This window comes from Schistocerca cancellata, chromosome 6, assembly GCF_023864275.1.
Source record: "Schistocerca cancellata isolate TAMUIC-IGC-003103 chromosome 6, iqSchCanc2.1, whole genome shotgun sequence".
Classification (NCBI taxonomy): Eukaryota; Metazoa; Arthropoda; class Insecta; order Orthoptera; family Acrididae; genus Schistocerca; species Schistocerca cancellata.
Window position 1 is genome coordinate 712,886,710 of NC_064631.1, and position 576,716 is coordinate 713,463,425.

General features: G+C 41.9%; 1 protein-coding gene across 1 annotated transcript; it reads left to right on the forward strand.

Moving 5' to 3' along the window:
• Positions 1 to 31,188: 31,188 nt before the first annotated feature.
• On the forward strand, positions 31,189 to 283,355 carry LOC126190947 (chitin synthase chs-2-like). The gene is made up of 22 exons (XM_049931591.1): positions 31,189 to 31,294; positions 90,044 to 90,288; positions 98,486 to 98,779; positions 100,040 to 100,252; positions 113,354 to 113,553; positions 113,681 to 113,822; positions 121,302 to 121,504; positions 141,693 to 141,881; positions 141,980 to 142,214; positions 159,828 to 160,081; positions 162,941 to 163,151; positions 172,242 to 172,442; positions 172,514 to 172,740; positions 172,866 to 173,033; positions 192,891 to 193,196; positions 209,318 to 209,553; positions 234,402 to 234,550; positions 234,630 to 234,802; positions 242,053 to 242,229; positions 252,605 to 252,772; positions 282,395 to 282,617; positions 282,740 to 283,355. Exons 1-22 carry the CDS (start codon positions 31,227 to 31,229, stop codon positions 283,033 to 283,035), a joined length of 4,578 nt encoding a protein of 1,525 aa, XP_049787548.1. The 5' UTR covers positions 31,189 to 31,226; the 3' UTR covers positions 283,036 to 283,355.
• The last annotated feature ends 293,361 nt before the right edge of the window (positions 283,356 to 576,716 follow it).

Sequence of the window (576,716 nt, forward strand, 5' to 3'; positions counted from 1 at the left end):
ACGTGCTACAGACGCGAAATTTAACCGACAGAAAGACGATGCTGTGATATGAAAATGATTAGCTTTTCAGAGCATTCACACAAGGTTGGCGCCGGTGGCGACACCTACAACGTGCTGACATGAGGAACGTTTCCGACCGATTTCTCATACACAAACAGCAGTTGACCGGCGTTGCCTGGTGAAACGTTGTTGTGATGCCTCGTGTAAGGAGGAGAAATGCGTACCATCACGTTTCCGACTTTGATAAAGGTCGGATGTAGCCTATAGCGATTGCGGGTTATCGTATCGCGACATTGCTGCTCGCGTTGGTCGATATCCAGTGAGTGTTAGCAGAATATGGAATCGGTGGGTTCAGGAGGGTAATACCGAACGCCGTGCTGTATCCCAACGGCCTCGTATTAGTAGCAGTCGAGATGACAGGCATCTTATCCGCATGGCTGTAACAGATCGTGCAGCCACGTCTCGATCCCTGAGTCAACAGATGGGGACGTTTACAAGGCAACAACCATCTGCACGAACAGTTCGATGACGTTTGCAGCAGCATTGACTATCAGCTCGGAGACCGTGGCTGTGGTTACCCTTGACGCTGCATCACAGACAGGAGCGCCTGCGATGGTGTACTCAACGACGAACCTGGGTGCACGAATGGCTAAACGTCATTTATTTGGATGAATCCTGGTTCTGTTTACACCGTCATGATGGTCGCATCCGTGTTTGGCGACATCGCGGTGAACGCACATTGGAAGCGTGTATTCGTCATCGCCATACTGGCGTATCACCTGGCGTGATGGTGTGGGGTGCCGTTGGTTACACGTCTCGGTCACCTCTTGTTCGCATTGGCGGCACTTTGAACAGGGGCCGTTACATTTCAGATGTGTTACGACCCGTGGCTCTACCCTTCATTCGATCCCTGCGAAACCCTACATTTCAGCAGGATAATGCACGACCGCGTGTTGCAGGTAGTGTACGGGCCTTTCTGGATACAGAAAATGTTCGACTGCTTCCCTGGCCAGCACATTCTCCAGATCTTTCACCAATTGAAAACGTCTGGTCAATGGTGGCCGAGCAACTGGCTCCTCACAATACGTCAGTCACTACTGTTGGGCGTATCAAGACCGTTATTACGTCCAGAGGTGGTTGTTCTGGGTACTGATGTCTCAGGATCTCTGTACCCAAACTGCGTGAAAATGTAATCACATGTCAGTTCTAGTATAATATATTTGTCCAATGAATACCCGTTTATCATCTGCATTTCTTCTTGGTGTAGCAGTTTTAATGCCAGTAGTGTATGTACTTGATGATAACAAATTGCTCTTCTTCAATGCATAAGCTTACAAAAAATACTCTCGTAAAGAGAATCACAATGCTTATCGAGGGTGTTAGGAAAATAAACAAGTACAATACCGTGTGGTTATGTTAGAAACTGTGGGCCCACACTGCCACACTGCAGGGAGCGTGTCTAGAGTTAAGAGCTTCTGCAGCTGCTGTTATGCGATGTCTCAGTTAAGTCATTGTTGTTGGTAACGGAGGCACATAAACAGTCTTTAATAAACTCCCATAAGAAATAATCATATACAGTCAGCTCGGGTGACCTTGGAGGCCAGTAATGTAAGGCTGAATCATGTGGTCCAGTGAGAGCTATCCATCGTTCAGTAATCGTTTGATTTAAAAAGTCCCGCACTTCCAGATGCAAGTTTAGTGGTGCCCGTCCCTGTTGGTAAATGAAGTCATTCGAATCAGCTGTGGGAAAAGAAAGTTCTGAAGGATATCGAGATATGTGCTTCCTGTAACAGTGTTCTCGGCAGTGAAAAGCGGACCATATGCCGTTCTCCGTGAAACTGCACAAAACACATTAAATTTTGGAGAGTAAAACTCGAGAGTTTGCTCTTTCCAACAGTATGTCGTTCACGTACATATCTCAAATACCATAACAGTTATGATTTCTTTTACATCGGATGATTCTTTTTGATACATCCAGTACATAGCATTATAGCCCGACACACCAGGCGCCAGGGTACCGCACCGTAAGCCTTTCAAAGCTGAATTTTTTTCTAGAGGAAGTAAAATTTTTGCTTTATGTAGCAATGCTCTGAGGTGACTTTTTAATGATTTCAGAAGCAAGATTTTTACAAAATTATGTACCCGTTTTCAAAATATACTTTGTACACATGGCTTCTTTTTATGGACTAAAATAACCAATTGTGAAGTATTCTCTCTTGTAAAAATAAAATGATCGTTCAGTAATTATCATGCAAAGTAACAATAGCACTATTCAATTATACAGTGGAATACAGCAACCAACCACAACCATGTATTCTGGATGGTCATGAGCTGCTGAGCACTGCTACATTGACTTGCTGATATTCTCATAGTGATGCCCAACAGTTGGCAGCAGTTGCGCATTATGAAAGGCTTGAACATTCAGAAATGGATGCCAGAGGAAAAATATTTCTGTTGCAGATAAGACACAGTAAAATTTATTATTCACAATTGTAGCCAGTGGATCTCAAAGGGATAACTCACTTTGTGGCTACACCTATTGGTGGGCTCAAACCATTATCTCCAGCATACTAATATTAGATTGTTTTATGCGTGTTACAGACCGACACCAGTTAAGACAAGCAAGAGCAACGACACCAACATCGGCTATTCAATGTGTTAGAACAACAGTCCATCTTCACAGAAGAACGGGAGCGTAGGGGCTAAAATTCGCGCAAAGTCTTACACGGGTCGTTTGCATACTGCAGGCAGGTGGATGGTTGAGAGTACTTCGGCAGCTGCTGCTGTCTGAAAGACAGAAGACAGCGAGTCAGCAGAGATACGGCGATAACCAACACAAATGAATGGTATCGAAGCACTATATACAAGTCGAACTACGCAGAGCCTTTGACAGATGGGACTTTAGAGGCTCGTGAAATTCATACAGAGGTGACCATTTGGCAAATTTTTCGTCCCCCTGTTGTCTGTAGACCGTCGCAACTTCCAGAAGATGTATTCAATAACGTGCAAGGGCTACGTCTTGCGCCGATGACTATATTATGTAGTAACCTTGACTTGCATTTGCTATAAGGAATAGCTGTAACTTGCTTACTCTACTTTTTAACAAATACATACGCTACGTGAATTACCTTAATTGGAAAGAGTCAACGGCCTTGCCGAGGTGGTAACACCAGTTCCCGTCAGATCACCGAAGTTAAGCGCTGTCGGGCTTGGCTAGCACTTGGATGGGTGACCGTCCGAGTCTGCTGAACGCTGTTGGCAAGCGGGGTGCACTCAGCCCTTGTGAGCCCAACTGAGGAGCTACTTGACTGAGAAGTAGCGGCTCCGCTCACGAGAACTGACAACGGCCAGGAGAGTGTTGTGCTGTCCACATGCCCCTTCATATCCGCATCCAGTGACGCTTATCGTCTGAGGATGACATGGCGCTCGGTCGGTACAGTTGAGCCTTCCGAGGACTGTTCAGGCAGAGCAATTGGAAAGAGAAGCTAGCACAAACCGTAAAAAGAAGTAATTATTTCGTCAGTGCAGAATTCTTGAAGTTGATGAACTTATTAAATCGAGGCCCTGAGTCCTGAGAAATTTTATGCAAACATTAACGTCTGAGGTACGTATTCTTGCCGTATAAATCAAAACGCAGATTTCTCGATCCCTTATTTATTCCATTTTTCACACGTATTTCAGACAAATGTTCAACTAATAAATTTTACAGATCCTTCATATAAAATATCACAAACTAGACAAGACCTTTCGTGCCTCGTAATATACACTGTCTTGTATCTGCGAAGAATTTCACTTTGCTGCTTTACGCTATGAGGTCTTCCTTACTAAAGCTGCATGCCTTAAAAATTTTGTCACCAAAACCAAAAAATTAATTCAAGTGAACGACTTAATGCAATGGAAATTATTGAAATTTTCAGACTTTTAAGTATATGCTTTTGTTTTATATCAGCTATTCTTAATCCGAGTCAAACTTCACAGTTTAATATTTTCATAAAGCTGCTTTGACGAAATTTGCGATCACGTCGGCTCCTAGAGTTACAATAAGCGACTCACAGTACGATAATCACAAAATTTCGAATTTAATAACTTGATGTTACAGCACAAACTGTAACATTCGTCACAATTAACAAATGACGAAAGTAAAAATATTTCTGTCCACTTTCATAATATGCAGTCGTACGCGTTCGTTTTCTTTGCAAACAGCACAAATCAATTAAAACTAGTCGTTAGGACACTGACAGACTAGCGACCTAGCTGATCCGCTACGTCACGTCACGCAGCACTGCTGCCCCAGACCACCCACGCCCTACTCATTCGGGGAGAGTGTTTCGTACAGTGCGGAGAAAACTTTGTTAAGGTGGTGTGTATAAAAGAGGAACAGCCAAACAGAAACATACTCATCCTTACTACTCGTAGCAGAAGGTAACATATGCAGTGGGTACGGCATCATGTACACCAAAGTGCGCATCAGTTGGGGACCATTCGCTTCATGTCTTCGAATCTGTTTGACTGCCATTAGTTCACATGTTACATTTGGTGACAAGCCAGAACCCGTTGTTGTTGTTGTTCAAAGTTCAAATGGCTCTGAGCACTATGGGACTTAACTTCTGAGGTCATCAGTCCCCTAGAACTTAGAACTACTTAAACCTAACTAACCTAAGGACAGCACACACATCCATGCCCGAGGCAGGATTCAAACCTGAGACCGTAGCGGTCGCGCGGTTCCATACTGTAGCACTTAGAACCGCTCGGCCACTCTCGCCGGCTGCTTTTGTTGTTGTTGTTGTTGTTGTGGTCTTCAGTCCTGAGACTGGTCTGATGCAGCTCTCCATGCTACTCTATCCTGTGCAAGCTTCTTCATCTCCCAGTACATTCTTCAATCTACATCTTTCTGAATCTGCTTAGTGTGCTCATCTCTTGGTCTCCCTCTACGATTTTTACCCTCCACTCTGCTTTCCAAACTAAATTGGTGATCGCTTGATGCCTCAGAACATGCCCTACGAACCGATCCCTTCTTCTAGTCAAGTTGTGCCACAAACTTCTCCCCAATCCTATTCAATACCTCCTCATTAGTTATGTGATCTACCCATCTAATCCTCAGCATTGTTCTGTAGCACCACATTTCGAAAGCATCTATTCTCTTCTTGTCTAAACTATTTATCGTCCACGTTTCACTTCCATACATGGTTACACTCCACACAAATACTTTCAGAAACGACTTCCAGACATTTAAATCTATACTCAATTTTAACAAATTTCTCTTCTTCAGAAATGCTTTCCTTGCCTTTGCCAGTCTACATTTTATATCCTCTCTACTGCGACGATCATCAGTTATTTTGCTCCCCAAATAGCAAAATTCATTTACTACTTTAAGTATCTCATTTCCTAATCTAATTCCCTCAGCATCACCCGACTTAATTCGACTACATTCCATTATCTTTGTTTTGCTTTTGTTGATGTTCAACTTATATCTTCCTTTCAAGGCACTGTCCGGGTTAAGATAAGTCGTAGAGTCGCTATTGCCCTACGTGTTCCAACATTTCTACGGAACCCAAACTCATCTTCCCCGAGGTCGGATTCCAACAGTTTTCCCATTCGTCTGTAAGGAAACCGTGTTAGTATTTTGCAGCCGTGACTTACTAAACTGATAGTTCGGTAATTTTGACATCTGTCAACTCCTGCTTTCTTTGGGATTGGAATTACTGTATTCTTCTTGAAGTCAGAGGGTATTTCGCCTAGTTTTGTCCGGTCGGCTCTCCCAAGGCTATGTGTAGTTCTAATGGAATGTCGTCTACTCCCGTTATCATTTTTCGAATAACTGTGAAATCCATGCCGTCAGAAGCGGTGCTGCCCGTGCGTGCGTGTGACGATATATCTTCAGGTGGACACATTATTTCCACGCCGTTCCGTGTGGATCTCTGACACACCCGCGGAGATAAGATGCCGATGCTGACGTACATCGTTATTCTGAGACGCAGGGGAACAATCTGATCATGCAAGGTGGTAGTGCACGTGCGTGCAGCATATTTTTTTTTTTTGCGACATATACCTCCAACAGCAAATAAGTCATCGTATGGGTTGTGGGTAGCGAAGTTTATTGGCCACTCGCACTGCGAACTTCTGTGACATCGGAATAAATTCTCGAATTTCCTGTCGCATCAATTCGCTAGTAGTCCGCGACGTTTCGCAACACAAGACACGACACTCTGTGGCGAGGCGATGTGGTTACGCAAAATATAAATGAATGTTATACGACGCGTGGTTATACTCAGCCGTATGCCTTCAAAGACATAACACGTTGAACAACGAATTAATTGAAGCAGCTGCCCTCTCTGGTACCGCTTCTCTACCTCCATATACGAATTAGCTTACCTGAAGATCTTCTGCCGCCTGGACCGTGGCAACATCGGCGACTGAACCTACGAATGTGTTTCAGCTATACGATATTACAGAATAAGGGACAGGAGGAGAGCAACAAACACACAACAGAAAGGCAGAACACTAATTGTATATTGGCACTTAATGAATTGTGGAAAGTGTCTTGGTCACAATATAATTTATTAATGTGATTCGACACATCATCAGAAGCCAGCTGCTTTAAGGGTATATGGAATGAGTTTTTCGATTAGAAAAAAGATTTTTGGGTCAATGCATTTTCGAAATATTTAGTCTTCCATTTAAAGCTGTGTATAAAACATTGAGATGACATGCATAGAAGTATTTTAATTTCTTTTTTTTTTAATTGCTTCGCACGATGTTCCGCACCGTGTTTACGAGACACAAAATGTGCATGATATAATCCTGCCATGCCAGAGATATCATTGAGCACAAGGGAGTTATCTTCTCTGTTCTCTCCACAGCAAGACAGTTGATAACCGATTTTGCGCCATTTGTATTGTTACTTTGTGAGTAAATCCATGTGCTTGTTGTGGATTTGGTGACGTCATTGAGTTTTTTTTCCTGCAGCATTCCAAGACCTAGTCTGAAAACACTTAAAAAGCGTGTACATTGCCGCAAGAAAGTAAAGGATACTCAGAATTCGTCTGATGCATCGTATAAGTCAGTATTGGATGTCCCACTAGCGTCCAACCTCTACACTGGTAGTGAAGCATTGAGTCACTTCACCTGAAAGTTCTCCAAAAAGAAGACTAGCTGGAATTGAAGAACAACACAAGAAATTAAACTCTGGGACTACAAAATAAGAGATAATTATTGTGTCCTTATTGTCAGACGTCTTGAAAAAAATGTGGAAAATGCAGTGTTTCTCTGAAAACAAACATACATGTAGGACTTGCTTGTGAATTAGAGTTGATGTGCAATTACCGGTATTGCAAACACAGTGTTATTTTTTCAATTCCTCACATATTACTGCAGATACAGGTAAACTATATGATATAAACATTAGACTGCTTGATGGATTACGGTCTATACGTAAGGACAGAGATGCAGGTGGCATTGTATGTGGTGTGATGAACCTCCCTGCTCCACGTCAAAATTTGACAAACATATCATTGCAATAGGCTCTGCTGTTGAAGATGTAGCACAGACGAATATGAAAGATGCTGTTGAGGAAGTAGTTGTTGATAATACACACATCAAAAAAAGTTTTGTATCACCACGGTTCCCAGAACTCCTGAAGATAGACGTTGACTGTGGATATTGTATCACATACACAGACCCAGGCATGTCACTAAACCCGCCCAAAGATGTAAACAACGATGCATGAGCAACGCCTATTAGACGGACGGGGTCCGACAGCCGATCAGTTCCAGTCATTCCACAAGGAAGGAGGTACACGGCTCGTGTTGTCTGTAGTTCAACCATGCCTAGACGGTCAATACTGACGTTCGATCGTGTCCGCATTGGTACTTTGTACCGGGAAGGGCTCTCAACAAGGGAAGTGTCCAGGCGTCTCGTTGTGAACCAAAGGAATGTTGTTCGGACATGGAGGAGATACAGAGACAGGAACTGTCGATGACATGCCTCGCTCAAGCCGCCCAAGGGCTACTACCTCAGTGGATGACCGCTACCTACGTATTATTCCTCGGAGAATCCTGACAGCAACGCCACCACGTTGAATAACGCTTTTCGTGCAGCCACAGGACGTCCTGTTACGACTCAAACTGTGCGCAATGGGCTGCATGATGCGCAACTTCACTCCCGACGCCCATGGAGATGTTTATCTCTGCAACCATGACACCATGCAGCGCGGTGCAGATGGGCCCAACAACGTGCCGAATAGATTGCTCAGGATTGGCATCACGTTCTCTTCACCGATGAATGTCGCATATGCCTTCAACCAGACAATTGTCAGAGACATGTTTGGAGGTAACCCGGCCAGGCTGAACGCCTTAGACACACTGTCTAGCGAGTGCAGCAAGTTGGAGGTTCCCTGTTGTCTTGGGATGGCATTATGTGGGGCCGACGTACGCCGCTGGTGGTCATGGAAGGCGCCGTAACGGCTGTACGATACTATTGCACTTCTTATCGCTATAAACACGCCTCCCCCTTCACTGTTCAGCCTGTCTCTGCGGTATACATTCCAATCTGAGTTTAGGATTTCGTTATTGTTTACATCTGGTTTCAGCCAACTTTCTGTCCCTAGTACTATATGGGCGTTGTGATCGTTTATTAATGAGAGCAGTTCTGGGACCTTTCTATAGACGCTCCTGCAGTTTACTATTAGCACATTAATATTGTTATTCCCTGTTGCATTTTGCCTACTCCTATCTTGCCGCGTCTCAGGAGGCGTCTTGTCGGGCCTAGGGAGGGGATTCTCTAACCTAAAAAACCCCCATGTCCACTCCACACGTACTCCGCTACCCTTGTAGCCGCTTCCGGCGTGTAGTGCACGCCTGACCTATTCAGGGGGACCCTACATTTCTCCACCCGATAGCGGAGGTCGAGAAATTTGCACCCCAGATCTCCGCAGAATCGTCTGAGCCTCTGGTTTAAGCCTTCCACTCGGCTCCAAACCAGAGGACCGCGATCGGTTCTGGGAACGATACTACAAATAGTTAGCTCTGATTCCACCCCGCGAGCGAGGCTTTCCGCCTTCACCAATTCCGCCAACCGCCTGTACGAACTGAGGATGACCTCTGAACCCAGACGGCAGGAGTCATTGGTGCCGACATGAGCAACAATTTGCAGTCGGGTGCACCCAGTGCTCTCTATCGCCGCCGGTAGGGCCTCCTCCACATCTCGGATGAGACCCCCCGGCAAGCAGACAGAGTGAACACTGGCCTTCTTCCCCGACCTTCTCGCTATTTCCCTAAGGGGCTCCATCACCCGCCTAACGTTGGAGCTCCCGATAACTAATAAACCCCTCCCCCCGCGTGCCTGCTCGGACCTTGCTGAAGGAGCAGCCACATGTCCCCTCACAGGCAGAGCGGGCGATGCCACACGGCCAGCCTCCACATTGACCTTCCGCCTTGTGCGCCGCGAACGCCGCTGAACCCGCCACTCCCCTTGGGGAGAGGGTGGCCCAACCGCGCCCGGTACCCGCGAAGATGTCTCGACAGCAGGGACAGTGGGTGAAGCATGTAACACCTGGGGTGTACCTTGCGACGCACCAGACTCCCCACTGCCGCTACACTCCGAGGCAGCAGCCTGAAGACGGCTGACCGCGGCCATCAACACGCTCAGCTGTTCGCGAACAGTGGCCAGCTCCTCCTGCGTCCGTACACAGCAGTCACACATCCTATCCATCCTAAGGAAACAATTTACTGAAGAGAGTTAATCAACCTTTAACTAGACTGCTAATTCACTAAAGGCGGCTGCTTATTCACTAAACTGTGGTTGCTAGCCACTTCTTGTAGAAAACAATGAAAATAGCACTACCTGTCTCTGGACTGTATTGAAAACAAACACTAGCACTACTGGCACTATGGTTGACGAAAGGGACTCACTCTGACTGTATTTCAAACAGACACGAAATCTATGGAACACTATTAAGAGCACTCGAAAATTAAAGCTTCCTAAAAGCAAATACACACGGAAGAAGAAGTGACAAGTAAGAAAAATACAGTTAATACTTAAATTAAGGTAGCTCGCTGCACAGCAGACGTGAAGCAGACGGCAGTTACGACGACACTGACACTGACTATGGCTGACTAAAGGGACTCTCTCTGACTGTATTCAAAACAAACACGAAATCTATGGAACACTATTAAGAGCACTCGAAAATTAAAGCTTCCTAAAAGCAAATACACACGGAAGAAGAAGTGACAAGTAAGAAAAATACAGTTAATACTTAAATTAAGGTAGCTCGCTGCACAGCAGACGTGAAGCAGACAGCAGTTACGACGACACTGACACTTACTATGGCTGACTAAAGGGACTCTCTCTGACTGTATTCAAAACAAACACGAAATCTATGGAACACTATTAAGAGCACTCGAAAATTAAAGCTTCCTAAAAGCAAATACACACGGAAGAAGAAGTGACAAGTAAGAAAAATACAGTTAATACTTAAATTAAGGTAGCTCGCTGCACAGCAGACGTGAAGCAGACAGCAGTTACGACGACACTGACACTGACTATGGCTGACTACAGGGACTCTCTCTGACTGTATTCAAAACAAACACGAAATCTATGGAACACTATTAAGAGCATTCGAAAATTAAAGCTTCCTAAAAGCAAATACACACGGAAGAAGTGACAAGTAAGAAAAATACAGTTAATACTTAAATTAAGGTATCTCGCTGCACAGCAGACGTGAAGCAGACAGCAGTTACGACGACACTGTTGGCTCAACACAAAAGTTTTGTCTCAAGTACTGATAGTGTTGAGGATCAGTGGACAAAGTTCAAAACCATCGTACAATATGCGTTAGATGAGTATGTGCCAAGCAAGATCGTAAGAGATGGAAAAGAGCCACCGTGGTACAACAACCGAGTTAGAAAACTGCTGCGGAAGCAAAGGGAACTTCACAGCAAACATAAATATAGCCAAAGCCTTGCAGACAAACAAAAATTACGCGAAGCGAAATGTAGTGTGAAGAGAGCTATGCGAGAGGCGTTCAATGAATTCGAAAGTAAAGTTCCATGTACTGACTTGGCAGAAAATCCTAAGAAATTTTGGTCTTATGTCAAAGCGGTAGGTGGATCAAAACAAAATGTCCAGACACTCTGTGACCAAAATGGTACTGAAACAGAGGATGACAGACTAAAGGCCGAAATACTAAATGTCTTTTTCCAAAGTTGTTTCACAGAGGAAGATTGCACTGTAGTTCCTTCTCTAGATTGTCGCACAGATGACAAAATGGTAGATATCGAAATAGACGACAGAGGGATAGAGAAACAATTAAAATCGCTCAAAAGAGGAAAGGCCTCTGGACCTGATGGGATACCAGTTCAATTTTACACAGAGTACGCGAAGGAACTTGCCCCCCTTCTTGCAGCGGTGTACCGTAGGTCTCTAGAAGAGCGTAGCGTTCCAAAGGATTGGAAAAGGGCACAGGTCATCCCCGTTTTCAAGAAGGGACGTCGAACAGATGTGCAGAACTATAGACCTATATCTCTAACGTCGATCAGTTGTAGAATTTTGGAACACGTATTGTGTTCGAGTATAATGACTTTTCTGGAGACTAGAAATCTACTCTGTAGGAATCAGCATGGGTTTCGAAAAAGACGGTCATGTGAAACCCAGCTCGCGCTATTCGTCCACGAGACTCAGAGGGCCATAGACACGGGTTCACAGGTAGATGCCGTGTTTCTTGACTTCCGCAAGGCGTTCGATACAGTTCCCCACAGTCGTTTAATGAACAAAGTAAGAGCATATGGACTATCAGATCAATTGTGTGATTGGATTGAGGAGTTCCTAGATAACAGGACGCAGCATGTTATTCTCAATGGAGAGAAGTCTTCCAAAGTAAGAGTAAGTTCAGGTGTGCCGCAGGGGAGTGTCATAGGACCGTTGCTATTCACAATATACATAAATGACCTGGTGGATGACATCGGAAGTTCACTGAGGCTTTTTGCAGATGATGCTGTGGTGTATCGAGAGGTTGTAACAATGGAAAATTGTACTGAAATGCAGGAGGATCTGCAGCGAATTGACGCATGGTGCAGGGAATGGCCATTGAATCTCAATGTAGACAAGTGTAATGTGCTGCGAATACACAGAAAGATAGATCCTTTATCATTTAGCTACAAAATAGCAGGTCAGCAACTGGAAGCAGTTAATACCATAAATTATCTGGGAGTACGCATTAGGAGTGATTTAAAATGGAATGATCATATAATGTTGATTGTCGGTAAAGCAGATGCCAGACTGAGATTCATTGGAAGAATCCTAAGGAAATGCAATCCGAAAACAAAGGAAGTAGGTTACAGTACGCTTGTTCGCCCACTGCTTGAATACTGCTCAGCAGTGTGGGATCCGTACCAGATAGGGTTGATACAAGACATAGAGAAGATCCAACGGAGAGCAGCGCGCTTCGTTACAGGATCATTTAGTAATCGCGAAAGCGTTACGGAGATGATAGATAAATTCCAGTGGAAGACTCTGCAGGAGAGACGCTCAGTAGCTCGGTACGGGCTTTTGTCAAAGTTTCGAGAACATACCTTCACCGAAGAGTCAAGCAGTATATTGCTCCCTCCTACGTATATCTCGCGAAGAGACCATGAGGATAAAATCAGAGAGATTAGAGCCCACACAGAGGCATACCGACAATCCTTCTTTCCACGAACAATACGAGACTGGAATAGAAGGGAGAACCGATAGAGGTACTGAAGGTACCCTCCGCCACACACCGTCAGGTGGCTTGCGGAGTATGGATGTAGATGTAGATGTAGATGTAGATACGATACGTGAATGCCATCCTCCGACCGATAGTGCAACCATCGGCAGCATATTGGTGAAGTATTCGTCTTCATGGACGACAATTCGCGCCCCCATCGTGCACATCTTGTGAATGACTTCCGTCAGGATAACGACATCGTTCGACTGGAGTGGCCAGCATGTTCTCCAGACATGAACACTATCGAACATGCCTGGGATAGATTGGAAAGGGCTATTTATGGACGACGTGACCCACCAACCACTCTGAGGGATCTACGCCGAATCGCCGTTGAGGAGTGGGACAATCTGGACCAAGAGCGCCTTGATGAACTTGTGGATTAGTATACCACAACGAATACAGGCATGCATCAACGCAAGAGGACGTACTACTGGGTATTAGAGGTACCGTTGTGTACAGCAAACTGGACAACCACCTCTGAAGGTCTCGCTGTATGGTGGTACAACAAGCAATGTGTGGTTTTCATGAGCAATGAAAAGGGCGGAAATGATGTTTATGCTGACCTCTATTCCAAATTTCTGTACATATTCCAGAACTCTCGGAACCGAGGTGATGCAAAAATGTTTTTGATGTGTAATAGCGAGGACTGGTCCATAACTTTTGATGGGAGCTGGTACAAGAGGTGTACAAATCTGAATGGTGTTGACACAGGCAAGATAATTGTTGTGGCAATACTCTCCAAGCATTGCAGATGCGAGGATAAAATGAAAAATAAACATGACGAATAGTGCACAGCAAATTATTACGGTTCAAGTGGTCGTATGGAAGTTGCTGGAGAAGAAGTACTTATCAGCGCTCAGTAAAATGGTACAACGTTAGATACACAAGTTGTCTTGGAGATGGTGACTCAAAGGCATTCAAAGAAATAGGGGAACTGATGACATATGAGAACAATGTGAACATTTGCAAACTAGAGGGTGTTGGCCACGTTCAGAAGAGGATGGGAACAAGTCTTTGACGGCTCATGGCTAGCAGGAAATGCAAGAAATTGCGAGTAGATGGGAAAAACAAACTGACAGGTACTGCTACAGACCATATTCAGAAGTGCAATAGTCTAGCAATTAGACAGAATACAGCAGATGCAGAATTAATGAGAAGAGCAGTCTGCACTCCGTGCTTTTCTTTCACACAGCTTCAACCAATTCCCGACATAGGCTATGTCAAAAAGGAGACGATAGTTGGTTCAAGTACAACCCAGGCAAGGTAACTAACCAACAATACAATCACCTCATCATTTGAAATCTGCCGTAACGGACGAAATAAAACCAATAATCCGAGACCTCGCAGATATTAGTCTGCTACAAAAATGTCTTCATGGTCGGACTCAAATTGCAAACGAGCGTGGGAACCATGAGATATGGAACAAATTACCTAAAAATGTATTTGTAGGTATAAACACACTTCGCTTAGATGTTTATAATGCTGTTTCATCATTCAGTAATGGCAATATAACAAAGTGAAACGTTTTGCAGAAGATGGGGCTCTGTGTAGAATTATGAACTGCAGCAGTTTTGCTTTGTTTAGACAAGGTTCAGGTTTTCAGACACTTCAGAGAAAATCTACTTAAAGATGGCTATACAGCAGAGGAGAGCCATCAAGAAGAAGCTATTGGACAATTCTGATGACACTAGTTATGAAGCAGGTGTGCATTGAAGTAAAAACTTGGAAGCTCATTTCCTTTAATTGTTTGTATATTAGATACTTTTGTTTCGTCAGAGTCTATTTATAGTAGAAAGATGAAATTTTCAGAGGTTGTTCTTTAAGGCCTTCTCATATATCTCTACTACCCGCCCCGTTGACTGAGTTGTCAGTGCATCTGACTGCCATGCAGCGTGACCGAGTACGGTTACTGGCCGAGTCGGAGATTTTCTCCGCTTGTGGACTGGGTGTTGTGTTATCAACGTCGATGAGGATTCGCAGCCATCACTGCCATACATTTAGAAAAAATGAAATATCTTTCTTATTCCAAAATGATTAATTCAGAAGAAAAGCCGAACGAATGTCTGCGTTCTGTGGAAAAATCGAGATTATGGTCCCAATAATTCATGGGAAAATGTTCCTAACTTTTGGCTCAATTTAACGTTGTAAGCATAGGACATTCTATATGCCCGTGAAAAGAAAAAGAACGTATTACAATTTGAAATGCCACAGAACTGTTATATGCAAAATGGTCAGAAGTAGCATCAGCACTTACAAAGAAATACCAGAAAGAGTCGCCGGCCGCGGTAGTCTAGCGGTTCTAGGCGCTCAGTCCGGAACCGCGCGACTGCTACGGTCGCAGGTTCGAATCCTGCCTCGGGCATGGATGTGTGTGATGTCCTTAGGTTAGTTAGGTTTAAGTAGTTCTAAGTTCTAGGGGACTGATGACCACAGATGTTTAGTCCCATAGTGCTCAGAGCCATTTGAACCAGAACGAGTCATACAGTCACACACTAGTGTGCAAATAAAGTACTGAACACAGCCCATAGATATATGACGCCTAGAGCCAAACTGAACGTACACGGAGACCAGTGGTGCTCCGGTAAACAACTGCCATGACGAGATGACGTTGCCAACTAGTCCAGCATATAAATGACTATTGAAAAATGTAAGCAACAGGATCCATCATGCCATGATCGAAACAGGCAGAAATAAATAAAAGCGATACAAAAAAGCAGCTCTAGTGGGCTATCATTACAATGTGTGCTATACAATTTGTAGCTGCAGAAGACCACAACAAAGAAATATTATTTTTATCAGATTGGATATCTCACTTTTTGAACTATTTTTCTTAGTTGTAGAGATACTATAGGCTATTGCAGACTACGGTAAGTAAGCGTAGACTACGACAGTTTTCCTAGAAGTTTTGGTCAGTTAAGGCCATACCTGCAATACCTGGACATTGAATGTGTGGCATACCTACACGACGTTACCTCATTACGATCGCTTTCTTTGTGTATTCGATTAGTGTCTTACTAGATTACCCTAAAAACTGGAAGCGGTGAACCATCTAGAAATTGAGTGAGGATATATAAAGAGCCGGGTAACCTACGGAACATTTCCGTTCTACATAGTTATGCTGTTTCTTAAGAATAAATAATACGAGTATTTATAGCAAAACTGATATTGTCACTATTTTATTCGAAAAATGTTGATTTTTAGCTTGATACACAGAGATATGGTAGTAAAAATAAAGAAAACAAACCAGATTTATTACATAGCGCAAGAAAAAGTAATTTCCTCAACAAAAAGTTAAATTTCAAAAAACCGCATATATACATATGTTCAAAAGTATCCGGACACCTGACGGAAAATGACTTACAAGTTCGTGGCGCCCTCCGTCGGTAATGCTGGAATTCAATGAATTCAATATGGTGTTGGCCCACCCTTAGCCTTGATGACAGCATCCACTCTCGCAAGCAAACGTTCAGTCAGGTGCTGGAAGGTTTCTTGGGGAATGGCAGCCCATTCCTCACGGAGTGCTGCACTGAGGAAAGGTATCGATGTCGGTCGGTGAGACCTAAAACGAAGTCGGCGTTCCAAAACATCCCAAAAGATGTTCTGTAGGATTCAGGTGAGGACTCTGTGCAGGCCAGTCTACTACAGGGATGTTACTGTCGTGTAACCACTCTGCCACAGGCCGTGCATTACGAACAGGTGCTCGATCCTGTTGAAAGATGCAAAGGCCTTCCCCGAATTGTTCTTCAACAGTGGGAAGCAAGAAGATGCTTAAAACATCAATGCAGGCGTGCGCTGTGATAGTGCTACACAAAACAACAAGGGATGCAAGCCTCCTCCATGAAAAACACGACCACACCATAACACCTCCGCCTCCGAATTTTACTGTTGGCACTAAACACGCTGGCAAATGACGTTCACCGGGCATTCGCCACACCCACGACCTGCCATCGGATCGCCACTTCGTGTACCGTAATTCGTCACTCCACACAACGTTTTTCCACTGTTCAGTCGTCCAATGTTTACGCTCCTTACACCAAGCGAGGCGTCGTTTGGCATTTACCGGCATGATGTGTGGCTTCTGAGCGGCCACTCGACCATGAAATCCAAGTTTTCTCACAGTCATAGTACTTGCAGTGGATCCTGATGAAGTTTGGAATGCCTGTATGATGGTCCGGATAGATGTCTGCCTATTACACATTACGACCCTCTTCAACTGTCGGAGCTTTCTGTCAGTCAACAGACGAGGTCGGCCTGTACATTTTTGTGCTGTACGTGTCTCTTCACGTTTCACTTCACTATCACATCGGAAACAGTGCCTCTAGGGATGTTTAGGAGTGTGGAAATCTCGCGTACAGACGTATGAAACAAGTGACACCCGATCACCTGACCACATTAGAAATCCGTGAGTTCCGCGGAGCGCCCATTTTGCTCTCTTACGGTGTTTAATGACTACTGAGGTCGCTGATGTGGAATTCATCGCAGTAGGCGGCAGCACAATGCACTTTTGGGGTGTCCGGATACTTTTGATCACATTATATATATATATATATATATATATATATATATATATATATATATATATATATATATATATATATCGCTTCAATACTTTGTCGAACTTGGGTAAAGTGTGTTTCTGTTATGCATACACAACTTTAAGCCAGGTAGCCAGGTTTTTGTTATTGATACACAAATTTCGCGTTTATCGATAATAAGTGGAAATTCTTGCCTTTGATTATGATGAAGAACCTTCTACTGAGTACAAAATTACAACAATAAATATATATATGTTTGTGCATGTAAGCTGTACTTACCTAAAAGCTTAGAAGTTACAATAATAATAATAATAATTGTTGTTACTTATAAAATACAATTTATACTCTGTAAGGATATAAAATACACAGTGAACTAACACTGAATGAAGTGCGGTTCTCTAATTATGTGCGAAATAAACAACCAGAGAAACAAAAACAAAAAGAAGTCGTCGGGTTCCACTTTCTCATCTGATGACCTCAGATGTTAAGTCCCATAGTGCTCAGAGCCATTTCAACCATCTGCACTCTACCAACTCAACCAATACTGTCGGTAGTTCTACCATTTATCACGTCATTTATGTAGTGTACCAAAGCTACCGAACCGTAGTTTTGGTAGAGCGCAACTCTAATCTTTCTTTATACTATTCCTTCATTCGCGGAAATCAGCGCATATTACAGTGACCACTTACCCAATACCAATAAAGCGGTTTTTGTCTCTACTACACTTATAGGTTCACTTGGTCCGTATATGGCGCCAGCAAAGTTTCTACGAAAGCTGAATGCTCACACTCTTATCAGCAACTAGGATGTAGTTATGAATTCAGTTCGAATAAAATTCTTCCGATTGTTTGATTATGCCGTGGGATAATATATTCCAACGTTTCGGCAGCTCTTACAGATTTTTATCGTCAGGGTGCTATGTATTCTCTTGATTTAGTGGTAGTTTGGTTCCACACACAACTCTGCATCTTCCTGTCGGTTCAGTCACAAGACGTGGTTCTGCTGGAACCTATATTTTGTGTAGATGTGGGGATGATGCGTTTGTGGACTGCACGTCACCTTTAAGTGCCCCCCATGGTGCAGGGTGAAAGGGTTTCCCGGTACGCTGGAAGGCAATCTTGCATACCTCCGCGGCTGTCTTTTATCGGGCCAATGAACATCGATAAGATAATAAATCGCCTACGGCTGGCAAACAGTCCGTACAGCACGATTGGACGTCACTTGTGGCTGAAAGCGGTCGGCGATCGGACAGGTAAGTTTACTGATTGCATGCGCCGAGCCGCACTGCGGTGCAACGCCGGTGTGATTGTGTGGGTTGGTAGACGCGTTCATCTAATGGGTTCGTTCCCCGTTAGGTTAATGTGGCAGAATTACTAAGTGATAGCCGGAAACGTCTGTTACATACACGTCGATGTTCGACGTCCTTTGACCACAGGAATGTATAATCGAGATCTACAGTTCTTCCGACCTACTAGAAGTGCTCCGCGAGTGAAAAAATTAAGGAAGGGAAGTGACAGTTAACATACCGCCGACATTGACCTCGCTAGGGACCGGGCATTAGCGCCGTTGTACATGAGAGTGAGTCGGGAAATCAGCCGTAGCCGTGTAAAAGAAATAACCACGGCATTCAGCAAAAATGATTTAGGGAAAGCACAGAAATCCTAGGTCGTAAAGTCAGAAGGAGATATTAACCACGCCGTCATCTCGCTCGGTCTCCGTGACCACACGCTGATATGCAGTTAAAGAAAAAGTATTACGAATAATTTCTTAGTCATTTGATTGCATTTCATATTTGTCGTTCCCGCTACACATACAAAGAATTTACCACTTATGATGAGAACAGTTTCCTTCTATGAGCCAAACAAAGAAGAAGTGGGAAATTCGCCTGCTAGAATCGAGAACAGAGTATCGATTTCGTGGTATCACACTTTTGAATATTTTTCTTTTCTGCCTGTGGTTAATTTAAAAATGTAAAAAAGCGTCAACCGAAAACATGAAGTGTATACAATACAATGAATGAAAAATCTGACATACAGCGTTGCATTTTGATCAACTGACGCGACACTATAAGACAGAAAAGTTTTAATACATCTCTCGGATTTTAATAGGGAAAACGATTCTTAAAGTTACATTTATGCGAAATACGGAAGCAATTCCAGCCTGACTTCGTATTCGACAGCTGTGCCCACGACATAATGCTATCTATAATGACATTCTTTCTGTAATAGTTTCAAATAAACATTGCGTACATCGACGGAATAAATTTCCCCTCGATCAAGCAACATTCATTCTTGGAATTTTGCAGTCAACGTAGGCAAAGCGTATTTAAGAATGTTTTCTGACTAATTCAAATTTTTTGTTCTTGCTTAACAAGGCAGTGAAATAATTTACGGTAAGTAGAAACAAGGTGCCCAAGAGAAAGTTATTATTCAAAATGTAATCGCAGTTGCCGGCCGCGGTGGCCGTGCGGTTCTGGCTTTGCAGTCCGGAACCGCAGGACTGCTACGGTCGCAGGTTCGAATCCTGCCTCGGGCATGGGTGTGTGTGATGTCCTTAGGTTAGTTAGGTTTAAGTAGTTCTAAGTTATAGGGGACTTATGACCTAAGATGCTGAGTCCCATAGTGTTCAGGGCCATTTGAACAATTTTTTTTGTAATCGCAGTTCTTTTTCGTGGACGGTAAAAAATTTCTTAGACTTTTACAGCTTCGACAGTCATCTCCAAGCACTTTGTCTCTGCTTTTTGCACGTGTTCTTTCATTGTGTTGTAAAACTTGAAGAACAAAAAATTCAGAACTTAGAAACGCTATCCCTGTAGTAAGTGAAGAATTACAAGGTTGAACATTACTGTTCTATTATTTTCTATCATATCTTATCTGTTATTTGTGGCAGATCTGTGCGTCTCTATAATCTCTCTCCCACTGAAACAGAGATCATTACAACAGAAAATGGCCTGCACAAAGCCCGCAGAAGGAATGAATGCGGGAAGACGGTATCAGAGACTAATATATCGTCAGCGTCCAGGCCATTAGGGTAGCAACGTTAGCGAAGTTGGAAAAGAACGGTTGAAGAAACCGACAGTGATCTATTTGAAGAACATTCCAAGCATTCAGCCCACCTAGCGTGACCAGGGAATATAAAATAAAATATCGTTTGACGTGCCGAACGCTAATTTAAGCGTTGCTCTTCGTGAATACGAGTCTATTATCTTAAAAAACTGCATCATGTTGTTCAGTCTTTTCCAGGAGAGAGGCTGTAGATAATATCGATTTCAGCAATAACTTACGAGGCAATCTACGATAAAAGGTCGTTAAAAGCGCTGCAGACACGCCCAACTGTTTGTTAACAGCCGACTCGTGATTGGTATTACGCACCATGTAGCGAAGAGCATCTGGATTGTGATCAGAAAATGCAATTAACATATCATCATGTCCCCTTCTCATGTATCATCGTCTAGGACGTGGTTACACTGTCCTTTGTCGATATCCAAATCATTTATCGCTAGCATATTTCCAGTAATAGTAAGCAATAGTTTGGCGAAAAGCGATAAGCCTATCTTCACCCAGAAAATTTACGAAAAAGATACCGTTGTGGATATTTCAGTAGTATCGTGAAGTATGTGTTCGACAAGATCCTTTAAATGTTCAGTAAGTTTCATGTTAGGATTCTGAGCTTTGTCCGGAATCGTTATGTTTTCTTCGTGAAAGAAACGTAGGAGCATTCGGGGGCGTGCTGAAATGTAATGCCTCCGAATTTTTTATATGAAAAGTCTTAAAGCTTTTTAAATAACACAAACGTTATTAATCTTCTTTTTCATGTCTACTTATTTACTTCTCAACATAGTCACCTTGGCGGCGAACATATTTCTCCCAACAAGAGACCAGTTTGTTGATACTGCCATTCATCTACATCTACATACATACTCCGCAATCCACCATACGGTGCGTGGCGGAGGGTACCTCGTACCACAACTAGCATTCTCCCGATCTTTCTTGCACCGCGAGTGCAACTGCCTTTGCTTCCTGAGCATTCTCCGAATTGCGCTGTTAAACCACGGTGGGTCTTTTCCGTCCGTAACCCACTTTTTCGGCACATACTTGTCAAATGCGTGATTTACAATGTGTTTAAAATTTGCCCATAATTCTTCCACGTCCATCGTACCGGAAGTAAATGAAGTCGATTCATTTACTAAGTGGGACGCTAACAACTGCTTACCTGCTCTTTCTAGTAAGAATACTCTCCTAGCCTTCTTGACCGACTTTTTAACTTTCGTAACCATAGTCGTAATGCCACAGCCGCACCTCTGCTTGCACCGCTTCATCACTATCAAAGCGAAGTCTTCGAAAGTGTTCTTTAAGCTTGCGAAACAGATGAAAATCAGATGTGGCCAAGTCGGGAAAACGATAAGGGCGGTCGATGACAGAACCCGAGGAGTCGGACTGTTGCAGAAGTCGCCGTGTTCGCGCGTGGTCAGGCTTCGTCGTGCTGAAGGAGAGGGTGGACCGTGTGTGGCCGGACTCTTCCAATTCGAAAACTGATAACAGGCCGCTAATTCTGACATAGCGAGATAGTCACGTTACACACCACCATGTTGCACGCTACAACTCTACTGTGTTGTTGTTGTGGTCTTCAGTCCTGAGACTGGTTTGATGCAGCTCTCCATGCTACTCTGTCCTGTGCAAGCTTCTTCATCTCCCAGTACCTACTGCAACCTACATCCTTCTGAATCTGCTTAGTGTATTCATCTCTTTGTCTCCCCCTACGATTTTTACCCTCCACGCTGCCCTCCAATACTAAATTGGTGATCCCTTGATGCCTCAGAACATGTCCTACCAAACGATCCCTTCTCCTGGTCAAGTTGTGCCACAAACTCCTCTTCTCCCCAATCCTATTCAGTACCTCCTCATTAGTTATGTGATCTACCCATCTAATCTTCAGCATTCTTCTGTAGCACCACATTTCGAAAGCTTCTATTCTCGTCATGTCCAAACTATTTACCGTCCATGTTTCACTTCCATACATGGCTACACTCCATACAAATACTTTCAGAAATGACTTCCTGACACTTAAATCTATACTCGATGTTAACAAATTTCTCTTCTTCAGAAACGCTTTCCTTGCCATTGCCAGTCTACATTTTATATCCTCTCTACTTCGACCATCATCAGTTATTTTGCTCCCCAAACAGCAAAACTCCTTTACTACTTTAAGTGTCTCACTTCCTGGTCTAATTCCCTCAGCATCACCCGACTTAATTCGACTGCATTCCATTATCCTCGTTTTGCTTTTGTTGATGTTCATCTTATATCCTCCCTTCAAGACACTGTCCATTCCGTTCAACTGCTCTTCCAAGTCCTTTGCTGTCTCTGACAGAATTACAATGTCATCGGCGAACCTCAAAGTTTTTATTTCTTCTCCATGGATTTTAATACCTACTCCGATTTTTTCTTTTGTTTCCTTTACTGCTTGCTCAATATACAGATTGAATAACATCGGGGAGAGGCTACAACCCTGTCTTACTCCCTTCCCAACCACTGCTTCCCTTTCGTGTCCCTCGACTCTTATAACTGCCATCTGGTTTCTGTACAAATTGTAAATAGCCTTTCGCTCGCTGTATTTTACCCCTGCCACCTTTAGAATTTGAAAGAGAGTATTCCAGTCAACATTGTCAAAACCTTTCTCTAAGTCTACAAATGCTACAAACGTAGGTTTGCCTTTCCTCAATCTTTCTTCTAAGATAAGTCGTAAGGTCAGTATTGCCTCACGTGTTCCAGTATTTCTACGGAATCCAAACTGATCTTCCCCGAGGTCGGCTTCTACTAGTTTTTCCATTCGTCTGTAAAGAATTCGTGTTAGTATTTTGCAGCTGTCGCTTATTAAACTGATTGTTCGGTAATTCTCACATCTGTCAACACCTGCCTTCTTTGGGATTGGAATTATTATATTCTTCTTGAAGTCTGAGGGTATTTCGCCTGTCTCATACATCTTGCTCACCAGATGGTAGAGTTTTGTCAGGACTGGCTCTCCCAAGGCCGTCACTAGTTCCAATGGAATGTAGTCTACTCCGGGGGCCTTGTTTCGACTCAGGTCTTTCAGTGCTCTGTCAAACTCTTCACGCAGTATCGTATCTCCCATTTCATCTTCATCTACATCCTCTTCCATTTCCATAATATTGTCCTCAAGTACATCGCCCTTGTATAGACCCTCTGTATACTCCTTCCACCTTTCGGCTTTCCCTTCTTTGCTTAGAACTGGGTTTCCATCTGAGCTCTTGATGTTCATACAAGTGGTTCTCTTATCTCCAAAGGTCTCTTTAATTTTCCTCTAGGCAGTATCTATCTTACCCCTAGTAAGATACTGTATTATTTTTTTATTCAAAAAGCTTTAAGAGTACGTGTCCTCGAAGTCTTTCGCGGCGGCACCGTCTGAATAAAATCTTCTCTGTTTTCAAGCTGCGTCAAATCGAATAGAATTCTCGAGCTTTCGATGGCTGTATCCGCCATCGTCGTCAGAAGTAAGTAGTTTCACTCCTGACGCCGACGGTGCAGACAGCCATCGAAAGCTCGAGCATTTTATTCGAATTGAAGCGGCTTGAAAACAGATAAGATTTTATTCAGCTTTAAGAGTGTTCACATAAAATATTCACAGGCATTACTTTACAGCACGCCCTCGTATTTCTGCTAGGCAATTGTCACGAGCAACAGACTGCAGATTATCTGAGCAGCCAGCATTAAACATGCGTCTCTAGGGGTGAAAGTGTGGAGTGTACACTACTGGCCATTAAAACTGCTACACCAAGAAAAAATGCAGATGATAAACGAGTATTCATTGGACAAATATATTATACTAGAACTGACATGTGATTACATTTTCACGCAATTTGGGTGCATAGATCCTGAGAAATCAGCACCCGGAACAGCCACCTCTGGCCCTAACAACGGCCTTGATACGCCTGGGCATTGAGTCAGAGAGAGCTTGGATGGCGTGTACAGGTGCAGGTGCCCACGCAGCTTCAACACGATACCACAGTTCATCAAGAGTGCCGACTGGCGTGTTGTGACGAGCCAGTTGTTTGGCCACCATTGACCAGACGTTTTCAATTGGTAACAGATCTGCAGAATGTGCTGGCCAGGGCAGCAGTCGAACATTTTCTGTATGCAGAAAGGCCCGTAGAGGACCTGCAACATGCGGTCGTGCATTATCCTGCTGAAATGTAGGGTTTCGCAGGGATCGAATGAAGGGTAGAGCCACGGGTCGTAACACATCTGAAATGTAACGTCCACTGTTCAAAGTGCCGCCAATGCGAACAAGAGGTGACCGAGACGTATAACCAATGGCAGCCCATACTATCACGCCGGGTGATACACCAGTATGGCGATGACGAATACACGCTTCCAACGTGCGTTCACCGCGATGTCGCCAAACACGGATGCGACCATCATGATGCTGTAAACAGAACCTGGATTCATCCGGAAAAATGATGTTTTGCCATTCGTGCACCAAGGTTCGTCGTTGAGTACACCATCGCAGGCGCTCCTGTCTGTGACGCAGCGTCAAGGATAACCGCAGCCACGGTCTCAGAGCTAATAGTCCATACTGCTGCAAACGTCGTCGAACTGTTCGGCAGATGGTTGTCGTCTTGCAAACGTCCCCATCTGTTGACTCAGGGATCGAGACCTGGCTGCACGATCCATTACAGCCACGCGGATAAGATGCCTGTCATCTCGACTGATACGAGGCCGTTGCGATCCAGCTCGACGTTCCGTATTACCCTCCTGAACCCACCGATTCCGTATTCTGCTAACATTGATTGGATGTCGTCCAACGCGAGCAGCAGTGTCGCGATACGATAGACCGCAATCGCGATAGGCTACAATCCGACCTTTATCAAAGTCGGAAACGTGATGGTACGCATTTCTCCTCCTTACACGAGGCATCACAACAACGTTTCACCAGGCAACGCCGGTGAATTGCTGTTTGTGTATGAGAAATGGATTGGAAACTTTCCTCATGTCAGCACGTTGTAGGTGTCGGCTCCGGCGCCAACCTTGTGTGAATGCTCTGAAAAGCTAATCATTTGCATATCACAGCATCGACTTTCTCTCGGTTAAATTTCGCGACTGTAGCACGTCATCTTCGTGGCGTAGCAATTTTCATGGCCAGTAGTGTACATAAAATTCAAGATTATTCTAGAATACGCTTTACACATGTAGCTGCACTGTCCAGTCACATTAATGTGACCAGCTGTCAAATGTCTGAATAACCGCCTTTTGCTGCGTGGACCGCCGCGCGACGTGCAGGTAGAGTCAGTGCGGTTGGGAAAGGCATGTGGAGTCACACAGACCACACAGCCGTGACGAGCTGCTCTGGGTTTCTCAGTTGAAGATCAATGGCGCGAACAACCCTGTCGAGATGGTCCCACAGATTCTCGAGTGGAGAACGAAAAACTCATCCCGATGCTCTTCGAATCTCGTACGTACACCGCAAGCTGAGTGACATGTTGCGTTGTCCTCCTGGTAGATGCCACAGTTCCGAGGAAAAACTAACTGCATGTAGGGTTGGACGTGGTCCCCATGTGCAGATTCATACTTGCTTTATCCACTGTGCCTTCCAGAGAGACGAGATCATCCAGAGAATGACACGAAAACATTCCCCAGACCATAATGCTCTCTCCTCCGGTCTGTACCCTTCCTACACTACTGGCCATTAAAAATGCTACACCACGAAGATGACGTGCTGCAGACGCGAAATTTAATCGACAGGAAGACGATGCTGTGATATGCAAATGATTAGCTTTTCAGAGCATTCATACAAGGTTGGCGCCAGTGGCAACTCCTACAACGTGCTGACATGAGGAAAGTTTCCAACCGATTTCTCATACACAAACAGAAGTTGACCGGCGTTGCCTGATGAAATGTTGTTGTGATGCGTCATGTAAGGAGGAGAAATGCCTACCATCACGTTTCCGATTTTGATAAAGGTCGGATTGTAGCCTATCGCGATTGCGATTTATCGTATCGCAACATTGCTGCTCGCGTTCGAGATCCAATGACTGTTAGCAAAATATGGAATCGGTGGGTTCAGGAGGATAATACGGAACGCCGTGCTGGATGCCAACGGCCTCGTATCACTAGCAGTCGAGATGACAGGCATCTTAACCGCATGGCTGTAACGGATCGTGCAGCCACGTCTCGATCCCTGAGACAACAGAAGGGGACGTTTGCAAGACAACAACCATCTGCACGAACAGTTCGACGACGTTTGCAGCAGCAGGGACTATCAGCTCGGAGACCATGGCTGCGGTTACCCTTGAGCAGCATCACAGACAAGAGCGCATGCGATGGTGTACTCAACGATGAACCTGGGTGCAGGAATGGCAAAACATCATTTTTTCGGATGAGTCAAGGATCTGAACTGAACACATGGTGTGTTGTGGGGCGATCACTCTGTTTTTAAAATAATTGAAAGGCCACGATCGCTTCAATCATTTATTAGATGACCGGTTTCAGCACTCTGAAGGTGCCATCATCAGATCTGAAACGTGGAATATAAATGTTAATCCATGTTTCAGATCTGATGATGGCACCTTCAGAGTGCTGAAACCGGTCATCTAATAAACGATTGAAGCGATCGTGGCTTTTCAATTATTTTAAAATCAAGGTTTTGTTTACAGCATCATGATGGTCGCATTCGTGTCTGGCGACATCGTGGTGAACGCACATTGGAAGCGTGTATTCGTCATCGGCATACTGGCGTATCACCCGCCGAGATGGTATGGGGTGCCACTGGCTACACGTCTCGGTCACCTCTTGTTCGCACTGACGGCACTTTGAACAGTGCACGTTACATTTCAGATGTGTTACGACCCGTGGCTCTACCCTTCATTCGATCCCTGCGAAACCCTACATTTCAGCAGCATCATGCACAACAGCATGTTGCAGGTCCTGTACGGGCCTTTCTGGATACAGAAAATGTTCGACTGCTGCCCTGGCCAGCACATTCTGCAGATCTGTTACCAATTGAAAACGTCTGGTCAATGGTGGCCAAACAACTGGCTCGTCACAACACGCCAGTCAGCACTCTTGATGAACTGTGGTATCGTGTTGAAGCTGCGTGGGCACCTGCACCTGTACACGCCATCCAAGCTCTCTCTGACTCAATGCCCAGGCGTATCAAGGCCGTTGTTAGGGCCAGAGGTGGTTGTTCTGGGTACTCATTTCTCAGGACCTATGCACCCAAATTGCGTGAAAATGTAATCACTTGTCAGTTCTAGTGTAATATATTTGTCCAATGAATACCCGTTTATCATCTGCATTTCTTCTTGGTGTAGCAATTTTAATGGCCCGTAGTGTACGACACTTGTAGGGTGTTTCTTTCAGACGTTTCACGTCAAACAGAGCATAAACGTGATGCGTCTGGAATTGCCACATGTCGCCACGCTGTGGACGTCCAGTTGCGCCACTGACGTGCAGATTCCTGCCCTCGTCACCGATGAACTGCATTCAGGATTGATGTATGAACCAGGCACCTGCTGTCGAGGCCCATAGGCAGTAACGTCATTGAGGATGTACTGCTGGTAGCCCATTGGTTGATTTGCATGGCCAGTTGCCCAGCAGTTGCACGCCTGTCAGTCCGCACATATCCCGCAGCTGTCGTTCACCCGTGCCGTCTATAGCCCATGCTGTACCACTACTGCTTCGACGCCGATTTTGGATAGCGCCATTTTGCTGTGCACAGTATAGTTTAACCACAGCAGCACGCGAACAGTTAACAAACTTAGCCTTTTGGGAAATGCTTCCACCCTTTTCCCGAAAGCCAATCATCATTCCCTTTTTGACGTCAGCTAAATCACTCCATTTCAGGATTACGACAGCGACTGCACCGTTTTCCGCGTCCCACTGACACGCTTTATATACCCTCCACTGCTAGTGCTGCCACTTGCCGTCTGTGAGCGGTTACTGCACGCTGACGTCGAACATAGGTCGTGGTAAAGTGACTGGACCGTGTATTAGCGACAATACTCCGAGCAAAGTTCATACTACTTAAGTCACTGGACTCATTGTTGTTGTTGTTGTTGTTGTTGTTGTCTTCAGTCCAGAGACTGGTTTGATGCAGCTCTCCATGCTACTCTATCCTGTGCAAGCTTCTTCATCTCCCAGTACTTACTGCAACCTACATCCTTCTGAATCTGCTTAGTGTATTCATCTCTTTGTCTCCCTCTACGATTTTTACCCTCCACGCTGCCCTTCAATGCTAAATTTGCAATCTCTTGATGCCTCAGAACATGTCCTACCAACCGGTCCCTTCTTCTTGTCAAGTTGTGCCACAAACTCCCCTTCTCCCCAATTCTATTCAATACCTCCTCATTAGTTATGTGATCTACCCATCTAATCTTCAGCTTTCTTCTGTAGCACCACATTTCGAAAGCTTCTATTCTCTTCTTGTCCAAATTATTTATCATCCATGTTTCACTTCCATACATTGCTACACTCCATACAAATACTTTCAGAAACGACTTCCTGACACTTAAATCTATACTCGATGTTAACAAATTTCTCTTCTTCAGAAACGCTTTCCTTGCCATTGCCAGTCTACATTTTATATCCTCTCTACTTCGACCAACATCAGTTATTTTGCTCCCCAAATAGAAAAACTCCTTTACTACTTTAAGTATCTCATTTCCTAATTTAATTCCCTCAGCATCACCCGACTTAATTCGACTACATTCCGTTATCCTCGTTTTGCTTTTGTTGATGTTCATCTTATATCCTCCTTTCAAGACACTGTCCATTCCGTTCAACTGCTCTTCCAAGTCCTTTGCTGTCTCTGACAGAATTACAATGTCATCGGCGAACCTCAAAGTTTTTATTTCTTCTCCATGGACTTTAATACCTACTCCGAATTTTTCTTTCGTTTCCTTTACTGCTTGCTCAATATACAGATTGAATAACATCGGGGAGAGGCTACAACCCTGTCTCACTCCCTTCCCAACCGCTGCTTCCCTTTCATGCCCCTCGACTCTTATAACTGCCATCTGGTTTCTGTACAAATTGTAAATTGCCTTTCGCTCCCTGTATTTTACCCCTGCCACCTTTAGAATTTCAAAGAGAGTATTCCAGTCAACATTGTCAAAAGCTCTCTCTAAGTCTACAAATGCTAGAAACGTAGGTTTGCCTTTCCTTAATCTATTTTCTAAGGTACGTCGTAGGATCAGTATTGCCTCACGTGTTCCTGGACTCATATTCCGAAGAAAAAAACCGTTTTTGGCTTTCTGTGAGTCTCTTAAGTCATTTCAAATGTACGAGCCACAGTCGTTTATTTCCCCAGTACTTCTACAGTTCAACAAAAGGGCTGTCTTTGAGGCCATCGACGTAAATGAGATGTTAAACTTCATCTTTTCTTTGGATGAAGTGTGACAATATTTTAGTTGAAATGTACGAGGCGCGTTTTTTAAGGAAGTACTGTTATGAAATTAAATAAAGACGTGCTAAGATATCTCAATAATTTTATTTTTACATGAAAGCCTGTTCCTTAATCTACTTTTCTACATAATTTCCGTCAATATTGAGGCACTTGTCGTAACGTTTTACCAGTTTTTGAATACCCTCCTTATAGAAGTCTGCCGACTTGTTAACCACTGCATCACCACTGTTTTGATTTCGTCATCGTCTTGAAGACGCTGACCGCCCAGGTGTTTCTTCAAGTGCAGGAACAGACGGTAGTCACTGGGCGCAAGATCGGGGCTGTACGGAGGATGATCTACAGTTTCCCATCGAAAAGATGTGATGAGATCTTTGGTCTGATTCGCCACATGCGGACGGGCATTGTCTTGCAGCAAAACGATGCACTTGCTCAACTTCCACGGACTGTTGGTTTGATTCTGATGTGACGTAGGCCACCCACGTATCATGGGCCGTAACAATTTGGCTTAAGAAATCATCACCGTCGTTGTGGTACCGCTCAAGGAAAGTCAATGCACTGTCTAAACGGTTGGTTTTGTGCACATCCGTCAACATTTTCGGTAGACAAGGTGCGCACAATTTTCGGTAATTCAAGTGCTCGGTCACAATGCCATACAAAACACTACGAGAAACATTAGGAAAGTCATGCCGCAAGGAGGAAATCGTAAAGCGTCTGTTTTGTCTCACCTTATTGTCCACTTCTTGCACCAAACTTTCATTAACGACCGAAGGACGCCCACTCCGTTGTTCATCATGCACATTTGTGCGGCCTTCTTTAAATGCACTCACCCACTTTCTTACCATTCCATCACTCATAATGTTTTCTCCGTAAACTGCACAGATCTCACAATGAATATCGATCGCTTTTAGGCCTTTAGTACTAAGAAATCTTATAACAGCCAGTATTTCACAGTCGGCGGGACTCATGATTATCGGAAGCGTCTTAAACATTCAGTACACAACGTAAACGTAAACAAGGAAGAATCAGACTGTAATGGCGTCAGTGCGTAGATTAAGATACAGGCTTTCATGTAAAAATAAAATTATTCAGCTATCTTAGCATGTCTTTTTTTAATTTCAAAATGGTACTTACTTTAAAAAACAGGCCTCGTAATTTTCTTAATAATTAGTTTCATGCAGTTTATCACAAGAATAGCCGAATAATTCCGTCGTGTCACAAGTTAAATCTACTGATATTCGGCTGCATTTATTTACGGAAAACACAGAGCAAGTAGGCTACATCTCAAGGATAGGATCCGAAATCCGTAATGTCAGATGTATCATCGTTCAATTCTTCGTTCTTTTCTCCTTTAGATTCCGATTCAAATCTTCAAGAGAGGAAGAGGTAATTTCTGGTTACAGTACGTGTGTTCCGTATGCGCACATTTTAACTATCATAACATATTTTAAAGTATATAATAATAATAACAATAATAATAATTGTTTCTAATTTCAGCAGGCGGAACAAAGTGACAAACGCCCAGGTCAGGGATGAATGGTGTGAATCCCATAGAATCCACCGAAGATGACTCCAGCTACGATGGGGATGAAGATGTGGGGTAAGTAATACGACAGTTCATAATCGTTTGACGTATCAATTACAGACGCCAAAGTCCCCTTCCGCAAGAAATGTAAGACCAATGCCTCATTTTTTTCTCTTAGTCTAGTAGTGTATTCCGGTCCCATACAAAAGGAGAAAATAATTGTGATCAAATGGGAAAGATTTACCTAGGACACATTCACAGTACGTGGATCACGAATCTTTTGCTACCAGATGCTCACTTTCGCTGTTCAAATACTTTGCTGCGGAGACAAGTACTGGGCAAAGGAACTGGTTGGGGACTGGATTGCGGAGGGGGAACCAGAGTTGATTCTGGCACACTATTGGTACATACCGTTGCTTACACACCACATGGTGACATGCAGGATACGGAATAGTCTAGTGCCTATGTCCTTCAGGTGTGAAGGCGTTTCTTCAACGTGAAAAGCATTGAAGCAAAGCGAAGTGCGCTTAATGTAGAAAAATGTTTTAACCAGCTGAGCTAAAATATCACGCCCTTTCACGTTACAATCATCTAAAAAGTAAGTTAAGATACGAAATGAAAAAATACATACGCACAAATAATTATTTAGGCTCTCCCCTTGTATTTGTTGACAGAACAGCGCACCCAATAATAGCGTCAGCGTTGCTCGATGAAATATTGTGGCCGAGTACGAGCAAGACTCCCTGGAATATCCTGTCAGTGGTAATATTTCTTATTGTTCCAACTCGGCTGCAGTATCTACGTTGAAGAGACAATTGTAGCTTGAGACCAATTACTGTATACTCTCTTTCGAAGAAACTTGCCGTAAGGTACGATAATTCGTGAAACATCTCCACTCAACCTATTGATTGTTGGCTTTTGTCTTGGACTCTGTTTAATGATTTTTCTGACATTTCGCCAGCACTGGTGGCCGGTGCTGTTGAGGATCCAACCTCCTTTGCTGGTGACGGACTGGAGTCGAACCCGCGGACATAGGTTGTATGTAGCTGTCACGCCAATGCCTGCGGATCTTTCTCTGGTCATTCTAAATCTACATCTACATTTATACTCCGCAAGCCACCCAACGGTGTGTGGCGGAGGGCACTTTACGTACCACTGTCACAACCCCCCTTTCCTGTTCCAGTCGCGTATGGTTTGCGGGAAGAACGACTGCCGGAAAGCCTCCGTGCGCGCTCGAATCTCTCTAATTTTACATTCGTGATCTCCTCGGGAGGTATAAGTAGGGGGAAGCAATATATTCGATACCTCATCCAGAAACGCACCCTCTCAAAACCTGGACAGCAAGCTACACCGCGATGCAGAGCGCCTCTCTTGCAGAGTCTGCCACTTGAGTTTGCTAAACATCTCCGCAACGCTATCACGCTTACCAAATTACCCTGTGACGAAACGGGCTGCTCTTCCTTGGATCTTCTCTATCTCCTCTATCAACCCGACCTGGTACGGATCCCACATTGATGAGCAAAAGTATAGGTCGAACTAGTGTTTTGTAAGCCACCTCCTTTGTTTATGGACTACATTTTCTAAGGACTCTCCCAATGAATCTCAACCTGGCACCCGCCTTACCAACAATTAATTTTATATGATCATTCCACTTCAAATGGTTCCGCACGCATACTCCCAGATATTTTACAGAAGTAACGGCTACCAGTGTTTGTTCATCTATCATATAATCATACAGTGAAGGATCCTTCTTTCTATGTATTCCCAATACGTTACTTTTGTCTATGTTAAGGGTCAGTTGCCACTCCCTGCACAAAGTGCCTATCCGCTGCAGATCTTCCTGCATTTCGCTGGAATTTTCTAATGCTGCAACTTCTCTGTATACTACAGCATAATCCGCGAAAAGCTCCATGGAACTTCCGATACTATCTACTACGTCATTTATATATATAAATGTAGTACGCCAGAGGTTACTTTAAGGTCTGTAGACGTCTGTCCATTGAGAACAACATGCTGTGTTCTGTTTGCGAAAAACTCTTCAATCCAGCCACACAGCTGGTCTGATATTCCGTAGGCTCTTACTTTGTTTATCAGGCGACAGTGCGGAACTGTATCGAACGCCTTCCAGTAGTCAAGGAAAATGGCATCTACCTGGGAGCCCGTCTCTAATATTTTCTGGGTCTCATGAACAAATAAAGCGAGTTGGGTCTCACACGATCACTGTTTCCGGAATCCATGTTGATTCCTACAGAGTAGATTCTGGGTTTCCAGAAATGACATGATACGCGAGCAAAAAAACATGTTCTAAAATTCTACAACATATCGATGTCAGAGATATAGGCCTATGGTTTTGCGCATCTGCTCGACGACCCTTCTTGAAAACTGGAACTACCTGTGCTCTTTTCCAATCATTTGGAACCTTCCGTTCCTCTAGAGACTTGCGGTACACGGCTGTGGTTCTCGCCTTTCTCCCTGCAACGGTCTTCTGCTGCAGCAGGATCCGTCTATTTGATCTAGAGGCTCTCTTCTTTCTCATTAAAACTATTGTCACGTTTCTGAATTTCAATGGCGTCCCTGGGCGTGATACATCTTCTCTACAGCGAGAACCTAGGTCTCGGCGAATTTTATTACGTGGCTTGTCTCTCACAGCGCATGCTCATCCACGACCGATTTCTCCACTGTGGGTTAAAGCAGTCACTTCTAGTGGTCGCTTTCATTGCGAGCAAACTCATTTCTGAACTGACCGTTTGTAGCCACTAAAAAACCACCGATCATCTCGTTCATTAGTCTGGGTAAGCCTTAGGTATATGTATCGCCGAATATTGCTATGATTCAATAAAACTAACGATCTTCAACTATCTTCATGATTATAAACACATTTCATCACTAGTACACGGCTAGGAACTCAATACAAAGACGAACTTATTCAAAGGTTCAACGTTCAGCTTATCAACGAGGCTGACGTCCCGAATCACCGATCACATGTCATAGTTTCAGCGTCAGACATCAACTGTAACCTAGGTTTGATGTAGTTCTCCATTCCTGTCGCTTGCCATCCACATCCATGTCAGCGTAACTGCTACTTATGACATCATCGACATTCTACATCTACATACATACCTCACAAGCCTTCGTACGGTGTGTGGCTGAGGATATGCTGTCCCACGACTAGTCATTTCCTTTCCTGTTCCAATCGCAAACAGAGCGAGGGAGAAACGACTGTCTATATGCCTCCACATGAGCCCAATTTCTCGTATTATATCTTCGGGGTTCTTACGCGAAATGTTTGTTGGTGGCAGTAGAATCCTTCTACAGTCTGCTTCAGATGCTGGTTCTCTAAATTTTCTAAATACTGTTTTTCGGAGAGAAAGTCGCCTCCCGTCCAGGGATTCCCATTTGTGTTCCCAAAGGACCTGCGTAACAACTGCATATTCTTCAAACCTACCGGAAACAAATCTGGCGCCCGTCTTTGAATTGCTTCGATGTCTTCCCTTAATCCGACCTGATACGGATCCCAAATACTCGAGCAGTACTCAAGAACAGATCGCAACACCGTCCTGATGCGGTCTCCTTCACAGATGAACCACACTTTCCTAACATTCGCCAGTAAACCGAAGTCGACTATTCGCCTCACCTACCACAGTCCTCACACGGTCATTCCATTCCATATCGCTTTGCAACGCTACGCCCAGATATTTAAACGACGTGATTGTGCCAAACAGGACACTCCTACTAATACTGCATTCCAACAATACGGGTTTGTTTCTCCTATTCATGCGAATTAACTTATATTTGTCTACAGTTACAGCTAGCTCCCATTCATCACACCAACTGGAAAGTTTGTCTACGTGATCCTGTATCCTCCTACAGTCACTCAACTTCCTGTACACCACAACATCATCAACAAACAACTGCAGATTGCTGCCCACCCCGTCCGCCAGATCACTTATGTATAAAGAAAATAATGATGGTCCTATTCACTCATTTGTAGATCTTCCTCTGCGGATTTTTCCTTCCACCGTCCCTTCAACTGCCATTTTCATTACGACTTGTGTCGTAATATGCGTCTCACCATTCTTTCTCTTCGATTTATTTCGTTCTTTGCAAGGAACTATTTTTTCGTTGCAGGACTTCTTCACTCTTTACTCAACAAAAGCATCTGATCTTCGCCAGTCTTCTGTAACACGATATTGCAAAGGTTTTTAGTCATTTCCTTTCTGTCTTCCCTAGCGTCCTTGTATCAGACGCACAAAGAACTGTTCTTCAAATATAGCTTCCCTTTTACGACGTTCATACACTGAAGAGCCAAAAACACTGGTTACACCTGCCTAATATAATGTAGGACCCCGCGAGGACGCAGAAGTGCCTCTGCACGACGTGGCATGGCCTTGACTAATGTCTGAAGTAGGGCTGGAGGGAATTAACAGCGTGAGTCCTGCAAGGCTGTCCATAAAGCCGTAAGAGTATGAGTGGGTGGAGATCTCTTCTGAACAGCACGTTGCAAGGCATTCCAGATCCGTTCAATAATGGTCATGTCTGGGGATTTTGGCAGCCAGCGGAAGTGTTCAAACTCAGAAGAGCGTTCCTGGAGCCACTCTGTAGCAATTATGGGTGTCTGGGGTGTTGCATTGTCCTGCTGGAATTGCCCAAATCCGTCGGCTTGTACACAGTGAGGTACATGGCAGAAGGTACGTACCGTTGTACCAGTTATTAGGGCATCTTTCTGTTCCATTCACGTATGAGGGGTTGGAAGAATGATTGTTTGAATATCCCTGTGCGTGCAGTAATTATTCTAATTTTATCCACTCGATCCCTATGCTAGCAATACGTAGGTGTTTGTAATATATTCCTAGAGTAATGATTTAAAGCCAGTCCTTGAAAAACTATTAATAGTCTTTCTCGGGATAGTTTACGTCTATCGTCGAGAGTCTTCCAGTTCAGTTCCCTCAGCGTCTCTGTGACACTCTCCCACGGGTTAAACAAACCTGTGACCGTTCGTGCTACCCTTCTCTGTGTACATTCAATACCCCTGCTAGTCCTATCTGGTAACGGTCCATACATTTGAGCAATATTATAGCACCGTTCGCACGAGTGATTTGTAAGCAATCTCCCGTGTAGATTGATTGCACTTCCGAAGTATTCTACCAGCTGCTTTATCCACGGCTGAACCTATGTGATCTTCCCATTTCATATTTCTACAAAATGTTACACCCAGGAATTTGCTTGAGTTGGTCGATTCCAGCTGCGACAAATTCGTATTACAGTCATAGGTTACTACACTCCTGGAAATCGAAAAAAGAACACATTGACACCGGTGTGTCAGACCCACCATACTTGCTCCGGACACTGCGAGAGGGCTGTACAAGCAATGATCACACGCACGGCACAGCGGACACACCAGGAACCGCGGTGTTGGCCGTCGAATGGCGCTAGCTGCGCAGCATTTGTGCACCGCCGCCGTCAGTGTCAGCCAGTTTGCCGTGGCATACGGAGCTCCATCGCAGTCTTTAACACTGGTAGCATGCCGCGACAGCGTGGACGTCAACCGTATGTGCAGTTGACGGACTTTGAGCGAGGGCGTATAGTGGGCATGCGGGAGGCCGGGTGGACGTACCGCCGAATTGCTCAACACGTGGGGCGTGAGGTCTCCACAGTACATCGATGTTGTCGCCAGTGGTCGGCGGAAGGTGCATGTGCCCGTCGACCTGGGACCGGCCCGCAGCGACGCACGGATGCACGCCAAGACCGTAGGATCCTACGCAGTGCCGTAGGGGACCGCACCGCCACTTCCCAGCAAATTAGGGACACTGTTGCTCCTGGGGTATCGGCGAGGACCATTCGCAACCGTCTCCATGAAGCTGGGCTACGGTCCCGCACACCGTTAGGCCGTCTTCCGCTCACGCCCCAACATCGTGCAGCCCGCCTCCAGTGGTGTCGCGACAGGCGTGAATGGAGGTACGAATGGAGACGTGTCGTCTTCAGCGATGAGAGTCGCTTCTGCCTTGGTGCCAATGATGGTCGTATGCGTGTTTGGCGCCGTCCAGGTGAGCGCCACAATCAGGACTGCATACGACCGAGGCACACAGGGCCAACACCCGGCATCATGGTGTGGGGAGCGATCTCCTACACTGGCCGTACACCACTGGTGATCGTCGAGGGGACACTGAATAGCGCACGGTACATCCAAACCGTCATCGAACCCATCGTTCTACCATTCCTAGACCGGCAAGGGAACTTGCTGTTCCAACAGGACAATGCACGTCCGCATGTATCCCGTGCCACCCAACGTGCTCTAGAAGGTGTAAGTCAACTACCCTGGCCAGCAAGATCTCCGGATCTGTCCCCCATTGAGCATGTTTGGGACTGGATGAAGCGTCGTCTCACGCGGTCTGCACGTCCAGCACGAACGCTGGTCCAACTGAGGCGCCAGGTGGAAATGGCATGGCAAGCCGTTCCACAGGACTACATCCAGCATCTCTACGATCGTCTCCATGGGAGAATAGCAGCCTGCATTGGTGCGAAAGGTGGATATACACTGTACTAGTGCCGACATTGTGCATGCTCTGTTGCCTGTGTCTATGTGCCTGTGGTTCTGTCAGTGTGATCATGTGATGTATCTGACCCCAGGAATGTGTCAATAAAGTTTCCCCTTCCTGGGACAATGAATTCACGGTGTTCTTATTTCAATTTCCAGGAGTGTATGTTTTTTCGTTTTGTGAAGGACAAAATTTGGCATTTCTGAACATTTAGAGCAAGATGTCAATCTTTACACCACTTTGAAATCTTATCAAGATCTGATTGAACGTTTACGAAGCTTCTTTCAGATGGTAGTTCATTACAGATACCTTCATCATCTGAAAAAAAGCCTGATTTTACTATTAATATTGTCTGCAAGTTCATTAATATACAACATGAACAGTAAGGGCCCAAGCACACTTCCCTGGGGCACACCCGAAGTTATACTACTGGCCATTAAAATTGTTACACCAGGAAGATGACGTGCTACAAACTCGAAATTTAACCGACAGGATGAATATGCTGTGATATGCAAATGATTAGCTTTTCAGAGCATTCACACAAGGTTGGCGCCGGTGGCGACAACTAAAACGTGCTGACATGAGGCAAGTTTCCAACCGATTTCTCATACACAAACAGCAGTTGACCGGCGTTGTCTGATGAAACGTTGTTGTGATGCGTCGGGTAAGGAGGAGAACTGCGTACATCACGTTTCCGACTTTAATAAAGGTCGGATTGTAGCCTATAGCGAAAGCGGTTTATTGTGTGGCGACATTGCTGCTCGCATTAGTCGAGATCCAATGACTTTTAGCAGAATAAGGAATCGGTGGGTTCAGGAGGGTAATACGGAACGCCGAGCTTGATCCTAACGGCCTCGTATCACTAGCAGTCGAGATGACAGTCATCTTATCAGCATGGCTGTAACGGATCGTGCAGCCACGTCTCGATCCCTGAGTCAACAGATGGGGACGTTTGCAAGACAACAACCATCTGCACGAGCAGTTCGACGACGTTTGCAGCAGCGTGGACTATCAGCTTGGAGACCGTGGCTGCGGTTACCCTTGACGCTGCATCACAGACAGGAGCGCCTGCGATGGTGTACTCAACGACGAACCTGGGTGCACGAATGGCGAAACGTCATTTTTTCGGATGAATCCAGGTTCTGTTTACAGCATCATGATGGTCGCATCTGTGTTTGGCGACATCGCGGTGAACGCACGTTGGAAGCGTGTATTCGTCATCGCCATACTGACGAATCACCCGGCGTGATGGTATGGGGTGCCATTGGTTACACGTCTCGGTCACCTCTCGTTCGCATTGACGGCACTTTGAACAGTGGACGCTACATTTCAGATGTGTTACGACCCGTGGCTCTACCCTTTATTCGATCCCTGCGAAACCCTACATTTCAGCAGGACAGTGCACGACCGCATGTTGCAGGTCCTGTACGGGCCTTTTTGGATACAGAAAATGTTCGACTGCTGCCGCCCTCGCCAGCACATTCTCCTGAACTCTCGCCAAATGAAAACGTCTGGTCAATGGTAGCCGAGCAACTGGCTCGTCACAATACGCCAGTCACTACTCTTGATGAACTGTGGTATCGTGTTGAAACTGCATGGGCAGCTGTACCTGTACACGCCATCCAAGCTCTGTTTGACTCAATGCCCAGGCGTATCAAGGCCGTTATTACGGCCAGAGGTAGTTGTTCTGGGTACTGATTTCTCAGGATCTATGCACCCAAATTGCGTGAAAATGTAATCACATGTCAGTTCTAGTATAATATATTTGTCCAATGAATACCCTTTTATTATCTGCAGTTCTTCTTGGTGTAGCAATTTTAATGGCCAGTAGTGTACTTCCACATCTGACGATGGCTCTCCATCCACAACAACATAGTGTGTCCTCCCTGCCAAAAAGCCGTCAGTTCAGTCACAAATCTCACTTGACACCGCATATGATTTTCGAAGAACTCAAGCGGCAACGCTGACAATCGTACTCGTATATACTTAATCGTTTTGTAGGGAGCAGTACTGTTACGGCATAAGCACTGAGTACAGGGGTGTTTATTTATGTGTCGAATCACTTTTAAATTGACAATGAAGCGTTAATTTGGCGGCTACGCATTGTACTTGTAGATTATCATACACTGAAACGCCAAAAAAAACTGGTATAGACATGCGTATTCAAATACAGAGATACGTAAACAGGCAGAATACGGCACTGCGGTCGGCAACGCTTATATAAGGCAACAAGTGTTTTGGCTCAGTTGTAAGATCGGTTACTGCAATTACAATGGCAGGTTATCAAGATTTAAGTGAGTTTGAACGTGGTGTATAGTCGGCCCACGAGCGATGGAACGTAGCATTTCCGAGGTAGCGATGAAGTGGGGATTTTCCCTTACGACTATTTCAAGAATGTACCGCGAATATCAGGAATTCGGTAAAACATCAAATCTCCGACATTCCTGCCGCCGGAAAAAGATCCTTGCAAGAACGGGACAGACGACGACTGAAGAGAATCGTTCAGCGTGACAGAAGTGAAACTCTTCCGCAAATTGCTGCAGATTTCAATGCTCAGCCATTAACAAGTGTCAGCGTGCGAACCATTTAACGAAACATCATCGATATGGGCTTTCGGAGCCGAAGGCCCACTCGTGTACCCTTGATAACTGCATGACACAAAGCTTTACGCTTCGCCAGGGCCCGTCAACAACGACATTGGACTCTTGATGACTGGAAACATGTTACCTGGTCAGACGAGTCTCGTTTCTAATTGTATCGAGCGGATGGACGTGTACGGGTGTGAAGACAACCTCATGAATCCACTGACGGTTCTAGGCGCTTCAGTCTGGAACCGCGCTACCGCTACGATCGCAGGTTCGAATCCTGCCTCGGGCATCGATGTGTGTGCTGTCCTTAGGTTAGTTAGGTTTAAGTAGTTCTAAGTTCTAGAGGACTGATGACCTCAGATCTTAAGTCCCATAGTGCTCAGAGCCATTTGAACCATTTTGAATCCATTGACCCCGCATGTCAGCAGGGGACTGTTCAACCTGGTCGAGGCTCTATAATGGTGTGGGGCGTATGCAGTTTTAGTGATATGGGAACCATGATACCTCCAGATACGACTCTGACAGGTGACACGTACGTAAGCATCATGTCTGATCACCTGAATCGATTCACGTCCACTGTGCATTCTGACGGACTTGGTCAATTCTATTTGGCGATTGCGACACCCCACACGTCCAGGATTGCTTCAGAGTGGCTCCAGAAACACTCTTCCTGAATTTAAACAGATTCGCTGGTCACCAAACTTCCCAGACTTGAACCTTATTGAGCATATCTGGGATGCCTTGCAACGTGGTGTTTAGAAGAGATGTCCACCCCGTCGTACTCTTACGGGTAGCCCTGCAGGATTCATGGTGTCAGTTCCCTCCAGCACTACTTCAGACATTAGTCGAGTCCGTGCCACGTCGTGTTGTGGCACTTTTGCGTGCTCGCGCGGGCCCTACACGATATTAGGGAGGTGTGCCAGTTTCTTTGGCTCTTCAGTCTATTAAGAATTCTCCATTCGTTATCAAGATGGTGCTCCCTTGTCACCACATTTATACGACGTCGCGTCGTCATCGTTCGATTCAGAGATGCGTTCGTCGCCGAATAATGAATTGAAGTAACAAGAGGTATATTAGCGTGGTCGAAATGAAATGTGCATGCGCAACCAAGTTACCCCCCTAACCTCCCTTAGATTTCTAAAAATTGCTCGCTGGATGCCATCTTGTGCTTTTACTTACGGTACCATCCAGTTCCATTATGGGGTTGTGCAGTTACCGAATTACTTCGCGCCTGTAGATAGGCAGCCCAACGAATCGGTTTCCAAAGCAGGCTGTGGTCGCACCTTCCCACACACATCGCGTCGACCGTTGCAAGGAGCTTCACGCTCTTACTGAAGTTTGCCACATAATAAAATTTGTGATGTGACTTGGAGAAATGCCCTATCCAGTGATATGTGCCTATTTTATGTATCAGTTGTAGTTTTCGTACACTCATCTTCTGAAACACCAGACGAGCTTATGAAGAATGCTGTACAATGAACGATGAACTAATAATTTACAAGATATGATTTTACGATTTGGGCATCCATTGCTTAGATACACGATAGAAATATTTAACAATTTTTTAATTATTAAAATCTTCAAAAAAACTTTTGGTAGTTGCCTTAGCTGTTAGTAGCTCCTTTATTACAGGATGATACACAACCTGTTTCGTGACTGAGTTTTAACGAACCAATGTTAAATTAGTCATGTTATTCTGGTTAATTGCCTTCCCACGTCAAGCATAGTCATCTCGCCACCATGTGGCTTTTGAAGGTAATTTTCTATCCAAACATGGTTTCATTCCGAATAGTTTCTTTCCGAGGTCTTATTTTAATTCCTTTTTTTAGGTCCATACTCGCAGCTCCCAGTTCTCATGTACAGTGCCTGTGCATGTTACCCAACGAAATTTTTGATGTTTCATCTTGTAATCAACGAAATTAGGCGGTTCTGGCAATTCGAATGCCATCAGAATGTTGGGAGACATGTATTTTTAACGAACCAATGTTCAATTAGTTATGAATTTGTTCCCCTGTCATAATTATACCTTACAATTCATATTAAATATTTTCACAGATGTATATACCTGAGAGTGCGATTAAATCATCGCGAAATCAATTATGCATGATCCTGTGGTAAAGGAATTACTACCAGCCAATGCGGCTACCAAAAGCTTTTTACGGAGGTTTTAGTTGATTTTAAAAGAATGTAAAATATTTCTAATATTTTACAGTTGCAAGTATACAAACGTAATAATTAATAAAGAGCAGGCAATAAGAACAAATATTAATTTGAGAGTAGAGAGAATAACAGCTGATAAAGTTGCAAATAAAGCATAATTTGGGGAACAAGTTTTAATTGAAAAAAAAGAGTTACTGTTATTACCAAGTTTTAATTTTTTTTTTCTCATTTGATGAATTCGATTCTCAAAACGTTAATTGGGGGCCATATAAGACGATTATGCATTTTGTATTTAATATTTATTCTAAAGCTAAATAACCTGTTTCATCAGAACATGTTCAGAATTATAGGGAATGTATATTTGGTGAGAGTAGACCTATATATTCAGGGATTTTGATACCATAAAGTGAATCTGAGAAAGATAACCGTTAACTCTCAGATAAAAAAAATTAAAAGTTCATTGACAGTTACAGTAAAATAGGTTTTATTGTAACTCACACTAATTTTTTAACGATTACTAAGGTTTGTTCTGATGGCTGTAGTGGCCGAAACGTCGTAATAATAAATAAAAACATATTTCGCGATCCAGAGTAAGGCGTTATTCGTAAATCAGTATAGTCTGCAAAAACATTTTTGATGATCCTATTTATTCGATGGCGAATGAATTGTTCCCCGAATGGTGTAACTCCTGCCAAAATGATAGCGCTCCAGCTCTTAATGCTGGAAATGTCAGTTACTGTCAGACTAATATGGAAAAATAACGCGTTCCTTGGCCTCTGCAGTCACCTAATTTAAAGGTTATTGAGCCAGTGTATTCAGTGTCCATCGAACACTGAATCTCATCACCCACACTTTCCTGGTCTAAGAATGATCTTAATGGATCCACGGATTTGCCCCAAAATAATCATAGAATATTACAGTATGCAAAGTAAACAAATTTTCACATTGCCCTAGCAGAAATAGTTGAAGCTTATTCTTACAGCACAGACAAAAGCATTTCATTTCTGCACAAGCTCCCGAGTACCATAGTTGCAAGGAAGCTTTTTATCTGTACTGATCGTGATGGTCAACCTGGGCAGTGAAATTACCCTTCTGCAAGAATTCCAAATCGGAAAATGTATGCACTGTGTTTTGTTGCCGTTACCCATAGTAGATGGGCATTATTCGTGAGGTTCCAATTTAAATAGGTTTATGACAAAACTGCAAAAAGGCTGAGTGATAAACCCTAGATCTTCGTGTCTAGCAAGGAGACTGGCCTAGTCGTCATCACCAATTTCGCCGAAATTTCTGATACATGCGCGGCTAGGCAAGACGTAAAAGTGACAGAAACAGCCAACCGTTAAAAAAATATAAAGTGGATTTTTTACGTTACTGACGCTGCAAATAAAGAAATAATGCTGAATATATCGCATTTATTAATAGTTTCGTTAAAAGGCTTGAAAATAAAAAGCTAAGGAAAATTTTTAGATTGCAAATAAATTACCGCGAAGGGATTGTAAGGCGTAAACGAGATGTTGGTATATAAAATAAAATACTATTATTATTTTAAAGTTGATGATTTACACGTTCGGGCCGATATTCAACATAAAAACAAGGGAAGCGGTAATTTTGTCGGCGTCTTGCACACGTTTATAGGCGTAGCATTTTAACCTGTACCTCAAAATTACAGTCCGTTCTTTGAAAGTTATTTGCAGAGACCTCGTGGGCGCCGTAAGTACAATCACTTTTTGAAAATTAATTTGCAATCTGAAATTGTCTTCTGTATTTTCTTTCGAGCCTTTTATGAAAATATTAATAAATTTGCGCTATAAGTAGCATAAAATTAAAAAAAAGGCTTCTGCATAGACATTTGACCTCACGACCAGGACATTACCATTATGTACTTCTTTCGCTACTACAACCGCTGCCTTGAAACTAGGCCAACATAAATGGAACATGCCTCGCCCGACCGTCGCAAAAAACGCTTGGCCATCTCGAACTCCCATGTCTTATTCAAGGATCTTATTTGGGTTTGTTAGTAAGTATTCATTCGCTGTCAGTGACATGTGCCAACATGTACCGCGACCCATCAGTGCAGGAGATGTTCTCCCCTGCTTCGCGATACACGTCGCGTTGTTTCGGCGCCCATGCCCATCCCTGAGGCCCGGGAAGTTCGGGGGACCATATCATCGACGAATCAAAATATTGACCACTGCCCGACGCAAGATTGGATGCCGCTTTGGGGCCATGTACCGCGGTGAGGAAAGTCAGTAAGCGGTTGTTGTTGTTGTGGTCTTCAGTCCTGAGACTGGTTTGATGCAGCTCTCCATGCTACTCTATCCTGTGCAAGCTTCTTCATCTCCCAGTACCTACTGCAACCTACATCCTTCTGAATCTGCTTAGTGTATTCATCTCTTGGTCTCCCCCTACGATTTTTACCCTCCACTCTGCCCTCCAATACTAAATTGATGATCCCTTGATGCCTCAACACATGTCCTACCAACCGATCCCTTCTTCTGGTCAAGTTGTGCCACAAACTTCTCTTCTCCCCAATCCTATTCAATACTTCCTCATTAGTTATGTGATCTACCCATCTAATCTTCAGCATTCTTCTGTAGCACCACATTTCGAAAGCTTCTATTCTCTTCTTGTCCAAACAGTTAATCAACCATGTTGCACTTCCATACATGGCTACACTCCATACAAATACTTTCAGAAACGACTTCCTGACACTTAAATCTATACTCGATGTTAACAAATTTCTCTTCTTCAGAAACGCTTTCCTTGCCATTGCCAGTCTACATTTTATATCCTCTCTACTTCGACCATCATCAGTTACTTTGCTCCCCAAATAGCAAAACTCCTTTACTACTTTAAGTGTCTCATTTCCTAATCTAATTCCCTCAGCATCACCCGACTTACTTAGACTACATTCCATTATCCTCGTTTGGCTTATGTTGATGTTCATCTCATATCCTCCTTTCAAGACGCTATCCATTCCATTCAACTGCTCTTCCAAGTCCTTTGCTGTCTCTGACAGAATTACAATGTCATCGGCGAACCTCAAAGTTTTTATTTCTTCTCCATGGATTTTAATACCTACTCCGAATTTTTCTTTTGTTTCCTTTACTGCTTGCTCAATATACAGATTGAATAACATCGGGGAGAGGCTACAACCCTGTCTTACTCCCTTCCCAACCACTGCTTCCCTTTCATGTCCCTCAACTCTTATAATTGCCATCTGGTGTCTGTACAAATTGTAAATAGCCTTCCGCTCCCTATATTTTACCTCTGCCACCTTTAGAATTTGAAAGAGAGTATTCCAGTCAACATTGTCGAAAGCTTTCTCTAAGTCTACAAATGCTAGAAACGTAAGCGGAGGAAATACGAATTGGGGAATCATTCTAGAGACATACGGAGCGCAAATTGGGAAATCCGCTGACAGAAGCGGCTTTTAAAAAAGGGCAGATCGTCATAGTCTTGTCGCTGGAACGAGCATCTCCGAAACTGCGAAGCTGGTGGGCTGTTTGCGTGCTTCCGTCGTCAGTATCTACGGAAAGTGGTTGAAGGTCGGGGGAAATCACGACTAGGGAAGAAGGTACCGGTAGTCCATCCATAATCACGGAACATGCATGTCGGAAGCTTTCTTGCGTTGTCAAGCAAGATAGGCGCTAATCCGTGGCATACTCGTTTCTGAACAAGCGACTCTGCAGCAGTTGCCAAGCTGACACAGTGACACCGCCTGTCAATGAAGACGTGTCTCGTGATCGGATGAATCACGTTTCTTGTTTGTTAGCTCGGTGTTGGTGTCAGGGTACGTGCATCGCAATATGGACGCATGCCGGTGGGGCCGTTTTATTCCATGGAGGATATCCAACTTAGCTTCCACGGGACCTGTGATAGTAACCGAACCTGTGTGGACTACGTGAACAGTATTACGAACCACCTGCATCCCCTCATACTTAACGTGGACGGAGATGGCATCTTCCACTAGGATAACTGTCCATGTCGCACGGCCAGAATTTTGACCACCAGCATTGTCTGATGTGAACCCGATGGAATATACGCTCTAAGACCAAAAGAAAGAAAGAAAACATACCACGACAGAAATATCCGATTAGGACAGAAATCGTCAGATGTGCAGTACATGTGTGGAAATGATTACAATTTCAGAAAAACTGGATGATTTATTCAAGAGAACGAACTTCACACATTGAGCAAGTCAATAACGTGTCGGCCCACCTTAGGCCCTAATGCTAGCAGTTATTCGGCTTGGTATTGATGCACAGAGTTTTTGGATGTGATCCTAAGGGATATTTTGGAAAATTCTGTACAAATGGCGCGTTAGATCGTCAAAATCCCGACCAGTTCGGAAGGCCCTGTTCATAATGCTCCAAACGTTCTCAACTGGGGAAAGATCTGGTGACCGTGCTGGCCAAGGTAGGATTTGGAAAGCGCGAAGACAAGCAGTAAAAACTCTCGCCGTTTGTGGGCGGGCACTACATTGTTGAAATGTAAGTCCAGAACATCTTGCCATGAAAGGCAACAAAAGAATATTGTCGACGTACCGCTGAGTTCTAACGGTGCTACGGATGACAATCAAATGCACTGTGAAAAGAAATGGCACCCTGGACGACCACTCCTGGTTGTCAGCTTGCCGCTGGTGGGGAGGCTTGCGTGCCTCAGCGATACAGATGGCCGTACCGTAGGTGCAACCACAACGGAGGGGTATCTGTTGAGAGGCCAGACAAACGTGTGGTTCCTGAAGAGGGGCAGCAGCCTTTTCAGTAGTTGCAGGGGCAACAGTCTGCATGATTCACTGATCTGGCCTTGCAACACTAACCAAAACGGCCTTGCTGTGCTGATACTGCGAACGGCTGAAAGCAAGGGGAAACTACGGCCGTAATTTTTCCCGAGGGCATGCAGCTTTACTGTAAGGTTAAATGATGATGGCATCCTCTTGGGTAAAATATTCCGGAGGTAGAATAGTCCCCCATTCGGATCTCCGGGCGGAAACTACTCAAGAGGACGTCGTTATCAGGAGAAAGAAAACTGAAGTTCTACGGATCGGAGCGTGGAATGTCAGATCACTTAATCGGGCAGGTAGGTCAGAAAATATAAAAACGGAAATGGATAGGTTGAAGTTAGATATAGTGGGAATTAGTGAAGTTCGGTGGCAGGAGGAACAAGACTTTTGGTCAGGTGAATACAGGGTTATAAATACAAAATCAAATAGGGGTAATGCAGGAGTAGGTTTAATAATGAATAAAAAATAGGAGTGCGGGTAAGCTACTACCAACAGCATAGTGAACGCATTATTGAGACCAAGATAGACACGAAGCCCATGCCTACTACAGCAGTTCTAGTTTATATGCCAACTAGCTCTGCAGATGATGAAGAAATTGATGAAATGTATGATGAGATAAAAGAAATTATTCAGGTAGTGAAGGGAGACGAAATTTAATAGTCATGGGTGATTGGAATTCGAGAGTAGGAAAAGGGAGAGAAGGAAACATAGTGGGTGAATATGGATAGGGGCTAAGAAATGAAAGAGGAAGCCGTCTGGTGGAATTTTGCACAGAGCATAACTTAATCATAGCTAACACCTGGTTCAAGAATCATAAAAGAAGGTTGTATACATGGAAGAATCCTGGAGATACTAGAAAGTATCAGATTATATAATGGTAAGACAGAGATTTAGGAACCAGGTTTTATATTGTAAGACATTTCCAGGGGCAGATGTAGACTCTGACCACAATCTATTGGCCATGAACTGTAGATTAAAACTGAAGAAACTGCAAAAAGGTGGGAATTAAAGGAGATGGGATCTGGATAAACTGACAGAACCAGAGGTTGTACAGAGCTTCAGGGAGAGCATAAGGAAACAATTGACAATAACGGGGGAAAGAAATACAGTAGAAGAAGAATGGGTAGTTTTGAGAGATGAAATACTGAAGGCAGCAGAGGATCAAGTAGGTAAAAAGACGAGCGCTAGCAGAAATCCTTGGGCAACAGAAGAGATACTGAATTTAATTGATGAAAGGAGAAAATACAAAAATGCAGTAAATGAAGCAGGCAAAAAGGAATACAAACGTCTCATAAATGAGATCGACAGGAAGTGCAAAATGGCTAAGCACGGATGACTAGAGGACAAATGTAAGGATGTAGAGGCTTACCTACATCTACATCTACATCTACATTTATACTCCGCAAGACACCCAACGGTGCGTGGCGGAGGGCACCCTACGTGCCACTGTCATTATCTCCCTTTCCTGTTCCAGTCGCGTATGGTTCGCGGGAAGAACGACTGTCTGAAAGCCTCTGTGCGCGCTCTAATCTCTCTAATTTTACATTCGTGATCTCCTCGGGAGGTATAAGTAGGGGGAAGCAATATATTCGATACCTCATCCAGAAACGCACCCTCTCGAAACCTGGCGAGCAAGCTACACCGCGATGCAGAGCGCCTCTCTTGCAGGGTCTGCCACTTGAGTTTGTTAAACATCTCCGTAACGCTATCACGGTTACCAAATAACCCTGTGACGAAACGCGCCGCTCTTCTTTGGATCTTCTCTATCTCCTCCGTCAACCCGATCTGGTACGGATCCCACACTGATGAGCAATACTCAAGTATAGGTCGAACGAGTGTTTTGTAAGCCACCTCCTTTGTTGATGGACTACATTTTCTAAGGACTCTCCCAATGAATCTCAACCTGGTACCCGCCTTACCAACAATTAATTTTATATGATCATTCCACTTCAAATCGTTCCGCACGCATACTCCCAGATATTTTACAGAAGTAACTGCTACCAGTGTTTGTTCCGCTATCATATAATCATACAATAAAGGATCCTTCTTTCTATGTATTCGCAATACATTACATTTGTCTATGTTAAGGGTCAGTTGCCACTCCCTGCACTAAGTGCCTATCCGCTGCAGATCTTCCTGCATTTCGCTACAATTTTCTAATGCTGCAACTTCTCTGTGTACTACAGCATCATCCGCGAAAAGCCGCATGGAACTTCCGACACTATCTACTAGGTCATTTATATATATTGTGAAAAGCAATGGTCCCATAACACTCCCCTGTGGCACGCCAGAGGTTACTTTAACGTCTGTAGATGTCTCTCCATTGAGAACAACATGCTGTGTTCTGTTAGCTAAAAACTCTTCAATCCAGCCACACAGCTCGTCTGATATTCCGTAGGCTCTTACTTTGTTTATCAGGCGACAGTGCGGAACTGTATCGAACGCCTTCCGGAAGTCAAGGAAAATGGCATCTACCTGGGAGCCTGTATCTAATATTTTCTGGGTCTCATGAACAAATAAAGCGAGTTGGGTTTCACACGATCGCTGTTTCCGGAATCCATGTTGATTCCTACATAGTAGATTCTGAGTTTCCAAAAACGACATGATACTCGAGCAAAAGACATGTTCTAAAATTCTACAACAGATCGACGTCAGAGAGATAGGTCTATAGTTTTGCGCATCTGCTCGACGACCCTTCTTGAAGACTGGGACTACCTGTGCTCTTTTCCAATCATTTGGAACCTTCTGTTCCTCTAGAGACTTGCGGTACACGGCTGTTAGAAGGGGGGGCAAGTTCTTTCGCGTACTCTGTGTAGAATCGAATTGGTATCCCGTCAGGTCCAGTGGACTTTCCTCTGTTGAGTGATTCCAGTTGCTTTTCTATTCCTTGGACACTTATTTCAATGTCAGCCATTTTTTCGTTGGTGCGAGGATTTAGAGAAGGAACTGCAGTGCGGTCTTCCTCTGTGAAACAGCTTTGGAAAAAGGTGTTTAGTATTTCAGTTTTACGCTTGTCATCCTCTGTTTCAATGCCATCATCATCCCGGAGTGTCTGGACATGATGTTTCGAGCCACTTACTGATTTAACGTAAGACCAGAACTTCCTAGGATTTTCTGTCAAGTCGGTACCTAGTATTTTACTTTCGAATTCACTGAACGCTTCACGCATAGCCCTCCTTACGCTAACTTTGACATCGTTATGCTTCTGTTTGTCTGAGAGGTTTTGGCTGCGTTTAAACTTGGAGTGAAGCTCTCTTTGCTTTCGCAGTAGTTTCATAACTTTGTTGTTGTACCACGGTGGGTTTTTCCCGTCCCTCACAGTTTTGCTCGGCACGTACCTGTCTAAAACGCATTTTACGATTGCCTTGAACTTTTTCCATAAACACTCAACATTGTCAGTGTCGGAACAGAAATTTTCGTTTTGATCTGTTAGGTAGTCTGAAATCTGCCTTCTATTACTCTTGCTAAACAGATAAACCTTCCTCCCTTTTTTATATTCCTATTAACTTCCATATTCAGGGATGCTGCAACGGCCTTATGATCACTGATTCCCTGTTCTGCACTTACAGAGTCGAAAAGTTCGGGTCTGTTTGTTATCAGTAGGTCCAAGATGTTATCTCCACGAGTCGGTTCTCTGTTTAATTGCTCGAGGTAATTTTCGGATAGTGCACTCAGTATAATGTCACTCGATGCTCTGTCCCTACCACCCGTCCTAAACATCTGAGTGTCCCAGTCTATATCTGGTAAATTGAAATCTCCACCTAAGACCATAACATGCTGAGAAAATTTATGTGAAATGTATTCCAAATTTTCTCTCAGTTGTTCTGCCACTAATGCTGCTGAGTCGGGGGGTCGGTAAAAGGAGCCAATTATTAACCTAGCTCGGTTGTTGAGTGTAACCTCCACCCATAATAATTCACAGGAACTATCCACTTCTACTTCACTACAGGATAAACTACTACTAACAGCGACGAACACTCCACCACCGGTTGCATGCAATCTATCCTTTCTAAACACCGTCTGTGCCTTTGTAAAAATTTCGGCAGAATTTATCTCTGGCTTCAGCCAGCTTTCTGTACCTATAACGATTTCAGCTTCGGTGCTTTCTATCAGCGCTTGAAGTTCCGGTACTTTACCAACGCAGCTTCGACAGTTTACAATTACAATACCGATTGCTGCTTGGTCCCCGCATGTCCTGACTTTGCCCCGCACCCGTTGAGGCTGTTGCCCTTTCTGCACTTGCCCGAGGCCATCTAACCTAAAAAACCGCCCAGCCCACGCCACACAACCCCTGCTACCCGTGTAGCCGCTTGTTGCGTGTAGTGGACTCCTGACCTATCCAGCGGAACCCGAAACCCCACCACCCTATGGCGCAAGTCGAGGAATCTACAGCCCACATGGTCGCAGAACCGTCTCAACCTCTGATTCAGACCCTCCACTCGGCTCTGTACCAAAGGTCCGCAGTCAGTCCTGTCGACGATGCTGCAGATGGTGAGCTCTGCTTTCATCCCGCTAGCGAGACTGGCAGTCTTCACCGAATCAGATAGCCGCCGGAAGCCAGAGAGGATTTCCTCCGATCCATAGCGACACACATCATTGGTGCCGACATGAGCGACCACCTGCAGATGGGTGCACCCTGTACCCTTCATGGCATCCGGAAGGACCCTTTCCACATCTGGAATGACTCCCCCCGGTATGCACACGGAGTGCACTTTGGTTTTCTTCCCCTCCCTTGCTGCCATATCCCTAAGGGGCCCCATTACGCGCCTGACGTTGGAGCTCCCAACTACCAGTAAGCCCACCCTCTGCGACTGCCCGAATCTTGCAGACTGAGGGGCAACCTCTGGAACAGGACAAGCAGCCATGTCAGGCTGAAGATCAGTATCAGCCTGAGACAGAGCCCGAAACCGGTTCGTCAGACAAACTGGAGAGGCCTTCCGTTCAGCCCTCCGGAATGTCTTTCGCCCCCTGCCACACCTTGAGACGACCTCCCACTCTACCACAGGTGAGGGAGCAGCCTCAATGCGGGCAGTATCCCGGACAACCACAGTCGTAGTCCGATCGGGGGATGCGTGGGACGAGCTGGCCGTCCCCGACAAACCCCCATCCGGACCCCCACAGTGATGCCCATTGGCAACAGCCTCAAGCTGTGTGACCGAAGCCAACACTGCCTGAAGCTGGGAGCGAAGGGATGCCAACTCAGCCTGCATCCGAACACAGCAGTTGCAGTCCCTATCCATGCTAAAAACTTGTGCAAAGAACGTCTGAACTAATCTACAGAGAGTGCAAACAAAACGACACAAAATTGAAGCGGTTATTAAAATACAAGATTGCCTAGTAAATGCAGTAATGCTGCCACTTGTGCACTGCTGACACACTGCTCGGCGGCGGAAGGAGACTACGCGATTTAACACTATTCGAGTACTAAAACGTGATGCTACAACTCTCAAATACTATAATACGCCCGAAATTTATGAATTAAACAATGCAAGTACCAAAAACACGCAAAGAAATTAAGAATTAAACTATGTAACAAATGAGTGAGCTAGGAGTATACGACTTGCTGCTGCAGCTGCTTATCCAACGGCGGCAGGGAGCACACTGACTGTGACCAACCGACACTGGCCGTTCAAAACAAAAACAGATGACAGACGACTACGCGGATTTACACTATTCAGGTACTAAAACGCGATGCTACAACTCTCAAATACTATAATACGCCCGAAATTTATGAATTAAACAATGCAAGTACCAAAAACACGCAAAGAAATTAAGAATTAAACTATGTAACAAATGAGTGAGCTAGGAGTATACGACTTGCTGCTGCAGCTGCTTATCCAACGGCGGCAGGGAGCACACTGACTGTGACCAACCGACACTGGCCGTTCAAAACAAAAACAGATGACAGACGACTACGCGAATTTACACTATTCAGGTACTAAAACGCGATGCTACAACTCTCAAATACTATAATACGCCCGAAATTTATGAATTAAACAATGCAAGTACCAAAAACACGCAAAGAAATTAAGAATTAAACTATGTAACAAATGAGTGAGCTAGGAGTATACGACTTGCTGCTGCAGCTGCTTATCCAACGGCGGCAGGGAGCACACTAGGGGTAAGATAGATACTGCCTACAGGAAAATTAAAGAAACCTTTGGAGAAAATAGAACCACTTGTATGAATATCAAGAGCTCAGGTGGAAACCCAGTTCTAAGCAAAGAAGGGAAAGCAGAAAGGTGGAAGGAGTATATAGAGGGTCTATACAAGGGCGATGTACTTGAGGACAATATTATGGAAATGGAAGAGGGTGTAGATGAAGATGAAATGGGAGATGCGATACTGCGTGAAGAGTTTGACAGAGCACTGAAAGACCTGAGTCGAAACAAGGCCCCGGGAGTAGACAACATTCCATTGGAACTACTGACAGCCTTGGGAGAGCCAGTCCTGACAAAACTCTACCATCTGGTGAGAAAGATGTATGAGACAGGCGAAATACCCTCAGACTTCAAGAGGAATATAATAATTCCAATCCCAAAGAAAGCAGGCGTTGACAGATGTGAAAATTACCGAACTATCAGTTTAATAAGTCACAGCTGCAAAATACTAACGCGAATTCTTTACAGACGAATGGAAAAACTGGTAGAAGCCGACCTCGGCGAAGATCAGTTTGGATTCCGCAGAAATGTTGGAACACGTGAGGCAATACTGACCCTACGACTTATCTTAGAAAATAGATTAAGGAAAGGCAAACCTACACTTCTAGCATTTGTAGAGAAAGCTTTTGACAATGTTGACTGGAATACTCTCTTTCAAATTCTAAAGGTGGCAGCGGTAAAATACAGGGAGCGAAAGGCTATTTATAATTTGTACAGAAACCAAATGGCAGTTATAAGAGTCGAGGGGCATGAATGGGAAGCAGCGGTTGGGAAGGGAGTGAGACAGGGTTGTAGCCTCTCCCCGATGTTATTCAATCTGTATATTGAGCAAGCAGTAAAGGAAACAAAAGAAAAATTCGGACTGGGTAATAAAGTCCATGGGGAAGAAATAAAAACTTTGAGGTTCGCCGATGACATTGTAATTCTGTCAGAGACAGCAAAGGACTTGGAAGAGCAGTTGAACGGAATGGACAGTGTCTTGAAAGGAGGATATAAGATGAACATCAACAAAAGCAAAACGAGGATCATGGAATGTAGTCGAATTAAGTCGGGTGATACTGAGGGAATTAGATTAGGAAGTGAGACACTTAAAGTAGTAAAGGAGTTTTGGTATTTGGGGAGCAAAATAACTGATGATGGTCGAAGTAGAGAGGATATAAAATGAAGACTGGCAATGGGAAGGAAAGCGTTTCTGAAGAAGAGAAATTTGTTAACATCGAGTACAGATTTAAGTGTCAGGAAGTCATTTCTGAAAGTATTTGTATGGAATGTAGCCATGTATGGAAGTGAAACATGGACGGTAAATAGTTTGGACGGGAAGAGAATAGAAGCTTTCGAAATGTGGTGCTACAGAAGAATGCTGAAGATTAGATGGGTAGATCACATAACTAATGAGGAGGTATTGATTAGAATTGGGGAGAAGAGATGAATACACTAAGCAGATTCAGAAGGATGTAGGTTGCAATACGTACTGGGAGATGAAGAAGCTTGCACATGATAGAGTAGCATGGAGAGCTGTATCAAACCAGTCTCAGGACTGAAGACAACAACAACAACAACAACATGAAAAGAAATGGCCCCCTGGACGACCACTCCTGGTTGTCAGGCCGTCTGGGAGGCGACAGTCAGTTTGGTATCCAACCGCTGTCCCGGTCGTCACCAGACACGTCTTCGCTGGTCACCAGGGCTCAGTTCGAAGCGGAACTCATCACTAAAGACAATTCTGCTCCAGTCAATGAGACTCCAGGCAGAAGATGTGTCTGGAGACGCCTCGGACAGTAGTGGGATACCAACCTGACTGTCGTTCAGTGTACGGCCCAACATCCAGGAGCGATGGTCTGGGGCGCCTTTTCACTTCACACCAGGATCCCTTTGATTGTCACCCGCGGAACCCCTACAGCACAGCCGAACGTCGATGATATTACCGTCCCAGCCTCGCTTTGATTTCAGCACGATAATGCCCGTCTGCACACTACGAGAGTTTCTTCTACGTGTCTTCGTGCTTGCCAAATCCTACTTTGGCCATCAATGTCTTCGGATCTCTCCCCAACTGAGAAAGTTCGCAGCATTATGAGCTGGCCTTTCCACCCATTTCGGAATTTTGACAATCTAACGCGCCAATTGGACATAATTTGGCACTATATCGCTGGGGAGGATATCCAATAACTCTGTCAATCAGTGTCATGCCGAATAAATGCTTGCATAAGGCCCAGAGGTGGATCAATGCGCTGCTGACTCGTCCAGTTTGTGAAGTATATCACATCTACAGATTTCTGGCCCATTCGGATAATTCCTTCTTGGCGTGTCTTTTTTTTATCTTAGAGTGTATCTGGGACGCTATTGGGCGCCAGTTCCACACCAATCAACTATTGTCCCATAATTTAAGGCGATTGGTGTCACATTCCTCCAGATAGGCACCAAGGACATCTCGAATCCAAGCCACGGGGAACCGCTGCTGTAGTGCGTTCCAAAGATGGTCCCAGCACGCTGCTAAGCTGGTGGACATAATGTCTTGGCTCATCAGTGTCTGAGGGCGAAAGATTCTGTACACTATAGTAAGGAAATGAATCTGCGTAGTTGTATTCCTCACCAGTTATTATTGCCAGACTGATATGACTAGTAACTTCCCGTTTTCTGGCCTTTCTACCCGCTGTTACAATGCCAGCAGTTTAGGGTGATTCTTGTCATCAACAAGTTGTCCATGCCACTTGAGAATGGCGATGGATGCGAATTTTCTGAAACGCGGTTCCCTTGGCACTGTGCATAAAATGCCCATAGCCTGTACGACGTCAGGGATGGTGTGTAGGATGCGTTTGGCCACCATTAAATGCGCAGATGCTGACGAGCGCCTTGCCAATCTTCTGCTGGATTCTGTCACCGCTGGCCAGTGCAAGACTGGATGACGTACCAGTAGTGTATCAGCTCGAACAGTTTCAATCGTCGTTGCCATAGGATCGTTATCTCTCTTCTAAAGTGGTTACATTGAACACCCATTAACATGCTTTGTGCTCTCACTAGCTCGATTGAACTTTCTACAGTCTGATTTAAACTACACTACTGGATATTAAAATTGCTACACCAAGAAGAAATGTAGATGATAAAAGGGTATTCATTGGACAAATATATTATACTAGAACTGACATGTGACTGCGTTTTCACGCAGTTTGGGTGCTTAGATCCTGAGAAATCAGTACCCAGAACAACCACCCCTGGCCGTAATAACGGCCTTGATATGCCTAGGCATTGAGTCAAACAGAGCATGGATGGCATGTACAGGTACAGCTTCCCATGCAGCTTCAACACAATACCACAGTTCATCAAGAGTAGTGACTGGCGTATTGTGACGATCCAGTTGGTCGGCCACCATTGACCAGACGTTTTCAATTGGTGAGAGATCTGGAGAATGTGCTGGCCAGGGAAGCAGTCGAACATTTTCTGTATACAGAAAGGCCCGTACAGGACCTGCAACATGCGGTCGTGCATTATCCTGCTGAAATGTAGGGTTTCGCAGGGATCGAATGAATCTGTATCCAGAAAGGCCCGTACAGGACCTGCAACATGCGGTCGTGCATTATCCTGCTGAAATGTAGGGTTTCGCAGGGATCGAATGAAGGGTAGAGCCACGGGTCGTAACACATCTGAAATGTAACGTCCACTGTTCAAAGTGCCGTCAATGCGAACAAGAGGTGACCGAGACGTATAACCAATGGCACCCCATACCATCACGCCAGGTGATACGCCAGTATGGCGATGACGAATACACGCTTCCAATGTGCGTTCACCGCGATGTCGCCAAACACGGATGTCACAATCGTGATGCAGTAAACAGAACCTGGATTCATCCGAAAAATGAGGTTTTGCCATTCGTGCACCCAGGTTCGTCGTTGAGTACACCATCGCAGGCGCTCCTGTCTGTGATGCAGCGCCAAGAGTAACCGCAGCCAAGGCCTCCGAGCTGATAGTCCATGCTGCTGCAAACTTCGTCGAACTGTTAGTGCAGATGGTTGTTGTCTTGCAAACGTCCCCATCTGTTGACTCAGGGATGGAGACGTGGATGCACGATCCGTTACAGCCATGCGGATAAGATGCCTGTCATCTCTACTGCTAGTGATACGAGGCCGTTGGGATCCAGCACGGCGTTCCGTATTACCCTCCTGAACCCACCGATTTCATATTCTGCTAACAGTCATTGGATCTCGACCAAGGCGAGCAGCAATGTCGCGATACGATAAACCGCAATCGCGATAGGCTACAATCCGACCTTTATCAAATTCGGAAACGTGATGGTTCGCATTTCTCCTCCTTACACGAGGCATCACAACAACGTTTCACCAGGCAACGCCGGTCAACTGCTGTTTGTGTATGAGAAATCGGTCGGAAACGTTCGTCATGTCAGCACGTTGTAGGTGTCGCCACCGGCGCCAACCTTCTGTGAACGCTCTGAAAAGCCAACCATTTGCATATCACAGCATCGTCTTCCTGTCGGTTAAATTTCGCGTCTGTAGCACGTCATCTTCGTGGTGTAGCAATTTTAATGGCCAGTGGTGTAGTTGCCACCTGACGTTTAAGTTCCACAGTTGCGACGTTGTCAAGAAACGTTAGAGGTGCGTTCAATAAGTAATGCAACACTTTTTTTTTCTCGGTCATTTTCGCGTGAATTTCCGAAAGATGGCGGCGGTATACGCAGCCTTCAAAATGGCGTTTCTAACGTAAGTGTGTTCCCAGCAGAGAGCAGTCATTGAGTTTCTTTTGTTGGAAACCAGAGCATCGCAAATATTCATAGGCTCTTGCAGAATGTCTACGGAGATCTGGAAGTGAAATAAAAGCACACTGAGTCGTCGGGCGAGGGGTCTGTAGTCATGGCAACAAGGCTGCGTAAATCAGTCCGATCTCTCGCGCGCTGGCCGACCACACACAGCTGTGACTCATGCAAAGTGGTCACAGTCAAACACGTTGCTGCACAACTTGGCGACTGTATTGATAGTGTTCACACACTCGTCCACTAGCTCTGGTACTCAAAGGTGTGCGACCGCCGGCTTCCTCGTCCTTCACCATGGATCTCGCAACTTCCAATTTCCATCTGTTTGGCCCAATAAAGGATGCACCCAATAAAGTATGCAGTACGTGGAAGATGCGGTGGTCATTGATGTAGCAAGAAGCTCCGGCGTCGACCAGTAGAGTGGTACCATGCCGCATACAAGCCATCCCAGTAAAGTGGCGTAATGCTGTCGCGGTGAATGGAGATTATGTCGAAAAACAAGGTTTTTTAACCGACAGAGTGGGTAATAATATGGTGTATCGGAATCATGAATAAAACCGACACGCCTTGAGAAAAAAAAAGTGTTGCCTTATTTATTGGTCGCCCCTTGTACTATACAGACAAAATGACTTCGTCCTTTTCTAGGAGCGAAACAATGGGTGGGATGACTTCCGGCCTGTACGGAATGTTTCCACGCGTTGCAAGCCTTAGCCATTAAACAATACTGCACGCCATAACATTGTAGTAGACACTGGGAATGCAGTGTTGATTCCAGTGTGCTGGCTGCTCTGTGAGAAATAGGTTTGGCTTGCTTCCTCCATACTTATCCTCCCCCGCAGCGGCTCTTTCGTTGGGCGACGGTTGCATTCTTCATGGTCCCAGTATCCCCTACAAATGGGCCAAGGTCAGTTGTGGGTTTACTACTGTCTACAGGAAGCCGACGGAGCCCCCGGCTCCTCGCGGCCATAGAAAAACACTTTAAAATTCTCCATCGCTACAAAACTCGTGCAAATGAAATCTGAAATTTGTGTACAGTACAGAGCTCTACCACTGTCTCTAAGCATTTCAAAAATCTGCTCTTAATTTTAATTATAGCCATAGTTACATTAATATTTAAGGTATAGATGAAATTTTCCGTCTGGTACACAGTTTCACATTAATCACACAATATTTAGAAAACTGTTGAACTTAGTGAAACACACATTTTCGTTGATTACCTAAATACCTCACTCGGAGGGAGTATTTACCGAGGCTCTGTCTCGCATTGCGTTTTATATGAACTTCGGAATATGGCCATTTTTAAATTTTGTCGGTATTTAACTCATAAGTATTAAGTTATTGTCTCTATCTCCTAAAAATTCCGTTAAAAATATTGTCGCCGAGCGGCTCTAGGCGCTTCAGTCTCGAACCACGCGACCGCTACGGTCGCAGGTTCGAATGCTGCCTCGGGCATGGATGTGTGTGATGTCCTTAGGTTAGTTAGGTTTGGGTAGTTCTAAGTTCTAGGGGACTGATGACCTCAGATGTTAAGTCCCATAGTGTTCAGAGCCATTTTTTTTTTAATTCGCTAATGGTACAGATCTCTAATGTGTCTCCCCTACGGCCCCCTTTCGACTACTTTCATCACGCATCTATCTACACTAACAGAAAAAAAAATACGAAAAACTAAGAATCTGTGCGACAAAACAGAAGCTGGTACGCGTGCTTCTACATCTGAAAGTTAGTTAGTTACATGTCCCATGGATCATTTTGCACGGTAGATTGTAATGATGTGGAACGAGTCATTTTACGTTCACATCGTAAATTAATTTGTACATACAGTTACATTCTGAGCATTTGTAACAAAAAGAAAAAGAGATACACAAATGTGAGTTATGAATTCCTACCCACCACCTTTTACAAATTACAGTAATAGAAATTCTTCTACGGAATAGAAGGAATTGTCAAGGAGAAACTTTCTCAGTTTTATCAAATGGTTCAAATGGCTCTGAGCACTATGGGACTTAACTGCTGTGGTCATCAGTCCCCTAGAACTTAGAACTACTTAAAACTAACTAACCTAAGGACATCACACACATCCATGCCCGAGGCAGGATTCGAACCTGCGACCGTAGCGATCACGCGGTTCCAGACTGTAGCGCCCAGAACCGCACGGCCACTCCGGCGGCTCCAGTTTTATCAAATTTAAATTTGCTGTCTGTCAGACATTTCAGTACTGGAACTGTCATCTGCCAAGTTGATAACGAGTCGATCAACAACAGAACCAACGAAGCCACCCATGTGCCGCATTTCCCCTCCTGTTTTATGACGTGCCTTTCTATATCTCACTAATGTTCGGCACTGAGTGGCACGTGAAACAGCTGCGTGCGTTAGTTCCAGTACGTCTGGCAGCTTAACAGTCTTGTCATTTCTTGGGTCAAATCCCGTAACTTGGCTCCAGATCAATTTTGTTGGGCTCATATTGTAATGGTACTGTGGCAAATGTAGAAATGCAGCATTTGTATGGTGTGCTCCATGAAGATTGTTTTTCATGTTTCTACGGCACGTATCTGCATCTGTGGTATAAAACAATGGACATAGTCTAAATATAGAGTATTTAGTTTTTCATTTTTGCCTTAAAAATTAAATTGTTATGTTTTCCTAATTTAAGCAACCTTTATTAACAGTCTTTCATAAAATACTGGTAACTGAGAATTTACCGGGGTGATCAAAAAGTCAGTATAAATTTTAAAACTGAATAAATCACGGAGTAATGTAGATAGAGAGGTACAGATTGACACACATGCTTGGAATGACATGGGGTTTTATTAGAACCAAAAAAATACAAAAGTTCAAAAAATGTCCGACAGATGACGCTTCATCTGATCAGAATAGCAATAGTTAGCATAACAAAATAAGACAATGCAAAGATGATGTTCTTTACAGGAAATGCTCAATATGTCCACCATCATTCCTCAACAATAGCTGTAGTCGAGGAATAATGTTGTGAACAGCACCGTAAAGCATGTCCGAAGTTATGGTGAGGCATTACCGTCGGATGTTGTCTTTCAGCATCCCTAGAGATGTCGGTCGATCACGATACACTTGCGACTTCAGGTAACCCCAAAGCCAATAACCGCACGGACTGAGGTCTGAGGATGTGGGAGGCCAAGTATGACGAAAGTGGCGGCTGAGCACACGATCATCACCAAACGACGCGCGCAAGAGATCTTTCACGCGTCTAGCAATATGGGGTGGAGCGCCATCCTGCATAAACATCGTACGTTTCACAAGGGTGTTATCAGCCAGGCTGGGGATGATGCGATTCTGTAACATATCGGCGTACCTCTCACCCTACACGGTAGCAGTTACAAAACCAGAATCACGCATTTGCTCGAAGAAAAAGGGCCCGATAACGGTAGACATGGTAAATCCAACCCATACCGTGACTTTCTCGTCGTGCAATGGAGTTTCCACGACAGTTCTAGGATTTTCGGTAGCCCAAATTCTGCAGTTGTGGGCGTTGACATACCCTCGGAGCGTGAAATGAGCTTCGTCGGTCCACAACACGTTACTCAACCAATCGTCATCTTCCGCCATCTTTTGAAACGCCAACACCGCAAATGCCCTCCGCTTCACTAAATCGCCAGGTAACAGTTCACGATGCCGATGGATTTTGTACGGATAACATCGGAGGGTACGCCTCAGTGCCAACCAAACAGTAGTGTATGGAATGCCGGTGCGACGTGCGACTGCACGAGCGCTGACTTCCCCGTGCATAGACGAAGCCGCTACGGTCTCCATTTCTTCCTGAACTGTCTCAGCAGCATTACGCCTTGTGCTCGGTAGACCACTACGGGGCTTATCGTCTAAACAGCCCGTGGCTTCGAACTTCGAAATCATTCTCGCCACAGCTGCATTTGTCAACGGACCTTTACTCGTTCGAATCCCCTTCCTATGGCGATGTGACCGTAACGCTGAACTAGCACATTCCCCATTACGATAATACAGCTTCACTAAAAGCGCCTTTTCAGGTAACGTCAACATGCTGCGACTGCTGGCGCATCTGATTCTCTCTGTCTTAACAGCTCCTTTTATATACGATCGTCATGCGCAGTCACTGACTTTTTTTTGTTCTAATAAAACCCCATGTCATTCCAAGCATGTGTGTCAATTTTTACCTCTCTATCTACATTATTCCGTGGTTTATTAAGTTTTCAAATGTATACTGACTTTTTTATCATCCAGTATATTTGAAATTAAAACAGTAATTTCGCGTGCAATATGTAATTAGAAACAAGAAGACGTGCATTATTCATAAAAAATGATGATGAATTTTATAATTGAAAGAGAAAAAAAACTTGAGTTGGGAGAGATTTGAACCAGCGAATACTTACTGAGTTGAATTACCAAGCAACTACGCTACCGATTTTTTTTTTTTTTTTTTTGCAGTTTGATCATTATTTTTCGGGGTATTTGGTCGTAGCGGAAGTCACATGACATCCGATTATTTCGTTGTTGATCCCTAAGTCAGCTTTTTTTATTTTTTTACGGAGAGCAGCCAATTCTCTGATCTAACACGCTGAGTTACCGTGCCGTCTAGATTCCTCTATACACGAACGTGTACTTGTGTGTCAACTTCACTACGGAACAGCAAACGGCCTCAGCTATTTTCATACTGCATATTAACAGCGAGACAATCAGACCACAACAGTGCAGAGGCTATCACTGTTGTGAATTGGCAGGAGCCAATTCACGGAGTTTGGAGGAAGCCGAAAGGCACGCGATTAAGCTCACGCAGGCTGGCGTGAGGTCTGGAACAGGTCAGAGAAATAAGACTAGCAAAACAAGAGTAACTGGTAGAACACTTAACTTTAATCCACAATTGTAGAACATCTCTCGTTACTGTACATGCTTCACAATATTAATTATCAAATGCTATGGCGCCTTGCTAGGTCGTAGCAAATGACGTCGCTGAAGGCTATGCTAACTATCGTCTCGGCAAATGAAAGCGTATTTGTCAATGTAGCTTCGCTAGCAAAGTCGGCTGTACAACTGGGGCGAGTGCTAGGACGTGTCTCTAGACCTGCCGTGTGGCGGCGCTCGGTCTTCAATCACTGACAGTGGCGACACGCGGGACCGTCGTATACTAGCGGACCGCGGCCGATTTAAAGGCTACCACCTAGCAAGTGTGGTGTCTGGCGGTGACACCACAATCACTACACATGATTTTTTAAATTAAAGCTACATAACTAAAGTGTGATTAAGGAAAACGTTGGTGGCTGCTAATACATTCGAATATCTTAAAGTTTCATTTAACGAAAGTCTGTATTAACATAACTAATATACAAATAGAACCTCCTTCCAAGAGCGCAACAGCACCAGTGTACGTGTGCAACGGCTTCTGACCAATCACCGCATTTGTGTTGTTTACATCAGGTTTATTCTTATGATGAAGGGAGTATAGTTGCGGTCCTGAAAGACAAGTCTCAGTGATGCTCTCATTAAGCTTCTTGACTACACAAGCTGATGTTTCATCAGCGTCTTCGTAAAAATATATAACAGCTAAAATCGTTCCCATTTCTTGGTCGAAGTACAGGACGGCAACTGGAAATAATTTCATATTTCCATTATTTGAAGCATCACATGCAACGAGAATGGAATTCTACCAACTTTTTTCAGAATTTGATGCAGAGAGTGTGGAGCCAGTACCTTCTCTACTATAGCTTCACCTTTAGTCCGTCCAAGTGAATTTTGGACAATATTTCGAATCTTGAAACAAAAAGTGAGATAAGAGAGCATTTGCATGGTCTTGTGAAAGGTAACTGAGCTGATGTTTCACTCCATGGTATGTTAATATTAGTTCCGTTCTGATACTTCCTCTTCCTGACTAGTTCCCGCTGGCACGAAATATCTTTGAACAATGGAGTTTCTTAACATATCCCACACCTTATCAATATACCAAGATGAGTCTTGGTGCCGGTATGATGCTTTATCGACTTCACTGAGCCGTATTTCACTGTAAAACTTACACGGCATGTTTTACAATATCCATTATATTCATTCTTTTCCGAAAGCGTTATATTCATCCTTTTCCGAAAGCCACAGCGAGAAGTCTGTTTTTTGTAGCCATTTGTCATTGAAATGACACTCACGGCGCTGTCTTTTAGCCTATTGTATTTAAGAAGCTCACAATAATACGATGTTATAGACATACAAGTGATAGTCAGTCACTACAATGCCGTTCTTAATCACTTCAATTGAATACTAAACGCATTCCGTGTGCGGTTCACTTAACACAGCCACGACAAAATACTTCACTATATCAATCATCCGCGCGCAACATACTTAGGGCGTTAATTTGATCGACAGCAGTATTCATTTTAAAATTAGTAGGTCTTTACTGCAAGCACCGATAGTAAAATGAAAATGTGACATTGACACGGCTTGTTTTGCTTGTTGCTTTTTGCTGCTATACAATATAACCGTGAAGAAGAACAAATAGACACAAACTGATATTGTAACTTTGCTTTTGTCCACGTGGATGTGACAAGCAGCTGTCATAAGACAATACAGGCTGTTATTGGCCTGCCTTTCGTAGTTTGTTCTTATTGGAGCGGTCTACAAATGACTTCACGACAAAAGCCACCGCGTTCTAATAAAAATACAAAGTCTCTTTGACACGGCTGTCGAACAAATGAACGCGCTAACTCATATTAAAATACATTGGAATTCGTTGCGACAAATTCACAATGCTCCCAAATTGTAACACGATCTGATACAAAATATTGAAACCAAAGAATAATCGAATTGAAAAGTTTAACTGCCTCCATTTTCATTATTTCTCTTCTGTAAAAAATTAAAAAAAATTAAATTAGTAAACATAAATTTAGCCTAATTTAAGGAGCCCGAAAACCAGACTTTTGACGTCCGGTCGTGACGTTCGACCTTACACCAGTTTTTATTTAAAAAGCAGACTGTCCAGTCTAAAATCGGACAGTTGGGAATACTCGCGCCATTTGCGACTTCAGTGGTGTCAGCGAGAGCTCACTGCAGGGCAGGGTGAAGATCCGTTGTTTTCTGATGAAAGCTGGTTCCGTCTCGGTGTCAGTGGTGGCATTATGTTGGTTAGGAGGCAGTGGAGGGCCTGCAGCCAACCTATCTGCGCGTAAGACACGCTGGACCTACACCTGAAGTTATGGTGTGAGGTGTGATTTCGTATGACGGCAAACGCACTCCTGTGATTATCCCGCGCACCCTGACTGCAAATTTGTTCGCCAGCCTGATGATACGACCTGTTGTGCTGCCATTTACGAACAGCATTCCAGGGGATGTTTTCCAACAAGATAACGCTCGCCCACATACCACTGTTGTAACGCAGCATGCTCTACAGTGGCGACATGTTGCCTTGGCCCGCTAGATTACCAAATCTGTTCCAATCGAGCATATATGGGACGACAACTCCTGTGTCATCCACAAACAGCATTAACCGTCCCTGTATTGAATGACAAAGTGCGACAGACGTGACACTCCATCCAACAAACTGATATCCGACACCTTTACAATACAATGCATGCACGTTTGCATGCTTTTAATCAACATTCTGGCGGTTACGCCCGTTATTAATGTACCAGCATTTCACATTTGCAGTGGTTTATCTCGCGCTTCTTCCTTTAATCGGTGACCTTGCAATTTTAATCACCTAAAACACATTACCTAGACAATGGTATTCCCGGAATTTCATTACTGTACATTAATTATTTTTGGTGTTGCGAATTTTTTTCGTCGGTGTGTACTCCTAAACGGATAACCTGGTTTCTGATTCAGGGTTCATGATTCCAGTTGCAGGTTGACTATCTAACGACTTCCAAGGGAAAAAATATTTGATTTTCAATATTTCACACAATGATAGGATTTAAAGTGCTGTAATAATTTATTCATTAAATCTTATGCACAGGTATAACACAGTAAGACAAGTATTGCAGGCAAAAACGATTTCTCTAGTGGCCGCGTAAATCGCAACTCGTAAATGCACAAGCTTTAGTCACCCATTATTTGAAAGTGAGAGCACTTCGTGTCTTGCAGCATACTTTACACCTAATTCCAAATCTTTTCTAACATTTTTGTTGCTGACTCCCAAAAAATAATGAAAGGAAAAGTTTCTCTCTCACAACATTTTCGATGTTGTGCAGTAAAATGGCAGCATGGGGCAAGACATTTTTAATTTTTCACTTCTTTACTACTAAATCTAACCGCAACACGTTTTGCAGGCTGTATCCATACATACCACCGAAAGCACTTGCAACAATATATCACTGTACAACACACATTTCAACAGATATGACGTCATAAACAGATGCGTGAGAAACTAGTTTTTCTTATAATGGAGCGCAAATGTCCCGACAATACTCTTCCATGATGATGAGGGCACTTAGTGACTACCAGCAAATTTTTAACATAATTTCAGGTCTTTTCTAAATTTCTTTCCTCTGTTACATGCTTAACGTCAAATATCCATCACATTAACTCATTTGCAAAGCAATCAGAAGTTAGAAGCTCCATTATTTACAGATCGGGGATTGATTAGTTTTAACTAAACTTCATACGAATATCCTGCTGCAACGGCTCACCGAGATGTGGCAGGCATAATGCTATGCGTAGCGGACGTGGCAAAGCAGAGGCAGTTAACAATACAAACTAGTGGTGGGCAGGAAATCGCGTATGTTAGAAATCACAGTGACTGAGAAGTCACAGATATCACAGTAGCAACTTTACAGAATCTAACTGCGATTTCAGTCACAGTTAGCAGTCGTAAGTAGTATTTCATATTCAAAGACGTGAGCCGTCTATTGGTCGAATTTAGCACTGCTTTCTGCGATTTCAGTGACAAGTCGCAACTAAGAGTCGCAAGTAGCAACTAAAAAGCGCAGTTAACAGTGCCATCTGTTGGCCAAAGTTCGTACTACGTCCATCTCTGCGATACGGTATCGAGTCTAACTGCGATTTCCGTGACAAGTCGCAACTAAGAGTCGCAAGTAGCAACTAGAAAGCGCGGTTAACAGTGCCATCTGTTGAGCAAAGTTCATACTACGCTATTCGCTACCGAGTCAAACTGCGATTTTTATGACAAATCGCAACTAAGAGTCGCAAGTAGCAATTAAAAAGCGCAGTTAACATACTTTTCCTGGTGCGATCTGTTGACCGACGTACGTACTTCGTTATGAGAGCCTTGTGCCTCACGAGATCGATGTGCTCTGTGTGCATATGAAGGGCTTATTTCAATAGTGGTACAAGTCCATTTTTGTTCATTTTGAGATACAGAGTCGTAAAGTTAAATGAGCGCTGACAAATCTGCATTTGAGATACCAGAAATATTCAAGCATATGGCTTCTTGCTAGAGATGAACCTTTATTTATGTTTGTTTGGATCACTAATTTCAGAAGCATTATAGACAGAAAAGTGGAGGTAATGGACTTGTACCACTATTGAAAAAAGCCCTTCATATTATATGACGACATGCACATTCAGCATCAGTTATGGTTGGTCAAATACTGCTGTGACTCTGAATGTATTATATTAATAAGAAGCAACATTGCCTTTTTCTCCTGAAAATATCAAGTAACGTAACAAATGTGTTTGATTCTGCTTCCAATATGACAGTTTTGGTTAATACTCCACATGCCTACAGGACTTTGCAATGTTAACACAGCAGAACTCAGACATCTGTATAAGTGTAGAGAAATGAAAACAGTCATATGAATACAAAATTGTTAAGGCGTTCGTGGCCACTTGTTCACCACCGGCAATGGAGGGTGAAGCTTTGACAACGCCAGCCACTCGTGCTGGCGAAACGTCAGAAAAATCATTAGATGAACGTCGGCCAAAGAACCCGAGACAGAAGCCAATAAGCAGTTTGTCAGTCATATGAATGCCTCACTTTTGTTCCGACACAGTTCAAGACTCGGGAGAAAAGTTTTACACCTGGTGTTCTACATGGCAACTTCACACACAAGAACTTTTTGCCGACACTACTACCACCTACATAAGTATGCTTTTCCTGTGTTACTTTCAAGTAATGCACTTAAGCTATTCCTGATTTAACTGGAAGATCTGTACTTCCCACTTTCATATCAACAGCCTCAAAATGCATATTGCAGACTTTGGGATATGTTACAGGTCAGTGTCACACCAAGATTGTGGAGAAAAGGGGGAGGGGCGGCATGTCACTCTCCAACAAGTGTTTACCAATAAGTAAGTGGCGGAAAATTATGGGTATAGGACGGCTTAAACATGTGGAAAATGAGATTTTTATTATTCACTCACTGTATTTGACATTTATTATTCCTTTAAAATCGCACAACTTCAATAAAACACAGTTTAATCATTCACACACTTATTTCACAATTATTCCACTTTTAAACTGCAAATCCTCTAAGAGCTGTCTTGAATCTTCACGAGTCTCTCTCAAAAACAGCCTTGATGTGGATAGATACGTACAGCAACCAGTAATCAGAGTCAGAACTGTGTCTGCAAAAACACAAGGATTATTAAACAATTTTTGCTGTCATTAATTACTAGCAATATAATTGACAGAGTAGATTGCTAATATTTGCTATAATGAATATGACATTTGCAAGAACGATCTCACTGAAGTAATTAAGTCCATCGAAACGCTTAGAAACTAACCTCTCGTCTGACGAAAACGGTCTAAAGACGCAGTGGCAATTTCTTCAGATCTGTTGACAATGATATTTTGAGTTATCACTTTACTGAGTGACTGAAATGTAGTTCAGGTACCTGTGAAAATAACAATACGTTAGAATTCATTTTCTAAATACGAACTATTACGGTACTGTACGGCTACTTACTTGTTAATTACACTATTAATATTTTCACAGTTGTTTCTTTAATACAAAATTAAAGCCAACGGAAGAAAAAAACGTAAAACATACTTGCCAATGACAGGTTTGTTGAGATGCAATTTTCTGTGTTGACAGATGTAACTTTTTCATACGGTGGTAAGTCGCAGAAATCGCAGGAATCACAGAAATCGCAGAAGTAGCAGAAGTCACAGAAGTAGCAGAAATCGCGGAAGTAGCAGAAATCGCAGAAATAGCAGTGGCGGAGGGATACACGACCTATGTTCCTTAACTGCGACTCTTAACTGCGACAAATCACAGTTAAGAATAACAGATACTGAAAAGTAGCATTCACAGAAATCACTGATATCGGAAAATCGCAGTTTAGCCCATCACTAATACAAACTAATTTCAATTGGACGATACATCTTTCCACAGAGAAATTCATAAACCAGCTATGTATCACGAAAGTGTACTATACCAACCCAAAATCCTCTACAGTGCTCTCCCCAAAGAACTAAAAATAATACCAAAACTGCACATATTTAAAAGAGAATTAAAAAACATGTTATTGAGCATTAGTTTTTACGGTATTGAAGAGTTTATGAATCATTGACAATAAAAGCGCAGTTAATATTTCCCTGACATAATAAATAAGTGTTTTTGCTCACATTTAAATACTTGCTGTTTCTATGAAAGTGTGAAACAGTGTTAATGTAAGAATGGAAATAAATAATCTTTGATGTGAGAATCACTAGCTTTTGTTTTTGTATGTTGTTATCCTACTTGTATATTTTTATGTTAATGTTCTTACAGTTCTATTAAAATTGTAATGTCTAAGTGACAAGTAAATTCAATTATAAATTTTCGTGTACATGTATTTTAAATTGTAATGTTTATTGACAAGTCCTATGTCATTTTGATGATGTACTACAAGGACGCTAATAAATTGAATTGAATCTTTTCATATTGACAAAGGAAACGTAAACCGTAACTCACCAAAGTTAAACATCGCCTCATAAAGAGTTTCTACGAATTTTCACAGGCAGTCGTCAGATTCCTAAGCGAACTACGTACCGTACTTAAGATAACGCACGTCGCAATGTGGTTAACGCCCATCATCACTAAGCTGAGATAACAAAAACTATACTGTTAAGACACTTTCCCCTTCCGACAGAATGGCAATAATGAAAGAACAAATGGAAGTCAATCGCTGAATTTAAGATTTATGTGCGTTGCATAACATTAATTTCCATGTCTTGTATGTTCCCTGTAAATCACAAAAACTATTTTAAAACAGCATGAGCCAAACTCCGTTTATCAGTGATCAGCCGATGATAAGAAGAAATCCTCTAAGAAGTGACGCACGTTTGTTTAACATGACAAGACAAGCAATTCACAGATAATGATCAACGAATGTAGCGTCTAATCAAGCGTGTGATGTCTGTCCCGCCCTTAACACAAGAGCTGTGTGACGTCAGAAAATCCCGCGGGATCGATAGAAGTGTTTATCGAATCACAAACGTCTGCAGCCTGTGTATTCACCTCACAGTGGTATATCGTGCCGCTGGATAATCTCCCACACTCACGTCTTTATTGTTTGCTCACACAAATGTTCAACAATTTGCCAAGGAAATATGTACTGCTTCATTTTCTGTTAAGCGTATGTGACTGTTTGGAAAGCGGTTACGATCACACACTTACTATGTGATGGGAAGTCAAAAGAAGAAAAGACAGACGCAAAAAAAGTAACGTAGTTTAGGCAGCGGGCTGATTTTTCTTCGTCAATGGTATATGCTGCCATACAAAACACATCAGTTCGATGACAATAAAAAAGTATGTTGACACTATCGCTGTACTATTACAGTATTGTTTGGACGCAAGGTCGGCAAAGTCATGAAAAATATGAATGCTCAGCTGATGTATTCAAAAATCACCTGATTCATCAAAGAAGCAGCAAACTGTCTGTAAGACACTGGGCAGTCCATGACTGTCACCAGGTGACACCATAAGATTGTGGAAAGTAGTGCAGTCGTGTTTGTGTAGATATTGGTTTGAAGTAGGGTTGCCAGATTAAATTGACAAAATTACCGAACGTTGCCTGACGAATTCATCTGCTGACTCAAGGTAGAGTGCGAACACAATAAAACACTTAATAAACATTAAAAATTATATTTATTATTGCTTGTGACATCTGTCAACATATTTTTGTTACCTTTGATAAAAGTCGTTGCATGTTTTAATCTTAAAATCACAACGAATTCGTAATTCTGCTTTCATAATATCGCCAATCAGTTTGTTTCTAGCGCCAGACCGTAAGTGATTCAGACTCGTTTTACATAGGCATTGCTGCATGGAACCGCCATTATCCTTCTGATAATTTACTGATATTAATAGAATTATAAAAATGCCAAGCCACTCATCCTTTGGTACCGATACGGGGCTGAAATACCGAACAGATCGGTATAAAACTGAATACCTGATTACGAAATATATTCCTCAATGGAAAAAGAAAAGCGTTTAGTGGTTGCCTCAGAAGCAGCAAGAAAGACCCTTTTAATGCCGACTGCAGTGATTGTGATGTAAAGCTTGCTTCTGGTAAAAGTGACGTAGTAAAGTACGCGAGTGGTAAGAAGCATACAATTAATTGCGGTGCCCAGCAAAGGCAGCCTAAACGTACCGATACCTCATCAGTTCGTGGCAGCTGAAGATTACGTGTGACACAGTTAAGGCCACTGAAATTTACCTTGCTAACTTGATTGCAGAGCATTATTTACCACTTTGGGTTATTGAACATTTACCGAAACTCATCCAGGCAGTGTGTCATTAACAAGCTGCAAAGCATATTCGCTGTGGCAGAAGAAAAGCCGCTGGGATCATAGATAATGTTAATAGGCAGGTATCCCTCAGAGCCTTGGATTGTATTAACTTCACACTCTGGTGGTATTAGATGCAGACTCATTAACAGAACTTGATGTGCTTGCACCTTGCTGAGGGTAAATGGGATAAAGAAAATAAGATGAGGTGTCCACACTAGGAAAAATTATTAAAGGAAGTGAATGCAGTGCTCGTACCTGATGGGGAAGGAGTGGAAACAGAAAAAATGAGATTAGAAAGGTATGCTTGGGGAATAATCGTCGTTATAATCAATCGTCGGCAGTTCAAACGTACGGCGATAGATAGTACCCCTTAGAGAAATGGCAGCAAGGGCAGGAATAGGCACATTCAGTGTATAAGCCTAGGGGCCTTATTAAACTTGCTGAAAGGGCTATTCCAGCAGCTATTGAGGGAACAGGGTGCAACCAACTGCAGATTGTGGCGCACGTTGGAGCAAATGATGCCTGTTGTCTGGGCTCCAAAGTCATTCTTGGGTCATTCCAGCAGCTGGAAGAGAAGGTTGGGAAGACGAGCCTTGTGCGTGGAGTTTCAGCGAAGCTCACAATTTGCAGCATTGTCTCCAGAACTGATCATGGATCTTTGATTCTGATTCAAGTGGGAGGACTGAACCAGAGACAGAACGTTCTGTGACAAGCCAGGCTGCAGCTTCCTGGACTGGCTTCATAGGGTTGAGAGCTGGTAGTGTCCCCCTGAATTGGTCAGGTGTGCACTACACATCAGAGGCTGCTACTCTGGTAGCTGACTGTGTGTGGTGTGCAAACAAGGCAACACTCCACCCAGTCCAGATAGTGATAGTTGTAAGGCACCCAGAAGCATCGGAGTAAGATGAAAAAAAAATGCCTCCCACAGGCGAGAGTATTAAATTCCTAATGGTAAACAGCCAAAGCATTCGCAAACAAACTGCCAAATTTGAAGCACTCATTTAAAGCAGTGAAGCTCACATAATACTAAGTAAAGAAAGCTAGTTGAAACCTGAAATAGCAGTGAGATTTTTGGGGAAAATTTTGAACTGATAGGCAGATGGCAAATGGAGATGGTGTATTTGTCGCAGTAGACAAGAAACTGAAATCCACCGAGATAGAAATTGAAGTTGCGTGTGTGATTGTTTGGGCAAGACTCAGTATCAGGGTTGGGCATAAAATAACTGGATCCTTCTAACACCCACCAGACTCATTTCCTGATGTAACCAAAAAAACGTTAAAGACTACCTCAGTTCACTTATATGAAAGTTTCCAAATCATACTGTTACTGGATATCATGATAAGACATCCTGTGAAACTTTACTAAATGTCTTCTCTAAAAACTATCTAGAACAGACAGGAACCTGACTCATGATGGAAATATATTCAATCTAATGGCAACAAAGAAACCTGACCTCTTTGAGGATGTCCACATCAAACCTGGTATCAGTGACCATGACACAGTTATGACAACAATGATTACCAAAGTACAAAGGGCAATGGAAACAAGCAGAAAGATATATATGTTCAGCAAACTAGATAAAAAAATCAGTAGTGTCATATCCCAACGAGGAACTCAAAACTTTTGTTACAGGGCAGTAGCATGTAGAGGAACTCTGGCTCAAGTTTAATAGAATGGTTGACATTGTAATGGATAGATAGGTACTCAGTAGAACAGTCTGTAGTGAGTGGGAACTTCCATGATATACAGTGACTGTAAAGAAACAGAGATTAGGTGCATAACAGATGTGAAACAAAGAGTAGGGCTGTAGATGGAGAGATGCTGAATGAAATGTGTTTGGCTGTCAAGAGAGCAATGCCTGAGGCCTTCAGTGGCTACTGTATCAGAATATTGTCAAGTGATATTTCACAGAACTCCAATAAATTCTGGTTGTATGTAAAGGATGTTAGTGGCATCACAGTTAGCATATATTCCCTGGTGAATTGAGTCAGGAACTGAAACTGAGGGTAGTGAAGCAGAAGCTGAAATGCTTAACTCTGTTTACAGATGTACCTTTACAAAGGAAAATCCAGGAGAACTGACCCAAATTAATCTTCATACCACTGAAAAGATGAATGAAATAAGTATTAGTGTCAGTGGTGTTGAGAAACAGATGAAACCATTAAAACTGAGCAAAGCTCCAGGGCCTGTTGGAATTCCTGTCAGATTCTGTACTGAATTTGCGGCTGAGTTAGCCCCTCTTCTAACTATAATCTATCATAGATCCCTTGAACAAAAACCTGTACTCACTTCTTGGAAAAATGCACATGCTACGCCAGTCTACAAGAAGGTAATAGAAGTGATCCACAAAACTACTGTCCATTGTCCTTGACATCTAGTTGTTGTAGAATATCAGAACATATTCTGAGCTCAAACATAGTGAGGTATCATGTACAGAATGACCTCCTCAATGTCAAACAGGATGGATTTCGAAAACATTCGTCATGTGAAACCCAACTTGGACTTTTCTCACATGACGTACTGAAAGCTTTCTATCAAGACAGTCAGATAGATGCTGTATTTCTTGATTTCCAAAAAGCATTTGATACATAACCACATCTACGCTTATTGTCAAAAGTGCGATAATATGGAGTATCGAGAGAAATTTGTGACTAGATTAAGGACTTTTTGGTAGGCACGATGTGATGTGTTATCTTGGTTAGAGAGTCATTGTCAGATGTAGAAGTAACTTTGGATGTGCCCCAGGGATGTGCGTTGAGATCCTTGCTCTTCATGTAGTACATTAATGAACTTGCAGACAATATTAATCTTAAAGTCAGGCTTTTTCCTGTTATCCATAATGAAATAATGTCCAAAAGAAGCTGCATAAATATTTAATCAGATCTTGATAAGATTTCAAAGTGGTGCAGAGATTGGGAGTTTGCTTTAAATGTACAGAAATGTAAAACTTTGCACTTCCCAAACGAAAAGTAATATCCTATGACTGTAATATCAATGAGTCACTGTTGGAATTGGCCAACTCATTCAAATAGCTGGGTGTATTACTTTGTAGGGATATGAAACGGGATGATCACATAGGCTCACTTGTGGGTAAAGTAGGTGAAAGACTTCGTTTATTGGTAGAATACTGGGGAAGTGCATTCAATCTATAAAGGAAATTGCTTACAAACCACTAGTGTGACAGTTCTAGAATACTGCTTAAGTGTGTGAGAACCATACCAGATAGAACTGACAAGGGATACTGAACGTATACAGAGAATAACAGCACAAATGGTCACAGGTTTGTTTAATTCATGGGAGAGTTTCACAGAGATACTGAAGAAACTGAACTGGAGAACTCTTGAAGTCTAGTAACGAAAGCTTCAAGAACCAGCTTTCAATCATTACTATAGGAATATACTATAATCCCCTACATATAGCTCTCATAGGGATTGTAAGAATAAGATTAGAATAATTACTGCATGCACAGAGGCATTCAAACAATCATTCTTCCCACACTCCATGCATGAATGGAACAGGAAGAAACCCTAATGACTGGTACAATGGGTCGTACCCTCTGCCATACATCTCATGGTGGTTTACAGAGTTTAGATGTAGATGTAGAAATGAGTTTGGTCATAGGATAAAAGATAAGCCCAATCTGAAATAGCATCCATATTGAGTTGATGGTTGGAGTAGCCGTAAATGCTGAAAGTCCATTCTTAACATTGTCATGCTGAATTCAATAACTCCCAAAACTGAGATCTGAAAATGTTCTTTATGCCATTGTTCACCCACATGAGCTTCTGGCAAGTGTCTTTCCAGTATGTCTTCAGTGTTTCAAATGATAGGGCACAGCAATAAGTCATCCTTTCCTTGCAGGTTTTATTCGGCTGATCTAGATTTCGGCAAGTGCCTAGCCATTATCAGTGTGCCACTTCATAGTATCAATACATGTTCCAGTGCATCAGTCCCTGTTGTTCGGGCTTCTGTCTCAGTTCTTTCAAGATGACTAGTAGTGAGTAGTCTTGAAAGAACTGTGACAAAAGCCCGAACAACAGGGACTGATGCACTAGAACATGCATTGATAGAATAAAATAGTGCATTGATAAGGGCTAGGCTCTAGCCAAAATCTTGATTTACTGAATAAAACATGCAAGAAAAGGATGACCAATTGCTGTGCTCTATCATTTGAAGGTCATAGCACAGTCCTTGAGAGCATCCATGTTCTTAATGGAAGGTAACTTGATGTATTCAGTGGTTTTAAAGCAACAAGAAACAGTGGCTGAAAATAATGTGTGGTATGACCTCCATAATATGTTGTATGACCCAGTAGGCAGGTGATACGTATGTCATTATCTCTGGCTACTTTTACAAAATTGGCATTGTTCATATCTGAAGCATGGCCATTCCCCCAAGATTTTTCCATGAAGGCTTTCTGGGATTGAAATATTGAAATGGTTTAGCAACCCAGTAGGCAGGTTATATGTTTGTCATTATCTCTGGCTACCTTTTTAAAAAATTGGCATTGTTCATATCTGAAGCATGGCCATTCCCCCCCAAGATTTTTCCCTGAAGGCTTTCTGGGACTGAAATGGTTTAGCAACCAATTCAGGAACAAATCTGCCTTAATGTAGGCTGACTCAGGCCTCATTTTGATAACTGTTCCTGGAGGGGCTCCCATTTGAAATCCTGGTTTGCTGTAAACACTCTTCATTATTCAGGCAGGGGGAGGGGAGGCACAGGGAGGGGGGGGGGGTGCAATGTGGTCTTATGCATTACAGCCAGCCAAAATAGTAACTGTCTCATCCTGCTGCAATGCATATGAATTTAGAAGATTATTTTCTGTTGGCACATTGGTCAACATTTGATAGTAATCATATAATTTTTGCTGTTCATGCATTCTGTTCATGGTTGAGAACAACTTTCACTTTTCCTTACACAGAGCTCAGATTTCTCTTTGAAAAAGAACTTAGCCATACTTTCCCTACCAAGTCTGACTTATCTCCCCATCATCCCTTCTTGATGGAGCAAATCGTACAGTCTGGAGCTAGAATATATTGTACTACCTTTCTTTTGCATCAGGTCCAGATTATGATGGTGGTCCAAGATTTCCTTTAGTGGAATAATTTATTTATTTTTAATTCTAGTTCTTAGAGTTTTATCCAATATATTGAACTCCTTGCTCACTGCCTCAAAAGACAGAGTTTTATTCATTATAGTGTTGACCATATTCCACATATCATCTTCACTCCTAGAAGCTCAATCCATTATCTGATTATAAGTATGATATACTTAACCTGCAAGCATGACACAGGTGATTTTATACTATATACTGTATATTATACTATACTGTAAGTGAAAAATTGCAACAGAGTAAATTGATACCCATTTTAGGTTTGTATCTTCTGTCCTACTGTCTTCATGTGTCAGCTGTCTTAAAGTTGTAGTGAAGAAGACGCACCTCGTTTTTGAGGTGCAGTCTGAATACCATTAAACTCATCACATGACAGTACCATTAACCTATCTATCAACTGCATCATCTTGTTTTTTGTTAATTGTGTGCCCATGATATAACAATATTGCACTTTGTGCAGTTCTCCATCCTAGTCTATATTATAAAAGCCATGTCAACTCTGCATCCATTTGAACTTGCTTACTGTGTTCTCCTTCTACCATGTTTATTCTCCACACTTTCTTCACTTACCAGACTGACAATTCATTAAGGCCTCAAAATGTGTCCTAAGACCAATCTCTTCCTTTACTCAAGTTGTGCCACAAATTTCTTTTTTCCCCAGTTAGATTCAGTACCTCTTAATTTTTTACTTAATATACCCATCTAATCTTCAGTTTTCCTCTGTGGCACCACATTTCAAAAGCTTCTATTTTCTTGGTGACTGAATTACCTATTGTCCAAATTTCACTTCCATACAAGGCTATAACTTCAGAAAAGACTTAACAACATGTTAATTTTTATTAGATGTTAACAGTTTCCTCTTTCTCATTAATGTTTTTCTTGCTATTACCAGTCTGTATTTTTATCTTCCCTATTTCAGACATCATCAGTTATTTTACAGTCCAAATTGCAATACGCATCTGCTACTTTTAGTGTCCCATTTTCTAACCTGATTCCTTCAGCATTGCCTGATTTGACTACATTCCATTTCCTTTGGTTTACTGTTATTGATGTTCAGCTTATAATATCTTTTCAAGATACTGCCCATTCCATTAAAAAGCTCTTCCAAACCTGTAGTCATCACTGATAGAATTACCATCACTGACATAATTACAGTTTCATTGACAAAATGCAAGTTTCGGTTTTATCTCCCTGAACTTTAATTCCTTTACCAATTTCTCCTTGTTTATCTTCACAGTTTGTTCAGTGTACAAATTGAATAACATCAGGGATACGCTATGACCCTGTCTCAGTCCCTTCTCAGCTGTGGGTTTCCTTTTGTGTCCTTTAACTCTTATAACTGCAGTCTGATTTCTGTACAACTTGTAAATAATCTTGTAGTCCCTGTATTTCATCTGTGCTACGTTCAAAGTTTCAAAAACTGTAGCATGGTCCACATTGTTAAAGCTTTTTCTAGCACTACAAATGCAGGTTTGCCTACCTTCAAGCTTTGTTCTAATATAAGTTGCAGGTTCAGTATTGCTTCATGTGTTCCTACATTTCTTTGGAACCCAAACTGACTTCCCCAAGGTCAGCTGCTACAATTGTTTTGATTCTTCTGTTAAAAATTTGTGTTAATATTTTGCAACCATCACTTATTAAACTCATGTTTTGCTCACCTTTACCCCCGTCAGCACTTTCCTTCCTGGGAATAGAAATTATTACGTTGTTCTTGATGCCTGAGGGCGTTTGGTCTGTCTTGTGTATCTTGCACACCAGATGGAATACTTTTGTCAAGGCTGGCTCTCCCAAGTGTGAGCTTACCTACCTTCAAACTCTTACTTTGCACTCAGTGTCTCATAGAAGAAAGTTCATTCAGTTATTATAAAACTGGTGTTGGGGAAATTATTCCAATAATTTCCACCAAACAACTTTTAACTAATGTGGCTTTTCCCACATTTATTGTCATTATAGGCAGCACGATTATCTGTTCCAGTTCTCACAAAAAATTTTCACAGGCAGGTCCCTTCACTCTTCAGATTGGTACTGACAAAATATTCACAGGACACATTGATAAACAGGTTATGACACAATCACAACATTCATTACAGTGGCTTCAGATTATGTAGGCAGTGAATACACAATAGTTGACACAAATACACTAAGGTGAGAAAAGTTATAGGATACCACCTGGTGTCATCACAGACCTCCTTTTGCCCACTGTAGTGCAGCAGCTTGATGTGGCATGGACTCAGCAAGTCGTTAGAAATCTCCTGCAGAAATACTGAGCTATGCTGCCTCTATAGCCATCCATAATTGCAAAAGTGTTGCTGTGCAGGACTTTGCGTGTAAACTGACTTCCTGATTACGTCGCATAAATGTTCGATGGGATTCATGTCAGGCAATCTGGGTGGCCCAATCATTTGCTAAAACTGTCCAGAAAGTTCTTCAAACCAGTTGTGAACAATTTTGTCCTGGTGACATGGTGCATTATCATCCATAAAAATTCCATCGTAGTTGTCCACCTGCTTAGCTGGGTGGTAACGTGCTTGCCTCCCATGCACTGGGTCCGGGTTCGATACCCGGCCAGGTTGGATATTTTCTCTGCTCGGGGACTGGGCGTTGTATTGTCCTAACCATCATTTAATTGTTATCACTGGCTGCAAGACGTCAAATGTGGTGCCGACTGAAATAAGGCTTGCACTTGGCAGCCGAACCTGACTGGGACATCCTGGTCAACAATGCCATAAGATCATTTCCTTTTTTCCCATCATTGTTGGGGAACATGAAGTCCAAGAATGGCTGCAAATGGTCTCCAAGTAGCTGAACATAACCATTTCCAGTCAATGATCAGTTTAGTTGGACTAGAGAACCCTGTCTGTTCTATATAAGTACAACAGACACCATTATGGAGTCACCACCAGCTTTCACACCTTGTTGACAACTTGGGTCCAGTGCTTCATGAGGTCTGTATCACACGTGAGCCCTGCTGTGAGCTTATACCAACGGAAATCGTGGCTCATGTGACCAGGCCACAGTTTCTCCAGTTGTCTACGGTCCAACTGGTATGGTCACATGCCCAGGAAAGCAACTGCAGGTGATGTCGTGCTGTTAACAAAGGCACTCGTGTTGCTCGCCTGCTGACATAGCCCAACATTGCCAGATTTTGTTGCACTGTCATAATGGAAACATTCGTTGTTTCTCTACATTGATTTCTGTGGTTATTTCATACAGTGGTGCTTGTCTATTAGCATTTACAACTCTGTGCAAATACTGCTGCTGTTGGTTGTTAAGTGTAGGCCATTGGACACTGCTTTGTTTGTGGTGAGAGGTAATACCTGAAATTTATATTCTCTGCACACTCTTGTGACTATGGACCACAGACAATTGAATTCTGTAATGATTTCTGAAGTGGAATGCCCCATGTGTCTAGCTCCAACTGCCATTCTGCGTTCGAAGTCTGTTAATTCCCATTGTGCAGCCCTAATCATGTCAGAAACCTTTTGATATGAATCACCTGAGTATAAATGACAGTTCCACCAATGTGCTGTCCTTTTATACCTTGTGTGTACAATACTACCACCAACTGTACATGTGCTTATCACTATTTCATGACTTTTGTCACCTCAGTGCAAATGATGGTTCATACTACACAGGACACAATTGGATCCCAAATTATTCTCACATTGACTCATAGGAAGTGCTCATAAAAGTTAATACCAATCACTAGTTGAGTTCAGGATGTTAAGTAAGTCACCCAGAGACCAGCTTGCAAATACTGGCGACAGACATTTTTTATTTATTTTATTTTAGACATCTAATTCACTAGGACCAAATTGAGGAGCAAATCTCCAAAGTCTTGGAATATGTCAGTACACGAAATTGCAACATAAGGGTAATAACAAAACAATAAGATGTTTATGAACCCAAAAAAAATACAAGCCATAAATTTAAGTAAACACAGTCAACAATATGACATAGGAATCAGCTAAAGTTTTCAAGGAAATCCTTGACAGAATAGGAGTGATCCATGAGGAAACTTTTCAGTTTTGATTTGAAAGTGCTTGGATTACTGCTAAGATTTTTTAATTCTTGTGGTGGCTTGTTGAAAATGGATGCTGCAGTATACTGCACACCTTTCTGCATAAGAGTCAAGAAAATGTGATCCAAATGCAGATTGGATTTCTGTCCAGTGTTAACTGAGGGAAAGCTGCTAGTTCTTGGGAATAAGCTGACATCGTTAACAAGAAATGACAGTAAAGAATATCTATATTGAAAGGCCAATGTCAGAATACCTTGAGTAGTGGACAGGAGTCGACAAGAGGTTTGTGTACTTACATCACTTATTGCCCATTTCTGAGCCAAAAATAGCCTTTGTGAATGGGAAGAATTACCCCAAAATATAATACCATGTGGCATAAGCGAATGAAAATAAGCAAAGTAGACTACTTTTCATGCCTAATGATCACCTACTTCAGATACTGTTCAAATAGTAAAAATAATAGCATTAAGTCTTTGAAATCCTGAACATGGGCTTTCCATGACAGTTTACTATCTATCTGAACACTTAGAAATTTGAACTGTTCAGTTTCAGTAATCATATGGCCATTCTGTGAAATTAAATTGTCGGTTTTTGTTAAATTGTGTGTTAGAAAATGTAAAAACTGAGTCTTTCTGTGATTTAGCTTTAGTTTATTTTCTACAAGCCATGAACTTATATCATGAACCACACTATTTGAAACAGAGCCAATGTGGCACACAACATCCTTTCTAGCAACCAAGTGTCATCAGCAAGCAGGAATATTTTATAATTACCTGTAATACTAGAGGGCATATCATTTATATAAATAATGAACAGGAGTGGCCCCAGCACTGATCCCTGGGGCACTCTCCATTTGACTGTGCCCCACTCAGACTCCACATCAAAGCCATTCTCAACACTGTAAATAACGACATTTTGCTGTTTGTTGTTAAAGTAACAGCTGAACCAATTGTGAGTTACTTCCCATATTCCATAACCTTCCAACTTCTGGAGAAATATTTTGTAATCAACACAAACGCTTTAGTTAAATCAAAAAATATGTCTAGTGTTCAAAACCTTTTTTTAATCCATCCAGTACCTCACAGAGAAAATATCCTTGCACACACCGCCTTTTTAATAACTTTAGCAAACACTAGTGGCATAGAAATAGGTATAAAATTGTCTGCATTATTCCTTTCTCCCTTTTTTTAAAGAGTTTTTACTTCTGAGTACATTAATCGTTCAGGAAACTGACCATTATTAAAGGAAAAATCACAAATATGGCTAAGTACAGGGCTAACATGTGCAGCACAGTGCTTTAATATTCTGCTAGGCACTTCATCATATCCATGAGAGTGCTTAGACTTCAGTGATTTAATTATTGACTCAATATCCCCCTTGTCTGTATCACAGAGGAGTATTTCAGACATCAATCTCGGAAAGTCATTTTCCAAGAGAGTTATATGATTCCCTGTAGAAACTAAGTTTTTATTTAATTCACAAGCAATGCTCAGAAAATGATCATTAAATACTGCACATATATCTGACTTATCAGTAACAAAAATATTTGTACTATGAACAGACTTTATATTGTCAACCTTGTGCTGCTGACCAAACATTTACTTCACAACTGGCCGTAAGGTTTTAATTTTTTGCTGTGAATTAGCTATTCTATTCACATACCACATACTCTTTGCCTTCCTAATAACACTTTTAAGCTCCTTACAGTACTGTTTGTAGTGGGATGCTGTAGCTTGAATGTGACTACTTCTAACATTTTGATGTAATTCACACTTTGTTCTACATGATATCCTTATCTCACAAGTCAGCCACCCAGGCTACCTTTTACTGCTAGTACCCTGTGTAGAACGTTCTAATGGAGCATTATAAATGTGTTAAGGAAAGCATTATATTTGGCATCTGTGTTATTGGCACTATAAACATCCTGCCACTCTTGTTCCTTAACAATGTTTAAAACACTCTTTATTTCCATTGGATTAACTTCTACATAGTTTGTAATTATATAATAACATTTGTTTCAGTGTAAAAGTTTTTTAGTCTTAAAATTTATGCTCCATGGTCTGAAAGGCCATTCACCCTTTTACTAACAGAATGCCCATCTGGTAATGAAGAACGAATAAAAATACTGTTTGTGGCTGTTCTACTGTTCCCCTGCACCCTGGTTGGAAAAAACACAGTCTGCATCAGATCATATTAGTTTAGGAGATCTTCCAACATCCTTTTTCTTGCACAGTCCCATAAAAAAATAATATTGAAGTCACTACATATAACTAATTTTTGGTACTTCCTATAAAGTGAACCAAAAAGGCTCTCTATCTTTAGCAAAAATGCTATGAAGTCAGAGTTTGAGATCGATAACCAACAACAACTGCTCAGTGCAGTGCTGTGATATGTCTACGGACTCAAATAGAATACTATTTTTTATGTACATAGCCATTCCCCCACTCCACAAAGAACTCCTTGAAAAACAACCAGCTAATCTATATCCTAGTAAAGGAAGCCTCTGAATTTTAAAATTATTTAAGTGGTGCTCCTAAATACCAATAATGTCAGATTCAACATCTATAAGGAATTCACTAATTTTATCTCTAAAACCTCTTATATTTTGATGAAATATGCTAATTCCTTCTTTACTTGGATACCTGACCTCCTCTGAAGGTGATTCCTTTGTTAGAGGGACTTCCTTCAAGACCAAGCGAGGTGGAGCAATGGTTAGCACACTGGACTCGCACTTGAGAGGACGACAGTTCAATCACGCATCCGGCCATCCTGATTTAGGTTTTCCGTGACTTCCCTAAATCGCTCCAGGCAAACGCTGCAATTGTTCCTTTGAAAGGGCAAAGCTGACTTCCTTCACCATCCTTCTGATGAGACCGATGACCTCACTGTTTGGTCTCCTCCCCCAAACAACCCAACCCAACCCTTTCTTTAAGCAAGTATACCTATCAGTTGATTTCAGTCTAAAAAAGGTGCAACTCTAACACCAACTACTGCAGGATTTTTTCCATGAGCGATCCCACCACCACCCACTACTCTGTCACCTATAAGCTTTGTCAGCCTCCCCTTCCCTTACTTATTGAGGTGCAGGCCATGCCTAGTGAAACTCGATCTATTGATGGACTCAACTGGCACCACTGCAATGTGAGCCATGCCCTCCACCATCTGTGTCTTCTCCAGCCCCATGTTAACACGACTAAAAGCAGCATTAAGACAAAGCCGATCATGACGCTGAAACAGTTGCACGAAGTGCACATTAGTGCCACCAGTTTGAGTAGCTATCTTTACCAGGTCACCACCTATACTATATTCTCCACCCCTGCGATGACTATTCCCTGCATCACCCACAATCACTACCTGATACTCTTTTGTAACATTCCTACATAACTCCCCTATGCTGTCAGTCACCTGAGCCGACCCTGTACTAGGCTTCACAACGTAGGTGAACTGGAACTCACTTACCAACACTTCTTGCAACTGCTGGACCGCACCTCTACCTTGTGAACCATTTGCTACCGAGGTGTAACGTGGACTCGCAGAAAAAAATTTTGTGGAGTAGGTGCATACTTTACTGTACAAACTTGCTACGTGATGTTGCCACCAAGTTTTCCAATTCCAGACCTTTTACTAGTGTGAGTGGCACAGAGACGTTAGCATGTTACAACTGGTGCACAGACTGCCAATTTTGGGTGGAGTTGGCCTTGGCCTGGCATATGAACATTGTAGTGATTTGGAAACTACATAGTGATTTAAAAAACTGCTATATTTCACTAATTGGACTGAGTTATATGTTTTCACAATTATTCGGGTCACATAAGAAAGGTTGGTTAATATAGTAAAAAAAATGACAAAACTATTTGGTGTGTCTATGCTGTGAATTCAGTAATTACAAGTGTGTCAGCCAAATTTAGACTTAGAGTAATTCATGATAATTTATGCAGATTCTTAATAAATGACTTGATCAAGCAGTGACAAGTGTCATTCGATCCAGGAAAATTAGGGATACATGAGTGTAGAAGTAGAAGGTGGCATTCAACAAGTACAATGATTAAATTTGTAGTAAAAATGTTGGATGTGTACAGACTTTAATATTAACCAACTGGTAAGTTAATGAGCATGAGGAAAATTGAAATATGGCACTGCAAAGACTGGATGCTGCCCATTCTAATGAGTAATGTCAATATTTCTAAATCTTACTATTAGCTCAGTTCATATCTAGTATTATACACTGTAGTCATAATTTCAGTTATCAGTTACTTTTAATTAACATGGTTTCTATCAAAAGTAAATGCATTATTGGTATTTGCACATTGAAAACTATAGTCTGAATATTAAACCTACATGAAGCACAGTCTGATTAATGTTTTAAAATATTTGGGCACATGAATAAAACCTTCTCGGTTTTCCCGTGGCGTCAATTCGAATAAAATCCTCGAGCTTTCAATGGCCATCTCTGCCATCATCATCAGGAGTTCACTGACTGCCGGGGCTGCTACTGTTTCTCGCTTATACAGGCACGATGACATCATCAGCAGCCAATCAGATCGATCCAAGGTGGCATGCGCGAGTAAGTCAATCTGACCAGGTAGCGGAGCCGTTGCCCGTGGCAGCACTGGTGGTGTCAGGTGGCGCCAGGGGCAGGCGCCACGTTTGAAACTGCATCGTGCATCTGTCTCTGCTTTCTTTCGATGTCCAATGCCCGTCACCATGCCCTGCTGAGTGTGTATCCCTGGTCTCTGTTGAAATTGTTGTTTAAACGAATGTCGGTTGCTCCCTTTATGACTGAGTCCCAATATGTAGATGCATGAGCCAACACTTTTGTATTTCTGAACTGTATTTTTGTCTGTTTTCTAGGCAATGCTCCACTATGGCCGACTTGTCAAGCTCCCTTTGTTTTATATGGCGCTTGTGCTCAGTACAATGCTCTGCAACCGTGCGAATTGTTTGTCCAATATACATGCTGCCACATTCACAGCATATACCATACACACTGGACACTCGAAGAGCAATGTCGTCTTTAACAGGGTGAAACATATCTTGTATCTTGGGGGCGGACGTCTTAACTTACTCCTAGTTGCTCCACAGTGTGGCAGGAATACAGTCCATTTGACCTCTTCTACTGATTCACCAGGTGTCTTTCGTCGGTGGCCCTTGAAAGCGTTTGCAATGTCTCTTTTGCTGTATCCATTTTCCCAAAAAACACATTTTAAGTTCTGCAATGCACATTGTAGGTGGTCGTCATCAGAGATAATCTTGGCTTTATGAACCAGTGTGTTCAGGACAGCTTTCTTGTGTACAGGGTGGTGAAAACTATTGGCGTTCAAGTACCGATCAGTGTGTGTTGGTTTCCAGTACACTGAATGACCAAGCTGGCCTCCTGCCTTCCGCTCAACCAAAATATCCAAGAATGGTAGCTTGCCATGCTTCTCCATCTTTACAGTAAATTTAATCTTGGGATGGACACCATTCATATTATCGATGAAATGCTGTAATGTATCTTCACCATAAGGCCTAATCAGGAAGGTGTCATCAACGTATCTTTGGTGTACAAAGATCTCAGTAATACCGTTTACTCATTATTTTGCTCAAAACACAGCATCAGAAAATGAAGAAATATAAGATGGAAGGAACAGGAACTTTGGTTGTCTGAGTTACATTTTATAACTCTCTGTTGACAGCAGATTAACAGTTTTGGTTCATATTGTACTGATAGCACAGTTTTTAGTCCACCATATGTTGGGGTATGGTATTATAGGGGTAATATATTCTTACAAGGACACATTGCTAGAGTACAGTTATCAGTTCTCTCAAAAATAGGAAATTGAAAATAAAGGGATTAATTCTGTGCCTGCTATTGCATAAAAGTATTTCTTAGTACAAAGGTTATGGTTTTGGAATCTGCCGGAAGAGAAGGAGCTAATAGTACACTGTAGAGAGCAAGGTGACACATGTATGTTTTCTTTAAGAAAACAAAATGTCTAGCCAACGTATCTGCTGCCAGAGTTCAGTCTGAAGATCTCAGTTCATTGTACTGTTTGGCTGATAGTGTGTTCTCTATCAGAGTAGGGTACTTATTACAGTTTTGTGGACGTATTGTGTATACTTGAATGGATTGCAAATTGTAAAACAATAAATGTTTGTTGTTCACACCTGTTGGAAGACAAACATGATTAAGCCATGGAACAGCAATTCATACAGACAGTAAGCAAAATACGCACTGGGTAAATCTGAAATAGTTGCAGCCGCAAGCAAATTTGAACTGATGGGACTTTGTTGGTCAAATAAAAACAAGTCACTCAAAATAGTGAAAAATTATTTAGAACATGAATCCCAAGCAGCTAACATTTACAAACCAGTCATTGTGCTCATTTTCAAACAGGTCTGTTGTAAAAATATGATACTGTAAAAAAAGTTTTATGCTTACCATATCTTCACAAGACTAGGATTGAAAATGGCATGAATACGGCAGCACCCTGCCTACAGTTTAAGACACTTACTCAAATGCTTTGTTTTTCTTTTTTGTTATGTCCTAATGTGAACAAAAGATTGAAACCTCGAAATGATGGATTAACAACTCCATTGCTAAATTTGAGAGAAATGGTATGGATTTACTTTAGATTATCAAAGTTTGTTTCAAGAATATATCACACACTTTAGAAAATGCTGTAAATGAGGAATTGGCCTATTTATGAGAAAGTGGTAGTAACTTTCATGACACTTGTCATTTATGCAAATATAAATTGTGTAAGGTCTGGTTTCCATGTCATTTGAAATTCTATTTTACATTTACAATGTTGTAAAACAAGTCATATATTACATGGAAATTAAAGCATCTATTTTAAATCTCATTGCATTTTGTATAAATTATAAAAATATCCAATACAGTGATTCATCCAATCCGGTTACCCTTTTGTGTATCAGAAATGTTAGTTGACACGTTGAGTTGCAGACAGGCATAATGAAAAAACTGTTATATATTAAGAAACAAATAAACATGCACATTCACACAAGCAAGACACCTCACAAGTACATGGTCACTATCTCTGGCTGCTTAGCCCAGACTGGCCCAGTGGACTGGCCTGAGCAGTCAGAAATAGTGGTTGTGTATATAAGATGTACCTGTTTGTGTGATGCATTGGGTTTTTCGTTTCTGATGAAGGCTTTTGCCAAAAGCTTAATATGTAACAGTTTTTTCATTGTACCTGTCTGCAACTCAGTATGTCATATTTATCCTTTCCCTAATTGTCGATATTTCAACCTGTACTTCCCATTGTTTGAAATGTTAGTTGTTGATGTTGAACAGCTCTGCGTCATTCTTACCTCAGCCTGCTACACTCTTTTAGAATACAATTTTCTTAGCTCATGTACTAAATTATTTCTCATAAGTTCACTTTTAACAGATGGTAATTGGCAAGAGGAGTGACTCATAGACAAAATTTGTAAGCTATGTAACTTGTAATACCTTACTCATAATTAGAAGCTACGAACTTGGGTTCCATCAGATTCACCTGGTCCTACTCCAAATCCCATGCCACTTTCCTTAACGTTGACCTCCATCTGTCCAATGGCCAGCTTCACACATCTGTCCACATCAAACCCACCAACAAGCAACAGTACCTCCATTATGATAGCTGCCACCCATTCCATATCAAACGGTCCCTTCCCTACAGCCTAGGTCTTTGTGGCAAACGAATGTGCTCCAGTCCTGAATCCCTGAACCATTACACCAACAACCTGAAAACAGCTTTCGCATCCCACAAGTACCCTCCCGACCTGGTACAGAAGCAAATAACCAGAGCCACTTCCTCATCCCCTCAAACCCAGAACCTCCCACAGAAGAACCCCAAAGGTGCCCCACTTGTGACAGGATGCTTTCCAGGACTGGATCAGACTCTGAATGTGGCTCTCCAGCAGGGATACGACTTCCTCAAATCCTGCCCTGAAATGAGATCTATCCTTCATGAAATTCTCCCCACTCCACCAAGAGTGTCTTTCCGCTGTCCACCTAACCTTCATAACCTCTTGGTTCATCTCTATGAAATCCCCAAACCACCTTCCCTACCCTCTGGCTCCTACCCTTGTAACCGCCCCCAGTGTAAAACCTGTCCCATGCACCCTCCCACCACCACCTACTCCAGTCCTGTAACCCGGTAGGTGTACACGATCAAAGTCAGAGCAACGTGTGAAAGCACCCACGTGATTTACCAACTGACCTGCCTACACTGTGAAGCTTTCTATGTGGGAATGACCAGCAACAAACTGTCCATTTGCATGAACGGACACAGGCAGGCAGTGTTTGTTGATAATGAGGATCACCCTGTGGCTAAACATGCCTTGGTGCACGGCCAGCACATCTTGGCACAGTGTTACACCGTCCGGGTTATCTGGATACTTCCCACTAACACCAACCTATTAGAACTCTAGAGATGGGAACTTGCCCTTCAATATATCCTCTCTTACCGTTACCCACCAGGCCTCAACCTCCGCTAATTTCAAGTGCCGCCGCTCATACCTCACCTGTCATTCAACAATATCTTTGCCTCTGTACTTCCGCCTCGACTGACATCTCTGCTCAAACTCTTTGCCTTTACATATGTTTGCTTGTGTCTGTATATGTGCGGATGGATATGTGTGTGTGTGTGTGTGTGTGTGTGTGTGTGTGTGTGTGTGTGTATGTGTGTGTGTGTGTGTGTGTGTGTGTGTGTGTGTGTGTGCGAGTGTATACCTATCCCTTTTTCCCCCTAAGGTAAGTCTTTCTGCTTCCGGGATTGGAATGACTCCTTACCCTCTCCCTTAAAACCCACATCCTTTCATCTTTCCCTCTTCTTCCCTCTTTCCTGATGAAGCAACTGTGGGTTGCGAAACCTCGAATTTTGTGTGTGTGTTTGTGTTTGTTAGTGTCTCTATCAACATACCAATGCTTTCGTTTGGTGAGTTACATCATCTTTGTTTTTAGATATATTTTTCCGACGTGGAATGTTTCCCTCTATTATAAACTAAATTATAATATTGATTTAATAATAATAATCTTTTGTGTTGTAGCCAGAGGACACAGCAGGAGAGAAAACCATGGGATGTCTTCCGGGATCCTCCTATACGAGAGAGCAGTGGTTCTGTTAGTGACAAACGTGCCTTAGTGACTCTTACTAAGTTAGTGAAAGTATTAGCTATTATTTTCACTACGGTGGTAGTGCTTGGTTCAGCAGTCTTAGTTAAAGGAACTGTGCTATTCATGACATCACAACTCAGAAAAGGAAAGCAAACAGTCTACTGCAACAAAGGACTTGGTAAGGCACATTGCAATATTTAATTGTCTCTTACCTGATAAACTGCTTAAAGGGAATTTTTTACACAACTAAGAAATATTTATTTGCTTTTAAAAATAAAATTAATGTTGTTTTATTATAGCTGAGAACATCTTCTAGAACAGCCACAAAAAATTAATATTTTATATATATGTAGCAGAAGGCTCCTTGTCACATTAGTAAAAAACCATAACAGTCCTTTCTGTTAAGGAATTTTGGAAGGCTTGTTAAAATAGTGGATTAATCATTATTAAAATTAGGAATTTATTCATTCCATTTACTAAGAGTCTCCTTTCAAATGTTAAGAGTTTTCATGTCTTGAGTTTAATAAAATTCTGGACATTTAGCTTGGATTTAAGGACCTGTGGACTTTAGTTAAGCAGTCACACAAAATTTGCATTTAATAATTTTCTCATTAAACTATTTGCTTGGCACTGTTTGCATGCTTAGCTTTTTCTCCTTTGAACTGGAGTTCGTAACCTTTTTTAGGATTCTGTGTTGTGGGACCATCTCAGACCATGGTCAAACAACTCATAGAAAATGGTCAGAGTTGGGTTCAAGGTTTGCACCGATCACTTAACTGCACCCTAAATTTGTTCAATGTACTTGGCATTAGGTGAACTGTGGGGCCACACAAGCATCCTCATGGTTACTGAGAGTTTTACCCAGTAGCCTGGCACAACTTGGGAGTGATGGTGTTCTGCTTGCTCAGCTGAAGATACTGGACCCTGCATGGTAGTGCATGCAGACAAACTGATGTACATGATCCGACAGTAGGTTCCTGTTTCATTTGTTAGTAAGAGGCAATGACAAACATATCAGAGGCCCCATTTGATCACATGTAGTTTTCCCTCATATGATAACACCTACATTATCTCACTGCTGCATAAAATTTTCGTCTAGTGGCTTGCGTTTTACAAAATGTGTGCAAATAGATGCCAAGGCAGCTGACAGATGAGCACAAAATCAAAGGTTTGGTCACAGTGTTGACATTCTTCACTGATATTGCCCCTAGGGATGATGATGTGGGTATTGCTCATCGCACCACGAAAAATTCAGTAGCCATTACAATCAAACATTCAGTCTATTCTGATAAAAGTTCTTAGTATTTATTGTTTTCTTTGTGGACTTTCTTCATGGGCCTCTCCTGAGCAAGAGGCAGTGACTATGTGATGATGTTAAACATCTGCTGGACATAACTCAAAAGACACTACTGTGATCTGATTTCAGAAGCATGAATAAATGCCACAGCCTCATAATCGACACTGGTGTGCTTTAGGCCTTTATGATTCTCTGTGCCTCAAATGTATTACTGTATGATAAAACACAAAACTCAATATATTGTCTCTCATTCAGAATCCTGCAGAATAGGTTTACTGTCATAATGTCTTTAACATACGTCCAATCTAATTTTACTACAGTATATAGTGTGAATTAGCATATCTGTGGAGTGTGCTATGATCTAGCAGAATTTATGCCAAATGAAGGGGGATAAAAGTCTGCTGCAGTGTGCTACCACTTCGTGGCACTGATGTAAACTTGTTGAGTGGTAAGACCTAGCTGTGCACATCATGAACTGTGCACCTTATTTATCTAATCCATATGTATTTGGCCAATAAGACAATTATGTTACGTGAGTTGGGCATGGACAAAAGCTCCTTAGAACGTGCATAACTGAAGGTGTGCTCATGACCCAATCAACTCAATTGAAGGTATGCTCACGACCCTATTGCCAAGTGTCACGGAGTCTGGAGAAGCAGTAGCGTGGTAGATTGAAGTGCTGTATACTTTAGATAGCCGCATCGATGTTACATTTAACAACTTTAAAAGAAAAGTAACCCATAAATCTGCAAGATGACGAAAGTTAGGGTGTTCACATGCACTCGTGCTCTTACCACCACTGTCTATAAATATAGAGAAAAAGATGTTTCACTTCTTGATGTTTTATGTTTACCATCCACTTGAACTTACATTCTGAATAACACTTGTACCATATTACTTCTCATTGTATTCTTCTATTTCATAAATTTCTGTTTACATTCAATGACTTCAGTCTTCTTAATAACAAAGTGTAAGACTTTATAATATTATTTGTAATTTAACTGAATGATTTATGCTAGTACTTTGCTACAGATATCTTTTTTACTCGTATCTCTTATATTTCCATTTACTATCCATTCCTGCTCCTTATTAATACTAAATCTGACACAGACGCGCGAAATTTGGCACGGACTTCAGTGTGAAATGCCTTTAATAGGTTCCACAATGAAACATTGTCTCGAAATTTGGTAGAAAACCCGAAGAAATTCTGCTTGTATGTAAAGTACACAAGCAGCAAGACGCAGTCAATACCTTCGCTGCGCAGTGCTGATGGTACTGTTACCGACGACTGTGCTGCTAAAGCGGAGTTATTGAACGCAGTTTTCCGAAATTCCTTCACCAGGGAAGACGAATGGAATATTCCAGAATTTGAAACATGAACAGCTGCTAGCACGAGTTTCTTAGAAGTAGATACCTTAGGGGTTGCAAAGCAACTCAAATCGCTTGATACGGGCACGTCTTCAGGTCCAGATTGTATACCAATTTGGTTCCTTTCAGATTACTCTGATACAGTAGCTCCCTACTTAGCAATCATATACAACCACTCGCTCACCGATAGATCTGTACCTGCAGATTGGAAAATTGTGCAGGTCACACCAATGTTTAAGAAGGGTGGTAGGAGTAATCCATCGAACTACAGACCTATATCATTGACGTCGGTTTGCAGCAGGTTTGGAGCATATACTGTATTCAAACATTATGAATCACCTCAAAGGGAACAATCTATTGATACGTAATCAGCATGGTTTCAGAAAACATCGTTCTTGTGCAATGCAGCTAGCTCTTTATTCGCACGAACTAATGGCCGCTATCGACAGGGGATCTCAATTTGATTCCATATTTCTAGATTTCTGGAAAGCTTTTGACACCGTTCCTCACAAGCAACTTCTAATCAAGCTGCAGGCCTATGGAGTATCATCTCAGTTGTGCGACTGGATTCATGATTTCCTGTCAGGAAGGTCACAGCTCGTAGTAATAGAGGGCAAATCATTGAGTAAAACTGAAGTGATATTAGGTGTTCCCCAGGGAAGCGTCCTGGGACCTCTGCTGTTCCTGATCTATATAAATGACCTGGGTGACAATCTCAGCAGTTCTCTTAGGTTGTTCGCAGATGATGCTGTAATTTACTGTCTAGTAAGGTCATCCGAAGACCAGTATCAGTTGCAAAGCCATTTAGAAAAGATTGCTGTATAGTGTGGCAGGTGGCAGTTGACGCTAAATAACGAAAAGTGTGAGGTGATCCACATGAGTTCCAAAAGAAATCCATTGAAATTCGATTACTCGATGAATAGTACAATTCTCAAGGCTGTCAATTCAACTAAGTACCTGGGTGTTAAAATTACGAACAACTTAAGTTGGAAAGACCACATAGATAATATTGTGGGGAAGGTGAGCCAAAGGTTGCGTTTCATTGGCAGGACACTTAGAAGATGCAACAAGTCCACTAAAGAGACAGCTTACACTACACTCGTTCGTCCTTTGTTAAAATATTGCTGTGCGGTGTGGGATCCTTACCAGGTGGGATTGACGGAGGACATCGAAAGGGTGCAAAAAAGGGCACCTCGTTTTGTATTATCACGTAATAGGGGAGAGAGTGTGGCAGATATGATACGCGAGCTGGGATGGAAGTAATTAAAGCAAAGACGTTTTTCGTCATGGCGAGATCTATTTACGAAATTTCAGTCACCAACTTTCTCTTCCGAATGCGAAAATATTTTGTTGAGCCCAACCTACGTAGGTAGGAATGATCATCAAAATAAAATAAGAGAAATCAGAGCTCGAACAGAAAGGTTTAGGTGTTCATTTTTCCCGCGCGCTGTTCGGGAGTGGAATGATAGAAAGATAGTATGATTGTGGTTCGATGAACCCTCTGCCAAGCACTTAAATGTGAATTGCAGAGTAATCATGTAGATGTAGATTTAGATGTATATGTACTGCTTTTTAGAGTGAACTTGACTTTAAAATTTGCAGAGAATGAGTCAACGCTTTCAGTCGACGCTTTCATCAACCATGTTTCTTCCTCTTCTGGTTCTTTGTAGTGTAAAGCATTTATGATAACTTCTTTGCTTTTGACTCTTACAGCTTTAATATGTGTGTAACAAGTCACTGAATAGTAGAAAAACTTCACTAGCTTTTGTGGGGACTGCAGTTTGGCAAGTAGACGGGGGCAGAAGGTTGTGTCGGGTGGGTTGGGTGAGGGGTGAAAAGAGGCGAGGCACAGGATTAAGGGTTGGGAATGGTTGGCTGACAGCTCAGAGGGAGGTAACATGTGTTCAACATAGGAATGCAGGAGGGAGAGGCAGCAAGGGCTCAAGATAGTAAAGTGATTAATGGAGACACTAGAACTAGTGTGTTCATGCAGCGCATGGTAGTGTAGGGGTGTGGCTTGGGTGGGGTTGACAGAATAGAGAAAGGTGAGACCGTTGGGAGAGGATGCGAGTGCAGGAGGTTACTGGAGACTGAGGTCAGGAGGAATGCAGGAACAAAGTATGTATTGCAAGGATATAATTCAGAAAATCTGGTATTGCAGGGATGGCTTGAGTTGTGAAGCAGCCATTGAAATCAAACATGTTGTACTCAGCAACGTGTTTCACCACTGGGTGGTAAACAGTGATTTTGGCCAGTTTGGCGGTGGCCATACATTCTTGTGTACAACTGTTTGGCAGTCATGCCCACTAAAATACTGTGCAAAAATTGCAGCAGAGGTATATGGTGTGGCTGCTTTCACGTGTGGCTCAGCCTCTAATGGGGTGGGATAAGCCTGTGGTGGGTCTGTCCACAAAAATCCTAGATATTACAGAAGTTTCAGTCCTATACAAAGGCTTTGCCTTCAGCCCTACACGTGACACCAACCTACATGCTTCTCAAAAACCCAACAATCCTGGATGCCCCATAGCAGCTGGTTACCATGGTCCCACTGAAAGAATCTCCGCTCTTCTCAACCAACATTACAACCAGTTGCCTGTAGCCTAATTTCTCACATTAAAGATGTTAACCACATTTTTCACTGACTCTTGACCATCCCCACCCCATGACCACTTGGATTCCTATTCGTCACTGTTGATGGCACCTTCCTATACACCAGCATTTCCCGTGCCCATGGCCCTGCTGCTATTGAACACTATCTCTCCTAATGTCCTCCACCTCATTCCTTCTACATCCTACCAATTACATCCTCACTTCTCCTTTGATGGGAAGGTATATAAGCAAATACATCCCAGTTGTGAGCACATGCATGGCACCTTCCTATGCCAAACTGTTAGTGGGCCTTGTGGAGTAAACCTCTCTAGTTTCCCAAACCCCTTGTCTGGTTCAGGTTCTTTGATAATATCTTCATGATTTTAACTGAAGATCAAGATGCCGTATCCTAATTTCTTCAAGGCCTTAGTTCCTTCACTCCTATTCTTTTCACCTGGCCCTCCTCAACTTTGGGGCATTCTTTATGGACACCTTGTGAACTACTGTGATTATGAAAGATCATGTCTCTAGTTCTACTTCAACTATACTGCAATACAAAACTTCTCAGTACTTATTCACAAATATTTGTAACCTGTAGCATAAGAGTGTCACGAATACAACCTGCAACACCATTCTTGTGTTAGTTAGCCAGCATTAAGAAAATCTAAGTTTTTGACTTCCAGATTGTTGATGAAGTGCATTTAGTGTCCCATTTTGAAGCTTTTCATGATTTGGACTTCTGACTGCAGTTATACGGTGAAATATTTGAAAATACTTTGAGCTAGGCTGAAAATTTCAAGGCATCAGTGGTAACTGTGATAACTAAATTTTGTTGCCCCCATGCCATTCCCTTTGCCATGTGCGAGAAGGTAAAAGTCTGAGTTGTAGCATAGGTGGTACAAGGAGTTGTTTCTCCTATTCTGTTGAGTGAGTGGGCCACCTATTTGGTGGTGATACAAAATCATGACAGTGCTGTGCACCTTTTGAAGCAATTTTAAACAAATGGTCAACATGCAACCCTTCATGGATTTGTATCCAGTTCTGTGGCTGGTGGAGTTATTGGCAAAATTGTCAGGGGGCCAGTATTTTTCCTGGACTGACCTGCACGAGGCTTACCTACAGTTGCCATTGGACACAGTCTCTCCAGGAATTTATCAGCAGTTGATTCAGGACACTCCCTGTTGCATCAGTTACCTGGATGACATCTGGGTAAGGACCCTATCAGAGAGGAGTCAGTTTTCCAATGCTTCCTGGAGAATTGTTTTTGTTGAAAGCTGGAAAAGTGCAGTTTTTTCCTCCTCACAGGTGCATCCTTTTGGGACATGTGCTTAGCAAAGATGGCCTTGTCATGACAGACAACAACATCAAAGCTATCATCAACCTGTTGGTGGTCAAGAACCTGCAGGGGCTCAGGTCTTTTTTGGGTAAGATTTTGTATTATTTCCAGCTCATATCCCGAGATGCACACATCTTCCAGCCTCTTAACTGGCTTCGCCAGAAGGGCGTTAAGTTTATCTGGTCTGTGGACTGTCAGTGGGCTTTTCATTCCCTCAAGTAATGTTCATGCTCTGCTCCCTGTCTGGCTTATATTTATGCTGGGTGAACTTTTAACCCTGGCATGTGACGCACCCCAGTACGGAATTGGTTTAGTCTTGTCCCATGACAGCCTGAATGGTACTGACCAGCCTATCACCTACTCATCGAAGACACCTTAGCCCGCACAGCATAATTATTCGAAGGGAGTTAAAAAGTTTCACATTTTCATGTATGGGGCGAGGTTCCTCTTCATCAACAAACAAAAGCCACTGGTTTCCTTCCTTGGCCCTCATTCCAAGCTGCCATACAGTACTGCCCACCAATTGCAGAGATGGGCCCTCTTTCTCAGTGCCTATTGCAACGAAATTCATTATCACTCCTCTGCCAACCATGCCACTGTTGATGCGTTCTCGCGGCTTCTGGTGGGGTCCAATCCAGAGTTCAATCAGCAGTAGGCCAAACTGTCCTCCACGTTGTAGACTGCCATTGTTTGTGCATTGTTGGTTATTTTTGCCATTGAGGGATTCTCCAGGACTGCAGTCTCCAATAACAGTAGGCAATTTGTGTTGCAGTTGCTTGAAGACTTGCATTTGTAATGGTATCTGGCATCTGACTACTGCCCCATTTAGCCGGCCGGAGTGGCCGTGCGGTTCTAGGCGCTACAGTCTGGAGCTGAGCGACCGCTCCGGTCGCAGGTTCGAATCCTGCCTCGGGCATGGATGTGTGTGATGTCCTTAGGTTAGTTAGGTTTAATTAGTTCTAAGTTCTAGGCGACTGATGACCTCAGAAGTTAAGTAGCATAGTGCTCAGAGCCATTTGAACCATTTTTACTGCCCCATTTAATCAGGCTTCTAACTTGGAGATGGAGAACTTCGTGCATATATTCAGGACCAACAGAGTCTGCCTCTTCCCACAATGCCAATTAGGCCCAGTCCTGGCAGCAGGGTTGAGTATCCGGGTTTCATGGTGAGCCACAAAAGTCGTCAGTTGTTTGTGGTGGATGTCAGTAGGGATCAGCTGATCTGTGATGCAAATCAGTTGTCCCTCACTCTGTTTGGACATCACCACCAATCTTATGATCTATCAGGTGATAAGGTTGGTCATGATGTTGTTATGGGTACAGGCTACCACATGCAATTGTGTGCTCCCCCAGTGCTGTGTCCTCCACTGTCCTCTCATTGCCTGCAGCCTGGGGGCCCCAGTGAGACTTGCATTTCCACCTGCTAATGTGGAGCCCATGGATTTTGATCTGCCCTCCTCCTCCTCCTCCTCCTCCTCCTCCTCCTCCTACTCTTCTGCCACCTCTCCCCTGGTCATTACCAGCCTGTGAAGTGCCTGAACCGACCAGTGTAGTGTAGAAGCATTGTCACGCAAGTGCAGGTACTAAACAAACAATCTTTAAATATTTGTACTGTATTGAAAGTTTAGCATTATGACTTCTTCCTCAAAATGAAAGACAGACTGAGAGATGTGTTTTTCATTAAAATGTGCAGTAATCAAAAGTATAACTTAATTGAAAATTATTTTTTAAAATGTAAGAATTATTTTCAGAAAACAGAAATTACAGGGGAATATAATTTTGCAGGTGGTGAAAAACAATTTGCTGCAGAGTTACCTGAAGAAGAAAGAGTGGCATGGATGTGGTGTATACTGATTGCGTATGCTGTCCCAGAACTAGGCACATTCATCCGTGCATCACGAATGTGCTTCTTTAAAACTGTAGCAAAACCATCCCTACCAGAGTTCCTTATTGCCTTCTTTATGGAGACGTTTCACACAATAGGCATGGCACTTCTTTTCTTTGTAATTCTGCCCAATCTTGATGTGCTGAAGGGTGTCATGTTGACAAACTGCTTATGCTTTATTCCTGGTGTGCTTGGTAAGTTTCTTGTTGAACACATTGACATATACACTTTTTTAAATCCAAGAAGTGATCAGAATAGCTGTTTATGCACTGTCAGAGGAGGCTAGCATTTGTTAAAGAAATGAAATAATTATTAATTGCTGTGAGTTGGAAATGGTTACTAACTCATAGGATGTTATAGCTTTACTAATTTATATTTTTGCATGCAGTCATTAAACTGATGACATTTCAGTTACCTATGAAAATATGTTTTGACATTTTATGGGACTGCTAATGTTCATGTATATGGGAGGATATAAGACAATTATTTTATTTTGTATGTAATACTACCAGAGATGAATTGCATTTTATGTGATGGTGCATTTTGTAGGGATGGGATGGGATATGCAGTGCAAAATATTTCACATTAAAAAAACTAATTATGTTCATAGATTTTATGTGGAAGTTCAGGTGGGTAATTTGAAAATCTGAATCACAGTGCCGTGTTTTTGCTATTCCATACCTTCTGTACCTTCTGGCAATGCTTTGAAAGAGTATTTCATTTAAGTAATAAGAATTTAAAAAAATTATTGTAAATTACCAACATCTAAAAGCTGTAGGCATTGTACATTTGGGAAAAGAATTATAGACTAACTAAAATTTTCAGTATTTTAAACTGAGTCTTATGAATTTTAGGATTGTGAAATCTGACTGAAATGCCTATTTCTTAAGTAATATTTCTAAATAGCTGTATTTATACATTAACAACAATTTAGAAAATATTACTGCTTACCATATAGAGGATGCATTGACTCAAAGACACAATGAAAAAGACTACTAAAATATTAAAGCTTTTGAACAAAGTCCCTCTTCTGCAGTAGAAAAGACACAACACACATTCACACAAGCATAACTCTGCTACTCATGATATAGAAGACACAATGAGTCGCAGGAAGGCTCAGTGATGAAGACTGCGAAAATATTAAAGCTTTTGGAAAAAGTCCTTCTGCAGTAGAAAGCAAACACGTATAGACACAACCACAGCTCACACACTGCAACTGTCTCAGGACACTAGCTAGCTTTGTCTGAAAGCTTTAATATTTTAGCAGTCTCTTTGGTTTTGCTTGTTGGCAATTCAGCATCTCCTCTATATAGTGAGTAGCAGTCTATTATTTTCATATTTTTGTTTTTCAATACTGGGCTTTCAATTGTTTCTATTTATACATTAACTTCATGTTATTAAATATATCATACAATTTGAACTGCAGTCATAATACATTATTTGCAACTTCACAGCTATTGCCTCAAGAAATATGAATGAGCCAGGACGTCCTATTAAATTAGTTGCTGATGTTGCTGCTACAGCCATTCAGGCTACAGGATTTGTAGTATGGCCAATGTTAGAAGGAAGTGAAAAACTTCAGTTGTGGTTGATTCCAGTCACAACTATCTTTATTTCATGTGGATGGTGGGAAAATTATATTTCTGCAACAGAAAATGCTCCTCTAGGTAAGTTAAAGTACTGATATCACACTATTCATTACTTTCACTTGAGAGGATACAGAATTTTTTGCAATAACTTGCAATATTATTAAGACTGAAAGAAATGACCTGTTATCCTAATGCTTGCATTTTTAATAAACTGGTTCAGCAAACATTATAAAACTCCTACCAGGTTTCTGACAGTACAAATTTATTAACTTTCCATTTGAACAGACAAGGTTAATCTCTTTGAACATTTTGGATGATGTAGGATGTGATAGAACCCAGCCACCATTCCCAGACAATACTTTCGTAATGATCACTCAACCGGTTTTTGATAGTGGCCACTATACAGAGAGTTGTATTGACAGGAATTGGCATTTACCTTTGGTTGTGTAGGTAATGAATTTTTTCCTATAAAACTATGATGTTATGTTGGCAGCAGCATTTAATACAAACAACTGAACTAAATCCCTCAATTGATGATGAGATATCTCAAATATATCATCATCCTAGGTACTGGCCTTACCTTTGTTTTTAGCAGACATACATTACTAAAAAATTAAAAGGAATTTATAAACTGTAATGATTACTGATGAAATAACTAATCAAAGGCTTTATGTCAACCACGTCACCTACAACAATCCCCAATCTTTGTAGTAATGAAAATATAAATCTTACTGGGATCATAAGTCATTGTCCAGTACATTTAACCACACCCCTTGTACTTTACCTGGAATTGGTAATGGACACTGTTACAAGTGTCTAAAGTACTGAAACTTCCTGGCAGATTAAAACTGGGTACTGGACCAGGACGCAAATCTGGGTCCCAGGTTTGAGTCTCAGTCCAGCACACACAGTTTTACTCTGCCACAAAGTTTCAAATCAGTGGACACACTACCGAAGAGTGAAAATTGATTCTGAATATAATTTACATTTTAAGATTTTCATGACTAATATAAGGGTAAAGAAATCTCCAGGATGCATGTACAAGGACTTGTCATTAAATTTTTACTACCACCAAAAAAAATTCAAGCTGTAATCATAAAAATTACATATTAACCCTTCAGTGTGACACATTTTTCCCAACAATGTATGACTTGGTGGAGACCTTGGTTGTAGAACTCTGTATTTTGGCTATCCAGGAATCACTTTAACTGGAAATGCCTGCCAAACAAGGGTTTATTTATTGAAGAAAGAGAAAGAAGAAAATTGTTGCTATGTTAGGAGAGTATGATGAGGGAGTTGAAGACAAAATTTGATAGTGCAAATAAGCAGCATTTGTGACTGTGTCCTGTGCAGAATAAACTGGGGTGTTGTCACGGAGAAGAAGCATGCCCTTGGCCCACTTCCTATGACACTGCCATCTTGATAGCCTACTGTCACCTTGTAAGGAGATTTTCAAGTGTGCTAATGTGATGGTTTACCCTGAGCAAGCATACCTGTTAGAATCTCACCACAACAGTCCCAAAAAACACTCAGCACCACTTGCTTTTTTGTGGTGGTAAATACATAAGTTTGCTCTCCTTACTTTGTTTCTTTGTCTTAGGACCAAAGTGATATACGCAGCACTCACTCATGGTGATTAAGTAGCCTGAAACAGGTGAAACATTTCCACTACTGGCTCAGTTTGGCAGGCTTTTTGAACAGGTGTGAGCAGCTGCAGAACTCAGGAGCTGGTGACCTTCATCACATTCAAAACGTACAAGATGTCAAAAATTGATCCATGACTGACTTTTGCTTTTTTCACTATCACTTCATATGTGATATGCTAGTCTTCAAGCACCAGGGTTTGTGGTTCTCTTTTTATTACCAACTCTTCACAGTGAGATGATCTGTCATTTTTTTCTTTGACATTCAAACTCATCTGATCACAATGGAAATATATGCACCACCTAACCACTTTCATATGGTGGTGCATTGTTACTGTGCACTTCCACTAACTCAGCTTGTGTTGGCACTGTTTCATGTGTTAGATTGTTCTTTTGTATCCTTTAACACATTGAATACCTTTAACAGTATCAAAAAATAAAGGGAATAAAAATAAGCAACTGAATACTGATGCACAGATTTTACTCTGGGTGGAATTATGACCATCATTGTTAGCAATCCGTTTCAAGAGCACAACAACCAAGACCAATCATTTATTCATTAAGTCAGTCAGTCACGTATCATGTTTCACAAACCTCATCAAGATGAAGAGCCTACAGGAATGTGAAAGTAGTCAAGTTAAACATTAACAGGCAGAGGCAGACACTATGGGCAACTTCTATTAAAGTATACTAACCACAAATTGTGAATAGTGCTACTTTGCTTGCATCAGCATTTGCAGGAACTACTTTATGTATGTGTAGAGGATTGGTTCAAATGGCTCTGAGCACTATGGGACTTAACATCGAAGGTCATCAGTTCCCTAAACTTGGAACTACTTAAACCTAACTTACCTAAGGACATCACACACATCCATGCCAGAGGCAGGATTCGAACCCGCGACCGTCATGCGGTTCCAGACTGAAGCGCCTAGAACCGCTCGACCACACTGGCCGGCTATGTGTAGAGGAATAAAAAGTAATAACTCACCGAATAATAAAGCCACTAAGTATTCGACAACCTTACACTTCACTGGCTTTTGAATAAATCCTTGACTGAGCTTGAGTACGGACACATGCACATGCATGCACTTGCTCTCTCATCTCTCTCTCTCTCTCTCTCTCTCTCTCTCTCTCTCTCTCTCTCTCTCTCTCTCTCTCTCTGAAACAGACATTTTGACAATATAATGTAATTGGATAGACAAAAAAACCTACTCACCAAGCAGCATCAGGAGAATACACACATAAAGAAAGGTTTTACTTATGAAAAATTTTGGAGCCAGTGGCTCCTTCTTCCAGCAGAAGGGTCAAAGGATCGAAGTTGGGGGCACCCTATCCACATTCCTTCAGAAACTCAACACATTATCCCCCATTCACTTCACATAAGCCTAATCAACTTGAAAAGCCACCTTCCTGGATGTTGAATTCCAGCTCAAAGATGGCTACATCAGTACCCCTGGCCTTATCAAACCTACCAAACACCAGTGATATCTCCACTTCAATAGCTTCAATAGCTGCCACCCAATCCATACCAAGAAGTCCCTTCTATACAGACTAGCCATCCATGGTCATCACATCTTTAGTGACAAGCAGCCCCTCTTGAAATACATCGAGGGTCTCTCTGAGGCGTTTGCAGGCTGTAATTACCCTCCCACCTTGTATGAAAACAAATCTCCTGTACCTTATCTTTTCAGTCACCCACCACCTCCCAAAGTCCCATAATCCAGCCACAGAGGACTATTCCCCTCTTGAATCAGTACCACCCAGGAGCGGAGCAACTGGATTACATTCTCTGCCTGGGTTTTGACACCTCTCATCGTGTCTTGAAATGAGAAATATCCTACCCACTATCCTTCTCAACCCTCCCACAGTGGTATTCCACCAACCACTGAACCAGCACACTATCCTTGTCCATCCTTACACAACCCCTGCTCCCACCCCCTCGCCTCATGGCTCATATCTGTGTACTAGATTTAGATGCAACACTGGTCCCATGCCTCCTCCCACCACCACTTACTCCAGTCTGGTCACAAACACCACCTATCCCATCAAAAGCAGGGCTACCTGTGAAACCGGTCATGTGATCTACAAGCTGACTGTAACGACGGTGCTGCATTCATCGTGGGCACGACAACCAACAAGCTTTCTGTCCATTTGATGGCCACTGACAAACTGTGGCCAAGAAACAGCTGGACCATCCTGTTGCTGAGCACACAGCCCAACATGACACTCTACATTTCAGTGACTCTTCACAGTCTGTGCCATCTGGATCCTTCTCGCCAACACCAGATTTTCTGAATCACACATGTGGGAACTTTCCCTGCAATATAATCTACATTTCTGTAACCCTCCTTGCCTCAACCATTGTTTATCATTGTCCTTACCAACCTAGGCTCTTCCCTGTTCCCATTCCTGCACTACACAGGACTCTATTCAACCAATGCACCCTCAGTCTTTTTACTGCCCTCACTTCCACCCCAATCTCTGTCTAATCTATCGACTGCACCTAGCTGCCCTGCCCTCTCTCCAGTCATCCTTGTAAGTTCTCACAAGCTGCACTTTTCCATCCCCCATCCCTACTCTACTATCCCTCCCCCTCCTCACCCCAGTCTTCTCCTTATCCTTACCACCCATCATGTTCTGCTGTTCGCAGTGTGACTTCTGCTGCCAGAGACTGTGGTCATATGTGTGTGAGTTATGTTTGCATGAGTCTGCATGTGTATGTTGTCTATTTTCGATGACGGCCTTGTTGGCCAAAACCTCACTTTCCGGCAGTCTTTTCATTGTGCCTGTCTGCGACTAAGAATATCTGCTATAAGGTGAGTAGCAACTATCCTTTCCATAATACTGTTGCATTCCATCTTGGGTTTACCATTGTTTGAAATTACTGCACTATACATACTAAATGCAAATGTCTGAAATAAGAAGATATTAAACACACAGGGATGTAATATCATACGCAATGGGTTCCTTGCATAGTCTCACTTGAACAGTGTGACAAGCAGCTAGCCGACATATCACATAATGCCTCCGTGCGGTGCCACTTCTCCTGCCAAATGTTGTGCTCAACTGATCAAGTGGTGATCACTGACACCAAGTCTGAAGTTCCTCACTTCACCTTCTGCTTACAGCCACTCTGTGCAATGCCAGTTGCTGCCTATGCTGCTCAATATGACTCACTCACTCTGTTCTCTAGCTCTTTACGTGGGGAAAAAAAAACATGCCTTGCATGTTATCAGTCCAGTTTAATACAATGCATGGCCTCTGATGCTTGCTATCCTGATGTGCTTTGCTGCTCTTTTATGTAAATTATAACTCTCTGCATCCTGACATGATACTCTTCAAGTATTTTCTCCATATTAAACATAGTAATAAGAAAATGTTATCCAAAATACACATAAAAGCACTGCACACTAGCCCACTGCTTGTAAAATAAAGACAGTCAATCAAACAATGAAAATAAGGCTTCCTCACTGCTATCGCTCACTATCTAGTGTCTCTGTCACTTTCTTCTGCTAGTCATCATTTTTAAACAAGGCTGTTTGCATTTGTGTCATGTGGTGCCAACCAAACAGTCCACTTTTTACTTTTATTTTCCAGGACCCCATACACCATTTTCTTCATTCTGAATTTTTATAGCTGTTGTAACTCTGTGTAGTAAGTGTACGCAATTAAAGAGCATGCACCTCCATGGCTGGTCTCAAGAGGCCTCCTCGCACAGATGGTGCAGCATGTGCTGTGCTGTGTGCAAAACAGCCTTATATAAGCCAGCATGCCAGGCCCTAATACGATAAATGTGTACTTCACTGTATACTGTGCCTTAATTTACTTCTTGGTTATGTGTGCTGATTATTTTTTAATTCAGTGTCTTAGTATATTATTTCATATGGTGGTAGAATAAAAATTGGTTTGTGGAAATTCTGACTCTGTGTTTGTGCAACACTACAGTAATAACCATCATACTTTTCTTATATTTAGGGATTTCTTTGACTTTTGTTATAACAGTTAAAAGGCATTTGGAGATGCCAACTTTTGAACTTACTGAGTTGACCTCTCGTGATATTTTTTGTGGGTCTTTATAAAGTCGCCAATGTTTTCTTCTATTTCCTTATCATATTCTTCCTTTCCCTCATCATCATAATTATCATCTTCCTTCTTTGAAAAACAATCTACTTTTTCCTTCTTCTCCATGAGTTCTTCAATTAGTTTTTTCTCAACTACAGCTTCTGCACTACTTGCTGACACTCTCCTTGTTTGTGATGTATCTGTGTTTTTTCTTTTTTTTCTTTATAATTTTCACTATCATTTTGCATCTTTGAATTCCTCCTCTGTTCCTATTTTGAACCTCCTCCTGTTTATCACATCATAAATAGTTTCGTATAACTTAACCATTGTTTTGCTACATTGTCTTACTGTTTGAAATTCGAATTTCAAATCTGTTCTCAATTTACAATTAGAGACTTTTATTGTTATTTCAATTTTCTTTAGATTACTCTCATGCTTGTCAATTTCTTCCTCAATTTTATGAGAGTTATTTTCTTGTCTGTCAATGTTTTCTTCAAGTTTCTTTGAGTTGCTTTCCACTTGTTAGTTTTTTCTTCCAATTCATTCATGTTCTTTCTGTTAAGTTCTGCTATACTATCTATTAAATTTGTTAGTTTTTTCTTCCAGTTCATTTATGTTCTTTTCTGTAAGTTCTGCTACGCTATCTATTAAATTTGGGCTCCTTCCTAATCGTGTCTTTGGTAGTTCTGCATATTTGACCTTCCTGCCTCTATGTTTTCTCATCTTATCATTTGGGGAGTGCTTGAGTTTCTGCACTATGGTCCTTGTTACTGTTTGTTTGCATAAATTCCACATTACTTACATTTTCTGTTTGACAATTTGTTGGTACTGATGGCTCCATTTAAAATTTCTACATTGACAAACACTGACCCAGAAAATATTACCCAATGCATGAAACTGTTACAGTTTTCCCACACAAAGTTTCATCACATGCAATTATAGCACTACTATTGCTTACTGCAGCATTTCTAATTACTCATCGACAGCACATTTGATACTCGCATTTATCACTTTCTGCTGCCAGTGGCTGCTGTGTGCTCTGATGTTTCATCTGCACATTTGAAGTTTAGTCATCACGTGGTCATCCTTCTTCTTCAATCTTCTCTGTTCCCTTGTTACCTTCACATCTTTTAGTTCAATTTCTTTGCAAGGCTCATTTTCCTTTTCTTTATAGTATCTGCATCCAGGAATTGATACACTTTCATCCTGTTTAAGGAACCAGTTCAGGGTGTATACATGGACAGGGAAAAAAAATTCCCGAATTTTTCCTGGTTGAAAATAGACATTCTCCTAGGTGAAAATACACTTTTTTGTGTTAAGTGACAGTATATTTTTCCTCAGCACTGTAAAACTTATCAATTCTTTGAATGTTTATGTTTTTGTACACTGACGAAGAATTTCCCAACACTTTAGAAAACGAAACTCTGGGGGAAAAAAACATGTTTTGGAAAGATCTTTGATGCGCAGCAACATGTACGCTGCATATTTTCGTGTTACGAAGGTATAAATTTGAATTTCACCAAACACAACATGTTACTTTCCGAAGCCTAGAAATTGAGATTGCGACGCGCTTTTGTAAGCCAGTCATAGCTCACGTCACGTGATCTCCCCGTCTGATGACAGCATACGACACGTGATGTAGTCAGCCAATAGCGAGACCACTCGTAAGCAGCACGAACACACAAATAAGAGCAGTTAATGGTTTAAATTAATATACATAGTGTTGCTACAAGAAAAACAAAGCTTTCACATATAATATTGGTCTCTAAGATTAATAAACATGTAATGTTGATCTTTTTTGTGCATGATACATTTTAAGATACACCACACAAATGTGCCAGTAAAATTTTTAATGACGTATATGTCTGATCTTCTGTGCTCAAAATTCTTCTAGATGGTCATCCTCAAAGAGTTGATTTTTAAGTGAGAGTCAAACGCTCTGTGATTTAAGAAATTCATTGTCCATCTCGCACATAGTTCATCTTACGTAAAAGGAAATTTACTTTGAAAGTAATGCTTTTCAAACCACCATTAGCAATATTTTCCCATGACCTGTTAGAAATTGGTTCATTTCAGCAGTTGCCAGAGTGTGCCAGGTAACAGGTGTCACTGTGCTTGCGCAGCTATGATGATGCAGGAAGCCCGAATGTTCGTATGTATAAAATATTAAAAGATATTGCATTGTGTCATAAAAGAAACAAGACATCAGAGGATACTTCAAGAGAATTGGAATTCCGTAAACCATACTAAAATGCATAATTCGGCTTAAAGTGCACATTCATGTATCCAGAATAGGATGTACATTTTCTTGAGTACCAGTACTGTATTATCTCATGTTTGGTTCTTTGTTATGGCATAATGCCATAAGAGCTAGAAGATGGAAAACGTGCACTTGAAATTCAGCGAACAGTTGAAATTAGCCAACAGTGTGAAATTAAACACTTCATTTCAAATAAATTGACTGCCTCAGTGCAAAAGATTAATAAAAGCCAAATCTTTTTAGCAAACTGACAAAAATAACTTCATTGTTCTGCAAGGCAATTAGTCATTGACTGTCATAAAGGTGAAAATAAAACCTGAAACTAATAACATATTTTAGCATTCCATAGTTATGCGAACATATTTTAATTCATTTGATAGCTCCCAGCCCCAGAAATCTGTATTGTTTTCATTTAAATGTGCCCAGCCACACATCTGCAGCCAGAAGTGGGAGAAGGTACTACTCATACGCAACTCAACTGCGTGTGCACAAGAGCCCGCCCGCAACTGCTCAAATAAATCTAATGTAAAAAGCTGTCATATCACGCTCATCAGAGGCAATTTGTTGTTAGGAAGCCTTGCATAGTCTTCCTAAAGCCTCTGACACACTTTGCTGTTGGCAGACACTTGTAGAAGCACTGTGTTTTATTGTTGTATATGGCATATTTCCTTTGCAACTTAAGTTTTATTTTCGTTTTTTTTCCCCCCCTGTCGTTCATGTTTTGTTGCTGCAGTATTATTCTGCAGAAGCAGGATACAGTAATATCCTTTGTTAGAGTATTGGTTCTTACCAGTCAAAATCACAAAAATGTAACTGAAAACTAAAACAATGAAAAATTCCCGGGCTTTTCCCAGATTTCTACCAGATGAAAAAATTCCCGGGTTTTTCTTGGATCTCCCAGTTGTCCCGGGTTGTATACACCCTGCAGCTGTAAATGGACTCTTCTTCCACTTCTTTGTAGCTGTCCCATCTGAAGACTGAAACACTCATGTCACAAGGGAGCCCCTATTTTATGTCCTTTTGCGTGACCTGTGGATTACTGTTGTTTGTAATCAGCACTGGATTGTCTTCCCACAGCATTGCCAGACAAAGCTACTCCCACAGTACACATATCACTGTAATAGCATTTTTCACCATGTGTGTATGATAGGTGTCCTCTCACTTTGACTTCCTCTCTTCAGTATAACTTTCTCAATAAACATTCTATAATGAATAAGGCTCTTGGAAATAAACATTTTATAGGTAATACTGAGTTTACTGTATATTCAGTCCATAAAAACACTCCCTAAGTCAACCTAAAACATCACGTAGCTACAGGAACACACATGCCATTCACATTGTCGTGCTAGTTAGCCATTGCTCTTTTAAAGTCAGTTTGATCACTGTTAGAAAAAAAGAAATACTTATTTGGATGGCGCAATATTACTTAGAATAAATGATTCACAATAACCTTTGTGTCAACGAGGTTGTACCCCAACTTGTACACATTCATTCCAAGATCTCACCTGCCGACTGATCACTTGCTTGACTTTTCAGCAAGTGTCAAAAAGCTTACCCCACTCCTAGCTAACAGGACATCCATGCATCAACTGTGATCCTCAGACCAGAGAGATAAGTGGGGGTAAATTTGATACGTAGTAGTGGTATCAATATCTGTGCTCTCATATTGTGGATTAGGAGTGGGTGATAGAACAGAGGAAGGGGAGTCTGTGAATGGGAGGGTCTGGGTACAGGCTGAGTAAAGTTGGGGTCCTGAGGGGGGGATGGGGGGGTGGAGATGTGTGGGGCAGGAGCCTAGTGGAGATGGAGGAGGATTATGGTAAGAAAGGATGTGTAGCAAGGACAACTGCTATCTATGCAGCTCTAAAAAGCTGCTGTTTGGGGGAAGGATATTGATGGTATGGGCTGTGAAGCAGCCATTGAAATTGAGCATGTGCCCAAATTGATGGACATCACTTACCTTCAGGAAGCAAAAAGTTTAGTGCTGCAGACAGGTACACATAAAAGTAAAAGTGATGACAACATCCTCACTTTTGGAATTATTAACTCCTTCCTTGGGAAGGAGAGAAGGAAAGTTAAAAAGGTAAGGTAGGTCACTCAGCTGCAGGATGATAGTGCCCACCTGCAGTAAGGACAAGGATAAACAAAGATGAAGGACAGGTATCAGAGAGGGACTAAAAGGTCAGAGATAGAATGTTCATAAGCAATATGTCAGCTTCAGACCAGAAGAGATGACGCAGGCAAAGTGAAGAGTAAAGATAAATAAATGGGAAGACTCAGATGCAAATCTTTTAGATACATTACCACAGTACATCCCTTTCCACTCCCAGCAACCCAAAGGAACTAGAAAACTTTGTGAATGAATACTTTGGTGGGATTGCTAAGAAATTGCAAGAGAAAATTCCAGACACATTTGTTCTACACCAACAGGACCAGTCACCACACTCAATGGTGCCCTTTACAACAACAGAGCAAGAGGTGGCACAGAAGATACATCATCTAAAGAATAAAAAATCCACAGGGTTGGATGAGATCCCAATCAGTGTGCTAAAGAAATGTATACACAACATAAAAACCCCATTAACAATAATAATTAATAAATCTTTCAGATCTGGCTGCTTTCCTTGATAACTGAGCAAGCAAAAGTATTAACACTACAAAAAAATGGTGATGCAAAAAATGTAGAAAACCACAGACCAATTTCCTTGATATCTTGTATTTACAAAGTAATAGAAACCATAATGAAAAATAGGCTAATGAACTACATAGAAAAATTTAATCTTCTGTGCAATTATCAACTTGGTTTCAGGCCCACAAAAAGTACACAGACTACCATAGCACAGTTTACCAAAGTCATACTAGAAGCATTAGACAAGGGTGAGAATGCAACACATTTTGTTGGATTTATCAAAGGCTTTTGACACAGCTGACCACAGAATTTTATTACACAAATTATAACTATTAGAAATAAGGGGTACAGCAAAGCAATTGTTTAAATCATACCTGGAAAACAGAGTGCAAAAAGTTGAAATCTCACATATTTGCAAAAGATTGGTAGTAAAACACTTATACAATCCAATATATGTTAGTACAGGAGTCCCCGAGGGAAGTGTACTGGGCCCAATCCTCTTCCTTGTATATATAAATGATTTTCCACAGACTGTCAGGCATGGGGAAAAAATACTATTTGCTGATGACAGCACTGTAGTGATTACAGACAAAAGCTCAACACTGTTAATAGAAAAATCCAATGAAGCTCTCAGAGACATCCACAACTGGTCACTAAAGAATAAAGTAACTCTAAATGTCAAAAAGACAAACCGTATAAACTTCCAACTAAATAAAAAACTCATTGACATTACAATGAAAGTAAACAATGAGGTACTTGATTGTGTAACAGACAGCAAATTCTTGGCGATGAATGTAGACTGTCTGCTAAAATGGATAGGGCATGTGAGAATTTTAGCAAAGAGGCTATCTTCAGCATGTTACGCCCTGCGAATCCTTGCACCAGTGTGCAATATTTCGTCTCTCAAAGTAGCCTACTTTGGATACATGCATTCAGTCCTCAGTTATGGGATAATGTTTTGGGGGTTAAGTGCTGGAAACATACAAACTATTTTCAAGGTACAGAAAAGAGCTGTTTGAATAGTAACAAATATCAGTAACAGGGCACACTGTGAAGAGTTGTTCAAAAAGTTAGAAATTATGACAGTTCCGTGTGAATATATTTATCAAAACATAATGTATGGAAGGAAAAACATTAATCTGTATACCACAAACAGCACAATTCACAACCATGGAACCAAATCCAGACACTGTTTACATCTAAACAGAATAAACAAGTCAAAAACTCAAAATAGTGTTTTATATCATGGTATTAAATTGTACAACAGATTACAACTAGAAATAAAAGATGTAAATGATCCCCATACCTTTAGTCAAAGGCTAAAAAAATATTTACTAGATAATAGCTATTACACTGCAGATGAATATTTAAAATAACTATAGATTAATGTTCATGAACATTGTACTGCATAACAAATTTAACTTGACATGATTAGAAAAGTAGAACAAGTATAGTAGCTTTATATACTGTAAAGAGACATGTTTATTTTATAAGAAATATTTTACAATCATTTGATGACATCCATGCAATGTATATTGTTCTATGAATGAATAAACCAATCAATCAATCAATCAATCATCCCTCAAATCCAAATTTGTATACTTACCCTGCAATCCTTGCTTAATATTGGTTTCCTTGTACTTGGGACACGTGAACTTGTTCTCCAACATATATTCTCCTCCTGTACCTCTCCTGGACTCAACTTCTATAAACAAACCCCAATTGTAGCATTTCATTATTTACTTAATTACATATTTATTTTAATTTTTTCATTACTATTTTTCTGTGAGCCCCCCCCCCACCCCCCACCCCCTCTAAATTTCCCATCCTTTCTATTTCTTAATTGCATTGTTTATTATACTTTGCATTTCCCTTCCTTTTTAATCCATGTTTACTTTTCACTCATCCCTTTCTGTCTCTGCCAATTGAAGCTGGCACAGTTCTTATCTGTGTACTGTCTTTGACCTCCTACTGACTATGATACATTTTCCTTGATGCCTTTTGCAAACAAGACTCTGAGGGACCAGCCCCCACCCCTCTTTTCTGGTCTTCCTGAACCAATTCCTTTCCCTCCTCGAAGAAAAAAATGTAGGTTTCAAAATTAGGGATTAGTATTTTCTACTGTAAGTGTTTTTCTTGGCAGTACTTGGGATTTTGACTTCTGAAGATAAATAAAGGCCAGCCAGTCAGTCACTCTTGTTGTACCTTTGAAATTTTTTTGCAGTTTCTGTTGTTATAATTATTTTTTATTCTTTCCCCTTGTTAACTCTTTCTTATATTTGTCTTGGACTTTTCTTTTGAATATCCATCTGTACTGGGCTTTTGGTGAATAATGAGACCACAGGGTTTGCAAGATAATGTTGTTAGCAGTTTAATGTATTTTACTGTCAGTCAATTACAGGAAGTGCCAATGCACTTCTTATGAGCTACTGATCATTTTTGTGCACACTATGTCTCAGAGTCTTATCAGCTAAGGTACATAATCATATTGATAAAAAATATTGTATATGAATCTCTCATATTTCCTCCATTTTGCAAAAATTGAATTCGAGCCTTAATCAGAGTTAATTCTTAATGTTTTTCAGGTTTTGTGAAGCCATTGCATCAAATAATGAAGAGACTATCAGCAACACGTTATTACAATTATCTGTTTATATCATGCTGGAAAATACTGTGCTTCTTTGTGTCTATACTGGTAATCCTTGCTCTGCAGAACGAAAATGTAAATAATTTCTTCAGTCTGCTTCCTACAGCTTTTGGACCACATAAAATAACAGTAATTGAAGTGAGTATTTGATAGCTGAGTGAAAAATATTATTTATGAGCAGACTAAACTTTCTGAAATCATTATAGTTTGTCTTACACTAAAGAAATTTCAGTTTATGGTTATTTGTTGAATAATCCTCTTTCAGGTAATAAGTTCTGATGCTGGTACAAGTGTGTTAGATGAGGCTCTTACAACTCCTGAGAAGTTTGAAATGGACGCATACTATTATGCTTCAGTCTTTGTACTTATCATACAGATATGCGCAGCATATATCTGTTATATATTTGGTAAGTAGTATAGTAAATGCCTAGAGAGTAGTACATATAAATTTGCAACACCATTCATCATTTTGGAACTTAACTACAACACTAGCATAATGATTAAACAGCAAAGACAACAAAGTAACATTTGAAAATGTGCTGAGAAAGTTTCTCATTGACAACTCCTTCTATTCCATAGAAGAATTTCTATTACTATATGTATAAAAGATGGGGGTTAGGACTTATTAACTCACAACATCTGTATATCATTTTTCTTTTTGAAGAAAAAAAAGGACTTATAAATCTTCAGAATGTAACCATATATAGAAATTAATTTGCAATATGAAGTTAGAATGACTCATTCCATATCATTACACTCTATGATGCAAAATGAGCATTACAAGATGAAACTAACTAATTAATCTCTATAAAATATAGCACAGTATTGACAGCAACTAAGATATTGAATACTGTGGTCTGACTAGGTACATACAATCAAGATTTGGGTCTCCTGTAGGAGTGCTCGGATAGCCAAAGTGGTTGAGGTGATCGCTTACAATAAGCAGGAAATCCAGGTTTGAGTTCTGGCCTGGCACAAATTTTCATTTGCTCTGAAATATTTTACAGATGATGCATAACCAGAATCATAATTTGCTAGTTCATTCTTATTTGAATATAGCTGTTGATCATAAATGCTGTGTCTCACACTGCTCTACAGTATTTGATTCCATACCAAGGCGAAACAGTGTTTCACCCTGTACAGGAATCATGATAATACAGTGTGAGCACAAATGAGTGTATTCATTTAAATATTACTCCATCAATCCAACTCTGATAAACTCACAGGGATATAGTATGTGTCAAAAAGTAATCTATACATAGGTAGTATTAAAGCAATCAATCATACAAAAGTAATACTCCATGTTTGCATTACACACAAGTGGTAAAAATGTGTGATTACAGCAAACGCTAGACGCACTAGACGCACAAAGTGAAAAACATATACAAAAGCAGTGAAAATAACTATGAATATTACATGAGTACATTACCCACATCATTGCTCAAACTTACATTATGGGATATCAACTCAAAATTTCTGCTGCACAGATCTTTTAGGTTTTTTTAATTGTGGCTAAAAACTCTTCCAAACTGTGAAATGACCATTCCAGTAGAAATTGCTTCAGATACTCCCTAAAAGAGGAGTAGTTATCAAATTTGTTTTTAATATGTGGAGGGAGAGCACTAAAAACTTTTACACCAGAGAACTGCACACTTTTTTGTACCATAGTCAGGTTTTTACAATCTTTGTAGAAACCACACATTCTCTTAGTATCACATCCGTGGTATTCACTACTTATTTTATAAAGCTCAGTATTTTTGCAGAAGAAACGCATGAGAGAAAATATGTATTGGGAAGTAACAGCAAGAATTTTTAGTTTCCAGAACATTTTTTTACAACTGCATGTAGAGTATACACCAGTCATTATTCTTACAACACGTTTTTGAGCCAAGAGTATTTTCTTTGCTAGTGTCTGGTTTCACCAAAATATAATACAATATGTTATAAGAGAATGGAAATATCCATAGAATGTTACTTACATTGTGTCTGTATTTCCACTCTTGGAGAGAAAGTGTAGGGCAAAAACTGATGAGGTGAGTCTCTTCTGGATATTTATTTTATGATGAGAGTCAATTACAGCACCTAAGAACTTAGTTGTTTCAACTCTTTCTATTGACTCTGTGCCACACTTCAGAGTTAACTCGTCCTCTGTTTTAGCAGTTGCAGTGAATATATTTAGTCTTATTGCATTTCAAAGAGAGTCCATTGATGCTAAATCTTTTCACCAAATCAGTAAGAATATTCTTAATAGATCCTTGAAGATTTTCACATGTATGACCATCAATCATAATGTTGGTGTCACCTGTAAAAATAGTAAAAAGGCACTGTAGCTTTGTACATTGAGGTAGATCATTTATAAATATGAGGAACTGCAAAGGACTAAGAACAGATCCTTGGGGCATTCCACATTTAATGGTACTCCAATCAGATGAAACCGAACCACTATGTATCTCATCGGTACTATCTACTACTACCTTCTACTTTCTATCTTTGAGGTATGATTCTAAGCACTTATTTTCTACAGCACTTATTCATAATAGGTCTGCTTTCTGTGATAGGATTTGGTTCTTCACAGTGTCAAAGGCTTTTGACAAGTCACAAAATAACCCTATTGTTACCACTTTGTCATTAATTGAATCCAGAACTTTACTTGTGAAAGAATACGTTGCTTGTTCGGTTGACAGACCCTTTAGAAAACCAAACTGATTTTTGCTGAGAATGTTGTATTTATCTATGAGGTTCATTCAAATGAAACCTGGTCAATGCATCTACCTTTTCCTTACATGTAAGGTGGCACCATGTAACTGCGGGTATGGTGGTGCCATCTATTGGTAGAGAGACTGACGCGTGTGCACTGTTTGATGTTGCATACTGCCAGTGTGGTTTCAAGCCGAAGAGAAGGTGGTCACACATGTTATCATCCACTACTGAACATGCAGATGAGTAAGCAGGAACAAAGAGGATTGATTAGATTTTTGGTGGTGGAGGGAGTTGGAGGCCATGAAATGTATCAACAGATGAAGGCTGTGTACAGTGAGTACAGTCTGAGTCATTCAAGTGTTGTGGAATGGTGCAAACGATTCCTTGAGGGGCACGAGTCACTGGAAGACGATGCTTGTCCTGGACAGGCTCATTGTGTCATTACACTGGAAGTGAATGCTTTGGTTTTGGACAACTGCAGAATCACCGTGGACGAGACCATAGGTTACTGGGTATTAGCATGGGCACCGCCGAAGTGTGTGACTGGGTCCAGGCCTGGATCCGACAGCAGCCTACTAGCTTCTTCAAGGATGGAATTGACCAGCTAATGTAGCAATGGGATCAATGTGGCGACAATTTTGGCCACTATTTTTGAGTATGTGTACTGTGGATAACTACATTTTTGTGTTAATAAAATTGTTACCATTACTTTACACTAGTGACCGGGTTTCATTTGAATGCTGTTATAGATGTTTGAACATTCTCATATACATAAGCTTTTCAGAATATTTTAAAAAGAAGTTAGAAGGGAAACTGGTCTGTAATTTGTGACTTCCAGTTTTGTCACCTTTCTTGAAATTGGGTTTTACAACAGTACATTTGAGTCTCTGTCAGGCACAGTTTCTTGTTACAAGGATGCATTAAAATGTGGCTGAGTACATCACTAATAGAAGCACAACTCTGATTTAGTAAATTACTAGAGATATAATCTACACCAGTGGAATGTGTATTCTTGAGAGAGATGATTTTTCTTCTAGTTTCAGATGCTGTGACATGTCTGATATGAATTTTACCTGTATGTTTGGGTGTAGTCTTTTGCATATGACTCAGAACTTCATTAACAGAGCCCTCACAGCATATTTGTTCTGAAACTGCCAAGAAGTGCTTGTTCTTAAAAAGTTCTTGTGGTTTTCCCTGTCTCCCTTCTAACAATATTCCAAATACTCCTCATTTTGTTATGAGAGTTATCAATTTCTTGCTTATAATACAATGCTTTTGATTTTTATATTACCTTATTTTGTATCTTACTGTACATTTTACAATGACCAGTTTTCATTGTGTCCTTAGACTTTCTAACTGCAATGTAAAGTTCCCTCTTTGTTTTACATGATTGTTTAATTTCCTTTGTGATCCAGGCTTTGTTCAGTAATGTACCAGTATTGCTTCTAACAAACTTTTTTGGGAATACCTCTTCAAAGATGGCTGAGAACTCATTTATGAATATATAAAAATTTAGCATGTACTTCATCCACTCTTTATAATGGGCTCCAGTCCATCTGTAGCAGTTTGTGTTTAAAAACTTCCAGTGCATTGCTAGTCATTGACCAAATAGATTTCCAGGTGAGGATTAACTTCTTGAGGGGTATACAATCATGCAGAGTGAGGAGTTGTCCATCATGGTCAGACAGTCCATTCAAGACAGGGGTGATAGTGAAACCATCGTACCTACTCAAATCTATAAATATGTTTGTTGTTGTGGTCTTCATTCCTGAGACTGGTTTGATGCAGCTCTCCATGCTACTCTATCCTGTGCAAGCTTCTTCATCTCCCAGTACCTACTGCAAACTACATCCTTCTGAATCTGCTTAGTGTCTTCATCTCTTGGTCTCCCTCTACGATTTTTACCCTCCACGCTGCCCTCCAATACTAAACTGGTGATCCCTTGATGCCTCAGAACATGTCCTACCAACCTATTCCTTATTCTAGTCAAGTTGTGCCACAAACTTCTCTCTCCCCAATCCTATTCAATACTTCCTCATTAGTTATGTGATCTACCCATCTAATCTTCAGCATTCTTCTGTAGCACCACATTTCGAAAGCTTCTATTCTCTTCTTGTCCAAACTATTTATCGTCCATGTTTCACTTCCATACATGGCTGCACTCCATACAAATACTTTCAGAAACGACTTCCAGACACTTAAACCTATATTTGATGTTAACAAATTTCCCTACTTCAGAAATGCTTTCCTTGCCATTGCCAGTCTACGACCATCATCAGTTATTTTGCTCCCCAAATAGCAAAACTCCTTTACTACTTTAATTGTCTCATTTCCTAATCTAATTCCCTCAGCATCACCCGACTTAATTCGACTACATTCCATTATCCTTGTTTTGCTTTTGTTGGTGTTCATCTTATATCCTCCTTTCAAGACACTATCCATTCCGTTCAACTGCTCTTCCAAGTCCTTTGCTGTCTCTGACAGAATTACAATGTCATCGGTGAACCTCAAAGTTTTTATTTCTTCTCCATGGATTTTAATACCTACTCTGAATTTTTCTTTTGTTTCCTTCACTGCTTGCTCAATATACAGATTGAATAACATTGGAGAGAGGCTACAACCCTGTCTCACTCCCTTCCCAACCACTGCTTCCCTTTCATATCCCTCGACCCTTATAACTGCCATCTGGTTTCTGTACAAATTGTAAATAGCTTTTCGCTCCCTTTATTTTACCCCTGCCACCTTCATAATTTGAAAGAGAGTATTTCAGTCAGCATTGTCAAAAGCTTTCTCTAAGTCTACAAATGCTAGGAACATAGGTTTGCCTTTTCTTAATCCAGTTTCTAAGATAAGTCGTAGGGTCAGTATTGCCTCACGTGTTCCAATATTTCTACGGAATCCAAACTGATCTTCCCCGAGGTCAGCTTCTATCAGTTTTTCCATTCATCTGTAAAGAATTCGTGTTAGTATTTTGCAGCCGTGACTTATTATACTCATAGTTTGGTAATTTTCACATCTGTCAACACCTGCTTTCTTTGGGATTTGAATTATTATATTCTTCTTGAAGTCTGAGGTATTTCGCCTGTCTCATACATCTTTCTCACCAGATGGTAGAGTTTTGTCAGGACTGGCTCTCCCAAGGCTGTCAGTAGTTCTAATGGAATGTTGTCTACTCTTGGGGCCTTGTTGCGACTCAGGTCTTTCAGTGCTCTGTCAAACTCTTCACGCAGTATCATATCTCCCATTTCATCTTCATCTACATCCTCTTCCATTTCCATAATATTGTCCTCAAGTACATCGCCCTTGTATAGACTCCTTCCACCTTTCTGCTTTCCCTTCTTTGCTTAGAACTGGGTTTCCATCTGAGTTCTTGATATTCATACAAGTGGTTCTCTTTTCTCCAAAGGTCTCTTTAATTTTGCTGTAGGCAGTATCTATCTTACCCCTAGTGAGATAAGCCTCTAAATCCTTACGTTTGTCCTCTAGCCATCCCTGCTTAGCCATTTTGCACTTCCTGTCGATCTCATTTTTGCAGTTATAATCCCCATTTGTTTAAAGAGATTTTACAGAGAGCTCTGTTACTATTTTCAGTTATTATTCCCGTGGCCTTTTTCTATAGTTTGAATACTGTGTCCATGTTTTGCAAATGGGACACCTCACAAAATGATTCCATAGCTAATGATGGCATGTATATAAGAATAGTGTGTGACAACAAGATGTTGCCTGGAACATTGTGATGACAGCTCTCTAAGGATGTAGACTGCTGATTACACTTTGCTAGTGTATCTGTGTGTTCGTTCCATATCAAGTGACAGTGATCATTAATTTGTAAAAAATCTGTGTATCCTACATTATCCATGAAATTTTCATTGGCATTTAATTTTACAAAATTCATTTCCTTCTGTAAGTAGAGATTCATATTGTTTTGTTTATTTTCAGTGTAAGTTTATTACATGGTGAGTAATTCCAAATATCATTTGGGGTTTCATTTTCTTTAATTATTAGGAGTTCTGATGTTTTATCTGCGATTTAAATGTTGCTGTTGTAAACAAGAAGAATTTTTTACCTATTTAGTGTATGAATAATTTAATCTGCCTCTGCTTTCAACATCTACCACATATGAATAATCTCCTCCATATTGGTACTTCCAGGTATTATTTTTATATTATTATCTGTTTAAGTGTGCTTAAAATGCACTTTTAAGGTTTTCATTGATACGAATAAAAATTTCTAGAACAACTCTATTCTTTCCTGCTTCTTTCTTCCATCTTTTTTGTTTCATTTTGTACTTCCATCTCACAAACACCAGTGGAAAAAGCTAAACCTAGTAAACTGTGAGCAAGTATAATTTAATGTGACAGCATTATCACACAATCTATGTCTCATATTGTGCTACATGCAATATTGTCTTGATCAGCAATGAACAGCCCTTGTTCAATAGTAAGAAACCTCCCTGTTTAATAAGAGCGGGGAATATATTATGCTTCTGTACTTCATATCTCACAATTTGGAAAGTAAAAAGTCATGTTGAATACAAAGGTTACCTAGAAGTTAACATTTTAGCTTGATTGTAAAGTTAACTGTGGTATTCTTTGAAAACTCAGCCCAGTATTATCAGAGGAAAAGTTGTGAAGAGTAGCTTGTTACCCCTGATAGCAAGATTTCAAAATATTAAAAGCAGAATGTCAAAGGAAACAATGTACAGAGTACAATAGAGTTGTTGTGGAAATGCTAATCAAACAAGACTTTTGGTGGGACTGATTATTTCTGTGTTAACAAATAATACATTAAATGTGATGGATTTTACTTGATATACAGTTAGGCAAAAGACATTAAAAAAATTGGATACATACAACAGGAAAAATCAAAGATATTGGTCTGCAAGGAAAGAGCATAAAGCAAAAATTCAAAAGACCCAAAGAAGATAAATCACTGAATTTCTAACATATAAAACAAAAATAAATTTGTCCTTGTTTTTTGACATTTTAACACGTTTCAAGAGTTCAAATTAAGCATGTTTTTGTCTGAGTTGTTTATTAATATTTTTATACTAGCTTAGAATCATGGAGATTGCTTGTATAATAACAAATATGACATTTTTGGCACATTATCAGATTTTTTATGGTATTAAGGAAGAGCATTGGCTAGAAGAGTTTTGTCGATAACAAGATAATCTCTTGTTTCAGGAAAATTTGCCTGCAAAATAATGATCCAGCCAATTGCTTTTGCATTCCCTGTGAATGTGACAGTTCCATTGTCTATTTCATTACTAATTGTAATGTGTGGGTTAAAGAACACAGATCCTTGCACTTACCAGAACATTATACCAGACTACCTTTTCTTTGATGCACCAAGCTCTTACACAGTTGGTGACTTCTTGGGGACACAGGTAAGTATATTATCATTAAAAATTTACATTATTGTTAATTTTATTAATAAGTTAATAGTGCATCATAGTTTCATGATGGCCATTCATGTTAATAGACATTTGGTTACCTGTCTGCTCAATAGAATGCTCAACATTAATACCAACATAGCTGATTTATAACATGGCTGCTTTCACATGTGGCCCTCTCCTTTATAGGGTAGGTAACACCTGTGACTGAACTGCAGTAGGAGGTGCTGGGTGAGCATATGAGATGAGTCATGCAACTGGGTCATCTGTGAGAGAATGGCCCATGGTGTGCAGGATTGGGAGCAAGACTGGAGTAGGGATGGAAAAGGATATTCTGTAGATGTACTGTCTCTCCCACCAGTCTTCCTCCCCCCATGCGGGCATTTTCTCTCTCTCCCTCCATCTATCTCTCTCTTTCTTCCCCTATCATCTCTTTCCATCCCTCTCTCCTTCTCTCTTCCCCCCATTTCCCATTTCTTGTCCATCTTTCTTTCTTTTCCCCCCTCTCTACCGCCCTTATCCCTCTTTCTGTATCTCTTATATGCTCTTCCCATCAGAACTCCTTATTAATAGAAAACAGCAGCTTACTTTTGACATCCAAGATTGGAAACATGATTGTTGTTCATGTCACTTGTAGCAATTTAAGCTGATAAATTAGATTCCTGTCTAACCATAGATAGGAATTGAATATTTTTGAAGTCACAACATTACCCAAAAGCAAGCAACTCTCATTATACAGTGGTAGACATAACATAATAGTTCCACAAATCAAATCAAATATGAGAAAAAAGGGAATGGAACAAAGAACATAAATTTTTAAAAAAAGCTCCACCTCCTCCACATATATTCAAATAAATAGGAATCAGAAGTGACCTTACATTTATTGGGACATTTCATGGCAGACCGGTTGCCCCCAATTCTGTTCATGCCGGCACCTGTTTCTGGGTCTTTGAAATGTATATTATGATCTATGATTTACAGATAAATTAACAAAACCATCTTTAAGGCAGTTGTACAAACTGAAGTAATCCCCAAACAGACTTGTTACTCCCTTTTTCTAAACCACCGAAGACCCACCTACCAACTACGTGCTACCCCGTGCGGCAACTGTACTTCCCATATTTCGATTCATCAGCCTCAACTACTTTCTCTATGAAACCCAGGAGATCACCACTTTTGACAATGCAACACGCGAACTCCTCAGCGCAGGCTCCTGGCCTCAATGATGGTGTGTCTCAACAAATGTAATTCTATCGAGATAAAAATATCGGAGCATTTGTTGACCCACAGATGAGTCATCCTCAGATCTCCAATAGAGAGTCTACTGCCAGCAAACCAACTCCTTTCTCGAATGATCAGATGACATAAGTGGGACCCCTCTTTCCTGCAGCACCATTGGAGTCTGTCTGTACAATCCTTTCACAGAACAAGAACTGTTTCCTCAGGACATTTTTTATAAGTTATTTTTGCTCCAAGCAGTCCTGTTTGAAACACCACTCCAGTTTTTCAACATGCAAATTAAATCTGCTCCATATGAGTTACAATCAATCACAAAAACTCCTAAAATATTCCCACAAATAAAGAACACTCCGAAAAGTACATAAGTAACTAATCAGCCTTAAAATCCATAACAAAACAACTGAAACAAAGCTATTAAGCTACCATCTTCAGCCCCCCCCTCCCTTGCAAAAAAAAATTATGTTCAGCAATTATCATTAGCATTAGACCATCATGACACCCAAATAAGTAAAGGAGTATACAACTATAAAAAATTTTTTCACTAGTATGAAGCCCAATATCACAATGCCAATTATACACAATTAAATTCCTACAAGGCAAACAAACTATCATTTAACTTCATTTAAGAAATGGACAAATGATACATGACAGTGGTAAAAGTCCACTTATAGTGTTGGTGGTAGCTAACTTCATGTAAATGAAAGAAATACAGAACAACATTCTCACTGGCTATAATTCTCATTGACTGTTTCCGTCTGACTCGTGATTGGCCATCTGATCACACTTTTACCAAAGTCTACACCTCACGCAAAACTGCTGACACCATAACTGCTTTTCAATCCAATATTCAAATTGTCTGAATTAGAATGAATTAGATAAACATGAGAACTTACTCATATTTTAGACAGTGGAAAATCCAAGATGGAATAATTACAATATTATGAAAAGAACAGATTGCTACTCACCATATAGCGGAGATGCAAAGTTGCAGATGGACACAACAAAAAGACTGTTAAACAAGTAAGTCTTTGCCAAAAATGACTTCATTGGAAATAGACCACATACTCACACACATTCACACAAATGTAAATTGCATTTATGTGAGTGGGTGTATGTTGACTAATTCCGACGAAGGGCTTTTTGGCCAAAAACTTACTTGTTTGGCATTTGTGCCTATCTGTCACTCAGAATCTCCACTATGTGGTGAGTAGAGTCTATCCTTTTCATAATATTGTCAGAACTTATTTTAGTTTAAATTTCAACCCTATTTCCAAAATTCTTCCACAAATCAACTCAAAGAATAAACAAAAATGTGACATATATACTCTTTCAAGTTACAATGACATTTATAGTCAGAGAAGTATAATTCAACACAGTTTGCGCAAGACTTTTGTATGCTTGCTCAGTCATCATATTGTTTTGTATGTGTTGTGACTCGCCGATTATTCAAAGTGCCGCCGCGCAATTACGCACGTCCTCTATGTGCGGCGCTGTCTGCCAGCCAGGCAGCAGCTGCGCCACCTAAGCGGCCAGCCGAGCAGCGGCCGCTAGACTGAGACTCAGTGTTTAATCGAATGCCAACTTGTACACAGGTCAACTTACTCAGTGACTTATATGTGTTGTCCGAAATATGTGTTAAATTTGAAGATATAAAATTGGCGACGAGGTAGTGGATTTTTCCTTTTCACCGTTGACTCACAGGGTTCCATGGCTACTGTCGAGCAGCTCTTGCAAAATCTCCTTGAACAGCAAACACTTCTAACGACAGCAATTCGCGATCAGCAAACGCTTCTAACAGTGGCGATTCGCGATTTCGTCGCGGCGTCCAATGTGGGGCATTTCTCGTCGTTGGCTGTACCTCCTTTTCCACCTTACGACGAGACGGCGGAAGACTGGTCTGATTGTGAAAAACGTCTTCGACAGCACTTCTTGGCATTTCATGTCACGGACGAACAACCATATAAGTCTCTGTTCCTTTCCTGGATTTCACCTCATATGTATAGGTTGTTGTCGCAATTGGCTCCTTTGAAGGATCCTGCGTCTTTGTCCTTTGCTGAAATGTGCTCCCTTCTGTCTGTCTATTTTCAAAAGCAAACGCATGTGGTAGCCTCTCGTGTTGCCTTTTATCGCTGTCAAAAACAACCAAATCAGTCCTATCGCGCTTGGGCTGCTGAACTTCACAGCCTCAGTTGAAAGTGTCAATTTGTTACTGACGCTCACAAACAATCCTATGCTGATTCCATGGTACGGGATGCTATTATCCGGTCGGTGCCTGACAAAGAAGTTCGGCAACGTGCCCTTCAGTTGGCGAATCCGACTCTAGATGAAGTTCTCTCCATTGCGCAGTCTTTTGAAATTTCTCGCGCTGCTGGGGCGCAAATAGAAGCGTGGTGTGACGTCGGGGAAATACAACTTCTGTGTGCTGTTGACGACGCGTGCGGCGCGTCCCCGCCGGCCGACGTGGCCGCAGTGCGCTCCCACGCGCAGCCTCGGCCTAGCCGTAAACAACCCACTAAGAAACTGCAGCAAAATCCCCGGCAACTTCCTTCATGTCCGCGGTGTTTTACGAAACATTCACGCGAGGATTGTCCCCAACGTTGGGCTGTGTGTCACAATTGCAAAAAGAAAGGTCATGTGTCTTCCGTTTGTAAATCCGACCGCATACATGATGTTCATGAACATGACGCTGATTCTGATTCTGTGTTGTCTGTCAATTGCACTTCTTCCCTTTCAGGGAAGTTATTCCTCACTGTCCAAATCCTTGGTCGAGATGTTCGCATGCAAGTGGATACCGGTTCTGCTGCCACTATAATTAATTCTCAGACGTATCTTCAGCTGGGTTCTCCACTCCTGTCCCCTGTCACTCGGCAATTACGGACATACAATAAACAGAAGATTTCTCTCTTGGGACAGTTTAATGCTGAGGTATCTTACAAATCTGTCGTTTGCACTGTTCCCATATTTGTGGTCGACCAGAGCACCGCAGAAAATCTTTTTGGTTTCGATGCCTTTCGCGTTTTTGGGTTCTCCATAGATGACTCTGTCAATATTGTCTCTGATGCTATTCCTTATGCTCAACTGGATTCCTTGTCGACGACATTTTTGTCCCTTTTTTCTCCTGGGTTAGGCCGTGCAAACGACTTTGAAGCTCATATCACGCTCAAACCCACTGCTCGGCCTAAGTTTTTTCAGGCTCGGCCCATTCCTGTGGCCCTTCGTGATCGGGTAAAATGGTAGTTGGATCGTCTCACTGCTTCAGGGGTCTTGCTTCCTGTCACTTCCAGTGAGTGGTCCTCTCCTGTCGTTGTAGTTGCTAAGCCCAATGGTGATATTCGTCTCTGTGGCGATTTCAAAGCCACTGTAAATGCTCAATGCCTCATTGACACTTACCCTATGCCCCGTCCTGAAGAACTGTTCACTAAACTCGCTGGAGGACAGTATTTTTCTAAAATTGACCTGTCGGAAGCTTATCATCAACTTCCTCTCGACGCTACTTCCCGGCAGTTTCTGGTCCTTAACACGCCTTTCGGCGTCTATCAATACCAATGCTTGCCATTCGGGGTTGCTAGCACCCCTGCCGTTTTTCAGCGATTCTTGGAACAATTATTGCTCCCTGTCCCGGGGTGTATCAATTACATGGACGACATTGTTGTCACTGGCTCCACCACTGAAGAACATCTTCAACATCTCTGCACACTTTTTAATGTCTTACAGACTGCCGGTCTTAAGTGTAATCCTCAGAAATCACAATTCTTTCAGGCATCTATCACGTACTTGGGGTTTCAACTCTCTCGGGATGGTATTCGTCCGCTTCAACACACTGTTGCTGCGATCGATGCCATTCCTCACCCTACGTCTGTTAAGGAACTGCAGGCTTTCTTGGGGAAAATAGCATACTATCACAAGTTTTTACCGTCTGCGGCGTCGGTGGCTCAGCCGTTGCATCGCCTGTTGCATAAAAATGTGCCTTTTCACTGGTCCGCGTCATGTGACGCGGCTTTCCGGAAATTAAAGACTATGCTGAAACAGGCCCCGTGCCTGGCTACTTATCGACCTGGCCAACATCTTGTTCTTGCCACAGACGCCTCTCAATACGGGGTCGGTGCAGTCCTTGCGCACCGTTTTTCTGACGGTTCGGAACAACCCATCGCTTATGCCTCCAAAACGCTCACGGATGCCCAACAAAAGTATTCGCAAATTGAGAAAGAAGCTTTGGCCATCATTTATGCTCTTCATAAGTTTGGTGTTTTTCTCTATGGCTCAAAATTTCATCTTGTTACGGATCACAAACTGCTTGTTTCCTTGTTTAATCCATCAACATCACTTCCTGACAAGGCTGCACACCGCCTCCAGCGTTGGGCTCTTTACTTGTCCCATTTCAATTATGAGATTCATTTGCGGCCAACGGCTCAACATGCGAATGCTGATGCTTTGTCTCGCCTTCCCATGGGTCCTGATCAGGCATTCGATAGGGACGAACTTTTGTGTTTCAACCTGGATGTTGCCGAGCAGCGGGTTGTGGACGGGTTCCCCATCACTGGGGACAGGCTGGCGGCTGCTACGGGTTCTGAACCTACCCTCTCCCAGGTTTTACGCTCTATTCAGAAGGGTTGGCCAGATCGCCCGTCCGCTAAGACTTCTGATCCGTTGCGGAACTACTACACTTTGCGCTACCGCCTCACGGCTAGGGATGGTGTTATCCTCCTCTCCACTGACAATGCTTTGCCGCGTGTTGTGGTACTTGCGTCTTTGCGTGCTTCGGTCTTGCGCCTCCTTCACCAGGGGCACTGGGGTGTGTGTCGCACAAAATCTCTGGCACGCCGTCATGTGTACTGGCCTGGCATCGACTCTGACATCACACACATGGTCGCTGCCTGCGGCCCTTGTGCGTCACAGGCCACTGCCCTGAAGTCATCTTTGTCACTGTGGCCTTCGCCTGAGAAGCCCTGGGAGCGCATTCATGCTGACTTTGCGGGACCCTTTATAGGTACTTATTTGGTCCTCGTAATTGACGCCTATTCTAACTTTCCTTTCATTGTCCGTTGCACGTCACCTACCACCGCGGCAACCACCAGTGCTCTCGCCCGCATTTTTTCTTTGGAAGGCCTCCCCTCTACTCTTGTCACTGATAATGGTCCGCAATTTGCCTCTTCCAACTTTGCGGATTTTTGTGCTCGTCACGGCGTTACGCATGTCACGGCCCCGCCGTTCCATCCACAATCCAACGGTGAGGCTGAACGACTGGTCCACACATTTAAGGCCCAGATGCGGAAACTTCTGACTTCTTCTGCTGCTGATGACGCGCTTCTCCAGTTCCTGGCGTCTTACCGTTTCACCCCCATGGGCGATCACAGCCCGGCTGAGCTCTTACATGGCCGACAGCCCCGCACGCTACTTCATCTTCTGCGGCCTCCCACCTCACGGCCGCGGGTGCCTTCACTTGGCCGGTTCACCACCGACGACCTCGTCTGGGTACGGGGATATGGCAGGCGGCTAAAATGGAGCCCGGGCCACATCTTACGACACCATGGCAGACGCCTGTATGAAATCCAGACGGACACGGGTGTTGCAGTGCGTCATTCGGACCAGCTTTGGCCTCGGGTGCCAGCAACGCCTGTTCCGAATGCCGCCACACCACCTTTGGCTCTACCTGATGCTCGGGATCTTGGCATCTCTCAATACTCACAACGCAGCCCTGTCACCGTCATCGCGATGCCAGCACCAGAACGGACGCCACCAGGAGATGTGCCCATGCAGGAACCGGAGGACCGTTCTCTGTCAGAGTACATCTACTCGCCTCCTCCTCCAACAGATGCCGACACATCGCCCATGTCTCCTGTCATATCAACTGGACTTGCCGCAACGGGCAGATTTGTGCAGGGGGCCCCAGCAGATTCAACCCCTACGTCTCCTGTCGTCTCGACCCGTTATCATCGGGGACACTTCCGTTCGTACGGGAAGCCTCCTCCTCGAGACTTTACGGCGAGTCAAATGACGCCTATGGACGTTAGCCATCTCCAGGACACCTCCATCAAGACCAGTGCAACAATTTCAAAGGGGGGAAAAGTGTTGTGACCCGCCGATTATTCAAAGTGCTGCCGCGCAATTACGCACGTCCTCTACGTGCGGCGCTGTCTGCCAGCCAGGCAGCAGCTGCGCCACCTAAGCGGCCAGCCGAGCAGCGGCCGCTAGACTGAGACTCAGTGTTTAATCGAATGCCGACTTGTACACAGGTCAACTTACTCAGTGACTTATATGTGTTGTTGTGTTGTCCGAAATATGTGTTAAATTTGAAGATATAAAAGTATGCTTGCTCAGTTATCATATTTCTATCATTTACTTAGCTTGTTCAACTATTGGTTGCTTAATCTAGCCTGGGGCTTCATGCGATCCCTGATCAGTGATGTCAATCTCTCCTCCTATGAGTCAGTTTGGAAGCCAACATCATAGTCTCCATCCTTTTCAGTTTCTTGCAAAAAACAGAAATGGTTTCTTTTTATTGCTTTTAATAATGGAAGAGTAAGGTGAACTGCATCTCTCCTTTTCTATGGAAATTCATGATCTTCTTAATTTGGGAAGATATGGTGCCCAGTGATTTTTGCATGATAGTATTTTTCACTCATTTGAGTTTCTTCATCCCATTTTTGAGCAATCTTATCTTTGCCATGTCAGGCTGTAAATGATTTGGTATCATTGGTAACACCTTGTCTGTGCATCTTCCCATTGTAATTTATGCTGATGGAGGCTCACTGGAAGCAACACTTTGTGAAGTCCTGTAGTACTCATCTCTCTTCATTAGTCTCCATTAGTCTCTTATCTTCAAGAAATCCATTGCTTTGTATGCTTTACAGACCATTCTATTGCAGACAGGGCAAATTTGTATGCGAGTAACTTTCCAAAATGTGTCCTGTCGTCACTCACCACTTTCTCCAGTGTAGCATGATAGGGAAATATAGACTTTAGACATTTTATAACATCTGACTCATGTAAAGAATAAAAAACACAATTTTTGGATACAAGAATACCTGTCAGTTGCAAACAATACCATTTGCCAGACAATTTGAATAAATAAGCTCCAACTCGCTGCATGATCAGTTTGGAGATTGTGATGTTTGAGTCTAATGTGAATTCTTTGTTTCCGTAGTGCACTGTGAACATTGTCTTACTAATTCTCCAGTGTCAGGGAAAATTCTTGGCCACCATATTTATTCATATTGTTGCTCTGCATTTTTTAATTCCTTGGTGTCTTTCATGGGTTCTTATTAAGATATTATTTCATAATGCTCTGTACTAAATACAAATCAATCATTGTTTCATCAGTAAACCTATCTGTATTGAAGTTTCAGACTGACATTGCCAGTATTCCTGTATAACTGATACTTATCCAGCATACATAACAACAAAAACAATCAAGTTTTGACAAAATACAAGGCATATTCAGAAAGTAGGGAACGTTTCCATCTGATGCCACTAGGCGCGCACTGATTGTGTATATTTTGGTATGTGCATGCTTGGCAGCTCAGTCGGCATCCATCCGTGACAGCGGGGATGTCTCTGTGTGTATGTTTTTTTTTTTTTTATTCGAATTTGGAATGTGTGCTGCAATCGAAAACCTCACCAGTTGTGAGGTGTGGTCTGTGTTACGGTTTTTGTTGGCAAAAAACCTAAAACCTATAGAAATTTATGGTGAACTGTGCAAAATGTATGGAAACAGCGTAATGAGTGAATGTTCCATCTTTAAACGGTGCATTCGGTTTAAAAATGGCTGAACCAACGTTCATGATGAACGGAAAAGTGGATGCCCAAGCACTGTGACTGACAACCTTGTCGCTAAAATTGATGAAATGACTTATGGAAACCGTCGCTTCACAATAACAGAGCTTTTGCTTTCTTTTCCACAGGTTTCATGGATTTTTTTGTTTGAAATTGTCACTCAAAAGCTAGGCTACCACAAATTTTGTGCACAATGGGTGCCCAAAATGCTTACAGGGCACCGTAAAGAACAGCAAATGGGGGCAATGTTGACATTTCTGGAGGCCTACCACAAAGATGGTGATTCAGTACTGGATTGAATCGTAGCCGGTGACAAGATTTTGGTGAAACATGTCAATTGTGAGACAAAATTACAGTCCATGTTTGCAAACCTTCTCAACAAGGAAGTTGGTAGCGACAGTGTTTTGTGATAGACAAGGTGTGCTTCTTATAGATGTTCTTGAATGTGGAGCAACCATAAACTCTGCCCGGTACTGTCTAACTTTGCAGAGCCTTAGAAGAGCAGTTCAAAACAAACACTGAGGAAAGCTGATATCAAAAATTTTGTTTTTGCACAGCAATGGCCGACCTCACATGGCAAACCACACTATGGAACTCCCTAATTCATTCAAATGGGAAATTTTCCCTCATCTGCCCTACAGCCCCGATTTTGCACCAAGCAACTTCCACTTGTTTCTCAAGATGAAGAACTGGCTTGCAATGCAGCACTTTGATGACAATGTAGAAATCCAGGCAGGTGTGACTCACTGGCTTTTGCAGAATTTTATGACAAAGGTCTTTCCAAGCTTGTCCTCAATGTGTTTGGTGACAATGTGGAAAAGTAGTATGTCAGTTGCTCTTTCAGATGTATGTAATAAAATGTATTTCTCGTACTTAGTTTTTTTTAATGCCAAAATGTTCCCTAATTTCTAAATAGCCCTCGGTAAATTACGAGGGCTATTTAGAAAGTAGGGAATGCCTAGATAAAAAAATCTGCTCACCAAGCAGTGGCAGAACACCCACATAAAAGAGGGTTGTAATTAGGCAAGCTTTTGGAGCCAGTACCTCCTTCCTCACGCAGAAGGGTTGAAGGGGAAGGAAGAAGAGTGAAGGAACAGGACTGGAGAGGTCTAGGAAAAGGGTTAGATTTCAGGGAAAGTCACCCAGAACTGCAGGTCAGGGGAGACTTACTGCATAGGATGAGGAGGAATGACTGATTGCTGGGGACTGCTTCAGACAAGATTTGAAAACCTGCGTATTACCCTGTCTTCCACCTTTAAGCTCTCAGGCTTTCTGATCTTGTCTGATGCAGTCTCCAACAATCAGTCTTTCCTTCTCATCCCGTGCGTTAAGTCTCCCCTGACCCACAGTTCTGAGTGCTTTTCAGAAAATCTACCCCTTTTCCTAGACCTCTCCAGTCCTTTTCCTTCACCTCCCATTCCTTCCCCCTTCAACTGTTCTGCCTGAAGAAGGAGCCACTGGCTCCGAAAGCATGCCTAATTACAACCCTCTTTTATGTGGGTGTTCTGCTGCCACTAGGTGAGTAGGTTTTTTTATCCATCCAATTGAATTATTTTATCCAGCACACATTTAGTTCTGTAATCTTGTAAATGCTTGGTGTTTGGATTTAGTTGCTGGCCTTGAGTAATCTCTTAAAGTCTCTAGTTCATTGCAGAAAATATTAGTGGTTACCAAATTTACATGAGCCGTGACTTCTCATTTTAAATGTTCATCAGTTTCTTCAGTGCATTACAGTGGTTTTCATGATAAGATGTCTGCTGCTTCTAGCTCCTTTCTTGGAATGATATGAATTTTGTGGAAGTATCATATTTAGTGAATTCTTTTGAATGAGTTTTGGTGTAGTATCATCCAAATCTTTTGTGCTCAATATCACAACAAGAAGCTTCTGATCTGTCTCTAATGTGAATGTGTATAGGAGTTATGAGAAGGATACTTGCTACTCACAATATAGTGGAGATGCTGAGTAGAGATAGGCACAACAAAAAGACTGTCAGAGAACAAGCTTTCAGCCAACAAGGCCCTTGTCAGACACATGTCTGTGTCATACATACATATATTCAAGCAAATGCAACTCACACACACATGACTGCTGAGGTCACACTCGCCATATAACGGAGATGCAGGGCAATGTGGCCCAGGAGTCAGGAGTCAGAGATTGCGGTCATGTGTGTGTGTGTGTGTGTGTGTGTATGTGTGTGTTTGTGTGTGTGTGTGTGTGTGTGTGTGTGTGTGTGTGTGTGTTTGGCTGCTGAGGTCACACTCACCATATAGCAGAGATGCAGGGCAGTGTGGCCTCAGCAGTCGGAGATTGCGTTCATGTGCATGTGAGTTGTGTGTGTGTGTGTGTGTGTGTGTGTGTGTGTGTGTTTGTCTATCTCTGACAAAGGCCTTATTGGCCAAAAGATCACTCTCTGACAGTCTTTTTGTTGTGCCTATCTGAAACTCAGCATCTCCACATATGGTGTGAAGCAACTATCCCTTTCATGATATTGTTACATTCCATCCTTTGTTGTATAGGAGTTAGTTTATTTGTAATTTACTTACCCAGAATCTTACTATCTTTCTTCATTTTTTTAATTACTAAAATTACTACCCTCCTTTATCTTTGTTTTTAAACAGATCATCTGATGATGAATTAGTAATAAGCCAAAACCAATAATGACCTGAGGCTGAAATAGATACTTAAAAAATAAGTTTTCCCTAAGACAAAATGCCTATAGTTTTCATAAATCGAGGGCATCTGTATTTGGTTGTTTATGAGTATGTGTAACTTTTCTGCCATTATGTCTAAGTAATCATTGTATTTGGGAGCCAGTGATTTGAAAGTGCCACCTTGCCATTTCCTGCAGGCACAACTTCAATTGGAAGACCATTTATGTTTGTTTCTTGTTTGATAATCTTCAGAATCATTTTTGCCTTATTCTTCTAATTTTCTTTTTAACGTAGTATGTGAATTCCACTTTGAGCATAGTGCATGAATTGCACATTTGTAGTAACAGACTGGAGGATTTTGCAATACTGGTGACCTTGAATACAGCCTGTCAGCTGAATTAAGTACCGCTCTCTCTTTCTAAGAAAAGTTACTTTCATCCAAGGAGTTGTCCATCAATTATCCTTGCTTCTTTTTGATGTTACCTTTATTTCTTGTAAAAGAAAACAGGACTTGAAGTACTGTAGGAATATGTTTAAGGAAGGGTTGAATTTTCCATCTACACTGCCTACTTTATAAATTTCTTGTCTACATATTTCCCATAAGTTCTGTAAGCATTGTGACTAACTCATTGTTTATGATTCTGTGATACAGTAGTTTCACATCACTGCCATACTAGGATAGACCATTGCATATTGCTTTAAACCACTGTAGGTTTCGGGGCTAAAAACAAATTGTCAATGACTGTTGAACGATGTCCTCCAATCTACATAGGGATTTTTTTACTGTAATGTAGATTATTGTTATTGATTACCTTGCAAAGATTAAAACAGTAACTGGAAGATACCACTTAAATCCTGTCAACCAAAAGCTTATATGAAGTGAGGACTGGAGCGCAAAAGAAAAAGAATAACCTTTAATTGGAATGATTTGTAAATCTAAAAACTCAGGCATTTACAGTATAGATGATTGGGAAGTCACCGTATTCATGACATTTGCACATAGTCCATGCCCAAACCAAATTTTTGTCTGTAAAATGTTTTGAGCCCAATAAATAGGTTAAGACAACCATAAATGAGTAGTTTCTAGTACTTCGTGAATTGCAGTTCAAGAAGGGAATCTTCTCATTGGAAAACCACCGGAAAAAATGCATTGACCTAAAAGATGATCTCCAAAATAAATATGTGTATTTATGTCTGCTCATGAGAGAATACAAGATTCTTTTCATCCAAGCATGTACTTAATGCAAGTACCATTCTATAATGTAGGGCATGGAGTTCTGAAGAATCTTATTCCCTTAATAAAAAATAATAATTAAATTTTGAGACATCCAGCGCACACAAATGTTTGAATTAATAGAAGGTAACTGATTACTAGTGGGTTTACAGAAGGTAAGAAAAGTATTACGTAACAGCTTTTAATTCAGCAGTAGGTGAGTATTAGGCAAGAAGATTTAGTGATTGAAGTTTTAACACAACTTCAGAGTTCACTATGTGTATGTTCTTCATCACAAACATTTAATGTAAACCGAGTGGAACCAGGAAGTTAAAAAGACTACATTTGACATCTGTAGCAGTAATTACTACAGTGCAATGCCATAATCCAATTTTTATACCACAAAAATAAATTCATCATCTCCTAGCTGTACACATGCATACGCAACACTCATATTAGTACAACTAAAAAAAAAAGTGGACTGATAACATCTGTATGTGCTGAGTCTTAGATTTAGTAATCAGAGCTATGGTACTAAAACTCATCATGCCAGTCCAAAGTTTTGCTTACATTTATCCCTCTTGTTAGTGTCTAATAGAAATGTAGAGACCTGCCCATCAATATGTGTGTCTGATTCTGTCTAGAGTCTACCAAATCTGAAGTCACCAGATGTTGAAGAATCATGGAAATAATGCATGAATGCAGAATGGAAATACTTCAAGAAAACTGGGTGTAGATGAGCCAGGATTTTGAACAACCATTTCCATCCCATTAGGGTTTCTCTTGTACCCTACTATGTTTATTAATTGGAATTATCCTTTGATCTCTTTTTTCTTGCTTTGTTGGTTGATTTGGGAGAGGGGGCCAAACAGATCATTGGTCCCATCGGATTAGGGAAGGATGAGGAAGGAAGTTGGTTGTGCCCTGTCAAAGGAAACATCTCTACATCTACATCCATACTACACAAGCCACCTGACGGTGTTTGGCGGAGGGTACTTTGAGTACCCCTATCAGCTCTCCCTTCTATTCTAGTCTCGTATTGTTCATGAAAAGAAAGATTGTCGGTATGCCTCTGTGTGGGCTCTAATCTCTCCGATTTTATCCTCATGGTCTCTTCGAGAGATATACGTAGGAGGGAGCAATATACTGATTGACTCCTTGGTGAAGGTATGTTCTCGAAACTTCAACAAAAGCCTGTACCGAGCTACTGAGCGTCTCTCCTGCAGAGTCTTCCACTGGAGCTTATCTATCATCTCTGTAATGCTTTCGCAATTACTAAATGATCCTGTAATGAAGTGCGCTGAAGCAATTTAGGGAAATTACAGAAAACCTGAATCAGCATGGCCTGACCTGGGTTTGAACCGTCATCCTCCCAAATGTGAGTCCAATGTGGTAACCACTGCACCACCTCACTCAGTTTTCCTTCTTGTTCAAGGTTATTGTTTTCAGCAGTTCTGGATCTTCTGTCTGTTCAACAGCAGTGTCATATAATACAGCAATACTGAGATTTTGTCCATTCTGATGTGTTCTGCATTCCTTGAAATGCAGTTGACGTCCTTGTGTTTGCATCTGCTTTTGTATACCACTTTGAAATTGTAATCCTGAAGGTTCAGTGCCCATCTCACCATTTGACCTGATGGATTCTTCAGGCTATACAACCAGGATGGAGAATGGTGGTCCATCACAACAGTGAATGGTTTGCCAATTAAATCTGACTGGAACTTGTTAATGGCCCAAACAGCTGCAAGACAAATTCCTAGGTTGCAGAGTGGTTCATATTGGAGAATACTCTGGAAGTATAAGCTATCACCTTTATAGCACCTTCCTCGATTTGCACTAGAACTGCATCTATCCCATAATTGCTAGCATTGATATGAAGTTCTGTCTTGGCACTCTCATCATACAACGTGAGGACTGGAGAAGAATTAGCACCCATTTAAGAACGAAGGGAAGATCTTTGTCACACCTCGTTCCGGTAAAATTTAGTGTCTCTGTCAGTAGTTCTTGCAAGGGACATTCCTTAGTATATCACACCAGCCAACGATGTTAACCACTGTGCCACACAGCATGCAGCACATATTGTGGCAATGTGGTAATGAAAAAGTTCTGGTAGAATGTATTTAATTTAATGAATAATGGTAAAAACTCACCTTATTGTAAGGGCACTGATTCATTAAAAGGCACATAAACAAGACCAAGAAATTTGCTAGCTTTTGTATGAATTCTTTTTGAGACATAAAGTCACACACACACTTCTCAGTGCTAAATTGTGCCAGCAATGCAGTTTGATTGGGGTGAATGCTTGTGTCTGATGGAGTGGGTGAGAGGAAAAAGAAGGTGGGGAAAGGTAGAGTTGGAAAAGGGTGCAGTTAACTGGGAGAGAGAGGCAGTAGGTGTTTGGGATATGAATCCAGGAGGGAAGAGCAACAGGTGCATAGGGCAGGAATGTGGGACCAACAGAGATGAGCTTCTTTTGGCCAGAGGCAGGAGGAGTTGAAGACAGCATGTGATGACATGGAGGAGTGGAAATAGGAGGGAGAGGGAGAACAGAGAAGGGGGAGACTGTGGTTGTGGATGCAGGATGAGTTTGGGTCCTATTGTGGTGTGAAGGGAGATGTGGGTCTGGGAATAGCATGTAGACTGTGGTCAGGACAACTGCAGGACAGAAGGATGGGTTGTAATGACAGTTCTCATACACATAACTCAGGGAAACTGTTCCTATGAGTAAGAGGGATCCAGATGTCATGAATTGTAAAGCTGGCACTGAAGTTGAGTGTGTTGTGTTTAGGGAAATGTTTTGCCACTGGTTGGTGAATTCTGTTCTTCTCCAGTTTGTTGATGGTCATTCATTCTCACTGGAAATATACTGGTGTTTACACTCACATAAAAGATTGTGCAGATTTGTTTTCACATATGGCCCTGCTTTCAATGACATATGTGTCCTGGGACTGAAATATGATGTGGTGGGTGGGTGAGCATGACAGGTCATGCATCTGAGACTTGCCTGTAGATATGACCCAAGTGGAAGTAGATTTGAAGTAGGCATAGCATAATGAAAGACCAGGATATTTTGTAGCCTAAGTTGAGTGGGTAATTGAAGTTATTTTTAAATTAATGGTTGGTAATTTATTTTTGTATAATTGACATTAAGATCTGGTTATAATAGAAGGAAACATTCCACGTAGGAAAAATATACCTAAAAACAAAGATGATGTGACTTACCAAATGAAAGTGTTGGCTGGTCGACAGACACACAAATGAACACAAACATACACACAAAATTCAAGCTTTCGCAACAAACTGTTGCCTCCTCAGGAAAGAGGGAAGGAGAGGGAAAGACGAAAGGATGTGGGTTTTAAGGGAGAGGGCAAGGAGTCATTCCAGTCCCGGGAGCGGAAAGACTTACCTTAGGGGGAAAAAGGGACGGGTATACACTCGCACACACACACATATCCATCCACACATATACAGACACAAGCAGACATATTTAAAGACCATATTTAAAGACATTAAGATCTAGTTAATATCCGAAAAGCTTGAATTAGTTTATAACATGCACGGTCAATGAAGAACGCCAAAGTTATTTTGAAGTGTCTATGTACATTTCTATGTCCTATTTTATATTGTAGGTAGTATTTAAAGTTTTGAGTTCAGAGAATATATCCTTCACATACTGTTTCAGTGTCATAGACCCTGTATGAAAATTGCGTTCATGTGCTGTATTATAACCATAAATGTCACAGTTAGACTTGAAAAAATTAACGTGATTACTGTGATAAATATGCAAATACTAAAATGTTGTTGTTGTTGTTGTTGTGGCCTTCAGTCCTGAGACTGGTTTGATGCAGCTCTCCATGCTACTCTATCCTGTGTAAGCTTCTTCATCTCCCAGTACTTACTGCAGCCTACATCCTTCTGAATCTGCTTAGTGTATTCATCTCTTGGTCTCCCTCTACAATTTTTACCCTCCACGCTGCCCTCCAGTACTAAATTGGTGATCCCTTGATGCCTCAGAACATGTCCTACCAACTGATTCCTTCTTCTAGTCAAGTTGTGCCACAAACTCCTCTTCTCCCCAACCCTATTCAGTACCTCCTCATTAGTTATGTGATCTACCCATCTAATCTTCAGCATTCCTCTGTAGCACCACATTTCGAAAGCTTCTATTCTCTTCTTGTCTAAACTATTTACCGTCCATGTTTCACTTCCATACATGGCTACACTCCATACAAATACTTTCAGAAATGACTTCGTGACACTTAAATCAATACTCGATGTTAACAGATTTCTCTTCTTCAGAAACGCTTTCCTTGCCATTGCCAGTCTACATTTTATATCCTCTCTACTTCGACCATCATCAGTTATTTTGCTCCCCAAATAGCAAAACACCTTCACTACTTTAAGTGTCTCATTCCCTAATCTAATTCCCTCAGCATCACCCGACTTAATTCGACTACATTCCATTATCCTCATTTTGCTTTTGTTGATGTTCATCTTATATCCTCCTTTCAAGACACTATCCATTCCATTCAACTGCTCTTCCAAGTCCTTTGCTGCCTCTGACAGAATTACAATGTCATCGGGGAACCTCAAAGTTTTTATTTCTTCTCCATGGATTTTAATGCCTACGCCGAACTTTTCTTTTGTTTCCTTTATTGCTTGCTCAATATACAGATTGAACAGCATCAGGGAGAGGCTACAACCCTGTCTCACTTCCTTCCCAATTACCGCTTGCCTTTCATGTCCCTCGACTCTTATAACTACCATCTGCTTTCTATACAAATTGTAAATAGCCTTTTGCTCCCTGTATTTTACCCCTGCCACCTTCAGAATTTGAAAGAGAGTACTCCAGTCAACATTGTCAAAAGCTTTCTCTAAGTCTACAAATGCTAGAAACGTAGGTTTGCCTTTCCTTAATCTTTCTTCTGAGATAAGTCGTAGGGTCAGTATTGCCTCACGTGTTCCAACATTTCTGCGGAATCGAAACTGATCTTCCCCGAGGTCGGCTTCTACCAGTTTTTCCATTCATCTGTAAAGAATTTGCATTAGTATTTTGCACCTGTGACTTATTAAACTGATAGTTAGGTAATTTTCACATCTGTCAACATCTGCTTTCTTTGGGATTGGAATTATTATATTCTTCTTGAAGTCTGAGGGAATTTCACCTATCTCATACATCTTTCTCACCAGATGGTAGAGTTTTGTCAGGTGTGGCTCTCCCAAGGCTGTCAGTAGTGCTAATGGAATGTTGTCTATTCCCGGGGCCTTGTTTCGACTCAGGTCTTTCAGTGCTCTGTCAAACTCTTCATGCAGTATCATATCTCCCATTTCATCTTCATCTACATCCTCTTCCATGTCCATTATATTGTCCTCAAGTACATCGCCCTTGTATAGACCCTCTATATACTCCTTCCACCTTTCTGCTTTTCCTTCTTTGCTTAGAACTGGGTTTCCATCTGAGCTCTTGATATTCATACAAGTGGTTCTCTTTTCTCCAAAGGTCTCTATAATTTTCCTGTAGGCAGTATCTATCTCACTCCTCTTGAGATAAGCCTCTACATCCTTAGCCATTTTGCACTTCCGGTCGATCTCATTTTTGAGAAGTTTGAATTCCTTTTTGCCTGTTTCACTTACTGCATTTTTGTATTTTCTCCTTTCATCAATTAAATTCAGTATCTCTTCTGTTATCCAAGGATTTCTACTAGCCCTCATCTTTTTACCTACTTGATCCTCTGCTGCCTTCACTACTTCATCCCTCAAAGCTACCCATTCTTCTTCTACTGTGTTTCTTTCCCCCATTCCTGTCAATTGCTCCCTTACGCTCTTCCTGAAACTCTGTACAATCTCTGGTTCTTTCAGTTTATCCAGGCCCTATCTCCTTAAATTCCCACCTTTATGCAGTTTCTTCAGTTTTAATCTACAGTTCATAACCAATAGATTGTGGTCAGAGTCCACATCTGCCCCTGGAAAAGTCTTACAATTTAAAACTTGGTTCCTAAATCTCTGTCTTAGCGTTATATAATCTATCTGAAACCTGTCAGTATCTCCAGGCTTTTTCCATGTATACAACCTTCTTTCATGATTCTTGAACCAAGTGTTAGCTATGATTAAGTTATGCTCTGTGTAAAATTCTACCAGGCGGCTTCCTCTTTCATTTCTTAGTCCTAATCCATATTCACCTACTACATTTCCTTCTCTTCCTTTTCCTACTGTTGAATTCCAGTCTCCCATGACTATTAAATTTTCATCTCCCTTCACCACCTGAATAATTTCTTTTATCTCATCATACATTTCATCAATTTTTTCATCATCTGCAGAGCTAGTTGGCATATAAACTTGTACTACTGTAGTAGGCGTGGGTTTCGTGTCTGTCTTGGGCACAATAATGCGTTCACTATGCTGTTGGTAGTAACTTACCCACACTCCTATTTTTTTATTCATTATTAAACCTACTCCTGCATTACCCCTATTTGATTTTGTATTTATAACCCTGTATTCACCTGAGCAAAAGTCTTGTCCCTCCTGCCACCGAACTTCACTAATTCCGACTATATCTAACTTTAACCTATTCATTTCCCTTTTTAAATTTTCTAACCTACCTGCCCAAGTAAGGGATCTGACATTCAACGCTCTGATCTGTAGAACGCCAGTTTTCTTTCTCCTGATAACGACGTCCTGTTGAGTAGTCCCCGCCCGGAGATCTGAATGGGGGACTATTTTACCTCCGGAATATTTTACCCAAGAGGATGCCATTATCATTTAATCATACAGTAAAGCTGCATGCACTTGGCAAAAATTACGGCTGTAGTTTCCCCTGCTTTCAGCCTTTCGCAGTACAACAACAGCAAGGCCGTTTTGGTTAGCGTTACAAGGCCAAATCAGTCAATCATCCAGACTGTTGCCCCTGCAACTACTGAAAAGGCTGCTGCCCCTCTTCAGGAGCCACACGTTTGTCTGGCCTCTCAACAGATACCCCTCCATTGTGGTTGCACCTACGGTACGGCTATCTGTATCGTTGAGACACGCAAGCCTCCCCACCAACGGCAAGGTCCATGGTTCATAGGGGGGGAATGCTAGAATAAAAATTAGTTATTTGGACATGGAGGCTCCTGCAGATTGAGATTACAATAGTTATTTCTCTCTAATAAGGATCACTCAAGTATTAAATTCTCTGAGTACTGTTATGGTTTGATTTACAGAAAATTAAATGTGTATTTTTTGATTTAATTGTGCATACCTCTTTCATGTCTATGTAAAGAATACAGTAAATTGCATATAGTTTTTTTCTTCTTCTTTTTCTTCCAGCATGCATGGATTTGGTTATTGTGGCTGTTTTCTCAAACTTGGATTACGATTCACCTGTGGTCACCCCAATGCAAACGTCTTTCACCAACAGACAGGTTATTTGTGACTCCTATGTATAACTCACTGCTCATTGATCAATCTTTGGCATTAAACAGAAGGCGAGATGATACAAATATGGAAGTGATTGAGGTAAAGCTGAATTTATATGCATAGCTAAAAGAAGACTGCTTGCATTTTATTTTCATAACATTATGTACTTTGTGCTAAAAGCATCTAAAAAATTGCAGCCTGATATATTTGCTGATGATGAACTTGATGATGCACATATCACAGAGAAAGAGATGCTTGGGCCTTCTGATGAGGTTACTCGAATTTATGCTTGTGCTACCATGTGGCATGAAACAAGAGATGAAATGCTTGAGATGTTGAAATCTGTTTTTCGTATGGATATAGACCAATCAGCTCGGAGACTGGCAAGAAAATACTTTGGTATTGACGATCCTGACTATTATGAATTTGAAAGTAAGTAAGGCCTGTGAATTGTTATCAGTGATTCAGTTAAATGGCATGGTCAACAACATGTTTAATTTATTAGTGTTAAGGAGAAGACAAAAGTGCAAAACTAATTTAAATCTATTTATTGTAAATTCCCTACTCTCTATTAACAATAAAACGAAAACTCCTTTGTCCAATGCATCCAAATGGAAACAGATTCTTGTACGCTTTAGTACAGAACGAATGAGAGTAAGTGCAACAATAAACTACAACTTATTTGTATTCTTACTGTGGTCTGGTCATTGTTTTACTTGAGCATTACATAGTAATTTGAATTCCACAGCTTTCGTTCTTGGTTCCTAATACATGATTAGGCTGGGTTAATGTAAATAATTATAAGATTTCATTTCCAAATTCCATTTCTATAAGCTTGTTTTTTTCACATAATTCACAATACAATTTCCAAGACTAGTAGGAAAATAGAAAATGTCCTATATTTTCAAGATTCTGATAGAGAAAGACACTACGAGGTTCTCCCAACTACTTGCTGCTATGAAATTCACGTAAGTACTGGGTGCAACTGGACATTGTTAATGCCAAAACAATGTTAAGTGAAGAAATTTACAGGCTCTTAAGATATTGTTACCTTACTTTTATTTTACACAAAGTAACCTTTCAAGTAGGGAGAAAACCGAGAAAAACCAGGGATATTTTTAGAATTCTGGGGATTTTTCATTGTTTTACTTTTCAGTTAAATTTTTGTAATTTTGACTGGTACGAACCTATACTCTAACAAAGGATGTTATTGTATCCCACTATTGCAGAATAATAATTCAACAACAACGCATAAACGAGAGAAAAAAAAAAAAACCAAAATAACTTAAATTGAAAAGGAAATGCGCCATATACAACAATGATACACAGTGCTCATTCAAGCGCCTGTCAATTGAAAATGTGTCTAAGGCTTTAGGAAGACTATGCAGTGCTTCATAACAACAAATTGCCTCCAATGAACATGAAGTCGCAACTGTTTACATAGATTCTCCCGCTTCTGGCAACAGGAATGTGGCTGTTGGCTGTGCAAGCAGTAGCAGCAAGCAGCTAGATGCTACCGGGAAAAGGGGGTGCCAAATTCATATTCTTGAGGAAAAAACTTGTTTCACAAAGCACCTAGCATCCAGCGCACGTTTGTCTATTGATTATTCATATGATTTTGAAACACTTCCCTGTTGGTTTTTGAGCATTTTTGAACACATTTTAAGTTGATTTCTGAATGAATCAGAAGTTGACTTTTGAATGCATGCATAGTGTACGTGAAGTCACTGTCAGGAGAATCCTCATCGCATCTAGAAATAAACTTTCCGCAGACAAAAGTTCTATTCTGGAAGTAACGCGGAAAACATGTTATTCGAACATGTAACAAAGCCTAACCAGAAAATAATCGCGGGAATATTCGCGGGATAACTAAACCTGTGATTCTGACAGGGTTAGTGAAGTTTATCAGCGAACAGATTTTGACAGTGGAAGCAATAGCTACAGAATTGGTGATGACAAGATTGTTTGTTAGAAAGAGGAAGGAGAAGAAACGGGGACATCACACAAATTATGGAAGAATAAGATGATTCCAAATTTATATAAAAATTTCGTAATACTACTTTTCGATCTCATGCTTGAGAATCTGTTGCGTATGAATGAAATGTGAAACCATTTCCTGACATAAAGCTTTTTGCTTGTAGTAGGCCTATTCTCTCATGTTATAAAAATGGCCATTTGTGCCAAAACATTCTCGTTTATTTGGTGTGTTACAAAATTGCTGCCATATTAGAAAGGCCTATTTTGTTTTATCTAGCAGACAGTGACAAAATAGATGCAATCAGATCGAGAAACTACACCCGTCTTGGGTATTATTTGTATTAACATCTTTTTCAGTATTAGATAATGACATTTCGATTCTTCATGTAGCAAAGTGTTTGACGAACTTTGATGAGGTAATAGATTCTTTCACAGAAAGGAAAGCACGCCATGTAAAGCTGTAGCAAGATTAGAGAGAAAAAATGCTAGAGGCTAAGGTTTGAAGAAATGTGTAATTTCTTGTGTACCTCTTGTCAGTATTGTACCTAAAAACAAAGATGATGTGACTTACCAAATGAAAGTGCTGGCAGGTCGACAGACACACAAACGAACACAAACATACACACAAAATTCAAGCTTTCGCAACAAACTGTTGCCTCATCAGGAAAGACGGAAGGAGAGGGAAAGACGAAAGGATGTGGGTTTTAAGGGAGAGGGTAAGGAGTCATTCCAGTCCCGGGAGCGGAAAGACTTACCTTAGGGGGAAAAAAGGACAGGTATACACTCGCACACACACACATATCTAACCACACATATACAGACACAAGCAGACATATTTAAATATCTTGTCAGTATTGGTTTTATATATCCTATATTTAATTTTATGTCACACAGAACAGCAAGTTATTAACTAATAGGCAATAAGGAGTCCATATTTTCTGAAGAGTTCTTGTTCTTTGGATTACAAATAATCCCAACCGCTATTAATTGCGAGATTTTTTTAAAGAGGGGCAGGCTGTCAAACCGGCCGACTGGGAGCAGGAGACACACCACAGGACATTTCAATTTCCACTCTCCTGAATATAGTTTGGACATGAGGTAGAAAAATGCTTTATGAAGAGGAGTGTCACTGCACTTTGGCATACTTAAGACCAAATAATATGTCTTACATTTCCTTGAATACATATGTTTTATGTTTCAGACTTTTCAGAAAGATGTGTGCTACAAGATGAACATATTTTGAAAATTCGATTTTTTTTTGTATTGACCCGGTTCGCAAATGTCGTAGATCTGGGGCTGATGTGCAGAGTTATAGTGGGTAGTCTCCACGTGACCCGAGTTTACATTTAGTGATTTTGCTGTTTCCCCTTTGTTTACTCTCATGTCAAATGAAAACAAAATGGATATCTGTGGCCAGGAGCTATCAAGTGAATTAAAACACATTCACATAATTACAGAAGACTGAAATATGTCATTAGTTTCAGATTTTATTTTATTTCTACCTTTCTGACAGTCAAGCATTAATCACCTTGTGGAAAAATGAAGCTATTTTTGACTGTTTGCTAAAGAAATTTGACTTTTGTTATTATGCCATAATAAAGAACCAAACATGATATAATACAGTACTGGTGCTCCAAGAAAATTTACATCCCGAAAACCACACTGGAAAGCTTAATATCAGGTTGAGGTCTACTTCATTGGAATCTGAACATGCGAATGTGCCCTTTAAGTATGCACTTTAAATGTGCACATTTTAATATGGTTCACGAAATTCCGATGCTCTTGCAGTATCCTCTGATGTCTTGTTTCTTTTATGACATAATGTATGATCTTTCAATGTTTTACATGTACGTATATACGGGCTTCCTACGTCATGATAGCTACCCAAGTGCGGTGACACCTGTTATCTGCGCTCTCTGTCAACTGCTGAAACGAACCTATTTCTAACAGGTCGAGGGAAAATATTGCGAATAGTGGTTTGAAAAGCGTTACTTTCAAAGTAAATATCCTTTTATGTAAGGTTGAACTATGTGCAAGAATGTACCATGAATTTATTAAATCACAGAGCGTTTGACTCTCATTTAAAAATCAACTCTTTGTTGACAAGACATTTGGAAGACTTTAGAACCCTGAAGATCAGACATTTATGTCAATATTAAAAATTTTACTGGCATATTTGTGTGATATGTCTTAAAGTGTAACACGCGCAAAGAAGATCAACAGTATATGCGAAAGCTTAGCTTCTCTTGCAGCTTGAGACCAATATTGTATGTGAAACATATGCAACACTATGTATATTCCGGACTGAGATTTTCACTCTGCAGCAGAGTGTGTGCTGATATGAAACTTCCTGGCAGATTAAAACTGTGTGCCAGACGGAGACTCGAACTTGGGACCTTTGCCTTTCGCGGGCAAGTGCTCTACCAACAGAGCTACCCAAGCACTGGTCCTCACAGCTTTACTTCTGCCAGTATCTCGTCTCCTACCTTCCAAACTTAACAGAAGCTCTCCTGCGAACCCTGCAGAACTAGCACTCCTGAAAGAAAGGATATTGCGGAAACATGGCTTAGCCACAGCCTGGGCGATGTTTCCAGAATGAGATTTTCACTGTGCAGTGGAGTGTGCGTGATATGAAACTTCCTGGCAGATTAAAACTGTGTGCTGGACCAAGACTCGAACTCGGGACCTTTGCCATTCGCGGGCAAGTGCTCTACCAACAGAGCTACCCAAGCACGACTCACGCCCCGTCCTCACAGCTTTACTTCTGCCAGTATCTCATCTCCTACCTTCCAAACCTTACAGAAGCTCTCCTGCAAACCCTGCAGAACTAGCACTCCTGAAAGAAAGGATACTGCGGAAACATGGCTTAGCCACAGCTTGGGGGGTGTTTCCAGAATGAGATTTTCACTCTGCAGTGGAGTGTGCACTGATACTTCCTGGCAGATTAAAACTGTGTGCCGGACCGAGATTCGAACTCGTGACCTTTTCCTTTCATGGGCAAGTGCTCTACCAACTACGATACTGCAAGAGCATCAGAATTTCGTGAACCATATTGGTAGAGCACTTGCCCGTGAAAGGCAAAGGTCCCAAGTTCGAGTCTCGGTCCAGCACACAGTTTTAATCTGCCAGGAAGTTATTATGTATATTAATTTAAACTATTAACTTTCCCTGTTTGTGTGTTCTTGCTACTTAACAGTGATGTTGCTGTTGGCTGACTACATCACGTGTCCTATGCTCTGAATATCCGCTGTCATCGGCTGGCGATATCACGTAACACGAGCTATGAACGGTTTACAAAAGCGCATCGATATCTCAATTTCAATGATTCGGAAAGTAACAAGTGGTGTTTGGTGGAATTCCAATGTATGCTTTTGTAATACGAAAATACGCAGCGTACATGTTGCTGCACATCAAAGATATTTCCAAACATGTACTAAGTTAGCACATGTGACATATTTGTTAGGTAAACTAAGGTCATGTGTTAGTGGTAAGTTATTACTCAATGCATACTATGCCTTTTTCCACACCCATTTAACATATGCCACTTTGTTGTGGGGAAACTCACCCGGAGCAAAACAAGAAGGCAGTCAGATGCATCCATGGAGTCAGAAATAATGAGGCTTATAGACCATATTTCAAAAATATAAAAATACTAACAGTTGCAGCCCTCTTTATACTAAGTTGTCTGATACACACAAAAGAAAACCAACACAGTCACAAACTACGACAATCTATCCGTCACCATGACACATGTATAAAACAGCAAATTGACATCCCAGTTGCTAGACTAAAGAAAACTCAAGATAGTTACAGGTACATGGGAGTAAAACTAGTTAACATGTTGCCAATAGAGGCACATAATGTGTCACTGAATGAGTTTAAAAGTGTCACAAAGAAATGGCTTAGAGAAAAAGCTTTTTATACAATAGAAGAGTTTATAATGTGCACTAAAGAAGATCTAAAGTACCGGTACTAATATAGTTTCACTTAGATTAAACTTATACATGTAAATATAATGCAAATACATTGTGCAGCATCAAGGACAAATTTTTGTATCTTATTAGACAATAATGATCTACAATATATTACACCATTTCTGTTAGTTATGTAAACTGTATATGTACACAAATGACGACATCAATTGCATTTTTAATGCCTAAAGATGGATAATAAAATAAATAAATAAATGTCTTTTTCCAGGAGTTTCGTTTTCTAAAGAGCTGGGAAATTGTATGCCAGTGTATAAAACCATAACCATTCAAAGGATCGATAAGGGAAAATATACTGTCAGCTGGAAGAAAGTGTATTTTTAACTGGGAAATCCAGGAATTTTTTTTTCCTTGTCCACGTATACACATTGCAATCTGATATTTGTGTTAGATAAAACTCTACTTTGGTAATATATAGATACCTTACACGGAGGTGACAAAAGTCATGCAATAGTGATATGCATATATACATATGGTGGTAGTATCTCATACATGAGGTATCAAAGGACAGTGCACTGATGAAACTGTAATTTGTACTCAGATTATTCATGTGAATAGATTGCCAATATGATCATGTCCACACAACATGAATTTAGCGACTTTGAATGCGGAATGGTAGTTGGAGCTACAAGTGTGGCGCATTCCATTTTGGAAATAGTTAGGGAATTCAGTATTCTGAGGTGCATAGCGTCAAGAGTGTGCCGAGGATAACAAATTTTAGGCATTGGAAACCATTTGCAGCCATTCTTGGATTTCATGTTCCCAAACAATGATGGAATTTTTTTGGATGACGATGTGCCATGTCACCAGACCACAATTATTCGCATCTGGTTTGAAGAATGTTCTGGACAACTTGAGTGAATGTGGCCATCCAGATAACCTGACATGAATCCTATCAAACATTTATGGGACATAATTGAGAGGTCAGTTCGTCCACAAACTCCTGCACCAGCAACACTTTCACAATTTTGGACAGCTATAGAGGCAGCATGGCTCAATGTTTCTGCACGGGACTTCCAACAACTTGCTGAGTTCATGCCATGTCAAATTGTTGCACTATTCTGCACAGTAGGAGGTCGGACATGATATCAGGAGATATCCCATGATTTTGTCATCTCAGTGTAATGTTGGTTCCAGGTCAGTGGGCGGAAATGTATGAAGAAAGGCTACACCATATGTGAGTAGATAAGGTGAGGTTTGTATGTGTGTATTGGAATAAGACATGAGAAAGAATGGGTGGTGGGGAGGGGATTGGTAGCATGAGGTACAAGTTTGTGTAGCAAAGGAAAGAATAGAAAATAAAATGCAAAAATACATGAGAATGACAAGGAAGAGTGATCAATGTGAAGGCCTAGGATTAATTATATTGGTAGGGTGATGTGGAATATGAGATGCAGCACCAACAATCAGTGTGGTCACAGAGACCTGGGCTGTGCATGAACAAGATGATTGATACAGTGTGGTTCGTAATTCAAAGTGTGTGGTGTGGTTTGAAAGGCAATGTATAAAATACAGGAAAGAAAAGGATGGACAGTGAGTAGAGTAATGTGATAGAAAATAATAACAAAGGAATATTGCACTGGGGTACGGGCTGGAAGAAAAGCCATTAGGCAAAAATCAAACAGTGGTAAATCCAGGATGGAATAATGACAGTACATTGAAAAGGATAGATTGCTACTCATCATATGGTGGAGAAGTTGAGTCACAGACAGGCACAACAAAAAGACTGCTAAATTGGCCAAAAGGCCTTCTGAAACGGACAACACACTCATATATTCACAACTTGTCACTTTCTGCACATAACCACTGTCTCTGGTTGCAAACAATGATGCATGATGGGAGAAGCAATCTGGATGTTGGGGTAAGGAGGAGGTGGGGATGAGAAGGGGGAGGGACAGCAGGTTGTAGGTGGGGAACAGTGAAGTGCTTCTTGTGGAGGCATACAGGGACATGGTGGGAGAGGGTAGAGCAGCTAGATGCAGATGGAAAGAAGACACAGGTGAATGGAGGCAGCAGAAAAGGAAAGAAATAAAAAGGGTGTGGATGCATTGGTGGAATGGAGGGCCATGTAGTGCTGGAGTGGGAACAGGGATGTAGATAGGTGGCTGAAAGACGGTGACTATCTGGGCTTTAGACCAGGAACTTAGGAAGAGATTTTTATACTGTCTTCTTTTTCATATATTTTTTGCATTTCATTTTGTAAAAAAATTATTCAGAAATGACAATTTTTTTTGACTCTCAGGTGTAGTACTTGAAGGTTATTAACACTTATTTCTATAATGAGTCTTGAAACAGGACAACACATTATGGTATGTTACAACTTTTGCATATGTATCTGGAGTCTTGGCACACTTTCTTTTCCAGCAAACCACGTTTCTGTGTATTAGCATACTTTTCTGTGAATATCTCTGTTGTTATTTATATAACCAAAGAAAAAGCTATCTACATCAACATCTACATCCATACTCCGCAAGCCACCTGACGGTGTTTGGCGGAGGGTACCTTGAGTACCTCTATTGGTTCTTCCTTCTATTCCAATCTCGTATTGTTTGTGGAAAGAAAGATTGTCAGTATGCCTCTGTGTGGGCTCTGATCTCTCTGATTTTATCCTCATGGTCTCTTCGTGAGATATGCGTAGGAGGGAGCAATATACTGCTTGACTCCTCGGTGAAGGTATATTCTCGAAAGTTCAACAAAAGCCCGTACCGAGCTACTGAGCGTCTCTCCTGCAGAGTCTTCCACTGGAGTTTATCTACCATCTCCGTAATGCTTTTGCGATTACTAAATGATCCTGTAACAAAGCACGCTGCTCTCCATTGGATCTTCTCTATCTCTTCTATCAACCCTATCTGGTACGGATCCCACACTGCTGAGCAGTATTCAAGCAGTGGGCGAACAAGCATACTGTAACCTACTTCCTTTGTTTTCAGATTGCATTTCCTTAGGATTCTTCCAATGAATCTCAGTCTGGCATCTGCTTTACCGACGACCAACTTTATATGATCATTCCATTTAAAATCACTCCTAATGCATACTCCCAGATAATTTATGGAATTAACTGCTTCCAGTTGCTGACCTGCTATATTGTAGCTAAATGATAAGGGATCTTTCTTTCTATGTATTCGCAGCACATTGCACTTGTCTACATTGAGATTCTGCTGTGTTCAGCAGAGCTCCTGATTGCCCATTTTTGCATGTTCTCTTGTAATTCCATGGTGTTAAATTGTTTTATGACTAACAAAAATGTACACATTTTATTCTATTGTGATGGATGTACACAGAGATTTAGTTTAATGCCACTACTTTCATTTTGTAGCTTTAATTGCTTTTATGATCACTTGTCACTTTCTGCAAGATTGCTTTGCACACCCTGATATACACTAAATGTGTACTCTTTTATTATGCAGGGGCCTGAAGATGACACAGTTGAATGCTAAGACTGGTGGTCAAGATAAAATAAAATAACACCTCAGTTACATGGCTGCTGGCGAATTTAATTGATATTGACAACTTTCTGTGAATGTTCACTCACAATAACATTCAGAAAATGCCTCCCTGTAAATCATAGAGGATTCTCATTGCTGGAGCACCTTCCTCACCAACTTTTTTCTGTGCTGTTGCATGTTTTTCTACAATTTCCCTAATGACAGACATGAAACTCTGCAAGTGCCATATTTGCCTTGTAACTGAATTGTGGAGAGAATTATCATTTAAGGATAATTCCAGAGTGTGAGAAAATATTTTTACACACTTTTCTTACTGAGTGACGTAATTGTTAACTACAACCTTACTTGAATTGTAATTCCACAATACAATGGGTTTTTTTAACTTTTCACCAATATTTCTGTCAGTCTTTTGTTGAGTTGTGTTACATGTGGTCAACATCCACATTTCTCCACTAGCGCCCCACTTGATAGCAAGCATCTTGTCAGTTGACTTAAACTCAGTTTCTGCTCATCTCAATTTTCTTTGCAGTTTTGGCTTATCATGTCTATTCTTATGAAGAGTACCACATGCAGTTGTCATAGAAGCAGGTATGAGCTGGAGTACCAATCGCCACATACAACAAGTACGTGTAGTGTTGCAAACCTCTTAAACAAGTACTTCGTTTCTGTTACCAACAGCTTGTGGTTATCAGGTTCAGTAAACAGTGCGATGGAGTATTTGAGACCCAGTCCCGGATCTAAGATTCCCCCCCTCCCCTCTCCCCCCCCCCCACCCTTGTGCATTTGAGGCAGGATGTCAAAAGTTTAAAAGAATCCATTTTTCAAAAAAAAAAAAAAAAAATTCATTTTGTAACACACATCTTTCTGAAGAGTTTGATGTATAAAACATGTATGTTCGAGGAAATGTAAGACTTTTTATTTGGTCTTAAGTTTGCAAAAGTTCAGTGTCACATGTCTTCACAAAGCATTCATCTACCACACTTAACTGTATTTCGCTCTGTGGAATTCAAATGTGTATACTTTGTAACGGAAGCCATCAAACCTATATTTAGGACAGTGGAAATTAAAATGTCCTGTGGTACCTTTCCTGCTCCCAGTTGGTTGGTTTGACACACTAACAACATTTTTTTTTAAATAAAAAGACACCCTCACAATTAATACTGGGTGGGATTATTTGTGACTAGGAGAATAAGGACCCTTCAGAAAATTTGTACTCTTTATTGCCTTTTAGCTAATAACTTTATCTTTTGTGTGACATAAAATTCAATATAGGAAAACGTAAAACCAGTAAAGACAAGAGACAAGCAAGACAGTATCCATTTCTTTAATCCTTAGATTGCACCATATTTTTCTCTCTGATTTGCTACAGCTTTAAATGGCATGCTATTCCTTTGTGTGAAAGAATCTATTACCTCATCAAACTTCATCAAACGTATTGCTACATGAAAAATCAAAATGTCATTGTCTAATAACCTACTGAAAAAGTTGTTAACACATATAGTACCCAAGATTGGTGTGATTTCTTGATTTGATTACATCTATTTTGTCACTGTCTGCTAGATGAAATGAAATATGCCTTTCTAATATTGCAACAATTGTAACACATGGCAAATAAGCGAGACTGTTTTGAGGCAAATGGTCATTTTTATGTACCTCATTTACTTAAATAACACAACAGAAAGTAATTCATGAAGTACCATTGTCAAATGCATATCAAGCCTACTACAAGCAAATAGTTTCATGTTAGGAAATAGTTTCACATTTCATTCATATGATATCCAGTTCCTCAAGCTTGAGATCGAAAAGCAATAGTACAAAATTTTTGTATAAATTTGGAATCATCATATTCTTCCATATCATTTGTGTGATGACATCATTTCTTCTCCTTCCTCATTCTAACAAACAACTGTGTCATCACTAATTCTGTAACTATTCCTGCCATTGTCGAAACTTTTTCTCTGGTTAAGTTCATTAAGCCTGCCAGAATAAGTATTTCAGTTATCCCACGTTTAATGTCCAGTTAGGCATTATTACATGTTTGTACAATGCGTTTTCCACACTGTTTCAAGAATAGAATTTAAGTGGCTGCTAACTGGGGACTGTACAACTGGCTCTTAGTAGTGTAGTGATCTGGCAAAAATTTTCTGTCAAAGTTTCATTTTCTTGGACACACCGAGAACATAATATGTAATCTTTCTTACCTGTTATTCATGTTAACCATTTATTTCTGCTCTGGTAGTCTGAATCTATGGATTTTGTTGATAATTATAACAATGTTGATCATTTGCACACCCAGTCAAACACATAAACGAACAACAATTGCCATTCACCCATTTGGGTTTATTTGGTTCAGCTTGTATAGCCTCGTCCTCTTTTGTCTGCAGGAAAGCTTTTTATTTCTAGGTGTGACAGGGATTCTCCTAGCAGAGACATCATGTACACTATGCATGCATTCAAAAATCAACTTATGATTCATTCAGAAATAGAATATGTTCAAAAACAAACAGGGATGCTTTAAAAATCATATGAATAATTGATAGACAAACTTACACTGGATGCTAGCCACTTTGTGAAATTAGGTTTTTTGAATTTGGTGCCCCCTGAAATTGCCGCCTCAAGCAGATATCCCAGTTTGACACCCCTGCTCTGTAGATCTAGGAGTTCTGCGACCAGAATTTACAAATAACTTCAGTAGAATGAAAATGACACTCAAGTCTCCCAAAGAAGTAGCATCTATCAAAAAATCCTTAAAACCTAAATATTCTGTTGGTTATGATAACATATCAATGAAGTTAATCAAAGAGTGCTCATGAGAGTTGAGTTCTATCTGAAGTTATTTGTGTAATCAATTTCTTATCAGTGGAATATTTCCAGACTGGCTAAAATATGCTGTAGTTAACCCTCTTTACAAAAAGGGGTAAAGAGATACCATCAAACTATTGACCAATTTCATTCTTGACAGCTTCTCAAAAAAAAAAAAAAAAATACTTGAAAAGTTTGTATTAAAGCATCTCCTCTGGCTGCAAATAATATATTGTCCAAGTCACAGTTGGCATTCCTCAAGGGTTCCGATATAGAGAGAGCTATCTACATGCACAGTGAGAATTTTCTTAATTCATTAGATTATAAATTAGAGGCTACTGGCACTTTCTGTGACCTCTCAAAATCCTTTGACTGTATGAACCTCTGCATTCTTTTAAGTAAATCAGAATATTATGGTGTCACCGGCAGTGCTACGAAATGGTTCGTGTCTTACGTAAGTAACAGGAAACACAGGGTGTTGTGAAACACCTGTCCAGTAAGCAGTCTGTCTTCATGTGACTGGAAATGAATTACATGTGGTGTTCCTTAAGGTTCCATCTTGGGTCAGTTGCTTTTTGTTGTGTGCATTAATGACCTCTCGCTATTACATTGCCAGATGCTAAGTTTGTTTTGTTTGCAGATGATACAAACATTGCAATAAGTAGCAAGTCAAGAATAGATTTAGAAATGGCTGCTAATCAAATTTTCACTGACATCAGTAAATGGTTTAAAACTAATTCATTCTCATTAAACTTTGAAAAGACCCACTATGTCAAGTTCAGCACCTGTAAGAGATTTCTTTGCAGATTGTGTATAACATATGAAAGCTTGCAGATCAAACTGAGCAAAAGCTGAGCTTTTATCATGCAAAAGTGGGCAATGAGACTCATTTGTGGTATACATTCAAGAACATTGTGTAGAAACTGGTTCAAGGAACTCTGTATACTAACCACTGTTTCTCAGTATATGTATTCCTTAATGAAATTTGTTGCAAGTAATATATCTCTATTTTGACCAATAGCTAAATATATAGTATCAATACTAGAAATAAGAACAATCTAAAAAAAGTCTTAAAAACCTTATCTTGGTCCAAAAAGGGGTCAAACATTCAGGAACACACATTTTCAATAAATTGCCAGCAACCATTAAAAACTTGTGGTTTCAGGTAAAGCAGTTTAAAACGACTCTGAAATACTATTTTAATAGACAACTCCTTTTGCTCTGTAGGTGAATATCTTAACAAGGACTGTTAGACCAACTTAAGTAAAAATGTCTGTTAGATTTCAGTTTTGACAGAACTTGGTGACAATAGTCAAGATTAGGTATTTTATGTATAAAAAAGTTATTAAAAGTTCATAACTATTTTTCATTCTGGCAGTATATTAATTCTGTTAATATTAGCTGTTCCATTTTACTGTAATGTATTCACCTACTGTGGCAATCTCCTCACAAATGATCAGGGTAGTGAGTGTTATATTGAAATGTTTTATGTTTTTTATGGTGTACTCTCTGGCTTGTTCCAGACCCACTAAAATCTCTCATTTTTGGGTCTATGGAAAAAAATTCTGAAATCCATTGTCTTTCCATTTTGACTGTCAAAAATGCATGGATTCGCACTGGTGTAGACATAAAATTGATTCGTTGTGTCAGCTATGAACTGCCACAGGTCTTCTGACTGAAATATAAGAAAAAATGACAGTATGCTTGACACTTTAACCAACTGATTTTTGTGTCCTGAAGCCCAGTCATCAAACGTGTGCTTTAATGTGTGGAAATTGGTTTGTTTGTAATCAAAAGTGTCATTAAGATGTGCTTGTTTCTAAAGTGTTTAACTATCACTTTATGAGCCTTTGGATTCTGAATAGCTATTGACTACTCCTCTTGCACAGCCATCAAACTGGTGTGCTGTAGCAGCTGATGTAAAGGGCTGAGGACTTTTACTTCACAATTCTGTTAAATTCACACTCATTGTCAGTCCTAGTATGTACCTGCATGATCTCTCAATCTGTGCAACCATGGCAACATGACAGTTGTCTTGTAGAAAAGAAGAACACAAAGTTAAACCTGATGACAATATCCAAAGTAAAATTGAATTATCTAACAAGGGACCACAGCAGCAAACGTAGATGCACACTCAAACATTGAACTGGACCTCTGAGCAACTACTAGAGGAATGGTCCAGAAATACAACTCTAATTATATACACATTTGTAGTACACAGGTGCCTGTGACTCAGAATGCATTAACACATCTAAAGCAATGAAGAACTGCTTTGGATGTTTAAACATGTCAATAGCACTGTAGTAAAACCAAAAGGTTGTGCTTAAACATGACAGTAGTACCAGCGGAGCAGTGGAACAGAGTGAATTAACTTGCCCAGTCAAAGAGTTAATTTATTACTCACTGCCTTCATTAAATATCATAAGTAATCAGTTTTAAAAAATATGAAGTTTGACTAACACATTTTCATTTACTAATGCTTTATTCACCGGATCAGAACTATTCAGTACCAAAATTAGTTACAAAGATATTATACATAAATCAAGGATGTTTCAAAATACAATGGAACAGCAGTTCACAGCGAATCCCAAAAAATCAATCAAATACACAAATTTAGAATTACTGTGCAAACTAAATCGAACTCATTCAATTGGCTTCATCAAAAGATTGCACAGCTGGTTATTCCCATCAATATGTTCCAACAAAATTTCAACATTCAGAAATCTGTCATGAACATAAAAGTGCCAAGTCTGTATATATGTTTTGACTATTGATCATATTCAGAATTTTTTGCTAGTTTTAATGCAGTAGCATTATCAGTGTTAAGTGCTGCTCAGGCATTTCAGCTAATTTAATTGGTGTGTGACGCAACAAAATTAATTCTTTGGCTCCTTCACTTGTGGAAATAATTTCTGCTTCTGTCTTAGACAAAGCCGCTACCTTCTGCGACACACTGGTCCTTGATACTGACTCACAAGAGTACTCTGTCTCACTGCTGATTGTGGAACACCTTGTCTGCTTGTCACTAACAAAATTAGCATCATTATAAACCGCCAAAGCTTCTTCTCTATCATAATACTACTATGTACTTTGCAGTCTGCCTTGCGGCAGGTCTTGTCATGGGGGAAGCCTCGTCAGAGAGATCCAATACATGAGTGTCTAGGGACGTGATTCCAGTGGTGGTTTCCTGTTGCCTTCCACTGATAATGATGAAATGATAATTAGGACGACACAACACCCAGTCCCTGAGCAGAAAAAATCTCTGGCCCAGCCAGGAATCGAATCCGGGCCCCTTGGCATGACAGACTGCTGCGCTGACCACTCAGCTATCAAGGTGGACCCTATCATAAATCAAAGGATAATTTAATGTGTCTTCCAAATACCATAATATGCATTTAACTTGATTCCAGCTGTCAGCAGCTGGTTTTGCCACAGCTTGAACAGTGTTATTCACCATAAATGTAATGGATGAGTTGATATTAGAAGATAAATAAAACATCCATTTGCCTTGTGACAGGGGATGAAACTGCTTCATTTAAATCATTCTGTTCATGTCCAATAGGAATTGAGATAAACGGGAATCGAACATTTGAAATCTTTCCGATATTTGTTTTGTGTATTTTTCTTAACTTATCATAACTGCTCCATCTTCATTTTGCTGTATTGTTATGCCAAGAATACTGTCATGTTTACCTGTTGTATATCTATATAATTCACATTGTAAAGAATTCTGAAAAGCCGTGGTTTCTTCTTGTCTCTGCCAAGAATTAGGCCATCTACATCACAAATTATGACCCAAAGCCTATTGTCATTATTGAGACAGCAACCAAACACAAATTTATTTTAAATTCCTTTATTCAAATGGTACTGTACCAGTTGTGAATCATTACAATTCATCATCAGATGGCTTTCATGCTTTCATGAAAGCATGAAAGCCGCCTGATGATGAATTGTAATTATTCGAAACTGGTAACAGTACCTTTTGCATAAAAGAACTTAAAATAAATTTGTGGCTGGTTGCTGTCTCAACACCATCAACATTTGTCTTCAAATAACAGCCATGGTCTCCAACCATGTCATCATATGACAAAATTGTATTGTCATTGTGTTTAAATTAAAATAGACAAAAAGACACGCACATGATCTGTATTATCTTTGAAACATTCTGATTGTTCTGTATATACTTCAGGTACACCATTCAAAAAAGCTGTTGTCACATAATTTTTTTTTAATGCAGCTACCTGTAGCTAAGATCGACTGGTGTCATAATGTGAAACAGGACTAAATGCATCTTCATAACTGAGTCCTGCTTCCTGAACGTGTCCTCTACCAATCAACTTGGCTTTGAAACAAGTACCTCCATTGGTTGAAACTTTGCAATGTAGTACCCAGTGATTCAGCAATACTTTGGTATTCATAGTATGTTCAACTAACAGTCGCATATTGTTTCCCTCAATGTTTTACAACCTGATGGGACTTAAAAGTCCCTTCCTATCCATAGTTTCATAAAACAGCATGGAGGTGCATTCATGCATCCCAATCTGTTGGGATGTCTATGTCCCTCTCCTGTGGCAGAGGAAACTTTTTGCTGTGATGGTTCAGCATCTCTGCCCACAGATGACAATAAAAGATGGGTTGCCATATATCTGCATTGTTCATAACATCATAAGAGTTTATGAACCCTGCTGATGTGAAAGGACATTATAGTGAAACTTTTGATTTGTATAATCTACTTTTTATAAATTTTTCATACCTGCTTACATAAGTACTACTAAATAATTTATCTGATCAGACAGAGTGACTAAATCCTTTTTAACAATATAATGAAAAGGGTAGGTTGTTACTCATCATAAAGTTGACACACTGAGTTGCAGGTAGGCACAACAGAAAGACTGTTACATACTTTCCTTTATATTGCTGGCATTCCGACCTGGTATATCTGTTTTACTTGCAATGGTAATAGTCTCCACAAATTTTAAATCTTTTGGTTTAACACTTCATAGTTTGGGTGGGAAATCGTAAAGCACTTCAGTTTCTTCATTAGTAGCTTGCATCCATTTTTCGTTTTCATTTGACTGCAGTACCCCCAAAAATAATTCAAAAACACACAAACATACATGGCATTCTTAACATTTTCATATGCTATCCATACTCTTTTTTTACCATTTTTATGGCTTATTTTTCCTAACAAAACAGTGGTGTTCAGCATGCTCATTCAAGCTCATAATTTCCATTCGTACTAAAGCTTGTGTTGTGCAATTCTTAGGTGGTTGTCTCCCAAACTCTTATCATTCAGAATTTCCTTCTATTGTAGTATTCTCTGATTCACTTTATCCATGACCTGGTCTCTCAATCTTTTCGTGGTCTTCCACGTTCTGTTCATTCCAAAGCTCTTCTTGGTAGTCTTTTTTTTTCCCATTCTTTGTATGTGGCTAAACTATTTTAAGAAAATCCAGGATGGAATGTAACAATATTATGAAATGGAAAGTTGCCACTCACCGTATAGTGGAGATGCTGAATTGCAGGTAGGCACAACAAAAAGACTGTCACAAATAAAGCTTTCAGCCCATAAGGCCTTCATCATAAACAGACGACACACACACACACACACACACACACACACACACACACACACACACACGCAAACACAACTCACACACACGACTGCAGTCTCAGGCAACTGTAGCCACACCATGGTAGAGTGGCTACAGCTGCCTAACTGAACATAACAAACTAAATTACAGCTGTAAGAAAACTATTTTTGCATTTATATAATCATTGTGTTGATTAAAGGTGTGATGTAACTGCTGACATGTTTCCTCTCTTTACAGCACACATATTATTTGATGATGCTTTTGAAACAACTGATGGAGATCGCGTTGTCAATAGCTATGTAAAGCTGCTAGTGTCAGTAATTGATGAGGCTGCTACACTTGTTCATGGCACAACTATTAGGCTGAGGCCACCTGTAAAGTACCCAACACCTTATGGTGGCCGTCTTGTGTGGACCCTTCCAGGCAAGACAAAAATATATTGCCACCTTAAAGATGGCGACAAAATTAGAACCAGGAAACGTTGGAGTCAGGTGTGTATTCTGAATTTAACATATATAATGAGTTATAAGTGTTAATCATACGTTTTTTCATCTAGAAACTACTTTTTGACCAGTGTGTTCCTTCCATTTTACACCCTATGTTGTTACTTCCAGATATAACTTTAAATGTGAACATTTTAGTTTAGACTTTACTGTGACTTTTATTGTCATCGAATGAAATAACAAATTTGCTGTTACCAGTCACTGTGTATTTATCTCCATGATGCATTTCAAATGTTTAAACCTCCATCATTGGGTGGATCTGCATTTGATAGTATAACGTATGTGTGTTGTATTATGATTTTTGGAGGAACTTGTGATGAAGCAAGCTGGTTTCGTAACTTAAATTCTATTGTTGACATATAAACAAATATAAATTCTATACTAATTACAAACATTTGGAAGATGAAATAGTAGTAAACTTATGGTATCTATTTGGCTCTATTCGAAAACAAGTCAGCAAAGCCAGCCCTTAATTAATTCCAAAATAATTAACAGTTTTGTCAAAAGTATTGTTTGCATAACTACATATGTTAATTTCATGATTTAAACAAATAAGTCAGCTTAACAGTTGTAGTAGAAGAAATTGTTAAAAAGAACCAATTTTTTGATGTATTAAGTTAATTTAATGGGTTAAGTTTTAATTGTAATTTCTGTAAATTTAACTTTGAACAATGTGTAGTTTCAGTACCTATTATTGTGATGATATATAAGGGCCCAATTTTTGGTCATGAGACAGTCAGCCCACAGCCGAGTTTCAGACAAGAAACCTGTGTTGATTAGAACTACAACAATGTTTCAAGTTAACTGCAAAAGTATTGCACAATTATATCATAAAAACAATGACAGTGTCTGCTGCATACGTACCTGATTATTCTTCAATAACTGTGAACTTTATGGTTATGTTTTTACTGCTTGTAGATGTTCAATAGTAAACTATTGTAGCAGTATGTGGGCAATTGCCTACAACCTATTAATGAGGCTTATGGAAAGTTAAACAGTAGTGCACTGGCCATATTAAATGTGTATATGGGGGATTGTGAAAACTGAAAGTAAAAGACAGTGAAACGCAACCGTGCATCTGTCGGCTACATTATTTACAGTAGTCAGTGTCCAAATTAGAAACCCCATTTTTCAGCCATTGTAGCAATGCAGTATGCCAGCACCAAGAACAACAAACGAAATAAATAAAGCAGGCAGAAATGTCTCGAAGTTGTGGCACTGTCTTCAGTGACCACAACTTCCTTTCACTGTTGTAACATATCACATGTATGCTGTCATATTTTGTAGACAAAGGTGGCAACTGGAAACTATAGTTTACAAAATATGGCAGTATTCATGTGATATGTTATGGCAGTGAAAGGAAGGTGTGACCACTAGGGGCAGAGCCACAAGTTGCTCCAAAAATTGTACCACAACACACACATATGTCATACTAACAAATGTAAATCCACCTGATGAAGGTTTAAACCTCTGAAATATATCATGGAGATAAATAAACAGTGTATCTTTGCAGATAAGGTCATATAAAAAAAGTTTGATGTTACATTTAATTCACTCAGTCATCAGTATCTAATTTGAGTAGTATTGGTCTAATCACAAATTCTGGTTGGAAATGAATTTCTTCTGTTTCTGTTGATATATATTTTACAATGAAACAGACATATCTTCAGGAAGTGTGGTTCCAAATATTGTTGATAGACGAAAATATGCATTTAAAAGTAGAAAAAAATTGTTACCCGGCATTCAGAACTGTTAGTTCCTTCCTCCATCTGCTGATTAATACTGCACAGTCCTTCTGTTATTTTAATAGGTGGCAGTGTTCTCTTATTTACTAAAAACAAATTATGACACTTGCAGTGCAAGTGATCCCCACATAGTTGCAGCAACTATAAAAGGGCTTGCCAACATTGGGCACAGGGGAACATTTACATACAATAAGTTGCCAGAAAATACATGTTTTAAAAATCAGGCTTAGGGTAAAAATGGGAAACAGAGCTCCTAAGATTGGGAGAGACTTTGTGAACGACCTGAATAAGCAGAAACATTTTAGGTAGAAGAAGACTTAACATTTCTTTGTAGCTGTTGGAAGTGTCACAACTTTATGTGATTCTTTTATTGTTTATGTAAGATATTGTTGTTTCCAGCCTCATATATTTGTGTAATCACAATATAAGATTTCTGAACTTCGGAATATAAATAAATCATCAATATTAGCAGGAGAAATGTTGGCTATAATATTAATCACCCATTGGATTAGTACAGATTGAAAGTTTACTTGTTTTAATTGAATGCATTTGTGATAGTTGTCTTAATATGCAAAACATATTTCTCTTAATGGGGTAAATCTATTAATAACAATGTCAAGACAGATGAACATATGGTACAGCTATTTGGGCTGTCAGATTGACTAAATTTTAGAGAAACAAGTACATAATTTTATAAATCTATAATTCTTTCAGCACTTCTTCACAATATTGAATACTGGGTTCTTGTAAAAAGAATTGTGTATAAAATACAAAGTGGAGAAATGAAATCTCTCAGAAGAACAAGAGGTTACATAAAAGTAGACAACATGTGAAATAAAATATTGTGACAGAAGCTGGAAGTAGAACCTGTTAAATGTAGAGTTAGTAAATACATTAACACCCAGCACAAAGATGTACTGAACGTGGAAACACATCACTTTTCAATGCGTAGTTATTTGCTGAACTGGCTGCTAGATTAAATGTAGGAAGATTTAAGATGAGATTGTAGACAATTTGTGCAGACAGAACAAGATTAACGTTTAAAGTAAAGAAGAAGAAGACAATTTTCATAAATTTTTTTAATCATGAAATTAATTTTCAGGTAATGTATATGTATTACTTGCTTGGACATAGACTGATGGAAAAACCAATATCAGTTCATCAAAAGGAAGCTATCGCCAGAAACACCTATCTTCTAGCTATGGATGGGGATATTGACTTTCAGCCTGAAGCTGTGCTCTTATTGGTTGATCTAATGAAAAAGGACCCAAATTTAGGTGCCGCCTGTGGACGTATTCATCCCATCGGTTCGGGTAAGATGCATGAAAGAAATGCACAAAAAAATGCATGATTGGTTAATAAGTTCATTTGTCACAAATACCGTTTAGATATGAACATCTGATATTTGTGTAAGAAGTAAAATTAAATCATAAAATTATTATATTGACTATGTTGTTGTTGTGGTCTTCAGTCCAGAGACTGGTTTGATGCAGCTCTCCATGCTACCCTATCCTGTGCAAGCTTCTTCATCTCCCAGTACCTACTGCAACCTACATCCTTCTGAATCTGCTTAGTGTATTCATCTCTTGGTCACCCTCTATGATTTTTACCCTCCACGCTGCCCTCCAATGCTAAATTTGTGATCCCTTGATGCCTCAGAACATGTCCTACTAACTGGTCCCTTCTTTTTGTCATGTTTAAATTGACTAAAAGACAAAAAATCTGATCAGTATTCCCTTTTAGGAGGTACAATGCCCATTATTGCTGATAGAAGTACTTAAATCTACATCTACATTTATACTCTGCAAGCCACCCAATGGTGTGTGGCGGAGGGCACTTTACGTGCCACTGTCATTACCTCCCTTTTCTGTTCCAGTTGCGTATGGTCCACGGGAAGAACGACTGTCTGAAAGCCTCCGTGCGTGCTCTAATTTTACATTCGTGATCTCCTCGGGAGGTATAAGTAGGGGGAAGCAATATATTCGATACCTCATCCAGAAACGCACCCTCTCGAAACCTGGCGAGCAAGCTACACCGCGATGCAGAGCGCCTCTCTTGCAGAGTCTGCCACTTGAGTTTGCTAAACATCTCCGTAATGCTATCACGGTTACCAAATAACCCTGTGACAAAACGCGCCGCTCTTCTTTGGATCTTCTCTATCTCCTCCGTCAACCCGACCTGGTACAGATCCCACACTGATGAGCAATACTCAAGTATAGGTCGAACGAGTGTTTTGTAAGCCACCTCCTTTGTTGATGGACTACATTTTCTAAGGACTCTCCCAATGAATCTCAACCTGGTACCCACCTTACCAACAATTAATTTTATATGATCATTCCACTTCAAATCGTTCTGCACGCATACTCCCACATATTTTACAGAAGTAACTGCTACCAGTGTTTGTTCCGCTATCATATAATCATACAATAAAGGATCCTTCTTTCTATGTATTCGCAATACATTACATTTGTCTATGTTAAGGGTCAGTTGCCACTCCCTGCACCAAGTGCCTATTTGCTGCAGATCTTCCTGCATTTCGCTACAATTTTCTAATGCTGCAACTTCTCTGTATACTACAGCATCATCCACAAAAAGCCGCATGGAGCTTCCGACACTATCTACTAGCTCATTTATATATATTGTGAAAAGCAATGGTCCCATAACACTCCCCGTGGCACGCCAGAGGTTACTTTAATGTCTGTAGACGTCTCTCCATTGATAACAACATGCTGTGTTCTGTTTGCTAAAAACTCTTCAATCCAGCCACACAGCTGGTCTGGTATTCCGTAGGCTCTTACTTTGTTTATCAGGTGACAGTGCGGAACTGTATCGAACACCTTCCGGAAGTCAAGGAAAATAGCATCTACCTGGGAGCCTGTATCTAATATTTTCTGGGTCTCATGAACAAGTAGGGAAACAATACACATACCTTTTGGAATAATAGGTCCCTTCTTCAAAGAGGCAGGGAAAAATTGTTTTGGATGTTTGAAAAGGGAGAGGGCAACAAGTCACTCAACCCTAAACTGAAAAAGATGAAATGAAGGACTGTTACTGTTTGGCTTTATGCCAGTGATGAGATCATTATAGATGGATCCTGAGCTCAGATTTGGGAAAGATAGTGAAGGGAATTGGCTGTGCGCTTCTTATCGTAAGAGATCTAGGGCAGTACTCAGACTAAATTAAGAGGGGTGAATGGATAAAGGAAAAGATGGAGTAAAACACACCAGAGAGAGTAGCAGGTCGAAGATTGTGCACAGGTAAGCAACTGTGCCAGCTTCAGTTCAGAGTTGATAGGATAGAGTGAGAAGAAGAAAAGATGGAGAGAAAATGTAAAGTCAAAAAAATAGTGTAATAAGGATTAGGAAAAGGAGAAAGAAGACAAGGAAAAAAGACAGAGAGAGTAAAATTACACTGTCCAGTCACTTTAATGTGATCACCAGTCAAAAGCCTGAGTAACCATCTTTTGCAATTAGGACCACTGCAAGACATGCAGAACTTCAGCTTCAATGAGAAATTCTTAATTTCATATAACTATAGCATATGTAGTACATACATAATGGACAAAAGGGAAAAAATATGTACTTAAAGAGTAGAATTGTAGCATGTGGAGACCCTCCCACCTTGCTACATTTCATAGGAACTTAAACTTTTTGCTTATGATGCAATTATCTGTAATGAAATACTGTGTGAAAAAGCTAAAAAAATATTCAGTCAGGTGTAATAAGATTTCAAAGTGGGGCAAAGGTTTGCAACTTGCTTGAGATGTTCAGAAATGTGAAATTGGGGACTTAAAAAAAAGTACATAATATCTTAGGACTACACTATCAGCAAGTTACAATGTGAATCAGTCAACTCAAACAAATAACTGTGTGTAACAATTTGTAGGGATATGAAATGCACTGACCACACAGATTAAGTTGTAGGTAAAGTTGGTGATAGACTTTGATTCATTGGTGGAATACTAGGGAATTGCAACAAGTCTACAAAAGAGATTCATTACAAAACACTCTTGCAAACCATCATTGGTTATTTCTGAAGTGTGTGGCAGACATACCAGATTGGAGTAACAAGAAATATTGAACATATATAAAGAAGAGCAAGTCTCACAGGATGTGAAAGACACTGAACTGGTAGATGCTTGAAGATAGGAGCAAAGCATCCTGTAATGAAGAAAGGCACAAAACAGTCTGAGAAAGTCTACTTAACGATGTTTCAGGAACCAGCTGTAAGTGATGAATTTGGGAATGTAGTACAACTCTCTCCATAACGTTCCTTTAGGTATTGCAAGAACAAGATTGGATTATTTACAACATGCACAGAGGGGTTTGAACAATCATTCTTTTCACACTCCATAGCTGAAAGGGATGTGGAGAAGCCATAATAAGAGGTACAATGTAACATACTCCTTGTCATGTGTATCACAGTGGTTTGTAGGGTATGGCTGTAGAACATGTTTAGCAGCTGGGTACTGTATGTAGCCTAAGCAGACCATTCTTTTGTGGTGGTGGTCTTCTCTGTACAGAGAGCTGTCTAGTTAACACATGTTACCTGGTAAACAATACTGGAATTTTTACATATTGCCCTGCCTTTAGTATTGTATGTCTTTTCAGTTGTAGGTTGTTGTTTTAAAATGCTTTGTAGTGGGAACTGTTGCAGACCTTCAGGTTGGAATGTTGGCTTGGGAAAGTCTTACGGTTTGATGTGGATGTTCTGAAGATTGAGATGGTGACTGACTTAGACAGTGGGTTATCACGGAGAGATTGTCTCATTTCAGGACTTGGCATTGTGAAATTATATGATTGACGTATTCAAGTCCTGGGTGATTCTGAGTGACTAGACGTTTGCCTTTGGCATTTTTCAAAGGGAGCTATGTTGATTGAAGGGACAGAAGAGGAGACTATGTGGAAAATTTGTTTGTGGTCAAGGTCAGTGGGGTAATTGTATGAGAGAAAACTGTGAAAGAAGGTACTTGTACAGGTATTCAGGGATTTGGTGTAAGAGCAGATATGTTAATCATGGATACCTCATCTGTAGGGGAGGGATTGTTTAAGGTGGAAGGGGTGGCTGCTCTAGAAGTGAAGATATTGTTGCCTGTTGCCTATAAAACATAGCACCACTGTAACTAAAAGTCATCATGAAAGTAATGCAAACTACTCATGGAACATGTTTAGAATAGTTTTGCAACAGTCTTTCTGTTGCATACAGCTGTAATTATTCATGTTATGGATACGTACATGGTGATCCATTTGAGATGTCAGAAAAGTATAATATTATTTTTATTACATTAATATATGTACATCTGAGCATTTTTCTGTAATGTAGTTGAAAATGGTCAGAGCCAACAATAACTGACCATGCTCTGGGAGGCCCACCAACAGCTTGAGTCGACACAAATTAGCACACTCGGTGTGTCTTGATTATTTAGTGAAAATGGTCATTACAATATGTCATATAGTATGTGAAACCTTGAGTGTTGTAGAGACACAGCGAGTTTTCAAACATTCGTACAATGTAGGGTATGACCCGTCACACCAAGACATTGATAAATAGTACAATATGTTCATGGAAAATAGATTATAGATGCCTCATACAAGCAGAAGGCGGTGTGATAGAAACAAGGAGGAAGATATTCAACTAACCATAACTCAAAGCCCTCGAAAGTCACTCTCCTGCATATCAGCAGAGCTGAATACATCAAACACATGTCAGAGGACTGTTAGACAGTACTTTAACATGTATCTGTACCATATTCAGTGCACACAAGAACTAGCACGGCTCAATTATGGAACTCGACTCCAATTCGTTATAATGATGTTTGGGTGGTAGGAAGCGGATAGTCATTGGCTGAGTCAATGGCTGTTCACAGATGAAGCCACATTTCATGTGAGTTGCCAAATCAACATGCTTAACTGCATCATTTGGGGAACTGAGAATACACATGTCTTAGACGTCTACAAACGAAGCCACATTTCATGTGAGTGGCTGAGTCAACACGCTGAACTGCAGAATTTGGGGAACTGAGAATACACATGTTTCATACAAACTCGAAAGAGCCACCTGCAAAGTGAAAGCATGTTGCAGAATGACCCATGAGAAAGTCTTCAATCCATTCTTTTTTGTGGAGAAGATCATTTGTGTCTGCAATTACCTTGAAATGATTGAGCAGTGTGGTTCCTCTATTACAGCAAGGTGGGGTATTGGACACCATTATCTATCACCAGAATGGAATTGCAATGCATTGGGCTCTGGTAGAGTGGGAACAATAAAACCAGATATTCAATGATCACTGGTGTTGCTGTGGTGGACCTATCCCATGGCCTCCGAATACCCTGACCTAACACCTACAGATTTTTTTTGTGAGCTGTGTCAAGTCAACGGTGTATGAACAAAGACCACAGAATCTGGCTGACCTATGGAAGCAGATTTCAGCAGCCTTTCAGCAAATCACTCCAGAAATGCTGCACACCATGTGGTGCAACATGTATCTGAGATATGATGTGTGGAGCATTCGCATTGGCAGACATGTTGAGTTCTAAAGTGCTGTGCCAAAAACTTAAGAACACAAATTCCAGGCCCTCCTACATATGTATGTGCAAATAATAAATTTGCATAGTTTGCTGCATATAATGTTTTATTTTTCTGACATCTCAAATGGATCACCCTATATAAGTAGTGCGTTGCTAACAAATAAACACTGTACAACTGATCTGGCATGGCAAAAGTCTGTGATGATGAGGGAAGAACTCTATACCAGGTTCTCTTCCTGATTGTAGGTATTTGATAATGTTCTGTTCAGGTGGTTGGATGATGATGTGAATGTGTTGAATTACATCTGCATGTTTTTCAGACCACATCAGATTTTTTTTTGTCATTTAGACACTGTCATTACAGAAAATTGCATACTTGTTATACATCAGAATTTTGCGATTGGCTAATTCTGGCAACAAGAATTGTCTACATAATACTTCATCAGAGAACATATATGTAGAAAGTGGCCAGCCTGACATGTAAACTCTCTTGCAGTGTGCTTTTCACTTGTGCTGTCACACTGTGTAGAACCTTAGCACTTTATTTTCATTATTTATGTCCAAAATATTGTTGATTTAAAGACTCATTGTAACAGACTTGCAGCATATCATAAATTATTTGCTTCATGTAATAGATTTTATCTAGCTCTGATTCATCACTATTATCACAGCTGTAAACTGGAACTCTCAATTGTTACAGATTGCAGATGTTTTCAGTCTTCCAGAATGCTCTTAACATCTTGTGAGTTCTCTGTCTGTGAATTTCTTTCTCTATTCAATTTGCCTGCATTGTTACTCCAGGATACTTGAATGTTTGAATTTTCTTGATAGCACCAGCTTTTGTCATGATCTTTTTTTGGTTCATCTTTTTGGTATTTTCTCAGAGGAGATATGTAGTCTGATCTTTCAGCCTTCTCTCTGATGATCTCAGTTTGCTTTAGTGCTATTTCTGTGTTATCTGTGAGTATTGCCAGATCATTAGCCAATGCCAGACAGCCAATATCTAGTCCTTTGGTTTTCCTTCCAAGCTTGACTGGTTTATAAAGTCCATGTACTTCATTTCTTTTTACCGTTCCCTGATGACTTTGTATAACAGCATATTGAACAATAGTGGTGAAACACCATCGTCTGTCCCACTCCTGTTCTAATCTTTGAGGGATGAGATAACTCTCTAATGAATTTAATATTGATTTGGTGTTTGTCAGTGCCTGATAACTTTCACTGTCTTCTCATTGAGGCCACTTCCTTCCATTACTTGTATCAGTGGTGGCCTATCTATAGGGTCATATACTTTTTTGGGAGAAAAAAAAAAAAAAAAGAAACATGGTCTCTCTGATTTTCATTGTTTGGTGTCTCGGGATTGCCTTTATACTGAGCATCTCATCAGTACAGGATCTTTCCAGTCTGAAGCCTGCTTGGTATTGTCTTACACTGTTTTCCAGTTGGAACTGCGTTCTGTTCTAACCTACTTCCTTGCCACGTTGACTTCAATATTCATAGTGTTTACATTTTCCAAACTTTGCAAAATTTTACTTTGCTTATGTTCATGTAAAACAAGCACTTTGGATTGAGCAAATGTTGGTAAAATATTAAAGTGGATAGTTTGTACTTAACATGTAGCACTCATCTGTAGATGGATAAATTTTTTTGGCTCTCTGTCTAGTGGTATAGTTCTTCTCCTTGCAACAGGAAGTTGGGTTTTAATTTTGAAATAAAAGGTGGTTATAATTAAACTTGAACTACTTGAGAGGCCCAAAAAAAATTAGTGAGTGTAGGATAATGAGACTTTGTGGAACATTTGTAAGGACTTGTGGATGAGAAGTAATGAACAAACCATTTAAAGAAACACATTTTAACTCCCACATGATGGGTAACATTTGTTAACTGCAGACCATGTTTATATCGCAGGTTACAAATGCTGCTTAATGTTATGACCATCTGCATCCACAACAGCCTGCAACTGCACTAGAGATATATCATTTCACAGTTGTTCACAGCACTGTTTGAATGGTGAACCATGCATGCTTGTTTAACTGTCATGACAGCTTGTGAAGTGCTTGAAGATCACACATCATGGCCAGTCTTCTTAGCATCCTCAGCGACAGTAACTTCTTCAACAATTTGTGACACAGGAATAAATCCCAAATCGCCAGTTAATTTGAACTTACGAATCATGTTCTTCAACTTCGGTATGGGAAGAGGACCTTTTCATGTTACTTTAAAGTGTTGACACTTTGTGAAATGCAGCAGCACTGTTGCTATTATTTTGATAAAACAGTTCACTTTGTCCAGACCCATGTTGACTGTCTGCAACAATAATGCTCACTGATGCTTGTACTTCAACCATGCATCGCTGTACCATTACCAACGCCTAATGGCAAGTCATGACACTAACACTGCTTACAATGCAAAACCAGCAGCCCAGAGTCTGAACATCATTGCCATGAAGTTGGATATACATACAATAAATAGTTTTCCATCCAAACTGACTCAAGAAGCAAAAGTTTAATTATGATGACCCAGTGTGTATGAAGTAAATAAATGTTGTGTGACTAGGGCCTCCCATCAAATAGACCATTCGCCGGGTGCAAGTCTTTTGATTTGACACCACTTCAGCGACTTGCGCGTCAATGGGGATGAAATGATGATGGTTAGGACAACACAATATCCAGTTCCTGAGTGGAGAAAATTCCCAACCCAGCCAGGAATCCATCCCGGGCCCTTAGGATTGACATTCTGTTGCACTGACCACTCAGCTACTGGGGGCAGACTGTATGAAGTAATAATATAGATATTGCAGGCAACTTTGTCTTCATATCAATTTTTAATAAACATTAGGATTTATACTTTTTGGAGGTAACACAAATTTTCCAAGTTTCAACAAGTACAAACTGACTAGTTCTTTGGTCCGTATCCCAACAACTTGTCAACTCAACACTTCATAGCAAAGTGAGCGATACAACAACTCACATAGTCATCAAAGATGCTGTAATTACATATCGATTCTTTTAAACCCAGATAAACTTTCATATGATTTAGTGTTCACACCAAAAAGTCTTTTAAATTATTTTTCATAACAATTACAGAAGCAACAATAATTTTTAATGTAAATTGCCTCAATTGCAATTACAATTTTAAAGTACATTGAAAATATAAAAAATAATTACATATCTGAAGACATTAAATTTATGTTAAAGTCATGTCTTCTGTTTATAAGTATGTGAGATTATTTTATTTATGTTGCCAAAATTACACTAAATTTATAATTACAATTTGTATTCTCTTTGATAGTGTTGTAAATTTATCTGTGTATTGTATTCTTCAATATGTGACAAAAATTGGTATGCTGACCAATTTCACTACAGTTCCTAGCAGGAGCTGTGATAGAGTTTTGTATGTGACAGGCAGTAAAGATATCCCTCTGTAATTGCTAACATTGGTCCTATCCATTCTCTTACGTAGAGGGTGTTTAACAGTGCACTTCCAGCCTTCTGGTATTGCTTTGGTCTCCCATATGTCTTCTATGATATTTATATTCTTATTAGAATTTATTATTATCATTGTCTGCCTCGGTAGCTGAGTGGTCAGCGTGACAGACTGCCTTCCTACAGGCCCGGGTTCGACTTCCGGCTGGATCGGAGATTTTCTCCACTCAGGGACTGGGTGCTGTGTTGTCTTCATCATCATTTCATCCCCATCTGGCACGCAGGTTGCCCAATGTGGTGTCGAATGTAATAAGACCTGTACCAAGGCGGCCAGACCTGCCCCGCAAGGTGCCTTGCGACCAATGATGCCAAACGCTCATTTCATTTCCATTATTATCATTATATATAATCATCATTATTGTTATTATTATTATTATTATTATCACTTTAGGTCCAATGCAGTGGTATCAGGTCTTTGAATATGCGATTGGACATTGGTTACAGAAAGCTACTGAGCACATAATAGGTTGTGTGCTTTGTAGCCCTGGGGCATTTTCATTATTTAGAGCAAAAGCTCTTATGGACGATTCTGTGATGAACAAGTATGCCTTTCGCTCGTGTGAAGCTCGACATTATGTACAGTTTGATCAAGGTAAGTTACACTGAAATAATTATACTGTAACAGTGGAACAAAGAACCACCACTAATTTATTGAATTCACAGGTGAAGACAGATGGCTTTGTACATTACTTCTGCAAAGGGGCTATAGAGTAGAATATGCAGCAGCCAGTGATTCATATACACATTGCCCTGAGGGTTTTAATGAATTTTTCAACCAACGTAGGCGATGGATACCTTCAACTACAGCTAATATTCTGGATCTTCTAATGGACAGTAAAAGAACAATTAAAGCTAATGATAACATCTCTCTACCATACATCATGTACCAGGTAATATCAAAGAATTATCTACAGTTTTTTATTTTTGTGAAGCACAATTCATTACACAAATCTTTGGAGAACACATAGCTAAGGATGAAAAGCAATTTGTATATACTGGATGCATTTATTTACAGATCCTCTTAATGGGTGGAACGGTACTTGGACCTGGAACTATATTCCTGATGTTAACAGGAGCATGTGTGACAGCCTTCCGCATAGACAACTGGACAAGTTTTCTTTATAATGTTACTCCCATTTTGTTATTCATGCTAGTATGTTACACATGCAAATCAGATATACAGGTAGGCATGCATAATCTTTTTCTAAACATTTTATCCAAAAGGATAGGGTAATGCTTTACATTAAATGTCGCATTTGTGACAATATTATCTGTATATATTTAATAAATTTTCTGGTAGTTTTTTGAGTTGGGTGCTCAGTAACTTGATGCTGAGCATCTAGCAAATTTTCTTTCTGATGTTGTGTTTCTGTCAGTGGTAATAAGCAGCCATACATGTATGTTTGTCAAGATTTATTTAAGCCTGGAAAGTCCTAATAAAGAAAAAAATATCAGAGTATCAGTGGCCTTATATTGCCAAGGAAACACTTCCTTGTTCTGTTTATAGCATTTTAAAATTGTTTTATTCTGTATGCTATATGTCTGTTAAAGATGTACATCACTTTTGGATATATTTTTTAACAATAGGGGCCTCATCAGTTTGTGCAATGTTTTAGATCAGTGCCGTTTATTTGCCTCTAAAGAACTGTAATTGCGTAGGTGAATGGAGAATGTCCATCTATCAACTATTAATTATTGAAAAGTTTTCTTTATTCATGCGTTAAACTACATGTGTACAAACTGCACCTGATGTGGAGGCAACCTGTGTCAAGGATAGGAGAGGGATGAATTGTGAGCACCAGAACGTAAACAGTTTAAAATGAAAGAATTAATTAAAGAAACTCATGATATACTGCAAACTATGGATGAAGGGCAACAGGCAGATTGCATATTTCTAGATTTCTGGAAAGCATTTGACACGGAGCCCTGTTGCAGGCCATTAATGAAGGTACGAGAACATGGAATAAGTTCACAAATGTGAGTGACTTGAAGACTTCTTCAGTAATGTAACCCAGTATGTTGTCCTCAATGACAATTGTTCATTGGAGACAAAGGTATTGTCAGAAGTACCCCAGGGTAGTGTGGTAGGACCGCTGATGTTCTCTAGGTACACAAATGATTTGGCAGACAGTGTGATAAATGGCAGCTAACACTAAATGTGGAAAAATGTAAGTTAATGTGGTTGAGTAGGAAGAACAAACCTGTGATGTTCAGATACAGTACTAATAGTGTCCTGCTTGACACAGTCAAGCCATTTAAGTATCTGGGCATAACACTGCAAAGCGGTGCGAGATGGAATAAGCTTATGAGAACTGTGGCAGGGAAGGTGAATGGTTGACTTCAGTTTATTGGGAGAATTTTAGGAAAGAGTGGTTCACCTATAAAGGAGACCACATACAGGACACTGGTGTGACCTATTATTAGATTAGATTAGATTAGATTAATACTAGTTCCATGGATCATGAATACGATATTTCATAATGATGTGGAACGAGTCAAATTTTCCAATACATGACATAATTAAGTTATATATCTAAAAAGAAAGATGATGAGACTTACCAAACAAAAGTGCTGGCAGGTCGATAGACACACAAACAAACACAAACATACACACAAAATTCTAGCTTTCGCAACCAACGGTTGCCTCGTCAGGAAAGAAGGAAGGAGAGGGAAAGACAAAAGGGTTTGGGTTTTAAGGGAGAGGGTAAGGAGTCATTCCAATCCCGGGAGCAGAAAGACTTACCTTAGGGGGAAAAAAGGACAGGTATACACTCGCACACACACACACACATATCCATCCGCATATACACAGACACAAGCAGACATTTGTAAAGGCAAAGAGTTTGGGCAGAGATGTCAGTCGGGGCGGAAGTACAGAGGCAAAGATGATGTTGAAAGACAGGTGAGGTATGAGCGGCGGCAGATTGAAATTAGAAATTAGCAGAGATTGAGGCCTGGCGGATAGCGAGAAGAGAGGATATGCTGAAGGGCAAGTTCCCATCTCCGGAGTTCTGACAGGTTGGTGTTAGTGGGAAGTATCCAGATAACCCGGACGGTGTAACACTGTGCCAAGATGTGCTGGCCGTGCACCAAGGCATGTTTAGCCACAGGGTGATCCTCATTACCAACAAACACTGTCTGCCTGTGTCCATTCATGCGAATGGACAGTTTGTTGCTGGTCATTCCCACATAGAACGCTTCACAGTGTAGGCAGGTCAGTTGGTAAATCACGTGGGTGCTTTCACACGTGGCTCTGCCTTTGATCGTGTACACCTTCCGGGTTACAGGACTGGAATAGGTGGTGGTGGGAGGGTGCATGGGACAGGTTTTACACCGGGGGCGGTTACAGGGGTAGGAGCCAGAGGGTAGGGAAGGTGGTTTGGGGATTTCATAGGGATGAACTAAGAGGTTACGAAGGTTAGGTGGACGGCGGAAAGACACTCTTGGTGGAGTGGGGAGGATTTCATGAAGGATGGATCTCATTTCAGGGCAGGATTTGAGGAAGTCGTATCCCTGCTGGAGAGCCACATTCAGAATCTGATCCAGTCCCGGAAAGTATCCTGTCACAAGTGGGGCACTTTTGGGGTTCTTCTGTGGAAGGTTCCGGGTTTGAGGAGATGAGGAAGTGGCTCTGGTTATTTGCTTCTGTACCAGGTCGGGAGGGTAGTTACGGGATGCAAAAGCTGTTTTCAGGTTGTTGGTGTAATGGTTCAAGGATTCCGGACTGGAGCAGATTCGTTTGCCACGAAGACCTAGGCTGTAGGGAAGGGACCGTTTGATGTGGAATGGGTGGCAGCTGTCATAATGGAGGTACTGTTGTTTGTTGGTGGGTTTGATGTGGACGGACGTGTGAAGCTGGCCATTGGACAGGTGGAGGTCAACGTCAAGGAAAGTGGCATGGGATTTAGAGTAGGACCAGGTGAATCTGATGGAACCAAAGGAGTTGAGGTTGGAGAGGAAATTGTGGAGTTCTTCTTCACTGTGAGTCCAGATCATGAAAATTTCATCAATAAATCTGTACCAAACTTTGGGATGGCAGGCCTGGGTAACCAAGAAGGCTTCCTCTAAGCGACCCATGAATAGGTTGGCGTACGAGGGGGCCATCCTGGTACCCATGGCTGTTCCCTTTAATTGTTGGTATGTCTGGCCTTCAAAAGTGAAGAAGTTGTGGGTCAGGATGAAGCTGGCTAAGGTAATGAGGAAAGAGGTTTTAGGTAGGGCGGAAGATGATCGGCGTGAAAGGAAGTGCTCCATCGCAGCGAGGCCCTGGGCATGCGGAATATTTGTGTATAAGGAAGTGGCGTCAATGGTTACAAGGATGGTTTCCGGGGGTAACAGACTGGGTAGGGATTCCAGGCGTTCGAGAAAGTGGTTGGTGTCTTTGATGAAGGATGGGAGACTGCATGTAATGGGTTGAAGGTGTTGATCTACGTAGGCAGAGATGCGTTCTGTGGGGGCTTGGTAACCAGCTACAATGGGACGGCCAGGATGATTGGGTTTGTGAATTTTGGGAAGAAGGTAGAAGGTAGGGGTGCGGGGTGTTGGTAGGGTCAGGAGGTTGATGGAGTCAGGTGAAAGGTTTTGTAGGGGGCCTAAGGTTCTGAGGATTCCTTGAAGCTCCGCCTGGACATCAGGATCCGTCCTCCGTCACAGCGGGACCCACCTCCTCTTCCTCAAAATCACCCTCTCCTAACCTTCCAGGAATTTCTGACTTCCAGCCTTGCCTCTCAATCCTTCTTAAAAAACCTTAATCCTAATCCCAACATCACCACTGCTGAAGCCCAGGCTATCCGTGATCTGAAGGCTGACCGATCCATCGTCATTCTTCCGGCGGACAAGGGTTCCTCGACTGTGGTACTTGATCGTCGGGAGTATGTGGCTGAGGAACTGCGTCAGCTTTCAGACAACACTACTTACAAAGTTTGCCAAGGCAATCCCATTCCTGATGTCCAGGCGGAGCTTCAAGGAATCCTCAGAACCTTAGGCCCCCTACAAAACCTTTCACCTGACTCCATCAACCTCCTGACCCTACCAACACCCCGCACCCCTACCTTCTACCTTCTTCCCAAAATTCACAAACCCAATGATCCTGGCCGTCCCATTGTAGCTGGTTACCAAGCCCCCACAGAACGCATCTCTGCCTACGTAGATCAACACCTTCAACCCATTACATGCAGTCTCCCATCCTTCATCAAAGACACCAACCACTTTCTCGAACGCCTGGAATCCCTACCCAGTCTGTTACCCCCGGAAACCATCCTTGTAACCATTGACGCCACTTCCTTATACACAAATATTCCGCATGCCCAGGGCCTCGCTGCGATGGAGCACTTCCTTTCACGCCGATCACCTTCCGCCCTACCTAAAACCTCTTTCCTCATTACCTTAGCCAGCTTCATCCTGACCCACAACTTCTTCACTTTTGAAGGCCAGACATACCAACAATTAAAGGGAACAGCCATGGGTACCAGGATGGCCCCCTCGTACGCCAACCTATTCATGGGTCGCTTAGAGGAAGCCTTCTTGGTTACCCAGGCCTGCCATCCCAAAGTTTGGTACAGATTTATTGATGAAATTTTCATGATCTGGACTCACAGTGAAGAAGAACTCCACAATTTCCTCTCCAACCTCAACTCCTTTGGTTCCATCAGATTCACCTGGTCCTACTCTAAATCCCATGCCACTTTCCTTGACGTTGACCTCCACCTGTCCAATGGCCAGCTTCACACGTCCGTCCACATCAAACCCACCAACAAACAACAGTACCTCCATTATGACAGCTGCCACCCATTCCACATCAAACGGTCCCTTCCCTACAGCCTAAGTCTTCGTGGCAAACGAATCTGCTCCAGTCCGGAATCCTTGAACCATTACACCAACAACCTGAAAACAGCTTTTGCATCCCGTAACTACCCTCCCGACCTGGTACAGAAGCAAATAACCAGAGCCACTTCCTCATCTCCTAAAACCCGGAACCTTCCACAGAAGAACCCCAAAAGTGCCCCACTTGTGACAGGATACTTTCCGGGACTGGATCAGATTCTGAATGTGGCTCTCCAGCAGGGATACGACTTCCTCAAATCCTGCCCTGAAATGAGATCCATCCTTCATGAAATCCTCCCCACTCCACCAAGAGTGTCTTTCCGCCGTCCACCTAACCTTCGTAACCTCTTAGTTCATCCCTATGAAATCCCCAAACCACCTTCCCTACCCTCTGGCTCCTACCCCTGTAACCGCCCCCGGTGTAAAACCTGTCCCATGCGCCCTCCCACCACCACCTATTCCAGTCCTGTAACCCGGAAGGTGTACACGATCAAAGGCAGAGCCACGTGTGAAAGCACCCACGTGATTTACCAACTGACCTGCCTACACTGTGAAGCGTTCTATGTGGGAATGACCAGCAACAAACTGTCCATTCGCATGAATGGACACAGGCAGACAGTGTTTGTTGGTAATGAGGATCACCCTGTGGCTAAACATGCCTTGGTGCACGGCCAGCACATCTTGGCACAGTGTTACACCGTCCGGGTTATCTGGATACTTCCCACTAACACCAACCTGTCAGAACTCCGGAGATGGGAACTTGCCCTTCAGCATATCCTCTCTTCTCGCTATCCGCCAGGCCTCAATCTCTGCTAATTTCTAATTTCAATCTGCCGCCGCTCATACCTCACCTGTCTTTCAACATCATCTTTGCCTCTGTACTTCCGCCCCGACTGACATCTCTGCCCAAACTCTTTGCCTTTACAAATGTCTGCTTGTGTCTGTGTATATGCGGATGGATATGTGTGTGTGTGTGCGAGTGTATACCTGTCCTTTTTTCCCCCTAAGGTAAGTCTTTCTGCTCCCGGGATTGGAATGACTCCTTACCCTCTCCCTTAAAACCCAAACCCTTTTGTCTTTCCCTCTCCTTCCTTCTTTCCTGACGAGGCAACTGTTGGTTGCGAAAGCTAGAATTTTGTGTGTATGTTTGTGTTTGTTTGTGTGTCTATCGACCTGCCAGCACTTTTGTTTGGTAAGTCTCATCATCTTTCTTTTTAGATATATTTTTCCCACGTGGAATGTTTCCCTCTATTATATTCACATAATTAAGTTAATTTAACAACATACTTAAGTTAATATAACAACTTTTTTTGTGTGTTCTTTTTATTTTTTATTTTTTTATAATTTTTTTTTCTTAATTTATATCTAAAAATTCCTCTATGGAGTAGAAGGAGTTGTCATTCAGAAATTCTTTTAATTTCTTCTTAAATACTTGTTGGTTATCTGTCAGACTTTTGATACTATTTGCTAAGTGACCAAAGACTTTAGTGGCAGTATAATTCACCCCTTTATGTGCCAAAGTTAGATTTAATCTTGAATAGTGAAGATCATCCTTTCTCCTAGTATTGTAGTTATGCACACTGCTATTACTTTTGAATTGGGTTTGGTTGTTAATAGCAAATTTCATAAGAGAGTATATATACTGAGAAGATACTGTGGATATCCCTAGATTCTTAAATAAATGTCTGCAGGATGATCTTGGGTGGACTCCAGCTATTATTCTGATTACACGCTTTTGTGCAATAAATACTTTATTCCTCAGTGATGAATTACCCCAAAATATGATGCCATATGAAAGCAATGAGTGAAAATAGGCGTAGTAAGCTAATTTACTAAGATGTTTATCACCAAAATTTGCAATGACCCTTATTGCATAAGTAGCTGAACCCAAACGTTTCAGCAGATCATCAATGTGTTTCTTCCAGTTTAATCTCTCATCAATGGACACCCCTAAAAATTTGGAATATTCTACCTTAGCTATATGCTTCTGATTAAGGTCTATATTTATTAATGGTGTCATACCATTCACTGTACGGAACTGTATGTACTGTGAAACTTCCTAGCAGATTAAAACCGTGTGCCCGACCGAGACTCAAACACGGGACCTTTGCCTTTCGCGGGCAAGTGCTCTACCATCTGAGCTACCAAAGCACGACTCACGCCCGGTCTCACAGCTTTCCTTCTGCCAGTATCTCATCTCCTACCTTCCAAACTTTACAGAAGCTCTCCTGCGAACCTTGCAGAACTAGCACTCCTGAAAGAAAGGATATTGTGGAGACATGGCTTAGCCACAGCCTGGGGAATGTTTCCAGAATGAGATTTTCATTCTGCAGTGGAGTGTGCGCTGATATGAAACTTCCTGGCAGATTAAAACCGTGTGCCTGACCGAGACTCGAACTCAGGACCTTTGCCTTTCGCGGGCAAGTGCTCTACCATCTGAGCTACTGAAGCACGACTCACGCCCGGTCTCACAGCTTTACTTCTGCCAGTATCTCGTCTCCTACCTTCCAAACTTTACAGAAGCTCTCCTGGGAACCTTGCAGAACTAGCACTCCTGACATAAAGGATATTGCGGAGACATGGCTTAGCCACAGCCTGGGGGATGTTTCCAGAATGAGATTTTCACTCTGCAGCGGAGTGTGCGCCGATGTGAAACTTCCTGGCAGATTAAAACCGTGTGCCCGAGCGAGACTCGAACTCGGGACCTTTGCCTTTCATGGGCAAGTGCTCTACCATCTGAGCTACCGAAACACGACTCATGCCCGGTCTTGCAGCTTTCCTTCTGCCAGTAATTTGTCTCCTACCTTCCAAACTTAACAGACGTTGTCCTGCGAACCTTGCAGAACTAGCACTCCTGAAAGAAAGGATATTGCGGAGACATGGCTTAGCCACAGCCTGGGGGATGTTTCCAGAATGAGATTTTCACTCTGCAGCGGAGTGTGCGCTGATATGAAACTTCCTGGCAGACTAAAACCGTGTGCCCGAGCGAGACTCGAACTCGGGACCTTTGCCTTTCGCGGGCAAGTGTTCTACCATCTGAGCTACTGAAGCATGACTCACGCCCGGTCTCACAGCTTTACTTCTGCCAGTATCTCGTCTCCTACCTTCCAAACTTTACAGAAGCTCTCCTGCGACCCTTGCAGAACTAGCACTCCTGAAAGAAAGGATATTGCGGAGACATGGCTTAGCCACAGCCTGGGGGATGTTTCCAGAATGAGATTTTCACTCTGCAGCGGAGTGTGTGCTGATATGAAACTTCTGAGCTTCTGTAAAGTTTGGAAGGTAGGAGACGAGATACTGGCAGAAGTAAAGCTGTGAGACTGGGCGTGGGTCATGCTTTGGTAGCTCAGATGGTAGAGCACTTGCCCGCGAAAGGCAAAGGTTCCGAGTTCGAGTCTCGGTCGGGCACATGGTTTTAATCTGCCAGGAAGTTTCATATCAGTCCACACTCCGCTGCGGAGTGAAAATCTCATTCTGTATGTACTGTGTCTTATCAAAATCAGTGAGAGTCCGTTTACAAGGAACCACTTAGTAATTTTCTGAAAGACAGTATTGACAATTTCATCAGTTAATTCTTGTTTGTCAGGTGTGATTACTATACTTGTATCATCAGCAAAGAGAGCTAACTTTGCCTCTTCATGAATATAGAATGGCAAGTCATTAATATATATTAAGAACAACAAAGGACCCAAGACTGACCCTTGTGGAACCCCATTCCTTATAGTTCCCCAGTTTGAGGAATGTGCTGATCTTTGCATATTATGAGAACTGCTTATTTCAACTTTCTGCACTCTTCCAGTTAGGTACGAATTAAACCATTTGTGCACCGTGCCACTCATGCCACAATACTTGAGCTTGTCTAGCAGAATTTCATGATTTACACAATCATAAGCCTTCGAGAGATCACAAAAAATCCCAATGGGTAGTGTTCGGTTATTCAGATCATTCAAAATTTGATTGGTGAAAGCATATATGGCATTTTCTGTTGAAAAACCTTTCTGGAAACCAAACTGACATTTTGTTAGTACTTCATTTTTACAGATATGTGAAGCTACTCTTGAATACTTTACTTTCTCAAAAATTTTGGATAAAGCTGTTAGAAGGGAGATTGGATGGTAATTGTTGACATCAGATCTATCCCCCTTTTTATGCAAAGGTATAACAATAGCATATTTCAGTCTATCAGGGAAAATGCCCTGTTCCAGAGAGCTATTACACAGGTTGCTGAGAATCTTACTTATGTGTTGAGAACAAGCTTTTAGTATTTTGTTGGAAATGCCATCAATTCCATGTGAGTTTTTGCTTTTAAGCAAGTTTATTATTTTCCTAATTTCAGAGGGAGAAGTGGGTGAGATTTCAATTGTATCAAATTGCACAGGTATGGCCTCTTCCATTAACAGCCTAGCATCTTATAATGAACACCTGGATCCTACTATATCCACAACATTTAGAAAATTATTATTAAAAATATTTTCAACTTCTGACTTTTTGTTCGTAAAGTTTTCATTCAATTTGGTGGTAATACTGTCTTCCTGTGTTCTTGGTTGACCTTTTTCTCTTTTAATAATGTTCCAAATTGTTTTAATTTTATTTTCAGAGTTGCTGATTTCAGACATGATACACATACTTCTGGATTTTTTAATAACTATTCTTAATATAACACAGTAGTTTTTATAATTTTTGATAGTTTCTGGGTCACTACTTTTTCTTGCTGTCAGATACATTTCCCTTTTCCGGTTACAAGATATTTTTATACCCTTAGTAAGCCATGGTTTGTTACAAGGTTTCTTATGAGTATATTTAACTATTTTCTTGGGGAAGCAGTTTTCAAATGAATTTACAAAAATGTCATGAAATAAATTATATTTTAAATTGGCATCAGGTTCACGGTACACCTCATCCCAGTCTAACTGCTGTAGGCTTTCCCTGAAATTTGCAATTGTTAAATCGTTGACTGAACGTACTACTTTTGAGGACTGTTTAGTATTGCTGAATGGAGCTATGTCATATATTGTAACTAGCTGTGCACCATGATCAGAAAGACCATTCTCAACAGGCTGAACATTTATCTGGTTAAACGTATCTTGGTCTATAAAGAAGTTATCTATCAATGAGCTGCTATCCTTTACCACCCGAGTAGGAAAATCAATAACAGGTGTCAAATTGAAAGAACCGAGTAATACTTCAAGTTAATTTTTCCTATTACCCTCTTTCGGAGAATCTACATTGAAGTCCCCACAAATAATAATTTGCTTCCCCCTGTCTGACAGATAGCACAACAAGGAGTCCAAATTTTTCAGAAATAGATGAAAATTTCCTGATGGGGACCTATATACAGTTACAATTATAAACGTGCCTTTATTTAATTTAAGCTCACAGGCACATGCTTCTGTATGTTTCTCTACACAATTTTTTTTTGTTTCTATACTTTTTGCACAATGATAACTTTTGACATATATGGCAACTCCTCCTTTCTCCATATTTTCTCTCATTACATGTGCAGAGAGCTTATATCCACTTACATTTACCTTATCCATATCAGTAACAATGTGATGCTCAGTCAGGCATAGTATATCTATTTCATCCTCAGCTTCTAAATCTTCTAAACAAACCAGAAGCTCATCTATTTTATTCTTTAAACTCCCAATATTTTGACGAAATATACTTACATTCTTTTTAATTATACTTTTATGAGAACCTTTCCTTACTCTAACATTTGCAGTACCCTCCTGTCTGAGTTTTTCATTGTGCTTAGGCCTAGTTCCTATACCAGTTGAGTACTGTTGAGTGTTTGGGATCCTTACCAGGTTAGATTGAAGGAAAACAGTCAAGCAATTCAGAGGTGGACTGCCAGATTTGTTTCTGGTAGGTTTGAACAACACATGTTACGGAAATGCTTCAGAAACTCAGATGGGAATCCCTGTAGGGAAGGTGATGTTCTTTATGAGAAACACTGTTGAGAAAATTTAGAGAACTACCATTTGAAGCTGACTGCCAAGCGATTCTACTGCTGCCAACATACATTGCACGTAAGGCCCACGAAGATAAGACAGTCTTTTTTCCCATGTTCTATTTGCGAGTGGAACAGGAAAGGAAATGACTAGTAGTGGTACAGGATACTCTCTGCCATGCACTGTACGGTGGCTTGCAGAGTATCTATGTAGATGTATATTCTGAAATTACAGAATACAGAAGAGCTAGCCCAGGCTGGTCTGTAGGGGCATCTGACAGTTAGAGTGATAGCAAAATATGGAAATAGGAAGGAAGGAGGAAAGTAGTTCACATCTATACAATAGCAAGTGACTGATTGGAGAGAACAGAGATGGAGGCGGATGGCACGAGGCTGCCTGCTCTGCTAGCCAAGCTCAATTATTGTGGCATGAGTGGGACAGTGCACAAATGGTTTAATTCGTACCTAACTGGAAGAGTGCAGAAAGTTGAAATAAGCAGTTCTCATAATATGCAAAGATCAGCACATTCCTCAAACTGGGGAACTATAAGGAATGGGGTTCCACAAGGGTCAGTCTTGGGTCCTTTGTTGTTCTTAATATATATTAATGACTTGCCATTCTATATTCATGAAGAGGCAAAGTTAGCTCTCTTTGCTGATGATACAAGTATAGTAATCACACCTGACAAACAAGAATTAACTGATGAAATTGTCAATACTGTCTTTCAGAAAATTACTAAGTGGTTCCTTGTAAATGGACTCACACTGAATTTGGATAAGACACAGTACATACAGAATGAGATTTTCACTCTGCAGCAGAGTGTGCACTGATATGAAACTGAAAGCTAGAAGCCATTTGCCTGGTACAGTGGCTGGAACTCAAGAGAGTGACTTTACTCTCCTCTGCTCCCCAGGACACAGCCAGCAGCAACCATGTGCCCCCTTTCTCATGTCTTCCAATTGGTTAGTTGATGGGGGAGGCACTTTTAGTGTATTCAGCAGATGGCTGAAAGCTTATCCTGTCAGTGGCTTTTACCAATAAGAACTGGTTCTTTTCTGAAGGGATGGATCTGTTGGTAATGCAGGCACTGTAAGAACTCATGCTAGATTCGAAGCATGTAGCTCAGCTGCAACTACATGTATGAAGGAAACTTTTAAATTCTCAATAAATTATCCATGAATTACACCCAATAACCCAAGCTGGCAAGGGCCCTGTGCTATCCTTTCCCTATCTGTAAGACCCATGTTAGTGTTGGAGTGACACTTGTGGGGGTTTAAAGAGGGATCTGTTACATTGTCTTTTGTTTCCCATTTATTGTATGTTGAAGGGGACTTACACATAATCAAGTTTCTTAAAATTACAGTTAAGTAAATGGCAAAAAATACTAAATGTCCAACACAAAAGTAGTCATTGAATGTTCCATAAAAACTCATAAAACAATTTAAAGATACTACTGTTTCCCTTTGAGATTATGTCATATTATACTACTGTGAATTACCAAAACCCAAGTGGAAGACATATTTCTTTATTCTTATGTATCTATGCAAGGAAATGTAAATTACACACATCTCATCTGAATAGGTTCAGAATGAATCCAATTCGAATTTAATAAGACCACAAATGTCAATTCATGAATGTAACAAATTTTCCAAACATAACTATTTTTTTTTTTAAGTTCAAATAAAAATTCCTCATTAACAGGTAAAACCATGTGAATTGTTTCTTTAAGATACCATATTCAGTTATCAATTGTCAATTAATACTCCAGTAGTGTTTGCACAAAGGGACTGGGGCCCATTGTGGTCAATTTGTAAAAACTCATACTATAAACCCAATAAAAATGGCAGAGATACTAGAAATTAATCAGTCTCAAAAATGTTGGGTGGATCTTAGTAACAGGTCAATTAAACTTGAACACCATCTCCCAAACATCAGCGAACGGTAAATCACACAAAATATGCTAATTACTTAAATACTAAGAAAAGTGATAATATCACTATGAAAAATTACTAATTCTAATTATTTTAAAGGAGAATATGTAAAATTATACAAGTACAAGCTTATTCCACTTTAGTGTCACTACTGACAATGCTTGGATTCAAGCAGTCCTCCGACATCTGTTACTAATATGCCATTACACAAAAAGCTATCATCTAATGACAATGCATTAATTAATGGGCATAAAATCTACTGGCGCAATATGTGGACTACATTTCCCCTGTAGTACATGAGACTATCCTCAAACACATAAAGTGTTTAACACAAAGCAGTTGCAAGTAGACATACATTGCAGTAGTGCAAAAGAAAAATGCCTTTTGCATGCTGCACATTAATTTTTTTTTCTTTAATTTGTGCACCCAGATGTGGTTCACCTTAGTTACAAGGCATCTTCAGTGAGCTTCAGATTAGTGTACAATTCATTATCTGTAAGCGAAACAGCTTTCTATCAGTAGTAAAATTGCTAAAAGTTTGCAGTTTGCTTTTGGTCACTGTTTTCGAAATGTAACACTTTTACAGGACCTTAATTAGTACTTTATTCATCTTTAGCAACTGTAGGTATATTTGTTGAAAAAAAATAAGCAACCAGCTACACAAAAGAAATTTTTGTTTTTACTTGTTTCACACACTCTTTTTCAGAAGATTAGAATTATCACATTATTATTGAGCATCAAAAATACACTCGAGTATGCAGCATGAAATTGTAGCCATAAAGGCCACAGTACTTTTTATTTAGTGTCCTTATATCATATTTGTACATGTACTATGATCCACATGACTACAGTACTATGCTGCATACACCTGCTTATTTCTTACGCTTACTAAGAATGGGTTAATTCTTATCTTCTGAAGAAGGGAACTAGATGCCTGAAACTGAGAAAGAAATACAATTCCTTCTGTGTTATTTGTGGCTGATTTTTTTTCTGCAAAGGACCTCTTTTATGAGAAATGTAATGTCATTTAATTTTGTGTTTGGAAACATTTATGCCAGAAATCATCTCCACACTCCACCAGTCGGGATTTTTAGTAGGCCTATGTTGTTCTTTTTTGTGGCGGCGTTCGTAGTGACAAACACTTCGCTGTAGAAACGGCTTACGAAGTCACCGCCACACTTTTAATAGCGGGCCGACCGGTCCGCTGGAACAGTGAACAGAAAGATGAAAACCCAAACACTCTGATTAAATAAAAGTCGGTACTTATCTTTATTAACGAAGATACAGAAACACAGTAGTGAACTCCGTGTCTACAGAAATCTGTCTAGTTCGAGTCGGAGCGGCTAGGTCAGCGTCGGCTGAAGACAAACAACAACTCTGCTGCGATGAACACACAACTGACTAGCAAGTACACAAATCGGTGGCGAGTATACAACTGAGCGGCGAATACAGAACTGTCCTAGCGCTCGCGACTCCAGCGCTTAAGAAGCCAGAAGCCAGCGATGGCGCGCGCAGACTTGCAGCGATTTCCTGTATCGCTGGCGCTGCTTATGCGGATGGCGTCCGGACTTTGATGCTGCCAACCTTTTGGCAGCGGGCTCGGTTGGCATTACTGGCTAGGATATAACATTCTTGGCACTCTGTCCAGTCACTGTCCAAAAATGTTTGACTACATGAATTTTTTTGTCCTGTTCTACTTGTTTGGTCTTCATTGACTAGGCTACAGTGAGATATTTTTATGTTGATTGCATATATGAGTTTATGTAAAATTATAAGAGTTAAACTGGTTTTTGTGAACCGGTTGTAAGCCTGTTCCCCTGTTCTCTGGGATATTTCTGGGAAGGATACATTGTTTTTTATCTGTGAATTTTGGATTAAAAAAATTTGTTCATTAATGTTAGCACTAATCATGTACATATATCATGTAAATTCTCATTCCATATCATTCTGATAAAAGAATCACTCAAACAGTTGTATGGAACATGTAACTATCTAATTAATTGACTTGTATCTGCTGCAGACCTTATGAGTCCCCCATTTTCTTCTGCAATGAATTTCATTTTAATCATCTAGGATATGGGTCTGTGTTTAGAGGTTGCTAACTTATCTCCACCTTTAGAGTAAAGATTATATGTATGTTTTATTCCAGTAGATCCATAGTTAGGATATCTTCCAGGATGTAGAACATGTCAAACAAACAATAACACACAATAAATATTTACATAGAAAAGCAGATATGCTAATGTACCTTCCACAAACACCATGTGAAATGATCTTCATGGATGTGGAATAAGTAAAATAAATCTTAAACGTATTTTCATTTAAAAGTTAATAAGTAATTTGACATAAAACATGTAAATAATCAGCACACTGATGTGCATTTAATAATTCTTAGGCTATATGTAGCCATGCATCATCAAATAGAAATATCATTTTACAACACTTATTTGCAATGATCGCATTACTGCAATGAATTTGTACAGAAGTTAGATTATACTAATACATTATTTGATATTATTAGTGACATATACACATCAGTTGGTTAAATTTTGAAAGTCATCAGTGTAGTAGATGTTAGCCACCAATGAATCCTTTAGACTTCCCTTAAACTGAACTTTATTAGTGGTTAAACTTTTTATGGCTGTTGGACCAAAGTAAATGACTTTAAATCTTGGTGAAGATTATTCTTATTTCTAGAATTCATTCCATGAACTGAACTGTTGATTTGAAAAAGCTATATATTCTTAATGACAAATTTCATTAAGGAATAAATGTATTGGGAAGCAGTAGTTAGTATCCTTAGGTGCTTAAACAGGCCTCTGTAGGATGTTCTACGAGGGCTATCCACAAAGTACATTATGTTTTGGAATTAAAAATAAATAAAGTATTGGAAATTTTTTTTATTATATACAGATGAAAGCCACACTGAAATACTACTTTTCTACATAGTTGCCATTTAAATTAAGGCACTTATTGTAGGGATGGACGAGCTTGGAAATTCCTTTGTCGTAAAATTCGGCCGCCTGCGCCTTCAACCACGTGGCGACTGTCTTTTGGGACAGAAAAGGTCTGATTTTTGTGGATTTCCTGGAAAGAGGCACTACAATAAACTCTCAAAGGTATTGCCAAACTCTGCACAACCTCAGAAGAGCAATACAAAACAAGCGCATGAAAAAGTTGGTCTCAAAGATCTTGCTGATTCACAACAACGGCCGGGCCCACACGGCAAATGCCACTCGTGAAGTTCTCGAATCTTTTAAGTGGGAGTTGTTTCCTCATCCGCCGTACAGTCCCGACCTGGCACCGAGCGACTTCCACTTGTTCCCAGCAATGAAGAAGTGGTTGGCTATGCAGCATTTTGATGACGACGCACAGCTTCAAGCAGAGGTAACCACGTGGTTGAAGGCGCAGGCGGCCAAATTTTACGACGAAGGAATTTCCAAGCTCGTCCATCCCTACGATAAGTGCCTTAATTTAAATGGCAACTATGTAGAAAAGTAGTATTTAAGTGTGGCTTTCATCTGTATATAATAAAAAAAATTCCAATACTTTATTTATTTTTAATTCCAAAACGTTATGTACTTTGTGGATAGCCCTCGTAGAATTTATATCACAAATAATTCTAATAACACGTTTTTAGATGTGGAATACTTTAACTTGACTTGATGAGTTACCCCCAAAAATAATCCCATATGACATTAAGGACTTAAAGGAAGAATAATATGGGAGCTCTTTTACTTTTAAATCACTTATGCCTGACAACATTCACATTGCAAATGGAGGTCTGTTTAGGTGCTTCAGCAGTTCTGTGGTATGTTCCTCCCAGTTCAATTTATTATCAAGCTGTAATCTGCAGAATTTAACACTGGCTAGTTCTTCTATTTGTTTGCCATCATATTTTAGGCTTGTGCTGGTGGGAAACCTCTTACAAGTTCTTAACTGCATGTAGCAAGTTTTCCACAGTTTAATAACAGACAATTGGCAAACAACCGTTTATTAATGTCTCTGGGTTTGAGGCTACATTGTCAACTATAAAATTCTGTTTACATTTATTAATGTCCCTTACAATTTAATAAAAGACAAAGCAGAACATAAATATTAGTATTACATATTTTACTCTTTCAGGAAATGTAAATTGATTCATTGTGTGTGGCTACAAAGGTAACTAAAGGGAATGATGCCAGCAGAAGAAAGTTGGGGGAGATGGTGATAACAAGTTAGTGCAGGGCTCTGGTACTGGGCTGAGATTCCATTGTAGCCAAAAGGGTATTGCTTTTCAATGACCTAATGATTTTTGCCATCTGTTTAACAGTTGAGTTGGCAAACCTTACATCTGCTGGTGGAGTAGGCAATGCCTGTATAAATAAACCTAATGAATCTGCTTTTGATGGGTCTACTATTGAACTTTGGCAAACAGATTTCAAGTTAATTTCATATTATGCAATATTAAGCAGGCAAAGATACTGCTAGCATCAGAAGTGGGCATTAATTATCATACACGAAATGAAACACTGTGAAAACTTTGTTGGATTCCAGCTGGATAACAGGTCAGAAAGTAGTCAACAAATAGATAAACTAATCAAGAAGTTCAGGTTGCCATGATTTGGTCTTAGAGATATTTCTTATTGTGTTCACCAAACAACAATAGTGCTGGATCATTTTGCAGACAGTTACTTCTTATTGTCTTATGCACAATGGGGCAATGCATCTGAAGTACACCCTCAGTAGAAGAAGTGAGCTGTAAGAATACTGTGTCAAGTACAGGGTGGTTATAAATATACTTTCACCACTTGAGAGGGCCTTCATGAAAAACAGATGACTGTATGATAGCAAAACTTTGTACAAACATTTTTAAAGACATGCAGAAAAGAAATTATGAATAAACCTTTGAAATAAAAACATTTTAATTTCCGTGTGAGAGGTAACATTTGCTAATTGCGTAGCACGCTTACATTCCAAGTTACAGATGTAGCTCAATGTGACGATCATCTCGATTCATGTCAGCCTGGAAGTTTTTTATGGATACCATATCACAGTTATTTATAGCGCTTTTCAAATGGTGAATAGTGGAATGTACAGCTGTTGTGACACAGCTCATGCACTGATTAAAGACCACACATTGCAGCATCATTCTCAGCAACAGTAACTTCTTCAATAATCTGTGGCACAATAGTCCTTCTGCCTCTCCCAGGAGCAATTACCAGATTGCCAGTTAATTTGAACTTCTGACTCATGTTCTTCAACCCCGATGTGGGAAGAAGACCTCTCTGTATTCCTTCAGTTCATCAATACTTGCAAAGAGCAGCAGCACTATTTCTGTTTTGATAAAACAGCTCACCTTGTGCAGACTCATGTTGACTGTCTGCATCAGTAATGCACACTGATGCTTGTTTTTCATCCTTATGTTGCTGTACCAGTATTGGTACATGATGGCAACTCATGGCGTTAATACTACCAACAATGCAAATCCTATAGCACACAGTCTGAACATCATTCCTATGAAGGTGGGTACACATATGGTAAATAGTTTTCTATCTACACTGACTCAAATTGTAAAAATTTATTTATAACCACCCTCTACATTGACTTCACATGTTGCGCACGTCTCTTTGAGCATATTGAAATTCTTAAATTCATATCCCAATACTTTCACTATTTAATATTGTTGTAACTCCTAATAAACAGCTATTTGAGGTGAACTGTGACTTTTAGTATCGCAATATTGAACACGCAAATAATTTTTGTGCAGATTTTGCCTCCATGTGTAGGGTTAAGAGTGAAGTTACATACTCTTGTGGAAAGGTATTCAACCTTCCCATCTAACATGAAACAAGAAATTGGAAGTGATGACCCTTGTTGAAAGGTGTTCAACCTTCCCAGCTTCTTCAAGAATTCGGGGCACAATAGCCTGTGGGCCTCTCTGAAGAGCAATTCCCCTATTGCGATTTTTTGTGAAATTCTGCCTCTTAGGAATGACATGATGACAAGTACAGAAGAAAATTAAAAGCAATTGGAAATTGGAATTGATGACCAGCACAAAACAAAATTAAAAGCACACTTTATTTGCTAGTCTTTCGCCCGCATCTCGTGGTCGTGCGGTAGCGTTCTCGCTTCCCACGCCCAGGTTCCCAGGTTCGATTCCCGGCGGGGTCAGGGATTTTCTCTGCCTCATGATGGCTGGGTGTTGTGTGCTGTCCTTAGGTTAGTTAGGTTTAAGTAGTTCTAAGTTATAGGGGACTGATGACCATAGATGTTAAGTCCCATAGTGCTCAGAGCCATTTTTGCTAGTCTTTCTACAAATTTCCTGCTTATCTGGCATCTAGGAATGAAAATTAAAATTCCTATTAACTACCTGGTAAACAGCAGTGCCCATTGTAAAGTTACATGGCAAGTAGTATTGTAGTAGTACAGTACTAGTGTACTGTAAACAGGCATTATTAGATGCAGGTAACTATTTTCCCTTAAAACTATTAATGTACTCAAATAAATATTAAACTGCACTGTGTAATAGAAACATGGAATCAGTTACTTTTCATAGAGTAGCAACTTTGTTTCTAATTTACTAGGTTAGCTTTAGCTGGAATAAGTACAAATGGTATTATGCAGTACAGTGATAGTTCATTTTTAATGTAGTGTACGGATAATTTCCTATGAATTTCTTAACTGTTGTTACATATACCTTCACTTGTTTCGCATCCCTGAAGGTTCTCCTTCTTCATGGGATCTATGGAACATGAAAATGTTGAATGAGGCTTCAGACCTCAAGGTAACCATGATATATTGTTTGCAAAACATATAATAATCCTCTTGTTTTCCCATCATATGCTTACTATCACTTTGTATAGACTGAGTAGTCCCCTTCCTATGTACTAAAGAGTTGCAGAATGTGATACTTTTTCACATCTGGCGCGTGACCACAATTTACAAAAAAAAATGAGATTATTGTACATAACTATTTAAATAAAGTGGTTTTGCAGACAAGTTAATAATCTTTGATTTAAAGCCATGAGGAAAACATTGCACAGTGATAGACTAAATGCCGGTGGAGACTGCATAAGGAAATATCTCACCCAAGAGAAGTGTCTGGTCCAACAAGGAAGCTCAACACTTTGGAGACCATATATAGTATGATGAAAGTCTAAAAGAAGCCTGTGATGTCAGATCCTGATATCATATATCTTCCTGTTGTTATAATGTAGACAGAGTGATGTGGCATTTTCTGCTGGTTTGGAAAAAAATGTAAAACATCTATTCCACAGTTAATTAATATGCATTATTAACAATACTCATGTAATATTCTTTCTGATATTAACTGAAGATTTTGTCTGATTCCAGCTGACTGTTGCTATGATTATCACAGTGGGTTATTCATTGGTTATGATGGCAGTACTAGTTGGTCTGATACTACAGATACAAGAGGATGGAATTCTCGCACCTTCATCACTTTTCCTAGTTCTTTGTGCAGCTGAATTTTTAATTGCAGCTATATTTCATCCAAAAGAAATGTACTGCTTACCACCTATTGTGGTGTATTATATCACTATACCAAGCATGTATCTACTTCTCATCATTTACTCTGTTTTCAATCTCAATAATATTTCTTGGGGAACAAGAGAATCACCAAAAGCACAAACTCAGCAGGTAATACTGTTTTTGATATAAATCTTGTAAATAAAATATAATTTTAACGTTTGAGGAAAATGTGTAGTGTTTCTAATGTTTGTCACTGTTAACTAAAAAGCTTCAGTTGTTATTGGCATGCCAATATAAGTGAATGCCTATTTCACTCATTCAAATAGGATGTAATTTTATGATTATCTTACGATAAAAAGAGCCTGGAACACAGGTGCCCATATGAAATTTTTTCTTTCATCAACATTTCCATTACAATTTGGATTGAACAAAGTTGAATGAGCCCTGACCGGATCTGAGCAACTAGGAATGATTGGAATAATTCAGCTAAGTTATTATTCACTAAATCCAGTGGCAGATTAAAAAATTTTGTGTCCCTAGGCAGATCATATTATATGATCCCCCCCCCCCCCAAAAAAAAAACATGATTTAAATAATAACTATTACCAAATCGCTTCACAATTGCCATTTTTGGGGGGAGTGCTGTGAGCTATTTCCGTACTCTGCTATTCATTGTACTGAAGGATGTGTCTGTCAGCGGTCTAGTCGCACTCAATCAAAATGTAATATTGTTCCTGAACTTTACTTGGTGTACGGCAGCGGATAAAACAAACTTAAAACTGCACTGTGTTAACACATTCTTTTGTTGAAAGACAAGAGGAAAATAACTTTTCTTTTATGGCATAAAAATTCAGCAGAGTGTGTAGGAAACCATGGATTTTTGTTATACATTCACTTTTAATATGTTCTTTTACACGAAACCATTGAAAATGAAAATAAAGTTGTGTTACCATCTAACAATTGAAGTGAACGTGTCATACATTAGAAGTTAATATGTACTTTTACAGATATGCATTCAAAATTAAAATTAAACTCTTGTTTTACAATCTAATAACTTGAATGTGTAGCAGGGGAAAAAAAAAAAATTATCACTAATCTCAGAAGATTTCAAAAGTTCTGCGAAACGTACACATTCACTAGGGAAGGATGGCTCTAAATAAGTATCATAATAATGTCTGTGAAATCTTATGGAACTTAACCGCTAAGGTCATCTGTCCCTAAGCTTACACACTACTTAACCTAAATTATCCTAAGGACAAACACACACACCCATGCACAGGGGAGGACTCGAACCTCCACCGGGACCAGCCGGACAGTCCATGACTGCAGCGCCTTAGACCGCTCGGCTAAAATCTGTATGACGCTTGAAGTTTTGCTGCACATTCAGCAATAACATGGGAACTGTTCTTAAGGTCACTGAAAACTGTGAAGGAGTCCAACAGTGTTCTGTATCTTTCCTTCCTCCTCACTAATACGGCATACAAGTTGTCAAATACTGGGAGCAATATATGAAGATAGTAACTGTTCCCAAAAGAACAGATACCATTGATGACTGTGCAGCTTTAGAATAAATGATAATTAATTTCAACCCTCAGCTGCTGGCAGGTGTTGTTGATATACCTCGATGGGGACAACTGAAAATATGTGCCCCGACCAGGACTCGAACCCGGGATCTCCTGTTTACATGGCAGAGGCTCTATCCATCTGAGCCACCGAGGACACAGATGTAGAGATGAGTAGCGCAACTGCACGGACTTATTCTGGGCACGCTTCCTGTGAGACCCACATTCCCAACTGTCCACAATCTGCATAAGTAATGTTCCTAATAGATATTTACCCATCCACTCATTACTTGCGCCCTGCCCTCTAAAGTGACGATTCCCGTAAGAGTTCGGGCAACTTGTGCACATTCACACAGACGAAGGTCAATGGCCGGGTAGACTTTCAACTATATGAAGATAGTAACTGTTCCCGAAAGAACAGATACCATTGATGACTGTGCAGCTTCTATCTATATCTATTAGGAACATTACGTATGTAGATTGTGGACAGTTGAGAATGTGGGTCTCACGGGAAGCATGCGAGGGATAAGTCCCTGCAGTCGCGCCATTCGTCTGTGTCCTCGATAGCTCAGATGGGCATTGACACGGTAGCTCAACATGTTTGGTCAGAGAGCTGGTTGGCCTCTGTGATAAAAAACTGAGTGGAAGGATCAAGAAACGAACTTAAACCAATGTCATGTATGTCCACAATGACCAAACCCAACGCAACGAGGGCGGGGGGGGGGGGGGGGGAGGGGGGGGGGGGGGGGGGGGGGAAGGATGGACAGAGTGTCTTCCATGTAAGCAGGAGATCCCGAATTCGAGTCCCGGTCGGGGCACATATTTTCAGCTGTCCACATGGAGGTATATCAACAACACTTGTTGGCAGCTGAGCATTTCAATTAATTATCACTGGGAGAAATGTTTCTACTCCAAACTTTTCCCTTCCAGTCAGAAAAACTTCTTCAGAGTCCGCTTCTTCGTCATCGTGTAGTTTGCATTTTCATGATCTTTTATAGGTGCATTCATATTCTATGTCAGTCACAATCTCCATGGATTTATTTTCATAATAGTTGAACATGCCATGAATAGATGCAATAAACTCTACAAGTGCACTATTTTAGTATCAATATTTACACTTTGCAATTTCAGATTTACACTATTAAATCTCTGGCGTATGTCCTTCCAAACTGTCATCATGAATACTGTTTCTAGTCTGCTGATTTGATTCAATAAAGCTGATGCCTCATTTCACACAAGTAGTTTTTCAAACATATCATTGGCAATATGTGTGAGGGCATTGGTAATGCACGACTAGACCGCTGACAGACACGTCCTTCAGTACAATGAATAGCAGAGTACAGAAATAGCTCTCAGCGCTCCCACCCAAAATGGAAATTGTGAAGTGATTGGGTAATAGTCATCCACATAAGAATGACCCTTGGAATGCAGTATTTGAAGGAGGTTTGGAATAAGGATGGACTAGAATACTGTTCAGATTGGATGAGAGTTAGAGTATCACTTTTGGTAAGGATGATAGAATTCTGAGTGGGAAACTTCTTTTTTTTAAATCATGATGCTAGGTAGTTCTAGGTCTGGTGAAGGATGTAGTTGACTTCTTCAGTGTTTGATGATATTAAGTGCTAAGTAGAGTACTAGTCAACGACTAGTTTACAGTGATGACAGGTGTTTTGGTGACACAGGAAGAGACAGCATGAGAAAATGTTTCTGGATTACCTGGACAAGATAGCCTATCTGTAAATGATCATAAAGGTTATTGGCATGCAGTATTTGGGTAACTCTTACTTCTCACTTTAAATGTATTGCGTACGATTGTAAGTGCTTTAAGAAAGAGACTCTTTGCTGTGTTATGGGTGACAGGAGCAATCTGAGAGGTTGGCATCAATGTCTTGGAAGATAGGTTGTTGATTTGGCAGGGATCAAGTGAAGTGGATTTGACAACAGATGTTGAGGTCCTGGAGGAAATAGCTGATATTGGCCATGCCATGGGTCCAGACCAAGACATCTTCAATGAATCTAAACCATACAAGGGGTTTTAGATACTGAGAGGGTACAAGGAGTCCTCCAAGTGCTCCACAAATGGACTAGCACAGGATGGCAATTATGGAGGTGCCTATGGGAGTAGAAGGGATTTGTTTATAGATTTGACTTTCAAAGAAGAAATAGTTATGTGGATAAGAACATGATTGCCTCAAAGGATTAGGAAGGAGGTGATGGGTTTTGTATCAGGAGGACACTGGGAAGATAGTGTACTGTCACAGCAAGGATATAAGGGTGCTGGATCATCATGGTGTACAGGAATGTAACTTCCCCATTGACAAGCAAGGATGCTTGCGGTAAAGGGCCAGAAATTGCGCTGAGTTAGTGGAATAAGTGTTTATTATTTTGACTCAAGGAAGGGGACTGTTGATAAATCAGTTGGAGGTGCTAGGCAAAAAAAGGTAAAGAATCTTTCTCAGGAGTGTGTAGCCAACCACAATGGAATAACCAGTAGGGAAAACAGTGGAATTCCTTTAGTTGAGCTTGGGGGTTAGGTAAAGCATGTGTGTGTGGGTGACTGACAATGTGTGGAGAGACATTGATTCAGATGACAGGTTTTGGAGTGGACAAAAGGTGTTTTGAAGCTGCTGGAGATTGTATCGGACTTTTGGGGTGGAATCATAGTGGTAAGGTTTGTAAACAGTGTGAAAAATATCTTTAATTTTGCAGCTTAATAGTTTGAAAAATGCAAAGTCAGTGACCTATGTCAATAACCAGATGATGGGATTATTTTTCTACAGAATAATACATTAATCAACGTGCATTCCACAGGGATGTTACTGGGTCCACTGTGTTGGGATTCAAGTAAGGAAGGTGAAACTAGTTTGGTGATGAGGAGTACCTGGAAGGTTACCAGGAGAGTAAAAGGGTGAAGAACCAGGACTGGAGGAAGACTGGAATTGGTTAAGTCACTTTTTGAAGTGCACATTGGCCTGACAGTAGTTGTTAAGATGGGAAGTAAAGGAATTACTCCAGTGACGAGAATGGGTAAAAGAGACCAGGTCCTTCCCACATTCAGTAGGTCATGAATAGTTTTACATATGTGTATATATACTTTTTAATTTTCTTAAATAAGAATGCGAAGTAGAGACTTCATGAGGAATGAGTCAGAAATACATTACAAAAATTACTCTGGTTGACCATTTTTACATATATTACCTGCCAGTAACTACTAACATTGTTTTTTAATTAATTTTTTAAGAATAATATGCATCTGATTTCTGTCTTCATCATTATCATCTGCTATTTGATGTCCATTTGCAGATAAATCGTTTCTCTTGACTTTCCATGTGTTAAGGTGGTCTTCAGCTGTCCATATCCATGTTATTTGAAAATATTTGCTACCCGTCTTTCACTAGGTCATTCTCTCAGCCTTTCCTTATCTCTAGGTGGCCATTTACCATCCATTCAGCTGGCACCATGTCATGTCCACCTCCATGTCATTGTCATTACTACAAGTAAGTCTCCCATTCAAGTCTGTTTCCTGATCCATTCATTTGTTTTCCTCTCTCCCCCAGTAATTATCAGTGTGTGTCCGTCCATTGCTTGCTGAGCAGCACTTAGTTTTTGAATATGTCCATGTCTGTGTGCCACAAGTCAAAACAAGTAATATGTATTGATTGTAAACTTTCCTTTTCAAACACTTCGTAGTCTTATTTTTAAAGCCATACTTATTGTGCAAAGAGTAATTTTTATTCATTTATTTCTTTAGTTTACCAACCAGTTGTTGTCCACAACTGCTATAAATACAATCACTCCTTGGTTGTATAAATTCATTATTAACTTGTAAAATTTTTGTTTTACTGTGTTCATTGCACATTATTCCATTCTTAATATAATTAAATTACAGACCTACATTCAAGCACGCTGTATTAAGTTGAAGCAAAATAATATTGTAATCACCACAATGATGGTGATTCAAAAATTTCCCATTAATACATAGTCTTTCTTCATTTCCACATCTTAAAATTTGAAAACTTCCACTAGGACTGTTTTGGTGATACAGGTGTGGGGTTTGACTCTTCCGTCAATTTTGGATTTCAAACATTGGAAAGTCCAAGTAGGAGTATCAACAATATTATGAAAAGGATAGGTTTGCTACTCACCATTAAGATGACACATTGAGTTTCAGACAGACACAATGGAAAAAAACTGTTATACATTTAGATTTTGGCCAGAGGCTTCTTCAGGAAAGAAAAAACACACAAGCAAATGCACCTCACTTACACACAACTGCATCTCCATCTTCTCTAGCCAGAATGCAATTGTATCACACTGAACACAAGCAGCAATCCAGAGTGGAGTGCGGGTGTGGGAGCTGCGGTAGGGGAGGGAGGGACCACAGGGTACATGTGTGGGGAGAGCAGTCAGCACTGCATGCAGAGCCTACAGGGGGGAGGGAGGGGAGAAAAAGGAGAGGGGCAGAAAAAGGAAAAAAGGCCAGTGGGTGCATTGGCAAAGAGTATTGCATAAAGAGGGTGAGGGGACATGTATTGACAGGGCATGTAGGACAGAGGTGCGGAAACTGTTAAACCTGAACCAGACCAGCCGTTTGAGACTTTTGGATGCAAGGAATGTTACCTGGACAAGGTGGCAGAGGAGGGTTCTGTGCAGGTGCCCATGGCTCTACCCTTTACCTCCTGTACCCCTACTCATCACTGTTGATGCCAGTTCCCTATCACCAACAACTCTCTGGCCCATTGTCTTGCTACTGTTGAACACTACCTCTTGCTATGTCCTTCAGAGTCCAAGCCCACTATCTCATTCCTCGTACACGGTACTAGCTTTATCCTAACTCACAACTATTTCTCCTTTGAAGGGAAGGTATACAAACAAATCCATGTTACAGCCATTGGCACCTGTGTAGTACCCCCCTGTGCCAGCCATTAACAAATGTGATATGTATTTGTAAGCATTTCTCCACGCCAGAGTTTTGTTTATGACTAGCACCTGCTCATTTTGCTATAAAGTAAATCTGTTATCAAGCCAATGATTAGTCTGAACACTGTAGTGCTTTATTAAGCATGGTCCTATTAGAGTTGATATGCCATTGCCTTTCATTAACTTGATTTCCCCTGTCAACCTTAGGGGGACCCACAGTTTAGTATGAACTGCAAACTGCAGTATGGATTGTTGCTTTTGACATTACCAAGTCATTGCCAGAAGTGACAGAAAAATTCATTGGAGTGATTGGGGATTGAACCTTAGACTGTCAGATATACACTCCTGGAAATTGAAATAAGAACACCGTGAATTCATTGTCCCAGGAAGGGGAAACTTTATTGACTCATTCCTGGGGTCAGATACATCACATGATCACACTGACAGAACCACAGGCACATAGACACAGGCAACAGAGCATGCACAATGTCGGCACTAGTACAGTGTATATCCACCTTTCGCAGCAATGCAGGCTGCTATTCTCCCATGGAGACAATTGTAGAGATGCTGGATGTAGTCCTGTGGAGCGGCTTGCCATGCCATTTCCACCTGGCGCCTCAGTTGGACCAGCGTTCGTGCTGGACGTGCAGACCACGTGAGACGATGCTTCATCCAGTCCCAAACATGCTCAATGGGGGACAGATCCGGAGATCTTGCTGGCCAGGGTAGTTGACTTACACCTTCTAGAGCACGTTGGGTGGCACGGGATACATGCGGACGTGCATTGTCCTGTTGGAACAGCAAGTTCCCTTGCCGGTCTAGGAATGGTAGAACGATGGGTTCGATGACGGTTTGGATGTACCGTGCACTATTCAGTGTCCCCTCGACGATCACCAGTGGTGTACGGCCAGTGTAGGAGATCGCTCCCCACACCATGATGCCGGGTGTTGGCCCTGTGTGCCTCGGTCGTATGCAGTCCTGATTGTGGCGCTCACCTGCACGGCGCCAAACATGCATACGACCATCATTGGCACCAAGGCAGAAGCGACTCTCATCGCTGAAGACGACACGTCTCCATTCGTCCCTCCATTCACGCCTGTCGCGACACCACTGGAGGCGGGCTGCACGATGTTGGGGCATGAGCGGAAGATGGCCTAACGGTGTGCGGGACCATAGCCCAGCTTCATGGAGACGGTTGCGAATGGTCCTCGCTGATACCCCAGGAGCAACAGTGTCCCTAATTTGCTGGGAAGTGGCGGTGTGGTCCCCTACGGCACTGCGTAGGATCCTACGGTCTTGGCGTGCATCCGTGCGTCGCTGCGGTCCGGTCCCAGGTCGACGGGCACGTGCACCTTCCGCCGACCACTGGCGACAACATCGATGTACTGTGGAGACCTCACGCCCCACATGTTGAGCAATTCGGCGGTACGTCCACCCGGCCTCCCGCATGCCCACTATACGCCCTCGCTCAAAGTCCGTCAACCGCACATACGGTTCACGTCCACGCTGTCGTGGCATGCTACCAGTGTTAAAGACTGCGATGGAGCTCCGTATGCCACGGCAAACTGGCTGACACTGACGGCGGCGGTGCACAAATGCTGCGCAGCTAGCGCCATTCGACGGCCAACACCGCGGTTCCTGGTGTGTCCGCTGTGCCGTGCGTGTGATCATTGCTTGTACAGCCCTCTCGCAGTGTCCGGAGCAAGTATGGTGGGTCTGACACACTGGTGTCAATGTGTTCTTTTTTCCATTTCCAGGAGTGTAGAAAAGGTGTACAACTTTGCTTCCGCCGTTTGCCGACAGGTGACGGCAACGGTAAGTAGCGATTGAAAGAAACAGATCGCAGATGTCAGGCAGTTAGCTTTGTGTTGAGTTGTGTCTGCATCATAAAGTTGTTCGTGATTGAAAATGTCAGTTTAAGAGCCAAATTCTCATCATTTGTGGGAGGTGTTACTGTTTTGTTTCAGTATGAAGAAAACAGCAACACTGGCTGAGTCTCATCAAATGCTCTCAAGTACGTATGGTAAGGATGCTATTAGTGAAAGAACATGTTGTGAGTGGCTTCAACACTTCAAGAACAGTGATTTTGACATCGTAGACTGGCTTAGTGGTGGAAGAGAGAATTTTTTGAAGATGCAGAATTGGAGACATTGCTGAGTTAAGACTCGCATCAGACTCAAGAAGAATTGGCATGATTGGTGGGAGTGACACAGCAAGTCATATCAAAACATCTCAAGGCTCTGGGCATGATTCAGAAAGAATGAACTTGGGTCCTGTGTAAGCTGAAACCAAGAGACGTTGAACAGCATTTGTGTGTTTGTGAACAGTTGCTTCAGTGGCAAAAACAGAAGGGATTTCTTCATCACACTGTGACCAGGGATGAAAAATGGGTTCATTATGATAACCCTAAAAGCAAAAAATTATGGGGATATCAAATGGCCATGCTTCCACGTCGACAGCCAAACCGAATATTCACGACTCCAAGATCATGCATTTGATGGGACCAGCTCGGCGTTGTGTACTATGAGGTGTTAAAACCCAGTGAAACAATCTCAGGTGCTCATTATTGAATGCAATTAATGTGTTTGAGCAGAGCATTAAAAGACAAATGGCCGCAATACAGCGAGAGACATGATAAAGTGATTTAGCAGCGTGAAAATGTTTGACCCCACGTTGCATAAGAGGTCAAAACGTACTTGGAAACATTAAAATGGGAAGTCCTACCCCACCCACATTATTATCCAGACATTGCACCCTCTGCCTATCACCTGTTCAGATCAGTGGTGCATGGCCTGGCTGACCAACACTTCCGATCTCATGAAGAAGTCACAAACCGGATCGATTCGTGGATCGATTTGTGGATCGCTTCAAAAGATGAAAAATTTTTTTGATGCAGAATTTATACACTACCCCAAAAGATGGGAGAAAGTAGTGACCAGTGATGGAAAATACTTTGAATGATACATGTGTAACCAATTTGTTTCATTAAAGCCTCAAATGTTGGGGAAAAAATGGTGGAAGCAACGTTGCACACCTTGTAGCCTACAACTTACACACCGAGGCACTGAGATTTATGTTTAAAGTCAGTTGACCCTTTCGTTTGATTAAAGTCTAAGTTTATTCTTTGGACTTCATGATAAATTTAGTGATTTGGGTTCAGCGATAATTTTAGTGAATATCTTGTGAACTATAAAAAGGAAGATGAAGGATCAATAGCTTTTTCTGTCTTATCTGACCCTTTTATTGTGAAATAGAAATATTACAGCTTTGTCCAAGTTTTGGGAAACTGTTCCTTGCCCAAAAATATTATAAAATATTTTCCTAATTGCATTGTACTGCACCAGCCTTGACCAACACCCACAGGACTTCTTCCTTTCTTCATACCTCAAAAGACTTTGTACACCTCAAGTGGCATTACTCATGGAAATTTATTATTTTCATTACCACCTCTCTGTTTTTAATATTCATTTTTATTTACAACACCAAATGAAAACCAATTCTGTGTAATCGAACAGTCCACAGATGTACTGCCGAGCCATAGTGTCAAATGGGCACAATATTTTGGCAGTCAGACATTTCGCCATTAATAGGTGCATTGATGAACTGAGCTCCTTAGGGCACACAGATGACATATATCTCCTCCCACAGCAAATTGTTCCCTCTATGATCTGCCCATGAGGACGTGCATCGGGAATCACAGAGACACTTATGTCGGTGTCTGTGGTAGTGTTGATGTAGTAGCTTGGTTGCCCTGGTCACCAGATCATTATGTTTGGTGAGCATCTTCTTAATTAGACTCAAGTGCTAGTTCCCAAGCCTTACTGGGATTATAGCCACAGTCACCATTGATAAGATTGTGTTTGGTTCAAATTTCAATGGCTTCTTTAATGGGACTGTCACAGTATCCGGAAGTCTGCACTAAATTCCAGATAAGTTCATATTAACAGCATGATTCTCTGGCAGGCAGTGCTCTGTGGCAGCCAACTTGTTAGATTACATTACTGGAGTGTGCTGTTGGTGTTCTCGACATTGATCTTTGATGATGTGCACTGCTTGTCCAGTATATGCCTCGCCACATTTTCATGGAATTTGATAAACCCCAGCCTTCTGCAAACTGTGGTCATCTTTGACACACCCTAGTAATGCCTGTGTTTTATTGGTTGGGCAAAAGACAGTTCTTATCCAGTGCTTTTTCAGTAAACTCCTAATTTTTCTGGATAGCATGTCAGTGTGCAGTATAAAGGCTGTAACTATCTCTTCTTCTATGATTTCTTCTGTTTAGGGATGTGGTAAAGAGTGCACCTAATCTGCCATTTGAGTATTAGTTTTTTCAGCACACGGTTCTGTGGTGTTCAAATTCCTGAGGCAGACTCCTTGCATATGAGATGGTGTGCACTCTGTGTACTAGTGTTTTCAATACCCTATTCCTTGGCACAGATTGGTAGCAACTATCTGCATGCAAATACAGGTTAGTTTGTGTTTTATTTCAATACATACCATGGCCCAGAGTGCCATCAGCTCTTCTTCTGGCCATAATGTCAAGGAATGACAGTCTTCCTGCTGACAAAGGCAATGATACTGTTGTTTTCTCCCACAAGGACTACACAGATGTAGAACTTGTTAAATGATGACTCCTACAGGAAGATCAGTGCTGATCCCACCAAGTAAGTGGAGGACAAGACCAGGGCACCTCTCAAGGAATTGGAAGTACCAGAGAGGGTCATCAAGAAACTGATATCGTAGTGAGCTCTGACATTGTTTCATTATTCCCGGGGTTCCTCTCACCATAAATTTGGCAAGAAAATGACTGACATTTTCAGGCATGTCCTAACCTCCAAGTATTTTCTGTTTAATGGAGAAAACTATGAGTGAATGGAGGGAGTCGCAAAGGGCAGCCAACTCTCACCAGGTATTATGAATTTGCATATGAATCACTTTGTAAAAGAGGCCATGAAGGCATCCAAATGGAAACCCACCTGCTTTTTCTATTGTGTGGATGACATGTTCACCATCTGGCCCCATGGAAGGACAAACTGCTTGACTTCCCAACATCAAATTTGCTATGGAGACTGAAGAATAAGATGCACACTGACCTGTATTTGCATGCAGATAGCTGCCACCACCCTCCAGAGAGCAATAGGGTACTAAAAACACTAGTTTACAGGACAGACATTTCAGGTGCAGAGAATCTGCCCCAGGAACTGGAACACCTCAGAACTGTGTTCTGAAAAAAAAAAAAACATATACTCAGAAGGAATGGCACATTTAGCATATTCTTTGCCCCGCCACTAAAGTACAACTGCTAGAGATGGAAGAAATCATGAAGGAAGAGGTAGCCACAGTTTTTATACTACAAACTGGTGTGCTTTCAGTAAAGGAGGGCACTTTCTGAAGAAGCACCGCATAAGAACTATCTTTTGCCCCCACAAAAAGACACAGGCATTACTAGTGAGTGTCAAAGATGACCTCAGTTTGCAAAAGGATGGAGTACATCAGATTCCATGCAAATGTGGCAAGACATATATTGGACAAACAATGCATGCTGTCAAAGATAAATTCCAAGTATACCAGTGGCACACTCCACTAACTTAAACTAACAGATCGGTGGCCGCAGAGCAGTGTTTATCAGAGAATCATGTGATGGAATATGAATGTACCTGGATTTTAATGAAGATTTCCAAATATTGGGACAGTGTCATTAGAGAAGACATCAAAATTTGCACCAGAGATGATCTTTTCAAGTGAAACTGCAGCAACAATCTCAGAAAAACTTGGGAACCAGCAATGAGTCTAGCAAGAAGATTCTCACCAAACATGATAATCTGGCGACAAGGCGGACTGAGCAACTACATTGACATTACCACATATGCCAATACAAACATATTCTTGGCTGCCAACATGCACCCTCATGGGCAGACCTTGGAGGGAACATCTTACAGGGGATGGGGTGGAGGGAGGGGGTGGGGCGGTGGGTGAGGAAATAAGAGAGCTGCATGCCCTGAGAAGCTCAGTTTGTCTATGCACTTGACAATGGGGACATATTTGATCACTGTAATATTGTGCCTGTTTGACATTAAGGACTGGCAGTACTCTTATGGGCTGTTTGATCAACGAATACACCAGGAGAAACTGAAGAATCAGTTCTATATTCTTTTAAATATGAACCATGGACCTTGCCGTTGGTGGGGAGGCTTGCGTGTCTCAGCGATACAGATGGCCGTACCTTAGGTGCAACCACAACGGAGGGGTATCCGTTGAGAGTCCAGACAAACATGTGGTTCCTGAAGAGGGGCAGCAGCCTTTTCAGTAGTTGCAGGGGCAACAGTCTGGATGATTGACTGATCTGGCCTTGTAACATTAACCAAAACGGCCTTGCTGTGCTGGTACTGCGAACGGCTGAAAGCAAGGGGAAACTACAGCCGTAATTTTTCCCGAGGACATGCAGCTCTACTGTGTGATTAAATGATGATGGCGTCCTCTTGGGTAAAATATTTCGGAGGTAAAATAGTCCCCCATTCGGATCTCCGGGCGGGGACTACTCAGGAGGACGTCGTTATCAGGAGAAAGAAAACTGGCGTTCTACGGATCGGAGCGTGGAATGTCAGATCCCTTAATCGGGCAGGTAGGTTAGAAAATTTAAAAAGGGAAATGGATACGTTAAAGTTAGATATAGTGGGAATTAGTGAAGTTCGGTGGCAGGAGGAACAAGACTTTTGGTCAGGTGATTACAGGGTTATAAATACAAAATCAAATAGGGGTAATGCAGGAGTAGGTTTAATAATGAATAAAAAAATAGGAGTGCGGGTTAGCTACTACAAACAGCATAGTGAACGCATTATTGTGGCCAAGATAGACACGAAGCCCATGCCTACTACAGTAGTACAAGTTTATATGCCAACTACCTCTGCAGATGATGAAGAAATAGATGAAATGTATGACGAGATAAAAGAAATTATTCAGGTAGTGAAGGGAGACGAAAATTTAATAGTCATGGGTGACTGGAATTTGAGTGTAGGAAAAGGGAGAGAAGGAAACATAGTAGGTGAATATGGATTGGGGGTAAGAGGTGAAAGAGGAAGCCGTCTGGTAGAATTTTGCACAGAGCATAACTTAATCATAGCCAACACTTGGTTCAAGAATCATAAAAGAAGGTTGTATACCTGGAAGAAGCCTGGAGATACTAAAAGGTATCAGATAGATTATATAATGGTAAGACAGAGATTTAGGAACCAGGTTTTAAATTGTAAGACATTTCCTGGGGCAGATGTGGATTCTGACCACAATCTATTGGTTATGAACTGCAGATTGAAACTAAAGAAACTGCAAAAAGGTGGGAATTTAAGGAGATGGGACCTGGATAAACTGAAAGAACCAGAGGTTGTAGAGAGTTTCAGGGAGAGCATTAGGGAACAATTGACAGGAATGGAGGAAAGAAATACAGTAGAAGAAGAATGGGTAGCTCTGTAGTGAAGGCAGCAGAGGATCAAGTAGGTAAAAAGACGAGGGCTAATAGAAATCCTTGGGTAACAGAAGAAATATTGAATTTAATTGATGAAAGGAGAAAATATAAAAATGCAGTAAATGAAGCAGGCAAAAAGAAATACAAACGTCTCAAAAATGATATCGACAGGAAGTGCAAAATGGCTAAGCAGGGATGGCTAGAGGACAAATGTAAGGATGTAGAGGCTTGTCTCACTAGGGGTAAGATAGATACCACCTACAGGAAAATTAAAGAGACCTTTGGAGAGAAGAGAACCACTTGTATGAATATCAAGAGCTCAGATGGCAACCCAGTTCTAAGCAAAGAAGGGAAGGCAGAAAGGTGGAAGGAGTATATAGAGGGTTTATACAAGGGCGAGGTACTAGAGGACAATATTATGGAAATGGAAGAGGATGTAGATGAAGACGAAATGGGAGATAAGATACTGCGTGAAGAGTTTGACAGAGCACTGAAAGACCTGAGTCGAAACAAGGCCCCGGGAGTAGACAACATTCCATTTGAACTACTGACGGCCTTGGGAGAGCCAGTCCTGTCAAAACTCTACCATCTGGTGAGCAAGATGTATGAAACAGGCGAAATACCCTCAGACTTCAAGAAGAATATAATAATTCCAATCCCAAAGAAAGCAGGTGTTGACAGATGTGAAAATTACCGAACTATCAGTTTAATAAGTCACAGCTGCAAAATACTAACACGAATTCTTTACAGACGAATGGAAAAACTGGTAGAAGCCGACCTCGGGGAAGATCAGTTTGGATTCCGTAGAAATGTTGGAACACGTGAGGCAATACTGACCTTACGACTTATCTTAGAAGAAAGATTAAGGAAAGGCAAACCTACGTTTCTAGCATTTGTAGACTTAGAGAAAGCTTTTGACAATGTTAACTGGAATACTCTCTTTCAAATTCTAAAGGTGGCAGGGGTAAAATACAGGGAGCGAAAGGCTATTTACAGTTTGTACAGAAACCAGATGGCAGTTATAAGAGTCGAGGGGCATGAAAGGGAAGCAGTGGTTGGGAAGGGAGTAAGACAGGGTTGTAGCCTCTCCCTGATGTTATTCAATCTGTATATTGAGCAAGCAGTAAAGGAAACAAAAGAAAAATTCGGAGTAGGTATTAAAATTCATGGAGAAGAAGTAAAAACTTTGAGGTTCGCCGATGACATTGTAATTCTGTCAGAGACAGCAAAGGACTTGGAAGAGCAGTTGAACGGAATGGACAGTGTCTTGAAAGGAGGATATAAGATGAACATCAACAAAAGCAAAACGAGGATAATGGAATGTAGTCAAATTAAGTCGGGTGATGCTGAGGGAATTAGATTAGGAAATGAGACACTTAAAGTAGTAAAGGAGTTTTGCTATTTAGGGAGTAAAATATACGATGATGGTCGAAGTAGAGAGGATATAAAATGTAGACTGGCAATGGCAAGGAAAGCGTTTCTCAAGAAGAGGAATTTGTTAACATCGAGTATAGATTTGAGTGTCAGGAAGTCATTTCTGAAAGTATTTGTATGGAGTGTAGCCATGTATGGAAGTGAAACATGGACGATAACTAGTTTGGACAAGAAGAGAATAGAAGCTTTCGAAATGTGGTGCTACAGAAGAATGCTGAAGATAAGGTGGGTAGATCACATAACTAATGAGGAGGTATTGAATAGGATTGGGGAGAAGAGAAGTTTGTGGCACAACTTGACTAGAAGAAGGGATCGGTTGGTAGGACATGTTTTGCGACATCAAGGGATCACATATTTAGCATTGGAGGGCAGTGTGGAGGGTAGGAATCGTAGAGGGAGACCAAGAGATGAATACACTAAGCAGATTCAGAAGGATGTAGGTTGCAGTAGATACTGGGAGATGAAGAAGCTTGCACAGGATAGAGTAGCATGGAGAGCTGCATCAAACCAGTCTCAGGACTGAAGACCACAACAACAACATTCTTTTAAAATGATTGTGAAACAAAACTGTTGCAAGACATAAAATTCTTTGTTGAGTGTCCCAGAGATTCTGTGTTGTTCTTTGTGATGGTTTGGCACCTGTATCTTCATTTTATTGAGAAGGTAGTAATAACATGTCCCTCAGTACAGTTTTTTTGTCTACATGTGGTCCAAATTCAGTGCACTCAAATTTGAAACAATGTGTTATGACAATATTCAATATTATTTGATTTTTATTCATTAATGACTAAAGACATTTATTGAATATGAGTGTGGTACACTCAGATATTGAATCTTTAGCAACTTAAACATTTTTTTCAAAATTGATAATCATAACTATTATGTCTTGTAATACCTTTGAAATCTTTGTGTAGGAACAAGCAGTGGCCATAGAAACAAAGAAAAAAGATAAGAAGAAGGGCATGTTTAGCTTTCTGACAAAGTTCACTGACAAAACAAAGAGCAACAAAGGCTCCATTGAATTTTCTCTGGCTAATTTATTTAAATGCATGTGCTGCACATATCCAAAACCTTCTGAAGAAACAGAACGTCTACTAATGATTTCTGGAAGTTTAGAAGCGATTGGAAAGAGACTGGAGACCCTTGAACGGTGAGACCTTTTTTATGAACTTTAGAAAAGTCAAGTAATATGATAATATCATGAAACAGTGTACTTATGCAGCACTAACTATTAACTGTCAATAATGGTTGTCTGTTTAATTTATGTTAATCAAGGGCTTTCACTATTACTTCTTTCCCAATAGATTCATAATAATATCATTGCTTAAAAATTCATAATTTGCACTTACGTGTCCACCCAAGGAAAATAATTATTTAGTATGTGGTTTAAGAATGCAGATTTATTTAATTAAAAACACCATTCACTCTAACACTAAAATTAGTTTGGAATTTCTTAAATCAGAATATGGAACTCCACTCAAAACATTTCACGGTGGTGAATAATTTTTTTCCAAATTGTCTGATCAATCATGTTAATTATTGTGACTCTTCAAGCTTTCCCAGCAGATATTGTGAAATAAACTTCACAGGTTTGACACTGGATGACATTCAAATTTGCACAATGTCATCCAGTGGAAATTTAGTTATTATTATGAACTTTACTGGACACATTGGATCCTGAGTTGTTCCACATCCAGTTCTTCTTTGAAGGTTGTATTGTTCAGTTCTGGTGATCTGCCCTGTACCATTTCATTCTTTCTGATTGTAATTTTTGCAACTCGTCTGAAATCTCTGTAGACCTTCTATGCATCATTTCTGCTGAAAATGATTTTTTTCTTAAGAAGAATACTAATTTTATCATTGTCCTCTGTATCTGTTTTCTGGAGTTTAACTGCTTTAAGATCTTGCTGAATGTTTGGATCCATTGGCCTCCTGTCTTCTTTCTAAGATTCCTCATCACGAGTTGTTGTAAAATCCTGTTTCTTTTTATTCACTATAAGTGAAATAAATAAGACTCTTTTCTTATTCATTATGCTGGTGACTGGGTCAGTCTCCTGATAGACAGATTCAGTGGGGAGACTCCTTTGAGCTTCTATTTTTATTTGTGTAAGTCCTGATGATTCTTCTTTTAGTTTTGAAGGGCTGAGCAGTTCCTCTTTCATTTTTAATGTGGAACAAAGTTTCCCAAGCATAAGTGGCTCCCAGAAGAGTTATGGTTTTGTATTGTTGGAACTTAGTGTCTATTGAGAAGCATTTCTTATTATATGTTGACCAATTAGAAACTGAGCCTTTATCATTTTGTTGGTTCTATTTATCCCCATTTGTTTCTCACTTAAGTTACACTTCATAATTCAGCTATGGTATTTAAACAGTAGAACTATATAAATTTTTTAATTGATTATCAAGGCTTTTTCTTATACACAGAAATTTCATGGGCATGATCTGTTTTCTGAAAGGATACTTGTTATTCTGTTTTTAAGTTGATTTTGTGTGACTGGAGATCTGGGTAATTATCTACTTTGATGTTGTGAGTTAAGAGAGCTAAATGATCAGCAAGCTGCAGACAGTTTGTTCTCATTGAGGGTTTTGCTCCAATTTTGATTTTAGGCAGATTTTCTTCGTGTCAAAACCTCATGACGTAGTTGATGGCAGCATTGAAAAGCGGTGGAGACAATCCATTGCCTTGTCTAAGACTTTTTATTGTGAAAACCTTTGAAATTGTATCCCTAACTTTACCTTGGAATTTGTCTTGGTTAAAGCTAGTTTTACGGTTTTTGTTAGTTTGAGATGAAGACTGTATGTTTTGAGGATTTTTAAAATTGTGAATCTGTGAATATTATCACATGCTTTTTTGAAGTATGTGAATGAAATAAGGAGTTGTTTAGTTCTGTATGGCCAATGGCCTTGCCACAGTGGAAACATTGGTTCCCATCAGATCACTGAAGTTAAGCACTGTTGAACTTGGCTAGCACTTGAATAGGTGGCCATCCTGTCTGTTAATCTCTGTTGGCAGACAACAGCAAGGAGAGTGGTGTATCTGCATCCAGTGATAGGCTGAGAATGAAATGGCAGTCAGTCTGTACCACTGTGTCTTACGAGGCACGATTGGACATAGTTTATTTCTGTATTTGTAACATTCTACTACTAGTTTCAGACTGAAAATTTGGCCTGGGCAGCTGCTGTGTGGATGAAATCTTCCTAGTATTCTCCAAGTTGTGCTTCCAGAGTGTTGTTGATCTTGTTGTAAATTGTACAGGAGAAAATATTGTTTGTAAAGTCTGGAAGTCCCTGTAATTATCTATGTTGGTTTTATCACCTTTTTTATGTAATGGGGAGATTATTTCTGTGGTCCAATGCTCTGTAATTTTCCTTACAACCCATATTTTGACCAGGTTTGGTGGAGATATATGACTGCATGTTTTCCTTGTTTTTCCAGATTTCTGCACAGATTAGGTCTTTGCCAAGAACCTTGTAATATTTTAGTTTTCTGATTGTGAGTTTTATCTCATTGCTGTTGAGTATTTATTAGACCATGGGTGGTTAAAATGAATTTGTCCATATTTGTCCATATTTCTGTTCGGTCATCACACTTTAAAAATTTGTTGAATGTCTCTGTAAGGATCTCTTCTTTTCTTAGTATGTGGTAACTTTCGTGATTTACCTCTCAGCTTTAATTTTTTTTAGGGAGATTCATATTTTTAAGATATTTGCCAAAAGTTTTTTTAATAATGTGGCAACTGCTTTTTTTTTTTTTTTTAAAGTTACATCTATTACTTCTAGTTTTTTTTTTTAAGGATGTTTGCTTTGTTCATCTAATGATTTTATGAGTTGGACTTACTGTGTTTTATTAGCTCTAAATTAATTTTTTTCTTGAATTTTGGACTTGATGGTTAGTTCATGCAGGCGTGGTGTCTTGTCTGTACCACCTGGCTGCATTCGTTCCACCAATCATGTTTCTTCCTGAGATTGGAGCTAATTCTTCTGCTGTCAACTATAATTTGATGATCAATTCTTGTAGTGATTTGATGTTGATAGACTCTGTTCAGATTTCGTGTAGGATATGTTTCATTAATTTGGTTTGGAAGAATTTTCTCCAATTTTTATTTGGAAGTTCATTCTTTACCCTAGGAGTTAATTTTATTTTGATCTTTACAGTGTAGTAGTCAAACCACATGTATGTTATCTTTGGGACTTCAAGCTTGTAGATTTCATGATGGTACAATTTATACAGGGAGACATGATCTAGCTGCCATTCACATTTTCTGAATGCATGATGTTTCCAAGTTTTTTTTATTTGATTTTGTTATAAGTTTGTGGTTCCTGCAAATTTCAGTTTGACCAGTCTTGTTTGTTCATTTATGAGCTGGTCATTTTCCATTAACATCTTGGCTTCTTGTTACTTGTTCCAGTTGTGCATTTAAATACAGTTAATAATAATAATGACAATAGTAATAATAATAATAATAATACTTTATTCAACATAAAATGATTCATTGCATATATGCAAAAATGCGAAGATTTAATTTTTCTCTTATGAATTAGCCAGTTGTAATTGAAACTAGCTTACTTCCCTTTTGCAATATTATCTCAGTTCATCAATCAGTCTGCTAGTAACATGTCATCAATTACAATGACAGTTCTTTATTGTGCAGCTCTCATCAGCACAAATTCACACCAAAAACAGCAGTTGCACCACAAAGTTTCTGACAATATTTGTTTCTGACAGCCCACACCATGTTCACATCACAAATCTTTCTCTCTCTGCCAGAAATGAAAGACTGACAGTACTTAAATGCTGAAGGCATCTGGAGCCAAAGACATATTTAAAACTTTTTGACTACAAGGATATTAGAAAACAATACAAGAAACATGTCTTATGGCAATATGAGGAACAGGTCATACAATTGTCATTTTAAGAACCTGAACACCACTTTGTGTGTAAACTCTATATTCTTTGATTGTATAAGGCATGTTATGTGATACTAAAAATTGAACTGAATTATTAAGAACACTGAACAAAACACACTATTACATGCCAAGTGATGGAATAAGAGTGAACAAACTGCAATGGCGGCAACATTTGAAAAAAGTCAAAGATTTTGGTAGTTCAAAGATAGCATGTTGTGTCAACAATTGATTCTGGTGCTCGAAGACCGCCACTAATCCCACTCATCCCTAGTGGGGAGCACGGAGAGAGGTGGTGATGTAGGTTGGTGTGGCACTTGGTCTGTGATTGTAGATACCGTTTATGATGGAATCGTGTTGCCACGTTGGTGGGCAGAGCAAGTGCTGAACCAGGAAACTGGGATCAGGCAGCCCAAAGATGTGGGGGTATGGAGCGCCATGAGTGGCATGCAAATAGTGAGGGGGCCATTGTTGTCAATTGAAGCAGTGTTGGCTGTCTCCTCTTGTCTGGAGGGATCACTGATCTACCCTCGATGAACTGCTTCATAAACGAAAAAACATTCTCATTTGAAAGTGACCTGTTTACACTGTGAGGCAGACAACTTTCATGAGAAGAAACAAAGTGGTTGCACAGAACCCTCGATGTGCTGAAGGAGCACAGTGCTGGTGGCTGCATCACTCGTGTCTGCCATGATCGATATTGGAGCTTTGGAGTGATAGCATTGGCTAGTGCAGTGTTGCATGTCGTCACACCACAGAACCTTGCGAAGTCCGGAAGTGTTCTTTCCTGCAAGTATATCAGTCAAGAGTGCTTGCAGGGATACAGCGTGCAGGATGTGTCATCAAAAATAGTTTATCATGCCTAGGAAACAGCATAGGTCACAGTAAGTCTCAAGCAGAGGAAGGTCACAGAAAAAGGTGACTCATTCCAACATGGAGTGGATCTCTACTGCAGAGACATTATAGCCTGGGAATGTCACACTAGCAGCTCGCAGCTGCTATTTATCATCGTTGATCTCAACGATATTCTCGGCAAGTAAATTAAGGACTCTTGACAGATATTGTTCATGCTTCTTGGAGGTAGTTGATGAAATAAGAATATTGTCTAGATATGTGTAACAGTACAGCAGCGAGAATAGTACAGAATCAATAAAATATTGCCAGGCCTGTGTGGCGTTTTTAGGCCATATGGTATGTGGCAGTACTCATAGAGTCTGAAAGGGGTGATTATTGCAGTCTTGGGGATGTTGTTCTTATGCATTGGGATCTGGTGGTACGCTTTCCGACAGTGTTTCACACTAAAACCTGCACACAATGGAGCTGTTGGGCGAAATCCTGTATGTATGGTATCAGATAGTTATCTAAGATGGTCTGGGCATTCAGTTGTTGGCAATCACCACACAAATGAAATGAGCCATCCTTCTTAGGAACTAAGTGGATCGGTGAGCACCAATTGCTGTTGGACGGGCTGACAATACTGGAGTCAAACAATTCTTGTACTGCGGTTTTGCATGCTGCAGTTTTGTGGTGCTAAGGCATCGAGCTTTATGGCATGCTGATGGGCGTCCTGTGGCGTTCAATTAGTGAAAAGTACTGTTAGTAACCACCAATAGGATTCCCTGAGTAACAACAGTGGGGGTAGGTGTTGGAACACTCATGACACTAGAGGCTAGAATGTCACTGACCCATGGGAGGAGGCATCACTGCGAGGGTGTCTGCTGCGTCTTCACCATGGTGGTATTGGCGTCATCTTGTCCCTGTGGTGTGGCCGCATCCTCTGCTGCCTTGAGTGTGCGTCTCAGGTAAGCTGACGTGGTGGCGATCACCTGTTGTAGGCGTATGTTCTCAGCATGAAGGTCGGTGGCCTCATGGTGCTGAGTTGTTAAGCAGGCCGGGGCATCAGTGAGTTCTGCAGTGAGGCAGGCACATTCAGTTGTAACAGCAGAGAGGACGTCACAGTGTGAGTCAGGAGGTGGTGTGGTGGTAGCAAAGGTCCCTGGTATCCAATTGTGGGTACCATGGTGCAGGAGGGCTCCTGCTTCAAGGTCCGGTGAGAACCCACAGTTGTGTAGGAAATCCATGCTGCTAACAGGCGCAGTCAACATCCACAATGCAGAATGTCCAGGTACAGCATAAGGCGGACGAGAGGTGTAGTTGAATTTCGGCCGAGACACGGAGTTGTTGGTTGCCTGGAGTGGCGTAGAAGATAGCAGGCACGCAGGCGGAGCACTCGACATGGGAATGATACTAGCATCGGCACCCGTGTCTACGAGGAAATAGAGCATGTTGACCCTGTCATAGATGTATAGTCAGCCGGCATGAACGTTTCACGTTTGAATAGTTACATGACGCGCAACAAGACCGCGCAGTGTCCCCAAACGTGGTACCAACATAGTGGGTATGCTGTGTGTGGCACATGGCCCAGTGATCTGGAGATGTCCATCTTGATGGTGAAGACACGCCAGAAGTTGATCGCTGTGGTGTGACAATTGTCTCGAGTGAAAACTTTCATGGACAGCGCAGATTCTCTGTTGTCCTGAATGGCACCAGACTTTCAGCCAGGAGTCCCCTTCCGGTTGTCATTCCACAGGATTTGGTGACATTCACATGTCTGCCCCTTCTGCTCCCATATTGCTTGATCCAGGTGTTGCCCCTTGAACCTCCTCACAGGTGTGTATGATGAAGATGAGGCCGTCTGCGTAGGTGCGACATTTGAATGTGTGTCCCTGCAGAGTGATCCTAATAAATGATGTTAGAGGCTGCAGAGAAGTGGTTCTAGTGGGATGGCATACTTGATGTTTGAAAAGGGACAACCCTGTTGGACTGACAGCGCAATCAATATTACAGCTGTCAACAGTCCATTTACCATTACCCTCGAAGAAGCATCACAAAGTAGCCATGTGGTTCTGAGGGCAGAGGTTGGTGGGAAAGCTGTCCGTTCCATCACCTTTGTGAGGGAGATGTTGTCACACAATTTAATGCCTGGTCAAAGTCAACAGAAATGATGACTCCCAGCAGTCGACAGGCTGTTGAAATGTGATGACACCTCTACAATCACATACTGTTGATTGTATATTAGTATCTCCACCCAAGAATGTCTGCACAGATGACAGGACTTGGTACAGAACTTGTCTGAGATGCATCGTGAAGAGGCACATAAAAATCTCATTATCTGAGCTGAATAAACTGATAGAACAATAGCTGTCAGGTTGCGGCGTTGGGGCGGGTGGGGCAACTGGGTGCGAAGTGGCAGCAGGTTATGTGGTCTGACCACTAGGTGGCACTGTCAATTGCTGTTTCATGCCGCACGTCCAACCTCTGCTGGCTGGCCAATGAAATGCAAGAGTCAGGGATGGCACAGTGCTACCAACTACAGGCGTACCCAAAAAAACTGGTGGATGTGAGCTGGTGCTGTTTAATGATGCTGTATGCCTGGTCCACCAGGTGCAGCTTTTCTTTCAGGGTGTGGTTTTTGTGAGCCAACAGATGTTGTTGGAGATCTGATGGCAATTTTACAAGCCACAACGACCCAAGTATGAGGTCAGGAAGTTCATCCGTTCTGACCTGAGCTCAGTGCCAAAGTTGAGGAGGTGTACAGTCTACAAAAAAACACTTCATGATAATAGAGTGGATGGGTTCTGCAGGAGGACTTGTTAAGTGCTTGATGATGTGGGTTCTTGCGGGTGTGTATTTGTGCTGGCTCAGAGACGTGACCAATAGATCGCTGACCAGGTCTGGCTCATCATGTAGGTGGCTCATGAAACACATGAAGCCTGTGTCATCTCCCAACATGCCATGGATGTAAAGAATATTATCCACCAGCACGAACCATGTTGTAGGGTTGTCCTTTTGAAGTTGTGGAAGCTTCGGAAACCACCCAACAGGTGGCTGCTCTAGCATCATTGGAAGATGGTGTTGGTGTTGGGGGGGGGGGGGGGCAGCTGGTACCCAGAAACTGGTATGTGATCTGTCTGTAATGCAGCACAAGTAAGTGTCTGTCTACATGACACACAAGGCATAGGAGAAAACAATGTAGGCGCGGGCGTCACAGCGGATGCAAACACGGTCGCGGGTTGTTGATGTAGCAACGTAATGACATATGAGTTGGGTGGGAGTACCTGCTTGTGTGTCAGACTGGCAGGAAATGTGTTCCCTTCAAATGTTTTGGGGCATTGTACTAGGAAAAACAGGCACGTGGTTGTAATGAAGAAGTCCGGGGTCACCACTGTGGGGAACAGGTCATACAATCGTCATTTTAAAACCTTAACACCACTTTGTATGTAAACTCTGTATTTATTAAGAACACTGTACAAAATAACCATCGCATGCCAAGTGCCATCATAAGACTGAACAAACCGCAATGGTGGCATGCATTTGAAAAAAGTCAATGATTTTGGTGCATCGAAGGCAGTCGAAGACCACCACAATAACATTACATGCACCAATTCTTACTGGGGAAAGCAACTTATGATGGTGCACCCTTCCTCCCCATCCCCAGCTTCTTTTACTTTTTACTATTGCAAATAAGACACTGTAAAAGTTAGCATAAAGCAAAATATTTCATAATTACCATGGAATATCATAGAAATGAAAAAAAAAATGGAAGTCCACACAGCACATTTCATCCTAATGAAAAATTTAAATAATGCCACAAAATTTCCTACAGATAATTGATCGAGTTTCTTATGCTTCATCTAATTTACAAGTACACATACCAAAAGTACAAAACGATATACTTCATGTCTTCAATAAAAAGTCATTTGATGACAGTATGAATTTTAACAAAATATGACAAAATAATGTAAAAAAATCCATTGATTATAGCCCTCCTCTCTGTCAATAAGTTGAAATTGTCTGTATGGCACACACAAGCCCTTAGTTGATTTCACTGTGTCATCAGTATTGCATTAGTTGCTTCCTCACCACTGATCTGTGGTCTCACACCTTTTCCAATGATCTAACATGTAACACAACCAGTGAAGAAAAATACTGGCATTAATATTTAATCCACATATCAGTCTGCTAGCAGATGATTACAAGCCATAGCCAGACATTTCTTGAACAATACTGCTAGTATATACAAACACAAACACACACACACACACACACACACACACACACACACACACACACACACACAATTTAATATATTCAATGAATTGGATCTTCTTGACCAAACAGATAGAACGACACCACTACATTCCTTCAAGGGAACTAATACACTGATCAGCCAGAATGTTATGACCACTGACCTACTATCAATATAAATGCATCCAGGTGACAGCAACAGCACCTGGTGAGGAATGACTGTCAGTCAGAGACACGCACTATGCATGTAGTATCAGTGAGTGTGCCGTCCTTGTGTAGAATGGGAAGGTGCACAGACTATCTTAATTTTACTGAGGGCAGATTGTGATGGCCTGGAGGCTTGGCACAACTTGTCGGGTGTTCAAGGAGTGCTGTGGTGAGTGTCTTCGACTCGTGGTGAAATCAAGGTGAAAGCATGTCCATACATCATGGGGTTGGGTGGCCACCCCTCATTACAGATGTCAGACATCATAGGCTGGGCAGACAGAGAAAACAGGACAGGCAGCGAACTGTGGCAGAACTAAGGCCGGTATTACACCATCAAATTTCTTTGTCAAATATCTTTGTCCAATATCTTTGTGAAAGATATTTGATGGTGTAATAGGGAACTTTGTCAAATGTCGTCCAATATTTGATCAAATCTATGGCCTCGCTATAGATTTGATCAAAGAAGTTGCTTGTCTTCTGTTCACCGCAATGTGACATGTTACCACATGGAGCGCTAGCATCGCTGCATTCTGTCGTCTGTAGTGTTTTTATAAACATTGCTGGTAAATACAATTGGTGTTTGCCGACAACTACAAAATTAATAGAAATGTATGAAGCTGATGAGGTGCTTTACAACGTGAGGCAAGCTGGATACAAAAATAGATTACGAAGATTGGAGACCTGACCTGACCTAAGCTAACCCTCTCCTGTAGCAAGAAATCGGAGTGTTACAACGAGCCTGTCTTCTGCAGATGTAGCAGTTCTTAAGTGAATATTGTGCTTTGTGATATGAGGATATACTTCATTGAGCACATACAGAAATGTATGCTCATCCATTCTTAAGTAATTGATGGATGACTTGACGTCCTCCACTATAAGCTCACGCAACAAGTTTAGTTGAATGCTTCTATCATGTCATTGTAAAACCCACGGCTTCACGCAGGTATGTTTCCTTTTTTTTCCCCCGCTTCTCTTCCGCATGTGCACACAGTGCAATTGAGGTACATGCAACTGCTGCGGTTAATAACAAGTTGTTGTTGTCAGCCATCTTGAACTTTGACGAAAAATATGATGACAGTGTAATACCCCTTCTAGCGCTACATCAAAGATCTTTGTGAAATATATTTGACGGAATATTTGATCACATTTTTGATCAAATCTTTGACAAAGAAATTTGATACTGTAATACTGGCCTAACATCAGACTTCAATGCTGGGAAAAGTACAAGTGTGTCTGAACACACTGTGCACCAAACACTCCTAACAATGAGCCTCCACAGTTGACGACCCATGAATGTGCCAATGTTAACATCATGAGGTCGGCAATTATGACTGAAATAGGCACATGACCATTGGCATGGGACATTGATGCAATGGCAAAGCATTGCATGATCTGATGAATCCCAAAACTTTCATCATCATGCTGTGGGAGGGTGCACATACATCGTTTTCCAGGGGAGCGGCTCCGTAACATCTGTACTGCGGGATGGAGACAAGCTGGCAGTGGCTACATTATACTGTGGCGAACATTCAAGTGGGCATCCATGAGTCCAGTGGAGCTTATGCAAGGCACCGTGACACCCCAGGAGTATCTTACACTGGTTGCAGAGCGTGTACGCCTCTTCATGACAATCATGTATCCTGATGGCAGTGGCATTTTTCAGAAAGATAATGTGCCATGTCACAAGGCACGGAGCATGATGGAGTAGTTCGAGGGACACAGTGGTGAGTTCCAATTGATGTAATAGCAACCAAACTCACCGGATCTGAATCCGATTGAACATGTCTGGAATGTGATTGAACGTGTGTCAGAGCTCATCGCCCCACTCCCCAAAATTTTTTGGGAATTAGGTGACTTGTGTGTGGACATGTGGTGCCAATTCCCTCCAGCAATCTACCATGGCCTCATTGCTTCCATGCCATGGCTTCTCACTGCTGTTATCCGTGCCAAAGCTACAGGGAGTTTCAAAAATGACCGGTATATTTGAAACGGCAATAAAAACTAAACGAGCAGCGATAGAAATACACCGTTTGTTGCAATATGCTTGGGACAACAGTGCATTTTCAGGCAGACAAACTTTCGAAATTACAGTAGTTACAATTTTCAACAACAGATGGCGCTGCGGTCTGGGAAACTCTATAGTACGATATTTTCCACATATCCACCATGCGTAGCAATAATATGACGTAGTCTCTGAATGAAATTACCCGAAACCTTTGACAACGTGTCTGGCGGAATGGCTTCACATGCAGATGAGATGTACTGCTTCAGCTGTTCAATTATTTCTGGATTCTGGCGGTACACCTGGTCTTTCAAGTGTCCCCACAGAAAGAAGTCACAGGGGTTCATGTCTGGCGAATAGGGAGGCCAATCCACGCCGCCTCCTGTATGTTTCGGATAGCCCAAAGCAATCACACGATCATCGAAATATTCATTCAGGAAATTAAAGACGTTGGCCGTGCGATGTGGCCGGGCACCATCTTGCATAAACCACGAGGTGTTCGCAGTGTCGTCTAAGGCAGTTTGTACCGCCACAAATTCACGAAGAATGTCCAGATAGCGTGATGCAGTAATCGTTTTGGATCTGAAAAATGGGCCAATGATTCCTTTGGAAGAAATGGCGGGCCAGACCAGTACTTTTTGAGGATGCAGGGACGATGGGACTGCAACATGGGGCTTTTCGGTTCCCCATATGCGCCAGTTCTGTTTATTGACGAAGCCGTCCAGGTAAAATTAAGCTTCGTCAGTAAACCAAATGCTGCCCACACGCATATCGCCGTCATCAAACCTGTGCACTATATCGTTAGCGAATGTCTCTCGTGCAGCAATGGTAGCAGCGCTGAGGGGTTGCCGCATTTGAATTTTGTGCGGATAGAGGTGTAAACTCTGGCGCATGAGACGATACGTGGACGCTGGCGTCATTTGGACCGCAGCTGCGTGATGTTTGGTTTGTGGGGCGCTCAACAGCGTGGTTATCAGCGCCCGGTACCGCAGCTGCAACACGGCGAACGGAAACCCGAGGCCGCTGTCGGATCACCTGCTGCACTAGCTGCGCGTTGCCCTCTGTGGTTGCCGTACGCGGTCGCCCTACCTTTCCAGCACGTTCATCTGTCACGTTCCCAGTCCGTTGAAATTTTTCAAACAGATCCTTTATTGTATCGCTTTTCGGTCCTTTGGTTACATTAAACCTCCGTTGAAAACTTCGTCTTGTTGCAACAACACTGTGTTCTAGGCGGTGGAATTCCAACACCAGAAAAATCCTCTGTTCTAAGGAATAAACCATGTTGTCTACAGCACACTTGCACGTTGTGAACAGCACACGCTTACAGCAGAAAGACGACGTACAGAATGGCGCACCCACAGACTGCGTTGTCTTCTATATCTTTCACATCGCTTGCAGCGCCGTCTGTTGTTGAAAATTGTAACTACTGTAATTTCGAAAGTTTGTCCGCCTGAAAATGTATTGTTGTCCCAAGCATATTGCAACAAACGGTGTATTTCTATCGCTGCTCGTTTAGTTTTTATTGCCGTTTCAAATATACCGGTCATTTTTGAAACACCCTGTATAAATACTGGTATATGGTCATAATGATCTGGCTGATCAGTGTTAAGCCTAGTTTACACGACGACACTAGGTTGTAGGCAACTGTGCTACCGGCCACTGTGGACGCGCGCCACGTGTTTGCACAACTCGCTGGTGAAACTAGACAGTTTCAGCATGTTCCAACTTTGGCGACACTAGCTGCACGAGTTTGAGGTTATGTGTGTTTGTAGAGTATAGCCAAACTGAAATATGAAGTGGGGAATGGAGAATAATGTTCACTTTTGGGATACCTATGCTTCGCATAAGTGTTTGTGGGATTTCAGTGATGCCGATTACAAAAATAAGCAACATATTGCTGCCGCTGAGACAATCATGCGCTATCATAACATAGATGCTTTGACAATATCTGAGGTGCAGGACAAAATTTATTGAGTTAGCAGCACACATACAACTGAATTAAGAAAAATACAATGAAGTGTAATTCTACCTATGGCAATGCTCTCGTCTACAAGATGGCCACGTTGGCCAACTCTTTTGTTAAGGAAAATTTTTGACAGGAGGGAAGGCTATACCAATTCAAGAAGCTGCATTCTTTATTCAATATTCATCTATTTAAAATGTTGCTGCAGTGCTCCCCATTCACATATGTTAGAATTTTTAGATATAGTCACTGTACAGATTTATCTTCAAGAGAGGAGTTTGCAAACCATTCTCTTCTTAATGCAGCCTGCTTCGAATAATTGTTGTTGCAAATGTTAATAATTATTACTGTTAATATTAATAACAATTGGTGTTAGTGAAATAGCTACATCACCAACTAAAACCATATCTTATAGCATGCCTAGTGTTCTCGATTGTAATGCACGTAATATGGTATATAATGTCAGTTATGGCGATATTGCTTCATGCATTACAGTACCTTTATTCCTTATTGCATAATTAACTCTATTTAGAAAAAACTTGGGACAGTTGCGGTTACATTCTAAGATAATTAAAAGAACTTCTTGGATCTTCAGTTATAAATTATTTCAGCAAGGATGCTGAGCAACCGAGCTGATGTCTTTTCTTCATTCCATGACGAATCGAAACACGTTTCTTATTTTTTTCTTATGCAATGATTCCATGCAACAAGCTTTAAGTCCATCACAACTTGTGTGATGGGTTTGCGCCAAAACTTCCATTTCAGACATGACTCAGGGACCCACAAAACGATGAAACTGAAGTGTATACTGGTGTTGCCGTATCTACAGTCATATATGAAACCACTTGTGAGCAACTCAATGTCGTCATGTAAAGTAGACTTAAGTGAAGCTTGCCAATGAAACTGCTTAGACCCATCACATCCCCATCCAAAATAATTTATGCACTATATCAACATTTCTCACTTAAGAAAATATAGCAAAATATATGAGCAACTACTAATGATTTTCATGACAGGTTACAAAAATGTCTTATAATTTACTTAAAAAAAGTCATTGAGTCAGTTAGGCAAATACTACTCATATTTATCCTGCTAGAAAGATTTTTTAAATATACACAAATTTATAATGTGAAACATATAAAGATATGTAGTTTATCATTTAGTAAACAGTCCTTTCTGCTGTGCTAAACCAACACACACAAAAATTCTCCAGTTAGACACGTCATAAATCAGCCCATCAGTAATTTGTCAGCTGATACAAACTTATAACTCCTAAGTTAATGAAACTGCAGTTACTGAAATTATCAATTATAATATGTCATGTCATTATAATATGTCGTGGGTCATGACACATTCCTAATAAATAATATCAAATTAAGTAACTTAAATATTCTAAGGAGTCTCATTCCTTTCCATCACATTGGTACACATTTTATCCAAGTTGTCAAGATGTATTTAACTTATTGGTACATTTACATTATTATATAGGTAGAAAGTATCTGCAGAAAATTTATTATTGCAATTCATCATCTTTTCAAAATAATATATTCTTGCAAGTTTTGCTAACTTTCACTACAAAGAAACTGCCTTACCATTGGAAATATTTGTTAAGTGAATTGTGACAGTTTATCGTAAATTACCTGCTGTCTCTGCTGAATCCATTGCCATCAAATGTGTACTTCTTCTATCTTGTCTACATCCATTCCTGCACTGACATACACATTAATGCTTCCCCCATTCCATCCCATTCTCCCACTTTTTTTACTGTATCAAAGATGTTACGTCCAGCAGTCGGCATCACCTACTTCATCCCTGTATATATGGTTTCATATCTGTAATGTTTCTCAATCCAAATTCCCTCTTGGATTTCGGATATTCCTGCAAATATGTGTTTTCTTGAGGTGCCTGTATCACTTCAAATGGATCGTGGTACACAAGCCAAAATTCCTCTTTTTCAGAATCTATTTTCCTTGGCCATTTCAGTGCCTTAACCAAAGCTAGCAATGAAATTTAAAATAAAGTAGGTTTTAACCCACTATTGTGCTATCTCTTTCTTTTTCTTAATTTGATTTTCACACTCTTCTCCTTTTCTTGAGCAATTAGCTCTTAAATAACTGGAACGCTGCTTCTTTAATAAGATTACTAGGTCCAACTCACGTGGAGAAAACACAATCTGTTCATTGCCGTCTATTATCTATAATTGTGTCAAATTTGGGTACATGTATGGTCCATGAAGTATGCTCGTATGGCAGTAAGTCCTGCACAACCTATTCAGTTCCTTCATAATCCTGTTGCTCATGTGCCCTTGTGGTAAATTAACCAAAATTTTAATGTGCTTTATTGTTCCTTTCCATACATTTAGACCAAATAGGGGTTCATTGCCCAACAGTATGGCCTCTGGATTATCCCACTGGGTACATAATCCTTTTCCAGTTTATCAACAAGAATCCTTGCATTTTCTCTCTTAATCGAATAAAGTTTGACAAATATAGAAAAATTTTCTAGGATAGCAAAAGTATTAATTACATGTTCATCTTGAAACCAACAAAGGACCAAACAAATCTACTGCTATTAGTTCTTTAGGTCTGGTAGCCAGTACCCTTTGTCTCAAATTGCATGGTAGCTGCCCTCACTTTCTTGCTGGCACTTACTGCACATGGCTTACCTCTTTCTTACTCTCCTCCACAAATTGTTAAATAGGACACTTTCTTGAAGCTTAGCAATATACTTGTGTGGGCCAAAATGTCCATAACTTTCATGCACTAGGTTAATTAATTACTCTAAAAGCTGGTCCAAAATTGTAGATCCCTGTTTCCCACTTGACTGCCCTTTCTCTTAAAAAGAACAACCTTGTGTACTTTATGACAGACTTTGATCTTTGGATAATCATTTGAGCTCCACTAATGCTTGACCAACTTATTTCTGATCTGTGATTTGCTCACACCTAATACTCTTGCATGCCTTCCTAATCATGCCCTCATCTTTAACCTTTTCAAAGTATTGTATTTTTATCTTACTCTTGACAGCCCCCATTCACCCTGGCATCTGAGACAAAGCATCTGCTGCAATATTTTACTTCTTATATATTGTATCTCTATTTCAAATTGCTGCCAATACAGCACCCATCTAATGAGCCTACTGTGTCACAACCTACAAGTTCTAAGAAACCTCAGTGCCCCAGTCAATGAGTTCAATAGTTTTGTTTCCCAGTAAGTACTGCTCAAATTTACAAGGGCGGTTTGAAAAGTTCTCGGAATAGAATAGAAAAAAGTACTTACATCAGTGAAACTTTTTTTATATTTTTCAATGTAGTCTCCCTGCAGATTAATGCACTTGGTCCAACAGTGTTCCAGTACCTTGATCCCATCTCGAAAACAAGTTTCTTCCAGGCCTGCAAAATAGTTGTCAACTCCGGCTATCAGTTCTTCGTTTGAAGTAAATCTTTGTCCACCAAGAACAATTTTCAGTTTTGGGAAGAGATGGAAGTCTGACAGAGTCATATCAGGTGAATCAGGTGGGTGTGGCAACAAATCATACCTTAGTTCATGTAATTTTGCCATGGTGCCTGCACGTGTGTGAGCACGCATTGTCCTGATAGAAGATGACTTTCTTCCATGCTACACCTGGTCTTTTTTCACATATCTTTTGTTGCAATTTGTACAGGAGGTTAGCACAGTATTCTTTAGTAATTATTTACCCAGTGGGGAGATCATCTACAAACAGAATCCTCTTCGCATCCCAGAACACTGATGCCATGACCTTTCCCACCTAAGGAATTGTCTTTGCTTTCTTTGGTGGCAGGGAATCAGCATGTTTCTACTGCTTTGATTGTTGTTTTGCCTTTGGGGTATAGTAGTGGTCACAAACTGGTGCAAAAAATCTTGTTTGTTTCTCCTAAAATGGGCCAAACATTGGCCCGATATGTCCATTCTCATGCGTTTTTGATCCAGCATCAAGAGTTGCGGCACCTGTCGTGCAGATAATTTTTTCATTTCTAATTCTTCATTTAAAATGTGATATACCCTTTCAGATGACATCTAGCAAGCATGAGCAATTTCACGTGCTTTCAATCAGCGATCCTCCATGACCATTTTGTGCACTTTTGCAATGATTTCTGGAGTAGTGACACATCTTGACCAAATTAAAATTCATTAGTCCACTTGGCAACAGTTAAATATGAAGGAGCAGTGTCCCCAGTGTATTCTGGAAATTGGCATGAATGTCCTTTTCTTTCATACCTTTCTTTACAAAGTACCAAATCACTGCTTGAATATCAGTTTTTTCCGTCTTTGCAAATCACTATGCAGGAACAACAACAGAGCCACATCACTGCCACAGCTCTCTTCCAAGAGCATTGATATGGCACTTGTTTACAGGTAGCAGCCCAATGGATATCATGTGAACAACTTGTTGTGCTACCGCTGACCTCCTATGGTGATTCCAAGAACTTTTCAAACCACCCTCATATTGTTGGAACTTCCACACCACAGCAAGGTGCTGACAATGTTTGACTGCCAAATGCAATTGTCTGATGCTATGTCTTCCCCTGTAATATGCGTAAGTTCTGAAATGCTTCCACCCCCAGCACACATCCACATCCATCCAAAGTGATACAAAATGTGATACAAAAATCTGCATAGTACAGTATTCTGCCCCAGAGCAGTTCCTCCTTCAGACTTGTAAACATTTCTTCACATCACTCAGTTCACGCTTCAATGACATTACTCTTTAGCAGCTGCGTTAGACTCAGATCATTGAACAAGTTGCTCCAAACATAATAAAAGACATGGTTACAAGAAATCCACATTTTATTATGTCACAGTGTTATAGTGTAAACATAAGTAGCAAAATACAGGGCTATTACAAATGATTGAAGAGATTTCATAAATTCACTGTAGCTCCATTCATTGACATATGGTCACGACACACTACAGATACGTAGAAAAACTTATAAAGTTTTGTTCGGCTGAAGCCCCACTTCAGGTTTCTGCCGTCAGAGCGCTTGAGAGCGCAGTGAGACAAAATGGCGACAGGAGCTGAGAAAGCGTATATCGTGCTTGAAATGCACTCACATCAGTCAGTCATAACAGTGCAATGACACTTTAGGACGAAGTTCAACAAAGATCCACCAACTGCTAACTCCATTCGGTGATGGTATGCGTAGTTTAAAGCTTCTTGATGTCTCTGTAAGGGGAAATCAGTGGGTCGGCCTGCAGTGAGCGAAGAAACGGTTGAACGCGTGTGGGCAAGATTCACGCGTAGCTCGCGGAAAATTAGCTCATGCCACAACTGGAGACCGACAGCGCTGAGTTCATCTTTCAACAGGATGGTGCTCCACCGCACTTCCATCATGATGTTCGGCATTTCTTAAACAGGAGATTGGAAAACCGATGGATCGGTCGTGGTGGAGATCATGAACAGCAATTCATGTCATGACCTCCACGCTCTCCCGACTTAACCCCATGCGATTTCTTTCTGTGGGGTTATGTGAAAGATTCAATGTTTAAACCTCCTCTACCAAGAAACATGCCAGAACTGCGAGCTCGCATCAACGATGCTTTCGAACTCATTGATGGGGACATGCTGCGCCGAGTGTGGGAGGAACTTGATTATCGACTTGATGTCTGCCGAATCAGTGAAGGGGCACATATCGAACATTTGTGAATGCCTAAAAAAACTTTTTGAGTTTTTGTATGTGTGTGCAAAGCATTTTGAAAATATCTCAAATAATAAAGTTATGGTAGAGCTGTGAAATTGCTTCAATCATTTGTAATAACCCTGTACAGAATAGTGACAAGTCCAGGACTGGTGCGGAACTGTTTGGTGACAGGTAAAGACATGCACAGATTGTTTGGTGATGGTGTTGGTACACAGAAATATGTAGAGCATTTGCCTGCCAGGGGTCATTGGCTGCAGGTGATTGAGGCACTGGAGCATGATTGGTGACCTTTGGTGGGGGCCTGGAGCAGCCAAATAGTGTGCTACTCAAACTGTGTGGTACACCTATATTGGAGCAGGAGGCACATCTGACGATGTGGGATGGACATATTTGGTGCAGGAGGCAACCTGCATCAATCTGGGATGCACCTGCACTGGTGCGCAGACACCTACAACAAGGTAGGAGGTGCCTGCATCTGTACAGAAGGTGCCCGAAGGCACCAGCACCAGTGCATGAGGTGCCGTGTCAGTGGAGAAGGTGCTCACATCAGTGTACAAGCCACCCGAGTTGGTGCAGGAGGCACCTGGAGGCAACCGCATTAGTGCAGAAGGCACCTGTGGGCACACTGAGGAAGCCTGGCATTCCTTCCCACAAGAGAAAGGCAGCGCAGGCCAAATTGTGTCATCCACGTGGCATGGTCCACTGGTGGGAGGGTTGGGAAGGCACATCCTGGGCGACGTGTTGCCCAGAGTGAACTTCGATGCCATTGGATGCCATGGCATGAGCAAAAATCTTGAAATGAGTGTACCAACAATTGAGGACTATTGTCTGAAATCACTAAATTAGATAGGCCTTCTACAGAAAAAATGGTTAACAGTGCCATGACAGTTCTGTCTGCTATGACAGATAGGCAGCAAACAACATGAGGAAAAACAGTAAAGTTATCAGCAACCAGCAACCAAAACATGACTAAAAAAGATTCAGCAAAGTTTGCTTGAATTCTTTCCCAAGGTAGCATGGGTGCTGACCAAGGGGAAAGAAACAAAAGGTGTGTGGTGCCACATGTTTATTTGAACACTTGCAGCAGGCCGAAAACCAGTATTCCACCTCACAATTACTGTTTTTGTGCTGGCAGCTGGGGATGTCATCCTGGAATTGGTGATTGGTAAACTATCGATAGTCTGCTGTGCTTCTGGGCAAGTGGAAACATGATTATTCCTGAGGAATGGATCAGGCCCCATGGGCAGCCAGAACAATGCATCTGTATTTGGGTGCCACAACATAGGTCAAAAAGACAAAGGGTGTGTTACAATAGCAGAAAATTCAAAAGCAACGATAGCATCAAACTCAAACAATGTCTCAGTATGAGGATAATTAATGACCTAATAAGTATGAGGACGGACTACAGATTTGGAAGCTTTGGCAGCAGTAAATTGACCAAGAACAAGAATATGTTATTTATTGTAGCGTACCAGATGGTATTTGACAGGGGCCAATGGTGGAGTGCCCTGCCATGCCTGCATTTGAGAGCTAAGGAGTAAATCAGCTGCTCCATTGTCCACATGCAGTTCTCTCATGTTTCACAAAGCAGGAGGGGTCAGATGGAAGTGCTACACGGTGCCCTTGTTGTTGTTGCCAATGGGGGTCATCTGTTGTGGCTAGGATTCCTGGTGTGACCTGTTGGAACTTCCTCTTTGCTTGATTAGACTACTGTTATGCACTGATGTCGTCCAGTTACAATGATGGTGCAGAGTCATCAGACATTGGAAACCTGTGGTAGTACAGCAAGAGAAAAAGGAGCCTGTACTATCAACACAGCTATGAGGTGGTCTAAGAAGGCCAGAAAAAAGAAAAGAACCAGTCACTGAAGTTGTGCACATGAAAGTTTTGAAGTTGAGTGCATGGAAGTTCTACTTGTCATCACATGCATTCCAACTCTGAGCACAATAAAAGACATGGTTAGAAGAAATCCACATTTATTAGGCTGCAGTGTCACAGCATAAACATAAGTCATACAATACAGTATAGTGACAGGTACAGGACAGGTACAGAATGTTTGATGACAGGTAAAGGAGGTACAGACTGTTTGGTGACAAGTACGGACTCCAGCCAGAGCCGTACATGGAAATATGTAGAGCACTTGCCCACCAGGTGCTGCTGGCTGTCAGTGGCAGGTGATTGAGGCACGAGACCATGGTTGGCAAACTTTTGTGAGGATCTGGAACAGTGAAAGGCATACTACTGAAGCTGTGTGATGTCCAACTCAGTAGTCACAGTGAAGGTGTAGTAATGCACAGGTTACTACACTCAGTCACACATCTGCAGTGAAAACCAACACTGCTTTCAATTGCTTTCAGTTTGTGAGTGCTGCAGATTCTTCTATAGCCTTCTGCTTCTCAGGATCTGGTGCTATCCCTAGTCCATTAATAGCATGTCCCACAAAGTTTACTTCTGTCTTGGCAAATTCTGATTTTGCTAACTTTACTCTTCCCCATGTCCAAAGCTGTCTGTACATTGTTCAATAAATTACAATGCTTTTCCCAATTTGGGTTCATAATCAAAATATCATTGACAAAAGCATTAATTCTGCCCTACCCAACATCTCATCCATTGTAATCTGAAGAGGCCACCCAGAATTGACAACATATTCCTTCCTGGGGGAAAGCAGTGTACTTTATTAACTCTTGTACAAGCTTTATATTCCAGTACCCACAAGTAGTGTCTAATGATGTTAAGAACTTGGTCCTGTAGATCTTTTGTAACATTTCCTCCATGTTGTCTGGTCTGTAATTCTGCCATACTACAATTTCTTTCAAACGGTGTGTGTCAATGACTATTCGCACATTCCCATCCTTTTTTCTCACAACTTGCAAAGATTTGCTATACATGTTCAGGCACCATTCAGTGATCTCCCTCAGTCTGTCATTCTTCGGATTTCTTTATGTACCACCTACTGTTTCTAAATAGATATGGAATACAGCTTTATAAGAAAAAAGAATATGCTCTTTCACATTTTAAATTTCATTCAGATCCATTCACCAGTCCTGGTCTATCAAAAAAAGCCGTTTCATATCTACACAGAATCTGTCTTATGTCTTCACACAGTTTGTCAGTTATTGTACACCTTTCACTGGTCACTGCCATTGCTCCAGGTCATATTCATGCAGCATCTTTATGACACCCCATTTCCAAATAGATACACCTTAAAAGGTAATTCCACTTATTTTATCTACTCTTCAACTAATGGAACCTCCTGAACATTCCCACCTAAATCACAGCAAAACACCCCTTTCATAAAGTCATTCTTCTGTTTCAGTTTGTTGAGCAGTTCTACAGCAAAATTTGGAAATTTGTGGTAAGGTCTTATGGGACCAAACTGCAGAGGTCATCAGTCCTTATCTACAGCTAAACACAGTTCTACTGTTAATCCAGGAATTACTCTAGGAACTGAAATTCTGTTCCTTGTCCAGTACCGAAATGGGCATTACAACTTCTCACTTTATTACATTAACCAATTGCCTGTCACTCTAACAGTCTTCAGCCCCGTTACCAGCATGGTTACCACTTCTGTCTGTTTGGCTATTGACTCATACTATACCTGTGATATCCAGCACACATCACTTCCACTATCTAGTAAAGCCTTCATGGGAACACCACCTATTTCAGCTTGAATGACTAGTTGGTTCTTTTTTTATTCATCTTCCAAGGACTTCTCTTCATCTAATAACTCGGTGCTATTCTGCTGTCTCTTACTATAGTTGCTTACCTCTGTCTTATTTTCTCCTCCAATTTTACATATAATCTGCAGATGTCCAAATCTGCCCAATAGATTCACGCTGCAACTTTTTCATAATTCTTCTGCCACTACTGCTTTATCCATGACTGAATCACGACAAGCATATTCAGGTTTACTAACTAACAGTTTGTGATCATCAAAAACATATTCCTACATAATATTTTATTCTTTCTCTTCACCCTCACCTCCCATTCTATCTTCCCTTTCAGATATCCTCTCCTCTTCCTTCTCGTACTCTTGTCTCAAATATTCTTCCACTCTATCCTCATTGGACCACAATTTAGCAAATTAATGTCTTTGCATCTGTTGTTTTGCTTTACATTACTAAAGCAATCTTGAACCCCCTGCTGGTACACACTCTCCATGCTGTGTTCAGCAAACTGTTCTATTTCATCTACCTGTCTCTCCAGAGACCCAGATTCCATCCTTTGGTCCTCAAGAAAGTATCTTTCCCTTAATCTAAAACTACATCTTGGCTATCAGGTTATACCTATTTTCCAATTACCCTGACACTTCCTCCATTTTTGCAACTAAAAGGACTCTCTGCTTTATCTCTACTTCCTATTCAGTATCCTACTCCCCATAGGGTACTTCCAATTCCCATTTCCTTGTGGCTCTCGCTCCACTCTTGCACAGCAGGAGTTAATGTCTATTTCCTGGTCCTGCTCTTTCAAGGTTTCTCACTTCTGTCTGGGATGCAACAATCCAGTCCATATTATTTATCCATCACCTGCCAGGTCTATTATCCTACCTGTTTGGTGTTGTTGTTGTTGTGGTCTTCAGTCCTGAGACTGGTTTGATGCAGCTCACCATGCTACTCTATCCTGTGCAAGCTTCTTCATCTCCCAGTACCTACTGCAGCCTACATCCTTCTGAATCTGTTTAGTGTATTCATCTCTTGATCTCCCTCTACGATTTTTACCCTCCACACTGCCCTCCAATACTAAATTGGTGATCCCTCGATGCCTTAGAACATGTCCTACCAACCGATCCCTTCTTCTAGTCAAGTTGTGCCACAAACTTCTCTTCTCCCCAATCCTATTCAATACCTCCTCATTAGTTGTATGATCTACCCATCTAATCTTCAGCATTCTTCTTTAGCACCACATTTCGAAAGCTTCTATTCTCTTCTTGTCCAAACTATTTATCGTTCATGTTTCACTTCCATACATGGCTACGCTCCATACAAATACTTCCAGAAACGACTTCCTGACACTTAAATCTATACTCGATGTTAACAAATTTCTCTTCTTCAGAAATGCTTTCCTTGCCATTGCCAGTCTACATTTTATATCCTCTCTACTTCGACCATCATCAGTTATTTTGCTCCCCAAATAGCAAAACTCCTTTACTACTTTAAGTGTCTCATTTCCTAATCTAATTCCCTGAGCATCGCCCGGCTTAATTCGACTACATTCCATTATCCTCGTTTTGCTTTTGTTGATGTTCATCTTATATCCTCCTTTCATGACACTGTCCATTCCGTTCAACTACTCTTCCAAGTCCTTTGCTGTCTCTGACAGAATTATAATGTCATCGGCGAACCTCAAAGTTTTTATTTCTTCTCCATGGATTTTAATACCTACCCCAAATTTTTCTTTTGTTTCCTTCAGTGCTTGCTCAATATACAGATTGAATAACATCGGGGATAGGCACTCCCTTCCCAACCACTGCTTCCATTTCATGCCCCTCGACTCTTATAACTGCCATCTGGTTTCTGTACAAATTGTAAATAGCTTTTCCCTCCCTGTATTTTACCCCTGCCACCTTCAGAAAGAGAGTATTCCAGTCAACATTGTCAAAAGCTTTGTCTAAGTCTACAAATGCTAGAAATGTAGGTTTGCCTTTCCTTAATCTATTTTCTAAGATAAGTTGTAGGCTCAGTATTGCCTCATGTGTTCCAACATTCCTGCGGAATCCAAACTGATCTTCGCCGAGGTCGGCTTCTACCAGTTTTTCCATTCGTCTGTAAAGAATTCGCGTTAGTATTTTGCATCCGTGACTTATTAAACTGATAGTTCAGTAATTTTCACATCTGTCAGCACCTGCTTTCTATGGGATTGGAATTATTATATTCTTCTTGAAGTCTGAGGGTATTTCACCTGTCTCATACATCTTGCACACCAGATGGTAGAGTTTTGTCAGGACTGGCTCTCCCAAGGCTGTCAGTAGTTCTAATGGAATGTTGTCTACTCCTGGGGCCTTGTTTCGACTCAAGTCTTTCAGTGCTCTATGAAACTCTTCACGCAGTATCGTATCTCCCATTTCATCTTCATCTACCTCCTCTTCCATTTCCATGTTAAGAACAATGACTTCAAGTGCATGTAGTTCTTGGTGCTTCTAAATTTTGTTTATCTTTGTGTTTTTTATTTATTTAGGATCCTTGACCCTAGCTCCCATCTTAATGGAAGACTAAGAGTGCGCCAAAATATGCGAGAAAATCCACTGATGCCACATCCAGAACTCCCAGAATTTGATCAAGAAAGTAAGAAAAACTCTGATGATGATAATGAGAGTGTGACATCAGGCAAGTACATGTGCAGAGTAAGATAATATTCCTAACTCTTATGGTTTTGACAGACTAGATTAATTTGAATATTTTTCAGAACCCAAAGAAGATCGTATTGATGATGTAAATCCATTTTGGATAGAGGATCGAAAACTGAAGAAAGGTGAAATTGATTATCTCTCAAAAACTGAGAAGGTATTCTGGACGGATTTAATAGCAGCTTATTTGTATCCTCTTTTTGAAGACCGTGAAGAAAACAAAGAAGAAAAAGTAAGTTTAGAACATACTAATTATCATGAACTGACATTCAGAAAGAGCTCAGTCTTCATCTGTAAACCTTTAAGTACAGTTCAGTCCCTGGGACTTATAATGGCATGAAAACCAGAACCTGACCATAGAAGCTGAATTCATAAACTTGCACTCTTCTTCAGAGCATATAAAAGATATTTACATACAATGCTACATTGTCCTGATACTGTTGTCAAATGGAAGATAGATATTGTCTTAGGAGTGAGTGAAGTAAACAATGAAAAAGACCCTCCCACACCTCTATGTAACTCATCTGTTTTGCTTCACTCATGATTGTAAGAAAATCACTCAAGTTAAACCACAGTTCTGGGCTAATACAGTTTGTTTGTATGTGTGTTTGTTTGTTTTGCTAAAGAAGAACACTCATTTATAAGTTCAGTTAACTGTGTTCCAGTCACTGTTTGTGTAGTAAGCTACTGTTCACTGTTTCCACTATATGATACCTAGCAGAATAATCTGAACTGATGCATCGACATTGAATTTGAATTAATATGGCATATTTAATATTATGCATTACATAAAATAAAGGGAAGGAAAGCACTCCTTTACAGTGGGGTGATGTGTGGAGCAGAGAAACAAGTAACAAAAAACAGTATCCACAAGCTAGGCTTCATGCATTAGCACTTTTCCTAGCAACAACACACAACTACACAGACACCCAAATGCAGTCTCCCATAGCCCAGCAAGACTATTTATTGATACTTGATTATTGAAACCAGTTATCTGAACTGATGGGCATGGGCTGGTGGTAGGGGAGGATGCAAGAAGGGATTGGTGACAAATGAGCAGGTGTTTGGAAAGATGACTTTGCGGCCACACTACAAGATGAAAAGGGTAGAGGTTACAACTAAAAAAGATGTAGGAAGAGGAAGAGGGAAGGAAGGGGAGGGCAGGAAAGAAGAGAAAGGTGAAAGTGAAGATGAAGAAGGAGAAAGAGAGGGAGAAATATGGGAGAGGCGTTGAAAAGGGGGAGGTGGCGGAGAGGAAAGGTATTGGGAGAAGATTGTGCATGATCTGGATGGGATTGAAAGGAGTAGTGGCGTGTACAGAAGAGAGTAGGGAAAAGGCAAAGTGACACAGTAGGAACAGGTTAGCAGAACTTTAAATTGGGAGGATTGCAATAGTGCAGGATGTGTTGGAGAGACAGTTTCCACCTGTGTGGCCCAGAGAAACTTGTGCTGGAGGGGAGTATCCAAATGGCCTGTTTAATGAAGCAGCTGCTGAAGTAATTTTTGTTATGGTATGTAGCATGGTCACAAACTGGATGGTCAAGTTTGCCATTTTCCACAGTTTGGCAGTGGCACTTCACGCAAGTAGATGGATGGTTACTTGTCATGCCCATAGTAATTGCAGTGTAGCTTATATACAATGAGGTGACAAATGTCATGGGATAGCGGTATGCACATATACAGATGGTGGTAGTATTGCATACACAAGATGTAAAAGGACAGTGCATTGGCAGAGCTGTCATTCAACTCAGGCAAGTCATATGAAAAGGTTTGCAATGTGATTATGGCAGCAGAATAGGAATTAATGGACTTGAATGCAGAATGAGCGGTAGTTGAGATGCATAGGACATTCCATTTCAGAAATCAGTAGGGAATTCAATATTCCGAAATCCACAGTGTGAAGAGTATGCCAAGAATACCAAATTTCAGGCATTACCTCTCACCACAGACAACATAGTGGCCAACAGCCTTCACTTAATGATCAGAAGCAGCAGTGTTTGTGTAGAGTTGTCAGTGCTAACAGACAAGCAACACTGTTTAAAATAACCACAGAAATCAGTGTAAGATGCATGACAAATGTATCTGTTAGGACAGTGTGTCAAAATATGGCATTAATGGGCTGTGGTACCAGATGACCAAAGCAAGTGCCTTTTATAAAAGCACAACATCATCTGCATCGCCTCTCCTCGGATTATGACCATATCGGTTGGACCCCTAGACGAGTGGAAAACGGTGGCCTGGTCAAATGAGTCCCAATTTCAGTTGGTAAGAACTGATAGTAGGGTTAGATTGTGGTGCAGACCCCACAAAGCCATGGACCCAGATTGTCAACAAGGCGCCATGAAAGCTGGTAGGGGCTCCATCATGGCATGGGCTATGTTTACATGGAATGGACTGGGTCCTCTGGCCCAGTTGAACTGACCACTGATTGGAAAGGGATATGTTTGTGTACTTGGAGACCATTTGTAGCCATTCGTGGACTTCATGTTGCCAAACACTGATAAATTTTTATGAATGACAGTGTGTCATGTAACCAGACCATGATTGGTTTGAAGAACATTCTGAACAATTTGAGTAAATGACTTGGCCACCCAGGTTGCCCAACATGAATCCCATCAAACATCTATGGGACATAATTGAGAGGTCAGTTCATGTACAAAATCCTGCACTGCCAACACTTTCACAATTATGGACAGCCAGAGAGGCAGCATAGTTGAATATTTCTGCAGGGGACTTCCAACAAATTGCTGAGTCCGTGCCACATCAAATTGGTGCACTACACCAGGCAAAAGGAGGTCATGCACAATGTTAAGAGGTATCCTGGGACTTTTGTCACCTCATTGTATAACATAGTTGCTTACACACATGGTCCCGCCTTTTATTTGATAGGAAATGCCTGTGACTGGACTGCAGTAGGAGGTCATGAGTGGGTGTATATGACAGATCTTGCACCTGAGCTAACCACAAGGGAATGACTCAAGGGGTGCACAATTAGGAGTAGGTCTGAATAGGGTTGGTCAAGGATATTCTTTGGGCTGGGTGGGCAGTGGAACACTACTTTGGGGAATATGGATTAGATTTTGGATAGGATATTCCTCATCTTGGGACACAACAAGAGGTAGTCAAAGCCCTGGTAGAGGATATGTTCGAGTTTATCAAGGCCAGGGTAGTACTAGATGATCAGAGGAATGCTGTACAATTATTAGTTAACAGATTTACTTCTGTCAGAGGAGTAGATGACATGTGAGCCTTGTTTCCAGATGAGCTGAATAGGATAATGTCTCTCAATAAAGGTTTTGGTAAGGTTATCAGTATATTTTGACAACTCCTTTCCACTGCAGAAGTGGTATTTACACATGGTGAGGAAGGCACTTTTGAGGGGAAATGGGTAACAGTCATCAATGTGGAGGTACTGTTGATGGTTTGTGCACAAGATATGGACAGACATACTTATGGAACCATCTGAGAGCTGGAGATCAACATCGAGGAAGTAGTTGAGAAGGACCAGATGAAACGAATTTGGGAGTAGGTGCAGAGGCTATGGAGGAAAGAGCAGAGATTGTTCTTGCCATGAGTATTGACTATGAAAATGTCATCAATGAATCTGTACCAGACAAGAGATTTTAAGTGTTGAGTGGAATAGAAAGGATTCCTCAAAATGGCCCATAAATAAGCTAGCATAGGATGGAGGCATGTGAGTACCCATGGCAGTACATCATTTGTTTATGGATTTGGCCTTCAAAAGTGAAGTAATGTGGGTCAGGATGTGGTGTGCTAGAAGAATAGTAAACAGATGATAAGTCTGGTGTTGAGGATGGCTCCTCCATAAACAGTCATGTGCCATCTGCTCCTCTAACACCAGTAAATCTGTTAACCAACCACCAGCACTCCTCTTCTGATCACCCAGTGTCTTCCTGACCACAAAAAACTCAACTACGCCTTCCACAAGGGCTTTGACTACCTCTTGCCATGCCCTGAGATGAGGAATACCCTACCCAAAATCCTTCCCATGTTCCCTGAAGTAGTGTTCTGCCCCCCCCCTCCGGTCACTCCCAATCTAAAGAATATCCTCGACCGTCCCTATTCCAACCCTACTCCTAATTCTGCACCCACCCAGTGGATAATTCCCTTATGGTCAGCACAGGCACAAGATCTGTCACATATGTCTCATACACCCACCCATCGTCTCCTACTGCAGTCCAGTCAAAGGCATTTCCTACCAAATAAAAGGCAGGGCCATGTGTGAAAGTGGCCACACTATACACTGAGGTGAAAAGTCACAGGGTACCTCCTAATATCCTGTCTGACCTCCTTTTGCATGGTGTAGTGCAGCAGCTTGATGTGGCATAGACTAAACAAGTCATTGGAAGTCCCCCTGCAGAAATACTGAACCATACTGTGTCTATAGCATGGGAGTTGTTGTTGCATAAGGATGTAGCATCCACAGTGACTGACATAGAGTTTAGTATTAATGGGACAGGAACTGTGGAGAGTCGGTGAAGGAAGTCAGTGGTGTCATGAATGTATGATGGGAGGTTACAGAGGTGTTGATCAACAAAGGCAGAGGTTCATTCTGTGGGAGCATTATTCACAGCCATAATGGGACAACGAGTAAAGACCTGCAGGGCACTTGTTTTAAAGAAAGTTCTGTGCAGGGTTTTGGTTGGATGTTGTCAGTGGGGTGTGGGGTAAAGAAATGTTTCCACTGGAGAGAAAAGGTAAAGGGAAGGAGGTTCTTTACAAGTCCACCATGGTTGAACCTAGGTTTTGGGATAAATGTGAGTCCTTCAGGAAGTACTGAGATTTCTTCATGGGTCAGAGCGTTGGCAGAAAGGATGACAACATTGTTACAGGTGGTGTTCAGGAACAGTGTGTGTTGTGGAAGGTGACATATTCTGAGTTCTGCATCCCAAAAAGTTTTTCCACAATTCTCAGTCCTCAGATGGCTCCATAAGTACTCGTACATATGCTCATATCAGCCACACCAATTGCCAACAGTACCTCCATTTTGACAGCTGTCACCCATTCAATGTCTCTTCATCACAGCCTTGCCATCCATGGACACCGCATCTGCAGTGGAAAACTGGAATTGTTAACATATACCAATAGTCTTAAGAAAACATTTATTGACATACAGTGTCCTATCCAGCATATCCATAAATGAATCTCATTTGTTATTTGCTCCTCTATAACACCAGTAGACCTGTTAATCAGCCACAGAACTGATCATCCATATCACCCCGGCCTTGAAAGGCATCCATTTCAAACCCACCTCTCATTGTTCCCAGAGATGGGAAATGTTTCCAAAAATCCTACTCATGTTCCCCAAAGTAGTGTCCACAGCCCATCCAACCTACAGTATATCCTTGACCATCCCTACTCCACTCCTACTCCCAATCCTTCACCACACAGGTCATTCCTTTGTGGTAGACCCAGTTTCAAGACCTGTACCATACTCCCACCCACCATCTCCCCTGCAGTTGCCACAGGCATTTCCTACCCAATAAAAGGCAGGGCTGGCCATTTGGATACTACCTTCCAACACAAGTTTCTCAGAACTACGCAGGTGGGAACTATCTCTTCAACACATCCTGCACTGTCGCAGTTCCCAAGGCCTAAATCTCCACAAAATTGTTCCCACTGACTCACTTTGCCTTTTCCCTGCCCTCTTCTGTCCACAGCACTACTGCTCCGATCCCTTCTCCCCCCCTGCCCCCCCTCCCCTCTCCTCATGCGGGCACTCTCGCTCTGCATCCATTTCAACCTTTGTCCCTTCTCTCTCTCCTCTTTTACTCCCTCTTCATCTTCACCTTTCTCTCTTTATCCCCCTTCCCTTTTTCTCTTCATTTGTCCCTTCTCTCTATGCTTGCCATGGCCACAGAACCCTGTGTTTGGGTGTCTGTGTTGTTGTTGTTGTTGTTGTTGTTGTGTGTGTGTGTGTGTGTGTGTGTGTGTGTGTGTGTGTGTGTGTGTGTGTGTGTGTGTGCTATTGCTTGAAAAAGAGCAGGTGCTCAAAAGCTAGTGTGAATGCTGTTTTCTGTTATTTGTTTCTGTACTCCATGCATCAACCCACTATAGGTGAATGGTCACCTTTCCCTTATTTTACATATTGCTGCAACCAGTAATTTCTGTTGTTTTCAATATTATACCGTATTATAAGCAACATTTTAATTGTGACTTTCCTTTTAATTTTCTAGGTCTCATTCAGCTGTCATCAGCACATTTTGTTCTTTTTTTTTAAGCTCTTATATATTTTTGACTTCTCAATATAAAGTTCCAGATGGTTGTATTTTATACCATTCTAATTTTTCAAGAAATAGAAGAATGAATGAGACTCAGTATGGAAGGCACAGAAGATTGTGTATTAAAGCTTTGGAAGACTTGCAATCAAACAAGGCAGAAAGGATAGATAACATTATTTCAGAGTTCCAAAAATTATTGTAGAAAGTGGCAATCCAGTAACTATGCAATTTGGATTGTAAAATGAAAGAGACTGGAGACATACTATCAGACAGTATGAAAAACATCACCCTCACAATCCTGAAGACTGGAAGGACAGATAAGTGTGAGAACTGTCACACTATCAGCTAACAGCTCATGCATCAAAGTTCCTTGGGCATATACAGAAGAATGGAAAAGAAACTGGAGGATCTGTTAGATGATGATAGATTTGACCTTTGTAAAGGTAGAAACACCAGAGGGGCATTTTGATGTTGTGTCTGATAATGGAAGCAACGCTTAAGAAAAATCAAAACAGTTTCATTGGATTTGTCTACCTAGAAAAAGGATTTGACAATGTAAAATTCTGGAAGACATTCAAAATTCTGAGAAAATAGGTGTAATGTATAGGGAAATATGAGTAATACACAAAACATACAATAAGAAGAAGATGTGCTGAATCAGTGAACAAAGGAACACAAGCAACAAGAAAAAGACGAAAGGGGCACAAGGTATGCCGGAATAGGAAAGGAACATATGCAAAACACTGACAAAAAATGGGACAATAGGACATTATATTATGATACCAAGTAGTAATTTATGTGGTATTGGTGAGCTCGAGTTAAAACGTTTGTAAGATAGTGTTGCAGTCTTTCACCCTACTGTTCATTCTATTAATCTTCTATTAATCGAAGCCAAATGTCCACTATTTTTATCACATAATACTACATCAAATCTTATGCTTCAGACCAGTACAAACATCAAAACTGCAATAGTGAAATCAAAACACTTACAGCTAAAAGCAAACATGGCATCTTTTAAAAATATGTAGAAGCTTTGGACACATACTCCATTAAGAAATCCCTTTTTTACTGTACTGGTAAGATTAATATCCATGCCTCACTTTATCTGTCAAGATCTTCTGCAGGTACATAATTCCTAAACATACATTTGATTTGTATGTCTAAATAATACTACAAAAATGATTATTTATAACTCAGTATTAGTAGAAATATCGGTTTAATGTTTGTTCTGTTTCCACAGGCACGTATCACCAAGGACCTGAAAGCTCTACGAGATACATCTGTTTTTGCATTTTTCATGATAAATGCACTCTTTGTACTTGTGGTGTTTTTGCTGCAACAAAACAAAGAAACCATATATATTCAGTGGCCTCTCGGTGCAAAAGCAAACATCACATTTGTTGAGGACAATAATGAGGTATGAAACTAACACAGGTTGTCTCATTATCTCTTTTATTCTTTGTTAATATCATTATGCAATTATGATAGGAAATCTTAAAGGGTTATTCCAAAGAGTATCTGTAATTTCAAATTAGTAGGCTCATTCACCTTGTGGCGTTTGCCTGCTTTATATCTTCATTGATAGTCCTTGGTGTTGACATACTGCATTGTTATACTGGCTGAAACATGAGGGGGAGGGGGGGGGGGGGGTGGAAGCTCAGCACTGACTAGCTCAGCACTGAGTGGAAAAGTATTCATTGCTCAAAAATGTGTAATCAGAATAATTGCTGGAGCCCACCCACGGTCATCCTGCAGACATCTATATAAGGATCTAGGGATCCTCACAGTAACCTCACAGTATATATATTCACTTATGAAATTTGTTGTTAACAATCCAACACAGTTCAAAAGTAATAGCAGTGTGCATAGCTATAACACCAGGAGAAAGGATGATCTTCACTATGCAGGGTTAAATCTGACTTTGGCACAGAAAGGAGTAAATTATGCTGCCACAAAAGTCTTTGGTCACCTACCAAACAGCATCAAAAGCCTGACAGATAACCAACCAACATTTAAAAATAAATTAAAAGAATTTCTAGATGACAACTCCTTCTACTCATTGGCTGAATTTTTGGATATAAATTAAGGGAGGGGAAAAAAAAACAACTTAAACATTAGTGTCATGCAATATTTTGTGTAATGTAATATCTTGTACAGACATCTTTTATTAACCTGACATGTTCCACATCATTACGAAGTGTCATATTCATGATCTATGGAACAATTATTAATCTAATCTAATCTATTGTGAATGACGTAGCTGACCTAATTCCACTGTTAAGTTGATGAATTGTTGTTACTTGAAACAGTACATAATGTCCCTCTGAAAATCGACCCTGGACTGACTGTGTGGAGACCAAAAATTCGTCCTTTATATATTCTCACAATATCAGATACTGAAATTATACACTGTTTGATGTTTAATTTACAGAAACTACAGTTAAAACATTACTCATTCAATTAACTGAATACATAAAAAAATTAATTCTTTTTAACAGTTTCTTTTACCACCAAAGTTATGCCAGTTTATTTGTTTAAATAATGAAATTAACAGATATAGTTACAAAAACAATGCTTTTAACAAATCTGGTAATTATTTTGGAATTAAATATGAGCTGGCTTTACTAACATGTTTTCGAATAGAGCCAAATAAATACTTTAAGAATCCTAGTAGTTCTTCTTCCAAATGCTTATAATTATTGCAGTATTTATATTTGTTTGTGTGTCAACAATAGATTCTAAGCCACAAAACAATACCGGTACTGATTTCACGCTATAACAAAGGTATTAACTAGGAAAGGTCAAAATCAATTAGGAAATTAATTACACACTTAAAACTAAACACAAAATTAGACCTGGTTCTATATTCCTTAAGACTGAGGGCCAACCTTTCTCTTTTAGGAAAAATGCAAATTGTACTCATGCATGTTAATGGTAATAAGGCAAAAATGAAAATAAAATGAATTTAAGGAGGCAGATGGCAAAACAAGAGGGGAAGTAAAAAGACCCCAGCTTGCTTCATCACAACATATAGACCATTTGGTAGTTGGATGCTATGTTGAGTCTCTTATTGCAGTCTTCTAATACAGTCCCCTTTGCTGAGTGCCTTCTATTCAGACTGCTGTCTAAGATTGGGTTACTCATTGAGCCTTGTGCATCCCCTGCTGAATTTTTCTGGGGTGAACAGTGACAACTCCCTGTAGCACTCAGAACTGTCATGTATGAGACAAAATAAATAAAGAAAATACTTTTTTATTTCTATTTTTGGACACTTATGTTTCCAATTATGAAAAACTCTGGAAACTGAAGTAATTTATGGACAAATACATAAAGTAAAATTGATTTCATGGCTAACAATTACATCTGTCCATAAGTCTAACATGATGTTGTAGCCTGTGAGGAAATTAAAGTCCTACGTCTAATGTACATAATCAGTTCACTGTTTCTTCTTAGGTATCCAAGCAGACTACATATATAGGTAAAAACATATACTCATCATCTGTGATACCCATTTAATATATCAGCATTCACTGCAAACATCAGTAACAATTACTTTGGTCCAATTCTATTGAATCTGTACCATGATACCTCTTCTGTAGGTTCATGTATCATTTAATCATTAGACAATAGCAAACTAACTGCTATGTTATAGGAAGGAAATGGGCTGCCAGTCAGTAATATGTACAGAATGTAAACAGTGTGATCAGCTCAAATCTGACTCTTGTTTAGTTACTTACTGATGTTGTCTTATGTTTTGAATAACATTTTGTTCTTGGATGTAGGCTGCTATCTGAAACTTTTTTCGATGCCATAGTGGTAAGTCTTAATTTTTTCTGTGCAAATAATAATGCTATAGTATTCAAAATGTCAAACTCTGTCTACATCTACACTCTACAAATAATTATGAAGTGCATGGCAAAGGGTATGCCACTCTGCAGCAGTTATTAGGGTTCCTTCCTGTTCCATTCACGCATGAATTGTGGGAAGAATGATTGTTTTAGTGCCTCTGTGTATGCTGTAACTAATCTAATCTTATCCTCATGATCCCCATGTGAATGACTCATAGGGGGTTGTAGCATATTCCTAGATTCATCATTTAAAGCCAGGTCTTGAAACGTTACAAACAGGCTTTCTTGGGATAGTTTACATCTATCTTCAAGAGTCTGCCAGTTCAATTTCTTCAGAACATCTGTGACACTTTCCCCCAGATGAAACAAAACTGTGACTGTTCATGCTGCCCTTCTCTGTATACATTCAATATCCCCTGTAAATCCTGTTTAGTATGTGTCCCACACACTTGAGCAGTATTCTAGAATGGTTCACTCGGGTAGTTCCAGCTGTGACCCATTGAAGTCATAGTTATAGGATACTATGTTTTTAATTTTGCGAGCAGCCTAATTTTACATTTATGAATATGTAAAGCAAGTTGCCAGTCTTTGCATTACTTTCATATCTTATGAAGAACTGACTGAATATTTATGCAGCTTCTTTTAGAAAGTATTTCATTATAGATAACTTCATGAAGCAGTACTTAATTATAGATAATTTCATCATCTGTAAAAAGTCTGAGGTCACTATTAATATTGTCCACAAGGTCATTAATATACAACATGAACAGCAAGGTTCCCAACACACACTCCTGAGGCACACCTGAAGTTACTTCTACATCTGATAATGACTCTCCATCTGATGTAATATACAGCATCTGCATCCTCCCTATGAAAAAATCCTCAATCAGTGACAAGTTTTGCTTAATATACCATATGATCATACTTTAGACAATAAGCCTAGATGTGGTACTCAGTAAATGGTTTCCAGAAATCAAGAAATACTGTGTCTACCTGCCTTCCTTGATTCAAAGCTTTCAGTAAGTCAAGTGACTTAAGTGTGAGTTGATTTCAACATGACTATGTGTTTGGAATCCATGCTGGTTGGCATGGAGGTCATTCTGTTTGAGGTACCTTATTATGTTTGAACTCAAAACATGTTCTAAGATTCTACAAGAAATTGATATCAAGGACACTGGGTGGAGGTTTTGTGGATTATTTCTACCACTCTTCTTGTAACTGGGTCTGACCCATGCTTTCTTCCAGCTGATGAACATAATTGTTTTTCAAGGGATCTGCAATAGATTATAGTTAGGAGATGGTATAATTCAACCTCAAATTCCTTATAGAATCTGATAGGGCTTCCATTAGGCTCTAGAGGTTTGTTCAATTTTAACTATTTCAGCTGTTTCTCAACACCACTGACACTTATTTCACTTGTCTTTTAAGTGGTACAATGATTAAATTGAGGTAGTTTTCATGGGGTTTCCTTCGTAAATGAATAGTTGAAAACAGAATTAAGCTTTATTATGCTCAGTTCAAATCCTGTCTCATCTGGATGCTGACTTTGGTGCTACTAATAGACTTTACATATGACCAGAATTTCTGTGGGTTTTGTGAAAGATCATTGGACAATATTCAGCTATGGTAGTCGCTGAAGACCTCACACATTGCTCTCTCAACAGCTAAATGCATTTCATTCACTATCCCTCTGTCTGTAGTATTATGCTTTGTTTTACATCTGTATGCAATAGCCTGTATACACAGAGGATCCCTCCCATTATGAACTGTTCTGCTGGGTACATATTTATCCAGTGCATGGTCAATTATTCTTTAAAACTGGAGCCATAGTTTCTCTACATGTTCCTGCCCTGTGCTGAAAGTTTCAGGTTTCTCAATCAGATATGACACTACTGCTTTTTACTGAACATATATCTTTTTTCTACTTTTTTTAGTTGTCTTTTGTGCTTTGGTAATCATTGTTGCTACAACTGCCCCATGGTCACTGATACCAGTTTTGACATGAACATCCTCAAAGAGGTCAGGTGTAGTTCTTCATAGTTTTCAGAGAAGGCATTTAGTAATGTTTCACAGGATGCCTCATTATGCCCACTACTAACAAAACTGTAATTTTCCCAATTGATAGTTGGATGATTAAAGTCTCTGCCGATGAATACAATATGCCTTGGGAACTTATGTACAAGTAAATTGAAGTTTTCTTTAAAGTTTCCTGTTACATCAAGAGATGAGTCTGGCAGATGATAGAAGGATCCAGTTACCATTTCATGCCCACCCCTGATACTGAGTCTTGCTCAAACAGTGTCACATGCAGCGTCAAGTTTCTGTCTCAGTGGATTTGAGTTTCTTGTCTTCAGCAACAAATACATCACTTACCGTTTCCATTAGCCTATTCTTTCGATACACACTAAAATTCTCCCTAAAAATTTCATTGCTATCAATTTCAGTTTCAACCAGCTTTCTGTACCTAGTATTATGTGCGCTCCACTGTTTTCAAGAGTGCTTCAAACTCTGGCACTTTGGGCAGCTAACTACAGTGTAGACTCAATTATCCAGATTAATTTTTGTTGAACTCATTTGAATAATCAAAAATCTGGATAACTGAACATATGAAGTAAACTGATTTTTGTATTACTAACTCTAGAAAGATAACCTATGTTGCTGGTTGTCTTTTAGGTACATTCTCATATGCTTAACTGTCTGTGGTTAATACATAATGTCAGGTGATTGTTTTTCTAAAACCCAACAGTACAAGGCTTCTTTCAAAAGTTCATTTTACGGTTTCTTCATAACTTTTCATATTTACTCCCATCTTCACTATCAAGTTTGAAAGTGCACTTCGAAACTGAATCAGTATTCTTCTTAATATCGCTTAGGCAGCTGCCTAACTCAAGTGCTGGGCAGAGATTGCATGTGGCACAGGTGGGTAGTGCCAGCACTACATATATATGTGCACATGTGGGCTAGACTACAAAGATCTTTGCTTGCAGCTGACAATCCAGATAATTGTGAATCTGTATAACAGAAGTCTGGATAATGAGTTTCCACAGTACTAGGCTTTTAATTCTCTCACTTGTGAGGGGCACTCTTTTGGATCTTACACTTATAGTTCTAGTTCTCCTACAGCTGTCATTATCTGGATTGGATGGAGAGTCACTTAATCTAAAAAAAACTCTTGTGTGCACCCCACACACAGTCAATTACCCGAGTAGCAGCCTCTAATGGGTAGTGCACATCTGACCCATTAGAGGGACCCAACAGCTCTCAACCTTACAGCCCAAGTCCAGGAAGTAGCTCTTTAACTTGTCACAGAATCTATGAAGCCAGGACCAGGGGACCATGGTCAGTTCTTGGCCCACTGCTAAAAATTGTGAGCTTTGTTGAAAGTCCGTGTGCAAGGCTGGTCTTCTCAACCCTCTCTGCCAGTCACTGGAATGAGCGAAGTATGACCTCAGAGCCCGGACGATAGGAACTGTTTGTCATAACATGCATCACAGTCTGCAGTTTGTTGCACTGTTGTTTTATGTAATAGTTATTTTATACTTTACTTGCTGATATCCTCTTGTTTTCATGTTCATAAAATATTGTTCCATGATATGACATGGTAGAACATGCATTTGAGCTAAAATGTATTTTGGAAAAGTTCAGTTACATTTCATGCATAAGTCTAATAAATAGTCCAAACCTGCCTTACAAGTTAAAACATCTGCAGTTTTATTTTATTAGCTCATTGCATGCCACGATGTAATTTTTATAACATTATGAAATAGATAAATATTACACTCTTTTCAATACACAAAGAAATCTGTGTTTGGAGAAGAGTGATTGATGCATAACTTACTTTGACACAATTGTGTCTACAATAAAAAGAAGTAAAGGAAGATAGTATTTAAAATGTCTGGTCTGTTTGTTTGTCAGATTAGTTATTCATCTGCAGAATGACTTCAGAGTTGTTAACTGTTACCTGTCTGAATACTCTTACTATCACAGTAATCATCTCAGTTTTGGACTAGAAATGGTAATGCTAAAAATATGCTTTTAGTTTGTTTTTCTTTTACCTATCTTATCTGTTACTTCTTTTTAATAAGTTAACAGATTTTTGTTGTTAACCTGTCGGGGTGTCACTGTTTTCATCTGATGGAGACATTTTTATAAATGTTGAAACAATGGTCAAGGGGTTTAAATAAACCTTCCATTTTGCAACTGATTGGCTGTTTATTATTTCTTCAGAGACTGTAAATTAAATTGACAATCACAATAAAATAAAATTAATGCAAGAGTACAATATCAAAGAAAGAGGTGTTACATATGGAAGGGGATGAACAAACTGAGTGAAAGATAGAACCGTCACTTATAACAGGAAATGCATAAACTAAGTTATATATCAGTGGTATGAAGAATTTCTTTTACCAAAGGGAGTATGTACATATAAAATATAACAGAATATATTGAGAACAGAGACAATTCCAATAAAATAAATACAGGAAATAGTGAGGAATGAAATGGAAAAGATACTGTAGGAAGAACTGAAGAAATGTGGGGCTTAAGAGGAGTAAATGTGGGGCTTAAGAGAAGATTAGGAGAAGGGAAGTACTGAGATGAGTTCGTTGATTTAATTGTAAAACAGGATTTTGAGCAAGATGTTTATTGATTTGTTTCTCTTCCAAAAGATTAAGTTTTTGGCCTACATTTGCGAAGTGGAAGACATGGTACTGTGGGTGGTAGCTGGTAGCACTAAATGTACAGTAGATGTGGACTCAGAATTTTGCCTGACTGGCCCGTGTAAATCTTATCACAGTTAGCACAAGTAATTTTATACACCCCACTGTTGGATAGTTGTTTTTACCTACTGAAAATATGCTTGGATGTGGCATTCCCCACACTGTATTTAAATATAAAGGAAACAAACCAGGAAAAAGACATTATGGAGTTTAAGTAATTTAGGAGTGAAGGTAACAACTCACAAAACAGTAGGAGTGTCGAGTCATGATAGGACCGCAGAAAAGCATGAAAATTTCACTAGTTTTTGGATGCACCCCAATTTGAGCTAGAGCATATGTGCACAGCCCTCTCCCCAGCCCCCACCCCTCTCTCTCTCTCTCTCTCTCTCTCTCTCTCTCTCTCTCACACACACACACACACACACACACACACACACACACACACACACACACACACAAACACACACACCTGTATAGCAACACTGTAAGGACTGAATGCACAGTCCCAAAGGCAAGCAGACCAGGGATGGGGGTTTTGGGAAAGGATGGCTAATGGTTTGGAGAGAGGCAGCAATAATACAAGGTAGGAATATGGGAGGGAGAGTTAGCCGATGCATAGAATTGGAATGCGACACTTGGACACCGGAACTGTTGAGTTTGTGCAGCTTCATAATGACCAGGACTTGCGAGACTGAATTGGGAAGGCGTGAAAGAATAGATGAAGGGCAGACTGTGGTAAGAGGGTGTGGGTGCAGAAGATTAGTTGAGATTGAAATTAGGAAGATTACAGAAAATAAGAATGTTGCAAGGATAACTTCCATCTATATAGTTCATAACAGCTGGTGTTGGATGGAGCAGGAGGATAAGCTCCAGATGGCACAAGTTGTAAAGCAACCATTAAAACTAATCAAGTAGTGCTCCAGCAAGTAGGTATGCTAGGTGGGTTAATCGGGCAGCTACACAAGGATATGACCCTTGGGAGAAGGATTATGGGTAGAATGTCTGTCATTTACAGGCATGATGATAGGTAGCAAAGCTCTGAGAAAGAACTTAGTTCAGTTCCTCCAGCTGGGGATGATATTTGGCCAGGAGGGGGTGCTCCTTCGCAGGTGGTTCTTGGTGGTGTTAGAAGGGTTAGGGCAAGAGTAGTCTCATCATTGCAGATATGCTGTCCACAAAAGGCCAGAATGTGGAAGGGATGACAGCCATCAGAATGCAGGTACTGTTGATGATTAGTAGGTTTGATATGGGGGGAGCCATCAGGGGGGCAGAAGTCAATGTCCCAAAAAGTTGAATGTTGGGCTGAGGAAGAGGAGGTGAAGCAAATGGAAGAGGAGAAGTTGAGGCTATGGAGGAATGAGGATAATATGTCATGACCCTTGGTCTAGATCATGAAGATATTGTCAATGAACCTGAACCAGACAAGGGATTTGGGGTTTTTGAGAGACTAGGAAGGTTTCATCTAGATGACATATGAACAGATTGTCATAGGAAGGTGTCTTTGAGGTGTATATAGTTGTGCCACATATTTGTTTCCCCCAAAGAAATAGTAGTTATGTGTGGGGATATAATTAGTTAGATGTTTAAGGAGGTAGTGAGTTTTAGTGGAAAGCATGTTGGGAGAGGTAGTACTTAACAGCAGCAAGGCCAGGGGCATGAGGGATGTTGACAACAGGGAGATGGCATCAGCAGTGCCGGGTAGGTATCCAGGTGGTAAATGGGTCAGAGAAGGAAATGATTCCTATCTTTATTACGAGAGGCTAGGCTACGGGTAATTGGTTGGAGGTATTGGCTGACACAAGGGGAGCACAGTAACCAGCTACAATGAGTCATCCAGGATTGTTGGGATGTATGTGGAAGTCAGGTGTGCAGGGGTTTTGGATTGAGGAAGGACATGGATTAAGGGAAAGATTCTGGGAGAGGGATAAGGATTTCAGTGGGGATTAGGTGACTTCTGCTATGGGATCACTATAGCACAGCTTTTAGGCAGGGGAGTCAGATAAGTAACTGCAGTTTTAAGAGTTGAAAGACATGAAAAGGAGGTTGTACTTGTGAAGAAAGTGAGACAGAGTTCTAGAGTAATCCCCCCACCCCCCACTTGGTATTAAATCTGTCTTTGAGCAAGCAGTGAAGGGAACCAAGGAGATATTTGAGCAGTGTATTAAAATTCAGGGGGAAGAAATGAAAATGTGAAGGTTTGCCGATAACGTAATTTTGCTGGAGATGACAAAAGACATGGAAGATCAGCTGAGTGGAATGGAGTCTTGAATCACATCAGGGAAACAGAAATTTAAGGCAGAACTTGAATTGAAAATGTGATCAGTTGATATGATGCATGCTGAAACATCAAGGAATAGTGTGCTTGGAAAGAGAGAGAAGTGTGTGGGTTAAAATCATAGAGGGGGGCCAAGGCTTGACTGCAGTAAACTGGCTCAAGTAGGTGTATGTTGCAATAGTTTTGGAGATATGTGTACAATATAGACTGCTGTGATGAGCTGAGTCTAGTTGTTGAACTGAAGACCAGAAAAACGTTTTCTCTGCTTCATAGGAGATGTAGTTCTTCAAATAAGACAAGTTGGAAATGTAAATACTATTCAGGCACATCCACACAAAAATAAATTACTGGGTGTTAAGTCATGCTATCAGGGAAGCCAGAGCAACATTGACAAATTAACATTTTAAGAGTGACCGATCCAGTATCATGGAAGCCTGGCATTGAGATGTTCATGAAAGTTCTGATGCAAATTTGGATGACAATGTCATGTTGAAAGACAAAACAAGAGACATTCTAGTTGATGTTGTAAATACTCCATTAATATGTCCAGTTTTTTGGGACCAGAGAGTGACTGTTGCAGTTGTCCTTTCTGTTGCAGAAGATCATACTATGTTATGTTTCTGCTACATCTTTCTCTGAAATTTCAGTAATAGTACTGTATCAATTGCCAAACAAGTTATTAATTTTTTTGCAGTGTAAAATGTAATCATATTAATTTATATTTAAAAAAAGTTAGTATTTCCATGTCTTCAGAAAAAGTTTATGACAAAAATAACACTGTATACATTTAACTGATTTTTGCTGTTACTCCAGTAGTTATCCTTATAGTTGTAGCAACTAAATGACTACTAAGTTAGATGCATGTGCTGATATCATAATTTCAGATGCTATTGAAATGATTTATTTGCTTCTAAGTCACTTGAGTTAACTTACTTGTTATCTGTTTTCAAGGCTAAAGTCACAAAGGAATACCTGGAACTAGAACCAATTGGTCTCGTTTTTGCACTTTTCTTTGGAATTGTGCTAATAATTCAGTTCTTTGCAATGATGTTTCATCGACTTGGAACTCTGTCTCATATTTTGGCATCAACAAATGTAAATTTATTTTCCTGTGGAAAGGTATGTATACTACGTTTAAATAACTCCGTTGGATTATAGAACAGTTGTAAGAAATTGTTTTTATTCTTCAGTCACCAGTAGTAATTTCCAATAAAATAGGCTTTTTCAGTGCTACATATAGAAATTATAACAGTAAATTCAATAAAAATCTTTTTTCACCTTGCTCCAAAGAGCATAAATTATACCAGTAACATGTGTTGCTTCAATTCGCACTAACTGTGGTCACGTACACATGTGTATGTGTATGTGTGTGTGTGTGTGTGTGTGTGTGTGTGTGTGTGTGGGTGGGTGGGTGGGTGGGTGGGTGGTCTATTTTTGACAAAGGGCTTGTTGGCCGAAAGCTTATTTTGTGACAGTCTTTTTGTTGTGCCTATCTATGACTCAGAATTCCACTATATGGTGAGTGGAAACTATCCTTTTCATAATATTTTTACAGTCCATCCTGTATTTTCCATTGTTTAATACCAATAACATATATGGACACATCCAAGAAAGTAGTTTTTATTTACAGAATCTAATAGCTTTTAAATAGACCCACTTCGGCTTGATTATTAACTCCATATTATAGCATAATGTTTGAAAATATGATATTCTGTGGCTAGCCTAATGTTGTTTGGTAATTGTCCCACTGTTATACTACTATCATAAGATTTATTTAATTACAGACACTGAAATTCAATGCTTTGGTGATGTCAATTTTAAAACTCTGTCACTGTACACAATTGCACTTGTGTGGGAATTTAAAACTAGGTTCTTTTCATTGTGAGGTGTCATTGACCTGACGTTTTAAACCTTAATCAACCCATCCCTTTTTCTTCCCCAAAGAAGGAAAGTAGTTCCAAAAGCTAGGACAGTTTCTTATCTATATCTTCTACAACAACAATAAATCTGTAAAACTGTTATGTCTGTTCAGTTAATCTCCAAAACTATTATACAAATTTCAACGTGTTTTCACTGGTAACTTGAGGATAGTTTGGGAGACTGTGTAAGCTGTAGTTTAACAAAATTGGATCATGACAAGAAAAGATATTATGATTTAGTTTTACTAAAACTTTATTGTCTGTCTGCCTGAACACGCTGATCTCCAAAACTACTACATGGATTTTTGTGGGGTTTTCACTGGTAACTTCAGCGTAGTTAGGAGTCCTATATAGGCTACATTTCATCAAAATCGGATCACAGAAGAAAAGATATGTATATACACTCCTCCGGACAATGCGAGAGGGCTGTACAAGCAATGATCACACGCACGGCACAGCGGACACACCAGGAACCGCGGTGTTGGCCGTCGAATGACGCTAGCTGCGCAGCATTTGTGCACCGCCGCCGTCAGTGTCAGCCAGTTTGCCGTGGCATACGGAGCTCCATCGCAGTCTTTAACACTGGTAGCATGCCGCGACAGCGTGGACGTGAACCGTATGTGCAGTTGACGGACTTTGAGCGAGGGCGTATAGTGGGCATGCGGGAGGCCGGGTGGACGTACCGCCGAATTGCTCAACACGTGGGGCGTGAGGTCTCCACAGTACATCGATGTTGTCGCCAGTGGTCGGCGGAAGGTGCACGTGCCCGTCAACATGGGACCGGACCGCAGCGACGCACGGATGCACGCCAAGACCGTAGGATCCTACGCAGTGCCGTAGGGGACCGCACCGCCACTTCCCAGCAAATTAGGGACACTGTTGCTCCTGGGGTATCGGCGAGGACCATTCGCAACCGTCTCCATGAATCTGGGCTACGGTCCCGCACACCGTTAGGCCGTCTTCCGCTCACGCCCCAACATCGTGCAGCCCGCCTCCAGTGGTGTCGCAACAGGCGTGAATGGAGGGACGAATGGAGACGTGTCGTCTTCAGCGATGAGAGTCACTTCTGCCTTGGTGCCAATGATGGTCGTATGCGTGTTTGGCGCCGTGCAGGTGAGCGCCACAATCAGGACTGCATACGACCGAGGCACACAGGGCCAACACCCGGCATCATGGTGTGGGGAGCGATCTCCTACACTGGCCGTACACCACTGGTGATCATCGAGGGGACACTGAATAGTGCACGGTACATCCAAACCGTCATCGAACCCATCGTTCTACCATTCCTAGACCGGCAAGGGAACTTGCTGTTCCAACAGGACAATGCACGTCCGCATGTATCCCGTGCCACCCAACGTGCTCTAGAAGGTGTAAGTCAACTACCCTGGCCAGCAAGATCTCCGGATCTGTCCCCCATTGAGCATGTTTGGGACTGGAAGAAGCGTCGTCTCACGCGGTCTGCACGTCCAGCACGAATGCTAGTCCAACTGAGGCGCCAGGTGGAAATGGCATGGCAAGCCGTTCCACAGGACTACATCCAGCATCTCTACGATCGTCTCCATGGGAGAATAGCAGCCTGCATTGCTGCGAAAGGTGGATATACACTGTACTAGTGCCGACATTGTGCATGCTCTGTTGCCTGTGTCTATGTGCCTGTGGTTCTGTCAGTGTGATCATGTGATGTATCTGACCCCAGGAATGTGTCAATAAAGTTTCCCCTTCCTGGGACAATGAATTCACGGTGTTCTTATTTCAATTTCCAGGAGTATATCTACTGGTACTAAGAATTTCACCAACTGATGATCACTACTTACCAACAATTTTTTCCCATAATTTTAAAATGAAAAATTTCAGTTAGTAGGGATAAGTATATACTTCTGCTGAAGTGATTTAGCTCTTGTACTGTTTGAAACACAATCACTAATTTGTGCTCGTCTTACTGTCAGTGTATTTCAGTACGTAATCACAAATCCGTACAAGCAGCTTTTCTCAGTTTTGAGCTACATTTCAGTTTACCAAATATCTCCAAATCTGAGGCAACTCTAAATGCAAGACGACCCCTCATTATGACACATGGGATTACAGAAAATCATGTATACACATACTAAGTTAATTTTGAAAATTTAAAAATTGGTGCCTTATTACAGGTAAGTGAAGGAGGCAATAAATGTACTGGGAAACAGAAAATAAAATTAGAAAAGACTTCCCTTAGTCAGATACAGATGCCAATATTCCTGTTGGCTGGATATACTTCCCCTTTGTGATATCCAGGAAAATTTCTTTTGTATCACACAACATAGCCTTCTTTAGCAGGCAATGATAAGCATTCGACATTACAGAAAAAAAATCCCTGGAATTGACTATCCCTGGACAGGTTGGTTGGTAATGATTTCCTGACATTTTAGAAATTGTTTTTGTGGAAAATTTTCATCTGCTCTACCCTCGCCTCATAGATAGTCGCCATGCTTAGTTTTCCAGAATTTGGTGGCAAGGCAATCACTGATCCCTCTTTACTGCTGCAATGGGAATGACCAAGGTACAGTGATGGGCTTGGTCCCAGAGGTCAATTATAATCATCTGCTGTTGACTGGCATGAATAGAACCGTCATGATGCTTGGCTTGTGGAGGCATAGTAGTAATTGAAAACTTGCCTTCTCTCTCTGCAGCAGTGTACAATGTGCCCAAAGTGCCAACAAGCCAACTGCAAATTAAATTTAGACAGATCAGCAAGTGCTGATCAAACATAACTTTATGAAGCCAATCTTCTGCCCTTCCAATCAAACTACTGAGATTCCATTGCACTGTGCTTGTGATGTCATGATTAATGGTGTTATAATTAATATTATTAATTTATACTTATGCAGTGGTAGTTAATAAGAGAGATTACAAGTTCAACTCTATTACTGTAAAAGATATATTGGACAGTATTTGGTAAAAATATATTTAAAAAGAAAGATGATGAGACTTACCCAACAAAAGTGCTGGCAGGTCGATAGACACACAAATAAACACAAACATCCACACAAAACTCTAGCTTTCGCAACCAACGGTTGCCTCGTCAGGAAAGAGGGAAGGAGAAGGAAAGACAAAATGATTGGGTTTTAAGGGAGAGGGTAAGGAGTCATTCCAATCCCGGGAGCGGAAAGACTTACCTTAGGGGGAAAAAAGGACAGGTTTACACTCGCACACACACACATATCCATCCACACATACACAGACACAAGCAGACATTTGGTAAATTTGATTCACTTAATATGATGCTCCAAAAATTTGGAAACAGAGTGAAGTAGAGGTCAATTAAGCCACTTCAAGTTCATTATGAATATATTTGATGTCATTAGGCTAGGCATGCTAAGCAGAATCCACATAGCTGTATAATATAGATCCAGTAAGATATACCTTTCTTCACTTTCTACATTCACGTGTAAGGTAAACTTCCATCTAGTTTCATGTGAGTGAATGTCATAGTTGTGTTTGAAGAACTTTCTTCTAAGGATGCTTCCTTTTGTAAAGACTACTAAATCATATGCACATAAACAAGACAGAGGAAGCATTTTTAGATTTTTAAATAATGGTTTATAGGATTCTTTGTATTATCACTCTGATAATCTTTTTCGACATTCTAAATGTTTTGTGCAAAATGTGGAATCCCAGTGCCCCCCACCACCCTCCTTTTCCTCCCAAAATAATCCTGTGCGCCATTAGTGACTGTATATTGCCATGGTCATTTACATGGAGCAGAAGTGGGAAATGTCCCAGAACTCATACTTGAGAGACTCCATGCTTGTTTTTTTGCACTTTAATGTAAAAATTGTTTATTGATTGTTGCCTCAGAATGTGTCCTACCAACCATGGCTGAAGACCACAACAACAACAACAACAATGTAAAAAATAGCAATGAAGATTGTCGACTATTATGTTCACATTTTACAGCTGTTAAAGAGTTAGCGCAGCAGTGTCATAGCGGCACTTGTTTGGCATCTGCAGTTGATTTGTGGTCTTTGTCCTTGTGACTTTCCATGAAAGTTGAGTGTGAGAACTTCCTTATTCAAAGAGACCAATCTTGACCAGCACTATTCTAGTGCTTAACTAGTCTCAAGTTCTTATGGTATATCTCCTTCTGTGTTCAGTATTTGTTAATAAATGTTCGTGGTACATGAGTATTTACAGGGTGTTTCAAAAATGACCGGTATATTTGAAACGGCAATAAAAACTAAACGAGCAGCGATAGAAATACACCGTTTGTTGCAATATGCTTGGGACAACAGTACATTTTCAGGCGGACAAACTTTCGAAATTACAGTAGTTACAATTTTCAACAACAGATGGCGCTGCAAGTGATGTGAAAGATATAGAAGACAACGCAGTCTGTGGGTGCGCCATTCTGTACGTCATCTTTCTGCTGTAAGCGTGTGCTGTTCACAACGTGCAAGTGTGCTGTAGACAACATGGTTTATTCCTTAGAACAGAGGATTTTTCTGGTGTTGGAATTCCACCGCCTAGAACACAGTGTTGTTGCAACAAGACGAAGTTTTCAACGGAGGTTTAATGTAACCAAAGGACCGAAAAGAGATACAATAAAGGATCTGTTTGAAAAATTTCAACGGACTGGGAATGTGACGGATGAACGTGCCGGAAAGGTAGGGCGACCGCGTACGGCAACCACAGAGGGCAACGCGCAGCTAGTGCAGCAGGTGATCCGACAGCGGCCTCGGGTTTCCATTCGCCGTGTTGCAACTGTGGTCCAAATGACGCCAACGTCCACGTATCGTCTTATGCGCCAGAGTTTACACCTCTATCCGTACAAAATTCAAACGTGGCAACCCCTCAGTGCCGCTACCATTGCTGCATGAGAGACATTCGCTAACGATATAGTGCACAGGATTGATGACGGCGATATGCATGTGGGCAGCATTTGGTTTACTGGCGAAGCTTATTTTTACCTGGACGGCTTCATCAATAAACAGAACTGGCACATATGGGGAACCGAAAAGCCCCATGTTGCAGTCCCATCGTCCCTGCATCCTCAAAATGTACTGGTCTGGGCCGCCATTTCTTCCAAAGGAATCATTGGCCATTTTTCAGATCCGAAACGATTACTGCATCACGCTATCTGGACATTCTTCGTGAATTTGTGGCGGTACAAACTGCCTTAGATGACACTGCGAACACCTCGTGGTTTATGCAAGATGGTGCCCGGCCACATCGCACGGCCGACGTCTTTAATTTCCTGAATGAATATTTCGATGATCGTGTGATTGCTTTGGGCTATCCGAAACATACAGGAGGCGGCGTGGATTGGCCTCCCTATTCGCCAGACATGAACCCCTGTGACTTCTTTCTGTGGGGCACTTGAAAGTCCAGTTGTACCGCCAGAATCCAGAAACAATTGAACAGCTGAAGCAGTACATCTCATCTGCATGTGAAGCCATTCCACCAGACATGTTGTCAAAGGTTTCGGGTAATTTCATTCAGAGACTAATCCATATTATTGCTACGCATGGTGGATATGTGGAAAATATCGTACTATAGAGTTTCCCAGACTGCAGCGCCATCTGTTGTTGAAAATTGTAACTACTGTAATTTCGAAAGTTTGTCTGCCTGAAAATGTACTGTTGTCCCAAGCATATTGCAACAAACGGTGTATTTCTATCGCTGCTCGTTTAGTTTTTATTGCCGTTTCAAATATACCAGTCATTTTTGAAGCAGCCTGTATATTTTGTATACTCTTTATTCCCATGAAGTAATGAGTGCTGTTGACAAGGGATCTCAGATCGATTCCACATTCTCAGATTTCCAGAAGGCTTTTGATACCATTCCTCACAAGTGACTATTAATAAAATTGCTTGCATATGGAGTATCGTCTCAGTTGTGTGACTCCATTTGTGATTTCCTCTCAGGGAGGTCCCAGTTCGTAGTGATAGATGGTAAATCATCAAGTAGAACAGAAGTGATATCTGGCATTCCGCATAGTGTCATAGGCCCTCTGCTGTTCCTGATTTACATAAATGATCTAGGTGATAATCTGAGCAACCCCCTTAGATTGTTTGCAGATGACACTGTAATTTACCATCTGGTAAAATCATCAGACAATCAATTCCAATTACAAAATGATGTAGAGAGTATTTCTGTATGGTGCAAAAAGTGGCAACTGGCACGAAACAAAGAAGTGTGTGAGGTCATCCACATGGGTACTAAAAGAAATCCAATAAATTTTGGGTATACAATAAATCGCAGAAATCTAATGGCTGTCAATTTGACTAAATACCTAGGAATTACAATTACGAGCAACTTAAATTGGAAAAACCACATAGATAATATTGTGGGGAAGGCGAAATAAAGACAGTGCTTTGTTGGCAGAACACTTAGAAGATGCGAAAAACCCACTAAAGAGGCAGCCTACATTACACCTGTCCATCCTCTGCTGGAATATTGCTGTGCAGTGTGGGATCCTTACCAGGTAGGATTGATAGAGGACATCGAAAAAGTGCAAAGAAGGGCAGCTCATTTCGTGTTGTCACGCAATAGGGGTGAGAGTGTCACTGATATGATATGCGAGTTGGGGTGGCAGTCACTGAAACAAAGGTGGTTTCCTTTGTGATGAGATCTATTTATGAAATTTCAATCACCACCTTTCTCTTCTGAATGCAAAAATATTTTGTTGACACCCACCTACGTAGGGAGAAATGATCATAATAAAATAAGACAAATCAGAGCCCGTACAAAAAGATTTAGGTGTTCCTTTTTCCCATGCACCATGCGAGAGGGAGTGGTAGAGAAGTAGTATTAATGGTTCGATGAACCCTTTGCCAGGCACTTAAGTGAGAATTGCAGAGTAACCAGGTATATGTAGATGTAGATGTACTGTATGTCTGATTTACTCAAACATGCAAACATAATTTGTTCAGATGGTTATTGGCTTTGCTGTGTAACATTGATGACGCTGATGTAATCAGCTTGCAGAGACCAGAAGAATGAGTAAAAACTCTCAGGAGTGACAAAAGAATTTTCCTCAGGCTATGAACATTCACACCTCAGTGGGCGCAGAAGGCCTGTCAGTATAACGACTTGCCGTAAGGTTTCCATCATTCTTGCCTCACAATCCAGCAGCCTGGTTTGCACAGCTAGATGCAAGTTTCCATTACACAGGAATAACTACTGATAAAACCAAATTTGCTCTAGTGTTCAGCCAGCTTGACCACCATTACATGGCTGTAGACATAATTACAGCTCCTCCTGCACTAGAGTCTTATGACACCCTCAAGACAGAATCAGTTCATCACAAGAAGGCATGTGCATCAAGTTCTAACACAGGGAAGCAGAGGAGACACGAAATTCATAATACCTGAGACACCTTTGCAGTTAAGTTGATGCAGGAACTGTAAATGACATCTCGTTATGTACGCTTCGTAGTAGCTGTCTTCTGGCCCAGTTTTAAACTATAGTTGTATCTCAGGTAGAAATTTCATTAGATACTGTTGCAGATCTGGCTGGCAGAATTCAAGATGCAATAATGTTGCCATCAATCAATGTTGTAGTGGTGCCATGCAACAGTGCTTCGTCATCAGTACTGATGGCTGCAAGTTATGACTGCCTGTCAGGCAGGGTCAGTGCTCTGGCTAGACAGACAAGTGAACTGCTGTCTCATCGCAACTCCGAGAATGACAGATGACGTTATCTTAGAAGTCTGTGTAATTATCTCATGACAAACTCATCTGTGCTCAGTGGTGCAGAGCAATCTCCTATGGTATGCTGGTATCATTGAAAGTTTGGAGATCAGGCACACAAGTGCATCTCACCATGTGCTTACCCAATTAGCAGTGGCAGTCAGATGTAGCCCCATCTGATTACTAAACAGTATCTCAGTATCTTTATGTTAGTGATCAGAAAAATGGAGAAAAACTTCTTTTGGACACTAATTTGGATTTGCACGTTTACCCTCATACTCACCTGACTAATTGCCTTTATTTGAATAATAACCTTATTTGGAATTTTATGTTTGCTGACTGTAGTGGAACTGGTCCTTCGGGAGCAGTGGTGCTGGGTTGAGAGATGTGCACACATTTTCAAAAACATCTCTTTATTTTCCAAAAGCCCACTGAAAGAAAAAAAAATCCCCTCCCAGAGAAAAAATCCAGTCCCACTCACAAATACACACAATACGAGGTGTGATTGGAAAGTTTTAAGAATGGATCTGCTACTGCTTACTGATTTGGTAGGCAGGTACATGGAGGGTGGAGAGTGAGTTATTGCCTTGTCCTCGAATGCTCTCTGACAGGAAACTGCATTTCCTTTATTCAGTTAGTTGTGGCAGCTGGTTGAGTGTGGGTCTGTTAGGGCTTGTTGCTGGATTCTGTCTGCGTGAAAATGAATGTAAAAATGGAGAACGAGTTTGTGTGAAATTTAGTTTTAAAACCAGGAAATGAGCTTCTGAGACTTACAAACTATTGAAAACAGCTTTTGGAGATAATTGTATGAGCCAGTCAAATGTTTTTGTCTGGTTCAACAGATTTAAAAATGGCCGTGAATCATTTTAAGATGAACCACAGTCCAGCTGTCCTTCCACTTCAAAAGTGAATGAAAATGTTGTGAAAGTTTGTGACTTAAAGCGCTCTGATCGTAGACTTACAATTAGGGAGATGGCTGATGAACATAATTTAAGTTTCTATGTAGTTCAGTCAATTTTAACTGAAGAACTGAACGTGTGTCGAGTCTCCACAAAATTCATTTCAAATGTGTTGTCAAGTGACCAGAGACAATACTGACTTGAAGTGTGCCAAGAACTGATTATACTAAAATGACCCAGATTTTTTAAATAGGGTAATTACAGGTGACAAATTGTGGGTATATGGATAAGATCCTGAAACCAAGTTGCAGTTCACCACGACCATAAAAAGCACTGCAAAGGTGGTCGAAGGTGAAGACAATGTTGGTGACTTTTTTCGATTCCACTAGTATAGTGCATCATGAATTTACCCCTGGAGGACAGACAGTTAACCAGGAATACTGCAAATGTACCTTGAGCATTTGTGCGGAAAGGTGTGGAACAGAACGCCTGCATTGTGGAAAGACAGGAGTTGAGTGCTACACCATGACAATGCTCCGGCTCGTCGTACCTTCTCTATTGTTGAATTTTTGACCAAATTCAAAATTTCTGTGCTTCCACAACAGCCATATTCCCCTGATTTGGCCCCTGCAGACTTCTACCTGTTTTCTAAACTGAAATTTTCACTGAAATGGAAGCAATTTGACTTGACTGAAGACATCCAGGCAAATCTGGAGAGCATCCTTAGCACCCTTTAGGAAAAAAAATTTCCAGGAATGTTTCCAAAAGTGGAAACACCATTGGAGTTGGTGTGTCCAGTTACAAGGGGATACTATTTTGAAGGGGATGCATCACAGTAGCATGTAAGTACTGCTGTTGTACAATTACAAGCCCATTGTTAAAACTTTCCAATCACACCTCGTATATCCACCCTTTTTTCTCAAGCAGTAGCAACACTATTAATAAGAACATTTCAAGGCACAAATACAAGTCAGTCTAAAACAGTTATTGGTCAAGCTCCTGCCTCACTTAACATGAAATGTCGCTGAAGGTGTCCACCCAAAATTGTTACAAAGAGCTCAGTCATTTAACAACAAGAACGTTAGCAGATATAATTCAAGCACAATGCTGGTCAAGCTCCAGCTTCAGTTAACACCAGACGACTACTGAAGGAGCCCACCTGAATTTCTTATGAAAATTTTTGATTATTTAATATTAGCAGATTTAATTCAAAACACAATGCTGGTCAAGCTCCTACTTCAATTAACTTCAAACCGGCAATGGAGCTGCCCACCCAAAACTTCTTACACAAAATTTAATTTACTTAAAAAGCAGGAACATTAGAAGGTTAAATTCAGAACAATGCTTGGCAAGCTTCTGCTTCAATTAACATCAAACTGGTATTGAAGGTGCCTCCCCAAATTTATGACGTAAAATTTCAGTTATTTGAAAACTGAACATTAGCAGATTTAATTCAAAGCACAATGGTGGTCAACCCCCAGCTTCAGTCAACCTCAAACTGGCACTAAAGGTCCTGCCCAAAATTGTTGACATAAAAATTAAGTTACCAAGGCAAGTACCAACTTTTTGAAACACAACTACTGATCAAACTCTGGCTTCAGTCACAACCAATTAATTCAAGGCACCAGTTGCATCCGGTATTGGTAGCATAACTTGAGTGAGAATGAAACAGACCAAATTTTTAATCCCATTACAAATATTGTTCCAGGTTCAGATCCAATTACTGTAACTGTCAAGGAATGAGGTGATGGCACTGGCTGCCACACTTAAACAAAATATAGGTAATCTTGAGATACAACTACTCGCAGCTCACACTGGCCCACTTGCTCAAGTGATCACCGCACATGGGTTTTACTTTGACAGTCACTGCCCGTCTCCCAGCAGGCCACAAGTCTTCATCAGCCAGTCATAGCCAACCTCACAGGCACTCTTAGTGCTTCTTCTTAAAATGGTGCTGACACAAGAGACAAATTCAGGCAGCTCCCAGCACCGCTGATGACATGAACATCATTGCTGCTCTGACAGGCTGTCTCTGTTTGGCCCACATCTCTGAGATGATGTTTTCAAATCACTGGCCACACACTAAGAAGGCTGCTCCAATTGATGCTGCTGCAGGTCGCACCATCAGCAGTTATGGCAGTCCAGGCCTTAGTTACAGTTGTGCACTTTCCAGATGCAGTGAATAGTTGCAGGAATTTCAGCTTGTCGCACACTTGGTGATGGGTTGTACCGTCGTGCTGATATCGTGGGGCTGATTATTGGAGCCAACTTCCTGGTATATTACTGCCTTCTGCCTATTGTGGTAGATATGAGGCTTGTCAGTAGCACTACTGGACTTTAACTGTTGAATTCTCGGGTGGAGCAGCAATACACAGCATCAAGCTCATGCAGGCAGCAGGAAGAAAATATGCTGGGTCACTTGACCAGTTTACAGCCATAATATGACCACCAGGCACCCTGAGGTGGGTATGTCACAGTACTATGCATTACTTCAAAATCACTTATGGCCCACCAGTTTTGTGCCATCCCAAGCTTATCTCACTATTGCAAGGGCAAAATTTGACTTGATGCTCAGGGAATGGATTATTCACACTTCTAGCAGACCATAGTCATTACTTCTCCATCTGGTACTCAAGAAGAGTGGTGCTTGGTGCCTGTGTGGTGATTATTGTATGCTTGATCTAAGGACAATTCAGGACAGATAGCCAGTACACTTCTTAAGAGACTACAACTATGTTCTCCATCATGCCTCTGTCTTTAGTATACTAAACTGCACAAAGGCCTTTACATGAAGTTGCATCGTGGATGAAGACATTCCAAAAATAGTGACAATCACTCCATTTGGCTTGTCTGAGAGTCTCTATATGATACTGGTTTGCACAACACTGCTCGGTCTTGGCAAAGGTTCATTGACTACATGCTGCAAGAATTGTCATTCTGTTTTGCTTACCTACAAGACCTCATCTTTTCAGTCACTGCAGAACAGCACCAGCAAAACTTGGCGGAAGTTTTCAAGTGCTTAGAACATCATAGTGTAATATTAAACACTACAAAGTGTGTCTTGAGTAAACCAGAGGTTATCTTCATAGGTTGTCTAATTTATCAGCAGGGTCATAGTTGCAGCATGGGGAAATAGAAGCCATCTCATGAAGGTCTCACAACCAGAATCCATCAAAGAACCATGCTGTTGCTTGTGAATGCTGAGTTTTTACTGGCATCATCTACCCTGCACAGCCAAATTGCGAGAACTGCTGCTGCAGCCCTAACTGGCCCCAAGACAAAGGGAAATGCACCAATCCACTGGACCAATGTGATGAGCTCTGCTTTTGTGGCCTTGAACTGAAGCACAGCAAATGCTAGACTCCTAACACATCCTGCATTGGATGCACATCTGGTGTTGGTTGTTGATGGTATCCAGACATCTGTGCAGTGTTGCAGCAGCAAGTCAATTGTGCAAGACAAAAACAACTGTTCACCATGAGAGTACAAACTTCTGGAATTTGTTGTCCAATTTAGCACTGACATTCCTCACATTTCAAATATTAACAAAGTTGGTGACAACAAATGTTACTGATTTAATCCAACTTGCAAAAACACAAGAACGTGATCAGGAACTCCAAAAACTACTGAATGATGCATCCTTCACCCATCAGTTACAACTTGTTGATTTTTATGATTGAGATCTGAAGTTTTATTGTGACATTTCCAGTGGAGGATCGCATCCTCTTCTGCCAGCTGAGTCCTGCTTATGAGCTTTTGATAACCTCCTTAACCTATGCCACCCTGGCATTAGTCCAACAACTTGCCTGGCTCCAAGAGGTTTTGTCTGGCCTGATATGATGATTGTCACATGTGGGCTTGTGTTTGCCTTGAGTATCAGTGCAATAAGATATCCCATCATATGCGTGCACCAGTTGCAGATTTTCCATCCAGACATGACCACATGCTTCATACATGTGCACATAGACATAGTAGGTCCACTCTCACTGCCCAGTGGTCAATGATATCTGTTGACTGCAACTGATTCATTTCATCCATTGTATAGAAGCTATACTGGTCAGTAATATGTTGGCAGCAATGCTAGCTTTTGCCTTTGTGTCAAATAGGGTTTCACGCTGCATGCCATTATGAACTGTGGCTGACAATTTGAGTCAGAGCTATTTAGTCAACTCAGTAAGTTATGTGGCACTCTCCATTGCAGGACAATCAGTTACCATCCTGCAAGAAATGGCATGATTCAACATTGGCATTGTTCTTTAAAGCCTGCATTGATGTGTCACAACACAAGTTGGACCACTGCCTTATCTGTGATCTTACTTCATCATTGAATCACTTAAAACATGACTTGAATTCATCATCAGTGAAACTACATACCACAAAGCCCATCAACTGCGTGGCAAATTCATTGATCCTAGTTCTATACAGCTACATGATCATGACCCGTCAGACTTCATTTGTCACCTGAGGGAACATGTCACATGCTTATAACCTCCTCAAGCATCTACACATTAACAACATGTAGCTATGTGCACCTACTGCTCACACATCATGTTACATATGGCCAGTGTCAAACCTTCACTAAAACTTACATACACAGGTCACCAAAAAAGACTTGCTATCTTAATGAAGAACACACCCTTGATGTTGGGTACTCTTTCCTGCAAGATTTTTAGATGATGCTCTGCTACTCCCTAGGGGGCTGATGTAACAGTCAAGATCATCTACTAATGTGCTCACATTTCACAGCTGTCAAAGAGTTTGCACACCAGCTGCCAAAGGTGTCCTTGTTCACCATCAGCTCTTGTTCTGTTCTCTTTGTTTTTAGCAACTTTTTATGAAAGTGCCAGTATGAGAACTTCCATGCAAATAGAGACAGATATCAACCAGCACTACTCTAGAGCTTAACTAGTCTCAGGTTCTTGCGGAATATCTTCTGTTTTCTGCATTCATTAGTAAATGTTTAATGTACATGGTACACAAGTGTTTATATTTTGTGCACTGTTTTGGCTATTTGCTCAAACAAACAAACATAATTGATTTGGATGGTTACTGCTTTGGCTTCACCAAACACCATCATCAGTAATATCAAGATTTTACTGATATACTAGATATGTGATATACTAGATATGCTATACTGATATACTAGATATGTGTTTGCTTTAACCATCCACTCGATTTAAAAAGTTAAAAATTTCTGACTAGATTGACTTTCCAGCTCTGATTCCTTGCTGTGGATCTGCAGACAATTGCGAGTTCCCGAATCTTGCATCAGAATGCAAATGCAAATGTTTTATTCCACTGTTGAGCATGTTTACATGCAATTGGTGTGATCAGTGTTAACATAATAATAATAGCAATAATAATAATAATAATAATAATATGAACTTCAACATGACAAATGTTATTAACTACAATATAATAATCCAAGATGGATACAACACGTATTTGTGCAAATGTCAGTAACAACAAGAAGTTTCCTAATAAATCAATTACAAGATAAATGAACTACATAGTTCAGTGAATGACAAATAAATAATCAAACAGATAATCAACAATAAATACATGAAACAAAAATAAAATAGTTGCACAGTGTGGCATATGTGTAGTTTGCAGTTACTTTATAGTTCATTCTCATAAGGAAAGTGGGTCATTTGTCACATATTCAAGGAACTATTGAGCAGAGTAAATTACTTTACTTTTGATCCATCTCGAAAGACTAGTTTTAAATTTATTCACTGGCACTGTGTAGGTTGTTGTTGTTGTGGTCTTCAGTCCTGAGACTGGTTTGATGCAGCTCTCCATGCTACTCTATCCTGTGCAAGCTTCTTCATCTCCCAGTATCTACTGCAACCTACATCCTTCTGAATCTGCTTAGTGTATTCATCTCTTGGTCTCCCTCTACGATTTTTACCCTCCACACTGCCCTCCAATGCTAAATTTGTGATCCCTTGATGCCTCAAAACATGTCCTACCAACCGATCCCTTCTTCTAGTCAAGTTGTGCCACAAACTTCTCTTCTCCCCAATCCTATTCAGTACCTCCTCATTAGTTACGTGATCTACCCACCTTATCTTCAGCATTCTTCTGTAGCACCACATTTCGAAAGCTTCTATTCTCTTCTTGTCCAAACTAGTTATCGTCCATGTTTCACTTCCATACATGGCTACACTCCATACAAATACTTTCAGAAACGACTTCCTGACACTTAAATCTATACTCGATGTTAACAAATTCCTCTTCTTGAGAAACGCTTTCCTTGCCATTGCCAGTCTACATTTTATATCCTCTCTACTTCGACCATCATCGGTTATTTTACTCCCTAAATAGCAAAACTCCTTTACTACTTTAAGTGTCTCATTTCCTAATCTAATTCCCTCAGCATCACCCGACTTAATTTGACTACATTCCATTATCCTCGTTTTGCTTTTGTTGATGTTCATCTTATATCCTCCCTTCAAGACACTGTCCATTCCGTTCAACTGCTCTTCCAAGTCCTTTGCTGTCTCTGACAGAATTACAATGTCATCGGCGAACCTCAAAGTTTTTACTTCTTCTCCATGAATTTTAATACCTACTCCGAATTTTTCTTTTGTTTCCTTTACTGCTTGCTCAATATACAGATTGAATAACATCGGGGAGAGGCTACAACCCTGTCTTACTCCTTTCCCAACCACTGCTTCCCTTTCATGCCCCTCGACTCTTATAACTGCCATCTGGTTTCTGTACAAACTGTAAATAGCCTTTCGCTCCCTGTATTTTACCCCTGCCACCTTCAGAATTTGAAAGAGAGTATTCCAGTTAACATTGTCAAAAGCTTTCTCTAAGTCTACAAATGCTAGAAACGTAGGTTTGCCTTTTCTTATTCTTTCTTCTAAGATAAGTCGTAAGGTCAGTATTGCCTCACGTGTTCCAACATTTCTACGGAATCCAAACTGATCTTCCCCAAGGTCGGCTTCTACCAGTTTCTCCATTCGTCTGTAAAGAATTCGCGTTAGTATTTTGCAGCTGTGACTTATTAAACTGATTGTTCGGTAATTTTCACATCTGTCAACACCTGCTTTCTTTGGGATTGGAATTATTATATTCTTCTTGAAGTCTGAGGGTATTTCGCCTGTCTCATACATCGTGCTCACCAGATGGTAGAGTTTTGTCATGACTGGCTCTCCCGAGGCCATCAGTAGTTCAAATGGAATGTTGTCTACTCCCGGGGCCTTGTTTCGACTCAGGTCTTTCAGTGCTCTGTCAAACTCTTCACGCAGTATCTTATCTCCCATTTCGTCTTCATGTACATCCTCTTCCATTTCCATAATATTGTCCTCCAGTACATCGCCCTTGTATAAACCCTCTATATACTCCTTCCACCTTTCTGCCTTCCCTTCTTTGCTTAGAACTGGGTTGCCATCTGAGCTCTTGATAATCATACAAGTGGTTCTCTTCTCTCCAAAGGTCTCTTTAATTTTCCTGTAGGCAGTATCTATCTTACCCCTAGTGAGATAAGCCTCTACATCCTTACATTTGTCCTCTAGCCATCCCTGCTTAGCCATTTTGCACTTCCTGTCGAAGTAGAAGAAGAATGGGTAGCTCTGAGGGATGAAGTAGTGAAGGCAGCAGAGGATCAAGTAGGTAAAAAGACGAGGGCTAATAGAAATCCTTGGGTAACAGAAGAAATATTGAATTTAATTGATGAAAGGAGAAAATACAAAAATGCAGTAAATGAAGCAGGCAAAAAGGAATACAGACGTCTCAAAAATGATATCGACAGGAAGTGCACTGTGTAGGCATTTTCACATAATGTGTTGAAGTAGACAGAACCATGATATTTGTAGCTGTTATGTGTCTTTGCAAGCCTACCATATGGCATATTAATTGCATGTCCACTTCTTACATTATGGTCATGCACTGCTCTCCTTAAGTCAAATTTACTCAGATTCTCTTTAACGAAGACTAGGCAATTGTAAATATACAGGCCAGGAACTGTCATTATATTTAGTTTCTTAAAATAATCTCAACATGATTCATATGGGCTAAGTTCTGCTGTGCACCTTATGGCTTTCTTTTACCATTTAAACACTAATTTTGAGCCTACGGAATTTCCCCATAGTAGTATTCCATAACTCAGGTGCAAATGGAAGAAGCAAAATATGCATATAACAGAAGCTCTTTACTGACACTGCTCCTCAGCTTGTACAGCAGACATATGGCTCGTGCCAATTTGCCACATATCTTCCCTGTGTGGGTATCCCAGCTGAGCTGTTGATCTATATGAAATCCTAATAATTTTACTGTTTTGTTATCATGACTGGGAGCATTCAGATTGAATACAGTAGCTTCAGTTTTACTATCATTCTTCTGCAGCACATTTGCCTCAAACCAAGTAGTGCACCTCTCCAGTGCCACTGCCATGCTGTGTTGCACACTTTCAATATTGGTATCACATGTGATGAGTGTTGTGTCATCAGCATATAGCACTGCATTACATGATACAACTGCAGGTAAATCATTTATATAAATAATGAAAAGGAAAGGTCCAAGCACAGATCCAGGGAGACATTTTGACATTTGATTATTTACCTTAAATAACTGTTTTCTGTTGTCCATGTATGACTGCATTAGGCATAGAACATTCTCTCTCACTCCGTAGTGGTAGTTTCTTTATCAGAATATTGTGGGAGACTATATCAAAAGCTTTCCTGAGGTCCAACAGTGTTGTTCAGATAATATCTTTATTTTCAAAACAATTGTATATTTTTGCTACCATACTCTCAACTGCTTTGACTGTAGAAAGGCTGGATCTGAAACCATCCTGTGAGGAGGTGAGAATATCATTATGTTCAAAATATTGACTCATCTGTTTATGCATGCAGTATTCTATTATTTTTGATATTATGGGTATAAGTGATATTGGTCAATAGTTATCTGGTGTTGCTATATCTCCTTTCTTATGTACTGGTCTAACTGCAGATATTTTTAAACATTCTGGATAATTACCTTCATTTAAAATTTTGTTGATTAATTTAGTCAGTGGTGTTACAATTTGATTTCTGATATATTTAATAACATAATTTGAGAGACCACAGTAATCCTCTGCGCTATAATTACTGAGCTTAGCTACTGATTCATTGAGCATTTTCTCAGTTACACAAGTCCAGTGAAAGCTCTCTGTCTGTTTACTGTTCATTTCTGGCAGCAGTGCCTCTGCCTTACTCACATTCTCCATTATGTTGTTATCTGATTGAGGACTGATGAAATGTGCATTTAGAATATCAGGTGGAATTGGCGTGTGGTATACTTTATCATCACAGTTAGTTTGTTTTAACAATTTCCTATGCAGCTTTGCGTTTACTTACTGAGTTCAGTATACATGCATCATTTGCATTGCACTTAGCTGCCTTGATTTCACCTGTAAATCTTTTTCACTTTCATGTACATTTCCTTGTCAGCATTATTGTGCTTGGACCTATCATTATAGAGTAGCGTTATGATAATTCTTCTACTTAGATGTGTTCCAGCTTTTTAGATTTTGTGGTTTGGTGTAGCAATTTTGCTTTTCTATTTTTTTGCTGTGTTTAGGACAACATGCTTCAAAATTTTCAGTTAACAGTTCTAGAAATTTGTTGGTAGATTCACTTGCACCTGCAGTGGGTATTATTTTATCCCATTTTATTGAAGTCAATTTACTTATCAACTTGTTTAGCTTTGATTCGTTAATTGGTCTTATAATTTTTCTACTGTCTGTGGAAGTTTCAGTTGCTTTACTGTTAAGAATTTGTCTGGCCATAGTCCCTCATAATCTGAAATGCCTAGCTTGATTGCGTTGAATTCTGTTTTGTTTAGATGAAAATTACAAATTATGTTATCTATACATGCTTCCTGTCTTGTGGGTTTGTCATTTATGCAACTGAAGTTAAGGGATCTTAATGTATTTAGCAAGTGATCAACCTTTCTATTCTTAAACCTAATGTCTGTATTGATATCACCAAATATTAGTATTCTGTAATTTTTGTATTTGAGTAGCAAGAGAATCAGTTTCTTCAGAAGCTCCACAAACAGGTCTTCATTGTGTTTTGGGGGGTGGTATACTGAAGTTATTATAATTTCCTGGTTTGGCAACATTATGGCTGCAGCTTCAAACTTTGATTTTATGCACAGTCCACTTACATCCATAACTTCATAGATTAGGGTCACACTATTTTTAACATTACAGATACACTACCACGTTTAATACTTGTTCTACAATAGCTGGTTGCCAATTCATACCTATTTGGTACACTTAATTTTAGTTCGTCATTGCTAAGCCAGTGTTCATTTATTGAAATCACAGTGCAGTTGAAGTTTTCCAGCCAGTACTGAAGTTCATTAAGTTTGTTCTTAAGAAACTGCACATTAATATGTAAGAATGTTACACTTGTACTTATCTTACTGTAGTTTTCCTGTAGCCCTGCAGCAAAAAATCATTGAGATGGGATGAAACTGCTGCTTTCCTCTTACTCAGTATACAACGGTTTGATGGAGGAACAACTGAATCTCACACTGGAATGATGAAACAGTTTTTATTTAAGTTTTTATGTGAACTGCAGAACTACTCATGACACTCATATTGCTTAATCAATGCCTCCCAAGGCAAACAAACAGAATTCTGCAAGTGCTGACTTATCAGTGGTAAATGTTATCCTTAGTTCAGTTGCAGTTGCAGTTATGGTTGGACAATCCAGTACAGTGGTTTGCCCAGCTTGGGTGACAATTTGTCTTGGCCCATATTATTGCAGATGAAACTAAATGAAATTATGTGGTGGAAGCAAATGGCTATGGAAATACAAAACATCCTTGTTTACCCCCCCCCCCCCCCCCCTTCTGCTCCTCACAAGTATTGATAAATACACCTCTATCAAAGAAATGATTGCAACATATTTGTAACAGTCATAAGCAGAGTGACACAAATATTTTTCTGTGCTGAAGAACTTGATGACTGCACACCATACCAAATAATTTGAATCTTCACACACTGACAGGCAATGCAGTGAATGATAATGTGTTATGGAATATATGGATGCCATGCTTGGCTGTGCATGTACAGAAAATATTCACAGTTTGCACTAGTGATTGACGCTTTTGCTGAAATTGATGATAAAATGATCACATCTTTCTCATCTTTGAAGCCACTGTAGAACAGCACTAGCAACACTTAGTGGAAATTTTCTCATGCTTAGAACAGCATGGTGTGGTGTTAAATACTGCCAAGTGTATTTTGGTAAATCACAGATTACACTCTTCTACCATCAAATTTTGTCATACGGGTCACTGCCACTACCTGAGAAAGGCGTTACAGTTATCTCTGCCAGGACAGTGACTCCTCTGTAGGTGCTGCAAATCCAAACTGCTTAGTTATCTCATAAATTCGCAGCCCTACAAATCCAGTGCTCCATCTGTGTGTCACAACTGCAATACTCTTCCAGCAGAAACAAGATTTCAACACTGAAACAGCTTAGTATATAGACAAACTCTGCAACTGCCTGGCAAATTCTTCATTCACACAACAAAAAATAGCACTGAAGCATCAGATTTAGCACAACATCTGTACTTGCAGATTCATAATCTCTGCCCTGCTGTTCTAAAAGATGACCATTCTTTTTCTACAATTTGCATTCCTGCAAACAGGCTTTCGTCTGACAATATTCCATTCAGAACTCTCTCCAACTACCATACAGTGGACCATACACAGTAGCTGCCCACCATGATTGAAAATTTGTTGTTGAGATCAATGGCTCTTCTGTCATGATATCCATAAACAGATTTAAGCCAGACTTCATCTGTGCTGAGATTTTAGCTGGTTTAGAGACAGCAGCTAAGGCTGCAATACTACCTACATGCAATTCCATGCACTAAGTCACCAGATGCACCCAGCCTTCTGCCATTACAGACTGAGCCTCTGGTTAAATTTTCAGGCACCACTTGTTCTAGGCCATTGCATATGCTTCAGTGTCAAATAATGTTCAGACTTGGGGGGTGGGAGGGGGGGGGGTAAAGTGATTTGGGCAATAAAGATGTCTGCTACATTTTATGTGCCTTGTAGATTTGTTGATTATTGATTTTGTCTCTGGCCTTCAAACGAATGATGTTTTTGGCAGTTTGACAGTTACATGCTGTAATTTGCCTTTATATGTTCTGCTGAATAAATAGTAGTTTCACATAACAAATTATTTACTAGCATCTCTTTATTTAAGTACACAGAAGCACACACTTGGTGCTAAGAGGATAGAGACAGCTTATCTTCCAACATGTTCCACTGCTAGAATTCCTTAATTAAACGTAACCTCTGGTAGCATAAGCAAATTCCTCAATTTCTGAATGCTGATTGAAGTATACCATCCGTAGGCTAATTCCTTATTTTAAGAGGCCACCATAGTAGTAGTGAAGACAGTTAATTCTGCTGTTTATGGAGGGTGGCCTTCCCCATGAACCATGGACCTTGTCGTTGGTAGGGAGGCCTGCGTGCCTCAGCGATACATATGGCCGTACAATAGGTGCAACTACAATGGAGGGGTATCTGTTGAGAGGCCAGACAAACATGTGGTTCCTGAAGAGGGGCAGCAGCCTTTTCAGTAGTTGCAGGGGCAACAGTCTGGATGATTGACTGACCTGGCCTTGCAACATTAACCAAAACAGCCTTGCTGTGCTGGTACTGCGAACGGCTGAAAGCAAAGGGAAACTACAGCCGTAATTTTTCCCGAGGGCATGCAGCTTTACTGTATGGATAAATGATGATGGCGTCCTCTTGGGTAAAATATTCCGGAGGTAAAATAGTCCCCCATTTGGATCTCCGGGCGGGGACTACTCAGGAGGATGTTGTTATCAGGAGAAAGAAAACGCATTCTACGGATCGGAACGTGAAGTATCAGATCCCTTAATCGGACAGGCAGATTAGAAAATTTAAAAAGGGAAATGGATAGGTTAAAGTTAGATATAGTAGGAATTAGTGAAGTTCGGTGGCAGGAGGAACAAGACTTTAGGTCAGGTGAATACAGGGTTATAAACACAAAATCAAATAGGGGTAATGCAGGAATAGGTTTAATAATGAATAAAAAAAATAGGAGTGTGGGTAAGCTACTACAAACAGCATAGTGAACGCAGTATTGTGGCCAAGATAGACATGAAGCCCACGCCTACTACAGTAGTACAAGTTTATATGCCAACTAGCTCTGCAGATGATGAAGAAATTGAAGAAATGTATGATGAGGTAAAATAAATTATTCAGGTGGTGAAGGGAGACGAAAATTTAATAGTCATGGGTGACTGGAATTTGAGAGTAGGAAAAGGGAGAGAAGGAAACATAGTAGGTGAATATGGATTGGGGCTAAGAAATGAAAGAGGAAGCCGCCTGATAGAATTTTACACAGAGCACAACTTAATCATAGCTAACACTTGGTTCAAGAATCATGAAAGAAGGTTGTATACATTGAAGAATCCTGGAGATACTAGAAGGTATCAGATAGATTATATAATGGTAAGACATAGATTTAGAAACCAGATTTTAAATTGTAAGACGTTTCCAGGGGCAGATGTGGACTCTGACCACAATCTATTGGTTATGAACTGTAGATTAAAACTGAAGAAAATGCAAAAAGGTGGGAATTTAAGGAGATGGGACCTGGATAAACTGAAAGAACCAGAGGTTGTACAGAGTTTCAGGGAGAGCATAAGGGAACAATTGACAGGAATGGGGGAAAGAAGTATAGTAGAAGAAGAATGGGTAGCACTGAGGGATGAAATAGTGAAGGCAGCAGAGGATCAAGTAGGTAAAAAGACGAGGGCTAGTAGAACTCCTTGGGTAACAGAAGAAATGTTGAACTTAATTGACGAAAGGAGAAAATATAAAAATGGAGTAAATGAAGCAGGTAAAAAGGAATATAGACGTCTCAAAATGAGATCGACAGGAAGTGCAAAATGGCTAAGCAGGGATGGCTAGAGGACAAATGTAAGGATGTAGAGGCTTATATCAAAAGGGGTATGATAGATACTGCTTACAGGAAAATTAAAGAGACCTTTGGAGATAAGAGGATCACTTGTATGAATATCAAGAGCTCAGATGGAAACCCAGTTCTAAGCAAAGAAGGGAAAGCAGAAAGGTGGAAGGAGTATATAGAGGGTCTATACAAGGGTGATGTACTTGACGACAATATTATGGAAATGGAAGAGGATGTAGATGAAGATGAAATGGGAGATATGATACTGCGTGAAGAGTTTGACAGAGCACTGGAAGACCTGAGTCGAAACAAGGCCCCGGGAGTAGACAACATTCCATTGGAACTACTGATGGCCTTGGGAGAGCCAGTCCTGTCAAAACTCTACCATCTGGAGAGCAAGATGTATGAGACAGGCAAAATACCCTCAGACTTCAAGAAGAATATAATAATTCCAGTCCCAAAGAAAGCAGGTGTTGACAAATGTGAAAATTACCAAACTATCAGTTTAATAAGTCACAGCTGCAAAATACTAATGCGAATTCTTTACAGACGAATGGAAAAACTGGTAGAAGCTGACCTTGGGGAAGATCAGTTTGGATTCCGTAGAAATATTGGAACATGTGAGGCAATACTGACCTTACGACTTATCTTAGAAGAAAGATTAAGGAAAGGCAAACCTAGGTTTTTAGCATTTGTAGACTTAGAGAAAGCTTTTGACAATGTTTACTGGAATACTCTCTTTCAAATTCTAAAGGTGGCAGGGGTAAAATACAGGAAGCAAAAGGCTATTTACAAATTTGTACAGAAACCAGATGGCAGTTATAAGAGTCGAGGGACATGAAAGGGAAGCCGTGGTTGGGAAGGGAGTGAGACAGGGTTGTAGCCTCTCCCTGATGTTATTAAATCTGTATATTGAGCAAGCAGTAAAGGAAACAAAAGAAAAATTTGGAGTAGGTATTAAAATCCATGGAGAGGAAATAAAATCTTTGAGGTTCGCCGATGACATTGTAATTCTATCAGAGACAGCAAAGGACTTGGAAGAGCAGTTGAATGGAATGGAGAGTGTCTTGAAAGGAGGATATAAGATGAACATCAACAAAAGCAAAACCAGGATAATGGAATGTAGTCGAACTAAGTCGGGTGATGCTGAGGGAATTAGATTAGGAAATGAGACACTTAAAGTAGTAAAAGAATTTTGCTATTTGGGGAGCAAAATAACTGATGATGGTCGAAGTAGAGAAGATATAAAATGTAGACTGGCAATGGCGAGGAAAGCGTTTCTGAAGACAAGAAATTTGTTAACATCGAGTATAGATTTAAGTGTCAGCAAGTCTTTTCTGAAAGTATTTGTATGGAGTGTAGCCATGTATGGAAGTGAAACATGGGCGATAAATAGTTTAGACAAGAAGAGAATAGAAGCTTTCGAAATGTGGTGCTACAGAAGAATGCTGAAGATTAGATGGGTAGATCACATAACTAATGATGAAGTATTGAACAGAATTGGGGAGAAGAGGAGTATGCGGCACAACTTGACAAAAAGAAGGGACCGGTTAGTAGGACATGTTCTGAGGCATCAAGGAATCACTAGTTTAGTATTGGAGGGCAGCATGGAGGGTAAAAGTCATAGAGGGAGACCAAGAGATGAATACACTAAGCAGATTCAGAAGGATGTGGGTTGCAGTAAGTACTGGGAGATGAAGAAGCTTGCACAGGATAGGGTAGCATTGAGAGCTGCATCGAACCAGTCTCAGGACTGAAGACCACAACAACATGGAGGGTGGAAAATCATATGTTTAATATGTTATTTAAATCTAGTGGTGAAAGAAAATAAAAAATATTTTATCCAAGGGCATCATTACCAGAATTATTTTTCCGAAATACCCCTTTTTGTATTATTAGTTCTGGTTCTCACTCTTGTAAAATTACTTACTGTCCTCTAAAGACTGTGATCACTCATTTCATATTTTTTATTCTTTGTCCTTCAAGATGTTTTTTAAAATTTCACAGGATCAAGGTACAAGTACTCTGTTCTGATTCTCTGTTTCTAATTTTAGTTTGTTTTATCTGGTGATTCTACACTTTGAGAAGGAAGTAACACATTTATTTTGTAGCCGAGTTTGAGAAGATATTTGTTTCCCCTTGTTTCTCTACACTAACCCTCGAGTGGGTGCACCATTTTTCATAACATGAGTGGGTGCTTGGTGGACTCTGTACAGATGTAAACAATAGTCATCTATATGTTACCAAGATAAACATGTTGGAGCAAAATCACAGTTTAATCTTAGTTTAATTGAACAGTGATAAAATAAACTTATATTATATGAGATAGATCACCGTTTCATTAATCAATAATAAAATAAACTTTCATCAGATCACTCTGTTGTCATGTACAAGTGTTACTCCTCACTAATGATCCACCCAAAGCATCAAACAGCACAGTTGCATCAGATCCCTTCCAAGTACTTATTTGGTGACTACTTAACTCGTAGATAGGTGCTTCATCTGGAATTGTGCTGTAGTTCAGAATCTGGGTCACTTTCGTGCACTGGTCATAAATTTTTTCTCACCTAGCTCACTGTTTATTGTATAGTTCTGCTGCTCACTTGGAGGTATGACAACACAACTTATAATAAGCTGAAACAGTAATGATGGTGTAGGTATGGGCTCTGAAAAACTACAACGGAATGATACAAGACAATGTTTTTTTTGTGATCGGTGCACTTTATACATAGGTACGCCCTTTTGAGGGTTAATTAAATAACATACGCTTTCTTCAAGATGGGCTATACACAACTCCTATCACTCTCAAAACATTCTGCACCATGTTGTTGTGGTCTTCAGTCCTGAGACTGGTTTGATGCAGCTCTCCATGCTACCCTATCCTGCGCAAGCTTCTTCATCTCCCAGTACTTACAGCAACCCACATCCTTCTGAATCTGCTTAGTGTATTCATCTCTTGGTCTCCCTCTACGATTTTTACCCTCCACGCTATCCTCCACTGCTAAATTTGCGATCCCTTGATGCCTCAGAACATGTCTTACTAACTGATCCCTTTGCTTTGTCAAGTTGTGCCACAAACTCCTCTTCTCCCCAATTCCATTCAATACTTCATCATTAGTTATGTGATCTACCCATCTAATCTTCAGCATTCTTCTGTAGCACCACATTTCGAAAGCTTCTACGAGGGTTGTTTTTTAAGTAAGGGCCGTTTTTATTATTTAAAAAAGATAGAAATACTTTTGTAAAAAAACTTTTATTTTCTGATTCTACACCTTTTTACCTATTTTTCTACATAGTTGCCTTGTTTATTTAAGTACTTGTCATACCGTACAACTAAGTTTTTAATTCCCGCTTCAAAGAATTCGGCCGCTTGCTCCAACAGCCAAGAGTTCACGGCCGCTTTCACTTCATTGAAGCGCTGCCCGCCAAGATGGTTTTTCAGGTACTGGAAAAGGTGAAAATCGCTAGGAGCAAGGTCAGGTCTGTATGGTGCATGGTCCAAAACTTCCCAGCCAAAAGAATCAATCAAGTCCCGAGTCTTTTGAGAGGTGTGAGGCCTAGTGTTATCGTGCAGGAGCAAAACTCCTTTTGTCAGCGTGCCGCACCTTTTGTTTTGAATTGCGCTGCGGAGCTTCTTTAGAGTTGCACACTAGGCATCTGAGTTGATTGTTGTTCCTCGTGGCATAAAGTCCACTAGCAAAACACCGTGCTGGTCCCAGAACACAGTTGCCATAATCTTGTGCTTTGACAGCGTCTGTTTGGCTTTGACCTTGACGGGTGAGGTTGTGTGTCGCCATTCCATCGATTGTCGCTTGCTTTCGGGAGTGATATGGGATACCCATGTTTCATCTCCAGTGACAATTTGACTCAACATGTCATCCCCTTCTTCCTCGTAACGAATCAAAAAGTCCAATGAAGTGGCAAATCTCTTCCCTTTGTGGTCCTCTATGAGGAGTCTGGGTACCCACCTAGAACACAGTTTCTTAAAGTTTAGGTTTTCAGACACAATTTTGTACAAAACCAGTCTTGAAACTTGTGGAAATTCCAAAGAAAGAGTGGAAATTGTGGATCTTCTGTCCTCACGAATCTTTGTTTCGACTGCAGCCACCAAATCATCAGTGATCACAGAGGGCCGGCCTGAGCATTCTTCATCATGGACGTTTTGACGGCCATTTTTAAACTCTCCAACCCATTGACGCACTTTATCTTCACTCATTGCATTCAGGCCATAAACTTCTGTTAACTGACGATGAATTTCTGCAGCTGATAGGCCTCTCGCGGTCAAAAAACTTATCACTGACCATATCTCACACGCGGTGGCTGATTCAATAATCGTAAACATTATAAAGTAGCACAGCGATGCATACACGTCAGCTACAGAGCTGCAACTTGCATCAGTGTGAATGGGAAGGATGCCGGCAAGTGGTGCGGTGGGTTGTTGTGGCGTCCGCGCGAACTACGGGACTATACGTACGAATGGCCCTTACTTAAAAAACGACCCTCGTATTCTCTTCTTGTCCAAACTATTTATCGTCCATGTTTCACTTCCATACATGGTACACTCCATACAAATACTTTCAGAAACGACTTCCTGACACTTAAATCTATACTTGATGTTAACAAATTTCTCTTCTTCAGAAACGATTACCTTGCCATTGCCAGTCTACATTTTATATCTTCTCTACTTTGACCATCATCAGTTATTTTGCTCCCCAAATAGCGAAACTCCTTTACTACTTTAAGTGTCTCATTTCCTAATCTAATTCCCTCAGCATCACCCGACTTAGTTCGACTACATTCCATTATCCTGGTTTTGCTTTTGTTGATGTTCATCTTATATCCTCCTTTCAAGACACTGTCCATTCCATTCAACTGCTCTTCTAAGTCCTTTGCTGTCTCCAATAGAATTACAATGTCATCGGTGAACCTCAAAGTTTTTATTTCTTCTCCATGGATTTTAATACCTACTCCGAATTTTTCTTTTGTTTCCTTTACTGCTTGCTCAATATACAGATTGAATAACATCGGGGAGAGGCTACAACCCTGTCTCACTCCCTTCCCAACCACGGCTTCCCTTTCATGCTCCTCGGCTCTTATAACTGCCATCTGGTTTCTGTACAAGTTGTAAATAGCCTTTCGCTCCCTGTATTTTACCCCTGCCACCTTTAGAATTTGAAAGAGAGTATTCCAGTAAACATTGTCAAAAGCTTTCTCTAAGTCTACAAATGCTAGAAACGTAGGTTTGCCTTTCCTTAATCTTTCTTCTAAGATAAGTCGTAAGGTCAGTATTGCCTCACGTGTTCCAATATTTCTACGTAATCCAAACTGATCTTCCCCGAGGTCGGCTTCTACCAGTTTTTCCATTCGGCTGTAAAGAATTCGCATTAGTATTTTGCAGCTGTGACTTATTAAACTGATAGTTTGGTAATTTTCACATCAGTCAACACCTGCTTTCTTTGGGATTGGAATTATTATATTCTTCTTGAAGTCTGAGGGTATTTTGCCTGTCTCATACATCTTGCTCTCCAGATGGTAGAGTTTTATCAGGACTGGCTCTCCCAAGGCCGTCAGTAGTTCTAATGGAATGTTGTCTACTCCTGGGGCCTTGTTTCGACTCAAGTCTTTCAGTGCTCTGTCAAACTCTTCACGCAGTATCGTATCTCCCATTTCATCTTCATCTACATCCTCTTCCATTTCCATAATATTGTCGTCAAGGACATCACCCTTGTATAGACCCTCTATATACTCCTTCCACCTTTCTGCAGCCGGCCGGTGTGGCTGAACTGTTCTAGGCGCTTGAGTCTGGAACCGCGCGACTGCTACGGTCGCAGGTTCGAATCCTGCCTCGGGCATGGATGGGTGTGATGTCCTTAGGTTAGTTAGGTTTAAGTAGTTCTAAGTTCTAGGGGACTGATGACCACTGATGTTGAGTCCCATAGTGCTCAGAGCCATTTGACCCATTTTTTGATCTTTCTGCTTTCCTTTCTTTGCTTAGTTCTGGGTTTCCATCTGCACCATGGTTTAAATTATTTCATTCATGTGTCATCCAAGCTATATTAGCTACTACTGTTTCAGTTAGTTGGTGTTATTTCTTATATCATTTTTCCTACCTCAATGTACCTGTTCTTCTCTATAATTGCTCTATCCAATTTGGCAGAGACTTCTGTACCAAACCAGCTTGCCTTATACTTGTTACTGTCTAGCACACAACAGAAGCCATGCCAAAATTAAGTCATAATTACTTCTCATCATAGATTTTGCTGTAATAAGAACATGTTTGTGAATTTGTTTACAGGATAATGATCAAGAAGATGAAGAAGCCCTTAGGAAAGAGATCATAGCTGTAGTTTCACATATGCAACAGATGCCACCGGAAGCTGATGAAGAACAAGATAAAAGGAAACCATCACAGAGAAAATTGACGTGTTTGATATCTTCTCCACAAGCACCTAAGAGTGTAAATTTAGCTAATAATTTCAAAGTCAGCATACAACAATTTATGAATGATGGAGAGCGTGGTAAATAACTTACTGTCACACTTTGCAAATTTACACTGCAATGAACTTACACAGTTAAATATTTTTAGCTAATTGATAATTACAGTTGAATTAAATTTGTATTATTTCTGTTCCTTTGACAGGTATTGACCATTTCAGTCACCGTTATAGTCTCAGGAAGAGAACAGCATCACACTTAATGAACATGCACAGAAGGACAACTATAGAAAGGCGAAATTCTAAGGCACTGGCTGCAAATAACAAGATGTCGACAACCTATCCTCATTTGACATCACCAGCACACACAGAAATTACTAATGATGGTCATGTGAATGCAGGATTTGATGGTTTTTCAGAGGATATAGGAATAAATAGGAGACCTTCTCAGAAAAGAAAGAGTATAGTTACTTTTGCAGATACCGATGTTAAATATAGTTGACAGATCTGAGAATTATTTATTCATTAAAAACCATTGCTTTAATGGTTAATTATTTGTAAAGAACAGTGAAAAAAGCTATAACAACATTGAATACTACTCTGTAAATAAAATTTCATTGCTGGTCCTAGGTAGTAACACCAGTACATTTCAGGTATCATAACAACACTACAACAAATGTACCAAACCTAACTGCCTTCCAGATGATATTTCTGTGATTTAGAATAAAAAAGTATGCATTATTTTTTACTGTAAAATCTTTGTTCAATATTTATGTGAACAGGATTAAAATAAGAAAAACTTATGCTTCTACAAAAAATGGATTGGAGTAAAATAATAAATTATTATTCACTTATATGTGGGTTGATGCTGAATTTCACACTTCCACAATCATGAAAGGCTGCTTGTTTTTTCTTACACTTTCTTAGATGGAGAGATATTTGAAGTAAGTGACTAAAATTGCCTTTAGTTTTGGTCAGTAATTTATTGATCACTTTGGCTACTTTAAGTATATTTGATCAATTTTTGAAAGACCACTCTTAATTTGTAACAACATATCCAAATATAATTATCTTGTATCATGTGAAATGTCAAATTTCAAAGGAAGAGTCCTGTATTTATAACAACAGTTCACTGTCATCATCATCATCATTTTCCTTTCAAGGATTAGTCCATTACCTGTTCCAGACTCAGAAACAAATAAAACCATTCCCATCTTCTTTGAGGTCTTCCGATGTCTCTTTTTCCAATTTTCTTGGCATTTTTTTGAGGTGTTGCCTCCAAACTTCACAATATTTTTGAATTTTTTCATTCGTGTTGAAAATATTTAATTGTGTTCTAAAATCTTCATTTCTAATCATGTCTCTTCTTGTGCAGCCCTTTGTTTTCCTTGGGAACTTCATCTCTGTTGTTTCTTTGACCCAGCTTTTGTTTCTGTAGGATAACACAGGAACTGCCAACACTTTACAGATTTTCATGATGGTCTCTTTTTGCTCTTTATGGTCCAACGTTCTCCTATGGTACCACAGACAGGCACTCATAACAAGAGTTACGACAGTAAACTGATGTGAAAGGTAGTTCTTTCCATTATTCTGAAAATAGATGTTATGACTAGTCTCTTACTCTTATCTTTTCTCAGTTATCAAGAAGTAGAGAAAATAGAAATCATTCTACATTTTGTGACAATGTTCAATTTTTGCTATGTGCATTACAACTGTATGCCATTTACAATACCAAAAACATCTGTAGCAAGGATTTACAACATCCCTGCTGCAGATAATGCAATTTGGAAGAGAGCCTCTTAATTATGATTTTGTGTACTACAAAGACAAAAATAAAACCTGGAGACTGATGTGGATATTAATCCAGAAACCTATTTACTGTTCAGAAACACTAGTTGATGAGGCTTATTTTAAATCTTATTTACAAAATAAGTGATGTTAAATCTATCTCTCTGCCTCATATTATATTTCAATTGTGTGATTTATGATTAAGTGGTTCTCATGACTGATATCAAAAATGATTTCACAAACAAATAAACAGTGGAACTTTCCAAGCTGAAACAACAATTACAAAAATGGTAAAGGAAAGTTCTTGAAGGAATACAAATAAGGAAAGGAGTAGAGGTAACAATTTACCTTATATTTGAGTGGTCAATAAACACATAAACAAAACTGAAAGTGTTGCTAAGTTTTCTAAGTTTTCAGACAGGTAATGGGGGGAGGGGGGTGGGGGTGGAGGGAGGGAAATGTGTGTGTGTGTGTGTGTGTGTGTGTGTGTGTGTGTGTGTCTATTCATTGTTAGCTCTGGTGTATGACATTCAGTGGCAAAGGCTGATGAGGCTATTTGTAATGACTGCTACAAAAGCACTCAAACAACTTTCAGTATGTTTCATTAATACCTTGCCTGGATGTACTTATTACTGATATAAATCCAAAGAAATCTCTTAAAAAGCTCTTAATATTGAACCACCACACTTTGGAATAATGACATGGCAATATGGCCTGCATTCAGAGGTAAGCAAATCCTCAAACAGATGACAACTGAGGACATAAAATTGCAAAACTGCACACAAATATTTTTATTCGATTCTTGGTTCTTGCTGCCTTTTTCTTGTTATATGATGCAAGGTACCGATATGCCAACTCTACGCACAAACCATCCAGTAAGGCTTTTCATAAAATTGATCAGGACACTCTTCTTGTTTGTGAAGTTGGTGGACCATATGCTTCTAGGCAAAAATAATTATTAATACTAGTATTGTAAATAGCACTGTTTCCGAGCTACCCCAAGACTTAGCAGTTGTTTTCAGTTTCCTTTTCCTGGGAAAAAGCAACATATCAGATTCATAATATTCTGTGTTTGGTGAAAATAAGGCATATTTCATGCACAAATGTTGCACATAACATTGTAGATTGATTATTTTGACATCTGTCTCATTAACCTCGCCTGTATCTTGAATGTTACACTTTTTATTTTAGACACACCAAGAGACTTGCTTAACTAAACAGTTTCATTTTTTTGTTTTATCATATTTAAGATAAACATTTGATGTGCAACCGGTCAAAACTACGAAATGTGCACATTGCCAATGGATGTGGAATACATGAATGTGTTAAATGAATGGATGTAGTTGGGACAGGGTACAATTGCTAGGTGCAAGTGGAGATGTTAGACGTGCACAGGACAGGGGGAGGAGTGAGTGGGGCAGGGGCTGCTAAAAGGAGAGAAGTAGAGGAGTAGAGAGAATGACTGGGGCTGCATTCGTGGAATAGAAGGCTGTGTAGTGCTGGAGTGGTAGCAGGAAAGGGGGTAAGTGAGTGAAGGACAGGAACTGACAAAAGTTCTCGTAACCCCCCTGGCCTCCATTTTTGTTAATCCTTGCCCTCCCCTGCTCTCACTCCAGCACTGCACAGCCTTCTATTCTACAAATGGACCCACAGTCTTTTCCTCTACTTCTCCCATTTTCTGCCCCCCCCCCCCCTCCCCCACCCTGCCCCTTCCCCATCTAACATCCTGACCGCACCTAGCTCCTTTACCCTGTCCCCACCATGTTCCTTCATGCTCCTGAAAACAACACTTTACTGACTCCCAATCCTACCCTATTTCCCTCCCCCTCCCTCCCACCCCCAGCCAACTCCTCACCCTCCACCACTCAGACTGCTTCTCCTATCATGTTCAGTTGCTTGCAGTCTGGCCTCAATAGCCAGAGATAATGGTCGTGTGTGTGTGTGAATTGTGCTTGCATGAATGTGTATGTGTTGTTTACTTCAGAATGTGTATGTGTTGCCTACTTTAGAAGACTTTTTGATCAAAAGCTCTCATGTTTAGTTGTCTTTTCATTGTCCCTGTCTGTGACTCATGACCTCCTCTATATGATGAATAGCAGTCTATCCTTTTAAAAAATGCAGAAACATAATAGATGAAATGATTCCATCTTGCTATGTCACAACGTGCCCCACTATCATAGACCGTTCTTCATATTATCTCATAGGTAGCAGTTGGAACAGGCCTAGTCCATGACTGGAGTTTGTGTTTGTGTTTAGTGACAAAAGGAGCTGTGATGCACTATTGAAATTCAGTTAAACACATATTTTCAAAAGTAATGTTCATTCAACTGCCACTAGAGGACAAAAGACCATGTTCTACACATACAACAGTAACCCAAATGTGTCAGCTGAATTAATATTATTAAAATATTAATCATAATATTAAATTATTTATAACTTCAAAAATATTACAGACTTGCAAAATCTAACATCAGTTTTGGAATCACCACAAAATTTCTTTAAGATGAGACATTTTACACATCAGTTTGCAGTCATTTTAAATTTTGTAAAAATTGCATTTATTTTATTTTGTTAAAATGGCACAATGAGTTGAAGAAAGAATAAAGGAATGAAATATGATTGCTTCAGCATGTAATTTATTATACAATGCAAAAACTCATTTGACTTAAAACTATTATAAATTAAGTTAATGTAAACCATCAAGCAGCTTAATTCTACTATACTTCATGTGAATGGCTTCCGGAAGTATGTTGGCAACAATGGAAAAACATGGCTGTTAGCTGTTGTTATTTTGTAGTTGTATTGTGAACTGCATTTAGGAAATAAATATTGAGTTATGAATACATGGTTCTGACTTACTAACTACACAGCACATGCATGCTGTCTAAGCAAGAAGAGATGGCAACTCTCTGACTGTAAAAATGGCACAGTGGTATTTTATATTATAGTAGCAGATGTAGTAATAGTAGAAATAGTAGTGGTAGTAATGCTGCTAATCTTAGTCATGATACTCACAAAGGAATACCAACATTCAATAGGCAGAAATGATAAACTAAAGATAAGGTTGAGATGGGACTGCAGGTTATATGTGCGCCTTGCGGGCCCCGAGGAATTGCTTCATGATGTCATCAAAAAGGACGAAAGCATGACACTGTTGCCTGGTGACTAGAACTTTAAGCAGCTCTATTGACATAAGTGACATCAGTCACTTACTGACGAAAGCCTTTATACAGACCCGCCCACAGCTGTCATTTTGGAACGTTAAGTCAATATAGATTGCTTGAATCAAGCTTCTGTTATGAGAATCAAATGTTCAAATGCAAATAATCTCAATTATGGTGACGTACTAATCCATAGTGTAGTCAGAGTTACAGATTAAAGTGTATGTGATCAATTGGAACCAATTGATGGCGAATTATTAGTTGGATGACAGAGTGATTTATAGCATAACACATAATATTGCATCTTCAGCACAATGTTTTTAAATGTTTTTCAATATATTAAGTGCATTTTATTAATGTAATTGCCACTCAGACGCTTGCAATACTTAACTACAAATTTGTCTTTGCATCCATACCAGCAGTATCAAATGCAGAAAAACACATCGAATATGAGTAAAAGTTACATAATGGAATGTCCCTGATATTTTTGCAGTTTGTGTACGATATATGTATGTAATATGCATCAAAACACACATCGGATGCTTGTTCATTGTCTATTATATGTTTTTGTGTATGACCCAGTTGTTTTCGTTTCTATTATGAAAAATGCATTAAATATGGGAAAGAGCACTTAAATATGGTGAAAACAAAATATTAGGCAATGCCACAGGTCTGTCTGTTACCACAACCTTTATTTCACATTCTCTGAGTTCCACAAGCTATCAGTTATACACAATAATTTTATTCACATGAATAAAAAGTTCTGCTAACTTGCCATGTCAAATCTGTATAAAATCCCAAACTTTTCATAACAGCCTCCATCACCATCAGCAGGGACTAAGTCTGACTGTCATAAAACTGGTGCGGCTCATGCTTGTATGCTCAGTGGACACCATCTGATTGGCTAAATTACATCTTGATGACGTCATGGAGATAGTGTATGCTAAGGTGATGTTCTCTGTATCCATAGTCTACAGTTGTATTGCTGTCCAGCACAGCTATCAGCACCATCACTCATATTGGATGGTGAAATCCATACAGAATGGGTATGCAGATATGTGAGTGGTTTGAAGACTTCTTAAGTAATAGAACCCAGTAAATTGTCCATGATGTCAAGTATTCATCAGAGACAGGGGTATCATCAGGAGTGCCTCAGGGAAGTGTGATAGGACTGGTATTATTCTCTGTATATATAAATAATCTGGCAAACATGGTGAGTGGGAATCGGCAGCTGTTTGTTGATGATGCTGTGGTGTATGGGAAGATGTCTTCGTTGAGTGACCTCAGGAGGATACAGGATGACTCAGACAAAGTTTCTAGTTGGTGTAATGAATGGCAACTATATACACCTAAAAACAAAGATGATGTGACTTACCAAATGAAGGTGCTGGCAGGTCGACAGACACACAAACGAACACAAACATACACACAAAATTCAAGCTTTCACAACAAACTGTTGCCTCATCAGGAAAGAGGGAAGGAAAGGGAAAGACGAAAGGATGTGGGTTTCAGGGAGAGGGTAAGGAGTCATTCCAGTCCCGGGAGCGGAAAGACTTACCTTAGGGGGAAAAAAGGATGGGTATACACTCGCACACACACACATATCCATCCAACCCACATCCTTTCGTCTTTCCCTCTCCTTCCCTCTTTCCTGATGAGGCAACAGTTTGTTGCGAAAGCTTGAATTTTGTGTGTATGTTTGTGTTCGTTTGTGTGTCTGTCGACCTGCCAGCACCTTCATTTGGTAAGTCACATCATCTTTGTTTTTAGGTATATTTTTCCTACGTGGAATGTTTCCTGCTATTATAACTATATATATATATATATATAAAAGAAATGTAATGCAGATGGATAAGAAAAACAGTTGTATAACGTTCTAAATACAGCACTACAGTTACATTGTTTAAATATCTAGCCATAATGTAGCAAAGCAATATAAAATGCAACAGGCATGTAAGAGTTGTAGTACATAAGGCATTAATGGTCGCCTTTGGTTCTTTGGGCGAGTTTAGGAAAAGTATGGTTATCTGTAAAGGACTCTGTGCATAGAGCACTAGTGCTACCCCTGCTTAAGTACTGCTAGAGTATATGGGATTCTGGATATGGATCATAATATACATAGTAAACAGTTCCCAAGTTTTCTATATACACATACATTTTACCATAAAGACTAATACACACGAACACTGCATGAAGTACAGAGGCAGACTGAATTAAACATTGTGGCTCATCAGTGTAGTTAATGTTCCAAAGTTTGTAATTTGTGTGGTCGATGTAACCTATCAATGCCACACTGCCCCCCCCCCCCCCCCCCCCCACAGTACGGAGTACAGCCTATGAGCCCTGAAGGGGGGGGTTGTGTGGGTGTCAGCGTTTGTGTGAGTGGTGCGAGACGGCAGGTGCACGAGCGGAAGCTCCATCTCGGGTGTGCGAAGATGCAGTGGGTGGCTGCCGGTCCAACTCGTAATCCAAAAATCAGAGGGGAGAATGATGTGTTGGCCAACTTGGGAGTAGCGGTATGGGAGAGGAGGTGGCGTGCGAGCGTGCCTTCCCCGAATGCTTACTGAGCTGCCCGAAGAAATGAAAGCTCAAATACATGACAGGTCATACTTTTGTGGGAGACAAGCTGTGCCCTATCTTGACATTGGGTTCCTCGGTGGGGGTCAGGTCTGTGCTGTCGGTGAGCAGTACAAGCACACAATTATCTAAAACCATAATCGACACGTCGTCGATGCAGTCAGGTGATACGTTGCAGCGCAAAACGAAGGACGGGGTGTCCGAGTGTCTAGTACCAGAAACGTCTTCAAAACCTGTGAATGGGGATGATGATGACATTTCTGAGGAACCCACGAACTGCGGTGGTGAACCGTTGGATCGAGAAAACCCAACTGTAGGTTGAACGGACTTGCTAGCGGGTTCGTAAAGAGAACATGTGCTCGGGCAGTCCGACTGGAATGGCAGAGAGGTGTGGGAGTCTACGAAGGCAGGCTTGAGCCTGTGTAGAGAAACAGTTTGCGGGCAATCTTTTATCATAATGTTGAACGTCATCTCGCCCCTCCAGAGTACTTCGAAGGGGCTGAGGTAAGGAGGTTGTAAGGGTTGTCTGACACAGTAATCCCTGAGCGTGACGTGTGAGAAAGAGCTGAGTGCAGTCGGCACATAAGTGTCAGGTGGCGAATGGCTGACAGGTGTAGCGAGGTGTTTCTAAAGTGTGCACGCATCCTTCCAATAAAGTCTGGGAAGGAGGGGGAATCTCCGGGATCTTGGGGGAGAATTAGTTCCCCAGATAAAACTGGGTTTTTGCCGAATGAATTCGGAAATCGTCCCATGTAAATCTGGTTTAAATGTGGAATGTAGGCCCAGCAACACCCAAGGAAGTGCCTCGGACCAGAGACAGGCATGGCACCTGAGTGCAGTTTTAAGCGTGCAGTGCCATCGTTCCACCAACCCATTGCTTTGCAGGTGGTAGGCTGTCGTATGGATCTTTTTAATACTGCAAAGATTACAGAGAATCGTAAAAAGTGCAGATCTGAACTGTCGACGCTGGTCGGTTGTGACGATGGACGGACAGCGGAACCTAGTGATCCAAGAAGAAATGAATCCTTTGGCCATAGTTTTTGCTGTGATGTTGGGTAAGGGAACAGCTTCCACCCAACGAGACTGTGGCCCTCTGACAGAGGCCGGGCACCGATAAGGTTGATATGTACATGACGGAAACATCCCTTAGGGATGTCAAACTTGCCTAGTGGTGGAGAGGTGTGACGTCCTATTTTGTTTTGCTGACAGGAAATGAAGCTGTGTGCCCATATTTGACAGTTCCGTTTCACATCTTTCCACACAAAACACTCGGTGACGAGGCGAGTGGTGGCTCGGACGCTGGGGTGGGCGAGATTATGCAAGGCGTCAAAAACCTGTCGGCGCAGCGTGGGTGTGAGCAAAGGCCGCAGAATGCCCATAAAAGAGTCGCACCACACTTCGTTCAAAATGCCAGGGAACTTAGCCTTGGTAAACATGAGCGAAGACAGGGGTCTGTGAGCAGACCCTGAATGTCCTTGTCCGAAGGCTGTAGAGCAGTGAGGTTGGACAAATGGATGATACTTGAAACGGCATTGATCCGCGAGAGGAAATCAGCAGGGATGTTCTCTGTGCCTTTGATGTAGCGTATGTCTGTAGTAAACTGAGAGACCAGGTCGAAGTGGCGGAAATGTCGGGGAGGGGTGGATCCTCTGGCGGGTTGCAGACGTCGTCTGCCAGTGGTTTGTGATCAGTAAGAATGAAGAAAGGACAGCCCTCGATGACAATGTGGAAATGTTTGACAGCCTCGTACACTGCCAGAAGCTCTCTATCAAAAGCAGAATATTTCTTCTGTGCTATAGACAGTTTTTTGGAGATGAAATGAAGTGGTGAAACTGTGTCACCTTCGCTCTGTTGTAATACTGCCCCAGCCGCAACATCGCTGGTGTCCGTAGTGATGAACAAATCAGCAGACAGATCAGGATGGGCGAGTACAGGTGTGTGAGATAAAGCTGTTTTAAGAGCCCTGAAAGCCTCTAACATGGGTTCAGTCCAACGGACTAGTTTAACGCCTGAAGTTTGTTTGTCGGAGAGCGAGTCCATCAGCGGGGCCTGCACAGTGGCGGCAGAAGGTAGATGACGGCAGTAGTAATTTATAGTACCTAGGAAACGTCTGAGTTCTTTGTACGTAGCTAGGGGTGGCAATGATGTGATAGCCTGCACACAAGATTTGGGAGGCAGTATTCCATCTGCAGAGATGGTGTAATCCAGAAATGTCACAGAAGACTGACAAAATTGGAATTTTTCTTTGTTGACCTCAACACCGTTGGATGCCGAAGTCTTGAGGACCTCGGATATGTGATCTTTGTGGTCTTCAGTCAATTTGCTGAAAATGAATATGTCATCCAGGTATGTCAAGCAGAACTCGAATCATCATAAGATTGAGTCAATCAAACGTTGCACACGTTTGTGTCGTGTTCTTGAAACCGAATGGCATGAAGTTGTACTGGAACAAACTGAGTGGCATGATGATCATAGTCTTTTGGAATGTCTTCCGGCACTATGGGAATCTGGTGATAAGCACGTTTGCAGTCAATCACACTGAAGATTGTGGCGCCCAATTACATATGAGTAAAATCATTTATGTTTGGCACGGGGTGACTGTCCATGACAGTGCGAGCATTTAAACGTCTGTAATCACCACACATTCGAAAAGAACAGTTGTGTTTGGTGATGAGGTGAATTGGTGAATGGCTGTAGGATGCCTGCCTCCAGAAGTTTGTTAATTTGCTGGCAGGCCGTGCACAACTTAATGGTGTTGAGGTGTCTAACTTTGTGTCTAATAGGAGGGCCAGCAGTGGTAATTATCTTGTGTGTCATTCCATCAGTGACAGAAGAGTGAGAACTGCACACGAGCCTGAGTAATGTTCTGCCATGGAGTTTTGGGCTGAGTGGGGTGCGAAGGGGCATAGCCGTTAGCGCGAGTGGGAAAAGGCAGCACGAAAGTCAAATGCCTATATGCGAGTGCTTGTTTGTAGAGGTCGGCTGCACGCGCAGCACGGAGCAGAGTGGGGTGCGCAGCGACTGTGTGTTGTAACTTTGCCTTGGGCACCCGGTGCGGGTGAGAGAGGTGCTGGCATTATGCAAGGGACAGCGATGGCCGCCGAGTTGCTTGGCTGTATAAAGGCACATTTGCATGCCGAGCGTGAGTTTCCTCGGAAACTCGAAATATTAATTAAATACATAATCAGTGACAAATAAATAAAGCCTATGGCACACAACTGCAGCGCTGTGTCGCTGATAAAAGAAAAGCACAATTACGTTACTCTTATGTTTGATTAAGAAAGGAGAGAGCTCTGGTAGAAGTGGTGCGAGAAGCACGTATTTTATTCTATTGTCTGGCACACCGCCATATTTCATGTTATAGAAGAATACTGCGAGTTGCAACCAGACTAGGCACTCGATTCTGTAAAGAATTTATATTTATAAAAGTAAGTAGGATTATGAACTGTAGGCTTATTCATTGAATATATCTGATTTAACTAACTGTGTAACTTTTTTATGTTTAGTAGACAATCACCTTTGTACGACGTATTGGCATGGCTGGCAAATTATTGTAATATTGAGATTTAGATTATGATTCCGCACCTACCACAGCAGTCTTTGGAAATGATTTATTTACGAAGTCCGATTATTTCAGTTTTATTTCACGGTCAACTACGAGTAACATTGCCTTTACGAGAAAGCCATTGTCAAGCGTCTGATACCGAATAATTAAACGTCCACGTTCCAGATAAGCAAATATTTATTACAATTACAATCACAATCACCATCATACAGATAGAATAATTAATATTTAAACAATATTTTTTATTTTATTTATTTTATATTGGCGACTGCGAGTCGGACTTGTTATTTTGTCATTTGTTACATTGTTCTCTTTGTTTCATGTGAAAAATCAACTTTCTGGACCTGGACGTGAATGTATGAGAGATAACAAAAAATCTGAAGATATTTTCCAATTCTAAAATTTTGCGGGAAGACGCAATGAAACTTCCAGCAAAATAAGGTAAGACGCAGCATCTTTGCATTAGCAGGCTTGACCAGACGTATAATTCAGTGTATTAGCTTTTCAGTAGATTCTGTAGTGTTTCTTTCGCGCATAACAGTTTTCAGTGATAAATTTCATTCTCAGTACTTTTCCTTAAACAATAACGTATGCAACAATACCAATACACGAGTGTACAATATGGCCGACTTCTGTACGATACGTAGTAACATGGACAGCAGCCATTACCAATAATCTCAAATTCAGTTTATATTTTTAAATTAACAGACAGCCATTGTTGCTACGAGTGATTCATGCTCAACTGCATTTTATTTTAAAATCAGTGTCAAATATTTTCTTGAAACATATATCACGTGTGGCATGGTAATAACTAGAAATCAATACGCAAAAATGGAACAGCAAAGACGTACTATTCAGACGCAATCCGACTCGGACGAGAGACAAATGTTAGAAAATGACTTTACGACAGCAACCGGTAGTGATGATTTATCAAACATTGACGCAAGTGTTGACGGAAATTTTGGCAATAGGCCGTCCACTACAAAAATTTCAAAGTCTCAGTCAGAGCCCATGTTGATGCATGACGTCACGTCTAATGACGCGACGGGGGCACAGACCTTGCAAACAGTAAACATTGCCGACATGTTACAAATGCTAATGAAACAAAACGCAGAAAATATGGCATACATAAGGAAACAGAACGCCGAAAACATGGCAACCTTACAGACACAAAATGACGCAATTAAATCTGACCTCATAGCACTCAAGACAGGTAATGACACTTTATGTAAACGTGTGGAACTTATAGACGCCACACTGACCAAACAGATGACTGAACTCAGTACTAAATTTTCCCAGCTTAATACGAGACAAGAAAAGACTACAACTGACGTAGCACTTTTACAGACACAAGTAAAAAACCTTAATGTCACGTGTGAAGTTCTTACTGAACAAATTCAAACATATCCTTCAGTACATGACAACCTTGAAAAACGAATTACTGACGTACAGAATAAATTTGACAATGTTGAACAACACCTGACTGACATCTTACAATCTGATGCCACAGCTCATTTTCAAAATATTAATAAAGAATTTCATGATTGGGTAGTGAACAAAGACAAACATTTTGATAGATGCTTACGTGAAAATTTACCAACAATTGTACACGACTCCGTAGCGCAATACATTACTAATAACAAACAGCTGATCAGTGACGCAGTACAATCCGTCACTGCACCCATGAGACAATTCACCGATCGACCACAGTCTGAATGTAACGAAAATATCAGTCAAAATGCACAGTTCAGGAACCAATATACATTCGAGTATGACACACACATACCGCACACGACAAACACACAAGAACAAAACACACCACGACTACAACACATACCACGATGTGCAAACACAAACACGAGCTATTATCATGGTAAACCACAGCAACATTATCGTAATTACTCGCCAGCTGAACATACCAGTAATTACAGTGGAATAAATCCATATCACAATGCGAAGGAAGAAGAAAGCTTAATGAAACACAGGCAATTTCAGATTTTTATCCCAGAAAAACGAACCATTCATCCGGTGATTTTTCTTAAATCTTTTAGTAACGCATTTCCACGCACTTGGAGTGACTGGAAAAAGATTTCATATATTGTCGGTTACATCCAAGGCGATGCAGCTGTCTGGGCATACAGTCAAGCTGACGTATGTACCACGTACAGTGAGTTTGAGCGTGCCTTTCTGAACAAATTCTGGTCGCAATCCGTCCAGGAGCGACTCAGAAGACAAATTTTAGAACCTGAAACTTTTAACAGTAAAAATGGCAACTTACGCAGATATTTTGAAAAATACTTGAACATGGGACACTTTTTAGATGAACCAGTCGCAACGCGTGATATACTCCGTGCGTTGAAGGCCAAATTGCCTTTCAACATTAAAGAAAAACTCCTACATATCCCGGATGACGATTCAGATTATTTTTTAACAGCCTTAGATTCGGTTGACATGTTACTTGAAGATCAGCGCTTCGCGCGGCAAAACAGCAGCCACAATGTTTACACTAGTGGTATGCAAAACATGCAGGCTTGCCAACTCAATTCTGGTGCGCCCACAATTGGATACGCGGTACAGCAAAAACAGCAAACTCACATGCCGTTTCAATACGAAAATCACAATCAACACGCGTATTCCAATACAAACAATAGGTACAACAGTAATAACACTTCATGCGGCAATCCATACAAAAGGCACCGCGGTAATAACTACAACGGTAACAACAGATACAAAGGCAACAACAAAAACACAAACAGAAATAGAAATAATAATAACTACGAGCCAAGACAGCATCAAGGTTGGACTCGCAACGATCAGTACTTCCATTCAAACTCTGCTTTACCACAGCATCCACCAGGACAAAATTGGAGCATACCTTATGACCGACAGGTAAGTTATAATGCGCAACAGCAACAACAACCGCAAAAGTTTGGAGATCATAATAGGCAATATCCGAATGTGAATATAATAGAAATGACACCTGATGCACAACCTCAATCTGTGTCAGTACCTAGTACAAATGCTAATCCAACAAACTAGAAACAGTCACTTCTATGCCCCAGGTCGTGGCTGAAGAATTCTTGGGGGGCGACTTCAATGTTAATCAGTTATTTGACACCACACTTGAACAACAGAATAATGATATGCCGAATAATTCTAAACAAAAATTACCTGTTTTATTTATAAGATACAACTACAATAACAATATATCAGATGAACTTTTACAAGACAGTACACAATGTCGTTCAAACACGAATGAAATTGTTTTAGCATCTACTACTGGTGTAGTAGGTGGGATTCCAACTACTATTATCCTAGATACAGGTGCAGCTGTGAGCGTTTTGTCTTTTAATTTCTATAAAAAAATGTGTGAATTGGAACCTGTGCCTGAGTTTCCTGCCCAAAACTGTAAAATAACTACTTCACTAGGTAATAAGTCATGTAGGGTTACGAAGCAAGTTTTTGTAAACATTAAAATAGGTAATGGAACCGTACAATGGCCATTCCTGGTTGTACAAAACCTTGTGACAAATTGCATATTAGGAATAGATATTATGAGCGAGAAGGACTCTATTATAGACTTCTCCAAAGGTAAATGTATTTTAAATGATAAAGGCAGTGTAATTATTATTTATTTGGACAGGAGAACTCTAAAGCATGACAAACACTGTACAGGGTACAAGGTTCAGTTAGTACTTGACAATGACATTCAAGATATGCAAACACACTCATCTGACACAGAGCTATCGGACTTGAAAACATTGCTTGATCATAAGATAAGTGAAGCTACAGCTCTCAGTGTACATGAACGTATAAAACTACAGGAAGTGTTATCCAAATATTTACAAGTTTTTACCAAACGATTAGGTGTTATCAACACGTATTTATACAAGATTGGAGTTAAGCCTCACAAAATCTTCTACCACAAGACATATAACGTACCGTTATCTCAACGACCTGCTGTGTGGCAAGAATTAAAACAAATGTTAGACTGGAAGGTCATTGAACCATCCACCTCACCTTATTGTAGTCCTCTACTTGTTGTCAAAAAATCAAATGGAAGCAATAGGTTAGTGTTAGACGCTCAAGCAATTAATGAAATAATTTTACCGGTTCACACAAAACCTGAAAATTTAGAAGAGCAATTACAGAAATTTCTAGATGCAAAATATTTTTCCACAATAGATCTCGCTAATTCGTTTTGGCAGGTGGGTATCACTCCTGATTCACGGAAATATACTGCATTTATGTTCGGGGGGCGAACCTATCAGTTTTGTGTTCTACCTTTCGGACTGAATGTCAGCTCTGGGGTATTCATTACAGCCCTGGATACCGTGCTTGGCGACGATTTAGTTGAGACAGTCACACACTATGTAGATGATATACTGATAGCTACACAGTCTTGGAAGGAATACGTTGACACACTTCAAAGAATTTTAGAAAAATTTGCACAAGCTGGAGTCACAGCCAATCTTAAAAAATCAAAGTTTGGTTGCAGTGAGATAAAGTATTTAGGACATATCATTAATTCGCAGGGCATACGTCCGGATCCCAGTAAATTAGATGCTATCAGAAACTTTCCTAGCCCTCGAACTAAAAAGCAGTTAAAATCATTCCTTGGGCTATGTTCATTTTTCAGACGTTTTTTGCCACAACCACTTTTGAACAGTAAACATCTGCTAAATCTACTCAGAAAGAATCAAGTTTGGATCTGGTCGGAACAGTGCCAGAATGACTTTAATACAATTAAACATGCTTTAGTGGGTGCAAACTTATTGAGCCATCCAGATTTCAATTTAGATTTTTGTATGACTTGTGACGCTTCACGAACTGGCTTGGGATGTTGCTTATTTCAAGTTGTAAAGAATAAAGAAAAGGAACAGATAAGAATTATTGGGTTTGCAAATCGTACTCTAACTGAATGTGAGCGTACATACTCCACTACTGAGTTAGAAACACTTTCCATAGTATGGGCATTCAAGAAATTCAATTATTATTTATTTGGAAAACATACAGTAATTTACACCGATCACCAGGCCCTGACATTTTTGTTAACTTGTAAACTTGTACATCCTAGACTATCACGATGGGCAGTTACACTTCAGAACTACTCTTTTGAAATTAAGTACATAAAAGGTAAGGACAACACCATTGCAGACGCTTTGTCTAGACTTCCACAAGGTATGAATGATACCAACAGTGATTTAGAAAATATAAATGACTACAGGATTCTCTTAATGCAAGACAAGCAGTATCATCAATATTATATTGATATGTGCAGAAACATGGCTAAATTACAAAAATCTGACCCTCACTGGTATAAGATAATAACATTACTGGTAGAAAAACACAATCATCCTTCGACTAAGTATTACAAGTTACACAATGATGTGTTATTTTACCGCCGACATCCAAATGCTACTAACTGGTGTGTATGCATTCCCAAAGAGTCTGAACGTAATCTAATTTGGCACACACACTTAGTTTGGGGTCATTATGGGACGAAAAAGTGTTTGGCAAAGCTCAGCACATACTGTTATTTTAGCAATATGAGAAGAAAAATTTACAGGGAACTGAAAACATGTGCCATATGTCAAAACTCAAAACCTCAGAATTTATCCACAAAAACACATTTACATTCTATTTTACCTAGTAAACCCCTGGAAATTCTGTGTACTGACATCAGTGGACCGCATCCAGCAAGCTCTGGAGGCGTCAAATATATCTTAGCTTTTTACGATATCTTTTCTACACATGTCAAACTTTATGCTTTAAAATCCGCCACTGCAAGTGCTATAATACGAAGATTCTCAAGTGATTACCTGACGCACGTGGGAAAACCTAAAGCAATTCTGTCAGATAATGCAGCATACTACTCTGGGTACAAATGGAGAAATTTCTTGAAGGACAATAACATTAAAAGTATATTTATTTCGAGGTTTAGTCCACAATGTAACGCGACTGAGAGACTTTTCCGAGAATTAAATCGATTCATGAGGACCTATATTTCATCAAAACATACTAATTGGGTGTCCTACCTAAGTCTTTTCAAAGACGTACACAATAACTTAAATATTTATGATACAAATTACACACCTAACGAGATCATGTTCAATTGCAAACAGAACGATCAGTGGATAGAACCATTACCTAAGTTGTCAGACAAGGAAATCACACCTGAACAGAAAATAAAAGAAGTATTGACTACGCTGACACATCACGCACAGATACGAAACAAACATCACAGAAACATAATAAAAAGAAAACAAAAATTCGAGGTAGGAATGCTTGTACTACTTCGTACTCATCATAAATCTGTAGCACTCAAACGACGCAACGCTAAGTGGCGTCTGCTATATGAAGGACCTTATATAATTGTTAACATACCGCACCCTGGTGCGTATCTGTTACAACATCGTAGAACTAACAAAATTATTGGGCTATACGCACACCGAGATCTTAGAGCATTTCATGCTGAATAATGTCAAAGTCATACCCATCAAAATATTGCTAAGCAACTCGAAAAACTCTGTTGTTACAACACAGATAATAAGTAGTGTAGAAATTTTCATTTCAGCGGTTCCAGAGTCGCAGTTGAAGGCAGAAGAACTCTACTTTCAGCGCGCGCCACCACCTGGAAGACGGAATATTAAAATAAAATTTATGATTACGTAGCAGTGAATGATATATTAATTTTTCACAGAACATTTGTTATTGTAGGTACCACTGACTTGGTATGACACCTGACGAACCAACAGACGTCATCTGTGAAGCGATCTTTTACTTTGAGAAATAGATTAGACGCACATCTCTCAACACGAAAAGCATCTATCAGTAGTCAAGGCCACACAGACACTCTACACACACGCACAAAACGCGAGGAATCGAACATTTTTTCTCTCTTACTATTTTGAATATTTATTGAGTAGTGAAAACGCCTGGTCTTGCCTACTGATGTAATGAATGTTGTGTCTAACCTATCTTAATTTCAGATGACATCACGTGACACAATGTAATAACCTATAGCTATGTAATGATGATGCAAACATGTTTATGTGCAACTGTATTATGTTTATGCTAAGAAAGTATGTGACGTGTGTATGTATAATTACTTATTTTTTTAACTGATGTATCATGTAACTGTTACTATGTAAAAAAATTTGAACAAAACGAGTGCCAAAAAGACATTGCATAGTGAACCTCTGTTCACGGACATTAACGAACATTACTAACTCTGCAACTACGCAGAAACCTATGTGAAAGAAACGGTTAATGCCATTCATTATGCAGCGTATCTATGTAAACGCGATGAATGATTTCTTTGATTAATAACTACGAACATTTAGGTGAGCTATATTCAGCAAAAAACTGAAAATGTGAAGGGCATAATTCGTGCATCGTCTAGTGACATTACTACAGTACCTAACTTCAAGATGTTAACTGGATTAAATGGACACAAAGTGCCTGTCCAGAAAACAACACGACGGGTGGAAGAATTTTGGTTGGAACTTCAGGGAATGAAATGTTCTCGAAATGTGACGGACACTCTTACCTGGACTGTCCAAGGATCGACGCCAGCTATGTGCGTCCGAGGTTCTGCAACCAAGCTTCCACGGAATGTAAAAAACGAACTGCATGTGGACCAATTACTCGACGGGTCACGTCTGATCTGTAATAAGCAATGCTTTTAGTCACAACGAACTGCATCACAACGACTATAATGGAAATGGGAAATGGACACGCTTATGTATTAATCACGTTGTTATACAACGATGTTACTGTGATCAAAAAAAAAACTTTACCACGACGATACTAACCTGTAAAAAAAAATTATTGTGCAGCAGATGAATATGAACTGTAATAACGACACGATGTGTATAGGTCAACGCACCTGAAACATACGGACATTTTTCTTTGAAGTATTTCAAAATAATACTATGTAACTAAGAACATTCAACAATCTAAGTTGTATTGTGTTATAACAAATATTGTAAATTTAAAACTAAGTTACCTGTCATAGAATGTAGTCTTCATATGTAGTCTTGGTTGAATATTTTCTTTGTGCAACGACTGAGAAACGCGCGCACACGAACAATATGAACTGCAATACTGTGCCGCGTGATCTAACTGTACGATATAACGGCAGTGCCGGAGTCACACAGACGCTTCTGCGCATGCGCGCACTCTATCTGCCAACATAAGAACTTTTACGGCGCACCCGCGTCATTCAAATTTTGTATATAATGTGTATAATGTAGGTCATGTAAATAGTTGTAGATAACTTAGATTTTCTTGTGCCTTTAGGTGAATTGCTCGCCTGCAGGTGTGTCCTTTCGCCTCGCAATTCAGGGGGCAATATAAAGGCACATTTGCATGCCGAGCGTGAGTTTTCTCGGAAACTCGAAATATTAATTAAATACATAATCAGTGACAAATAAATAAAGCCTATGGCGCACAACTGCAGCGCTGTGTCGCTGATAAAACAAAAGCACAATTACGTTACTCTTATGTTTGATTAAGAAAGGAGAGAGCTCTGGTAGAAGTGGTGCGAGAAGCACGTATTTTATTCTATTGTCTGGCACACCGCCATATTTCATGTTATAGAAGAATACTGCGAGTTGCAACCAGACTAGGCACTCGATTCTGTAAAGAATTTATATTTATAAAAGTAAGTAGGATTATGAACTGTAGGCTTATTCATTGAATATATCTGATTTAACTAACTGTGTAACTTTTTTATGTTTAGTAGACAATCACCTTTGTACGACGTATTGGCATGGCTGGCAAATTATTGTAATATTGAGATTTAGATTATGAGTCCACACCTACCGCAGCAGTCTTTGGAAACGATTTATTTACGAAGTCCGATTATTTCAGTTTTATTTCACGGTCAACTACGAGTAACATTGCCTTTACGAGAAAGCCATTGTCAAGTGTCTGATACCGAATAATTAAACGTCCACGTTCCAGATAAGCAAATATTTATTACAATTACAATCACAATCACCGTCATACAGATAGAATAATTAATATTTAAACAATATTTTTATTTTATTTATTTTATAGCTGGCCCGTGGGAGAGGGGGAATGTTTATCAACAAGTGGGGCGGCTGCCTGCATAATGGGCGTGGTCGTGCTGTGCGAGCGACTGTTATTAGAGACAGTGTTTGAAACACGAGGCACTGTGTGTACTGGGTGCTTGGGCAGTGTGGAGGTCACTGAACGCGAATCGTCACATACAATGAATGTTTTTGAACTAACCTGATGAGTGTTCAAACTGATGCTTGGCGATAAAGTTCGATCTGGCGAAGGAACTGCAGATTGCAGTTTCAACAGCAAGGTGTGTGCCTCAGTGAGCTCATTGTAAGTGTGAGCAATGCGTTGTTTCAGCTCATCATTCTCCCGGTGGAGCTGCACTGCTGAGTCATATTCTGAAAGTAGGTTAGTGACGCAGGTCACAATCTTGCCCGCGAGGGCGGAACACTCTCTAACTAAATCCCATGTTGCGGCAGAAATGGAATGAGGAGTATCGGTGCTGGAGCATGGTATCTGAGTGTTAGACGGGTGGTGTAACACTGAACACTGGACTACATTTGGGGAGAGCTAGTAATGGGACAAAAATCCATACTGAGAGCAGGTTAGTTGATGTCGACAATGTAGAAGGTCCACGGGAAACGCAGAGAAGGGGATAGGTGTACCATCACTTTCACAGAACCAACAGTTTGTAATGGTGATGTACTGACAGCTCGTAGGAGAGACTTCGTTGTTGAAAAGTCGGTAGGAGCCAATGATCGAGGTATGATAGATACGTCAGCACCAGTGTCAATTAGGTAGACAAATTGCGATGAAATGTTTGTCACGTATAAACGACTGCTTGGCCGAGGGGACGGAGTGCAATGTTAGAGTATAATGACTTTTCTGGAGACTAGAAATCTACTCTGTAGGAATCAGCATGGGTTTCGAAAAAGACGGTCATGTGAAACCCAGCTCGCGCTATTCGTCCACGAGACTCAGAGGACCATAGACACGGGTTCACAGGTAGATGCCGTGTTTCTTGACTTCCGCAAGGCGTTCGATACAGTTCCCCCCCGTCATTTAATGAATAAAGTAAGAGCATATGGACTATCAGACCAATTGTGTGATTGGATTGAGGAGTTCCTAGATAACAGGACGCATCATGTTATTCTCAATGGAGAGAAGTCTTCCGAAGTAAGAGTGATTTCAGGCGTGCCACAGGGGAGTGTCATAGGACCGTTGCTATTCACAATATACATAAATGACCTGGTGGATGACATCGGAAGTTCATTGAGGCTTTTTTGCAGATGATGCTGTGGTGTATCGAGAGGTTGTAACAATGGAAAATTGTACTGAAATGCAGGAGGATCTGCAGCGAATTGACGCATGGTGCAGGGAATGGCAATTGAATCTCAATGTAGACAAGTGTAATGTGCTGCGAATACATAGAAAGATAGATCCTTTATCATTTAGCTACAAAATAGCAGGTCAGCAACTGGAAGCAGTTAATACCATAAATTATCTGGGAGTACGCATAAGGAGTGATTTAAAATGGAATGATCATATAATGTTGATCGTCGGTAAAGCAGATGCCAGACTGAGATTCATTGGAAGAATCCTAAGGAAATGCAATCCGAAAACAAAGGAAGTAGGGTACAGTACGCTTGTTCGCCCACTGCTTGAATACTGCTCAGCAGTGTGGGATCTGTACCAGATAGGGTTGATACAAGACATAGAGAAGATCCAACGGAGAGCAGCGCGGTTCGTTACAGGATCATTTAGTAATCGTGAAAGCATTACGGAGATGATAGATAAACTCCAGTGGAAGACTGTGCAGGAGAGAGGCTCAGTAGCTCGGTACGGGCTTTTGTCAAACTTCCGAGAACATACCTTCACCGAAGAGTCAAGCAGTATATTGCTCCCTCCTACGTATATCTCGCGAAGAGACCATGAGGATAAAATCAGAGAGATTAGAGCCCACACGGAGGCATACCGACAATCCTTCTTTCCACGAACAATACGAGACTGGAATAGAAGGGAGAACCGATAGAGGTACTGAAGGTACCCTCCGCCACACACCGTCAGGTGGCTTGCGGAGTATGGATGTAGATGTAGATGTAGATGTAGATGCCTTTGAAGTTCCCTGCAGGGCTCAGCATCGCTTAGTTCCTGTGATCGGCATTTGCGTGTTGGCAAGGTAACCTGCACTTCTTGGCCTCAGCCCCAAAAATCTTGTCGTACCAACAGTATGGATGTGGCAGTGGGGGTGACTGTGATAGCGGGGAGGCTTGTCCTTGTTGATCTGTTCTGGGACATATGGATCGTGGGCGAGTCTTGAGTGCTCGGGAAGAGGAGAGAGCGAACGAGTATCGCCTGGCGGTGTAGAAGGTGTGGAAGCGAAATGGGCCCTGGCCATGCTTGCAGACGGCTGGTAAACAGGAGGTGTAGTGTGTAACGGAACATATTAAAGGCTTTACTGTACCGAAGTATGTGATACCCTCCAAATTCAACCAGTTTAACGAGTATTTATGATTATAGAAAAGTTAATGTGTATGTTAACAATGATTGCATAACATGTCTGCATAAACAGTCAACCCATTAAATTATACTGAATAACTGACCCACACAAAAGTTTATATCACTTGATCACTGATACAGCAAATGTCATCATGTAAAAACACTAAGTTCATCTTAAATAATTGATATGAAGTACGAAAAATAGTGGCCAACCTAGGTATTTTGGATCTCCTTAAATAAAAATCACCCAGTGAAACCTATTTGTTCACTAGGAGCGGTTTCACTCAGTATTCACGAAATCAATCCTATTTTAGACGAAAACCGATGTAATTCTTAATAATTCATGTTATTTACTTATTTATGCAAATTAGAGAAGTCAACTGACAAACTTCTAAAAAACGGACTTTTTGTAACAAAGAATTATTCTGTCAAGTCAACAAATCTGTCTCTCATTTTAATAACATGTTAAATTATGTCACTCGATGCAAATTAATAACTTTTCTGCACAAATTATGATAACAGATGTACATGTGACTTGTAAACTATATCTCTTTTTAGTAGTTCTTTGACAATGTTATAAATACAAGCAGCAAGAACGGTCGGAAGGCAGTCGGAATGTCACTTTGGTAAAGTGTGTTTGTGTGTTATTGTTTGAGGTGGATAAACAATGCAAAGAACATGTAACGGAAGTACCACTTTGTGTTGAGTCAAGGTCTTTGGTGGACAGTGGAATTAAGATGGCCACCAGAGTAATAAATATTTTAAGTTTACATATTTGTTGGTTTCGCTCATTCTTTAACATCAAAAGCACATAAAAAACACGGGACCTCATGTTTTTAACCCTACACAACCAGATTTAGAGCCAGCATCAGCATCGAGACACAGCAGCGATCCAGCAAGTAGCAGCAATTACCACAACACAATGCATTTTAATGGCGCCAACCTAACATCAAGTGCTAACAAGCTCCGTAAATGGGAGTGAAATAGTGTGATTATATCAATTAGCTATATCTACGACCAGGCGACCATTACAAGTGTCATACAGTAATGGGGGATGAGCTGGGTGTTTCTGGCACAGGAGCGCATACAGCTCATCTGAGATGCTTAGGCGAGAACCGGTAGACTTGAAAGAGTGTGGCAGTAGGTGTATCGGTAGGTCTGTAGGTAACTTGGCAAACCATACCATCCACAGAGTGACTCTGGCATCGTGTGTTCACTCACGAGTAACCTGAGGCGGTGCCAAAGTTGTGACGGAATGTGGTCCCCCAGGTGCTCCTCGTACAGAATCTTGATTATCAAGTCCTGTATCGAGCAGGCAAGTCGGTCCAATATCATTTTCTTGGCAAACTCGTACTTCGGTGGCAGTGGGGGTGGAAGTAGGAGATCACAAATTAAATCTGAGTGGTCGTGAAGGTGTGTGACCTAACATAGGAACTTGGAGTTGTCATCAGTCACTTGGTGCAGAACAAAGAAGGGCTCCACGAGTGTGAATCATGAAACTGGGTTGTCCTCGTATAGGGGAGGTAGCTTGGGTAGGCAGCCTGGAGGTGGAGACGAAGGTGGCTTCAGTGTGTCTTGGAAGGCCTGTGGTCCCGCTGCACAAGAGTTCATGCTGGGATTTGGCATCAGCAGAACAGAAATGTTACCAGCACACACGTTTGGAACAATGGCTGGTTGTAATATCTCTGAAGACGCCGAAAACACGATGCGGCAGGCACGGTCGTTACCGTGGGAGTGAACGGGCAAGCGGCTCATAATGAGGGCCCATAAACTGGATCAAAACTTGCAGGAATAGCACTGATATTGTCCAACTCAGAAGTGACGCGGAAGGCCAGCGCGGCAGATGCAGATGGTACTGCGGAAGGAGCGAGCGGTTGTATGGTTGGATGGTTGGAATCGAGGTCCCCCATGGGTGAGGGTGGGTTGGGGGCAGGGCGGAGGGGGGGGGGGGGGGGGCTGGAGCTTAAAGTGGCGACAACGAGAGTTTTCTGCACACACTGGCCACAGCCCTTTGTGGAAGGACCATAAAACACTGGTGAAACCTGTTGGCAGTCGCACTGTTCTAGTACAACGTTGCTGGGTGAAGAGGATATGTTGGGTGCACTTGTACCCACGTGGTCGCGAAACTGGGCCGCTGATCTGGTGGTTTGTTGTGGCGAACTGGATGCATAAAAATGTCTGTTACTGATTTGTGAGGAAGGTGAGGCTGGCGTAGCTTGGTAATAGTTGACTGTGTGCGTGTTTAGCACAAATGGCGGCGTTGCACATGGCACTACTGTAACCGATGTCATGGCGTGTAGAGGATCAAAGCACGTGAGTGAATTTCTGTCCCTTTGAACTTAGTACGAGTGATCGATCATCACACTATTTAGTAGATCATCTAGTTCACTTTTCACTTGTTGTTGTGCATAATCTGGCGAAACAAAGCCTGAGTCCATTGTTTGAGGTAACTGCGTAACACTCAGTCGTTGTGGAGTTGCTAAAGTAGAGGTTATCTTCATCGAAGTTCATAGATCATTGTCAATTAGCTGCAAAATAACCAACGGTGGAAGGTTGTGTTGGCCTGGTCATAAGAGCTGAGCCTCCAAATCTTTATGAAGAATGTTCGGTGATGTAGCCGTGGCGTCGGACGTGAAACCTGTTAATTCTATACAACTGGCACGGAAGACATAGAACTTTTTTGTCTGGGGTCACCAATATGGGATTCTGGATACAGATCATAATATATGTAATAAACAGTTCCCAAGTTTTCTATTTACACATATATGGAAACCCAGTTCTAAGCAAAGAAGGGAGAGCAGAAAGATGGAAGGAGTATATAGAGGATCTATACAAGGGCGATGTACTTGAGGACAATATTATGGAAATGGAAGAGGATGTAGATGAAGATGAAATGGGAGATATGATACTGCATGAAGAGTTTGACAGAGCACTGAAAGACCTGAGTCGAAAAAAGGCCACTGGAGTAGACAACATTCCATCGGAACTACTGATGGCCTTGGGAGAGCCAGTCCTGACAAAACTCTACCATCTGGTGAGCAAGATGTATGAGACAGGCGAAATACCCTCAGACTTCAAGAAGAATATAGTAATTCCAATCCCAAAGAAAGCAGGTGTTGACAGATGTGAAAATTACCGAACAATCAGTTTAATAAGCCACAGCTGCAAAATACTAACACGAATTCTTTACAGACGAATGGAAAAACTAGTAGAAGCCGACCTCGGGGAAGATCAGTTTGGATTCCGTAGAAATACTGGAACACGTGAGGCAATTCTGACCTTACGACTTATCTTAGAAGAAAGATTAAGGAAAGGCAAACCTACGTTTCTAGCATTTGTAGACTTAGAGAAAGCTTTTGACAATGTTGACTGGAATACTCTCTTTCAAATTCTAAAGGTGGCAGGGGTAAAATACAGGAAGTGAAAGGCTATTTACAATTTGTACAGAAACCAGATGGCAGTTATAAGAGTCGAGGGACATGAAAGGGATGCAGTGGTTGGGAAGGGAGTAAGACAGGTTCGCCAATGACATTGTAATTCTGTCAGAGACAGCAAAGGACTTGGAAGAGCAGTTGAACGGAATGGATGGTGTCTTGAAGGGAGGATATAAGATGAACATCAACAAAAGCAAAACGCGGATATTGGAATGTAGTCGAATTAAGTCGGGTGATGCTGGGGGTATTAGATTAGGAAATGAGACACTTAAGGTAGTAAAGGAGTTTTGCTATTTGGGGAGCAAAGTAACTGATGATGGTCAAAGTAGAGAGGATATAAAATGTAGACTGGCAATGGCAAGGAAAGCGTTTCTGAAGAAGAGAAATTTGTTAACATCTAGTATAGATTTAAGTGTCAGGAAGTCATTTCTGAAAGTATTTGTATGGAGTGTAGCCATGTATGGAAGTGAAACATGGACGGTAAATAGTGTGGACAAGAAGAGAATAGAAGCTTTCGAAATGTGGTGCTACAGGAGAATGCTGAAGATTAGATGGGTAGATCACATAACTAATGAGGAGGTATTGAATAGTATTGGGGAGAAGAGAAGTTTGTGACACAACTTGACCAGAAGAAGGGATCGGTTGGTAGGACATGTTCTGAGGCATCAAGGGATCAGCAATTTAGTATTGGAGGGCAGTGTGGAGGGTAAAAATCATAGGGGGAGACCAAGAGATGAATACACTAAGCAGATTCAGAAGGATGTAGGTTGCAGTAGGTACTGGGAGATGAAGAAGCTTGCACAGGATAGAGTAGTATGGAGAGCTGCATCAAACCAGTCTCAGGACTGAAGACCACAACAACAACATATATTTTACCATAAAGACTTATATCTAAATCAAAGATGATGTGACTTACCAAATGAAAGTGCTGGTTGGTCGATAGACACACAAACAAACACAAACATACACACAAAATTCAAGCTTTCGCAACAAACGGTTGCTTCATCAGGAAAGAGGGAAGGAGAGGGAAAGACGAAAGGATGTGGGTTTTAAGGGAGAGGGTAAGGAGTCATTCTAATCCCGGGAGCGGAAAGACTTACCTTAGGGGGAAAAAAGGACAGGTATACACTCGCACACACACACATATCCATCCGTACATACACAGACACAAGCAGACATTTGTCTGTGTATGTACGGATGGATATGTGTGTGTGTGCGAGTGTATACCTGTCCTTTTTTCCTCCTAAGGGAAGTTTTCCGCTTCCGGGATTGGAATGACTCCTTACCCTCTCCCTTAAAACCCACATCCTTTTGTCTTTCCCTCTCCTTCCCTCTTTCCTGATGAAGCAACTGTTTGTTGCGAAAGCTTGAATTTTGTGTGTATGTTTGTGTTTGTTTGTGTGTCTATCGACCTGCTAGCACTTTCGTTTGGTAAGTCACATCATCTTTGTTTTTAGATATATTTTTCCCACGTGGAATGTTTCCCTCTATTATATTATTACCATAAAGACTGATACACATGAACACTGCATGAAGTACAAAGGCAGACTGAATTAAACATGGTGGCTCATCAGAACAGTTAATGTTCCAAAGACTGTAATTTGTGTGGTCGATGTGACCTATCAATGCCACAAGTGTTTGGGATCCTCACCAGGTTGGGTTAAAGGAAAACATTGAAACAATTCAGGGGTGGGCTGCTAGGTTTGGTAGGTTCAGACAACATGCAAGTATTATGGAGATGCTTTGGGAACTCAAAATGAATCCCTGGAGGGAAGGTGATGTTCTTTTTGAGGAACACTATTGAAAAAATTTGGAGAACCGGCATTTGAAGCTGACTGCAGAACGATTTTACTGCCACCAGTGATCATTTTACATCAGGAGCAGAAAGATTAGACAGCTGTTTCCCCTCGCTCAATTTGTAAGTGAAACAGGAAAGGAAATGAATAATATCTTCTTGGCTTCCAAGCCATGTCAATTTGAAAACTCTGAGGAAAGAAAATGACTAACAGTGGTACAAGATCTCCTCTGCAACACACCACATGGTGGCTTCGGGAGTGTGTGTGTAGAAGTAAAACTATGTAAAGTTTTCTTCTCCAATTTTTCTTTCTCAAATGAATGTTTCTATGCATTGCTTTAGTTATACTACCTCATATACTACCTCATCTGAAATTGTGTTAAAATATTGTGTTTTATTTTCATGTGTTTTAACTTATGTGTGACATTTGACATGTTCTTGTACCTAGCTAAGACTAAAAACAGTAGCAAATAAACAAATTAATTGTGGTGCACTACCAGTGTGTCTTGAAGTTCTGGCCATACAGTTTGACCATACATGCTTCCCTAATCACAGACACCTAACATTTCGAATCATCTGTACAAACAATCTTGTGCTTATTCATTGGGCTGTTCTCAGAAACTGCTATTTTTAATGTTTCTCTTGAAAACTGCTGTTTTTAATGTTTCTGCACTTAATATGGCAATGTTCGACACAGCAAGTAGCATCAGTCTGTATAGACTGCCCTACATAACTCATGCCCCACTTGCAAGGAATATTGTACATCCCTGGTAATCTGAGGCTGGAGTATCTTTGACAGATTGTCTCCCTTTAATTTTCCGGGTGGCCAGAAGACCAGTCTGTTTCCTTGGCCAGTGTAGACTCTTCTTATCTTACTCATTGTTGCACCACAGAATGGAATTTGTTCTACGTGTTAGACCACATGGCTCAGTTGAATGGTATCATGTCTTTGTTTCCTTGACAGATTTGACTTAATTACACAGGCAGAGTGTACATTGGGGTGGGGAGTGGAGGTGGATTAGCTTTTGTATGAGTAATGGGAAGGTGAGCAGGCATGGGCAAGGGAAGAATTAATAGGAAATAAAGGGGTGAGGATGGGGGCTTGGGGAGATGAGGTGTACAGAACCATAAATTATACCATAACATTAAGATAAGACTGTGGATCACATGTCCTAATGCACAGCTGCAATTTTTAAAGCAGTGTATTATACGAATTAACTCCAACCCCACTTTCATCTGGTAATTTGTATAGATAGCCAATGCATATGTTACATAATACTGCAAAGAATGCAAACACTAAACAATCTCATGCTTGGCTGAATATGTAAACACATGCAACATTTTAGTAATACTCCATGAAAACAAGTCATTAATTATGCAATACAGTAAACAATATCCAAACATGGGGAGAAGAAAGAAAGCCTTCACCTGATTGCAAAGCCACAGGCCAGACCGGTTTCACAAAGACCATATTACTGCATCCAACACCTAATGACTGTCAATACTAGTCATTATAAAGTGATGTATAAATTTACCCATTAGTACTGGTATTCACAATCACTAATACTAGGAACAGTAAAATGGTGTCTGTTTGCTCTGTGGTGCTACAATCAACTGAAGCCACCATTTCCTATTCCCTTCTGCCATTGTTTCATATGACTCCCTGATCCAGCCCCCCCCCCCCCCCCCCATTTTCCTCGCACAGCTTAAGTCAATTTTCTGTTTACATTTTCCTTTGACCATGCATGGTCACATGGTCACTTTCCATTTAATCATGCACAATCAACTCCACCTTTTTCTCATGCTCCTCTTCCCTCACTTGTGCATCCCACAACTAATCATTATAAAAATAAACTGACGTGGTTTTTTTTTTTTAACCAGGTTGAGTGATTTGTATTTAACTGATAGATGATTTCTTATTAGATATGAGAAACAGTACTGCAATTTTAACGTTATTCATGGTGCATTCAAATGCATGTCATTTTCCTATGTTTAATGTTTGAGTACATGATCTCTTCTAAGGCTGTTCTTCAATGCTTTTTTGTAAATTTTAAGGTATTTTATTGTATTGTGGCTTTGTTAGTGCAGTGGCATTAGAAGTCAATAAAGACAAATTTTTCTGAGTGCCCTATACTCCTCCACAATCCTCCTACCCATTCCGGTGCATATTCACCCATGCTTCTCCCTATCCTGGCTTACTCGTCAACTGTAAATAACATTATATAAAATACATTACATGTTCATGCATATGCAGCTGTGATAATTTAATAACATGTTTATGCACTTAGAAGAAATTTGTCTTTCACCTTATTGTGTCTTTTTGCAACACCTAATAGACTTACAGTAGGTCTCTCTCCCATATTTTAAGTTTGCCAATGCTAGAGATTGCTGGCTGTCAAGCTGAGATTATTTTGTGTTCCTTGCACTGTGTCCCTCTTGTCCTCCTTTCCTTCCCTTCCCATTGCATCATCCCTTCTTCATACCACATACATTAATGATGAATTTTTGTTTGAAAGTGATCTTTTGCACTTTTATGATTCGTAGTTTTCATAAAAGAAAAAACCCTTTACCGTGGTTTATGGTTATTTTATGGTTTTATAGCTGATTTTGTTAACAACTGTCCATCAAAATTTGACACAAAATCCCAGCACCCCAAGAATCATGCTACCTAGTGGTACGTTATGATAGCTAATTTTGTAATGGCATAGCACTGTCAGGTGAGTACTAGTGTTACAATAGATAACAGTGGACATGATATTCTGAAGTAAGGTTTTTCTGTGGTATGTAAACTTGTTTGTTGATGAATCCACATACTTGCTCTTAATGTCATACATAGTTTGGGCTTGCATGGCAGCTGTGATGTTTTATGACAGATATTCTGAAGATGGGCATTGCCTGAAACACATTAATAAGAAAGTTTCAGTAACACTTGATCTCTTGTTATTAGCGACTTAAAGTAGTAATAGGAAAATGCAACATGCTCAGTTACTCATATAATTGTTGCAGGCCTCTTGTGTGACTTCAGTTTGAAAATTTAACCAAACAGGGCCTAGAAACTGCAATAACTTATTAGTATAATTAAATATCTTGCATCTCAAAAGAGCTGCTGTGTTCCAGGTACAATATTTAGCTGTCATTTATCTATTATTGCTTGTTTAACATTTAGTCAAGTATCTACACCAGTGCTGGTGATTCATCCATTAAAATTTTACATCCTATCCTATTTCCTTGTGCATTTATTTAAAAAAGAAATAATTAAAATACTCCCAACTCAGAAATAACAGTATTACACTGCTGGAAAGCCTGTCTTTATTTGTTCTATTTCATGGTCCTGCCATTGTTTCAGTTTTTACCTTTTTTTTTTTTAATGAATCAGTTTACAATTTTTTTGCTACCTTCAGTGAATTTAAAAACAAGTAGCAGATTATTCATACAAGCCACTGAAATACTAACAAGGGAACATCCCCATCGCACCCCCCTCAGATTTAGTTATAAGTTGGCACAGTGGATAGGCCTTGAAAAACTGAACACAGATCAATTGAGAAAACCGGAAGAAATTGTGTGGAACTATGAAAAAAATAAGCAAAATATACAAACTGAGTAGTCCATGCGAAACATAAGCAACAACAATGAGAGTCTGAGCTGAGGAGTGCCGTGGTCTCGTGGTTAGCGTGAGCAGCTGTGGAACGAGAGGTCCTTGGTTCACGTCTCCCTCAAGTGAAAATTTTACTTTCTTTATTTTCGCAAAGTTATGATCTGTCCGTTCGTTCATTGACGTCTCTGTTCACTGTAATAAGTTTAGCGTCTGTGTTTTGCGACCGCACTGCAAAACCGTGCGATTAGTAGACGAAAGGACGTGCCTCTCCAATGGGAACCGAAAACATTTGATCGCAAGGTCATAGGTTAACCGATTCCTCCACAGGAAAACACGTCTGATATATTCTATACGACACTGGTGACGGCATGTGTGTCACATGACAGGAATATGTTGTCGACCCACCTAACTTGTACACTTGGCAAATGGGTAAAAAGATTCTTCTACCTTGCCCGATTTAGGTTTTCTTGTCGAAGTGATAATTACTCCCAAAAAAGTGATCGCATCGGACGGACAGATAATAATTGTCCGAAAATAAAAAATTAAAACTTTTCACTCCAGGGAAGACTTGAACCAAGGACCTTCCCTTCCGCAGCTGCTCATGCTAACCACAGGACCACGGCGCTCCTGAGCTCTCATTATCCTTGATGTTACTTATCTTGTCATGGACTACTCAGTTTGTATATTTTGCTTATTTTTTTCATAGTTCCATACAACTTCTTCCTGTTTTCTCGATTGATCTGTGTTCAGTTTTTCAAGGCCTATCCACTGTGCCAACTTATAACTAAATCTGAGGGGGGTGCGATGGGGAGGTTCCCTTGTAAGAAGAGTTTAGTCAAGCACTCCCAGAAATTCTATTGAATGAGTTTGTGGGGACATAGAACGACTGGGTCAACCCCCCAATAATATCACTGCCCTACCGCAGCAAGAACAACTGTATCTATCAGATCAGTTTTCTGCAGTATGCACTCTGTGCTAAGCGCATTGTGTATATGCTGCAAGAGTAAAAGTGTGAATGATTATTTATTGTTGTAATTACCATGCCCACTCCTCACCTCCGACAGTGGTGACCCTGTTATTTTCTTTTCAACTGCATCACAAAATATTGAGTTATACTTGTGCCAGCACACTGCCAATCACACGCATACAAACTTCACGCCATGAAGAATACGCCCCATGGTGGTGCTTCATCGCCTGACATCACTACAGACGAATTATTTGTGCATCTATTTGGTGTTCTTGCTGATTCACAGACGATATAACCAGTGCAACTGTGGTTCTTGAATGGTCAACAATGCTCCCATTGTTTCAACAACCGCTGAACCAGGGCATTGTTACCTCCTGGCAAATAGACAAACCACACTAAATTGCAGTTCAAGTATGATGTTAGTGAAGCTGGTGAGACGAAGTCTGCCACTCCCTTAATTAAAGGTGCTACTGTGACAGTGACCATATACGGTGAACAATGGCTGCCTGCCATTGTCTCCACCTCCAACCTAACTAGTGCTACTAATATATTGATCAGTGACAGTGTTAATGAACTACACTGCAGTTATTTTCATTCTAATGACTCAAAGCATATCGACATTTCGTGTGCAATGTATCAAATTACAGACACCCTCCAGAGTAACGCAATTGTTGACAGACAACCGCCACCATATATGACTGCCTTCCACTGCAGAGAACCAATATTTACGGGTTATTGCGGACAAATCTGCTCTACAAGTGACTTTCCTGTGCCAGACCATGTTTTCCCATGGACTACGCCTGAACTTTACATTCTGCGAGATACTGTATGTCACCTGGGTGACATTACACTTGTTACGGCCGCGGAGCAACCTGCGTAATGCCATCACGACAACATCACACTGACAACAGCTGCTCTGGGCCATGACTGCCATGTGATGTCACTCAACAAGCAGGTACACCATGTCTACCTGCAACCGCACAGGGTTTTCACACCTCATGACCACATCATATCAATAAAGCGAGCCTGATCGCAACTATGACCCACACACCGTGGGAACACAAGTAGTACCTACAATAATTGCCGCATTGAGTGACGTACACTGATGCATCATCTGCCATGATTGCCACCAACCACGACCTGTCCACTGTGCTGCATTCCTCGGGTCCCCACTACAACGCAGTCCTCCACAGTGCTGATGCATCAACCGTGACTCCCGCACCACGTCCCGTGATAATCGGTCACGACACCCACATTACTGATACACCTACTGCAACTACCATGTCACAATGCCAGCTGCTGCCTCTACCAACGCCACCAGACAGTGTTTATGTACCCACACCATGTACTTCACATGATTACATCAATGTAATACAGGTCCTGGCCCCTCGCCACCAGGCAGATTACAGCCAGCCACACATCGAGTTACATCTGCCACAGCTACGAGTTGATTTTCCACAAGCATGGTTTGCACTCTGTGAGTGCATGATGCAGTCAGCTGAGATCACAGATGACCACAACAAGTTTTTGGTGCTTTTTAACCACCTCCACACTGACATGGATCTTATCAGTGACCTCGTACTGCATGCACCATCCAGTGACAGATATGAGACAGTGAAGATGCTCATACTATAGCATCTGTCATATTCACCTGAACAGTAACTCCACCTAGCTATTCCTGAAACATTGCAGGGCTATGATATTCCATCAGCGTTCTGACACAGGTTACGCCTCCGAATCAACACAAACCTCTTACCAGATCATGCTCTCTGGTCACTATGATTCTCACGCTGCCCGAAAACATACAGATGGCCATCCTAATGGATGAGAACAAACTGCTAGAAACATGGTTACACCTCGCCGACCGGATGCTTGCCCTCACACATCATGCCTTGACGAACACTCACATTGGCTCCGGCACTGACGTCAACACCTGTTACGTCCACAGTCAGCAAGAGCCAGCCTGCACAGTGGCCGCACCCATGGAGACCACCACAAAGTGTTCAATGCGGCCAACTGACAGTCGCCGAGCTGCTCTGACCTCAGCCAAGCCCTTCCACACCACGCCAACAGCAGCCTCGCAAGACTCCACTGTGGCGAGGCATCAAAAATGAAATACCATGACTAACCCTGGTGCCACATTTGTTGCAGAATGTAAACAACCTGCCACCACATTCACACCTGGCCGTCAACCCATGCATAACCATCACAACAACTCATCCACACTGCCCCTGCTGGTTCCATGCACGCTTTGGTGCCAACGCTGTCTCTGTCGTCCACCCTGCAGTTACCCAAACTAGTACAGCAGCCTGACACAGGCACGTCAGGTCGCTCCCTTTCTTGAAGCTACCTCACTATGAAACATGGCAACACTCATCATATCCTGTGTCTACATTCCAATGGCACACAGCTCTTTCTCTGTGACAACCATCTTAGAGCGTATTACCTAGTCAACAGGAGTGCCGACATTAGCATGCTGCCACCTCAGCTGGCACCTGGAAAACGTACACCATCCATTATACAACTACATGCAGCAAATGACTCAGTGGTTCCTGTGATAGGCATGGCTTCTATCACAGTTCAACTGGACAACCACACCCCTCACCCATAGACATTTAAACAGCGATATTGCTGTCATGAGCGGGTCAAGTGTAAACTGTGGTATCACCTCCATGAGCGGATCATGTGCCTCATGTGTTACTGCACATCAGCCCCATAGAAAGATTAACATCATACGTGATGGTACTGCACACAGAATTAATGCTATAACACTGCCTTGCCTCTCAGAAACTAAAAGCGGCCAAGGTTGTGATTGAGGAACTGTTACGTGAGGGCACCAGTGCATGGGCCTCACCAATTACTATGAGAATAAAAAATGTGGTGCCTATGCGGGGACTACAGTCATTTGGACAGGCACACCATCATTGATAGTTACCCCATGCCCAATTTTCAGGACTTCTGCCAAGAACTGGCTGGTGCAACCACCTTTAGTATGATCGACATCAAAAGAGCTTATCCACAGATCCCAATGGCAATGGAGGGCATCCCAAAGACGGCAATAATTACACTGTTTGGCCTATTTGAATTCCCCTTTATGCCCTTCGGACTAAAGAATGCAGCCCAGACTTGGCAATGATGGCTTGTTTTTTACCATGCTGTTGTTACTTGGATGATGTAATTATCTCCTCACAAACAGCTCAGGGTCATTAGAACACCTCCAAGCAGTATTCAACAAACAAGCAGAGCATAGTGTTGTGGTCAATGAGGACAAATGCCAACTCTGGCAAAAATGTATTGCATCTGTAAGCTACCTCACAGATGCTTTGGGCATCCACCCCACCCTAGAAAAGATAGACCAAACCCGTAACCTACTATCCCCGATGGATTATCAAGAATTGTGCCGTTTTTTAGGGGTAATTAATGTTTACTGACAACACCTCCCCCATGTCGCAGGAACACTTCTGCCGCTCAGAGAGTCACTCCACGGCAAGATCACATCAGGCAAATGTAAGCTCACTTGGGCTCCTGATATGCAAGCAGCTTTTGAAATCATCAAAACCGAGCTCACTCAGACCACCACCCTAGCACTCCCATCACCGGTCACCCATATGGTTTTAACGGCCAATGCCAATGACCAGGTGATTGGGACAGTGCTACAACAGGAAGTCCGCAGAGCAACTGAGCCCCTATAGTTTTTCTTGTGGAAACTTGCCGACTCCCATAAAATGTGGTAAACCTTCGACCATGAGCTTTTGGTGATATGCGAAGCACTTTGGTACTACCAAAATGACATTGAGGGCTGGCCACTTACTGTCTACACAGATCACCGCCCTCTGGCTGCTGCTACGAAAAACCCACCAGCCAATATCTCCTCTCAATGATTCCACCATGTGGACTTGATTTTACAATATATTACGGACGTCTGCTATGTATGGGGAGCAGAAAACATGGTGGCTGACTATCTCTCATGACTTGCCAGCACATCTTGGCTTCGACCACCTAGCAGAGGCACAAGCAACTGACACCAAACCTTCAAAACCTGGTGTCTGGACACACAATGGACCTCCAGGTCAAGCAGTGCACCACTGCAAGCACAATAAAACTATTTTGGTGGGACATATCCTATGGCAGGCAACAACCAGTCATCCCACAGAACTTCAGGAAGGCGGTTTTCGACCTCCTCCACAACTTGCCTCAGCTTGGAGTACACCCGACACTGAAACTCATAACCAAACATTTCGTTTGGACTAACATTAAACAGGACTGTGCTGTGTGGATGAGAGCCTGCATCCAATTCCAAGACAGGACATCACACCCAACCACCCTTTAGGAAATTCCCCATCCTGAAGGGCCGTTTCCAGCATGTCCACATAGACCTGGTGGTGCCATTCCCAGATTCAAATGGATACATGTTGTCAGCCATAGATAGTACGACTCAACGGGTGGAGGCCACATGTCTGACTGATATCTTGGCCGACATCATTGCCCGGGGTTTCATCATACTATGGATTGCATGCTTTGGCTGCCCAGATTCCCTAACAACTGACCAGGTCCAGCAGTTCAAGTCGGCCCTGTTCGCCAAGCTCTGCCACCTCTGTGGGTGCCACCAGTTCTACATGATGGCCTACCATCATCAATCCAACAGACTTGTGGAATAGTGGCACTGCACCCTCAAGATGACACTCATATACCATGACCAGGAGTGGACGGAGGCCCTCCCCAGAGTGCTGCTGGGCATACGAGCTGCCTCCAACAAAGATCTGGATGCCTTGCAGGCAGAGATGCTCTATGAGGAACAGATTGCCCTCCCAGCAGATTTCACATCACAAATCACTGACCTCAAGGATGTAAACCTGCAAGAGCTTGTAAAACGTGTCAGGGACCACATCCACCATATCCGCATGCCACCATTCCAAATCGACTATCTTCGTGCAGCAGGACCTCCAATTGTGTACACATGTCATCATGCGGAGGACTGACACTGTCAAATCCGTCCTCCACTTTGTGTACACTCACCTGTACAAGGTGTTGAAACAAGGGCCAAACACTTTCAGTACCTTGTAAGCTGGAAAAACGACAACACTGTCACAGAACTGCCTAAAACCAGTGTGGACTTTAGCGGACCCACACAGTGTTTACCTCCACTGTCTCCAGCTCCAGGTCCCTCAAGCCAATTTACAGTCAGCCTAGACCTGCAAGACTACCTTCCAGAAGACATTTTTGTAACACTGGTGGGCTCACTACTCGTTGTTATGGCCAAATTCAATAATAGATAGTCGGGCTACAACACAGTCTGGAGGTCATTAGAGCACTTCACGCCTCTTCCACCTACAACTGACACAGCAGATCTAAAATCCACTCTTTCTTTGAATGGCTACCTGCACTTCATAATGATGACTGACACCCCAGACACTACTGCCGGCAGACCGACAGTCTTACCGGATGATGCATCACCAGCCACCAACACCTCATTGGACACTGACACTGCCCCATCGGCACCACTGCTGACGTCACATGCCGCCCAACCTTTATATCCATCCACGCACCTGGCAGACTATGACATGTCAGCTCTCACCATCGCCAGCAGGACAACGCATCATGACATACACCAGTCATCATGCTCCACACTTGTGGGGAGGGGAGCTCTGTGGGGACGTAGAACCACTGGCTCTACCCCCAATAATATCGCTGCCCTACCACAGCAAGAACAACTATATCTTTGCCAGGTCAGTTCTTCTATGCTAAACATATTGTGTATACACTGCAAGAATGGACGTATTCATAGTAAGTGAAGGGAGTGATTATTATTGTCGAAATTACCACGCCCGCTCCCCACTACCTACAAGTTAATACTGTAGTTAAGATCATTTCACAGAGAACTCTCAAAACAGTCATTTAAACTCTCACTCTGAAATTTATAACCGTATTTGGTGAGATGCAAGAACTTTTATAAGATTCTGGCATCCAGAACATTTTAATTGAAAATATATGTACAATATTATGCCAGTATTTATTTAGGCAAATATTTTATTGACTTAACCTGAAAGTTCAGTGGTTTCTAGAATACATGTGATATTCCAATTATTAGACAAAATTTATTTCCTGTATTTGATTTTCAAGAGCATCCATATTTCAGTTATACTTACTCTTTACCTTCACCTGATTCTTTTATTTCACTGCCCCAATTAACTTCCTTGTATTTTATTGTTTTGACAAATGCCTGCCATGTCATCAGACCTAACCTATTTAACCTGTAATGGCTGGGTCATGTGGATTGCAGGGAATTTTGTTTTCTGTTTAGTGTGAATGTTTGTAATACCATGGCACTGCAATCTCAATACCTTTCAGTCCATCTGCTCTGAATTGTCAAACAGACTGGTCATGTTTACAGCATGGAAGTTTGTTTTAGTTAGGATGAGACTGAAACCATCCTACAACTTAGATTTCTCTCCTAGACTGAAGTGGTGTTACATTCTCATAAAAAAATTAAAATAAGTGAAAACATATGCTATTATATGAGGATACAAAAGTACATACTGAACTGTTACATGAATTTATGATGACCATTAAGTTTGCTGTTAGTAATATTTTTACCTACATGAGCTGTTGTATGTGTGTGTCCAAATAGCATGAAACTGGTTACAGAGTGTGACACACACATCACCAATATTACACATTTGAAAATGGCAAAGGACCAGAACTGGCCAGTAATGCAATAAAAGCAACTTGCATAATAAAACAGACAACTTACAGTGTTTTTTTCAAAACGGTTTCTTCATTTAGGGACGTGGCAGTGGATAACTGGTTCTCTTCAATAATAATAACTATTATTGTCAATAAATTTTTCTGGGTTTGTGATCACACTGTCAACTGTACAATTCCAACATTTCGGAGGATATTGAAAGACGCCTTCCTCAGGGTGTATTGGTAACTGCTAAATGGACGCTAGTTTGATTACTTATATACTATAGAGCAGTGCTGTCATTGGATGGATATGAGGGTGAGGAAGAAAAGTATTAGGTGTTCTTTTTTGGTCTTTGCATTGTGTGTTGTCATTGGTGGAAATAGGCGTTTTCCATTGGAGTTTCCTTTGTTGCTTGCCATTGGTGGAAATCGGCAAAAAGGAAATGGCGACTGAAGGATTAGCACTGTTTACTAACTGCCTAGGATCGAGAAGGGCACTCTGTGAACCCTCCGCCGCTGTGGCCTACCGCACACCAGTTGATTTGCGAACGCTGTCCTGCTGGAAAGCTGTCACTACTGGCAGCCAAGATGCTGCGAGTTGATACCCATCTTCTCTATTCATGTTGCTGGGACACTTGGCTATTTCTATAGCCTCTCTGACGTTCCTCCTCAGGCTAAATGGCTGTTTTGCTGGTACGTGGGCCTCTCGGAACTCAATCTTCATCCTGCACCATTCCTGGTGTTCTGCCACCACTGATTACAATTATAATAATGACAAGAATTTTATTCAATATCATGCAATACAAGAATAATTTCGCTGAATTCATCAGTTCATAATAGATGGCTACACATATGTACATTTTTTACAACAAACTGTGATACAATAATGCACAGGTCAACAAATAATTTACTTATAAATGAGGCTTGATTTGGGGAAAGAGAGCATTTCACCTTAGCAGCTAAGATCTGTATCAACAATATAAGGAAAAGATAGCTTACTAGTCACTGTAAATATGACACATTGAGTTAAAGACAGGTCAGGCACACCAAAAAGACACTTTAAACCAATGCCTTCTTTTCTTTTAATTTTTTTTTTAAAGAAATAAAGACCACACGCATACTGTGAATGAGTGAAATGTGTGTGTGTGTGTGTGTGTGTGTGTGTGTGTGTGTGTGTGTGTGTGTGTGTGTGTGTGTGCGTGTGAGTGCGTGTGTGTGTGTGTGTGTGTGTATGTGAAATTTTCTAAAGAAGGCTTTGGGGTAATGTTTAGCGTTTTTTGTTGTGCCTGTCTGCAACCCATCTTGTCATCTTTATGGTGAGCAACAGTCTCTCTTTTCCTTATATTGTTCATATTCCAACCTGGAGTTCCCGTTGTTTGAGTTCAACTAAGATCTATTTCAGATTAGTTATTTAAGAAAAAAACTTAAGACTAAAACTGGATGATAAGGCATTTATATTAAATGATGCTAAATGATACGCCCGCTAACTAAAACCGCAGGGCAGAACAGGTGACTAGGACTGTGGAAAGGATCAAAAAAGGTGTTGGTCAGGTTCACTCAAAATTGTAATTTATTATAATTTAATAACACCTTTAAACCAAAACTGCGCATAGCCAAAGCTTTAGAACTACGAGTTTCAAAAAGGCAATTATTTTATGGCTAATGGTCTCCAAACAAGAAATCTTAAAAGTCAACAAAATAATAATGCCATTAAAATAGCAAGTAAAATAATTAAAAAATATATGATATTACAGCTAGGCTGGGAAGCCTCAAGGCAAAGTAGATAGAACAAACATACGCAAGATGTAATACAAGCAGCTGAGGGCCACAATTAAATTTTAAAATTTTAAAATATACACTCCTGGAAATTGAAATAAGAACACCATGAATTCATTGTCCCAGGAAGGGGAAACTTTATTGACACATTCCTGGGGTCAGATACATCACATGATCACACAGACAGAACCACAGGCACATAGACACAGGCAACAGAGCATGCACAATGTCGGCACTAGTACAGTGTATATCCACCTTTCACAGCAATGCAGGCTGCTATTCTCCCATGGAGACAATCGTAGAGATGCTGGATGTAGTCCTGTGGAACGGCTTGCCATGCCATTTCCACCTGGCGCCTCAGTTGGACCAGCGTTCGTGCTGGACGTGCAGACCGCGTGAGACGACGCTTCATCCAGTCCCAAACATGCTCAATGGGGGACAGATCCGGAGATCTTGCTGGCCAGGGTAGTTGACTTACACCTTCTAGAGCACGTTGGGTGGCACGGGATACATGCGGACGTGCATTGTCCTGTTGGACCAGCAAGTTCCCTTGCCGTTCTAGGAATGGTAGAACAATGGGTTCGATGACGGTTTGGATATACCGTGCACTATTCAGTGTCCCCTCGACGATCACCAGTGGTGTACGGCCAGTGTAGGAGATCGCTCCCCACACCATGATGCCGGGTGTTGGCCCTGTGTGCCTCGGTCGTATGCAGTCCTGATTGTGGCGCTCACCTGCACAGCGCCAAACACGCATACGACCATCATTGGCACCAAGGCAGAAGCGACTCTCATCGCTGAAGACGACACGTCTCCATTCGTCCCTCCATTCACGCCTGTCGCGACACCACTGGAGGCGGGCTGCACGATGTTGGGGCGTGAGCGGAAGATGGCCTAACGGTGTGCGGGACCGTAGCCCAGCTTCATGGAGACGGTTGCGAATGGTCCTCGCCGATACTCCAGGAGCAACAGTGTCCCTAATTTGCTGGGAAGTGGCGGTGCGGTCCCCTACGGCACTGCGTAGGATCCTACGGTCTTGGCGTGCATCCATGCGTCGCTGCGGTCCGGTCCCAGGTCGACGGGCACGTGCACCTTCCGCCGACCACTGGCGACAACATCGATGTACTGTGGAGACCTCACGCCCCACGTGTTGAGCAATTCGGCGGTATGTCCATCCGGCCTCCCGCATGCCCACTATACGCCCTCGCTCAAAGTCCGTCAACTGCACATACGGTTCACGTCCACGCTGTCGCGGCATGCTACCAGTGTTAAAGACTGCAATGGAGCTCCGTATGCCACGGCAAACTGGCTGACACTGACGGTGGCGGTGCACAAATGCTGCGCAGCTAGCGCCATTCGACGGCCAACACCGCGGTTCCTGGTGTGTCCGCTGTGCCGTGCGTGTGATCATTGCTTGTACAGCCCTCTTGCAGTGTCCAGAGCAAGTATGGTGGGTCTGACACACCGGTGTCAATGTGTTCTTTTTTCCATTTCCAGGAGTGTATTACCATAATCTTTTAAGGCACAAGGCTAAATGTTTTTGCTTAAAGGGTAATTTAAAGAATAAGGTTTTAAGTGGCTTAAGGCCCACAATTGATTTTTTCAAAATTCAAAAATACATAAAGTCCAGTAAAAACAAGAATTTTTAAATCATGATAGATTAAAACAGACAGTTACACACCGGTGAGAAGGACAATAAATAAAATGGCACTCAGAAGCCTCCAGAGAGGTCAGTCTTCCCCCGTTCACTTAGGTGAGACAGGTGGTGAGCCCAACTACACTTGATCCATCAGAACCCAAGTAGGGGACAGTCACGGACCGACCAACGCAACGACTTACTTGCCACCAATCAGTACACGAGAACTCAAACACAAAAGGTTACGAACATGATTATCCACAATGAAATATGTATTAGCTGTCAAAACTACACACCATGTTGGACAGCGACAACAGGTGAGGAAAGGACGCTGCATGAATTTACATCAGTGGCCAGGGCAGGTAACCAGAACACTAACAGCCACAAGGCAGAAAATTCTGCTGGTGCATTCGAATTGTAGTCAACCAATATAGTTAATTGTACTGCATGGCAACTAAATTTCAGCAATAGAAACACTCAGTGTTGCTCATAGAAAAACCTCCCCAACTGCGAACCATCAAAACGAGCCACACAACATGAATGGACTTGGCTTGGGTAGTTGAAACCACTACTCAACTTTGACATCCTGGGTCGGTGGACCACAAAACTCGTAGCAATCAGACAGCTCCACACATGCTCTGACACTGCACAGGGACCGCCAGCGGACCCAGTTGACTGCACCGTGTGGAGATAACTTCCCTGGTCTGCAGCAACTGACTGACTCACTGCAGACGCCCTAGCTGGAAACTATATACCCAAAACCAAAAATGGTACATGGTGCAAATATTGATACACATCGCTGCTGCCACACGTAGAAAGAAGAAGAACCACAAAGTAGCTGCAACAAGGGCGGGAAACCAAACACAGATAGACAGCAAAGTTCACGAAAACGCATAGTTGGGACTGAGCACGGCTCACTAAACATACATCATGAATCCTATATGAAACTGCCTTTTTACTGTGCAAAACAGAGATACTTTCCGAGCGATTAATGTGGGTAGGAAATCAATATTCTTTTTAGTTTGGCTTTAAATTTTGCAGTGGAGAGTGATTTGACTGAACTCTGTAGCAAACTGACAAGCCTCAATCCTGCATATAGTATGTTTCTCTGATAAAGTGCAGTTTGGTGGCTTATAAAGTGAAACTGATCTATGTTTCTGGTATTGTGTTTGTTCAAGTCAGAGTTTACATTTAGGTTAAGCACTTGGGGCAACATAATAGGTTTAAAAATATACACTGGTCAGTCAGAACATTGTAATCACTGGTCTACTACTGGTATAAACCCATCCAGGCAATAGCAGTGTCACCTGGTGAAGAATGACTGCTAGTCAGACACATGTACCGTGCATTGTAGTTTTGGTGAGTGTGCTGTCCACGTGTAGAATGGAGAAGATGTGTGACCAGTCTGAGTTTGACTAAGGGAAGATTGTAAGCGGCTGGAGGTTCAACAAGAGCATTTCGAAAACTGCACGTCCTGTTGGGTGTTTGAGTAGTGGCGTGGTGAGTGTCTTCAAGACGTGGTGAAACCAAGTCCAGACATCATGGGGTTGGGCAGGCACCACTTAGTACAGATGTTGGACATCACAGGCTGGGCAGACTGATAAAACAGGACAAGTGGAAACTGTGGCAGAGTGAACATCAGACTCTAATGCTGGGCAGAGTGAGAGTGTGTCTGAACACAAAGTGCACCGAACACTCCTAATGATGGACCTCTGCAGCTGATGACCATTACATGCCAATGTTGACACCACAACATTCGCAAGTGCAACTGAAATGGGCATGTGACCATAGGTACTGGACACTGGCACACTGGCAGTGTTTTGCATGGTCTGATGAATCCCAACACCTTCTTCATCATGCCGATGGGAGGGTGTAAACCCATTGTCCTCCAGGGAAACTGCTCCTTGATACCTGTACAGCAGGATGCAGACAAGCTGGTGGCAGCTCCATTATGCTCTGGAGAACATTCACTTGGGCATTCATGGTTCCAGTGGAGCTCGTGCAAAGCAACATGACAGCCAAAGAGTATTGTACATTGGTTGCACATGTTCACCCCTTCATGACAATAATGTTTTACAATGACAGAGACATTTTTCAACAAGATAATGTGCCTTGTTACAACTCCAGGAGTGTAATGGAGTGGTTCAAGGAAAGCAGTGGCATGTTCCAATTGATGTGCTGGCCCCCTAACTAGCCAATTCTGAACTCGATCGAACACATCTGGGATGTGATTGAACATGGTGTCAGAGCTCATCTGCCCAGAATTTGAGGAAATTAGGTGTCTTGAGTGTGCATACATGATGCCGGCTCTCTCCAGTGACCTACCAATGCCTCATTGCTTCCTTGCCATGATGCATTGCTACTGTTATCCATGCTAAAGGTGAATGTACCGGGTATGAGGTAGGTGGTCATAATGTTCTGGTTGATCATTGTACCTATTTGTAACAGTTAATATCCTAACTTTAGGGAATAGAACACAGCACGAGTCTCTTGGTTTTGCACCACAAATTATTCTTACAGCCTTCTTTTGTAACATTAGAAGCTTATGACAGTTTGCTTGTGTTGTAGCATCCTATACTTCAATTCCATACTTCATACTAGAATACACTGACATATGTTAAGCAGACCGCAGTACATGGGTATTGTTTCAGTATTTGCTCTGCATATTTATCACAAATATATTTTAAGCCAGTTTGCTTGCCAGAAAGTGGTTTTTTTTTATGGCAATATCAGTTCCAATGCAAAACTGAATTTCAAAATCTGTCTTGTGGGGTTAAAATCCATTACTGCTGTTATCTCAGTGCTGCCAATGAGACGACTTTCATTGAAATATTGAATTATTTAATAAAAACTAATATAATCTAAACTAAAACTAAACTCCTCCCGAACAGGCCATGAAGGCCCAATGGTACCGACCGGCCGCCGTGTCATCATCAGCCCATAGGAGTCACTGGATGCAGATATGGAGGGGCATGTGGCCAGCTTGAAACACCACCATAAGGCTTGATATCCCAACTGAACAATGAGCAGAGATTCTTTGTTAATTGGTACATAATAAAATTCTTCTTTGTTATACCAGTGCTCAGTACTAACTGAAACATCTGTTTTATAAACACATGCTATGGTGTCCAAATCATTGTGCTTATTTCTTAGGTTTATAAAGTTTTGGTGGATAATCTTGAAACTGTATTTGGATTGGTGGATCATACCTGCAGATTTAACTCCAGCCTGTGTACTAACTAAGTTTGCAGACTGAATTTGTCACCACGTTTTCTTTTTTCTTTTTCTTTTCTTTGTTTGAAGCAAAAAATATCCTCATTAAGCAAAGCAAATATACTTGTCGAATTGGTAAGAGGACACAAGAAGGCCACACATGTAAAAAACAATAATAAAAAGAGAGATTCCAAAGGAGTTCCTCACAGCTAAATGTAAAACTTATTTGTTTTTGGAGATATTACTTACTCATATCCTTTCATCCAAAAACTTAATAAGGCTGTTAGTTTAGTGTCTTTAAGGCATAATACTGCTTCATTGAGTATGGCAACAAACAATTCTGAGATAATAAGGGTACTGTGATACTACCTAACAAGAAATTGATGCACTGGATGTGAAATGCACAATTTACTTTACCAGCAGGTGTTCGAGAAGATGGTCTAGCACTGCTCTATACCATCATGAATATTTCTGTGGTAAATACATTAGTGATATACTCATCACTGACAGAAAATTGAAGTGTCACATTTTTGCTTCACGTCCCTGCAATGGCAGTTGATGAGGCCATATCTGAAGAGACAGCTATCAACCCAAACTTTCCACAAGGAGGTAGGACTGCAAATTGCCAGAATTCTGAAATGAGGATCTTGTAAACCTAGAGTTGATCTGGCAAAATGAGTGAGCTGTGACTTGTGTCCCAGATCAAAAACGGGGAAACAAAAGGTTGCTGTATTAGTTATAGCACACAAATGTGCAGTGACTAAGAAGTGTGTGTAATGACTGTGTTGAAAGCTATGTAGATTTGTTTAATCCCTGGTTTATTTCATTGCTATGGTTCCTACTGTCATCCATTAACACCAGAATGTCAACAACTACTTTGTCACTTAAAAATCTTTAACATGTTCGCTGTAGCCAGTGCTTGTAAGTGTCAATACGAGCCACTAACCCTGTGTTTGTAAGGGTCAGCCACAGTGAATGAAAGAAACAAGAAAATTTTTGCAAAGTCCTATTTCAGTTTTCTTTTTGAGACACGTTCATTTTGAAATATTAAACCTGATAAAGATTTTAATTTCTAGGCCCCTGATTTTGAAATCCAGACGACCTCACCATCCCAGCAGTAAAAAAAAAAGTGTGCCATACACATGACAGGTTCACCGTAATCTCTTCTCTCCCAGAAATTTGTGCCTCACACATATTTGGGTCACAGGAAACTGCACCAAACATGTCAATATAATACTGCAGTTCATTTTCTATATAACGGAGCGAAACCACTTCTTGCCTGCCTGAGTTTATCTCACCTATGCACTGCATCCTTCCTTTAAGTGTAGTATGCTATTCAATAAAATTTGTATGAAAGGTTTTCTGAGTAAATTACCTATTCTATTCCTACAGTTAATGCTTGTGTAACCTAGTGTGCCATTCAGATGGGTGTACTTGTGTGTCAATACAATTGTCTGGTTTTATTCTGGAGGGTTTCATGAAATATATTCCAGCATCAGTTTTTTAAGTATCTGTCCTATTTGCAAAATATATTACACACTGTCAGTACCATTTCAATGTAAACATTTTAAATCATGCCAGGGAACATACCGATAACATGGTTCCACAATACCTCAGAAAATTAGTTTTATTTGCTTCAACCAAAGAGAACTAGGGACCTAGTCATGTTCTGCCCTCTTTTTTGTATTAACTCGTTGGCTGGCACAACTATCTGCTGTGGTTGTCAGTGATCTTGTGGTAATCAGTGTGGTAAAAACAAAATATCAGCATTTTTACACTTTAATCTTACTGAGCAAAAGTATTTGTTTATATCTGATATTCCTCACTATTTTCTGAAGATTATGGGTCTGCAGTATTTTTATTTCAATGTCTTACAAGACCAAATGATTAAGTGACTAGAAAGTTTTTCATGAATTCAGTTTAAGATACATATTTTATTACTTTATTACTATATCTTCATCATTTACCAGCCATGGCTGGACAGACTGCGTCACAAATACAATGTTTATCAACAAACATTTATACAACACCATATACAAAATTTATATTAAAATTAAAAGAAAATATTTATGCAGTGCACAAAAACACATAGAATGTAGAGAAAATGAAATATAACTAAACAGGAAAGTAAAACTTCATAGGAGCAAATGAAAATACCATAAAGCAAAATGTTTACAAAACCATGTAGATCACACACATAAAGTTTTGTTTTGGCAAAATATGTACTTTAAGTAAAACACAAAATTCAATGTGCAGTTAACTGAGAACATAAAAAGAATATTACATTTAGGCAAAATTATATATAAAACATAACAATATTTATTACTTTGTCCATTCACTAGAACCACTGTTGAAAAACTCTTCCAAGGAATATAGTGGATGTTGTTTCAAGCCCTGAGCAATTTTTTTCCAGAATAATTCAGCTGGCAGGGATTTCACTTCTGGAGGCAGTTGATTGTACATTTTTATGGCAACTGTTGGAAAGCTGTCTTGTGTGCTTGATAGACAACACCTTGGCACTTCAATGTTCCTCTTACAGCGAGTGTCATGATTAAGTATTTCTTGTCTTATGCTAAAATTCCTTTGATTTTCTTTTATATAAATGAGGCAGAAAAACACAAACTGGCTAAAAACAGTCATTATGCCTAACCTGGTGAAAATAGGCTTACAGTGGTCCAGTCTTTTGTTGGAGGATATGATCCTGATTGCTTTTTTTTGTAATAGCAACACATCTTTGCAGCCTGAGGAGTGTCCCCACAGCAACAGTCCATAGCTAATGTGGCTGTGGAAGAGTGCATGGTAGACTATTGTGAGAAACTGGTCAGTTATTACCCTCTTCAGCTTCCTCAGGAGGTAATATCACACGAGAAAGTTTGGTGCATACATATGCAGTGTGATCATTCATGGAGAGTTTGCTGTCAGTCTTGAAGCCCAGTAGTCTGACAGTCTCCATGTTTTCTTGGTATTCAATGTTGGTTAGACTGCGTATCAAATGTTGGGTTTTTTCTTCATTTTCTTTATGATGAACCATTCTTTTATTTCTTCAAACATCAAATTTGATGCACCAAGAGCTTCTGTGGCTGTATGTCCTTTGGCAATAAGGGTAGTGTCATCTGCAAACTGCAACATTTGACTATTACGGCTCATATCATTGACATATATGAGGAATAGGAGAGGTCCTAAGACTGATTCTTGGGGCACTCCATGTTCCAGTTTTTGTTCAAGAGAAGTTGCTCTGTGCACTGATACTACCTGCTTTCAGTTTTCCAAATAAGATTGGAGTGTTGATAGAACAACACCTCCAACACCATAGCATCTTAACTTGGCTATTAGTGTTGTGTATGAGATGCAGTCAAAGTCTTTGCTGACGTCACAGAGTGTCAGTGCCACACTCTCTCTCTCTCTTCAAAACTCTGTCGAATCATTTTTAATAAGTCCAGTGTGGCTGTCACTGTTGATCTCCATTTGCTGAATCCGTGCTGTGTGTTTTGGAATAAGTTGTTTTCCTCAAACTAATTCAGTACCTGGCAGTGCATCACAGACTCAGTAACTTTGGCTAGTACTGGTACCACTGAGATTGGTCTGAAGCTAGACACCTCACCTGGATCCCCCTTCTTATATATTGGTACTGTGCACACCAGTTTAAGGAAGTCTGGATGCTGAACTATGTAAAGGGTAACCCTCAAACAGTAATTAGCATTCTAGCTGTATCTTTTTAGCCAACACTATTATAGATGCCCCTGTTTCATGCTTCCAGTTCCTAAGAGCCTGCTTTACACATTGACTGCCATGCTGCTGCCACCGACGACAACAGAAGCACACACCTGACTTTGTGTGGCCACTAGCAGCCACAGCAGAGCAGCACACTTAAAGCTGTATGCCTGAATTGGTGGTGAAACATCTGTCACTAACCATATCAATAAACTTGTTAAATGGGATATTCCATTTAAAGTAAGTGTAACTTACAATAGGCCTATTTAAAAGTTTAAAATTTGGTACTTTTTATATATTTTTGTAAAGACTGGACTTTTTACTGTGTGGCAACAGTTTGTGTCCCATTATTGCTTTTCCTCCACAATTTGACACCATTTTTATAATGCCATATGTTTTTCATGTGATGAGAGTGCAAATTATTGGAGATTTTGGACCTTCATTTCAACTAATTGGAAGGTAAGAATTAGCATATCATTGTGTATATTACTGTTACATACCCTAATTTATTGCATAAAGAGTATAAAAGTGAAGTAGGTAAATTATAGGTTGGTGTAAATAATATAATACAACAGCATGAACTTTCATGTAACAGGAGTCACTTCCATGTAATTATGTTTTTATACCAAGAGAGATAGTAGAGATAACTTTATCTTGTTCAGTAATTTACTTCCGAGTGGGAATGTGTAACTAATATTACTACTAAAAATTTCCCAATTTCAACCAATACTGTAAAAACAGAAAATTAAATGTGTAACGTGATTCACGTAATCTGAGTCAGTTGTATTATTTTAAAGCTGGATGAAGAGGATGCCCTTAGCAGCAACAGAAAGACAGAGGGGAAGGAGGGAAAAGTTAAAGAGTGAAGGAAAATATGACGAATTTAAGAAGAAGCATCTGGAAGAAGCTCGGAAAAGACAGCAGAAGCAGAAACAAAAGTTTCTCCAGTTGAGTCAACATAAGCAAGGACTGTTATTAGAAGAAAGAAGAGCTAAAAATAGGGTGAGAGTTAGAAAACATGGGCAAGATAAGATGCAAGATCAGCAGTCTAGTAAAGCAAGTTTGTCACCGCATGTGATATAGTGCTCTGGAGTAATGGCTCAAGTGCTGCAACTGCTTACGTTAACAAGGTACAGTCAACTATATCTGAAAATGTGAAGCTAGTTTCAATCTGGTCAAACGGACCTGCCTCACAATTTAAAAATAAATATATCACTGATGCTGTACCCTAGTTTCAGTCACTTCATAATGTGGAAATCTACTGGAACTAATTTGCTACACCCCATGGTAAAGCAGCTGTAGATGGAATTGGTGCAGTTGCAGAATGGCTAATGGGAAATGCAGTGTAAAAGCGGAAATTCGTAGTAGGTGATGCATCAACTTTCGCTCGGGTAGCTGCAAGTACCACAACTATGCAAGTTTTTCATGTGTCTGTTGATGAAATTGAAGGAATCAGTTTGAAACTTAATCTGGCTCATATTTTCTTCAGCACCATCAGTACCAAACATAAAAAGTATTCACTGCTTTCACTACAACTTATCTTAGAAGCTAGATTAAGGACAGGCAAACCACATTTCTAGCATTTGTAGACTTAGAGAAAGCTTTTGACAATGTTGACTGGAACACTCTCTTTCAAATTCTGAAGGTGGCAAGGGTAAAATACAGAGAATGAAAGGCTATTTACAATTTGGACTGAAACCAGATGGCAGTTGTAAGAGTCGAGTGACATAAAAGGGAAGCAGTAGTTGGGAAGGGAGTGAGACAGGGTTGTAGTCTGTCCCCAATGTTATTCAATCTGTATATTGAGCAAGCAGTGAAGAAAACAAAAGAAAAATTTGGAGTAGGTATTAAAATCCATGGAGAAGAAATAAAAACTTTGAGGTTCGCCGATGACATTGTAATTCTGTTGGAGACAGCAAAGGACTTGGAAGAGCAGTTGATCGGACAGTGTCTTGAAAAGAGGGTATAAGATGAACATCAACAAAAGCAAAACAAGGATAATGGAATGTAGTCGAATTAAGTCGGGTGATGCTGAGGGAATTAGATTAGATAATGGTCGAAGTAGAGAGGATATAAAATGTAGACAGGCAATGGCAAGGAAAGCGTTTCTGAAGAAAAAAAAATTGTTAACATCGAGTATAGATTTAAGCGTCAGGAAGTCATTTCTGAAAGTATTTGCATGGAGTGTAGCCATGTATGGAAGTGAAACATGGACGATAAATAGTTCGGACAAGAAGAGAATAGAAGCCTTTGAAATGTGGTGCTACAGAAGAATGCTGAAGATTAGATGGGTAGACCACGTAACTAATGAGGAAGTATTGAATAGGATTGGGGAGAAGAGTTGTTTGTGGCACAACTTGACAAGAAGAAGGGATCGGTTGGTAGGACATGTGTTGAGGCACCAAGGGATCACCAATTTAGTATTGGAGGGCAGCATGGAGGGTAAAAATCGTAGAGGGAGACCAAGAGATGAATACACTAAGCAGATTCAGAAGGATGTAGGCTGCAGTAGGTACTGGGAGATGAAGAAGCTTGCACAAGATAGAGTAGCATGAAGAGCTGCATCAAACCAGTCTCAGGACTGAAGACCACAACAACAACAACACTTGAACTTTTCAAAACAGCTTTAATTGATGAATCAAGAACCACTGAGATGAAAGAGCCAGTTTTGTTTTCCATATGGAATAAGTATTTAATCAGAGAAGGCCTAAGGCAAAATAGACAAAACAATACTTTAGATGAACCATTAATTCACTCAATAGCCCCACTGGAAACTAAATTTGAAAACTCTGCTGAAGCCAGAGCATTGCAAGCAACTACTTCTGTAACACCAGAAAGAAGATATTCATCAGAGAGTCAAACACAAGAGATGGTTTCAGAAGAATGCACCTGAGCCACATCTCTTCAGTCTGAAACACTCATTTTGGATGCACAAGAAGGCATTCATGGTTCTCAGGATCAGAACTCCAAATCCCCAACAGCAAGTTCTTCTCAGGAAGGTCATCGAACCCCTGAGGTAATCTGGAAGGACTACCTTCATTGGCCAGTAATTGAAAATAAGAAAGGGAAAAAGAAAAGAAATGCACATCAACTTCCTTATGCAGTTACTTCAGAAAAGTGGATAGAATATCATGAAGCATTAAGAAAAACCAAAGAAGATAAGGAAGAAAAATTAAAAAGGGAGAGTGGGGAGAAGACTCTGAAACAGACACAAAAACTGGGTGCATTCCAGAAGAAACAAATTGTCAGGAAAGTGAGGAAAAGTGAAGAAGACGCTTCAACTGATGAAGATGCAATCTCTCTACATGATTCAGATGAGAGTTTAGGAGATCTGCTTCAGGACTCTGATGATTCAACTTCTGACTGCAATCTTGAAGAAATACAAGTAAATAAAACCCACATAATTGTAGTTTATGAAGGCAAATATTTTCCAGACATTGTTACTGACAGAAAAAAAAAATGAAATTGAAGTAAGCATCATGACAATGTGTGGACCAACACGTTGGAAATGGCCCAAGAAAGAAGACAAGATATGGTATCAGAAAGAGGAGATAAAAGAGATTATTTCACATCCTGAGGCAACCTGTGGAATATCTTCATGTATATCTCAGACTTACATTGTTGAGGAAGAAGTATAAAAAAGTGTAATAATTTTCTTTTGTTGTGAACATTACAGTTTCTAATTTGATAAGTGTGATAAGGAAGTAACTAATAGGCCTATTCACTCATGTTTGTGTTGTCATCAGAAAACAGGACAGGTTGACTAATGCTGTGAAAGGTTTTTCAGTTTTTATTAATGTAATCTGCCCTAGCATTTCATTTTTACACTCCTGGAAATGGAAAAAAGAACACATTGACACCGGTGTGTCAGACCCACCATACTTGCTCCGGACACTGCGAGAGGGCTGTACAAGCAATGATCACACGCATGGCACAGCGGACACACCAGGAACCGCGGTGTTGGCCGTTGAATGGCGCTAGCTGCGCAGCATTTGTGCACCGCCGCCGTCAGTGTCAGCCAGTTTGCCGTGGCATACGGAGCTCCATCGCAGTCTTTAACACTGGTAGCATGCCGCGACAGCGTGGACGTGAACCGTATGTGCAGCTGACGGACTTTGAGCGAGGGCGTATAGTGGGCATGCGGGAGGCCGGGTGGACGTACCGCCGAATTGCTCAACACGTGGGGCGTGAGGTCTCCACAGTACATCGATGTTGTCGCCAGTGGTCGGCGGAAGGTGCACGTGCCCGTCGACCTGGGACCGGACCGCAGCGACGCACGGATGCACGCCAAGACCGTAGGATCCTACGCAGTGCCGTAGGGGACCACACCGCCACTTCCCAGCAAATTAGGGACACTGTTGCTCCTGGAGTATCGGCGAGGACCATTCGCAACCGTCTCCATGAAGCTGGGCTACGGTCCCGCACACCGTTAGGCCGTCTTCCGCTCATGCCCCAACATCGTGCAGCCCGCCTCCAGTGGTGTCGCGACAGGCGTGAATGGAGGGACGAATGGAGACGTTTCGTCTTCAGCGATGAGAGTCACTTCTGCCTTGGTGCCAATGATGGTCGTATGCGTGTTTGGCGCCGTGCAGGTGAGCGCCACAATCAGGACTGCATATGACCGAGGCACACAGGGCCAACACCCGGCATCATGGTGTGGGGAGCGATCTCCTACACTGGCCGTACACCACTGGTGATCGTCGAGGGGACACTGAATAGTGCACGGTACATCCAAACCGTCATCGAACCCATCGTTCTACCATTCCTAGACCGGCAAGGGAACTTGCTGTTCCAACAAGACAATGCACGTCCGCATGTATCTCGTGCCACCCAACGTGCTCTAGAAGGTGTAAGTCAACTACCCTGGCCAGCAAGATCTCCGGATCTGTCCCCCATTGAGCATGTTTGGGACTGGATGAAGCGTCGTCTCACGCGGTCTGCACATCCAGCACGAACGCTGGTCCAACTGAGGCGCCAGGTGGAAATGGCTTGGCAAGCCGTTCCACAGGACTACATCCAGCATCTCTACGATCGTCTCCATGGGAGAATAGCAGCCTGCATTGCTGCGAAAGGTGGATATACACTGTACTAGTGCCGACATTGTGCATGCTCTGTTGCCTGTGTCTATGTGCCTGTGGTTCTGTCAGTGTGATCATGTGATGTATCTGACCCCAGGAATGTGTCAATAAAGTTTCCCCTTCCTGGGACAATGAATTCACGGTGTTCTTATTTCAATTTCCAGGAGTGTAGTTATGCAAAATAGTTACATACCAACAGTTTCTGTTCTTAAAATTAAGCCCCAGTAACAGTTAAGAAAGCATCTGTAAGAACTTTGAAGATGTATTTGTGTATGGTTTCCTATAAATTGGATCTCTTCCCTCAAGTCAGTCTGATAGTCTATTTTCTTTTTTACAGATGTCTGATAAAGAAATGACCTTGCAGAGAAAGTGAAGAGAATATGATCGCTTTAAATACTTAGAAAACAATTAGATGACGCGTTAGAGGCAGTAAGATCTGGCATATTGAGTTTAAATAAAGCATCAGCACAGTATAATGTACCAAAAGCAACATTATCCACAAAGCTTAGTGGAAAGTAAATTGAAGGAAGGCAGATGGGGCTAGCCCCCATCTTAACACCAAATGAATAACAGCTGTTGGAAGATTAGATATTAGGGAATGCAAAAATTGGTTTTACAATGGATCCGGATGAAGTGAAAGATGCTGTGCACAAATTTATCATGGATACAGGAAGGAAAAATCCCTTTACAAATTGTAGGCCAGGAGAGAAATGGATGAAACTATTTCTTAAAAGACAACCAGCAATTTCACATCGTAATGCAGAAATCATTTCAAAAGGGGAAGTGAGTTTGACTGAAGGCATTATACGAAACTGGTTTGACGAACTTGAGAAATATCTTCAGGAAGAAAACTGCCAGGACATACTTCTTGATGGTAACCGAATATTCAATGCTGATGAGACAGGAGTTGAATGTTGCCCAAAAACTGGAAGAGTCTTAGTCCCAAAAAATTATAAAAATTTTTTTACCATTGCTCCTGGCAAAGAGAAAGAGTGCGTCACTGTTTTGACTAATTTTTCTGCTAGTGGAAAAGTTGTAAGACCAATGATAGTATTTCCTTATGAAAGGATTCCAAAACACATATCTGAATCCATTCTTTTGTTGGAAAGAGTGAGTCAGGATGGATGGTTGCACCAACATTTTATGAGTAGCCTATAAATATTTTTAGAAATCTGTAACTCCTTCATTTGAATGCCAACCTAATATGCATTTTCTCTGATAAAACCCAGATCCATACACCTTATAGTTTGTGGACACTTTTGACCTAAAATGCACATTAGGAATAGGATGTCCCAAATTTGTAACAAAATTACATTCTTGTTGTTTAATTTTAATGCTCTTCCCTGCTTAAATAATACTTCATGATCTTTGACTGAATAACACAATTTATAATATGGGTTTATAGGTTGATAAGTCTGCCTCGACAGCTGAATGGTCAGAACGACCGAATGCTGTGCAAAGGGCCCTAACAAGTCAACACAATAAAAACACTGATTTCAAAACTTGAGCCCCATGAAATCTTTCAGATATAGAAAACTAAGGCCAAGAATGCCAGCAAGATAAACTCTCAGGGAGTAGGGGAGAGTGGGGGAAATACATGCACCTAAGGAAAAATGGATGTGAACCATTCGTTACGTCATTAAAACCTACGAAAATAAGTACATACCTAACAATGGACATTTCTCCACATATTCCATTCATCTGTAAATAGTTATAAACAGTACCTTCATTCTGAACATTAAAATAAAAAAAATTGCAAATGCGTGGTATTCCCCACCCCTGAGGGTAATGATACGCAAAGTACTGTGTAATAACTTGTAAAACAAACAAACCATAAAAATGTACAATACTTGCTATTTTTATTTGCTTATTAGTTACTTCAAATAGTAAACAGTATACTTAAGAACGAAATAATGTAATTCTACAAACATCTCTTATAATTTTCGTTTTTTACATTTTTATTGATGTGAAAAGAGTTCATTTTCTCATACAGCAAAGATTGCACTTTTAACGTTTTGGATTGTTCCAGCCACTACATCCTTCATGACTCCATATGCTACAAGAAATACATCGGTACCATAGTTCTCCATCTTTCCCAAACTCTCCACAAACTAAACGGACATCCAATGGATCAATATCATGCATTTCATCATCATCACAAATGTTCTGAAAGTCCAGATTTAAGTCATCCTCGCTGCTACTTTCACTTTCTTGGTGGTGTTTCTTCTTATATAATGTCTGTTTCTTCTTCGAGACTTTTTTAAGTTGCAGATTTCTGCACTTACCTGCTTTATCCTTAAGATTTCTTTTCTTGTTTCCTTCAGCTTTCTTTTTCATGGCGTCTTTTTGTTTCTATATTGATAACTCCGTTAGCAGTTTATTCTTCTCTGGAGTTGCAGTTAGGATCACTGACTTTCCCTTAGGCTTTCCCTTGGCTTGTTTCGTCTTAGTAAGAACTTGTTTTTGTTTTGGAACAGGAGATATGTCAAATACGCTAATGTGCTTGACACATGCACTTTTAGTTGATGTTGTTGTGACTTCTTCTAGGCCTACTAGAAGTGGAACATCTTCTGCTGAAGATCCAGGAATCTGTTCTTGACTCCTTTTGGGGATATGTGGCTCGTTTGTAGACGCAACCACTTCATTTCCATTTTTTGCATTCGGAACCTCTTCATCTTCTCGGACAACATTTCTGAAGATCTCACATTGTTGTAAGTCGTCATGCTGAAATTTGTTTGGATTGAAAGGGCAAACCCCACATGCCTTAAACCCTGACTGCCCTTTGTCCATGGTAGCGACCTTAATACGAGGGCAGTTCAATAAGTAATGCAACACATGTTTTTTCTCGGCCAATTTTGGTTGAAAAAACCGGAAATTTCTTGTGGAATATTTTCAAATATTACCGCTTCGTCTCGTATAGTTTCATTGACTTCCGACAGGTGGCAGCGCTGTACGGAGCTGTTAAAATGGCGTCTGCAATGGATGTGCGTTGCAAACAACGGGCAGTGATCGAGTTTCTTTTGTACGGAAAACCAGGGCATCTGAGATATTCATAGGCGCTTGCAGAATGTCTACGGTGATCTGGCAGTGGACAAAAGCACGGTGAGTCGTTGGGCAAAGCGTGTGTCATCATCGCCGCAAGGTCAAGCAAGACTGTCTGATCTCCTGCGTGCGGGCTGGCCGTGCACAGCTGTGACTCCTGCAATGGTGGAGCATGCGAACACACTCGTTCAAGGTGATCGACGGATCACCATCAAACAACTCAGTGCTCAACTTGACATCTCTGTTGGTAGTGCTGTCACAATTGTTCACCAGTTGGGATATTCAAAGGTTTGTTCCCGCTGGGTCCCTCGTTGTCTAACCGAACACCATAAAGAGCAAAGGAGAACCATCTGTGTGGAATTGCTTGCTTGTCATGTGGCTGAGGGTGACAATTTCTTGTCAAAGATTGTTACAGGCGATGAAACATGGGTTCATCACTTCGAACCAGAAACAAAACGGCAATCAATGGAGTGGCGCCACACCCACTCCCCTACCAAGAAAAAGTTTAAAGCCATACCCTCAGCCGGTAAAGTCATGGTTACAGTCTTCTGGGACGCTGAAGGGGTTATTCTGTTCGATGTCCTTCCCCATGGTCAAACGATCAACTCTGAAGTGTATTGTGCTACTCTTCAGAAATTGAAGAAACGACTTCAGCATGTTCGTAGGCACAAAAATCTGAATGAACTTCTCCTTCTTCATGACAACGCAAGACCTCACACAAGTCTTCGCACCCGAGAGGACCTTACAAAACTTCAGTGGACTGTTCTTCCTCATGCACCCTACAGCTCTGATCTCGCACCGTCGGATTTCCATATGTTTGGCCCAATGAAGGACGCAATCCGTGGGAGGCACTACGCGGATGATGAAGAAGTTATTGATGCAGTACGACGTTGGCTCTGACATCGACCAGTGGAACGGTACCATGCAGGCATACAGGCCCTCATTTCAAGGTGGCATAAGGCCATAGCATTGAATGGAGATTACGTTGAAAAATAGTGTTGTGTAGCTAAAAGATTGGGGAATAACCTGGTGTATTTCAATGCTGAATAAAACAACCCCTGTTTCAGAAAAAAAATGTGTTGCATTACTTATTGAACTGCCCTCGTATATACCTTATTAAAAAGTTCTGCAAACTCATATGGTGTAATTTTTTGATACACCTGTGACTTCATATACATGTCACATTCACGATTGAAGGCTGATTTCAAAGAAGAAAAGAATGTAACATCTAGTGGTTGAAGCTTGTGAGAAGTCTGTGGAGGTATGGTTACCATGGCAATAGAGTGTATTTTTACAAAGTTCAGAAATATCAAGTGAAATGTGGCTGCTGTGATTATCTAAAACCAGCAGCACAGGGTCATCAATAGTTGATACATTGTTCTGAAAATGTTGGATCCCTTCAAATAATAATGACTCATTGGAACAGTCATTGACAGAACAACCAGCTGGTCCACCTTTACTTAAGAGATTTGACATCCTCTTCCTGGGGAAGATAAACATAGGGGGGGATGTAGGTATCAGCAGCACTGAAACAACATATCACAGTCAAGTTTTTCCCCCTTTCCCAAGATGTGGCCCCACCTGTTCTTTAACACCTTTAGGAGCCAAAATTCTCTCGGGATTTTGTACAGTATTTATGTCCGTTTCATCGACATTGAACACTCGCCCCTCTTCAAATTTATATTTTTCAAAGACATGTTCTAAATTTTTAAAATATGCACTAATCTCTTCTTCATTTAATGCTTGTATTCTGTTAATGCTAGTTGCTTCAGGTTTTCTCTTGCTATTACTTGGGTTTCTCTTTGAAAATAGAGCTACCCAATCCTTTCCAGCTAACCTAGATGACTTTATCAAAATTGTTTGCAATGTTGTTAGCCTCTGCATACTCAAATGCCATCTTTCGCAGCTGGATGCATGTAATGCCATAGCACAGCTTGGCCATTGTAATAACATGATCCCTAATCTCATTTTCCTGTTCTGTCGAAAATGTTGTGTTTCTTCCAAGTTTTAGACCCTCGGTATTTTTAACCTTCATTCTCGTTCACAGAGTAGCTTCATGAATCCCGAAAGCTCTTGATACTTCTCTTATTTTTCTTCCAGATTTGATGGCATCAAGAGCCTTACAAAGTTCCTCTTGGTTCTATTTTGCTTCCTGGGTTTTTCTTTTATAATATCTACCCATCTTAGCGTTGAAAATATAACCTGCAAGGAGGAATACCATGCACTTCAACAGCTGCGTGGCATTACCCCACCGTAAGTTCGATGACTAACCTAAGAATAACTCGGCACCTAATTCAAATAACGGGACAAATCTACAATTAAATTAAACGTTTCATCTAGGGTTAGTAGTTGATATGCAAGAATTACATTAAAGCAACTTATAGTAGTACTTACCTTGCAAAATACAGCTGACCAAAATTACATGAGACACGCCCAAAATAAACAATACTTCACTGCTCCAACAATGCCACTGGAAAATGGCTGGCGTAAACTGCGTAGTAGTTGTTACTCCTGCCGGCAGGATGTAGCACCAACTGGGAACAGCTTGCGCCATTCAAACTGCGTAAATCAGCTTGCGTGGGATTACCCACATGCGTGTAATTCCCCCTCCCCCCTCCCCCTACTATAATAACAAAGTAAAATTACAACTTAAAAAGGCTATTGGGACTACTGAAGAACGGGATACAACCCGTCGGCTTTGACCAAAGACGTCAGAACTTGCCAAGGATTATTTATTAGATAGATTTAAACAGCAAAGAGGAGTGTTCATAAACAAAGGAATGCAGGAGAGAAAACAGATGGCAGACATATATCACATCCAGTAATATTTCGAATATAATATTCAGGATATCGCTTGTTTGAGTTCCAGTACTTGTGTAAAAAGTGAAGAAAAAAGGGATAGAAGTAACGGTTGCATGGAATATTTCAGTTGACGTATATATTAGTTGTATCTCGAACGTCTGTTGGTATGTACACTACTGGCCATTAAAATTGCTACACCACGAAGATGACGTGCTACAGACCCGAAATTTAACCGACAGGAAGAAGATGCTGTGATATGCAAATGATTAGCTTTTCAGAGCATTCACACAAGGTAGGGTAATACAGAATGCCGTGCTGGATCCCAACGGCCTCGTATCACTAGCAGTCGAGATGACAGGCATCTTATCCGCATGGCTGTAACGCATCGTGCAGGCACGTCTCAATCCCTGAGTCAACAGATGGGGAAGTTTGCAAGACAACAACCATCTGCACGAACAGTTCGATGACGTTTGCAGCAGTACGGACTATCAGCTCGGAGACCACAGCTGCGGTTACCCTTGACGCTGCATCACAGACAGGAGTGCCTGCGATGGTGTACTCAACGACGAGCCTGGGTGCACGAATGGCAAAACGTCATTTTTTCGGATGAATCCAGGTTCTCTTTATAGCATCATGATGGTCGCATCCGTGTTTGGCGACATCGCAGTGAATGCACATTGCAAGCGTGTATTCGTCATCGCCATGCTGGCGAATCATCCGGCGTGATGGTATGGGGTACCATTGGTTACTTGTCTCGGTCACCTCTTGTTCGCACTGACGGCACTTTGAACAGTGGACGTTACATTTAAGATGTGTTACGACCCGTGGCTCTACCCTTAATTCGATCCCTGCAAAACCCTACATTTCAGCAGGATAATGCACGACCACATGTTGCAGGTCCTGTACGGGCCTTTCTGGATACAGGAAATGTTCGACTACTGTCCTGGCCAGCACATTCTCCAGATCTCTCACCAATTGAAAACGTCTGGTCAATGGTGGCCGAGCAACTGGCTCTTCACAATACGCCAGTCACTACTCTTGATGAACTGTGGTATCGTGTTGAAGGTGCATGGGCAGCTGTACCTGTACACGCCATCCAAGCTCTGTTTGACTCAATGCCCAGGCGTATCAAGGCCGTTATTATGGCCAGAGGTGGTGGTTCTGGGTACTGATTTCTCAGGCTCTCTGCAGCCAGATTGCGTGAAAATGTAATCACATATCAGTTCCAGTATAATATATTTGTCCAATGAATACCCGTTTATCATTTGCATTTCTTGTTGGTGTAGCAATTTTAATGGCCAGTAGTGTACGATGCATATATTACAAAAAAAATCAACGGAAATTCCTATTACTGACTAATACATGAAAAATGCCCGAAATTGGTTTTACAAAGAGTGCTTTCTTAATGATCTAAAAAAAAAAAAAAAAAAGAAAACTTCTATGACGAATTATTAAGCGTTAGGATTGGTTTTAACGGTTAAGGGAAATGAATTTAACTCTTAGGAAATCATCTGAGCTCCCTTCACAAGAGCGACATGATACTCGAAATTTAAACAATGAAGATACTTCTTATATTACATAGATACAGCATTACATAAACTGAGACAATGGTTCAGGACAGGTCTTGTACAACGTTTGGTAAGGAATTGTAGTAGATTTGGTGACTCTACTAACTACAAACACAAAACTTTATCTACTACTAACTACATTCCCACACACTATCTAAAAAATTTGTAGCAGTCACCACAAACAGATAGGACGAGTACGATCCCCACAAATAAAAATTTATTTTTTCGATACCCATGTTGCTATTTTTTGACTGCTGCTCCATGATTTGCAGTACACGTTTGCTGATCTGTGGAAAATTTCTGTGACATCTTTCCTACGGACATTTCACAATAGAAGTTATGGTTAATGAGACACGGAAGCTATATCTGGAATTATAACGTGTTAATATTTAGGCATCACATTGATCTAAACGGAATTAGTGGGCATAAAACAGAAGGCAGAATCACTTTATCCTGTACGTAAACACATAAAAGATTGTAAAAAAAAGAAAAAAATTAAATCATTTGCCCATGGCCATAATTTCTCGTATTACTAATTGTCATACGATACTCACAACCACTGCACCATTACTCACTACGTGTCGCCAGGGATCCTCACATACCTTCACGTTATTTCACACTTATAGGTTGTTACCTTGGTTATTTACCAAATATAAAATTGCATGCTTTTTAAACGTGTTTCGATATTCATCTTCCAGGGCTTCCATATTCTGATATCCTTAAACGTACCTAGTAGTAGGTGGTGGCAAATTACAACTCCCAGTCATCTTATAATGTGACATCACTGAAAATCAAGCACCATTAGTATCACTTCATACACAAATCCATCAACATACAAGTCGTCAAATCGTCTCATAAACATCGCAGTACAGTTGCAAATCTCACAAAATCATCCTCACCTAGAGGGAATAAAAGGTTCAAATGGCTCTGAGCACTATGGGACTTAACATCTGTGGTCATCAGTCCCCTAGAACTTAGAACTACTTAAACCTGACTAACCTAAGGACATCACACACATCCATGTCCGAGGCAGGATTCGAACCTGGGGCCGTAGCGGTCACGCGGTTCCAGACTGAAGCGCCTAGAACCGCACGGCCGCACCAGCCGGCTAGAGGGAATAAATACACTACAATTGGAATTAATCATAAAGAACTACTTTACGACCATTTACTCGCCACACCACCATACTCTATACCTTTTCACTCATGAGAAAGAAAAAAATTGCCTTACTGTGAGAGAAAGCGCCTCATCTGATCCTCATAACCATTCATACTTTGATGTTATCAAATTACACAACACTACGCTTTTCGGCTGAAAAGAAAATACAACATTAAACATACTGAGGAACCCCCCACAATTCATAGGAAATAATACACTTTAATTTTACACACATAAGAAATGAATCAAAAACATAGGGGAAACACGTCGTTCCGATCTCAGAGATGCATGAGTATCTACTTCTTACTCAATATACGGTTTTACATTGGAGATGTGGTGCAGGCGCTTCGACTCGCGAAAGCGGAGGGTTTCTGCTTCAAGTGCGTTCGGATGTGGAATCCACTTGATTCTGTACGGCCCATTGCATAAGAAAAAGAACTTCTTTGATAACCCAGCACGTTTATTTGAGAGCTTGTACGAGCGTACAAGTACTTCCTGGCGTACGTGAAAATCCATGTTCTGCACTTTCTTTCTGTATGCTCTTACCCGAGCCGCTGCAGCACTCCCTATACTTTTCAGGTCGAGATCCACAGCTGCAGATCGCCGTAACCTGGGTTCCGCTGGCCAGGCAACCACCTCTTTTATCTTACTCGGAGGCTCCTCGTTTTTCAGGACTAAAATCGGTGGAAGCATCGTCGAGACATTTGGTAATTCATTCAATATATTCTGCAAACCACATAGTTTCGTGTCCCACGTCCGGTGGTCACGGTGGCAGTATAACGGACATAATTTCCCAGTTTCCTTCATCCAACTGTCACAGGGATTTGCTTAAGGGCAGAAAAGGGATATAAAGATCGGCTTAACCCGCTTTCTCCGACGTGCAGGGTTATTACAAATGATTGAAGCGATTTCACAGCTCTACAATAACTTTATTATTTGAGATATTTTCGCAATGCTTTGCACACACATACAAAAACTCAAAAAGTTTTTTTTAGGCATTCACAAATGTTCGATATGTGCCCCTTTAGTGATTCGGCAGACATCAAGCCGATAATCAAGTTACTCCCACACTCGGCGCAGCATGTCCCCATCAATGAGTTCGAAAGCATCGTTGATGCGAGCTCGCAGTTGTGGCACGTTTCTTGGTAGAGGAGGTTTAAACACTGAATCTGTCACATAACCCCACAGAAAGAAATCGCATGGGGTTAAGTCGGGAGAGCGTGGAGGCCATGACATGAATTGCTGATCATGATCTCGACCACGACCGATCCATCGGTTTTCCAATCTCCTGTTTAAGAAATGCCGAACATCATGATGGAAGTGCGATGGAGCACCATCCTGTTGAAAGATGAAATCGGCGCTGTCGGTCTCCAGTTGTGGCATGAGCCAATTTTCCGTGGGCTACGCGTGAAACTTGCCCGCACGCGTTCAACCGTTTCTTCGCTCATTGCAGGCCTACCCGTTGATTTCCCCTTACAGACGCATCCAGAAGCTTTAAACTGCGCATACCATCGTCGAATGGAGTTAGCAGTTGGTGGATCTTTGTTGAACTTCGTCCTGAAGTGTCGTTGCAGTGTTATGACTCACTGATGTGAATGCATTTCAAGCACGACATACGCTTTCTCGGCTCCTGTCGCCATTTTGTCTCACCGCGCTCTCGAGCGCTGTGACGGCAGAAACCTGAAGTGCGGCTTCAGCCGAACAAAACTTTATGAGTTTTTCTACGTATCTGTAGTGTGTCGTGATCATATGTCAATGAATGGAGCTACAGTGAATTTATGAAATCGCTTCAATCATTTGTAATAGCCCTGTATATACTCCCAGTGACGTGACCTAAATTGTGACCCGTTGTCGGAGATCACACGCTTCACAGTGCCAACCTCCCGTAAGAAGTGGTTAGAGAACGCGGCGGCTACGGCCTTCTCAGTGGCCCTACACAGCTGGGTGAGGCAGATGAATTTTGACGTCAGCTCTATCGCCACGAATATGTACGCAAACCCGTTCCTGGAGCGCACCAGTGGACCGAATAGGTCTACTGCAGCGATATCCCTTAGTTTACTGGGAATGATCGGGTGCATTGGTGCAGCAAACGACACAGAGTGCGGCTTGGCTTGCTGACAGGGCCTGCATCCCCTAATTACTTTACTGATACGCCGAAGAATATTATTAAAATAGCAGGTTTCCCTCAGCTTCTCCAAGCACACAAGTGACTGTAGTTCAGATGGCTCTGAGCACTATGGGACTCAATATCTTAGGTCATAAATCCCCTAGAACTTAGAACTACTTAAACCTAACTAAACTAAGGACATCACACACACCCATACCCGAGGCAGGATTCGAACCTGCGACCGTAGCAGTCCCGCGGCTCCGGACTGCAGCGCCAGAACCGGACGGCCACCGCGGCCGGCAAGTGACTGTAGCTCAGATGCATGTACCACATGAGCTTATTCACCAGTTCCTCGGGAATTGTTAACAGCCACCTGGAGTCATCCAGGGCTCAACTCTTCAATGGGACGCCGTTCCGTACAATATAACATTGCCTGATGGCCGCGCGAGATTTATAGTTCCATTTCTCCTTGATGTCACGTAAAACTTCATCCTTGTCTTGCTCTGCCCCGATATTACCTAGTGTGGCAGTGACATAATTTTCAAATGCCACGTTTTGTAGATATAAAGCACTGCAATTTTTTTCATGTATTCCACCATCCTCAGCATGGGTGAGCCCGATAGGCATCCGAGACAGAGCATCAGCAATGATGTTCTTGTGCCCCGGAATATATTCTATCGAGAAATGGTATTCCTAAAGAAATACCGTCCACCGCCCTAGCCTACCATGATTAATCTTGGGGCTCATTAAGAACTGTAACGCTCTATGGTCGCTGTACACCCTAGTCTTGCGCCCAAACAAATAGTAGCGGAACTTCTTGAACGCTCAGACAATAGCCAGGGCTTCAAGCTCTGTGACAGAGTAGTTCCGTTCATTCCATGAGATCACATGGCTGGCAAACGAAATCGTTTTCCACGTAGACGGGTCCTTTCCACCACCCTTCTGGAACAACACCGCTCCCAGTCCAGTCAGTGATCTATCTGTCATCAGGAAAAACTCCTGATTCAAATCCAGGTGCGCGAGCAATGGAGCGTTAACCAGTGCATTTTTTAGCCCATCAAATTCGCTCTGAGCTTGTTCGTCCCACATCCAAACGGTGCACCCGTCAGTGCATGCAAACGAGGGGTTGACAAAACAGTGAAATTTACAAATCTTTTGTAGAAGTTGCAGAGTCTCAAATAGCCCATGACCTGATGCTTTGAAGTAGGCGTCGCACACTTCGCAATCGCTGCAATTTTGTCGGGGTCTGGATGAATCCCATCCACAGACACAATGTGACCCATAAACTTTTTACTCCCGCACCCGAACTGTGATTTGTCCAGATTCACGGTCCCCACCGCTTTCTTAAATAGCTCGAACAATCGATTTAGAACCCAGTTGTGTTCCTCCCATGACTTGTCTGGAATGAGAATGCCGTCCACGTACACAGTTATGCGTGCCTTCAAGTCGTCAGGTAGTATGCTATTCAGGCCTCTTTTGAAAGCAGCTGAAGAAACATTCAACCCAAAAGAGAGGCATTTAAACTGGTAGCAACTCCCAATGCAGTGTATTTCCTGCGTGACAAATCGAACATTATTTGCCAGCTGGACTGGAGGTCAACCGATGATAAAACTTCACATCCTCAAAGTGTTACAAAAGTTTCTCCAGTCCATCTGGCCTACCTGTCTCGGACATAATGATCGTATTTATTTGCCGCAAGTTCAACACCAAATGCACGGAATTGACCCGCTCTGGTACAGAGAGTAACAGCGAGTTATAGGAGCTCCTTGCTCGCTCTATTACACCCTGTTCCAGGATCCTACTTATTTCGGCTTCCACGCTACTCTTGTACACCAGTGGAATAGGGTAGGGTTTAACAGAAACCGGTAGATGCTCATGCACCATAAAGCAGTACAGAAATCCATTGATTGCCACCGTGAGTCCGAAAATACGCAGGCGTGTGTTCTCAGAACGTGACACAGTTCAGCCACGTGGAGTAGCCGTGTGGTTTGAGGTGTCATGTCACGGACTACGCAGCCACTCCTGCCGGAGGTTCGAGTCTTCCCTGGGGCATGGATGTGTGTGTGTTTTTCTTAGCATAAGTAAGGTTAAGTAGTGTGTAAGTCTAGGGACCGATGACCTAAGCAGTTTGGTCGCTTAGGAATTCACACACATTTGAACATTTTCGTGACACAGTTCCACTCGATTAGCTTCCGTGGCTCCCGCACCAGCAATACATCTGTTCACAATGCTCGTGAAAACAGCGTTTCTTTCTTGCTCACCAGACTGTGAGTCCAGGTCACTAATCGTATTGATAAAAACCTCCTGCCCAGGTCGCGACTCAGTTCTAACGTGAAATTTCAGACGGCTCACCTCAGACTCCTTGTGCAAAACACATTCCTCAAAAATTATACTGACAGGTTTGCTCTCGGCAACGACAGTCATAACACCTCCAGCCACGGCAATTACGGTGCCGTGTGCATTCATGTAGTCAGTCCCCTATATCATGGCCACGTTCATTAGCGGCATCACAGAAAAATTGAACTTAAACTCATGACCTTGAGAAATGAAGTTTACTCGAGTCTGTATTTTAATTTTGACACTTTTTCCGTATATCGCGCTCATGATCGTGGTTCCTCTCACCTGGCAAATCGGCCAACTCTCCATCTCTTCACATCTTCGAAACTCTGCCTCACTAATAAGCGAAAAGGGGCTGACCGTATCGAGGACACACCTAAGGCTGGCTCCTCGAATGGAAACAGACACGACTGGGCTTACCACTGGCACACAAATACTGTGGCCCTCTACATCTACATCTACATGATTACTCTGCAATTCACATTTAAGTGCTTGGTAGAGGGTTCATCGAACCACAATCATACTATCTCTCTACCATTCCACTCCCGAACAGCGCGCGGGCAAAACGAACACCTAAACCTTTCTGTTCGAGCTCTGATTTCTCTTATTTTATTTTGATGATCATTCATACCTATGTAGATTGGGCTCAACAAAATATTTTCGCATTCGGAAGAGAAAGTTGGTGACTGAAATTTCGTAAATAGATCTCGCCGCGACGAAAAACGTCTTTGCTTTAATAACTTCCATCCCAACTCGCGTATCATATCTGCCACACTCTCTCCCCTATTACGTGATAATACAAAACGAGCTGCCCTTTTTTGCACCCTCTCGATGTCCTCCGTCAATCCCACCTGGTAAGGATCCCACACCACGCAGCAATATTCTAACACAGGACGAACGATTGTAGTGTAAGCCGTCTCTTTAGTGGACTTGTTGCATCTTCTAAGTGTCCTGCCAATGAAATGCAACATTTGGCTCGCCTTCCCCACAATATTTTCTATGTGGTCTTTCCAACTGAAGTTGCTCGTAATTTTAACACCCAGGTACTTAGTTGAATTGACAGTCTTGAGAATTGTATTATTTATCGAGTAATGGAATTCCAACGGATTTCTTTTGGAACTCATGTGGATCACCTCACACTTTTCGTTATTTAGCGTCAACTGCTACCTGCCACACCATACAGCAATCTTTTCTACATCGCTTTGCAACTGATACTGGTCTTCGGATGACCTTACTAGACGGTAAATTACAGCGTCATCTAAGAACAACCTAAAAGAACTGTTCAGATTGTCACCCAGGTCATTTACATAGATCAGGAACAGCAGAGGTCCCAGGACGCTTCCCTGGGGAACACCTGATATCACTTCAGTTTTACTCGATGATTAGCCGTCTATTACTACGAACTGTGACCTTCCTGACAGGAAATCACGAATCGAGTCGCATAACTGAGACGATACCCCATAGGCCCGCAGCTTGATTAGAAGTCGCTTGTGAGGAACGGTGTCAAAAGCTTTCCGTAAATCTAGAAATGCGGAATCAACTTGAGATCCCCTGTCGATAGCGGCCATTACTTCAAAAAAATGGCTCTGACCACTATGGGACTCAACTGCTGTGGTCATCAGTCCCCTAGAACTTAGAACTACTTAAATCTAACTAACCTAAGGACATCACCCACATCAGTGCCCGAGGCATGATTCGAACCTGCGACCGTAGCAGTCGCGCGGTTCCAGACTGTAGCGCCTAGAACCGCTCGGCCACCCCGGCCGGCGAGGAAGGGAGAATTCGAATTGTTGCAACCAGGCCTGCAGGTGAATTCCCACGACCGAATTACGGAAAACTTCAAACTTTCTCACCGTCAAAAAGTGTTTGAAATCAAATTTATGATTTCCACTCCTTGGCTAACGTTCCTGATGGGATCCGTAACGATAATCAGACTCACGGTCGTTCCCGAAATCACTGTAATTGCCCTTGCGCACATTTATTATAACTTCGTGGCCCGTTACACTTTTCATGTGTAATTCTAAATGGGCCATGCGCTCATATAGCCCTTCGGTTACCCCTTCTTGTTGCCTATTTATCTCACACTGTTCTTGTTGAAATTTCATTAGCGACCGTATTTCGTCTGTGTCAGCTAATGACGATGTACTCGTCTCCCTATTACCATCAGATTTGCCTGCTATTGTGTCCGAGATTTTGGTTATCTCTTCCCGCATCTTTCGGTGTGCCGTCTCCTGCTGCAATTGCATTCGCCCTAGATCTCGCTCGAGGACCTTTAGCGCCTGGTCATGGGTTTCTACCTGGCTCTGAAGTTGGCGGGGCACTTAGCGTCTTCTACTCGGGACACAAGAGCTGCGTGGTCACTCTGGCATTGTTTCTCTAACGCGCGGAAATTCTCAGCGACCCTTTCTTCCTGCTCCACAACATGCTTGCTAATGACCCGCTGCCCCTCCTCTAAAGCACAAATGCGCTGGTCGATGATCTCCAGTTTATCTTCGATACCCTGTACTATTTCGTTACTTAATTTTGTAGTAACTTCCTCGAAATGCCTCTTATTCTCTTCTGCTCGCCTCTTAGGTACTTCTGCTTGCTTTTTATCACCCTCTACTAACTGTTCTAGGTAGCCTGTAACGAATTTACATTTACCGACTAGTTCGAATCTAGTACAACAGGTTCAGGACAGACAACGCTTGGACGTTTTCCATGTTTTCCTCCTGGGCGGGCTCTACGTTTTGAATTTGCCCTTGTTCAACATTACTGTGTGACCGGTTCTCCCGACTGCGACTCCCTGAACGGCTACGCATCTTCATCGTATAGTTAGTTACTCTGCGTAAAAAAAAAAAAAAAAAAAAAAAAAAAAAAAAAAAAAAAAAAAAAAAAAACCTAATCGACTCACATTCCCCACAAAGCACTCAAAATTTTACTACAGTATACCGACACATGCCGCTGATCAAGACTCACTAATTACCACACTTGGAATGCAATGGAATAATACATTACAGTGCCTCTAAAGCAATACATAAAAAGATAAAACACGAAAACAATGCCATCTACACCTGTAGTTCAAATCAACCCAAAAGTTGTTCTGCTTGTGGAAAGGCAAGATACAAGTTAGCACATCCAAAAGAAATTAAACTAAACCTAACTAAGTGTAAGAAGTTCTACAGTTCACCGCAATCCTAGAGCAGGATAAGCCATGTGTAAGTAGCGTGAGTAAAGGGGCGCTATGTGTGCGTGAAGCGCACTTTGAATAAGAAAACGCTATCTGACATTGAAGTCAATGAAAGAGTTCAAATGACTCTGAGCACTATGGGACTTAACATCTGTGGTCACCAGTCCCCTAGAACTTAGAACTACTTAAACCTAGCTAACCTAAGGACATCACACACATCCATGTCCGAGGCAGGATTCGAACCTGCGACCGTAGCAGTCGCGCGGTTCCGGACTGAGCGCCTAGAACCGCTCGGCCACCGCAGCCGGCCAACGTAAGAGATTGGGTCGCCACCAACTCTAGCACACGACAAATAAGAGGTTCGGCTGAATCGAAAAATTACTTAATTTATTGATAAGAAAAACTCATAAAAGAACATTCATTATAAACTCACTCATAAAGAATGGGATGTAATTATTAATATGATCTCGGCATTGTCAACATAAATCAAATATTAAAATGAAGCAAAGAGTGCGTGAACACTTTGCGTAAGAGCAGCTTGCAGCAACATTCCTGAAAATAAGATCAGTTCTAAAGCATTTGTTCAAAATAAAAATAGAACTCTAATTATTGGACCTGTGCACATGGAAACGCCGTAGATAGGTTAACAAGGAAAACTACAAGGTAAATGGCGTTGGTAAAGGAGACGTAACATCGGTACACTGGATAAGATTGGAGGTAAAATTATTTGTTCCTTAAAACATTGATGTAAGGCATCTACATAACTGCTGTTGCCTGGCAACTACGTACAATTGCTTGTGAAACACTATACGATTCACAACAGACTCGTGTGTCAACGTGGTTCGCGGAGACACAATTTCTACATACCGTGGCCAAATTTTAGTAACATTAAACCATGCAGCCGCGAACAACTAATATTTTAAAGAGGACACATGTGGTTCATGGTGTGGGTTCCTGTAGTGATGTCCTAGTTCATGAACCACGGGCAACGTATGAGTGGCCAAGTAAGTGGTCCCGACAGTCGGGATACCAGTTACTTTGGAATAAGGCTGGGCATCTCGGACATATTCTGAGTCGTGGTCACCTTTGTGCTCATACGGCAAAGACTACCAAATCCACCGGTTAGTTCCTCAGCCGTTAGGGGTAAAACCCAATGGGACTCGGGGCAAGTAAGGCTAGCAAGCTGCTTCCCTGGTACTTTAAATATGATGAGCAAATAATCAGAGCAAAATGCCTCGGACCTCTAGAGGTGATGGAGTCCCAACTCTAACTGACAAACCAGGGACTCCTAAGATACGACTTGGCAAACAAATGGTAATGAGATGGGGAGCTGTTAATATCAATGGCGGCTACTCTGGGAAGAAGGCAGAGCTGGCAGAGGCTGCAAGCCAGATGGGGCTGGACGTTTTAGCTGTTAGTGACATTCGGGTAAGGGGTGAGAAAGAAGAGGAAGTGGGAGAATACAAGGTCTACCTGTCAGGAGTCAAAGCAGGAATAGCACAATGGGGTGTAGGGCTTTACATCAGGAAAGAAATGGAACCCAGCGTAGTTGCAATAAGGTATGTAAACGAACGACTGATGTGGATAGATTTGACAGTGTCTAGCAAGAAAATTAGGATTGTGTCAGTATATTCGCATTGTGAAGGGACAGATCAAGATAAGATGGATAGTTTTTATGAGACACTCAGTGATGTAGTTGTTAGAGTAAAGGACAAGGACAGTGTTCTGCTCATGGGTGATTTTAACGCCAGGATTGGAAATCGAACAGAAGGGTAAGAAAAGGTTATGGGTAAATTTGGAGAGGATATGGAGGCCAACAGGAACGGGAAACAACTCTTGGATTTCTGTGCCAGTATGGGCTTAGTAATCAGAAACTCCTTTTTTAAACATCATTCACCGGTATACTTGGGAAGGCAGGGGAACCAGATCTGTCATTGACTATATAATAACAGATCGGGAATTCAGGAAGGCTGTGAGGGACACACGTGTATTCAGGAGATTCTTTGATGACACTGATCATTATTTAATCTGCAGTGAAATTGGGATTGTGAGGCCGAAAGTGCAGGAGGTCAGGTCCATATGTAGGAGGATAAGAGTGGAGAAACTTCAGGATAAGGAAATCAGGCACAAGTACATAACAGCGATCTCAGAAAGGTACCAGTTAGTTGAATGTAGTCAATTACAGTCACTGGAAAAGGGATGGACAAGGTACAGGGACACAGTACTAGAAGTGGCTAAAGAATGTATTGGAACAGTAGTGTGTAAAAGTAGGATGCAGCAAACAGCTTGGTGGAATGACACAGTCAAGGCAGCCTGTAAAAGGAAAAAGAAGGTGTATCAAAAATGGCTACATACTAGAACTCAGGTAGACAGAGAAAGTTATGTTGAAGAAAGAAACAAAAACAAACACATAATTGCAGCATCCAAGAAGAAATCTTGGGAAGACTTTGGAAACAGGTTGGCGACTATGGGTTAAGCTGCTGGAAAACCATTCTGGAGTGTAATTAGCAGTCTTAGAAAGGGAGGTAAGAAGGAAATGACAAGTATTTTGGACAGGTCAAGAAAACTGCTGGTGAATCCTGTGGATGCCTTGGGCAGATGGAGGGAATAGTTTGAAGAGTTGCTCAATGTAGGTGAAAATGCGATCAGTAATGTTTCAGATTTCGAGGTAGAATGGGATAGGAATGATGATGGAAATAGGATCACATTTGAGGAAGTGGAGAAAATGGTCAATAGATTGCAGTGCAATAAAGCAGCTGGGGTGGATGAAATTAAGTCGGAACTCATCAAATACAGTGGAATGTCAGGTCTTAAATGGCTACACAGGATAACTGAAATGGCGTGGGAGTCGGGACAGGTTCCATCAGACTGGACAAAAGCAGTAATCACACCAATCTTTAAACATGGAAACCGAAAAGATTGTAACAACCACAGAGGTATCTCTTTAATCAGCGTTGTGGGTAAAATCTTCTCAGGTATTGTTGAAAGGAAAGTGCGAGTATTAGTTGAGGACCAATTGGATGAAAATCAGTGTGGGTTTAGGCCTCTTAGAGGTTGTCAGGACCAGATCTTTACCTTACGGCAAATAATGGAGAAGTGTTATGAGTGGAACAGGGAATTGTATCTATGCTTTGTAGATCTAGAAAAGGCATATGACCGGGTTCCTAGGAGGAAGTTATTGTCTGTTCTACAAGATTATGGAATAGGAGGCAAACCTTTGCAAGCAATTAAAGGTCTTTACATGGATAGTCAGGCAGCAGTTAGAGTTGACGGTAAATTGAGTTCATGGTTGAGAGTAGTTACAGGGGTAAGACAAGGCTGCAACCTGTCTCCACTGTTGTTCATATTATTTATGGATCATATGTTGAAAACAATAGACTGGCTGGGTGAGATTAAGATATGTGAACACAAAATAAACAGTCTTGCATATGCGGATGACTTAGTTGTGATGGCAGATTCGATTGAAAGTTTGCAAAGTAATATTTCAGAGCTAGATCAGAAATGTAAGGACTATGGTATGAAGATTAGCATTTGCAAAACGAAAGTAATGTCAGTGGGAAGGAAATATAAACGGATTGAGTGCCAAATAGGAGGAACAAAGTTAGAACAGGTGGACGGTTTCAAGTACTTAGGATGCATATTCTCACAGGATGGTAAGATAGTGAAAGAACTGGAAGCGAGGTGTAGCAAAGCTAATGCAGTGAGCGCTCAGCTACGATCTACTCTCTTCTGCAAGAAGGAAGTCAGTACCAAGACTAAGTTATCTGCGCACCGTTCAATCTTTCGACCAACGTTGTTGTATGGGAGCGAAAGCTGGGTGGATTCAGGTTACCTTATCAACAAGGTTGAGGTTACAGATATGAAAGTAGCTAGGATGATTGCAGGTACTAGTAGATGGGAACAATTGCAGGAGGGTGTCCACAATGAGGAAATCAAAGAAAAACTGGGAATGAACTCTATAGATGTAGCAGTCATGGCGAACAGGCTTAGATGGTGGGGTCATGTTACACGCATGGGAGAAGCAAGGTTACCCAAGAGACTCATGGGTTCAGCAGTAGAGGGTAGGAGGAGTCGGGGCAGACCAAGGAGAAGGTACCTGGATTCGGTTAAGAATGATTTTGAAGTAATAGGTTTAACATCAGAAGAGGCACCAATGTTAGCACTGAATAGGGGATCAGACTGAACGCTGAAAGGCATAATCAGTCTTAAATGATGATGATGATGATGGACACATTTGAATAGAGAACGGGTAATGGCAGAGGGTCAACAAACTCTAATAATAACCCATGTGGATAGTTTCCAACTGACACCTACTAATTAAACGAAGAAGATTCACGAAGAGGCAAAAGTTACCAAGGTTGGTAAAATAATAGAATGTACACACACGCAGTCACAGGCACACAAACCTTCACACCGAACCGAGGGGGCATTCACTATGTGAGATCGCTTCAACATATGCAATGCCTTTGTGCTATGTTCTTCCTACGGACCAAAGTTTGCATTAGGAATCAAACTGAAAGCGTTGCATTCCTTGCTGCGACCCAGTAAAACAATATTTATAAGACGAGACGCAAGACCAAAAGCTAAAATCTCCCCTCTCGCTATGAGACAACACGCCACGCGGTTGAATCAACTCACCCTTCTTCGAAGAGACCTCGGCTGCAGACCCTCGGCAAGCTGGAATCAGGCTGACCGCCTCACACGCAAGACTCAAGTTTCACACGGAATTTGCAGTCTCCCCTCCACAACGGCCAAAGGCCGGTCACGTGATTCCACCTCCCCACGGACAGGAGGCGGGGCGTGACTGCCAGCGCTCCTGGTTTTACTTGAGTGTACTATGTTATTCAAAAGAACAAGTTTCCGAAGCTAATAACACACACATATTCTGGATATGCAATAGATACATACGGTAATTCATAATAATGAGAACAGAGTTTGTCAGGGCAGCAAATATGTGTGGTTATTGTACAAAGCTTTAAAACCATTCAGCAGTTTGCTGAGGACGACTGTATGGAAAATATTGACAGTTCAATATTAGTTGTGTCCTATTTGAGCAGCAAACAGACAAAATGTTGGAAACTCATTCTTCAGCCGACTGTAAAACTCTGAAAAGTCATATCCCATGTATTGCCAAACTATGCATTAATTGTTATATCAGCCTAAGACACGGATATATTATGAACATAATGCTTGAAGTATGCGGAAAAAACTTTAATAAAGAAACGAAACGAACAATGAACTATTTGCATCTGCTAAATTCTTATGTACACAGAAACAGCCAACTAGTTACAGCACGTTAAAGTGGAAATTTCACGAACTTAAGCCTTTTTAATTGCCGTACACCAAATTAAAGCCAACTCCTTCGGCAATTTTGTCACAGACATTTTATTTTGAGCAATAAAAACATCACAGTAGAAACTCATGTTCGCTACACACGAAAGTTAATAAGAAAAATATTTATTTTGAGTAACAAAACGGAATAAGAGTGCAAACTTTTGTTAAGTCTCTTAATCTTCTAGGCTCCTTTTGGGCTGTAAATTTTTGAACAACTCGTAGTAAAAATCTGAAAAGAATCTGTGCAATCTGGTTGTAGTGCACTTTGCTGGTTTTGCTTACAAACACAAAGCAGGCGAGAGTGTGTTTGTTTTCCGGCGGGAAAGGCAACATAGTACACTCAAGCAAAACCAGGAGCGCTGGCAGTCACACCCCGCCTCCTGTCCGTGTGGAGGTGGAATCACGTGACCGGCCTTTGGCCGTTGTGGAGGGGAGACTGCAAATTCCGTGTGAAACTTGAGTCTTGCGTCTCACACACTCCAACGCCTCCCACGCGTCGCCGTGGCCGGGAAAACCCAGAGATGAGGCTTCCGCCACCAACCTAACACCGGTAACTTTCACACAAGGGGTGCAAACCTCTTCGTCTACCTGAAAACTACAAGGGTTGGCCATTCTGTACGACTACCGCTGATTCTCTGCTGCAGACTAAACCGTCGTATAGCAAAATGAAACACACCCACATTCATTCATTCGTGCGTGCCAGAGAGTCCTGTATCACTGGAAAAGCAAATAAAATGATAATGAAAGGGGACTATAGGACCCTTTCAACACACATGCCTTACAGGACATGGACTGAACAAGCTGAGACCTGGGGTGTCATGGTACAACTAACATATAAACAAGCAGCACAATAATTCTGTTAATGATCTATGGAGTGCCCAGCATTCGGCGGTTTATGGTTGCTGTTGTGTTAGCTGTAGCAAAGTTACCAGTAATACAGGTATCCAGCAGATGTTGTTGGTACTTCAGGTCACCACACTGGAAAATTTCATCACGACTACTTGTAGCTACCACGTAAGCAAACCTCAGGAAATTGAGCCTCAGCAGTCGTGATGAAATCTGATAGTTTAGTGACCTTAGCAAGCAGGGCTTCAGCAGTTCTTGATGTAATTTGGTAGTGTGGTGACCTCAGGAAATGGAGCTTCAGCAGTCGTGATGTAAGTTGCCATTGTGGTGCCCCACAGGAAGTGGAACTTCAGCAGTCGTGATGAAATTTGCCAGTGTGGTGACCAACAACATCTGCCAGTCTGCAGGAAACTGCCACATAACTGTACTACTAGCCATCTTGCTACAGCTAACAAAACATCAGTCAAAACCGCCGAATAGTGGACACCCCACAGAATATTAAGAGAATTATCTAACTGTTTGTTTGTTTTTCTTTGTCTTCCTGTCTGTATTTCATAAATTCTTGTTGTACTTATAAAGCCATGTATTTTTATCGTTATTACTGTCTTTACTTCATTGAATTATCTCTGAAATTGATACTTTCTGTGTAATTGATTTCTATATGTTATTAATTCTCTACCAGTATTGTAGCAGTTCCATGTCTTGGACACGTAAAATAAATAAATAAACAGGCAGCATACAAAAATCGAAATGAATCACGGACTATAACGGAAAGTAAAAATCATCTGCCTACAATGAACTTCCGTGGAATCAGCGATACAAATGAAAAGTTTCGATGTGTTGTGCTTACTTTTCTCAAATATTGATGCGTACGCGTTAATTGAGCAGAGAAGAAATTAGAATTGAATTCTGAATGTGTAAACGCGAACAGTAGTTTCAAGCTTACAGTCGCCAACCTCCTTTAGGAGATGTCTTAAGAAAAAGACTGTGTCAGCAACAAACTTTAATGGTGATGACAAGTGTTTTACATTTTCTTCCGCAGTTGCCGCTGATGTGATTTTTCTGCTGGAGCTGAAGTAGTGGAGGTACGAGACGTCACAGAGCAAGGACGTATTCTCCACGAATGCAATTAAACGCTATTAAATATTTATTTATTTATTGTTCAGCTAATTCAGTCTATAGAAGATGTAGCCTCTTTAAGTTATTAAATACATTTTTAAGAGGTTTTCTCATGCATCTCTGTCCGCTGCTGTCTTATGCCAGTTGAAGCCCGCAACTTTTCTGAGTTCCTTATCCCAGCGATCAGGTGGTCTCCCTGGTCGTCTTCGTTTTTCTCTAGGACTCCCCTCTAAAACTGACTTTGTCCATCTTCCATCCTTCGTCCTGCCCACTAGCATTTTAGAGTCTTAACCCGTTCTATAATATCTTTTACTCCTGTTATTCCTCGAATGTCTTCACTTTTATGTCGATCTTTCTCAGTGAGATCTAACATTGACCTTTCGATAGCTCTCTGAGTGTTCTAAGTTTCCTTTTGAAAAATTCATTTAAAGTCCAAGTTTCACACCCGTACCTTAAAACCGGTAGGACACACTGATCAATAACTGTCTTTTTTAAGTAGGCTGGCATGTTAGATTTGAAAACTGTTGCATTCCTTCCGTAAGCCCTCCAACCCAGTTTAATTCGACGAAAAATTTCAGTTTTCAAATCCCCTTTTGTGTCAATTAATTGCCCCCGATCAACGTATTCTGTAACATTGTTCAGGTTGTTGCTGTTCAGTGTTACTTGTCCTGCAGCTACCCACTTATTATGCATAACCTTAGTTTTCGAGTGATTTATTTTAAGTCCAACTTCCTGACAACGATCTGTTAAGTCTTTTATAGAGGACTGCATTTCCACCTTACTGTTAACTAGGACCACTACCTCGTCAGCAAATCTCAGATTGGTGAGCCTTTTACCGTTTATCCTTATTCCTCTGTTGTTCCAAATAATTTTGGACATAGCCATCTGGAGAACTGCTACAAATAACTTTGGGGATACAGAATCGCCCTGCTTTGATCCTTTTCCAATGGGAAATTCGCACTTGCTTTTTCCTATGTTGGTAGATGCTACAGACGTGTCATAAATGTTGCACAATATGTTTATATATTTTATTTCCACTCCTTGCCCGGTCGGTGCTTGTATGACTGCAGTGTGGCTGACAGAATCAAAGGCTTTTTCGAAGTCAGTGAAGGCTATGCATAGTGACAATTCATACTCATTGGCTCGACTAATTGCCTCACGCATTGTGTTTATCTGGTCAATTGTACTGAAACCACTGCGGAATCTGGCTTGTTCTAGGGGCTGTGCAGTCTCCACTACCATTTTAATGCGATTTATCAGGACTTTAGTGAACACTTTATATATAACAGAAAGTAAGCTAATTGGGCGGTAGTTCTTCAGATCGTGAATATCAAATATATGAGTCGTTAAGTCAGAAATATTCGTCGGAAGTCTGTTCATAATAATAAATTATAATATCTATTTCATAGTCCGTATTTTCTTTCTTTTCGCCTGAAAACTAGTTTCTGTCCTCCACAAGAGATGGTGGGCCTGCATGGGCGATTTCTTGTAAAAGTTGTTGAAATGTATTATCAAGGCGCTGTGGTGGTCTCGATTCTCATTTGGCTACTTATGTCGCCACATCAGACTCACGTGAAACATGGGTAGATGCATGCATTGCATTCAAAACGTTTTATCTTCTGTTACCCTGAATTCAGCGATCGTTAGTGAGTTTAGTCACGGATGAAGGCATCATGTTCAATGTGTCGAAGTAATATTTTAGCCAGCAGTTTCGCTAAATGAGTGATTGTAATAGTTAGGTCATAGTAAGTGTTTTTATAAATCTTTGCACTCACTCACTAAGAGATACAATGGCTTTGAGAAAATATGTTGCAAGGCTGAAAGCATACTCCACGTAAGACGGGAAAAGAAAACGGTAGAGAAACATCTTTGAAGGATGACTACGGGAGGATGTAACTTGAGATATTAGGTACTATAACCATGCAGCTAAACGGCAGATTTAATTCGCTGTCTGACTTAAAGTTTATTGAAATGTTGGACTGAAAAGAATTCTCAAGCTCTGCGGACGCGTTTACCGAGAAGGCGTTTGAAAATATAGGGGAAGTCTTTTTGATATGTTGTTGTTGTTGTTGTCTTCAGTCCTGAGACTGGTTTGATGCAGCTCTCCATGCTACTCTATCCTGTGCAAGCTTCTTCATCTCCCAGTACCTACTGCAACCTACATCCTTCTGAATCTGCTTAGTGTATTCATCTCTTGGTCTCCCCCTACGATTTTTACCCTCCACGCTGCCCTCCAATACTAAATTGGTGATCCCTTGATGCCTCAGAACATGTCCTACCAACCGATCCCTTCTTCTGGTCAAGTTATGCCACAAACTTCTCTTCTCCTCAATCCTATTCAATACTTCCTCATTAGTTATGTGATCTACCCATCTAATCTTCAGCATTCTTCTGTAGCACCACATTTCAAAAGCTTCTATTCTCTTCTTGTGCAAACTATTTACTGTCCATGTTTCACTTCCATACATGGCTACACTCCATACAAATACTTTCAGAAATGACTTCCTGACACTTAAATCTATACTCGATGTTAACAAATTTCTCTTCTTCAGAAACGCTTTCCTTGCCATTGCCAGTCTACATTTTATATCTTCTCTACTTCGCCCATCATCAGTTATTTTGCTCCCCAAATAGCAAAACTCCTTTACTACTTTAAGTGTCTCATTTCCTATTCTAATTCGCTCAGCATCACCCGACTTAATTCGACTACATTCCATTATCCTCGTTATGCTTTTGTTGATGTTCATCTTATATCCTCCCTTCAAGACACCATCCATTCCGTTCAACTGCTCTTCCAGGTCCTTTGCTGTCTCTGACAGAATTACTATATTTTGATATAGTTAGTTTAAAGTCTGAGTGCTGTTTTTACGTCACATCATTCTGAATCCAAGTCCGTGGCGGAAATATTAAGTTTCCTGTATCAAACTGAACTTCACACTGCACTTGCATAACTCTATAAAATCTGTGACCATACCAGTGACATCGTCATCAGTAGAACTATGATTTTCTGCAATGAAAAGACCAAAGACTTTGATTGGGAATGTGCAAGGACAAAGTCGCCTGTCAGCACTCTCCATCATGTCCATAGAAAAGCATCTGTTAATGCAGATGTAAATTAGAAACTCATTTTTCGACGACGTTACTGAGGAGTTCTGCAAGGAGATCCACAGTGAGAAATTAAACAACAGATAAATGGTGGTGATTGAGCAATGTCACATATACACTGAAGGTACAAAACTCATTGTATACCTGCTAATATTCTGTCTTACCTTCTTTTGCCCGGTGTAGTGCAACAGCTAGATGCGTTTGTAGCACTCCATAATTGCGGAAATGTTTATGGTGCAGTGTTTTGTGTGCAAACTGGCCTCTCGATTTTGTCCCAAAAATGTTCGATGGGACTCATGTCGGGCGATCTGGATGGACAAATAATTCGCTCGAATGACCCAAAACGTTCTTCCAACCAATCGCAAACAACTGTGGCCCTGTGGCATAACATCGTTGTCTGGGAATGTGAAGGCCGTGAGTGGCTGCAAACCATTTAAACAAGTATTTTGTCTCTGTTACTGATAGCGTGGGGCTGTCAGGTTCAGTAAATAATGCATTGGAATATCTGAGACCAGTGCACACAAGCAATCTCAGTAAAATGGAATTGACACTTACTTCACCCAAAGAAATATAATCCATCATAAAGTCCTTTAAATCAAAGCATTCTATTGGTTATGATAACATATCAACAAAATTAATAAAATAGTGTTCATGTGAGCTTAGTCATATCTTATTTGTGTAATCAATCACTTATCACAGAAACATTCCCGGACTGGCTTAAATATGCTAGTTATACCTCTCCACAAGAAAGGGGACAAAGAAATGCCATCAAATTACCGACCGATCTCACTTTTGCCAGCTTTTTCGAAAATATTTGAAAAGGCATGTTCAAGTGTCTACTTAACCACCTTAGTGAAAATACTGTCAAAGTCACAGTTTGGGTTTCTTAAGGATTCTGATATTGAGAAGATTATTTACATTTACAGTGAAAATGTCCTTAATTCATTAGACATCAAATTACAGGCAACTGGCATATTCTGTGACCTGTTAAAGGCTTTTGACTGTGTGAATCACAGTATTCTTTTAAGTAATTGTGGCATCACTGATAGTGTTGCAAAGTGTTTTTGGTCATATCTTACTAATAGAAAACAAAGGGTGTCATTACATAACACTTCAGTAGTAGGCAATCAGACATCATCTGACTGGGAAGAAATTACATGTGGTGCTCCGCAAGGCTCCATACTAGGTCCACTACTTTTTCTTGTGTATATTAATGACCTGTCATCTGTTACATTGCCAGATGCCAAGTTTATCTTATTTGAAGAGGATACAAACATTGCAATAAATTGTAAATCTAATATAAAAATTTAGAAAGGCAGATAATCAAATTTTTACTGACATGAATAAGTGGTTCATAGCCAATTCACTGTCATTAAACTTTGAAAAGACCCACTATATGCAGTTCAGAACTTCCAAGAGATATTCTTCTAGTGCGTGTATAAAATATGATGACATTGAAATAGGAGAAGTTGAGAGTGTAAAATTCTTGGGATTACAGCTTGATAATAAATTCAGTTGGGGGTGACGTACTAACGAAATGCTAAAAGCGCCTAAACAAGTCTGTGTTTGCAAAGTGAATGATGTCAGACATAGGAGATATAAATATAAAAAAAACTGGCATATTTGGCTTATGTCATATGGTATCATATTTTGGGGTAACTCCACAAACTGAGAAAAAGTTTTAGAGTACAGAAGCGTATAATAAGAGTAATGTGTGGTGTAAATCCAAGAACATCATGTCGAAACATATTCAAAGAATTGGGCATACTAACCACAGATTCTCAGTATATTTATTCCTTAATGAAGTTTGTTGTAAATAATACATTTCTTTTTCCAACTAACTGCTTAGTACACAGTATCAACACTAGGAATAAGAACAATATACGTAAAGATTTAAAATCACTTACTCTTGCCCAGAAAGGAGTTCAGTATTGAGCAACACATATTTTCAATAAGTTACCAGCAAACATTAAGAGTTTAGTTTCAGACAAGGCACAATTTAAACATAATTTAAAAGAATTTTTGGTTGCCAGCTTCTTCTATTCCATCCATGAATTTCTCAACAAGTGCAGTAGACCATTTTAATGAAAATTTATTATACTTTAACTTTTGACAATACTTGGTCGTAACAGCCAAGTAACTACCTACTGTGTGAATGATGGATGTATGGAAAGCAGATGTAAGTCTTAAGTCTGTAAATAGTAAAAGCTTAATTTTAAACCTTGTACATAATTTGACTGTTCTTAACTGAGGAACATTGAAATGAATAATTTACTTTAATTTTTGGCAATACCTGGTTGTAATAGCCAAATAACTAGCTACTGTGTGAATGATGGATTTAATTAGAGCAGATGTAATTGTTAAACCTGTAAATATTAGAAGTTTAATTTTAATTCATGTACATAATTTTACTGTTTATTGACTGAGGATCATTAAAATTAATGAAACTCAAGTTTTTCTAATCACATTTTTGTAATGTGTTTATCTGACTTGTTACACACCCAGGAGGATCCCCTCTTTTGTGGGTCTATGGAATGAATAATTAGTCTAATCTAATCCAATCAAATCTAATGGTCTCCAAGTAACCGAACATAACCATTTCCAGTCAGTGATTGGTTCAGGTGGATCAAAGGACCCAGTCCATTCCATGAAAACATAGCCCCCCCTCCCCTCCCCCAGAAAAATGGTGGGAAGTTCAAATTCCAAAAAGACAACGCATCACACCACACTTACCTCTACTAACCTAAGAAAATCGAGGGAAGACAGGTCACTTGGGCTACCCCCACTAACCTAAGTCACCCAACCACCACCTCTTCCTAGGAACTGGTGCCAAGTTTGAATTTTGGCGGTAAAGATAGGTCAGTTGGGCTATCTCTACCAACCTAAGATAATCGCGGTAAGATAGGTCACTTGGGCTACCCCCACTAACTTAAGTCACCTGACCGCCACCTCCTCCTAGGGATTTGTAGGAAAGGGACTCGACCAGTGCTGGACGTAAGGCTTTATTATTTTGCATGCACCAGCCTTTATTTAAACAATTACATGCAGTACAGCCATCCAGTATGTTCACCACGAGGTCTGGAATCCAACTGACCTAGTACACACAACAACCAGCAGAGGGCGCTGTCGTCCAAGATGACGGACATGACGTCAGCTGATGACATGAGTACCGTCATCCAAGATGGTGGGAGACAGTGTGTTCACCTCGAGGTCCGGACTCAAACTGAACTAGTACACAGTACTGCCATTAGAACGTTCTCCCATTATGTAATCCAAGATTGTCATTCGCACTATGTGAAAGTCCCATCACCCCCTCCCTACCTGCAGTCAAGCGCTGAGACAGAGATGCACCAATGCTTTCTCTCTCACGTAATTCTAACGGGGTATGTACCACGTGTATACCCAGCAAGCGCACGAATGCTGACTTCATGGCCTCCAGCCCGCTCGCACATGCTGATGTCACAGATCGCCTTCTAGAAATATGCTAGTGGTTCTAATGGAATACATGTGACACATCGCACATCTAACGTATGAATTACCTAAGTACTTAATTCCAATCCAATTTTAATGATATTTGATAACTGGATTATCACTTGGAGATTCAATGATCAAATGAGAAGTTCGAGGTTTTCCCACTAGGAGAACAGTCACCATTCATTCATGACGTAGCGCCCACCCACCCCTATAATGCTGCACTACTATTGGCTACTGCATCACTGACGTGATTCGATGTCACAGAAGCTATATAAGCCAAGCAACAACCGAACTCGCCATCATATTGCTTCTGTACTTCTACGAGTTTCTCAGAGGTCAATCATTTGTACTTTCATCATCATCATGAAGTGTACTAACAGCAGCAGCAGCGACAGCAGCAGCAAGCGCCGCCGAGGAGGTGAAGATCAGTAAGTACTTTCTCGGTGTTCAAATATTCGTTTGAGTCACAGTCCACAACTGTTATGTCCTTCAACGGATTCTCTCTGTGTTATGTGTTTTCTGTGTTCGAATATCTGTTTGGGCAATAGTCCACAGACTGCTGCGCCCTTTAGCAGATTCTGTGTTTGTGTTCAATGTTTGTTTGTGTTATATCTGTTTTGGACCATGGTCTACAGAGAGTGCTGCGTCCTTTAACGGATTGTGTCTGTGTTCAGTGTCTCTGTGTTATATCTGTTTTTGACCGAAGTCAATACAGACTGATGCATCCTTTGACGGATTGTCTCTGTGCTCTATGTTCTGTGTTATATCTGGGTTGGATCACATCAACACAGACTGCTGCATCCTTTAACGGGTTGTCTTTGTGTTCAATGTTTTGTGTTATATCTGTTTTGGGCCACAGTCCACAGACTGCTGCATCCTTTAACGGATTATGTCTGTGTTCAATGTCTTTGTGTTCTATGTTCTGTGTTATATCTGTTTTCGAGCACGGTCTACACAGACTGCTGCGTCCTTTGACGGAGTGTGTCTGTGTTCAATGGCTCTGTGTTATATCTGTTTTGGACCGCAATCCACAGACTCCTGCATCCTTTAACGGATTATGTCTGTGTTCAATGTTCTGTGTCATATCTATTTTGGATTGCAGTCCTGACTGCTGTGTCCTTTAACGGATAATGTGTATTTTCAATGTCCCTGTGTCATATTTGGTTTGGACCGCAGTCCACAGACTCCTGCATCCTTTAACGGATTGTCTCTGTGTTCTATGTTCTGTGTTACATCTGTTTTGGACCACAGTCCACAGACTGCTGCGTTCTTTAACAGACTGTCGGACTGTGTGTGTATTATATCTGTTCTGGACTGCAGTCCACAGACTGATGTATCCTTTAATGGATTGTGTGTCTGTGCTATGTGTTTCCTGTGTTTGTCAAATATCCATCTGAGGCACAGTCCACAGGCTGCTGCATCCTTTAACGGATTGTGTCTGTGTTCAATGTCTTTGTGTTCTATGTTCTGTGTTATATCTGTTTTGGACCACGGTCTACACAGACTGCTGCATCCTTTGACGGATTGTGTCTGTGTTCAATGTCTCTGTGTTATATCTGTTTTGGACCGCAGTCCACAGACTCCTTCATCCTTTAACGGATTGTCTCTGTGTTCTATGTTCTGTGTTACGTCTGTTTTGGAGCGCAGTCCACAGATTGCTGCGTCCTTTAACGGACTGTCGGACTGTGTGTGTATTATATCTGTTTTGGACTGCAGTCCACAGACTGATGTATCCTGTAATGGATTGTGTGTCTGTGCTATGTGTTTCCTGTGTTTGTCAAATATCCATCTGAGGCACAGTCCACAGGCTGCTGCATCCTTTAACGGATTGTGTCTGTGTTCAATGTCTTTGTGTTCTATGTTCTGTGTTATATCTGTTTTGGACCACGGTCTACACAGACTGCTGCATCCTTTGACGGATTGTGTCTGTGTTCAATGTCTCTGTGTTATATCTGTTTTGGACCGCAGTCCACAGACTCCTTCATCCTTTAACGGATTGTCTCTGTGTTCTATGTTCTGTGTTACGTCTGTTTTGGAGCGCAGTCCACAGATTGCTGCGTCCTTTAACGGACTGTCGGACTGTGTGTGTATTATATCTGTTTTGGACTGCAGTCCACAGACTGATGTATCCTGTAATGGATTGTGTGTCTGTGCTATGTGTTTCCTGTGTTTGTCAAATATCCATCTGAGGCACAGTCCACAGGCTGCTACATCCTTTAACGGATTGTGTCTGTGTTCAATGTCTTTGTGTTCTATGTTCTGTGTTATATCTGTTTTGGACCACGGTCTACACAGACTACTGCGTCCTTTAACGGATTGTGTCTGTGTTCAATGTCTCTGTGTTATATCTGTTTTGGACCGCAATCCACAGACTCCTGCATCCTTTAACGGATTATGTCTGTATTCAATGTCTTTGTGTTCTATGTTCTGTGTTATATCTGTTTTGGACCACGGTCTACACAGACTGCTGCGTCCTTTGACGGATTGTGTCTGTGTTCAATGTTTCTGTGTTATATCTGTTTTGGACCACAGTCCACAGACTCCTTCATCCTTTAACGGATTGTCTCTGTGTTCTATGTTCTGTGTTACGTCTGTTTTGGAGCGCAGTCCACAGACTGCTGCGTCCTTTAACGGACTGTCGGACTGTGTGTGTATTATATCTGTTTTGGACTGCAGTCCACAGACTGATGTATCCTGTAATGGATAGTGTGTCTGTGCTATGTGTTTCCTGTGTTTGTCAAATATCCATCTGAGGCACAGTCCACAGGCTGCTGCATCCTTTAACGGATTGTGTCTGTGTTCAATGTCTTTGTGTTCTATGTTCTGTGTTATATCTGTTTGGACCACGGTCTACACAGACTGCTGCGTCCTTTGACGGATTGTGTCTGTGTTCAATGTCTCTGTGTTATATCTGTTTCTGACCGCAGTCCACAGACTCCTGCATCCTTTAACGGATTGTCTCTGTGTTCTATGTTCCGTGTTACATCTGTTTTGGACCACAGTCCACAGACTGCTGCGTTCTTTAACAGACTGTCGGACTGTGTGTGTATTATATCTGTTTTGGACTGCAGTCCACAGACTGATGTATCCTGTAATGGATTGTGTGTCTGTGCTATGTGTTTCCTGTGTTTGTCAAATATCCATCTGAGGCACAGTCCACAGACTGCTGCACTCTTTAACGGATTGTGTCTGTGTTCAATGTCTTTGTGTTCTATGTTCTGTGTTATATCTGTTTGGACCACGGTCTACACAGACTGCTGCGTCCTTTGACGGATTGTGTCTGTGTTCAATGTCTCTGTGTTATATCTGTTTCTGACCGCAGTCCACAGACTCCTGCATCCTTTAACAGATTGTCTCTGTGTTCTATGTTCCGTGTTACATCTGTTTTGGACCACAGTCCACAGACTGCTGCGTTCTTTAACAGACTGTCGGACTGTGTGTGTATTATATCTGTTTTGGACTGCAGTCCACAGACTGATGTATCCTGTAATGGATTGTGTGTCTGTGCTATGTGTTTCCTGTGTTTGTCAAATATCCATCTGAGGCACAGTCCACAGACTGCTGCACTCTTTAACGGATTGTGTCTGTGTTCAATGTCTTTGTGTTCTATGTTCTGTGTTATATCTGTTTGGACCACGGTCTACACAGACTGCTGCGTCCTTTGACGGATTGTGTCTGTGTTCAATGTCTCTGTGTTATATCTGTTTCTGACCGCAGTCCACAGACTCCTGCATCCTTTAACGGATTGTCTCTGTGTTCTATGTTCCGTGTTACATCTGTTTTGGACCACAGTCCACAGACTGCTGCGTTCTTTAACAGACTGTCGGACTGTGTGTGTATTATATCTGTTTTGGACTACAGTCCACAGACTGATGTATCCTGTAATGGATTGTGTGTCTGTGCTATGTGTTTCCTGTGTTTGTCAAATATCCATCTGAGGCACAGTCCACAGACTGCTGCACTCTTTAACGGATTGTGTCTGTGTTCAATGTCTTTGTGTTCTATGTTCTGTGTTATATCTGTTTGGACCACGGTCTACACAGACTGCTGCGTCCTTTGACGGATTGTGTCTGTGTTCAATGTCTCTGTGTTATATCTGTTTCTGACTGCAGTCCACAGACTCCTGCATCCTTTAACGGATTGTCTCTGTGTTCAATGTTTCTGTGTTATATCTGTTTTGGACCACAGTCCACAGACTCCTTCATCCTTTAACGGATTGTCTCTGTGTTCTATGTTCTGTGTTACGTCTGTTTTGGAGCGCAGTCCACAGACTGCTGCGTCCTTTAACGGACTGTCGGACTGTGTGTGTATTATATCTGTTTTGGACTGCAGTCCACAGACTGATGTATCCTGTAATGGATTGTGTGTCTGTGCTATGTGTTTCCTGTGTTTGTCAAATATCCATCTGAGGCACAGTCCACAGGCTGCTGCACCCTTTAACGGATTGTGTCTGTGTTCAATGTCTTTGTGTTCTATGTTCTGTGTTATATCTGTTTTGGACCACGGTCTACACAGACTGCTGCGTCCTTTGACGGATTGTGTCTGTGTTCAATGTCTCTGTGTTATATCTGTTTTGGACCACAGTCCACAGACTCCTTCATCCTTTAACGGATTGTCTCTGTGTTCTATGTTCTGTGTTACATCTGTTTTGGAGCGCAGTCCACAGACTGCTGCGTCCTTTAACGGACTGTCGGACTGTGTGTGTATTATATCTGTTTTGGACTGCAGTCCACAGACTGATGTATCCTGTAATGGATTGTGTGTCTGTGCTATGTGTTTCCTGTGTTTGTCAAATATCCATCTGAGGCACAGTCCACAGACTGCTGCACTCTTTAACGGATTGTGTCTGTGTTCAATGTCTTTGTGTTCTATGTTCTGTGTTATATCTGTTTGGACCACGGTCTACACAGACTGCTGCGTCCTTTGACGGATTGTGTCTGTGTTCAATGTCTCTGTGTTATATCTGTTTCTGACCGCAGTCCACAGACTCCTGCATCCTTTAACGGATTGTCTCTGTGTTCTATGTTCCGTGTTACATCTGTTTTGGACCACAGTCCACAGACTGCTGCGTTCTTTAACAGACTGTCGGACTGTGTGTGTATTATATCTGTTTTGGACTGCAGTCCACAGACTGATGTATCCTGTAATGGATTGTGTGTCTGTGCTATGTGTTTCCTGTGTTTGTCAAATATCCATCTGAGGCACAGTCCACAGACTGCTGCACTCTTTAACGGATTGTGTCTGTGTTCAATGTCTTTGTGTTCTATGTTCTGTGTTATATCTGTTTGGACCACGGTCTACACAGACTGCTGCGTCCTTTGACGGATTGTGTCTGTGTTCAATGTCTCTGTGTTATATCTGTTTCTGACCGCAGTCCACAGACTCCTGCATCCTTTAACGGATTGTCTCTGTGTTCTATGTTCCGTGTTACATCTGTTTTGGACCACAGTCCACAGACTGCTGCGTTCTTTAACAGACTGTCGGACTGTGTGTGTATTATATCTGTTTTGGACTGCAGTCCACAGACTGATGTATCCTGTAATGGATTGTGTGTCTGTGCTATGTGTTTCCTGTGTTTGTCAAATATCCATCTGAGGCACAGTCCACAGACTGCTGCACTCTTTAACGGATTGTGTCTGTGTTCAATGTCTTTGTGTTCTATGTTCTGTGTTATATCTGTTTGGACCACGGTCTACACAGACTGCTGCGTCCTTTGACGGATTGTGTCTGTGTTCAATGTCTCTGTGTTATATCTGTTTCTGACCGCAGTCCACAGACTCCTGCATCCTTTAACGGATTGTCTCTGTGTTCTATGTTCCGTGTTACATCTGTTTTGGACCACAGTCCACAGACTGCTGCGTTCTTTAACAGACTGTCGGACTGTGTGTGTATTATATCTGTTTTTGACTGCAGTCCACAGACTGATGTATCCTGTAATGGATTGTGTGTCTGTGCTATGTGTTTCCTGTGTTTGTCAAATATCCATCTGAGGCACAGTCCACAGACTGCTGCACTCTTTAACGGATTGTGTCTGTGTTCAATGTCTTTGTGTTCTATGTTCTGTGTTATATCTGTTTGGACCACGGTCTACACAGACTGCTGCGTCCTTTGACGGATTGTGTCTGTGTTCAATGTCTCTGTGTTATATCTGTTTCTGACTGCAGTCCACAGACTCCTGCATCCTTTAACGGATTGTCTCTGTGTTCTATGTTCCGTGTTACATCTGTTTTGGACCACAGTCCACAGACTGCTGCGTTCTTTAACAGACTGTCGGACTGTGTGTGTATTATATCTGTTTTGGACTGCAGTCCACAGACTGATGTATCCTGTAATGGATTGTGTGTCTGTGCTATGTGTTTCCTGTGTTTGTCAAATATCCATCTGAGGCACAGTCCACAGACTGCTGCACTCTTTAACGGATTGTGTCTGTGTTCAATGTCTTTGTGTTCTATGTTCTGTGTTATATCTGTTTGGACCACGGTCTACACAGACTGCTGCGTCCTTTGACGGATTGTGTCTGTGTTCAATGTCTCTGTGTTATATCTGTTTCTGACCGCAGTCCACAGACTCCTGCATCCTTTAACGGATTGTCTCTGTGTTCTATGTTCCGTGTTACATCTGTTTTGGACCACAGTCCACAGACTGCTGCGTTCTTTAACAGACTGTCGGACTGTGTGTGTATTATATCTGTTTTGGACTGCAGTCCACAGACTGATGTATCCTGTAATGGATTGTGTGTCTGTGCTATGTGTTTCCTGTGTTTGTCAAATATCCATCTGAGGCACAGTCCACAGACTGCTGCACTCTTTAACGGATTGTGTCTGTGTTCAATGTCTTTGTGTTCTATGTTCAGTGTTATATCTGTTTGGACCACGGTCTACACAGACTGCTGCGTCCTTTGACGGATTGTGTCTGTGTTCAATGTCTCTGTGTTATATCTGTTTCTGACCGCAGTCCACAGACTCCTGCATCCTTTAACGGATTGTCTCTGTGTTCTATGTTCCGTGTTACATCTGTTTTGGACCACAGTCCACAGACTGCTGCGTTCTTTAACAGACTGTCGGACTGTGTGTGTATTATATCTGTTTTGGACTGCAGTCCACAGACTGATGTATCCTGTAATGGATTGTGTGTCTGTGCTATGTGTTTCCTGTGTTTGTCAAATATCCATCTGAGGCACAGTCCACAGACTGCTGCACTCTTTAACGAATTGTGTCTGTGTTCAATGTCTTTGTGTTCTATGTTCTGTGTTATATCTGTTTGGACCACGGTCTACACAGACTGCTGCGTCCTTTGACGGATTGTGTCTGTGTTCAATGTCTCTGTGTTATATCTGTTTCTGACAGCAGTCCACAGACTCCTGCATCCTTTAACGGATTGTCTCTGTGTTCTATGTTCCGTGTTACATCTGTTTTGGACCACAGTCCACAGACTGCTGCGTTCTTTAACAGACTGTCGGACTGTGTGTGTATTATATCTGTTTTGGACTACAGTCCACAGACTGATGTATCCTGTAATGGATTGTGTGTCTGTGCTATGTGTTTCCTGTGTTTGTCAAATATCCATCTGAGGCACAGTCCACAGACTGCTGCACTCTTTAACGGATTGTGTCTGTGTTCAATGTCTTTGTGTTCTATGTTCTGTGTTATATCTGTTTGGACCACGGTCTACACAGACTGCTGCGTCCTTTGACGGATTGTGTCTGTGTTCAATGTCTCTGTGTTATATCTGTTTCTGACTGCAGTCCACAGACTCCTGCATCCTTTAACGGATTGTCTCTGTGTTCAATGTTTCTGTGTTATATCTGTTTTGGACCACAGTCCACAGACTCCTTCATCCTTTAACGGATTGTCTCTGTGTTCTATGTTCTGTGTTACGTCTGTTTTGGAGCGCAGTCCACAGACTGCTGCGTCCTTTAACGGACTGTCGGACTGTGTGTGTATTATATCTGTTTGGACTGCAGTCCACAGACTGATGTATCCTGTAATGGATTGTGTGTCTGTGCTATGTGTTTCCTGTGTTTGTCAAATATCCATCTGAGGCACAGTCCACAGACTGCTGCACTCTTTAACGGATTGTGTCTGTGTTCAATGTCTTTGTGTTCTATGTTCTGTGTTATATCTGTTTGGACCACGGTCTACACAGACTGCTGCGTCCTTTGACGGATTGTGTCTGTGTTCAATGTCTCTGTGTTATATCTGTTTCTGACCGCAGTCCACAGACTCCTGCATCCTTTAACGGATTGTCTCTGTGTTCTATGTTCCGTGTTACATCTGTTTTGGACCACAGTCCACAGACTGCTGCGTTCTTTAACAGACTGTCGGACTGTGTGTGTATTATATCTGTTTTGGACTGCAGTCCACAGACTGATGTATCCTGTAATGGATTGTGTGTCTGTGCTATGTGTTTCCTGTGTTTGTCAAATATCCATCTGAGGCACAGTCCACAGACTGCTGCACTCTTTAACGGATTGTGTCTGTGTTCAATGTCTTTGTGTTCTATGTTCTGTGTTATATCTGTTTGGACCACGGTCTACACAGACTGCTGCGTCCTTTGACGGATTGTGTCTGTGTTCAATGTCTCTGTGTTACATCTGTTTCTGACTGCAGTCCACAGACTCCTGCATCCTTTAACGGATTGTCTCTGTGTTCTATGTTCCGTGTTACATCTGTTTTGGACCACAGTCCACAGACTGCTGCGTTCTTTAACAGACTGTCGGACTGTGTGTGTATTATATCTGTTTTGGACTGCAGTCCACAGACTGATGTATCCTGTAATGGATTGTGTGTCTGTGCTATGTGTTTCCTGTGTTTGTCAAATATCCATCTGAGGCACAGTCCACAGACTGCTGCACTCTTTAACGGATTGTGTCTGTGTTCAATGTCTTTGTGTTCTATGTTCTGTGTTATATCTGTTTGGACCACGGTCTACACAGACTGCTGCGTCCTTTGACGGATTGTGTCTGTGTTCAATGTCTCTGTGTTATATCTGTTTCTGACCGCAGTCCACAGACTCCTGCATCCTTTAACGGATTGTCTCTGTGTTCTATGTTCCGTGTTACATCTGTTTTGGACCACAGTCCACAGACTGCTGCGTTCTTTAACAGACTGTCGGACTGTGTGTGTATTATATCTGTTTTGGACTGCAGTCCACAGACTGATGTATCCTGTAATGGATTGTGTGTCTGTGCTATGTGTTTCCTGTGTTTGTCAAATATCCATCTGAGGCACAGTCCACAGACTGCTGCACTCTTTAACGGATTGTGTCTGTGTTCAATGTCTTTGTGTTCTATGTTCTGTGTTATATCTGTTTGGACCACGGTCTACACAGACTGCTGCGTCCTTTGACGGATTGTGTCTGTGTTCAATGTCTCTGTGTTATATCTGTTTCTGACCGCAGTCCACAGACTCCTGCATCCTTTAACGGATTGTCTCTGTGTTCTATGTTCCGTGTTACATCTGTTTTGGACCACAGTCCACAGACTGCTGCGTTCTTTAACAGACTGTCGGACTGTGTGTGTATTATATCTGTTTTGGACTGCAGTCCACAGACTGATGTATCCTGTAATGGATTGTGTGTCTGTGCTATGTGTTTCCTGTGTTTGTCAAATATCCATCTGAGGCACAGTCCACAGACTGCTGCACTCTTTAACGGATTGTGTCTGTGTTCAATGTCTTTGTGTTCTATGTTCTGTGTTATATCTGTTTGGACCACGGTCTACACAGACTGCTGCGTCCTTTGACGGATTGTGTCTGTGTTCAATGTCTCTGTGTTATATCTGTTTCTGACAGCAGTCCACAGACTCCTGCATCCTTTAACGGATTGTCTCTGTGTTCTATGTTCCGTGTTACATCTGTTTTGGACCACAGTCCACAGACTGCTGCGTTCTTTAACAGACTGTCGGACTGTGTGTGTATTATATCTGTTTTGGACTACAGTCCACAGACTGATGTATCCTGTAATGGATTGTGTGTCTGTGCTATGTGTTTCCTGTGTTTGTCAAATATCCATCTGAGGCACAGTCCACAGACTGCTGCACTCTTTAACGGATTGTGTCTGTGTTCAATGTCTTTGTGTTCTATGTTCTGTGTTATATCTGTTTGGACCACGGTCTACACAGACTGCTGCGTCCTTTGACGGATTGTGTCTGTGTTCAATGTCTCTGTGTTATATCTGTTTCTGACTGCAGTCCACAGACTCCTGCATCCTTTAACGGATTGTCTCTGTGTTCAATGTTTCTGTGTTATATCTGTTTTGGACCACAGTCCACAGACTCCTTCATCCTTTAACGGATTGTCTCTGTGTTCTATGTTCTGTGTTACGTCTGTTTTGGAGCGCAGTCCACAGACTGCTGCGTCCTTTAACGGACTGTCGGACTGTGTGTGTATTATATCTGTTTTGGACTGCAGTCCACAGACTGATGTATCCTGTAATGGATTGTGTGTCTGTGCTATGTGTTTCCTGTGTTTGTCAAATATCCATCTGAGGCACAGTCCACAGGCTGCTGCACCCTTTAACGGATTGTGTCTGTGTTCAATGTCTTTGTGTTCTATGTTCTGTGTTATATCTGTTTTGGACCACGGTCTACACAGACTGCTGCGTCCTTTGACGGATTGTGTCTGTGTTCAATGTCTCTGTGTTATATCTGTTTTGGACCACAGTCCACAGACTCCTTCATCCTTTAACGGATTGTCTCTGTGTTCTATGTTCTGTGTTACATCTGTTTTGGAGCGCAGTCCACAGACTGCTGCGTCCTTTAACGGACTGTCGGACTGTGTGTGTATTATATCTGTTTTGGACTGCAGTCCACAGACTGATGTATCCTGTAATGGATTGTGTGTCTGTGCTATGTGTTTCCTGTGTTTGTCAAATATCCATCTGAGGCACAGTCCACAGACTGCTGCACTCTTTAACGGATTGTGTCTGTGTTCAATGTCTTTGTGTTCTATGTTCTGTGTTATATCTGTTTGGACCACGGTCTACACAGACTGCTGCGTCCTTTGACGGATTGTGTCTGTGTTCAATGTCTCTGTGTTATATCTGTTTCTGACCGCAGTCCACAGACTCCTGCATCCTTTAACGGATTGTCTCTGTGTTCTATGTTCCGTGTTACATCTGTTTTGGACCACAGTCCACAGACTGCTGCGTTCTTTAACAGACTGTCGGACTGTGTGTGTATTATATCTGTTTTGGACTGCAGTCCACAGACTGATGTATCCTGTAATGGATTGTGTGTCTGTGCTATGTGTTTCCTGTGTTTGTCAAATATCCATCTGAGGCACAGTCCACAGACTGCTGCACTCTTTAACGGATTGTGTCTGTGTTCAATGTCTTTGTGTTCTATGTTCTGTGTTATATCTGTTTGGACCACGGTCTACACAGACTGCTGCGTCCTTTGACGGATTGTGTCTGTGTTCAATGTCTCTGTGTTATATCTGTTTCTGACCGCAGTCCACAGACTCCTGCATCCTTTAACGGATTGTCTCTGTGTTCTATGTTCCGTGTTACATATGTTTTGAACCACATTCCACAGACTGCTGCGTTCTTTAACAGACTGTCGGACTGTGTGTGTATTATATCTGTTTTTGACTGCAGTCCACAGACTGATGTATCCTGTAATGGATTGTGTGTCTGTGCTATGTGTTTCCTGTGTTTGTCAAATATCCATCTGAGGCATAGTCCACAGACTGCTGCACTCTTTAACAGATTGTGTCTGTGTTCAATGTCTTTGTGTTCTATGTTCTGTGTTATATCTGTTTGGACCACGGTCTACACAGACTGCTGCGTCCTTTGACGGATTGTGTCTGTGTTCAATGTCTCTGTGTTATATCTGTTTCTGACCACAGTCCACAGACTCCTGCATCCATTAACGGATTGTCTCTGTGTTCTATGTTCCGTGTTACATCTGTTTTGGACCACAGTCCACAGACTGCTGCGTTCTTTAACATACTGTCGGACTGTGTGTGTATTATATCTGTTTTGGACTACAGTCCACAGACTGATGTATCCTTTAATGGATTGTGTGTCTGTGCTATGTGTTTCCTGTGTTTGTCAAATATCCATCTGAGGCACAGTCCAGAGACTGCTGCACTCTTTAACGGATTGTGTCTGTGTTCAATGTCTTTGTGTTCTATGTTCTGTGTTATATCTGTTTGGACCACGGTCTACACAGACTGCTGCGTCCTTTGACGGATTGTGTCTGTGTTCAATGTCTCTGTGTTATATCTGTTTCTGACAGCAGTCCACAGACTCCTGCATCCTTTAACGGATTGTCTCTGTGTTCTATGTTCCGTGTTACATCTGTTTTGGACCACAGTCCACAGACTGCTGCGTTCTTTAACAGACTGTCGGACTGTGTGTGTATTATATCTGTTTTGGACTGCAGTCCACAGACTGATGTATCCTTTAATGGATTGTGTGTCTGTGCTATGTGTTTCCTGTGTTTGTCAAATATCCATCTGAGGCACAGTCCAGAGACTGCTGCACTCTTTAACGGATTGTGTCTGTGTTCAATGTCTTTGTGTTCTATGTTCTGTGTTATATCTGTTTGGACCACGGTCTACACAGACTGCTGCGTCCTTTGACGGATTGTGTCTGTGTTCAATGTCTCTGTGTTATATCTGTTTCTGACCGCAGTCCACAGACTGCTGCATCCTTTAACGGATTGTCTCTGTGTTCTATGTTCTGTGTTACATCTGTTTTGGACCACAGTCCACAGACTGCTGCGTTCTTTAACAGACTGTCGGACTGTGTGTGTATTATATCTGTTTTGGACTACAGTCCACAGACTGATGTATCCTGTAATGGATTGTGTGTCTGTGCTATGTGTTTCCTGTGTTTGTCAAATATCCATCTGAGGCACAGTCCACAGACTGCTGCACCCTTTAACGGATTCTATGTGTGTGTTATGTGTTTTCTGTGTTTGTCAGATATCTGTTTCGGCCACAGTCCACAAACTGCTGCGCCATTTAATGGATTATGTGTCTGTGTTTGTCTAATATCAGTGTGGGCCACAGTCCACAGAATGTGCGCCATTTTACAATATGTATGTGTGTGTGTGTGTGTGTATGACACGTTCCACATCATTACGAAGTGTCGTATTCATGATCTATGGAACAAGTATTAATCTAATCTAATCTGCAGAGATGTTTTTCCATACTCCATATTATACTCAGTCTTTTCTGTCTTTCTGGAATTGATCCCTGGCATGTTGGCAGAGCTAGCCCATCAGCTAGAGGTCGAGAGGGCTGGAGCACAGCGCGAATGTAAGTACATTTGTAAAACGCAGTTCTTAGATAAAATAAATTCGTGTAATATAAATTGGTTTTCTAAGTGCCTAGATTGAGCTGTCTGAGACATATTCTTCTCTTTTCTTTCTAGATGATTCTATGGACAGGGAGGGTGTCGCTGAGGGTGTCATGCAAACAGACCAAGGCGGGGGTGAAATCGCTGACTGGGTTCATGAGATGGCGGGCGCTGGTGATGAAGAAGAATCCGATAGGCGCAAGTATATGACCATTTTAGATGAGGCAGAGGAGATACCGGAGTGGGTGGGAGACCCCACTGAATGTGTTGAAGCCACGGAGCCAGAGTGAAGGTGCTAGTTTGAACTTTATCATTTCAGCAAATAATTACCATTATTTATTCTTATTATTTATTTTTTAAAATCTGGAGCATTAAAATTATTTTCTATTTATGTTACAGGCTTATCACAAAAAAGTACATTGTGTGTCTAGAGCGGTGGTTGCGGGGGCGGGAATTGCAGGATGGTTCATCTGTAAAGGAGACCGCTTATAAAACACTAATACGACCTACTCTTGAGTACTGCTCGAGCGTTTGGGATCCCTATCAGGTCGGATTGAGGGAGGACGTAGAAACAATTCAGAGGCGGGCTGCTAGATTTGTTACTGGTAGGTTTGATCATCACGCGAGTGTTACGGAAATGCTTCAGGAACTCGGGTGGGAGTCTCTAGAGGAAAGGAGGCGTTCTTTTCGTGAATCGCTACTGAGGAAATTTAGAGAACCAGCATTTGAGGCTGACTGCAGTGCAACTTTACTACCGCCAACTTACATTTCGCGGAAAGACCACAAAGATAAGATAAGAGAGATTAGGGCTCGTACAGAGGCGTATAGGCAGTCATTTTTCCCCCGTTCTGTTTAGGAGTGGAACAGGGAGAGAAGATGCTAGTTGTGGTACGAGGTACCCTTTCGCCACGCACCGTATGGTGGATTGCGGAGTATGTATGTAGATGTAGATGTAGTCTATGAACCATTCCGCATTTTCTAAACTATGCAAATCTGCGGGTGATGCCGAGACGTATGTTTTAAGGGTTGATGTTATGCCAATATTGCGTGTACTCTCTATTTCAGACCCACTGAGTTCATAGCGGATCTCTTGGAACAGGAATGCTAAATTGTTATGTTTTAGCTCGGATCCCAATGTATCGCTGCCATCGGTTTTCTTGAATGACCTCTCTAGGTATATGAAACTCTTGCATGGAAGTGTGTGTGCGCCTTGGTGCTGTATGGCAATCCTGATTTCATCGTTCTTGTTGAACGTGGTTGAAGCGCACGGTTTATGAGAGAAGTATTCCTGACGTATAATTCTCTCATCATAATCTACTGGTCTGGTTATACTGAATGAGGACGTCATTGCGCGGTTTCAGGCCAACTGATTTAAGAAACTCGTAGTTCGCACTTGTTATCACTTTGCTGTTTGGTAGCGAAGTGGCAAGCTGTGGATTGAGTGCACTTGTTTTTTTACTCGTACTATACGCCCATTCTGCCTTAGATGTACTAATACAATGATTTCCTCTCCACGAAAGTCAACAAGTTTATTACTCTGGTCCACAACACACAGCTCCAAATAGTCCAACGTCTGAGCTATCACTGGAAGGTATATTGCATTGGCAGGGGTGTCAACAATCTTATACCCCACTGCAACTGAGGGGAAGAATCCGTAAATAGTATGAATCAGACTATCGTTGAGATAGGAGTTCGTTGTAATGTTACACTCGACACGAATTGTGATGATGTGGAGTATGTCCACAGTCTGATCTGACTTGTAAAATTTGCTTGGATCCTTCTTCAAAACTTGCCCTTTTGTGAAACCCAGCGGGCGCCCTATTGAACCTTTCTGATTAAAGTCAATCGTTGCATTTACAGTCCTTATTTCAGATTTAAGTGTATTGATGTTTGCACGTAGTTCAATATCTTTTCCAGATTGTTTTAAGGCTTCGTTTAAACCGTCGATATCGTATGCACGCGGTTCTATTTCCACAATATCTTTTTCACCATTAATATCCAGATGCAGTTTGTTGTTAGTCTCAGTGATATTTGGGATGCCGTTGTACGTCTCCAGTCCAACCAAGGCAACACTCCATTCAACAAAGCTCAAATCAGTTGGCGGGAAGTAATTTGCACGCAATACAAATGATCGTTCTTTTAATGTCAGAGCGTACGACATTGCATCTGAACCTCAACTGATGAAGGAGTGTTTAAAGCATGCTTTTTCTTCTTTGTGAACGTCAAGAGAAATATGATGCATAGATGTCCACACAGCTGTGTATTAAAGTCCTGAGGGGTTTATTAGTGATTGGGAGCTCCAACGTTAGGCGGGTGATGGAGCCCCTTAGGGAAATAGCGGAAAGGTCGAGGAAGAAGGCCAGTGTTCACTCTGTCTGCTTGCCGGGGGGTCTCATGCGAGATGTGGAGGAGGCCCTGCCGGCGGCGATAAAGAGCACTGGATGCACCAGACTGCAAATTGTTGCTCTTGTCGGCAACAATGACTTCTGCCGTCTGGGTTCAGAGGTCATCCTCAGTTCATATAGGCGGAGTTGGTGAAGGCGGAAAGCCTCGCTCGCAGGGTGGAATCTGAGCTAGCTATTTGTAGTATCGTTCCCAAAACCGATCGCGGTCCTCTGGTTTGGAGCCGAGTGGAAGGCTTAAACCAGAGGCTCAGACGATTCTGCGGAGATCTGGGGTGCAAATTTCTCGACTTCCGCTATCGGGTGGAGAAATGTAGGGTCCCCCTGAATAGGACAGGCGTGCACTACACGCCGGAAGCGGCTACAAGGGTAGCGGAGTACGTGTGGAGTGCACATGGGGGTTTTTTAGGTTAGAGAATTCCCTCCCTAGGCCCGACAAGACGCCTCCTGAGACGCGGCAAGGTGGTAGTAGGCAAAACTCAACAGGGAATAACAATATTAATGCGCTAATAGTAAACTGCAGGAGCGTCAATAGGAATGTACCAGAACTGCTCTCATAACAATATTAATGTAATAGTAAACTGCAGGAGCATCAATAGAAAGGTACCAGAACTGCTCTCATTAATAAACGGTCACAATGCCCACATAGTACTAGGGACAGAAAGTCGGCTGAAACCAGATGTAAACAGTAATCAAATTCTAAACTCATATTGGAATGTATACCGCAGAGACATGCTGCACAGCGAAAGGGGAGGCGTGTTTATAGCGATAAAAAGTGCAATAGTATCGAAGGAAATTGACGGAGATCCGAAATGTGAAATAATTTGGGTGAAGGTCACGGTTAAAGCAGGCTCAAACATGGTAATTGGATGTCTCTATAGGCCCCCTGACTCAGCAGCTGTTGTAGCAGAGCACCAGAAAGAAAATTTGGGAAATATTTCGAGTAGATTTCCCGACCATGTTATAGTTCTGGGTGGAGATTTTAATTTGCCGGATATAGACTGGGAGACTCAAACGTTTATAACGGGTGGCAGGGACAAAGAATCGAGTGACATTTTTTAAAATGCTTTATCTGAAAACTACCTTGAGCAGTTAAACCAAGAACCGACTCGTGGCGATATCATATTAGACCTTCTTGTGACAAACAGACCTGAACTATTTGAAACAGTTAACGCAGAACAGGGAATCAGCGCTCACAAAGCGGTTACTGCATCGATGATTTCAGCCGTAAATAGAAATATTAAAAAAAAATAGGAAGATTTTTCTGTTTAGCAAAAGTGACAAAAAGCAGATTTCAGAGTACTTGACGGCTCAACACAAAAGTTTTGTCTCAAGTACAGATAGTGAGGATCAGTGGAGTCGGCCGGGGTGTCCTAACGGTTTTAGGCGCACAGTCTGGAACCGCGCGACCGCTACGGTCGCAGGTTCGAATCCTGCCTCGCGCATGGATGTGTGTGATGTCCTTAGGTTAGTTAGGTTTAAGTAGTTCTAAGTTCTAGGGGACTGATGAACACAGCAGTTAAGTCCCATAGTGCTCAGAGCCATTTGAACCATTTTGAATCTTCCGAAGTCAAAGTGATTTCGGGTGCGCCGCAGGGGTGTGTCGTAGGACCATTGCTACTCACAATACATTTAAATGACTTTGTGGATAACATCGGAAGTTCACTGAGGCTTTTTGCGGATGATGCTGTAGTATATCGAGAGGTTGTAACAATGGAAAATTGTACTGAAATGCAGGAGGATCTGCAACGAATTGACACATGGTGCAGGGAATGGCGATTGAATCTCAATGTAGACAAGTGTAATGTGCTGCGAATACACAGAAAGATAGATCCTTTATCATTTAGCTACAAAATAGCAGGTCAGCAACTGGAAGCAGTTAATACCATAAATTATCTGGGAGTGGGCATTAGGAGTGATTTAAAATGGAATGACCATATAAAGTTGATCGTCGGTAAAGCAGATGCCAGAGTGAGATTCATTGGAAGAATCCTAAGGAAATGCAGTCCGAAAACAAAGGATGTAGGTTACAGTACACTTTTTCGCCCTCTGCTTGAATATTGCTGACCAGTGTGGGATCCGTACCAGATAGGGTTGATAGAAGAGCTAGAGAAGATCCAACGGAGAGCAGCGCGCTTCGTTACAGGATCATTTAGTAATCGCGAAAGCGTTAGGGAGATGATGGATAAACTCCAATGGAAGACTCTGCAGGAGAGACGCTCAGTAGCTCGGTACGGGCTTTTGTTGAAGTTTCGAGAACATACCTTCACCGAAGAGTCAAGCAGTATATTGCTCCCTCCTACGTATATCTCGCGAAGAGAGCATGAGGATAAAATCAGAGAGATTAGAGCCCCCACAGAGGCATACCGACAGTCTTTCTTTCCACGAACAATACGAGACTGGAATAGAAGGGAGAACCGTTAGAGGTACTCGAAGTACCCTCCGCCACACACCGTCAGGTGGCTTACGGAGTATGGATGTAGATGTAGATGATAGCGTCGATAATTGTAGGGAACACGTCTTCTGTGAGTGAAGTATCGCTGTAATTCTTCTGGTGGTTGCAGGTCACCAAATGAGTCGAAATAGACGGTATCCGCAGTTTTCATAACATATGAAACCCAGTTGGTGCCGGGGCCTCCAGTAACATCTAAATTCACAATGACGCATTCGCCAGTTTTCTACACAGTCTTCGTTAATGTATCCCGCATAAACACACCACGGAATCTTGGTATCTTGAATTTCACTCTGACAAACCTAAGAAGATCAGTATTTGTGAGTGGTCGATCTTGTAGAACTGCTAATGCTTTTTTATCATTTTTAAATTTTTGTTTTAAATTTATGAATAGACCAAGCCCTTTCCTGTAAGTTTTCAAGTATAGTCCTTGTCCGATGGCTGCGGCTTCCATCATGCAGTTATGTCTTCTTGCCTCTTCTAACTGTGCTTGGGAGTTTGCGTGTTCTTGACCGTTCGAGCGATAGCTGCAGCACCACCAGCGAGGAAACCTACCGCCGAGAGCGCGAAGAGGGCTGGGATAAGAAATGGAATAAAACCGCAAGATGTCTTGGGTATTGGCAGAACTTGAGGTGCTTCTACCGATCCTCTTCTTCTTCTTCTTCTTCCCGCATCTTTCTGCTTCAGTGCGTTTTTAGCTGGATACATCGCTGTCAGGATACAGTTCTTCAATGCAGCATTCATAACTCGCTTGAAATTCATCACTCCTAAACCCAACTTAATTTTTCCTCGCATGGTCTTATCAACTGCAAATGCTGCGATGCATTGACCTATACCGATATCCTTTCTTCTCCGAATCGCCTTAGCCTTATCAGCTAAAATCCTATTGTAATGTGACCACTTGATAGATCTTTATTTGCAACGTATGCAATGTCGTGTTCCATACACACTTCGTCGAGCAGATTAACCCCCTTATCACTTCGTGCCAAGCGTTTCTGAAGCTTTGTCCCAGGTGCACAGTAGCTATACCCAGGGATGCGTATTTCCACTGGCAGTTTGTCTAGAATACCACCACCTCCTCTAATGCGTCTCCCAGCACGCATGTTTTGTTACTGCGGTGGTTGTGGACTATGCACTCCCATTATATAGCAAATCGTTGGCATCAATCCAATTGTTTTGTGTTGCAGGAAAACCAAGCCATTTGACTAGCGCATTATTTCCATGACGTCTTATGACTCTCTCCACGAGAAAAACATCCGGTTCTGAGCTTTCCTGCAACTCCTCGGTGTAGAAGCAGCCTGCAATTTCTTCACCTTTAGTACCCTTCAACTTATAAGTTCTAGGATTCGCACTTTGCACCTTTGAAACTGTAAATACCTCAGTTGACCAGTTCGGTAGGTATGATTTCTCAAATGCCGTCTTGTGTCTTGAGATACTCACCAAATCACCTACATTAAATTCCTGTCTGGGTGGATCCAGTATTTTAATGCGATAGCACACCGTGTCAATGAGTCCATTATCACGAACATCGATTGGTCTCATTTTTATTGTGCTATGTTTGGTTCGATTATACTGAGCAATTATTTCTGGGAGGATATCTGTCCATTTGTATGAGCCACAAAGGTTAAAGAGCATCCACAATTGACCTTTTATTGTTCTGTCCAGACACTCCACAATACTTGCCTTCAGGTGAGTGAATGTTGAGTAGTGATGTATTCCGTACCGCTGCATCACGGTCTTGAAATACCTGTTGTAGAACCCTCGACCGTGATCGGTTTGGAGGTTGTCTGGGCATCGATTCGTCCCTGTATGTACCAAATACTCAAACACATTCGCAACATTTCTACCCGTTTTCGTTTTGACAGGTAATACCAAGGCAAATTTGGAGTATGTATCAATAACCATTAAAATATATTTGAATCCATGTGAATATTCCCTCATATCTACAAGATCAGCTTGCCGTAAGTCATCCAAACCTTTGATCATAACATGCCTACGACGGTATGTTTTGCGTGCTGGTTTGTGCAGTTCTCGAACTACTGTCTCCACACTTATTCGATGATACCTCTCTCTCTAAGCTCAGAGATTACTGAAACAACCTCATTCGAATGAGCTGTGTTACCTGCAGCAGCTGATGCAGCAGCTTACCTCCTAGGAAGAGGTGGCGGTCGGTTGATTTAGGTTAGTTGGGGTAGCCCAAGTGAACTATCTTCCCGCGATTTTCTTAGGTTATTAGAGGTAACTGTGGTGTGATGCATTATCCTGTTGGAATATGAGCTTCCCGCCATTTTTTTGGGGGGGGAGGGGAGGGGGGGTTAAATTAGTGGAGGTAGCCAATTGACCTATCTTCCCGCCAAAATTCAAACTTCCCGCCAAAGGCCGCCATCTTGGATGACGCCACAGCCGCTATCTTGGATGACGTCATCGCCGCCATCTTGGATAACGGTACTTTGGGGCCATACCGCCATTGCCCCGATACTACCGATATGGTCACGAGCCTGGGAAAGGTGCTGCAGGTGCTGCAGGCGCAAGGGCACTCGCATCGGTTGTCTGCTGCCATAGCCCATTAACGCCACATTTCGACACACTGTTCCAACGGGTACATTCGTTGTATGTCCCACATTTATTTCTGCGGTTATTTCACGCAATGCTGCACGTCTGTTAGCACTGACAACTCTACACAAACACTGCTGCTCTCAGTCGTTAAGGGAAGGCCGTTGGCTACTGCGTTGCCCCTGGTGAGAGGTTGTGCCTAAAATATAGCAGTGACGTCGCGCTCTTGATGCTGTGGATTTCGGAATATTGAATTCCCTCGGGATTTCCGAAGTGGAATGCCCCAGGTAAAGTAAAATTCTATGTACCGACTTGACAGAAAATCCTAGGAAGTTCTGGTCTTACGTTAAATCAGTAAGTGGCTCGAAACAGCACATCCAGACACTCTGGGATGATGATGGCATTGAAACAGAGGATGACACGCGTAAAGCTGAAATACTGAACACCTTTTTCCAAAGCTGTTTCACAGAGGAAGACCTCACTGCAGTTCTTTCTCTAAATCACCGGACGAACGAAAAAATGGCTGACATCGAAATAAATGTCCAAGGAATAGAAAAGCAACTGAAATCACACAACAGAGGAAAGTCCACTGGACCCGACGGGATACCAATTCGATTCTACACAGAGTATGCGAAAGGACTTGCCCCCCTTCTAACAGCCGTGTACTGCAAGACTTTAGAGGAGCGGAAGGTTCCAAATTATTGGAGAAGAGCACAGGTAGTCCCAATTTTCAAGAAGGGTCGTCGAGCAGATGCGCAAAACTATAGACCTACATCTCTGACATCGATCTATTGTAGAATTTTAGAACTTTTCTTTTTCTCGCGTATCTTGTCATTTCTGGAAACCGAGAATCTACTCTGTCCACTCTGTAGGAATCAACATGCATTCCGGAAACAGCGATCGTGTGAGACCCATCTCGCTTTATTTGTTCATGAGAACCAGAAAATATTAGATACAGGCTCCCAAGTAGATGCTATTTTCGTTGACTTCCGGAAGGCGTTCGATACAGGTCTCCACTGTCGCCTGATAAACAAAGTAAGAGCCTACAGAATATCAGACCAGCTGTGTGGCTGGATTGAAGAGTTTTTAGGAAACACAACACAGCATGTTGTTCTCAATGCAGAGACATCTACAGACGTTAAAGTAACCTCGGGCGTGGCACAGGGAAGTGTTATGGGACCATTGCTTTTCACAATATATGTAAATGACCTAGTAGATAGTGTCGGAAGTTCCATGCGGCTTTTCGCGGATGATGCTGTAATATACAGAGAAGTTGCAGCATTAGAAAATTGCAGCGAAATGCAGGAAGATCTGCAGCGGATAGGCACTTGGTGCAGGGAGTGGCAACTGACCCTTAACATAGACAAATGTAATGTATTGCGAATACATAGAAAGAAGGATCCTTTATTGTATGATTATATGATAGCAGAACAAACACTGGTAGCAGTTACTTCTGTAAAATATCTGGGAGTATGCGTGCGGAACGATTTGAAGTGGAATGATTATATAAAATTGATTGTTGGTAATGCGGGTGCCAAGTTGAGATTCATTGGGAGAGTCCTTAGAAAATGTAGTCCATCAACAAAGGAGGTGGCTTACAAAACACACGTTCGACCTATACTTGAGTATTGCTCATCAGTGTGGGATCTGTACCAGGTCGGATGAGATAGAGAAGGTTCAAAGAAGAGCGGCGCGTTTCGTCACAGGGTTATTTGGTAAGCGTGATAGCGTTACGGAGATGTTTATCAAACTCAAGTGGCAGACTCTGCAAGAGAGGCGCTCTGCATCGCAGTATAGCTTGCTGCCCAGGTTTCGAGAGGGTGCGTTTCTGGACGAGGTATCGAATATATTGCTTCCCCCTACTTGTACCTCCCGAGGAGATCACGAATGTAAAATTAGAGAGATTAGAGCGCGCACGGAGGCTTTCCGGCAGTCGTTCTTCCCGCGAACCATGCGCGACTGGAACAGGAAAGGGAGGTAATGACAGTGGCACGTAAAGTGCCCTCCGCCACGCACCATTGGGTGGCTTGCGGGGTATAAATGTTGATGTAGATGTCTCTGGTTCGAAGTACCATTCCGAGTGAAAAGTCAGTTACTTCCCGACATGCTGACCCTAATGATGTCAGAAAGCTTTTCACTTGAATTACCTGAGTACAAATGGCATCTTCGCCTATGTACTGCCCTTTGTCCGTTGTGTACTCTATACTACCGTCATTTGTGTAATTACGTGCATAAAGCCATCCCACGAGTTCTGGCACATCTTACAACTGACAAACTGCGCGTTGCATGCCTCCAGGATACGGGACTTTCACAGTGTCTGTGGTGGCCGCCAGGAGCCTCGCCTCACGTGAACTGTGGTGTCGCCGCCACTGCCCGTCCAGCGGCGCTGCCTCCCCGGTCTGCGGGCGGCAGGTGGAGCCGTCCTCACGAACAAAGGAGTCGTCCTTGAGCACCAGCTGCGGCTGGCCGGCGCAGCCTCGTTAGAATACGTAATTGATGGGCCGCCGGCGCTCGCTCCGTGGGCCATTAGTGGCCGAGCCCCTACCTCGGCGTCTGTATCCCCCAGCGGCCTTGCCGCTAACAGTACCTCGCTGGCGTGTCGAGCGCGACGCCTCACACAGTTTCGCGCGTCACAAATGTCTCGCACTCATTAGAGCCACAGTCTAATATACAAGGTGTTTCAAAAATGACCGGTATGTTTGAAACGGCAATAAAAACTAAACGAGCAGCGATAGAAATACACCGTTTGTTGCAATATGCTTGGGACAACAGTACATTTTCAGGCGGACAAACTTTCGAAATTACAGTAGTTACAATTTTCAACAACAGATGGCGCTGCAAGTGATGTGAAAGATATAGAAGACAACGCAGTCTGTGGGTGCGCCATTCTGTACGTCGTCTTTCTGCTGTAAGTGTGTGCTGTTCACAACGTGCAAGTGTGCTGTAGACAACATGGTTTATTTCTTAGAACAGAGGATTTTTCTGGTGTTGGAATTCCACCGCCTAGAACACAGTGTTGTTGCAACAAGACGAAGTTTTCAACGGAGGTTTAATGTAACCAAAGGACCGAAAAGTGATACAATAAAGGATCTGTTTGAAAAATTTCAACGGACTGGGAACGTGACGGATGAACGTGCTGGAAAGGTAGGGCGACCGCGTACGGCAACCGCAGAGGGCAACGCGCAGCTAGTGCAGCAGGTGATCCGACAGCGGCCTCGGGTTTCCGTTCGCCGCGTTGCAGCTGCGGTCCAAATGACGCCAACGTCCATGTATCGTCTCGTGCGCCAGACTTTACACCTCTATCCGTACAAAATTCAAATGCGGCAACCCCTCAGCGCCGCTACCATTGCTGCACGAGAGACATTCGCTAACGATATAGTGCACAGGATTGATGACGGCGATATGCATGTGGGCAGCATTTGGTTTACTGACGAAGCTTATTTTTACCTGGACGGCTTCATCAATAAACGGAACTGGCGCATATGGGGAACCGAATAACCCCATGTTGCAGTCCCATCGTCCCTGCATCCTCAAAAAGTACTGGTCTGGGCCGCCATTTCTTCCAAAGGAATCATTGGCCCATTTTTCAGATCCGAAACGATTACTGCATCACACTATCTGGACATTCTTCGTGAATTTGTGGCAGTACAAACTGCCTTAGACGACACTGCGAACACCTCGTGGTTTATGCAAGATGGTGCCTGGCCACATCGCACGGCCGACGTCTTTAATTTGCTGAATGAATATTTCGATGATCGTGTGATTGCTTTGGGCTATCCGAAACATACAGGAGGCGGCGTGGATTGGCCTCCCTATTCACCAGACATGAACCCCTTGTGACTTCTTTCTGTGGGGACACTTGAAAGACCAGGTGTACCGCCAGAATCCAGAAACAATTGAACAGCTGAAGCAGTACATCTCATCTGCATGTGAAGCCATTCCGCCAGACACGTTGTCAAAGGTTTCGGGTAATTTCATTCAGAGACTACGCCATATTATTGCTACGCATGGTGGATATGTGGAAAATATCGTACTATAGAGTTTCCCAGACCGCAGCGCCATCTGTTGTTGAAAATTGTAACTACTGTAATTTCGAAAGTTTGTCTGCCTGAAAATGTACTGTTGTCCCAAGCATATTGCAAAAAACGGTGTATTTCTATCGCTGCTCGTTTAGTTTTTATTGCCGTTTCAAATATACCGGTCATTTTTGAAACACACTGTACATGGTCGCGTCACTAAATACTGTGAAAATTGTTACCCTCCAAGCCCCTACCACGCCATAGCGGAGAAGCGAGGCAACTGTCCCCCAATTGAAGCAGCTGATCGCCGTCATTTGCAGGGATGAATCCTAGTACTGGGGTTGTGATTTGAGGTATATGAGACGCAACAAGAGCAAATTGAAGCACTAATTAAACACATGTTTGTTTCAAAGAAATACTGAGTATTCGAGTCTACTTTAAAAGTATACTTAAATGAATGAAGTTTCCTAATTTCCGAAATACGTCTGCATAGACCCGCGAAATTTAAGAATCTAAGGCTCTTTCCTGACAAGATGGAGCGAGTTTACATCGAGTTATTTGCTTTAGATAATTACATGAAACTTTTAAAGGAGCAGACAGTACGATTATTATTTAATGCACGTAATTTTCCTCTCAGGTCCTGTTTGCTTTTTGCCGACTACTGTGTACATTTTGCACGCTTACTTTTGTTTAGCACACTATTGTCTACACTCGAATATTGGTATGATTAATTGTAATATCCCATATCACTTTAAATACCGTACGAATTTCATTCGCACATTAGTTTTTAACACTGTTAGCACCTCTGAAAGTGGTTGAGTTTGCAACTTTTGATCAAATGTTTGACCATTTACGAAGTATAATCACCACCTGACAACACGTGTTAAGTATCTAAACGCAATTATTCGACCTACCTCTGATTCATACGTAATATATATTTGATTAAAAATTTAAATACCTATCATGTTCTTGGCTTTGGCCTCGGAGGTTTCCTTGCATTGGTAACATGGAAAACGAACGTTCAAAATTATACGCACTGACAGTATTTCCACACTATTTAACCTACGCCTATATTGTACGATTTCCAGGACACTATACCTTTTTCAAATGAGTTGGAAATCCAAATACTGTCGGTGTAGCATCGTTCTTCAGTTGACGTCTATTTACATAGTTTTCCATGTAACAATTCTCTTCAAAATGAAGAGAGCACAGCAAATGATTTGCTGTCGGTTGGAAGTTCTCTCTTCGAGTAGCAGCTATCAATTTCCGATTTAGAAAATCATTTGTAAGGGGAAACCTAAACAAAAACAAACGCTCATGATGTATTATTTCTCCACGAAAATACTATACACAAGTAATAGAAAGTAACAAACAACCAGAAATGACTGACCTGTGAAATGTAACATTGTTTCCGTCTTCGCCTTTGCTTTCATTCTTACTGTTACAGTTAAAAGCAGCACACGAACGAACCCTGTTTACGCACTGTTTCCCTGCAAATGGCGGCTTCTATCACGTTCAATGCGCGGTCCAGTTTTTATTTAGTAAGTCTATGTTACCCTCTGACAGTTGGCCCCAAGCGGTGAGAAAGAAGCCGTAAAATTAACGTTCCTTTTTAGTTCGTTTTCTAGTTAATTAGGAAATAGTTGTTACATTTTTGGGTTCGAAGCATTAGTAAGTTATCAAGAGACATGAATGACCATGGAACGCATGTAAAAGCAGCCGAATCTTCCTGATTCTGTGACATAAGCTACAACTTAATGACGAAGAAGTACTTTCGAGTATGTGTACAACTGCAGCTTACCTTGCTGAAAACAAGAGAATACAAACATTTATTTCATACATGAGAAGGACACGTAACAACTTTGTATGGAGCCTAATGTTTCGCATGCCTAACACTTCAATCGACTTTCTAATACCTAAATATCTTTGTAAATGTAATTATTTTTCTGCAAAAGCGAATGTGTTGAAGATTCTTGACGTTCGTGGCTTAGATACACCAACAATTATGGAATTGGTTTCTTCTGTGTCGGGAAACAGTTTTATTGCTTTTATTCTTTCATTATCACGCCAGTCTGGTTTTTACTTCAGATACAGTTGTGGTAGTTTATTTACTGTGTTAGATAATGTAGGTACTGCATTCCATACACGATTCCTATCTTCCATTTTCACTGATTTGACTGGAAGTTTAGTAAAGAAAACTTTGCGCTTTTGAGTAAATACACGACGCCTTTCTGCAAAAGTTGAGGTCTTTCGCTGTATACCAACAATTTTTTTGTTCGTCAGTAAAACGACATTATCCAGTAAATATCTGTAAGATACAAGAAAATCGTACGCAAACTATTTATAATGTAGCGGTTCACGCCTCGAAGGGTCGTTAGGAAACCTAAAAAATGACAAATGTAGTGTCTTCTTCTTGTTGTTGCTCCAGTTTATTGCGTTACAGACGCTCCCGTATGTAAAAACCATTCTCCAGACCAATATTAACGACTACGATTCGCTTTCGCTTTCAAAATATATCGCTGAACTTACCAGTGTAGCTTCCTAGCCGCTTGGTGCGCTGCAATCGCAGTGAGCAACAAAAAAAAAAAAAAAAGGGGGACGGAGTGTCGCGACTGTAACATCAGACTGTAGTAGAGCTGCGGCACTCTTGCTATGTTTTGTTATACCACAATCTGAAACAAACAGTTGCGAAACGCGATAGTGCAAAGTAAACACATCCTTTTGACGGCTACAGAGGTGATAGCGCTCCAGGGGGCTAGCCTGTAGTAACAGCAGTATTACTGTTTCTAATTCTGATGATCAACTCTCCCTTCTATCCCGGCATCTCCCGTTTAGAGCAATATTTTTTTTAAAAATCTTCCCAGCTTTCTTTCTAACCGCCTGCTTCTCCCGTATGTTTCGTCAGTGGTCACACCAGTAAATATTAATCCCGCGAAGTACTATCGATAGATTTAGATTCACGAGTGAAAGATCTTGAAAGGTATTCGATATAATAATCGATACTACTGCCGCCATTTAGTGGGCTTTCTGTTCATGCTTCTGCGGAAAGAAAACGGTTTTGCTTAAGGGAAAGTGAGGGGCATGGAAAAGAATGACGCAACCTATACGTCTAGCGGAGTTGTGAAAGGGTAAATGTCAGCTTGTTTCTCGGTCGGTGCTGGCAGCCCACAGATGCGCTCTACTCGCACCAATCAGCAACTGCGGTACATACAAAACACATAAGTAACAAAGACTACAGAAAGAGGATAACAGAGACGGTCGTGTTTAAACACGCTCATTAGATCATTTATTTCTTAGTTGGCTCACACAACACAACAATGTTTTGCAACGCTTCGAAAGAATTTTTTTCTCTTGTGAACAATGATTGGATTGATAAGAGGAACAGAAGAAGCATAGAAATGATGTAGTCGCAGCTTGTGGTTGAAACCAATTCGGTTTCTATCTGCAAAGAGCTTCTACAAATAAATACTTATAACATACGCAAAACATATATGTGAAAATTTGTTAAACTTTATTGTGAATGCATTTGTGTATTATGTACAATGGAACAAATAAATTGCCTTGCTTAGATTTGATCAGTTTTATTTTTCATTCCACGGACCCAAAAATGAGGAGATTCTCGTACATGTGGAGCATGTCAGAAAACATAACAAACATATTTAGAACTCATTTCCGAATTTCCACCAAAAATGAGTCTTATTACACACTTTTTCGCTCAGAAAACTTTCTCTCGGTTTGTGGAGTTACCCAAAAATGTGACACCGAGTGACATAGCAGAGTAAAAGTAAACAAAATACGCCAGTTATTTATTTTTAAGCCTCTATTGTCAGACTTTCTAAGAATATGTGACATAGTAGTGCAGTTGAAACTTGTTGCGATCAAATTTCTCTTAAACCTCCATTAAAACAATGGCCAGATGTTGGTCATCTCCATTGCAACCATGATCAAGCATTGGTCTCTCTTTTTGTAACGGTGCAATTTTCAAATCTCTTGAAAGTTGCCTCTGGAATTGAAGATGCAAGTCCCCATTATCTTTGGTGGGGGGAGGAGGATAATGGGATGATAACGTGGAGCAATCAATTGCCAAGTGTCTTTGTGACTCCACCTTAAGAGCTATACTGGTCGGTTTTCTGAGATGTAAGTGAGAGGGTCAGCCAAAGCACTCAGCTCAATACTGCCCTGGACATCCACACAAATGTCAACAATCTCGTTATTTCAAGTAAAGATAGTGTTGAGAATCAGTGGACAAAGTTCAAAACCATCGTACGATATGCATTAGATGAGTATGTGCCAAGCAAGGTCGTAAGAGATGGAAAAGAGTCACTGTGGTACAACAAACGAGTTAGAAACCTGTTACGGAAGCAAAGGGAACTTCACAGCAAACATAAACATAGCCAAAGCCTTGCAGACAAACAAAAATTACACGACGCGAAATGTAATGTGAGGAGGGCTATGTGAGAGGAGTTCAACGAATTCGAAAGTAAAGTTCTATCTACTGACTTGGCAGAAAATGCTAAGAAATTTTGGTCTTATGTCAAAGCGGTAGGTGAATCAAAACATAATGTCTAGCCACTCTGTGACCAAAATGGTACTAAAACAGAGGATGAAAGACTAAAGGCCGAAATACTAAATGTCTTTTTCCAAAGCTGTTTCACAGACGAAGACTGCACTGTAGTTCCTTCTCTAGATTGTCGCACAGATGACAATATGGTAGATATCAAGATAGATGACAGAGGGATGGAAAAACAATTAAAATCGCTCAAAAGAGGAAAGGCCGCTGGACCTGATGGGACACCAGTTCGATTTTACACAGAGTACGCGAAGGAACTTGGCCCCCTCCCCCCTTCTTGCAGCGGTGTACCGTAGGTCTCTAGAAGAGCTTAGCGTTCCAAAGGATTGGAAAAGGGCACGGGTCATCCCCGTTTTCAAGAAGAGACGTCGAACAGATATCCAGAACTATGGACCTATATTTCTAACGTTGATCAGTTGTAAAATTTTGGAACACGTATTATGTTCGAGTATAATGACTTTTCTGGAGACTAGAAATCTACTCTGTAGGAATCAGCATGGATTTCGGAAAAGACGATCGTGTGAAACCTAGCTCGCGCTATTCGTCCACGAGACTCAGAGGGCCATAGACACGGATTCCCAGGTTGATGCCATGTTTCTTGACTTCCGCAAGGCGTTTGATACAGTTCTCAACAGTAGTTTAATGAACAAAGTAAGAGCATATGGACTATCAGGCCAACTGTGTGATTGGATTGAAGAGTTCCTAGATAACAGAACGCAGCATGTCATTCTCAATGGAAAGAAGTCTTCCGAAGTAAGAGTGATTTCAAGGGCGCCGCAGGGGAGTGTCGTTGGACCGTTGCTATTTACGATATATACACTCCTGGAAATTGAAATAAGAACACCGTGAATTCATTGTCCCAGGAAGGGGAAACTTTATTGACACATCCCTGGGGTCAGATACATCACATGATCACACTGACAGAACCACAGGCACATAGACACAGGCAACAGAGCATGCACAATGTCGGCACTAGTACAGTGTATATCCACCTTTCGCAGCAATGCAGGCTGCTATTCTCCCATGGAGACGATCGTAGAGATGCTGGATGTAGTCCTGTGGAACGGCTTGCCATGTCATTTCCACCTGGCGCCTCAGTTGGACCAGCGTTCGTGCTGGACGTGCAGACTGCGTGAGACGACGCTTCATCCAGTCCCAAACATGCTCAATGGGGGACAGATCCGGAGATCTTGCTGGCCAGGGTAGTTGACTTACACCTTCTAGAGCACGTTGGGTGGCACGGGATACATGCGGACGTGCATTGTCCTGTTGGAACAGCAAGTTCCCTTACCGGTCTAGGAATGGTAGAACGATGGGTTCGATGACGGTTTGGATGTACCGTGCACTATTCAGTGTCCCCTCGACGATCACCAGTGGTGTACGGCCAGTGTAGGAGAACGCTCCCCACACCATGATGCCTGGTGTTGGACCTGTGTGCCTCGGTCGTATGCAGTCCCGATTGTGGCGCTCACCTGCACGGCGCCAAACACGCATACGACCATCATTGGCACCAAGGCAGAAGCGACTCTCATCGCTGAAGACGACACGTCTCCATTCGTCCCTCCATTCACGCCTGTCGCGACACCACTGGAGGCGGGCTGCACGATGTTGGGGCGTGAGAGGAAGACGGCCTAACGGTGTGCGGGACCGTAGCCCAGCTTCATGGAGACGGTTGCGAGTGGTCCTCGCCGATACCCCAGGAGCAACAGTGTCCCTAATTTGCTGGGAAGTGGCGGTGCGGTCCCCTACGGCACTGCGTAGGATCCTACGGTCTTGGCGTGCATCCGTGCGTCGCTGCGGTCCGGTCCCAGGTCGACGGGCACGTGCACCTTCCGCCGACCACTGGCGACAACATCGATGTACTGTGGAGACCTCACGCCCCACGTGTTGAGCAATTCGGCGGTACGTCCACCCGGCCTCCCGCATGCCCACTATACGCCCTCGCTCAAAGTCCGTCAACTGCACATACGGTTCACGTCCACGCTGTCGCGGCATGCTACCAGTGTTAAAGACTGCGATGGAGCTCCGTATGCCACGGCAAACTGGCTGACACTGACGGCGGCGGTGCACAAATGCTGCGCAGCTAGCGCCATTCGACGGCCAAGACCGCGGTTCCTGGTGTGTCCGCTGTGCCGTGCGTGTGATCATTGCTTGTACAGCCCTCTCGCAGTGTCCGGAGCAAGTATGGTGGGTCTGACACACCGGTGTCAATGTGTTCTTTTTTCCATTTCCAGGAGTGTATAATTGACCTTGTGGATAACATCGGAAGTTCACTGAGGCTTTTTGCGGATGATGCTGTAGTATATCTAGATGTTGTAACAATGGAAAATTGTACTGAAATGCAGGAGGATCTGCAACGAATTGACGCATGGTGCAGGGAATGGCAACTGAATCTCAATGTAGACAAGTGTAATGTGCTGCGAATACATAGAAAGAGAGATCCTTTATCATTTAGCTACAATATAGCAGGTCAGCAACTGGAAGCAGATAAATCCATCAATTATCTGGGAGTAGGCATTAGGAGTAATTTAAAATGGAATGATCATATAAAATTAATCGTCGGTAAAGCAGATGCCAGAATGAGATTCATTGGAAGAATCCTAAGGAAATGCAGCCCGAAAACAAAGGAAGTAGGTCACAGTACACTTGTTCGCCCACTGCTTGAATACTGCTCACCGGTGTGGGATCTGTACCAGATAGGGTTGATAGAAGAGGTAGAGAAGATCCAACGGAGAGCAGCGCGCTTCGTTACAGAATCATTTAGTAATCGCGAAAGCTTTTCGGAGATGACAGATAAACTCCAGTGGAAGACTCTGGAAGAGAGACGCTCAGTAGCTCGGTACGGGCTTTTGTTGAAGTTTCGAGAACATACTTTCACCGAAGAGTCAAGCAGTATATTGCTCCCTCCTACGTATATCTCGCGAAGAGACCATGAGGATGAAATCAGAGAGATTAGAGCCCACACAGAGGCATACCGACAATCTTTCTTTCCACGAACAGTACGAGACTGGAATAGAAGGGAGAACCGAAAGAGGTACTCAAGGTACCCTCTACCACACACCGTCAGGCGGCTTACGAAGTATGGATGTAGACGTAGATGATGATGTAAATAGAGGGTCCAGCTACATCAAGCGTCCTAAGGTTATAGCTAATAAGACGGCATGTATTAATGTCTAAAATAAAACCAATCAGGCTTGTTTTACATGGTCAATCCTGACTTGCGAAATAAATTACACAAAACATCCACAATGCACATCTCGGTATGGTAGGCACCCAGACATTCATAAGTGTTATAACTTCGATGGTATCGAGCTCCCTGTTAAACTGCAGCACATACCTAACCTTGTGGCACAGAATATTGGTTCATGTTTATAGCCTGGAGAAGAAAAGTAAGCTAGATGATCAGGACAAGCATCTAGTCGTCAGCCCTCTCCATTTCTCAAATTCTGCCGGTGAGCGAAAAATGCATGTAACATGCTCTTATTCTCCAATGAGAAAAATACGGAGAAAGACAATTATCGCCTTCTCACCTTCCGGATGAGTAAACATGAATGTAAACAGCATATTTGCTTAAGGTCTCTCAATGCCTTTTCCTCAAACAAATTATTAGCAAAGCAATTAGTAGACTGCACTTCCGAGGACCCGGTATGTGTCATTATGCCTACTGCGGAAGAGAAATGCATAGAGTTTAAAAATGCTCACTGTCAGGAGCGTTGCCCGTATGTAGTGTAGTGTACACCGACTTTGAATGCATCATCGCTCCTGTGACCTGCTGTGAAGGTTAGATTAGATTAGATTAGATTAGATTAATACTAGTTCCATAGATCATGAATACGATATTTCGTAATGATGTGGAACGAGTCAAATTTTCCAATACAAGACATAATTAAGTTAATTTAACAACATACTTAAGTTAATATAACAAATTTTTCATTTTTTGTGTTTTTTATTTTTATTTTTTTATTAATATTTTTTTTTTAAATTTATATCTAAAAATTCCTCTATGGTGTAGAAGGAGTTGTCATTCAGAAATTCTTTTAATTTCTTCTTAAATACTTGTTGGTTATCTGTCAGACTTTTGATACTATTTGGTAAGTGACCAAAGACTTTAGTGCTAGTATAATTCACCCCTTTCTGTGCCAAAGTTACATTTAATCTTGAATAGTGAAGATCATCCTTTCTCCTAGTATTGTAGTTATGCACACTGCTATTACTTTTGAATTGGGTTTGGTTGTTAATAACAAATTTCATAAGAGAGTATATATACTGAGAAGCTACTGTGAATATCCCTAGATCCTTAAATAAATGTCTGCAGGATGATCTTGGGTGGACTCCAGCTATTATTCTGATTACACGCTTTTGTGCAATAAATACTTTATTCCTCAGTGATGAATTACCCCAAAATATGATGCCATATGAAAGCAACGAGTGAAAATAGGCATAGTAAGCTAATTTACTAAGATGTTTATCACCAAAATTTGCAATTACCCTTATTGCATAAGTAGCTGAACTCAAACGTTTCAGCAGATCATCAATGTGTTTCTTCCAATTTAATCTCTCATCAATGGACACACCTAAAAATTTGGAATATTCTACCTTAGCTATATGCTTCTGATTAAGGTCTATATTTATTAATGGCATCATACCATTCACTGTACGGAACTGTATGTACTGTGTCTTATCAAAATTCAGTGAGAGTCCGTTTACAAGGAACCACTTAGTAATTTTTTGAAAGACAGTATTGACAATTTCATCAGTTAAGTCTTGTTTGTCAGGTGTGATTACTATATTTGTATAATCAGCAAAGAGAACTAACTTTGCCTCTTCATGAATATAGAATGGCAAGTCATTAATATATATTAAGAACAACAAAGGACCCAAGACTGACCCTTGTGGAACCCCATTCTTGATAGTTCCCCAGTTTGAGGAATGTGCTGATCTTTGCATATTATGAGAACTACTTATTTCAACTTTCTGCACTCTTCCATTTAGGTACGAATTAAACCATTTGTGCACTGTCCCACTCATGCCACAATACTTGAGCTTGTCTAGCAGAATTTCATGATTTAGAGAGGTGGACCTACAGCGTCACATACAACCCTTACAGATACTAATATGCTTCTTTTCTTCAAGCGAGGGATCCGTGGGAGACTTTGCCGATGTGTCCATAGGTGCACAAAGGCAATTAACTCACGAGTGGGTCACAGGTTCAACGCATCCGTTGATTCGAGTTACATCACGTTCCTGGATGTAAATGACTTGTACGGTCACGCCATGCAACAATCAATGCCGATTGGGGCGTTTTGATGGGTACCTGAAGACAAATGCAAGGGATTAGGTGAAAAAATCATGGGGTCACGGTGGCTGATTCTGATGTGCGGTATATGCTGGTGGCAGAACTCACTTACCCCATTAGTTTGATGATGCACACGCCGATTTGCCGCTATGTCCAGAGCAACTAGTTCTGGAAGGAGACTCCACGCAAAAACTGATGACAATGGTGGGGAATAAGCGGAGGTACATTACTCATTATCGTAATCTTCAGTAGTGTCTCAGCTTGGGGATGGACCTTCTTAGAATCATCTGGGCTATCTCCTTCAAGCAGTCCCGCTTGTTGAAGGAGTATATTGATTTGAATACGAGACAGACAGCTTCCGCGACATGTGACTTTGAGAAAGATTTTTATAAATTAATGAATAATTCAGTTTTTGGCGAAACAAAGGAGACTTTGAAATAACGACGGGAAATTTTGGTTAGAACGGAATAGGATGGGCGTTGGAGGATAATAAAATGCGTCGCCAAACCATATTTTAAGTGGGTCACCACATTCGGCAAAAACTTTATTGATGTGGCGGTTACAAAGACTGCAGTAGAGTTAATGAAACTTATCTATATGGGCTGTGCATACTACACCTATCCAAACTCTACATGTACTGCTTTCATTATATGTTTGCGAAAACTCATTTCACAGATCCTGCATTACTTTACAAGGATACAGAAACTTCATCTATTGGGTGAAGAACTGCGATCCATATTAAGTAATGAGGTACCACAGCAATGAATTCGATACATCCTCATACACGGGCGATAATCCTTATGGTATTGATCTATAGAACAAGAAGGTTATCGGCCTTATGAAAAACGAGGCAAATGGATCGCTGATTGCGGAATCTGTAGGTCTGCGATCGAAAACGGATGCGTATTGCACATTGGAAGGTTCCACACAGAGGTGCACTAAGAATGTGCTTCGTACGGCTGGGATAGCCCTCTCTATTGAAGACTGTCTGCGATGCCTGTACAGCTGTGTTCGCAGTACTGCACCACAGCCACTGCATGTGCTATGTCAAACTAGCATTCGATCGAGAGGACATGAGGTGTACACTGTGTTCCAGTTTAAAATCGGCCTGTCGCCTCATGACAATAAGGAGGTCAGTTGTTATGACAGGTGTGAAACTCTCCCATACTCACACTACTCACTTGTAGGGGGGGACTTTGATTGAGAGGGAGAGAATGACCTAGAGGGAGAGAGAGTGTGTGTGTATTTGCAGAATAGTAGTATGACGCTTATATCATAGTGTAAGGCATTGTGTGTGCGTGTGTGTGTGTGTGTGTGTGTGTGTGTGTGTGTGTGTGTGTGTGTGTTTATGTCTGTTGTGCAAATATTTATTTATTTATGTGTTCTATGTACACGTGTATATACACACAATGTGTGGAAAAAAGCATAAAACAAGAAAAAATATGCATATAGTGCATGAAAATTATATTTCAAGAATTGAACCGCACCTCAAAAATTGAATTATATCTCAAAAATCAAATTCTGTCTGTGTGAATTGAGTAAACGAAAAAATTAGTTATTATACAAGCTGCGACATTGTCGTGAATAAAACGGTGACCCTTATATACAATAAGTTTCCTTTAATTTACGTCTATGGTCACAAACTTTTGTTAACAGATTACCGGTCTCGGTCTGTAATAACCATCATCAGATCTGCAGCAAAAAATGGGAAAAAACATAAATACACTCGCAGATTGTCTACAGCTTAAAAACAATAAATATACCATAATGAAAAGTACTACTGACATATATATGTATTTGTGCGCTTTAAGTATGAAGAGACATACCTGTTTTATAAAAACAAAGTCCCAATGTACTGCAGCCATAGTATCATTGTCAAATGTTAAACACAAAATCAGCACCAGCATCGTCAAATATATATAAATAACATCGTATGCACGTATTATGTTGTCAGTAGCACTGCTGTCCAAACCAAGCTGCCGTACAGAACCCACAAGTTGTTTGTGTTGTAAGTTCACCAGATGTCGCTAATGTCGGCATACACTAGTTTTCAATGATTAATTGAAGAGCGTAAAATAAAGGGGGATACAATAATTGAAGTATGTAATGAGCTTATAACGTATAAAAGACATTACAGTAACAAAAAGCGATGAAATGGAACACGACAAACGCCATATTGTTAAAAAGAGGAAGAGTTAAGAGAAAGTAGGTAAAAAGACGAGGGCCAGTACAAATTCTTGGGTAACAGAAGAAATATTGAATTTAATTGATGAAAGGAGAAAATATAAGAATGCAGTAAATGAAGCAGGCAAAAAGGTATACAAATGTCTCAAAAATGAGATTGACAGGAAGTGCAAAATGGCTAAGCAGGGATGGCTAGAGGACAAATGTAAGGATGTAGAGGCTTATTTCACTAGGGGTATGATAGATACTGCCTACAGAAAAATTAAAGAGACCTTTGGAGAAAAGAGATCCATTTGTACGAATATCAAGAGCTCAGATGGAAACCCAGTTCTAAGCAAAGAAGGGAAAGCAGAAAGGTGGAAGGAGTATATAGAGGGTCTATACAAGGGTTATGTACTTGAGGACAATATTATGGAAATGGAAGAGGATGTAGATGAAGATGAAATGGGAGATACGATACTGCGTGAAGAGTTTCACAGAGCACTGAAATACCTGAGTCGAAACAAGGCCCCGGGAGTAGACAACATTCCATTGGAATTACTGACGGCCTTGGGAGAGCCATTCCTGACAAAACTCTACCATCTGGTGAGCTAGATGTATGAGACAGGCAAAATACCCTCAGACTTCAAGAAGAATGTAACAATTCCAATCCCAAAGAAAGAAGGTGTTGACAGATGTGAAAATTACCGAACTATCAGTTTAATAAGTCACTCCTGCAAAATACTAACGCGAATTCTTTACAGACGAATGGAAAAACTAGTAGAAGCCGACCTCGGCGAGGATCAGTTTGGATTCCGCAGAAATGTTGGAACACGTGAGGCAATACTGACCTTACGACTTATCTTAGAAAATAGATTAAGGAAAGGCAAACCTACATTTCTAGCATTTGTAGACTTAGAGAAAGCTTTTGACCATGTCGACTGGAATACTCTCTTTCAAATTCTAAAGGTGTCAGGGGTAAAATACAGGGAGCGAAAGGCTATTTACAATTTGTACAGAAACCAGATGACAGTTATAAGAGTCGAGGGACATGAAAGGGAAGCAGTGGTTGGGAAGGGAGTGAGACAGGGTTGTAGCCTGTCCCCGATGTTATTCAATCTGTACATTGAGCAAGCAGTAAAGGAAACAAAAGAAAATTTCGGAGTAGGTATTAAAGTCCATGGAGAAGAAATAAAAACGTTGAGATTCGCCGATGACATTGTAATTCTGTCAGAGACAGCAAAGGCCTTGGAAGAGCAGTTGAACGGAATGGACAGTGTCTTGAAAGGAGGATATAAGATGAACATCAACAAAAGCAGAACGAGGATAATGGAATGTAGTCGAATTAAGTCGGGTGATGCTGAGGGAATTAGATTAGGAAATGAGACACTTCAGTAGTAAAGGAGTTTTGCTATTTGGGGAGCAAAATAACTGTTGATGGTCGAAGTAGAGAGGATATAAAATGTAGACTGGCAATGGCAAGGAAAGCGTTTCTGAAGAAGAGAAATTTGTTAACATCGAGTATAAAGTGTCAGGAAGTCGTTTCTGAAAGTATTTATATGGAATGTAGCCATGTATGGTAGTGAAACATGGACGATAAATAGTTTGGACAAGAAAAGAATAGAAGCTTTCGAAATGTGGTGCTACAGAAGAATGCTGAAGATTAGATGGGTAGATCACGTAACTAATGAGGAGGTATTGAATAGAATTGGGGATAAGAGGAGTTTGTGGCACAAGTTGACAAGAAGAAGGGACCAGTTGGTAGGACATGTTCCGAGGCATCAAGGGATCACCAAATTGCTATTGGAGGGCAGCGTGGAGGGTAAAAATCGTAGAGGGAGACCAAGTGATGAATACATTAAGCAGATTCAGAAGGATGTAGGCTGCAGTAAGTACTGGGAGATGAAGAAGCTTGCACAGGATAGAGTAGCATGGAGAGCAGCAACAAATCAGTCTCAGGACTGAAGACAACAACAACAACAAATAAACAACATACCCTTTGCTGTGTAACTAAATTTTGTGGCGTGAGATGCCACCTCTCCAGTACAGATCCGCCAATTTCCTGGTGGGGTGGTGGTAGGGGAGGGCTGAGAAATCTACCAGCTGGGGAGCTGTTTATTAATTGATCGATTTAATTAGCCAATCAAATTTATAGAGTTGGAGGGGGCCATTGGAATAACTCAGACCTGAAAGTGTACTTGTATCGATGAGGTGGAGGGGAGACGGTTGGTGGTTTCCTGAGGGGAGTGGGGGAAGGGGGAGTGATGAGGATGATTAATAAATTAATTTGATATCAATTTGTTATCAAATTGACATCAAAAGTGGTGTAGAGGAATAGGTTAAGGATCTGTCAATTAATAGAGAATAATATGTTTGCTTCTGAATGTATGCTTGCCCCTGATTTAGGAAACCCACACTAACAAAATGCGCTGATGTCAGCCTTATTCTACTACTTGTGTTCTGCTCATTAGATAGGACAGCCATGTGTTCCTGTATGTTCTGACACTTAATTAATAATGACCAGAAATAAACTTAATTTCTAGATGAAATTTTGTGACAACTATTATGTCATATGATCTGCGATATTCTATAGTTACATCTGCTTCTTGACAATTCTAATAGCGATGTTATTGGGTTATATTGAATGGATGTCTGTGGTCTTATGTTACTTAACTTTTGTCTGTGGTTGTATTATGATTTATGCAGGATCTCGGTGGATGTTTTCAATATAGGTTTCAATGAAATGTTTATATTTTAGGTCAACTTGTTCATTGAGGAGTAAATGTGGATAGTTTCTTTTGTGTAAATAAGTCTCGATTTCCTCCAGGATATTCATCATCAGTCCTTCTGGTGTTACGTGTAAAATATCGACAGTATTTTCCAATCTGTCTGCTGCACGTTGTTCATTTTTAACGTGGAGGAAAAAGATGGATGGGCTGTTGTCACTTAGTCCACTTAGTCTAAGATGCTCTCGATGCCTAGTGGCGAAGTTTCTACCTGTCTGTGCTCTGTGGAATTTTTCACAGTCTTTTCAGTGAGTTTTATATATATCTGAGTTTGAGTATATTGGTGGTTTCCATTGCATGAACCTTTTTTTGTTTTCATATTATGTCGTGTTTGGTAAGCGAAATGTACGTTGGCATTTTTCAGTAGTGCAGTAGTAGTATAGCTGTGTGATGCATTTAATTTGATGTTTCATTTTGAGATTTTGTGTGTGCATTTGCTTTCAAATAAATTTGTTTTTGAATAGTTTCTGTCTTGAGCAAACACAATTGTTCCCTCTTTATACACAGACATGTTTCGCTGAAGTTACAGCACCATCAGTGTGATATTCTTTTAATCTTCTTTCTCTAAAACAAGAGAATAATTGCTATCTACTATCTATGAACATAGAAACTTCAGTTTTTGAGAAAATAAACCATAAACTGGCTAACTGCAAAATTATATATATACATTATTACCAAAAGCTGTGGTTTTGTGATTTTGTGCATTTTGTGTTACATCTCTTTCTTTTTCATGTTTTTTCATCCGCAACGATAGAGAACACGATATAGAAAACTATTTATGTCGAAATTTACTTCTGCTTGCCAGTGACATACTGCAGTCCATCTTTGGTGTACGCAAAGTCACGCAGTGAGCAACCAACAAATGTGTTAGCTGATGCCCTTGGCTCTTCAGTTAAGCATTTTGCGCTATATTATGTAAAATTTCAACTGATAATACATAAATTGTTATTTAGATGTAACTTATGATAATATCCAGGATATTATTAAGGTTCATATTCATGCTGTCTGAGATACGTTGCATACGTTATATCCTACTTGCTAAAGTGACATAGAATTACAGGCAAGGCAGGAGCATCTGCTATTTAATTCCGCGACACTGCTACATAGCAGTCAACATCAGTGGGTGTTATTCACAGCTCCTGCTCTGTGCCATCACCTTCACACATCATCACTGGGTATAAGACTGCATAATACTATTTAATTTAGTGTTTATTATACACTACTGGCCATTCAAATTGCTACACCAAGAAGAAATGAAGATGACAAACGGGTATTCATTGGACAAATATATTATACTAGAACTGATATGTGATTACATTTTTACGCAATTTGGGTGCATAGATCCTGAGAAATCAGTATCCAGAACAACCACCTCTGGCCGTAATAACGGCCTTGATACGCCTGGACATTGAGTCAAACAGAGCTTGGATGGTGTGTATAGATACAGCTGCCCATGCAGCTTCAACACGATACCACAGTTCATCGAGAGTAGTGACTGGCGTATTGTGACGAGCCAGTTGCTCGGTCACCATTGACCAGACGTTTTCAATTGGTGGCCAGGGCAGCAGTCGAACGTTTTCTGTATCCAGAAAGGCCCGTACAGGACCTGCAACATGCGGTCGTGCATTATCCTGCTGAAATGTAGTGTTTCACAGGGATCGAATGTAGAGCCACGGGTCGTAACACATCAGAAATGTAACGTCCACTGTTCAAAGTGCCGTCAATGCGAACAAGAGGTGACCGAGATGTGTAACCAATTGTACCCATACCAGCACGCCGGGTGATACGCCAGTATGGCGATTACTAATACACGCCTCCAATGTGCGTTCACCGCGATGTCGCCAAACACAGATGCGACCATCATGATGCTGTAAACAGAACCTGGATTCATCCGAAAAATGACGTTTTGCCATTCGTGCACCCAGGTTCGTCGTTGAGTGCACCATCGCAGGCACTCCTGTCTGTGATGCAGCGTCAAGGGTAACCGCAGTCTCGGTCTCCGAGCTGATAGTCCATGCTGCTGCAAACGTCGTCGAACTGTTCGTGCAGATGCTTGTTCTCTTGCAAACGTCCTCATCTGTTGACTCAGGGATCGAGACGTGGCTGCACGATCCGTTACAGCCATGCAGATAAGATGCCTGTCATCTCGACTGCTAGTGATACAAGGCTGTTGGGATCCAGCACGGCGTTCCGTATTACCCTCCTGAACCCACCGATTCCATATTCTGCTAACAGTCATTGCATCTCGACCAACGCGAGCAGCAATTTCGCGATACAATAAACCGCAATCGCGATAGGCTACAATCCGCCCTTTATGAAAGCCGGAAACGTGATGGTACCCATTTCTCCTCCCTACACGAGGCATCACAACAAAGTTTCACCAGGCAACGCCGGTCAACTAGTGTTTGTGTATGAGAAAACGGTTGTAAACTTTCCTCATGTCAACACGTTGTAGGTGTCGCCACCGGCGCCAAACTTGTGTGAATGCTCTGAAAAGCTAATGATTTGCATATCACAGCATCTTCTTCCTGTCGGTTCAATTTCGCGTCTGTAGCACGTCATCTTCGTGGTGTAGCAATTTTAACGGCGAGTAGTGTATTACATATTTCCTTCTGTTCTGCTGTACTCTGAATTACAAAGTATGATCCCAAGATGATCCACATCATTTCAAAACTGTTCACCACCTATGGCTCTGAGCACTATGGGACTCAACTGCTGAGGTCATTACTCCCCTAGAACTTAGAACTAGTTAAATTAACTAACCTAAGGACATCACAAACATCCATGCCCGAGGCAGGATTCGAACCTGCAACCGTAGCGGTCTTGCGGTTCCAGACTGCAGCGCCTTTAACCGCACGGCCACTTCGGCCGGCTTCACCACCTATGAAGAAAAGTGTTTCTATGCAGTCAAGGCTGTTCTATACAACATTTTATTACTGTTCATTATTATTGCTGCTACGATCAATACGTTTATAAAGTTTGTTTTGTATATTGTCTATTTGTCTATCTTGCGAGCTGTATTGTTGTCAGTGAAAATGTAACAATTACTAAAGATTATGGTTGTTTCTTGTTCATGTGTGTTCATGTGTGTTCTGTGTGTTTGTGTTGTGTGTGTTTACATCGAGTTCACAAAAGTCATGTAATAGCGATATACAGATGGCAACAGTATCACCTTCACAAGGTATGAAAGGGCAGTGCATTGCCGAGCTGACTTTTGTACTCAGGTGATTAATGTGAAAAAGTTCAAACGTGATTATGGTCGCACAATGGAAATTAACAGACTTTGAACATGAAGATTAGTTGGAGTCAAGTAGATGGGACATTACATTTCGAAATCCCTAGAATTCAATATTCTGAGATCCACAGTGTCAAAAACGTGCTGAGAATATCAAACTTCAGGCATTACCTCTCACCACTGACAATGCTGTGGCCAACAGCCTTCACTCAACGATCGGGAGCAGTGGTGTTTGCATAGTGTTGTCAGTGATGACAGACAAACAAAACTGCGTGAAATACCCACAGAAATGAATGTGGAATGCGCGATGAACGTATCCGTTAGGAGAGTGTGGTGAAGTTTGGCGTTAATGGGCTATGGCAGCAGACTACCGATGCAGGTGCCTTTGCTGTTAGCATGACATTGCCCACAGCGCCTGTCCAGGGCAATTGACCATATCGGTTGGACCATAGACGACTCGAAAACCGTGGCCTGGTCGGATGAGGACCGATTTCAGTTGGTAAGAGCTGATGTTAGAGTTCGAGTGTGGCCCCGACCCCATGAAGCCATAGACCCAAATGGTCAAAGAGACACTGTACAAGCTGGTGGTGGCGCCATAGTGGTGTGGGCTGCGTTTACACGGAATAGAATGTCACTGGGCCACAATTCTTCGCAACTGGTTTGAAGAACATTCTGGACAATCCGAGGGAATCATTTGGCCCCCCATTTCGTCCAACATGAATCCCATCAAACATTTGTGAGACATAATTGAGAGGACAGTTTGTGAACAAAATCCTGCACTGTCAACACCTTCAAGTTATGGATGGCTGGAGAGGCAGAGTTCTTCCACAGACGTGTTGAGTTCCTACCACGCCGAGTTGTTGCACTACGCTGGGCAAAAGGAGATCCGACACAATATTAGGAGGTATTCCATGACTTCAGTCACCTCAGTGTATGTTCTGTGTGTTTGTGTTTTTATGTTGGTGATGCTCCGTTTGTCTTTGTGTGCTATGTGTCACTATCACTTGTTTTAATTTTGTGATTCAGCTTGTCTACAATATTTTGGTCATATCCCTTATCCAAATCTATTTATCTGATTACCTGTAGTTGATTTCAGTAGTTGTCTCCACTGAGTGAAGTTTTATTCAGTCTGCATAGCACATATTGTAGTCTGGTTTCTTTATGTATAATCATGTGGTTTGAGTTTTTGTGTATGATTGTGCTGTGGTGGCGACTTTCCTGAAGATGGTTACATGTTCCCTACATCATTTGAACGATTCTTTTAGCGAAATGTTGTGGAACGAGACACTTTACGGGTTTTGATTACTGTTAATGTTAATGTACACAGATTATTATTTTTAGTCCTACTAATGCAACTGCATTTTTCTACTGGCTATCAATTTTTATGTGGCAACTTATCAATAGAATAGAAGGAGTTGGTCAGGAAAAATGATTTTAAATTAAATTTAAAACTTACTTCAGTTCCTGACAGATATTTCATATTATCATTCAAATAATCAATAATATTTATTGCTGCATAATGAACTCCTTTGTGTGTCAGTGACTCTTAAAACAACAGGTACTAAAAGTCATTTCTCCCCCTGGTGTTGTAACTACGAACATCACTGTTCTTCTCAAATTGTAGTGGATTATTTATGACTAATTTCATTAGTGAATATATCTGATTATCTATTGTGGAAGTGTGGTTAGAAGACCTAGCTCCTTGAAGAGGTACTTACATGATATCTGTGGGTGGGCATCACATATTACTCTTACTGTTCGCTTTTGTGCGATCAATACTTCCTTTCTAAGAGATGAGTACCCCCAAAAATTATTCTGTAAGAAATATGCACAATACATCAGGAGATAGATACATTTGTTTGCAAGATTATCAATTATATGAAGACCAACAGTACCTCATCTAAATGCTTTGAGAAGCTCAGTAATATGCTTCTCGACATTCAAGTCTTCATCAATATGTACACCGAGAAATTTGGAGCATACTACCCTATTTACTGACTCCTGCTCATGTGCTACATCAGTTGTAGGCATGCATCTCTTTGTTGTACTCAACTGGATGTATTGCGTTTTTTCACAATCTGGGGAGAATCAATTATGAGAGAAACACGTCATAATTTTTTGTAAACCATCATTAACAATCACTCTAATGAGATTTCTTGTATCAGTAGTATCATTTGCAGAAAGTATCAATTCTGTCTCTTCAGTGTTAAAGGAAAGTTCATTTGATTATGTAAGGAACAGGGCTAGACCCAAAATTGAACCCTATGGACCTCACTTTGTAATTTCTCCCCAATCACTAAAATTTTCTACCTTCCCAACATTGTCTGAATTATCCTGCACAATTTTTTGAATTCTGTTTGTTAAGTATGATTCAAACCAGTTGTGTATAAAGCCAAAAATTCTGTAAACTTAAGTTTTTCTAGAAGTGTAACGTGATCTGTACATACAAACATCTTAGAAAAATAACAAACATACCAACTGGCAAAATCTTGCTGTCTAAGGCTTGTAATATTTTGTGGGTTGATATATAAACAGCATTCTCAGTTGAGTAAGTTTTCTGGAATCCAAACTGTGATATGCTAAGTAAATTTTTTCTACTTAAACACCAGACTACTCTTGAGTACATTATCTTTTCAAATGCTTTGGAAAAATATGGTAGTAAGGAAACTGGACCACAAGTATTTAAGCTTTTCTTGTCGCCTTTCTTATAAAGCATCTTAACAATTGTATTTTAACCCATCTGGAAAAATTCTCTATGCCAGTGTTGCACTGCATATATCACTAAGGAAATTGTTTATTAAAGAACAAAATTTTAGAATTCTGTTCGAAATTTCACCATCCCCATACAAGTTTTTTTTTATAATCGTACTAATTTCAGTGAAGGATGTTGGTGCTACTTTTAATTGCTTAAAGTTGTGTAGAATGACATTTTAATATATTCTCTTGCTTCTTCAACTGGACCATTTAATCCTGTATTTGCTGCTACATTTATAAAGTGACTGTTAAAAGCGCTTGCAACCTATGAATTATCAATCACAACATTGTCATTTAGTTTATTTGTTATGGAACTTACATACTGACTGGCTGTCCTATCTCCTGTTTGACAGATTTTGACATAGTTTTAGTTATATTATGAGCATTATTTATTTCTGCCAAGACATATGTACTTTTGGATGTTTTAATGATTTTCCTTAAAGTATTATAATATTTTTTGTGATATTTGAGTGATGTCAGAGCTTGACTTGTTCTGGCCTTTATATAAAGTTTTGCCCCTTCCTCTTAAATGAGACATTAATTTCCTTAGTTATCAATGTCTAATTTTTTTTTCTAATTTATTTTCTGGATATCATTTTAGGAAAACTTCTTCAATATTGACTCATATTTACTATGGAATAAACCTAATTAGTATCTCTTTCTATACATGATTCATCCCATACAAACTCTTTTAACTTATTCTGAAAACACTGTATCCAGTTCTCCTTAATAAGTGTTGCTGCTTTTTATGAATCTGGCTCAGGGCTTTAAGGTATACTGTTTATTCCCATTAATTGTGCATCCTGATCAGATAGGCCATTAACAGTTGGTTACACATTCATTGTTTCAGCCTGAACACTGCCAATAAAAATGTTATTATTCAGAGTCCTGAATACAAGTTGCAAAATCAACCACCGAAATTAAATTGAAACACCCAAATAATGATTCTAGTTCAAATTTCCTACTTGTATCTTTTAAATAATCTCTGCAACCTACTAATTCCTTTTTTCTTGTCTGTCAACTTGCTCAATAAAGAAACTTGATTTCTCATAAACAGCTGACAGCTTGTAGACTGCTACAATTACAACAGAAGTATTCTGTATTAGCAGCTCACAAGCACATGATTCTGGATTCTGATCTCATAACAAAAGATTGTATCAATATTTCTTAATTTGTGTCCAACTTTAAGATACGTTTCAACTACTTCTTTTTCCATGTTCACTTATATAGTTTATAATCCGTTATCTCCAGCTTTCCTATACCTATGGTTATATGGTGTTCAGAGAGCTAAAGAACATCTATCACTATAGAATTTTTTACGTATTCTAGACAAACAAGAAGCTCATCAACCCTGTTTTTCAGCTTTCTGTGTACTTGGCTGACAGCTGTGTTAAACCCATCACTGGTCATGGTGCTGGAAAACTTTCACAAACCCCACACTAGTGTGTGCAATTGCTGTATTTCTCCAGTTCCCCTTTAATATTATACTTCAAGTCGTTAGTTAGGCTGTTCCTTGCTACTTCTACTATAGGTACCTGAAGATCTTAGAAAAACTCTTCTCAAAGCCCCTATGGTTTTTGTCACCTGGCTAAGCTTGGCACTTGGTTTCATGGAGCATATGACCTGATACTCTGCACCAAATTTTTCCTGTAGCTTTTGGTCTACACCCCTCCTGTGACTGCTACCTAGCAGCAAAACTCTTTCCTTTCTACTTGACCTTTCTACCAATCTAGCCTTAAAGTTGTTCCTTCAAGTCTAATGCACTCTGCTTTGTTGGAAAACTGGTTGGGACTCTTCTCTTGTTTCACGTAACAAGTCAAACTGATTGCTAAGCGGTACCTGTAATGTGATTTCTGAGTTGTTGCTCTTTTGCATATTACTTGTAACTATTTCCCAGCTCCTATTTTCACTTCCTCCCTTCAACCTATCTAATTGATGTTATGCCGTTTCTGATTCTCCAAGAAAGGTACAAATCTTTTCTCCCTCTTCCACACTTCTCTTGCATCGCGCTGCATAATCTACAACGCCACAGGAGAGCCTCATATGAAACTTTACTGACTTCCCCAGTACAGTCACCCAATGAAACATTAACACAAAGTAAAGACAAGTTTCTCCCATATTAATTAACCTACGGCAACGGCCACTTTCTTCGTCTGTGACACTAGTTTTATCATAAACTAAGAAGCAGTAATACACACTTAAACTTTAACAACTTAGGACTTAGTGAAAACCTATCTTTCGATGCTTTGCACAGGTAATTGCTAGATGGCAGGTACACGTCAAACATGAAAATCTAAGCATCACACATATGGTGACTGAAAGTTTTAGGTAGCATAAGACGCCAAATGGATGAAAACAAGTAGCACAATTGTTTTAACAATCATCTTAAACAGAAAGTGTCAGGAAATTATGAAAAACATCGCAGTGTATCCAAACTAGGCGCTGGGTGGCTGTTAAGACTAGAATGTAAACACACCACAGATATTCACTGAATGTACGTTCTAACTCACAGAATACACAAAACGAATGAAAACTAAAAAAATCACAATATACGAGGTGTGGCTATAATATAACAGGACTGATGCTGTCACAGAGTAAGTATCATGCACCCAAGATGAATGACCAGTAGTTATGAAGCATGAATCCTTCAGTCGAATAGGGCATCTCTGGTGTTTGTAGACAAATCAGTGTGGTCTTCATTTACGTAAAAACCGTTAATTTGTTCTGCCAGAAAAGTGATAAGTGCAGAGTAACGAATTCTTGTGCAGTTTCCAATGAAACACGAAAAACTGCTACTGAAACATATCTTTTAATAAAAGAAGTTTGTTGCGAAATAATAACTACATATGTACGTTTTTGAAATGAAGTGTTTTACAACAATAGACTCGTTACTTTGTAGCCACATGTAATAGTTAACAATATCAGAAAGACACAATCCAGATATCATGCAAAGCTCTACATTGTCTCCAAAACTGAATGCAGCATCCCACAAACTGTTGGAGCTGCTGTCAGAGTGCTTGGGGAGTGCAACCATCCACCATGACTGCCTTCTACCCTACTACCGGTTTGGTCTGGCATTCAGCTGCCTTTAGACTTCAGATCATGGGAGCTGTTTGAACATCCTCTACTTCAAAGCTCATCCTGACAATCACTAACTATTAAAACAACAGTATTATTAGAAACACTGTGATTTTCAGTTTAAGCCAGTAGCAAAGCGAACCTGAAACATGATTTGAGTAAACTGGACAATTGAATTTTACCCATATGACAACACACAGCAACACTTATGCTCTTCATAGGTATGCAACCAGATTTCATCTTCCTGACGACTCGATATTTTGATTGCCCAACTGGCAGCAATCTTCAGGTGACATTGCAGGTGTACAGTCACGCCAGAACTGAGGTAACATCAGATGTGGTGGCTTCTTTATACTCCAGGGATAGGTCGCTGCGTAGGGCTGCCTGCTGTGAACCAAAGAATTGCAGTGTCACCAAAGCCAACAAAAGTGATGAATCGCAAATTAAGATGTAGCTGTTCGAAAAGGAGACCACTATTGTTTTATATCTGATAAAATAGAATGCTACAACTTGCTACAAAGAAAACCTTTATCTCTGTTAATATTATTTCGATGGATGTCTGGTCCTATCAAACACTGAACCTAATTTAAGAAACAAATTTTGGAGAATATATGTTTGAAACACAGCATTATATGGAAGTGTATCATGTACTGTGGGAAAACCAGAAAATAAGAGAATGCAGGTGTTTGAGATGTGATGCTACATAAGGATGTTGGAAATTAGATGTACAGATAATATGAGGAATGAGGAGGAAAATACGGAAAACAGTGACAATAACAAGGGGCTGGATGACAGGACATGTGTTCAGATATCAGGACTAACTTCCATAGTACTAGAGGGAGTTGCAGGGGGCAAAAATTATAGAGAAAGATAAAGACTGGAATACAGCCAAAAAATAATTGAGAATGTAGGATACAAATACTACTATGTGTTGAAGAGGATGGCGCAGCATATTAATTCATGGTGGGCTGATCAAACCAGTCATAAAACTGGCGCTATTTTTTTCTTTTAAAAAGTGCACCCCTTAAATCACTTACAAATTTAATCATGTTCTGTTCTTATTACAATAAATATGCACAAGAAGTACAATTTCTTTATTTGCTATCCTTCACGGTGTTTCAATTTTAATAGCTTCTGTATTCTATTAAAGCAACTGCCATAGATAGTTTCTGTAATGTACATTCTAATTCTAAGTTCTTCAATTTTGTCACCAATAAATTTGTTGATCAAGTTAATTGAATGGTTGTTATTAAGTTAATTTGTTTCGCTGGTACTAGTGTTCTTTAGTGGAGTGTATGTGTTGGGCAGCAAGAAATTTGTAGACAAGTTTCCTTGATATGGAGGGCACTACTTATTTTATATGTGGTGATGCTGTTGAAAATGGTGAAGATAAGGCTCTAATACATGAAAAGACACTGAAAACCGCTACTAAAGGTAGAAAGAGGAGAAAGGATGGACATCAAACTTTGTTAGAATGTCACACGTCTGTTATTTTCCATGAAAAGTGCCAAAAAGGTATCTAAACAAGTGAGCCACGTGTTCTCAAGTCTAAAAGAGAAGCAAAGCATGCAGAACATGTGAGAAGAGGTAAAGTGAACGATTTCAACTTTTGAGAAGGATGCCTCTGGATCCATTAAGGTATAACAAAACAAAACATGAAAAGACAAATAGAAAAGCAATGTGCAAAGCCTCTGAAAAGAGAAGTAGATTAGCTCCGCAGCTCCCTTCCTGTAACAAATGCAACAACAAGAACAAATTAGCAAATAGAATCGATGTAATGACAGCTCCCTTGCAGCAACCTAAAATACGCGAAAAGCAAAGAAAACTTGTTGATCAGACTCTGCAACACATGTGTGGCGGTGCCCTCCTGTAATGCTTTGCAGTTCTTGGCTGGATGAGGAGAGGGTGATATGATAGGCAGGTGGCTGGTTTCCTCTCACTACGAGGTGCATTCAAGTTCTAAGGCCTCCGATTTTTTTTTTTTTCTAATTAATTACTCACCCGAAATCGATGAAACTGGCGTTACTTCTCGACGTAATCGCCCTGCAGACGTACACATTTTTCACAACGCTGACGCCATGATTCCATGGCAGCGGCGAAGGCTTCTTTAGGAGTCTGTTTTGACCACTGGAAAATCGCTGAGGCAATAGCAGCATGGCTGGTGAATGTGCGGCCACGGAGAGTGTCTTTCATTGTTGGAAAAAGCCAAAAGTCAGTAGGAGCCAGGTCAGGTGAGTAGGGGGCATGAGGAATCACTTCAAAGTTGTTATCACGAAGAAACTGTTGCGTAGCGTTAGCTAGATGTGCGGGTGCGTTGTCTTGGTGTAACAGCATACGCGCAGCCCTTCCCAGACGTTTTTGTTGCAGTGCAGGAAGGAATTTGTTCTTCAAAACATTTTCGTAGGATGCACCTGTTACTGTAGTGCCCTTTGGAGCGCAATGGGTAAGGATTACGCCCTCGCTGTCCCAGAACATGGACACCATCATTTTTTTAGCACTGGCGGTTACCCGAAATTTTTTTGGTGACGGTGAATCTGTATGCTTCCATTGAACTGACTGGCACTTTGTTTCTGGATTGAAAAATGGCATCCACGACTCATCCATTGTCACAACCAACGAAAAGAAAGTGCCATTCATGCTGTCGTTGCGCGTCAACATTGCTCGGCAACATGCCACACAGGCAGCCTTGTGGTCGTCCGTCAGCATTCGTGGCACCCACCTGGATGACACTTTTCGCATTTTCAGGTCGTCATTCAGGATTGTGTGCACAGAACCCACAGAAATGCCAACTCTGGAGGCGATCTGTTCAACAGTCATTCGGCGATCCCCCAAAACAATTCTCTCCACTTTCTCGATCATGTCGTCAGACCGGCTTGTGCAAGCCCGAGGTTGTTTCGGTTTGTTATCACACGATGTTCTGCCTTCATTAAACTGTCACACCCACGAACGCACTTTCGACACATCCATAACTCCATCACCACATGTCTCCTTCAACTGTCGATGAATTTCAGTTGGTTTCACACCACGCAAATTCAGAAAACGAATGATTGCACGCTGTTCAAGTAAGGAAAACGTCGCCATTTTAAGTATTTAAAACAGTTCTCATTCTCGCCGCTGGCGGTAAAATTCCATCTGCTGTACGGTGCTGCCATCTCTGGGACGTATTGACAATGAACGCGGCCTCATTTTAAAACAATGCGCATGTTTCTATCTCTTTCCAGTCCGGAGTAAAAAAATCGGAGGCCTTAGAACTTGAATGCACCTCGTACAACACCAAATGCACACATGCTTAAATTATACTTTATTACAGGAACTAATTGAGTGCTTCATTGGTACTAAGTCTTGAATCTTATCCGTGTCCATATCACAACTATATACAATGACTAACATTCCCCACAGCTAGCTAAGATGCGAGGCCACGACTATCACTGTGGAAGACTAGAGCACAGTGTGACATATTGAGGCGCAATGCGACCTGAGGCCCAACGTGACATACTGAGGTACTGATATTGAGATTGAGACAGCTCGGTCAGCAGCGGCGGCCTAGATTCACGCTGACCAGGGGGCGTTAACAACACGTAACGTTAGCGACAGCCCCGGACGGTGCACAAGACCCGCCCAATCACCCCCCTCCACACCAATCCATATCCTAAGCTCCGCCCATGGTCTGCCGCATGTTCCAACATCAAACTCGTTCGTATCACAGATATGCCAGTCATAACAAGGGAGAAAATCAGTAGTTACTACGAAATACAGTTTTTCCGGTACCATTGTGAAAAGAACTAGAAATATGTTCATTAATATGCGAGTTGAAAAATCATCAATAAGAAATAAAAATAAAAATGGTATCCTCACTGTCTTTTTTATTTCATGAGGTTTCATCTGCACTATATCAAAAAATCTGATATTTCTTAACTGCAGTGAGCGCAAATTTCCGTCACCTCACGTAGTGTAAGAAATACTGTTGGGAAATATTAATTGGTAGTATCGCCAAGGATGCTGTCCATTGTCTCGATTGTCTAAAGTCAATGTTGTGCATAAACAAGGCAAAGTCTATGTCTTGGTTTATTTCTGATTACCTCATTAAGACTAAAGAATATAAGAGTGGGATAATGTAGAAATGCGTAATGCAAGCAGTCAGATATTTTTACAGTGACATTCTTCATTAATATTTGCCTGTGTAATGGGTGAATTTTTACTTGTGAACTCTTATGACTGCTTGCTTATAGCAGACATGAGATTACTTTGAGTTCTTCTTCAGTGTTTGAGAGCTTTAGAGCTGCCTATTGTTAAGCATATGTACATAATGTCGTCAGTGTCATTCCAACACATCTTATCGTACTTTAATGTCTGTTAGATATCAGTTTTGACAGCAGTTGGCCACAACAGTCAAGATTAGGTAACTTGTGTATGATAACTTTATTGAGAGTGCATATCTATGTTTCATTTTGACAGTATTACACAAACTGCTAAGAAGTACTAACAGCACAACACTGCTAGTATGAACAACCATGGTAAAACAAAAAACGACGAACAAAAACACGACAGCGACGAGGACTACCAAAGATCATATTGATGCGCTCTTGGTTTGTGTGGCGGGGGGTAGGTGTGGAGGGGGGTAAATGGGCGGGGCTTGTGCAAATGTCTGGGGCTGTCGCTAACGTTTCCTTTAACAACACATAGCCTGGGGGTGGGTCTAGGTATTCTCTTGTCATAGGCGCTCTTAGTTCAGTGCCTGTTATAAATGTTTCCTAGTGCCGACCGGTGTACTGGCGAAGTCGTATGTCTGCACATGCACAATTCCTATAAATCAGTTTACAGCTATTCTATGAAACTTTGATCATCAGGTGTCAGAGGGCTTAACGGATAATGCAGGTAGGTACCGTCATAATGTAGTCATACCTCTGGAGCACTTATGGGTATTTTAATCAGTTTCATCCATCTATTGCTTCGTATCTGGAAAAACGATCAGTGGAGGTGAGACACTCTTTGGGCTCCATTTGTGAAATGAGCTATATGTAACCACAACTCTGAAACATCCAAAGAAATTTCTAACACGCTATGTACACAAGAAGATACTATTGGGATAAGATGACCATAATTCTGTACAATCTTGTAGAAGAAACTGGATATGCAAGACATTTTTCAATGCTTTATTCTCCTGGAAAAATCATTCCCCATCCTAACATTCTCTCTCTCTGCGTGTGTGTTGTATGTGTGTGTGTGTGTGTGTGTGTGTGTGCGTGTGTGTGTATGAGAGAGACAGAGAGAGAGAGAGAGAGAGAGAGAGAGGGAGGGAGAGAGAGAGAGAGAGAGAGAGAGAGAGAGAGAGAGGAGGAGAGAGAGAGAGAGAGAGAGAGAGAGAGAGAGAGAGAGAGTAGGGGGGGAGGGGGGCAGAGAGAGACAATTGCATTTCTGTAGCTTCCATATGGCAGGCTTACTCCTGACAACAAAATACTTACTATTTTCATATTTTGAACCTCTGGAGGCACATTTTGCATTATCATGTGAAGGCCTTTTTGTATATGTTTGCATATATTGATCATTGACATGCAGTGAGAATATCTATACATCGTATAGTAATGGGTAGTTCATATATTCTGCGATTGCCAACCATACAATTTCAGATTTGTTTTATCAGCAATAGTATATAATGGTCTGTCTTATTGTACAATAGAGTAATAAACATTTTTTTATGGTAAGATACTTTTCTGAAATTGGGAATTATTTTGATGCATCCATCCATTGCAACTATTCACTGCCGGCAGTTTTCATGTGCAGTACCTGCATTGCTCATCAATTTGTTATTTGCATCAGAAGGGATTTTACAGCATTTGAACAACATGTTTATCTGCAGTTGTTTTCCAGTATAAGTAAAAAACTTAAAAAAGCCTTCTCAGACATTTGTGAGGTGGAGGATACAGTAATTTATCTAGCCAAAAATTCGGAACCTATGTGCTTTTCCTTATGGAAGATTATGTATCAGAACCTCAACATCGAATTCTCTGCCAACGATGTTTAGAGCAAATCATAACGTCAGGTGTAGGTAAGAGAGCATTACAATATTTCTTTTGTAATTAGAGCTATATAATGAGGACAGATTATGTCTGCATAAATTGACACCATCTAATGTTCCCATAACACAGACATATTAGAAAACTGTACCCTTCAATCTATAAATACTTCCATTTAAGCAGCATGGTACTTTCAAAAGAATGAAATGACCACACTAAACATCAAATATGGTGTAAGTTCATTCTTTATGATCTAAAACAACATACATGAGTTTTTGGCATTTGTAGAGCTTCATTCTTGCTCCTAAAGCTGTGTGTAAATGGCGGACCTTCAACCACTGAAAAACTTTGTGTCATCAATGTCAGACTTTTGATATAACATGTGATCTGTGATTAGCAAGCTTTCGATTTCAGCTGACAAAAAACTGTACACCACATTACCTTTCCAATGGAGCCACATGGGATCAACCAAATGTAATGGTAAAGGACTGATAGCCTAAAACTGCTGAATCTTGCAGGTGCATACACCTTCTGACACATATGAATCTTCATCAGGTTTGATTCCATTGGGATTTTTGTCTCACATATGAATCTGCTATCAAGTGGTGCCTAACTTTCAACCAAAAGTACTGTGATCTAAAGTATCTGAAAGCAGAATCACCCATGTGACTCCTCCACCAGCACTTGCTCCCAATACATCCGTATTCTTCCACTCGCTTATGATGTTGGTTAATTCTTAGCCTGTTACCTATATGTGCATCCAATTACTAATTACGAGAACCTGACAAGCCATAAACAAGGCACGCAATTACTCATCTGTGGCTAACTGATTTGTGGTACACAGGTGGCTGGTGTACAAGTATGAAATACGGATTTTTTTGGTCTAAAACGTGTTAAATTCAAGAATGGTAAACAGTGCTTCATTCAAAGTATGCCATTTGTTATATATTTTTACCATCTTTTGGGCAATTTGTGAATACCACACCAGTAAAATTTAAACACCTGTTGCTTGATAAAGAAAACCTACTTAATTACCAGCTACAATTGAGAAATAAGAGCTTTTTCGAAGGTTTTCAACCTCTGTTTCACCGTCCCTGATGTTACGTTGCCTTTGCAGTCACCGATGCCTGATTCCACTCTCTTTAGTCAAATAGTAATGTATTCAAAATTGAGGAATAATATTGCTGAGTAATAGCTAGTCTTTCTTATGGGCTTTGAATCCCTTTAAAGGGTTCTCGTTCTCCTCAGAAGTAAATTCAATTACGTATTATGCCATTAACAGTTTTAACGGTTATATTAATCCAGTTCCTAACGTAAAGGTAGCTACTGTTATGCATCTATATTTCCACGCGCGCATGCGCGTGACTATCAGAGATACTCGGTACATTGCTGCTCGCTGAGATAAATTCCGGAGCAGTTCTCGCGGCCTACTGACCTCGTCCGTGCAGTGGGGCCTGCAGTTTCTCTTCAGCTAAGTAATGTAGATTATGACTGGGTACTGCGGTGCTATAGTTTTGTACTTGACATGGCCAAACTTTTGACATGCAGTAGTTTAGTGTCAATAGCTTCTACACTATCAGTTTAATAAGTCACAGCTGCAAAATACTAACACGAATTCTTTACAGACGAATGTAAAAACTGGTAGAAGCCGACCTCGGGGAAGATCAGTTTGGATTCCGTAGAAATGTTGGAACACGTGAGGCAATACTGACCTTACGACTTATCTTAGAAGAAAGATTAAGGAAAGGCAAACCCACGGTTCTAGCATTTGTAGACTTAGAGAAAGCTTTTGACAATGTTGACTGGAATACTCTCTTTCAAATTCTAAAGGTGTCAGGGGTAAAATACAGGGAGCGAAAGGCTATTTACAATTTGTACAGAAACCAGATGGCAGTTACAAGAGTCGAGGGGCATGAAAGGGAAGCAGTGGTTGGGAAGGGAGTGAGACAGGGTTGTAGCCTCTCCCCGATGTTATTCAATCTGTATATTGAGCAAGCAGCAAAGGAAACAAAAGAAAAATTTGGAGTAGGTATTAAAATCTATGGAGAAGAAATAAAAACTTTGAGGTTCGCCGATGACATTGTAATTCTGTCAGAGACAGCAAAGGACTTGGAAGAGCAGTTGAACGGAATGGACGGTGTCTTGAAAGGAGGATATAAGATGAACATCAACAAAAGCAAAACGAGGATAATGGAATGTAGTCGAATTAAGTCGGGTGATGCTGAGGGAATTAGATTAGGAAATGAGACACTTAAAGTAGTAAAGGAGTTTTGCTATTTGGGGAGCAAAATAACTGATGATGGTCGAAGTAGAGAGGATATAAAATGTAGACTGGCAATGGCAAGGAAAGCGTTTCTGAAGAAGAGAAATTTGTTAACATCGAGTATAGATTTAAGTATCGGGAAGTCGTTTCTGAAAGTATTTGTATGGAGTGTAGCCATGTATGGAAGTGAAACACGGACAGTAAATAGTTTGGACAAGAAGAGATTAGAAGCTTTCGAAATGTGGTGCTACAGAAGAATGCTGAAGATTAGATGGGTAGATCACATAACTAATGAGGAGGTATTGAATAGGATTGGGGAGAAGAGAAGTTTGTGGCACAACTTGACTTGAAGAAGGGATCGGTTGGTAGGACATGTCCTGAGGCATCAAGGGATCACAAATTTAGCATTGGAGGGCAGTGTGGAGGGTAAAAGTCGTAGAGGGAGACGAAGAGATGAATACACTAAGCAGCTTCAGAAGGATGTAGGTTGCAGTAGGTACTGGGAGATGAAGGAGCTTGCACAGGATAGATTAGCATGGAGAGCTGCATCAAACCAGTCTTAGGACTGAAGACCACAACAACAACAGCTTCTGAAGAAGATTAAATTGTTTTGGCTGAAACCTAGGCAAAGACTGGTCAGCTGAGGCTGACGTGCTGTATGTTTAAATAGCTATGGGAGGGGATGGGGGGGACAAGAAACATTTACTAATTATCACCTTGATACTATTCCTCACTCGTGTCCAAGTCGCGGTAGCCAACAGAAATTCAAAAATACCGACTCACGAGATTATTCCTTCCCTGTCTTACACTGACACACTACTGTACAGTTATTCACTCGTCTACTGTACGTTTTCAGACCGAAACTGCACTTTACCAGCGTGGCGGTTGCTCCAACCGACCACATGGCGGGAAACCAAGTACACAAGGAAAACATATGACAAATTAAAAAAAAGTCCCCCAAAATATTATTGTGAAAGAAACACCACATTAAAATACATTAAATGAGTTAACTCCTGTTACGCACAGAGCAATAATACGACTGTGAGCTTAAGGCCTATGATGCGTGGCCTGGCCAAGGCACAAACGCCAAGTTCTTACTGAAATTTGACCAAATGTACCAAAATAAACTCCCTTGTGGCTGTTTCGTGGTAATCTCACACCTGATTTCAACATCTGGACTTTAGTAACGAACAAATTTGTAACAAATTTGTTAATATTACCATAAGTCGAGGATTGCGTCTCCCACGTCAGTCCAGCGCCGCTACCCAGGAAACAGTGGACCTGCGGTCACATCGCCTAAGCGTTGCTCGTTCAACAAGGAGGTGGTTCGCCAACCTGACAGAGCCAATATTCGTGCCTTCACGACCTCTCTGACCCGCTTGCAACACTTTCTTTCCCAAACTTGTTCGGGTCTAGGGGTTCGTACTATCTTACCACAGAATCACTCTACTCATGCAATGCTATAACCTCTGACTAAAGCTTTCTGCTACTTCACATAATTTCTCATTCATACAGCCCAGGTCGCACAAGGGAAAGGATGGAGGGAAACGTGGCACACACGAAACAAAATCAATAAACAAATAAACACCGCTTAGTTCATTCTCTCCTGCTTGTTACAACTGATTTATTTCTGCAGAGTAATAAACACTCTCGCTATAATTCTCCTGTACCGAAAGTTATTGAGAAAAATATGGAACGGGACAACAAGTTCCGCTGCACAGTCACATCAGTATTGCTGCCAAAGACACACCTTCATTACACCATCTGTCAACTACACTGTACCGAGCGAGGTGGTGCAGTGGTTAGCACAGTCGACTCACATTTTGGAGGACAGTGGTTCGGTCCTGTGTCTGGCCATCCTGATTTAGGTTTTCCATGATTTCCCTAAATTGTTTCACGAAAATGGCAGGATGGTTACTTTGAAAGGGCACGACCCACTTCCTTCCCCAGCCTTCCCTAATCTGATGGCACGGATGACCTCGCTGTCTGGTCCTCTCCCCCAAATCATCGAACAACCCAACTGCACTACTTGCAAATTATTCTTTGCTAATCTTTCGAACTGTTTAACGAACACGCAGTAGAATAAACCAAAGCAATTCATATTGAGCTGCTGTTAAGAACAATAATTCTAGATGTGGAAACGAGGATGTAGTTTACATTCACTTCCCAAAAGTGATACACCTCCAACATAAAGGGCTAATGGTAAATGAGAAGACACAATTAATGTCAATGACACAAAGATTTGTTCCAAACGATACTATCCAATTGTTACAAATGAGACGTAATATACACGTTAATTCATATGATCAATCTGGAGATGAAGTTTCAGCTCAGAAATTAACGGCAATGGATATACAGGGTGGTCCATTGGTCGTGACCGGGCCAAATATCTCACAAAATAAGCGTCAAACGAAAAAACTACAAAGAGCGAAACTTGTCTAGCTTGAAGTGGGAAACCAGATGGCGCTATGGTTGGCCAGCTAGATGGCGCTGCCATAGGTCAAACGGATATCAACTGCGTTTTTTTAAAATAGGAACTCCCATTTTTATTACATATTCGTCTAGTACATAAAGAAATACGAATGTTTTAATTGTACCACTTTTTCTCTTTGTGATAGATGGCGCTGTGTAAGTCACAAACTTATAAGTATGTGGTATCACGTAACATTCCGCCAGTGCGGACGGTATTTGCTTTGTGATACATTTCCCATGTTAAAATGGACCGTTTACCAATTGCGGAAAAGGTCGATATCGTGTTGATGTATGGCTATTGTGATCAAAATGCCGAACGGGAGTGTGCTATGTATGCTGCTCGGTATCCTCGACGGCATCATGTAAGTGTCCGGACCGTTCACCGGATAGTTACGTTATTTAAGAAAAAAGGAAGTGTTCAGCCACATGTGAAACGTCAACCACGACCTGCAACAAATGATAATGCCTAAGTACGTGTTCTAGCTCCTGTCGCGGCTAATCCGCACATCAGTAGCAGATAAACTTCGCGAGAATCGGGAATCTCAAAAACGTCGGTGTTGAGAATGCTACATCAACATCGATTGTACCCGTACCATATTTCTATGCACCAGGAATTGCATGGCGACGACTTTTAACGTCATGTACAGTTCTGCCACTGGGCATAAGAGAAATTACGGGACGATGACAGATTTTTTGCACGCTTTCTATTTAGCGACGAAGCGACATTCACCAACAGCGGTAACGTAAACCGGCATAATATGCACTGCTAGGCAACAGAAAATCCACGATGGCTGCGGGAAATGGAACATCAGGACCTTGGCGGATTAATGTATGGTGCGGCATTATCTGAGGAAGGATAATTGGCCCCCATTTTATCGATGGCAATCTAAATGGTGCAGTGCATGCTGATTTCCTACATAATGTTCTACCGATGTTACCACAAGATGTTTCAGTGCATGACAGAATGGCGATATACTTTCAACAAGACGGATGTCCGGCACATTGCACGCGTGCGGTTGAAGCAGTGTTGAAAAAAATGGATCAAATGGCTCTGAGCACTATGGGACTTAACATCAATGGTCATCAGTCCCCTAGAACTTAGAACTACTTAAACCTAACTAACCTAAGGACAGCACACAACACCCAGTCATCACGAGGCAGAGAAAATCCCTGACCCCGCCGGGAATCGAACCCGGGAACCCGGGTGTGGGAAGCGAGAACGCTACCGCACGACCACGAGCTGCGGACAAGCGGTATTGAATAGCATTTTTCATGACAGGTGGATTGGCCCACACGTTCACCGGATCTGACGTCCCCGGATTTCATTCTGTGGGGAAGGATGAAGGATATTTGCTATCGTGATCCACCGACAACGCTTGACAATATGCGTCAGCGCATTGTCAATGCATGTGCGAACATTACGGAAGGCGAACTACTCGCTGTTGAGAGGAATGTCATTACACGTATTGCCAAATGCATTGAGGTTGACGGATATTATTTTGAGCATTTATTGCATTAATCTGGTATTTACAGATAATCATGCTGTGACAGCATGCGTTCTCAGAAATGATAAGTTCACAAAGGTACATGCATCACATTGGAACAACCGAAATAAAATGTTCAAACGTACCTATGTTCTGTATTTTAATTTAAAAGACCTACCTGTTGCCAACTGTTCGTCTAAAATTGTGAGCCGTATGTTTGTGACTATTACAGCGCCATCTATCACAAAGCGAAAAAAGTGGTCCAACTAAAACATTCATATTTCTTTACGTACTACACGAATATGTAATAAAAAATGGGGGTTCCTTTTTTTAAAAAAAAAACGCAGTTGATATCCGTTTGACCTATGGCAGCGCCATCTAGCGGGCCAACCATAGCGCCATCTGGTTTCCTCCTTCAAGCTAGACGAGTTTCGTTCTTTGTAGTTTTTTCGTTTGATGCTTATTTCGTGAGATATTTGGCCCGGTCATGATCAATGGACCACCCTGTTTATATATATGATGCTGTAAGTTGTAGTAACATAGCAGATGATGTAACAGAAAGAGAGCTTCTTTTTTTGTGCCTTTCCATCGCTTCTACACAGGGTTGGCATGGTTACTACTGGATTTAGCATGGTTAATTTAAGGCGTTGTTGGTTGTTGAGTGCTTATCCACGTGAAAGTGTGCAAATATTTTCTAAATGTATGCGAATCGTGTAACTGAGGGGGTACTTGAGTACCTGGCCGGTAGTCACGTAGTTGGGGGCAGGAAACCACCTAGAAATCACATCCAGGCTGGTCAGCACACTGACTCTTGTTGGTAATCTGCCCGACGGATTCAATACGTTGCTGGCGCACGTGCTCGAACCCTGGAAGCGGACTGCTAACGTACGTGTCTATCTGGATAGGCTTATAGTTGACAGTGCTACCCTAATTTTAGAACAGAATAGAAAACTATGCGTACTACATTGAAAGTTTTGTTTTCAAACAAAACTAAAATGAGGAAAACGCTTAATGCAGAATTTCACCCTGACTCGACCGATTTAATCAAAGGTCTAGAAAGAGTAGGGTACTTAGAACAAGAAATTATTTTCCTCCATGAAAAAATTCAGGCACGTATCAAATCAATATTTGGTCAACATCTTGATGGATACAATCATTCTGAGGGTTGCATTTCTAGCAATTTGAAAATATTACATACTGTGCCAAAAGGACCACTGCTAAATACCTTAGAAGAAATTGAAATTTTTTCACTTCACAAAAGTAATCCATTATCTGTTTTAAACGAACAACTTCAGTTCAAAGACAAACATTTCTTTGAGCTTTTCGATGATCTGCTTTAGAATGTTTACTCTTCTGTCCTTTTATAATTTTAAATTCTTTCATTTTTATTTTCTTATATGACTGGCATATAACTTGAGGAATAGCAATGCCTTTAAAAAAAACTTAAAAAAAAATTGGCACACATAATCTACATATCAACTTCATAGATAATATTTCATATATACGGACAACTACTTCGTATCGTATTTGTGCTGCATGTAGTATACATGTCAGCTACAGATTATTGTAGCTTACTCTTTCCGTTTCAATACAGACAAGTTGCTGCTCAATAATACATCGTCTGACGCCACAGTCTTTGCCATTCCACTTCGCAACAACTTCGTTGGAAAGAAGCCTGCTGCCACATCTTTGCACTGGCGTTTGTCCTCACCATGGCAACCACTAGTTCGACTATCGACTTTACAACAACTTCAGTGAAAAAAGCCTGCTGCTTCATCTTTGCAACGGCGTCTAACTTCACCATAGCAACCAGTGGTTCCAAATGGTTCACTGAAAGGCCTTGAGAGGGCAACCCATGTATTGCCAAACCGAAGTTCATTTTCCTACATATTTAAAAATTTTTAACGCTTCTTAATTGACAATAGTTGTTTAATAAGCTAAGTTTAATGTGTATTTATTTCTAATTCTTGACAATGTTCTTTTAACTAAGAAATTTTAAATTGTAATTCGACTTATAACTCATTGGTTAATAATGACATCATGCAGTCAGAAGTGGCTGGAGCCTCCATTATATATAGTAAGACGTGCACTGGTTTCTCCAGTAGTGATTCTCCAACAGAAAGAGGTTCCTACTCAATGGTAATTCAACGTTTTATAGCTATATAAGTTGATGTATTTTCTTTAATGTATGTAGCCCTCTAATTAGAGCTTTGTATACAACTTGTAAGTCTGAAGATGACCACAGTAGTGGTCGAAACCGGTCACCTTGTTAAATAAATCGTCATCAAGACTGTTTTTAATAGTAATTATTTATAAGACATTGATCACTGCTGTTCCCGTAATGCATTCAAAAGATAAATGTTAATTAAAAAAAAATCTATTGCTGGGAAAAAAAGTAAGTATCGAAGGCCGCACTGTGTATCCCAAAACATTTTAGGTCAAACTGATGTAGCATATATTCTTACATTAAGTCCTGTATATCCAAAAGTATACTTTGATACGAAAAGGCAATTCTATTGCTTACATGTTGCTTAATTCTTTAGAAATTGACGAAGCTTCGTGGTGGCTATGTACATCAAACCAAGCATGAAATTTAATTGAAGCCAGGTCAGACGTGTTAACGCAGTTTTGGGTATTGGATGTCCTTAATTTTAATTAAACTAACATTGTAAGCTACGAGTCAACCAGTTATACCGTGAACAGATGATCTCTTTGACGCGCGGGATTAGCCGAGCGGTCTGTGGCGCTGCAGTCAAGGACTGTGCGGCTGGTCCCGGCGGAGGTTCGAGTCCTCCTTCGGGCATGGGTGTGTGTGTTTGTCCTTACGATAATTTAGGTTAAGTAGTGTGTAAGCTTAGGGACTGATGACCTTAGCAGTTGCATACCATAAGATTCCACGCACATTTGAACATTTTTTTTTGATCTCTTCTTTATCATTTCGAAGTGATAATGACAAGCGATGTGTTACAGACAAATATAGCACAAGCTGAAGTAACTGTATTGTAGCTACTACCTGCATCACGAGAACTCTAAATTGAGAAAGTAGAAACAAGATAGTGTATCCGCTATACAATTTTTCATACCCTATGGGCAGCAACAGCACAGACTGTATTTTCTGCTTCGCATGAATTATTACGGAATTATTTTCTTGACGGCGACATTACCTTGCCTGTCGCACCGTGCTTAATAAGATTACAAAAAAATGTTCAAATGTGTGTGAAATCCTATGGGACTTAACTGCTAAGGTCATCAGTCCCTAAGCTTACACACTACTTAATCTACACTATGCTAAGGACAAACACACACACCCATGCCCGAGGGAGGACTCGAACCTCCGCCGAGACCAGCCGCAATGTCCATGACTGCAGCGCCTCTGACCGCTCGGCTAATCCCGCTCGTCAATAAGATTACAATGGAAGACCTTCTGCTCAAGCATTTTTTCTTCTTTTATCAGTGTTTACGTTTGTTGTTGTTGTGGTCTTCAGTCCTGAGACTGGTTTGATGCAGGTCTCCATGCTACTCTATCCTGTGCGAGCTTCTTCATCTCCCAGTATCTACTGCAACCTACATCCTTCTGAATCTGCTTAGTGTATTCATCTCTTGGGCTCCCTCTACGATTTTTACCCTCCACACTGCCCTCCAATGCTAAATTTGTGATCCCTTGATGCCTCAGAACATGTCCTACCAACCGATCCCTTCTTCTTTTCAAGTTGTGCCACAAACTCCTCTTCTCCCCAGTTCTGTTCTTAGTATATCCGAATCTGCCAACTAAAACTGATTGGCAGTGTGAGGGAATTTCACTCGCTGTTTCACTTGTAGAGGACGCAAATGGACAATCGACCTACGTAACACTAGCTGAAGAAACTACTGACACATCATCAAAGCGAGTGGCAAATAATTCCAGCTGAAGAATGAGCTATCACTGATCCGACGTGCTTCAGTAAGACGTGACACTTGACCCCTGAAATATCTAGGACGATAAATTCCAATCAAGTTCAGTGTCATCGACAGTTATTTGGGAAATATACCAGTGAAACATTTTTAATGAAGACAATAAATTCCCAAATATGAGTCCATGATCGCTATAAAATTACTAAATGATCTACACAATTTTATTAGCAGAAAGCAGCAGTAAAATGTCACGTTCAACAAATTTCACAGCTAAGCAAGGATGAATCAATGTGATATATCCATAACATGTGTGTTTGACAACAATATCAAAGCTAGAAATTAGTTCATATTTTTCTCTGAAGGTAATATTTCCAACGTAACGATGTAATGGTAACTTTATACATCTAACATTTCGAGAAATCAACACCGAAACTTTTATCCGCATTTTGTATTTATGTGTATAAGTGCTAACTAAAGATGCAATGAAGCGGGGAACTTGCTCTGGACTGTCTCGAATTCCGTAATTTTTAGTGAAACTTTCTGGACGAATATTACATTAAGGTGACAAAAGTCACGGGAGAGCGATATACACATACATGGGGGCGATAGGACGTGTACACAAGCATTCAACCACTACCACCATCATACCTTAGCAAAAGATCTTGCTGAAAACCCAAGGAAATTCTGGTCTTACGTAAAATCGGTAAACGGGTCGAAGGCTTCCATCCAGTCACTCACTGACCAGTCTGGCCTGGCAACGGAAGACAGCAAAACGAAAGCTGAACTTTTAAATTTAGCATTTGAGAAATCTTTCACGCCGGAGGGTCGTACAAACATACTGCCGTTTGAGTCTCGTACAGATTCCCGTATAGAGGACATAGTGATAGACATCCCTGGGGTTGTGAAGCAGCTGAATGGGTTGAAAATAAATAAATCCCCAGGTCCTGATGGGATTCCAATTCGGTTTTACAGAGAGTACTTTACTGCAATGGCTCCTTAGTTAGCTTGCATTTATCGCAAATCTCTTGCCGAACGTGAAGTCCCGAGCGACTGGAAAAAAGCGCAGGTGACGGCTGCATATAAGAAGGGTAGAAGGACGGATCCTCAAAATTACAGACCAATATCCTTAACATCGGTTTATTGCAGGATTCTCGAACATATTCTCAGTTCGAATATAATTAATTTCCTTGAGACAGAGAAGTTGCTGTCCATACATCAGCACGGCTTTAGAAAGCATCGCTTCTGCGAAACGCAATTCGCCCTTTTTTCACATGATATCTTGCGAACCATGGATGAAGCGTATCAGACGGATGCCATATTCCTTGACTTCCGGAAAGCATTTGACTCGGTGCCCCACTGCAGACTCCTAACTAAGGTACGAGCATTTGTGATTGGTTCCCAAGTATGTGAGTGGCTCGAAGACTTCTTAAGTAATAGAACCCAGTACGTTGTCCTCGATGGTGAGTGTTCATCGGAGGTGAGGGTATCATCTGGAGTGCCCCAGGGAAGTGTGGTAGGTCCGCTGTTGTTTTCTATCTACATAAATGATCTTTTGGATAGGGTGGATAGCAATGTGCGGCTGTTTGCTGATGATGCTGTGGTGTACGGGAAGGTGTCGTCGTTGAGTGACTGTAGGAGGATACAAGATGACTTGGACAGGATTTGTGATTTATGTAAGGAATGGCAGCTAACTCTAAATATAGATAAATGTAAATTAATGTAGATGAATAGGAAAAAGAATCCTGTAATGTTTGAATACTCCATTAGTAGTGTAGCGCTTGACACAGTCACGTCGATTAAATATTTGGGCGTAACATTGCAGAGCGATATGAAGTGGGACAAGCATGTAATGGCAGTTGTGGGGAAGGCGGATAGTCGTCTCCGGTTCATTGGTAGAATTTTGGGAACATGTGCTTCATCTGTGAAGGAGACCGCATGTAAAACACTAATACGACCTATTCTTGAGTACTACTCGAGCATATGGGATCCCTATCAGGTTGGATTGAGGGAGGACATGGAAGCAATTCAGAGGCGGGCTGCTAGATTTGTTACTGGTAGGTTTGATCATCACGCGAGTGTTACGGAAATGCTTCAGGAACTCGGGTGGGAGTCTCTGGAGGAAAGGAGGCGTTCTTTTCGTGAATCGCTACTGAGGAAATTTAGAGAACCAGCATTTGAGGCTGACTGCAGTACAATTTTACTGCCGCCAACTTACATTTCGCGGAAAGACCTCAAAGATAAGGTAAGAGAGATTAGGGCTCGTACAGAGGCACATAGGCAGTCATTTTTCCCTCGTTCTGTTTGGGAGTGGAACAGGGAGAGAAGATGCTAGTTGTGGTATGAGGTACCCTCCGCCACGCACCGTATGGTGGATTGTGGAGTATGTATGTAGATGTAGACATAAAAAGGCAGTGCATTGTCGGAGCTGTCATTTGTATTCAGGTGATTCATGTTAAAAAGTTTCCGACGTGATCATGGCCGCATGACGGGAGTTAACAGACTGAAAGCGGAATGGTAACTGGAGCTGGACGCATGGACATCCCATTTCGTAAATCGTTAGGGAATTCAATATTCCGCGATCCACAGTGTCAAGAGTGTGCCGAGAATATGAAACATCAGGAATTACCTCTCGTCACAGACGACGAAGTGGCCGACGACACTCACTTAACGACGGAGAGCAGCGGCTTTTGGGTAGAGTTATCAGTAGTAACAGAAAAGCAACACTGCATGATGTAACTATAGAAATGAATGTGGGACGCACGACTAACGTATCCGCTAAGACAGTGCGACGAAATGTGGCGTTAATGGGCTGCGGCACCAGACAACCCAAGCGAGTTCCTTCGCTAACAGCATGACATCCACTGCAGGACCTCTCCTGGCCATATCGGTTGGATCCTAGCCGACTGGAAAACCGTGACCTGGCCACACGAGTCCCGATTTCAGAGGTGTACGAGGTGCATTCCAGTTCTAAGGCCTCCGATTTTTTTTCTCCGGACTGGAAAGAGATAGAAACATGCGCATTGTTTTAAAATGAGGTCGCGTTCATTGTCAATACGTCCCAGAGATGGCAGCACCGTACGGCAGATGGAATTTTACCGCCAGTGGCGAGAATGAGAACTGTTTTAAATACTTAAAATGGCGACGTTTTCCTTACTTGAACAGCGTACAATCATTCGTTTTCTGAATTTGCGTGTTGTGAAACCAATTGAAATTCATCGACAGTTGAAGGAGACATGTGGTGATGGAGTTATGGATGTGGCGAAAGTGCGTTCGTGGGTGTGACAGTTTAATGAAGGCAGAAAATCGTGTGACAACAAACCGAAACAACCTCGGGCTCGCACAAGCCGGTCTGACGACATGATCGAGAAAGTGGAGAGAATTGTTTTGCGGGATCGCCGAATGACTGTTGAACAGATAGCGTCCAGAGTTGGCATTTCTGTGCACACAATCCTGCATGACTACCTGAAAATGCGAAAAGTGTCATCCAGGTGGGTGCCACGAATGCTGACGGACGACCACACGGCTGCCCGTGTGGCATGTTGCCAAGCAATGTTGACGCGCAACGACAGCATGAATGGGACTTTCTTTTCATCGGTTGTGACAATGGATGAGACGTGAATGCCATTTTTCAATCCAGAAACAAAGCGCCAGTCAGCTCAGTGGAAGCACACAGATTCACCGCCACCAAAAAAATTTCGGGTAACCGCCAGTGCTGAAAAAATGATGGTGTCCATGTTCTGGGACACGAGGGCGTAATCCTTACCCATTACGTTCCAAAGGGCACTACGGTAACAGGTGCATCCTACGAAAATGTTTTGAAGAACAAATTCCTTCCTGCACTGCAACAAAAACGTCCGGGAAGGGCTGCGCGTGTGCTCTTTCACCGAGACAACGCACCCGCACATCGAGCTAACGTTACGCAAAAGTTTCTTCGTGATAACAACTTTGAAGTGATTCCTCATGCTCCCTACTCACCTGACCTGGCTCCTAGTGACTTTTTGGCTTTTTCCAACAATGAAAGACACTCTCCGTGGCCGCACATTCACCAGCCGTGCTGCTATTGCCTCAGCGATTTTCCAGTGGTCAAAACAGACTCCTAAAGAAGCCTTCGCCGCTGCCATGGAATCATGGCGTCAGCGTTGTGAAAAATGTGTACGTCTGCAGGGCGATTACGTCGAGAAGTAACGCCAGTTTCATTGATTTCGGGTTAGTAGTTAATTAGAAAAAAAAATGGAGGCCTTAGAACTAGAATGCATTTCGTAGCAGAGAGTAGGGTTCGATTGTGGTGCAGGTCCCAAGAGTCCATGGACCCAGTTTATCATTAAGGCAGTGCGGAAGTTGGTGGTGGCACCATAACGACGTGGGCTGTGTTTGCGTGGAATGAACGGGGACAACCATTGGTCCAACTGAACCCATCATTGACTGGAAATAATTATGTTCGGCTACTTGGAGACTATTTGCATTCGTTTATGGACTTCATGCTCCCAAACAATGATGGACCTTTTATGGATGACAATGCGCCATGTAACCGAGCCACTACTGTTCGCGATTGGTTTGAAGAACATTCTTGACAAATCGAGCTAAGATCTGGCCACACAGGTCACCCGATATGAACCCCATCGAACATTTACAGGCACCGGCAACAGTTTCGCAAGTATGGACGGCTGTAGAGGCAGCATGGATCAATTTTCCTGGAGGGGACTTCCAACGACTTGTCAAGCATATGTCGTGTCGGGTAGCTTTACTGCTTGCGGTTTATCGTATCGCGACATTGCTGCTCGCGTTAGTCGAGATCCAATGACTGCTAGCAGAATATGGAACTGGTGGGTTCAGGAGGGTATTACGGAACGCCGTGCTGGATCCCAACGGCCTCGTATCACTAGCAGTCGAGATGACAGGCATCTTATCCGCATGGCTGTAACGGATCGTGCAGCCACGTCTCGATCCCTGAGTCAACAGATGGGGACGTTTGCACTACAACAACTATCTGCACGAACAGTTCGACGACGTTTGCAGCAGCGTGGACTATCAGCTCGGAGGCCATGGCTGCGGTTACCCTTGACGCTGCATCACAGACAGGAGTGCCTGCGATGGTGTACTCAACGACGAACCTGGGTGCGCGAATGGCGAAATGTCATTTTTTCGGATGAATCCAAGTTCTGTTTACAGCATTATGATGGTCGCATCCTTGTTTGGCGACATCGTGGTGGATACACATTGGAAGCGTGTATTCGTCATCGCCATACTGGCGTATCACCTGGCGTGATGGTATGGGGTGCCATTGATTACAGGTCACGGTCAGCTCTTATTCGCATTGACGGCGCTTTGAACAGTGGACGTTACATTTCAGATGTGTTACGACCCGTGGCTCTACCCTCCATTCGCTCCCTGCGAAACCCTACATTGCAGCAGGATAATATACGACCGCATGTTGCAGGTCCTGTACGGGCCTTTCTGGATGCAGAAAATGTTCGACTGCTGTCCTGGCCAGCACATTCTCCAGATCTCTAACCAATTGAAAACGTCTGGTCAATGGTGGCCGAGCAACTGGCTCGTCACAATACGCCAGTCACTACTCTTGATGAACTGCGGTATCGTGTTGAAGCTGCGTGGGCAGCTGTACCTGTACACGCCATCCAAGCTCTGTTTGTCTCAATGCCCAGGCGTATCAATGCCGTTATTACTGCCAGAGGTGGTTGTCCTGGGTACTGATTTCTCAGGATCTACGCACCCAAATTGTATGAAAATGAAATCACATGTCAGTTTTAGTATAATATATTTGTCCATTGAATACACGTTTATCATCTGCATCTCTTCTTGGTGTAGCAATTTTAATGGCCAGTAGTGTATTAATCATATGTCATGTGGCTGTAGGGGCTACAGTGCCAGTGCGAAGCAAGCGTTAGTGCATCTTCCTTGTAAAGAGGAGAGTTGGGTTCAAGTCCCGACGCAGATACAAATTTTAATTCGTTGATTCAGCCTACGTCGTTATTGTAGATAAATTTACGACGATGATAACGAGGACAGTGAGGATGGTGATTAAGATCTGCGTTACGTGTGATCTATGTAGTAAATCTCTTTACCTATTATAAAAGCTTACTGTATTTCGTAATGGATTCAGTCATTATAGTTCATACTCCTGCTATCTGTAATAATACGAGGGCAGTTCAATAAGTAATGCAACACATTTTTTTTCTCGGCCAATTTTGGTTGAAAAAACCGGAAATTTCTTGTGGAATATTTTCAAACATTCCCGCTTCGTCTCGTATAGTTTCATTGACTTCCGACAGGTGGCAGCGCTGTACGGAGCTGTTAAAATGGCGTCTGTAACGGATGTGCGTTGCAAACAACGGGCAGTGATCGAGTTTCTTTTGGCGGAAAACCAGGGCATCTCAGATATTCATAGGCGCTTGCAGAATGTCTACGGTGATCTGGCAGTGGACAAAAGCACGGTGAGTCGTTGGGCAAAGCGTGTGTCATCATCGCCGCAAGGTCAAGCAAGACTGTCTGATCTCCCGCGTGCGGGCCGGCCGTGCACAGCTGTGACTCCTGCAATGGCGGAGCGTGCGAACACACTCGTTCGAGATGATCGACGGATCACCATCAAACAACTCAGTGCTCAACTTGACATCTCTGTTGGTAGTGCTGTCACAATTGTTCACCAGTTGGGATATTCAAAGGTTTGTTCCCGCTGGGTCCCTCGTTGTCTAACCGAACACCATAAAGCGCAAAGGAGAACCATCTGTGCGGAATTGCTTGCTCGTCATGTGGCTGAGGGTGACAATTTCTTGTCAAAGATTGTTACAGGCGATGAAACATGGGTTCATCACTTCGAACCTGAAACAAAACGGCAATCAATGGAGTGGCGCCACACCCACTCCCCTACCAAGAAAAAGTTTAAAGCCATACCCTCAGCCGGTAAAGTCATGGTTACAGTCTTCTGGGACGCTGAAGGGGTTATTCTGTTCGATGTCCTTCCCCATGGTCAAACGATCAACTCTGAAGTGTATTGTGCTACTCTTCAGAAATTGAAGAAACGACTTCAGCCTGTTCGTAGGCACAAAAATCTGAACGAACTTCTCCTTCTTCATGACAACGCAAGACCTCACACAAGTCTTCGCACCCGAGAGGAGCTCACAAAACTTCAGTCGACTGTTCTTCCTCATGCACCCTACAGCCCCGATCTCGCACCGTCGGATTTCCAAATGTTTGGCCCAATGAAGGACGCAATCCGTGGGAGGCACTACGCGGATGATGAAGAAGTTATTGATGCAGTACGACGTTGGCTCCGACATCGACCAGTGGAATGGTACCGTGCAGACATACAGGCCCTCATTTCAAGGTGGCGTAAGGCCGTAGCATTGAATGGAGATTACGTTGAAAAATAGTGTTGTGTAGCTAAAAGATTGGGGAATAACCTGGTGTATTTCAATGCTGAATAAAACAACCCCTGTTTCATAAAAAAAATGTGTTGCATTACTTATTGAACTGCCCTCGTACATATAACACATAACTTGTGAGAGAATATGCAAGAGAAATATATGTCTGTGAGCTTGGAGTTGCTACTTGCGACGTAACGATAGGCTTAAAGACAGGCTCTTCAAATTTTACCAACAAGTTCTGCAGTCACTTCGAAGTCAATATTACACAGTAACCCCCGAGTGCACTTAGTAACTTTCATCTTCTTGCCACGTCATTTTTTACAAGTGCTTGCTTTTGTGATTGAAACTGCCACAACACTTGGTTGATCAACGCTATTACAAAAGTTCATTACATTTTCAGTTGTTCACACACTCACGTAATTTCCAGTCAATTTTCCCACTTTACCAAAGACGCATTTTAAATTTTTTGCGCCAGTCTCAGAATGTTCCCACTTATAGGGTTCAACAGCACACACGCGTATCGTGCTGATATGATTTTCATGTATTAATTCGTGTGGCGATGTTATAACGTTTTGGGTGTGTGTGTAGGATTGACTGAGCTTTTCACGCTTTTTTATTTTGTATTTAGTGTATTTTTTTGTATCGCTGTTTGTGCAAATTACCCTCGCAACTTGTATTTATAATCAGGCAGTACGTTAATAGTTAATGCATTTATTTTCTCGCATTATTCTTGTAATTATTATTCACGTTTGGACTCCACTGGACTACGCATGTACATCAAGGGACAATTTCAGGTTTTCGTTTAAACTTTTCTTTGTGCCTGTATTACTTTCATTCCTTTGAAAAGGGCTTTTCCTTGCTAGGGAGACCATGGTGGTCCGGTCTTATTTGTTTTTCAGCCAGTTCATTCATCCAGTCGAGAATTTTATGTCTAAAATTTTTCTGTTATATCGAGTTTTGTTATTGCTGTATCTTTAGGTCTTTTTTTATTGCAACGAGCTATTTCATTGTTTCAGTTTTAGCTTTACCGTCGGTTTAACTGAATTCAGCAGTCTGTCTAGTTAACCTAGTTGGTTTCATTCTTCTAATATGATCATAGAGTTTTAGCAAGTGACTATTAATATTGGTATAATTTACAATTTATTTATTTGCTTTTTGTATATTCCTTCTACAGTATAATTCGGACCTAAAATTTTTCTGATTACTTTTCGCTCTCTCTTTTGGATTCCTCAAATGTCCCTGTTCCTGTTTAAAACGTATGTATTAGCCCCGCAAAGACACTCTTGGTTTGATGACTGTGTTGTAGTGTCTCAGTTTGGTGTGCTGTGCGATGTAGTTTTTGTTACACATACCGTTTCCAATCTGTAACAATGAATTTCGTAACCAAACTTTTCCTGCACAGTTTCCTGAATGCTTTCGCCTAAATACTTGAACTGAGGAAAATCTATCAGTTTTCTCGAATTAGTTTTTAGAATTTTGGGTCAGAGGTATATATGTGATCAAAAGCATACGGACACCTAGCTGATAATGACTTACAAGTTCATGGCGCCCACCATCGGTAATGCTGGAATTCAGTATTGTACTGGCCCACCCTTAGCCTTGATGATAGTTTCCACTCTCGCAAGCATACGTTCAACCAGGCGCTGGAAGGTTTCTTGGGGAATGGCAGCCCATTATTCACGGAGTGCTGCACTGAAGAGAGGTATCTATGTCGGTCGGCGAGGTTTGGCACAAAGTCGGCGTTCCAAAACATCCCAAAGGTGTTCTATAGGATTCAGGTCAGGACTCTGTACAGGCCAGCCCATTACAGGGATGTTATTGTCGTAAAACCGTTCCGCCATAGACCGTGCATTATGAACAGAGCCTGCCGCTGTGGCCGAGCGGATCTAGGCACTTCAGTCCGCAGCCGCGCTGCTGCTACGGTCGCAGGTTCGAATGCTGCCTCGGGCATGGATGTGTGTGATGTCCTTAGGTTAGTTAGGTTTAAGTAGTTCTAAGTCTAGCGAACTGATGACCTGAGACCGTTAAATCCCATAGTACTTAGAGCCATTTGAACCATTTATGAGCAGGTGCTCGGTCGTGTTCAAAGATGCAGTCGCCATCCCCGAATTGCAATTCAGCAGTGGGGGAGCAAGAAGGTGTTTAAAACACCATTGCAGGCCTTTGCCGTGATAGTGCTAGGCAAAACAACAAGGGGTGCAAGCCTTCTCCATGAAAAATATGACCACACCATAACACCACCACCTACGATATTTAATGTTTGCACTATACACTCAGGCAATTGACGTTCACCGAGTATTCGCCATACCCACACTCTTCCATCGGATTACCACATTGTGTACCGTGATTCGTCACTCCACAAAACGTTTTTCCACTGTTCAAACGTCCAATGTTTACGCTCCTTACACCAAACGAGGAGTTGTTTGGCATTTACCAGTTTGATGTGTGGCTTATGAGTAGCCGCTCAACCATCAAATCCAAGTTTTCTCACCTCCCGTCTAACTGCCATAGTACTTGCAGTGGATCCTGATGCAGTTTGGAATTCTCGTGTGATGGTCTGGATAGATCTCTGCCTGATACACATTACGACCCTCTTGAAATGTTGGCGGTCTCTGTCAGTCAACAGACGACGTTTGCTAGTACGCTTTTGTGCTGCATGTGTCCCTTGACGTTTTCACTTCACTATCACATCGGAAACAGTGAACCCAGGAATGTTTAGGAGTGTGGAAATCTTGCGCACAGACGTATGACACAAGTAAGACCCAATCACCTGACCACGTTCGAAGGGGGTGAGTTCCGCCGGGTGCCCCATTCTGCTGTCTCACGATGTCTAATGGCTACTGAGGTCGCTGATACGGAGTACCTGGCAGCACAATGCACCTAATACGAAAAACGTATACTTTTGGGGGTGTCCGGATACTTTTGATCACATACTGTATGATCACATTTGGAACTCTACTCTTACTGCTGTCTCTTTACGAATTTCTCTTATATTTCTGCTGTTTTATGTTCCCTGACGTAAAGTTACCCGGTTGTCCGCAAGGGCTAAGAAGTCTGTCCTGATAATGGTTCTTCCTAATTTGATTGTGTCGAGAATTTTAAGCTCTGATTTCAGTTTTTGCCGCTCTTGGATTTCTTTATCGAAGCCAAAGTTGAAATGTAACGGAGAGAATCAGTGACCTTATGTGACTCCTGTCATAATTTCAGGATGATCCGAAATTTATCCATTGAATTTTACCTTAAATGTTGCACCGTATAGTGTGCTACTAATAATCACAATAGTTTTGGGGTCCAGACCTTGTTCTTTCAGAGTTTGGAATAGTGTCTTGCAGTCGACTGAGTCATAAGCTTTTTTTAAAAATCTACAAAAGTACAAACTAATTTCTTACTATAAACTTTCTGATGCCCGGAAATTTTTTTCAGAGCTTGTTGTGGGCAAGATCTGCTTGGTCTGAAACCTTCTTGATATTAACTAGTATCGAATTCAAGCTGTTGCTATTTTCAGTCCAGGAGACACTGAGAAGAATTTTGTATAGAACAGGAAGATGTTTTGCCTGATCACGTTTTCCCTTTTTCTTGTTTAGCGAGCATATTAAGTTCGTTATGCGAAGTATTTATTCTTAAACCACCATGTATGGTCCGATCGACACACGTTCATGTTTATATTGTTAAGAGAATTAGCTACTTACAGCTACTAGTTAGAGTTGTTACTTTGGGAGGCCCATCTGTTGGACCAGACAACGTCTCCCCACATTTGCCACACGCTCATAGAGGAGCTTATCTAGCGAATGCACTGACGAGTGGAACTGAGAACGTCTGGATCAAAGAGGTGGTTCTTTCCAGAGGCGTATGGACTGCCATTGTCCCGCTGGAAGATCTCCTTGAAACTGAAGGGACAGTAACCATTTTGTTTCTTTTTCTTTCAATTTATTGGCTTTCGGGACATGCTCATACAGCCATCTCAGTAATGGAATGTCAGTCGTGATGATACGAACGTAAGTACAACACAACACCCAGTCCCCGATCGGAGAAAGTCTCGGACACGGCCGGCAATCAAACCCAAACCCCTGCGATAGCAATCCGCCAAGCTAACTGCGCAGCTGTCGAGGCGGACGCGTCAACGTACTATTCACAGGCCCCTCGTAAGTACCAGATGTTTCAGCCTTCACGGATTGTGATTTTCCCACACCATGATGCCCAGATGGAACCAGATGCACTGTCTTCGAGCGTGACGGTCTCGGCAAACGACCACCACTGACACCAGGCAGAATCTGTTCTCATTTTGAGTATACTGTTTCTGAATACAATTTTGCGGCTTTCATCTCTAGAGTCACGTCGTTAGCTTCCCCACAAAATGTGGGCTTCGACGTTATCATGCGTCAGAGTACGGCTGAAGAGTGGTGCACGCATTCCAGTTTCCAGTACACTATTCCTGTTGGTCCCAGTCGACACTCTGAACGATACGTTAGTCTTGCGGGCTGTGGCCACTATGGTAGTCTGGTGCGACGTCCAACAGTGAATCAAGAACAATTGCATCGTTCTTGAGCAACCGGCAGAAACACTGATAAACAATTGACACCTTACATTCAGTGTGGTTGCTGGTCTGTGGAAGGTTCAACTAACATTCCGTAGGTGCATAATGTGATCTCGCCGGAATTCAGTTACCTGCACAAACTATAGCTGTCGACCCTTTGATGACATAACAGCGGCACCATTCTCTTAGCAAATCAAATACTTTCATAAGTACGATGTGCATTCAAGTTCTAAGGCCTCCGATTTTTTTTCTCCAGACTGGAAAGAGATATAAATATGCGCATTGTTTTAAAATGAGGCCGCGTTCATTGTCAATATGTCCCAGAGATGGCAGCACCATACGGCAGATGGAATTTTACCGCCAGCGGCGAGAATGAGAACTGTTTTAAATACTTAAAATGGCGACGTTTTCCTTACTTGAACAGCGTACAATCATGCGTTTTCTGAATTTGCGTGTTGTGAAACCAATTGAAATTCATCGACAGTTGAAGGAGACATGTGGTGATGGAGTTATGGATGTGTAGAAAGTGCGTTCGTGGGTGCAACAGTTTAATGAAGGCAGAACATCGTGTGACAACAAACCGAAACAATCTCGGGCTCGCACAAGCCTGTCTGACGACATGATCGAGAAGGTGGAGAGAACTGTTTTGGGGCATCGCCGAATGACTGTTGAACAGATCGCCTCCAGAGTTGGCATTTCTGTGGGTTCTGTGCACACAGTCCTGCATGACGACCTGAAAATGCGAAAAGTGTCATCCAGGTGGGTGCCACGAATGCTGACAGACGACCACACGGCTGCCCGTGTGGCATGTTGCCAATCAATGTTGACGCGCAACGACAGCATGAATGGGACTTTCTTTTCGTCGGTTGTGACAATGGATGGGACGTGGATGCCATTTTTCAATCCAGAAACAATGCGCCAGTCAGCTCAATGGAAGCACACAGATTCACCCCCACCAAAAAAATTTCGGATAACCGCCAGTGCTGAAAAAATGATGGTGTCCATGATCTGGGACAGCGAGGGCGTAATCCTTACCCATTGCGTTCCAAAGGGCACTACGGTAACAGGTGCATCCTACGAAAATGTTTTGAAGAACAAATTCCTTCCTGCACTGCAACAAAAACGTCCGGGAAGGGCTGCGCGTGTGCTGTTTCACCAAGAAAACGAACCAGCACATCGAGCTAACGTTACGCAACAGTTTCTTCGTGATAACAACTTTGAAGTGATTCCTCATGCTCCCTACTCCCCTGACCTGGCTCTTAGGGACTTTTGGCTTTTTCCAACAATGAAAGACACTCTCCGTGGCCGCACATTCACCAGCCGTGCTGCTATTGCCTCAGCGATTTTCCAGTGGTCAAAACAGACTCCTAAAGAAGCCTTCGCCGCTGCCATGGAATCATGGCGTCAGCGTTGTGAAAAATGTGTACGTCTGCAGGGCGATTACGTCGAGAAGTAACGCCAGTTTCATCGATTTCGGGTGAGTAGTTACTTAGAAAAAAAATCGGAGGCCTTAGAACTTGAATGCACCTCGTAATATATAGGTTGCCACAGGCAATGTATTACGCTATATTAATTGTTGACCGTAAATTCACCATAGAAAAAGGGTCGGACCTATATTCTTCATATATTTTTTCTTTTAATAATTTTACATGGGTAACTGCATTCATCTATTAATGTATCACAATTAGTTTCTATGATAGTCATCAATTTTAATAAGTCTGCTACATGCATTCTATCTAATGTGCTTTTATCAGATTATGTTTTTGCGTAAATGACGACTATATATAAGCAAGCCCACAGTAGCGACATCTAGGGAGGATGTAGGCAAACAGTTTTCTCGATGCTACTGAACCTCAGTAGCTAGTTGGCAATAATCACTATGTGAACGATGTGGCCTATTCTACACCATATTTTAAATCTGTGTGACGATGCTATGCTGATTATATTTATATGTTTTGACGATGCCATTATGGCCGTATCACTTTAGGACATGGTGTAAAAAAGTTAAGCTTACCATATTTTATCTGTACATTTCCCTGGTGTATGACAGTATATTGTGATAAATACTGCGGTTTTATGTTAAAAGACACACTGCTCACTAGATGTATATATTTATATATTTTATATCTGATGATGGTCATTACAGACTGAAATCGGTAATCGTCTAAAGAATTCATTTGTGATCAGAGACTGGAATAAAAAAGCATTTTACAGTATTGGATCACTGTTTGTACACGTGATTATTTCGTAGTTGGTCAAATACAGTTGTTGTGACCTCAGCATTTTTATACACAATACGGCATTTCTGCCCTACACACATCACAGCCTTCACTGCCCCTCTTGCAAATGCAACATTTTTTGTTGCTGTATCAATACAAAATACGAAAAGAGAAAAGTGTGCCATATTTAGATGCACAACTCATTATGGCTTTTATACTATTTTATTAATTGAAGAATCTCTTATTTAGCCTTGTTTCACAAATTTCACTATTACTGTACGCCCTATGTTTCGAGTTATCAGGTCATGTTATAGTACACAAGTGATGCGAAAGATGGCAACAAAGCAAAGATAAATATACACGTTTCTCTTGATACTACTTACGAGAATTTTCTCTCTTACCACTACTTGTCTTACATTCAGTTATGATTCTAGACTGTAATTCTAGAGGTGTAAAATGTTACCAAGGCCTAAAATATTATTCTTTTAATTTTAACTTCGAAGATTATTAATTTGTTTCACATAAGTCCTTAGTTTAATGAAATTAAATTATGCAGAAAGCCTCAGGGGCGCGCCACACGTGGATCCGCACGAAGACAAAGAAGCGGTCTTTGGAGCACAGTGCTGCATTGACGCCCGTCAGACCAGTACGAAATACAACCCAAAATTAAATGCCGGCGGGAGAGGCCTTGTACCTTAGGACTAAGAGGATATTCTCTTGCATGCCATGTACCAGAGATGCGCTATTTAACATATTGTAACCTATTTTTAACTTAGTTGTGCATTCTTTGTGTACTCCTATTTTAATATGCACCTTGTAACGGAACATATTAAAGGCTTTACTTTACCGAAGTATGCGATACCCTCCAAATTCAACCAGTTTAACGAGTATTTATGATTATAGAAAAGTTATTGTGTATGTTAACAATGATTGCATAACATGTCTCCATAAATAGTCGACCCATTAAATTATGCTGAATAACTGACCCACACAAAAGTTTATATCACTTGATCACTGATACAGCAAATGTCATCATGTAAAAACACTAAGTTCATCTTAAATAATTAATATGAAGTACGAAAAATAGTGGCCAACTTTGGTATTTTAGATCTCCTTAAATAAAAATCACCCAGTGAAACCTATTTGTTCACTAGGAGCGGTTTCACTCAGTATTCACGAAATCAATCCTATTTTAGACGAAAACCAATGTAATTCTTAATAATTCATGTTATTTACTTATTTATGCAAATGAGAGAAGTCAATTGACAAACTTCTAAAAAACGGCCTTTTTGTAACAAAGAATTATTCTGTCAAGTCAACAAATCTGTCTGTCATTTTAATAACATGTTAAATTATGTCACTTGATGCAAATTAATAACTTTTCTGCACAAATTACGATAACAGATGTACATGTGACTTATAAACTATATCTCTTTTTAGTAGTTCTTTGACAATGTTATAAATACAAGCAGCAAGAAGGGTCGGGAGGCAGTCGGAATGTCACTTTGGTAAAGTGTGTTTGTGTGTTATTGTTTGAGGTGGATAAATAAAGCAAAGAACATGTAAAGGAAGTACTACTTTGTGTTGTGTCATGGTCTTTGGTGGACAGTGGAATTAAGATGGCCACCAGAGTAATAAATATTTGAAGTTTACATATTTGTTGGTTTCGCTCGTTCTTTATCATCAAAAGCACATAAAAAACACGGGACCTCATGTTTTTAACCCTAGACAACCAGATGTAGAGCCAGCATCAGCATCGAGAGACAGCAGCGATCCAGCAAGTAGCAGCGATTACCACAACACAATGCATTTTAATGGCGCCAACCTAACATCAAGTGCTAACAAGCTCCGTAAATGGGAGTGAAATAGTGCGATTATAGCAATTAGCAATATCTACGACTAGGCGACCATTACAACCTGAAGATGTGGCATATGTCCTCAAACGGGGTAGTACTTTCCTTCTTAGAAATAAATAATTTTTACGACTGTAGCGGATTTTATTATTGACGAAAGATAAAAATGACAACTTCTTAATCGATTCTTGACTTAAACTACAAAGGTTATCTCTGTTTGAAAATTTTGAGACAGTTACATATGTATCCTATACATTCATTAGGATAGTATATACAACAACTTGGAATAAGTTACACAGGAGCAATGCTTTGTGGCCAGAAATGTGTGTCATTATTTATTTAAGAATGAAGGTACCGAGATTTTTTCTGCTATGTAGACGTTGCAACACTGTCTAAGAGGAATGAATAATTGAATTGAATCGGTTCATTCAATAGCAAATGTGGGAACACCTCTTTTTGAGTTTGTAATATGTAATTGAGTGTGTAGAACTTCTACATCTGTTACGTGTTTGTGGTTTTGGTTTAAGCAATGTACGGCAAAGGATGACCCTGCCTTCCTTAATCTTCACCTTCTATGGTGTTCTTTGAGCATAGTAGAAACTGACCTCCCAGTCAGTAAAATATAGCAGGACTGAGACTCTTCGCAGATGATCTTATAAACAGCGCTTTTCATGATGACTATTTGTTCATCTTTTCGATTGAAGCAACATCTAGCTGATATCTATGGGACATAAAAAAACACAGAGAGAGACCCTTTGCATTTAAACTGTTACTTATTGTATTAAGAAACAGATGCATGTCTCCCCATTTTTTCCATTGAATGAGCAAACTCGATTCAATTGCACCTAACTCTACTCCACGGTATATATTTATAGTTACTGTAAATGCTGTCCTAATGCATGTTGTAGGGTACAAAAGTAACTGTGTCGAAATTGTCAACAGAGATAACTTTGAATTTCAGATTAAGAAACGATAGATCAAGAAGATGACCTGTTTATCTTGGCTTAGTTGCCGTCTTTTGGATCACTTGTTTGGTGTGAAATAGGCACGATAAACAGAAACAATAATAGCGAAGTTTTTAAACAAGGGTAAATACACTGAACGGCCTAAGAAACTGTGACAGCTGTCTAATATCGTGTAGAGCCCCCGCAGAAGACGTGGCATGGACTCGGCTAAAGTCTGAAGTAGTGCTGGAGGGAACTGACATCATGAATCCTTCAGCACTGTCCATAAATCCGTAAGAGTACGAGGGGATGGAGATTTCTTCTGGACAGCACGTTGCAAGACATCCCAGATATGCTTAAGGGGCTCCGGAAAGGCTCAAAATCATGAAAAGTTCAATTTTAATTTTTTTGCGTTTTCCTAATCTGCAGACTATTACCTTTTAATAGATATATAATTTATTCAATTCCGAAGACTACAACTATTTTTAATTTTTTTTTGAAATGTGTTCTACATGGGCGTGACCCACTGTGGCGCTGTTAAACTGCTGTCAAATGGTGTTATTATTAACGTCCGTGTTCATCAGGTACATTTTAGTGATGTGAGATAAAGTATGTGTTGTGGCTAACCTGTGATGGTTCAATATATATCGCTGGTGTGATTGTCGATTGTTTCATGTTTATTTATTTTTTTATTATTTACTCTGTCGTTATCTCGAAAATATTCGTAATTAATTCTGTTTCTTGAGTCTCTGTTTTGTTGAAGTATAATAATGAGTAAAAGTAAAGTTATTAGAAATCCTCTGAAGGCTTTTAAGAAAAGGAGAAATGTTGGAATCTTTTTTTTCATACTTCTTCAACCGACGAAAATCCCCAACATAGCTTGTGTCCCAAAGAAGAAGACAGTTGGTGTAAATATAACAAAGGATTGCTAACTGGTGAAGTGTACACTCATAAGCATAGTCTGCCTCGTGCAATAATGGAGGTGATAAAACCTATTTTCAGAGATTTGGCAGCACCTGAACTGTTGAAAAAGTGTATTCACGGAAAAACTCAAAACCCCAAAGAAAGTGTAAATAGTGTTATACGGTAGAGAATCCGCAAGACTGTATTTGTTGGAATAGAGACACTTCACTTTGGTGTGTATGAAGCTGTTGCGACTTTCAATGATGGCAACATTGTAAGGTGCAAGGTATTTAGAAATATGGGAATGAAGATAGGTTCTAACATGGTACGAGCGATGCTTGCTTTAGTCAAGGAACGCCTTCGGGCTGCAGACAGGGCTGTAAAGAGTCTAGAAATACAAGCAAGAGTAGACAGGAGGAGGAACAAGAAGAAGCTGGAGGAGGAGTTTGCAGAGGATGAAGATAATCCATCCTACGGACCTGGAATGCACTAAAAAGTTAATCCAATCTTTGTCGCTCGATTCCCAAAACTTTTATTTTCTCATACTAATTACATGTTTTCTAAGGATCTTCCAAACATATTTGTTTCAAACTTTCAGTAAATGTTACAAAGTACCTTCTGCATAATTTAACACAGCCTTTTTCCAAAAAACTGTATATTTTTGAATATATAATTAAAAAATTGCAAAAAACTGTTGTGAATTTTCATTACAATTGAAAAAAAATCATCTTTAATAACTGAAGTAAAATTTTGTAAAATCCCTGTGTTAAGTTGTAGCCCATATTCCAATAAATAATCTGTAAAAAGTTCAACTTCCTACCTCAAATACTTTGTGAGGAAAGTTGTAATTTATAAGCGTTATTTTAACATTGCAAGTATAGGGCGTTCCGGAGCCCCTTAATAATGTTCCTGTCTGGGGAGTTTGGTGCCAGCGGTAGTGTTTAAACTCAGAAGAGTGTTCCTGGAGCTACTCTGTAGCAATTCTGGACATGTGGGGTGTTGCATTGCTCACCTGGTATTGCCCACATTGCACAATGGACATGTATGGAGGTAGGTGATCAGACAGGATGCTTACGTACGTGTCACCTGTCACACGTCCATCCTCTCGATACAATCTGAAACGAGACTTGTCCGACCAGGCAACATGGTTCCAGTCATCAACAGTCCAGTGTCGGTGATGATTGCACCAGGCGAGGGGTAAAGCATTGTGTCATACTGTCATTTAGGGAACACGACTGGGCTTTCGGCTCCGAAAGCCCAGATCGATGATGTTTCGTTGAATGGTTCGCACGCAATGGCCCAGCATCGAAATCTGCACCAATTCGCGGAAGTGTTGCACTTCTGTCGCGTTGAACGCTCAGATTGTTCAAAAATGGTTCAAATGGCTCTGAGCACTATGGGACTTAACTTCTGAGGTCATCAGGACCCTAGGAACTTAGAACTTCCTAAACCTAACTAACCTAAGGACATCACACACATCCATGCCCGAGGCAGGACTCGAACCTGCGACCGTAGCGGTCGCGCGGTTCCAGACTGGAGCGCCTAGATTAGATTAGATTAGATTAGATTAATACTGGTTCCATGGATCATGAATAAGATATTTCGTAATGATGTGGAACGAGTCAAATTTTCCAATACATGGCATAATTAAGTTAATTTAACAACATACTTAAGTAAATATAACAACTTTTTCATTTTTTGTGTTTTTTTATTTTTATTTTTTATTTTTTATTTTTTAAATATTTTTTGTTTTTTTCTTGTTTTACTCTGTGGAGTAGAAGGAGTTGTCATTCAGAAATTCTTTTAATTTCTTCTTAAATACTTGTTGGTTATCTGTCAGACTTTTGATACTATTTGGTAAGTGACCAAAGACTTTAGTGCCAGTATAATTCACCCCTTTCTGTGCCAAAGTTAGATTTAATCTTGAATAGTGAAGATCATCCTTTCTCCTAGTACTGTAGTTATACACACTGCTATTACTTTTGAATTGGGTTTGGTTGTTAACAACAAATTTCATAAGAGAGTATATATACTGAGAAGCTACTGTGAATATCCCTAGATCCTTAAATAAATGTGTACAGGATGATCTTGGGTGGACTCCACCTATTATTCTGATTACACGCTTTTGTGCAATAAATACTTTATTCCTCAGTGATGAATAACCCCAAAATATGATGCCATATGAAAGCAACGAGTGAAAATAGGCGTAGTAAGCTAATTTACTAAGATGTTTATCACCAAAATTTGCAATGACCCTTATTGCATAAGTAGCTGAACTGAAACGTTTCAGCAGATCATCAATGTGTTTCTTCCAATTTAATCTCTCATCAATGGCCACACCTAAAAATTTGGAATATTCTACCTTAGCTATATGCTTCTGATTAAGGTCTATATTTATTAATGGCGTCATACCATTCACTGTACGGAACTGTATGTACTGTGTCTTATCAAAATTCAGTGAGAGTCCGTTTACAAGGAACCACTTAGTAATTTTCTGAAAGACAGTATTGACAATGTCATCAGCTAATTCTTGTTTGTCAGGTGTGATTACTATACTTGTATCATCAGCAAAGAGAACTAACTTTGCCTCTTCATGAATATAGAATGGCAAGTCATTAATATATATTAAGAACAACAAAGGACCCAAGACTGACCCTTGTGGAACCCCATTCTTGATAGTTCCCCAGTTTGAGGAATGTGCTGATCTTTGCATATTATGAGAACCGCTCGGCCACTCAGGCCGGCCACGTTGAACGATTCTCTTCAGTAGCCATTTGTCCCGTTCTTGCAGGATCTTTTTTCGGCCGCACCGATGTCGGACATTTGGTGTTTTACCGGATTCCTGATATTCACGGTACACTCGTGAAGTGGCCGTACGGGTCCGTCGCTACCTCCGAGATGCTGCGTCCCATCGCTCGTGCGCTGACTATAACACCACGTTCAAACTCACTTAACTCTTGATAACCTGTCATTGTAGCAGCAGTAACCGATCTAATGATTGCGCCAGACACTTGTTGTCTTCTGTAGGTGTCGCCGGCTGCAGCGCCCTCTTCTGCCTGTTTACATATCTCTGTATTTCAATACGTTTGCCTATGCCAGTTTCTTTGGCGCTCCAGTGTAATTGTTTCGTGTAATTAATACGATATGCAATGTTTCAGAAAGGACCCACAGTTAAAGCAGTCCAAAAGATTAGGTTGTTGTACTAGTCTTGTGGCGGTACGTAGCACGGAAATCATATCTAGAGAGGTACGGCAGGATGACAAGGAAATGACTAGGAAGCCATGTTTGTAGTGTCAGAACGAGCAGCGAGCAACAAGTGACCAAACCTAGGCCACTGCTGCCGAGTCAGAATTGTGGTGTTGGCGGACGGCGCCGTTGCAGCAGTGCGGTGTAAGACTTTGCTCCCGGCGCGTATAGTCTCGGACTGCCGGGGAGGGGAGGTGGGCGATTGGAAGCGGGCGATACAAAGGAGCGGCCCCGCGGCTCCATCCCGGTCGTCCTTGAGCCGCGCTGAATGCAAAGCAGCGGCGGAGTCCCGCCGGCACACAGCCGTCGCTGCGAAGCTGCTGGCGGTTCCGCCCTCACCGCCGCAGCTGCTTCAGTATTGTTGTGGCGTAGCAAGACAGCCACGCCACTCGGAAGTAGCCGAAATGCACGCGTTACACACGCCGGCTTGCGTGAGGTCTGAAAAGGATACGTTATGAATGCTATAAAGAAAAGTACGGAGCTTCTGTTTACTTAACTTTAATTCATCCTTGTGGTACATCGCTCTTGATAATACAAGTGAGACTCTCAGATATGGTTAATGGCGCCTTGCTAGGTCGTAGCCATGGACTTAGCTGAAGGCTATTCTAACTGTCTCTCGGCAAATGAGAGAAAGGCTTCGTCAGTGTAGTCGCTAGCAAAGACGTCGTACAACTGGGGCGAGTCCTAGTACGTCTCTCTAGACCTGCCGCGTGGTGGCGCTCGGTCTGCAATTACTGACAGTGGCGACACGCGGGTCCGACATGTACTAATGGACCGCGGTCGATTTAAAGCTACCACCTAGCAAGTGTGGTGTCTGGCGGTGACACCACAAGTATCATCACGAGGACCGCATCTTCAGGGCTGTTTTACGCTCCCACAACTGCTTTCGCCGCACCAGTTAACAAGGTATCACATCAGTCAATTTTTAGTAAACATCTGGTCTGAAATTTGTTTCGGTCAGAGATTCTGCCTTTAGCAAGCACAGTTTTCTTCTTCTTTCTCCTTCTTTCTCGTCCTCCCTGCTTTATTTCTACCTCTCTGAAATTTAGCCAAAATTACCTCCCACTCTGTAAAATCTACGTACTACCAAAACTGTGTACCCAATTATCCAACTTAAACTTGTATGGTAACCTTCCACTAAACAGAATCTAATTGGAATTGAACTGTCACTGATCTGAATATAAAAAATGTTCAAATGTGTGTGAAATGGCTCTGAGCATTATGGGACTTAACTGCGGTGGTCATCAGTCCCCTAGAACTTAGAACTACTTAAACCTAACTTAACCTAAGTACATCACACACATCCATGCCCGAGGCAGGATTCGAACCTGCGACCGTAGCGGTCGCGCGGTTACAGACTGTAGCGCCTAGAACCGCTCGGCCACTCTGTCCTGCGTGTGTGCAATCTTATGGGACTTAACTGCTAACGTCATCCGTCCCTAAGCTTACACACTACTTAACCTAAATTATCCTAAGGACAAAGACACACACCCATGCCCGAGGGAGGACTCGAACCTCCGCCGGGACCAGTGATCTGAATAAAACTTGTCTTATATTAAATGCGCAACTGAAATAAATCAATTATCTAGCCCTAATAAAAATTTTCACTTACCTAGCATCTTGACAACATTGTTGTGGAAACTTCCTGGCTCAGATGGTAGAGCACTTGCCCGCGAAAGGCGAAGGTCCCGAGATCGAGTCTCGGTCCTGCACACAGTTTTAATCTGCCACGAAGTTTCACATCAGCGCACACTCCGCTGCACAGTGAAAATCTCATTCTGGAAACATCCCCCAGGCTGTGGTTCTTCCAGGAGTGCTAGTTCTGCTAGGTTCGCAGAAGAACTTCTGTGAAGTTTGGAAAGTAGGAGACAAGATACTGGCAGAAGTAAAGCTGTGAGGACTGGGCGTGAGTCGTGCTTGGGTAGCTCAGATGAAAGAGCCCTTGCCCTCGAAAGACGAAGGTCCTGAGTTCGAGTCTCGGTCCGGCACACAGTTTTATTCCGCCAGGAAGTTTCACATCAGCGCACACTCCGCTGGAGAGTGAAAATCTCATTCTGGGAAAATTGTTGCGGATTTCTTGAAAGCGCAACAGCAAACAGCAAGTAGGCGGCGACTAAGCTGGATTTCTGATTCTATATAAAATTTCCAAACTATATTCAAACTGTCGGTCTCGTAAACTGACATACGGCCGGGAGAGCGGTGTGCTGACCACATGCGCCTCCATATCCGCATCCAGTGTCGTCTGTGTGCTGAGGATTACACGGCAGCCCGTTGGCCTTCATGGCCTGTTGGCGGGAGATGATGATGATGATGTTTGGTTTTTGGGGCGCTCAACTGCGAGGTTAGCAGTGCCCGTACAAATTCCAAACTTTGCTCAGTCCAAACTCGCCACGTCTGTGAATGATGATGAAATGATGAGGACAGCACAACCACCCAGTCATCTCGAGGCAGGTGGAAATCCCCGACCCCTCCGGGAATCGAACCCGGGACCCCGCACTCGGGAAGCGAGAACGCGACCGCGAGACCACGAGCTGCGGACCTGTTGGCGGTAGTTTAGATTTTATATTCATACTGTGAGATGTGATAATGCGTAATAATAAACAGTGGATTGGGGAGAGTAACTATTTTTATGACATGATACTCCAAGAAAGCGATTTTAGAATGAAGTACATACTCAAAAAGACAGAGTAAGACATCGCGTGATCTTCACCCATAACATACGTTTGAACAAAGTGTACAATGATTTAAAGGGGGTACAATGTTAACAGAAAATTTCAATAAAAATCAAACAGATTAGTCAATTAATATGTTAATGCATGGCTCATGGAAGTGGAATGGTCTTTCTGTCAGCTCTGAGCAAGTTAACTAGCTGACAATAATTATTGTGACAAACTAGGTGCGCAGGGCTGCAGTCGACCTCAAACTACTTCTCTTCAAAACTAATGACGTATTGAAAATATATATTCTCTTCGCTTGCTAATATACCGGGTGATCAAAAAGTCAGTATAAATTTGAAAACTTAATAAACCACGGAATAATGTAGATAGAGAGGTAAAAATTGACACACATGCTTGGAATGACATGGGGTTTTATTAGAACAAAAGAAAAAGTTCACAAAATGTCCGACAGATGGCGCTGGACCGCAAAACGTCAGTGACTGCGCATGACTATCGTGTATAAAAGGAGCTGTAATGAGAGAGAGTATCAAGGCTCTACAATGTAGTCCTGTCCACCGGTTACTACCCCGACCTGTGGAAAACCTCCCGTATCCTCATGTTCCTTAAACCTGGCAAACCGCCGTCCACCGTCTCCTCCTACCGTCCCATCAGCCTTACCTCGGTGTTCAGCAAGGTCCTGGAATCTATCCTCACCCGACGCATCCACCAGCATCTGCGCCAGCACCGCCTCCTTCCCATTACCCAGTGTGGCTTTCGGCTGTCCTCCTCTTCCGACGACCTTCTCCTTCACCTCACTCATCTCCTTTCCGATCAGCTTAACTCCCGTCGCTCCGCAATCTTCCTCTCCCGGGACCTCGAACGGGCTTATGACCGTGTATGGCATTCCGGTCTCCTCTTCAAGCTCCAAACCTTCGCCCTTCCCATCAACTACGTCCGTCTGATTGGCTCCTTTCTCTCCCGCCGTCCTCCCTATGTCACCATCCATAACACAGATTCCTACACCTTTTTCCCCTCTGCCGGTGTGCCCCAAGGCTCCGTCCTCTCCCCCCTTCTGTACCTTTTGTACACGGCGGACATGCCGCGGCCGTCACCCCCCATCCACCTTCTCCAGTTTGCCGATGACACCGCCTTCCTTGCCCTTGCCCCCACCCTACAGCGCTCCCAACACCTTCTCCAATCCCATCTTGACCGGTTCACCGCTTGGTGCAACCAGTGGTTGCTCAAGGTCAATCCCTCCAAAACCCAGGCGATCACTGTAGGCAAAACCAACCCTTCCTTCCGCCTCCTTGATTTCTATCTCACCATCTTTGGCTGTCCTATCGCCCTCACTCACACCCTTAAGTACCTTGGTGTCAACCTCGACCGTCGCCTCTCCTGGACTCCCCACCTCCGGACAATCCAAGCAAAGGCACGCTCCCGACTCAGTCTCCTCAAGCTCCTCTCCGGCCGTACGTGGGGTCTGGACCCCTCCACCATCCTCCACACCAATAAATCCCTCATCCACCCTATCCTATGTTATGCCCATCCGGCTTGGATCTCCGCCCCCCCTACCTTTTACAAATCCCTCCAAATCCTTGAACGCCATGCTCTCCGCCTCGCCTATCGCATCCGTCTCCCCTCCCCCACGCGGATCCTGTACGATCTCATCCCCTTCCCCCACCTTCTCCTTTTCCTTGAAAGGATACGGATCCTGTACACCTCCCGTAAACTCGATCCTCCTCACCCGCTAGTCTCCCCGATCCTCTCTCACCCCCGCCCACTGCCGCGCCTGTATTCCCACGTCCCACCCGGTCTCCATCTCTCCACCCTCCTTACCCTCTCCCAAGGTGGCTTCCGCCAGCTCCCTCTCCCTGATGATGCCCTCCTCCCCTCCATCTACCCGTCCTATCAACTTTGACCTTGCCCCACCCCCCACTTCTGGTGTCCTTTCCTTTCGGCACCCTCCCTCCCTTATCTTCCCTTCTCTTTCCTTTTCCCCCGTCCCCTCCCACCACCCCTCTTCCCCCGGGCTTCCCCTCGCCCTTCCTCCCTCCCCCTATCACCCCTGCCTGTGCCATCTCTGCTCTCCCCTCTCGCTCTCCCACTCCCCTTCCCCCTCCTCCTCTCTTGGCAGGTCCCCGGACTCGCACACGCACAGTGAACATTCGCGCGCCGGAGGTCATTGCCATCAGTGTCTCGTGTGTGTGCCTTCGTTTGTGTTTAGTGTATGTTCGCCGTCACGGCGCCACTGTTCACGCGTACCGTCGCCGTCATCCATGTTTTGTGCGCCGTGTCAACTAGTGTCAGTGATGTTTTCTCGTCCAGCGTGAACGGCTCCGTGTTTTTTGTTTTTCAGTGTCTACATTGTTTTGCCCGCCGTTTTGATTGTATTCTCTGTGCCCCCTCTATGTATTACTTACTGTAAACCTCAAGGCTGAAGAGCGGCGTACTCAGCTGCTGACAGCCCGCCTTGTGTAAGGTGATAAAAATCACAAAAAAAAAAGAGAGAATCAGATGCGCCAGCAGTCGCAACATGTTGACGTTACGTGAAAAGGCGCTTTTAGTGAAGCTGTATTATCAGAATGGGGAATGTGCTAGTTCAGCGTTACGATCCTATCGCCATAGGAAGTGGATTCGAACGGGTAAAAGTCCGTTGACAAATGCAGCTGTGGCGAGAATGATTTCGAAGTTCGAAGCCACGGGTTGTTTAGACGATAGACCCCGTAGTGGCCTACCGAGCACAAGGCGTTATGCTGCTGAAACAGTTCAGGAAGATATGGAGACTGTAGCGGGTTCGTCTATGCACGGGGAAGTCAGCGCTCGTGCAGTCGCACGTCGCACCGGCATTCCTTACACTACTGTTTGGTTGGCACTGAGGCGTACCCTCCGATTCTATCCATACAAAATCCATCGGCATCATAAACTGTTATCTGGAGATTTAGTGAAGCGGAGGGCATTTGCGGTGTGGGCGTTTCAAAAGATGGCGGAAGATGACGATTGGTTGAGTAACTTGTTGTGGACCGACGAAGCTATTTCACGCTCCGAGGGTCTATCTGTAACGCCGGAAATGCATTTCCTCCTATTTCCATCTATTGTACTATACTTTATTTTCCTTGTTTTGGTACCTCAAGATATGACATTTCTGTCTCTTTATATATTGGAATTGTTTTACTGTATATATATATATATATATATATATATATATATATATATATATATATATATATATATATATATATATATATATATATATATATATGCATTTATGTTCGTTTGTTTTGTGAATATTATTTGTATTTATACGCTGGGTCTGGCCTAGGGAAAACTATGCTATCGAACGAATACATCGATAGGTCGTGTGGAGAACCAAAGTGCTGAGGATCTTTGGTAGTGTTAACTCTGTCGCGAGGAGCGCGGGCAGAGGGAGAGTCTGGCTGGAGTGGAGCAGGTGTGTTGTGTGAAGTTCCCGCGAGTTTCCGCGCTTTCGGGGTTTGGCAGCATGTAATTGCGCTCGACTTGCGATGATAGTTTGTGACATGGTGTCGCGGACGGGAAGCATTAGCTGGCACAGATCAATAGCCCGTTTCCTCTGGTGACCGTGTCGAGAAGAAGGCGCGCCAACATCCAGCTTCTGCAACAGCGACGGCCGACAATGAGTGACTGTCGCCACCTCCTCGATCGACGGCTTCAAACCTTCAATCAACCAACAAGGAAGACTGGAAGCACGTAAAGTTTTCGAACTGTATGGCAGGCCTCAGCTTTTCAAACTTTTAAAATTGTTGCATCACAAAATTACAGCAACTTAGCATGAACCTTTGTTGCTCATTGTCCCAATTGCATTGCCAAGCAGGGTCTCTTCCTTTTCCGGAATAAACCCGAGTGTCGTTGAAATTCAAACGCCAGCATCATTCGATTTCATTGCTTTAATTTCAAAGTTCAGTTAAGGTATTCATAGCTGGCTACAATATTTAGATTGCACAAGCACAAATTAAGAGTGCGAGTTTTGTTACCGTATTTTAGTTACCTGTGACTGCAGCTCAGCTTGGTACGTACTAAATTTTACTATTGTTAATTGTTCAGAATCATTTAATTCAAGTTCAAAGTTAAATCTCTTATTTCTAAATTCCGTAGATTCAAGTAGCTTTTGAAATGATTGTTGAGGTAGTCCAATACTAACCGTATTTTACTGAATTTCGATGTGCTTCAGAAAGAAAGCTCACTATTAACTTCAGTCACTAAATTAACTTTCGCTGTTCCGGTTTTATTAATTCTTTTGCTAAATTAAGTCAGAGTGCAGCGAAATTTATTGCTTCTGACGAACTTTCAGTTTTCACACTACACGTGTCAACCTTCAGTTGCCACGCTTCTAGTGCTAATTATATGTGTAATAACCTTTCTTTTTCAGTTACTATAGTAATTGTCCTTAGGACTGGCGACCGTAATTTCCCCCAAATCTCAAATATCTAATTACCGCTAGTTAATTGTTAACGTAACGGCCGCACATTTACTTTCTTTATTAACTTTACCCCTTTTCAAAATTAATTTCCACCAGTTTCATTTGCATTTTTCCTTTCATTTAGATGTAACCCTTTCCTCCCTCCTTACAGACAAATTGACTTCGGTGACGATTGCTTTTCCCAAATTTCCATTAGGTACACGCGGTTTAATTTTTCACTGTCATTAAGGTCGATAAGTGAGGGGGAGGTTACATGTCAACGCCCACAACTGCAGAATTTGGGCTACCGAAAATCCTAGAACTGTCGTGGAAACTCCATTGCACGACGAGAAAGCCACGGTATGGGTTGGATTTACCATATCTACCGTTATCGCGCCTTTTTTCTTCGAGGAAATGCGTGATTCTGGTTTTGTAACTGCTACCGTGACGGGTGAGAGGTACTCCGATATGTTACAGAATCGCATCATCCCCAGCCTGGCTGATAAACACCTGCTGGAACGTACGATATTTATGCAGTATGGCGCTCCACCCCATATTGCTAGACACGTGAAAGATCTCTTTCGCGCGTCGCTTGGTGATGATCGTGTGCTCGGCCGCCACTTTCGTCATGCTTGGCCTCCCATTTCCCCATATGTCTGTCCGTGCGATTATTGGCTTTGGGGTTACTGGAAGTCGCAAGTGTATCGTGATCGACCGACATCTATAGGGATGCTGAAAGACAACATCCGACACCAATGCCTCACCATAACTCCGGACATGCTTTACAGTGCTGTTCACAACATTATTCCTCGACTACAGCTATTGTTGAGGAATGATGGTGGACATATTGAGCATTTCCTGTAAAGAACATCATCTTTGCTTTGTCTTACTTTGTTATGCTTATTATTGCTATTCTGATCAGATGTAGCGCCATCTGTCGGACATTTTTTGAACTTTTGTTTTTTTTCTTTTTGGTTCTAATAAAACCCCATGTCATTCCAAGCGTGTGTGTCAATTTGTCCTCTCTATATACATTATTCCGTGATTTATTCAGTTTTCAAATTTATACTGAGTTTTTGATCACCCGGTAAACATCTCATTCACTTTGCTGTTCTTTACAATCAACCTTTCTTCATCTAACCGATACAATCACAAGCCCATACAGCACTATTAAATACGTCCATCACCTACCACACTTCAACTACGAATGTATCAGACTGTGGAGAGGCAAAGACTGTGCCACGACAAGACCAAAGATTGTTTAACAGTAACGTAACTTGCTCTCTCTTTCTGACGTGCACATCGATAATATACAGAAACCAAAATGACATGACCACCTTACAACATATTTCAGTGAAGTTTTACCGTTCGCAGTGGATTTCCTTTATTTTGGCAAATGCAGTCACTGTTCATACAACACAAACTTTCACAGCCGGTATTTGCTTCCTTGACAAATTTTGTTTTATGGGCGTTACGCCCTTGGATGTTTCTGTGCCTGAAGTTTCGTCTTCCAATGCCAGAGACATCATCAAAGACTATAGTAACTCAGACTGCGGCTTAAAGCTTAAACAAGCGATCAAACAACAATGTACAATAGGGACAGCCGAATGAGGCATTTTAGTTGTTAAGATGATACTAACCTCATATTCGGAAGGATCCAGCCATCTTCATTTAGGTTTTCTTAAAACATTTCAGGCAAATGCCGGAATGGTTTCTTCATAAATGTCACGGTCGACCAACTGTCCCATAGTCATAAAAATATACGTATGCATTCTCTGTATAATTTCATTGTATAGCCATGACAGATCATATATCACTGACAGATGATCCCCGGATCAATAAATAAGCAAGTAAAACTTTACACGGCGTCTGTTGATGTTGTTTTTGAGCTGTTTAATTTCAGTGTGTTACTGTGACAAATCCTTTATCATTGTAAGATGATCCCCGGATGAACAAAAGAAGAAGTAAAATCTTACGCTGTGTCCGACGACGTCACGTCCCGACCGTTGCATAGATACGTAAAAACAGTTCGGCTTGCTGAGCTTAAATTTGAAACTGCTATTTGTGTTCGTATGGCCTTTGACGATGTCTGCAGTATTTGGAGACGAAACGTTGGGCACAGAAATATCCCTTGAACCACGGACAAATGCCTATAAAACAAAATTCACCAAAGGAGCAATTACTATCGTTCAAGTAGATGTCTGTCGACTTGAGCAAGGCTGATGATTGCGTGTAGTTTACCATCTACAGTTTCTGCAGTTTACACGTTGCCATAACTCAGTCAAACCGTACTTGCAATCTAACACTTTATTATTGTTAACGTCGATATGCAGCAGGATTTAAGAACATGTATTGTGTTCGAACACTATGAATTACCTCGAAGAAAACGGTCTATTGACATACAATCAACACGGATTTAGAAACACACCTAGCGCTTTACTCGCACGAACTTCTGAGCACTATTGCTAAATTATTTCATATAGATTCCATATTTCTGGATTTCCAGAAGGTTTTTGACACTGTACAACACGAGCGACCTGTAGTGAAATTGGGTGCTTATGGAATATCGTCTCAGTTACGTGACTGGATTCGTGATATCCTGTCAGTGAGGTCACAGTTCGTAGCAACTGACGGAAAGTCATCGAGTAAAACAGGAGTGATTTCTGTCATTCCCCAAGGTAATGTTATAGGCCCTTTATTGTTCCTTATCTGTATACACGTTTTGCGAGACAATCTGAGTAGCCGGCTTAGGTTGTTTGCAGATGACGCTGTCGTTTATCGACTAGTAAAGTCATCAGAAGATCAAAACGAATTACAAAACGATTTAGAAAAGACATCTTATGGTGCGACAATTGGTAATTGACGCTAAATAACGAAAAGTGTGAGGTCATCCACATGAGTGTTTAAAGGAATCTGTTAAACTTCGATTACACGATAATTCAGTCAAATCTGATGGTCATAAATTCAACTAAATATCTAGAAATTACAATTGCGAACAACTTAAATTGTAAGGAACACACAGAAAGTATTGTGGGGGAAGGCTAAAAGGACTGCGTTTTATTGGGAGGATACTTGTAAGTAGGCTGTTTAGGTTTTCTTATTGGTAACGCCACGTAGTGCTCTGTATGAAAATCACTGCCTGTGCTGTGTGCAGTCTGTGGCTAGTTTGCATTGTTGTCTGCCATTGTAGTGTTGGGCAGCTGGATGTTAACAGCGCGTAGCGTTGCGCAGTTGGAGGTGAGCCACCAGCAGTGGTGGATGTGGGGAGAGAGATGGCGGAGTTTTGAAATTTGTAAGACTGGATGTCATGGAATGCTATATACATTATGACTTTTGAACACTATTAAGGTAAATACATTGTTTGTTCTCTATTAAAATCTTTCATTTGGTAACTATGCCTATCAGTAGTAAGTGCCTTCCGTAGTTTGAATCTTTTATTTAGCTGGCAGTAGTGGCGCTCGCTGTATTGCAGTAGTTCGAGTAACGAAGATTTTTGTGAGGTAAGTGATTTGTGAAAGGTATAGGTTAATGTTAGTCAGGGCCATTCTTTTGTAGGGATTTTTGAAAGTCAGATTGCGTTGCGCTAAAAAAATATTGTGTGTCAGTTTAAGCACAGTCATGTATAATTTTTCTAAAGGGACGTTTCATACTTAGAAAATGTAATAGATCTATTAAAGAGACTTCGTACACTACGCTTATCCGTCCTCTTTTAGAATACTGCTGCGCGGTGTGAGATCCTTACCAGATTAGATTGACGGAGTAAATCGAAAAAGTTCATAGAAGGGCAGCACGTTTTGTATTATCGCGAAATAGGGGAGAGAGTGTCACTGACATGGTACAGGATTTGGGATGGACATCATTAAGACAAAGGCGTCTTTCGTTGCGGAGGAATCTTCTCACGACATTCCAATTACCAATTTTCTTCTCCGAATGCGAAAATATTCTGTTGACGCTGATCTACATGGGGAGAAACCATCACCTCGATAAAATAAGGGAAATCAGAGCTTGTACGGAAATATATAGGTCTTCGTTTTTTTTTTCTCCGCGCTATACAAGAGTGGAATAATAAAGAATTGTGAAGGTGGTACGATGAACCCTGTTCCAGGCACTTAAATGTGATTTGCAGAGTACCCATGTAGATGTAGATGTAGATATTGTTAATATCTGATCCGTTTTAAAAAAGGATCTAGCTGATATGTACCTGTATTTGTGTGTACATCACGTCGTGTCGGAAACGAGTCCGTAATTAAATTAGTAGACGGAGCTCGTTATCCTTACATCAAAAAAGCCTATTTTATTTGCTGTGTGGATTGTGGTCTATATTTTTTGGGACGCAAAAAAAGGTTCCTGTCATGGATTACCTCGATATGGGCAAAACGATAGCTGATCGGGACTAGCACTGAATGGAAAAATGCGTGTAAAAAGGCCTAGTTTAAAAATATTTCTTCAGATCGATGCAAGTGTCTACATACGATGACATCTTTTAATTTCTTCATTTATTTTTTGACATTTGGTGTACGTATCATGTAACAGTACCGTATAACATTCGTAATGAATCTGATTATTACAACAAATTTATGTTAGCAAACACAGAGGACACGGATGATGTATATAAATTAAGGTATCTTCAAAGATCAATGATTGTTTTGTTTTGTTGTGCGTTTGGTTGTGCTGTGATAGTTTGATATTAAACCAACGAGGCAAAGAAACTGGTGCACTTGCCTAATATCGTGCAGGCCTCCTGCGAGCACACAGAAGTGCCGCAACATGACGCGGCGTGGACTCGACTAATGTCTGAGGTAGTGCTGCAAGGAAATGACACCATGAATCCTGCAGGGCTGCCCATAAATCCATAAGGGTATGAAGAGGTGGAGATCTCTACTGAACAGCACGTTGCAAGGCATCCCAGATATGCTCTATAATGTTCACGTGTGGGGAGTTTAGTGGCCATCGGAAGTATTTAAGCTCAGAGGAGTGTTCCTGGAGCCACTCTGTAGCAGTATTTGACGTGTAGGGTGTCGCATTGCCCTGCTGGAATTGCCCGGAACGCACAATGGGTATGAATGGATGCAGGTGACTAGACGGGATGATTACGTACGTGACACTTGTCAGAGTCATATCTAGACGTATAAGGGGTCCCATATCACTCCAACTGTACATGCACCACACCGTTACATAGCCTCCACCAGCTTGAACAATCCCCTGCTGACATGCAGGGTCCACGGATTCATGAGGCTGTCTCCATATCCGTACACGTCCAACTGCTTGATTCAATTTGAAAAGAGGCTCGTCCGACCACGCAATATGCTTCCAGTCATTAACAGTCCAATGCTGGTGTTTACGGGCCCAGGCGCGGCGTAAAGCATTGTGTCGTGCAGTCATTAAGGGTATACGAGTGGGCTTTCGGCTCCGAAAGCCCATACTGATGATGTTTCGTTGAATGGTTCGCACGCTGACACTTGTTGATGGCCCAGCATTGATATCTGCACCAATCCGCGGAAGGGTTGCACTACTGTCACGTTGAACGATTATCTTCAGTCGTCGTTGGTCCCGTTCTTGCAGAACCTTTTTCCGTCCGCAGCGATGTCGGAGACTTGATGTTTTATAGGATTCCTAATATTGACGGTACACTCTTGAAATGGTCGTACGAGAAAATCCCCACTTCATCGCTACCTCGGAGATGCTGTGCCGCATCACTCATGCGCCGAATTTAACACTACGTTCAAACTCTCTTAAATCTTGATAGTCTGCCATTGTAGCAGCAGTTACTGATATAACAACTTGTAACGCCGGAAATACATATCCTCCTATTTCCATCTATCGCACTGCAAATTTTTTTCCTTATTTTGTTACCTGAAGATATAACATTTCTGTGTCTTTATAAATTGTAATTGTTTTACTATTTGTATATATATTTACGCATCTATGTCGATGCATAACTGGTTTGTTTTGTAAATATTATTTGTATTTTACGCTGGGTCTTGCCTAAGGAAAACTATGCTATCGAACGGATACATCGATAGGTCGTGTGGAGAACCAAAGTGTTTAGGATCTTTGGGAGTGTTAACTCTGCCGCGTGGAGCACGGGCAGAGCATGGGGAGTCTGGCTGGGGTGGTAAAGTGGAGCAGGTGTGTTGTGTGACGCTCCCGCGAGTTGCCGCACTTTCGGGGTTTGGCAGCATATAATTGCGCTCGACTTGCTATGTTAGTTTCTGACATGGTGTCGCGGACGGTAAGCATTAGCTGGCGCACATGAAGAGCCCGTTTCGCCTGGTGACCATGTCGAGAAGAAGGCGCGCCAACATCCAGCTTCTGCAACAGCGACGGCCGACAATGAGTCACTGTCGCCACCTCCTCGATCAACGACTTCGAATCTACAATCAGCCAACGAGGAAGACTGGTAGCACGTAAAGTTTTAGTACTGTATGGCAGACCTCAGCTTTTCAAACTGTTCAAATCACAAAATTACAGCAACGTAGCATGAACCTTTATTGCTCATTGTCCCAATAGCATTACCAAGCAGGGTCCCTACCTTTTCCGGAATGAACCCGAGTATCGTTGAAATTCATACGCCCGCATTAAAGTAATATCATTCCATTTCACTGCTTTAATTTCAAAGTTCAGTTAAAGTATACATAGCTGGCTACAATATTTAGATTACACAATCAGAAATTAAGACTGCGAGTTTTGTTACCATATTTTTGCTTACCTGTGACTGCATCTCAGCTTGGTACGTACTAAATTTTACTATTGTTAATTGTTCAGCATCATTTAATTAAAGTTCAAAGTTAAATCTCTTATTTCTAAATTGCGTAGATTCAAGTAGCTTTTGAAATGATTGTTGAGGTAGCCCAAGACTAACATTATTTTACTGAATTTCGTAGTGCTTCAGAAACAAAGCTCACTATTAATTTCAGTCACTAAATTAACTTTCAATTTTCCGGTTTTATTAATTCTTTTGCTAAATTAAGTCAGAGTGTAGCGAAATTTATTACTTCCGACAAACTTTCAGTTTTCACAGAACACGTGTCAACCTTCAGTTACCACGTTTTTAGTGCTAATTATATGTGCATTAATCTTTCATTTTCAGTTATTATAGTAATTGTCCATAGGACTGGTGACCGTAATTTCCCCCAAATCTCAAATATCTAATTAACGCTAATTAATTGTTAACGTAACGACCGCACATTTACTTTCTTTATTAACTTTACCCTCTTCTCAAAATTAATTTCCACCAATTTCATTTGCATTTTCCTTTCATTTAGATGTAACCCTTTCCTCCCTCTTTACCGACAGATTAACTTCGGTGACGATTGCTTTTCCCAAATTTCCATTAGGTACACGCGGTTCAATTTTTCACTGTCATTAAGGTCGATAAGTGAGGGGGAGGTTACAAACTGCGCCAGACACTTGTTGTCTTATATAGGCGTTGTCGATCGCAGCGCCGTAGTCTACCTGTTTACATATCTCTGTATTTGAATATGCATGCCTATATCAGTTTCTTTGGCGCTTCAGTGTAGTAAGAAACCTATGTTAACAATGGCGAAATTGAACAGCAATTTATTAGGACACTCATGACATGAAAGATGACTCCTAATCAGATGTGTATAAAGACCATCTCAATCGGTAATATCGCCATGCAGTAAGTTCTTGCAGCATGTAAACTAGCGCCCTGACAACTCCACTTTACGTTTGGCAGGTCTTGGCGCTTGTAAATATTCGGGTGAAAGCGAGTTCGCGTACCGTGAACTTCATAACAACGGAGGGTGTCCGCTGGCCACTTGTTACCTACGGAAGCAGGAGATCGTGATGTTGGGATGGCGCTGGTTGAGCGGCGGGCCCGGAAGGGCTGACGTGTCTTGCCTCTGCCGCGGTCACCGCAGCCTCCCAAAGGGAAGGTAAACAGCCGCCTGTCCCGGCGGTTTACTCGAGATCAAAGCGCGCGCCGTAACGAGTTGACCCAACGTATAAACTTTCGCGGATGGAGTTTTAAAATGATGCGCATATCTTTAGACCTCGAGCCTGGCGCTCGGTCCTCTCCTCCAAACACCTCGCTCCGGCCTCTTTGGTGCTGTCCGCCGCGTTGGACCCGCCTAAAAGGATACTTGGCTCGTCGGAACTGAGGACTAGCAGGGGAACGCACGTAATGAAGAGAAGCGCCACGGTCTTTGTCGTGCACACCGCTAAGTACACGACTCGCTTCAATTCCATGTAAAATCAAAACTCGGAAAATCATGAACTTGCGTCTTGGGTATCCTGTCCGTCATATATTATTGTATTCACGGAAGATTTTTTCTTTTTTTTTGTTTATTTTTTTGAGAGGGCAGGCCTCCGCAGGGAACCATGCGAAGGGGGCACAGGTTGTGTGTCGTACTACTGAACCCCAGCTCTAGCACTACCAAATGCAATGGGAAACACTGTTGTTTTAGCAGACACAGTAGTTTTTGAAAACACTGTCCCACTTGCGTTTGTTTGGCTGTCAGGATGGTTGCAGTAAATAATAGCTCTTTCTTCGCCCGGTGACGGTTTCGGCTCTGTTTTTCAGTCGTGGCAAATGCAGACCTGAACACAACATTGTCGAAATGAGAGTCCTCTGTCTTTTCAAGACAGTGCAACTTGGAGGCATCGTGTTACCAATTGTGACGTACATTTGACATAACTGCTCAACAACAGATTAAAGTGAGCAGGTGAAGACTGCATTGGTTCAGTCGTATGTTGTTAAGAGTCGGTTTTATCAGTCTATTTGAGGGTACTTTTATTAATTTTCTTTTTAACATTTCACACATTCATCTGGTTGAATGGTGGCCCACAGTTACATTTTAGCCAAACAGCACAAAAACGTTTAGCTTTCAGAACACATTTTGATGACCGTAGCGGTCGCGCGGTTCCAGACAGAAGTGCACAGAACCGCTCGGCCACCCCAGCCGGCCTGGGTTTTACAGCGTACCAATTTTTATGTAGAAATTCGTCCTAGGAATATTTGCAGTTCTCCAGAAGAAATGATTCTACGTTAGATTCAAAACTTGCCTTGCTACCTGTCAGACATTTGATAATATTAGGCAAATGATCAAAAATTTTTGTTGCTGCATGTTGAATTCCTTTTGAACCACTGACAACTTTAATAATATAGTGTGTGTGGATATCGATATTCTTTTTGAGTTGTGATGGATTATTTAAGACAAATATCATCAGCGAATATATGTATTCTGATGGTGCGATAAAAATGCCCGACCCCTTGAAGAGGAATCTACATGACGACCACATATTATTCTTACTGTTCGCTTTTGTGCAATCAACACTTTCCTTTCCAAGTGATGAGTTACTGCAGAAAATTATTCCACAAGGCATTACTGGGTGAAAATATGGAAAATATGTCAGGAGGTTGATTCGTTTGTTTCCAAGATTAGCAATTACACGAAAAGCAAAAGTAACCTAACTTAAGTGAAATAATGAATAGGAGATACAGATAATCAACATAACAAAATAAAATCATCAGCACGATCAGATGTGAAGTTAGTAAGCAAAAAAAGATGGTATCAGAGTTGAATAACAGTTTTTCAGTAGTTCTGCAAGGTTCGCAGGAGAGCTTCTGTAAAGTTTGGAAGGTAGGAGACGAGGTACTGGCAGAAGTAAAGCTGTGAGTAGCGGGCGTGAGTCGTGCTACGGTAGCTTAGTTGGTAGAGCACTTGCCCGCGAAGGGCAAAGGTCCCGAGTTCGAGTCTCGGTCGGGCACGCAGTTTTAATCTGCCAGGAAGTTTCAGTTTTTTAATAAATTTATTTCCTATTTCTCGACTTCTTCTTGATAATAACCGGTAGAATTTGTTTAATGGATCTGATGTTCTTTCTAAGTCAGATTTTCAGTATCAATCCAACATTATTGACGATGGCTAAAACATATTTTGAAAATATTTTCTAGCCTATTTCATAACTGGCTGGATTTAATAACATTTAAAAAATGCACTTCGTAGATGCTTATGAAATATGCTTATCTTTTAGTTATTCAAGCAATCTTATCTTCAAAAACGTGTTTAATACATAACTGTCAAACGTTTGAGATATGATATGTGTTGTGTAATATCTGTCAAATTAACTTCCGAGGGCACATTATGTTCTTAAACTTACCAAATTGGTTATATCATAAACGGCAATTTTAGGATCTTGGATACATTTCTCCAGCGCCTATGGCTAAGCGTAATTACCTAAAACGCTGGTTTTATGCAGGGTGTCTCGGGTGGAAAGGTCAGTATTAAGGGATATGACAGGAACGAAGCAAAAAACTCTGCCAAACACGGACTCTAAAATGTTTACCGTAAGAGCTACGAACATTTGTCCGGTAGAAGAGATGTGTTGTACAGTAGCTAAGATGGAGAAGTGCTTATAGTTCTTAACGGTATGCAGTTTTCGATCCGATGTTTACTGGACGTTTCTTCTTGTTGTGGTCTCAAAGAACGGAAAGCAGTCCGCCCCAGGAAGGCGAACAGACAACAACATTGTCAGCTAATACGGTGTAAACAAATTCTGCTCGACTAGTGCTTGCGTAGTGTAAACAGTGATAGTCCGTACCGGTATCTCCTATACAACTATAAGCTCTGCCACATCGTTAAACTCGTTGCACGCTGCGATCACCACCATGGCGATTGCAGCCGCCCTTCTCCACAAATTTCACAAAACCGGTCGCACAGTGTTGCAATGAATACTGGAGCACTTGATGCACACGGCAGTGAAGTGATTATCGACGCAATCATCGCTTCCCGCAACGCACACACACACCAACACGTTTCACCTGTCGATGCAACTACAGCACGAGACCTGCAGCCCCCGAAGAAACGCCAACTAAACCGCATAAAACAGGAAGGAAAAAACGGCCTACGGGGCAACATGGAGAAAGTGTTACGTGTCGACGCCACCCAAGGAGGAACATCGTCCATCAACATGTAAGTCGCACTGCTAACTTATACGCAACTACCGTCAAAGGATTTTTCATCTTATTTGTTGAAAGTAAAGACGGGAACATAGGCAGACTCCACCCTATGGCACTAGACAAACTCGTTAGGTGGGACTGCCAGACGTTATTCAAAGCACATCATCAATATTACGGTGACAGGTAAAAACTGTGTGAAAATTGAGAATGCGTCAGGATTAAATGCCAAAGCCTGTCTTAGTCAAAGAATATTTGGAGTCCTACATTCCGAAGTTCTTCATTAGTAAACAAGACATCATCAATAATGTTGGATTCCCGGCGGGGTCAGGGATTTTCTCTGCCTCGTGATGACTGGGTGTTGTGTGATGTCCTTAGATTAGTTAGGTTTAAGTAGTTCTAAGTTCTAGGGGACCGATGACCATAGATGTTAAGTCCCATAGTGCTCAGAGTCAATAATGTTGGAACCTCCTTTACTGAGGACGAATTACTAACGGAGAAGATGTTTTGCTGCGAAGGTGCTGCCATCAGGAAATTTGATAAAATTGGAATTGTGAACTGGCAAAGGGTAACAAAGCCGTCTTCTGCAATTTGCATGAAAATGCTTTGAGATGACGCGACCGTCTAGATGCACTTTTAATAACTCTATTTATGTCTTGACCACACTTTTATTTTTCATCAACCTTACACGTTTCGACTTTCCATCATTTTCAAAGGCAGTGCTGTGTCAGTCATATAAAAACATTAGATACATTGTATCATGTCAACATTCTTGAGCTCGAGACCAGTGCAAACACTTGGGTCGTTTACAACCGCACCACGCAAGTAACGAGCAGCCCTTAGTAGCTCGCCATCACAGTTTTTTTTATCTTAAATATCTTTGTGACTAATCCACTTTTGGCATATTTATTACTGTATAAATGAGATATAAGTGCTGCCAGTCTTTCACGATAATTCCGTACTTATAATTTGTATCATACGTTTTTAGTCATAATTCTGTCACCGTGATATAGACCAGCCTTTGGTTTAAATTATGAGGAAGACACTCCTAGCAGTGTTGAAACCCGGTTAATTCGTTAAAAATTAGTGACCGAGGGCAGTTTTCTTTTAACTGTTTCCGACGATTGTCTGGTTGAAGGCATATGCGACACTCATCGATGAAGAAAACGTGATACCAGCCCTGAGCGGTCCTTTCGGCATGTTGTTGCACCCATCTGTATCGCGCTGCATGGTGTCGTGGTTGCAAAGGTGGACTTCGCCATCGAATTAGGGAGCGAAGTTGCTCATCATGCAGCCTGTTGCTCACAGTTTGATTCGCAACACGACGTGCTATGCCTGCACGAAAAGCATTATTCAACATGGTGGCGTTGCTGTCAGGGATCCTCCGAGCCAAAATCCGTAGGTAGCGGTCATCCACTGCATAGTAGTCCTTGGGCGGCCGTAGTGAGGAATGTCATCGACAGTTCCTGTCTTTCTGTATCTCCTCCATGTCCGAACAACATCGCTTTGGTTCCCTCCGAGACGCCTGCACACTTCCCTTGTTGAGAGCCCTTCCTGGCACAAAGTAACAATGCGGGCGCGATCGAACGGCGGTATTGACCGTCTAGGCATGGTTGAACTACAGACAACACGAGCCGTGTATCTCCTTCCTGGTGGAATGACTGGGACTCCGTCTAATAGGCGCTGCTCATGCATGGATGTTTACATCTTTGGGCGGGTTTTGTGACATCTCTGAACAGTCAAAGGGACTGTGTCTGTACATATCCATAGTCAAAGTCTGTCTTCAGGAGTTCTGGGAAAGGGGTGAAGCAAAATATTTTTTGTTGTGTGCATTTAGCGTTCTCTGCATCTTGACATTTCCTTAACGCTTGAGCCTGTAACGTTGAACAGTTGGCCTTCGTCCCTGGCGTGGTGAATACTTGCGTTATGCAAATATCTTATTCTTTGAACTCCTGTTATAATTTTATGTAGGTGGGTGAATACAATTGTGCATTTGTTCTGACGTATGCTGAGTATAATTTGGCTGGCGTCTTAGGCCTTGGCATGTGATGTTTTTGGTTTTTATATCGCTTTTATACACTCCTGGAAATTGAAATAAGAACACCGTGAATTCATTGTCCCAGGAAGGGGAAACTTTATTGACACATTCCTGGGGTCAGATACATCACATGATCACACTGACAGAACCACAGGCACATAGACACAGGCAACAGAGCATGCACAATGTCGGCACTAGTACAGTGTATATCCACCTTTCGCAGCAATGCAGGCTGCTATTCTCCCATGGAGAAGATCGTAGAGATGCTCGATGTAGTCCTGTGGAACGGCTTGCCATGCCATTTCCACCTGGCGTCTCAGTTGGACCAGCGTTCGTGCTGGACGTGCAGACCGCGTGAGACGACGCTTCATCCAGTCCCAAACATGCTCAATGGGGGACAGATCCGGAGATCTTGCTGGCCAGGGTAGTTGACTTACACCTTCTAGAGCACGTTGGGTGGCACGGGATACATGCGGACGTGCATTGTCCTGTTGGAACAGCAAGTTCCCTTGCCGGTCTAGGAATGGTAGAACGATGGGTTCGATGACGGTTTGGATGTACCGTGCACTATTCAGTGTCCCCTCGACGATCACCAGTGGTGTACGGCCAGTGTAGGAGATCGCTCCCCACACCATGATGCCGGGTGTTGGCCCTGTGTGCCTCGGTCGTATGCAGTCCTGATTGTGGCGCTCACCTGCACGGCGCCAAACACGCATACGACCATTATTGGCACCAAGGCAGAAGCGACTCTCATCGCTGAAGACGACACGTCTCCATTCGTCCCTCCATTCACGCCTGTCGCGACACCACTGGAGGCGGGCTGCACGATGTTGGGGCGTGAGCGGAAGACGGCCTAACGGTGTGCGGGACCGTAGCCCAGCTTCATGGAGACGGTTGCGAATGGTCCTCGCCGATACCCCAGGAGCAACAGTGTCCCTAATTTGCTGGGAAGTGGCGGTGCGGTCCCCTACGGCACTGCGTAGGATCCTACGGTCTTGGCGTGCATCCGTGCGTCGCTGCGGTCCGGTCCTAGGTCGACGGGCACGTGCACCTTCCGCCGACCACTGGCGACAACATCGATGTACTGTGGAGACCTCACGCCCCACGTGTTGACCAATTCGGCGGTACGTCCACCCGGCCTCCCGCATGCCCACTATACGCCCTCGCTCAAAGTCCGTCAACTGCACATACGGTTCACGTCCACGCTGTCGCGGCATGCTACCAGTGTTAAAGACTGCGATGGAGCTCCGTATGCCACGGCAAACTGGCTGACACTGACGGCGGCGGTGCACAAATGCTGCGCAGCTAGCGCCATTCGACGGCCAACACCGCGGTTCCTGGTGTGTCCGCTGTGCCGTGCGTGTGATCATTGCTTGTACAGCCCTCTCGCAGTGTCCGGAGCAAGTATGGTGGGTCTGACACACCGGTGTCAATGTGTTCTTTTTTCCATTTCCAGGAGTGTATATGACAAGAGCCGCACGGCTTCAGCTAATGTAACTGGCCACCATGTGATGCAACAAGTGAGTACTTACATCCCAAATATTTTCCTACTATTAATAGTTTATATCTGAAGAAGATATTTTTGTAGATATCGAAACATAAGTCAAGGGTTAAACAAACCTTTCGTTTGCAACTGGCTGGCTGATTTTTTCAACCTCTTTATTGTGAATGAAGTTACATGATTTGTTAGTGTGTCAACGCTAACATTACAATGTGTATAACGAATGGCAGTCATGTAACACGGCATATGAAAGGGGGTTGTAAAACTATACTAAGCGACAGGGAGCGCAGACTAGTGTCACGTCTTGTCAATGATCATCGGTTCCAAACCCGAGAGGAAGTTTTGCTCTTAGTGAATGCAGGTTCATTTCAACCAGTTTAAGAGCGACCATTGGGACGCAAATTGCAAACTACATGTAGTCGACATTTTTAATCGGGTAACTCGCAGAAGGCCGTTACTCACTACAGCATTTATAGCTGCATAACAAACAACACAGAAATTTGGCGCTAGCTGACAGGAGGAGTGTAGCGTGGTTCGACGAGTTACGATTTTCCTGATCTCAAACGATGCAAGGTGTCGATCGCAACGCCGACCCAATGAGACGTTTATCTCGCAGAGTGTGGTTTCTGTAGTTGATGACGCAGGTGGTTGTGTCATATTTGTTGGGGGAGGGGTGTTTTTATACCATGACTTGGGTCCAGTCATTCAGGTAATCATTAACATTAACCAGGATGCAAATTTAAACACTTTCTATGCTCAAGTGTTGCCCTCAACCTACATCGTCATAGAGCGGTTCTAGGCGCTTCAGTCCTGAACCACGCTGCTGCTACGGTCGCAGGTTCGGATCCCGACTGGGGCATGGATGTGTGCGATGTCCTTAGGTTGTATTGTATTGTATTGTATGTTAACTGGGGACCTAGAAACGACGGAGGGGCTCCATCCCCGCCGCAGCCGCAGTGGTCCACAACCCCACGACGACTACCGCAGTCCACTTCACCCCTTCGCCGCCCCGCACCGAACCCAGGGTTATTGTGCGGTTCGGCCCCCGGTGGACCCCCCAGGGAACGTCTCACACCAGAAGAGTGTAACCCCTGTGTTTGAGTGGTAGAGTAATGGTGGTGGACCCCTACGTGGAGAACTTGTTTGCGTAGCAATCGCCGACATAGTGTAACTGAGGCGGAATAAGGGGAACCAGACCGCATTCGCCGAGGCAGATGGAAAACCGCCTAAAAACCATCCACAGACTGGCCGGTTCACCGGACCTCGACACAAATCCGCCGGGCGGATTCGCGCCGGGGACCAGGCGCTCCTTCCTGCCCAGAACGCCGTACGTTAGACCGCTCGGCCAACCGGGCGGGCCTGTCCTTAGTTAGGTTAAGTAGTTCTAATTCTAGGGGACTGATGACCTCAGATGTTAAGTCCCATAGTGCTCAGAGCCATACATCGTCATAATGAGCACAATGCGGAATCTCTCATGTTCCAGGACAGCAACAGCTGAGTTCACATGGCTGCACAAGTAAGTTTTCCGTTTGACAAACACTCAGGCACCCACCGTGCCTCGACAGACCTCCTACATTGTCCATGGTCAGTCCCATAGAAAACGTCCGTTTGTTTTATGTGGTATTGACCAAATAAGTATAGCGCCCGACATAAAAGGCAGCAGGAAGTGAACCTTCTACCACAGAAAGTAGTTTCTGTATTTAGGAGGATTAATCGCCTGAAGAAAAGAAGAAATAGGATGCAGTGGCTTCGTTCAATAAACATGAGAAGATACGAGGTTGGGCCATTCGTTATACATTTTGAGGGCTTGAGGAATAGTGGTGATAAATTTTTCAACTAATTCAGGATGAATATGTAGGGTTTTGACAATCTACATGTAGCAATAAATTGGAATATCTTTGAGAGCCGAAGATTTATGTTTTGAAACATAATATTGTAATAAACCAAAAACTTAAAGGCAAGACGACATTTAAAAAAAATCTTTTCAGTATTTAATTTAATAAAGTTAAAGTGACGAAGTTTCGGAGTGGTCTGAGACAGCAAAATGTCCCTGTGCTCCCTTGTTAATGGGACTAGGGTATGTGAAGGTTTCTTGTTATCCTTTCAATTCGTGTTTGTAAGTCTCAAGTCGGTATCTGAGAAATGTATAAAACTACTGTATGTTTCAAAAAATTATACTGGCCCTTCTGCAGCTTGTCTTGTGAATCACAGGGGACGCATTGCGCAGGCTCTCCTAGGGGAAGGTGTTTATTTTCCGCAAAGTATTTTAATGTCACACTGAGTACAAATATGAGTTGCTAATAATAGAAACAGAAGAACAATATATGGAGACATTCCGCGTAAGTCTACACTTTTCTACATCTACACTGTCAGAGTGGAAATTGATTCTTACAAGGGAACCTCCCCATCGAACCCCAGTCAGATTTAGTTATAAGTTGGCACAGTGAATAGGCCTTGAAAAACTGAACACAGATCAATCGAGAAAACAGGAAGAAGTTGTGTGGAACTATGAAAAAAATAAGCAAAATATACAAACTGAGTAATCCATGCGCAAGATACGCATCATCAAGGGCAGTCTGAGCTCAGGAGCGCCGTGGTCCCGTGGTTAGCATGAGCAGCTGCGGAACGTGAGGTCCTTGGTTCAAGTCTTCCGTGGAGTGAAAAGTTTACTTTTTTTATTTTCGCAAAGTTATGATCTGTCCGTTCGTTCGTTGACGTCTCTGTTCACTGTAGTAAGTTTAGTGTCTCTGTTTTGCGACCGCACCGCAAAACTGTGCGTTTAGTAGACGAAAGGACGTGCCTCTCCAATGAGAACCGAAAACATTTGATCGCAAGGTCATAGGTCAACCGATTCCTCCACAGGAAAACACGTCTGATATATTCTATACGACACTGGTGACGACATGTGCGACACACGACAGGAATATGTTGTCGACCCACCTAACTTGTACACTTGGCGAATGGGCAAAAAGATTCTTCTACCTTCCCAGATTTAGGTTTTCATGTGGATGTGATAATCACTTCCAAACAAGTGTTTAGGTGTAGCGTCCACATACCACGGCGCAGTTACCTCGCATCGAACGGAGGGACGGATAATAATTGTGTGAAAACAAAAAATTAAATTTTTTCACTCGAGGGAAGAATTGAACCAAGGACCTCTGGTTCCGCAGCTCGTCACGCTAACCACGGGACCACGGCGCTCCTGAGCTCATGTTGTCCTTGATGTTGCCTATGTTCCGCATGGACTACTCAGTTTTTATATTCTGCTTATTTTTTTCATTGTCTCACACAACTTCTTCCTGTTTTCTTGATTGATCTGTGTTCAGTTTTTGAAGGCCTATCCACTGTGCCAACTTATAACTAAATCTGAGGGGGGTGCGATGGGGAGGTTCCCTTGTTTGTCATCCTGTACGCATTTTATAGCGTTCTTCCAGTAAAGCCTACTTCCTCCACCACGAGCGCTGCTCGCTTTTCTGCTTAAAGGCATATTACACTCCTGGAAATGGAAAAAAGAACACATTGACACCGGTGTGTCAGACCCACCATACTTGCTCCGGACACTGCGAGAGGGGTGTACAAGCAATGATCACACGCACGGCACAGCGGACACACCAGGAACCGCGGTGTTGGCCGTCGAATGGCGCTAGCTGCGCAGCATTTGTGCACCGCCGCCGTCAGTGTCAGCCAGTTTGCCGTGGCATACGGAGCTCCATCGCAGTCTTTAACAATGGTAGCATGCCGCGACAGCGTGGACGTGAACCGTATGTGCAGTTGACGGACTTTGAGCGAGGGCGTATAGTGGGCATGCGGGAGGCCGGGTGGACGTACCGCCGAATTGGTCAACACGTGGGGCGTGAGGTCTCCACAGTACATCGATGTTGTCGCCAGTGGTCGGCGGAAGGTGCACGTGCCCGTCGACCTAGGACCGGACCGCAGCGACGCACGGATGCACGCCAAGACCGTAGGATCCTACGCAGTGCCGTAGGGGACCGCACCGCCACTTCCCAGCAAATTAGGGACACTGTTGCTCCTGGGGTATCGGCGAGGACCATTCGCAACCGTCTCCATGAAGCTGGGCTACGGTCCCGCACACCGTTAGGCCGTCTTCCGCTCACGCCCCAACATCGTGCAGTCCGCCTCCAGTGGTGTCGCGACAGGCGTGAATGGAGGGACGAATGGAGACGTGTCGTCTTCAGCGATGAGAGTCGCTTCTGCCTTGGTGCCAATGATGGTCGTATGCGTGTTTGGCGCCGTGCAGGTGAGCGCCACAATCAGGACTGCATACGACCGAGGCACACAGGGCCAACACCCGGCATCGTGGTGTGGGGAGCGATCTCCTACACTGGCCGTACACCACTGGTGATCGTCGAGGGGACACTGAATAGTGCACGGTACATCCAAACCGTCATCGAACCCATCGTTCTACCATTCCTAGACCGGCAAGGGAACTTGCTGTTCCAACAGGACAATGCACGTCCGCATGTATCCCGTGCCACCCAACGTGCTCTAGAAGGTGTAAGTCAACTACCCTGGCCAGCAAGATCTCCGGATCTGTCCCCCATTGAGCATGTTTGGGACTGGATGAAACGTCGTCTCACGCGGTCTGCACGTCCAGCACGAACGCTGGTCCAACTGAGGCGCCAGGTGGAAATGGCATGGCAAGCCGTTCCACAGGACTACATCCAGCATCTCTACGATCGTCTCCATGGGAGAATAGCAGCCTGCATTGCTGCGAAAGGTGGATATACACTGTACTAGTGCCGACATTGTGCATGCTCTGTTGCCTGTGTCTATGTGCCTGTGGTTCTGTCAGTGTGATCATGTGATGTATCTGACCCCAGGAATGTGTCAATAAAGTTTCCCCTTCCTGGGACAATGAATTCACGGTGTTCTTATTTCAATTTCCATGAGTGTATATCTCTGCAGCATTTCCCGTTCAGTTCTGTTGTGTAAGTGGGAAAAGTAACAATACTGAGTTCATGTTTATACAGGGTGGTCAGAAGTAGTCCTGAAAGCTTGTGAGGGTGTTACAGGGCAGGTTGCACAGAGAAATAATTGTTAAGAAAAAAGTTCTATACATTGCGGAGTTTCCGAGGTAACTGGCAATGAAGTTAGTCGATCGGGACGTCGCGCTCTCAAATTCAATCCGATCATCAGAGACTGTGCGGCAAAACGTGTTCTTCTTTTGGATTCCTGAAACTCACCAAGAGAGCAGTACAAAATTTTGCTACAGGACAGTAGTACAGATCGATAGAGTGATACCAACTTAATCTGCCGTGATATTTGTTTTAATGGTAGGTATGTAAATAACGAAGAATAATCTTCCAATACCGTCGGAGTGGCGCTGTTGCGTAGCAGTGGCACACACCACGGTATGGGACGGCACCCCAGGTAGGGCATGTTGACCGCCATCTGAACTGGGGAGTGCTAGTGGCAAGTCTGCACAGAAACAGTGGCGAACTAGCACATAATAGCAGGGCTGTGTGAGCGGGGGCACTGTTTCTTTGGAGAAGACGTTTTGTGACATGTGGAGAAAAATGAGGCAGGCTAAAAGAAAAGGTGAAGGGGAGGGACGAAGAAGCAGGGGAAGTAGAAAAAGAAGATGATGAAGAAACTTGGAATGCGTTGAAGAGAGTGCTAAATTAGGATGGGACGCAGATGTCATGCGGAGATTTGGAATAGACTGTCCTGAACAGCAGATCCATAAGAGCAGTCTTTCCCTGACACAAAGGCACTTGTTCTTCATTTTCGACCAGTCACTTTCTCGATGCAGAATGAAGCAGCGTAACGGAAGTGTAAAGAGTATGCAATGATCAACCAGAACATTACGATCATCGACCTACTATCGATATAAACCCCTCCAGGCGAGAACTGTGTCCACTAGCGAGGAATGACTGCTACAGGTACACGCTCGGTTCATGTAGTTTCAGTAAGAGTGATGCCCGTGTGTAGAATTGGGACGGTGCGAGTTCTGTCTGAGTCTGACCGACGGCAGATTGTGATGGCCTGGAAGCACGGCACCAGCATTTCGAAAACAACACGGCTTGTCGAGTGTTTGAAGAATGCTGAGGTGTCTTCAACACGCGGCGAAACCATACTGAAACCAAGTCCGTACGTCGCGGGGTTGGTCGGCCATCCCTCATTACGAATGTCGGAGGTCGTAGGCTGGGCAGGCTAGTAAAACAGGACAGGCGGTGAATTGTGTCGGAACGTTAGTGCTGGGCATAGCACTAGTGTGTCTGAACAAAGCGTGCACGATGGGCTTCTGCCGCCGACAACCCATCCATGTGCCAATGTTAACACCACGTCATCGGCAACTACGACTGAAATAGGAATATTACCACCGGCACTGCACGTTAGCGCAGTGGTAGAGCTTTACACGGTCTGATGAATCCCGATATCGTCTTCACCATGTCGATTGGAAGGCGTGAATGTGTCATCTTCCAGGGGAACAGGTGCTTGAGTCTTGTACTGTAGGACGGAGACAAGCTGATAGCGGCTCCACAAAATTATGGTCTGGGGAACATACACGGGGGCATCTATGGGCCCAGTGGAGCTAGTGCAAGGCGCCATGATGGTAAAGGAGTATCGCAGACCCGGTACACCCCTTCATGACGATCTTGTTTCCCGACAGCAGTGGCATTTTTCAATAAGAGAATGCGCCATGTCACAAGGCCAGGAGTGTAATGGTGTGCTTTGAGGAACACTGTGAACACAGTGGCGAGTTCCAATTGATTTGCTGGCCCCCCAACTTGCCAGATCTGAATCTGACCGAACACTTCTGGGGTGTTATTGAACGTAGTGAAACGTCCCCTTAGAACAATTATACACGACTGTGCTGATAAACCTCTTACACTATTTGCTTTTCAAACAGCTGAGCAAAACTGAACGTACTCAAACATTCACTAAAGTGACACACAATATTTTTAGCGCAACGAAATCTGACTATCAAAGATCCCTGCAAAAGAATGGCCCTGAGTAACATTAAACTATACCTTTCACAAATAACTTACCTCACAAAAATCTTCATTACTCGAACTACTGCAATACAGCGAGCACCACTACTGCCAGCTAAATAAAAGATTCAAACTACGGAAGGCACTAACTACTAATAGGGATAGTTAGCAAATGAAAGATTTTAATAGAGAACAAACGCTGTATTTACCTTAATATCATCAAAAGTCATAATATATGTAATTTCAAAACTCCGCCATCTCTCTCCTCACATCCACCACTGCAGGCGGCTCACCTCTAACTGCCCAACGCTATGCGCTGTTAACATCCAGCTGCCCAACAGTACAATGGCAGACAACAATGCAAACTAGCCACAGACTGCACACAGCACAGCCAGTGATTTTCATACAGAGCGCTACGTAGCGTTGCCAATAAGAAAACATAAACAGCCTACTTACATAGCCCCCATGCTCCCCACAAAAAATTTTACAAAATATTTTTGAGCAGTGGCCAATAATGATTTGATAAAATTTTTCATAATTGTAATTACAATAACAAAGAAATCAAATGCACACACTTATTGATACAATGTTGGTCAAAAGCTAAAATTTTCCCACAGTCCATAAAGATTGTCCTGATCATTCATCATAATAGTAATTACAGTTTTTTTTCGCAGTCTCATTAGTAAAAAAAATTGCACACAGAAGTAGTGGATTTCCATGCAGTCTTGAAGAAGTAGTGGTGTCCTTCCAACAGAAAGACAGTGCTGACTCTTGACATGCTGACAGGTAATGGGCCACAACAGAGCAAACCTACAGCAGAGTCATTCGACGTTTTGAAGAATATTGGTAGGTAGGTCATCACAGAGTAGACCCACTGTAGTCCTGGTAGAGATTGTGGTATTGGTGGGCCACCTGAGGTGCAGACCCACTGCAGTCCTTGTAGAAATAATGGTATTGGTGAATCAGCAAAGGTGTAGACCCACTGTAGTCCTTGTAGAAATAATGGTATTGGTGAGTCATCAAAGATGCAGACCCACTGCAGTCCTTGTAGAGATGGCCAGCAGCCATCTGTTGTGACTGTGCGGGTGCACAATCACCATTGAAGAGTCAGTTAATATAGCAAGTCCATAACCACCACTTATGCACTCACAAAGTTTTTGGAATTGTCCTTAAAACCAGCAATGCTGTTATCCAGTCCTTTGCTGAATTATTAACACACGTGCAAACACTAACAGTCCCTACTTCTCACATATTGTCCACATACTATGACCAACAGAAACGTGTGCAGTGAAATGGATGCTTACAAGTTACTTAATTTGATGAACTGGCGTCAATTACAATATTATAACATGAGAATACAATTACAAAGGTACAAAATACATCATTAAAAACATAACAATACAGATAACATTTTGTAGTACAGGCTTTACAACAGAATAGAAATAAACATATACATCAGTGTTACAGGAATTATGACATGAGTACAAAAATAAAAGATCAGAATCACTTTCGAAACATCAACTTCACACATGAGCATTAAAACAAAACAGAATAAATAATGTCTAACATCTTTACAAAGTAAATAACATATTATTAATGGCAATTATGTTCAAGGATAACAGTATTCCTCATCATAGTGAATGTAGCTTAATATTAAAAGAAGAAAAAATTCTATGAAACTACACAGAGACAGGAAGAAAACAAATACACAAGGGTACACAAACACATAATGGGATAGCACAAAAGGAAAGGACAGGGTTCGTTTTACTGCAGTATTTTGCATGGAGATCTCCCTTCGTTCATCATTATTCCCAAAAGTCCTATCTAAGCCTGCTTTCTGTATTCTGTTCACATCCTCTGTCAAAAATACTTTTTCTCCACTGTACAGTATCCTTTTTTTTTTGCCCAAACCATTTTCATATAGCTTCTCAATACATTTCTTCCAAGTCATCATAGTTAGTTTCTTATATAGTCTACCCCCTCTTAAGCTAACTTAAATCTACTGAGCTCAGATGCTAAACTAAGGGACGAGGCAATGCAGCATCACATAAAACAATTAATATAAACAGCAATAAAAAAACGCAGATTTGTGAAGCAAGCAGCATTAAGAAATTAGCAAAGCAATTGTAATATTACAACCAATATAAGGCACTGTGCAGGAAACAAGGAAAACTAGCTTAGAACAGTAACACAAAGTCAAATTCAGTAACACTATGCCTGGCAAACAGCAGTAACTTATACCGAAACATGACATAGCTCAAGCAGAAAAAATATTACAGTAAAAACAACAATGCAGAAAAGGGAAATGTCTATTCACATCTTAATGTCTATGTAATTAAAGTGGTGCACCACAACAACTTATTGTAAAAAAAATATTACCATGTACTTGAAAAGAAAATTATGTGTCCAGTTACTGTTACTAGTCCCTTCTTATTGTTCTTTCCTTTCCAGGTGCTCCTTTTTTAAAGAATGTGGATTACAAAATTATTATTTAATAGATCTGTTGACAGAAAGTGTTCACATTAGCAAATGCATCTAAGTTTATTTTATAAAACTAATGCTGTAACACAGCTGGAAAACAGGTTTCAAATGAAATAAGCAATTACGCAAACCAAAGCATAAAAACATCATTCAATAGCTATGTGGCATTTCGTAAGTCAGTAGCTCTCAACTCTCGTAGAAAGACACTTGTCATAATCAGGTGTGCAGATGTACGAATATTTCCCATCAGTTCATAAGCATTTCAGTAATTAGTACAAAGTATGAGTAATCATATGTTTTCAAGTAATGAGCGTGTTATATTTGCGATGCTTTCTACAAAGAAATGTCAATAGCGACGTTAATGGTCCCCTTTTATTTTTCTCCACCTCTGCCTCTGAAATGCACACCCTAATGACTTTTTCTCAAGGCAGCTGGCACACCTGGCCACTCACAATGCATTACGTGCAGGTGGTCACTTAACTTTCTTATGGAAATATTTACGACAGCAGTTTCTGCTACAGTGACAGTCTCATATACAAAATATTTCACAGGTCAAGAATTTGCGTTACAAATCTGTAGAAACAAAATGCTATTGATATGACAGTGTCCAAAAAATTTTCGCCTGCATTGTGATACATTCACGCATTTACACACATTTCATAACTCTTAAAGTACGATTCTTGGTTTCCAACATCCTTTTTCACAAGTCAAGAGTCCCTAACTTCTATTCATTATTCATATACATATAAACACATAATCACATTCCTGATATATGGTAGCATCATCTTATTGACATAAACATACCTCAACAGCATAATACACATCGTCGTCGTAAAAATAACATCATAACACCTCAGTCAAATCTCAAAAAGTTGTAGCTTTCTGCAATAATTTCAAAACCTAAAGAAAATTCTCTGCTCATGTCAATAGTGTCATCTACCTCAAACGTACTTTAAAAATCATGATCTCATACCAAATACATCATTCAAAGCTCTGATTGTCTCACAATGGTTCCGAAAAATATGAACAGTTCACACAGTACAGACAAAATACAATTTCATAAGTGTGAAGTTACCCAACTGTGTAATTGCGTAAACATGTGTCACTGACGTAGTAAAAAGATGTTTGTTTCTCTGTTAAATGATCAGATAGCTGTGTAATTTGTGTGTTAGAGAAATATGGTACCGATGTGTAAAGTTGTATAAGCAAATACCATATTAGCTAGGGCTCCTTGTGCTTGCCAAACACATGGTACACAAAGGAGGCGTGTACCCCCTGAGGTTTAATGTAATTATACCCTCAGGTGTTACAGATTACAGCAATGGAATGAAATGTATCACGGAAAACTTTCTTTGTAATTCAAAAATCGTTAAAAATAAATGTTTTAAGTACAAAATTAAACACTGAAATGCGTGAAACGTCCCCTTAGAACAATTATACACGACTGTGCTGATAAACCTCTTACACTATTTGCTTTTCAAACAGCTGAGCAAAACTGAACGTACTCAAACATTCACTAAAGTGACACACAATATTTTTAGCGCAACGCAATCTGACTATCAAAGATCCCTGCAAAAGAATGGCCCTGAGTAACATTAAACTATACCTTTCACAAATAACTTACCTCACAAAAATCTTCATTACTCGAACTACTGCAATACAGCGAGCACCACTACTGCCAGCTAAATAAAAGATTCAAACTACTGAAGGCACTAATTACTAATAGGGATAGTTAGCAAATGAAAGATTTTAATAGAGAACAAACACTGCATTTACCTTAATATCATCAAAAGTCATAATATATGTAATTTCAAAACTCCGCCATCTCTCTCCTCACATCCACCACTGCTGGCGGCTCACCTCCAACTGCGCAACGCTATGCGCTGTTAACATCCAGCTGCCCAACACTACAATGGCAGACAACAATGCAAACTAGCCACAGACTGCACACAGCACAGCCAGTGATTTTCATACAGAGCGTTACGTAGCGTTGCCAATAAGAAAACATAAACAGCCTACTTACAGTAGCACCAGGGTTCACCACCCTCTTACCCAAAATTTACGGGAATTAGGTGACCTGTCTGAGTAGAGATGATGCTAACTGCGTCCAGTGACCTATGCCACGGCGCGCCGTCGCTGTTATCCGAGCCAAAGGTGGACATACCGGCTATTACGTAAGTGGTCATAATGTTTTGGTTGATCAGTGTATTTTGCGTTTGCTTTTTTGTTTGATACACCTATCCATTGATTGACAATCAACCAATGGAAAAGGAACTGCGTTAGCTGCAAGCAATGCAACCTTTAACTGTGTGTTACGGCATGTTTTGAACTATATTATACAAAGAATAATTAGTGACATTTGTAATTCTGACTTCATTGGAAAGTCATGTTGATCTTGAACGAATAAACAGGCTGAACAGCGAAGAGGATATAGCATAGAATAGGGTGATTTCGGCTGATTGGGGGGAGAGGGAGCTGAGTCAAAATTCACACATCAAAAAAAGTTTTGCATCACCACTGTTCCCAGAACTCCTGAAGACAGACATTGACAGTGGGTATTGTATCGGAGACACAGTCCCTTTCACTATTCAGAGATGTCACTAAATCCGCCCAAAGATGTAAGCAACCATGCATGAGCAGTGCCTGTTAGGCGGAGGGGAGTCGGCCGGTGTGGCCGAGCGGTTCTAGGCGCTTCAGTCTGCTGCGCTACGGACGCAGGTTCGAATCCAGCCTCGGGCATGGATGTGTGTGATCTTCTTAAGATAGTTAGGTTAAGTAGTTCTAAGTTCTAGGGGACTGATGACCTCAGATGTTAAGTGCCATAGTTCTCAGAGCCATTTGAACCAGACGGAGGGGTCTGACAGCCCATCGGTTCTAGTCACTCCACCAGGAAGGAGGTACACGGCTCGTGTTGTCTGTAGTTCAACCATGCCTAGACGGACGGCACCGCGGTTCGATCGCGTCCGCATTGTTACTTTGTGCCAGGAAGGGCTCTCAACAAGGGAAGTGGCCAGGCGTCTCGGAGTGAACCAAAGCGACGTTGCTTGGACATGAAGGGGATACAGAGACACAGGAACTGTCGCTGACATGCCTCGCGTAGGCCTCCCAAGGGCTGCTATGCTGTGGATGTACGCTATCTACGGATTATGGCTCGGAGGATCCCTGACAGCAACGCCACCATGTTGAATAATGCTTTTCATGCAGGCATAGGACGTCGTGTTACGACTCAAACTGTGCGCAATAGGCTGCACGATGCGCAACTCCATTCCCGACGTCCATGGCGGGGTCCATCTTTGCAATCACGACACCATGCAGCGCGGTACAGATGGGCCCAACAACATGCCGAATGGACCGCTCAGGATTGGCAACATGTTCTCTTCACCGATGAGTGTGGCATATGCCTTCAACCAGACAATCGTCGGAGACGTGTTTAGAGGCAACCCGCTCAGGCTGAACGCCTTAGACACACTGTTCAGCGAGTGCAGCAAGGTGCAGGTTCCCTGCTGTTTTGGGGTGGCATTATGTGGGGCCGACGTACGCCGCTGGTGTTTATGGAAGGGGCCGTAACGGCTGTACGATACGTGAATGCCATCCTCCGACCTATAGTACAACCTTATCGGCAATATACTGGCGAGGCATTCATCTTCGTGGACGACAATTCGCGCCCCCATCGTGCACATCTTGTTAATGAGTTCCTTCAGGATAACGATATCGCTCGACGAGAAGGGCCAGCATGTTCTCCAGACATGAACCCCATCTAACATGTCTGCGATAGATTGAAATGGGCTGTTGATGGATGACGTGTTCCACCAACCACTCAGGGATCTACGCTGACTCGCCGTTGAGGAGTGGGATGGTCTTGACCAACAGTGCCTTGATGAACTTGAGGATAGTATGCCACAACGAGTACAGGCATGCATCAATGCAAGAGGGCGTGCTACTGGGTATTAGAGGTACCGGTGTGTACAGCAATCTGGACCACCACCTCTGAAGGTCTCGCTGTATGGTAGTACGACATGCAATGTGTGATTTTCAAGAGCAATCAAAAGGGTGGAAATGGCGTTTTTGTTGTTCTCTATTAGAATTTTCTGTACAGGTTCCGGAAACCTCGGAACCGAGGTGATGCCAAACTTTTTTTGACGTGTGTTTTTTAACTGGCCGCCAGGCACCCTAGTGATGCCATTGCAAAGAACGACTTAAAAGTGATAACTATAGAGGGCTGTATTGGTGCTGCGGCCACCTGTCTTGCTCTCGATCAGTCGATAAATGTAGACACCGAAAGATCGGTAAACACCTGTGTGCCACGTCTTACTTGCCCGACTTGCTCCTTCTCGTCTCACGTGGCGACCAGCGTGGTGTTTTCTACCTGTTACCGCCATGCAGAAATGGTACTCAGTCGCCTATGGAAGTTCTGGATACTCGTTGTGTTTCGTTGTCCTTGTTAATACAGGGTGGTTATAACTGAACATTTTCTACTTGAGCCAGTGTAGATGGAAAACTATTTACCGTATGGGTATCCAAATTTATAGGAATGATGTTCTGGCTGTGCGGTGCAGAATTTGCGTTCTTACAGGGTGTTTCAAAAATGACCGGTATATTTGAAACGGCAATAAAAACTAAACGAGCAGCGATAGAAATACACCGTTTGTTGCAATATGCTTGGGACAACAGTACATTTTCAGGCGGACAAACTTTCGAAATTACAGTAGTTACAATTTTCAACAACAGATGGCGCTGCGGTCTGGGAAACTCTATAGTACGATATTTTCCACATATCCACCATGCGTAGCAATAATATGGCGTAGTCTCTGAATGAAATTACCCGAAACCTTTGACAACGTGTCTGGCGGAATGGCTTCACATGCAGATGACATGTACTGCTTCAGCTGTTCAATTGTTTATGGATTCTGGCGGTACACCTGGTCTTTCAAGTGTCCCCACAGAAAGAATTCACAGGGGTTCATGTCTGGCGAATAGGGAGGCCAATCCACGCCACCTCCTGTATGTTTCGGATAGCCCAAAGCAATCACACGATCATCGAAATATTCATTCAGGAAATTAAAGACGTCGGCCGTGCGATGTGGCCGGGCACTATCTTGCGTAAACCACGAGGTGTTCGCAGTGTCGTCTAAGACAGTTTGTACCGCCACAAATTCACGAAGGATGTCCAGATAGCGTGATGCAGAAAATGTTTCGGATCTGAAAAATGGGCCAATGGTTCCTTTGGAAGAAATGGCGGCCCAGACCAGTACTTTTTGAGGATGCAGGGACGATGGGACTGCAACATGGGGCTTTTCGGTTCCCCATATGCGCCAGTTCTGTTTATTGACGAAGCCGTCCAGGTAAAAATAAGCTTTGTCAGTAAACCAAATGCTGCCCACATGCATATCGCCGCCATCAATCCTGTGCACTATATTGCTAGCGAATGTCTCTCGTGCAGCAATGGTAGTGGCGCTGAGGGGTTGCCGCGTTTGAATTTTGTACGGATAGAGGTGTAAACTCTGGCGCATGAGACGATATGTGGACGTTGGCGTCATTTGGACCGCAGCTGCAACACGGCGAACGGTAACCCGAGGCCGCTGTCGGATCACCTGCTGCACTAGCTGCGCATTGCCCTCTGTGGTTGCCGTACGCGGTCGCCCTACCTTTCCAGCACGTTCGTCCGTCACGTTCCCAGTCCGTTGAAATTTTTCAAACAGATCCTTTATTGTATCGCTTTTCGGTCCTTTGGTTACATTAAACCTCCGTTGAAAACTTCGTCTTGTTGCAACAACACTGTGTTCTAGGCGGTGGAATTCCAACACCAGAAAAATCCTCTGTTCTAAGGAATAAACCATGTTGTCTACAGCACACTTGCACGTTGTGAACAGCACACGCTTACAGCAGAAAGACGACGTACAGAATGGCGCACCCACAGACTGCGTTGTCTTCTATATCTTTCACATCACTTGCAGCGCCATCTGTTGTTGAAAATTGTAACTACTGTAATTTCGAAAGTTTGTCCGCCTGAAAATGTACTGTTGTCCCAAGCATATTGCAACAAACGATGTAGTTCTATCGCTGCTCGTTTAGTTTTTATTGCCGTTTCAAATATACCGGTCATTTTTGAAACACCCTGTAGAAGCGTTGTTGTTATGACTTGCCGTTAGATTCCGGTACTGGTGCAGCGACGTGCGGTTGAATCACAAACATTAGTGCGCATTACAATTGTAGACGGTCACAGCAGGTGCACCAGGACTTTACTCGTAAAACTGTTTTATCAAAACAACAGCAATGGCACTGCCGTTCTTCGCGAATATCGACGCGTTGAAGGAATGCGTAGAGGTCCGCTTTCCGCACTGGGATTGAATGACCTGATTCGGAAGTTCGAATTAAGTGCTGACTTGGGAATAGCTCGTGGGATCGGCCGACAGCGAATTGTGCCACAATTTCTTGAAAAAGTCACTGTTATCATAACTGAAAATGGAGGACTGAATGCGCGATCATCAAGCAGCGCACGAGTTTTGTCATCACAGGTGACCATTTCATGATGCACTGTTGCTTCGGTTTTTTTTTTCTCTTTATTGATTTTCAATTCCCCCCGAAGGGGGCGGGCCGGCAGCAGCTTACTACGCTGCTCTACAGCCTACAGACTTCTTGTAAATAAAGGAAGAAGAAAGAAACAAGAAAAAACAGGCGATAAAATGGCGATTTAAAGTGAAAAATGGCGTAAAATTGCGGAAAGTTAAAACAGAAAGCAAAGGGGGGTGGCAATGTAGATAAAAGACACAGGAATCAGACAAGTAACACAGTAGACACACAATTAAAAAACATGGCGACAGTCTGGTTTCTGTTCGCAAGTAATAAAAAGCACACCCAGCGACAGTATGATGGCTGTTCGCTACATGTCCCAAAAGACACAACACGGAGGACGCACTGCAAAACACACTGTAAAACACTGCACGAAAAAGGCGGCACAAAGATGGCACTCCTGACCCAAGGCAGATGGGGGGGGGACCTGGAGTAGGGGGAAAAACAAGGAGGGAGGAGAGGAAAAAACGAAAAGGGGGGGGGGAAACCAAGGAGGGAGAGGACTAATAAAGGGGGGAGAAGGGCAGACGCGAGAGGGAATGAGAGGAGGCAGAGGAGGGAAATGTAAAAGGACGCGGGGGAGAGAAGGGGGCAAAGAGAGGGGAGGTGGGGAAGAAAGAGAATGGAAGGGGGGGCAAGGGAGCCCGGGAAAAGGACAGAGGAAAGGAGGGGGAGTGAGGATCAGAGTTGATAGGAGGAATGAATGGAGGGAGAGAGGGCATCATCCGGGAGGGGGAGTTGATGGAAGCCACCTTGGGAAAGGAGATGTAGGGTGTAGAGATGGAGGGTAGGCGGGACACAACGGTGAAGTTGCTTCGGGCAACAGTGATGTAATATGTAGTGCGGTTGGAGGCTGTTTGGGATGAAGTTGGTTGCCACATTGAGCAGCTTTTCTAACCTGGAACACAAACATGGTATGCAATTAACAAATGTTATCCTCTCGTGGGGATATTAAAAAGTGTTTTACTGAATTGTTTATTCGTTATTTTCTTCTGCATGTTCTTTGTGGTATGGATAGCTACGATGCCACGGCGTAAATACAAGTTCTATAGCTGGCACTACGACAGACACCGACCACAGCGCACTGTAGCCGGAGAGGGAGAGCTCTACGAGCTCCGCTCCAGATTCCACCCACTGGATCAAGAGCAGACGGCCGGGACACTTCGCACCTCATTGCAAAGTTATGTATTTTTGTTGCTAGAGTAAAGGTGATTTAAATTCATACTGCAGCACCGACGTGTTTTGCCACACCTGCTCCTACTCGCTTCCTTCATTCGGCCAGCGTTTCAGTTTACAGGAGCAGAACCACTCGCCGCCTTTCAGGCGGGATACAAAATTCCTAAAACTGTTTCCTAGATAAATGAAAAGCACCAGTTTGCTTTTGTTCTGCGATATTATTTTTCTAGTTAACCTGTTTTCGACTTACAAGGCCATCTTCAGACATTTATCTTTGGTGATAATACTCATTAAATGTCTGAAGATGGCCTTGTAAGCCGAAAACCGGTTAACTAGAAAAATAATATTGTAGAACAAAAGCAAACTGGTGCTTTTCATTTATTATAATGTTATTCTACCAAAAACCGACGGAAGATTCAGTTAATATGTTTCCTAGATGTTTCATTGTCCTAAAATCTCTCTTTTGTCATGAGCGCTCTCTCAATTAGCGAAAGTTTACTTAGAACAACTCTCCACGTGTCTTTAAAAGTAACATCGTCCTAGACTACTTTGCGACCGCTCCATTGAATGAGAACATAATATCCCACATTAAAAGATTTTGGTTTGTAAAAAGAAACAAATCGACGTTTTCCGGTCCACTCTGTACATGGCATAAGGCTCGTGATGAGCAACATTTTCTTGCCCTGACTCCATTAACGCATCCCAATCAGCATATTGCAAATATTTACCGAATGATCCTGGCAACTCGTACGACAGTTCCAAAAACAGAAGGTAGTCTGTTTTAGTTGAAATGAATGGCCAACAAGGTAAATCAGCAGCATTGCAACTAACTGCTTTTTTTGAAAGAGACGATTACAATTAGGGCAATATACAGCGTCAAAAATTGTTCAAATGGGTCTGAGCACTATGGGACTTAACATCTAAAGTCATCTGTTCCCTAGAACTTAGAACTACTTAAACCTAACTAACACATCCAGGCCTGAGGCAGGATTCGAACCAGGGACCGTAGCAGCAGCGTGGTTCGGGACTGACGCGCCTAGATGGCGTCAAAACGCGAATATACACATCGGAGAAAAAGTTAAGTCACACAAAGCGGAAATGACGGTTAGGGTCGTTTCACACTTGTCCTGCTGCAGAGTAAACGGCGCCGGTACACGGTTATCGGGAGATAGTCTGCGCAGGATACGGTGGCTGGTGTGCAGTGACCATTTTTCGTCCAAACCGCTGGGCGAGTCCATTCGATGGTGCGCAAGGGGAGGCCGGCATTGTTTGCCCATTTTCGGCCGGTGGGCGAAGCACTGCGATGACACAATTGTGCCGCGCACCCTGCAATCTTTGCAATCTTTCTCAAACGATTCTAAAGAAATTATAAGGTAAAAAAATTCGTTTTCTGTTTACTTGCACCTTTATATGCCAGGTTCATTATGAGATGCCTATGCCGGCCTGGGTGAACGAGCGGTTCTAGCGCTACAGTCTGGAACCGCGCGACCGTTATGGTCGCAGGTTCGAATCCTGCCTCGAGCGTCGATGTGTGTGATGTCCTTAGGTTAGTTAGGTTTAAGTAGTTCTAAGTTCTAGGTAACTGATGACCTCAGAAGTTAAGTCCCATACTGCTTAGAGCCATTTGAACAATTTTTTTGACATTCCTATCATTTCGTTGAAGGTCAGAGCTATTGTGATTTTTTCCATTTATGTAAGGCATTGTGCGAAATTCGGAAAAGTTTGCAAAGAAAAATAAGGGTCGCTGTGGTTTTACGTTTGGTGCATAGTGCATAATATTTTGGTGCATAGGAAATTTAGCTAAGATGCTGAATTTTTCATCAGACTCAGGAATTTTTCATCAGACTGGCACTAATCTCGAGAAAATTGATCTGATGTAGCACACTGACTGTCCATCACGCACGTCAGTGATAAAAACAGAATGAAATATCCACAACATTCCTCATTTTTCATAATTAAGGTTTCGAATGAGATTATGCCAAATGATGGCAATGAAAGAGGAGAGTATTTTTCCATTTGCAAAGCTTCATTATCTGCCGTGTTATTCCACTAACAACAGTCTTTTTCGATGAAAAAATGTAATTTTTAATGGCCGTCGATAGATCGTGATACCAGAAATGCTGTGAGTTTTGGAACAGTATTAGTGAAGCCATTACACGTTTCTTTTTGTACCGAGAATATGCTTTTTCATAAACTATTTACCTTAGTTTTCTTCAGTTTCTCACTTAATAAACCATGGTTTCAGAATTTTCTCGTTACTGCTTCTCGATGACATATTAGTGAGGTGGTACTGTGTGAACTCCACTGTGTTTTGGCAAAAGAAGCAAATTATTTAGCATGGCAACAAGAAAAATGTAGGTTTTTCTCAAAATTTACCCACGCTTCTCTGAAAGTTACAAATGGTTAAAAATCCAAGTGAAAATAAATTGCAGGTTTTGGTGCATGTTCAGCGGAATTCTTTCAGCTGCTAACCAAAACAGAGGTGAAAAAAGATCTTTCTGAATGGTCACCATGCAAGTGTGACCGTGGAGGGGTTCCATTTCACGTTTACAATAAATTTGAGCATAGGCTTCGTATTAGAACGTCTCTTTCCCTCCAGCACTCGGCATTTCCCCTACAGTACCTGCCCGCAACCTGCACCACTACTGCTCTCCCAAGGCATGCCCTGCTAATTGCGCATCTACCGACCACGTTATTTTGTGTGGACTCTACATTGTATGAGACATTTCTTACTTGCGTGGCGCCAGTTGACGTCTACTGTGCTGTTGCTGCTGGAAGCTGGCAGCCCCTACGTTCACAGCCAGCTGCTGGCGATGGTAAACCAAGGTGACCCATGGGACTGGAGCAGTGGGCATTGTTGGCGTTCATTTCTGGCTGTATTTGACGTTTGTTGTTGTAGTCTCTAACGCTTTTGTGTTCTTTCGTATTAAATTAGTCTTATTATTGCCTGTTTTACTATGTTTGTAGAACCATGCCATTTTCTGCATGTTTTAGATTAAAAAACCCCACTGATGATGGTCATATTTGTCGCCGAAACTAGTTTGGAATAATAAAGAAATAAAGGAATAACAAGGTGTTTTGCATCAAGGCGGACTCAATTTCTGATATTACTACATACATCCTCGGTTCTTAAAGCTCTTTCAATCGCATGGAACTATATACTAGATAAAAGTCCTTCAATAAAGGAACGGAAAATACAATAAAATTTATAATGTTTTAATTTCCCTGATTTTGTCTCCCAAAACGTGTATAGGTTGGATACATTCAGTGAAGGATGTGTTGCAGATTTGGGCTGAATCATTTATTGTTGCAGGCAGATCGTTGAAAACTTGCATACACATCCTGAAATAGCTGAAAATTTATCACCATCTTGCCTCAAGTCCTCAAAAAGTATAAAGAAAGCCCCAACATCATGTCTTCTCATGTTTATTGACTGAAGGGACTTCGTTCTATTTCTTCTTTTCTTCAGGCAGCTACAAGAGTGAACGTCTGACATGCTGCTGTTGCTACAATCTGTCAGCTACTGTCGTTACAGGCTATCACACTGTTTATACAACAGCCGTTTTGATGTGATAAGTGCCTACTCAGCAACCTTACACAAAGTGCCATTTACACGGCAGCCATGTTGCTATGTGCACCTTGAAACATTCCCGTCTCCTCTATATCTCTTTTTTTTCTTTTTTTTTTTTTTTTTTTTGCTACGCAACTTTCCCTTCTACAATAACCTATGAAACCTTTAAACCTTTCCTTAGAATGTCTATCTCTTGCTTAATAATTAACAAATGAAATCTTCCCTTTGAAATTTATTCTCTTTCCCAATTTTCGCATACAAATTTAATTGCTGCTTATTAAAAGTGATTTTCTGATTATTTCGACGAAACGTAGAATGTGTCGTCGTCGTGGCCCTCAGTCGTTATCTGCAATAACCCACAACTGTTCCTTACCTTTTTTTTACTGTTACTGGAACGCCATCTCACTGCTACATCGAACTGCGACATGAATATACTTACTCTGGTTTACTATACTCTATTAACTGCTGGTGGGCTGTCATAATAAGTGGCTGTATTTATTACCAAAGCTGACGTTATTCTTTAATAGCAAAGCTGACGTTATTCTTTAATTAATTTTACTGAAGTTACGTAGTTCATAGTTACACTTTTTCTGACAACAATAAAATTTTTGCAAAGTTTTACGTTTATGGTTTTTGGGATGGATTATAATCAGTAATGCAAAATTGCTGACAAAAATTAATTATATTCTGAAAACGCAAGTGCGGTCTCTCCTGCCAGCAATGCTTTCTGGTGCAGACAATCCCTGCTACCATTGCAAAATGTATCATTGCGCAGTCTTTTCCGCTCTTTTCTTAAAATGTATCCATGCGCGGTCTCTCCCGCCCTTTTTAAAATTATATCAATGTGCGGTCTCCCTTGCCAACAATACTTTGGTGCAGACATTCCCTGCTACCACAATTATTTCCAACATGACAAATATTAATTATTCCTACTTAATCCTATTAATAAAATATAAACATCTTTCATAAATTGTGGTTTTACAATAGACAATAGAAATATACACGTCTTACAAACTGGCACCATTTACACAGAAGCTGTGTTGTTATGATAAGTGCCTACCCTCCAGCGGTGAACCCAATGCTGTTTACACAGCATCTGTGTTGATGTGACAACTTCCTACCCAGCAGCTGTGAACCCAGTCCTGTTTCACATGGCGGCCGATTCGATGTGATAAGTGCCCACCCAGCAGCTGCACACCTGCTGCTGTTTATGTGATAGCCATTTTGATGTGATAAGTGCCTATCCTGAAGGCATGCCACCCTGCGCCATTTACATGGCATCTGTGTTGATGTGATGTCTATCCAGCAGCTGTGCAGCTGGCTCCATTTACATGACAGCAGTGTTGTTGTGATAAGAGCCTACCCCGCAGCTGTGCACCAAGTGCTGTTTGTATAGCAGACATGTTGGTGAGATAATTGCCTATCTGGCAGCAATCCACCTGGTGTCATGGCACCCATGTTGATGTGATACCAGCAGCCTTGCACCAGGCACCGTTAGCATGGCAGCCATGGAAGATACGATAACTGCTTACCCTGCAGCCGTGCACCCCGCGCTGTTTACATGACAGCCGTTTTGATGTGATAAGTGATTACCCAGCAGCCATGTACCTGCCACTGATTACATGGCAGCCGTGTTTAGGGGATCAGTACCTACCCCGCAGCTATGTACCCAGTGCTGTTTTACACGCAGCAGCCATCTTGTGGGAGCCATGCACCTAGTGGCGTTTGTGTGGCAACTGTACAAGTGTGACGATTTTGGACAGTGTAACACTGCTTCTAGCTACGATAAAGGACTCAATTCGGCGACAAAGAGAGTCTAAAAGCTTCTTTAGGTGCTGCTCATCCATCTGTACCCACTCATTGATGGTTATCCTGAAGAGCTAACAGACTGTGGGGCCATTAGCTGCCACGTTTTGACCATAGTTCCAAATTTCTGTGTCCATCGCCATGCTCTGATGTTGTGGTCTTCAGTCCTGAGACTGGTTTGATGCAGCTCTCCATGCTGCTCTATCCTGCGCAAGGTTCGTCATCTCCCAGTACCTACTGCAACCTACGTCCTTCTGAATCTGTTTACTCTTGGTCTCCCTCTACGGTTTTTACCCTCCACGCTGCCCTCCAGTACTGAGTTGGTGATCCCTTGATGTCTCAGAACATGTCCTACCAACCGATCCCTTCTTCTAGTCAAGTTGAGCCACAAACTTCTCTTCTCCCCAATCCTATTCAATACCTCCTCATTAGTTGTATGATCTACCCATCTAATCTTCAGCATTCTTCTGTAGTTCCACATTTCGAATGCTTCTATTCTCTTCTTGTCCAAACTAGTTATCGTCCATGTTTCACTTCCATACATGGCTACGCTCCATACGAATACTTTCAGAAACGACTTCCAGACACTTAAATCTATACTCGAATTTAACAAATTTCTCTTCTTCAGAAACGCTTTCCTTGCCATTGCCATGCTACATTTTATATCCTCTCTACTTCGACCATCATCAGTTATTTTGCTCCCCAAATAGCAAAACTCATTTTCTATTTTAAGTGTCTCATTTCCTAATCTAATTCCCTTAGCATCACCCAACTTAATTCGACTACATTCCATTATCCTCGTTTTGCTTTTGTGGATGTTCATCGTATATCCTCCTTTCAAGACACTGTCCATTCCGTTCAACTGCTCTTCCAAGTCCTTTGCTATCTCTGACAGAATTACAATGTCGTCGGCGAACCTCAAAGTTTTTATTTCTTCTCCATGGATTTTAATGCCTACTTCGAATTTTTCTTTTGTTTCCTTCACTGCTTGCTCAATATAAAGGTTGCATAACATCAGGGAGAGGCTACAACCTTGTCTCACTCCCTTCCCAACCACTGCTTCCCTTTCATGCCCCTCGACTCTTATAACTGCCATTTGGTTTCTGTACAAATTGTAAATAGCCTTTCGCTCCCTGTATTTTACCCCTGCTACCTTCAGAATTTGAAAGAGAATATTCCAGTCAACATTGTCAAAAGCTTTCTCTGAGTCTACAAATGCTTGAAACGTAGGTTTGCCTTTCCTTAATCTAGCTTCTAAGATAAGTCGTAGGGTCAGTATTGCCTCACATGTTCCAGTATTTCTACGGAATCCAAACTGATCTTCCCCGAGGTCGGCTTCTACCAGTTTTTCCATTCGTCTGTACAGAATTCGTGTTAGTATTTTGCATCCGTGACTTATTAAACTGATAGTTCGGTAATTTTCACATCTGTCAACACCTGCTTTCTTTGGGGTTGGAATTATTATATTCTTCTTGAAGTCTGAGGGTATTTCGCCTGTCTCATACATCTTGCTCACCAGATGGTTGAGTTTTGTCAGGACTGGCTCTCCCAAGGCCGTCAGTAGTTCTAATGGAATTTTGTCTACTCCCGGGGCCTTGTTTCGACTCAGGTCTTTCAGTGCTCGCCACGCACTGTATACAGCTATAACTACAGAGGGTGCCAGCAACCAGGTAGTCTCCATACAGCGCCACACAGCTACGGTGAGCTGCCACAAAGGACACGTAACAGGAAGCTATTCATGCTCCGACCACATGACTCACAAATAATCTGCTCCATCCGCGAATAGTTATACCAGGGCGCTGACACAAGAGACTACCTTCTGCATCCACCATACAGTTTGAAGCTGAACATTCTTCAGCCATACACAGATAAAAGCAGGCACAGATCTTCACTTGGCCAGTTGTCAAGGCTGTTTCAGATCAATCGTTGCCGACCGGTCCATATGCTGAACGATAATCTATGAGGTGCATTCAAGTTCTAAGGCCTCGGATTTTTTTTTTCTCCGGACTGGAAAGAGATAGAAACATGTGCATTGTTTTAAAATGAGGCCGCATTCATTGTCATAATGTCCCAGAGATGGCAGCACCGTACGGCAGATGGAATTTTACCGCCAGCGGCGAGAATGAGAACTGTTTTAAATACTTAAAATGGCGACGTTTTCCTTACTTGAACAGCGTGCAATCATTCGTTTTCTGAAAGTGCGTGGTGTAAAACCAATTGAAATTCATCGACAGTTGAAGGAGACATGTGGTGATGGAGTTATGGATGTGTTGAAAATGCGTTTGTGGGTGCGACAGTCTAATGAAGGCAGAACATCGTGTGACAACAAACCGAAACAACCTCGGGCTCGCACAAGCCGGTCTGACGACATGATCGAGAAAGTGGAGAGAATTATTTTGGGGGATCGCCGAATGACTGTTGAACAGATCGCCTCCAGAGTTGGCATTTTTGTGGGTTCTGTGCACACAATCCTGCATGACGACCTGAAAATGCGAAAAGTGTCATCCAGGTGGGTGCCCCGAATGCTAACGGACGACCACATGGCTGCCCGTGTGGCATGTTGCCAAGCAATGTTGACGCGCAATGACAGCATGAATGGAACTTTCTTTTCGTCGGTTGTGACAGTGGGTGAGACGTGGATGCCATTTTTCAATCCAGAAACAAAGCGACACCAGCCAATGGAAGCACACAGATTCACCGCCAAAAAAAAAATTTTCGGGTAACCGCCAGTGCTGCAAAAATGATGGTGTCTATGTTCTGGGACAGCGAGGGCGTAATTCTTACCCATTGCGTTCCAAAGGGCACTACGGTAACAGGTGCATCCTACGAAAATGTTTTGAAGAACAAATTCCTTCCTGCACTGCAACAAAAACGTTTGGGAAGGGCTGCGCGTGTGCTGTTTCACCGAGACAACGCACCCGCACATCGAGTTAACGTTACGCAACAGTTTCTTCGTGATAACAACTTTGAAGTGATTCCTCATGCTCCCTACTCACCTGACCTGGCTCCTAGTGACTTTTGGATTTTCCCAACAATGAAAGACACTCTCCGTGGCCGCACATTCACCAGCTGTGCTGCTATTGCCTAAGCGATTTTCCAGTGGTCAAAACAGACTCCTAAAGAAGCCTTCGCCGCTGCCATGGAATCATGGCGTCAGCGTTGTGAAAAATGTGTACGTCTGCAGGGCGATTACGTCGAGAAGTAACGCCAGTTTCATCGATTTCGGGTGAGTAGTTAATTAGAAAAAGAAATCGGAGGCCTTAGAACTTGAATGCACCTCGTACTTCCCTGTGTAAAAAATTTGATTCAAATTGTTCCTATTATTAGTGATTATATCCTTCAGATAGGATTTTCGGTCAATATTCTCACAAAATATCTGTAATTTTTATGAAAAAAATCACTAACTTGCAAGATTTGGTTACTTGATCGGAAACGCCCTGTTATTGGGTGAAACTCTGTTGACATCACACGCTAGAAGTAATATGAGCCTATGCGTATGTTACAGGAGTGCTTGTTCTTTTTCTGCAGTTTATTTGTTTAGTGACGGAAAACGAATTTACATCTTTTACGTAAGAATGGCAAGGAATGTTTTGCATACTGATGGTGGAAACCTTCCGAAAGTTTAAGCGTTTATGGTGAGAGGTGCCCACATGCCTTGCTCATACTGTGGTATCAAGCAGTCAGGCCTGCAAGATGAGTGGTCTGCCAAGCGAGTGGATTCATTCTTACTACTCGATCGAGTAACATCAATGACTGATTATGAGCTCTAGTATCCACAATTAAGCTACAATTTATTCTCCTGTTTGAATATTACGCAACGGAAATGTATAATGCACAGCTGACTATTTGGAATTTACACAACTCTGATTGTTCACTACGCTCTGGCAATACTACATTTTCTTTCTTACCCAACGGATTTGATCAACACGTGGCCATCGCACTGAATATGAATGGCGCACACATTATAAATTCTGGATATCAAGACTACACACTATTCGAAGAACAAGGCCACCAATCTTTTTCTTTTCACTATCTTTTTTATTGCGATAAATTCTATTACAATTGAAAGATAACCTAAACACACCATTACATTTTATACAACAATTACACATGAGAAACTCCGCCCAGTGGGCATGGCTTTACCTTGGTGATTCTCGATCTTATGGTCTCGTAATTATCTAACGCTACAGTGCACTTTCTGGATAGGCTTTTGGATCTTTTGCTATATCTCACACTTCGACTCTCACACCCATCATCGAAAATTTCCTCCTGACCGAGCAGCCTCTGAACCTACCTTGCTATTCTCCCATGCAAACCACACATGCTTAAATTACATAAAATACATCACATGGGTTAACATAGAATACAACACAAAGAATAGTCGCAGCGTTAGAATCACATCACTTTCAGCTTTCCCGCTTCACTTAGTTTCATCCCAGTTTCACACGACACTGACCCACTTCGTAACTTTTTTTTTCCTACTACGAACTCTGGAGGATATATGCACGTCTTCCTGTGCAATGCAAGCCAAGTGGCGTTGCTGGATAGACGACTGACTCACCTTGCTTCTCTCTCACAGCATTAGATTTTGAATCAAGCGTCACACGGAAACATAACACGAAAAGTAATATTAAGAACATATTCGTCACACACGCGAGTCCTCAACTGATACCATGGATGAGTACTTCTCTTTATCCTTTGTATCATACACAGATTGATACTCACACAGTACTCACCACGTGGAAGTACTCGTCTCTAATTTCAAGTCTTGCACACGCCATTTCTTAAATATTTCCTTCTTATAGCACACACGCCAGTAATTCAGCTTAATTACTTTTGAATGCATTATGGGAATAGCAGTGATCAATGTCTTATAAATAATTACTATTAAAAACAGTCTTGATCACAATTTATTTAACAAGGTGACCGGTTTCGACCACTACTGTGGTCATCTTCAGACCTATAAGTTGTATAAAAAGCTCTAATTAGAGGGCTACATACATTAAACAAAATACATAATGTTATAAAGCTATAAAACGTTGAATTACCATTGAGTAGGAACCTCTTTCTGTTGGAGAATCACTACTGGAGAAACCAGTGCACGTCTTACTATATATAATGGAGGCTCCACCCACTTCTGACTGCATGATGTCATTATTAACCAATGAGTTATAAGTCGAATTACAATTTAAAATTTCTTAGTTAAAAGAACATTGTCAAGAATTAGAAATAAATACACACTAAACTTAGCTTATTAAACAGTTATTGTCAATTAAGAAGCGTTAAAAATATTTAAATATGTAGGAAAATGAACTTCGGTTTGGCAGTACATGGGTTGCCCTCTCAATGCCTGTCAGTGAACCATTTGGAAGCACTGGTTGCTATGGTGAAGTTAGACGCCGTTGCAAAGATGAAGCAGCAGGCTTTTTTCACTGAAGTTGTTGTAAAGTCGATAGTCGAACTACTGGTTGACATGGTGAGGACAAACGCCAGTGCAAAGATGTGGCAGCAGGCTTCTTTCCAACGAAGTTGTTGAGAAGTAGAATGGCAAAGACTGTGGCGTCAGACGATGTATTATTGAGCAGCATCTTGTCTATATTTAAACGAAAAGAGTAAGCTACAATAATCTGTAGCTGACATGTATACTACATGCTGCCCAAATATGATACGAAGTAGTTGTCCGTATATATGAAATATTATCTATGAAGTTGATATGTAGATTACAGGAGCCTTTTTTTCATTTAAGGCATTGCTATTCCTCAAGTTATATGCCAGTCATAGTTGACACTAGTTTATAATTTTATAATTTTAAATTCTTTCATTTTTATTTGCTTATATGACTGGCATATAACTTGAGGAATAGCAATGCCTTAAATGAAAAAAAGGCTCCTGTAATCTACATATCAACTTCATAGATAATATTTCATATATACGGACAACTACTTCGTATCATATTTGGGCAGCATGTAGTATACATGTCAGCTACAGATTATTGTAGCTTACTCTTTTCGTTTCAATATAGACAAGTTGCTGCTCAATAATACATCGTCTGACGCCACAGTCTTTGCCATTCTACTTCTCAACAACTTCGTTGGAAAGAAGCCTGCTGCCACATCTTTGCACTGGCGTTTGTCCTCACCGTGTCAACCAGTAGTTTGACTATCGACTTTACAACAACTTCAGTGAAAAAAGCCTGCTGCTTCATCTTTGCAACGGCGTCTAACTTCACCATAGCAACCAGTGCTTCCAAATGGTTCACTGACAGGCCTTGAGAGGGCAACCCATGTACTGCCAAATCGAAGTTCATTTTCCTACATATTTAAATATTTTTAACGCTTCTTAATTGACAATAACTGTTTAATAAGCTAAGTTTAGTGTGTATTTATTTCTAATTCTTGACAATGTTCTTTTAACTAAGAAATTTTAAATTGTAATTCGACTTATAACTCATTGGTTAATAATGACATCATGCAGTCAGAAGTGGGTGGAGCCTCCATTATATATAGTAAGACGTGCACTGGTTTCTCCTGTAGTGATTCTCCAACAGAAAGAGGTTCCTACTCAATGGTAATTCAACGTTTTATAGCTTTATAACATTATGTATTTTGTTTAATGTATGTAGCCCTCTAATTAGAGCTTTGTATACAACTTATAGGTCTGAAGATGACCACAGTAGTGGTCGAAACCGGTCACCTTGTTAAATAAATTGTGATCAAGACTGTTTTTAATAGTAATAATTCAGCTTAACTTTAGCACTCGGAAGTATTTCAACTTAGTACTAGCACTCACAATTACTTTAACTTATTGCTACACGTGGTTTCTTTGTGACCGTTGGTCATTTCCGAAGATTACTAGGATCCCCTTAATATTACCTGCCTGTCATTTAATTCTCCCCCCAAAAGTTCCTGAAATAGAGAAATTATTATTCCAAGCTACTCTTAAGTATTTCACGCCCATACGATTCTCTCCACTCTTTTGTCTTTACGGAGCACACCTAAGACAGGTCTTACCAACACAACATCCAGCGCCAGAGTGCAGAAACATGGCCGTTCTTCAGGTCATCTCGCACCTCTACCGAGGTGGGGGAGCACCGTCCTATCGTATTGGTCAGCCACATTTCAGGCGCTCAAAGCTCAGGTAAATTTCATCTGTTTGGTTCCACCAAAGGTGACCAAAGGACCGTCTCAAAGGTGATCATATATTGCACATTCACTATCTGCGGTTAGCAGATGACCATACATTCATTCATTTCGCAGATCTCACCAAATTGGATGTAGGGATTTATTTTGTGGGAGTGCACATGTGATCAATTAAATAAATAAATTGTCCTTCTTTCCTACACTGGTATCCGGCTATGGTGTATTAAGTGAAATTGAGTTATTATTACAAAAAATATGTTGTTCTGACAAGAATAACGAAGAATGTTGTACCTATTTTCAATGTCGGGCGGTACTGTACCCTTTCAATGGTCTCATTGTTCTCCAAAAACAGCCCAGATTTTATGTTCCGTAATCAAGAAAAGTGAAAAGCGCATTGCATGGCGACTGGAACGTATGTACTGCGACACAGCAATAAGTCGCAAAATTATCTTAAAACTGAGGTACTCTGAAACTGGATAATTGGCTCGAACCATGATGGAAAGATTTTCCATGGCTACTTGTGAGGCCCGCACAATAAAACACAGCGGAAGCTTTTTCATTCAGAAGATAATACTGATTATTAATTGCTGCCAGAACTATTATTGTTTTCCAGGTACTTCTTTTCCCAATTTCATACTTTCCGACTGCGTAACGGCACTTTCGAGGAACTGAGCAGCGTTATCGTGTTTACCTTCAACAGCTTTACACGCTGCTGTTTTCCTGTTCCTCCAGGTAAATTAATTTAAACCACTGGAAAATTATATCTGTTAAATATGCGGTTGATGCAGCAGATCTTTAAAGTACCTGTCGTTCCATTGCATACTTAATTGTTACTGAAACACTATGATTTAAAAGTGCTAAGAGAGGACCAAGTTTTATTTTATCTTAATTCCCTGGTGTTTTTACGTTTCCTCGTAGGTTTCAAACAATATTCAATTTTTTCTGTTTGTCAACATTATACAGCTTTAGAACAGGCGCAATGGAGACAGCTGGAGGTGGTAAACTATTGTCCTGAATGACTTTTTCTCGAAGAATAATGTAGTCGGAAATTGTTTACTGGCTTTTTAGATTGCTCAGACTAAGAGCTGTATTAGGCATGCAATGCTGTTTCTAAACACCATCCTTGTGTTTTATCTCAAATTGATTAGGTGCAAAATGAAGTTAATAAATGAAAATAGATAGTAAAGTGTAATTCGATATAGAATTTAAAGGTCTTACACAACTGTATTACGAAACTTAAGGGCCACTATCCCGCTTTGGAACTCTAGGAGCGAGTTACAAACACATTTTACAGATCTTCTTATTCTTTGGAACATACATAAGCAATTTTTGAGTTTTTATATATGCGCAAATAGAGACACTAGGCGTTGCCAAGGCATTTATTTACAGCTGTGCGTCCACGCACGTACCAATCAGTGTGTGACCTTGTGCTTAATGTTTGTGACGTCATACACTATGTGATCGAAAGTATCCGGAACCCTGGCTGAAAATGACTTGCAAGTTCGGGGCGCCCTCCATCGGTAATCATGGAATTCAATATGGGTTGGCCCACCCTTGAGCCTTGATGACAGCTTCCACTCTCGCAGGCACGGAGTGCTAAATGAGAAGAGGTATCGATGTCGGTCGGTGTGGCCTGGCAAGAAGTCGGCGTTCCAAAACATCCCAAACATATTTATTTCATTATTTATTTATTTCATTAACAGTACAGAGTAACCCACTGCCTTTACTTTAAATGTAAGGTGGGTCTGATGCTCTGAATCTAGTAGCAAAGACTTCTCATTGTTACAGTCTTATTGGTATACTGTTGCTAATGTTTTTTTAAATAATATAAAGAACATAATATATAAAGATTTCTCTGAGGTTACAGCGAATAGAATGCTTAACAGTTGTTAAAATGGTCCCATATAATTTGCTACTACCTAGTTGATGAGAATATAATTTAATTTATACAGTGCAAATGTCAAAGAAAAAAAAGAAAATGTAACACAATGAGCGTGGTTAAGAATAATTTGTAATACATAGAGGGAAGTGATATGCTGTATTTGGATGAGTAATACAGTCTAAGTAGCATGGTGGTTAGTAACGGCCTATTTCTATCTATTTCAGATGAGAAGGTCCCGGTACAACCTCGAGCTATTCTCATCTGAAATGGTTTGCGCCAATGTACGCTTACACAGATTACCCAGATTAAATGCTGATTGAGCACTTCATACATGGAATACATGAATTTTAGCTTCACATGAAAAATACACTTATGTTTGTAACTTGTTAGTTGAAATAGAATATACTTCTTTGCTACTTGGATGCATTATTACTTAAATACTTCTGTCTGCACACAATAAGACGAGCAATATATTACTGCTTTGAACACTATGCAGGATGCCATTTGGGTGGAGGAGCCTCGGAATGAAAGTTCTTCTAGCCTTCTCCTCCCAAGCGACATTACCTTATTACTACACTCTTAGTATGTGGTACCGGCGTTTATTTGTTTTGTGATTGTTGTGTTGTTTGTCACTTTGTTGTGGCATGAGTGTCATACATTGTTGGTTTTAGTCCCTTACGTGTTGATCCCTTCTGAGTCATATTCACTTGGTATTCCTTCCTCAGTTTCGGAATCTGTGGTCGTGTCTGTGTGCTCCCATGTGGTTTGTTGTGTTGTTTGTGCTTGTCTACGCCTTCTTCCATATGGGTTTTGGCGCTTGTATTCTTCGTGCAGAGAGTTCGATACAATATCGGTTACGCTATTTATTGTGTTCCAGTCATTGGGATTATGTATTAATCTGGCGATGTCACTGCCATTCTGTATAGGTATCACTTGTGCTAGCGTGTTGCACAGCAGTGTGACATGTTCTGGTGTCCCAGTTTCTCCGCATACACATACTTCATCGTTAGTTAGTCCCATACGGTTTAAATGTACCAGATACGGCCCATGGCCTGTCACGAAATGGACCACCGCCTGGCTCGGGTCGACATGTTTCAGTTGTAGTCTTTCGTGTACATCAGGAAAGAAAGAGTGTGTAAGTAGGCTGTTTAGGTTTTTATATTGGTAACGCCACATAGCGCTCTGATGAAAATCACTGGCTGTGCTGTGTGCAGTCAGTGGCTGGTTGGCATTGTTGTAATAATCGCCATTGTAGTGTTGGGCAGCTGGATGTTAACAGCGCGTAGCGTTGCGCAGTTAGAGGTGAGCCGCCAGCAGTGGTGAATGTGGGGAGAGAGATGGCGGAGTTTTGAAATTTGTAAGATTGGATGTCATGAACTGCTACGTATATTATGACTTTTCACCACTATTAAGGTAAATACATTGTTTGTTCTCTATCAAAATCTTTATATGAAACATCCCCTTAGAACAATTATACATGACTGTGCTTAAACTGACACACAATATTTTTAGCGCAACGCAATCTGACTTTCAAAAATCCCTACAAAAGAATGGCCCTGACTAACATTAACCTATACCTTTCACAAATCACTTACCTCACCAAAAATCTTCGTTACTCGAACTACTGCAATACAGCGAGCGCCACTACTGCCAGCTAAATAAAAGATTCAAACTGCTGAAGGCACTAACTACTGATAGGAATACTTAGCAATGTATTTACCTTAATAATATTCAAAAGTCATCATATATCATATGCGCTAAAAATATTGTGTGTCAGTTTAAACACAGTCATGTATAATTGTTCTAAGGGGATGTTTCATATAAAGATTTTGATAGAGAACAAACAATGTATTTACCTTAATAGTGTTGAAAAGTCATAATATACGTAGCAGTTCATGACATCCAATCTTACAAATTTCAAAACTCCGCCATCTCTCTCCCCACATTCACCACTGCTGGCGGCTCACCTCAAACTGCGCAACGCTACGCGCTGTTAACATCCAGCTACCCAACACTACAATGGCGAGTATTACAACAATGCCAACCAGCCACTGACTGCACACAGCACAGCCAGTGATTTTCATCAGAGCACTATGTGGCGTTACCAGTATAAAAACCTAAACAGCCTACTTACAAGTGTACTCGGCGACCCTTATAGGATGCATTCCACTCTCTCTGCCATATTTGAATCCACCATTGTTTCATCTGTGTTTTGTTCATAATATTGGTTCCCATTATTTCGGTGACTTTATCGACCCTGTCCTCCTTAAGCCAGTAAAGTGCAGCTGTATAACGTATTGTTATGTCTATAGGGCTTATTAGTCTGTATGTTCAGTCTGTGAGCTCAAGCACTTGCGGCGAAGCATGCGATGGATTCAAATATCGCAATGTGGTAGGTCCTTATCGTCTTAATAGGTAATTTGTACTGAGATGTGTTTAGTCTTGCTAGTTTGTGCCTAATTTTGGAGGCTTTGTCAGTTGTCAATTTTATATGGTGGTTGAAAGTCTGTTTCCGTCTAGATGCAGTCCGAGATAACGCGTGGCTTGCTTCCTCTGTCTGCTTGTATTGTATAATTTTAGAATTGGATTCCTCTGTAGTGTCTCTCTGAGCAGTTAATATACAGTTTTGTTGGGAGCTATTTTTAATTTATTTTCTTTGCGGCAACTGTTAATTTTCTGAAGCAGTTGCTTGCCTTTTGTCTCTAGCGCTGCTCTCGAGTTGGCTGACACCGCGCAGGTCATCTGTGTACGCCACCACACCTCTTACCCTGTCGTCACTGTCCAGGGTGATCAGGAAGGGCTCGATTGAGATATCCCAGAATATTGGTCCGCAGATCGAGCCCTGTGGACACCCCTTTGTTATTCTCTTGACAACCTTCCGTGTACCAGCCCTCCACTCCGCCACTCTGCCTCTGCATTAATAGAGGATGCTATTGTAGAGGGAAGCTGTCAGCCTCATTTCCCTTAACCTGGCGAAGAGGGACGGCCACCACAAGTTGTCAAAAGCCCCGGCTATGTCGATTAGAATGGCGGCCGCATATTTGTCGCTGATGCTATTTGTGTCAGTGCTTGGTTGACGGCGTCTTCTATTGATCTACCTTCCCTGAAGCCGAACTGATGGAGCACTGGGCCGAGGAGGCGCCTGTGCGATTGTAAACGGTCTCACATCTGTAAAAATGAAGTACTAACAAAATGTCAGTTTGGTTTCCAGAAAGGTTTTTCAACAGAAAATGCCATATATGCTTTCACCAATCAAATTTTGAATGATCTGAATAACCGAACACCACCCATTGGGATTTTTTGTGATCTCTCAAAGGCTTTTGATTGTGTAAATCATGAAATTCTGCTAGACAAGCTCAAGTATTGTGGCATGAGTGGGACAGTGCACAAATGGTTTCATCTACATCTACATCTACATTTATACTCCGCAAGCCACCCAACGGTGTGTGGCGGAGGGCACTTAACGTGCCACTGTCATTACCTCCCTTTCCTGTTCCAGTCGCGTATGGTTCGCGGGAAGAACGACTGTCTGAAAGCCTCTGTGCGCGCTCTAATCTCTCTAATTTTACATTCGTGATCTCCTCGGGAGGTATAAGTAGGGGGAAGCAATATATTCGATACCTCATCCAGAAACGCACCCTCTCGAAACCTGGCGAGCAAGCTACACCGCGATGCAGAGCGCCTCTCTTGCAGAGTCTGCCACTTGAGTTTGTTAAACATCTCCGTAACGCTATCACGGTTACCAAATAACCCTGTGACGAAACGCGCCGCTCTTCTTTGGATCTTCTCTATCTCCTCCGTCAACCCGATCTGGTGCGGATCCCACACTGATGAGCAATACTCAAGTATAGGTCGAACGAGTGTTTTGTAAGCCACCTCTTTTGTTGATGGACTACATTTTCTAAGGACTCTCCCAATGAATCTCAACCTGGTACCCGCCTTACCAACAATTAATTTTATATGATCATTCCACTTCAAATCGTTCCACACGCATACTCCCAGATATTTTACAGAAGTAACTGCTACCAGTGTTTGTTCCGCTATCATATAATCATACAATAAAGGATCCTTCTTTCTATGTATTCTCAATACATTACATTTGTCTATGTTAAGGGTCAGTTGCCACTCCCTGCACCAAGTGCCTATCCGCTGCAGATCTTCCTGCATTTCGCTACAATTTTCTAATGCTGCAACTTCTCTGTATACTACAGCATCATCCGCGAAAAGCCGCATGGAACTTCCGACATTATCTACTAGGTCATTTATATATATTGTGAAAAGCAATGGTCCCATAACACTCCCCTGTGGCACGCCAGAGGTTACTTTCACGTCTGTAGACGTCTCTCCGTTGATAACAACATGCTGTGTTCTGTTTGCTAAAAACTCTTCAATCCAGCCACACAGCTGGTCTGATATTCTGTAGGCTCTTACTTTGTTTATCAGGCGACAGTGCGGAACTGTATCGAATGCCTTCCGGAAGTCAAGAAAAATAGCATCTACCTGGGAGCCTGTATCTAATACTTTCTGGGTCTCATGAACAAATAGAGCGAGTTGGGTCTCACACGATCGCTGTTTCCGGAATCCATGTTGATTCCTACATAGTAGATTCTGAGTTTCCAAAAACGACATGATACTCGAGCAAAAAACATGTTCTAAAATTCTACAACAGATCGACGTCAGAGATATAGGTCTATAGTTTTGCGCATCAGCTCGACGACCCTTCTTGAAGACTGGGACTACCTGTGCTCTTTTCCAATCATTTGGAACCTTCCGTTCTTCTAGAGACTTGCGGTACACGGCTGTTAGAAGGGGGGCAAGTAATTCATACCTAACTGGAAGAGTGCAGAAAGTTGAAATAAGTAGTTCTCATAACATGCAAAGATCAGCACATTCCTCAAACTGGGGAACTATCAAGAATGGGGTTCCACAAGGGTCAGTCTTGGGTCCTTTGTTGTTCTTAATATATATTAACGACTTGCCATTCTATATTCATGAAGAGGCAAAGTTAGTTCTCTTTGCTGATGATACAAGTATAGTAATCACACCTGACAAACAAGAATTAACTGATGAAATTGTCAATATTGTCTTTCAGAAAATTACTAAGTGGTTCCTTGTAAATGGACTCTCACTGAATTTTGATAAGACACAGTACATACAGTTCTGTACAGTGAATGGTATGACGCCATTAATAAATATAGACCTTAATCAGAAGCATATAGCTAAGGTAGAATATTCCAAATTTTTAGGTGTGTCCATTGACGAGAGATTAAATTGGAAGAAACACATTGATGATCTGCTGAAACATTTGAGTTCAGCTACTTATGCAATAAGGGTCACTGCACATTTTGGTGATAAACATCTTAGTAAATTAGCTTACTACGCCTATTTTCACTCATTGCTTTCATATGGCATCATAATTTGGGGTAATTCATCACTGAGGAATAAAGTATTTATTGCACAAAAGCGTGTAATCACAATAATAGCTGGAGTCCACCCAAGATCATCCTGCAGACATTTATTTAATGATCTAGGGATATTCACAGTAGCTTCTCAGTATATACACTCTCTTATGAAATTTGTTATTAACAACCAAACCCAATTCAAAAGTAATAGCAGTGTGCATAACTACAATACTAGGAAAAAGGATGATCTTCACTATTCAAGATTAAATCTAACTTTGGCACAGAAAGGGGTGAATTATACTGGCACTAAAGTCTTTGGTCACTTACCAAATAGTATCAAAAGTCTGACAGATAACCAACAAGTATTTAAGAAGAAATTAAAAGAATTTCTGAATGACAACTCCTTCTACTCCATAGAGGAATTTTTAGATGTAAATTAAGAAAAAAAAATATTAAAAAAATAAAAAATAAAAATAATAAAAAAACACAAAAAAATAAAAAGTTGATATATTAACTTAAGTATGTTGTTAAATTAAATTAATTATGTCATGTATTGGAAACTTTGACTCGTTCCACATCATTACGAAATATCATATTCATGATCCATGGAACTAGTATTAATCTAAACTAATCTAATCTAACAGGAGCATTTCCTGTACCTTGCCGAGAGTGTTTAAGAGACAGATCGGTCGGTATGTTTTGGGGTATGTTGACTCTTTGTCTTGTGATTTCCTGGTTATTACTACATTAGCAGTTTTCCAGAGGTTTGGAATTCTGCCTGTTAGTTGTGCCTCGTTGAACATGTTAGTGAGAAAAGGTGTGATTTGTGTTACTGTTTGTTTTAATGTTTCTGAAATTATTTTTCGGTTTTTTAGCCTGCTGATTGCCGTCTCGACTTCTTCTTGCGCAACTGGCATGGTTACACTGTCACTGATGTGCGATTGCCTCATGCTCTCTCTTAGGTCAGCCTGGTGTCGCTCGTCTTGTGTGGGGTCGTCATCCGGGAAGAGCGTGTTCAGGTGATATTCTGCTGTGCTTCTCCATCCTCTGGTCACTGTGCCGTCAGTTTGTTTAATTGTTGACAGAACTGCCGGTGTCTTAACTCGTTCTGTTTCTATCTTGAATGGTTGTCCCCAGATGTCGTTCTGTAGCTGGATTTTTACAAAATTGGTCCAGTAGTCTTGCCTTGTTGTCGTTAGTTGTTTTTGGTACTTCTGTTTAGCGTCACGATACAGATCAAGTCTTACCTGTCTTTCAGGAGCTGTCTTTGCTTGTTGGTAGTACTTTCTTTTGTCCCGTGAATCCTTCCTTAGTCTTGCCAGTTCTGTCGACCACGGTTGTTTCTGTCCCCACCCAGTTTTTGTCCTTGGTATAACTGGTTCCTCTGCTCTTTGTAGTACCTCTGTCAGTACATGCGTTTTGTAATCTATACTGCCTTGAACAGTGTGTAACGACGACGCCTCAACAATATCTTTAGATTTTTGCCAGTCGGCTCTTCCTATGAGTAAATGCTGCTGTTCGTGGTCCATGTTATGTATATTGATATATCTGTCCGTGGTTATCACGATTGCGTTGTGGTCGCTGTGTGTGGCTCTATCTAATACCCTCCATGTATTGACTAGTGTAAGAGATTTTGCGTTCCCTAGGGAAAGGGCTACGTTACTTACACCACCGGCGACTCCGCGGTAGGTAGGTTGCTGACCCTCCCTATTCAGTATGAAGAGGTTGCATTCATTTACCACGTCAAGCACTAGTTGCACTCTGTTGTCAGTTCTATCTGAGTTCCACATGGGGGATTTTGCGTTGATATTAGTTAGAAAGAGCAGCCTCTTTATCTCTGAGTGTCGTGCAAAGTCTTTTATTTTGTCTAAGAAAGGTTCTATATCATACGAGTACTGAGCGTAAATAGACGACATGAGCCATACATCCTGTCCGTCTGTTATTTCTGCTGTGCCAATGTGTTCAGAGGAAAACTGGGTGATGTGTGTTGCTATGAGGTTTTTATTAACTACTATTATCGCGGCTTTCACATTTGTGATGTAATGTGAGGAGAGAAAAACATCCCAAAGGTGTTCTATAGCATTCAGGTCAGGACTCTGTGCAGACCAGTCCATTATAGGGATGTTATTGTCGTGTAACCACCCCGACAAAGGCAGTGACTGGTGCTCGATCGTGTTGAAAGATGCAGTCGCCATCCCCGAATTGCTCTTCAACAGAGGGAAACAAGAAGTTGCTTCAAACATCAATGTAGGCCTGTGATGTGATAGTGCCACGCAAAACAATAAGGGGTGCAAGCCCCCTCCATGAAAATCACGACCGCGCCGTAACACCACCGCCTCCGAATTTTACTGTTGGTACTACACACGCTGACAGATGACCTTCACCGGGCATTCCCCATACCTACACCCTGCAATCGGATCGCCACATTGTTTACCGTGATTCGTCACTCCACACAACTTTTTTCCACTGTTCAGTCGTCCAATGTTTACGCTCCTTACACCTAGCGAGGTCTCGTTTACCATTTATCGGCGTGGTGTGTGGCTTATGAGCAGCCACTCGACCATGAAATCCAAGTTTTCTAACCTCCCGCCTAACCGTCATAGTACTTGCAGTGGATCCTGATGCAGTTTGGAATTTCTGTGTGATGTTCTGGATAGTTATTTGCCTATTACACATTACGACCCTCTTCAACTGTCGGCGGTCTGTGTCAGTCAACAGACGACGTCGGCCTGTATGCTTTTCTGCTGTACGTGTTCCTTCACATTTCCACTTCACTATCACATCGGAAACAGTGGACTCATGGATGTTTACGAGTGTGGAAATCTCGCGTATGATGCAAGTGACACCCAGTCACGTGACCACGTTCGAAGTCCGTGAGTTCTGCGGAGCTCCCCATTCTGGTCTCTCACGATGTCTAATAACTACTGTGGTCGCTGATATGGAGTACCTGGCAGTAGGTGGCAGCACAATGCATCTAATATGAAAAACGTATGTTTTTGGGGTGTCCGGATACTTTTGATCACATAGTGTATCTCTAAAACTACGTTGCGTACAATAATATAACTTCGCAGTTGCGAGGTGCCGGGGCTAGCATTGTATTTAACACTAAATTCTTCTAGAATCTCCATATGTAAATGATGCTCTAACCCCCCCCCCCCCTCCTATTCTAACTCCGACTTTTGCTGTTGCACATGGATTAAAAAATATACGCGAACTGACTGTAATCAACCCTGCAAGTGGAGTAGAAAAGAGTTTGGCACCTGCAATAATTTAATTTGATAAATAAGTTATTAAAGGAAGGTTTCATTAACGTAGTGAGAAATGATGGGTTGCTCTACCGATTAACAGAATGAAAGTTCTGTCCAAAATAACAATATGATTTATTAAGACTAAACACAAAATAATAAACAAAAACACATGAAACATTTATAATACATCAAATTGGCTCAAATTGGATACTCAAACAAACGCTCTGAAGGTGAAGTTGTCCCTAAACTAGATTGTGAGGTTTAAGACGAAGTGGTATGTGGAGCCAATTCCTTGTCACTCAAATCTTAAGAGAGACACACAGCTAACCCAACATTAATTGCTGCTACTCAAGACAGAACAAAGTTAGAAAAAGACGAACAGGCGCGCTCTGCTGAGCTCTGATTATCACCTAGGAAAATCCCTATCTGCTGGTGCTGCGGACATACATTACCAAACTGTCTTCTTAACTGCCAGAACACGATCTGGCGTACCGGAGGCGATGGCTGGTTGCTTCGACGTCCTCGACCGAAAGGCGAGAGCCGACTACCTACAGCACCCGTACAGGCCGAACACACAACATTCCCGCCCCCACGACAGTGGCCGTGGTTAAACGTTCCAATCAGCAACTCGAAAACTGGCGGAAAATTGCACTCTATTGCCAGAGCACTACCATTCCACCAATGGAGATTCTTAGCGCCAATTTCTGCGCTGATTTTGCTACGTCACGGAGCTATACCCTGAGCAAGCCAATCACAGTTACTATTTTGCAGAAAGCGCGGGAATTTTCCCGCCACAACTGCCTGGGTACACAAGTCATTCCCACGCCTCGCTGGTAGCCCGCCAGAAAGTGTTTTCGCTAAGTTTCTGCGAAGTAACGGAACCTCTAGCCCAGCCGCTACTTCAGACCCATGTAGGCGTGTCTTTTGACAATGTCGGCGTCTGCAAAGCATTCACTCGACTTCCTCACACCCGTCGGCTTAACGCTTTCCAGATCAGCAGAGCCCGCCTGCCACCGGACCACGCGGGTGACGAGAGACGCTGCGTGGGAAGTCCGCGTGTGAAGGAATAGCGACTTTTCACTGCATGCAATTAGAGAGGAAAATCGTAAGATAGAAATATGAGAGGGGGCTCATGCCACCTCTCACAGTTACATTTAGTGCTATATCTCTGTACATTCTGCAAAATGTTTTGCGAACATAGTTAGTGGTAAAGGAGTGATAAATTATAACGTCATGCCTGACGGTCTCCTCCTACTGCATGGACCCCGGAAAAGTAGTTAGCGGTAAACTTTTTGCTTTCATCATTATGTAGGGGTTCTCAGCGAGAAAACGTTCTCTAAAGGCTCGAAATTACGTGCGCTATTCAATGTAAGTTGCTAAGTGCTCTCATTCCCAAATACTGAGTGAATAAAGTCTGGTAATTCACGCGTCGTAGGCTATGTTTCTTTTTTACCCCGACCCACACCCCCTTGATAGGTAGGAGGTTCTTAGCCCTCAGAGACTGCTGCCTGACAGTAAGGTATATGTGTAGCACTTCCGGTTGAAATCTTTCCAGCGGTTTAGGAAGAGATGTGAAAAACACACACACATACATCCACTTTTATACAGGTATGGATTTGTACTGCATGGTGGTATGCGCCATTTGTAACCTATTTTCCGAAACTTAAATTCCAAAACAAGATATCACCGTGAATATGCTTTGTGACAGTAGGAGGAGCATCACAGTAACCAGTGACGTCACAGGCATATCATGACTCAAATGGTGCATTTTTTTCTGGATTTCAAATTATTTGAATTTAATTTTCATTTTTTTAAATACTGAAATCCAGTAGGAAAAAAGCTTGGTATGGACTTAAAATGACGTAATGAACCATTAAGACGATTTTCAGAAACCAGTAAATACCCACTTTCCTGCAGTTGCCGCAGTTACAACCCAACAGCTTTCAACAAGTCACCATGGGAGAGTTGAAGTCGAGTGTCAAAGTATTTATCACAGATCGACCCCCGACATACAAACACTGTAACAGCAGTCCAAACTGAACAACTATGTTCACTGAGTTGACCATTGTTCAATACTTTTACTGCATTTCCACGCCTTATCATCAAACTCAAGGTAAGTATTTGTTGTTTTCCAGAAAGTAACAGACGTTTTCGCCTATTGGGACGTTGGGCGGGGCTACAGCCGCCACCTTGACGCCATAACGTCCCTGCACTCGGTACGCATCCAACAGTGGTACCGTGCGGTCTGTGTCTCTGCTGTTTTGCTTTCCGTGAGGTGTTAAAATGAGCCCTACAGTAGAGAATCCTGTCACTTTTGAGGTGCGTTCTCTGATTAGGTTGGTATTGGCAAAAAACTGCAAACCAACTGAAATTTCTCGCGGCCTTTGTGATACGTACGCAGAACAAATAATGAGTGACAGCACAGTGAAGCAATGATGCTGCGATTGTCTAAATGGCCGAACCAGTATTCACGATAAGGACCGCAGTGGTAGGCCTAGCCTTGTCACTGACGAAACGGCGATGAAAATCAACGACAGAGTTCTTGAAAACCGTCGCTTCACGATTACAGAACTTTCTCAACTACCAAATTCTTCCCAGCAATGAAAATGTGACTCGCTACACAACGTTTTGACACTGATGCCAAACTGCATGCCAGTGTAAACCAATGGTTGCAGTGGTAACCTGCAGATTACTATAGAGTCGGCACTGAAAAACCTGTGCAACAGTATGATAAGAGCCTCAGTTTTAATGACTATTATGTAGAAAAATTCTTCTTCTTTTGCTTGCGCCTTTGTACTGCAGTTTTCGCAGGGTCGGCATGGATTTGGCATGGTTAATTTAAAGGGGTGGCCGGACTCCCTTCCTACCGCCACCCCACCTCCGCCAGAACAGAATCAGCGTCGCCCAGCTGTCTGCGTCTACTGTAAACCAAGAAATAGTGCGAACATGTTTCAGATGTCTGCGAGTCGTGTAACTGAGGCGGGATGTGGGTACCAGCCCGCTATTCACATAGGGGGATGTGGAAAACCACCTAAAAACCACAGCCAGGCTGGCCTGTACACCCGCCCACGTCGTTAACCCACCGGGCGGATTCGTTCCAGCGCCAGAGCATCTACCCGAGTCCAAGAAGCAGCGCATTAGCGCTCTTTTTTTTTCATTTTGTTCTTTGTTGAGTTTGGTCGTTGTGGATGCCACATGACATCCGGTCAAGTTCATTTATTGATCCATCCACTCAGTTTTTTCTTACAGAGACCAACCAGCTCTGACCGAACACGCTGAGCTACCGTGCCGGCTATGCGCTCTCGGCTAACTTGGGGAGTAGCAATTATGTAGAAAAATGTATGTAATAAAATGTATGTAATAAAATTTGATTTTCCTATATTGTTAATTGTTTATTCCAAAACGTTTGTTGCTTTCTTTGTGGCCTTCGTAGGACAGACCTTGCTTGGGGTGGATATATAGAAGGTTCTGAGCGATCAAATGAGGCATTGTGTATTTATAGCTGCCATAATGTATGAAAAACGGAACTTATCACAATCTTCTCATTTCTAAAAGAATGGATGACATAACTTATGGTGTTTTCTTATCCTTTTTAGACATTGTTGTGAAACATGTCTGGTCTGTCCATAATTTGTATTTAATGAACGTCTTTGCCCCAGTAAACTTTCTATAATGTAGAAAGCATTGGTATGTGATATGTGAACGCCATCTCGAAATTTTCTGAAGAAAATGTATGTGCAATTTTTTTTACGTTTATAGTTCTCTGAAGGTAAATGTGTTTTGTACTGTTTTTTTATTTCTTTTTCATATTTTCCGTCCTGATAAAAATTACTTCATAAGAAAAAATTAACTTTAGAATCCTAGGCTCACACGAAAATATGGATCTAATTAGGTTCGTGGGACATATAACTGTATGTCTCACCTCACTGATTTTGAAAACTGGTAAACTTAAATTTTTTTTGGTAGTGATGTGTATTATTGAACACAATGGAAGACGTTTTTGGCCTTTAGTTTTTGGAATATATGTAAAATAGATTCAACCACGAAAAGGTTAACATAAATATGACAAGTTCACTTTCTTGTAATAAACACGAAATTCTTATTTTGAGAAAAAAATTTCTACCTATTTCAAGTCCTATACATAATTCTCAACCAGCACATGTCTGCTACACTGTAAAGTAAAAAGTGTTTTCTGAAAACATTAAGTGGTGATCAACTTAGATTAACGTACTGGGTGATTACAGTTACTGTGCAGCTACTCATGAAGATCTGGTGGACGCTTCAATCATAATGTGGCGCCGAAATTGGGTGGATGTACTAATGCGTTAATGTGGAACTGATGCATGCAAAAATAAATAAATTTGTTCCAATTTTGGCCACCAGCTGCAAATATGGCACTGTACAGCATCTCGTTGACGTCTCAGCACCAGATTTGCACCTGGTAGCCAACAGTGGAGTTAATCTCACATTAACGTATTAGAATATCTACCGAGTTTCGCTGTTATAAGATAATTACAGCCCGCACTGGACCTCTGTGAGTAGTTGCACTTCAATTACAACCACCTGATACTTTTCCAGAAATTTCACCAGTTATATGTCCCAAAAATCTAATTAGATGTATATTTTCATGTGAACCTAGGATTTCTACACTTAAATTTTTCTTATAAAGTATTTTTCGGAAAATGTTAGATTTATAGGAATATGTAGTATATATATCTTGAACTTAACTTCAAACTAGAGTCGTTATCCTCAATAGCAGAAAGCTGAAGTGTTAGAGTCAGCCTTTGAGAGGTGGCATGAGCCCCATCTCATATTTCTATCTTACTCTGAGTAATTCGATTTTCCTCTTTAACTGCATGATGTGAAAAGTTGCTGTTCCTTCACACGCGGACTTCCCATGCAGCGTCTCTCGTCACCCGGGTGATCCGGTGACAGGCGGGTTCTGCTGATCTTGAAAGGGTTAAGCCGACGGGTGTGAGGGAGTCGAGTGGATGCTTTCCAGACGCCAACATTGTCACAAGAGCGGGGGCGACACGCCTACAGGGGCCTGACGGAGCGGCTGGGCTAGAGATTCCGTTACTTCACAGAAAGTTAGTGAAAACACTTTTTGGCGGGATAACAGCGAGGCGTGGGAATGACTTGTGTTCCCAGACAGTCTTGGCGGGCAAATTCCCGCGTTTTCTGCAAAATCATGACTGTGATTGGCTTGCTCACAGGATAGCTCTGTCACATAGCAAAATCTGCGCAGAAATTGGCGCCAAGTATCTCCATTGGTGGAATAGTAGTGCGTCGGCAATAGAGTGGAATTTTCCGCCGGTTTTCGAGTTGCTGATAGGAACGGTTAACCATGGCCACTGTCGTGGGGGCGGGAATGTTCTGTGTTCGGTTTTTGTACGGGTGCTCTTGAGAGAGTCGGCTCTCGCCTTTCGGTCAGAGTAGGTTACAAGACTGAGCTCTCGCTGCTCTGGACAGCCTGCCTTCCGTTGGCTGTCTAATATACTTTCATTTAATTATGACTGTTTGACGAAGTTGCTGAAGTTTCGACTTCAACGTAACTTTCCGAGCACAGTTGGCAATTGAGCGTTCTGCGTACAAGCGGCCTGTGTTGTCCGTCTTGAGCAGTTTTGGCTACAGTTGACTGTATCGGAGTTACTGTGTGACTTCGCTTGTTAAAATCAGTTACTGTACCGTCAGTGATTGTGTGGCGAGCCTTCTTCGTCTCCCTCAGAGGCGCATTTGTATTGCTAAGAAGTCTTTAGTCTGGAACAACCAGACCAGGATAATATGTTTCGGGCTATACTCGTGACATTCTCATCACCACGACTGGATGTCGAAGCCACCAGCCATCGCTTCCGGTACGCCAGATCGTGTCCTTGCAGTTAAGAAGACAGCTTGGTAATGTATGTCCGCAGCACCAGCAGATTACGGAATTTTGCTCTGTGATAATCAGAGCTCAGCAGAGCGCGCCTGTTCCCATCTTTTCTTACGTGGTTCTGTCTTGGATGTTCATTGTCTGAGTTCTCACTACTGTAACAGCAATTAATGTTGGGTTGGCTGGGTGTTTCCCTTAAGATTTGAGTTGCAAGGAATTGGCTCCACATACCACTTGGTCATAAACGTCTCAAGCTAGTTTACGGACAACTTCACCTTCACAACATTTATTTGAGTATCGAGTTTGACGTATTGTAAATGTTTCATGTGTTGTGTTTATTATTTTGAGTTTAGTAATAATAAATCAAATTGTTATTTTGGACAGTACTTTCATTCTGTAGATCGGTAGAGCAACCCTTTCATTTCTCGCCACCTTAATCAAACTTTCCTTTATCAAATTAATTTCTGTCAAATTAAATTATTGCAGGTGCCAAACTCTTTTCTACTCCACTTGCAGGGTCGATTACAATCAGTTCATGTTTCTTCTTAATCCATGTGCAACAGTAAAAGTCGGAGTTAGAAAAGGGGGGGCTTAGAGCATCATTCCATATGAAGATTCTAGAAGAATTTCGTGTTAAATACACTGCTAGCCGCGGCACCTCGCACCTTGTCACCATTGGTTCAGCATCTCTGTGTTCTGTATTGTTCAAAAGGATGAGGTATCAGTTCGTAACCACCAGTACAGTTAGTAAATTGAATGCTTGTCGTCCTTTTTATATCCTCCACCAAGCCCACACATGCGTTAAACGAAAGGTACTTGAGTTTCTTTCTACGATTATATCTTTGTCCCAAAACGTGCTAAGTGAACATCTTTATCGCTGGAAGAGCGAACGTGGTTCTGTTTTCGAGTGAATGCATGCACACATATAGAGAACGAACTTTGCGCCAACACCGACACCTTGTAACCTCCCCCTCACTTATCGACCTTAATGACAGTGAAAAATGAAACCGCGTGTAGCTAATGGAAATTTGGGAAATGCAATCGTCACCAAAGTTAATCTGTCGGTAAAGAGGGAGGAAAGGGTTACATCTAAATGAAAGGAAAAATGCTAATGAAACTGGTGGAAATTAATTTTGAAAAGGGGTAAAGTTAATCAAGAAAGTAAATGTGCGGCCGTTACGTTAACAATTAACTAGCGGTAATTAGATATTTGAGATTTGGGGGAAATTACGGTGGCCAGTCCTAAGGACAATTACTATAGTAACTGAAAAAGAAAGGTTATTACACATATAATTAGCACTAGAAGCGTGGCAACTGAAGGTTGACACGTGCAGTGTGAAAACTGAAAGTTTGTCAGAAGTAATAAATTTCGCTACACTCTGACTTAATTTAGTAAAAGAATTAATAAAACCGGAAAATCGAAAGTTAATTTAGTGACTGAAGTTAATAGTGAGCTTTCTTTCTGAAGCACATCGAAATTCAGTAAAATACGGTTAGTCTTGGACTACCTCAACAATCATTTCAAAAGCTACTTTAATCTACGCAATTTAGAAATCAGGGATTTAACTTTGAACTTGAATTAAATGATTCTGAACAATTAACAATAGTAAAATTTAGTACGTACCAAGCTGAGCTGCAGTCACAGGTATGCTAAAATACGGTAACAAAACTCGCACTCTTAATTCGTGCTTGTGTAATCTAAATGTTGTAGCCAGCTATGAAAACTTTAACTGAACTTTGAAATTAAAGCAGTGAAATGCTATAATATTACTTTAATGCTGGCGTTTGAATTTCAACGACACTCGGGTTCATTCCGGAAAAGGAAGGGACCCTGCTTGGTAATGCAATTGGGACAATGAGCAACAAATATTCATGCTAAGTTGCTGTAATTATAGTTACGAAAATGGTACAGTTTGAAAAGCTGAGGTCTGCCATACAGTTCTAAAACTTTACGTGCGTCCAGTCTTCCTTGTTGGTTGATTGAAGGTTTGAAGCCGTCGATCGAGAAGGTGGCGACAGTCACTCATTGTCGGCCGTCGCTGTTGCAGAAGCTGGATGTTGGCGCGCCTTCTTCTCGACACGGTCACCAGACGAAGCGGGCTCTTGATGTGCGCCAGCTAATGCTTCCCGTCCGCGACACCGTGTCAGAAACTATCATCGCAAGTCGAGCGCAATTACATGCTGCCAAACCCCGAAAGCGCGGCAACTCGCGGGAGCTTCACACAACACACCTGCTGCACTCGCTACTCCCGCCAGACTCCCTCTCTCTGCTCAGCCCGCGCTCCACGCGACAGAGTTAACACTACCAAAGATCCTACACACTTTGATTCTTCACACGACCTATCGATGTAATCGTTCGACAGCAGTTTTCCCTAGGCAAGACCCAGCGTAAGAATACAAATAATATTTACGAAACAAACCAATTATACATCGACATAAATGCATAAATATATATATACAAATAGTAAAACAATTACAATATACGAAGACATAGAAATGTTATATATTCAGGTAACAAAAATAAGGAAAACAAATTTATAGTACAATAAATGGAAATAGGAGGATATGCATTTCCGGCGGTACAGCCTGTTATTGCGTGTGTGACAAACGAAAGTGCACGGCGACTGGGCACAAGGCGCATAGGTGTAAACGCAACTTCTTGTTGGGTCTTGCCCACTCGTCTTGTATAGGGTGCCTAAAGGATGTTGCATTCTCGGAATGCTATACAACAATTCAAGCAAATGATATTAGTAGTTTTATTTCTGTATAACAGTTTGACAATAGTTAACTTGTATTTATAAAGGTGTCGCAAGCGATGGGCGACATGCAACCAAGTCAGAGTTCATGTAAGTTTGTCACACAATTTGTGGATCACTATTAACTGAATTCACAGCATTTTCTGCTAGGCCGCACGAATGCTGTCAGTTCTCAGCGGGAGTCATCAGCAGAAGCAGCATTCTCCTGAAGATAGCGACCAGTTGCATCGCCGAAATATCGAGTCAAGTTGATTTTAGGATCCGGCAGCAAACCCAAAGAGACTTTCAAGACTCATTACGCCGGTAAAGCCTACGTAATCACAAAGAACTCCCTAGTTTTAAGGTGTCCTAGAATCTGTACAAAGTGACGTATACTATTCTAGTTTGTGGTGTTTGATTCATCAACTCTCCAAGTTCGGCTCCCCTGCAGTTGGCAGGTCTGCTTGACCTTGAGACAGCATCAGTGCAGTATTTTTCCTTTGTTCCCTCAGTTCAGTCCAGATTTGCGTGCAGTGCAGTGCAGAGCAACTCAGCAACAATATGTACTCCACGACAGAAAGCACAGTGTGTTATTTGGCTTATGAAAACTGAGTCATTTACAACAGTGCAACGCAATTTTAGACGTCAGTATGGTGGTGAACCACCTACAGCAAAAACTATCCGTCGTTGGCTGAAGTCTTTCAAGGGAACCAGTAGTGTTTTTAAAAGCAAAATTACCAGGTAGACCGAGAACTTCTGAAGATGATGTTGAACAGGTCCGTGTTTCGTGTGTTCGGAGTCCAAAGAAGTCATTGGCCAGACGTAGTCTATAATAAGGAGTGCCTAAAGGTACTGTGTATGATGTTGTTCGTAAAAGACTTAAGCTTCATGTCAGTGGAAAAGTTAATAGTCTAAGTGCAGAATTTGCGGGTCAGATCATCCACTTGAAGTTATTCAGTATCAACGTCATTCTGGCCGGCCGAGTGGCCGAGCGGCTCTAGGCGCTTCAGTCCGAAACCGCGCGACCGCTACGGTCGCAGGTTCGAATCCTGCCTCGGGCCTGGATGTGTGTGAGGTCCTTAGGTTAGTTAGGTTTAAGTAGTTCTAAGTTCTAGGGGACTGATGACCTCAGATATTAAGTTCCATAGTGCTCAGAGCCATTTGAACCATTTTTTTCAACGTCATTCTCCCAAACTTAATGTCTGGTGCGGTTTGATGGAAGCTCGTATAATTAGTTCTTTCATTTTTGTAGAAAAAACAATAAAGGGGGACGTTTTGTGTGACATGTTGACACAGCACGTCTTTCCCCAAGTGGACGATATTGAGGCGGAAAAGGGTCTTGTGTTTTTTCAAGATGGCGCCCCTCCTCATGAAATCTACTAACATTAAACCAAACTTGAAGGAATCCTCTTTCATGATACGTACTCACTGATGTAATTTTTCATCAGTTTCCCCATGAAATTTATACTTAAAACTAAGGAGTTCTTTTTCAAACACACACTATATTACATTTTTTCTTACTGTGGTTAATTGCCAATCCCTGCACGAAGCGTCTGTCCTTTGCACGTCTTCTTGCATTTCGCTACAGTGTTCTGCCGTTGCGTCTTCTCTATATTAAGTAGTCATTTACATATAATGTGAAAAATGATGCTCCTGAAACACTCTCTTGGGGTACGCCCGAAGATTTACTTTGGAAGATTCCTCTCTGTTCAGAATGGCATGCTTTGTTTTGTTTGCTAGAAAATCTTCAGTCCAGTCACACAGTTGGTCTGATATTTCGCACGCTCGTATTTTGTTCATTAGGCGGCAATGCGGCGGTGTATCGAATGCCTTTCCGAAGCGAAGGAGGGCGGCAGCTTCTTGGGTGCCTGTACCTGTTGCCCTCTGCGTCGCGTGGACGAACAGAGAGAGCTGCGATTCAAACGATCGCTGTTTCTGGAACCCATGTTGATTACTACAGAGATGATTTCTGTTGTCCAGAAATGATACAACACGTGAGCATAAACATGTCGAAAAATTCTGCAGCAGACGACGTCAGAGATATAGGTCTATAGTTTTCTGTGTCTGATCTACGACCCTTCTTGGAAACGGGAATGAACTGCGCTTTTTTTTCAAATCATAACGAACCCTTCTTTCCCCGAACGACCAATGGCACACTCCTGCTAGAAGAAGACCAAGTAATTTTGCATTTTCCATGTAGGATCCTGATCATAAACTGTCAGATCCGGTGGTATTATCCGCGTTAAGCGATTTCAGTTTCTTTTCTGTCACACGGTCAGTTGTTTTGTTACACCCCACCCGTCACTTATCTGGTTTTGGCGTGTGTTCACCCCAGCTAATTGATTAACAGATCAACAGAGAGTGCAAAACTGCCGCAATATCGGATAACGCAAAGAAAGTAATATGGCCCTGTGACTAATGATTGAACTGTGGTGGCAGCGTTGACATTAATTGATTCAGAATTGATCACTTTTAATTAAAAAGGGGTGCACATTGATGTTATATTCGGCTATTGAACACCAGATACAAATGTTGAACATAAAATTAATTAAGAAAGTGACTTGGGATTTCAACTACTTGATTGAAAACAGATGCAGTCGATTAGCACAAATTTAACTCCCGACCTTCAATCATCACATTACATGACTCTCCTATCAGCCAGTGGTAATAAATTGCGTTTACATGGAGTAAAGCGCGATAGATCAAAATTAACTCCTATCGACTGACCCAGATGTAATGCGAAGTGCGAGAAGAATTCCCCAATACACGTCCCATGAAACCCTCGTGGAAACTTCGCCGACGTGATCCAACAAATTAATCAGTGACCTAATTCAAGCCGGAGCGCGTGCAATATCACCGAATTCAACGTGGCGGGGCGTCGTCGTTGTGAGGACATGGGCCAGCCTCGTGGTGCTGCAAGGCTGCACTCGTCTATTCATTCCTAGCTATCTTACTCAGTACATAGCTGAACCAAAACTTTCTATCTCCTAGCTCAATCATTCCATTTGCTAAGTCCTGAACTGCAGAGATGCTCACTGTTTCTCAGGCAAGCTGAGTAAAGGACGCCACGTCCGCACTCTAGGCAAGCTGGGAACGGAAGACCTCTACTGAGACTTCTCCCAGTCCACTCTTCGCCTTAGTTTCCCCTCCAGTAAAATCACTTACACCAACTGCAGCGCAAGTCACGTTAATTATGTGTCGCTTCCCAGTGCCGACCAATGCCTGCTCTGGGAAGTGAACAAATTCCCACAGAATTTCCCTTCCTCTCAACTTCTGCTATTTGGCTCCTCCCAGGCCACCCATCAAGGTTATCGTCTGCACAAAACACCAATTTTTCCGGAATTCTGACTCCCAGGAGAGTACTTAAAATTCCTCAGTCCTACGTTACCATTGGAGGCTGGCGTATTTCATTCTGTCGCTCTTCACCTGATTTACTTCAGACTGTGCGGACCATGAATTCAGCGTGAAGTTGCTATAGTCACGAACACGCATATTTTGACCTCTGTTAACTGCTCCACTGTAGCTTTGCGCGGCTTTCTCGCATGTTTCACTGAAAACGGGACGATGGACATTTATCAACAGGCGTACAAGTTCTCTGTCTGCTTCCCGGTAAACCAGCATGGGGTCAACCACCCACTCACTGTCACCCATCTTAAGGCAGCTGGAGGCCACGCCCCGTTACTGCTTTCTCAGAGATTGAGCCGCCCTAAGCTGCCTATTGTCACTTCCCTTTGCTGCTCCCCAGCCGGCCATGGTCAACTCTGAATACTTCCCTGGGATAAACTAGCCTCCAGTAAATCGACGTGTTTCCACAAAGTTTTCATGTCATGTGAATTACTTTAAAACCATCACCCGACATTAATTATTCCAATACGTCCATACTATTCCCTCTATAAGATGCAATGTGCCTTGTCAGTCATTTCTGTTCAGCCCTACTGTTCGCTCAATGTGAGTTACGTGATCTTTAATGACTTCATGTAAGGGGCATAGTTCTTGCTATCTTACAGTTTCAAATAGCTATTTTGATGTTCGTCCGGCGATTTAAAGGAGGAACTAAAGAGCACTCTTACTTAGTGAAATAGTTTCGGAAGAAGACGTTTAGGATGCCTGCCTTTTCTGTGTCATCCTCCCTTTCGATCCCTAAGTCAGCATAAAACCTGGTTACAAGCTACATGAGGCGATGCATCCCATTTGCAACAGGTGCCGTTGTTACTGTTGTCATTGGGGTTCGCTGGAGATGAAATGAACGACTGACAATTCTATTCAATCTGTGATTGGCAAAAGGTACAGAAACCTGTGGTCCGATTATGTTTGGCTACAGCTCTTCTTTGGCAGACAGTACAGGGCTATTACAAATGATTGAAGCGATTTCATAAATTCACTGTAGCTCCATTCATTGACATATGGTCACGACACACTACAGATACATACAAAAACTCATAAAGTTTTGTTCGGCTGAAGCCGCACTTTAGGTTTCTGCCGCCAGAGCGCTCGAGAGCGCAGTGAGACAAAATGGCGACAGGAGCCGAGAAAGCGTATGTCGTGCTTGAAATGCACTCACATCAGTCAGTCATAACAGTGCAACGACACTTCAGGACGAAGTTGAACAAAGATCCACCAACTGCTAACTCCATTCGGCGATGGTATGCGCAGTTTAAAGCTTCTGGATGCCTCTGTAAGGGGAAATCAACGGGTCGGCCTGCAGTGAGCAAAGAAACGGTTGACCGTGTGCTACTTAACCCCATGCGATTTCGTTCTGTGGGGTTATGTGAAAGATTCAGTGTTTAAACCTCCTCTACCAAGAAACGTGCCAGAACTGCGAGCTCGCATCAACGATGCTTTCGAACTCATTGATGGGGACATGCTGCGCCGAGTGTGGGAGGAACTTGATTATCGGCTTGATGTCTGCCGAGTCACTAAAGGGGCACATATCGAACATTGTGAATGCCTAAAAAAACTTTTTGAGTTTTTCTATGTGTGTGCAAAGCATTGTGAAAATATCTCAAATAATAAAGTTATTGTAGAGCTGTGAAATCGCTTCAATCATTTGTAATAACCCTGTATATGTCAGTTCATGACATCCAGTCTTACAAATTTCCTTTTCCTGATGGATACATGTCCAGATCGTCTGCTGTCAAAAATCTCGCATCTCTCTCTCCACATCCACCACTGCTGGCAGCTCACCTCCAACTGCACAATGCTACGCGCTGTTCACACCCAACTGCCCAACACTACAATACAGAATATTCCAACAATGCAAACCAGCCACAGACTGCACACAACACAGTCAATTATTTTCATACAGAGCCCTACGTGGAGTTGCCAAAATAAAAACCTAAACAGCCTACTTACAGTATTTCTATCTGTAACGTGTCTTCGCAGCAGGGAACGTCAAGAGTGGAGTCGTCAACATGCCACCTGAGCGGTCGAACACAGGGCCGATGTCCTTTCCACACATGAGTCCCGATTTGGTCTGGAGACAGATTCAGGGCGTATTCGCATCTGGAGGGGACGTGGAACCATTTCAGGACTCGAACATTGTGGAAAGGCACGGATATCGAGGGGGATACCTAATAGTGTCGGCAGAGTCTACATTGATCACTCGAACATTAAGGGGACATGCTCGTGAAAATGACAAAATATTTTAAGAAAACATTTCTTGGTATATAGAAAAGAGCATTTCATGCTGATTTCAAAAATGTATGGTTTATGGGCATTATCAGTTTCCGTTCGCTGTTTCATTTTCGTAACTATAATTACAGCAACTTAGCATGAACATTTGTTGCTCATTGTCCCAATTGCATTACCAAGCAGGGTCCCTGCCTTTTCTGGAATAAACCCGAGTGTCGTTGAAATTCAAACGCCAGCATTAAAGTAATATCATTCCATTTCACTGCTTTAATTTCAAAGTTCAGTTAAAGTATTCATAGCTGGCTACAATATTTAGATTACACAAGCAGAAATTAAGAGTGCGAGTTTTGTTACCATATTTTATCTTACCTGTGACTGCAGCTCAGCTTGGTACGTAGTAAATTTTACTATTGTTAATTGTTCAGAATCATTTAATTCAAGTTCAAAGTTAAATCTCTTATTACTAAAATGCGTAGATTCAAGTAGCTTTTGAAATGATTGTTGAGGTAGCCCAAGACTAACCTTATTTTACTGAATCTCATGGTGCTTCAGAAACAAAGCTCACTATTAATTTCAGTCACTAAATTAACTTTCGATTATCCAGTTTTATTAATTCTTTTGCTAAATTAAGTCAGAGTGTAGCGAAATTTATTACTTCTGACAAACATTCAGTTTTCACACAACACGTGTCAACCTTCAGTTGTCACGCTTTTAGTGCTAATTATATGTGCATTAATCTTTCATTTTCAGTTAATATAGTAGTTGTCCATAGGACTGGCGACCGTAATTTTCCCCAAATCTCAAATATCTAATTAACGCCAATTAATTGTTAACGTAACGACCGCACATTTACTTTCTTTATTAATTTTACCCTTTTCTCAAAATTAATTTCCACCAATTTCATTTGCATTTTTCCTTTCATTTAGATGTAAACCTTTCCTCCCTCTTTACCGACAGATTAACTTCGGTGACGATTGCTTTTCGCAAATTTCCATTAGGTGCACGCGGTTTAATTTTTCACTGTCATTAAGGTCGATGAGTGAGAGGGAGGTTACAAACGGAAGCAGTAGTTGGGAAGAGCTGTTGTTCAATCTGTATACTGAGCAACCTCTGAAGAAAGCCAACGAGAAATGTGGACAGGGATTTAAACATCAGGGAGAAAAAATTAAAAATCTGATGTTTCTCGATGACATTGTAATTTTGTCGGAGGTGGCGTGCAAGAGCAGTTAAACGAAATAGATATTGTGTTGAACAGAATGAAGAGTTGGATACAGACAAAAGCAAAATAAGGGTAATGGCAGCACTCCGTCATCAGGCCACAAGTGGCCCAACGGGACCATCCGACCGGCTCAGCTGAGGAGGTGGATAGGAGGGGCGTGTGGTCAGCACACCGCCCTCCCGCTCGTTACGACGGTTTTATTTGACAGGAGCCGCTACTATTCAGTCGAGTAGCTACTCAATTGGCACCACGAGGCTGAGTGTATTCCGAAAAATGGCGGCAGCGCATGGCGGTGTGGACGGTCATCCATCCAAGTGCCGCCCACGCCCGATACCGCTTAACTGCGATGATCTGACGGGAACAGGTGTATCCGCTGCGGCAAGGCCGTTGCCTAAGGGTAATGGAGTGTAGTCGAATTAAATCAGGCGATTAGAAAATAAAATACTGAAAGTAGTGAAACGTCTCTGTCAACTCGTTTCGTATGACGCTTGTCGAATTCGGTACAGCTTATCCACTTTACTACCTGATTTTAGCTCAATTCATGAACTCTTCCAGAAAGACTGAGTATTCAAATAAGGCCTATTGAATATTATATGTGTTTTAATGTGGGGTTTCGGTTTTGTTTTGTGGGAAACGCTGAGTTGGTCATCGTCTTCTGGGAGCAGACGATGTTGCTTCTCGTTCGAAGGAGAGCACAGGATGGCCAACTTAGGTTTCCAATACCTGAACAGAGAGGTTTACCCATCTTAGTCGAGGGCTGTGTCGAAGGCTGTTTTTGTGTGTGAGGTTGGTGACGGAGGGCTACCCCTCTGGTAGCTTCCGCTGCACGGGGAGCTAGGTAATCTGGGAAGAGAAAGGGGCACTCTTCGGTGAACGCTTGGTGAGTACGGATCGTAGCTGTTAAGGGGGGGTTTCAGGTGATAGGAATCAGGTTGAGTTAGGACTTCGTTATGTTTAATGGGTGAAATACTTAACTTTAGCTTATCTGAAGCGTGTGAAGCGAGTTATTTTTTTTAATGATTTTTAATCTTATATTTAGTGGAAATTACTTTTGTCTTTGTGTGTCGATTTTGTGCCACATGTTTGGTAATCAATGACCCTTCTTGTTTTCCACGGCATCGCAATAGGCTTTATTTTAACAGTTTGCTTGTTTAATGAGCTACAATTTCTGCACGAATATCTGTTCTTTCGCGCGCTTTCTACAAAGCAGCACAACAGTTTGAGTCAGAATGCACCACGTGCTCTAGTTCGGCCGTTTGCAAGCAGCAGACGCAGTTAGTATGTTAAATAATTATCGCACAGCCTTGTGTATTGGTTAAACCTCTGTCCAGAATAGAGCATGCGTAGAATCGTAATGCAAATCTCACTGAGATATTTTTATGGCATGAATGCAAAGGAGATGATAGTATAATTGTCTCCGCTCCCGTCTTCTTGCTGTAGTTAAATTGTGCTCTGATTCATTCTCACGTAATTCTTACTTAAATATTTCGAGTCAGGCACCAGTTATGTGTAGTTAGGATATGCAACCAAAATTTAGTTACAATAAATAATTTACGTGAAAGATAAATTCTTTAGTGTCGATCTTACCCCCTTACTCTGATTTCCATTCCTGAATTAATCAAGTTGCTTCATGCACGACATGGAGTGCTATTTATCTGGCTGCTTAAAGAAATTTGCGTACTTGTAATTAAATTATTAAAGTAATGAAGCTAATAATTTTCAGCTCCGTTTTTTCTAAATGGTTAGGAAGGTCTTGGGCTGGTGGCGACCCTGAATTTCTGAATTTTTCTCATTATTTGTGTGAGAGAAGCAGCTAGAAATGCGAGATAACGTATATGGCTCGACGAGAAACGTCGTAAACATAGTAATACGTTACAATAGTAGATGAGTTCTGTTACTTGGGTAGTAGAATAGCTGATGATGGCCGAAGTAGAGACGATGTGAAATGTAGACTGGCAAGAGCAAGAAAAGCATTTATGAAACAGGGGAATTTGTTAATATCGAATATAAATTTAATTGCTAGGAAGTATTTTATAAAGGCATTTGTCTGAAGGATTGAAAGGAAGATTCGGATTTAACGCGCCGTCGTCATCGAGGTCATTAGAGACACAGGACAAGCTCACATTAGAGACACAGGACAAGCTAGGAAAGTTTCAGGAAAAGGGAAAAGTAATCGGCCGTGCCCTTCAAAGGAATCATCCTGGAATTTGCATGGTGCGATTGAGCGAAATCGCGAAAAACCTATATGTGGATGACTGAACACGGATTTTGACAGTCTTTATCCCTAATGCAAGTGCAGTGTGCTAACTACCGCGTCACCTTGCTCGGTAATTGGCTGGAGTGCAGCCTTGCAAGGAAGTGCAACGTGGACAGTAAACATTTCTGTACCTCCAGCGTGCTAGAGATGGAATGGAAACAGTTCATACTGTCTGATGTGCTAAAAGCACCGTGTGTGACGTCATTGTATCTGATGTTTATATATTCAACTTGTAATGGTCGCCTAGTCGTAGATATTGCTAATTGCTATAATCGCACTATTTCACTCCCATTTACGGAGCTTGTTAGCACTTGATGTTAGGTTGGCACCATTAAAATGCATTGTGTTGTGGTAATCGCTGCTACTTGCTGGATCGCTGCTGTGTCTCGATGCTGATGCTGGCTCTAAATCTGGTTGTCTAGGGTTAAAAACATGAGGTCCCGTGTTTTTTATGTGCTTTTGATGATAAAGAACGAGCGAAACCAACAAATATGTAAACTTCAAATATTTATTACTCTGGTGGCCATCTTAATTCCACTGTCCACCAAAGACCATGACACAACACAAAGTAGTACTTCCTTTACATGTTCTTTGCATTGTTTATCCACCTCAAACAATAACACACAAACACACTTTACCAAAGTGACATTCCGACTGCGCCCCCGACCCTTATTGCTGCTGGTATTTATAACATTGTCAAAGAACTACTAAAAAGAGATATAGTTTATAAGTCACATGTACATCTGTTATCATAATTTGTGCAGAAAAGTTATTAATTTGCATCGAGTGACATAAATTAACATGTTACTAAAATGACAAACAGATTTGTTGACTTGACAGAATAATTCTTTGTTACAAAAATGCCGTTTTTTAGAAGTTCGTCAATTGACTTCTCTAATTTCCATAAATAAGTAATTAACATGAATTATTAAGAAATACATTGGTTTTCGTCTAAAACAGGATTGATTTCGTGAATACTAAGTGAAACCGCTCCTCGTGAACAAATAGGTTTCACTGGGTGATTTTTATTTAAGGAGATCCAAAATACCTAAGTTGGCCACTATTTTTCGTACTTCATATTAATTATTTAAGATGAACTTAGTGTTTTTACATGATGACATTTGCTGTATCAGTGATCAAGTGATATTAACTTTTGTGTGGGCCAGTTATTCAGTATAATTTAATGGGTTGACTGTTTATTGAGACATGTTATGCAATCATTGTTAACATACACAATAACTTTTCTATAATCATAAATACTCGTTAAACTGGTTGCATTTGGAGGGTATCGCATACTTCGGTAAAGTAAAGCCTTTAATATGTTCCATTACAAACTTAGTATCAAGAATGATGTTTTATTAATTTTAATAATAGTATTATCTACTATTTACAAGCCCTGTACCCAGTGCTGCTGCCTGATGTTATAAAATTGGATGTGAGTGGCATCACTGTACCTCATATTTCTATATTCCACTTAGTTTAAAGAACGACTTTTATTAATATTAATAATTTGATCAGGTACTATTTACAATCTCTGCTACGCATTGCTACCGCCTGATGTGCTAAAATAAACCGTGTGTGACGTCACTGTATCTGATGTTTGTATATTCCGCTTAGTGTTTATATGTTTATTCAAGTATTCCAGAAAGAACTTGTCAAGAATGCATTTCATGCACGATTTTGTAAACTTTGTTTTGGGTTGTAATGAAATGTTGACACTAGCGACCTCCTAGGTCACGTGGATGATATAGTCACGTTTAGAAGCAGTTTTCGCTCTGGAAGTTAGCGTTGAGCACGTATGGAGGCCACGTTATCTCTTATCACAGTTATTGAATTCATGGACAGTGTCCCACTTTTATGACTGGTGTTACGCAAGACTTAAATTTATGATATGTCATCTAGTTTGAAACAGTAGTAGTATTGTAGAGCCTAAGCTGCTATTGCAATGCAGTTTTGTAAACGTTACTGATATGCATGAGTACTGTATCATGTCTTATATTTTGTCCCCCAGGCTAATTTGGTAATGGACAAGTTGGTCCAAAACCGGTCATCAATAAATGAATGTTCTTCCTGTGCACCTTAACGACAGTATTCATAACAGTTATTGGAATGAACATTTCAGACAAAAAGAGTATAGAAGCTTTTGAAATGTGATACTACAAAAGAATGCTGAAGTTTGGATGGGTATATTGGTTAACTAATGAGCAGGTACTGAATCAAAATGGGGGAAAAAAGAAATGTATGGTTCAAGTTATAGTGTGACAATTATTGGACTATGTGAAAAAAACATAAATTACTTACAAACTACGGTGTGCTCGCACTTTATGCAACATGTAAACGTCACTATTGATATTCGGATTTAGGCTATGACGTATTCGAAATGCCTGCCATCATTGGCTGCTATGTGGCACAGACGAATAGCGAAATTCTGCATGCCCCGCTGAAGTGTCGGAACATCGATGCTGTCGGTGACCTCCTGAATTACTGTGTTCAGCTCAGTGATGGTTTATTTATTGCTGTACGCTTTGCCTTTAATATAGCCCCACAAAAAGGAGTCACATGTGTTCAGATCCTGAGAATATGGCGGCCAGTCGAGGCCCATGCCAGTGGCCTCTGGGTACCCCAGAGCCAGAATGCGGTCCCCAAAGTGCTCCTCCAGGACATCAAACAATCTTCTGTTTCGATGGGGTCGACCTCCGTCTTGCATGAATCAAGTCTTGTCGAAATCAGGATCACTTTGGATAATGCGGATGAAATTACGTACAGTTCGGTAAGTCACCGTGCCATTAAGGAATACAGCACAGATTATTCCGTGAGTGGACATTGCACACCACACAGTCACCCGGTTAGGGTGAAGAGACTTCCGAATCGCGAAATTCGGATTCGCAGTTCCCCAGACGAGCCAATTTTGCTTATTGACGAACTCATCCATATGAAAGTGGGCTTCGTCTCCAAAGCAAACCATACTAATTCCCATGATACCCAGCGATCGGCAATTTGAGCACCCTGATGCATATGCTCATTCGTGGTCATTTGATTGCTTAGTTCGTAAGTAATTGTTCTTATAACGCAGCTCAATCTGGCGCTGGTGATGCAACTGTGCAGTCGCATATTGCTGTTTTATTTGTCGCAACTCTATACGTCCAGATATTAGCAGTAGGATGGATAGGGTGTGTGCGTGCTGTGTGCGGGCACAGGAGAAACTGGCCGCGGTTCGCGAGCAGCAGAGCGTGCTGTTGGCCACGGTCAGCCGCCTTCAGGCTGCTGCCTCGAGGTGCAGTGACGGCGGAGGGTCTGACCACCACCACCTAGAGACAAGGCCGCGGCGCGAAATTCATAGCAGGCCGTGACGTCACTCCAAGCGGGCCACCATGTTGTGTTTCGAAGCGTTTGTTTATCTACACGTTTGTTGGATCGAGTGCTATATTCGTGCTTAAAACTAGCGATTACAGTGTTTACGTGTAGCGAAGCTACTGTGACATGGTTTGCAAGTGTTGTGTGCCAAGGTGTCGTGGGAATTACGGAACTCGACCGAAAGTAATGTTGTTTTCCTTTCCGAAAGATGCGAATCTGCGTTGGAAATGTCTTTCAGCGTTTCATCGGGACAATTTCCAACCCACTGAGCACACGAAGGTATGTAAAGACTATATACCTAGTACAATTATTATTTTTTTCTGGTGGAATATCTTACATTTTGGATACATTTGACTAAAATTGTGAGCAAAAGTTCGCAGTAAATAGGCCTAGTATTCGTTATCAAGTGGCTTTATTGTGGTTTTGAAAACGAAATATAAATTTGTGGCTCGTGTTACTTTTTATTCGTGTTTAAATTTCTCTGCAGTTCGTATTTTGTTACGCATTACCGATACGTTTTATTCTCTATTTGTGAGTGGGTGGTGTTTTTCACTCTCGCATTAGTTAGCATGAGTGCTAACGAATGTTGAAACTACTGTTTTCATGTTTAAAAAGCGATCTCTCTGTATGAAGCATATCTGTTTCATTTTTCGATGTGTCAAACAATGTAACAAATTAATCTAGAAATAGGTTAAATTTATTATTCACGTTTTTAGCTTGACACATTGTCTCATTCCAACTGCTGCAAATGTCTGCTGAAGGTTTTTAGATTTTCACTGTTGACTTATGCTCAAAATCTGCCATATTTTTACAGGAAAGAAAATTTACATTACAATAACAACGCGTTATTGTTTTTGTGAGGTGAGTTAAAAGTGATTGTTTGCTTGGGGAGCTCTATAAACAGCTACACAATATTTATTTAGGATACAAAAGGCAGAGGAATTTAATATTATACACTGTATTAGTGCAGAATTTTTCAAGTGAGTGTAAATAATAGTTGTCTGGTCCAGAAAGAATGTACTTTATCACAGTGCATTTTTCACAAATGTACCTTGTTTCATCATGTATATCGCAATATTATTTACATCCCGCACTCGTACGTTTTCACTGGCTATTGATAAGTCTTATGCAATTACATTACCGGTAAAAAAGAATTATAAACTATAGTTTCTGCTATATCGCGATTGATAAAGTTACTTATTTTAACCATTCGGCAAAGTACTCTCCTCTTTGGGTGGTATCATTTGCCAAGATCTCGTTTCGTTATCTCCAGCGGTTTACGAGATCTGACAGGCGTTATGAATATTTCATTCCCGCGCGTTGCGATCGGAAGTGAAGTTGCTGTAGATGCTCAATTTTTTCGAGATTGGAAGCAGATATTGATCCAAAGTTTTACGAAAATTTCAAAACCTCATCTGTATTTCATACTCAGCAAACACAAATTCATAGCGACCCCTATTTTTGATGGCAACGTTCTCAAATTTGATACTCATCTGTGAAATACCATAATAGTTATGCCCATTATCGAAATGATTGGCACTTCATCATGAAGCTGCCATATAAAGCTAAAAGTATTTCAGAAATTAATTATTTTTTTACGGAATAGGTTCTGTAAAACCGTTTGACAAAGATTTGCAGGCCGTGCGTCTCGTTTCTTTAAGCGCAGCGCCAAGCCAACCCTGGCCCGCTTTGCGTGACGTCACAAGAGCGCGCCGCGGCCTTCTCTTCAGGTGGTGGTGGTCTGACGCGTCGCTTGAGACACCCCAGGTGTCGCTTCCTGCGTCCGCTGACTCAGCCGCCGAGGCACCTTCTAGTGTACCCGGCGCGCTGGGGCCGCCCTCACCTCAGGGTAAGTGGCGGACTGCAACGCGTTCTCGTGGCTTGAGGCGGAGGGTCAATGTGGAGGCTGGCCGGCTGGCCCCGCCCGTTCGTCCTGTCAGTGCGCAGGTGGCCGCTGCTTCAGCAGGGCCCGAGCAGCCACACGGGGGCAAAGGCTTGCTGGTTACTGGGAGCTCCAACGTTAGGCGGGTGATGGAGCCCCTTAGGGAAATAGCGTACAGGGGTGGAAAGAAGTCCAATGTGCACTCAGTTTGTCTGCCGGGGGGCCTCATCCGATATGTGGAGGCGGCCTTGCCTGCGGCTATCGAGCGTACGGGGTGCAGTCGTCAGCAAGTAGTTGCTCACGTCGGCACCAATGATGCCTGTCGCTTGGGTTCTGAAGCGATCCTCGGTTCGTACAGACGGCTGGCGGATTTGGTGAAGACCGCTGGCCTCGCACGCGGGGTGGAAGCAGAGCTCTCTATTTGCAGCATCGTTCCCAGAGTTGATCGGGTTTCTTTGGTTTGGAGTCGAGTGGAGGGTCTAAAAAAGGTTCAAATGGCTCTGAGCACTATGGAACTTAACATCTGTCGTCATCAGTCCCCTAGAACTTAGAACTACTTAAACCTAACTAACCTAAGGACATCACAGACATCCATGCTCTAAGCAGGATTCGAACCTGCGACCGTAGCGGTCACGCGGTTCCAGACTGAAGCGCCTATGAACACACGGCCACACCGGCAGGCTGAGTGGAGGGTCTCAACCAGAGGCTTCGTCGACTCTGTGACGGTCTTGGCTGCAAGATTTCTACACTTGCGCTATTGGGTGGGGAACTGTAGGACGCCCCTACATAGGTCAGGGGTGCACTGCACAAAGGAAGCGGCTACTCGGGTAGCAGAGTACTTGTGGGGTGCACGTGGGGTTTTTTTTAGGCTAGGCAGTAGCGCGAGGTGTCCTGATGAACACTCACCAGTGGACGTGCAGGCAGGGAAATCAGGACGCGCTCAGTGTAAAGACACTCCAGCTATCAAGATATTAGCAGTAAATTTTCAGAGTGTTGAGAATAAAGTTCCTGAATTTACTGCCCTCCAGGAAGCGTGAGGCGCGCAAATTATTCTCGGGACTGGGACCTGGCTGAACCCTGAGATAGGAAGTTCTGAAATATTTAGTGTGGGTTGGGACGTGTATCGGAAAGATAGGTCAGACACCGTAGGAGGTGGCGTCTTCATTGCAGTTGACAAAAATATTGTGTCTACTGAGGTCGAAGTAGAATGTGATTGTGAAGTTATCTGGACACGTTTAACAGGGCTAGGGAAAATAAAGTTAATTGTTGGGTGTTATTACCGGCCACCAGGTTCCACCGTGAGAGTTCTAGAAAAAGAAACTGGAGGCATCTAGGCAGTCATTTTTCCCTCGTTCTGTTAGGGAGTTGAGCAGGGAGAGAAGATGCTAGTTGTGGTACGAGGTACCCTCCGCCACGCACCGTATGGTGGATTGCGGAGTATGTATGCAGATGTATAAGTTATGACGACTTTATTTCATATAGTTCAATAATTGTTACGCTGCAACTAAAACAAGGAATAGATTAACAGGGCACATTGTGAGGCATCAAAGGGTCGTCAATTTGGTAATGGAAGGAGGTATGGGAGGCAAATATTCTAGAGAGAGAGACCAGGGTTCAGCAGTAAGCAGGTTGAAATGGGTATACGTTGCAGCAGTTATGAAGAGGACCGCACTGGTAAGACTAGCTTGGATTGTTCTCTCAACACCGACATCCGAGGTGGCGCAATGGTTAGCGCACTGGACTCGCATTCGGGAATCCCGCGTCCGGCCATCCTGATTTAGGTTTTCCGTGATTTCCCTAAATCGCTCCAGGCAAATGCCTGGATGGTTCCTTTTAAAGGGCATGGCCGTCTTCCTTCCCCGTCCTCCCCCAAACAACCCAAACCTGTTTTCTCGTTAGTGCTGTCAACAGATCACGGGAAATGTTTTTACCGGACAGTCTTATGTTTTTTTTTTTATAATCGGAGTATCTCTAAGTAGAGAGTTACTGTCGTGTACATAGTTCCGCGTAGTCAGCGAGTACACAACTTTCCCACTAGAGCGCGCCCCGCTAAGCACAACAGCGCAGGCGCAGCGCTCGTCCGACTCCGCACTACAAGATGGCGCTGCCTCAGAGACGGACCAAATTCTGCTTCCGCCGATCCGCGTATTAATATGTAACGTAGCCAATGAGATTGCTGCTAGCGTAGAATCTTTTATCCTCGCGGATCACACTCGCGCAGTGATACCTGAACGTGCGAGGTATTATAACGAGTGTACAGACCTCCGATTATAGTCTGTCGGTAAACTGAAGAGCGAGCGCGCGAGTCCCCACTCTGCCTACCCAGCTACGTCACAGGGCGCTTCTACAGGCTGTTCCGCAACGTAGTACCGGCCCTGCCGCGGCGCGCGCTTTAAATCTGTGACGACGCCGTGTACAGATGCGTACCGTCTGCGTTTATTTTTAGACAAATGCGTTAAGATTATAAGGAAAACGAAAGACGATAGCTTCTTCCGAAACACAACATTATAGAGTAGATAATATTAACATAAGAACGGAAGTCAGGATTCTACTACAAACATAGAGCCGAATGCCTATTCATATGAATGTATGTTCATCTATTCGTAAGACGAACCAGATATAGTGCAATCAGTCTGTAGAATTTAAGGCTTGCTCTTACTTTGTGTTTCTACTAAAAGGTAGAAGTTTTCTCTGAAGGGCTGCATTAAAACTTAACAATTCTTGCAACACGAAGAGTGTTTAAAAAGTAACCAGAAATTTATAATTACGTGTGTTGTATTAGTTCGATTCGCACTGCTTTTTTTGTCATTGTCTTCGTAAACATGTCTGAAAAGTATTTCCAGGTACATCCCATTTCACGCAATGTCTTGTGTAAAACATCTTTCTGCAGTGAGTAATTTCCGTAATGTGGGCATTATTTTTTGGTTTATGTAAAAGTCCTCCATCGTTTGTCGAATGACCGATTTTGTGAAACTGTCTATATCGATGGGTTTCCTCCCTAAATTATTAGTATTTCTTCGCTGCGATTCCAGTAAACCATGCGCCCTGTTTTCGCGTTCCTTCCTTATGTGTCATATTTTGGCGAGGCTGACGTTTGCATAAACTGCAGCCCTTTGATTGGGACTGGTAATATTAGCCAATTTTTTTTTTTTTTTTGTGCAGCCTCCTTAACACAAGCTGTAATAACGTTACGGGCGATCGAACGCTCGTTCTGTGCAAATATCTCCTTCGTATTCTGCACATTTTCTTGCAATTTAGGGCGATTATTCATCACTTCCGGATACTGAAGTATATCAGTGAGTACACAAAGTCAACTGACTGAGATTGGCAACCAAGATCCCACGAACAGAACCGACGTATATCACTGCACGCCGAACTACACCGCTAGACAGGTAACTGGCAACTGATTTTGGGCTGCCCTGTAGGCCAGTGGCAGGGTTCTTCCGGGAGAGACCACTTCCCCCACCAAAAGCGCTGCTCGCTCTTGAGTTTACAGACAGACTATAGTGAGTCTGCATTAGTCTGCATTTGTCTGCACCAGTCTGTACCAGTCTGCATTAGTCTGTACCAGTCTATAATCAAGTTTAAGTCTGCACCTAAGAAGATTATCATATTCCTGTACATAGCCATGAAGATAAATGAATAGACACTTTGTCAAGTATCAGAGATATGTCAGAATAAGATAAACGTACGAAGACCAAAGGAACTTCAGATTATCAATTGTAAACAGCATCAAGAATCAATTGGTCACCGTCAATCTGCTACTCTAAGCGTGCAAGTGGCATTTCTATCGTCTGACCTAATGGCAGAAGATAAACACGCCGCGATAAGACCACGAGACATATTGCTGACACTCGCCCACTTCGTTAGAGCGACAAGTCAAATAATCTGATGGTGTGTGTACCGAAGGTCTTACAGTAAGCACACCACAGTTACGGTATAGCGAGACCGGCTTGTGCAGCGCACTCGTGGACGGTCGAGTGAGGACAGGTGCACTCCGTTGCGCGTTTCGTGAGGCAATGAATGTTCCCGTAGCGACGCTCGCGAGAAACCCAATTACCAGGCTGCTAACGAATTTGCTCGTAACGAGCGGCGGTTACCATGAGAAGCGACCAAGCGACCCGGCCGCTCTCACGAGGCGGCGTCCGAGTGTCCACAGAATGCAATTACAAGCCCACCCGGAGACGTGAGCGGCCTGTGGACGGCGCCAAAGACACGAGGAGATAGGGGCCGACCAGCCTCAGTCGCGTCACTCTAAACAGGCAGCGACTAATTTGCTCGCTCCGAGTGGCAACGGGGAGAACAGTGCGAAACATTCGGAGCGGAGGATCCATCCAGGACTCATCCGGGCCGGTTTGAATATGAAACTTCGTAACATACAGGTCAGTTTCGTGGTGAGCAGTGGCGTGGCTATGCTGGGGCACTGCACCGGGGCCAGCGAGAATCCCTAAAAGAAGCACGTGAAATGCGTTCGCAGTTGCGATTACGAACAACCATCAGCCGTATGCTTGAACAAAGACACTGAAAATATACAGGGTGTCCCACTTACCTTGACCACCTTAAATAATTGTTTGCCCAGATGCAAATTACAAAATGTTTCAAGCAAATGTTCTTTAGCCGTCAGGGGACATCAAACAGCATGATTGCCTTCGTTGTAGCTTTGTTTTTTACAAAGATATGAACAGCGGTATGATTTTTTTAAATGGCACCCTGTATTTTTTATTCGGTACTTCATTGCCTCTCCTAAAGACCGATTAAAAGATGTATCTCAGTGTACCATTCACTGAAACACAACGTTATTAACTACGTTACACAACATCGACTTTGAGCCCGGGATCAAAAACTCGTCCATTTACTGGAGATGTCGAAAACAAATGAAAACCAAGTAAAAACACAACACAAAACTGACTTTGACTCTGCTGTACCATTGCCCAGGAGTAGAACATTCAAAGGTGGTCAGAGTGGTGACCCTGGACAACGATACACTGGTGCACTCGTTGAATGAAAGAACTATTCACTGCTTCTAGTGTTGCCTGCTGAACGGAATTACAAGCAAGCACGATACGTTCCTCAATGTCCTCTGGAGTTGTTGGAATGTCACGATAGGCAAAGTCTTTAATGCACCCCCAAAGAAAAACGTCCAGAGGATTTAAATCAGGACACCTATCAGGCCAAGTAACTGTTCCTCCTCGAGCAATCCATCTGGCAGGATACCTTCGGTTCAAAACACGACATGCACGCAAGGTTCAAATGGTTCAAATGGCTCTGAGCACTATCAGACTTAACATCTGTGGTCATCAGTTCCCTAGAACTTAAAACTACGTAAACCTAACTAACTTAAGGACATCACACACATCCATGCCCGAGGCAGGATTCGAACCTGCGACCGTAGCGGTCACGCGGTTCCAGACCGAAGCGCCTAGAACCGCTCGGCCACACCGGCCGGCCTGCACGCAAGGCATTATGTGCTGGACATCCATCGTGTTGATACCACATAAGCATTCTGGTTCTTAGCTTCACTTCATCCAGAAGAGGAGGAAGAATTTGTCTGAGGAAGTTGGCATACGCTGTGCCGTTTAGACTACCATAGATGAAATAAGGGCCAATACTTGTACCAAGCATCCCACACCATTGACGCCGATGTTCCACCTGTCTAAGCCATCGTGGGTTGTCGCTGGACCAATAATCTATATTCCTCGTATTTACCTGTCCTTTGTTTGAGAAGGAACATTCATCGGCAAATAGAACATTGGAGAAGATCGGGTTGGCGAGGATTTGCTGCTGTGCCCACTAACGGAGATGTACACGATTCTGGAAATCATTCCTATGCAATTCTTGATGTAGGTGTACGAGGTGCATTCAAGTTCTAAGGCCTCCGATTTTTTTCCTAATTAACTACTCACCCGAAATCAATGAAACTGGCGTTACTTCTCGACGTAATCGCCCTGCAGACGTACACATTTTTCACAACGCTGACGCCATGATTCCATGGCAGCGGCGAAGGCTTCTTTAGGAGTCTGTTTTGACCACTGGAAAATCGCTGGGGCAATAGCAGCACGGCTGGTGAATGTGCGGCCACGAAGAGTGTCTTTCGTTGTTGGAAAAAGCCAAAAGTCACTAGGAGCCAGGTCAGGTTAGTAGGGAGCATGAGGAATCACTTCAAAGTTGTTATCACGAAGAAACTGTTGCGTAACGTTAGCTCGATGTGCGGGTGCGTTGTCTTGGCGAAACAGCACACGCGCAGTCCTTCCCAGACGTTTTTGTTGCAGTGCAGGAAGGAATTTGTTCTTCAAAACATTTTCGTAGGATGCACCTGTTACCGTAGTGCCCTTTGGAACGCAATGGGTGAGTATTACGCCCTCGCTGTCCCAGAACATGGACACCATCATTTTTTCAGCACTGGCGGTTACCCGAGATTTTTTTGGTGGCGGTGAATCTGTGTGCTTCCATTGAGCTGACTGGCGCTTTGTTTCTGGATTGAAAAATGGCATCCACGTCTCATGCATTGTCACAACCGACGAAAAGAAAGTCCCATTCATGCTGTCGTTGCACGTCAACATTGCTCGGCAACATGCCACACGGGCAGCCATGTGGTCGTCCGTCAGCATTCGTGGTACCCACCTGGATGACACTTTTCGCATTTCCAGGTTGTCATTCAGGATTGTGTGCACAGAACCCACAGAAATGCCAACTCTGGAGGCGATCTGTTCAACAGTCATTCGGCGATCCCCCAAAACAATTCTCTCCACTTTCTCGATCATGTCGTCAGACCGGCTTGTGCGAGCCTGAGGTTGTTTCGGTTTGTTGTCACACGATGTTCTGCCTTCATTAAACTGTCGCACCCACGAACGCACTTCGACACATCCATAACTCCATCACCACATGTCTCCTTCAACTGTCAATGAATTTCAATTGGTTTCACACCACGCAAATTCAGAAAACGAATGATTGCACGCTGTTCAAGTAAGGAAAACGTCGCCATTTTAAGTATTTAAAACAGTTCTCATTCCTGCTGCTGGCGGTAAAATTCCACCTGCCGTACGGTGCTGCCATCTCTGGGATGTATTGAAAATGAACGCGGCCTCATTTTAAAACAATGCACATGTTTATATCTGTTTCCAGTCTGGAGAAAAAAATATCGGAGGCCTTAGAACTTGAATGCACCTTGTACATGGTAAGGATGGAACACGTGAAGTGTAAGAATATCATGTACACTGGTTTCAGGAATGCCAATCTCGTTTTCAAGCTGTCGTGTGCTGATATGTAGACTTACAGCAACGGAAGCGAGAACAGAAACTTCTTCAGCTTCGTCTGTGCGAGTGCTACGATGATTGCATTGTCGTGGGTTGAAACTTCCCGTTTCCTGACACGCCGCAACAAGACGAGAGAACATCCGTCGGGAAGGTGGGTTCTTGTCAGGATATCGCTCTCTGTACAGTTCCGCTGCTTGCGTAGCAACGCTGCTTGCGTAGCATTTTGCCTAACTTCAACAACAACAACAACAACAACAACAATAAAAGAAACGTTATGTTGATACAGTTTGTAGGAAGGATAGCTTTTACTGTATGCTTACTCTACACAACAGTATTTAAAAGGACTAAACTATTGTATTAAATGAACCCGTACTTAGGAAAACAGTATTGCAATTACCGTTCTGCTAACTTACATTCCCCATAGATGAGTATCATTTCTACCTCCTCTTCGTTGGTGTACATTCTACTCACACAACACTTGAACTGATGATGGTTGACGGAATGACGGGGGTGCATTCTACTTATGTTTACATTTGTCCTCTGTCAAAGTCAGCACGTGGATGTGTTCGATTACCCCGAGTACCTGCACTAAGTGCTGGGCGCGTCAACGTCAATGTTGTGTTATGTAATTAATAACGCTGTGTTTCAGTGAATGGTACACTGTGATACGTTTTTGAATAGGTCTTTAGGAGAGGAAATGAATTATCCAATAAAAAATACAGTGTGCCATTTAAGAAAGTCATACCGCTGTTCATATCTTCGTAAAAAAAACAAAGCTACAACTAAGGCAATCATGCTGACTGATGTCCCCCTGACGGCTAAAGAACATTTGCTTGAAAGATGTTGTAATTTGCGTCTGGAAAAACAGTTATTTATGGCGGTGGTGTTCATTTAAAATGTCCTCCTCTGTGCGGGAATTACGAGTACATAATGTGTGTGCGAGTACAGGTTGTGACGCAGGAAGGACAACATTTATGGGAGTTTGGGTCTGGCCGTGAGTTGCGCACGGACAGTCAAAGCGCTTAAGGCGACCGCTCGCTTAAAGCAGGAAATCAGAGTTCGAGTCCCTATCCGGTACAAATGTGATCCGGTTCAAATATCCGTTGTTGTCATTCTCTTACGCGCTGATCGTTATTCGTATTCGCAACTGTGAATACGTTTCACGTATTTCATAACGGCTGTAGTCGCCGCAGTGCTTGATGCTTGGAATATTTCAGGGCCGGCCAAACGCTGCACAGTGTGCAGACGTGCGGTAGTGCTGCACATGTGCGCACGTGTGCGACAGCGACATCTGTTATTAGACATGTGTCCTAAATGAACGACGGCTTCTCCACTTCCCTGTGGTACAAGCAAGAGCGCAACATATCCAGTCTTGTTCACCCCTGGTGACCGTAACCTTATCAGAGAAGTACTGAGAAATGGCAAGTACTGTGACAAAGCAAAGGACGGGAGATCTATGTTCTCAGTCGTTTAAAAATGACTGGGAACTGCAATTCTTTTTTGTAGCCGTTGGCGAAAACTCACAGTGTTTGCTGTGCCGCAGAATAATAGGCGGCCAGCGTAAGTTTTCAATTGAAAGACACTACAATACATATCACAAAGACGAATGTACTGTACTCAACAGTGAAGAACGGCAAGCAAAATTAAAAGTCCTTAAGAAAATGGATGAGACACATCAACTCGATTTTACTGTACGTCAAAGTAACTGATACTTCTTGAACTCTTAGTTTCTTGTGTTACATTTATGTCTGTTTCACTGTACGCTGTACAATGTACTGTTTTCAATTTTCTCGAATGACAACCACAATAAATCTTCACTGCGAGCAAGTTTTAAAATCGCATTAAGAATTGCACAATCTGGGAAACCCTTTTCCGAAGGGGAGTTTGTGAAAGGGTGTCTGATTGATGCTGCAGAACTTGTGTGTCCCACGAACGTTAGCAGGTTTCAAGAAATCAGTCTATCCAAACAAACAGTGGCAAGACGTATCAGTGCTATGGCCGGCGATCTGCACAGGCAGCTAATAAATAAGGCTAAATACTTTGTTGCTTTCTCTGTTGCGCTCTATGAAGCAACACATCTTACAGATACAACCCAGGTTGTGATACACATACGAGGTGTCGATAACGCACTTCGTGTAACAGAGGAGCGACATCTGTGCGTAGAAACATGCACTACATGAACGCTGACGGCTGCGGCGTGCACGCTGTGACCCTGAAGTTACACAAGTGCAGGAGCACCTCACGCGTGCAGATTTCCTGGCCGGCCCTGGAATATTTATACGTGACCGAAGAAACATTGCAACTTTCTTCTTAACGATACAGGCACAAGATCGTACCTAAAAGAATGACATTAATATATCAAAAATAAAAGTAATTTTTCTGTAGTATTTTTCGTAGTACTTAAGTCAACTTGTTCACTGCTAAGTATTGTACATACGAAGCTGAGTCACATGAAAACCTTAAATATTTTTTAAAATATTATTTATTGTGCGCAAGTGGTACAAAGCTGTATCACTTTTCAACATAATCTCCCCCACGCTCAATGCAAGTCCTCCAGCGGTTACGAAGTGCATAAATTCCTTTAGAAAAAGATTCTTTTGGTAGTCCGCGCAACCACTCGTGCACCGCGTGGCGCACCTCTTCATCAGAATGGAACTTCTGTCCTCCCATTGCGTCCAAACGTATGGAAATCACTTGGGGCAAGATCTGGTGAGTATGGTGGATGAGGAAGACACTCAAAATTCAGGTCTGTGATTGTTGCAACTGTTGTACTGGCAGTGTGGGGCCTTGCATTGTCATGTTGGAAAAGGACACCTGCCGACAGCAATCCACGTCGCTTTGATTTGATTTCAGGCCGCAGATGACTTTTTAGGAGATCTGTGTGTGATGCAATGGTGACAGTGGTCCCCCTAGGCATGTAATGCTCCAAAATGACGCCTTTTTCGTCCCAAAAGAGAGTCAGCATAACCTTCCCAGCTGATGATTCTGTTCGAAACTTCTTTGGTTTTGGTGATGAGGAATGGCGCCATTCCTTGCTCGCTCTCTTCATTTCCCAGTAACGATTCTTGCAAGGAAGCCATCACCTTCTCGTTCAAAGCGCCGAAGAAGTTCTTCACAGGCATCAACACGTAGTTCTCTCATTTCAGCAGTCAGCTGCCGTGGCACCCATCTTGCAGACACTTTGTGAAACTGGAGCACATCATGCACAATGTGGTGTGCTGACCCACGACTAATCTGTAAACACGCTGCAATGTCATTCAGTGTCACTCGGTGGTTTTCCTTCACTATGGCTTCAACTGCTGCAATGTTCTGTGGAGTCACAACTCGTTGTGCCTGACCTAGACGAGGAGCATCTTCCACTGAAATCACACCATTTGCAAACTTCCTACTCCATCCGTAGACTTGCTGCTGTGACAAACATCCATCACCACACTGAACCTTCATTCGTCGATGAATTTCAATAGGTTTCACACCTTCAATAGGCAAAAACCGAATAACAGAACCCTGTTCTTACCTGGTGCAAGTCGCAAGTGGGGCGGCCATCTTTATACTGATACTGCGACGGTATGTGTGCATCTGCACTATGCTGCCACCTACAGGCCATTCTGCACGCTGTTTGTAGCACACTTACCAACTTACAGGATAACGGCGCGAAATTTCGATTTGTTATTACAAATTTAAGGTTTCACTTGACTCACACTCGTACCTACACACCGAGCGAGGTGGTTATCACACTTTCGGGAGGACGACGGTTCAAACCTGCGTGCGGCCATCCTGCTTTAGGTTTTCCGTGATCTCCCTAAATCGCTTCAGGCAAATGCCGGGTTGTTTCCTTTGAAAGGGCACGGCTGACTTCCTTCCCCATCCTTCCTTAATCCCCGAGACTTAAATTTCTCAGGGAAAAACATAATTATAAGATCTACACTAATCCGATGGGACCGATGGCCTCTCTGTTTGGTTCCCTCCCCCAGATCAACCATCCATACCTACACTTCTCTTACCGATTGATACACATTATCAACTGATCATAGGTATTCCGATACCTTACTTGACAAAAAAAAGCCAACACAAACTAAAAACAGAACGATGGAGAAAGGAACAGAGGAGCATAGAGACAACCGTCGAGGGAGGAAATAGATAAATCAGCTGTAACAGGAAAAGCCTTGTAGAGGAAAGTCAGAAAATTCTGTTTGATGGAACTCAGGCCCTGGTAGCTGCAAGCAGATACCACAGTAGGTTGTTTAATCTATGGATAGACGTTACTACAGAAGCAAATAATTTTTAATCGAAGTTCGAAGCTTTGTGATGTCAGGTTCTGGTTTTGAAGAAGTCCTCCACCAGTGTCAAGAATATCTGCAACTTGATTGACCACAGCATGCTATGGTGACAGAAGTCAAAACCTGTTCTATAGGTACTTTCAAGGTAACGCTAAAACTACTAAGCGTAATACGTTTTCCTGCTACTTTGATTTTCTCCATTATACACTCCTGGAAATTGAAATAAGAACACCGTGAATTCATTGTCCCAGGAAGGGGAAACTTTATTGACACATTCCTGGGGTCAGATACATCACATGATCACACTGACAGAACCACAGGCACATAGAAACAGGCAACAGAGCATGCACAATGTCGGCAATAGTACAGTGTATATCCACCTTTCGCAGCAATGCAGGCTGCTATTCTCCCATGGAGACGATCGTAGAGATGCTGGATGTAGTCCTGTGGAACGGCTTGCCATGCCATTTCCACCTGGCGCCTCAGTTGGACCAGCGTTCGTGCTGGACGTGCAGACCGCGTGAGACGACGCTTCATCCAGTCCCAAACATGCTCAATGGGGGACAGATCCGGAGATCTTGCTGGCCAGGGTAGTTGACTTACACCTTCTAGAGCACGTTGGGTGGCACGGGATACATGCGGACGTGCATTGTCCTGTTGGAACAGCAAGTTCCCTTGCCGGTCTAGGAATGGTAGAACGATGGGTTCGATGACGGTTTGGATGTACCGTGCACTATTCAGTGTCCCCTCGACGATCACCAGTGGTGTACGGCCAGTGTAGGAGATCGCTCCCCACACCATGATGCCGGGTGTTGGCCCTGTCTGCCTCGGTCGTATGCAGTCCTGATTGTGGCGCTCACCTGCACGGCGCCAAACACGCATACGACCATCATTGGCACCAAGGCAGAAGCGACTCTCATCGCTGAAGACGACACGTCTCCATTCGTCCCTCCATTCACGCCTGTCGCGACACCACTGGAGGCGGGCTGCACGATGTTGGGGCGTGAGCGGAAGACGGCCTAACGGTGTGCGGGACCGTAACCCAGCTTCATGGAGACGGTTGCGAATGGTCCTCGCCGATACCCCAGGAGCAACAGTGTCCCTAATTTGCTGGGAAGTGGCGGTGCGGTCCCCTACGGCACGGCGTAGGATCCTACGGTCTTGGCGTGCATCCGTGCGTCGCTGCGGTCCGGTCCCAGGTCGACGGGCACGTGCACCTTCCGCCGACCACTGGCGACAACATCGATGTACTGTGGAGACCTCACGCCCCACGTGTTGAGCAATTCGGCGGTACGTCCACCCGGCCTCCCGCATGCCCACTATACGCCCTCGCTCAAAGTCCGTCAACTGCACATACGGTTCACGTCCACGCTGTCGCGGCATGCTACCAGTGTTAAAGACTGCGATGGAGCTCCGTATGCCACGGCAAACTGGCTGACACTGACGGCAGCGGTGCACAAATGCTGCGCAGCTAGCGCCATTCGACGGCCAACACCGCGGTTCCTGGTGTGTCCGCTGTGCCGTGCGTGTGATCATTGCTTGTACAGCCCTCTCGCAGTGTCCGGAGCAAGTATGGTGGGTCTGACACACCGGTGTCAATGTGTTCTTTTTTCCATTTCCAGGAGTGTATATGTTTCTTTTTTCGAAAGCCTGCGACTATGAAAACACTGGGTTTGGTTGTAAATACTTTTCTGCTACCAGTCACGATTTTCTTTTATTCATATTTTACACGATACCTTTCGAGAAATAATTGCCACATCCAAGTGTGTATTTCATTGCACTTGGCCATTTTAACATAGTGTTTTCGAGGTGTGAGATTCTGTTTTGTTTTGCTAATTTTAAGTTTACATATGGTCCATTTGTACAGGGTCTCACACATGTTAAACATCAGTTATTCTCGATGTATATTGTGCACTGAAAGTTGTGAGTGATATTCAATATGTGTGAGACTCTCCACAAATGGACCATAAACAAAGCAGAACATCAGACTTTGAAAACATTACATAAGAATGGCATAGCGCAAAGAAATAGATAGTTGAAAATGGGAATCATTTTCTTAAACGCGTTTCCCTGAGACGTACGACGTCGTCACAAAGAACAAGTTACATGCGAGCTGCTCAGAGTCCGAAATATAAAACTAGCATCAGATACTATCAACACAGGATAAGAGAAACGAATGATAAGAATACCCAGTTCTCTGTACTCAGCCCAAACTCTCTTTGGAGGACGACAGCAAACTTGTAGCCAATGTGATGAAAGTGAGATTTCCTCTGTTACGTCTGCCACAGACGGCCTCTGCCAGGCAGACTACACTCAAGACACTCCTGTGTACCATATAACATACACAAGCACTTGCAGGCGCAACCAAGGGGTAAACACTTCTTCAAAACAAACAAAACTTGCTAGAGACTAATGCGAACCTTTTTCTGCAGAGATCGCCTGACAGATACAGAGAAAGTTGGAGTATTCCACCGGCTTTATAATGCCAGCGCAGCAGTAGTACAGCTAGTTCCTCGCCGAGCTTGGACCAGCTCCGACGGACCTAACCCACGCTCTTGATGAATGGTCGTCTACAAGATATTTATTTTGTGTGTGTATAGTGATTGTTCGAGAAGTGTAGTTCAGTTTCAGTAAACGACATTATACTGAGTGTTCTACAATACTGAGTATTCTCCAGTATAAACGACATTGTACTGAGTGTTCTACAATACTGAGTATTCTCCATCATCAGAGCATGAAAATAGAAGGGGACGCTCCAAAAGTTTTCCATTAACAAGTTTGGTACCGAGTTTGAACGGTCTTTTACTATTTGGGTTGATATAGCAAAAACACGGTGTCCAGAAAGGGAAGCAATGCACAGAATAGGACGAAAAAAAATGTTGGTATGGTGCTAAATTTCTCAAGTTTCATGCTAACGAAAATGCGAGGTTTATCTGACATCCACGCTGGGTAGATGCTTGCTACATCTCAAGTAGGCACTTGGAGGCTAAGGCGACCTGTGTGGGGGCTTAGCTCTTGGAAACCTCAATTTCAGAATAAACCGATCGGGCCCTGGGAACCAGTCCAAAATGCCACGCAACTTGAGGGAAGCTTTTCTGCAGCAGCGCGACAGTAAACACGAGGGACGTTACTTTCTTCGCGTGAGACCCTTTCAGCCATCACCCAACAGCCTGCACTGCTCGCTTTTATACTGAAACAAATGTGATTGGACTGATACAGAATCGTGAAGCGATCTGCAGGCATTGAAATCAAGCTGTTTTCTTACGAGAGCCCGATGAAAACATTTCTGACACACCGCAGCTCAGACTCGACTCGAAAAGGCCACAGGGAGTGACATAAAAGGCGCCAGTGAAACCACTCCTTTCCTTGGAACGATGATTGCCAAACATTTCGCGGCCGAAAACTACAGTTTGTAGTGCGATGAGCAACAAGCAGACAGTTCCTGACCATGTTTGATACTGCTGACACCTCCCTGACGCCTCAACGCTTCTCTAAGGACGTCGTGGATTGGTAACACCAATGAATGTGGTGGTCTCACCCCTGTGGAGTGCAGCGCGACCCCAATATTTCCTCAGATATACAGGGTTATTACAAACGATTGAAGCGATTTCACAGCTCTACAATAACTTTATTGTTTGAGATGTTTTCACAATGCTTTGCACACACATACAAAAACTCAAAAAGTTCTTTTAGGCATTCACAAATGTTCGATATGTGCCCCTTTAGTGATTCGGCAGACATCAAGCCGATAGTCAAGTTCCTCCCACACTCGGCGCAGCATGTCCCCATCAATGAGTTCGAAGGCATCGTTGATGCGAGCTCGCAGTTCTGGCACGTTTCTTGGTAGAGGAGGTTTAAACACTGAATCTTTCATATAATCCCACAGAAAGAAATCGCATGGGGTTTAGTCGGGAGAGCGTGGAGGCCATGACATGAATTGCTGATCATGATCTCCACCACGAGCGATCCATCGGTTTTCCAATCTCCTGTTTAAGAAATGCCGAACATCATGATGGAAGTGCGGTGGAGCACCATCCTGTTGAAAGATGAAGTCGGCGCTGTCGGTCTCCAGTTGTGGCATGAGCCAATTTTCCGTGAAACTTGCCCGCACGCGTTCAACCGTTTCTTCGCTCACTGCAGGCCGACTCGTTGATTTCCCCTTACAGAGGCATCCAGAAGCTTTAAACTGCGCTTCCATCGCCGAATGGAGTTAGCAGTTGGTGGATCTTTGTTGAACTTCGTCCTGAAGTGTCGTTGCACTGTTATGACTGACTGATGTGAGTGCATTTCAAGCACGACATACGCTTTCTCGGCTCCTGTCGCCATTTTGTCTCACTGCGCTCTCTAGCGCTCTGACGGCAGAAACCTGAAGTGCGGCTCCAGCCGAACAAAACTTTATGAGTTTTTCTACGTATCTGTAGTGTGTCGTGACCATATGTCAATGAATGGAGCTACAGTGAATTTATGAAATCGCTTCAATCATTTGTAATAGCCCTGTGCAGGGAGGAACGACTAGGGATCTTTCAAAACCATTCGACAAAATTTGAACATTATCCAAAGCAGAACATGATTCTTAAGTTTTTTTAGTACTCCTGTTTAATCTTTTCGCTACGGTGAACTTCTGTAGAAGTCGGGACCGAATGTGCCGCTCAGCCGGTGGACTGCCGTAGCAGCTCTGCCTCGCGTCATATTTCTCCGCTTCACTACGCTCGACTTGTGTCGTAGTTTTATCTACGCACCATCTAGCTGTTTTGTCCAGCGTGCTCAACTGCTCTTTTGCCGCTTTTTTTCTAACCTGAAGTGACGTGTTAACCTCAGTTAGTTTCTACTAGAAATTATATGGCAGATAAGCAATATACTGTGGAGGAAGCTCTTTCTCTCATACCGGATAGTGACTTAGAAGATGAAAGCGAATCATCGTCCGAATCTGACGATGAACATGAAACACCCTTTGTAGCTGCTTCTACATCAGGTACACGTGCTACTCCAGCTGTTTCACGGACGTCCCCAGACTTGGATTTGTGCACAGGCATGACACACCATATCACGTGTGCGATTTGTATAAATATTTTCCCGAATAAGTTTATAGTATAAAGTTCAATAACAGCGACAACACTACGAGAGTGAAAGCAGGACAAGGTAGCGCCGCGCGAAAAGTGCGCAGTTCTGAGGGCACGGCCAGGCGGGACGGCGCTCGTCCACAGCGTACGACGCAACAATCACGGCGCCGGCGCGAAAGGGGTTAACGACCTTCTGTGGCGCGATCACTGAGGCTTGCGACATTAACATATGGGTAAATAAAACGGAAAAAGATCCCTCTAAGAACCCCCCGCCCCCGCAATATTTGTTGAGAATCTGAAAAATGTGTCTTTGCAGAGAAAATTTAGTGGCAGTGGTACAGTACGAGGTGCATTCAAGTTCTATCGCCTCCGATTTTTTTTTCTAATTAACTACTCACACGAAATCGATGAAACTGGCGTTACTTCTCGACGTAATCGCCCTGCAGACGTACACATTTTCCACAACGCTGACGCCATGATTCCATGGCAGCGGCGAAGGCTTCTTTAGGAGTCTGTTTTGACCACTGGAAAATCGCTTAGGCAATAGCAGCACAGCTGGTGAATGTGCGGCCACGGAGAGTGTCTTTCCTTGTTGGAAAAAGCCAAAAGTCACTAGGAGCCAGGTCAGGTGAGTAGGGAGCATGAGGAATCACTTCAAAGTTGTTATCACGAAGAAACTGTTGCGTAACGTTAGCTCGGTGTGCGGGTGCGTTGTCTCGGTGAAACAGCACACGCGCAGCCCTTCCCGGACGTTTTTGTTGCAGTGCAGGAAGGAATTTGTTCTTCAAAACATTTTCGTAGGATGCACCTGTTACCGTAGTGCCCTTTGGAACGCAATGGGTAAGGATTACGCCCTCGCTGTCCCAGAACATGGACGCCATCATTTTTTCAGCACTGGCGGTTACCGGAAATTTTTTTGGTGGCGGTGAATCTGTGTGCTTCCATTGAGCTGACTGGCGCTTTATTTCTGGATTGAAAAATGGCACCCACGTCTCATCCATTGTCACATCCGATGAAAAGAAAGTCCCATTCGTGCTGTCGTTGCGTGTCAACATTGCTTAGCAACATGCCACACGGGCAGCCATGTGGTCGTCCGTCAGTATTCGTGGCACCCACCTGGATGACACTTTCGCATTTTCAGGTCGTCATGCAGGATTGTGTACACAGAACCCACAGAAATGCCAACTCTGGAGGTGATCTGTTCAACAGTCATTCGGCGATCCCGCGAAACAATACTCTCCACTTTCTCAATGATGTCGTCAGACCGGCTTGTGCGAGCCCAAGGTTGTTTCAGTTTGTTGTCACACGATGTTCTGCCTTGATTAAACTGTCGCACCCACAAACGGACTTTCGACACATCCATAACTCCATCACCACATGTCTCCTTCAACTGTCGATGAATTTCAGTTGGTTTCACACCACGCAAATTCAGAAAACGAATGATTGCACGTTGTTCAAGTAAGGAAAACGTCGCCATTTTAAGTATTTAAAACAGTTCTCATTCTCGCCGCTGGCGGTAAAATTGCATCTGCCGTACGGTGCTGCCATCTGTGGGACGTATTGACAATGAACGCGGCCTAATTTTAAAACAATGCGCATGTTTCTATCTCTTTCCAGTTTGGAGAAAAAAAATCGGAGGCCTTAGAACTTGAATGCACCTCGTATTAACCTGCTTTACACGTTCTAGGCGCCTACAGGTAGGCAACCACTTGATACCCCTTTCTGTACCAGTTGCCTTCCCGTAGGCGCCTAGCACTACATCCAATATTTTGCTTCCAAAGGCATGTTTTTCATGTTCTTAATAAATGTGCGGGGAAGGTGCCGCTAAGGTTATAACTGAACTGGAGCAGTTAGAGGGGCTCTTTGCTGTTTTATTCACAGATGTGTCAATATGCACCCATCTGTGCACAGATGCACTGAAGAAGCTTAAAATTCATGCGCTGATTTGGATCACGTTCAAATTTCGCCGAATTGTTTTGAACGGTCCCTGCTGGTTCCACCTTACACAGCAGAGCAAAAGCTGCCGTTTCATTCCAAAGGGATGGTGGATTTGCTAGCCTTCGAGGTCCTTGGAGAAAGGTTGAAGCGACAGAGAGACGTCAGCATTATCACGTTGCTAAACTCACTGTATACTGTAGTTTCCGACGGCGAAATGTTTGGCAATCAACGTCCCAAGGAAAAGGGTGGTTTCATTGACGCCTTTTATGCCACCCCCTGGGGCCTTTTTGTGTCGGTTCTGAGGGGCTACGTATATGACAAATACGTTTATGACAAAACCGCATGATTTCAACGATGGGTGTCGCAGTTCTGACCTCCGTCGCAGAGCTGTCAAACGAAGGGGGCGAAATGTGGGTTAGGCAGGGTGTGACGCTCTTCCCATTGCATGACGTGTCCAGGGCGGCACTGGGAAGAATTTTGGCACCTACATCTACATCTACATACATACTCCGCAATCCACCATACGGTGTGTGGCGGAGGGTACCTCGTACCACAACTAGCATCTTCTCTCTCTGTTCCGCTGCCAAACAGAATGAGGGAAAATGACTGCCTATATGCCTCTGTACGAGCCCTAATCTCTCTTATCTTATCTTTGTGGTCTTTCCGCGAAATATAAGTTGGCGACATTAAAATTGTACTGCAGTCAGCCTCAAATGCTGGTTCTCTAAATTTCGTCAGTAGCGATTCACGAAAAGAACGCCTCCTTTCCTCCAGAGACTCCCACCCGAGTTCCGGAAGCATTTCCATAACACTCGCGTGATGATCAAACCTACCAGTAACAAATCTAGTAGCCCGTCTCTGAATTGCTCCTATGTCCTCCCTCAATCCGACCAAACGAAGGTCTGCCTAGTAAGCTTCAGGAACCAGTAGTAAGTAGGACATCTAGGAATATACTACACCATTAATGTATCGCTCCCATGGGGAACCGAATACTAGATTATTAAAGCATGCACAGATGCATTTAAGCATTGTTCCCGCACACCATGGACGTAGAAGAAACCCTAACTTGTTGTATGATGCTACGTACCGTCTGCCGTGTAGTATACAGTTGTTTTCAGAGTACGTATGTGGACAGAGTTAGAGAATAACTCGTGGACTTAAAGAACGGAGATGGTATGTACAGAAATAAAACGAGCTTTTGTTTTTTAAGTGACATGTTTCTTGTTAAAAAAATATACACTATCTACTCGGAAGTATCTGGGCACCTGTTAGTAGAAATTAATATAAGATGTGTCCACTCTTCGCCTTTATGACGTCTTGAACCCTCCTTGCGGCACTGTCAATGAGGTATCGTAACGTCCGTGAAGTAATGACATCCCATTCTTCCTCAAGAACCGAGACCGGAGGAGGTTGGACCCTTGAATCTACACCGAAGACGTTGTAAATCATCCCAAAGGTGTTCTATTGTATTCAGATTAGGACTCTGGGCAGGCAAGTCAATTTCAGGAATGTTATTGTTTACAAACCACTGCCTCACAGATACTGCTTTATGACATGGTGCATTATCAAGTTGATAAAAACGATCATCGTCTCCCAATTGTTCCTCCACTGTAAGCAGTACACAATTCTGCAAAATGTGTTCGCATCCTTCCGCGTTTAACATTTTCTTAATCGCAGTAAGAGAAGAAGACTCTCATCACGAAAAATACATCCATATCATAACCCAACAATCTCCGCACTTCACTGTTGGCACTATGGGAGATGATAGGTAACATTTTCCAGGCATTCACCAAAACTAAATCCTTCAGTCGGATTTCCACAGGGCACAGCGTGCTTCATCACTCCAAATCACTCTCTCCCAGTCATCCACTGTCTCATAGTGGCGGTCTGTACACCACCACAAGTGTCGCTTACCACTGACTACACAAATACGTGGCTTACGAGGTACTACGCGACCATTGAACCTCGTTCTTCTTAACTTCCTACGCACAGTCTTTGTGCTAGCTGGCGGACAGCAGCACTCTGGTACTCATGAGTGATCGCTTCTGCTGCTTTCAAGCGATTACTTGCAACTATGCTGCGCAATATTAATCCCCGTCTCCATCTATACACCTCCTGGCTTCTCGTGACATCTGGCAGAAAATTCTGCATTACAGAGGGGTGTGCGGCTACTTTCGATCAGCTAGTGTGTTTCCTTAATGCACAGTTAACTGTTACTAATTCTGTCTTCGCTGATTCGGAATTCGCAATAATCCGGCCGGGCCTTTTTATAGCGAAGTGAAACGCCACCTTACTTTAGCGGGCGTAATTCGCTTCAAGCTAACTGATGGTAAGATGATGACGCATCCCCTTCCTTCCCATGCGCTCCACCTGTGGCCCATAACGAGTAATATAATAATATCACTGTTTGAAGCAACCAAGGAAGCCCGAGGCTGCTCATTGCACTTGACGAGGCCCAAATGACGAGCTATGCTGAAACCTTAAAACTGAATTAAAATGTCGTACAACACAGTACAGTAACAAAGACTACAATTAGTAGTAAATAAGAATAGTTTAACATTTTCAGTTGCGTTTAATATTACGGTATATTGATAATTTTTACTTATGGACCGTCTGACAGCAACTGAATAAAACACAATTTTAGTGCCATACGCGTTTTGCCTTTATTTTCTGCAAGGCATCATCAGTGGCAGGTTGCGTGGACAATTTCTTACATATTACGCTACTGTTGCATTTTTGGTGTTCTTCTTCTTCTTATGAACGCCAATTTGCGGTTTTTTCCACATTCCACATTCCATGCATTAAAACAAGCGTTCAGTGCATAGTGCTGTGGAATGTAGAAAAAACCGCAAATTGGCGTTCATAAGAAGAAGAACAACACCAAAAATGCAACAGGAGCGTAGTATGTAAGAAATTGTCCACGCAACCTGCCACTGATGATGCCTTGCAGAAAATAAAGGCGAAACGCGTATGGCACTAAAATTGTGTTTTATTCAGTTGCTGTCAGACGGTCCATAAGTAAAAATTATCAATATACCGTAAGAATAGTTTAAGTTTAAAACATAAAAAGACAGTGCTGATGAAATCCATGCCGGTACTTCTGCCCAGAGTATTATGACAGAATATGGCATTGCTAAGATGACTTCTTACGACATCAAGAAAAATCGCATTAAATGTTCGGAATTTGTGTTAAGATAAGACGAACTAACGATAACCGAAAACAGACAACAGGATCAAACCCGACCACCACTTATGGTGATGTGTAAACCTTCTTTAAGCCATTATCAACAGATATTGGGGTTGAAATCATTACTACACACCAACATCAGATAATAGTGTCTCTTTAACTGCTGAGGACCATATTATTGCAACTATCAATGACAATAGCAAATCACTGGTCAAGTAAGTACTATTGTACCAGTAAATGTAGCATACACACTGAAGAGCCAAAGAAACTGGTAAACTGGCCTAATATCGTGTAGGGCCCCCGACAACAAATGGTTCAAATGGCTCTGAGCACTATGGGACTCAACATCTTAGGTCATAAGTCCCCTAGAACATAGAACTACTTAAACCTAACTAACCTAAGGACATCACACACACCCATGCCCGAGGCAGGATTCGAACCTGCGACCGTAGCAGTCCCGCGGTTCCGGACTGCAGCGCCAGAACCGCTAGACCACCGCGGCCGGCCCCCCGACAACACGCAGAATTGTACAGTAAATGTAGCATACACACTGAAGAGCCAAAGAAACTGGTAAACTGGCCTAATATCGTGTAGGGCCCCCGACAACACGCTGAATAGTACAGTAAATGTAGCATACACACTGAAGAGCCAAAGAAACTGGTAAACTGGCCTAATATCGTGTAGGGCCCACGACAACACGCAGAAGTGCCGCAGCTCGACGTGGCATGGACTCGACTAATGCATGAAGTAGTGCTGGGACACTGACACCATGAATCCTGCAGGGCCGTTTATGAATCTGGAAGAGTACAAGGGGGTGGAGATCGCTTCTGAACAGCACGTTGCAAGGCATCCCAGATATGCTCAATAATGTTCATATCTGGGGAGTTTGGTGGGCAGAGGAAATGTTTAAACTCAGAAGAGTGTTCCTGGACCCACACTCTAGCAATTCTGGACGTGTAGGGTGTCACATTGTCCTGCTGGAATTGCTCAAGTACGTCGGAATGCACGATGGAGTTGAATGGATGCAGGTTATCAGACAGGATGGTTACGTACGTGTCACCTGTCAGAGTCGTATCTACTCGTATCAGGTGTCCCATATCACTTCAATTGCACACGCCTTCCACCAGCGTGAACGGTCCCCTGCTGACATACAGGGTCCATGAATTCATGAGGTTCTCTCCATACCCTATTCGTCCATCTGGTGGATACAATTTGAAACGAGACTCGTCCGACCAGGCAACAAGCTTCCAGTCATCAGCAGTCCAATGTCGGTGCTGAAGGGCCCAAGTGAGGCGTAAAGCTTCGTGTCGCGCAGTCATTAAGGGTACACGGACGGGCCTTCGGCCCTGAAAGCCCATATCAATGATGTTTCGTTGAATGGTTCGCACGTTGACACTTGTTGATGGCCCAGCGTCGAAATCTGCAGCAATTTGCAGAAGGGTTGCACTTCTGTCACGTTGAGCGATTCTCTTCACTCGTCGTTGGTCCCGTTCTTGCAGAATCTTTTTCCGGCCGCAGCGATGTCGGAGATATAATGTTTTACCGGATTCCTGATATTCACGGTCCACTCGTGACATGTTCGTATGGGAAGATCCCCACTTTATGGCTACCTCGGAGGTGCTGTTTCTCATCGCTAGTGCGCCGACTGTAACACCACTTTCAAACTCACTTAAATCTTGATAACCTGTCATTGTATGCAGCAGTAACCGATCTAAGAACTGTGACAGACACTTTTTGTCTCGTATAGGCGTTGCTGACCTCACCTTTGTATTCTGCCTGTTTACATATCTCTGTATTTGAATACGCATGCCTATACCAGTTTCTTTGGCGCTTCAATATAAACTTTCAGTAAAGTGCAAACTTTCATTTTGAGTACACGCAGTAATGTACTCACTGCAGTACTATGGGTACTGATGAAGAGTTGGCTGATATGTACCTCATGTACGGGTTCACTGAATACAGTACAATCACATGAGTTGTTTACAGTCACCTATGAGCAACCACATCCTATGTTTTGTGTTTTACCTTCTGGCGGTTACATATTACGGGCTTTTTCTCTGTAATTGAGGTGTTTTCGCAGAAACAAGTGTACTTTGGGTAATAAACTGAATAAATCATAATTACATTTTATTCTGTAATGAGCCGCCAACAACGTTGCCGCAAAGGTAACACCGGTTCCCCTTCAGATCCCCCGAGGTACGCTCTGTCGGGCTTGGCTAACATTTGAATGGGTGACCTTCCGGGTCTGCCGATCCTTGTTGGCAAGCGAGGTGCACTCAGCCCTTGTGGGGCAAACTGAGGAGATCCTTCATTGAGAAGTGGCGGCTCTGCTCCCGGAAACTAACAACGGCCGCGAGAGCGGTGTGCTGACCACACGCCTCTCCATATTTGCAACCAGTGACGCCTATATATTGAGGATGACGCGACGGTCGGTCGGTACCGTTGGGACTTTCTACGCCTTTTCTGGTGGAGTCCTGTAATGAACCACCAGAGCCTTGGGTCGCTTGTACGAAAATACTGAGAAGGTCACCCTGAAAGAGTGTTAGTGGATTCTGGTTCACTCGTCAGCATTCAATTTCTTCTTTCTTCTGGTAGTGAGTACAAATGGCATACTGGGAACAAGCGTACCATATGGAACCTTAGCCAAGAGTCCTGTAGTCTCTGCTATACTCCATGTTCTCCAACAAAGAATATTTGCATCTGGAAAGGCTTCAAGGCCACCGTAGTCACAGTGGTTCCTCCACACTACAGCAAGTGTGAGCCATGTACTGCCTCCAAACAGAGCCTCTACATCACATGTGAAGTTCAATCGGAGGCCTCGAAAGACATTCGGGCCTCCAATAAGCTGTTGTTTATTGAACTGTCCAGCCAGATCAATGTCAATTGCCTTCAGTGCACGATACACTGGAACGCTGTGCCGCAAGCGACGTCGCCAAGCACGTCGCCGAGGCATTGCTGTGGCCAAGTCAGCGCAGCGACTAAGTCCGCTTCAAGGTCACGCGCCTTGCGAGCAACCAAGAGGGCCCCAGGCCGCTACTTTCAAGTGAATAGTGTTTTTAGTCTTTTTTTTAAAAAACCTCACGGGATAGATAAGGATGGTTCTCGGGTAGGTGGATCATTCTTTATTGTCTATAATACAACATACAATCTCCAATTATTTTTATTTTACAGTTTCCATTGCCAACTTTAGCCCATATAAAAAGGTGCTCGTCAGCATTCAGCGTCAGCGTCTTTCGAGGCCTCCGATTGAACTTCACATGTGATGTAGAGGCTCTGTTTGGAGGTAGTACATGGCTCACACTTGCTGTAGTGTGGGGGAGTCACTGTGACTACGGTGGCCTTGAAGCTACGTTCACTTGTATTAACGTGCCACAGCAATGCCTCGGCGACGTGCTTGGCGACGCCGCTTGCGGCACAGTGTTCCAGTGTATCGTGCACTGAAGGCAATTGACAATGATCTGGCTGTGCAGTAGCGTACACATCAACCTTTTTTAACGTTGCCTTTGAGTACGTGATGTAACATTAATTTGTTTGGTTCTGTTGTTCATTACCGTGATTGTTGTTAGCAGACGAAACTAGTTTCGTCGTGCCATAACAGTGGGTTCTTTGATTGCTCTGAGAGAAGGTTCGTCAGACTAGAACGAGTGAAATATTAGTTCACTTTTTAATATAATCCATTATGGAGTCGAGGTAGCAGTTGTCGTTACACTGGTTATCACTGTTAGTCCATATGTGGACTTCGCAACTATTTGTGATGGTATTTTGCCTTTTTAGTCCGTTTAATTTCATGACATAGATTTTACAACCTGATGATGGGAGCATTGTCTCTTGAAACGCGTTGTTAAAATATATGTTTAAGAATCGCGGTTGAATGCTAACAGTGATAACCATTAGTTCACTTTATTACATTAATGAATAAAAGATTTACTTAACTTCGCCACACTTTTTTCCAGAAGAGTACTGGATAACTTACAACTACCATTGACTATGAAAACATCACTTGATGCAACAAGTAAAAACTGTTCTCTTGAGGTACAACCTTTGTCATTTACAACACTACAAGTTCATCTGAGACGTTAACACCTCGTTGGGCCTGTACTGTGATGTTGGCTTCTTCAGATGAGCTCTTGCATGTCCGACACTGTGTTGACTTCAGCGCGAAGGCCGGCCGCTGTGGCCGAGCGGTTACAGGCTCTTCAGCCCGGAACCGCGCTGCTGCTACGGTCGCAGATCCGAATCCTGCCTCGGGCATGGTTGTGTGTGATGTCCTTAGGTTAGTTAGCTTTACCTAGTTCTACGTTCTAGGGGACTGATGACCTCAGATGTTATCTCCCATAGCGCTCAGAGCCATTTGAACCATTTCACCGCAAAAGCGCTGACAAACTGAGAGGGAAGGTGTGTCTTCTGGAGTGTCTCCCATAAGTTGTTGTGGATTGCAGCGAACCCTCGCTTGTGTCTGCATGATTGATGTGGTTTGCTGACTTTGGTGTGGTACCGCGTTATCTGGATGACAACATATTGATATTATTCAAAAGTTCTTATCAAAGTAACATGGTGTACAGTTGTGGTGTGCGTACTGTAAGAACTTCGGTACACACGCCATCAGATTATTTGACTTGTCGCTCTAGCGAAGTAGCCGAGTGTCAGCAATATATCTCGTGGTCTTACCGTGGCGTGTTTATCTTCTGCCGTTAGGTCAGACGATAGAAATGCCACTTGCACGCTTAGAGTAGCAGATTGACGGTGACCAACTTTAAACAGAACTTGATTAATTTTGACACACATTTATTAAAATAGTAACAAGCATAAAAATAACTTAACTTGGTTCTGGATGCTATTTACAATTGACAGACTAATGCAGACTGACTAATCGGAGGTCTGTACACTCGTTATAATACCTCGAGCGTTCAGGTTTCACTGCGCGAGTGTGATCCGCGAGGGGAAAAGGTTCTACGTTAGCAGCAATCTCATTGGCTGCGTTACATATTAATACGAGGATCGGCGGAAGCAGAATTTGGTGCGTCTCTAAGACAGCGCCATCTCGTAGTGCGGAGACGGACGAGCGCTGCGCCTGCGCTGTTGTGCTCAGCGGGGCGCGCTCTATTGGGAAAGTTGTGTACGCGCTGACTACGCGGAACTATGTACACAACAACAGTATTTTACATAATAGTAAAATTCATCTTGTGGTGTCACCGCCAGACACCACACTTGCTAGGTGGTAGCCTTTAAATCGGCCGCGGTCCGTTAGTATACGTCGGACCCGCGTGTCGCCACTACCAGTGATTGCAGACCGAGCGCCGCCACACGGCAGGTCTAGAGAGACTTCCTAGCACTCGCCCCAGTTGTACAGCCGACTTTGCTAGAGATGGTTCACTGACAAAATACGCTCTCATTTGCTGAGACGATAGTTAGCATAGCCTTCAGCTACGTCATTTGCTACGACCTAGCAAGGCGCCATTACCAGTTACTATTGATGTTGTAAAACCTGTACCGTCAAGAGCGACGTTCACCAATTATGGATTAAAGTTAAGTATTCCAGCAGCTACGTATTAGTTTTGCTAGTCTCATATCCCTGACCTGTTCCAGACCTCAGGCCAGCCTGCGTGAGCTTAAACGCGTGCCTTTCGGCTTCCTCCTAGTGGATTGGCTGTCTTGCCAGTCCACAACACATCTAATTTTTGCTTAAACCTTACATGCACTGCCCTAATTATAGTTTCGGATAACTAAGAAAATATTTCTGTAATTTGGACTTTGAATTTATTCCTACGTGACGCGTCCCAATTAGCCCGAATGACCTTTCCTTCTTGGGCCACCGTCGTCCTAGTGGGTTCGTCTCCGTTTCGTCCAAAATACGGGTTCTTAATTGCTCAGAAGAGTGTCTCCTCGCCGTGTTTGAGTATGCACCACTGGATCCGGAAGTCGGGCGGTAACGACGGCCGCCGCGTTTCCGTCCCTAATGACCGTAACGTCGACCGGCCGGCGGCCGCGGCCCCGCCCCCCGCCCCCTGCCCAAATGAGGCCCGGCTGCGCGCACCATTGTTGGGAAGCGCGGGGCCCTTCCCCGCAGGCCCTCTTTTTACGTCTGTGACGTCATCCCACAATGGCGGCCGCGTTGTGGCGGTTCAATTGAGCCGATAATCATCCGGCGATGACGAACGGCGCGCGGCGGCTCCTTTGAAGTGGCCGGCCCGGGCGCAGAGCGTCGGCATCTCCGATGCAGGAATGTGGCTCCCACCGCGGCCCAGGGCTGTCCACGGCCGCTTCCGCCGCCGAGCCACGCGTGGCCGGCGCAGAACAGGTGCGCATGCGCACGTCTCGGAAGCTCGGAGCGCTCACGGATCGGGTCCAGTACAGACTTCCCTATGCTTCATTGGCTCTTATGAAACACAGTAGCCACTCCCATTCCCTTGTTATATTTCCTCATTTCTTCGTTTCTTCTATGCTAATTCCCCATCAACAACTACACTACTGGCCATTAAAATTGCTACACCAAGAAGAAATGCAGATGATAAACGTGTATTCATTGGACAAATATATTATACTAGAGCTGACATGTGATTACATTTTCACGCAATTTGGGTGCACAGATCCTGAGAAATCAGTACCCAGAACAACCACCTCTGGCCGTAATAACGGCCTTGGTACGCCTGGGCATTGAGTCAAACAGAGCTAGGATGGTGAGTAAAGGTACACCTGCCCATGCAGCTTCAACGCGATACCACAGTTCATCAAGAGTAGTGACTGGCGTATTGTGACGATCCAGTTGCTCGGCCACCAATGACCAGACGTTTTCAATTGGTGAGAGATCTGGAGAATGTGCTGGACAGGGCAGCAGTCGAACATTTTCTGTGTCCAGAAAGGCCCGTACATGACCTGCAACATGCGGTCGTGCATTATCCTGCTGAAATGTAGGGTTTCGCAGGGATCGAATGGAGGGTAGAGCCACGGGTCGTAACACATCTGAAATGTAACGTCCGCTGTTCAAAGTGCCGTCAATGCGAACAAGAGGTGACCGAGACGTGTAACCAATGGCATCCTTTACCATCACGCCGGGTGATACGCCAGTATGACGATGACGAATACACGCTTCCAATGTGCGTTCACCGCGATGTCGCCAAACACGGATGCGACCATCATGATGCTATAAACAGAACCTGGATTCATCAGAAAAAATGACGTTTTGCCATTCGTGCACCTAGGTTCGTCGTTGAGTACACAATCGCAGGCGCTCCTGTCTGTGGTGCAGCGTCAAAGGTAACCGCAGCCACGGTCTCCGAGCTGATAGTCCATGCTGTTGCCAACGTCGTCGAACTGTTCGTGCAGATGGCTGTTGTCTTGCAAACGTCCCCATCTGTTGACTCAGGGATCGAGACGTGGCTCCACGATCCGTTACAGCCATGTGCATAAGACGCCTGTCATCTCGACTGCTAGTGATACGAGACCGTTGGGATCCAGCTCGGCGTTCCGTATTACCCTCCTGAACCCACCGATTCCATATTCTTCTAGCAGGCATTGGATCTCGACCAACGCGAGCAGCAATGTCGTTATACGATAAACCGCAATGTCGATAGGCTACAGCCGGCCGTGGTGGCCTTGCGGTTCTAGGCGCTCCAGTCCGGAGCCGCGCTGATGCTCCGGTCGAAGGTTCGAATCCTGCCTCGGGCATGGATGTGTGTGATGTCCTTAGGTTAGTTAGGTTTAAGTAGTTCTAAGTTCTAGGGGACTGATGACCACCGCAGTTGAGTCCCATAGTGCACAGAGCCATTTTTTGATAGGCTACAATCCGACCTTTATCAAAGTCGGAAATTTGATGGTACGCATTTCTCCTCCTTACACGAGGCGTCACAACAACTTTTCACCACGCAACGCCGGTCAACTGCTGTTTGTGTATGAGAAATCGGTTGGAAACTTTCCTCATGTCAGCACGTTGTAAGTGTCGCCACCGTCGCCAACCTTGTGTGAATGCTCTGAAAAGCTAATCATTTGCATATCACAGCATGTTCTTCCTGTCGGTTAATTTTCGCGTCTGTAGGACGTCATCTTCGTAGTGTAGCGATTTTAATGGCCAGTAGTGTAATAGTAATTTGCAGTGGACATCAATGAAATAGATCGTAACATGTGTGTTAAGTCGACCTGTGTTCACACTAGACGGAACATCAACAAAATGTCACTTCATTTAGCCCAGTACCGAACAGTGAAAACCGCGCGGGATTTGCCGAGCGGTCTCAGGCGCTGCAGTCTTGGACTGTGCGGCTGGTCCCAGCGGAGGTTCGAGTCCTCCCTCGGGCATGGGTGTGTTGTGTTTGTCCTTAGGACAATTTAGGTTAAGCAGTGAGTAAGCTTATGGACTGATGGCCTTAGCAGTTAATTCCGATAAGATTTCATAGACATTTGAACATTTTTTTGAACAGTGAAAGTGAATTTATGAGATCCACCGGTGGTACAAACAGTCTATACAGTACCGCAATGAAGGGACTAGTAGTGGTAAGAGTTTATATTAATGGCGAAAACAAATTTCACAGTGCTTGTTTTTGACAAAGATGGTATGGTAAATTTTCTATCTTAGTGAGAACGGAAAGAACATTTCAAAACATCGACATTTAATTACTCGTGGAACTAAGTGCTTGTAAACACACAAGACAGTAGTGACAAGAAAACGCAAAGCCTTCCTGGCTTGTAATTGTATTTTGTTTACGTTATAAGCACTAAGTAAGCCCAAAACAGCTGTATATTTCTTCTTCATAGCTTAACTTTTTCGCTGTTAAAGAAAAATATGTGTTTGTAGAAAATTCCCTCATTTGTTTATGTCCCCATTTATGCACAGTGCAGGCTTTATCTCCACCCAGGCGTTGTAAAACCTAAATCATATTTCACTTGCAATTATTTGGCTTCTTTTATGCAAGAGTTTTTATGGGAAAAATACCAAAATTCAGGGAGTGTTTGCAGTTTGCCACGGAAACAAAGCGAAGAATAATACAAAGATTAACGAGACACAAAAGCAAATAATACACAACTATAACATGAGTATGCATGGCTGTACAGGAAAAGTATTCGCGGTTGCGAATATGACCCAATTTCGGCTGTGTGTTGAAGTGAAGACAATGAAAACTTGTGTCGGAGCGGGACTCGAACCCGTATTTGTCGCTGTAAGAGAGCGGTCGTCTTAACCGCTTCGGCCTCCGATCATGAATCACGGCCAGACCCAAACTTCCGCATGTCGTCGTCCGTGTATCACACGCTGCACTCGAACGTTACGCGGATTCCTGTCCGAAGAGAAAAAATTTATTGAGAGAAAATGGAACACGTACAGCCGTCCTTATGGTGTCATTTATTGCATGGCTAGCAGTTTCGGCGCTTCAGTGCACATCTACAGGCCTTTATGCAGAAATAGTAATGATAGCATCATCAGCTTATCAACCATGCAGTACGGAGGCAGATTAAAAACAGATTGAGAATAAAGGACAAGGCTCTACATGTGGCCATTAAAAATTGTGCAATATTTAATGAATTTGTACAATGTACGGAATGGAAATTCGTTATGGTATACTTTAGGTATGTGGCAATGGATGTATCTATTCGTTTTATCAAATGATTACTGTAAATTTACTTGTAGAGTATTGTCCTTATTCTCGTTCTGTTTTTAACCTGTCTTTGTTCTGCATGGTCGATAAGTTGATAATGCTGGCATTACTGTTTATACGTTCAGACCTAAGGACGGAGCATTGAAGCGCCGAAACTGGTAACCATACAATAAATGACATTACCGAGCGAGGTGGCGCAGTGGTTAGACACTGGACTCGCATTCGGGAGGACGACGGTTCAATCCCGCGTCCGGCCACCCTGAGTTAGGTTTTCCGTGATTTCCCTAAATCGCTCCAGGCAAATGCCGGGATGGTTCCTTTCAAAGGGCACGGCCGACTTCCTTCCCCGTCCTTCCCTAATCCGATGAGACCCATGACCTCGCTGTCTGGTCTCCTCCCCCAAACAACTCAACTCAATGAATGACATCGCAAGGACGGCTGTAGGTGTATCATTTTATTATAATAGTGAACTGCAATAGTCCCCCAGACATCCACTCACAAGGATGGACATACAAAAAAAAAAAAAAAAAATATTGAGAGTCGAGGGCGTGATATTGGTGAATTAATACGAAATTGCAGTGCCTCAGTTATTATGATATACGATGCACAGTTCCTTCGGACATGCATGCACACCGTGTTCGTCTGCGTGGCTGGTCTAGGTTAATTTCTGACCTTAGGAGACAGCGCCGTTGTCTGACAGCCAACGTCTACGCCAAAACTTCAGAGAATGCATGGCGTTAGCGTTCCGTTCCACTGCACTCTTTTGACGGACTGCGTGGATGCAGCCATTTGAAATGCACTTTGGAATGCCTTGACGTACTATACTGTGACATACAGACTAAGTCGACCTTAATATGACGAAGTATTCATCTTGAGCCAATTTTTTCAAGGTTAGATCCGCTCCCATATTTGCTTTAAAGAATAAATATATTTCGATAATTCCACCATGAGCTAAAGAACATAAAAGATTCAATGATATTACACCATCAACAATGATTACTATGAAATTTCCTGGCAGATTAAAACGGTGTGCCGGACCGAAACTCGAACTCGGGACCTTTGCTTTTCGCGGGCAAGTGCTCTGTAATCTGAGATACTCAAGATACTCACGACCCGTCCTCACAGCTTTAATTCAGCCAGTACCTCGTCTCCGACCTTCCAGACTTCACAGAAGCTCTCCTGCGAACCTTGCATAACGCCGGCCACGGTGGCCGAGCGGTTCTAGGCGCTTCAGTGGGGAACCGCGCGACTGCTACGGTCGCAGGTTCGAATCCTGGCTCGGGCATGGATGTGTGTGCTGTCCTTAGGTTAGTTAGGTTTAAGTAGTTTCCAAGTTCTAGGGGACTGATGACCACGGCAGTTAAGTCCCATAGTGCTCAGCCATTTGAACCATTTTGAACCTTGCAGAACTAGCATTCCTGGAAGAAAGGATATTGCGGAGACATGGCTTTGCCACAGCGTGGGGGATGTTTCCAAAGGGAAATTTTCACTCTGCAGCGGCGCCTGCAGTAATATGAAACTTCCTGGCAGATAGTGTGCCGGGCCGAGACTCGAACTCGGGACCTTTGCCTTTCGCTGGCAAGTACTGTGCCAACCGAGCCACCCAAGCATGACACACGACTTGTCCTCACACCTTTAATTCCACCAGTACCTCGTCTCCTACCTTCCAAGCCATGTCTCCGCAATATACTTTCTTCCAGTAGTGGTAGTTCTGAGAGGTTCGCAGGAGAGCTTCTGTGAAGGTTGGAAGGTAGGAGACGAGGTACTGGCGGAAGTAAAGCTGTGAGAACGGGGCGTGAGTCGTGCTTGGGTAGCTCAGATAGTAGAGCACTTGCCCGCGAAAGGCAAAGGTCCCGACTTCGAGTCTCGGTTCGGTACACAGTTTTAATCTGCCTGGAAGTTTCATATCAACGCACACTCCGCTGCAGAGTGAAAATCTCATTCTGGAAACATCCCCCAGGCTGTGGCTAAGCCATGTCTCCGCAATGTCCTTTCTCCCAGGAGTGCTAATTCTGCAAGGTTCGCAGGAGAGCTTCTGTGAAGTTTGGAAGGTAGGAGACGAGGTACTGGCGGAAGTAAAGCTGTGAGAACGGGACGTGAGTCGTGCTTGGGTAGCTCAGATGATAGAGCACTTGCCCGCGATAGCCAAAGGTCCCGAGTTCGAGTCTCGGTTCTGTACACAGTTTTAATGTGCCAGGAAATTTCGTATCAGCGCACTCTCAGCTGGAGAGCGAAAATTCGTTCTATAACTGCTGATACTAGTCGAAGCTACAAGTTGCGCTATTGTATCTCACCATTAACGGCACATGTGCAGTATCCTCAATATGCTGCAAGCGTCAGTCATGGACATAACAGTATTCTGTGTAGTCCTCAGTGCATTGTATCGGAGCTAAGTACAGCTGGTGTTGGCCAAATTGTTGGTTCTCATATGGCGACTGCTTCCGAAGTCTTTGATGTTGTAGGCGGCACCCTATCGAAGATTTATACCGCATGCAGGGGAAGCAGAGAAACATCATCCGCTCAGTGTTTGACGAAGAAAGTGAGTCTTGAGTGATCGTGACGGACGGTCATTAAAGAAGATTGTACGGAAAATGGGAGGACGACTGCTGCAAAAATCAGTGCAAAACCGAATGTCGCTCTCGCGCCAAAACAACAAGGAAAGCCGCGTGGTTTAAGGCGCCTTGAAACGGTTCGAGCGGCAGTCCCCCCCCTCATCGGAGGTTCGAGTCCTCTCTCGGCGGGCATGGGTGTTTGTGTTGTACTTAGCGTAAGTTAGTTTAAGTTATACTAAGTAGTGTGTAATCCTAGGGACCGATGACCTCAGAAGTTTGGTGCCATAGAACTTACCACAAATTCCCAATTCCCAACACGGAAGGGAATTACAGGGCGAGCTGAATTTTTCAAAACACACTCATCAGTGATGCAAATGTCCGTAACTGAAAAACGTGGTGCTGAAGTCCAGGACTGTGGAGGAATGGAAGAAAATCATTTGGTCTGATGAGACTCGTGTCACAAAGTTTGGCAATTTCTGGTCCCAAGAATGAAACATGGCAGGGGTTTGTTGATTATCTGGCAAGCCATATTTTGGTATCCCATGAGCCCTCTGGTCGCTTTGTAAGGTCGCATTACTGGCGAGGATTGTGTTCCAAGATGCTACTCCAGGCGGGTGTAAAAAGAATGTGCGCAACGGAAAATAATAAACGCTGAAATGATGATTTGGCCCTGTCTCACTACCCCCAGAAGCAGATCTTAGGATCTCTTAATTCTGTAAATTACAATCTAAACATAAATGTATGATGAAGGCAACTAATGCTACTAAATGATAAACGTAGTTGCGCAGTGTATATTGTAACGTCCCCTTAGAAAAATTATAAATGAATTACTGTGCTGGTAAGCCCCTACGTTATTTGATTTTCAAACAGCTGAGAACAACTGAACGTACTCAGACATTTCGCTCTTTACCTATTCTGATCACACAATATTTTTAGCGCAACGCAATCTGACTTTCAATAATCCCTACAAAAGAATGGCCCTGACTAACATTAACCTATACGTTTCACAAATCACTTACCTCACAAAAATCTTCGTTACTCGAACTACTGCAATACAGCGAGCGCCATTACTGCCAGCTAAATAAAAGATTCAAACTACTGAAGGCATAGTTAGCAAATGAAAGATTTTGATAGAGAGCAAACAATGTATTTACCTTAATATTGTTCAAAAGTCATTATATATATATATATATATATATATATATATATATATATATATATATATATATATATATATATATATATATATACTCCTGGAAATTGAAATAAGAACACCGTCAATTCATTGTTCCAGGAAGGGGAAACTTTATTGACACATTCCTGGGGTCAGATACATCACATGATCACACTGACAGAACCACAGGCACATAGACACAGGCAACAGAGCATGCACAATGTCGGCACTAGTACAGTGTATATCCACCTTTCGCAGCAATGCAGGCTGCTATTCTCCCATGGAGACGATCGTAGAGATGCTGGATGTAGTCCTGTGGAACGGCTTGCCATGCCATTTCCACCTGGCGCCTCAGTTGGACCAGCGTTCGTGCTGGACGTGCAGACCGCGTGAGACGACGCTTCATCCAGTCCCAAACATGCTCAATTGGGGACAGATCCGGAGATCTTGCTGGCCAGGGTAGTTGACTTACACCTTCTAGAGCACGTTGGGTGGCACGGGATACATGCGGACGTGCATTGTCCTGTTGGAACAGCAAGTTCCCTTGCCGGTCTAGGAATGGTAGAACGATGGGTTCGATGACGGTTTGGATGTACCGTGCACTATTCAGTGTCCCCTCGACGATCACCAGTGGTGTACGGCCAGTGTAGGAGATCGCTCCCCACACCATGATGCCGGGTGTTGGCCCTGTGTGCCTCGGTCGTATGTAGTCCTGATTGTGGCGCTCACCTGCACGGCGCCAAACACGCATACGACCATCATTGGCACCAAGGCAGAAGCGACTCTCATCGCTGAAGACGACACGTCTCCATTCGTCCCTCCACTCACGCCTGTCGCGACACCACTGGAGGCGGGCTGCACGATGTTGGGGCGTGAGCGGAAGACGGCCTAACGGTGTGCGGGACCGTAGCCTAGCTTCATGGAGACGGTTGCGAATGGTCCTCGCCGATACCCCAGGAGCAACAGTGTCCCTAATTTGCTGGGAAGTGGCGGTGCGGTCCCCTACGGCACTGCGTAGGATCCTACGGTCTTGGCGTGCATCCGTGCGTCGCTGCGGTCCGGTCCCAGGTCGACGGGCACTTGCACCTTCCGCCGACCACTGGCGACAACATCGATGTACTGTGGAGACCTCACGCCCCACGTGTTGAGCAATTCGGCGGTACGTCCACCCGGCCTCGCGCATGCCCACTATACGCCCTCGCTCAAAGTCCGTCAACTGCACATACGGTTCACGTCCACGCTGTCGCGGCATGCTACCAGTGTTAAAGACTGCGATGGAGCTCCGTATGCCACGGCAAACTGGCTGACACTGACGGCGGCGGTGCACAAATGCTGCGCAGCTAGCGCCATTCGACGGCCAACACCGCGGTTCCTGGTGTGTCCGCTGTGCCGTGCGTGTGATCATTGCTTGTACAGCCCTCTCGCAGTGTCCGGACCAAGTATGGTGGGTATGACACACCGGTGTCAATGTGTTCTTTTTTCCATTTCCAGGAGTATATATATATATATATATATATCCAATATTACAAATTTAGTCTTTCTGATGGACACACGTCCAGATCGTCCGCTCTCAAAATTCCACCATCTCTCTGCCCACATCCACCACTGCTGGCGGCTCACCTCCAACTGCGCAACGCTACGCGCTGTTCACATCCAACTGCCGCTGCCCAACACTAGAATGGCAGACAACAATGCAAACTAGCCTCAGACTGCACACAGCACAGCCAGTGATTTTCATACATGGCGCTACGTGGCGTTACCAATAAGAAAACCTAAACAGCCTACTTACAATACTTATTGTAGGTTAAAATCAGCCCTTTAAGTACAATTGTCTGTATTTCCTAACTAAAATTATTGATCAGTTGCCCAACTCTGCCCCTTATTATGACTGCGTTATCTAATATAAATAACGCGAAACAACTGACATCATCTACGTACCAAACACTAGAAGACACTACTTTCAAAGATGATCTACGGTGGTGTGGAACCTCCGTGGAAATAAACTAACGTGATCACAGCTGTTTAGCTTTGATAGCCCTAATAAGCCGAAGCAATTTGCGATATCACCGTATGTACTGCGTCCGGAGCGTTGAAGTGATGGTTCTCGTACTCGTCTGCGATGATGGAAGAACTCCAGCCACAAATAAACTCTTTCAAACATTAGGACGGCAGAAGGTGGTCCTTCGACTAATATACTCTAATACTGTCTTCTCCTCTCTGTGTTCTACAGACGAGAAACGCGAACTCCCAGCCACAAGGACGGAGTTGAGATAACGTCTCTACGTGAGTATAGGCACAGGAAGTGCTCTCAATTACTGAACTCTGCATACTCCACGACTACTTCCAACCCGGAGGTGAAGTCCAGAATCGTATATGTTCGCAACAGTACAGTGCCTAACTATTCTAACTATAAACTGTCCTGAGAGCAAAGACAGCAAGTCTGTCTGTACCAACAAAGCTGATACCGTACGACCATCACACACGGGCGCTCACCACGGAAGACCACGTCTCTCCACCGCTGGCTTCCCAGGAAGGCTCGGCTCCCCACCCTCGTAATTCCGAAAACGAATCATATTCCCGAAACCACGGGATATTCTCCCCCTCTACAGATTCTTCCGTACGCCGACCAACCATATTTTAGTCTTTGGTCGTCCAGCGCAGAAAATTTGCGAGGAAAAAAGCTATACTTGTACAGTGGTACGCTTCTGAGTAAAAATCCTTGGAAATAACCCAGCCTGCGTGGTTTCCGAGGAGCGGCTTCTTCGTTCCTCTCAGCTGCGTCCAAGCTATGCAGAGCTCCCGGTTATCCCTCCGGTCCTGCTACAGTAGCGGCCGGCCGTCACCCTACTGTGCTCCAGAGCTCAGGTGCCACGACGTCCGTCTACCTGCTTCCTGTGTTTCAGCAGGACCAACACCTGTGTGGGCCTTCCACCCAGAGCTTGAGTTCTGCCTGCTGTTTCATCTCCACTGACGTTCCAACCTGTACTGGTACAGGCAATCATTCATTACGCCGTTCTGTTACTAAAGACACTCCGTCACCTTTCATGCAATAAGCGTTAACAATTATTCACAAAGCGTACATGGCAATCTAAATCTCCTTTAAATATTCATACAGGGTGGTCCATTCATAGTGACCGTTCCAAATATCACACGAAATAAGCATCAAACGAAAAAACCACAAAGAACGAAACTCGTCTAGCTTGAAGGGGGAAACCAGATGGGGCTATGGTTGGCAGGCTAGCTGGCGCTGCCATAAGTAAAACGGATATCAATTGCGTTTTTTTACATAAATAGGAACCCTCATTTTTTATTACATTTTCGTGTAGTACGTAAACAAATAGGAATCTTTTAGTTGGACCACTTTTCTCTCTTTGTGATAGATGGCGCTGTAATAGTCGCAAACGTATAAGTACGTGGTATCACGTACGGACGGCTTTTGCTTCGTGATACATTACCCGTGTTAAAATGGACCATTTATCAATTGCGGAAAAGGTCGATATCGTGTTGATGTATGGCTATTGTGATCAAAATGCCCAACGGGCGTGTGCTATTGTATGCTGCTCGGTATCCTGGACGACATCATCCAAGTGTCCGGACAGTTCGCCGGATAGTTACGTTATTTAAGGAAACAGGAAGTGTTCAGGCACATGTGAAACGTCAACCAAGACCTGCAACAAATTATGATGCCCAAGTAGGTGTTTTATCTGCTGTCGCGGCTAATCCGCACATCAGTAGCAGACAAATTGTAGGAGAATCGAGAAGCTCAAAAACGTCGGTGTTGAGAATGCTACATCAACATCGATTGCACCTGTACCATATTTCTATGCACCAGGAAATGCATGGCGACGACTTTGAACGTCGTGTACAGTTCTGCCACTGGGTACAAGAGAAACTACGGGACGACGTTGGTCTATATAAAGTGATAGTTAACTTCATCAAGAGTACTGGTTGCAATCTGTAGGTTTTAATGGTGTACGTAAATTATAAATATGTCTTGCTGATGAAGATATTTCAGAATTGGTGTGAATTGTAAGCCAAGA

Excerpts from the sequence above, each read along its gene's own strand:
- LOC126190947 (XM_049931591.1), top strand. The coding sequence starts at position 31,227 with ATGAATGGTGTGAATCCCATAGAATCCACCGAAGATGACTCCAGCTAC. Across the intron at positions 193,197-209,317 it reads CAAAAGCACAAACTCAGCAG|GAACAAGCAGTGGCCATAGA; the intron begins GTAATACTGTTT and ends ATCTTTGTGTAG. Across the intron at positions 234,551-234,629 it reads TAATGAGAGTGTGACATCAG|AACCCAAAGAAGATCGTATT; the intron begins GCAAGTACATGT and ends AATATTTTTCAG.